The sequence below is a fragment of the Erinaceus europaeus genome, chromosome 21 (genome assembly GCF_950295315.1).
Source record: "Erinaceus europaeus chromosome 21, mEriEur2.1, whole genome shotgun sequence".
Taxonomy (NCBI): domain Eukaryota; kingdom Metazoa; phylum Chordata; class Mammalia; order Eulipotyphla; family Erinaceidae; genus Erinaceus; species Erinaceus europaeus.
The window spans coordinates 44,131,782-44,708,497 of record NC_080182.1 but is presented as its reverse complement, the minus strand read 5'-3'; the positions used below and the strand labels follow the sequence as shown (position 1 = coordinate 44,708,497).

The 576,716-nt window shown below is 43.6% G+C and overlaps 3 long non-coding RNA genes and 1 pseudogene across 5 annotated transcripts; 2 read left to right on the top strand and 2 right to left on the bottom strand.

Moving 5' to 3' along the window:
• Window positions 1-41,374: 41,374 nt before the first annotated feature.
• Window positions 41,375-44,011, bottom strand: LOC132535262 (uncharacterized). Its single transcript, XR_009547030.1, has 3 exons — window positions 43,990-44,011; window positions 42,162-42,293; window positions 41,375-41,549 (listed from the first exon to the last, which is right to left on the bottom strand). It is a non-coding gene; the product is annotated as an uncharacterized LOC132535262 (long non-coding RNA).
• A 53,995-nt stretch (window positions 44,012-98,006) lies between these two features.
• Window positions 98,007-140,068, bottom strand: LOC103128131 (histone-lysine N-methyltransferase 2C-like; annotated as a pseudogene).
• Window positions 140,069-214,257: 74,189 nt separating this feature from the next.
• Window positions 214,258-564,163, top strand: LOC132535328 (uncharacterized). 3 transcript variants are annotated; one of them, XR_009547122.1, is made up of 8 exons: window positions 214,258-214,304; window positions 216,065-216,161; window positions 217,956-217,984; window positions 218,064-218,136; window positions 551,617-551,737; window positions 554,752-554,785; window positions 562,482-562,515; window positions 564,083-564,163. It is a non-coding gene; the product is annotated as an uncharacterized LOC132535328 (long non-coding RNA). The 3 variants fall into 3 exon arrangements; XR_009547123.1 differs by lacking the exon at window positions 214,258-214,304 and having other exon boundaries at window positions 215,923-216,161; XR_009547124.1 differs by lacking the exons at window positions 214,258-214,304; window positions 216,065-216,161; window positions 217,956-217,984; window positions 218,064-218,136 and adding an exon at window positions 549,635-549,876.
• Window positions 541,536-547,535, top strand: LOC132535261 (uncharacterized). The gene is made up of 3 exons (XR_009547029.1): window positions 541,536-541,819; window positions 545,331-545,404; window positions 547,170-547,535. It is a non-coding gene; the product is annotated as an uncharacterized LOC132535261 (long non-coding RNA).
• Window positions 564,164-576,716: the final 12,553 nt, after the last annotated feature.

Below are 576,716 nucleotides of genomic sequence, written 5' to 3'. Positions count from 1 at the left end.
CCCCTGTGCTAATAGAGTACATCAAAAAGGACAACAGCAACAAATGCTGGAGAGGCTGTGGGGATAAAAGAACCCCCCTACATTGCTGGTGGGTATGTAAATTGGTCCTACCTCTGTGGAGAGAAGTCTGAAGAACCCTAACAAGGCTAGAAACACACCTCCCATATGACCCCGTAATTTCTCTCCTACGGATATATCCTAAAGACTCCAAAACACTCAATAAAGAAGATATGTGTACATCTATGTTTATAGCAGCACAATTCACAATAACTAAAATGTAATTTCTACGGATATATCTTGAATATGGATAGGCCCCAGATAAAATCAATTGGGGTTAAAAGTCAACAGTATTTGTACGCCTTTCCCATATTTGGGAGCTACTCTCTTCCCTGATCCAAATTTCTAGTCTTTCTTCCAACTATGACACCATATCTCCAGTCAATAACTTGGGTCCACCTGCATATCAGATGTCAGGCTCAGGCAAAAACAAGTAAAGTCATGGGTCCCTTGGAATAAACCTAAAATAGACCTACTAGCTTTCTCCAAAAGAGAGACCACCAAATCCTCCTCTGCAATATTTTTGTCTTCGGGTTCATGCTCAGTCAACAATCTTTTTTTATCTTTTAAAAAAATTTTAAAATAATTAATTTTCCCTTTTGTTTCCTTTGTTGTGGTTATTGATGTCATTATTATTGGATAGGACAGAGAGAAATGGAGAGAGGAGGGGAAGAAAGAGGGAGAAAGAAAGACAGACACCCGCAGACCTGCTTCACCCCTTTTGAAGAAACTCCCCCTACAGATGGGGATCTGGGGGCTCGAACTGGGATCCTTATGCCGATCCTTGCGCTTTGTGCCATGTGCGCTTAACCCGCTGTGCCACCACCTGACTCCTCAGTCAGCAATCTGTTCTGCTTTATATCTTAATTATTTTCAGCCACCAGGTTCCTGATGCTAACATGATGTCAACTGGACTTCCCTGGGCAGGTGACCTGACCAATATGTCTTGGAGCCCTGTTTATCCAGAGTTCTTCCCCACTAGGGAAAGAGAAGCTGGAGGTATGGATCGACCTGAAAGTGCCCTTATTATGAAGCAATTACAGAAGGTAGATCTTCCTCCTTCTGGACCCCATAATGATCCCGGGTCCATACTCCTAGAAGCATAAAGAATAAGAAAACTATCAAGCGAGGGGATTGGATAGGGAGTTCTGGTGGTGGGAATTGTGTGTAAATAAATGTGCCCCTCTTATCCTATGGTCTTGTCAATATTTCCATTTTATAAATAAAAATTATAACAATTAAAAACATTCTTAATTACTTTCTTCTTACTAGAGCACTGTTGAGCTCTGGCTTTTGGTGGAATGGGGTTGAAGCCAGGACTTTAGAGTCTCTCTGGAATGAGATTCACTTTGCAGAACCATCATACTATCACATGAAAAAAATGAAAAAATTGAAAATTTTTCAACTGAAATTTTTTCAATTGAAAAAAAGAGATGGTACTGGAGAAATTGGGTTGAAATGTGCAGAACCATGAAAGTGAACCACTATACTTCACCAAACACAAAAGTAAATTCCAAATGCATCAAAGACTTGGATGTTAGACCAGAAAATATCAAATATTTAGAGGAAAATATTGGCAGAACTCTTTTCCATATAAATCTTAAAGATATCTTCAAGGAATAGAATCTTTTAACAAAGAAGACAAAATAAAGATTAACCAATGGGACTATCAAATTAAAAAGATTCTGCACAGCAAAATAAACCAGCACCCTAACAAAGAGACCCCTCACAGAATGGGAGATCTTTACATTCCAATCATCAGATGAGGCAAATAACCACTATATATAAGAGATTACCAAACTGAACAAGAAAACAAATGACTCCATTCAACAGGATATGAATAGAATATTCTCCATAGACAAGATCCAAAAGGCCAATAAAATAAATGAACCCATTCAAAAGGATATGAACAGAATATTCTCCAAAGACGAGATCCAAATGGCTAATAAACATAACAAAAGTGCTCCAAGTCACTGACTGTGAGATAAATGCAAATAAAGACACAATCAGATACCTCTTCACTCCTGTGAGAATGTCAGCAGTAACTTCACATTGTAGCAGTAACAAATTCTGGAGAGGTTTTAGAGACAAAGAAACCCTCCTGCACTGCTGGAATGTATATTGGTCCATACCCTGTGGAGAGCAGTCTAAAGAACTCTCAGAAGACTAGAAGAGGGTCTACCCAAAGACCCTGCAATTCCTCTTCTAGGGATATATCCTAAGGATCCAAACATACTCATCCAAAATTTTGTATGTACTTGTGTTCATGGAAGCACAATTTGTAACAGCTAAAACCTGGAATCAATTCAGGTATCCAACAACAGATCAGTGGCTGAGTAACTTGTAGCATATATACATAATGGAATACTACTTGGCTATTAAAAATTAAAAATGGTGAATTCATATTCTTGGATGGGGCCTGAAGAAATCATGTCAAGTAAGATAAGTCAGGCTTAAAAGGATAAATATGGGGTGAACTCATTCATAGAGAGAAGTTGAAAAACAAGATCAGAAAGGAAAACACTAACCATAAATTGGACTTAAGTTGGTGTATTGCACCAAAATAAAAGATTCTGGGGTGGGGGTGGGGATGGGGATGGGGGAAGGATTCAGGTCCTGGAACATGATGGCAGAAGAGGACCTAGTAGAGGTTTTACTATTTTTTGGAAATTTTATGTATGTTAAAACTATTGTATTTCACACATAAGGAAATAGTGTTTTGAGGCTTCACTGTCTGGTGTTGAGGTGTAAGATGGAGTACATTTCTCCTCTGTGAATGAACCTTAAAGCAGGCAGCCATGTGGCCTGCCAGCATGGAGAAACTAAGTGCAAGAGGTCTGCAGGTTTTCTGTGAGCTTGGGAGGCTAACAAGGCAAGCTTAGTCTGGGAGTCTTTTTCCCTCTTGGCTCATCTCTATGTGAGAGAGGCTAATAAGCGGATGTCTTTCCAGACCTCCATCCAAGGATGGGAGAGCTCTCCTAAGCTCTACCAAGCTTTCACATAGTCCCACAAGGAATAACAGGTTGCAGAGTAAAGGGGGCTCTGCTGCAGTGCTGCTGAGAATACAAACTAGTGCAGCCTCTTTGGAAGACTTCATGGAGAGTCCTTAAACAAACAGAAATGGAAGAACCTTGTGACCCAGCAATACCACCCTTATCCATTTATCCAGTGGACAAATGGACACAGAATAGAAGGGCCACATGCACCCCATGTTCATAGCTGCATTGTTCACAATAGCCAAAGACTGGAGAGGGGGCTAATCATAGCACAACAGGTTAAGCTAACAAGGCACAAAGTGCAAGGCCAGCATAAGGAACCTGCTTTGAGCCCCTGGCTCCCTACCTGTATGTGGGGTCACTTCACAGGCAGTTATGCAGGTCTTCAGGTGTCTATCTTTCTCTCCCCAAAGTCTTCCCCCATCTCAATTTCTCTCTGTCCTATCCAACAACAATAGCAGCAATAACAATAACAGCAAGGGCAAAAAATGGAAAAAATGGTCTCCAGGAGCAGTGGATTCATAGTGCAGGCACGGAGTCCCAGTCACAACCCCAAAGGTAAAAAAAAAATATATATTGGAGATAGCTTAAATGCCCAGCTAAAGAAGTTATAGGGTATATATTCCATGGAATACTGCTCTGCAATCAAAAAAAGATGATATTGTGTCCTTTGAGGTAACATGGATGGAACTAGAGGTGATTATGCTTAGCAAAATAAGACAAAAAAATATGAAAGACAACTACCAGATAGTTTCACTCACACGTGGAATCTAGAGATCTCATTTTCATGAACTTGTCATAAATATTTGCATTAACTAATAAATACATAATACACATTGTTTAATATATTATTGAGTTGCTAACTTTAAAGTAACAGCCCAAAAGCATTTAAACTACCTGAACAAAATTTACCTAACACATGGACAGTCTCTCCTAAGGAACTCCAAACCATTTTCACACTGAAGAACACACATGACATCAGCCCTACATATAAGGATCATTTTATTATTGTAAATAATACTTTGGGCTTAAGTATTATTGTATTATGACACATGCATTTCAGGTGTGAAATTGAAAGTGAACATGTGTCCCCCCCTTTGTCCTGATGCATCCCCTGACTCCCACCCCCCTGATTTCCTCCCTTTTTTTTCTTTCCATTTCATTTATACAATAAAGAAAAATTGAGAGGGAAGTAGAGATAGAGAGGGACATAAAAAGACAGGCACCTATTGCCCTGCTTCACCACTCATGAAGCATCACTCCTGCAGCTGGGGATCAGGAGCTAGAACCCAGGTCCTTTTGCATGGTGATGTGCGCTTAACTAGGTATGCCACTGCCCAGTCTGCAACCATCCTTCCTATTTGATAACCACAACTTGTCTTACACTACAAATATTTATTATAATTTTTGTTAGATGTTTGTATTCTCTATATAAGATACACAAATGAAATTACAAGATGCTTACCCTTCATAAGAATAACCCACAGAGGGGTGGAGCCAAGGTGGCAACTAAGAAGCAGCTGCTAGCATGAGTTCTTACAACAACTGCTGGAAAGCATAGGATCTGGCCTTCAGCAGGACAGTGAACAAGACGTTATAAGCATGACACAAAGCAGGTGACTATAGATCAATTTGGTTTAGAAAATAGAGCAAAGGGGGTTGGGCAGTGGTGCAGTGGGTTAAGCTCATGTGACACAAAGCACAGGGACTGACGTAAGGATCCCGGAACAAGCCACACCTGCAGGGGAGTCACTTCACAGGTGGTGAAGCAGGTCTGCAGGTGTCTATCTTTCTCTCCCCCTCTCTGCCTTCCCATCCTCTCTCCATTTCTCTCTGTCCTATCCAACAACAAACATCAATAATGACAATAATAATAACCACAACGAGGCTACAACAACAAGGGCAACAAAAAGGGGGAAAAATGGGCTCCAGGAGCGGTGGATTCATGGTGCAAGCACCGAGCCCAGCAATAACCCTGGAGCGAAAAAAAAAAAAAAAAAGAAAATAGAGCAAAAAGAAAGGAATTTTTTATTATTTCTCTCCCCCTGCCCCCATAACCAGACCCCAGGGGGTAGGGAGCTGCTGCTAGCAGGCTCCCTGCTGACCTTTTTTTTTAACTAAGATTCTTGGCTCATCAGGGGTACGATTCCAATCCTGTTCCTTTCTGAATACCTTGGCTATGATTTTCTTCTCTCAGTAAAGGACTTAGGCCCAATTGGAGTGACAAATATCTGACCAAGCAAAGTCTCATCCTGCCTGGGAAAGACTGCCTGGACGTTTTTTTTTTTTTTTTTTCTTTTTCAATCACTTGTCTAGGATTGATGTGCCTGAGCTAACTGGGAGCTCTCCAAGCTGCAGACCCACTGATAGGGCTTTTTACTCTGTTCTATTTTATTATTACTATTGTATGTACACATATTCCTTTGCCCCCCCTCAGGTTGACCAAAATTAATTCTTAGTATACTTTCCATTGCTAAGCCATGGGGTGTCTTATCCATTGTGAGAGGAAATTGTCTCACTCTTCATACCTTCTCTATCCACTCTCTCCCTCCTCCTCCTAGCTAATTAAAAAAAAAAAACACAACTCTCCTTACACTGCTCGTTTTTTTTCTTTTATCTTTTCTCACTTTTTCCCCCGTCTTCTTTTCTTCCCCCTTCCTCTGCTTTCTGAGTTCACTGATACTCATTTGTGAATTATTTCAGGGAAGGATTCTGACTCAGAGTTAACTCTATTTGTGTGTGGCTCTGCTCTACTTCCCTTTCTCCTCTTGCTACCCTTAGAATTTACAGAGCACAGTAGATTTGCATAATTGTCTATTCCTGCTATCCTTTTTTCCTTTCTCTTTCTTTTTCATTTGGATTTGGTAGCTATTTTTTCTTGAAATGGAGACATTGTTGGGATAACTGGTATTGGTTAAAATGCTTCAATCCTTGCTACAGTTACTACTGTATTTCTGAGGTTGGTAATTGCATTTGTCAAAAAGGTATTTAGCATAGAGTGGCTTGTACTCAAAACACAACAACTGAGGAAAAGCAGAACATAAAAATAAAAAACACATAAAACGGGTAGATCAAGAGCAAATAAAACTGCTAGTACAATGACTGAATACAAGAGCCCAGAAGAAACTACAAATCAGCCAGAAGTAACCATAGATAAAAAAAGTATGCAAGCAGTAATAAAATATTAATAAAAGAAATGAAAACAACTTTGGAGGAAAGGGCTAGCAGTATTAGGGAAACAACAGATAGGACCCTCAAGGAAATTACTAACTACATTGAGGCACTTAGAGAACTGAAAGCTGTAATAGCTGAAATGCAGAAAGAAGGTGAGGGAAGGGACAGCAAACTAACAGAAGCAGAAAACAGAATTAGCCAGACAGAGGATGAGCTTGAGAAAACTAAGAAAGATGTAAAAGAGTTCACAAAGAAATTGAGAGACACTAAAAACAACAACAGAAACATATGGGAGTATCTCAAAAGGAGTTACATTCCTATAATTGGCCAGCCAGAGGAAGAAAGAGAGGAAGAGGAAGTAAATATTCTAGTGGAATTATAGAAGAAAACATCTCAGATCTGAACAAGAGAAAGGACATTAAAATTCAAGAGTTCCAGAGAGTCCCAAACAGAATCAATCAAGACCTGAAGACACCAAGACACATTATAGTTATAATGAAAGAAGTAAGGATAAAGAAAGGATCCTAAAGGCTGCAAGAGAGAAACAAAAAGTCACATACAGGGGAAAATCCATAAGACCATCAGCAGACTTCTCCACTCAAACTCTAAAAGCCAGAAGAGAATGGCAAAACATCTAACAAGCCCTGAATGTAAAAGGGTTTCAACAAGGATAACATATCCTGCTAGACTTTCATTCAAACTAGATGGAGGGCTCAAAACCTTCTTATGCAGGCAACAGTTAAAGGAGGCAACCGTCACCAAGCCTGCCCGGAAAGAGGTTCTAAAAGACCTCTTATAAACAAGAACATCACTATAAGACTTGCAGTATATCAGAGCAAATAAAAAATTGTTGAATAATGGCACTCCAACACATGAAATCCATAATGTCAGTAAATATCAGTGGCTTAAACTCAACCATCAAAAGGCAGAGTGGGAGGATGGATCAGAAAACATTTTATTAAAATTTTATTAAATTATTAAAAGACACAGAATTTTGAAATTAAACATACTCTTTAAGAACCACTGAGTCAGAGTGACACTCAAGAAATAAATTCAAATGTTCCTGGAAACAAATGAAAATGAAGACACAAGCTAACCAAATAATTTGGAACATAGTTAAAGCAGTATTGAGAGGGAAACTCATAGCCATACAATCACATATTAAACAACAAGAAAAAGCTCAAATAAACGACCTTACCACACACCTTAAGGACTTAGAGGAAGAGGAACAAAGGAACCCTAAAGCAACAAGGAGGATATAAATCACTAAAATTAGAGCAGAAATAAACATCAAAAATAAGAGAACCATACAAAAGATCAATTGAAGCCAAATTTTGGTTCTTTGAAAAATTAAACAAGATTGATAAACCCCTAGCCAGACTCACTAAACAAAAAAGGGAGAAGACTCAAATAATAGAATTATAAACAATAGAGGAGTTTTCACAACTGACACCACAGAAATCCAGAAAATCATGTGAAACTTCTATGAAGAATTATACACCACCAAGCTAGAAAATATGGAAGAAATGGAAGAATTCCTAGAAACATATGCCCTTCCATAACTGAACCAAGAAGAACTACAAAACCTAAATGCACCAATCATGGACAAAGAAATAAAAACAGTAATTAAGAATATCCCCAACAACAAGAGTCCTGGACCAGATGGCTTCACAAATGAATTCTACAAAACCTTCAGGAAACAGTTAATACCCATACTTCTAAAGCTTTTCCATAAGATCGAAGAAACAGGAAAACTCCTTTCCACTTTCTATTAAGCCAACATCATCCTGATACCAAAAGCAGATAGGGACAAAACAAAAAAGGAAAAATACAGACCAATATCTCTGATGAACATAGACTCCAAAATATGAAACAAGATGTTGGCCAACTGGATACAGCAGTATATCAAAAAGATTGTTCATCACGACCAAATGGGATTTATCACAAGAATGCAATGCTGGTTCAACATACATAAGTCAATCAATGTCATTCACCACATCAATAAAAGCAAAGCCAAAAACCTCATGATTATCTCAATAGATGCAGAGAAACCCTTTGACAAAATCCAACACTCATTCATGCTCAAAACTCTACAAAAAAGGGGAATAGAGAGGAAATTCCTCGAGATAGTGGAATTCATACATAGCAAACCTAAAGACAACATCATACGCAATGGACAGAAACTGAAAACATTTCCCCTCAGATCGGGGACTAGACAAGGCTGTCCACTATCACCATTACTCTTCAACATAGTATTGGAAGTTCTTGCCATAGCAATCAGGCAAGAGAAAGAAATCAAAGGAATACAGACTGAAGGGAAGAAGTCAAGCTCTCACTCTTTGCAAATGATATGATAGTATACATAGAAAAACCTAAAGAATCCAGCAGAAAACTCCTGGAAGTTATTAGGCAATAAAGCAAGGTGTCAGGATACAAAATCAATGTACAAACACTAAAACTGAAGAAGACATCCAGAAATCACTCCTATTCACTGTTGCAGCAAAATCAATAAAATACCTAGGAGTAAAGCTGAACAAAGAAGTGAAAGACTTGTACACTGAAAACTATGAGTCACTATTCAAGGAAATAGAAACTGATACCAAGAAATGGGAAGACATCCCATGCTCATGGGTTGGAAGAATAAATTTCATCAAAATGAATGTTCTCCCCAGAGCCGAATACAAATTTAATGTGATACCCATAAAAGTTCCACCAAGCTTCTTTAAGAAAATAGAACAAACACTACAATCATTTATCTGGAACCTGAAAACACCTAGAATTGCCAAAACTGTCTTGAGGAAAAGAGACAAAAATGGAGGCATCACACTCCCAGATCTCAAACTATATTATAAGGCCATCATCATCAAAACAGCCTGGTACTGGAACAAAAATAGGCACACAGACCAGTGGAACAGAATTGAAATCCCAGAACTAAACCCCCCACACCTATGGACATCTAATCTTTGATAAGTGGGCCCAAAGAATTAAATGGAAGAAGAAGGCTATCTTCAATAAATGGTGCTCGGAAAACTGGGTTGAAACATGCAGAAGAATATAACTGAACTACCTTATCTCACCAGAAACAAAAATCAACTACAAATGGATCAAGGACCTGGATGTTAGACCGGAAACTATCAAATACCTAGAGGAAAACATTGGTGGATCACTTTCCCACATAAAACTCAAGGGCATCTTTGATGAAACAAACCCAATTGCAAGGAAGACTAAAGCAGAAACAAACCAATGGGACTACATCAAATTGAAAAGTTTCTGCACAACCAATGAAACTATCACATAAACAAAGAGACCCCTCAAAGAATGGGAGAAGATCTACACATGCCATACATCAGACAAGAGACTAATAACCGAAATATACAAAGAGCTCAGCAAAATTAGCACCAAATAAGCAAATGACCCCATCCAAATATGGGCAGAGGATATGAACAAGACATTCACATCAGAGGAGATCCAAAAGGCTAACAAACAAAAGAAAAACTGCTACAGGTCGCTGATTGTCAAAGAGATGCAAAGACAACATTGAGATATCACCTCACTCCTGTGTGAATGGCATACATCAAAAAGGACAGCAGCAACAAATGCTGGAGATGCTGTGAGGACAGAAACCCTTATCACTGCAGGTGGGTATGTAAATTGGTCCAGCCTCTCTGGAGAACTCTCACAAGGCTAGACATGGACCTTCCATATGACCCAGTAATTCCTCTCCTGGGGATATACCCCAAGGATTCCATAATGTCCAATCAAAAAGATATGTGTACACCTATGATCATAGCAGCACAATTCATAATAGCTAAAACCTGGAAGGAACCCAGGTGCCCAACAACAGATGAGTGGCTGAGAAAGCTGTGGTATATATACACAATGGAATACTATGCAGCTATTAAGAATAATGAGCCCACCTTATCTGACCCATCTTGGACAGAACTAGAAGGAATTATTTTAAGTGAGCTATGTCAGAAAGTTAGAGAGGAGTATGGGATGAACCCACTCATCAACAGAAGCTGAGAAAGAACAGAAGGGGAATGTAAAACAGGATCTGATTAAATATAGAGTAGGTCACCAAAGTAAAAAGTCTGTGGTTAGGGGGAGGGTGGACAGTTGGCTTCCTGGGGTGGCAGGCAGCAGGCAGCAGGTGGGATGGGACACAGTCTTTTGGTGGTGGGAATGGTGTTTATGTACACTCCTATTAAAGTGTATTCTTAGAAACCACTATTTAATTAATATGAGAGAGGAAAATTGATCATATGTCTCAAACTTCTAAAAACACAGACTGAGTCTTTTTAATACATAGGTTGAGTCTTTGATATGTTGACTCTCTTAAAAGCCTAGACCAGGGAGAATAGAAGCAACCAGTGGCACAGCTATATACAAGATGCTAAGTATTATACAGCTAACCCTAACAAAGGAACTTTTCAAAGTTAACCCAATTACCAAATAATGTGATGATAACAATAAATACCCACTGTCTTCTTGAACCCTAAGACAGCAGGAACCTCACATTTCCACTATAGAACCTATATTTCCCCCAGTACTGGAACCTTAGGGTGGGGCCCACTTTCCTGCATGCTTCTCTCAATTTATATAAAATAATATTGCATGCATTGATCACAACCTAATCAATGCAAGGAGTGCCACCCCAGCATGCTTTACTTCAGACTATGTCCAGAGACTTCAGGTGTGGAATGACAACCCTTCAGCTTCATCACTCAGATGAGACCTTTCCTTTCATAGTATTCTCTAATTCCATTCCAGGTGGTCCACTCCCCAATAAAGTCCCCAAACCTAGATATAGACTAGGTCCCCTGAGATAGAGCATATGTTCACACTTGTCCATAAACCAGGGAAAAATATATACCTGAAAGCAGAAGTGCACAAGAGTCTGCAGAGAGCACCAGGTTCCAGATGCCTGCATGATGCTGACCAGATTTCCCTGGACTGATGACCCCACCAATGTGTCCTGGAGCTCAGCTTCCCCAGAGACCCAACCTACTAGGGAAAGAGAGAGACATTCTGGGAGTATGGATGAACCAGTCAGTGATCATGTTCAGTGAGTAAGAAATTACAGAAGCCAGACCTTCCACCTTCTGCAACCCACAATGATCCTGGGTCCATACTCCCAGAGGGATAGAAATGGGAAAGCTATCAGAGGAGGGGATGGGATATGGAGACTGGGTGGTGGGAATTGTGTGGAGTTGTACCTCTACTATCCTACGGTTTTGTTAATGTCTCCTTTCTTAAATATATAAATAAATAAAGAATAAACCACATATCCATGAAAAATGCTCCATCTCACTTACTATTAGAGAAATGCTAACAAACTGACATTGAAACACTACCACATACCAGTGAGAATGCTCTATATCAAAAAGATTGAGTAAATGCTGACTAGGATTTAGGAAAAAAACAATGGTAAACTCTTGGTAAGAATTCAAAATGGCTCACACCCAGTAGAAAATGGTATGAATGGTCTTTTTTAAATATTTATGTATCTCTTTTGTTGCCCCTGTTTTATTGTTGTACTTACAATTGTTTTTGTTACTGATGTTGTCGTTGGTGGAAAGGACAGAGAGAGGAGGGGAAGATAGAGGGGCGAGAGAAAGACAGACACTTGCAGATATGCTTCACCACTTGTGAAGCAACTCCCCTGCAGGTGGGGAGCCAGTGGCTTGAACCACAACATTAAGTGGTCCTTGTGCTTTGCACCACATGCGCTTAACCCACTGTGCTACCACCTGACTCCCAAATAGTCTTTTAAATAAATATTTATTATCTTTTGTTGTCCATATTATTTTATTGTTGTCGTCATTGTTGGGTAGGACAGAGAGAAATGGAAAGAGGAGGGGAAGACAGAGAGGGGGATCAAAAGATAGACACCTGCAGACCTGCTTCACCACTTGTGAATGCTGGGACCTTGAACTGGGATTCTTCCATTGGTCCCGCTTTTTGCGCCACCTGCGCTTAACCCAGGGTGCTACCGCCCACCTCATTGAATAGTCTTTAAGAAAAAAAAATGGGATTACCTTGCGTTCCTGCATTACCACTCACAAACATTACCAAAGTGTCACACAAATACACTCATTCACTAATGAGGCTTTATGCACCCCATAGTTCAGATGTCCTTAACCATACTGTTCACTATGCAAATGGCTGAAATATGGAAACAACCTAAATGCCCACCAACAGATGAATGCATAAGAAATTTTGGGTCAAAGATTCAATAGAATAAACTTTGTCATTTACAAAAAGATTGTGTTTTTTGGGACCAAATGGATGGTACTGGATGTGATTATGCTAAATGAGACATGAATGACCAGTAGCAGATAGTTTTGGTCACATGTGGAATAAAGCGAAGAAACTTGGAAAACACAACCACAACAAAACTAATGCTCAGACTCTGTCTGACAGTCACAGAGGATCATAGAGAATGGGGGGAGGGGTGAGCACTGGCTGTTAGGTCCCTAACTGCATCAGAACTCAAGACCGTTACAGACCAACTGCCAGTGGACACTTTCACAGCAAAGCAGCTTCAGTTTCAAGTGAGCGTCTGTGGATGATGAGCAGCTGATATGACTTGGGAAAGGGGCTGGCTGGTCTGGAGCTGGGTGGTGAACAAAGACTCTCAGTCCCCACGCTCTCACTGGTTAAAGATGTATCTCAGCAGAGATCTGGCAGCAGGACAGAAGCCTAGATGAGAGCAGGGCATTGGCTGCATGGTGCCCCCCTACTACTCACTCCTTCCTCACCCAAACTCAGTCTTCACAGACTACAAACTCCTCCACCCATCACCTCTGCACTCAGGATGCTAACTAGGTCTCCTCCTACAGGAACCTTTGTGTATGAAGTGGCACTGGTGTATGGCCCCACCCACTCGTGTAATGTCTATGGATGCTTCTGTGCCATAATATGTTTGAGTCATTGTGACAAGTGGATACAGGCCAGGGAAAATTTAAAATATCTGGTCTTTGTGTTCTTCATCTTATGCTAATTGTTTCAACTTGTGAAGATACATAAGCCTGTTCTACTACAAAACCTATCAACCAGTATCTCACCCAAACTTGTCAACTTCTGCAAATATTTTTCAAAGTTACTTAAATTCGGATGAACTTCCAAGTCAGAAAATATAGGTAGAAACACTATCCAGGGGGATCCATGTTTGTCATTAATAATAGCAAAACATATCTCCTATTGGAAGGTGCAGGAGATTCAAAGTATCCAAATCCTGTGCAATAGCACACAGGACATTCACTATTTATAAAAAGGAAAACAGCAAATTGACTTTGAGCTACAAATTCAACACTTGAGCCATAGGACTCAAGAACTATTCAAAGCCAACCCAGTGAAGCCAAATAAGGGGAAATATTTCAAACACGTGGTCAAGTAAATTACAAGCATTCTTCAGGATTCTAAAAAATGGCAGACTTGAAAGAGCTCACATAAGCATGAAAAATAGCAAAACAAGCAAAATAAAGCAAAAAAATACTATTTAATATTATTAGATAATTACACTGAATATCTCATATATAGGTAAATTTGTATGTTACAATTATACATAGATGTGAGAAGAAATTATTGTTTACAATTGAAAAACTTGTTTTTCTTTTGTCTCATGATAGACCCAACATATTTTAACGTATTTAGAGACACTACTGCAGACTATCGACACTGAAGTCACCTTGAGGCCTCACTTTTCACCCCAATAGGTGGTCAGGTCTTCTCCACTGTCTGCATTACATCCCTGTGAGAAGGGCTGCTAACTATAAGGGAGGAGTGTGGTGAGATGGTGCCAGCTAGTGCAGCCAAACTGTGCCCTGTGATGGGGGCAGGCTGAGGGCTGGGTAGAGGGAGACTACAGAGGGGTGAGAGGAAACCCATGGAACAATCAACCATCTCTACTTGATTACTTCAGTGCTCTCTCACTGCTCTTCTCTTTCTGCCTCACTGCTTTTCTCCTCCTCTTCCTTGCTTCCCCTCTTCTTCATCTGCTCCATCTCCTTCCCCCCTCTCCTCCAGGGTTATCATTGGGGCTTAGAGCCAAAACTATCTAATACACTCTTTTTTCCATTTGATTGGACAGGACAGAGAGAAAGTGAGAGGGGAGGGGGAAGCTGAAAGGGAAAGAGACAAATCTGTAGACCTGCTTCACTGCTTCTGAAGCTTCCCCCTGCAGGTGGGGAGTGGGAGCTTGAACTCAGATCCTTGTGAGGGTCCTTGTGCTTTGTACTATGTGTGCCTCATGGGTGTGCCACTGCCCAGCTGCTCTCTTTGTGTCTATGTACAAAAACACATTTGTCTACACTAACTACAGATTCAATAAATAGATGTTCACCTAAGATGCAAACAACATAAGGAAGCATATGTCTCCATGAATTGGCAGGCAGGGACATCATTTCCCTCAGGAATCGGCTATCCCCTCACCTCCCCAATAACAGTTCATATGAGATACCTGGATGCAGGCTGGGTGTCCAGAGTGAAGACACCGAGGATGTCCCAACTGTCTCAGCCCTGATTCTGTCCACAGAAAGCATAATCACAAAATACTGACTGTTTGAGGCTTGGGGGCCACCTGAAATGGCAGAACAGGAAATACTGTGAGCTTCAGCACATTCTGTGTCCTGTGTTAGTCCCCTGGTGACTGTCTCACACAAAGAAAGGCAAAGGGTCCCAAACAAGAGCACAGCCTAGGGAAAGGCACAACTTTCTCCAGAGAGTGCTTGTCTCTAGTCCACTGATAAAGGGCACTAGACTTTCATTCTACAGGAAAGGGCCTTTCAAGCAGAAAAGTTCACAGCATTAGCTACCATTATCCACCATCACCAACCAGCAGACACCATTCACCATCTATTTAGTGTGTGATGGTGCACAGTCATGTTTGTAGGCATATGCTCAGTTTCAAGTGGGTTCAAGCAACACTTCTCTCTCAGGCAGAGAGGCAAGCTCACCTCAAAGTCAGATGAGGACAGTGATGATGTATCTCCTCAATTGCTGGAAATGATGTATAAATCTTGTAAATGAGCTGGTAGGAGAGACTGGCCATCAGTTCACACTCCATTTGCAATTCTGAAATAAACAAAGTTTCCCTAAAGGTGACATGAGTGTCACTTACGACAAAATGTTCAACATCTTCCTGAAAAAAAGAATCTCTTAGTCCATAATTTCAAGATTCATTTTATATAAGGAAATGTTGGTACTAGGAACAAATCCTTCCCACTAGAGATTATAAACAGATAATGACAGGTTTTGATGCACTCTTGAATCCAATATCCATTGGAGATACACAACATCCCCAACTATACGACCCAATGTCTCTAATGCACATGGCCAGGTGTTCATGTCTACACTATGAGACAGAAACCAGCAAAGCACTACCTCTGTCAGTGAGAATTGACCTTGCCTCAGAAAGAAGGGAGTCCTTGTCCTCTTCTTTCTTCTCTGGATTCTTAGAGGATGCTAGAAGGACACAGTTATGGTCAGCTCTGTAGCTATGAAAGTGACATAAACCCATAAAGTCACTGTTCTGAGCCTGGAGTGTGCAGGTAACCAGGGGGAACTTGTCACAACCCTGAGGGTGGACAGTTCCTAGAGACCAGGTCAGGGGGATGAGAGCCAGTGTGTAGAGCAAGGTCAGCAGCCTCAGCCACAGGCCTCTAGAGTTCCCGCTGCCCTGCAGTTGGGGTGCACTGAGTATGTGTCCCTCTCAATGGAGCAAGAGCAGCCTGCTCTGAGCCCCTGCAGGTGGGGAGGGGGAGGGAAGGGGGGAGCACTTTGCACCAGGGTGTGCAGCCCCCTCAGTGCTCCTGGTGGAGCACAGCACACAGCCAGGGAGAGGCTCAGAGGAAATACTTGTGTGACCTGGCCTGGGAGAGACCTTCAGCCCACACCAGCTCTGAACATTCAGGGGCCCCACCTCCCCTGTGTGCAGAGAGAGGACCTAATTCACACTCAGTGCCTGGATCACAGCGGAACTGTGTTTTCAGTGCAAGTGCAAGTGAAAGAGGGAGCCTCCAGTTTGTTTCCATGACAGATGGATGAATATGAAACCCAGAGTCATGGGCACTGAATTTCATTTCAGGGATTTCTGCCCAAATAGATCCAGAGTAATGCATGCAAGAACTGCTCAGGGAGACACAGAAGTCACTTAAAAATCATATTTAGTTCCCAAAGTAAGAAAAGATGCTTATACACACTGCGCATCGATTACCAGGGGCATAATTCCTCTACATGCTATCTCAGACAATACAAAAACTTTCTTTTCCGTTTTTGTATATGAAAGACACAAAAAGGCAGAGTGAGTGGGAGCAGGAGGGGGAGGGCAGGGGCAGGAAAAGGGAGAGGGAGAAGAGAGAAGAGACCACAGCAACAAAGCATCCTTCAGTGCTCCGGGGGCTAGGCTTGAATTTGGGTTGTTCACATGGCAAAGCAGCAAACTATCCAAATGAACTATTTTTCCAGCCCTACTGGCTGAGTTTTTCACCTTCCCTTTAACAACACCGCCATCCATCCTTTCTTCCCTGGCTGTCTAAGGGTGAATTCACTGTATCAGCTCCAGGGGGTACACACTGGGTGAGGTCCTCCTGGGCTCTGATCCTGACCTCCCCCTCCAGGGCGATTTATAGAATAAGAAAAAAGGGACTAGGATTAATTTGTACCTTGACAGGCCAGAGAACTGGGGGCTTGGAGACAGCTCACCCCACAGAAGGCACTCTTCACCATGCACAAGGACCTGGGTTCCAGCCCTGGCACCACATGGGGTCGCCACACAGGGAAGGCTCCACAAATGTGGGATGGTGCTGTGGTGTCTAGTCTTTGAGTTTCTTCCTCACACTTTCTACAATTATAGTAAAAACAAGGGTCTGCTGTTCAGGGAGTGGTGGAGCATCACAGGCACAGATCCTGGAGTCCAAGGGGGATATATGAGAAGTCTCTCTTGAGTAATAAAGACCTCACACGTCTCCTGAAGGTGCTTATCTGACCTTACAGGGAGGGCCGGGCTTTGTGTGTAGCCCCAAAGCCAAGAACCCCATCTGAACTTTTCTCAACACAATCATCTCTCAGGTGCCCTTTTGTCCATAGAGGCCAAGATAGGAAACTGAGGCCTGAAGGTCAGAGACAGGGCAGAGTTGGTTGACATAGGAGCCCTGGGGCTTGGAGTGGAAGCTTGGCTGTTCACACCTGTGCTGGCCAATCCTTGGTTAAGTCACCCATCCTCTGGGCTCCAATATTCTCCTCGTGGGTGACAGTGGTACATAAGAGGCCTTCAGAAGTTTCTTATGCGCCTGTAAACCCACATGCAGAGAAGCTGTTGAGCACAGAGAAAAATGGCAAGATGCTTGGGCTGTTGTTTACATCTGGGTTCAGGGGAGTGGAGCTATAGGGAGGGGTAGATCAGTGCATGGAAGAGGCCCTGTATCCTCCTCAGGCTAATCTGTCAGTCTCTGGGATCTGAAGAACACCCTGTCACTTGTTGAGAGCTTCCTGAAGGGAAAATCCCAGAGCCAGTGTAAACATTACAGAAGTAACTCTGATATCTGACGTGAGGATTCTGTATGTCAAGGCCCCAGGCATATGCACTGTACAGTTAAAAAGAAAAACCGGGACTCCTGTGGTCCTGCATGTATGACTCCACAGTGTTCTGCCTTCTGCAGTGATCCTTGGTCTCCCGTGGACACTGGGAAGACAGGGTGGGGGGAGAGGGGTGAGAGAAACAGAACAGCTCATTAAGTGACATGGCTACAGGTGCATGTGCTTTAGAGGAAAAAATATGTATCACGGGCATATTCTATTCCTCTGTATTGAGAATGGGGAGGAGGAATTGAAGGAAACATGGGGACCAGGGGTGTCTTTGATGTTTAACTGTTGCAAAAGCCATTCTGCCTCCACCTGCTGGAAAACTGGAGTGAGGATTAAAACCCAGACTCAGCAGCAGGAGAAATTCCAAATCCCCACACAAGACAGGTGGCTTACAGGGGTCACCACAGAAAACTAGGAGGGTGGGATAGGACACTGCTTTCAGAGGGAGGAGGGATTACCTAAATCAGACAGGGGGTGTAGATGGGGCAGGGAAGGGCAATGGGAACATACCCCCTGATAAATGATGGGCAATTGCCCCTGGTTTGCTGACTAATTAATGAAGGGGGGCTTCTAGAGCAGGAGCAATCCAGAAGTGAGGGAGGCGACACACTCAGGAAGGGAAGGCCTGCAGTTATTAGGACGATGGGGGTGGTCTTATGCAGAGACAACAGGGGTAGCCAGGGGGTGTCATACAATGGATGAAGACTCAGTGGATAAGGTGAGCTGGGGGACTCTGGTGATGGGAAACCAGGTTAGGTCAAGGAAGGGGCTGGCCCTGGCTTCCCAGCCACTAAGGTCACTTTGCCAGTCTTGTAGGGTCTCAGAATTGAGCAACAGGCCTGAGGGTGCCTGGGCTGAAGCAGCATGACTGGCAGGGCCAGATATTATCAGCAAGAGCATCTTGGTGAAAAAGGTGTCAAAAGAACCTCTGTAGGGCCTCAGAATTGAGTTACAGGCCTGAGGGTGCCTGGGCTGAAGCAGCATGACTGGCAGGGCCAGATATTATCAGCAAGAGTATCTTGGTGAAGAAGGTGTCAAAAGAACCTCTAGTGACAATAACCAGGTGCAACTATGAGAATCTGAGGTAGCCAAGGTTACCCGAGCTGACTGCAAACCACATGTGAGTTACAGTCTGAAAATATGAAAACACAATGGCCCCCACTTCTATTTCCCTTCTTAATCTATCATATTGGATCAGCCCTTGTGTCAGAAATAGCAGCTATAACCCAACACCCTACTTCTCTTCGGGCCAACCTCAGAAGCTGTCCCTACCTGGAATCTCTTCAGCGATGTCCTCCTCAGTGGACTACAGATCACAATCTTAAAGACACAAGTGAATGAGGAAGCTACTGTAGACAGGGACACACCACAACTATGAGATGTGGTTGAGGTGGATGAAAGGAACACAACTGACTGCTGAACTTCTTATGGGAGTAACACAAGGAAGAGGAAGAAAGAAATGAGATAACAGACCCTTGTTAAGTAAAGTGACTCAGTAGCAGAGATGCTGGAATAGCAGAGATACATGGGATATGAATATGTGGAACCATTCAAATGATAAGAGGCGCAGTGGTGTTTGCAAACCCAGGCAATCACTCCATGTGTTTGACTTCTACAAGCCCTTCTGCCCCAGGGCAGCCACATATGCTCTCAGTACTTTTATCACAACTGTCCTCAGACTTTACCTCTGAGATAAAGTCCAGGGAAGAATCCAGTTGCAACAAGCCAGTGTAACACCCTATTTCACATTCAGTATTCAGTGTTTGTATAAGACAATCCTTGTTGGTGACTCTCAGGCTCCAAAGTAATGCAAACAGCCATTATCACACATATGCCCACATTCAGGTGCATCTTCTGCTTTGGCTCTTCTCTTCAGAAGGAAATCTACACACCATTTCTTAGTCTCTCCAGCTCCCTCACTGGTCTCATCTTTTTTTTCACAGGGAAAGCCCACTGCTGAGGACCAGTCACTTTAGCTCTGGACTTAACAGCTATGAGAACCCAGGCCAAATGCCAGGATTGTTACTTTCTATGTTGTTACAACAGCGTAGAAAATAGTAAACATATACTCACAGTTAAGAGCCTAATATCATTGTCCCCAGGTCCCTGCATAAGGGGTTTAAGAGGGGCCTTGTTTCTGACTGTATCTAAACAACAAATTGGACACTCATCCTATTAGAGAAACTTTGTTAAACATTTGGATTTCCCCAAAAATAACAACACAAAGGCATCATCCCTACACTGCTCCCAAAACTGCATCTGAAACCTGCCCAGAATCACCAGCGCTCAGACTCCTGGGTCTGGTTCTTATACATAGATCCCCAGAAAATACTGTTTTGGGGATAAAAACATGTGAGAGAGATGTGTCTCCTTTATTTTCACTACACATTGAAACCCAATCTTCACAGAATTCTGATTCACTGCTCAGGATGGTTAATGAAATATAACCAAATATTTCATGATTTTAAATAACCATGCATCAATACTTACCTCTGGGAAAGATTACCTTGAGGTCCCAAAGCAAAACAGACCATTATACCTCTGTACAGTGAAAGGTGTAAGACATAGCTCCTTTTCCTAACATGCATCTAACATATGGGGGAAAAAAAACTTAGACACTTTGATTTTGTCTTTCTGTTATCAAACCTCCCACCCTCACTCTCAAAAACTCAGGACCACACACCCATTGAGCCTATTCTTGGTGACTATTCCTACCTGGTATCTCCGGTATCTCTGGTATTTCATCTTCATAATATTCTTCAATGCTCTCTATAAACACTCACACACAACGGAACACCACTGTGAGCAGCCAGATCTTGTCTCTTGTCACATAGGGGAGGGTCTAGTGGGGATCATGCTCAGTGCAATAGGCCAGAAGAAAGTAAATACCAGAGGACCTCACAAGTGGTATTTCAGAAACAAAGGTAAGAAATATAAGGGGAAACACTATCACAGAAAGGGGAGGTGGTGGAGGGGCTCCTAGGGGGTTGGGTTCAGAGCGCTTTGGGGGGATGAAGGGGTCATTTTAGTGCTGACAAAGGTTTGCTGGCAGTTATGTTGTGGGATGTGCAATTGTACCCCTGACACAGAGGTGTCTTGCCAAACTTATTTTCTTTTTAAATAAAAAGAGCAAGAAATAGATATATGGTAATGTTCACAGACAGGGACTTACCCAAACTTGTGGAAAAAGAGATCCTCCATTTGAATCTAGATTTTGGAGAGCCTGGATGCCATACTGCTTTGGGGGTGAGGCAAAGAGAAGAGAAATCACAGCAGATACAGAACCCTTGCTTTGCAGTGAAAAGCATTCTTGCTGAAGCAGTTTTCTGAACCCAGACTTCCTGATACTTGTTACTGGTAATTCTCCTAATTGCTACTTTTACCTCTCTGCTTGCAAAGTATTTGTTGTTTGTCTGCCAGGCATATTCATTTCAATAATGACACTATGAGGCCTGCTTTTTAGGCTCTTCCCTTGTTATAAGAATCCTACTCTAGGGCAATGTCTGGATATATGAGAGATTTTTCCTTTTTTAATTTATTTTTATTTAAGAAAAGATAAATTAACAAAACCATAGGGTAGGAGGGGTACAACTCCACACAATTCCCACCACCCAATCTCCATATCCCATCCCCTCCCCTAATAGCTTTCCCATTCTCTATCTCTCTGGAAGCATGGACCCAGGGTCGTTGTGGGTTGCAGATGGTGGGAGGTCTGGCTTCTGTAATTGCTTCCCCGCTGAACATGGATATTGACTGGTCGGTCCATACTCCCAGTCTGCCTCTCTCTTTCCCTAGTAGGGTGGGTCTCTGGGGAAGCGGAGCTCCAGGACACACTGGTGGGGTCTTCAGTCCAGGGAAGCCTGGCCAGCATCCTGATGGCATCTGGAACCTGATGGCTGAAAAGAGAGTTAACATACAACGCCAAATAAATTGTTGAGCAATCATGGACCCAAAGGTTGGAATAGTGGAGAGGAAGTGTTAGGGAGGTACTCACTGCAAACTCCAGTGTACTTCTGCTTTCAGGTATATATTTTGCACTAGTTTATGGATACGTGTGAACATATGCTCTCTCTCACAGAACCTGGTCTATCTCTCGGTTTTGGGACTTTGTTAGAAAGTGAACCACCTGGGATGGAATTAGAGAATACTATGAAAGGAAAGGTCTCACCCAAGTAATTAAGCTGAAGGGTTGTCATTCCACACCTGAAGTCTCTGGACACAGTCTGAAGTGAAGCATGCTGGGGTGGTACTCGTAGCATTGATTGGGTTGCGATTAGCAGATGCAATATTATTTTATATGGATTGGGAGAGGCATGTGGGAAAGTGGGCCCTATCCTAAGGTTCCAGGACTGGGGGGAATATGTCAACATGCTAAGAGAGAAGATTGTATTGCCACAATTGATTACCCAGAACACTGATGTCTGGCTGCTGTCCTGAGGCTGTGGTGATTGTGCATGGGATAACTGGAATAAACTCAATTATCTTATATCACCAAAAGTGGACCTTATGTAGTGACATTTGGATACCTGGACTGGAGTTGGTGTATTACACCAAAGAAAAAGATTCTGGGGTAGGGAACCAGGTTCAGGTGTTGGGACATGATGGCAGAGCAGGACCTGGTGGGGGCTTTAGATTGTTATTTGGAAAAATGATAAATATACATATTACTGTATTTTACTATCAATTGTAAACCATTAATCCCCCAATAAAGACCAGGAAAAATGGGAGCAAACAAACAAAAAAATCCAATGGTGGGATCTAGGTAATTTCCTTTGTCCTCTGTTAAACATGCATATTATGTAAGATCTTGGATTTCACAATACATCTGAAGTGAAAATACAACAAAGGTAATACCTACCTTTAACTAGCTGTTATACTAACCTTTCTGTATATCTATTACTCACCAGGTTGCGAAATGAGTATACATGGATCCTATGTCTATACACATTAAGTAAAGGCAAGAAAAAGACAATTTGCTGAGACACTGCATTAATGATCTTCTTTATATCTCCCTTGCTTGTTAAAAGTATAGAGAGACAACTCAAAAATATTGCTGGGTGAAGAAAATGTTAAATGGTGAAATGATGCACATTTCCAAATTTCTCAACAGTGAATACTATAGGGATAGCAGGATAAAAAGTTTAAGAAATAAGTATATTATAAGAACAATGAAAGTGTAAATGTAAACATTTTGCAGAAATCTATCAGCACAAACTGATTCTAAAAACTTGCATCATCACAAAAATCACCTCTCCTCCCCAAACAACCAATAAATCCAACAAGAGACCCAAATGAAGTCAAGATCTACAGCTGAAAGTCCTCAGCCTCAGCTGGTTGCTCTCGTGCAGTAGAAGCCAAAAGGGGTGTGGGCGAGGGCTGAAGGACAGCAAAGTCAAATCAAAGTTTTGGGCAGCACAGGCGCTGAGCCACGCCATTTTGGTGATTTCACTTTTAAGCACAGCAAGCAAGGAAAATTGTTCCTATTATCGGGAAGAGAAGAGACAGGGGCTTAAAATCTCTCGGTCTTTAATGTGGGGGGGGGTTAGTCTTCTGAATTCAAGGCAAGGACACAACATAAAAAAGGGTATTTGTGACCACAAGACAGCCCAAAGTAACCACCCCAACCCTGTGCCATATGCCGCAGGTCATACAAGCAAGAAAAGCCTACGATCACAATAGCACTACCAGCTGACCATCAATAACCAGCACCAAAAATGTGCAAGCAGACAAACAGAACTAAACAGCCAATTATGCCTTATCAGCCAGACAGAAAGGAAACAGAGGAATTACAGATTTAGAGACTCTGAGAGACAAGACTACATAGAGCTCATTATAAGGGCTCTCCAAGAAATTAAGCAAGACTGAGAAGAGCATGTTATTATGGAAATAAAATGCATGAGAGATGAACTTACAGCAGACATCACTAAGTTCTTGAAAGAAGAATTTCAGTCAGAACTCCAGGGAGAAAAGGACACCCTAAGTGCAACCCATGCCCAGGTAGAAGGCCTAGCAAATGGATCCACACATCCAGAAGAAACTGTCTACAGTCCAGAAGATAAAAGCCCACCCACTCTTTCACTTCAAAGATGAGGGAGAGGAATGGTTTAGGAAGACTGAAGCAACTCTCTATGAAGTTGCAGATTCCATCAAAAGATCGAATATAATAATAGGTATATGTGAAGAGGAAAACATGGCCAGAGGCCCAGAGTCCATTTTCAGAGCAATGTTTGCTGAGAACATCCCTCATTTAGGAAACCATCAGAACATTCTCATCCAAGAGGCAGATCGATCACCCAGATTTATAAATACAAAAAGACCAACGTCAAGGCACATTATTGTAAAACTATCAAAGGTCAGCGACATTGTAAAACTATCAAAGGTCAGCGACAAGGAAAAATTTTTGCCGCCTATAGGGAAAGGAAAGAAGTTACATACAAAGGCAGAGCTATAAGACTTCCGTCAGATTGCTCTTCACAAACTCTATCTAGAGGCCAGGAGAGAGTAGAATGACATATTCAAAGTTCTAAAGGAGAGGGGATTCCAGCCACAAATATTGTATCCTGCAAAATTATCTTTTAAATATGAGGGAGAAATAAAGGTTTTCTCAAATATTCAAGAACTAAAGAAATTTGCCACAATCAACCCCACCTTACAAGAACTACTGAACCAAGTCCCACAAGAAAGGAGGAAGCAAAGGAATACATGTTCCAAACACCAAGCTGCAGATGCTACCATGATGTTAACCGGACTCACCCGGACAGACAACTTCACCAATGTACCCTACAGCCCCACCGCTCTAGAGCCCTGCCCCAGTAGGGACAGGCTGGGAGTATGGATCAACCTGTCAATGCCTATGTCCATCAGAGAAACAATTACAGAAATCAGACCTCCCACCTTCTGCACCCCATAATGACCCTGAGTCCATGCTCCCAGAGGAAGACTAGGAAAGATTCCAATGGAGGGAGTGGGATATGGAACTCTGGTGGTAGAAAAATGTGTGGAATTTTACCCCTCTGATCCTATTGTTTTGTTGGTATTTTCTATTTTATAAAAAAAGAAAAAGGAAAATTGAATAAACACAAAATATTAAAAAATAATAATAAAAATGTGGAGGGCAAAAAAACTGCATCACCTCACTAAAGATTATGCTTATATTCTTTGTTGTTTGTCTTTGAATTAACACCAGAGCTATTGTTGGGGCTCATTGTTAGCACTATCAATCCACTGCTACTGATTTATTCTCTTTCTTTCTTTATTTCTTTTCTTCCTTCTTTTTTCTTCCTTCATTTGTTTTTCTCTTTCTCTCTTTCTTCCTACTTTACTAGGTAGGATGGAGAGGAAATGTAGAAGTGAGGGGAGAAATAGAGGGAGATAGAAAGAAAGACATCTGCAGGCCTGCTCAGAAGCATTTCCCTGCCAGTGGAGGAGAGGGGCTGGAACCTGGTCCTTATGGTAATGACTGCACTCAAATGAGTATGCCACAGCCTGGCCACCTAAACATGACATGTTAAATTCCAATATATTTAACATCCACTCTGACTTATTTCTTTCTCCTCTTCTTTCACTTCTTATACTGTTGTTACTAGATTTTCTATATCTCTTATTTTAGTAGTCACTTCCTGATGGTATTTCCTTTCTAGTATGTCATTGTGATGTTTCAGCATTTCACACTGATATTTCATTGTGTCCAATTCATGCTTTAGGGTAGCATTGTCATCATGTAGCTTGCGGATCATATGAAATATATCAGCTGTGGCTGAAGTACTACCAGGAACCTAAGTAAAGCCTAGCAAACTTTCAGTTAGGAATAAACTGGCATATGATTATGATTTTCTCTAGCACTATGAACATTCCTTATGATTAATATTCTCCAATTAGAAAAAAGTTGAATGCGATCTTCAAAGTTTATAGAAGTGTAAGTGTGAAACTACTCAGAATTTTAGGACAGAGATGGTAACTCAACACTTTGTCTCAATTCTTGCATGGGGTGAGCCCTGGCTTTGATTCTGAGCTTGTGTGTAAAGAAGAAAGACAAATAAACAAGGAAACATGAAAGAGGACATCACAAGTAGCTCATCAGTGCAATAGTTCCTCACTCTCTCTCTCTCTCTCCTATATATGTGAGTACGCACACACTTGAATTTATATGTGTGCTATCTAAAACATATAATTGAAGACAATGAATCCCTCAAACTAAAAAATACAACCACAAAAGAATGTTTTGACAAATTTTAGGCTATCAGAACTAGTTTGGTCATTTTTTCTGAATTATTAACGAACCCCACAATTGTATACTTGTACAGAATAAAATACCTAAAAGTTTAATTTTTAAATTTTATTTTATTTATTTAAGAAAGGAGACATTAACAAAGCTGTAGGATAAGAGGGGTACAGCTCCACACAATTCCCACCACCCGATCTCCATATTCCATCCCCTCCCCAGAAGCTTTCCCATTCTCTATCCCTCTGGGAGTATGGACCCAGGATCACTGTGGGTTCAGAAGGTGGAAGGTCTGGCTTCTGTAATTGCTTCCCCTAAAAGTTTAATTTTTAATTGAATTTTCTGATTTTTTAAAAATGTTATTACTTTTTTGCCACAGGGGCATTGCTGGAGCTCTGTTCCAGCACTGCAAATTCTTCTCTCCCAACAGTCCTCCCTCTTTTCTTTCCTTTTTTTATTAGATTGGATATAAAGAAATAGAGAGAGGGATACAGAGAGACAGAGAAACAGAGGTGTGCATCTGCAAACTTGCTTCACTGTTCTTGGTGTCCCCCCCCACACACACACACTGCTGGGAAACAGAGCCTAAACCCAAGTCCCCTTGAATGATAAAGTGTGCAATCAACCTAGTTTACCATTTCCTAGCCTTATTTTGGTAGTTTATGATAAAAAATTGATTCATTTTCAGTCTGTTTCTTTGAACTATGCTTTTTGTTTTATTGCAACAGGCAATGAAAAAATCAAAAATGTTTTCTGAATCAGTACACTAACGAGTATTTAGCAATGTTTGTGCCCACTGGGTACACCGCTGCCTAACCCCTGAAGTCCATGTTTGATGTCAGTGTCCTCTTACTGGAATCCATTAGATCTTATATTCAGCCATCTGTATCCAAACACTTTGTCTACTTACACTGCAATAATGACTACTACATTGGGCTTGAGGGTTTTTTTCATCAGCATTACAAATATCTCATTGTTGTGGGTCAGGCAGTAGCAGACAAACTGACACACTACTCTGTGCTAGGACCTGGGTTACAGCCCCACCCCCCATCTCAAGGTAGGGAGATTCATGAGTCATGAACAAAATATGCAAGTATCTCTCTCTCTGTACCCCTGATCCTCTCTCAACTTCTCTCAGTTCCTCTCTGTCCTGGAGACATGGTTGAAGAGGAGCAGCAACTGCATTTTGCTCTCACTGCTCAACTAGGAGTAGCACCTAAGAGGACCACCGAGAACTCAAGAAAATAAGACAAGGATCACTTCAGGAACCCACCAAGCCACAGGTGAGTGCAAAGCTGTGGTTCATGGGCAGAGGGACTTAAGAGATTCCTGGGGCTAAAAGTCCATATCTACTTGGCAGTAGCTGGTACCAGTCCATCAGTCTGCCAGTTGAAACACCACTTCCAGTCTGAGTTTTATCAACAGGAAGACTGCTGAAGGGAGGAGAACTTAAGCCTCACCAATTTATAGCTGTGAGTCTCCACTGCTATTGCCCCTCAGGGGCTGGGAGAGCAGCAAAGAAGCTCTATACTGACATGGGGGGAGGGAGCTGTCTGGATGACTCAGGAGAAAATAAAATCTACACTCCCAGGGGTCAGGAGGTGTGGCTATAAGTAGGAACCCTTTCATATCATTCTTATGATAAATTAGGAGAAAGGGTGAATGATTCCCTCAGAAATCAGGATTTGTTCAGAAACACAGTGCCACAGAGAGCTGCTTGGCACAGCTACAGCTAGGAGTGGGACAGGGATTAAGCCCAGGATTCCAGAACATCAGGGCATGGGAGTCACATTGCATAAACCCTGTGCTATCTATCCCCTGCCCTATTTTATTGCTTGTTCACAAGTGAGTGATTAAGAAAAACAGAATTAGCAAGATGGAGGATGAATTAGAGAAAACTAAGAAAAAAGTAATGGGTTTCAAAAAGAGATTAAGATACACAATCACAAACATATGGGATGACTTCAAAAGAAATAATGTATGCATTATTGGCTTATCAGAGGAAGAAAGAGGAAGGGGAAGCAAGCATAAGGACAAAGTAGTTGAGAATGTCCTTACTTTAGCCAACATAAAAGACACAAAGGTCAGGGGGTCCGCAGTAGCTCAACAGCTTAAGTGCACATGGTAGAAAGTGCAAGGACTGGCCTCAGGATGCTGGTTCAAGTCCTTGGCTCCCCACCTGCAGGGAACAAGTGGCGAAACAGGTCATCTATCTTTCTCTCCTTCTCTCCATCGTCCCCTCCCCTCTCCATTTCTCTCTGTCCTTTCCAACAACAACATCATCAATAACAACAACAACATTATCCACAACGTTAAACAACAAGGACAACAAAAGGGAAAAATAGCCTCTAGGAGCAGTAGTAGTGCAGGCACCAAACCTAGCAATAATGCTGGAAGCAAAAAAAAAAAAAAAAAAAAAGTTCAAGAAGTCAAGAGGATCCCAGACAGATTTAACCCATACTTTAAGATACCAAGACATATTATATTTAGAATAAAAAGGAATAAGGATAAAGGACCCTAAAGGATGCAAGAGAAAAACAGTCTCTTATAGAGGAAAACCAATAAGATTAGTAGCAGATTTCTCCAAACATTAAAGTCTAGAAGAGAATGTCAAGGTATATCTCAAATATATCAAGTGTTCAATGAGAAAGGCTTTTAAGCAAGACTACTGGATCCAGATAGACTGTCATTCAGACTAGATGGAAGTATAAAAACCTTCTCTGATATGCAACAGTTTAAAGAATCGACTATCCCACGTCTTCCCTGAGAGAATTTCTGAAAGGTCTCCTGTAAACAATCACATCACTATAAACATACTATACATCAGAGAACTCTAAAACTCTAGAGTAATGACATTAAAATATCTTCAATCTCTAATATCAATAAAGGTGAAAGGCACAGAGTTCGAGGATGGAACAGAAAACACAACCCAACCATATGTTGTCTGCAGGAATCCCACCTAACTCAACAAGACAAGCACAGACTCAAAATGAAAGGATGAAAAACTACCATACAAGCCAGTGGACCACAAAAGAGGGCAGGAACTGCTATTCTCATGTCTGGCATGATAGACCTTAAAATAAATCAAATAGAAAATAAAATAAATATAATTGTTAAATGATAGGGATGGATATTACTTAATGATCTGTTGATCAATCAATCACGGAACTTAATGATTATTAACATCTATGCACCCAATGAGAGGCCATCTAAATACAATAAACATCTACTGAAAGAGCTACAGGAATACATCAACAGTAATAGTAGGGGATTTAAACACTCCATTCTCTCAACTTCACAAAATATCTAGGAAGAAATTAATAAAGAAATGAGGGATGTAAATTAAGGGACAGGTAAACTATTGAACATTCTCAAGAGTCATTTACACCAAGAAACTGGAATATACATTCTATTCAGTCTACAAAGAACATTCTCAAGGACGGACCATATGTTGGGTCACAAAGACAGCATCAGCATATTCAAGAGCACTGAAATAATTTCAAGCATCTTCTCAAAACACAATGTAATTAACACTTTACAACAAATAAAAAAATAGTGTCTCAAAACACAGAATCTCAACAGTACACTACTTAATAACTACTGTGTCAAGAAATTTAGTAAGAAGTCAAAATGTTTCAAGAATTCAATGAGAATGAAGACATGAGCTATCAAAATATTTGGGACACAGCTAAGGCAGTACTGAGAGGGAAGTTCATAGCCATACAAGCACACATTAGGAAAGGAGAGAAAGCACTAATAATCAACCTGACTGTGCACACCTTAAAGACTCAGAAGAACAACAACAAAGGAATCCTAAAGCATTCAGAAAGATTGAAATAAATAAAGTTAGGGCAGAAAATAGATTATACTGAAAATAAGAAAACCATGCAAAAGGTCACGGAAGCTAAATGTTGGTTCTTCCACCATAATCCACAGCTGAATAGTAAAATTAAAAAGCAAAATTAATTGTTTTAATAAACAATATCAGCAAAAGGAAAGATAAAATCAAGTCATCATGTTGATAAGATGCAGAGAAGACACCTGGCATAATACAACTGCTATTCACATATAGGTCAGATCAGCATAAATCTATTTGTAAAAACAAAACTACAGATAATTTCTTTAAAAAGCAAAAATGTTGGGCAAGTTAGTTGTACACCAAGTAAAGGGTAGATATTACCATTCAAAGATCAGGGTTCTCTCCCTGACTCCCACCTTCAGGGGAAAAACTGAACAAGTATTGAAGTAGTGTTGCAGGGATTTCTCTTTCTCGATCTCCTCTCAATTTATATATCTCCTACCAAAAGAAAATAATATAAAAAGCCACAGGGAGCAATAGATTCATGGTGCAGATGCCAAACTTCAAGAATAACCCTAGCAGCAATGACACAAAGCTGATGATAATAAAACATGCTTATAACTGTCATTAGTTCTTTTAAGTTAGAAAAAAAAACATTTTTTTCATTATACCAAATATAATGAACTTAGATTATAAATACAGAATATATTCGTTCTTTTAAATTAAAAATATTTTTTCATTATACCACATTTAATGAAATTAGGTGACCAATACAGAATACATTTTAAAGTAACACTTAAGTAATTTATACTATACCATGTCATTGCTCTCAGAGGTTTTCGTCACAGGTCTGAAAAAAAGGGAAGTGTGTTCATGAAAATGTAAAATCACTATTACAAAGAACAAACTATGATTTCAGAGTAATAAATAGTTCTGTGCACTATAGTTCATCTTTAAAAGGTAGATTGGTCAATGAAAACATTAATATTGCATAACAGAATAAACAATAATATTAACAAGTTAATGTGATTAAAATGCTGAGAAGAAAAAGAAAAGAATATGCTACTGTGCTGTTGACTCTTATCAGGCTTTTGATATAATTTCTATGAACAACATTGCCCTAGCACAATAAGTTGGAGCATGTCACATATTTTCACTAAGATTCAAGCCTCATGTTAGCTAGTGCAGGGGGAAAGCTTCACAACCAGTGAAACAATCTTGCAGGTGTCTCTGTTTCTATAAGTCAGGTTTATCTGTTTCTTTCTAGCTCTATCCAAAAAAGGAATACATACAAGTAGTACACTAAAGAAAAAAGTAAAAGGAAAATTCCCTCAGATCAAATCGATGTGGTTTACAGTCAACAATATTTATATACCTTTCTGATATTTGGGAGCTACTCTCTTCCCTGATCCAGCTTTCTGGTCATTTTTCCAACCATGAAATCATCTCCCTAGACAATAACTTGGATCCACCTGCATATCAGATTTCAGGCTCAGGGGGAAAAAAAACTATAGCCTCAGGCTATAAAAAAACTATAGCCTCAGGCTATAAAAACTATAGCTTCAGGCCTTTGGAACATAATTGAAATATGCCTGCTAGCTATATATAAAATGTAGACCCCCCTCAACTCTTCATCTGAACAACCCCAGTCTTTAGCTGCATGATTAGTCAACAATATGCTTGATATTATATGCTAACTCCCTATGCAGCCACCAGTTTCCAGATGCTAGCATGATGCCAACCAGACTTCCCTGGATAGACAGTGCCACAAATGTGTCCTGGAGCTACAATTCCCCAGAAACCTGCCCCAGAGGGAAAGAAAGAGGAAGGCTGGGAGTATGGATTGACCATGTTCAGTGGGGAATTAATTACAGAAGCCAGACTTCCACCTTCCGCATCCCACAATAACCTTGGGTGCAGACTCCCAGACAGTTAAAGAATAGGGAAGCTATCACTGGAGGGGATGGGACACGGAGGGAATTGTGTGGAGTAGTAACACTCTTATCCTATGGTTTTGTCAGTTTTTCCTTTTTATAACTAAACTTTTAAAAAAGGAAAGAGTATTTCTTTTTAAAATATATTTATTTTATTTTGAGAGATGCAGAGACAGAGAGACAAAAAGAGACAGAGAGAAACATCAGAGCACTGCTCAGCTCTGGCTTATGGTGGTGCAGGGGACTGAACTGGGACTTAAGAGTCTCAAGCACCAGAGTCTGTTTGCATAACCATTATGCTATCGACCCCACCGAAAGAGTATGTTCTTATCAGGCTTTTGATGTCACTTTGATTAACAACAATTTCCTAACACAACAAGCAGGAGCACATCAAATATTTTCAGTAAGGTTCCAGTCTCATGTCAGCTATTTCAGGGGGAGAGCTTCAAAACCAGTGAAGTAATAATACAGGTGTCTATTTCTATAGGTCAGTTTTATCTCACTTTCTAGCTATATCCAAAAAAGGATTAAATACAAGTAGTATCTAAAAGAAAGAAGTAAAAAAAATTTCTCTCAGGTCAAATCAATGGGGTTTTCAGATAAAATTATTTATATATGTTCCCCATATTTGGAAGCTACTCTCTTCTATGATGCAGCTTTCTAGTCCTTTTCCAATTAGGATACCAACTCCCTAGAAAGTACCTGGGTGCACCTGTATATTAGATGTCAGGCACAGGCAGAAACTAGTAAAGTCATGGGCCCTTGGGAAGAGACCTAAAATACACCTACTAGCTTATTCCAAAATGGAGGCCCCAAATCTTCATTTGCAGTATTCTGGCCTTCAGGTTCATGATGCATCAAAAATGTGTTCTGCTTTGTATCTTAACTCTTTTTCAGCCACCAGGGTCCAGAGGATACATACATTGATGCCAACCTGACTTCCCTGGGCAGATGGCCCCCACCGTATTTCTTGGAGCCCTGCCTCCCACATCCCAGCCCCACTAGGGAAAGAGCTAGACAGGCTGGGAATATGGATCAACCCAGACCTTCTAGCTTCTGTACCCCATGATGATCCAAGATCCATACTCCCAGAGGGATTAAAAATAGACAAGCTATCGAGGGAGGGGGTTGGATATAGAGCTCTGGCAATGGACACTGTTTGCAAATGTACTGCTCTTATCCAATAGTATTGCTGGTATTTGACCTTATGAATGAAAATTAAAAAAAAATAGCTTCAACTCCATATTCCTCCCACATTTCACATTCTTTAATGCCTATCCCAGGAAACATTATGCTCCAAAGGTGCCCTCCACCCAAATTGCACTCAGGAATCAGGGGCAAACTTTAATGAACTCACTCAGTAACTCACTAGCTAGCATTTGTTGAGAGGTACCCAACCCTCATGCACACGGACTTTCACTGAATCCACTCTTATTCCCCACTCTTTTTATTTAGGTAGAGATACTCAAAGGAGAGAGACAACACTTAACCTGAAGTCCTGGTGCACTGGTGCCCCTCCTTTTCTTTGTCAGGGCTTGAAAGCTTTAAATACAGGCAGTACACATGAGCTTGCTGGACCCTCCCCACTGAAATATCCCTCAGTTCCAAGAGAAGCATTGAAATGGCTTCATGTCTGTCATTTGTGCCCCTGTGGAACTTACAGAAGCTGTTGCCTTGTGTATGCACAATTCTTTCTTCTTGACTTGGAAAGCAAAAGGTACTCTACAACCCTTAGTTACAATGTTCTTTTACTAAGAAAGAAAGAAAGAAAACGACTTTACCTTCCCACACGGTGAACTCGTTCACTTAAATTGTGCTCAGTGTCCACCACAAGTCCACTAGCCTTAAATGTAGCAGCCTCCCCCACAGCTGGTGTAATGACACTTTTCTCCAACTTTTGTCTTTCTATGTCAGCTCTTCCTTTGCTTTGGTCTTCTTTGAGAGATGTTTGAGAGCTAGAAGTGAAAACATATATTTAAAAAAAGCCGTTGTTTATGATTCAACTGTTAAAGCAAGTCCCTTAGCCCTAACTGGGTCCGTATATATCCACTATCGTGTTCCTCTACCCAACACCCCCTCTCTAACCCACTCCTGCCCCTGCATTCCCCATGGGGCTGGGGGAACCAGTTCCACTGTATATCTGGCCATCCATTTACCTTACAGAGTCTGAGAACACGCCAGTTACAGATGTCTGGGTGGAATGCTTTGTGCCCACTCTAGGTTGCATGAATCCACATTCGATGGCAGCAGCCTCAGCATAAGGTTTGCTTTCTGATAGTGTGCCAATACTCTTGCTGGACAGGATTGGTTCTTGATGAACCTTTAGGAAAGTTTCATATTGGGGAAATGTTTGTTATTGGACTCCTTAAAGTAGTTTTAGTGTTAATAATTTATCCATAGGACCAGCTTAATGATTTTCATGAATGAATGCAAGGATTGGAACTTCAGCAACAGGAGCCACAAAGAGTTAGGAAATGTGAAGACAAGATGGACAGAATGATGCAATCAAATGCTGGTGAATTAAAATCCACTTGACATATAACCAAGTGTTGTTGTGCCAGATGTTGTTGAGCGCGGGCCGCGGAGATGAGAGAGAGGGGGTCCGGAGCGAAGAGGAAACACAAATCTTTATTTGCGCTGGCACCTCAGAGTTGGGTGCTAGAGAAGCAGGTTGGGCCACGTGGAGGTAGCGAAAATGGCCGCCTCACGCAGTAACCTTTCCTGCGTCTGAGCACCGGAGTGAAGCGCTGGCAAGAGAGAGAGGTGCGGAAGAAGAAAAGCTTTTATAGGAGCAGCTTTCAGGAGAATGGGAAGGGGGAGGAGTAACCATAGCACTCCAGGATAGGATGATAACTCTCGTGAGAATGGGAGGGGGGAGGAGTGACCAAAGCACTCCAGATATTGCGGGGATATAGACAATGTCCTGAGGGCATAACATGGCAGAACAGGCACTCCCAGAATGTCCCAACTCTCACGGGAACTAGTAGCCTGAGGGGAAAATGTGGCAGATGTGAATGCATCTGCACAATTTCCCAGCAACCAAGGTCACTGCTGAAGAAAACTACTCCATGGTTTTGTTCACATGTCAGATATAGTTAACTTAAATGTATGCAATTTCGATTATGAAAAAAGTGACATTGTGAGAACTACAGTAATTATGGCAGGGGTGGTGAGTGAATTAAAGAAATTTAGTGAGGTGGCAGTGTAGGAATATGCTCCTACAATTATGATCTTGTGAACCATTATCAAATGGCTGAAAAAGAAGAGAAAAGAAAAGGAAAAAGGAAAAGAAACTGCCATGTGTAAAGATCCAGGTGGTCCAGGAGGTGGCGCAGTGATAAAGCTTTGGACTCTCAAGCATGAGGTCCTGGGTTTGGTCCCCGGCAGCACATGTGCCAGAGTGATGTCTGGTTCTTTCTCTCCTCCTATCTTTCTCGTGAAGATATAAATAAAATCTTTAAAAAAAAAAAAAAAAGATCCAGGTTCAGGCCTCTGCAATTCTTAACAGAGTTGGCATTTATGAAAAAAGGGATGACAACTAAGGACACATTTAATATTTCACTGTATCTAAACCAATGCACTTTGTAACTAATACAATATATCAACACTGGGCAGTGCACACTTGCATAAGTGCACATAGTACTAACCGCAAGGGCCCATAAAATACCTGGATTCAAAACCCTGAAAATTTTCAGCAGGGGAGAAGCTACACAAGCCTGGAAGCAGGTTTCCAGGTGTCTGTCTTTCCTCTGTCTCTCCTGCCCCTCTCAATTTCTCCCTGTCCTACTCAATAAAATGGAAAAAATGGCTGACAAAAGCTGTGGACCCCAACTGCCTACACAACCAGCACCAGCAATAACAATGAAGACAATAGTAAATAAATAAATGAATAAATAAGCAAACATATATACATTTTAAGTTTCACTATACCTTGTCACTTTCCCTAAATGATTTCTTAAGAGACCTGGAAAGGAAAAATATAACATTCTTATGGTAAAGCATACTATTACTTTGACAAAAACTCTGCATTTAAAAGTAATTGGTTAAAAAGAATTGAAAAACTCAATGACAAGATAAACATTAAGTAATAAAAATGAAATTCATAGTATTAATTAAAGTATTGCATTTAACACGTTAGGCAAAAGAAAAGAAATGCATGTTATCCATGATTTGATACATACAGGGTTTCGTAGTCATTGTGATTAAGAATCTATTACTGGAACACCAATTAGGAAACCATCCAGTATTTAAATTAGGAAACAATTTTCAACACGTTTGATATTGTTAGACTTCTGAGAAATTGCATACAACCACATGCATTACTGTAGGTCTCTACACATCTTTAAATGCATTTTAAACTCATAATGATCTTCATAGCTTGTTATAATTATGTAGATTACTAAGTAGAAATTAACTGAAGCAAATTAGCTTGAAAAACTAGTTGTTACATTGTCTTTTAGACTTTGCATGACTGACCATGACTGCTAAAGGTGGGCTTTACTATATCACCTATAAGACCAATTTCAAAGAAACATTTATCCTCATTAACAGAGATGGAATCCAAGGCTTACAAAGCTGAAGGAGGGCTACACACTAGTCAGAAAGGCAGACAATGACCATGAACAGAAAGTGGCATTACACTAAAGTAGGCAGCACACATGGCATACATACAAGCCCTTGAAAGTTCAACCTCCACTGCTCAAGGTTGCGAACATGTGTGCCCTACCACTTAATGCATACATAATAGACTGTATTAAATGTTCTTAGGGGCTGAGGTGTGTGTGTGTGTGTGTGTAACAAAACTCATATTTACTTTCAGGATTGAGTCACAGAAGTGACACTTCAAGTTAACTAAATAAATGCTGGAATGAAATGAAATTTTGAAAGGTGTTCCTTAAATTATGTTGATAATGGAGAAACTCTGCCCTTTGTGAATGGGAGGAGTGTGCAGACAGCAATCATGAGGAGATAAGAAGCTGTACCTAAAGTATAACTGGGTCATCAATACAGACATGAAGAGATGTACACTGTGTATCTATGTAACATGGAGCACTTTATTAATCTGCATGGTATGCTTGGGCAGGAGCCAGCATAATCCTCTCTGTACTGTTGTTCCAGGGCACTTGTATGTGCTGCAAAAGCAAGCAATCTACTTACATTTTTAATAAGCTCACTTTTTAAAATATTTTATTTATTTATTTACTATTGGATAGAGAGAGAACTTGAGCAAGGAAGATGGAGATACTGAGGGAGAGACACAGAAAGACATCTGCAAACCTGCTTCACAATTTGTTAAGAATAAGCTGACATTTTAAATAAGCTATTTGTCTAACATTTTGTAAACACCATACTGTTTGTCTATTGGCATTTTCTGACTATCAGGTATAGTTGACAACTATTAATAAAAGTAGTAATAGTCACACTAGCAGAAGCCAGAGCTAAGGAGTGCTCTGGGGGATGGGGGGGAAAAAGGGAAAAAAAGAAAAGAATCAAGAGATAAAAGAAAACAAAGGTAAAGGAAAAGAAAAGAAAAAGAAAAAATCAGGAAAACAAAGTCACACAAGATGAAACCTGGACTGGATGTGACACATTGCATCAAAGCTAGTGAAGCCGGGCATGGATGAGAAGAGAGGGCACAGAGCCTTGAGCTTCAGGTGTGTGAAGGTGGAAAAGGGACATAGCTATGGGAAAATGTGTCCTTCAGACAACACTCACAGGGAGATGAGAGCCTATACATTTACATCAGCAACTCCACTAAAAGCCATTAATGGCAAAGTGCACAGCTGTTATAAACAATGATGTTATCTCCCTTACCTCATTTAGATAGAACATGAAGGCCAATAACATACATTTTAAAAGGTTGAATAAGCACAGAATTGTTCTTAACAACATTAACAAAAACTCATCTTCTTAAAACAATTTGACAACTATCCTGACATCTTTTCTATCCACTTACATATCAATTTGTTTATCCTCCTTTTTAATGGCTTTTTCTTTAGCATTTCCATGGTGAGGAAATGGCAGCACCTTATTCTTGAAAGCAGAGAGATGATGTTTTTTTTGAGATTTTTCCAATGTGGTCTTTGTTCCCACTTTTTCTTCTTCACCCTTTAATGGAAGTTTGACAGGAAGGATAATTCTAATTCTTTAAAATGTAGTTTTATCTGTCAGTTTTAATCATTTGACTTGTTTCTATGGTCCCAATTTCATAACTTTAAACTCTCGCTCATTTATTTATTTATTATTTGCTCCATCTAGAACACTGGCTTCCTTTTCTTTCTTTCTTTTTTTTTAATACCCCATTACTCCTGGGAATGCAGCAGGTCTACTAAACATCTGTGAAAAGTCATTCATACTTATAAACAGATCAAATATCAACTGTTCACTACCTAACAGTGTCACCCCCATTTTAATGGAGAGAAGATAAATAATAAACAAAGAACAATCAGTCAGAAGTAGGTGGGGGGCTGCTTCAGGCATGCAAAGGGAGCTTCCTTTCTTCTATATTTAGCTAGATTAGTCTCCCCTAACTTGTACAATTCTCTCTTGTCATTTGAATATTGTGGCTTTAAGAAAAAAGTCATATTTTTACCATACAGAACCAGCAAGGTTTCCATAAAAGTCTGTAGCTTAGCAATGAAAAATGAGTAGAATGAGTGATTCTCCCTAAGCTTCACTTTCCATAGCTATACTGCTGTACAAATAGAGGACAGAAAGATTATTATTTGTTTTAGCCCCATTCTATTCTTTTAATAAGATCTCTTGTATAGGATATCTGATCAGAAAGGCCTAATAGTGATTTGTCAAATGCCCCAAAGCTGGCATTACTAGCATTCATGGGACACCATATGACAGTAGCATTGTACTGCTTAGAGGAGAAAGAAGATAAAGACAAGAAGAAATTATGGTAGAATGCTATGGGAAGGAAGACATTTGTGTACAAATATAGGGCTATGAGGTTTTCTTCAGATTTCTTATCACAGACTCGAGAGCAATGGAGGAGTGGAAGGACCTATTCAAATTATTAACAGATACCACGACCAGTCACCAAAGCTCTATCTGCCAAATTACCCTTCAATTTGGAGGTAGAATAAAGGTCTTTTGCCTCCACAAACTCTTGCCTGTCAAGAATTATTGAAAAGAACAATATGTGGCAGCAATAACAACAACAAATAAAAAAGAGAGGAAGAAAGAAAAAGAAGTAAATGAATTCAGAATAGATGGGAACACAACAGCAGAAATAGGAAAGCATGAAGAGACAGGAACTGGGAACACAAGATGGACAGAATGGTACAGTCCAAGGCTGGTGAATTAGGTTAATGGGTGACTGTGAATGAAGTCAAAGACAACTCTACCCTATGGTTTTGTTCACAAGTCAGATTTACAGAACTTAAATTTAAGAAACTTAAATAAAGGGGAAAAAAGACCTTGTGAGAACTACAGTAGTTGTCGTAGGAGTGGTGGGTGAGTAAAATAAACTTGGTGAGCTGGCAGTGTAGGACTATGCTCCTGGAGCTATGACCTTCTGAACCATTATCAAATGGCTGATAAAGAAAAGAAGAGAAAAGAAAAGAAGAGGAAATGGCCATGTTTAAAGACCCAGTTTCAAGACTTGGCAATTCTTCACAGAGCTTACATTTATGCCAAAAGGAATTACAACTAAGGGCACTTTTAATATTTCACTGTATCTAAACTAATGTACTTTGTAATTAATACAAAATGTTAATACGTGCCAGTAAAGTGCACACAGTAATAAGTGCAAGGGCCCTTAAAGATCTGGATTCAAAACCCTGAAACCCTCCTGGAGGATGGAAGCTTCCCAAGTGGGGAAGCAGGTCTCCAGGTGTCTGTCTTTCCTTCTCCCTCGGTCTCTCCTGCCCCTGTCAATTTCTCTATGTCCTATTCAATAAAATGGAAAAAATGGAAACCAGCACCAGCAATAACCATAGAGACAATAACAAATAAATATATATGTATATATACATAAACAAACATATATACGTTTTAAGAAATACATTTAAGTTATTTTCACTATACCTTGTGACTTTTCTTTGATGACCTCTTTATACACCTGGAAAGGATAAATGGTGATTCCAAGTAAATATAAAATCCTTATGGAAAAGCCTGCTATTATTTTAACAGAAACTCTGCATTTATTACTAATTTGTTGTAAGGAGTTGGAAAACTCAATGACAAGATAAACATTAAGTGATGAAAATACATTTCGCAGTACTAACAAAAACACTGAATTTAACTGTTGAGATAGGCAAAAGGAGAGGAAATGTATGTTACTTCGTGATTTGATACAACAGTTGTCGTTTTGATTACGAATCTATCACTGTGATAGTGGGGTGGTAGCGCAGCAGGTTAAGCGCACATGGCACAAAGGCAAGGACCAGTAGAAGGATCCTGGTTTGAGCCTCCCCTCCTCTCTCCATTTCTATCTGTACTACAACAATGACATCAACAACAACAATAACTACATCACGAAGAAAACAAGGGCAATAAAAGGGAAAATAATAATAAAAACATATTACTGCAACAAGGGCAACAAAAGGAAATAAATAAATAAATAAAAGCAAAAAATAAAAAGGAAAGATCTACTACTGGATGGACAATTAGGAAAACAACCAGTATTTACAATAGGTTACAATTTTTTTAATTCTAAAAAATATTTTATTTATTCATTTATTTCTGTGGTTGCCCTTGTATTATTGTTGTAGTTGTTATTGATGTCATTGTTGCTGTATAGGACAGAGAGAAATGGGATGAGGAGGGGAAGACAGAGGGTGAGAGAAAGATAGACACCTGCAGACCTGTTTCACTGCTTGTGAAGTGACTACCATGCAGGTGTGGACTCAGGGGCTCGAACTGGAATCTTCTGCTGATCCATGTGCTTTGTGTCACCTGCACTGAACCCACTGTGCTACTGCCTGACTGAGGTTACAATTTTCAATGTGTTCAATATTGTAAGTCTACTGAGAATATGCAAACATCCACATCAAGTATAGTTGACAACTATTAGTAAAAGCTGTAATAGTCACATTAGCAGAAGCCAGAGCTGAGTAGTGCCCTGGAGGGGGGGTAAAGGAAAAGAAGAAGAAAAAAGAAAGAGCAAGAGATATAAGAAAACAAAGGGAGAGAAAAAGAAAAAAATCAGGAAAACAAAGTCACACAAGATGAAACCTGGACTGGATGTGACACATTGCATCAAAGCTAGTGAAGCCGGGCATGGATGAGAAGAGAGGGGACAGAGCCTTGAGCTTCAGGTGTGTGAAGGTGGAAAAGGGACATAGCTATGGGAAAATGTGTCCTTCAGACAACACTCACAGGGAGATGAGAGCCTATACATTTACATCAGCAACTCCACTAAAAGCCATTAATGGCAAAGTGCACAGCTGTTATAAATAATGACGTTATCTCCCTTACCTCATCTTAGAATGAACATGAAGGCCAATAACATGTATTTAAAAAAAGTGAAAGAACACAGAATTGTTCATAACAATATTGACACAAACTCATCTTCTTATAGCAATTAGACAACTATTCAGAATTCTTTTAAAAATATTTTTAATTTACTTTTTTATATCTAAAAAGGAAACACGGGCATCTTTTCTATCCACTTATTTATCAAAGTCCTTATGCTCCTTTGTAATGACTTCCATTTCCTTGGCATATCCCTGCTTGGTGAATGGCACCACCCCATCTTTAGGGGCAGAATGATGACATTTGCTTTCAGATTTTTCCACTCTGCTCTTTGTTCCCAGTTTTCCTTCTTCACCCTTTAATGGAAGTTTGGCATAACGGATTATATTAACTCTTTAAAATATAGTGTTAGCTGTCAGTAGTGAGTTCTCCAGAGAGACAGAAGGAAACACAGAACACAACTCTGGCACATGGGGTGCCAGGCCATGTGTGAACTGATTTAAACTGCTCATCATGCAAGACACACTCCCAGATACTTTGCCACAGCTCTTTACATATAACAGTTATGCGTCTCTAAGGAGGGTCTGAGTGGATGTTTTGTTTTATGTTTAATATCTCCCATGCTTGATGAATAGAGCTCCTGTTCTCACTTTTCCTCACTGCTTCTGTTGCTTTTATCCCTCTCATCTCAACATACTTATCCATCCTCTTTACCCTCCTCTTATATTCATGCTTACTACCTGTTATTTCTGATTATACAACCTCCTTTACCTCATGATATTATTTAATTTTACTTAACCTAGCCAATACTGATGTAAACATTAGTCTTGCACACATATACCTGCTGTTGCAGTATTTATTTTCCTTAATAATTTCAGGAGTTCCAATTTACTTTTTAAAGAATCTGTCATTATTAAAGGGTCAGAATAGTGTGTAAATGAATAAAGAAAAGTTTTTTAAAGGCTTACCTTTACAAATACAGGATTTGCTGAAAGGAACATATTGGGTTTATTTGATGAAATAATATTAAACAGGTGAACTGGAACTTTTTCTGGTGGCTTTATGGTTGGTTTATCCACAATCACAGGCCTATATATGGGCTGAAACACACTGACGTGAGACTCTATACTTCAACTGGCAAACACTCAACTGGCTCAATAAGATGCAGTAGAATCCCCCCTCTGCTGCCCAATCTCATGTATAAACCAGAAAACCTAGTATATCAGCCACAGTACCACCTGGCAGCTCAATAACAGAATCCAGGCTCGATGTACAAGCTGAGATATAAAAAAAGCTATAGCCATGGTAGAGTGTACAGGAATTTAGAAAATTCCTTAGGATAGAAATTCAAGAATTTAAACTTAACATGCAGAAACATACTCAAGAATTAAAAGACCACATCGCCATAGAGTTACCCCAAAAACTAAAAGAAGAATAGCAAGCAGAATTCATTATGAGGCTATAAATCAGGAAAGGGAAACTCCAGAGTTTCAATGTAGGAAAGACACTTGAATGCAATTTTGTCTCATATAGCTTGTCGAGGAAGTAGAACCAATCATGAAGACTTAGCTAGCACACAGTGTGAATTCAAAGGTGCAAGAGAGGAAAGATTTGGGGAATATGAAGCAATTCTCTGTGAAACAGTGACTTCATCAGAAAGATAAATGCAAGAGGGATAGGGCAGTAGAGACCATATGTTAAAAAATCACAGAACATTTTCCACACCTGGGCATCATCCAAAACAGGTCTACCGGTGTCTATCTTTCTCTCTCCCTTTCTTCCCTCCTCTCTCCATTTCTCTCTGTCCTATTCAACAACAACAATGACATTAAAAACAACAACAACAATAATAACCACAACAATAAAACAAGGGCAACAAAAGGGAATAAATACATATTAAAAATTTTTTAAAAGGCCATTTCCATCCAGTGTGACTCAAGTATCAAATGACATATATGATATTTACACCTTTCAGGCCAGGTCTGATATGGGTCTCTGAAAGCACATACCCTACATATAGAATTGACAGGTGGGTCAGGAGAATAGCTCACATGGAGAGTGCTCTTCTTTGCTATGTGCAAGACACAGGTTCTTCTGCTCCCACCCTACAATACACACACACACACACACAGACACACACACACACACACACCTTGAAAGAAGCTTTGGTACTGAGGTATCTTTCAATCGTTCTCTGCCTCTATGTATCTATCTAAACAACAAAAATAATAAAATAAAATAAAATAAAATACATGCTAATTCTAACTCCCCAACCTATTCTTCGCACTGATGCATATTTGTTTTGTTTGCATCGGGTGACAGAGAGAAGGAAGGTAAGAAACCACAGCATGGAAACTGTCTGCAAAGCAGCAAGATGGCCTCTAACCAACCTTGAAGAAGGAGAATATATCTTCTTAATGTGTGGTACACAATACACAGTTCTGGTATTTGACCAGTTGAGGAATATTTCCTGAGCAGATAAATTCCAACTTCAAAAAGGCAACAATAAACACATTTCTTTTTTTATCAGGAGTTTCACCATATAAGTTTATATCACAGAATATTTTATTTTATCCTATTAAGACTTTATTCTGCAGCTATTAAATAAGTCTGATTGGAGAAATAAAATTGATTCCTCATCGCTACTAAGCCATAGGTTATTCCACTGAGACTACACTGGCTTCATTAAATTTTGTCTATTAGCATTGTATCTACACAGAATAGTCCAGAAACTCCTTTAAAATTTTCATAACACAAATGCTTATATCTTAAAACAATGATGGGAGAAGACAGTACCTTAGAAACCCCAAGGCCATTTAATGCAGTCTCTTCTAATCCAAATGAAGACTTTAGATCTATGTAATGTAGTCATAGACATGATAAGGAGAACATTAATTACCGTGGCTTGGAAATACATATGGAACACTATATATGCTCATACATATTTCAGTAAAACATAAGTAACAACAGAAAATTGTTTCATAGCATTCAAGATTTTTTCTAAGGAGCTGGGAGGCAGTGCACTGGGTTAAGTGCACATAAGAAGAAACGGAAAGACCTGTGAAAGTATCATGGTTTGAGCCCCCAGCTCCCCATTTGCAAGGGGGTTTCTTCACAAGCAGTGAAGCAGGTATGCAGCTGTCTATCTCTACCCTTCTCTATCTCCCCTCTCCTCTCTCAATTTCTCTCTGTCCAATATAATGGAAGGGGGGGAAAAAAAAAAGGCTTCTTGGAGCAGTGGCTTTGTAGTTCTGGCACCAAGACACAGGATAACCCTGGAGGCAAAAAAGAGATTTTTCTGAAAAAATAGTTAAGTAGGACAGTTAAGATGACAAAAAAACCCAGAGGAAGGTAGTTTTTTTCAAAATGGTTTCATTACTTCATCAAGAAATAAATGTGTTACTAACTGACCTGATTGTAGTTTTGGTATTTTCTTCATTCCTACTGCTTCGTTATAAGCAGACTTTCCCACGTTATTGATGCCCTGGATGGGTTTGAAACAAAATGATTAATGAGTATTATAAATTTCATACAATCTCAAACACATATACTAAGGTTATTACCTTCAAATCAGGACATTTTCGACGAAAACCTATGAAATGTTTTATTGAAATAAAACATAAAATCAATTATATGGCTACGTGAAACCCTTCACTTCATAGACAGTAAATGGGAAACTGAAACCCTCAGACTTTGAGTGAAAATAACTGCATTGTGACATCTAATATGATGTGCCTGGTAGGGCACACATGTTGCCAAGCAAAAAGACCCATTATCCCATCCATGGCGGGGAGGAGCTTTACAGGCAGTGCACTGATGTTGCAGGTTTCTTGGTATCCCAGGAACTAACCTATGACAGACATCCTAGATCTATCCACCTAGAGTCCATACTGTCATTCCCTCTACACCTCTTTGGTTCCTGTTTGATTAAATACTTCATCCTTCTCACTATCTTACCACCTTTGAACCACCAAGTTACAGATGCTACTATGATCCCATACTGACCTCCTTAGGTATATGACCACGCCAGCTGATCCCAAAACGTGTCACCTGTCCAGAGCCCTCCCTGAATAGGAAAAGATAGAAGGGGCTGTGGTATGGATCAACCAGCCAACATCCATGGACAGCAAAGAAGCTGTTTACAGAAGCCAGAACACCTTTCTTATATAGCCCCCAAATAATTTTAGTCCATATTTGCAGAGGAGGGATGTTAGGGGGAGATAACCAGAGGGTTCTGAATCCCAGTCCCAACCAGGACTCAAAATATTCATCAGCAGGAATCTTTGCACTTATGCCATCACTGAAAGAGAATCTGGAAATATGCAAAAAAAAAAGCAAAGGCACTATTTCTCTTCACTACTTCTTTTCTGGAGAAAAGAGGAAAAAGAACACACTAGTAGGTGGAGGTGGAACTCAGAATGGAAGTGAAGGCAGGGCCATAGAAGTGAATAAAAAAAAGTATGTGTGTGTCTGTGTGAGTATATATATATATATTCACAGATACATATACATATATATATATGGGGAAGACTGTGTGTTAAATATAGTAAAAACATATCTGTGGGGAGGGATAGAGAATGGGGAAGCTATCAGGGGAGGGGATGGAATATGGAGTTTTCATGGTGGGAATTGTGTGAAGTTGTACCCCTCCTATCCTATGGTTTTGTTAATGTCTCCTTTCTTAAATAATATATATGTATATATAAATACATATATATATATGTATATATATCTATATCTGTGACCATTGGAGAACTACTATAATTTCCACTAGTGGGGGGAAGAGACACTGAAATTTGGTGGTGAGAAAGCTATGGAATTATAACCTATTATAATTTTATCAGTCACTATTAAATTACTATATATGTATATATTTCATCTGATGGCATTTGCTAATATCTGATGTGATAGAAAATACAAACTCACATGTCCAGTGGAGAAACAATTAGAGAAGTCAGAACTGCCACCTTCTGCACCCCAAAAAGAATTTTGGTACATACTCCCAGAGGGGTAAACAAAAGGGAAGTTTCCAATAAAAATAATGAAACACAAAACTCTGGTAGTGGGAAATGTAGAGAATTATATCCCTGTTACCTTACAATATTATAAATCAATATAAAGTCACTAATAAAATTTAAAAAAGAAAAAAGGAAATACATTCGCTGTTACTCAGTTTTGTTTTTCTCACACTGTAGTAGTTAGGTTATCTTATCTGACTAGGAAAATAAACCGCAGGTTCTTTAGAAATTAAGGTTCTGTCAAATCACTCTTTTGAGAAGTTAAATTCACCCTCCTGGGAGGGTGAATATAGGGAACGTTGGTGGTGCCTATGGTATAGAATTATACTCTGTCACCATACAACCTGGTAACATAACAAATAACAAATAAGTAAATTGTTGGAACAATAATGTAATAATGTTTACCTTTCACTGCTCCACTTAGAATTTTCTTTATGCCTCTATCTGCATTTCCAGATAAATGATTCACAGCCTTCTGTGAGAAGTTCTCACAAACATCCTCCTAAATTTAATATCATTATTAAGTAGCAGAAAGATACCTGAATTCTTTCTAAGAGATTACTTGCAACATAAATCAACTTGCAAACCAGAATTTGGAAAAACAAAGCAATTGAATTGAGAAGAACACACGTCCTCTCCAAATCACTGTATCTTGGGGAACGAGTGGTGGTGCACTGGGTTAAACACACATTGTATCAAGCACAAGGTCCCATGCAGGGATCCTGGCTCAAGCCCTCAGCCTCCCCCATCCCTTTAGGTAGGATACCTCACAAGCAGTGAGGCAGGTTTGCAGGTGCGGGTGTCTATCTTTAACTCCCCTGCTTGACTTAACCTCCACTCTTGGTGTCTCTCCATCCTACCCAATAAAAATGGAAGAAAATGGCTGACAGGAGCAGGGCATTCACAGAGTAGGCAGTGAGCCCCAACAATAACACTGGAGGCAAATAAACAAGTGTGTCTCTAAGCTTCACCTGACCATTGGTTCTGTAACTCAACTTATGTAAATATTCTTATAGGTGGGGCTGGGTGGTGGTACACCTAGTAGACCACACACACTCATAAGGCCCCAGTTTCAAACTCTCAGTCCTGACGTGCAGGGAGGAAGTTTCACAAGACAAAACAGCAGTGCTGCAGCTTTCACCCTCTCTATAACCCCTTTTCCTTCTCAATTTCTCACTTTACTACCAAATAAATAAATAAAGTTGATTTAAAAGTATTTTCAGGGACTGGGTGGTGGTGCACCTGGTTGAGTGCACATGCTACAAGGCACAAAGACCCGGTTCAAGCCACTGGTCCCCATCTGCAGGGGAAGCTTTGCCAGTGATGCAGTGATGCAGATGTCTCTCTGTGTCTCTCCTTCTCTATCAGCCTCTTTCCTCTTGGTTTCTGGCTGCCTCTATCCAATAAATAAATGAATATAATAAAAAATTAATTTATTTTAATAATACCAGACCATTGGGTAGAGCACAAGAGTTTTGCTTTGCACGGGACCTAGGTTCAAGTCCTGATCCTAGCTGTGAGTACCACAGCAGTATGTAAAGGTCTGTCTCCATGGTATGTTTCTTTTTCTCTCTCATTCTCTCTCTGCTAGTATCTCTAGGCTTCCCAATCTGAAAGAAACAAAATTGCTTGGAAAGCAATGTCACAGAAGACACATGATTCCTGGAATCTGCAAAGTTTCAAATAAGCAATAATTATATCATGAAACTAACTTACATGCACATCTCAAAAATTAAATGAATTCAAAACATTTAGCTTCATTTGTAGTTCTCCACTAACAAAATATTTAATGGGTATACTATCTATAATTTTGAAATTTTCTAGTGAAAGGATAATTGATGACAAAAGATGTTCTTTTTTTTCTTTTTTAATCTTGCCTCCAGGATTACTGCTGGAGCTTTGCACCTGCACTACAAATCCACTACACCTGGATGTTTCCAATTCTGTTGCCATTGTTGTTGTCGTCTTGTTGTTATTGTTACCATTGCTGTTGGTGAATAGGACATAGATAAATTGAGAGAAGAGGGGAAGAGAGAGAAGGGGAGAAAAGAACACCTGCAGACCTGCTTCACTGCCCATGAAGTGACCCCCCTGCTGGTGGGGAGCCAGGGGCTGGAAGAGGATCCTTACAGCAGTCCTTGCCCTTTGGTCAGTGTGAGATTATCCTGCTGCACTACCGCCTGGCCCCTAGATGTCCTGTTTTTGAGCTGTATTTTTGCAAATAACTCTAAAATAATTATGTTAAAAGACAATACCTTAGAGTCCCAAGGAGAATACCAGGGTGAATCTTCCTCTTCTTTACCTTTACAGGATGCCATGACATCTAAAACTGTAGTCACAGACACTTTAATGAGGGAATATATCACTATGAATTTCAAATACATATAGAACAGTAGCAACATTTATAAATATTTCAATAAGATGTAATTGACAAAAATATATATATCACCTAAGGTTGAAACTTTTTCTTAGAAAAACATTAATTTTGTTAGCTGGGGTAATTACAAAAATAAATATAATTGTCTTCTAAGTCACCTCCTTTTTACATTTTAGATGGAACTTAATAGAATCAAGTTAATATGATAATCTAAAAACAAGAAATGCAAATAAAATATTATCTCATTTACAGTTTTGAAAATACAAAAAAATAACAGCAAGGGAAAAAAAGAAAGTAGAGCTTGGACTGGGTTTGGTGGACTGCATCCAAGGAAAGGATTCTGGGAAGGAGAAGAGAGACTAGACTGGCACTGAGGGCCTACTTCCTGGTAGCTAAATAGGGCCAGAGTTGGGGTGAGAATATTCTGCAAAGGTAACAAACTGCACCTATGTGTCAACAACTGCACTATAAATCACTAACTCCACTGTATTAATAAGTAGCCTAATTCTACAACAAAGTTTTGGTTACATATCATGAAGCATGGAAATTATCCCAAGTCAATAAAAAGCCATCTCTTACTGGTATCATGAAAGAGCAGGTATGTAAATATGATGGGGGTGGGTAAGATGAAAATCCAGTTCATTTTGTTTCATTCCATTGAGGAGTCAGTGGTTTACAGTGTGGTTATTGAAAAATGGGTACAGTCTCTCATCTCCCCATGTTAAGTGTCTGCAGAACACTCTCAGTCCCAACGTGTGCCTTTGATGACCATCATGCTCCAGAAGCCCCCACGTGTGTCTCTACTACTTCCCTTCCCTTCTTTCCCCAGAGTCTTTTTCTGTGGTGCAATGGATCACAGCCAGTCCAACTTTCATTCTGTTTCCCACTCTCCCCTTGTTTCTTCAGTTCTAATTATAAGTGAGATCACCAGGTATTAACTGATAACTTATACAACATATCAACTTTTATTGATCTTTTTTCACTATGCAATCAGTAAGTGAAATTCTTTGGCTATAAAATATATCTTACTCACGCTGAAATTAACATTCTGTCACATTACTCCTTTATAAAAAATAAAATTTCTCTCCAACTCATCCACTTAGCATAACCCTTCCTCCTTCATCTGTATCTCCAGTTAAATGATCAGTATGATTCAGTGGGACGTTCTCACAAATATTCTCCTAAAATTAATGTCAATAATGAGTAGCATAAATATATCTGAATATGTTCTAAGACAATACCAGAAGTATGTACTAGCAATGCAATTTAGCTTGAAAACAAGAATTTGGAAAACCAAAATAATTGGAAACAAAACAGGTGCCCTCCTGATATGTGTATCTTTGTGTCAATCTGTCTTCACTTGACCCTGGATTCTGTAACTGAACTTAGACGTCATGAATAAATGCTTTCATAGATAGGAGGCAGATCCTGGGACAGGACCCATGACTTCCCACCCAACACCTAGGCTCAAGTCCTGGCTTCACATGTGAGTGCACTCAGGGACTCTACAGTGCTGTGCTTTATCTCCACCTGTGTGAGACTCTCCCTCTCTCAGATATTCTCACTCTGTCTCCCTAGATGGAAAAAAAACTAGCCAGGAGTAGTGAAATAGTACAACGTGCATTCCAGACTCTGCACATAAATCAATAATTGAATAAAGTCCCCATCTGCAGATAAAAAGCTTCAGAATTGCTGGAGCAGGGAAGAAGGTGACACTCTTGCCTCTCTCCCTCTCTATATCGACCTCCCCTCCCAATGTCTCTGTGTCTATCCAGTCAATAAGTAGCATCAAAATTAATGCATAAAATCTGGCTTACATACATATCTCAAACAATAAATTCAGGAAGGCCAAATATAACTTCTCACTCAACAAATTTGATTATAAACAACTTCTTCAATGAGTACACCAATTAGACATTTAAATGTCCTCATAAAAATTAAATTCTGTAAAACAGCTTACTCCACTGCAAATTTCTGACCAAATTAGAATGGCATTTAATGGGGCTGGGTGGTGGCAGGCCTGGCTGAGTGCACAGGTCACAATGCACAAGGACCTGTGTTCACGCCCCAGGCCCACCTGCAGGGGGAAAGCTTCATGAGTGGTGAAGCGAGTCTGCAGGTGTCTGCCTCTCTTCCTCTCTATCTCTACCTTCCCACTGACATCTGGCTGTCTCTGTGAAATAAGTAAAGATAATAATTTTGTAAAAGAATCATTATAAATGTCATTTGACAAATATTTTAGGCAGATTATTTAGTGACTATGCACACTAGCATTTTTTAAAAAATCTACCTATGGCATAAAATATTGTTAAAAGATACTTGGCCTGATGAGACGCATGTCAAATTGACCGTAATTAATTATTTGATAAAGTTTCCTTTTGTAATTGTTGGGCTTCACCACTATGGACTGACTTTTTCCTCTGGGAGAGGGAGACAGACACACAGGAACAGTGGCACTCTAGCACCCAAACTTGCTCCAGTGCAAGTGGGGCGAGGGCTGCACTTGGGTCACACACACACAGCAAAGCAGGCACACTCCCAGCTGAGCGCTCCTGCTGATTCCACGTCACGAAGCTTGTAACTGGGAGTCCAGCGGTAGCGCAGCAGGTGAAGCGCAGGTGGCTCAAAGCTCAAGGACTGGCCTAAGGATCCTGGTTGGAGACCCCAGCTCCCCACCTGCAGGGAGTCACTTTGCAGGCGGTAAAGCAGGTCTGCAGGTGTCTTATCTTTCTCTCCCCCTCTGTCTTCCCCTCCTCCCTCCATTTCTCTCTGTCCTCACAACAACGATAGCAGTAACAAAATCAATAACAACTACAACAATAAAACAAGGGCAACAAAAGGGAATGAATAAATAAAATATGAGGAAAGAAGAAGAAAACATGAAGCTTTTATTGGCAGGAAGTATTTTTGAATAACAAGAGTAAGTAATAATATGATTCTCCATGTCCCAACACTTAAACACTCTTTTTCTGCATACACTGTCAATAAGTAAAAAGGATGGTAACAGTAATCCCTCTACTTACCTCTGTCTGGCTCCTAAGGCCCAAGATTCACTTTGTTCTGAAACACCAACCCTCCTCTCCTTCCTCTCGCTTCTCCAGGCAGTGCTGGAACTCCCAGCAGCACCCTGCTCCACACACCAAGGCAGTTAGAACCCTCAGCCCCAATGGCAGTTGGTGGGGGAGGGGCGCCAGGGGGCCCTTCTGGGAAGGTGGGTGGAGGGTGAGGTGCCAAGTGCAGAAGCTTTTGGAGTGGTGAAGCAGTGTTGCTGGTGTCTCCCTTTCTCTCTCCCTCTCTACACCATTCCGCACTCAATTTCTGGCTGTCTCTATCAAATAAAGGTAATAAAAACATTTTTAAAGTAGAACATGAAGACAAAAAAGTATTTTGATAGGCTTCACAAGTTGCTATTTTTGAAATTTTTAAAGATTTTATATATTTGTATGAGATTTTATATATTTATTTATGAGAAAGACAGGAGGAGAAAGAAAGAACCAGATGTCGCTCTGGTACATGTGCTGCCAGGGATTGAACTCATGCTTGAGAATCCAATCTTTATCCACTGCACTACTTCCCAGAGCACTTGTGAAAGTTTTAGTGACAACAATGCTATTTATTATGCAATGAAATGAGACAAATAATATGGATAGTTCCAGTCCAATCTAGGCAACATTTTATGAACTGTCAAAGGAAAGAATGTAATGAAATATATCAGAAGAAGTAAAAAAGATGGTAACAGTATACCCTCTACTTACCTCTGTCTGGCTCCTAAGGCCCAATATTCACTTTGTCCTGAAACACCAACACTCCTCTCTTTCCTCTGGCTTCTCCAGGTAGCACTGGAATGCCAAGCAGGAATCTGCTCCACAAAACAAGGCAGTTAGAACCCTCAGCCCCAATGGCAGTTGGTGGGTGAGGGGTGCCAGGGGGCCCTTCTGGGAAGGTGGTTGGAGGGTGAGGTGCCAAGTGCAGAAGCTTTTGGAGTGGTGAAGCAGTGTTGCTGGTGTCTCCCTTTCTCTCTCCCTCTCTACACCATTCCCCACTCAATTTCTGGCTGTCTCTATCAAATAAAGGTAATAAAAACATTTAGTGCCAGCATTGGGACTTACCACTGTTAAAGGCAGCAGCAAGGCAGGGCCAGGCAGTGGTGCACCTGGTTGAGGGCACACATTACAGTGCAAAAGGACATGGGTTCAAGCCAGCTGCGTCGGGAAAGCTTCACAAGTGGTGAAGTAGGTCTGTGGGTGTCTGTCTGTCTCTCTCCCTCTCTATCTCCCCTTCCCTTCTCAGTTTCTCTCTGTCTCTACAATAAATAAAAGATTTAAAAGGAAAAAAAAGGGAGGCAGCAGCAAGATTAGGTAGACCAGGGTGATGGAGGATGGATACTTAGTAAACTTGCATTTGCGTGTGAAATTCCTGGATACTGGGCAGCAGGTGGAACCTTGCAATATCTAACAAGGGCTTTCATTTTTAGTGTTTACTTAACAAGAGGGGGCTGGGAGGCAGATATGCCCTACAACACAGTGATGGTGAACTGGGAAGCTCTGGCATGCATATCCTGTGCTCCATCAGTGAAGTCCCTGGCTGTTTCCCTCTTTTCAAATTGTGATGAAGTACATATAATGTGAAATTCACAATGTACCTTTTTTCACTGTAAAACTTACTGACAGTGATGATACTGTGTAACCATCACCACCATTTACATCCCCAGTATATTCAGTACACTACAAAGGAGCACTTAGTTAGCACTTCCATAACTTATTCAACAGCTCCTGGATCCAATGAGATAGTATCAAAGTTTTGCACCAAATATTCATGCCTGAGCCATACAGGTTACAAGTTCAGCCTCTGGTATCACCATAAACCAGAACTGAGCATTGCTCTGGTGTGTGTCTATCTGCCTCTCTCTTCTCCACTCTTCCTCTCTCCTTTTACTTCACTTTCTCATAAAAATAAAATAAAGAGGTCCAGCATAACTGCTAACTTGGATAGTGCACTGTATTGCCAGCCATAGGACCCAGGCTCCAATCCATCTCCACCACACTGGAGGAAGTGTCAGAGCTATGATATGTAGGTAGGTAGGTAGACAGGTTGGTAGGTAGGTATCTACCTGAAAAAAGTCAGCCTGGAGTAGAGAAAACCCAGTGATGGAAGAAAAGAAAGAAGAGAAAAAATAAATTAATTTAAAAATTAAGCAGCCAATCCCAATAGCAACTACAAACTTGTCATTTATAGAATTGCCTGTTTTGGATGTCTCACATAAATTGAGTCACATAACATGTATTTTTCTGCTTGTGTATGACTTCTTTTAGTTATCAGTTTTTTCAAGACTCAGTCATGTAGTAGCATATGCCAATACATCATCCTTTTCCATACAAATAAACATAAGGTTCCACTCCTACCTTCTGCTCCCCAAAAATCAACCTTGATCCATACTCCCAGAAGAGGAAAAGTGATATGATAAAGATAAGATGGCTCTGAACTTCAGCTCATCAGCTCCCAGAGAGAGAAGGAAAAGGAGAGGGACATATGGAGGTAGTTATGTTGTCATGAGTGGCTTGGAGAGGAAGAGACATTGAATCAGAAAAAAAGGGGGGCAATTATGAATAAATGTGGGCAGGTAGTTGTAGAGAAGATGGCTGGCCCATGTCTACAACCTTAGGGGCACTGTGGTGGATTGTAGTGGAGAGAATGATGATTCAGAACTCTGGTGATGAGAAGGGTGTGGATTCAAAACCCTGCTGACATGTAATTCTGTAATACAAAAATTAAAAAATATAACAAAAAACCCATAAGGTTCTATTTTATATATTACCATTTTCCCTTCTCTCAGTTGGTGAACATTTAGGGGGATTCCATGCTTAGATATTGAGAATGTGCTTCTATGAGCATTCATGTACTAGGCATTGTCTGAAGACCTATTTTTAGTTGGTTCCTAGCAATAAAATGGATTGTTTGTATGATGGTTTTATTTCCACTTTGTAGGACTGCCAAACTGCCCCTAAGCAAGGTCCTTTGGAACTTACATTCATTTCACGTTACTGTTCCTTTATCTGAAAATTTAAAACAGGCTGAAATTTCAATAAAGATTGCACAGAACCTATAGAGCATGTTGGGTTCTACTGTTAACATTGTTGGGGCCTTTTAAAATTATTGATCTCTCACAGAAACTGGTGTATATCTAGGTTATGGGACTTTGTTAGAAAGTGAACTACCTGAGATGAAATTAGAGTGTACTATTAAAGGAAAGGTCTCACCCGAGTAATGAAGCTGAAGGGTTGTCATTCCACACGTGAAGTCTCTGGATACATTCTGAGGTGAAGCATGTTGAGGTAGCAATCGTTGCTTTGGTTAGGTTGTGATCGGCAGATGCAATGTTATTTGGTTTGGATTGGGAGATGCATACGGGAAAGTGGGCCCTATCCAAGGGTTCCAGGACTGGGGGAAGTAGGGGCTCTATAGTGAAGATGTGAGGTTCCTGCTGTCTTAGGGTTCAAAAAGACACTCAATAGTTAATATTATCATCACATTATTTGTTAATTGGGTTAACTTTGAAAAGTCCCTTTGTTATGGTTTGCTGGACAGTACCCAGTATCTTGTATATAGCTGTGCTATTAGAAGCTTCTAATCTACTTGGTCTAGGCTTTTGAGAGAGTCCGCATATCAAATACATAGCCTATATATTAAAAAGATTCAGTTTGTCTTTTGAGAAACTTTGAGACATACAATTGATTTCCCCCTCTCATATTAATTAGCTACTGATTTATATGTCTACATTTTGCTAGGAGTGTACATAAACACCATTCCCACCACCAAAGGACTGTGACCCATCCCTCCCGCCCACTCCCACCCCCCACTGGCCCAGGAAGCTACATGCCTACCCCTCACCACTGGGTTTTTACTTTGGTGCCCTACTTACAATTTAAGTCCCATAACCTAGATATACACCAGTTTCTGTGAGAGAGAGCTTATGTGTACACGTATCCATAAACTACTGCAAAATATATACCTGAAAGCAGGACTACACTAGAGTTTGCAGTGAGTACCTCCCTAACACTTCCTCTCCACTATTCCAAGCTTGGGATCCATGATTGCTCAACAAATTGTTTGGCTTCATATGTTAACTCTGTTTTCAATCACCAGGTTCCAGATGCCACCAGGATGCTGGCTAGGCTTCCCTGGATTGAAGACCCCACCAATGTGTCCTGGAGCTCAGCTTCCCCAGAGTCACACCCTACTAGGGAAAGAGAGAGGCAGACTGGGGGTATGGACCGACCAGTCAACGCCCATGTTCAGCGGGGAAGCAATTACAGAAGCCAGACCTTCTACCTTCTGCATCCCTCAACGACCCTGGGTCCATGCTCCCAGAGGGATAGAGAATGGGAAAGCTATCAGGGGAGGGGGTGGGTTATGGGGATTGGGTGTTGGGAATTGTGTGGAGTTGTACCCCTCCTACCTTATGCTTTTGTTCACTAATCCTTTCTTAAATAAAAAATTAAAAAAAAAAATGATAGAGGTGCCTTAGTCAGATTGTCATACAAAACAATTAAAATTGCTACCACTTCTCTAAAATACAGTTCTCTTTAACTGTGAATTTTAAGGGACAAGGATAACTCTCCACACTGCAACTCAGCATTTTTCAATGCACACATCCCCAAATAATACTACTCAAGAGAGTTTAGTATTTCAAAAAAAAAAGTAATGTTGTATAGAGTTGAGATTTGTCAATTTTCCTGAGTCATACTCCCTACTCAAAAGTAATGTTGTATAGAGTTGAGATTTGTCAATTTTCCTGAGTCATACTCCCTACTCATAAAATGTAAATGTATAAATAAAATCATTTAAATGAAAAAAAAATAAAATTATTGATCTAGGGAGTAGGACTGTAGCGCAGCAGGTTAAGTGCAGGTGGCACAAAGCACAAGGACTGGCCTAAGGATCCCGGTTCCAACCCTGTCTCCCCACCTGCAGGGGAATCACTTCACAAGCGGTGAAGCAGGCCTGTAGGTGTCTGTCTTTCTCTCCCCCTCTCTGTCTTCTCCTCCTCTCTCAATTTCTCTCTGTCCTATCCAACGATGATGACAACAATAATAACTACAACAATAAAACAAGGACAACAAAAAGGGAACAAATAAATATTTTTTAAAAATAAAGTAAAATTATTGATCTGTAATGTAAATGCTTAACCAGATATACCAACACTTGTCCCCACATTATTTCAATTTGTAATCCAGAGAGTTTTTCATTTATTTGAAATAAATAATTTAATTTCTTTAATTTCATCACTTCTTTGTAGATTTCAATGTGGTTAATATTACATATCCATTTAATTTTATTAAATGGATATGTAATATCCATTTAATATGTAATATTATAATATGTAATATTATAATATGTAATATTATAATATATGTAATATATGCAATATATTATAATATTATAATATATGTAATATTATAATATTACATATCCATTTAAATTGATTCCTAAGTATATTTTTCTTTAGAGGCTATGTAAATGAAAATCTTCTATTTTGATTGTTTCTAGGTTTCTAGAAAAACAGAACTGAGTTGTGTTAGTGTTTAATACCGAAATTCTGTCAAATGTATTGATTTGTCTTAAAAGTCATGATGCTTTTTTTCCTAGAAAGAGAAATATACCTGCTTTGGGGGTCGGGCGGTAGCGCATGTGGCGCAAAGCGCAAGGACCGGAGTGAGGATCCCGGTTCGAGCCCCCGGCTCCCCACCTGCAGGGGAGTCACTTCACAGGCAGTGAAGCAGGTCTGCAGGTGTCTGTCTTTCTCTCCCCCTCTGTCTTCCCCTCCTCTCTCCATTTCTCTCTGTCCTATCCAACACCGACATCAATAACAATAACTACAATAATAAAACAACAAGGGCAACAAAAGCGAATTAAATAAAAATATTTTAAAAAAAGAAATATACCTGCTTCTCCAGAGACCCACCCTACTAGGGAAAGAGAGAGGCAGACTGGGAGTACGGATTGACCAGTCAATGTCCATGTTCAGCGGGGAAGCAATTACAAAAGCCAGACCTTCTGCCTTCTGCAACCCACATTGACCCTGGGTCCATACTCCCAGAGGGATAGAGAATGGGAAAGCTGGCAGGGGAGGGGATGGGAAATGGAGATCGATGGTCGGAATGGTGAGGATTTGTACCCCTCCTATCCTACGGTTTTGTTAATGTCTCTTTTCTTAAATAAAAAAATAAAATAAAATAATTAAAAAAGAAAAATATAAATCATGACAATTCCAACCCCTCCCCAATATGTACAACTTCTAATATCATTTTGTGAAGTCATTAGGAATTTCTATCTGGAGGATCATGCAATTTACAAATAGAAATTATTTCATTTTGGGCTGGGTGATATAATAATGGTTATGCAAAAGACTTTCATGCCCAGTGCACTAAATTCCCAGGTTCAAGCCCTATATTACCATAACGCAGAGGTGAGCAGTACTCTGATGTCTGTCAGACTCTCAGGGCCTCTCTCTTTCTCTGTCTCTCTCTTTTGAATCTATTTTATAAAAATAAAGTATCAGAAAGAGAGTAATTTCATTTATTTCATTCTACTTTGAGTGCTTTTCATTGTTTTCCTGTTTTCACCTGTGCTCCATAGTATTTGCAGTAAGGGCCATAATGAAAGCATGCTGGTCTCCTGCCATTATCCAGCTTCTGTAGTCCTTACTTTATCTGACAGGGTTAGACTTAAGAGCGATTGAGGGAAGTGAAATAGGAAGTAGGTGAGGAGGGTAACTAGGTCAAAGTAGAACATATTTGATTAAGCACTTTATGGTGTCTTTTTTGGGTCTTCCTACTTGCTTGCTGCACTTACTGAGTCTCTGGAGACTAATATGCACTTTTATTTTAAGGCATATATTTTTCCCTAAATTATGGGGACATGTGCACATGCGCCCTATCTCATGGGCCCCGGTCTCTATCTAGGTTTTGCAATTTTGTTAGCAGACTTTCATTCTACTTCCCACTCTCATACTGAACAAATAGTAATTTATAAGATTATAAATTAATAGGAGTACCTATTAACATCTTCCTGCCACCAAAGGTCTGTGTTCTAACACCCACAACCCAACAGTGTAGCTGAAAATCTACCCTTTCCCCCACCCCTGCCCAGAGTTTGTTACTTTGGTGCCATACTCCAAACTCACTCAAATTCTGTTTTGTTTCCCTCTCTCTTCTACTTTCTCAACATATGGTTATGAGTGGAATCATCCCATACCCATCTTTCTCCTTCTGACTTATCTCACTTAGCATAATTCCTTTAAACACCAGCAAAGGTGGGTGGAAGAAGGTAGGTTCATTATTCTGAATAGCTGAGTAGCATCCCATTGTGTATATTCCAAAACTTCCTCAACCACAATCTGTTATTGTACAACTGAGTTGCTTCCAGGTTTCAGCTATTAGAAATTATCTTGCTATGAATATAGATATACACATCTTTTTGAACGACTTTCTTTGACTCCTTAGGATATATCCCTAGGAGGGAATTGCTGGATCATAGGAAGGAACATTTATAGCTTTGTGAGGATACTCCAGACTGCTCTCTACAGGGCTGGACTAGTTTACATTCCCACCAGCACTGAAAGAGGGTTCCTTTGTCACCATAGGATTTCATTTATGTTCCAGTCTCAGGCTGGGACCACGCTGCGCCCTGCCTGCTCAGGTGCAGGTGGACACTGGACTGAGGTGCCATGGGCAGCTCAGAGCAGGAAGCCACCCACCAGCCCACCGCCCGCGCCCTCCGCCATGCCTGCAGACAGGGGAGAACCAAGAAAGTGGGGACACATGTCAGGTACGTGGTGGAGGACGGTGGTCCTGTTGGAAGCTGGCTGGCCTCAGGGAGCAAGGCAGCCAAGGCTGAGGGGCAGAAGCAGAGTCACTCACAGGGGCCCGTCCTCCCCTCCCTCGGTGGGCAGCATCAGAACTCTGCCCCTGCACTGGGCCTCAGTTCCAATCTCAGGCTGGGGCCACGCTGTGCACTGCCCGCTCAGGGCTCAAGCGAGGTGAGTGGAGGGGAGGCTGCTGACAGGGCCATGCCCCGCGGGGACCAGGGATCATGGCCGGGGGCGTGAGTGGACACTGGGTTGCAGTGCCAAGGGTGGCTCGGAGCAGGAAGCCGCCCACCAGCCAACTGCCGTGGCCTCTGGCCTGCCCACCGCCGACCTCAGGCAGGGAGGACCCAAGCAAGCTGGGACAGATGTCAGGCACACTGCCGAGGATGCCAGGCACATAGTGAAAGAAGGTGGCTCTGTGGGGAAGCAGGCTGGGCTCAGGCAGCAAGGCAGCTGAGGCTGCGGGGCAGAGGCAGGGTCGCCAGGGCGGCCCTCCCTCCCTTCCCGCAGTGGGCAGTTTTGGAATTCTGCCCCCACCAACGGCCGCGGGTTCGAGTCTCAGGCTTGGGTCATGCCGTACCCTGCCCGCTCAGGGCTCACAGCAAGGTGAATGGAGTGGAGATCGCCAACCAGGCCCTGCCAGGACCTGAGACCATGGCAGGGGGCGCGGGTGGACACGGGGGCTCGGCGCCTAGAGATGCTTGGAGCTGGAAGCCGCCCACCAACCCACTGCCCGCACCCTCCGCTGTGCCAGCCAACCTCAGGCAGGGGAGGACGACAAGCAATCAGGGACACATGTAAGGCCCGCTGCGGAGGATGGTGGCTCTGTGTAAAAGCAGGCCAGGCTCAGGATGCAAGGCAGCCTAGGCTGCGGGGCAGAGACAGGATCACTTGGCGGGCCGTGCTCCCCTCCCGGTGGGCTGCTTAGGAACTCCACCCCCGCCCCTGGCCTTGGGTTCCATTCTCAGGCTGGGGCCATGCTGTGCACTGCCTGCTCAGGGCTCAATCCAGGTGAGTGGAGGAGTCCCCTGCCCGGCCATACCCTGCAAGGACCAGGGACCATGGCCCAGGGCGACGGTGGACAATGGGGCGAGGCTCCTAGGGAGGCTTGGAAGGCAGCTATGCTCACCACTATACCACCAACGCCTCCCTAGGGAGGCTTGGAGTATGAAGCTGCCCACCAGCCCACAGCCCGCGCCCTCCGCCGTGCCAACCAACCTCAGGCAGGGGCAGTCACTGCCCTAGGCATCACGCCCCGTGTCCACCCGTGCCCAGGCCCTGGTCCCTGGTCTCTGCAGGGCATGGCCTGGTAGGTGGCCTCACCTCCACTCACATTACTGTGAGCACTGAAAGGGCAGGGTGTGTCAAGGCCCCAGCTGGAGACTCAAACCCACAGTCTGGGGAAGGGGCAGAGTTCTGAAAGCACCTGTAGCATAAGGGGATGACAGCCTGCAGGGAACAACCCCTCCCCACCGCCTGAGGCTGCCTTATGGCCTGAGCCCCGCTTGCTTTCTCACAGAACCCAGGCCCCAAGCTGCTGCTTGTGATTACCTTCAGGCCCCCAGCCACCACCTCCACAGCAGCCTCCACCTCCGCTATGTTTGCAGCCTGTTTCCTCCAGCTTCTTGCCACAACCGCCAAAACCAGCTGCTGCCTCAGTCAAAAGACACCTCCGGAGCTGCCGCCTGAGTCCAAGGACTATTGCCCGCAGACTCTGCGTGATGGCGTCCAGGCCATATGCTTGATTTCCGCTCCTGCGTGTGGCGTGATGTCCGCTGCCATATGCTTGACATCGCCCACCCATCACGTGGTGCAAAGCGCAAAGATCGACAAGTGTAAGGATCCTGGTTCGAGCCCCTGGTTCCCCACCTGCAGGGGGGGGGGTCGCTTCCCAGGCAGTGAAGCAGGTCTGCAGGTGTCTTTCCCTCTCTGTTTTTGCCTCCTCGCTCCATTTCTCTCTGTATATACAACAACAACGACATCAATAACCACAACAATGTTACACAACAAGGGCATCAAGTGGGAAAATAAATAAAATTAAAAGCAAATTGAAAAAAAAAGAATTTAAGAAAACCATGAAAAAGATAAAGGAACACAAATGTTGGTTCTTCAAAAGAAGGAAAAAAATCAACAAACCTTTAGCCAGACTCACAAAACAAAAAAGAAGACAGCAAATAAACTGGATCATAAATGAAAGAAGAGATATCACAACAGACACCACAGAAATTCAACATATCATGCGAAGCTTCTATATACAAATATATGCCACCAAGCTAGAGAACCTTGAATACTTTTAAAAGTCTTCCAGAAGATTGAAGACACTGGAATACTCCCTTCCATCTTCTAGGAAGCCAACATCACTCTGATACCAGAGGCAGACAGGGACGTAACCAAAAAAGAAAACCACATACCAATGTCTCTGATGAACATAGATGCTAAAATATTGAATAAAATTCCAGCCAAATGGATACAGCAGTATATTCATGACCAAGTGGGGTCTATCCCAGGCATGCAAGGTTGGTTGAATATATGTAAATAATCAATTAATGTGATCCACCACATCAATAAAAGCAAGAACAAAAACCACATGGTCATATCCATAGATGTAGAGAAAGCCTCTGAGAAAATACAACATCCCCTTATGATCAAAACACTATAAAAATAGGAATAGATGGAAAATTACTCAAGATAATGGAATCTATATACAACAACCTACAGCCAACATCATACTCAAACCTACAGCCAACATCTTACTCAGCATCGTCATAGTGAAAACCGGGAAGCATTTCCCCTCAGATGTGGTACTCGAAAGGGATGCCCACTATCACTATTACTATTCAACATAGTGTTGGAAGTTCTTGTCATAGCAATCAGCCACGAGCAAGGAATTCAAGGGATACAGATTGGAAAAGAAGTCAAATTCTCCGTACTTGCAGAAGACATGACAGTATACACAGAAAAACCTAAGGAATCCAGCAGGAAGCTTTTGCAAATCATCAGGCAAGGTGTCATGCTACAAAATTCACATTCAAAGGTCAGTGGCATCACTCTATGCAAACATTAAGTTAGAAGAAGTTGAAATTCAGAAGTCAATTCCTTTTACTATAGCAACATAAAACAATAAACTATCTAGGAGTAAACTTAACCAAAGAAGTGCAAGACTTGTATACTGAAAATGAGGAGGCACTACTCAGGGAAATTGAAAAAGACACAAAGGAGTGGAAAGATATTTCATGTTCATGGGTTGGAAGAATTAACATCATCAACATGAATATACCCAGATGCATCTACAAATTTAATGCTATCCCCATCAAGATCCCAATCACATTTTTAGAGAACAGAACAAATGCTACAAATATTTATCTCGATTCGGAAAAGACCTAGAATTGCCCAAAAAATCTTGAGAAAAAAGAACAGCACTAGAGGCATCACACTCCCAGATCTCCAATTGTATTACAGGGCCATTGTCATCAAAACTTCTTGGTACTGGAGCATGAATAGACACACTGACAAGTGGAATAGAATTGAGAGCCCAGAAGTAAGCACCCACACCTATGGACACCTAATCTTTGACAAAGGTGCCCAGTCTATTATATGGGGAAAGCAGAGTCTCTTCAATAAATGGTGTTGGAAAAATGGGTTGAAACCATGCAGAAGAATGAGACTAAACCACTATAGTTCACCATATACAAAAGTAAATTCCAAGTGGATCAAGGATTGGATGTTAGAACAGAAACTATCAGATACTTAGAGGAAATATTGGCAGAACTCTCCTCTATGTAAATTTTAAAGACATCTTCAATGAAACAAATCTAATTACAAAGAAGACTAAGGCAAGTATAAACCTAGGGGACTACATCAAATTAAAAAGCTTCTGCACAGCAAAAGAAACCACTACCCAAACCAAGAGACCCCTCAATGGGAGAATGGGAGATCTTTACATGTCATACATATCAGACAAGAGGCTAATCACCAAAATATACACCAGAGCTTGCCAAACTCATCAAGAAAAAAATAACCACCTCCAAAAATTTGGAGAGGACATGGACAGAATACTCACCACAGAAGACAACCAAAAGGCTGAGAAACACATGAAAAAATGTGCCACGTTTTGATTGTCTGAGAAATGCAAATAAAAGGCAACAATGAGATACCATTTCACTCCTGTGAGAATATCATACATCAGAAAAGGTAACAGCAGCAAATACTAGAGAGGTTGTGGGATCAAAGGAACCCTCCTGCACTGCTTGGGGGAATGTCAATTGGTCCCACCTCTGTGGAGAACAGTCTGGAGAACTCTCAGAAGTCTAGAAATGGACCTAGCCTATGATCCTGCAGTTCCTCTCCTGGGGATAGATCCTAAGGAACACAACACACCCATCCAAAAAGATCTGTGTACACATACGTTCTTAGCAGCACAATTTGTAATAGCCAAAACCTGGAAGCAACCCAGGTGTCCAACAACAGATGATTGGCTGAGCAAGTTGTGCAATATATACACAATGGAATACTACTCAGCTACTAAAAATGGTGACTTCACCGTTTTCAGCCGATTTTGGATGGACCTTGACAAATTCATGTTAATTGAAATCAGTCAGAACCTGAAGGATGAATATGGGATGATCTCACTCTCAGGCAGAAGTTGAAAAACAAGATCAGAAGAGAAAACACAAGTAGAACCTGAACTGGAATTGGTATGTTGCATCAAAGTAAAAGACTCTGGGGGTTGGTGGGCAGGGAGGGGGTTGGGGGGGAGAATACAGGTTCAAAAAGGATGACAGAGGACCTAGTGGGGGTTGTATTGTTATATGAAAAACTGGTCAATGTTATACATGTGCAAATTATTGTATTTACTGTTGATGTACAACATTAATTCTCCAAAAAGGAAAATTTTCTTAAAAAGAAAGAAACCACAGAAGGCTGGGGAAACAGGGTAACTTTTATGCAAAAGATTTTCAAACCTGAGGTTCTGAGGTCCCAGCTTCTGTTCCTGGTACTACCACCAGGCAGAGCTGATCAGGGCTCAAGCATTCCTCTGTCTCTGTATCTCTCTCTCACGAAAATAAAGTAAATAGGGAACGAGTGGTGGCGCATGGGGTTAAGCACACATAGTAGGAAGCACAAGGGCCCGTGCAAGGATCCCTGTTTTGAGACCCTGCCTCAAAAAATGGGAATTGATGGGAAATTCCTCAAGATAGTGGAATCCATAGATAGCAAACCTAGGGCAAACAAGGAAACAAAAAACAAGGGCAACAAAAGGGGAAAATAAGAACATAAAAAAACAGAGGTAGACCCTATGGGTGAAATTTTAGCATCTTCCCCAACTACCATATATGATTCTAATGTGACATCAGTGTGCACTCAAACTAAGGTGTTTGTTTCTGGAATTAGTACTGATGTTATCAGACTTTTTCAGCCTTTTGATTTCTTAGTGTTTTTAGCATTTTATTTTCTTTATTTTAAATTTTCATTTTATTTTCTGTTATCTGGGCCTCTGAGCCAAGGCACTTTGGGGGAGGTGGGGGTGAGGGGTACAGGGGTGAGGGCACACAGCCCTGGAGACCGCCACGTCCCATTTCCTTGCTTTTTCCTTCACCCGCCCCTAATTGGCTCACTGCAGCCTTGACCTCAAGGAGGAGGAGTAGCAGCAGCAGCAGCAGCAGCAGCAGGTCCCACACAGAGTCCTGACTTGCACCTGCCATGAGCCCACGCCCTGAGGAGCTGGCAGAGCTCTCAGGAGTAACCAGGATTTACTGTGATCAGATGGGGTGCAGCAGAGTCCCAGCCTGCATGGGACTCCTGCCTGCACTGGACTCCAGTCCTGCAGGTGACAAAAAGTCGTCCAGGTCCTGCAGATGACTCCCCCTCTCTGCAGGTGGCCTCCTGTCTCTCCTGTGACTCCCAGTCCTGCACTGGACCTCAGCTGCTCAACTGCCTCCTGCTCAGCAGGCCACTAGCCTCCCAGCACTGGGCTTCCTGTCCAGAACCTGGTCCCTGCCTCTCCCTACATGCGCCCTGATCCCTATCTCCTACCCCCAGGGAGACCCTCTGTCCCTGGGCCAAGGATGCACACTCCCTGGACACAGGCCCAAGCAGGGCAGAGGACTGCCCCCTCACCCAGCACCAGCACGTTCAGGGACTACACCACACCACCCTCCTCCTACCTTCACCCACGGTTCAGGCAGAAGCCTTGGCTCCAGCTCTGACCCAGGCAGCTGGGAGCTGGTCTGCCTGCCCTCACAGGGTCTGCAGCTCTCAGGCCACCACTCAGAGGAGGAGGAAGAGCAGGCTAGAGTCAGCAGACCAGCACCTTCCTGCACTACACTCAGGAGCCTGGAGGAAGCTTGGAAAGGACAGGGAAGTGGGGGGTGGGGGGTTCATGCCCTTGGGGTGCATGGCCTACGCTCCCTTCACCTGACCCCACTGTGGCGGAGCCTAGACCTCTAACAGATTCCTCTCCCTGCAGCCACTGGTCATCTCCATGAGAAGCAACAAAAATGGGGTTTACACTTAATGGTATTTACATACTTGCCCCATAATTGGGAGGTACTCTCTTCCTTGATCCAGCTTCCTAGTCCATTTTCCAAGCATGACACCATTTCCCCAGACAGTGTCACCATTTCCCCTAGACAATTCTAAGGGTCCACCTGCATGTTAGCTATCAGGCTCAGGCAAAAATTAGTAAAATCATGGGTCCCTTGAAATAGACTTACTAGCTTTTTCCAAAATGGAAAACCCAAATCTTCATCTGCGATATTCCAGCCTGTAGGTTCATGATCAACGAACTATTTGTTCTGCTTTGTATCTTAACCCTTTTCAGTCACCAGGTTCCAGGTGCTACCATGATGGCGACCTGACATCCCTGGACAGACAACCCCACCAATGTGTCCTGAGCCCTGCATCCTCAAGCCTTACCCTACACTAGGGAAAGAGAGAGACAAGCTGGGAGTATGGGTCCACCTGGGGACATCCATGTTCAGCGGGGAAGCAATGACTGAAGACAGGCCTTACAGCTTCTGCACCTCACAATGAACCTGGGTCCCTAATCCTAGCAGGATAAAGGCTAGATAAGCCTACAATGGAGGGGGATGTGATACAGAGTTCCGGTGGTTGGAATTATGTGAAATGCAAACCTCTTATCCTATGGTCTTTTCATTATTTCCATTTTGGAGGTAAATAAAAAAATGGTAGGGGAGTAGTAGTAATAGCAACAGCAGATGTGCTTTTTAAAGTACTTACTAGGAAAATAATACTGTTATAAATACTTACACTAAAAAAAGGAAGTGTGAGCAATAGTCCAGTTGGTTGTAGCCTTTTCACTGATGTCTATCAGTGCAGTCTGACTACATATCCCTGACCTTTACATATCAACCTGATGACAACCATGCCTTGTTTTTCATCAAAATTAGCTTAGATTTCCCAGCCCCTTCCTAAATCTCCCATTCCCATTATAGTCACACATTGTAAACTCAAACTTTCTGGCCAAAAGCCCCTTCCTCATCTGTCTTTCCCAGTATAGTCACATTGTCCTGGCCAGAATCCCCACCCTTGCACTTCCTTTCTCACTATAGTCCCTAATGCCCTTTTCCTGAACATAGACTGTGAGGCAATTCCCTCTCACCAAAGGGGAAGTGGACAGGCGGTTCCCATGTCCAGTAATGGATAAAAAGGCTCTGAAGTCGGCCTTTGGTGTGCTTGCTGGCTGGTATATATGTAAAACTTTTGCTTTGCTCATGATTCTCCGTGTCTTAGTCCTTGTGTTAAGGCATAGACAGAGTGTGTTTTGCATTATTTCCCACAGAAGTAAGCCTACTAACATTTTAATACCTTGAAAGAGAAAACCAGGAGACACAGCGAGGCCGGGTGCTTGGTGCAGATAGGAGCGGCATCTCTTCTGGGCGCAGGGATCTGGCACCTCACCTGGAGAAGCCCTGAGCCCTCTGCCCATCCTGCTGTGACAGGAGGCACAATGGGCGGGGTGGTGACCTAGTGAGGAGCTAGTAGTGCTTCCTCCTGCTCAGGCATCTGGTGGTGGGGGTGAAGGCCAGGCTCCACCAAACACCCAGGACACGCAGGTGCTTGCACTGCATCTTCCTGGTCCCAGGCCTCTGCATTCATCATCTGGCGCTGCATCCTGTGGGTGGTGGGCAGCGGCCTGTGGTCAGCGGGCTGAGGGCACAGGCGGCTTCCTGCTCTGGCTGCCACTGCTCCTGCTCCTGCCCCCCTAGGCATCATGCCCCCGTGTCCACCCTGGTCCCTGGTCCTCGCGGGGCATGGCTCAGTCCGCGGCCTCCCCTCCACTCACATTACTGTGAGCACTGAGCGGGCAGGGCCCATCAAGGCCCCAGCCTGAGACTCTAACCCACAGCCTGGTGAGGGGGCAGAGTTCTGAGACTGCCTGCTGCCTACTGTGGAGGGGAGGACAGGCCCTGGGAGCATCCCAGCCCTGCCGCCATGGCTGCCTTGGTGGCCTGAGCCTGGCCTGCTTCCCCAAAGAACTCCCACCCCAAGCCGCTGCCATGTGCTTACCTTCTGCTGCCACCACCACCACCGCTGCCTCTGCTGCCACCTCAGCCTCTTGTTTGCGGCCAGTCTCCTCCAGATGCTTGCCGCCACCGCCACCGCCAGCTGCTGCCTCAGCCACAGGACACCTCCGGAGACGCCACCTGACTGCCATCCATCAAGGACTGCTGCCCGCAGCCTCTGCGTGATGGCGTCCAGGTGCGTGCTTGTTGTCTGGCCAGCATGCGTGAAGTCCGCTGCCCTGTGCTTGACGTCGCCCCACCCCTCATGTGGTGCAGCGAAAAAGACCGACCAGTGTAAGGATCCTGGTTTGAGCACCGGCTCCCCACCTGCAGGGGGGTCGCTTCACAGGCAGTGAAGCAGGTCTGCAGGTGTCTGTCTTTCTCTCTCCCTCTCTGTCTTCCCTCCTCTCTCCGTTTCTCTCTGTCCTGTCCAACAATGACAACAATAATAATATTGACAACAAGGGTAAAAACAAGGGTGACGGAATGGGAAAAATGGCCTCCAGTAGCTTTGGATTCCTAGTGTAGGCACGGAGTCCCAGCAATAACCCTGGAGGCACAAAAAACACATAAAAGATTAGTGTAATTAATATTTACATGCAATTGTTACTGTCTGTCTGGGAGTAAGTCTACCAGGGCCAACCTATGCAAATCAAAGTTGAATGGTTGTCACAAACACTGATTTAATTGGTAAAAGAATGTCACAGAAAGGGGATGGGGAGATAGTATAATGGTTATGCAAAAGACCCATATGCAACATTCTGGGGTCCCAGGTTCAAACCACAGCACACCACAAGCCAGAGCCGCACAGGACTCTGGTCACTTTCTCTCTGTGTCTCTATGTCTCTACCTCATTATGGTAAATAAATAGTTTATTTTGAAAAAAAGTATAGAAAAAGTGAGCATTGACATAATACTCAAAAAAATAAGATGCTAAATAATGGGTAAGGTAAGGGACATACTGGGCAAAAATATTTTGAGTTTAATCTCTAAGTGAGTCTATGACTCTGTTTTGTTATTCACATACAGGCTTTTATCAGAAATCCATCATAGAGATCCCTGGGAAAAGAGGACCATCATGCAGACCTGTGGAGAAGATACTGCTTCATGATTGATTCTGCCTTCATGTTTCAGAGACAACTGCCCCCTGGTGATTTGTTCCTTGTACAGGAACCCTTCTATCTGGACAAAGAATCTCAGGAAAACCATCTGATGACAAAAGTCCTTCCCCATTCGAATAGTCAGCCTCAAGGCTGGAGCTCTGTGAACTACCCACCCTCTAGCCTTTCTAAGGACTGTAGGGAATAAGGGGAACAAAGAGAGTAGCAAGAGTGTTAGGTCCTGTTGCACAGAGCTAAACTGAGGGTGCTTACCTTCAGCACCCCAGCTGCTGCCTTCGCCTCCTCGGTCTCCTTGAACTTCCTGGACAGCTTCCACCTATGGCCTTGAACTAGAAAGAGCAGGTTGCAAAATGAATGAGTGAATATTATTATTTAATATTGATAGTGCTGATGGACTCTGGTGAAAAGCTGGTGATATTTTAAGGGGGTCGGGTGGTAGCGCAGCAGGTTAAGCGCACATGGCGCTAAGTGCAAGGACCCATCTAAGGATCCCGGTTCAAGCCCCCAGCTCCCCTCCTGCAGGGGAGTTGCTTCACAGGCAGTCAAGCAGGTCTGCAGGTGTCTATCTTTATCTCCCCCTCTCTGTCTTCCCCTCCTCTCTCAATTTTTCTCTGTCCTATCCAACAACAATGATATCAATAACAACAATAATAAAAATAACCACAACAACAATAAAAAAATAACAAGGGCAACAAAAAAGAGAAAAGAACAATAGTCTACAGGAGCAGTGGATTCGAGGTACAGGCACCGAGCCCCAGCAATAACCCTGCAGGCCAAAAAAAAAAAAGCTGGTCACCATATATACTATAGGCACTTAATTCTTTCAAAGGTATATTTGTTTATTTATATGTAGAGACCAAAGCACTTCTCAGCTCTGGATTATGATGCTGCTACAGATTGAATCTGGAGCCTCAGAGCTACATGCATGAAAGTCTTCCGCAAAACCATTATCCTATCTCCCCAGCCTGAGCTCTTTTTAATATTTATTTATTATTTTAATGTTGATTGGATATAGAGAAATTTCGAGGGGACATAGATAGATAGCTAGACAGGCAGACAGACCGACCGACCTGCAGAACTACTTCACTGCTCATAAAGCTTTCTCCTCTATAAGTGAGGCCCAGGGGTTTGAATCTGAGTTCTTAGGCATAGTAACATGTGTGCTCAACTAGCTGCACCATTGCCCAATCCTTCTAAACTTCTTTTTTATCAATTAGCCTTTGGAAAAATTGGTTTTGTTATTCAGCTTCACTTAAAGTCAGTTTCCAAGAGCCTATCAAAAGAAGTTAAGGGAAGGGAGTTGGGCAGTAGCACAGCAGGTTAAGTGTAGGTGGTGCAAAGCTCAAGGAGCAGCATAAGGATCCTGGTTTGAGCCCCTGGCTCCCTACCTGCAGGGGAGTCACTTCACAGGTGGTGAAGCAGGTCTGCAGATGTCTATCTTTCTCTCCCCCTCTCTGTCTTCCCCTCCTCTCTCCATTTCTCTCTGGCCTATCCAATAATGACAACATCAACAACAATGATAACCACAACAATAAAACAAGGGTAACAAAAGGGAATAAATAAATAATTAATAAAAAAATTTAAGGGACTAGTGCAGGCATTTTCTTATGAGTTGATAAATAAGGAAAGCAATATTTAGAGGCATGTAGAGGGATAACAAGTGATAATACGGAGATACTGACAGAACCAAAGAAACTAACCACAACTTGCTCAGTGAGAGCTGAGATCAAGATGACTCCTCCATTAAAAAAAAACAAACCCCAAATCACTAAAAACTAAAACCTGCCATCAATTTACACAGAGAATTTTATTCAGGCTCACTCACATTTTTCAGGCAACTGCCCTCCTTTAGAGGTCACAGTCATCCTTAATAAGTCGGAAAGCAGTTTTTTAATAGAATCAGGTGAGAATATTAATGTCCAGTGACACGTGATATTCTGATCCATGATAAAATTATAGTTTCTTAACAGGACCTGTGCTTCTAAAATACAGGGGTCAGTCTTATTTATTTATTTTTATATTTTAATTTTATTTATTTGTTTTGCCTTTTGTTGCCCTTTTTATTGTTGCAGTTATTATTGTTGTTATTGCTGTCATAGTTGTTAGGTAGGACAGAAAGAAATGGAGAGAGGAGGGGAAGACAGAGAGGATGAGAGAAAGATAGACACCCTCAGACCTGCTTCACAGCCTGTGAATTGACCCCCTTGCAGGTGGGGAGCCAGGGGCTTGAATCTGGCTCCAACTGGGATTCTTTTGCTGGTCTTTGTGCTTCCTGTCACATGCGCTTAACCCGCTGTGCTATTGCAAGGCTCCCTGAATCTTATTTTTACTGTGCTTCTCATTCTTTCACCACAATTGATTTTTGAGGTGGAATCCTTCCCGTTCAGTGCAAATCTGGACATCATTAAATGAGGGGAAAAAAGAAAGCTTTTAGTTATTTATTTAACCTGAACATACAGTACATGAAGCCTGTGTGTTACAGACAGGGTTTCCATGGAAAATGGTCTATATGAAAAAATGTCTGGCTAGGCTTGTTTATTAGGTAATACTGTCATCAACTATGACAAGATTGGCAAGACCCCCCCCCCAATCTTAATCTTAAGAATAACTCACATGGTAGATTGGCTTTATCTAGATTCTGACTATTCTGGAAATTCAAGGTCAAGTAAGCAAGTAAGCATGATGCATAGATGTTTTAGTGTCTCCCTGTAGATCTTAGGCTGACTTAAGATCATATGTGCCAGAGTGATGCTCTGGTTCTGTCTCTATCTTTCACACTAATATAAAAATATATATATATATAGTATTTATATATAGTATTTATATATAATATATATGATAAATTAAATAAAAATAAATTAAATCCTAGACTGTACTTTTTAAAGACTCACTAGGGAATTCCTTATCTATGTGAATCTCTCAAAAAACTTTCTTTTTTGGGGGGGTAGATTTTTGGAAAAGGCTCTTATATTCTTTATTTTAATCCCTAATCATTTTGAATATATTCTTCTACATATAAGGTGAAAGAATGATTCAAAGTTAAGCAAATAGATGAGCATCAGTCAGGAAAGAAGATAATTATGAGAAAGAAGGGAGAGGCAGTGGGTGACTTAGTTGAGTCATTGTCAACCCAATATTGAAATTCAGAGAGCTACTTCCAGAAAACTAGAAAGGAGGCTTCTTTCTCTCTTTCTTTCCTTTCCTTTCCTATCACTGACTCCCCCCCACCCCCCCTTTTTTTTAACCTCTGGGGTTATCACTGGGGCTTGCTGCCTGCATTACGAATCCACTGCTCCTGGAAGCCATTTTTCCCATTTTGGGGGCCTTATTACTGTTGTTGCCATTGCTGCTGTTGTTGGATAGGTCAGAAAGAAATTGAAAGAGAAGGGGAAGACAGTGAGGGGGAGAGAAAGGCAGATACCTGCAGGCCTGCTTCACTGCTTGTGAAGCAACCACTCCAGGGTTTCCCCTTCCCCCAACTCCCCACAGGTAGGGAGTCAGGGGCTTGAACCTTGATCCTTATGCTTTGCTCCATGTGCGCTTAACCCACTGCGCTACTGCCCAACTCTCAAGGTTATTTTCTATTCTTAACCATCATTCCCTTTTCATCTCTAGGAATAAGGTGAGTAATGTGCAGTCCTGTTTTTCTTTTTCATCTTGTTTAGAATCAGGTGTCTGAGCTTGTGTGACAGGAAGCAAGGCACTGTCCACTGAAAGAGCAGAAACTTCCAGTTCAGCAAGCCAGGAGGGAACATTTAGAAGTCAGTTTTGGACATGCAAAAACATTTTATTAATCACGAAAGTAATGATGACATGTAATCTGTGGATATCTGAGCCTGAGCAAAGTGTGGGGAAAATAACTACACTTAGAAAACAGAAATGGGAGGTGAGCAGTGGCACACTGGGTTAAGCGCACATAGTATATCGCCCAAGAATCCTCAAGGACCCAGCTTCAAGCCTCCGGCTCCCCACCTGCATGGGGGGGGGGGTCACTTCACAAGCAGTGAAGAAGGTCTGCAGGTATCTTTCTCTCTTCCTCTATATTGCCCTCCCCTCTCAATTTCTCTCTGTCTTATAAAAAAAAGGGGGGGGATGGGAAAAAATGGCATCAAGAGGAATGGATTTGTAGTGCAGGCATCGAGCCACTATGATAACCCTGGAGCCAAAAACAAAAACAAAACCAGAAACACATCAAACCACAGGGAGTCCTCTGGCACTCCTAGTAACTGTCAGAGAAAATACAGCAAACTAGAAATGTAGTGAGAGAAGCAGATCCACCAGGAGTTGGGCGGTGGTGCAGCGGGTTAAGAGCACGTGGCGTGAAGCGCAAGGATGGGGGTAAAGATCCCAAGATCCGGGTTCGAGGCCCGGCTTCCCACCTCAGGGAGGGTCCCTTCACAGGTGGTGAAGCAGGTCTGTAGGTGTGTATCTTTCTCTCCCCTCCTCAGCCTTCCCCTCCTCTCTCCATTTCTCTCTGTCCTATCCAACAATGACATCAATAACAACAACTACAACAATAAAAAATGCAGAGCCATCTTACTCCATAATTCCAAAGTACTTATACAACTTCTGTTTATATCCAAGTAACTGACATCTCTGTTCTGTGCAATAGGTGACCTGAGTTAAGAATAGACAGTGAGACAGAATATACAAGTCTAAGAGTCTGATATCCCATAAGTCAAGTAGAATAAGTTCTAAACTGTTAAGAAAAAAAAAAAAACAGATGAAAACTGAGGTTAGTGTGCTGGTCACTGATGACTGGCAAGAGCATTTCCCACGTCTAGTAGAGCAAAAGCTTATTTTAGAGTAAGAGAGAAAATTTTCTAGAGAGAAAATTGGAGTGGGGAATTGGAGCAGGGTAAAGATCACTTTTATAGGGAGACCTCCTCCCACCCAAACTAGAGAGCAGAAATGGAGCAATAGCTGGTGAAGTCATTAAAAAAGAATCACCTTATTTTGTGTGTTCTCTAATGCCAAAATAAAAGTAAGCCTTCACACTGAACTGTTTATATTCACAGTTTACGTAATAAGGATTGGCATTTCTTTTTTTTTGCCTCCAGTGTTGTTGCTGGGGCTCAGCGCTGGCACTGCGAGTCCACTGCTCCTGGAGGCCATCCCCCCATTTTTTTTTGTTGTTGGCCTTTTTGCCTTTGATATTGTTATTGACGTCATTGTTGTTGGATAGGACAGAGAAAAAATGGAGAAAGGAAGGGAAGACAGAGAGGGGGAGAGAAAGATAGACACCTAGAGACCTGCTTTACTGCCTGTGAAGCAACCCCCTCCCCCATGCAGGTGGGGAGGCAGGGACTTGAACAGGGATCCTTACACAGGTCCTTATACTTAGCACCATGTGCGCTTAACCCGCTGCACTACTGCCCAACTCCCGGATTTGCATTTCTGTTAGTTAACTTTGAGGAAGGAAAACATTTATTTTATATTATTATGTTTTATTCTGAGAAAATTTTTTGTGTTTATTTTTAGTTTAGAAAGGTGAGTAGTCTCAATGGTTACTGAGAATCTAACTAATCTATTTCATGCTATTGCTGTCTCTACCATCATTTTTGCTCAATTAGGTGACCTGTGTGGTCATAAATTGCCATAGTACCATTAGCAAGGTCATACTTGATATTGTAATCCCAGAATCTGAAACTATTCTAAGTTCATTTAGAGTTTATAATTACATCTTTTAAAGTCTAACATGGAAAGGATAATAACAATTTTTCAACACAGGAAGTTTGGTGATGTAGGAAGAGAAAGGAGAATTGCTAGAGCGATATCCGAGTAAACAAAGGTGATGTATGAGAGAAACAACTGGCCTTAGAGAAAAATACTAATGACTGTCCATGGATACTGGGATGGAAACAGGGTAGTAGATTAAGGGACACTGTGTGCTTTCTGAGTTGTCATGTCATAAACTGAGTTCTTTAGGAGCACCTAACCCTCACAACCCAGAGGTTAGGGCCAAAGAGTTGCCTCACAATTCCAATTCCTTTGTAACTTTAATTTACTGACTTATTTTATTTACTACCCAGTTTTTGCTGGAGCATTGCTGAAGCTCTGGCTTATGGGAGCACAGGGGATTGAACCTGGCACACAGGAGTTTCAGGCACCAGAGTCTCTTTGCATAACCATTAGGCTATTTCTCCAATCTCCCTTAAAACTTATAGTCCATCCTATGTATACTTGTATCCAAGGATTCAACCTACTGACATCTGTAGTTGAATCTGTCAATGTGGTATCCATGGATAGGAAAAAAAAAATACAAGTCTCAGTGGACCCATATTTTTATTGGTCATATATATTTCTTTGTGATTTGACTTTCCATACTCTGAGTTGCATTTTAAGAGATTCAACATGTAAAATCTACAATCAGCTTTTTTAAAAAGTTCAAACTCAGCAGAACTATTGACCAAGACCAGGAATTTGAGCACACATGTTTCAATACTAAAATACTAGTTTCCAAGGCCAGGAATTTGAGCACACACGTTTCAATGTGCAAGAACCTGGGTTTAAGTCTCTGCTCGCTTGTCTTACAGGGGAGGGAAGCTTCAACGGGTGAAGCAGTGCTGCAGGTGTCTCTCTTTCTCTCCTATTGTCTATCTCTCCCTCCTCAATTTCTTCTATTCTATCAAATGACATAAAGAATAACTATGTGCAGGGACCCATGCAAGGACTCAGGTTTGAACCCTTGCTCTTCCCTTGCAATGGGGACATTTCATGAGCGGTGAGGCAGGTCTGCAGGTGCCTATCTTTCTCTCTCTCCTCACTCCTCCCCTACCCTCTTAGCCCTATTCCCAACTGTGACACCATCTCCCCAGACAGTAATAGCTTTGGTCTACCTGCATGTTAGCTGTTGGGCTCAGGCAAAAATTAGTAAAGTCATGGTCCTCTTGGAAAATACCTAATGTAGACATACTAGCTTCTTCCAAAATGGAGACCCACAAATCCCATCTGCTATAATCTTACCTTTAGTTTCCTGACTATTAAACAATTTGTTCTGCTCTACATCTTAATTGTTTGTTATAAGACCAACTTGACTTCCCTGTGCAGACGACCTCACCAATATGTCCTGGAACCTCACCTCTCCAAAGCCCAGCCCCACTAGGGAAAGACAGAAATTGTACCCCTCTTATCCTATGGTCTTGTTTATATATTTATGTATTTATTTTTAATTATTTCATTATTATCTTTATTTATTCGATAGAGGTAGCCAGAAATCGAGAGGGAAGGGGGAGATAAAGGAGAGAGAGAGAGAGAGAGACGCCTGTATCCCTGCTTCACCACTTGTGAAGCTTTCCCCCTGCAAGTGAGGATCAGGGGCTCGAACCTGCGTCCTTATGCATTGTAACATGTGTACCCAGGTGTGCCACCACCTGGCCCCATTTTTAAAAATTTAATAAGTAAATTAGAAAATGGTTAAAATATACTCCATTGTGTCTATGTGGTCATGTTTTTTGTTTTAATATTTATTTATTTTCCCTTTTATTGCCCTTGTTTTTTTATTGTTGTTGTAGTAATTATTGTGGCTGTTATTGAAGTCATTGTTGGATAGGACAGAGATAAATGGAGAGAGGAGGAGAGACAAAGGGGGGAGAGAAAGACAGACACCTACAGACCTGCTCCACCACCTGTGAAGTGACTCCCCTGCAGATGGAGAGCCAGGGCTTGATACCAGCATCCTTATGCAGGTCCTTGTGCTTTGCGTCATGTGCGCTTAACCCGCACTACCGCCTGACTCCCAAGTGGTCATGTGTTTTTAAACTTAATTAATTCTGTCTGTCATATCTATTCATTGCTACAATAATAGTAAAATGATCTTGGATGGAGCTTGAAGGAGTCCTGTGAATTGAGAGCAGCCAGAAATAGAGGGATGAGTATGGGATGGTCTCACTCATAGACAGATATTGAAAAATAATAGCAGGAGAGAAAGCACAAAGCAGAACTTGGGCAGGATAAGGTGTATGGCACCAAAGTAAAGGACTCTTGGGGTGGGGCTGGGTCCAGTGACCTACCCAGTTATGTATACATAGTATGAAGCGCAAGGATCCTTGCAAGGTCCCCACCTACAGAGGGGTTGCTTCACAAGCAGTGAAGCGGGTCTGTGGATGTTTTATCATTTTCTATCCCTCTCTGTCTCCCTCTCCCCTCTTAATTTCTCTGTCCCTTCCAATAAAATGGAAAAATGGCCACGAGGAGCTGTGGATTTCTAGTGCCAACACCAAGGCCCAGTGATAAGTCTGGAGGCAAAAAAAGAGTAAAGGGCTTTGGGGGAAGGGGTAGGGGTTGGTGGCTGGGGGTGGGGATGGGGGGTGGGGGATGGAAGATGGGGGATGGGGGAAGGGTTCAGGTCCAGGAACATGATGGATGAGGAAGAGGACCTGGGGTTGGGGGGAGTTAGACTGTTATGTGGAAAACTAAGAAATGTTATACCTGCACAAACTACTGTATATTCCTGTTGACTGTAAACAAATAATCCCAATAAAGAAAAAAAAATTAGTGAAATGAAAAACAATTCTTTAAAGAAATTTTTTTCACTAAAATGATACATTTGGTGACCAACTAAAAATCCGTTTTTTCAGGGCTATTGGTCTCTTTCAGGTCAGGAGGCTGTATTTTCTGTTACCTACCAGGTGTCTCCCATGCTGTCAACACTCCGGGAAGTGTAACACAGCAGTGATAATTAGGCTTTTAGATCTGTGCTCATTACCCACAACTAGGGGTGTACTTGCTACTGAAGCTCAAGGATTTCTCTCATTTGAATATTTATAGTCCTGACAACTTGAAAAGAATATTATGTAGTGTTAATCAAATGAAGACTTTCACATTCATCTCACAAGCAAAGGATATCCATGTTGGGTAAAATTAGAATCCACAAATATTTGACCTCAAAAAAAAACAAACAAAACCTGTAAACCCCAAGGTCACCTAAATATGTGAAATTCCAGGACATATATGGTCTAGGAGACTGGCTGGGTGGAGCTGTGCCTGATTAAGCACACATATTGCACTATGCAGGGACCCAGGTTCAAGTCTCCAAACCCCCCCATAGGAGGGAAAACACAAGTGGTGAAGCAGGGCGGCAAGTGTCTCCCTCTCTGTCTCTTCCTTCTCTCTGTCTCTATAAAATCCTTGTTTTGCTAATTAATTACTTTTGTGAATATTAGATTTAATAGATGAAGATAGATGGTTATATACTGCATCTAGGGCCATGGCGTGCATGCACTCTCCCTCTCTCCCTCTCTCTCTCTGTCCAGGTGAGCCTGCCAGCATGTGAGTAAGGACTCTCAGGCTTTCTCTCCTTCTTTGACTCTCTTGGCCCACATGTACTCCAACATGTCAGTGTTCTCAATTTTCCCAAATCACATTTAAAATTCCTGACAACCATGCTTTCCCCTCAATTCTTTGCTGGGGATGTGTATGACAAACCTTTACACGTGCAGAACAGATTAGACCCTAATTCACACCCCCCCCAGTATACAGTGACTCCACTGCTCCCAGGGGCCATTATATTTTTAGGTCATTCTCTCTTTCTTTTTCTTTGATAGTATGAGATAGCAAGAGAAGAAACAGAGAGAAAAAGAGATACTTGCAGTACTGCTCCACTGCTCTTGAAATAGTGGGTATCAGGGGTTTGAACCTAGTTATTCATGCATGGTAATTTGTGCCCCTTACTGGATACATTACCACCAGACATAACACCTTAATTTTTTATTAGTGATTTACTATTGATTAACAAAATTACATGTCAACGGGAATAATTCTATACCATTCCCACCACCAGAGTTCTGAATCTCTGATCCCTCCATTGCAAACCATTGTGGTTCTCCCAAGGTTGCAGACATGAGTTAACTGTCATCTCTACAACTATCTATGTTTGTACATAATTGTTCCCTTTTTCTTCCAGGTCCTGTTCTCTCTTCCCCTCCAAGCCACCTATATCCCTATCAGTACATCCAAATGTCCCTCCCTTTTTTGTCCTCTCTCTGCGTGTCCTGATGGAGCTGGAGTTCAGAGCCCTCTTATCCTTATCCTCCTATCATTTCTCCCCTACTGGGAGTATGGATCACCAAAACTCTTTTTGTGAAGCAGAAAGTGGGAGTTCTGGCTTCTGCAATAGCTTCTCCACTAGACATGGGTGCTGGCAGGTGGATCCACACCCCTATCCTGTTTCTGTCTTTCCCTGGTGGGGCAGGGCTCTGGAGAGATAAGGTTCTAGAACTCAGTAGCCAGCACTTTAATTTTTAATAAAGCCATGCTACCTAAGTGATACTAATGCTTACCGCCAGTGCTGTGTTTGTAAAATCATCCCAGCAATGTCTACACTCTGAACCCAAATCACAACAGAAAACAGGTTACTGGAAATATAGTCTCCCCAAGGGTCACCTCTTAATTTCCTCATCTAGGGTGACCATAAGAGGCAATATAAAAATGGAATATTCCCTGTTTATAGAACCAAGAGGAGCCAGGTCCTAGAATCCCCAGTCAAAGGATCCTTTGGCAGGGTCAAAAGGTCTTGCTGCTTGTTTCGACTTGTTGATATACAAACCAAGGACTCCTGTAACTGGTTTCCCACACTCCCCTTTCCAGTGCAAGAGGCATTTCTTGATCTCAAGAAAAACCATTTTCATTTCATTTATCTTTATTTATTTGCTTGCCTCCAGGGTTATCACTGGAGCTTGGTGCCTGCACTATGAATCCACTGCTCCTGGAGGCCATTTTTTTTCCCATCTTGTTGTTGTTATTGTTGTTCTTATCATTGCTGTTGTTGTTGTTGGATAGGACAGAGAGAAATGGAAAGAGGAGGAGAAGACAGAGAAGAGAAAGACAGACACCTGCAGACCTGCTTCACTGCTTGTGAAGCAACCCACCTGCAGGTGGGGGGGAGGCTCAAAGAGGGATCAATGCATGGGTTCTTGGGCTTAGTAATATGAGAACCACCACCTGGACCCCCATTATAGGAGTTAAACCATAAAAGGTGAACTATCTTTCCCTATTTAAACTTAGGGGTAGGAGAGAAGGAATGTAGATTTGCATTTCCCTAGAGAAATTTAAATGAAAATGTGAGTGTGCACGCATGTGTGTATGTGTGTGTGTGTGTGTGTGTGTGTCAGAGAGAGAGACTATAGCTAGAGGTGGAGAAAACAGGGCAGGTACTGAGGGAAGCAGCAAGTGAATTGGCACAGCATGCCCTGTATTTAGAGGCACCTCCGACAGACACGCTTCTGGTGACGTGGAGTTTAAAAGGTGACACCTTGTCAGTCAGAATTTCGAGGATGCTGAGGTCTCACACAGTTTGAAAATTCTGTTTTCTAGCTGCACAGAGCAGCTACTATTCCTCCGGTTTCCTCTACTCATAGTCTGAAGCTTCTAAGTTTCTTTGCTTCTTAGTGTACAGTACACTTGTCAGGGGTGTCAAAGTCTAAAATACGTCACCCTTTTCTCTGTAAGGAGGTTTAGTTCACACATTAAAAAAAATCATTTCTGCATTTTAAAACTGCTTCAAGGAGAAATGGAAGCGACATGGAGAAAATGGTACTAAAAGAAGATGAAAAATTTATTTTCCTTTAAGGATCTCTTTGAGAACATTATTTCTATACTGATTGCAAATGTGTGAATACATTTAAGCTAAACTACCTCACAAAGTTTGTCATCTAGGGGAACCAAATATGTTTGTCATTGGGATCAGCACCTTAATCATAACACCAAAAATATATCTCCCTGTAAATAGAGATTTCAAGATTCATAACGTTAAGACATTGAAAATACAAATGTAAATGGATGGGCCATAGATTTCAACTGAGCTCTGCCATACGACCTGTGATTCTGACCTAGACAACCCACATGTTTTATTAAAAAACAAAAACAAAAAAAATCCAAAAAGATCTGTGTACACATATGTTCTTAGCAGCACAATTTGTAATAGCCAAAACCTAGAAGCAACCCAGGTACCCAACAACAGATGAATGGCTGAGCAAGTTGTGGTCTATATACACAATGGAAGTAACTCAGCTATTAAAACTAGTGACTTCACTGTTTTCAGCCGATCTTGGATGGACCTTGAAAAATTCATGTTAAGTGAAATCAGTCAGAAACAGAAGGATGAATATGGGATGATCTCACTCTCTGGCAGAAGTTGAAAAACAAGATCAGAAGAGAAAACACAAGTAGAACCTGAACTGGAATTGACATGCTGCACCGAAGTAAAAGACTCTGGGGGGGGGGGGGATACAGGTTCAAGAAGGATGGCAGAGAACCTAGTGGGAGTTGTATTGTTATATGGAAAACTGGGAAATGTTGTGCATGTACAAACTATTTTATTTACTGTTGAATGTAAAACACTAATTCCCCAATAAAGAAAAAAAGGGCAAAAGGGGAGAATAAATAAATAATATATTTTTAATAAAGAAAATTATCTATTAACTGTCCCATCCCGTGTTTTCAACTCAGGACAAGTCAGAGAAAGTCAAATGTACTCCCAACAGTATCCCAAAAGAAATCTACTTGCAGTTTTCTCCAGCTTCCATAACCAATAACCTCCTAACAGAGTATATCAGTCTTTTTTCTCTCTCTAGAAATCTATTCCACTCTTATTCCTGCATTTGAATCTCTACAAAAAGCATGTGATTGTAACAGATTTCCTTTTTTTTTTTTTGCGGGGAGGGGGGCAGGAGAGAGCAAATGCCCAATAAGGAACTCCCATGTGTGTATTCTGGGTGACCTTGCTTACTGCCATATGTCCCTGAAGGCTTTTATCAAGAGGATCTGTTCCGTGCAGACTTCTGCAACCCCACCTTTGATCAGGTGTGTATGCACAGAATCTGTCTGTGGTGACTGCTAGGGGTTTGTGGAGGCTGCTCCTAAGTACTAAGTCAGACCAGGTCTGAACACCACTCCCTGTGAGTTGCCGTCCTCAGCCCCTTAGTCTACATTTGGTAAACCTATTTTGTCGCTGACTCTCACTTGTTTGGCATCCTTGATAGAAAGAAGGTGCTCCAGGGCCAGGTGGTGGTGCACCTGGTTGAGTGCACGTTACAATGCTCAAGCCCCCAGTTTCCACCAGCAGGGGAAAACGTTGCAAGGCCAAAGTAATGCTGCAGGTATCTGTCTCTTTTCCTCTCTATTTTCCCCTTCGTCTTGATTTCTAGCTGTCTCTACCCAATAGATAAATATAGTACCAAATAATAGAACTAGAGTGCTCCTTTTCATCTTGGTGATCTTACGTCACTTTCTGACGCTGTCTTGTTTTGAAGTGTTGACCAGCATAAAGAGAGTCACCCGGTAGATACAGGCTTGGATCTTCTAGCTCTGTTGTTCCATCTCACCTCACAGACTAGAGAATCTGTTTTGCTCACAGAACCTGAGTTCTCCTAGATCCCATTTTAGTCTTGAGTGTTACTTCTTTTTTTAAATTTTTTAAATATTTATTTATTTTCACTTTTGTTGCCTTTGTTTTTATTGTTGTAGTTATTATTATTGTTACTGGTGGTGGTGTTAGATCAGGCAGAGGGAATGGAGAGAGGAGAGGAAGACGGAGAAGGGGAGAGAAAGACAGACACCTGCAGACCTGCTTCACCGCCTCTGAAGTGACCCCCTACAGGTGGGGAGCCACAGGCTCCAACTGGGATCCTCACCTGGTCCTTGTGCTTTGTGCTACACATGCTTAACCCGCTGCTCTACTGCCAGACTCCCCCTGAGTGTTATTGCCTGCCCACGGACACACTGCTAGCTTAGTGCTCAGAGGTAGCTGTTGGCCTGAGATAGGATACACCTGCATCATGAGCGCCGCCTAACATGATCAGCTCTTACAGGGCCATCTGCCTCTCGGTCCTCTCCTCTACCTGGAAAAATGCATGCTTTCAGGCTGGGGAGATAGCAGAAAGGTTATGCAAAATGACCTTAGTGTCTGAGGCTCTGATGTCCCAGGCTCAATACCCAGCACCACCATAAACCAGAGCTGAGCAGTGCTCTGGTTAAAAGAGGGAACAGAAGGAAGAAAGAAAGATGCATGGTCTCTCTCATTTATTTTTCATGTACTTAATTAGAACGGAATTTTTGTATCTATAGCTGAATGGCAACCTGACCGAGAATGATTTAGATCTTCACTGATCAATCTAAGGAACAGCTGATCTGAATGGAATGAGTCCACAAATCTATGGCAGCATCATTTAACTGTCAAGCAGGAATCTGTAATGGAAAGTCCTTTCAGTGAAAGGTTATTTGGCCCAAACAAATGAGCCCCAGAAGCCTCAGGTTAATTCCTAGTTCTGCCATATTGCAGAGCAGAGCATTGCTCTGGGCCTCTCTTGTGAACTTTTTTCTTTAAAATAAACTAAATCTGACAGGGTTAGAATCAGAGTGATCGGGGGTAAGGAAAAATCAGTAAAGTCAGGGACCCATTAGAATATACCTAAAATAGATTTCCTAGACTCTTGCCATACAAAACCCCTGAATCTCATCTACAATACTTTTGCCTTTAGGTTCCTGATTATTAAACAATTTGATCTGCTTTGTATCTTAATGCTTTTCAGCCACCAAGTTGCAGATGCTACCATGATGCCAACCTGACTTCCCTGGGCAGACGACCTCACCAATGTGTCCTGGAACCTCACCTCCCCAGAGCCCTGCCCCACTAGGGAAAGAAAGAAACAGGATGGGGGTGTGGATTTACCTGCCAATGTCCATATCCAGTGGAGAAGCAATAACAGAAGCCAGAACTCCCACCTTCTGCTCCCCATCATGATCCTGGGTTCACGTTCCCAGAGGGATCAAGAACTGGGAAGCATCCAATGGAGAGATGGGACACAGAACTCTGGTGGTGGGAAATGTGCCCCCTCTTATCCCAAAAGTCTTTTCAATCATTATTAAATCACTAACAAAATGAAAAAAATAAATTAATCTTTGAGAACAACAGAGAATGAGGGTCTTTCCTGAATTATAATACCTAGTAGAACATGTCATAAGATATATAACAAAATTAGATAGGACACTAACTGAACTTATGGCCCTGCAGATCAAACAGTTACATGGCCTACTCCCTACCCGACCACACAAAGCTGTGTTACAAATATAAGGAACACTAGGAGAAAGAGTGTCCTGCCTTAAAAGATAAACACCAAGATACAAATATCCCACAATCAGGTCAGGAAAGGTGTTCTAGAGAAATAAAATGTGCTCAACATTCTGCCTTATACCTTAATACTTAAGGTGCGTTAACTATCAAGATATCAGTAGATAATCACCCTCATCAATTTCTGGTAGATGAGAGAAATAACCTTTTGACATTAAACACTGCCACCTTAGCTCAATTTCTTTAGTCTTCTCAGAGCAAACATATAAAGCTTGTGGCAGATATTTTCAGTGACCCATGTATTTCCCCTGTGTCCTTGCCCTTAACTAACGCCCTTGTACGTTTAACTAAAAACATTATTTTTTATTCCAGGACACCACATCAGCACATTTAATAGGGGCTGACTTTGAAAATGGCATTGTGATATTAAACATACAAAAATGGGCTATTTCTTGAGGTTCCAAAGGAGTCCTACAGTCATTATCATATTATATGTTCTTTTTTTCTCTGTGATATTTTATGTGTATCAGTTTTAGATCTTGATACCACATTGACACTCTGTGGGATAAAAATCTCTCACTAGCATAGCAAAAGCAACCTGATCAGTATCTATTACACTGCACATAGATCCTACAGTTACTCAAACTTCCCTCACACCCTTAGAAGTTAAAGCAAAGGAAGGGCTGAAAAGCTGTAGTTGAAAGCTTTAAATATCAAAGTCTTCTCATTTCTTATACTAATCCTATATAAGTTTCACCAATCTTGTATACACTACACAAGTTCTCAGGTTCTTCCTAGACCACAGAACTGTCAACAAAATAGTTATCTCTTGTTTCTCAGCAGTGCCTAACACACATGCTACCTTGTCAATTCTGACTCCTAGTACTTGCTTCATTGTAGAGTTGGGATAGAGAATATTTTCCTGCCAAGATGCATTTGGATGTGTATAACATTCTCTGGTGGCCATATAAAAATCTCTGATGGCCATATGAAATAATCAACCTATGAAGCAAAACTACCATAGTTGTGGGCCCCTAGAAACATCGCTAAAATTAACTTCCTAGCTTTCTTCCACCCTAAGATCTCTAAGCTCAGTTCATTAATCATTTTGTCTCACTTTATGTCCTGCCACCTTCCAGACACCAATTTGCAGATTCTACCATGATTCCACACTGACTTCTTTGAGCAGACGACTTCACCAGTAAGTCCTGGAACTTTACCTCTCCAGAACTCTGCCCCACTGGGGAAAGAAATAAACAGGCTGGGGGTATGGACTGCCCTGCCAATGCCCCTGTCCAGGATAGAAGGAATTATAGAAGCCAAAATTCCCATCTCCTGTATCCCCAAAACAACCTTGATCCATACTCCCAGTAGGGGAGAAGTTATAGGAAGAAGAGGATAAGAGGGCTCTGAACTCCAGCTTCATTAGCACCTGGAGAGAGAGGAGGAAAAGGAGAAAGACATTTGGGTGTAGTAATGGTGCCAGGAGTGTCTTGGAGGGGAAGAGAATACTGGACCAGGAAAAAATGGGACAGTTATGTGCAAATATAGACAGTGGCATTCTCATTCTAGGTGACAAGTATTGCAGTACTGTTGTCTTGTTTGTGTATCTCTGATAAGCAGTGACTAAGCATTTTTTATATGACAGTTGTCTATCTGAATATCTTCCCTGGTGGAGGATCTTTGGCACATGAGTCCACATGAAATGGAAAACAAAGGATCACTACTTGAGTCCAAGAGTTGAGCAACTGTGCTGTGCACAACAGTCGGCCAATAAACTATTAGTAGAGTAAATATAGTCACTTCTAAGGGCAAAGACAACCAATTTTTAAAATGCTGGCAGCAACAGAAATTGTTCCGATCACTGGGGGAAATAGTATAAGGATTCTTCTACAAAAGAAAGCAGAAATTTCATGTGAATTAAATATCCCACTTACAAATATTTACCCTCAAAATACAAAAAATTTAATTCAAAGAGGCATACGTAGGCCCAGGGAGATGTGCAGAGGTAGCCCAGAGGACGTGGATGCAACAGCCCTAAGTTCAATTACTGGCTTTGCCAATAGTTCAAACTAAGCTGCCCTCTGGTCAAAAATACATAAATGAAAAGCCATATATGAACTGTCACATATATCACAATCCAGAATCACAGTCCTGAGACAAAGACTGAAAGTACTTAATCAAATATTTACTACTTAAGCCTAGATACCCTCTTCTCCTACTCCCTACTTGACTTCTCTCAGTCACTCTAAGGCTAACCTTGTCAGACAAAGTAAGGAATACAAAAGTTGGATAAGAGCAGGAGACGGGGATACTTTAATAATGCCTCTTTTGGCCCTATTTGGGGAGTCCTGAGATTCCCAGACATGATGGGCCTAGACCTTAAATAAATCCCTCTCTCAATTGTCACTGGTCATTTCTCTCAGGAACAACAAACTAGACCCCTTTTAGGGCCCCCATAGAACCTTGCCCTCAACTTGGATCAACAATGGTTGAGAATGTTTCATCCTCCAATGGGAGGCTGGACAATATACTCTATAATACAGCAGATGAAGATGGATCATGATATTGGGGCAGCTTAGAATGTTCCTAATCATGACCACTGAATTTGAGCTCAGATATACATAAGTGCAGAGGTCACATAGGCTCCTAAGCTGAATATGGGCCCCAGATCAGATCAAATCATTGGAGTGTACAGCCAACAGTATCTATACCCCTTTCCCATATTTGGAAGCTACTCTCTTCCCTGATGCAGCTTTCTGGTCCTTTTTCCAGCCATGGCATCATCTCCCAAGAAATTAACTTGGATCTACCTGCATTTCAGATTTCAGGCTCAGGAAAAAAAAAACTGGTATAGTCATGGGCCCTTTGGAATAAAACTAAAATACTCCTACTAGCTATCTACAAAATGGAACACCAGCCCCCAACTCTTCATTTGCACTATTCTAGCCTTTAGGTTCATGATTAGTCAACGATTTGTTTGGATTTATATGTGAACTCTTGTCAGCAACCAGGTTTCAGATGCTAGCATGATGCCAACCAGACTTCCCTAGAAGACAACCCCACCACTGTGTCCTGGAGCTTCGCTTCCCCAGAGCCCTGCCCCACTAGGGATAGAAAGAGGCAGGCTGGGAGTATGGATCGACCACTCAATGCCCATGTTCAGTGGAGAAGCAATTACAGAAGCCAGACATTCCACCTTCTGCATCCCACAATGACCTTGGGTCCATATTCCCAGAGGGATAAAGAATAGGAAAGCTATCAGGGGAGGGGATGGGATACGGAGCTCTGGTAGTGGGAACTGTGTGGAGTTGTACTCCTCTTGTCCTATAGTTTTGTCAATAAAACTATAAATAAAACAAATATAAATAAATAAAATAAATAAAAAGAAAGAAAAATAAATAATAAATAATAAATAAATTAAAAAGAAAGAAAATAAATAATTTTCACCACCATGCCAGGAGCCATTTCTCTGCTTGAAATGGAAGCCCTCGAGACAAGTTTCTATTTCCCCGCAGGTAGGCCATTTACCAGAAAACAAGTGACACACCACATAGTTATAGTTAATAGACATAGTTTTGGCTATGTACATTGCAAGGGACATTCCACCCTGATGATTGCTCCCCCTCCTCCTCCTCCAGCACTTCCCCCCTTCCCCAAAGCCTTATAATGCCTGTGAACACAATAAAATTTTGCAGCTTGATCAGAATCCTGTCTTGCTTTCATTCTTTTGTGTCTCTTGTCCCTGTCATTCCAGATCCTAAGGTTCCTAGCCCCTGTTCACCGCCTCACTGGAAGGGGCATCTGGCGCCCGGATGTGGGGCAAAGAAGCCTTCTGGACCTAGGAACACCACTGATCGAGAAGATAGGCCTATCTGAATTCACTGAGCCACCATGGCCGACGGTGTAATGCAAAGGCTCGCATAGATCACCACGGAACTGCCCGGCTGTGAGTCGCATCTGGAGGAGTGTCACAACCGTGAGGTAAGCACTACCATGGGACATGAATTTGGTAAACAAGACTTGTTTATTAAAGGACTCAAGGAGTCCCTCAAGACACGAGGAATAAGGGTTAAGAAAAAGGATTTCAAGAAGTTTTTTTTTGTATTGTGAGTGATGTTTGTCCATGTTTTCCCTTAGAGGGGACTATTGAAGAAAAAAGATAGGCTAGAGTTGGAAACTGTTTAAGAGATTTTTATGAGACCTTTGGTCCAGAAAAGATTCCAGTCCAGGCTTTTTCTTATTGGAATTTAGTAAATGATATACTCAAAGTCTATAAACATTGTCCTGATGTACAGTGAGTCATGAGAGAGGGAGAGTCTTACAGGGACACTCCCAGCCACCTTCTGTTTGTGAGTCTGTCTCTATACTCATGCCTGATTCAGGAGGCCCCACCCCTGAGGCGTCTGCTAAGTGCCCTCCAGTTAAGATTTACCCCTCTTTGACAACTGTAAGACCCCCCCACAACTAGCAAAAAAACCCAGCTTCCCTTAGAAAATTAGTAAAAAAAAAAAAAAAAAAAACGAGAGCATTTACAATTAGTTAAAGAACTGTGGGCTCTTGATTTGGCATTATCTTAAAATTAGCCAGCCAAAAAGATCCAGCTTTTTTTCCTCTACTCTCAGAAAGCGCTAAACCAATTCTGAGTGAGATCTTATCTGGCTAGCAAGTTATTCTTTAGAGAAAGAATAAAATCAATCAAACAAGACGTTCTCTTTAACTTAAAAGCTATTAATCAGAGAACCAGTACACACTTTTGATAGAAATTTAATGAATTGTTTCTTTAAAACTGTAAAATGTACCTTAGCCCAGAAAAAGAACTTTCAAAGATTTTTCTCCGAGCTTCTCCATGCGTGCTGGTAAACTAAGCCTGCCTGTTCTGTCCGTGCAGCCAATCATGGCACAGAGCTCCTGCTCCACAGATTGACAAAGACTTCAGTCAATAATTCTTAGCCACAAATGCCCCTCCGGGGAGGCTGTGAGTTAGAAATCCAAAAGCTGCTTTTCAAAGGGAAAATTTTTCTTTTCACCAAGAATGTCTGTTTTAAGTCTGTACCTTGTTTTCATTAATGTGTGTTAACCCCTAAGTAAGTAAAGTTTGTTTTAAGTTTTAAATAAGATTTAGTTAAGCTAAATGTGGTTTTAAAGATGCCGACTCATAGAGTTGGCACACCTTTACCAAAGTAAAATACAGGACAGTTTCGTCCTTCTGATAGCTAATATCAGCATCAATTCATTAGTTAAAAGATTTTCTGAGATATCTAGGCATGGTAAAATGCCTCTACAGTCTCTCTCACTCTTCTGAGAATTGTAAATCTTACCAGCACCCCAATACCAACTGCCACTGTTTGTAACAAATTCCACGCTTCACTGGTTTTCTAATAACCCAGTCCGGGTAAAGCAGTGGCCTTGCCAAGAAAAAAGGGTTAAATGTGGTATTCCTGGCCTGATAAAAATTTTAATTCAGCAGATGTGATTCAACAAAATTATTTAGTGTAAAATGGTCATCTAAAAGAAATGTTAACAGTAAAAATTTATTTTGAACATTTCAGCTAAAAGGTTTATTTTAGCCTTTTAAGTTACCTACCCAAATCAAAGTGAAAGGTCAATTAAGTTGTGTACTCACCCTTGTTCATAGCTGCCCTAAGGGTGTGATAGCTTTGTGATAAACAAAGATCCTAACAAACAAGGTTTAACATTTTACTTAAAATTGTTTAAGACTGGCTTGGATTAGTAAAAGATAACACAATGGTTATGCTAATTATTTACATGCCAGAGGCTTTTGCTCTGGTTTTCCTCTTTATATCTTTCTGCTTTTAAAAATTATCTGGTTTGTTTAAAGATACTGCCAGAGGTTTATTCTTGATAAATTAAGGTAATACATGGTGCTTCTGGTCTGATAGATTTGTTTTGACAAATCCTGATTTAACAAAATTATTATTTTGAACATTTAAGCTATGAGGTTTTATTTTAGCCTTTTAAGTTGCCATATTAGAGTTCTAAAGAGCAAAATCTATTAAGAGTTTTATGTCTACGCTTACTCATGATAGCCTTGTGATGAGTAAAGATCTTAGTAAACTAAGTTATAGTAGTGTGCTTAAACTGTCTAATCAGTTTAAAATAATGCTAAAAATGGTAAACATTTTATCATGTCAACACATTAGGTATTGACTTTCTATAACATATTGGTATATTTTAATAAAGAGCCTTCTAAAATCATATGAAAGAACTCAAGCCAATTCTAACCATTAGATCATCAATTAAGTTGGTACAAGTTCTCTCCCTAAGTAAATAATTATAGGTACATCTGCACATGAAGAACTGACTGCTCATATGGTAAGATTTAAAACTAAACATTTTTCATTTTTTATTTATGGGTGTATGATGACTCCTAAAGTCACTCATATCCTAAAATTTTTTCTCTCATTTTATTACAAGCCTCTTAAAATTTTAATGCTTGACCTGCCATACTGAGAGCATTTTACTGGCTCCTGCATTGTTTAATTAAGATCCTGCTATTCAGACTTTTAAGATTAATCTCCATTGATAAAAGCCAATGCTCTCTGGCAGATTGATGTAATTCACCTGCCCATGTTTAGTAAACAAAAACATTTTTTCTTTCTCAGTTGGTATTTTTTCCAAATTTATGTGGGCTACAGCTCAAACAAGAAAAACTAAAACCCTTAAGCTTAATTAATAAAAAAAGAAGGGGAATGCACCCCCCAGTATTCAGTTGGCTAAAGTGTCAATGAAGTAACTATACTAAACCTTTTTAACATTTACAAAAATTCGAATTGTCCATTTATTGTATCTCATTGAAAAAGCCACCCACCCTTCCAGCCATAGAGACATATTCTTTTTCCTTTTTCAACACTGGATGTCCATGTTTGTTTTCCTTTTATTATGGTGGATGACATTATTGCTCTTGCAAAATCCACAGTCCCTGTTGGCAAGTCCTTACCACAAAGGACGCCATGGCAGTATATACTCCAGCTAACCACACCAGCCTATCCAAGTCTTCTCTTTCTGCTGACCTACCACTGCTGACTTCATCTTTGCATGTTTACTGACTGCTCACTTTTCTCAAAATTATCCTCATGTTCAAGGAACCTCACCTAATGTGTATGTACCTCCTCTGTGTCTTGGTACAACACCATCCTATATTTTCATGTCAATTCTTCTCTACCTGGTCCTTGCCTCCTAGTTTTGCTTGTTCCACAGCTGACCCTCTATGAAGAAGAAAAATTTCATCAGTTGGCACTGACAACCACCAGAGGACCAGACGTGCTGTGTTTCTTCCCCTGGACATCACATCCACTGACTGCTTCCCTTAGACTTGCTGATGGTACGCTAGGACACTCTATATATTCCTCCCATGAATTTTCTGACAAATTACAAGAGGTTATAGACTCCACCACAAATAGTCTTGAGTCACTACAGAGCCCCTTATGGGACCCTTGATTAGTCTTTTGTTAATGATTACCTTAGGACCCTTTATTTTCAATAAGATTGCTGATTTTATAAAACGGCAGATTGACTCCTTGGCATCAAAACCCTTACAAATACATTATCATAGACTTGATTTGGCTGACAGAGGGTTGGCTGAACCTGAGGGTGACAGACCTCCCTTTCGGATGGCATAAAACTCAGAATTATGCATTGAGACATCCAACCTTGGCAGGTCAAGGACACCAGTAAGGGGTGCGAGGCAAAGCACTGCAGGGGGAGGACCCTATAGTCCGCCTCTTGAATCCCCCGTGAAGCAAACATGATTTGCATGGAGGTTGGTGTCAGCAACAAAAATTGTTTGCCTGGAAACTGTGGCTCTGCCTCCCCTCCCCAGAAAGACACCAAGAGCCTTATAAGATGCGGGAAGACTGGTTTTGCATTCACCCCGTGGGAGGAATCGGGTAAATACTTCCCCTCTCTGGTTAATGCCTACCAAAACTGCTGTTAAGGTCTCTGCTCCTCACCCCTGATTTCCTGCCTCAGTTAAACTGTAACGAAGGGAGGAGATGCCAGGAGCCATTTCTCTGCTTGATGCCAGGAGCCATTTCTCTGCTTTGAAACAATGGAAACCCTCGAGACAAGTTTCTATTTCCCCGCAGGTAGGCCATTTACTAGAAAACAAGTGACACACCACATAGTTATAGTTAATAGACATAGTTTCGGCTATGTACATTGCAAGAGACATTCCACCCTGATGACTGCTCCCCCTCCTCTTCCTCCTCCAGCACTTCCCCCCTTCCCCAAAGCCTTATAATGCCTGTGAACACAATAAAATTTTGCAGCTTGATCAGAATCCTGTCTTGCTGTCATTCTTTTGTGTCTCTTGTCCCTGTCATTCCAGGTCCTGAGGTTCCTAGCCCCTATTCACCGCCCCGCTGGCCGGGGCACCACCAGAATTCCATATCCCCTCCACTACTTAGAAGTTTCCCTATTCTTTATCCCTCTATGAGTATAGACCACAATTCTCTATGGAATGCAGAAGGTGGAAGGTCTGACTTCTGGAATTGCTTCTCCAATGGACATGGGCATTGAAAGATGGACCCACACCCCCAGGCTGTCTCTATTTCCCTAGTGGGGCAGGGTTTGGGGAGGGGAGGTTCCAGGACACATTGGTTGAGGTCGTCTGGCCAGGGATGTCGGGTTGATATCATCATGGTTGCATCAGCAACTTGGTGGCTGAAAAGCATTATGATGTAAAGCTGAACAAGTTGTTTAATAATCAGGAACCTAAAGGTAAGAGTATAGCAGGTGAAATTTGGGGTCTTCATTTGGGAAGAAGCTAGGAAGTCTATTGTAGGTTTATTCCAAGGGGACCATGACTTTACTAGCATGAGGTCTTTCTGTAGCCCATTAACATTTAATAAAGTTTCTCCTTATTGACTCCATCTGCTGACTCTTGAGTCTTAAACCAGAAACAATATTGAACAAGTTTCTGGATAGAATCAAGACTGTAGGTAGTTGCCTCATTGATTTGCTAAGGTTTGACTCATCAAAGTGATTGTCAAGGTTTTGGTAGAGACACATCTGACCATGAAGCAATAACATCTTCTGAGTGTCACTGGTCTTTATATCAAAGGTGAACGTTGATGATGAAGAATTAGTTATGCAAATGTTTAGCCAAAAAAAATCACAACAACACAAAGAACACTTTGGCTTATACCTTATACTCAATTAGTTCAACAATTTCATCTGTCTAGTGGGTGGTACGTCCCATTTATCTTTTGTGCAGAACCTGAGCTACTCTAATACTGCTTATCAAAAGTAATTTTTCCTGTGCCAATTATCATTCTCTGTAGTGACAGTAGTAGTCACTATTTCAAAACAACTGAAAAAAAAATTTGTCAAATGCAACCTCCAAATGAAATAACCGTATTTATAATTCTCAAAACAAAAAGCAGAGTACTGTGTTTTTTCCAAAACAAATTCAATTCCTGTGATCTGACACCCATTAGATCCATTTTAACACTGAGAAATTATAAAAGGCCTATTCCTGATTGAAATTATTTTCCCTTAGTTAGCTTCAAGATGTTTCTCTTTTGTTTTGAGCAAAATGTAGGCCCAGCTCCTACAGAAATATGAAAGTTGACAATTTTGTATTGAGTGATGAAGTTTTGTGTGCTTTACACAAGGAGTAAACTGCAAAAAACTAATTATAGCAGTTTAGATTTATAATACCAATGAACCACTTACCCAGTTTTCAGTCCATGAAATCAAACAAAGCATTATTCACATAAATTTATGCTAAGCTCAAATGCGCTAGATATGGAACATCATTCTGGAGAAACACGGTTCCTTCAGCTAGAACTCTCTCTTTCTTTCTCACTAGAATCCTTTGACAAGATTTAACTAAACTCTTAACAGTGTATATACCATTGGGTTTAACTAAACTCTTAACAGTGTGTATACCATTGGGTTTGTAATCAAGTTTTCTCTGCAGTGGTTATACATCTACTACTATGCCACACCTGACTACTGTCACATGCTGTCTTTAAGGGGATATGAGAACAAAATACTATACAGGGAGTCTGGTGGTAGTGCAGTGGTTAAGCGCATATGATGAAAAGGGCAAAGACCTACTAAGGATCCCGGTTTGAGCCCCTGGATCCCCACCTGCAGGGGAGTCGCTTCACAGGCAGGCGATGAAGCAGGTCTGAAGGTGTCTGTCTTTCTCTCCCCCTCTGTCTTCCCCTCCTCTCACCATTTCTGTCTGTCCTATCCAACAATGACGACATCAATTACAACAAGAATAAAAGACAACAAAAGGGAAATAAATAAATAAATATATTTAAAAAGTACTACACAATTACTTGGGGAGTGGGACATTTCCTGACATCTGAGAGTCCCAGCTGAATTGCGAGTTACGTAATTATGCCATGACTGCGGATGATTAAAAGTGTGCCGTGTTCTCTAGCTGTGGTTCCACACTGCTCTTCTGCTGAAGAGGTGGATCGCTATGTACAGATGCTGCTCTTCCCACCCTCTCATTTAAAAATAAACCTCTACAGATAAAAATCATTAGCTTAATATTTTAGTAATAATTCCGATGCAAAAAGTAAAAGAAATAAGAAATCACCCACACAGAATGTGTTATGTCCTTCAGTTCCTGTTATATTTGTAAAATTGTTCTTAATTTAGAATAGGAGAGATATAGATTATCAAAGTAGTATTCACCAAAAAAAGTTAACTTTTGCTTTAAAAAAAAATCTATGGGGCCGGGTGGTGGCGCACTTGGTTGAGCGCATATGTTATAGTTTAAGGACCTCGGTGCAAGCCGCCAGTCCCCACCTGCAGGGGGAAAGCTTCACAAGTGGTGAAGCGGGGCTGCAGGTGTCTCTATGTCTCTCTCCCTGTCTATCTCCCCCTTTCATCTTGATTTATGGCTGTCTCTATACAATAAATAAAGACAAAAAATTTTAAATAAATAAATAAAACCTAAACTTCACACATTTTTTAAAAACAGTAAGACTAGAAAATATTTCTCATCAACATTTCCTATGCTTGATAAGATCTAAATGCACATAATCTTGTGGCTATTATAATGAAACCATTGATCTTTCTTACTTTGTAGCACAATGCTATGATTTATTATATATTACTTTATTAATGACTTTTTAACTATTGGAACATAAAAAATAAATGAACTTTATATTTATGAATGCAAGTATAAAAATAAAATAAATTAGACCAATTTATCAGAACAGTAGCTATTAAACAATGGCAATAATCATTTATATGAAAAAACTCCAGATAACATCACTCCACAGGCTTCTTTAATTTTCTAGGCAGCATTTTACCAATCAAAGCACAAATAAATCATGAAAGGAAATACTGCAGGAAAAAGTAGTCCAATGTGTCTGTGCAGAGAATACTGCTATAATGGCCACTGCACTCCATGTGGATTTTCCTTTAACAATTGCCTGAGCTTGTCCACATGGTCATGTATATGTCTGCATCCAGAGGAAGGGTAAATTAACACTATCATAAATATGATTAAAGTTGCCCAGCATTTTTCTAGGAATTAAGGAGCCTAAAACAAGCTGAAAACATGGTTAGGTGGAATGTACAGTCAGAAATCAAAGAGGAATTAAAAAGTCTCAGTGTGGTTAGCTACCTATTAATTTAAATTAGGGTAAAAGGAGAGAAGTTAATGGTTTCTTGATTTCACAGGCACTAAATCCACTACTAAATTACTAAGTCCTTTAGTTCGTGATCAGTTCTGGCTTGGGGGTCATTCAAAAAACCTTTTAGGGCTAGACAGCAGGCTGCAGAAGGCTGGGCTCTACTATCCCACAGACCTGACTAGGGAGTAGCTGCTTCCTGCACAACCTAACAGAACAGGGCATGTGATGGGTGACTTGCTTATTCCTTCCAACTTCATTTTCCCAAGGTGAAGGTCAGGCTAGCTTCTGACTACCCTGTCTGCTTATTAATACTACATTTACAGGAGCACACACAGCAATGGTAAATTAAGCAAAAGAAAGACACAGAATGGAAACCAATGACCAAAAGTCCAGTAAACAACACTCTTTTTTTTTATTTTTATACAACTATGAACATAGCAGCATAATTTGTAATAGCCAAAACCTGGAAACAACCTAAGAGTCCAACAAAAGATGAGTGGCTGAGCCACTCATACAGAGCCACTGTCTATATACACATTGGAATACTACTCAGCTATTAAAAATGATGGTCACCTTCTTCATTCTTCCTGGATGGGGCTTGAAGGAATCATGAGAAGTGAGATCAGCCAGAAAGAGAAGGATGGAAATGGGATGATCTCACTCATAGACAGAATTTGGAAAACAAAAACAGAAGGGAAAACTCTAAGCAGAACTTGGACTGGATCTAGGGTACAGCCCCAAAGTAAATGACACCGGGGTGGGTAGTGGGGGGAGGGTTCAGGTCCTGGAACATGTTGGCAGAGGAGGACGTAGAGGGGGTTGAGTTGTTATGTGGAAAACTGAGAAATATTATGCATGTGCAAACCATCATATTCTGTCAACTGCAAGCAGTAATCCCCAATAAAGATATATATTTTTTATATCTTCATTATATCCTTTTCTCTTTCTGCCACCAGGCTTATTGCTGCAGTTCAAAGCCTCACAATGCCTGGAAATATTTTTTCATACCTTTTACTTATTTTTTATAGCAGTGGGAGACAGAGAGCAGAGAGCCAGAAAGATGGGGAGATGTTTGCAGCACATCTCCACTACTCATGAAGCTTCCCTCCGCAGGTGGAGACCAACTGTGGTTCTGAATCAAGGGTACTCGGTGACTCATGAACCTGGCCCCTACTGGTAAAATACTCTGCCTTACCAGCAATCAGGGGCAGAGGACTTCCCCCTCACCCAGCACCAGCACGTTCAGGGACTACACCACACCACCCTCCTCCTACCTTCACCCACGGTTCAGGCAGAGGCCTTGGCTCCAGCTCTGACCCAGGCAGCTGGGAGCTGGTCTGCCTGCCCTCACAGGGTCTGCAGCTCTCAGGCCACCACTCAGAGGAGGAGGAAGAGCAGGCTAGAGTCAGCAGGACAGCACCTTCCTGCACTGCACTCAGGAGCCTAGGGGCAGCTTGGAAAGGGCAGGGCAGTGGGGGGGGGTCCACGTCCTTGGGAGGCATGGTCTGCGCTCCCTTCACCTGACCCCACTGTGGCGGGGCCTCGACCTCTAACAGATTCCTCTCCCTGCAGCCACTGGTTATCTCCATGAGAAGCAATAAAAATGGGGTTTACACTTAACGGTATTTACATACTTGCCCCATAATTGGGAGGTACTCTCTTCCTTGATCCAGCTTCCTAGTCCATTTTCCAACCATGATATCATTTCCCCAGACAATTCTAAGGGTCCACCTGCATGTTAGCTATCAGGCTCAGGCAAAAATTAGTAAAGTCATGGGTCCCTTGGAATAGACCTAAAATAGACCCACCAGGTTTTTGGGAAAGCCCAAATCTTCACCTGCCTGTAGGTTCATGATCAATGAACTATTTGTTCTGCTTTGTGTCTTAACCCTTTTCAGCCACCAGGTTCCAGGTGCTACCATGATGCTATCCTGACATCCCTGGACAGAAAACCCCACTAATGTGTCCTGAGCCCTGCCTCCTCAAGCCCTAACCCACTAGGGAAATAGAGACAAGCTGAGAGTATGGATACACCTGGGGACATCCATGTTCAGCAGTGAAGCAATGACTGAAGTCAGACCTTACAGCTGGGAAATTCCTCAAGATAATGGAGTCTATATATTGCAACCTACAGCCAAAATCACACTCAAACCCACAGCCAAAATCTTACTCAACATCATCATAATGAAAACCTGGAAGTATTTCCCCTCAGATCCGGTACTAGAAAGGGATGTGCCCACTATCACCATTACTATTCAACGTACAGGGAGGACAGGACCAGGGAGCAACCACTCCCTACCGTGGTTGGATGCCTTGGTGACCTGAGCCTGGCCTGCTTCCCCACAAAGCCCTGGCCCCAAGCCGATGCCAGTTGCTTACCTTCCAGCCTCCAGCCATCGCCTCTGCTGCCCCTCTGCAGTGTTTGCAGCCCATCTCCACTAGCCACTTGCCACCACCGCCACCACCAGCTGCTGCCTCAGCCAAAGGACACCTCCGGGATGCCGCCTGATTGCCATCCACCATGGAGTGCTGCCCACAACCTCTGTGTGATGGCTTCCTGGCCAGCTGCTTGATGTCCTGCTCTGCGTGTGTGACATCAGCAGCCCTGTGTCCTTGACGCTGCCCCCCCCAATGTGGTGCAAAGCTCAAAGACCAACCACTCTAAGGATCCAGGTTTGAGCCTCTGGCTCCCCACCTGCTGGGGGGGGTCGCTTCACAGGCAGTGAAGCAGATCTGCAGGTGTCTTTCTCCATCACTGTCTTCCCCTCCTCTCTCTCTTTCTCTCAGTCCTATACAACAACAACAAAATCAATAACCACAACAATATTAAACAACAAGGGCATCAAATGGGAAAATAAATAAAATTAAACACAAATTGAAAAAAAAAAGAATTTACGAATACCGTACAAAAGATCAAGGAAAGTAAATGTTGGTCTTTGAAGGAGGGAACAAAATCAACAAACCTTTAGCCAGACTCACAAAACAAAAAAGGGAGAAGACCCAAATAAACTGGATCATCAATGAAAGAAGAGATATCACAACAGACACCTGGAGGGGACGACAGGCCCAGCGAGCAAACCCGCCCTGCCACCCTTGCCTGTCTTGATGGCCTGAGCCAGGCCTGCTTCCCCACAAAGTCCTGGCATCACCGCTGCCAGGTGCTTACCTTCAGGCCTCCAGCCACCTCCTTCACTGCCGCCTCTATGTTTGCTGCCCATCTCCTACAGCCGCTTGCCGCCACTGCCACCACCAGCTGCTGCCTCAGCCAAAAGACACCTCCCGCCAGAGACGCCACCAGATTGCCACCCACCACGGACTGCTGCTCGCAGCCTCTGCGTGATGGCGTCCTGGCCGGCTGCTTGATGTCTGGCTTCACGTGCTTCTCATCCTGCGCCCTGTGATTGACGTCACCCCCCCCCCAGTGTGGTGCAAAGCACAAAGACCTACCACTCTAACAATCCGGGTTTGAGCCCCCGGTTCCCCACCTGCAGGGGGGATGCTTCACAGGCACTGAAGCAGGTCTGCAGGTGTCTATCTCTCTCCGTGTCTTCCCCTCCTCTATTTCTCACAATCCAACAACAACAATGATATCAATAACCACAACAATGTTAAACAACAAATGCATCACATGGGAAAATAAATAAAATTAAAAACAGACTGAAGAAAAAAAGGAATTTAAGAAAACCATAGGAAAGTAAAGATCAAGGAAAGTAAAGGTTGGTTCTTCGAAAGAGGGAACAAAATCAACAAACCTTTAGCCAGACTCACAAAACAAAAAAGGGAGAAGACCCAAAAAATCTGGATCATCAATGAAAGAAGAGATATCACAAGAGACACCACAGAAATTCAACATATCATGCAAAGCTTCTATGAACAAATATATGCCACCAAGCCAGAGAACCTCAAAGAAATGGACGATTCCCTAAATACCTACGAACTTCCAAAATGAAGTCAAGAGGAACGAGAGAACACAAATAGGCCCATCACAGGTAATGAAATGGAAACATTTATCAAAAACCTCTCCAAGAATCAAAGTCCTGGACTAGATGGTTTTACTAATGAATGCTCCAAAACCTTCAAAGAAGAACTCATACCTCTACTTTTAAAAGTCTTCCAGAAGATTGAAGACACTGGAATACTCCCTTCCAGCTTCTAGGAAGCCAACATCACTCTGATACTAGAGGCAGACAGGGACACAACCAAAAAAGAAAACAGCAGACCAATATCTCTGATGAACATAGATGCTAAAATATTGAGTAAAATTCCAGCCAACTGGATACAGCAGTATACTCATGACCAAGTGGGGTCTATCCCCGGCATGCAAGGTTTCTGGTACTAGAAAGGGATGTCCACTATCACCATGACTATTCAACATAGTGTTGGAAGTTTTTGCCATAGCAATCAGCCAGGAGCAAGGAATTCAAGGGATACAGATTGGAAAAGAAGAAGTCAAACTCTCCCTACTTGCAGATGATATACACAGAAAAACCTAAGGAATCCAGCAAGAAGCTTTTGGAAATCATCAGGCAATGCAGTAAGGTGCCAGGCTACAAAATTAACATTGTCAAAGGTGAGTGGTATTCCTCTATGCAAACAGTAAGTTAGAAGAAGCTGAAATTCAGAAGTCAATTCCTTTTACTATAGCAACATAAACAATAAAATATCTAGGAGTAAACCTAACGAAAGCAGTGTAAGACTTGTATACTGAAAATGAGGAGGCACTACTCAGGGAAACTGAAAAAGACACAAAGGAGTGGAAAGATAGTTCATGTTCATGGGTTGGAAGACTTAACATCATCAAAATGAATATACCCAGAGCCATCGACAAATTTAATGCTATCCCCATCAAGATCCCAACCACATTTTTTAGGAGAATAGAACAAATGGTAGAAATGTTTGTCTGGATCCAGAAAAGACCTAGAATTGCCCAGACAAGCTTGAGAAAAAAGAACAGAACCAGAGGCATCACACTCCCAGATCTCCAATTGTATTACAGGGCCATTGTCATCAAAACTGCTTGGTACTGGAACACAAATAGACACACTGACCAGTGAAATAGTATTGAGAGCCCTGCAGTAAGCAGCCACACCAATGGACACCTAATCTTTGATAAAGGTACCCAGTCTATTATATGGGGGAAGCAGAGTCTCTTCAACAAGTGGTGTTGGGAAAAATGGGTTGAAACATGCAGAAGAATGAGACTAAACCACTACATTTCACCAAATACAAAAGTAAATTCCAAGTGGATCATGGACTTGGAGGTTAGAACAGAAACTATCAGATACTTAGAGGAAAATATTGGCAAAACTCTCCTCTATATAAATTTTAAAAACATCATCAATGAAGCCAATCCAATTACAAAGAAGACTAAGGCAAGTATAAACCTATGGGACTACATCAAATTAAACAGCTTCTGCACAGCAAAAGAAATCACTACCCAAACCAAGAGACCCCTCAGTGGGAGAATGGGAGATCTTGACATGCCATACATATCAGACAAGAGGCTAATAACCTAAATATACACCAGAGCTTGCCAAACTCAACAACAAGGTAACAAATAACCACCTCTAAAAATTTGGAGAGGATATGGACAGAATATTGCCGGTGTCCCTGGGTCAGCTCCAGAGCATTTTCTCATAAAGCTGTCCCCCAAGACCCAGAGCTGGCTGAGTGGTTAGCGCACCCATTCCCACTGCCTCGGCAGGATGGAGCTGTGTCTTGTCATTCCTCTCTCCTTTTTTAAATATATAGTTACTTATTGGGTAGACACAGCCAAAATTGAGAGGAAGAGTGAGATAGGGAAAGAGACAGACACCTGCAGTTCTGCTTCATCACTCGCAAAGCTTTCCCCCTGCAGGTGGGGACTGGGGGCTTGAACCCAGGAACTTGTGCCTTGTAACATGTGGGCTCAACCAGGTGCGCCACCACCCGGCCCCCTACTTCTCTCCTTAAACAGTAAAAGAATAGACAAATAAATTAAAATCTGGGTCTAGGAGGCTGGATTGGTGGCACAGTCAATAGAACACACACGTTACCATGTGCAAGGACCTGGGTTCAAGCCCCCATGCCACCTGTGCTACAGATGTCTTTCAGGCCTCCCCTCCCATTTCTGTCTCTATCCAATAAATAAATATAAAAAGCTATTTTAAAAAAGCAGCTAGGCCTGGAGGCTTGTGAGCAGAGGTGCTGGCTCACTGCCCAGCTCCTTCGGATATAAGCACCCTCGCTCCCTGGGGCCGGGCCTGAGCAGACACCACACACCTTTTTTTTTTTAAACTAGAGCCAGGCTGAGCCATGGCCACTGCTGGTGCTGCGGACTGAACCAAGAGTCTCAGAATCGCAGGCAGGAGAGCCTCTCTGCAGAACCACGATCCTATTTCCTCAGCTCTTTATCATTATTTCCCCAGAGCCCCGCTGAGCCCTGGCCACTGCTGGTGCTGGGGATCCAACCAGGGCCTTGGAGCCCAGTCAGAACCTCGGTGCCGCTTCCCTGCAGAACCCCCGGGCTGGGGTCTCCCCAGCTCATGACACCGGTCAGTCACCCCGGCCCGTGGGTGGTGCCTACCTTTGGGCGAGGAGCCGCTGAGCACCAGGTCCTCGTGGGCCTGCTCCAGCACGTGCACCAGGAAGAGCGGGCGGCCGTCCTGCTGGGCGATGGGGCAGAGGTAGCCGCACCTGTGGTGCGGGTGGCAGGTGCTCCAGGAGAGCCGGCTGGCCTCGCAGCCCAGAGGAAAGAGTGCGCTCAGTGAGTGGAAGGCGGCCATGTGGCATGGCAGCAGCTGGCCCAGCGCATTGAAGATGAGGCCGCCCACGTGGAAGGTGTGCTGGTGCTGCACCAGGCCTATGATCTGCAGCACCTTGTAGTGCTGCACCACGAGGCAGAAGACAGCGAAGTCGCTGAGCTCCTGCCACTGCAGCCCCTTCGGCCGGTGTGCCGGGCACAGCAGCGTCTTGTCCTTGAAGGACATGCAGGGCACGCACTCGGCGCAGCAGAAGTGGTAGACATTGGCGTGGCATAAGAGGTGGCAGGCGCAGTGGAAGTGGTAGACGTTGGCTCAGCGGAAGCGGTGGCAGATGCGGGTGGTGCTGGCCTGTGGCAGGAAGCGTACTTGACCTGCACACTGCAGCGCACTGCTAGCTTCAAGTTCATGAGCGTGCCCGCCTGCACCCCATATACCTTGATGGACCAGAGAATGCAGCTGAGGTGCATCCACAGGTCCAGGCTGAGCAGTCGCGCCGGCCAGCCCATCTGCCTGTCGCCCTCCTCCTAGCAGAAGCAGCACCGGTGGCCATCGCTGGGGCAGGCTCAGGCCACCTGCTGCAGAGCAGCATTGGGTTGCCTGTCCAGTGGGCAGGCAGGTGCCTCGGGGCGCCTGCGGGCTCCACTTACTCCAACACCGGAGGCCTTGCCACTTCCTGGGCAGCGGGCGGCCCTCCTACAGGCCCCTGGGCATGCCGAGCGGCTTCAGCTTGATGGTCACCTTGAGCTTGTCAGGCCAGGCCTCAGCTCCGGTGGCCTCCAGGCCTGGCAGGAAGCTGGGGAATGGGGAGGCGGGCAGGAACACTGTTCCAGAGGCACAGGCAGGTGGTGCACCTCCAGGCTGGAGGTGTTGATGCTGTACTGATGGGCGGCTCTGGGTAGTGTGGCCATCAGGGGGGACGGCGTGGGCGCCGGCTTCTGGGGACTGACGGACAGACAGACAGACAGCGTGAGGGGGACCAGGGCCCACAGGGTACACACTCATCTGGGCTGTGCTGGACTGGGTGCTGCTGGCCAACAGAGCTGAGTGAGGTGGGGTCACCTTTTCCACAAAGCCAGAAGGCCAGAGAACATTCTGGCCAGGACACCCCAAGAGCCAAGGCAACAGCTCTCTGCTGGGAGTGCCCAGCCTGTGCATGCTCCCGGTTTGGGCCCTGGTGCCACGAAGCAGCAGCCCTGGTGCCTGGGGAGGCTCCTGTGCTCCAGCTCACATGTTCTCTCTCTCTGTTTAATTTTATTTGTTACTGGATAGAGACAGGTAGAAATTGAGAGGGAGAGACAGAGAGACACCTGCAGCCCTGCTTCACCACTCGAGAGCAGTTCCCCCTGCAGGTGGGGATCAGGGGCTTCAACCTGGGTCCTTGTGCACTGTAGTGTGTGCGCTCAACCAGGTGCGCCACCACCCAGCTGGCCAGCATTCTCTCTCTGTGTCTCTTTCTCTCTCTCCCACTCTCTCTCTCAACAGGAAATTGGCCAGAGGTGGTGTGAGTGGGATGCAAGTGCAGGCTACACCTCGGATACCCCTGAGCCCGGCAGAGGCCCGTCAGGACAGCTGCAAGGAAGGGCTCCCTGATCTGCAGGCCAGAGCGAGTCTCCTCTTAGACCAAGCCTGGAGCCTGTGCCCCAGAGCAGACCCTCAAGCCGAGTCTGAGGAGGAGGAGTCACATCCAGGGTCAGGACGGAGAGTCACAGGAGCCCCAAGGCCGCGCCTACAGCACAGCACAGCCCCTCCTGCAGACAGGCCTACCACATGCTTCTTCTCGTGGCCACTGGCCAGCTGGCTGAGTACCCAGACTGAAGATTCTAGCAAGGGGGCCGGGTGTACTGGGTTAAGCACTTCCATTATGATGCACAAGGACCCGGGTTCGAGGCCTTGCTCCCCACCTACAGAGAGGACTCTGCACGAGCGGTGGAGGAGGGATATAGGTGTATCTCTGTCTCTCTCTATCTCCCCTCTCAATCTCTCTCTGTCCTGTAGAATAAAATGGGGGGAAAGATGGGAAAAATGGCCGCTGGGAGGGGTGGATTCATAGTGCCGGCACTGAGCACCAGTGACAACCTGGTGGACATAAAAAAGGGGGTGCTGGGTGGTGGTGCACCTGGTTGAGCGCACATGTTACAGTGCACAAGGACCCAGGTTCGAGCCCCCAGCCCCCGCCTGCAGGGGAATGCTCTGCAAGTGGTGAAGCAGTATTGCAGGTGTCTCTCTGTCTCTCCCTCTCTATCATCCCCTTTCCTCTTGATTTCTGGCTGTCTCTATCCAGTAAAATAAAGGTAATAAAATATTGAAAAAAAATTAAATGTTAATGTCTCCTTTCTTATATAAAAAATAAGTTAAATATTAAAAAAAAAAAAGATCCAGGCCCCAAGCGTCACTCCGCTCTGAAGGCTGATTCGCACCAGGAACCTGCATGGCTTCATAGCAACACGCTGGGCCTGGGGGGTGGCGTGGGGTCGTGGGTCCTGCACGGTGGGTTCTGTCCCACGGGCCCGCCAGGGTGGGCAAACCTACCTTGCCCCCTGGGTCTTTCACTTGTGTGGTTGACATGTAGAGCACGAAGCAGTTGTTACTGCAGCAAAAAAATGTCCTTCTCCACTCTGTTGTGCTCTCAGGATTCCTGAAAAGGGAGAGAGGCATGTGGCCACCTCTGCACGCCCCGCCCAGACCAAGGAGAGACTCTCAGCCCTTCTCTGGTCAGAGTGACACACATCGTGTGTCCCTCCCCATCTTGGGGCAGTGGCAGCAGTGTGTACATTTGGGGCCTGAGCCAGAGACAGCATGTTTCCAAGGGCTTTTCAGTTCAGGCCAATGCACCCCCTCAGTGTGTCCCTGGGGCTCCCCAAGGGCCCTTCCTGTCAGGGATCTGGGCACCGGGCAGGTAGGGGTCCGGGCAGGCAGGGGTGGTACCTTGCTGGCAAAGGCCAGGTCTCTGAAGGACATCCACACTCCACTCCCGAGAATCACCTCCTTGCAGTGGCAGAACCACTGCGGCCTGAGCACAGGGCCTTCCTGGAGGCTGGGAGCCAGGTCCTTGTATCCATGGAGACCTGGAATCGCGACCCTCCTCAGTGGGTCACTGGAGCGAGAGGCCAGGTCAGACACCCCAAACACAGCCCCCTGAGCCCAGCCTGCGCCACTGGACAGCAAAGCCTATCTCGAGGCTAGGGTCGCCCATCCCCCACCGGCCTGGAGGGTGTGCTGAGAGCAAGGATGAAGAGACAGATGGCAGAGAGTATGCCGACAGCCCCCAGTGCAGAGTCTGGGAGTTGGAGAGGGCTGGGGGTGGGGTGCTGGGCCCCATGGAGGAGGGAGCAGACAGACAGGAAGGGCCCAGCACACAGTGGCAGGGGTGGGGGCAGGGCAGGAAGCCCCAACTCAAGCTGGGCAACATGCCGGATCAGAGCAGCACAGGGGGGCAGTCACCCCGGCAGACAGGTCCCCCACGCGTGTTGCTCTGTAAAGGCCGTGCGTGTGCACGCGTGCACAGGGAGCATTCAGAGCAGGGCCGGACGCCTCGTGGAGGCGAGGTGGTAGGCAGAGAGCAGGGCAGAGTGGCTCACCATTGCCCACTGGAGGGAAGAGCAGGGTTGGCTGCTTCATCCGGTGAGAGCTGGCTAGACGGGCGGGTGTGCAGATCCTGGTGGAGGCTTGCAGAGAAAAACATGCTGTCGGTAGTCCCTGCTGGCGTTGACCAAGCCCATAGAGGGATCGTCTGGAACCCTACTAACCTCGTAGCTGCTGGGGACACACACATGGAGGAGGTCGGAAAATGCAGCCACAACGCTGCTGATGTTCTGTGCTAGGAAACAGGTGCCTTAGCTGCCAGGAGGCCGGAGTGCACCGCGGCACCCCAGCCAGCGGCCACGCGGCACCCAGCCCCTCAGTGCCCAGACAGAACTGCATGGGGGCGACCCCGTCTTGACTCAGCAGCCGGGCAGGGCTTTTGTAAACAAAGCCAAGGGAGGGCCGAGTGGACGGGCCTTGGGCAGGCCTGGGGGATATGGGGTACACTGGGTCCAGATAGACCTGAAACTCCACACTGCTCTGTGGGTTTGGTGACATAAAAATGGCTTCAAAGTCAAAGACTCAAGGGGTGGGGGTACTTAAGTCCTGGAACATAACAGCAGAGGAGAACGGGGGGGTGTTAGATTGTTATGTGGAAAACTGAGAAATGTTACACATGTGCATCTGCTGTATTTTACAGTCGACTGTAAACCATTCATCTCCCAATAATAATAAAAAAAAGGGAGTCAGGTGGTAGCGCAGCAGGTTAATTGCACATAGTGCACAGCACAAGGTCCAGCCGAAGGGTGCTTGTTTGAGTCTCCGGCTCCCCACCTGCAGGAGAGTTGCTTCACAGGCTGTGAAGCATGTCTGCAGGTGTCTGTCTTTCTCTCCCCCTCTGTCTTCCCCTCCTCTCTTTATTTCTCTCTGTCCTATCCAACAACGATGACATTAATAACAACAAAAACTACAACACAAGGGCAACACAAGGGAAATAAATAAATATACAAAATTTTTTAAAATTAAAAATAAGAAGACAATGACTTCAGAGGGCCGGGAGATGGCTGAGATGTGAGTATGTGTTGACGCGGGTTCACACCCCCACTCCCCCCTGCAGGGGGAAGCTTCATGAGTGGGGAAGCAGGGCTGCAGGTATCTCTCTGACTCTCTCCCGCTCTATCTCCCCGTTCCTTCTTGATTTCCCTACCCAACAACTAAGGAAAAAATATATTTTAAAAAGTGACTTCAGAGTTAAGAGGTTGAAAAACTACTACTTGGCTAAGTGAGGGCTGGCTGCAGTGGCTTGCACGCCCGGGATGCTCCTGCTGGCTGTCCTAGCAGGCATGGCTCTGCACTGGCAGGATCCTCGAGCGCCATCCCTGGCACCGCAATGGGCCAGGGTCATGCTCTGGTTTCTCTCTTGTGTGTCTTGTGAAGTGAGTAAATGTTTGAAAAATTTAAGGAGAAAAAGCGGCCCCCAACCTGCCTTAGGAATGTCTGGGCCCTCCCCTGGCAGGGCCTTCTAGGCCCCAAGGAGACTGAGCTCCCCCACAGGCAGCCAGGAGGCCCCCCATGCCTTTCTCCCCCAGCAGGGCCCAGCAGCCTCTTACCTCAGCAGCTGTTGTGTACAGAGTGATGGCCACAGAGATGAGACCTGATCAGGGGCCATTGGGGGAGGAGCCAAAAGGTGGCATGAAAAACAAGGCACTGGGCTCAGCCTGCACTTCCTTCCACAGAGACTGGGACCCTGCCCTGCGGAGGGGGGGCAGGGTCAGCTGGGGGGCACTGGAAGCCCACTCCCACGAACACGTGGGCAGGCATACCCACCTTTCCAGGCCCCCCTGGGCAGGAGCGGGATGGTGGGGGAAGGTACGGGCTCAGGCGGCTCCTCCTTGATGAATGACAGGTCTGGGTACCTTCTCACTTCTATGCCCACCACGCTCTTGGATGAAGAAAAGGGTACGAAGCTGTCAGGGGTGTTCCACTCCATGGTATGTTCTTGTATCCTGTGGGGACACACAGGCGTCAGAGGTGGCCTCCCCGCATGAGACTGGCATCTGAGGGACTTGAGGGGCGAGTGCCTGCTGCCCACGGACAGCTGAGCTCAACACCTGCCTGGACAGTCCCACATAGCTCACAGCCACCGCAGACCTCAGAACACAACCCTCGAGGGACGGGCCAGGCCAGAGGGCCTCAGCCGCCCCCGAGGAAGGAGGGGTACAGGCACGAGGGGGCCCCAAGGAGCCACCAAAGCCCTAGGAGATAACAGGCACACTGAGATGCTGGCCCATGGCGGCTCCCGTGAACACCTAGGCTGGGGGGTGGGGGAGGGCAGGGAACGAAAGCCTGGACCAGAGCCTGGCCTTCACCTCTCTTCTCTGGGCCAGAGGTTTTGTGCTTAACCGGGACTTGGTGTTAAAGTGTCTCAACATACAGGAGAGAGGGCCTTGCTGGGGTGGCCAGCGGCTGTGACTATGTGCTGCAGGGGCCCAAGACTGTCCCAGCACACCCACCCATGGGGCGCTGTCCTCAACAGCAGCTTCAGGCACCGCGTGCTCCATGCGGATATGCCCAGGGTGCTTTCTTCTGCTCCGGGCGCAGTCAGTGGTGGACCCTGAAATCCCTCCCAGGCTTGTCTGAACCCGGCTCTCCGGAGCCACCGGAGTGAGCAGGCCCCACCTGAGGTCCTCTTGGTTGCTGTGCGGTGGCGTGGGCAGCGAGGCCGGGATGTCCACCGTCTTTGGGCCCTGGGTAATGGCCCTGGCCAAAAAGTCCTCGTGGGGTCTTAACTGCAGCGGGAACGGCTTGGGTCCCAGACCCTTGGTCACTGAGGGGGGCGGAATCACAAGTGGGAGGCACTTAGTGAGACTCCCAGATGGGCTGGGCAGGGGGGGGTTTCCTGAGCAGGCCACACGGCACCCCTGCCCCCACCCCACCCCGCCCCCACCGCTGGCCAGGGCTGCTCTGTCTGGGGGCACAGCTGCAAGGGGGCCGAGGCGAGTACCTTCATGGCTCATGAACACGCCAGCTTTCCCAGCAAGCTCCTCCATCATTGCAAAACCATTGGCCATCTTCTAACAAGTCATAGGAGGTGGTGTAGGAGGAAGAGAGGCAGGGAGTGTTGGAGGATTACTTAAATTATTCTGCTGCAGGAGACCAAAAGATTTTGCATTATATGCTACTGAGCCACGGCAATGAGCCTGCCACAACACAGCTCTGTGAACTTCCAGGCCATGACAGTGAGGCTGCTGACCACAAGCCGAGCTGAGGTTCTGATGTGGGTGCACTGCACACCGGGCTCTCCCAGAGGGGGGACACTGCCCACTTAGATCCAGGAGCCAGGCTGCCTGGCTCTTTAAGTCTCACTGGTAAGTGAGGAGCAGTAAAAAGTCCACCTGTACAAGATAAAATCCCAGTCCTCCAGAACTCCTCGGCTAAGTCCTTCTGAGGACCCGACCCCAAGTCTATACACGAAGCCTGAGAGGCCGCTTCAGCGGCGGCACCTGGTCTACAGAACGGGGGGGGGGGGGGGGGAGCAGCACTGAGATGCCAAAGGCTGCCCCGCGGCCAGCATCCTGCCCCCTCAGACACACAGCTCCCTGCTCCTCGGGCCAGCATGCCCTTCACCCACGGGTTTATCTCCCGGGGGCTGTGGGGCCGCCTGAGGCCATGCTGGTGGGCACATGTGGCAGAGACAGGGGGCTTTGGGAGGATGACAGGGAAGGTGTTTGTGAGAGCTGGGTGGGTTATGATGGGTCAGAGAAAGCCTCCACCGTGAAGAGCTGGTCTAGGTGGAGACCACCTTTACTGTTGGAGACAAGCTCTTGGGAAAGCTTCTAGAATCTTTAGTTTTATTTTCACTAGAGACACAGAGAGGGAGACCAGAGCACTGCTGAGCTTGGGGCCCCTGGGGGCTCAGGCCTGCTGTGCCGCTCTGGTGTGCTACCCACATGTCTATACTAGACATGAAATCAACGCGAATTTAATCCCATCCAATGAGCTATCATTGAAGCAGCCATGCATACCTTCAGCTAACAAGAATTCAAACAAGACTACCAGGTTCGAGGGAAGAAATAGCGATAATCTGAAGCAATGCAAGTAATTTTCATCCTCATCTTTGCAAAGTGATTCCGGTTTTGTAAGGCATGTAACATCATGACTGGGAATCTAAGGTATTCCACTAACTGGTCTTAGTATTCAGAAGAAAGCATTCTTGGACTGCATCCTAGATATTGTAAGCACCCAGGCATCTTTTACTATACATGTTAATGTATGTTCTAAGCAAGACAGGCACCTAGCAGGCTTTTCTTTAACCAAGATGCGATTGGAAAGAAGAAGAAGGAGAAGGAGGAGGAGGAGGAGGAGGAGGAGGAGGAGAAGGAGAAGAAGGAGAAGAAGAAGAAGGAGGAGGAGGAGGAGGAGGAGGAGGGGGAGAAAGAAGTTTTCTGTTTAAGTCCCTGGCACCCCACCAGCATGGGATCATAGTAACACAAGCTGTGAAGCTGGTCTGCTGGTCTTCCTCTCCTCTATTTTCCCCTCCCCTGTCAATTTCTCTGTCTTATATAAAAAAATAGTAAGATGGCCACAGGAGCAGTGGACTTGTAGTGTAGGCACTGAGCCCTGGTGATAGAACTGGAGGGGAGCAAAAACATATAGTTTTCTAGTGGTCTGGAGGTATTAAGGACTGAGGTCCTGAGTTCCATCTAAGACAGCACATGTACCATGGTGGTATCTGGTTCTTTCTCTCTCTTCTCCTATCTTTCTCACTAATAAGTAAGTAAAACATATATATATATATATATATATATATATATATATATATATATATAAAGACAGAAGCTTTCTATATACAAAAAAAAATTACCAAGTCTTATTATGTAAAAAGGACATTGTCTGGGGGCAGAGCAGTGGTGCACTATGTGCAAAGACTCAGGTTTGAGACCACACTCCTCACCTGCAGGGGGAAGCTTCACGAGTGGTAAAGCAAGTCTGTATGTATCTCTCTCTCCTATCTCCCTCACTCCCTAAGTTCTTCTCTGTTCAGTCTAATAAAAAAAGAAAAGAAAAAAATAGAAGAGAAAAAATGCTGGGTGGGGGAAGATGGCGGACTGAGAAGCTGCTAACAGCGAGTGCTCTGATCGCATCATCGGCAACGGTAGGATTTTCTGCCTTTAGCAGGCCAGTCAATAAGGGGTGACACCAAAGAGGTGATTATAATTTAATTTGGGTTAAGAATTAGAGTAAAGGTGACACGGACTAGCGGGGCTCCAGACTTCCCAGGCGGCGCCGGGCAAGGCGAGTGTGCCAGGCATTGTCCTCCGCCCGGGAAGGCGGCTCCTCCGCCGGTTGCAGAGCATGGTGGGCAGAGGACCCGGAGAGAGCACTTTACCTCGGGGGCTTTCTCTTGGGAGTCTCCAGGGTCCACCGCAACCCTGAGGGCGGATCCAAAGACTTCTTGAGTATAGCTCTCATTGGATCAAAGGACTTAGAGCTGGTTTTCATTTTCGAGAAATCCTTTAAAAAAGTCTGGAAGGGGGGGGCTTCCCGGAAGATGGCGGACGGAGAAGCTGCTAGCCTCTGAGCCCCGAACACACTCCCCTGGAGACAATAGGATTTTCTGCCTTTAGAAGGCCAGCCAATAAGGTGTCCTTAGACACCAAGGAGGTGACTATAACTTAATTTGGGTTAAGAATTAGAGTAGGGAAAAAAATTCTTTTTTCTCCCTTTTAATTTTCAAGCATACATCCTTCCCGCCGGCCCCCCCCATAAGCAGTCCCTGGGAACAGCTCCTAGCAGGATACCCCATACCACCAAACAGGGTGTTTTTTTTTTTAATTCACTGATACACATTTGGGAAGTTCCTTGCACTGCTCTTTAATTACAACTCTTCTTATCTTCTCCCTTTTCTCTCTCTTACCTCTCTCTCTCTCTCTCTCTTTTTTAATCTTGTCATACACTTCTTTCTTCTTTACCTTTCTGAATTTGTGAATTACTTTGAGGAAGAAATCTGACTCAGAGTGGACTCTCTATGTGTGTATCTCTGCTCTAGCTCCCGTTCCCCTCTTGTTACCTCTAGAATATACACTGGATAGTAGATTTGCATAACTGTCTATTCTTGCTATCCTCTCTTTCTTTTCTCTTTCTTCACTGGGATTTGGTTACTATTTTTTCACGGACTGGAGAAATTGTTTGGCTAACTGGTAACGTTTAAACTACTTCAATACTTACTTCAGTTGCTACTGTAATTCCGGAGGTTGGTGAGTGCAATTGTCATAAAGGTCTTTAGTACAGTGTTACTTGTACTCAAGACACAACAACTGAGGAACAACAGAGCATTAAAAAAAAAGAGAGAGAGAAACACATAAATAAAAAATGGTTAGATTAAAAACAAATAAAACTGCTACCCCAATGAATGAAGACAAGAGCCCAGAAGAAACTACAAATCAGTCAGAAGTAACCATAGATAAGAAAAGTATGCAAGCAATAATAAACTTATTAATCACAGAAATGAAAACAACATTGGAGGAAAGGAATGGCAGTATTAGGGAAACAACAGTTGAGACCCCCAAGGAAAATACTGATTATCTTGAGGCAATTAGAGAACTGAAAGCTGAAATAGCTGTAATGAAGAAAGAAGCTGAGGCAAGGGAAAGCAGACTAACAGAAGCAGAAAACAGAATTAGTCAGACAGAGGATGAGTTACAGAAATCTAAGAAAGAGGTGAAAGAGCTTAAAAAGAGATTGAGAGACACTGAAAACAACAACAGAGACATATGCGATGATATCAAAAGAAGTAACATTCGTATAATTGGCCTGCCAGAGGAAGAAAGAGAGGAAGGGGAAGCAAACATTCTAGAGGAAATAATACAAGAAAACATCCCAGACCTGAATAACAGAAAGGATATCAAGGTTCAAGAGGCCCAGAGAGTACCAAACAGAATCAAACCAGACCTGAAGACACCAAGACACATCATAGTCACAATGAGAAGAAGTAAGGATAAACAAAGGATCCTAAAGGCTGCAAGAGAGAAACAAAAAGTCACATACAGGGGAAAACCCTAAGATTATCTGCAGATTTCTCCACTCAAACTCTAAAAGCCAGAAGGGAGTGGCAAGATATCTATCGAGCCCTGAATGAAAAAGGGTTTCAACCAAGGATAATATATCCTGCTAGACTTTCATTCAAGCTAGATGGAGGGATCAAAACCTTCTTAGACAAACAACAGTTAAAGGAGGCAACCATCACCAAGCCGGCCCTGAAAGAGGTACTAAAAGACCTCTTATAAACAAGAACATCACTATAATACTTGCAATATATCAGAGTAAACAAATTATTTTTTAGAACAATGGCACTACAATACATAAAATCCATAATATCAATAAATGTCAATGGCTTAAACTCACCCATCAAAAGGCACAGGGGGGGGATGGATCAGAAAACATAACCCAACCATATGCTGCTTGCAAGAATCCCATCTGTCACAACAAGATAAACACAGACTTAAAGTGAAAGGATGGAAAACTATCATACAGGCTAACGGTCCACAAAAAAGGGCAGGAACAGCCAGTCTCATCTCAGACACGATAGATTTTAAATTAAATAAAGTAATAAAAGATAGGCAAGGACATTACATAATGATTAGAGGATCAATCAGCCAAGAAGACTTAACAATTATTAACATCTATGCACCCAACGAGGGACCATCTAAATACATTAAGCATCTACTGAAAGAATTTCAAAAATACATCAATAGTAATACAATAATAGTGGGAGACTTCAATACCCCACTCTCACACTTAGACAGATCAACAAAGCAGAGAACCAATAAAGATACAAGAGAATTGAATGAAGAGATTGACAGACTAGACCTCTTGGACATTTTCAGACTCTTCCACCCCAAAAAACTGGAATACACCTTCTTTTCAAATCCACATAACACATACTCAAGGATAGACCACATGTTAGGCCACAAAGACAGCATCAATAAATTCAAGAGCATTGAAATCATCCCAAGTATCTTCTCAGACCACAGTGGAGTAAAACTAACATTTAACAACAAATGGAAAATTATTAAAAGACAAAGAATTTGGAAACTAAACAACATGCTCCTTAAGAACCACTGGGTCAGAGACTCACTCAAACAGGAAATTCAAATGTTCCAGGAACTAATGAAAATGAAGACACAACCTATCAAAATATTTGGGACACAGCTAAAGCAGTACTGAGAGGGAAACTTATAGCCATACAATCACATATTAAACACCAAGAAGAAGCCCAAATGAACGACCTTACTGCACACCTCAAGGACTTAGAGGAAGAGGAACAAAGGAACCCTAAAGCAACCAGAAGGACAGAAATCACAAAAGTTAGAGCAGAAATAAACAACATCGAAAATAAAAGAACCATACAAAAGATCAATGAAGCCAAATGTTGGTTCTTTGAAAGATTAAACAAAATTGACAACCCCCTAGCCAGACTCACCAAACAAAAAAGAGAGAAGACTCAAATTAATAGGATTGTAAACGATGGAGGAGATATCACAACTGACACCACAGAAATCCAGAGAATCCTGCGAAACTTCTATAAAGAACTATATGCCACCAAGCTAGAGAATCTTGAAGAAATGGAACAATTCCTAGAAACCTATGCACTTCCAAAACTGAACCAAGAAGAACTACAAAATATAAACGCACCAATCACAGACAAAGAAATTGAAACCGTTATTAAGGATCTCCCCAACAACAAAAGTCCTGGACCAGATGGCTTCACAAACGAATTCTACAAAACTTTCAGGAAACAGTTAATACCCATACTTCTTAAGCTATTCCATAAGATTGATGAAACAGGAATACTCCCTTCCACCTTTTATGAAGCCAACATCACCCTGATACCAAAAGCTGATAGGGACAGAACAAAAAAGGAAAACTACAGACCAATATCTCTGATGAACATAGATGCCAAAATATTAAACAAGATCTTAGCCAACCGGATACAGCAACACATCAAAAAGATTGTTCATCATGACCAAGTGGGATTCATCCCAGGAATGCAAGGCTGGTTCAACATCCGTAAGTCAATCAATGTCATTCACCACATCAATAAAATCAAAGCCAAAAAACACATGATTATCTCAATAGATGCAGAGAAAGCCTTTGACAAAATCCAACACCCATTCATGCTCAAAACTCTACAAAAAATGGGAATAGATGGGAAATTCCTCAAGATAGTGGAGTCTATATATAGCAAACCTACAGCCAACATCATACTCAATGGACAGAAGCTGAAAGCATTCCCCCTCAGATCGGGGACTAGACAGGGCTGTCCACTGTCACCGTTACTCTTCAACATAGTATTGGAAGTTCTTGCCATAGCAATCAGGCAAGAGAAAGAAATCTAAGGGGTACAGATTGGAAGGGAAGAAGTCAAGCTCTCACTATTTGCAGATGATATGATAGTATACATAGAAAGACCTAAAGAATCCAGTAGAAAATTACTGGAAGTTATTAGGCAATATAGCAAGGTATCAGGCTACATAATCAATGTACAAAAATCAGTGGCATTTCTTTATGCAAACACTAAATCTGAAGAAGAAGACATCCAGAAATGACTCCCATTTACTGTTTCAGCAAAATCAATCAAATACCTAGGAATAAAGTTGACCAAAGAAGTGAAAGACTTGTATACTGAAAACTATGAGTCGCTACTCAAGGAGATAGAAACTGATACCAAGAAATGGAAAGATATCCCATGCTCATGGATTGGAAGAATAAATATCATCAAAATGAATATTCTCCCCAGAGCCATATACAAATTTAATGCAATACCCATCAAAGTTCCACCAAGCTTCTTTAAGAGAATAGAACAAACACTACAATCATTTATCTGGAACCTGAAAACACCTAGAATTGCCAAAACCATCTTAAGGAAAAGAAACAGAAATGGAGGCATCACACTCCCAGACCTTAACCTATATTATAAAGCCATCATCATCAAAACATCATGGTACTGGAACAAAAATAGGCACACAGACCAGTGGAACAGAATTGAAAGCCCAGAAGTAAATCCCAACACCTATGGGCATCTAATCTTTGATAAGGGGGCCCAAAGGATTAAATGTAAAAAGGAGGCTCTCTTCAATAAATGGTGCTGGGAAAACTGTGTTGAAACATGCAGAAGAATGAAATTGAGCCACTTTATCTCACCAGAAACAAAAATCAACTCCAAATGGATCAAAGACCTAGATGTCAGACCAGAAACAATCAAATACTTAGAGGAAAACATTGGTAAAACACTTTCCCACATACACCTCAAGGACATCTTTGATGAATCAAACCCAATTGCAAGGAAGACTAAAGCAGAAACAAACCAATGGGACTACATCAAATTGAAAAGCTTCTGCACATCCAAAGAAACTATTAAACAAGCAGAGAGACCCCTCACAGAATGGGAGAAGATCTTCACATGCCATACATCAGACAAGAAACTAATCACCAAAATATATAAAGAGCTCAGCAAACTTAGCCACAAAATAGCAAATGACCCCATCCAAAAATGGGCAGAGTATATGAACAAAACATTCACCACAGAGGAGATCCAAAAGGCTAACAAACATATGAAAAACTGCTCTAGGTCACTGATTGTCAGAGAAATGCAAATTAAGACAACACTAAGATACCACCTCACTCCTGTAAGAATGGCATACATCAAAAAGGACAGCAGCAACAAATGCTGGAGAGCATGTGGGGACAGAGGAACCCTTTTCGATTGCTGGTGGGAATGTAAATTGGTCCATCCTCTGTGGAGAGCAGTCTGGAAAACTCTCAGAAGGCTAGACATGGACCTTCCATATGACCCAGTAATTCCTCTCCTGGGGTTATACCCCAAGGACTCCATAACACCCAACCAAAAAGAGGTGTGTACTCCTATGTTCATAGCAGCACAATTCATAATAGCTAAAACCTGGAAGCAACCCAGTTGCCCAACAACAGATGAGTGGCTGAGAAAGCTGTGGTATATATACACAATGTAATACTATGCAGCTATCAAGAACAATGAACCCACCTTCTCTGACCCATCTTGGACAGAGCTAGAAGAAATTATGTTAAGTGAACTAAGTCAGAAAGATAAAGATGAGTATGGGATGATCCCACTCATCAACAGAAGCTGACTAAGAAGATCTGAAAGGGAAACTAAAAGCAGGACCTGATCAAATTGTAACTAGGGCACCAAAGTAAAAATCCAGTGGTGAGGGGTAGACATGTAGCTTCCTGGGCCAGTAGGGGGTGGGAGAGGGCGGGAGGGATGGGTCACAGTCCTTTGGTGGTGGGAATGGTGTTTATGTACACTCCTAGCAAAATGTAGACATATAAATCAGTAGTTAATTAATATGAGAAGGGGAAATCAATTGTATGTCTCAAAGTTTCTCAAAAGACAAACTGAATCTTTTTAATATATAGGCTATGTATTTGATATGCGGACTCTCTCAAAAGCCTAGACCAAGTAGATCAGAAGCATCCAATAGCACAGCTATATACAAGATACTGGGTACTGTACAGCAAACCATAACAAAGGGACTTTTCAAAGTTAACCCAATTAACAAATAATGTGATGATAATATTAACTATCGATTGTCTTTTTGAACCCTAAGACAGCAGGAACCTCACATCTTCACTATAGAGCCCCTACTTCCCCCAGTCCTGGAACCCTTGGATAGGGCCCACTTTCCCGTATGCATCTCCCAATCCAAACCAAATAATATTGCATCTGCCGATCACAACCTAACCAAAGCAAAGGTTGCCACCTCAACATGCTTCCCCTCAGACTGTATCCAGAGACTTCACGTGTGGAATGACAACCCTTCAACTTCATTACTCGGGTGAGACCTTTCCTTTTATAGTACACTCTAATTTCATCTCAGGTAGTTCACTTTCTAACAAAGTCCCATAATCTAGATATACACCAGTTTCTGTGAGAGAGAGCTTATGTGCACACGTATCCATAAACTACTGCAAAATATATGCCTGAAAGCAGAAGTACACTAGAGTTTGCAGTGAGTACCTCCCTAACACTTCGTCTCCACTATTCCAAGCTTGGGATCCATGATTGCTCAACAAATTGTTTTTCTTCATATGTTAACTCTCTTTTCAATCACCAGGTTCCAGATGCCACCAGGATGCTGGCTAGGCTTCCCTGGATTGAAGACCCCACCAATGTGTCCTGGAGCTCAGCTTCCCCAGAGATACACCTTACTAGGGAAAGGGAGAGGCAGACTGGGAGTATGGACCGACCAGTCAACGCCCCTGTTCAGCGGGGAAGCAATTACAGAAGCCAGACCTTCTACCTTCTTCAGCCCTCAACGACCCTGGGTCCATGCTCCCAGAGGGCTAGAGAATGGGAAAGATACCATGGGAGGGGGTGGGCTATGGGTATTGGGTGGTGGGAATTGTGTGGAGTTGTACCCCTCCTACCTTATGTTTTTGTTCACTATTCCTTTCTTAAATAAAAATTAAAAAATAAATAAATAAATTTAAAAATGCTGGGTGGAAGTGGCAAATTCATAGAGCCAGCCAGCAGTGACTCTGGTGGCAATGTAAACAAAAAAGGTGGTGGGGTGGGGATGACAGTGTGTTTGGGTCCATCTTCCACGACTCTAGTGCCCTCCTTAGTCACGCAGGTGAGCCAGCATGCAAGACAGAGCCACTGCAGCGCCAGAGGAATCCTCAGTGCCATGGCCAGTGTGCCTCTGTTCTAAAATATCAACCCAGAGCTGTGAAGCCCAAGCAATGACAAACCCCCAAATAATGAAAACAATGAAAAGAAAAAAAAAAGAGAAGAGAAGGAAAAAGAAAAAAAAACTAAAACCCTTTTGCTCCTTTCCTGTTGGCAGAGCCATAAAGGACAACTGCCGAGGTCTGCAACTTCAAGCTTTCACCCTCCGGAGTTACCCGAAGACCAAACCAAAGCGCTTCCGTCTAAAAGCTGGGGGGAGAGGCAGCCTGAGAGAAGCAATCCCTGTCACCCTACTCCTGTCACCCTAAACCAAGCGAGTCCATACACCCTACCACAGCGAGCCATGTCACACTAACCCCTGTCACCATAGCCCCAGCGAGCCCTGTCACCCTAACCCCAGTGAGCCCTGTCACCCTAACCCCTGTCACCCTAAGCACAGTGAGCCCTGTCACCTTAACCTGTTACCCAAACCCCAGCTAGCCCTTGTCACCCTAACCCCAGTGAACCCTGTTACGCAACCCCAGCGAGCCCTGTCACCCTAACCCCAGTGAGCCCTGTCACCGAAGCCCATTGATACCTGTCACCATAACCCGTCACAGTAATCCCAGTACGCCCTGTCACCCTAACCTTGGCGAGCCCAGTCACCCTAACCCCGTCACCATAAACCCAGCGAGCCATGTCACCCTAACCCTAGTCACCCTAATCCTGGTGAGCCATGTCACCCTAACCCTGTCACCTTAGCCCCAGTGAGCCCTGTCACCCAAGCCCATTGATACCTGTTACAATAACCCGTCACCCTAATCCCAGAAAGCCCTGTCACCCTAATCCTGGAAAGCCCTGTGACCCTAACCCATCACCCTAAACCCAGCGAGCCCTGTCACCCTAACCCTTGTCACCCTAACCCCGGTGAGCCCTGTCACCCTAACCCGTCACCCTAACCCCAGCGAAACCTTGTCACCCTAACCCCAGTGAGCCCTGTCACCCTAACCATGGTGAGCCCTGTCACCCTAACACCAGTGAGCCCTGTCACCCTAACCCGTCACCCTAAACACAGCGAGCCTGGAATCCTATCCCCAGCGAGCCCTGTCACCCTAACCTGGCAAGCCTGCCACCCTATCCCCAGTGAGCCCTGTCACCCTAACCTGGCAAGCCCTGTCACCCTAAGCCTGGCAGTGAGCCCTGTCACCCAAATCCATTGATACCTGTTACAATAACCCATCACCCTAATCCCAGAAAGCCCTGTCACCCTAATCCTGGAAAGCCCTGTGACCCTAACCCATCACCCTAAACCCAGCGAGCCCTGTCACCCTAACCCTTGTCACCCTAACCCCGGTGAGCCCTGTCACCCTAACCTGTCACCCTAACCCCAGCGAAACCTTGTCACCCTAACCCTGGCGAGCCCTGTCACCCTAACACCAGTGAGCCCTGTCACCCTAACCCGTCACCCTAAACACAGCAAGCCTGGAATCCTATCCCCAGCGAGCCCTGTCACCCTAACCTGGCAAGCCTGCCACCCTATCCCCAGTGAGCCCTGTCACCCTAACCTGGCAAGCCTGCCACCCTATCCCCAGTGAGCCCTGTCACCCTAACCTGGCAAGCCTGCCACCCTATCCCCAGTGAGCCCTGTCACCCTAACCTGGCAAGCCTGCCACCCTAACCCCAGTGAGCCCTGTCACCCTAACCCCAGTGAGCTCTGTCACCCTAACCCCAGTGAGCCCTGTCACCCTAACCCCAGTGAGCTCTGTCACCCTAACACCAGTGAGTCCTGTCACCCTAACCCTGCGATGGGAAGTAGGGTGCATGTGTGTGTGGAGGTGCACCAGGTTGAACACACACACACTACCAAGCACAAAGACCCTGGTCAGAGCCTTTGCTTCCTACTGGAGGTGGATGCTTCAGAGGCAGTGAAGCAGATCTGCGGATGTCTGTCTTTCTTTCTCCATATATATACCCTTCCCTCTCTCTTTCACCCTGTCCTGTCAAATAAAACAGAAAGAAAAAAAAACATGGGGAAATGGCCTCAGGGAGTAGTGGATTTGTAGTGCTGACACCTTGCCCCAGTGATAACCTTGGTAAGTGACAAAAATAAATAAATAAATCTAAAAAACCCATTCAATTAAAATATAAATTCAAAGTACTATAAGTTAATTAGAAATGCCACTTATGTATTAGTAATGAGGGTTATATGCTGGTATTATTGACATATAACTGATATAACTGATACTCTCATATCAGTTTTTTTTTTCCTCCAGGGTTATTGCTGGGGCTCAGTGTCTGCATGAATGAATCCATTGCTCCTGGAGGGCATTCTTCTCACTTTGTTGCCCTTGTTATTGCTGCCATTGCTGTTGTTGGATAGGACAGAAAGAAATCCAGAGAGGAGAGGAAGACAGAGAGGGGAGAGAAAGACACCTGCAGACCTGCTTCATCACCTGTGAAGCAACCTTCCTGCAGGTGGGGAGCGGGGGGCTCGAACTGGGATCCTTACGCTGGCCCCTGCGCTTTGCACCACCTGTGCTTAACCTACTGTGCTACCGCCCAACCCTGTGTCAGCTATTTTAAGAACACAGTACTGAGGAGAATAGTCCCTGTCAAGCACCTCTACCCAAACCATGAGCCAGCTTGTTATATGGTACGTATATCTGCAGACCAGCCCCAAATGGCTTCTTCCATTAAGCTGCCTCAGCTGAATGAGAAAAACAATTTCCCACTGGGTATAAAAATAAAGCATCCAAACCAAGGAAACCATCTTTGCTTGAATTGATAATTAGGAAAAGAAAGACACTGCACAATTATGAATTCCTTCATAGCAGATTATATAAAATCTCTTCTTCAGTCCTTTTCAAGAACTGTGTTAGATTTTGGAGAAATACAAATGCTGATATTTAGAAAGAAAAATTAGAACACTAATCCAAGTCATCAGAGCCTAATCTTGACATTTAAAGGTAATGTAATTCAAATTTGGCCTTTCGTACATGTGCCATATTGATTCTAAACTACTTAGATTTCACAGCATGAGAAAACACAGAAAATGCAGTTTGCATTTTTTTTGGTTAGAGGTAACATTTATCTTGATAATTACTGTCAATCAAGGAGTGCCCACTCACCCACAGAGCGTGGTCATCTTAACTAGAGTTAAGAAGTACATGTGAGATCGTTAGTCTTTTCTTTCTTTGAAAGTCAAACAAAAACAAATCCTACAATGTGCACCCACTGGTAGAAAATGGAATCTCTGCCCTTATAAACTCATGGGTCATGCTGTTAGGGACAGGGGAGTTTTTGCTATAAGGACAGTCTGTTGTAGCAAGTTTACATATCAGCTGCTGAGACATAGCAGCAGGAAAATCTTGCATTGAGATGGTAAAAGAAGAGTTGGCATTTATGACTTTTTCTATAATAACATCTTTCAAACTTCCCTGGACAGATGACCCCACCAATGTGTCCTGGAGCTCCACTTCCCCAGAGCCCCACCCTACTAGGGAAAGAGAGAGACAGGCTGGGAGTATGGATCCACCTGTCAACACCCATGTTCAGTAGGGAATCAATTACAGAAGCCAGACCTTCCACCTTCTGCACCCACAATGACCCTGGGTCCATACTCCCAGAGGGATAAAGAATAGGAAAGCTATCAGGGGAGGGGATGGGATACAAAGATCTGGTAGTGGGAATTGAGTGGAGTTGTATCCCTCTTATCCTATGGTTTAGTCAATGTTTCCTTTATATAAATTTTTAAAAAAACAAATATAAGTCTTAATCCACAGTCACAGAACTTTTTTCCCCCCTTAAATATGCCCATGCATTATAAGCCACTAGTGTGCATGTGACCTTTAGTCTCATGTCAGAATTAAACATTTGATACTTAGTTGATGGTGCCACACAAACACCAGTCACTGAAAGGGCTTTAATTAGCTTTATGTAACTACAGTTGCTGATACTTCCTGCATGACAACTTAATCCTGGCTAAGTGGCTTTTGGGACCCTGCTGTGTGACTACACCCCTTATCATTCCCAGGGGTTTCCATGCTTCTGCAGGGCTAGGCACCAACAATGGCCTAGCCTCAACAGGATGGCCTTGCTTAGCTCAGACCTGATTTGCCTTAGAATTCTAATTCCTAAGTCCAGTTCACTGCCCCTTTTCTGGCAGAATGCTAAATATGCAAGACTCCTTCTGGGACCTGGGGCATCCACCTTACTCCATTTCTGAGACTGGTTTCTACTGAATCATTTCTCTGAGGCCCTGCCTTGGTCTTGTCAGTTTTTTCTCAACCACTGTACCTGAAAACGGACTCCCCACAAATGGAGTGCTGGCAGAACACACTGCCAAATGCCAGTCCTTCCCATTATCATCAAACTCCACTGTGACCACAGGATTGGCAGAAATTTTGATTCTCATAGTAGACTGCTCTTGTGATCAGCCATCCATCTGCCCACATGTCTATCAGTTCTGGTTAAATAAAAATCCCAGATGTCTGGAAGTAACTCCACACATCTGCCTAAATAGATGTGTCTCATGCCAAGTTCCCAGGCACCCTTTACTGGCTCTTTCCGGTGAACACACAGCCACACACTGTTGAGGCTAAGCAGCTTGAAATCTGCTGCTTCTCTTATTGAGAACTCTAAGGTGAAAGTTTCAATCCAGGACAATGAGAACTAATGGTGTATGCAAATTTATATGATAGGCCATTAGGTTTGTATGGAGATTTACAAGATGCAAATTCATTTTTTGTTCTTTTCGATCTCATTTGACTTCTACCTCCTATCTGTGAGGTATAGTCAGGCTAAGTATTAATTTCATCCTTATTTTATAGAAAAGAGACTTAAGTTCATACAAGTTAAAAGTTTCAGCAGAACTGACAGCTAATGGTGAAAAACAGGCTTTATTATTGTTGATATGACACTTTATCCACTTTATTCATAACTCAATGGAGATTTGTGTAGTTTTAAACTGAGGTTATAGATCAACCTGTGTTGTATGCTTTACACTGGGTTGTTCTAGCTCTCCCCCACCAAGAAAATTGGATCAGTCCTGCTAGTTTCGCGGGCCCGCTTGGCCCCACCCCTAGGAACTCCGAGAGAGTTCCAGAGTTCCAGAGTTCGAGAGTGCTTGGTGCCGCCGCGGGAGGAAAGAGGCAGCAGAGTTCTGTTTGGTGATTAGTTTGTCTTAGTTTATGAATCGTTGTTCCTGAATAAAGAAATACAGCTTCCCTGCCCAGCCGTGTGTCCTTGAGTCTCTGTTACCCGCCCGTGAAGCTAGCCCGGCCAGCTGGAGCCACCGAATTTTAACAACAAATGGTGCCCACTTGGACCTGACCTGCACATCTCTCAGATAAGTGAAGACAATTTGGCTACCTACGTACTATGGCCTTCTCTTCTGCTTGTGAAGAGATCTCCAAAGGCCTCTGCTCTTTCTTCACGAGACTGTTTTGCTGTTTCTGGAACATTTATCTCTTGACAACTCTGTGGTTTCCACTCGCTCGGGCGAGCTCAGAACAGCCAGCGGGAGGAGCCAGTGGGAGGGAGGCGAGGTGCGGAGCTGCTGTTTCCACCTGGTTAAACAGCCAGCCAGCCGGCTGCGCCCAGACAACCCCGCGCACCGCGCCCACAGCCCCGCAGCCCCGCAGCCTGCAGGATGCTGATGCCAGCATACAGGAGCCCGATGCCACCACACAGGAGCCTGATGCCACCATGCAGGAGCCCGATGCCAACACACTGAAGCCCGATGCCAACATGCAGGAGCCCGATGCCAACACACAGGAGCCCAATGCCAGCACGCAGGCCAGCCCACAGGAGCCGGCTCTCCACTGCGTGGTACAGGGCACTGGACGTGTGATCCCTCCATGCTGCTCGGCCACTGCGAGCAGGGCAGTAGACATGACAGGGCCATGGGGCAGGGCTGCGGCGGCCTATCATGGCCGCCACACCTGGGCACCTAGGCCCACGCCTTCTACAAGGCTGGCCTGCCCGCCCTCTTGCTATAAATTCTGGAACGATCCTGGACCTCCCGGACCCCCGGGCTCCCTGCCGAAACTGGGCACACGAGATCTCCAGCTGCCGGTCCGGTCTGAAGGCAGACAAGCTGGAGTATGCAGAGATTTGTACAGAGATCGCAACCTGCAATTCCTAGAAGTGAAGCTGTCCAAGAGACCACCACTGGACAACGCACCCCCCAACAACTAAGACAGTACAGATTTAAATTCGTGTTTAAAATGACATGTCTTCGTAACAAAGGTTTCTCTCCTTGTGTATTAATGACCATGTTTATGTGTATGTTTAAAGTTTGGTAAACAGTAACTTTAAGGCTAAATTCTTACTAGACAAAGTTAAATGAAAAAGGTTTTCAACGTAATTCTCATAAAGATAAAATTAACTTACATTTAAAGTCTGACGTAAAAATTAGTTAACAAGCAATATATTTTAACTAAGTTGGTCTAAACAAAAGGTTAAATAGACTTGTTAATATATAAAACTCTCCATTACCTTCTCTATTAGAAATGGTAGATTGCACAATGGCTATGCTAATTATTTTCATGCCTAAGGTTTCCGTTCCTGCGCACAACTAGGGTGTGACTCCATCTTGAATGGGTGTAACAAAAGGTTAAAAGATGTTGATATGTAAAAGTCTCAAATTCCTTCTCTATTAGAAACGTTAGATTGTGCTTTGGTTATGCTAATAACAAGTTTTGTTTCATAGTAAGTAAATTGCAGCCAGCTGCCTTTGGGACTCTAGGCCGTTCCCCAACCCCATGCAAATTCCTGTCGAGACAAGTACGCCCCCCAGAGGCAAGAAATGTTTTTTTTAAGCTGATAAAGTTTTGCCCACAGAGGCAAAAAAATATGGCCCCCTCAGGCCTTCCCTTGAAAGCACACTGGTTCTTGTTACTTGCTTACATATTTCTCCATGTTTGTGCCAGTTTCTTTTTTTAAAAAAGTGCTTGTACGATATAGGTTTCTGTTCACCCCACCCTTGATACTGTAGTCATTTAGTTAAAAAGAAAAGGGGTAATTGTTGTATGCTTTACATTGGGTTGTTCTAGCTCTCCCCCGCCAAGAAAATTGGATCAGTCCTGCTAGTTTCGTGGGCCCAATTGGCCCCGCCCCTAGGAACCCCGAGAGAGTTCCAGAGTTGCAGAGTTCGAGAGTGCTTGGCGCTGCCGCGGGGGGAAAGAGGCAGCAGAGTTCTGTTTGGTGATTAGTTTGTCTTAGTTTATGAATCGTTGTTCCTGAATAAAGAAATACAGCTTCCCTGCCCAGCTGTGTGTCCTTGAGTCTCTGTTACCCACCCGTGAAGCTAGCCCGACCAGCTGGAGCCACCGAATTTTAACAACAAACCTGTCAATGCCCATGTCCTGCAGAGAAGCAATTACAAAAGCCAAAACTCCTACCTTCTAAATTCCATAAGTTCTTTTGGTCCATACTCCCAGAGGGAGAGAAAAGTTATGGGAAGTTGACCAGAGGAGTCTGAACTCCAACTCCATCAGGACCAGTAGAGAGAAGAGGAAAATGGGAGGGACATTCGGAAGTAGCAATAGGTGTAGGTGTGGCATAGAAAGGAAGAGAAGGGGAGTCGAGCGGTAGCGCAGCGGGTTAAGCGCAAGTGGCGCAAAGCACAAGGACAAGCATAAGGATCCTGGTTCGAGCCCCTGGCTCCCCACCTGCAGGGGATTCACTTCACAGGCGGTGAAGCACGTGTCTGTCTCTCTCCCCGTCTGTCTTCCCCTCCTCCCTCTGTTTCTGTCTGTCCTTCTAACAATGATGACATCAATAACAACAACAATAAAACAAGGGCAACAAAAGGGAATAAATAAATAAAATATAAAATATATTTTAAAAAATAAAGGAAGGCAGGATCATAGGGAAAAGGGGGGCAAATATATATATATATATATACATATATATATATATATATATATATATAAATAATCAACCCTTAACTGTGGCCTTGGGAGAACTGCTCCAATTTTCCAGTGAGGGAATGGGGTCTCAGTACTCCAGTGGAGGAAATGGTGCAGAATTATAGCCATTATCTCAATTTTGTAAACCAATATTAAGTCACTCATAAAATGAAAAATATCAAAAACAACAGAAATAAACAAAATGCGCTAAATAAGAAAAAGAGATTTCTTTAGTGTCTGCCATCTTACTCATCATGTCACTTCAAGGTGTGCTTATTGACATTTTTAAACAGGTTAATGCCCACTGGAGAGCCTTGTATGTCATCTGTTCTGGAGAAAATGACAAAACACTTAATACACAGACATCTTAGGTTTTGATTTCTCTTCCCCTAGGTATGTATGAAACCAAATGAGTTGGTGGAAAGATGAAGTCATTTGTAGCTTATCTTTGAAAGGCGTGAGTTTCTCATTAGACACTCACAGAAACAGCAGGCAGAGCCTCAAGTATTTTCCAAAGAACATTTAGAGACTTTGATTCATGGCTGAAGCTGCGCTGTGGCCTTTTCTTTCTCACCACCCTTTTGCTAAGGAAACTCATCCTTTTATCATTTAATTAGTGCCAGTAGAATGTTTTGTCATATGCTGTTTTATTCCCTTTCCCCCCCTTCATAATCCAATGAGTTGAATTTATTCAAACACCTGGTGTCCCTGGAACTATTTAAGAGTCTCCTTTTAGAATCAATCTCTTTCAACCTATCAGAATCGGGAAGTTTTTAAGAAGTCAAGTTCGAAGTAAAAAAACGAAACTTGTCCTAAAGTATTACATCCCAGCTAAACTATTTTCATGTTTACTTTATTTCTGGGAGGGAAAAAATAAAACTCTGGTATTGGCATCTCTCTAAGTTAAATGTGGAAATTTCTTTCACATGTTCTCTGTGCCCAGATTTATTTTGTGGTGTCATATTTACATTGAAGCAAGAGTATTAGAGAAAGGAAAAAATTGTTCTTATTAAACTCTTGTTGGTAGAGAGCAACTTGACATGGGGAGGATGATAGAGGGAAGTGGGAAGGTCACCTCTTAGTCTATGCTGTTTTCCCTGAGATGATGGATTCCCTAGTCCTTCAGGGAGAAGTAAATAGTCTCTCAGATTCTGAGTGGCAGTACTGGAGTGGTCACTGGTACTGTACTGTATTCATAGGGAGACATCCCTCTCCAACTTCGTGGTGCTCTGAGTTATTTAGACTTACTTTTTTCTTAATGCTGGGAGATGGCTCTATTGGTAGATCACACACCTTGCATGCTTGAGGCCCTGAGTCTAATCCCCAGCTTCACAGAAGAGCATCAATCACAGACTCAGACTGAGCTCCGCAGATGGTGGGCTAGCTTTGGTTTCATTTTTCTTTTCTTTTTTTTCTTTTAATTTCTTTATTTGGGGATTAATGTTTGACAGTCCACAGTAAATACAATAGTTTGTACATGCATAACATCCCTCAGTTTTCCACATAATAATACAACCCCCACTAGGTCCTCTGTCATCCTTTTAGGACCTTTATTCCCCCCCACACACACGCACCCCAGAGTCTTTTACTTTGGTGCAATATACCAATTCTAGTTCAGGTTATACTTGTGTTTTTCACGTGGTTTCGTTTTCTTTCTCTCATATGAAACACATAAAAGAACGTTTGGTAAGGACATATGTGAGGTCCTGCCTTCACTTCCTGGTACTGCAAAGAATTATTATTATTTTTATTGCTAACAAGGTTATTGTTGGGGCCTGTTAATTTCCTATGAAGCCACCTCTCCTAGCAGACATTCCACCACCCCATTTTATTTGATATGATTGAGGTATTGAGAGGAAAAGAGGAGAGAGAGAGAGAGAGAGAGAGAGAGAGAGACTTGCAGACCTACCTTACCAGTCATCAAGATTCAGTCCTTTCTGTAGGTGGGGAGTGGGGGGGGTTTAACCTGGTTCCTTGAGCATGGTGTATTATTGAGACCAATATATGTGTGTGTGTGTTTAACACTGACAGTCACAGGCAATGACACTCAGATTTAAAAGGCTTCATCTAGACATATTTCCAAGCTTATGACAGCAGTGGAAACAATCACAGAATACCTCTTGGGTCTTGCAGGATTTTCCTCAGCAAAACACAGCACTTCTGCAAGTCCTGGGGTGGGAGAATCCCATCTCACCTTAAAGGGGGCACATGTGATTCTACCATGCACGCTAATGGGGAACTGAAATATTTGGTAGCTCGTACTAACGCTGCCAGAGATGAATGAGAATTCCATGAACTACGCAGGTCTCCCTAAGGATATAACAGAAACCAATTCCCTGGATGTCATCAATACTAAGAAAATCAACAGAATATACTATATATCACTCGGAATGACAGCAGACTCAGAAGACAACTGTGGCCATAGGCGGCTCCCTCAGCCTGATAATTCCCACAGAGGAGAGCGGTACTCCCATCTAGTGCAGGTGGGCACAGGAGGGCAGACAAACAGAGCTAACTGTCTCCCCCACAAGGGCAAATGCATGGTCATAGGCTGTGTGAATTCAGGTCTGGCACGAAACAGATGCCAAAGATGAGATTAGGTCGACGTATGATTGATGAAGGGGGGGTTGGAGCAGGTGTGAAAACAGCATTCAGACAACAAAGCAGGGGATCCTTGCTGCCTGTGCTGTCAGAGAGGGAAAGGGGGAGCCTGGGATGTCAAGGTATTTCTAAGAAAGCTTTGGCTCTGCACGTGGTAGACAGATCTCTTCACACAGGTGTTTGTGCAGCCTTTACACAGATTCTTAGGAGAGAAATTACTGGGTCATAGCGTAGATCCAAGTCTAGATGTGCAGTAACAAGTGCTAAGAAGGGTGAACAGGCATGCACCCATGTCTCAGCCTTCCCTTTCCATGTCTGATATGGAATCTGGAGGGATCATTTAAGTGAGATAAGGCAGAGGAAGGAGATACCTACTGGGCTATCTTACGTCTAGGTGGTACTTTAGAAGCAAGGAAGGGCCAGAGAAATAGCTCCCCTGGATGGCATACTGGTTTGCCATGTGTGTGACTCAGGGTGGAGCTCAGCACCCAGGGCATTGAAGGGAGTTTTGATGCTGTGGCATATCTATCTATCTATCTATCTATCTATCTATCTATCTATCTAAAAAAATAAGAAAGGGAAGAAGGAGACACAGGGGGAAGATTGGGCTGGGTGGGTGGAGGACACACTGCAGCAGAGCCAGGGACCCTGGACTAGGGGAGGTGGAGAGAACAGGGCCAGGTGTCCAGCTCACGTGGGTGAAAGGGAACTTGGTTTGGTGGCGGGAGCATTGTACAGACATCTGTCATTAGGAGATAAGAGAGGGTATGTGTCCACTACCGCCATGTAAATCCTAGTATTTCTCCCAGTAAAATGAATAAGTAATAAAAAAGGAGAGAAAATGCTTTGGGCAGATGAAGGGAGCGTCATGAGCCAAAGCTAGTCACACTCTCAGTTCACTGAATCAACTTGCCTTCCGGTTTCTGATGTTGCCCACTTAGCATCTGTCCCAATGAGGGATAACTATTACTAGCTCTATGTGTCTTCATCAGATGGATTTAAAAACCTAAACTGCTGGGAGACGGGCAGTAGTGCAGCAGATTAAGCGAATGTGGCACAAAGCGCAAGGACCAGCATAGGGATCCCAGTTCGAGTCCCCAGATCCCCACCTGCAGGGGGAGTCATTTCACAGGCAGTGAAGCATTTCTCTCTGTCCTATCCAACAGTTAGGACATTAACAACAATAATAACTACAACAACAATGGCAACAGAAATTAATTAATTAATTAAAAACCTAAACTGCTTAAAAAAACCTAAACTGCTTACTCCTCTGTAAGGCAAGTGGCCCTAGTAGATATCTCTGTCATAACCCAATGCCCCTGAGCCATATAGGAGCCACCACCCTAACTGACTAGTCAACACCCATGTTCAGTGGGAAAGCAATTACAGTAGCTAGACCTTCTACCTTCTGCATCCCACAATGACCCTGTGTCCATACTCCAAGAGGATCAAAGAATAGGAAAGCTATCAGGGGAGAGGATTAGGATAAGGAGTTCTGGTGGTGGGAACTGTATGGAGTTGTACCCGTCTTATCCTACAGTTTGGTTAATGTCTCCCTTTTAAATAAATAAATAAATAATAAATAAATAAATAGAAGTTCCCATGGTCTAACTTCTTATGTATTATCTTCATTGGCAAATACAAACTACAGTAAAATTTACAGTTGTCCTAGAATTCCACTGAAGGCTTACAAACTACATTCCCACTCACTGCAATATGAGTATTACTGACATATTTAGTGAATCCAGACCTCCCATTAATCATCCATCTTGCAGGTGAGTCAGTCCTGATAGAAACCACATTCTCTTGACCCAATCTCACTATTTTTATCACAGGAGTAAATATAGTACTCACAGCAATCTCCTCACTCTATATGCTCATTACTATACGGTGGGGTCAATCATCACTACACATTAGTAACATCTTCCTTCACACGAGGAAATGCAATTAAACGTTTCATATTGTCCCTCTTCTAACAGTTACTCATACCCCAAACTATTCTAGGATCTCCATAATGATAACAGAGGTCAATAAAACATTAGATTGTGAGCATAACATGAGAAACTTACAGGTTCTTGATTGGAAAACATTAATTCCCCAATAGAGAAAATTTTAAAAAATGAAGAAAATAAAAAAAGGAAAGAACAAGAGTATAGGAAGAAGGGAGGAATTTGGAGTTCATCAGATATCCTTGTGTTTCTGGGCTCTACTAGATTTGCAAAAAGAAAACAAAAAACAAACAAACAAACAAAAAGCAGGAATCAGTTTAACGCAAGAGGCAAGAGTGACTTCTAGGAAATGTAAGAGCTGCTCAAAAAAATTATATTTAACTGAAGAGAATCATTGGAACCTGATTTATAGCCAGTCAACCAGAAGTGCTATCACTGAAATCTAAGGAAGAGAGTGATTGGAACCTCTGATATCAGCAACCAGTTAGTCAAAAGCACAGAGAGAAACTACCTACCTCTTACAGAATACAAACTCCTGAGATATCAGCTGGGACAGACTCCCTTGCAATGCCCATGTTCAGCGGGGAAGCAATTACAGAAGCCAGACCTTCTGCAGCCCACAATGACCCTGGATCCATACTCCCAGAGGGAAAAAGAACAGGAAAGCTGAGGAGTTCCCAGAAGATGGCGGACTGAGAAGCTGCTAGTGGCTTAAGCTCTGACCACATCTTCTGGAAACGGTAGGATGTTCTGCCTTTAGTAGGCCAGTCAATAAGGGGTCCTAGTGGTGACACCAAGGAGGTGACTATAACTTAATTTGGGTTAAAAAATAGAGTAGAATAAAAGGGAAAAATTTTTTTCTTTTAAATTATTATCCCCAAAATGCACCTCCCCCCCTTAACCAATCCCTGGGGACCAGCTCCTTGCAGGCTCCCCTGCTGAGCTTCTTTCTTTACCAAGAGTCCTGTCCCACAAGGGAGTATCATTCATTCTAAGTCTAGTCTGAAACCTCTGGCCTTTTTTCTTTCAAAGTAGCCAAACCCCCCACCCCACCCGCATAGCTAATTAAATAATTTAAAATAAATAAATAAAAAACTCTTTCCTTTCACCGCTCTTTTATTACTGTTCTTTTTCTTATCTTTTTCATTTTTATCTCTTTTTTTTCTTTTTCTCATTCTTTTCATCCTTTCTTCCTTAATCCTACAGCTTCCAAAGCCACAGGCCCCATCCCCCACACCACCAAACAGTGTGCTTTCATTGAATTCACTGATACACGTTTGGGAATTATTTTGGGGGAGAATTCTGACTCAGAGTGGACTCTCACTGCAAGTATCTCTGCTCAACTTACCTTCCTCCGTTAGCTACGCCTAGAATATACAGTGGATAGTAGATATGCATAACTGTCTATTTCAGCTATCCTTGTCTAGTCCTGAGTTTTTTTTCTTTAATTTGTTTTTCTTTCATAACAATCAGCTGCCTCTGCTCACGAGGTTTGAGGTAATCTGGGACAGGGTTTTTTTTCTTACCCTGCTCTATTTTATTATTAATATTATATAAAGGCATATATCTTCCCCCCACTTTAGGTTGATCAGAATTAACTCTTAGGGTATCTTTCATTGCTAGGGTAGTGGGCATCCTATCTATTGTGGGAGGAACTTGTCTCGTTACTCCTACCTCCTCTACAGACTCTCCCCTCCTTCCTCCTCCTAGCTAATTAAAAAAATTAAATTAAACTAAAAATAATGTAATAAAAAAAACTTTCATTTCACTGCTCTTTAATTACAGCTCTTTTTCTTATCTTTTCTCTCTCTTGTTTCTTTTTTGTATCTTTCTTCCTTCCTTCTTCTTTGCATTTCTGAATTTGTGAATTATTTGGGGGAAGAAATCTGACTCAGAGTGGACTCTCTATGTGTGTATCTCTGCTCTACTTCCCTTTCCCCTCTTGTTACCCCTAGAATATACAGTGGATAGTAGATTTGCATAACTGTCTATTCTTGCTATCCCTTCTTTCTCCTTCACTGGGATTTGGTTACTATTTTTTCATGGACTGGAGACATTGTTTGGCTAACTGGTAGTGCTTCAATACTTGCTTCAGTTGCTATTGTAATTCCTGAGGTTGGTGAATGCAATTGTCATAAAGGTATTTAGTACAGTGTTGCTTGTACTCAAGACACAACAACTGAGGAACAACAGAGCATGAATAAAGAAACACATAAATCAAAAAAAGGGTAGATCAAAAACAAATAAAACTGCTACTACAATAAATGAAGACAAGAGCCCAGAAGAAACTACAAATCAGTCAGAAGTAACCATAGATAAGAAAAGTATGCAAGCAATAATAAACTTATTAATCACAGAAATGAAAATAACATTGGAGGAAAGGAATGGCAGTATTAGGGAAACAACAGTTGAGACCCCCAAGGAAAATACTGATTATCTTGAGGCAATTAGAGAACTGAAAGCTGAAACAGCTGTAATGAAGAAAGAAGCTGAGGCAAGGGAAAGCAGACTAACAGAAGCAGAAAACAGAATTAGTCAGACAGAGGATGAGTTACAGAAAACTAAGAAAGAGGTGAAAGAGCTCAAAAAAGATTGAGAGACACTGAAAACAACAACAGAGACATATGAGATGATCTCAAAAGAAGTAACATTCGTATAATTGGCCTGCCAGAGGAAGAAAGAGAGGAAGGGGAAGCAAACATTCTAGAGGAAATAATAGAAGAAAACTTCCCAGACCTGAATAAAAGAAAGGACATCAAGATTCAAGAAGCCCAGAGAGTTCCAAACAGAATCAGCCCAGACCTGAAGACACCAAGACACATCATAGTCACAATAAGGAGTAAGGATAAAGAAAGGATCCTAAAGGCTGCAATAGAGAAATAAAAAGTCACATACAATGGAAAATCCATAAGATTATCTGCAGATTTCTCCACTCAAACTCTAAAAGCCAGAAGAGACTGGCAAGATATCCATCAAGCACTGAATGAAAAGGGTTTCAACCAGGGATATTATATCCTGCTAGACTTACATTCAAACTAGATGGAGGGATCAAAACCTTCTTAGACAAACAACAGTTAAAGAAGGCAACCATCACCAAAACGGCCCTGAAAGAGGTTCTAAAAGACCTCGTATAAACAAAAACATCACTATAATACTCGCAATATATCAGAGAAAACGAAAAAAAAAATTTGAACAATGGCACTACAATACATTAAATCCATAATATCAATAAATGTCAATGGCTTAAACTCACCATTCAAAAGGCACAGAGTGGGGGGATGGATCAGAAAACATAACCCAACCATATGCTGCTTGCAAGAATCCCATATGTGACAACAAGATAAACACAGACTTAAAATGAAAGGATGGAAAACTATCATAAAGGCTAACGGTCCACAAAAAAGTGCAGGAACAGCCATTCTCATCTCAGACACAATACATTTTAAATTAAATAAAGTAATAAAAGATAGCCAAGGACATTACATAATGATTAGAGGATCAATCAGCCAAGAAGACTTAACAATTATTAACATGCACCCAATGAAGGACCATCTAAATATGTCAAGCACTTACTGAAAGAATTTCAAAAATACATCAATAGTAATACAATAATAGTGGGAGACTTCAATACCACACTCTCACACTTAGACAGATAAACAAAGCAGAGAACCAACAAAGATACAAGAGAATTGAATGAAGAGATTGACAGACTAGACCTCTTGGACATTTTCAGAGTCCTTCACACCAAAAAAAATGGAATACACCTTCTTTTCAAATCCATATAACACATACTCAAGGATAGACCACATGTTAGGCCACAAAGACAGCATCAATAAATTAAAGAGCATCAAAACGATCCCAAGTATCTTCTCAGACCACAGTGGAATAAAACTAACATTTAACAATAAACAAAATTATTAAAAGTCACAGAATTTGGAAACCAAACAACATACTCCTTAAGAACCACTGGGTCAGAGATTCACTCAAGCAGGAAGTTCAAATGTTCCTGGAAACAAATGAAAATGAAGACACAACCTATCAAAATATTTGGGACACAGCTAAAGCAGTACTGAGAGGGAAACTTATAGCCATACAATCACATATTAAACAACAAGAAAAAGCTCAAATGAACGACCTTACTGCACACCTTACGGACTTAGAGGAAGAGGAACATAGGAACCCTAAAGAAACCAGAAGGACAGAAATCACTAAAATTAGAGCAGAAATAAACAATATCAAAAATAAAAGAACCATACAAAAGATCAATGAAGCCAAATGTTGGTTCTTTGAAAGATTAAACAAAATTGACAAACCCCTAGCCAGACTCACCAAACAAAAAAGAGAGAAGACTCAAATTAATAGAATTGTAAACGATGCAGGAGATATCACAACTGACACCACAGAAATCCAGAGAATCCTGCGAAACTTCTATAAAGAACTATACGCCACCAAGCTAGAGAATCTAGAAATGGAACAATTCCCAGAAGCATATGCCCTTCCAAAACTGAACCAATAAGAACTACAAAATCTAAACGCACCAATCACAGACAAAGAAATTGAAACCGTTATTAAGAATCTCCCCAACAATAAAAGTCCTGGACCAGATGGCTTCACAAACAAATTCTACAAAACTTTCAGGAAACAGTACCCATACTTCTTAAGCTTTTCCATAAGACTGAAGAAACAGGAATACTCCCTTCCACCTTCTATGAAGCCAACATCACCATGATACCAAAAGCTGATAGGGACAGAACAAAAAGAAAACTACAGACCAATATCTCTGATGAACTTAGATGCCAAAATATTAAACAAGATATTGGCCAACCGGATACAGCAACATATCAAAAATATTGTTCATCTTGACCAAGTGGGATTCATCCCAGGAATGCAAGGATGGTTCAACATCCATAAGCCAATCAATGTCATTCACCACGTCAATAAAAGCAAAGCCAAAAACCACATGATAATCTCAATAGATGCAGAGAAAGCCTTTGACAAAATCCAACACCCATTCATGCTCAAAACTCTACTAAAAATGGGAATAGATGGGAAATTCCTCAAGATAGTGGAGTCTATATATAGCAAACCTACAGCCGAAATTATACTTAATGGACAGAAGCTGAAAGAAAGCATTCCCCCTCAGATCGGGGACTAGACAGGGCTGTGCACTGTCACCATTACTCTTCAACATAGTATTGGAAGTTCTTGCCATAGCAATCAGGCAAGAGAAAGAAATCAAAGGAATACAGATTGGAAGGAAAGAAGTCAAGCTCTCACTATTTGCAGATGATATGATAGTATACATAGAAAAACCTAAAGAATCCAGCAGAAAACTGCTGGAAGTTATTAGGCAATATAGCAAGGTATCAGGCTACAAAATCAATGTACAGAAATCAGTGGCATTTCTTTATGCAAACACTAAATCTGAAGAAGACATCCAGAAATCACTCCCCTTTACTGTTTCAGCAAAATCAATCAAATACCTAGGAATAAAGTTGACCAAAGAAGTGAAAGACTTGTATACTGAAAACTATGAGTCGCTACTCAAGGAAATAGAAACTGATACCAAGAAATGGAAAGATATCCCATGCTCATTGATTGGATATTCTCCCCAGAAATATATACAAATCTAATGCAATACCCATCAAAGTTTCACCAAGCTTCTTTAAGAGAATAGAATAAACACTACAATCATTTATCTGGAACCTGAAAACACCTAGAATTGCCAAAACCATCTTAAGGAAAAGAAACAGAAATGGAGGCATCACACTCCCAGACCTTAACCTATATTATAAAGCCATCATCATCAAAACAGCATGGTACTGGAACAAAAATAGGCACACAGGCCAGTGGAACAGAATTGAAAGCCCAGAAATAAATCCCCACACTTATGGACATCTAATCTTTGATAAGGGGGCCCAAAGCATTAAATGGAAAAAAGAGACTATCTTCAATAAATGGTGCTGGGAAAACTGGGTTGTAACATGCAGAAGAATGAAATTGAACCACCTTATCTCACCAGAAACAAAAATCAACTCCAAATGGATCAAAGACCTAGATGTCAGACCATAAACAATCAAATACTTAGAGGAAAACACTGGTAAAACAGTTTCCCACCTACACCTCAAGGACAACTTTGATGACTCAAACCCAACTGCAAGAAAGACTAAAGCAGAAACAAACCAATAGGACAACATAAAATTGAAAAGCTTCTGCACAGTCAAAGAAACTATTAAACAAACAAAGAGACCCCTCACAGAATGGGAGAAGATCTTCACATGCCATACATCAGACAAGAAACTAATCACCAAAATATATAGGGAGCTCAGCAAACTTAGCACCAAAAAAGCAAATGACCCCATCCAAAAATGGGCAGAGGATATAAACAAAACATTCACCTCAGAGGAGATCCAAAAGGCTAACAAACATATGAAAAACTGCTCTAGGTCACTGATTGTCAGAGAAATGCAAATTAAGACAACACTAAGATACCACCTCACTCCTGTGAGAATGGCATACATCAAAAAGGACAGCAGCAACAAATGCTGGAGAGGTTGTGGGGACAGAGGAACCCTTTTCGATTGCTGGTGGGAATATAAATTGGTCCATCCTCTGTGGAGAGCAGTCTGGAAAACTCTCAGAAGGCTAGACATGGACCTTCCATATGACCCAGTAATTCCTCTTCTGGGGTTATACCCCAAGGACTCCATAACACCCAACCAAAAAGAGGTGTGTACTCCTATGTTCATAGCAGCACAATTCATAATAGCTAAAACCTGGAAGCAACCCAGTTGCCCAACAACAGATGAGTGAGAAAACTGTGGTATATATACACAATGGAATACTATGCAGCTATCAAGAACAATGAACGCACCTTTTGTGACCCATCTTGGACAGAGCTAGAAGGAATTATGTTAAGTGAGCTAAGTCAGAGAGATAAAGATGAGTATGGGATGATTCCACTCATCAACAGAAATTGAGGAAGAAGATCTGAAAGGGAAACTATAAGCAGGACCTGACTAAATTGTAAGTAGGGCACCAAAGTAAAAACCCTGTGGTGAGGGGTAGACATGCAGCTTTCTGAGCCAGTGGGGGGTGGGAGTGGGTGGGAGGGATGGGTCACAGTCTTTTGGTGGTGGGAATGGTGTTTATGTACACTCCTAGTAAAATGTAGTCATATAGATCACTAGTTAATTAATATGAGAGGGGGAAAATTAATTGTATGTCTCGAAGATTTTTAAAATACAGACTGAGTCTTTTTAATATACAGGCTGTTTATTTGATATGCAGACTCTCTCAAAATCCTAGACCAAGTTGATCAGAAGCAACCAATAGCACAGCTATATACAAGATACTGGGTACTGTACAGCAAACCCTAACTAAGGGCTCTTCAAAGTTAACCCAATTACCAAATAATGCGATGATAACATTAACTATTGATTGTCTTTTGGAACCCTAAGACAGCAGGAACCTCACATCTCCACTATAGAGCCTCTACCTCCCCCAGTCCTGGAACCCTTGGATAGGGCCCATTTTCCCGTATGCCTCTCCCAATCCATATCAAATTATATTGCATCTTTCGATCACAACCTAATCAACACAGTGATTGCCACCTCAACATGCTTCACTTCAGACTTTGTCCAGAGACTTCACGTGTGGAATGACAACCCTTCAGCTTCATTACTCGGATGAGACCTTTCCTTTCATAGTATACTCTAGTTCCATCTCAGGTGGTACCCTTTCTAACAAAGTCCCAAAACGGTGATAAACACCAGTTTCTGTGAGAGAGAGCATATGTTCACACGTATCCATAAACAACTGCAAAATATATACCTGAAAGCAGAAGTACACTAGAATCTGCAGTGAGTATCCCCCTAACACTTCCTTTCCACTATTCCAACCTTTGGGTCCATGATTGATCACCAATTTGTTTGGCTTTGTATGTTAACTCTCTTTTCAGCCACCAGGTTCCAGATGTCATCAGGATGCCGGCCAGGCTTCCCTGGACTGAAGATCCCACCAATGTGTCCTGGAGCTCTGCTTCCCCAGAGACACACCCTACTAGGGAAAGAGAGAGGCAGACTGGGAGTATGGACCGAACAGTCAATGCCCATGTTCAGTGGGGAAGCAATTACAGAAGCCAGACCTTCTACCTTCTGCAACCCACAATGACCCTGGGTCCATGCTCCCAGAGGGATAGAGAATGGGAAAGCTATCAGGGGAGGGGGTAGGATATGGATATTGGGTGGTGGGAATGTTGTGGAGTTGTACCCCTCCTACCCAATGATTTTGTTAATTAATCCTTTCTTAAATAAAAAAAAAAGATTAGGAAAGCTGAAAGACGGGAGGTTGCGCAGCAGGTTAAGCGCACGTGGCGCCAAGTGCAAGGACCAGCTGCAGGATACCGGTTCGAGCCCCTGCTCCCCACCTGCAGGAGAGTTGCTTCAAAGGTGGTGAAGCAGGTCTGCAGGTGTCTGTCTTTCTCTCCACCTTTCTTCCCCCTCCTCTCTCCATTTCTCTCTGTCCTAACAACAACGACATCTATAACAACAACAGTAATAACTATAAAAATAAAAACCAACAAGGGCAACAAAAGGCGAAATAAATATTAAATTTTTTTTAAAAGAATAGGAAATCTATCAGGGGAGGGGATGGGATACGGGGTTCTGGTGGTGGGAATTGTGTGGTGTTGTACCCCTCTTATCCTATGGTTTTGTTAGTTTCCTTTTTTATAAATAAAAAATTTAAAAAAGAAGCTTACAGGTTTTTATTCACTGCCTGGGACAGCTGCTCCTTCCTGCTGCCGCTTCAGCTCACCCACCCTGCTCCCCATGCTCCCGAGAGACCCTGAGCTCCCACTCTGCCCGCACCTGTCCCCTGGCTCACCTGCCCCCTTTCCCGCTCTTGCCCTTTAATGTCCTCCAGATCCCTGCCCCATGTGCCCACCATCCCCTAACTGGACCCCATACCCCACTCTCCCCTCCCCCACTCTCCCCTCTCCCACTCTCCCCTCCTCCACTTCCTTCCCCCACTCTCCCCTGCCCCATTCTCCCCTCCCCCACTCTCCCCTCCTCCACTTCCCTCCCCCAGTATCCCCTGCCCCATTCTCCCCTCCCTCACTCTCCCCTCCCCCACTATCCCCTCCCCCAGTCTTCCCTGTGCCATTCTCCCATCCCCAACTCTCCCCTCCTCCACTTCCCTCCCCCACTCTTCCCTGCCCCATTCTCTCCTCCCTCCCTCTCCCCAGCCCCAATCTCCCCTGTCCAATTCTCCCCTGCCTGTGGCCTGGCCCAGCTGCCCCCACAGGGCTGCTCACCTGCTCCGGTGTTCCCACAGACCACACCACGCTGCAGGCCAGGCAGGGAGCTGAAGCCCTGGCCGCTCCTGGAAAAGCTGGAAAACCCTCCATGCACAGCATGCACACTGGGGGCTACGCATGGAAGCTGCTCTGCTCCCATCTGAGGAGGGAGGACGACCAAGCACCTTCGAAGCCCGTCTATCTCTGCTGCCTGTCTTCGGAGTGTGTCTTCCCAGCAGCCCTTGAGGCAGCAGCCAATTAGGAGGGTGCAGGTGGTTCCATGAGCCAATCAGATGCTGTGCAGCCAGCCTGGCTCAGACAGCCAGTCCTGCAGAGGAGGAGCGAGACCCCAACACCAGCTGTGTGGAGCCTCTACAGGGCCCCCCAGGCCTCCTTAGCTATGTGGAGCCTCTGCCGGGCCCCCCAGGCCTCCTTAGCTGTGTGGAGCCTCTGCAGGGCTCCCCAGGCCTTGTTAGCTGTGTGGACCATGAGAAAGAGACCCAGCAGGCCTATTCCTAAGCTTGCTGCTTGCCCCTCTTGGCAATGTTCACAAGAGGACAGAGAACTTGAGAGGGAAGAGGCAGCCACTGGGCTTCCTCCCTGCCCAGCAGTAGTGCTGCAGGTTAAGCGCACGTGGCCCGAAACACAAGAACCAGCATAATGATCCAGGTTCAAGCACCTGCTTCACCCCTTCAAAGGCGTCACTTCACAGGCGGTGAGTGAAGCAGGTCTGCAGGTGTCTCTTTCTCTCCCCCTCTCTTTTCCTCGCCCCTCTCCATTTCCTTCTGTCTGAGGACACCAGTAACAACAATAACAACAATGATAAACAACAAGGGTTAAAAGGGAAAACCAGTTTTTTACTTATAATGCAGGACTGTTTTGAGGGATACTAAATGAGACTTTAAATGACTGAAGGGAGTAGAAAGGACCAGATGCAAAATGTATTTGATAGTTATTTGTACAGAGATAGTAACATTCCAAATCTGAATTATTGTATTTGGGGAATGAAGTAAATTATTAGTTTGTTCATGTATATATGCAAAAGTGTATAGCCAAAATAAGATTATAAAGTTTAAAATACTTGAATAAAAGAGGGTCCTGAGCAGTGGCCCCCGGACCTGATAGTTCAGTTCTACCAGCTCCCTGACAGTTTTTCTGTGTCCTCCCAGGTGTGTCCAGGGTCGGCTGGACAAATCTTCAGCTGAAACCAAAGAAGCCTCATCATTCAGCAGGGTAAGTCTGGCTTTCTTTCACAGAGCAACGGTGCTTTCATTATAACCCACCTTTTTTTTTAAAGCTTGAACTAGTGAAAAAATAATGGTTTACAAGATTATATAACTATAGGCATAGGATGTGGTCCCACATTGCACCCACTACCATAGTTATCTGCCCCTTCGGCCCCAGACATCCTGAATACTTGTTCCAAAGTTTTAGCTGAAGTTTGACCACTCACTTTTTATATGATCATGTTTCACTGTCTCTGTTCCACAGATTAGTGACTATTCAGTAGTTGTCTTTCACCTCCCTACTTACTGCACAGGTGCTTTCCTTTTTTCCCCAAATTATTTTATTTGGAGGTAACTATTTAAGGACAGTTGTTGACAGATGAGTACAATGTATATTCTCTTTGTAAGAAATGTCTGCAAAACCACTCTCACCTCTTCTAGATGGTACTTAAGACCTTCTAGAATTGGTGGGGAGTCTGGCGGTAGTACAGCGGGTTAAGTGCAGGTGGTGCAAAGCACAAGGACCTGCATAATGTCCCGGTTTGAGCCCCTGGCTCCCCTACCTGCAGGGGAGGCGCATCACAGGTGGTGAAGCAGGTCTGCAGGTGTCTATCTTTCTCTTCCCCTCATCTCTCCATTTCTCTCTGTCCTAGCCAACAACTACAACATCTATAACAACAACAGTAGTAACTACAACAATAAAACAAGAGCAACGAAAGGGAATAAATCAATATATTTTTTAAAAAGACAGAACTAGGTGTGGATTATTGCAAGAAGCAATTGGACTGGGTGTAGATTATTACAAAAAGCAAAGGCCTCAGTGGGAGGAAGAGTTGGGGAGGGAGGGGAAGTATTTGCATCCCAGTGGATGATGGTGGAAATGTTGGTACTGGGTGCTCTCTCTTTTATTTATTTTTTTATTTGATAGTAAATTTTATTTGACTTAATTTGTCAGGATATAATCTATTTGACTTACTAGTTTTATTTTACTTAGTATATTAGTATCTCTAAAACATTAACATTTCAATATGCAGTTATAGACACATTTCCAGCACTCAGTAAGAAGATATAGCCAGATAATGGTTACCAAACTGACAAGTGCCTCTCTAGAGCTTCTAAGTCTTTAAGTGTTTGAATTCCTGACTCTTCAAAGAATGCTTTTCTTTGTGTGTTTATTATTCTTTATTACTAGTGATCTAATAATGATCAATTAGATTGTGGGATGGATAAGAGTGTACAATTCCATATAATTCCCAGCACCAGAGTTCTGTACACCAGCTCCTCCACTGGAAGATTCCCTAGTCTTTTAACTTTTAAAAATCTTTATTTATTTATTTATTCATTCCCTTTTGTTTCCCTTGTTGTTTTATTGTTGTAGTTACTATTGTTGTTGATGTCATAGTTGTTGTAAAGGACAGAAAGAAATAGAGGGAGGAGGGGAAGACAGAGAGGGGGAGTGAAAGACAGACCTGCATCACCGCCTGTGAAGTGACTCCCCTGCAGGTAGGGATCCAGGAGCTTGAACCGGCATCCTTAGGCCGGTCCATACCCTTTGAATCATGTGTGCTTAACCCACTGCACTGCTGCTCAACTCCCTTTTTAATTTTTTTATTTATAAAAAGGAATTATTGAATAATTAATAGAATAAGAAGGGTACAACTCCACACAATTCCCACCACCAGAACTCCATATCTCATCCCCTCCCTTGATAACTTTGCTATATTATAACCCTCTGGGTGTATGGACCCAAGGTCATTGTGGGATGCAGAAGGTGGGAGGTCTGGCTTCTGTAATTGCTTCCTTGCTGAACATGGGCATTGACAGGTTGATCCATACTCCAAGCCTGTTTCTCTCTTTCCCTATTGGGGGAGAGCTCTGGGGAATTAGAGCTCTAGGACACATTGGTGGGGTTCTCTGTCCAGGGAAGTCTGGTCGGCATCATGCTAGCAACTGGAACCTGGTGGTTGAAAAGAGAGTTAGCATCTAAAGCAAAACAAATTGTTAACTAATCATGGACCTAAAGGCTGGAATAATACAGATTAAGAGTTGGGGGGTCCTCCATTTTGTAGATAGCTAGTAGGCATATTTTAGTTATATTCCAATGGGCCTGTGGCTGTATTAGTTTTTCTTTGTTTTTCCCTGAGCCTGAAATCTGATATGCAGGTGGATCCTAATTATTGTCATGGCTGGAAGACCAGAAAGCTGGATCAGGGAAGAGAGTAGCTCCCCAATATGGGAAAGGTGTATACATATTGTTAACTGTAAACCCTATCAATTTGATCTGATATGGGGCCCATATTCAGTTTAGGAGCCTATGTGACCTCTGCACCCCTGTAGATCTGAGCTCACATTCTATGTTCATAAGTAGGAAAGTTCCAAGCTTCCCCAATATCATGACCCATCTTCCTCAGCTGTAGCATAGAGTATATTGTCCAGCCTCCCTTTGGAGTATGGAACATTCTCTACCGTTGTTGATCCAAGTTGAGGGCAAGATCCTATGGGGGCCCGCAAAGGGGTCTGTTGTGTTGTTCCTGTTAGAGATGACCAGTAAGAATGGGGAGGGGGATTTATTCGAAGTCTAGCCCCATCATATCTGTTTGGGAATCTGAGGACTCTCTGAATATATCCCCAGCTGATGGGATGGCCTGACAGTGATCAGAGTCATTGTTAAAGTATGCCAGTCTCTTGCCCTTATTCAGCTTTTGAAGTCCTTGCTTTGATGAGGTTAGCTTTGGAGTGAGTGAGAGAACTATAATACGAAGTATGTGAGGAGGGTATCTAAGTCTAAGTAGACACTATTTCATTATGAACTTTATAGTGACTCACTACAGACTATAGTGTATTTTGCTTTCAGGTATATATTTTGCCCTAATTTATGGATACATGAGAATATATACTCAATTTTACAGAACTTGATATATATATGTGTGTGTGTGTGTGTGTGTGTGTGTGTGTGTGTGTGTGTGTTTTGGGACCTCCTGGAATGGAATTAGAGAATACTATGAAAGGAATGGTCTCACCAAAGTAATGAGGGTGAAGGGTTGACATTCCATGCCTGACATCTCTGGATACAGTCTGAAGTGAAGCTTGCTGAGGTGGTACTGGTTGCATTGATTAGGTTGGGATCAGTGGATGAAATATAATTTTGTGTTAATTGAGAGAAGCATGCAGGAAAGTGTGCTCCACCCTAGAGGTTCCACATCTGGGGGAATATAGGCTCTGTAGAGGAAATGGGATGTTCCTGTTGTCTTAGGGTTTAAGAATACAATAGATTTTTATTGCTATAATCACATTATTTGGCAATTGGGTTAACTTTGAAATATCCCTTTGTTAGCATTTGCTATATTGTACACAACATCAACATAATTTATGTCCTTTGACATTATTTGTATATAGCTGTGCCACCTGTTGCTACTGTTCTCCCTGGACTAAGCTTTTAAGAGAGTCAACATATCAAAGACTCAGCCTTTGTATTAAAAAGACTCAGTCTGTGATTTAAAAAGTTTGAGATGTTCAATCAATTTTCCCCTCATATTAATTAAATAAATTAATTGAATATAATTAAATTATATGGATAAAAATTGATAGGAGTGTACATAAACACAATTCCCACCACCAAAGGACTATGCCCCATCCCATCCTCCCCCCCCCGGCCCCATGAAGCTGAACATCCACCCTCACAGTCAACCCAGGGTTTTTACTTTGGTGCCCTACTCCAAATTCAGTCAAATCCTGCTTTGAGTTTTCCTTTCTGTTATTCTTTCTCAACTTCTGTTTATGAGTGAGGTCATCCCATACTTATTTTTTTTCTGATTTAGCTCACTTAACATAATTCCTTCTAGATCCATCAACATGGGTTAGAGAAGGTGGGTTCATTGTTCTTAATAGCTACATAGTATTTTTATTTAACAAGCCACTTTTACTTGTGATTACTAAGATTTACACAATTATAAGATGTAGTTCAAGACCATGCCTACCCCAAAGCTTTGTGTCTTTAGCCACTCAAAGATAACCACCATAGTAGTTCTCACATAATCTTGGAGGTTGTTTTTTGTGTTTTTCTGTTAGGAGGTAATTATAAAATGGAAACACTGACACTACTATAGGATAAGAAGGGTATAATTCCATACACTTCCTACCACCAGAACTCTGTATTCCATCCTCTCCCTTGATGGCTTCCCTATTCTTTTATTATTTTTTTCCTCCAGGGTTATGGCTGGGCTCGGTGCCTGCACCATGAATCCACTACTCCTGGAGGCCATTTCCTCCCCTTTTGTTGCCCTTGTTGTAGCTTCACTGTGGTTATTATTATTGCCATTGTTGATGTTGTTCGTGGTTGGACAGGACAGACAGAAATGGAGAGAGGAGGGGGAGACAGAGAGGGGGAGAGAAAGATAGACACCTGCAGACCTGCTTCACCGTCTGTGAAGCGACTCCCCTGCAGGTGGGGAGCCGGGAGCTCGAACTGGGATCCTTATGCCAGTCCTTGCGCTTTGTGCCACATGCGCTTAACCCACTGTGCCACTGCCCGACACCTATCCCCTATTCTTTATCCCTCTAAGAGCATGGACCCAGGATCATTATGGGGTGCAGAGGTGGAAGACCTGGCTTCTGTAATTACTTCCCACTAGACATGGATGTTAGCTGTCCCATCCATACTCCCAGCCTGTCTCTCTCTTCCCAAAGGGGGGAGTGCTCTGGTGAGTCAGGGCTCCAAGGTACATTGATGAGTTTGTCTGCCCAGGGAAGTCAGGCTGGCATCATGGTAGCATCTGGAACATGGTGGCTGAAAAAGCATTAAGCTATAAAGCAGAACAAGTTGCTGACTAATCATCAACCTAACTGCTGGAATATTGCAGATGAGATTTGGGGTCACCATTTCGGAAAAAGCTAGTAGGTCTCTTTTAGGTATATTCCAAGGTGCTCATAGCCTTACCAGTTTTTGCCTGAGCCTGCCGTCTGATATGCAGGTATACCCAAGTTACTGTCTGTGGAGATGGTGTCACAGCTGGACAAAGGACTAGAAAGCTGCACAAAAGAAGAGAAGCTCCCTCTAAGTATTTGATTGTTTCTGGTCTGACATCTAGGTCTTTGATCCATTTGGAGTTGATTTTTGTTTCTGGTGAGATAAAGTGGTTCAATTTCATTCTTCTGCTTGTTACAACCCAGTTTTCCCAGCACCATTTATTGAAGAGAGCCTCCTTTTTCCATTTAATCCTTTGGGCCCCCTTATCAAAGATTAGATGTCCATTGGTGTGGGGATTTATTTCTGGGCTTTCAATTCTGTTCCACTGGTCTGTATGCCTATTTTTGTTCCAGTACCATGCTGTTTTGATGATGATGGCTTTATAATATAGTTTAAGGTCTGGGAGTGTGATGCCTCCATTTCTGTTTCTTTTCCTTAAGATGGTTTTGGCAATTCTAGGTGTTTTCCGGTTCCAGGTAAATGATGGTAGTGTTTGTTCTATTCTCTTAAAGAAGCTTGGTGGAACTTTGATGGGTATTGCATTAAATTTGTATATGGCTCTGGGGAGTATATTCATTTTGATGATATTTATTCTTCCAATTCATGATCATGGGAGAGTATATGTTCACACGTATCTGTAAACATCTGCAAAATATATACCTGAAAGCAGAAGTACACTAGAGTTTTCAGTGAGTACCCCCCTAACACTTCCTCTCCACTATTCCAAGCTTTGGGTCCATGATTGCTCAACATTTGTTTGGCTTTGTATGTTAACTCTCTTTTCAGTCACCAGGTTCCAGATGTCATCAGGATGCCAGCCAGGCTTCCCTAGACTGAAGACCCCACCAATGTGTCCTGGAGATCCGCTTCCCCAGAGACCCACCCTAGTAAGGAAAGAGAAAGGCAGACTGGGAGTATGGACCAACCAGTCAACGCCCATGTTCAGCGGGGAAGAAATTACAGAATTACCCTGGGTCCATGCTCCCAGAGGGATAGAGAATGGGAAAGCTATCAGGGGAGGGGGTGGGATATGGAGATTGGGTGGTGGGAACTGTGTGGAATTGTACCCCTCCTACCCTATGGTTTTGTTAATTAATCACTAAATTCATGGAAAACACTATCAACAACACTATCACTAACAAAAGTGGAGTAAAAGTTGTAATGGGCTACACCTCATGCCCACTATGGTGACTATCATTAAAATGATAGAAAGCAATAAATGTAGGTGTGGATGTGGGCAATTTAGAGTTACTTTAGTTAGCAATGTAAAATAGTGAACTATGGTTAACAGAAATCTGGACATCAATACCTTATAGATTGAAAAATATAACTATCTATTATTGGATCATTTAACTTCTATAAATAATGCTTCAAAAATTTAAAATAAGGTCTCAAAGAGATATCTGTACACCTATGTGCATAGTAATTTTACTTACTCACTACAGCCACAAAGTATAAGCAACCATTTTGCTGCCCAGTCAAGGAAAATATCAAACACGGCAGTACAAAATAGAGTATACTTAACCTTGAAAAGACAGAAAATTCTTCAGTACACTACATCACTGATGAATCTAGAGAACAGTATTCCCAATGAAATATGCCATATATGTGTATATATGTTTGAAGTTTATGTATAAGAAGTATTTAGAATGGTCAAAATCAGAAAAACACAACATATAGTTCTGCTTCCCAGGAGTAGGGTGACAGTGGTAGAGAGAAACCACTCAGTACATACATAATTTCAATTTTACAACACAGATATCCATGAAGGCTGCACAACATTTTGAGTATATTAAGTACTACTATTCCATACACTTTTTTGCAGTCTAGCAGTGTTTTAGATGGTGAGTGTCATGTGTATTTTACAATAAAAATTGACAATGAAATTCTATTATGTACCTATTAAAATCACTAATATAAAGTGGGGGAAGATTTGTAAATTACTAGTTAGAATGTTTTATTGTTGATGACAATAAAAATTATAACTAATCTGTGGAAAATAGCAGAATAGTTGTAAATAATGCAAATGTAATTTGTAATATAAGTAATAATAAGTAATATAAGTAAAATAAGTAATAATAATGTAAATAAACATAAGCACAAGCAAAATAACTCGCCTGAGTGTATTCCTCTTTGGTCATGCATGTGATCCAAATTTAAGCCTTGCATTCATCACGACTAGAGACGTTTTGGTACTGTGATATATTCTGTGCTCTGTCTCAATCTCTTCTCCTGAAGGGAAAGAAGGGGATCAACCTTGAGTGGTAAAGTTATGGCAGTGGAGAGAGAAAGAGGACATGTACATAATTCTACCATATGTTTCAAATCAAAAATAATTTGCTCATAGGAATTATCTCTATCTCTTTTATTAAGTGTTTTTAATTTTTGTATTACCTTTATTCATTTATTGGATAGAGACAGCCAGAAATCATCAAGAGGGAAGGGGGAGATAGAGTGGGAGAGAGAACAGAGAGACACCTGCAGACCTGCTTCACCACTTGGAAAGCTTTTCCCCTGCAGTTGGGGGTCGGGGGTTCAAACCTCGGTCCTTGTGCACTGGTTGTGACATGTGCACTCAGCCAAGTGTCCCACCACCTGGCCCCATGACCTGTATCTCTAAACTAACTCCAGGGCTCTGTAGAAACAATTTTAACAATATCATAAAGTAGAAAATGATTTAGATATATCTCAAGTAATATAGATAACAAAATGTATTCTATAGAAACAACTATTTGGCAATTAAATGGGAATGTTTTCACAATAATATTTATAAATATCCATGAGCTATGTGACATTATAACCTACATCAATATCAGGGGAATTCTATCCTAAGAATAACACCTTTCAGAAAAGGTTTGTGCACACTTGTATTCATGGCTGTGCTGCTTATAATAACTAACAACTGGGAACAAGACAAGTATCCAACAACAGATGGAGAGTTAAAGAAGTTATGGAATACAGAAATAATAGAATATCACTGAGATGTATGAAATGATAGCATAGTCTCCTTTGCAGCAACATGGATGCATGGAAACATGAATTATGTTGAAAGAAATAAACCAGAAGGAGAAGGACAAATAGCAGTTGATTTCACTCACAGGTAGTATCTAATGTTCAAAGCAAAGGTTTATACAGGATGAGTCGTCAATGGACTGTAGTATGTCATGGTTGATTTGAGGACTCAGAAGAATTATATCCTTATATTGGAACAGGATGGTAGTTTGCTGGAGGGTTAAATGTACTGATAGGTATCTTGGGTAAATGTGGAAATGCATACTTGTGACAACCATAACAACAGCAGAAGTAGCAGCAGCAGCAGCAGCAACAACAACAACAACAACAAAAACAAAAACAACCTGCAATTCAACATTTCCTCAATAAAGTGATATTGGAAAAGAAAAAAAAAATGACTCAAATAAAAAATGAGTCCCACATCACATCAGTGATTATGGTTAGGGAAAAATAGAAACAAGCTGTGAGTGTGGATAGACCTGCCAATGCCCATGTTCCGGAAGAAGCAATCACAAAAGCCAGAACTTCCACTTTTTGCACCCCAGAATGATCCTGGGTCCATGCTCCCAGAGGGATAAAGAATAGGAAAGCTTCCAATGGAGGGGATGGGATATGGAACTCTGATGGTGGGAATTGTGTGGAATATGATATGACAATCTCATATATGGGATTTCATGAGAAGAATCCAACAAAAGTACTGAGTTTGTGCTATCCAAGAGGTTTCAGTCTCTTGTTCACTACAACTATATTCTCAATAATCATTATATGAAAGCAACCCAAGTATCTGATAAAGAAAGTATGGTGTCTACATACACTGGAATATTTTTCATTCTTAAGAAAGAAGAAAATCTGGTAATATGTAGCAAGATGGGTAAATTGTAAGGACATGATATTTATTTATAGTAAAGGAGAGCAGAATGGTCATTGCTGGGGTTGGAGTGTAGGAGTTTTTAACTAATGGGTAAAGTTCTGGTTACATAACAGGAAATTATGAAAATATGCTAGACAATTCTGTGTGTTTAATAATGTCACACTGAATATTTCCCTTAGACTCTAACCGTATTTCTATAGTTAGCAAGAGGGGAATGATAAGAAGTAGACATGTGAGAGTGGGCTCAATGAACTAGAACTATAGTAAAGGAACAGTGTTACTTTGATGTTGAGCATTGTATTGCCATCTACATTTTGAAGAGCCATGGAATTTTAGTCTTGTAAACTAGCACTGCTTCAATTCAAAAAATAAAACAAAATAAAGATAGTGGCTATTTGTGTGATGGTCAAATGAAACAAGTAGATTCTAAATCAGTTATGTATTTAATCTATACTTCTTTACATGAAAAATAAGACTGATTGTTTTTCAAAAGTCTCTAGCATTTTTAAATATAGAGAAATACTTAGGGGGCTAGGCAGTGGTGCACCTGGTTGAGCACATATGTTACACAGCACAAGAACCAGGTTTAAGTGCCTTCAGGGGAAAAGTTTCACTAGTGGTGAAGCAGTGCTGCAGATTTTTCTCTCTCCCCCTCTCTATCTCACACTCCGCTCTCAATGCCTGTCTCTATACAGCACATAATAGTAAAGAAGAAATGCAATTATTTTAATGTTTATATATTTATTTATTCCCTTTTTTGTTGCCCTTGTTTTAGTGTTGTAGTTGTTATTGATGTCATTGTTGTTGGACAGAATAAAAAGAAATGGAGAGGGCAGGGGAAGACAGAGCGGGGGAGAGAAAGATAGACACCTGCAGACCTGCTTCACTGCCTGTGAAGCGACTCCCTTGCAGGTGGGGAGCCGGGGTTTGAACCGGGATCCTTAAAAATATTTACTTTTAAAAGGGGCCTATGACAATGATAATCACATGGAGAATATACATGCAATAATAAATTTAATAGTAATTTTTTCAAGTTGACTCAGGTTCAACATTAGGGAAAAGATTACATTTCTTTTGGTCTCTTGTTCAGCTTTTTAGAAAACTAGTTAAGGTAGCAGGATTTATAGTTTAATAACCAGAGCTACATTTTTTACTTTTTATAGAAATGCATAAGGTAAGAATTGCTTTGTTTTTCCACTACTGAAATACAAAAATTAATAAAATTATTCAAAGCATCGCTAGTTCTAAATTGCAAACTGAACGCCAAAATAAGGGGGTAACTCTTCACATAAAAAGGCTAATCACAGTCAATTGTTTTCCTATTCATTTTGATGATAATAGCCATTATAAACTCATTTGAAGCATGTAGATGTAATATGCAATTACCGTAAGATTCACTGTTCTAAAACTTAAACAGAAGACTAAGATACCACTGAGCACTGTTTAGTGCTAAGGACGCCAACAAGTTTCATTTTCAAAGGAAGAATAAGCATGTAGCTGTAATCCAATCTTGTTTACTTGCACATAAATATTTTTATGTGTTCTGACATAATGACTATATCTAAACCTGTCACTGTTGTCTAGAAGTGTCTAAAATAATAGGACTCAAATCACAGAGCACATAGTTTTAGATTGTTTCTATAGTATCTCTCTTTCTTTGGTAAATGAAAAATATTAAAAACTATATATTATAAAAAGATACAAAGAGACACAGTATTTCTTTTTTTAATTCTTAGTTTTTATGAACTAATGAGAGGGGAATGAGAGAACGATCCAGAGTATTACTCTGACACACGAAATGACAGGTATTAAATTTAGAATTACATGAGTGAGGAGCTAAAGCCATTGTGTCAACTCCCAGTCAGCCAAAATCTTCTGAAGATTACATTTTGAAGCACTGGCAAGATAGCTCATCTGGATAGTGTGCCCTGCTTAGCCATGTGTGCAGCCAAAGTTTGAGCCCAATGCCCACTATACTGAGGGAAATTTTGGTGCTGTGACATCTTTTCCTCTCTCCCTGTGTCTGTCTTTATCTGAAAAATGTTGGCTCAGAGCAGTACAGTCCCAGTAATGTTTCTTTTTTTTCTTTTCTTTCTTTTTGTGTGTGTGTGTGTTGGGGAGGTGACATAGTTTCTTATGCTTTTACCTATTTTTCACATTTGACTTATAATGGGAAATGTTATTAGACTGTAAAGAAGTTTAGAATCTACAGAAGAGCCAAAGGGAAGCTATGAAAAGTGTTATTCTGGAGTGGAAATAGAATTGGTATTAATACATTCAATTTATAGATCCTGTTGTCTTATAGATTCCTAATAATCTCTAGAAAATACCATTTTTTATCTCGGAAACTATAGATTAAGTGGCACAAAAATTCATTTCATATTTAATCTCAAGTTCACATACTTATGCCCAAAGTTTGTGATTGATCCTCAGAGGAGAATGTCAAAAAATTGCAGAAAACTTTCTTTTGACATTTTTGAGTTGCTGAACCAACTTTAGGAATCCTCTGTATGTAAAATAAGCCCATGTGTAAACTACTGTAGTTACATAACAAATGCAAACACCTGAATGTTTTACTGCTATACTATGTGTAAATAAAAAAACATTTTAAGAAAAACAGTTTTTGAGAACATGTAAATCAGGCCCAGGTGGCAGCTTACCAATTAGCGCACACTCATCACCATGAGTAAGGAGTTGAGACCAAGGCTCCAGTTCCCAATTGTAGACAGGGAAGCCTGAACAGCAGTAGAAAAATCCTGCAAGAACCGGCATAAGGATCCCGGTTCGAACCCCGGCTCCCCACCTGCAGGGGAGTCGCTTCACAGGCGGTGAAGCAGGTCTGCAGGTGTCTATCTTTCTCTCCTCCTCTCTGTCTTCCCCTCCCTCTCTCTATTTCTCTCTGTCCTATCCAACAACGACAACAACAATAATAACTACAACAATAAAACAACAAGGGCAACAAAAGGGAATAAATAAATTTTAAAAAAAAAGAAAGAAAAAAGAAAAATCCTGCAGTTGTTGTTCCTTCTCTCTCTCTCTCCTCTTTCCCCTCTCCCCTCCTGATCCCTCTCCCTTTTTATCCCTCGCCTTCTATAAAAAAAAAAAAAAGTCATAATATGTCATGGGAACAGTGAAGTCCTCAGGGGAGGGGATGGGATACGGGGTTCTGGTGGTGGGAATTGTGTGGTGTTGTACCTCTCTTATCCTATGGTTTTGTTAGTTTCCTTTTCTATAAATTACAATTTTTTTTAAAAAAAGAAGCTTAAAGGTTCTTATTCACTGCCTGGGACAGCTGCTCCTTCCTGCTGCCGCTTCAGCTCACCCGCCCTGCTCCCCACGCTCCCGAGAGACCCCGAGCTCCCACTCTGCCCGCACCTGCCCAGCCGCTCACCTGCCCCCTTTCCCGCTCTTGCCCTTCAATGGCCTCCAGATCCCCTGCCCCATGTGCCCACCATCCCCTAACTGGACCCCAGACCCCTCCCCCACTCTCCCCTCCCCACTCTCCCCTCCCCACTCTCCCCTCCCCCACTCTCCCCTCCCCCACTCTCCCCTCCCCCACTCTCCCCTCCCCCACTCTCCCCTCCCCCACTCTCCCCTCCCCCACTCTCCCCTCCCCCACTCTCCCCGTCCCACTCTCCCCGTCCCACTCTCCCCTCCCCCAGTCTCCCCTCCCCCACTCTCCCCTCCCCCACTCTCCCCTGTCCCACTCTCCCCTGTCCCACTCTCCCCTGTCCCACTCTCCCCTCCCCCAGTCTCCCCTCCCTTACACTCCTCCCCACTCTCCCCTCCCCACTCTCCCCTCACCCACTCTCCCCTCCCCACTCTCCCCTCACCCACTCTCCCCTCACCCACTCTCCCCTCCCCCACTCTCCCCTCCCCCACTCTCCCCTCCCCCACTCTCCCCTCCCCACTCTTCCCTCCCCACTCTTCCCTCCCTCACTCCTCCCCCACTTTCCCCTCCCCCACTCTCCCCTCCCCCACTCTCCCCTCCCTCACACTCCCCCACTCTCCCCTCCCCACTCTCCCCTCCCCCACTCTCCCCTCCCCTGCCTGTGGCCTGGCCCAGCTGCCCCCACAGGGCTGCTCACCTGCTCCGGTGTCCCCACAGACCACAACACGCTGCAGGCCAGGTAGGGAGCTGAAGCCCTGGCCGCTCCTGGAAAAGCTGGAAAACCCTCCATACACAGCACACACACTGGGGGCTACGCATGGAAGCTGCTCTGCTCCCACCTGAGGAGGGAGGACGACCAAGCACCTTCGAAGCCCGTCTATCTCTGCTGCCTGTCTTCCGAGTGTGTCTTCCCAGCAGCCCTTGAGGCAGCAGCCAATTAGGAGGGCGCAGGCGGTTCCATGAGCCAATCAGATGCCGCACAGCCAGCTCTGCTCAGACAGCCAATCGGGGCAGAGGAGGAGCAGGCGCGAGACCCCGCCCCCAGCGTGCCTGGCTGTTAGGAAGTGAAACCGGAAGTGACAAAAGCCTTGGGCCTCTGCCGGGCTCCCCAGGCCCCCTTAGCTGCGTGGAGCCTCTGCCGGGCCCCCCAGGCCCCCTTAGCTGCGTGGAGCCTCTGCAGGGCCCCCCAGGCCCCCTTAGCTGCATGGAGCCTCTGCCAGGCCCCCCAAGCCTCTTTAGCAGCGTGGAGCCTCTGCCGGGCCCCCCAGGCCTCCTTAGCTGCGTGGAGCCTCTGCTGGGCCCCCCCAGGCCTCCTTAGCTGCATGGAGCCTCTTCAGGGCTCCCCAGGCTTCCTTAGCTGTGTGGAGCCTCTGCAGGGCCCCCCAGGCCTCCTTAGCTGTGTGGAGCCTCTGCAGGGCCCCCCAGGCCTCCTTAGCTGTGTGGAGCCTCTGCACGGCCCCCCAGGCCTCCTTAGCTGCGTGGAGCCTCTGCCAGGCTCCCCAGGCCTCCTTAGCTGTGTGGAGCCTCTGCCGGGCTCCCCAGGCCTCCTTAGCTGTGTGGAGCCTCTGCAGGGTTCCCCAGGCCTCCTTAGCTGTGGGGAGCCTCTGCCGGGGCCCCCAGGCCTCCTTAGCTGTGTGGAGCCTCTGCCGGGCCCCCCAGGCCTCCTTAGCTGTGTGGAGTCTCTGCAGGGCCCCCCCAGGCCTCCTTAGCTGCGTGGAGGTTCTGCCGGGCCCCCCAGGCCTCCTTAGCTGTGTGGAGCCTCTGCCAGGCCCCCCAGGCCTCCTTAGCTGTGTGGAGCCTCTGCAGGGCCCCCCAGGCCTCCTTAGCTGCGTGGAGCCTCTGCAGGGCCCCCCAGGCCTCCTTAGCTGCGTGCAGCCTCTGCAGGGCCCCCCAGGCCCTCTTAGCTGCGTGGAGCCTCTGCAGGGCCCCCCAGGCCTCCTTAGCTGTGTGCAGCCTCTTCCAGGCCCCCCAGGCCTCCTTAGCTGTGTGCAGCCTCTGCCGGGCCCCCCAGGCCTCCTTAGCTGTGTGGAGCCTCTGCAGGGCCCCCCAGGCCTCCTTAGCTGTGTGGAGCCTCTGCAGGGCCCCCCAGGCCTCCTTAGCTGCGTGGAGCCTCTGCCGGGCTCCCCAGGCCTCCTTAGCTGTGGGGAGCCTCTGCCGGGGCCCCCAGGCCTCCTTAGCTGTGTGGAGCCTCTGCCGGGCCCCCCAGGCCTCCTTAGCTGTGTGGAGTCTCTGCAGGGCCCCCCCAGGCCTCCTTAGCTGTGTGGAGCCTCTGCCGGGCCCCCCAGGCCTCCTTAGCTGTGTGGAGTCTCTGCAGGGCCCCCCCAGGCCTCCTTAGCTGCGTGGAGGTTCTGCCGGGCCCCCCAGGCCTCCTTAGCTGTGTGGAGCCTCTGCCAGGCCCCCCAGGCCTCCTTAGCTGTGTGGAGCCTCTGCAGGGCCCCCCAGGCCTCCTTAGCTGCGTGGAGCCTCTGCAGGGCCCCCCAGGCCTCCTTAGCTGCGTGCAGCCTCTGCAGGGCCCCCCAGGCCCTCTTAGCTGCGTGGAGCCTCTGCAGGGCCCCCCAGGCCTCCTTAGCTGTGTGCAGCCTCTTCCAGGCCCCCCAGGCCTCCTTAGCTGTGTGGAGCCTCTGCCAGGCCCCCCAGGCCTCCTTAGCTGTGTGGAGCCTCTGCCAGGCCCCCCAGGCCTCCTTAGCTGTGTGGAGCCTCTGCAGGGCCCCCCCCAGGCCTCCTTAGCTGTGTGGAGCCTCTGCCGGGCCCCCCAGGCCTCCTTAGCTGTGGGGAGCCTCTGCAGGACCCCCCAGGCCTCCTTAGCTGTGTGGAGTCTCTGCAGGGCCCCCCCAGGCCTCCTTAGCTGCGTGGAGCTTCTGCCGGGCCCCCCAGGCCTCCTTAGCTGCGTGGAGCCTCTGCCAGGCCCCCCAGGCCTCCTTAGCTGCGTGGAGCCTCTGCCGGACCCCCCAGGCCTCCTTAGCTGCGTGGAGCCTCTGCCGGGCCCCCCAGGCCTCCTTAGCTGCGTGGAGCCTCTGCAGGGTCCCCCAGGCCTCCTTAGCTGCGTGGTGCCTCTGCAGGGTCCCCCCAGGCCTTCTTAGGTGTGTGGACCGGGAGAAAGAGGACCAGCAGGCCTCTTCCTAAGATTGCTGCTTGCCCCTCTTGGGAATGTGCCCCTCTTGGGAAAGTTCACAAGAGGACAGAGAGAACTCAAGAGGGAAGAGGTGATTGAGGCAGCCACTGGGCTTCCTTCCCGCCCAGCGGTAGTGCTGCAGGTTAAGCGCACATGGCCCGAAACACAAGGACCCGCATAAGGATCAGGGTTCGAGCACCTGCTCTACCCCTGCAGGGGCGTCCCTTCACAGGTGGTGAGTGAAGCAGGTCTGCAGGTGTCTATCTTTCACTCCCCCTCTCTCTTCCTCACCTATCTCCATTTCTCTCTGTCCTATCCAACAAAGACGACACCAGTAAAAACAATAATAACAACAATGATAAACAACAAGGGTCAACAGGGAAAATCAGTTTTTTACTTATAATGGACTGTCTTGAGGGATACTAAATGACACTTTAAAGGACTGAAAGGAGTAGAAGGACCAGATGCAAAATGCATTTGATAGTTATTTGTACAGAGATAGTAACATTCCAAATTTGAATTATTGTATTTGGGGAATGAAGTAAATTATTAGTTTGTTCATGGATATATGCAAAAGTGTATTGCCAAAATAAGATTATGAAGTTTAAAATACTTGAATAAAAGAGGGTCCTGAGTGGTGGCCCCCCGGACTTGATAGTTCAGTTCTACCAGCTCCCTGACAGTTTTTCTGTGTCCTCCCAGGTGTATCCAGGGTCGGCTGGACAAATCTTCAGCTGAAACCAAAGAAGCCTCATCATTCAGCAGGGTAGGTCTGGCTTTCTTTCACAGAGCAACAGTGCTTTCACTATAACCCACCTTTTTTTTAAAGCTTGAACTAGTGAAAGAAAAATGGTTTACAAGATCATATAACTATAGGCATAGGATGTAGTCCCACATTGCACCCACTACCATAATTATCTTCCCCTTCGGCCCCAGACATCCTGAATACTTGTTCCAAAGTTTTAGCTGAAGTTTGACCACTCACTTTTTATATGATCATATGTTTCACTGTCTCTGTTCCACAGATTAGTGACTATTCAGTAGTTGTCTTTCACCTCCCTACTTACTGCACAAGGTGCTTTCCTTTTTTCCCCAAATTATTTTATTTGGAGGTAACTATTTAAGGACAGTTGTTGACAGATGAGTACAATGTATATTCTCTTTGTAAGAAATGTCTGCAAAACCACTCCCACCTCTTCTAGATGGTACTTAAGACCTTCTAGAATTGGTGGGGAGTCTGGCGGTAGTACAGCGGGTTAAGTGCAGGTGGTGCAAAGCACAAGGACCTGCATAATGTCCCGGTTTGAGCCCCTGGCTCCCCTACCTGCAGGGGAGGCGCATCACAGGTGGTGAAGCAGGTCTGCAGGTGTCTATCTTTCTCTTCCCCTCTCTGTCTTCCCCTCATCTCTCCATTTCTCTCTGTCCTAGCCAACAACTACAACATCTATAACAACAACAGTAGTAACTACAACAATAAAACAAGAGCAACGAAAGGGAATAAATCAATATATTTTTTAAAAAGACAGAACTAGGTGTGGATTATTGCAAGAAGCAATTGGACTGGGTGTAGATTATTACAAAAAGCAAAGGCCTCAGTGGGAGGAAGAGCTGGGGAGGGAGGGGAAGTATTTGCATCCCAGTGGATGATGGTGGAAATGTTGGTACTGGGTGCTCTCTCTTTTATTTATTTTTTTATTTGATAGTAAATTTTATTTGACTTAATTTGTCAGGATATAATCTATTTGACTTACTAGTTTTATTTTACTTAGTATATTAGTATCTCTAAAACATTAACATTTCAATATGCAGTTATAGACACATTTCCAGCACTCAGTAAGAAGATATAGCCAGATAATGGTTACCAAACTGACCAGTGCCTCTCTAGAGCTTCTAAGTCTTTAAGTGTTTGAATTCCTGACTCTTCAAAGAATGCTTTTCTTTGTGTGTTTATTATTCTTTATTACTAGTGATCTAATAATGATCAATTAGATTGTGGGATGGATAAGAGTGTACAATTCCATATAATTCCCAGCACCAGAGTTCTGTACACCAGCTCCTCCACTGGAAGATTCCCTAGTCTTTTAATTTTTAAAAAAATATTTATTTATTTATTCATTCCCTTTGGTTTCCCTAATTGTTTTATTGTTCTAGTTACTATTGTTGTTGTTGATATCATAGTTGTTGGATAGAACAGAAAGAAAAAGAGGGAGGAGGGGAAGATAGAGGGGGGAGTGAAAGACAGACACCTGCAGACCTGGTTCACCATCTGTGAAGCATCCCCCCTTCAGGTGGGGAGCCGGGGGCTCAAACTAGCATCTTTAGGCTGTTCCATGCCCTTTTTTTTCATTATTTAAGAAAGGATTAATTAAAAAAACCATAGGGTAGGTGGGGTACAATTCAACACAATTCCCACCACCCAATATCCATATCCCACCCCCTCCCCCGGTAGCTTTCCCATTCTCTATCCCTCTGGGAGCATGGACCCAGGGTCATTGTGGGTTGCAGAAGGTAGAAGGTCTGGCTTCTGTAATTGCTTTCCCGCTGAACATGGGCGTTGACTGGTCGGTCCATACTCCCAGTCTGCCGCTCTCTTTCCCTAGTAGGGTGTGTCTCTGGGGAAGCGGAGCTCCAGGACACATTGGTAGGGTCTTCAGTCCAGGGAAGCCTGGCCAGCATCCTGGTGGCATCTGGAACCTGGTGACTGAAAAGAGAGTTAACATACAAAGCCAAACAAATTGGTGATCAATCATGGACCCAAAGGTTAGAATAGTGGAGAGGAAGTGTTAGGGGGATACTCATTGCAAACTCTAGTGTACTTCTGCTTTCAGGTATATATTTTGCAGTAGATTATGGATACGTGTGAACATATGCCCTCTCTCACAGAAACTGGTGTATATCACCGTTTTGGGACTTTGTTAGAAAGTGTACCACCTGAGATGGAATTAGAGTATACTATGAAAGGAAAGGTCTCACCCGAGTAATGAAGCTGAAGGGTTGTCATTCCATAAGTGAAGTCTCTGGACACAGTCTGAAGTGAAGCATGTTGAGGTGGCAACCATTATGTTGGTTAGGTTGTGATCAGCAGATGCAATATTATTTGATAAGGATTGGGAGAGGCATACGGGAAAGTGGGCCATATCTAATGGTTCCAGGACTGGGAGAAGTAGAGGCTTTATAGTGGAGATGTGAGGTTCCTGCTGTCTTAGGATTCAAAAAGACAATCGATAGTTAATGTTATCATCACATTATTTAGTAATTGGGTTATCTTTGAAAAGTCCTTTTGTTAGGGTTTGCTGTATAGTACCCAGTATCTTGTATATATCTGTCCTATTGGTTGCTTCTGATCTACTTGGTCTAGGCTTTTGAGAGAGTCTGCATATCAATTACACAGCCTATATATTGAAAAGATTGAGTTTGTGTTTTGAAAAACTTCGAGACATACAATTAATTCAACTCCTCTTGTATTAATTAACTAGTGATTTATATGACTACATTTTACTAGTAGTGTACATAAACACCATTCCCACCACCAAAAGACTGTGACCCATCCCTCCCACCCACTCCCACCCCCCACTGGCCCAGGAAGCTGCATGTCTACCCCTCACCACAGGGTTATTACTTTGGTGCCCTACTTACAATTTGGTCAGCTCCTGCTTTTAGTTTCCCTTTCAGATCTTCTTACTCAACTTCTGTTGATGAGTGGGATCATCCCATACTCATCTTTATCTTTCTGACTTAGTTCACTTAACATAATTCCTTCTAGCTCTGTCCAAGATGGGTCAGAAACGGTGGGTTCATTGTTCTTGATAGCTGAATAGTATTCCATTGTGTGTATATACCACAGCTTTCTCAGCCCCTCATCTATTGTTGGGAACCTGGGTTGCTTCCTGTTTTTAGTTATTATGAATTGTGCTGCTATGAACATAGGAGTACACACCTCTTTTTGGTTGGGTGTTATGGAGTCCTTGGGGTATAACCCCAGGAGAGGGATTACTGGATCATATGGAAGGTCCATGTCTAGCCTTCTGAGAGTTTTCCAGACTGCTCTCTACAGAGGCTGTACCAATTTACATTCCCACCAGCAATGTAAAAAGGTTCCTGTGTCCCCACAACCTCTCCAGCATTTGTTGCTGCTGTCCTTTTTGATGTATGCCATTCTCACAGGAGTGAGGTGGTATCTTAGTGTTGTCTTAATTTGCATTTCTCTGACAATCAGTGACCTAGAGCAGTTTTTCATATGTTTGTTAGCCTTTTGGATCTCCTCTGTAGTGAATGTATTGTTCATATTCTGCCCATTTTTGGATGGGGTCATTTGCTTTTATGGTGCTAAGTTTGCTGAGCTCTTTATATATTTTGGTGATTAGTTTCTTGTCTGATGTCTGGCATGTGACGATCTTCTCCCATTCTGTGAGGGGTCTCTCTGTTTAATAGTTTCTTTGGATGTGCAGAAGCTTTTCAATTGGATGTAGTCCCATTGGTTTGTTTCTGCCTTAGTCTTCCTTGCAGTTGCGTTTGTTTCATCAAAGATGTCCTTGATGTGTAGGTGGGAAACAGTTTTACCAGTGTTTTCCTCTAAGTATTTGATTGTTTCTGGTCTGACATCTAGGTCTTTGATCCATTTGGAGTTGATTTTTGTTTCTGGTGAGATAAAGTGGTTCAATTTCATTCTTCTGCATGTTACAACCCAGTTTTCCCAGCACCATTTATTGAAGAGAGCCTCCTTTTTCCATTTAATCCTTTGGGCCCCCTTATCAAAGATTAGATGTCCATTGGTGTGGGGATTTATTTCTGGTCTTTCAATTCTGTTCCACTGGTCTGTGTGCCTATTTTTGTTCCAGTACCATGATGTTTTGATGATGATGGCTTTATAATGTAGTTTAAGGTCTGGGAGTGTGATGCCTCCATTTCTGTTTCTTTTCCTTAAGATGGTTTTGGCAATTCTAGGTGTTTTCAGGTTCCAGATAAATGATTGTAGTGTTTGTTCTATTCTCTTAAAGAAGCTTGGTGAAACTTTGATGGGTATTGCATTAAATTTGTATATGGCTCTGGGGAGTATATTCATTTTGATGATATTTATTCTTCCAATCCATGAGCATGGGATATCTTTCAATTTCTTTTTTTTTTTCTCTTTCCATTTCTTGGTTATCAGTTTCTATTTCCTTGAGTAGCGACTCATAGTTTTCAGTATATAAGTCTTTCACTTCTTTGGTCAACTTAATTCCTAGGTATTTGATTGATTTTGCTGAAACAGTAAATGGGAGTGATTTCTGGATGTCTTCTTCTTCAGATTTAGTGTTTGCATAAAGAGATGCCACTGATTTTTGTACATTGATTTTGTAGCCTGATACCTTGCTATATTGCCTAATAACTTCCAGTAGTTTTCTGCTGGATTATTTAGGTTTTTCTATGTATACTATCATATCACCTGCAAATAGTGAGAGCTTGACTTCTTCCTTTCCAATCTGTATTCTTTTGATTCCTTTCTCTTGCCTGATTTCTATGGCAAGAACTTCCAATACTATGTTGAAGAGCGGTCCATGCCCTTTGAATCATGTGTGCTTAACCCACTGCACTACCGCCCAAATACATTTTTAAATTTTTTTATTTATAAAAAGGAAACATTGAATAAACCATAGAATAAGAGGGATACAACTCCACACAGTTCCCACCACCAGAACTCCATATCTCATCCCCTCCCTTGATAACTTTGCTATATTATAACCCTCTGGGTATATGGACCCAAGGTCATTGTGGGATGCAGAAGATGGGAGGTCTGGCTTCTGTAATTGCTTCCTTGCTGAACATGGGCATTGACAGGTTGATCCATACTCCATTCCTGTTTCTTTCTTTTCCTATTGGGGAAAAGCTCTGGGGAATTAGAGCTCTAGGACACATTGGTGGGGTTCTCTGTCCAGGGAAGTCTGGTCGGCACCATGCTAGCATCTGGAACCTGGTGGTTGAAGAGAGAGTTAACATCCAAAGCCAAACAAATTGTTAACTAATCATGGACCTAACGGCTGGAATAGTAAAGATGAAGAGTTGGTGGAGGTTCCTCCATTTTGTAGATAGCTAGTAGGCATATTTAGTTATATTCCAATGGGCCTGTGGCTATATTAGTTTTTCTTTGTTTTTCCCTGAGCCTGAAATCTGATTTGCAGGTGGATCCTAATTATTGTCATGGCTGGAAGAAAGACCAGAAAGCTGGATCATGGAAGAGAGTAGCTCCCCAATATGGGAAAGGTGTATACATATTCTTGACTGTAAACCCTATCAATTTGATCTGATATGGGGCCCATATTCAGCTTATCAAAGAGTCATTGTTAAAGTACGTCAGTCTCTTGCCCTTATTCAGCTTTTGAAGTCCTTGCTTTGATGAGGTTAGCTTTGGAGTGAGTGAGAGAACTATAATACGAGGTAAGTGAGGAGGGTATCTAAGTCTAAGTAGACACTATTTCATTATGAACTTTATAGTGAATCACTATAGACTATACTGTATTTTTGCTTTCAGGTATATATTTTGCCCTAATTTATGGATACATGTGAATATATGCTCTATTTTCAGAACTTGATATATGTGTGTGTGTGTGTGTGTGTGTGTGTGTGTGTGTGTGTGTGTGTGTGTGTGTTTTGGGACCTCCTAGAATGGAATTAGAGAATACTATGAAAAGAATGGTCTCACCAAAGTAATGAGGGTGAAGGGTTGACATTCCATGCTGACATCTCTGGATACAGTCTGAAGTGAAGCACGCTGAGGTGGTACTGGTTGCACTGATTAGGTTGGGATCAGTGGATGCAATATAATTTTATGTTAATTGAGAAAAGAATGCAGCAAAGTGTGCTTCACCCTAAAGGTTCCACAACTGGGGGAAATATAGGCTCTATAGTGGAAATGGGATGGTCCTGCTGTCTTAGCGTTTAAGAATACAATAAATAGTTATTGCTATAATCACATTATTTGGCAATTGGGTTAACTTTGAAATATCCCTATTGATGTTGTTGTTGTTGGATAGGACAGAGAGAAATGGAGAGAGGTGGGGAAGACAGAGAGGGAGAAAAAGATAGACACAGTTATTGCTGGAGCTTGGTGCTCGCACTCTGTATCCACTGCTCTTAGTGGCCATTGTTTCATTTATGTATTTATTTTTTGTTTTATTTTCAACGTTTCCCCTTCTGTTTGTATTTGATAAGGCAGAGAAAAATTTAAAGATGAGGAAGATAGAGAGGGACCCAAAAGATATACATATCCAGACTTGCTTCTTCACTCATGAAGCATTCCCCCGGCAGATAGGGAGCATGGCTCAAACCTGGGTCCTTGCGCATAGTGATATGTGTGTTTTTACCAAATGCACCACTGCCCAGCCCCAGGATTATTGTAGAAAGTAACATAGCCAGAAAAACAGGTCACATGTTATTATTAGACAAGGAATCTGCCAGGCAGACATTGACATATTTTCCAAGCACAGAGGCTAAGGGGACAATCAGTAAGGTTTATAAGAACAGATATGAAGAAATCTGGGACCAGAACCTTCTTGCACAGGGGAAAACAACTTTGGTGGTAAAAGCCCTATGGAGTTATACTTTATTATCTTATAACCTTGCAAATTACTATTAAAGCACTGATAAAAAGATAAAAATGATGTTAGCAATGAGTTTGCCATATGTGGTCTTTATTACATCAAAGGTTTTCCTTCTATTCCCAATTTCTAAAGGCTATCTATTGAGTTGAAAGATGCATTCTCAGGAAATGCTTGACTTTATCCACACAAGGAATTTGATTTCACCCTGGTTCCCCATAATGATTCAGAGTGTGCGTAGAATAGACACCATGTGCATGTGTGACACAGCATTTCCTCATCCTCATGGTCTCTCCCTTTCTGTAATTACAGGGTTTCTCAGAGGAAGAAGGCAATGGTAAGTACTCAGAAGCTGAGGACATGATATAGACAATCCATGAGTTTGCCTGTGGGCTTTACTCTTGAACTGTTGGTGAGAATGGCCCAGGGACTGCAGTGAAGGAAGTGGAGTTTCCAGAGAATCATATGTGGCCACATTCCTACAGACCCTGGAGCAGTTGAATTCCTGTAGATGTGGGTCTGTGTGCATGGGGCCTAGAGGAGTGTGCCTAAGGCCTACCCAGAATGATTAGAGAGTGTGTGTGCTGAGTTTTTGCCCTGCAGAAATGTCTTCTTTATCCCAACAATTATGGCATCTACCATAATTTTTAAAAGGCATATTGTACACAACTGACAAGTGAGACAGAATTTGTAGTATGGGAGACCTTGCACAGACTTTGTTGGAGTGGACACATCAAACAGTTGACCAACTCAATTTAATTTCACTTATGGTAGAGACATGAGTGGATGGAATTGTCATATTAGAAAACCACTTTTTTCATAGTGTGTCTCTATTATTTCTCCACTGTTGTTAAAATTCAGTGGCTCCAGCAGGCTGGGCTAGCTTCACGGGCGGGTAACAGAGATGACCAGAGACATACGGCTGGGCAGGGAAGCTGTATTTCTTTATTCGGGAACAACGATTCATAAACTAAACCAAACTAATCACCAAACAGAACTCTGCTGCCTCTTTCCCGAGGCAGCGCCAAGCACTCTCTCTCTCTGCAACTCTGTCACCCTCTCGGGGTTCCTTGGGGCGGGGCCAAGCGGGCCCACAAAACTAGCAGGACTGATCCAATTCTCTTGGCGGGGGAGAGCTAGAACAACCCAATGTAAAGCATACAACAATTCCCCCTTTTCTTTTTAACTAAATGACTACAGTATCAAGGGTGTGGGGTGAACAGAAACCTATATCGTACAGGCATTTTTTAAAAAAGAAACTGGCACAAACATGGAGAAACATGTAAGCAAGTAACAAGAACCAGTGTGCTGCCAAGGGAAGGCCTGAGGGGGCCATATTATTTTGCCTCTGTGGGCAAAACTTTATCAGCTTAAAAAAAACATTTTTTGCCTCTGGGGGGCATACTTTTCTCGACAGGCATTTGCATGGGGGTGGGGAACGGCCTAGAGTCCCAAAGGCAGCTGGCTGCAATTTACTTACTATGAAACAAAACTTGTTATTAGCATAACCAAAGCACAATCTAACGTTTCTAATAGAGAAGGAATTTGAGACTTTTACATATCAACAATGTCTTTTTAAACTTTTGTTACACCCATTTAAGATGGAGACACACCCTAGGTGTGCTCAGGAAAGGAAACCTCAGGCATGAGAGTAATTAGCATAGCCATTGTGCGATCTACCATTTCTAATAGAGAAGGTAATGGAGAGTTTTACATATCAACAAGTCTATTTAACCTTTTGTTTAGACCAACTTAGTTAAAATATATTGCTTGTTAACTAATTTTTACGTCAGACTTTAAATGTAAGTTAATTTTATCTTTATGAGAATTACGTTGAAAACCTTTTTCATTTAACTTTGTCTAGTAAGAATTTAGCCTTAAAGTTACTGTTTACCAGACTTTAAACACACACATAAACATGGTCATTAATACACAAGGAGAAAAACCTTTGTTACGAAGATGTGTCATTTTAAACACGAATTTAAATCTGTACTGTCTTAGTTGTTGGGGGGGTACGTTGTCCAGTGATGGTCTCTTGGGCAGCTTCACTTCAAGGAATTGCAGGTTGCGATCTCTGCACGAATCTCTGCGTACTCCAGCTTGTCTGCCTTCAGACCGGACCGGCAGCTGGAGATCTCGTGTGCCCAGTTTCGGCAGGGAGCCTGGGGGTCCGGGAGGTCTGGGATCGTTCCAGAATTTATAGCAAGAGGGCGGGCGGGCCAGCCTTGTAGAAGGCGTGGGCCTAGGTGCCCAGGGATGGCGGCCATGATAGGCCACCGCGGCCCTGCCCCATGGCCCTGTCATGTCTGCTGCCCTGTTCGCAGTGGCCGAGCAGCGTGGAGGGACCACATGTCCAGTGCCCTGTGCCACGCGGTGGAGAGCAGGCTCCTGTGGGCTGGCCTACTTGCTGGCATTGGGCTCCTGCGTGGTGGCATCGGCTCCTGCGTGTTGGCATCGGGCTCCTGCGTGCTGGCATCGGGCTCCTGTGTGGTGGCATCGGGCTCCTGCATGGTGGCATCGGGCTCCTGCGTGCTGGCATCAGCCTTCTGCGGGCTGTGGGGCTGTGGGTGCAGTGCGCAGGGTTGTCTGGGTGCAGCCGGCTGGCTGGCTGTTCCACCAGGTGTAAAAGGTAGCTCCGCGACTCGCCTCTTGCTCGCTGGCTCTTCCCGACTCCGCTGGCTGTTTTGAGTGCACCCGAGCGAGTGGAAACCACAGAGTGGTCAAGAGATAAATGTTCCAAAAACAGCAAAACAGTCTCATGAAGAAAGAGCAGAGGCCTTTGGAGATCTCTTCACCAGCAGAAGAGAAGGCCATAGTACATAGGTAAACAAATTGTCTTTTCTTATCTGAGAGATGCGCAGGTCAGGTCCACGTGTGCGCCATTTGTTGTTAAAATTTGGTGGCTCCAGCTGGCCGGACTAGCTTCACGGGTGGGTAACAGAGACGACCAGAGACATACGGCTGGGCAGGGAAGCTGTATTTCTTTATACAGGAACAACGATTCATAAACTAAACCAAACTAATCACCAAACAGAATTCTGCTGCCTCTTTCCCCCCGCGGCGGCGCCAAGCACTCTCTCTCTCTGCAACTCTGTCACCCTCTCGGGGTTCCTTTGGGGCGGGGCCAAGCGGGCCTGCGAAACTAGCAGGACTGATCCTATCCTCTTGGCGGGGGAGAGCTAGAATAACCCAATGTAAAGCATACAACACTCCACTACTCAGTATTACTCATATTGGTTATGTCATGGTAGTTGTGATCTGTTTGAAAATTATCAAAGTATTGTGTTATGTATGACTGCAAAAAGATAGTCAAGTCTTTGGTTTAAGAACAGAACATCGGGGGTCAGGCAGTGGGCACAGTGGGTTAAGCACATGTGGCACAAAGCGCAGGGTCCAGCGTAAGGATCCCCGTTCGAGCCCCTGGTTCCCCACCTGCAGGGGAGTCGCTTCACAGATGGTGAAGCAGGTCTGCAGGTGTCTATATTTCTCTCCCCTTCTCTTGTCTTCCCCTCTTCTGTCCATTTGTCTATGTCCTGTGCAACAAAGAACAACATCAACAGTAGCAATAATAATAACCACAATGAGGCTACAACAACAAGGGCAAAAAAAGGGGGGAAATGGACTCTGGGAGCTGTGGACTCATGAGGCAGGCAGCAAGCCCAGCAATAACACTGGAGGAAAAAAAACATCATTAGGATAAATATCAGGTTTCAACCTCACCACAGTGCTCAGCCTACATCTGTGCTCAGCCTACCTTTCTAATCAGCCTCACTCCTGTGTACAGCCTCCCTCTGTGCTCAGGCTCCCTCTGTGCTCAGCCTCCCTCTGTAATCAGCCTCACACCTGTGCTCAGCCTCTGTAATCAGCCTAAACCCTGTGGTCAGCCTTCCTCTGTGCTCAGCCTCCCTCTGTGCTTAGCCACAACCCTGTGCTGACCCTCACCTCTGTGTTCAGCCTCCCTGTGCTCAGCCTCCCTCTGTGCAGAGCGACACCCCTGTGCTCAGTGTCCCTCTGTGATCAGCCTCACCCATGTGCTCAGCCTCCCTCTCTGCACAGCCTCCCACTGTTCTCTGCATCCCTCTGTGCTTACCCTCCCCCTGTAATCACCCTCCCTCTGTGCTTAGCCTCATCCCTGTGCTCAGGCTCACCCCTGTGCTAAGCCGCCTCATGTGCTCAGCCTAACCCCTGTGCTGACCCTCACCACTGTGCTCATCCTCCCTCTGCTCACGGATTCCTTCTGTGCTCTACCTCACCCCTGTGCTAAGCTTCCCTCTGAGCTCAGCCTCACCACTGTGCTCAATCTCACCCCTGTGGTCAACCTCATCCCTGTGATCAGCATCACCCCTGTGATCAGCCTCCCTGGGTGCTCAGCCTCCATAGGTGCTCACCTCCCTCTGTGCTCAGTCTCACTCTGTGCTCAGCCTTCCTGTGTGCTCAGCTGTCCTTTATGCTCAGCCTCAGCCCTGTGCTCAGCCTCAACCCTGTGCTCAGCCTCCCTCTGTGCTGAGCCTCCCTCTATGCTCAGTCACACCCCTGTGATCAGCCTCCCTCGGTGCTCAGCCGCCCTTTGTGCTCAGCCTCCCTCTGTGCTCAGCTTCACCTCCTTGTGAAGCCTCACTCTCTGCTCAGCCTCCCTTTGTGCTCAGCCTCACCAATGTGCTCAGCCTCATCTCAGAGCTCCGCTTCGCTCTGTGCTCAGCCTCCCTCTGAGCTCAGCCTCCCTGTGTGCTAAGTCTCACCCCTGTGCTCAGCCTCCCTCTATTTTCACCCACCCTCAGTGGTAAACCTCAACCATCTGCTCAGCCTACCTCTGTGCTCAGCCTCCATCTGTGCTCAGCCTCACTCCTGTGCTCAGCCTCCCTCTGTGCTTAGCTTCCCTCTGTGCAAAGCTTCACAACTGTGCTCAGCCTCCCTCTGTGCTCAGACTCCCTCTGTGTTCAACCTCACATGTGTGCTCAGGCTCCCTATATGGACAGTCTCCCTCTGTACTTAGCCTCACCTCTGTGCTCAACCTCACACCAGTGGTCAACCTCACCCCTGTGCACAGCCACACACCTGTGCTCTGCCTCCCTCTGTGATGCTCAGCCACTCTCTGTGCTAAGCTGCCCTTTGTGCTCAGCCCCCCTCTGTGATGCTCAGCCACTCTCTGTGCTAAGCTGCCCTTTGTGCTCAGCCTCCCTCTGTACTTGGCCTCACAGCTGTGTTCAGCCTCACTCAGTGCTCTGCCTCCCTCTTTGCTCATCCCCCTCTGTGCTCAGCCACACCCCTGTGCTCAGCCTCCCTCTGTGCTCCGGCTCCTTTTGTGTTCAACCTCACACCTCTTCTCATCCTCCCTATGTGCACAACTCCCTCTGTACAAAGCCAAACCTCTGTGCTCAACCTCACCCCAATCCTGTACCTCACACCTGTGCTCGGCCTCACCCCTGTGCTCAGTCTCCCTCTATGCTCAGCCTCACACCTGTGCTCTGAGTCCCTCTGTGCTCACCCTCCCTCAGTGCTCAGCCTCCCTCTGTGCTCAGCCTCACCTCTGTGCTCACACTCACCCCAGTGCTCAACCTCACCCCTGTGCTCAGCCTCACCCCTGTGCTCAGCCTCCCTCTGTGCTCAGCTGCACTTTGTGCTCATCCTTCCGCTGTACTCAGCCTCACCGCCTTGCTCAGCCTCACTCAGTGCTCAGCCTCCCTCTGTGCTCAGACTCATCAATGTGCTCAGCCTCACTCCTGAGTTCAGCCTCCCTCTGTGCTCAGCCTCCCAATGTTCTCAGCCTCCCTCTGTGCTAAGACTCACCCCTGTGCTCAGCCTCCCCTTATTTTCACCCATCCACAGTGGTAAGCCTCAACCCTGTGCTCAGCCTCCCTCTGTGCTCAGCCTCCATCTATGCATAGCCTCACCCCTGTGCTAAGCCTCAGTCCTGTGCAAAGCCGCCACCTGTGCTCAGCCTAGCCCCTGTGCTGACCCTCACCACTGTGCTCATCCTCCCTCTGCTCACAGATTCCCTCTGTGTTCAACCTCACCCCTGTTCTAAGCTTCCCTCTGTGCTCAGCCTTACCACTGTGCTCAACCTCACGCCTGTGGTCAACCTCATCCCTGTGATCAGCATCACCCCTGTGCTCAGCCTCCTTGGGTGCTCAGCCTTCTTGGGTGCTCAACTCCCTTTGTGCTCAGTCTCACACTATGCTCAGCCTCCCTGTGTGCTCAGCCTCCATCTATGGTCAGCCTCACCCCTGTGCTCAGCCTCCCTCTGTGATCAGCCTTCCTCTTTGCTCAGTCACACCCGTGATCAGCCTCCTTCTGTGCTCAGCCGCCCTTTGTGCTCAGCCTCCCTCTGTGCTCAGCCTCACCTCCTTGCTCAGCCTCACTCTGTGCTCAGCCTCCCTTTGTGCTCAGCCTCACCAATGTGCTCAGCCTCATCCCGGAGCTCAGCTTCCCTCTATGCTCAGCCTCCCTCTGTGCTCAACCTCCCTGTGTGCTGAGACTAACCCCTGTGCTTAGCCTCCCTCTATTTTCTCCCACCCTCAGTGGTAAACCTCAACCATCTGCTCAGCCTACCTCTGTGCTCAGCCTCACCCCTGTGCTCAGCCTCCCTCTGTGCTTAGCTTCCCTCTGTGCAAAGCTTCACAACTGTGCTCAGCCTCCCTCTGTGCTCAGACTCCTGTGTTCAACCTCACATGTGTGCTCAGCCTCCGTATATGGACAGTCTCCCTCTGTACTTAGCCTCACCTCTGTGCTCAACCTCACACCAGTGCTCAGCCTCAACCCTGTGCACAGCCTCACACCTGTGCTCTGCCTCGCTCTATGCTCACCCTCCCTCTGTGTTCAGCCTCCCTAAAGATCAGCCACAACCCTTTGCTCAGCCATCCTCTGTGCTCAACCTCCCTCTGTGCTCAGTCACACACGTGTGCTCAGCCTCCTTATGTGCTTAGCATCCCTCTGTGCTCAGCTCCACAGCTATGTTCAGACTCCCTCTGTGCTAGGCTCCCTCTGTGTTCAATCTCACACCTGTGTTCAGCCTCCCTATGTGCTCAACCTCGTCTGTGCTCAGCCTCACCTCTGGGCTCAAACTCACCCCAGTGCTCAAAATCACCCTTTGCTCAGCCTCACCCCTGTGCTCAGCCTCCCTCAGTGCTCAGCCTCCCTCTGTGCTTAGCCTCACCAATGTGCTCAGACTCACCCCTGTGCTCAGCCTCCCTCTATTTTTGCCAACACTCTGTGGTAAGCCTCAACCCTGTGCTCAGCCTCCCTCTCTGCACAGCATCACAGCTGTGCTCAGCTTCCCTCTGTGCTCAGCCTCCATCTATGCTCAGCCTCACCCCTGTGCTCACCCTCCCTCTGTGTTCAGCCTCTCTAAGGCTCAACTACAACCCTTTGCTCAGCCTCCCTATGTGCTCAACCTCCCTCTTTGCTCAGCTCCACAGCTGTGCTCAGACTCCCTCTGTGCTAGGGTCCCTCTGTGTTCAACCTTACACCTGTGCTCAGCCTCCCTATGTGCTCAGCCTTGTCTGTGCTCCGCCTCACCTCTGGGCTCAAACTCACCCCAGTGCTCAAACTCACCCTGTGCTCAGCCTCACCCCTGTGCTCAGCCTACCTCAGTATCAGCCTCCCTCTGTGCTCAGCCTCATCAATGTGCTCAGACTCAGCCCTGAGCTCAGCCTCCCTCTGTGCTAAGCCTCCCTATGTGCTCAGCCTCCCTCTGTGCTAAGACTCACCCCTGTGCTCAGCCTCCTTCTGTGCTCAGCCTCCATCTATGCTCAGCCTCACCCCTGTGCTCACCCTCCCTCTGTGTTCAGCCTCCCTAAGGCTCAGCTACAACCCTTTGCTCAGCCTCCCTATGTGCCCAACCACCCTCTTTACTCAGCTCCACAGCTGTGCTCAGACTCCCTCTGTGCTAGCCTCCCTCTGTGTTCAACCTCACACCTGTGCTCAGCCTCCCTATGTGCTCAGCCTCGTCTGTGCTCAGCCTCACCTCTGGGCTCAAACTCAACCATCTGCTCAGCCTACCTCTGTGCTCAGCCTCCATCAGTGTTCAGCCTCACCACTGTGCTCAGCCTCCCTCTGTGCTTAGCCACCCTCTGTGCTCAGCTCCACAGCTATGCTCAGCCTCCCTCTGTGCTCAGACTCCCTCTTTGTTCAACCTCACATGTGTGCTCAGCCTCCCTATGTGGACAGTCTCCCTCTGTACTTAGCCTCACCTCTGTGCTCAACCTCACACCAGTGCTCAACCTCACCCCTGTTCACAGCCTCATGCCTGTGCACTGCCTCCCTCTATGTTCACTCTCCCTATGTGTACAGCCTCCATCTGTGCTCAGCCATAACCCTTTGCTCAGTCTCCCTCTGTGCTCAACCTACTCTGTGCTAGTCACACACCTGTGCTCAGCCTCCCTGTGTGCTTAGCCTCCCTCTGTGCTCAGCTCCACAGCTGTGCTCAGACTCCCTCTGTGCTAGGCTCCCTCTGTGTTCAACCTCACCCCTGTGCTCAGCCTCACAAGTGCTCATCCTCCCTCTGTGCTCTGCGTCCATCTGTGCTTACCCTCCCTCTGTGCTCAGCCTCCCTCTGTGCTAAGCCACACCCTGTGCTCAGCCGCCCTCTGTGCTCAGCCTCCCCCTGTGCTCAGCCTCCCTCTATTTTTGCCAACACTCTGTGGTAAGCCTCAACCCTGTGCTCAGCCTCCCTCTGTGTTCAGCCTCCCTCTGTGCACAGCATCACAGCTGTGCTCAGCTTCCCTCAGTGCTTAGCCTCCCTCTGTGCTCAGTTTCACAGCTGTGCTCAGCCTCCCTCTGTGCTCAGCCTCCATCTATGCTCAGTGTCACCCCTGTGCTCAACCTCCCTCTGTGCTAAGCCTCCCTCTGTGCTCAGCTCCACAGCTGTGCTCAGCCTCCCTCTCTGATCAGCCTCCCTCTGTATTCAACATCACACCTGTGCACAGCCTCCCTATGTGCTCAGCCTCCCTATGGTGCTGAGCCTACCTCTGTGCTCAGCCTCACCTCTATGCTCACAATCACCCCAGTGCTCAACCTCACCCCTGTGCTCAGCCTTACTCCTGTGCTCAGCAACCTCTGTGCTCAGCTGCACTTTGTACTCAGCCTTCCTCTGTACTCAGCCTCACCGCCTTGCTCAGCCTCACTCAGTGCTCAGCCTCCCTTTGTGCTCAGACTCACCAATGTGCTAAGCCTCACTCCTGAGCTCAGCCTCCCTCTTTGCTCAGCATCCCAATGTTCTCAACCTCCCTGTGTGCTAAGACTCAACCCTGTGCTCAGTCTCCCCCTATTTTCGCCCACCCTCAGTGGTAAGCCTCAACCCTGTGCTCAGCCTCCCTCTGTGCTCAGCCTCCATCTGACCACAGCCTCACCCCTGTGCTCAGCCTCCCTCTGTGCTACCCTTCCTCTGTGCACAGCATCACAGCTGTGCTCAGCCTCCGTCTGTGTTCAGCCTCACACCTGTGCTCAGTGTTCCTATGTGCACAGTCTCCCTCTGTACTCAGCCTCACCTCTGTGCTCAACCTCATCCGAGTGCTCAACCTCACCCCTGTGCTCAGCATCACCCCTATGCTCAGCCTCCCTCTGTTCTCTGTTTCCGTCTGTGCTCACCCTCCCTCTGTGCTCAGCCTCCCTCTGTGCTAAGCCACACCCTGTGCTCAGCAGCCCTCTGTGCTCAGCCTCCCCTATGCTCAGCCTCCCTCTGTGCTCAGCCTCCCTCTGTGCTAAGACTCACCCCAGTGCTCAGCCTCCCTCTATTTTTGCCAACACTCTGTGGTAAGCCTCAACCCTGTGCTCAGCCTCCCTCTGTGCTCAGCCTCCCTCTGTGCACAGCATCACAGCTGTGCTCAGCTTCCCTCAGTGCTTAGCCTCCCTCTGTGCTCAGCTTCACAACTGTGCTCAGCCTCCCTCTGTGCTCAGCTTCCATCTATGCTCAGCCTTACCCCTGTGCTCAACCACTTCTGTGCTCAGCCTCCATCTGTGTTCAACATCACACCTGTGCACAGCCTCCCTATGTGCTCAGCCTTCCTCTGTGGTCAGCTTCACCTCTGTGCTCAAACTCACCCCAGTGCTCAACATCACCCCTGTGCTCAGCCTCACCCCTGTGCTCAGCCTCCTCAGTGCTTAGCCTCACACATGTGCTCTGCCTCCCACTGTCCTCGCCCTCCCTCTGTGCTCAGCCTCCCTCTGTGCTCAGCCTCCCTCTGTGCTAAGACTCACCCGTTTGCTCAATCTCCCTCTATTTTCGCACACCATCTGTGGTAAGCCTCAACCCTGGGCACAGCCTCCCTCTGTGCTCAGCTCCACAGCTGTGCTCAGCCTCCCTATGTGTTCAACCTCCCTCTGTGTTCACCCTCACACCTGTGCTCAGCCTCACCCCTGTGCTCAACCTCCCTCTGTGCTTAGCTGCACTTTGTGCTCAGCCATCCTCTGTACTCAGCTTCACCGCCTTATTCAGCCTCACTCAGTGCTCAGCCTCCCTTTGTGCTCAGCCTCACCAGTGTGCTCAGCCTCACGCCTGAGCTCAGCCTCCTTCTGTGCTCAGCCTCCCTCTGTGCTCAGCCTCCCTCTGTGCTAAGACTCACCCCTGTGCTCAATCTCCCTCTATTTTCGCACACCCTCTGTGGTAAGCCTCAACCCTGTGCTCAGCCTCCCTGTGTTTAGCCACCCTCTGTGCTTAGCTCCACAGCTGTGCTCAGCCTCCCTATGTGCTCAGCCTCCCTCTGTGTTCAACCTCACACATGTGCTCAGACTCCCTATGTGATCAGTCTCCCTCTTTGCTCAGCCTCCCTCTGTGCTCAGCCTCACCTCTGTGCTCACACTCACCCCAGTGCCCAACCTCACCCCTGTGCTCAGCATTACCCCTGTGCTCAGCCTCCCATGTGCTCACCAGCACTTTGTGCTCAGCGTTCCTCTGTACTCAGCCTCACCGCCTTGCTCAGCCTCACTCAGTGCTCAGCCTCCCTCTGTGCTCAGCCACACCCCTGTGCTCAGCCTCCATCTGTACTCAGGCTCCTTTTGTGTTCAACCTCATGCCTGTTCTCAGACTCCCTATGTGCACAACTCCCTCTGTACAAAGTCAAACCTCTGTGCTCAACCTCACCCCAGTGCTCAACCTCACTCCTGTGCTGGGCCTCACCCCTGTGCTCAGCCTCCTCTGTGCTTAGCCTCCCTCTGTGCTCAGCCTAAACTCTGTACTCAAACTCACCCCAGTGCTCAGCCTCACACCTGTGCTCACCCTCCCTCAGTGCTCAGCCTCATACTTGTGCTCTGTCTCCCTCTAGCTCACCCTGCGACTGTGCTCAGCCTCCCTCTGTGCTCAGCCTCCTTCTGTGATGATCAGCCTCTCTCTGTGCTAAGCTGCCCTTTGTGCTCAGCCTCCCTCTGTACTCAGCCTCACAGCCGTGTTCAGCCTCACTCAGTGCTCAGCCTCCCTTTTTGCTCAGCCTCAACAATGTGCTCAGCCTCACCCCTGAGCTCAGCCTCCCTCTGTGCTCAGCCTCACACCTGGGCTCTGCGTCCCTCTGTGCTCACCCTCCCTCAGTGCTCAGCATCCCTCTGTGCTCAGCCACACTCTGTGCTCAGCCTCCCTCTTTGTTCAGCCTCCACGTTGCTCAGCCTCCCTCTGTGCTCAGCCACCCTCTGTGCTTGTCACACCCCTGTGCTCTGCCTCCTTCTGTGCTCACCCTCCCTCTGTGATCTTCCTCCCTCTGTGCAAAGCCACACCCCTGTGCTCAGCCTCCCTCTGTGCTCAGCCATACCCTGTGCTCAGAATCCCTCTGTGCTCAGCCTCCACCTGTGCTCAGCCTCCCTCTGTGCTCAGCCAAACCCCTGTGCTGAGCCTCCCTCTGTGCTCAGCCTCCCTCCGAGCTCAGCCTCACACCTGTGCTCTGCCTCCCTCTATACTCACCCTCCCTCTGTGCTCTGTCTCCCTCTGTGCTCAGCCACACCCCTGTGCTCAGCCTCCCTCTGTGCTCTTTCTCTCCCTGTGCTCAGTCTCCCTCTGTACTCAGCCTCCCTCTGTGCTCACTTACACCCTTGTGCTCTGCCTCCCTCTGTGCTCATCCTCCCTCTGTGCTCTGCCTCCCTCTGTTCTCAGCCACACACTGTGCTCAGCCTCCCTCTGTGCTCAGCCTCCCTTTATGCTCATCATCACCAATGTGCTCAGCCTCACCCCTGTGCTCAGCCTCTCTTGGTACTCAGCCTCCCAGTGTGCCCAGCCTCACTCCTGTGCTCAGCATACCTAGTGCTCAGCCTCCCTCTGTGCTAAATGACACCCCTGTGCTCAGCCTCCCTCTGTGCTCAGCCTACATCTGTGCTAAGCGTCACCCCTGTGCTCAGCCTCCCTCTGTGATTAGCGTCCCTCTGTGTTCAACCTCACACCTGTGCTCAGCCTCCCTTTGTGCTCAGTCACACCCTGTGCTCAGCCTCCTCTGTGCTCAGCCTCCTTTTGTGCTCATCCTCCCTCTGTGCTCAGCCTCCCTTTGTGCTCTCCTCACCAATATGCTCTGATCAAACCTGAGCTCAGCCTACCTCTGTGCAGAGTCTCCCTCTGTACTCAGCCTCACCTCTGTGCTCAACCTCACCCCAGTGCTCAACCTCATCCCTGTGCTTATCCTACCTCTGTGCTCAACCTCACCCCTGTGCTCGCCTCCCTCTGTGCTCAGCCTCACACCTGTGTTCTGCATCCCTCTGTGCTCACTCTCTCTCTGTGCTTTGCCTCAGTCTGTGCACAGCCAACCCATGTACTAAGCCTCCCTCTGTGCTCAGCCTCAGCCATGTGTTCAGCCTCCCTCTGTGCTCAGCCTCAGCCATGTGCTCTGTGTCCCTCTGTGCTAACTCTTCCTCTGTGCTCAACTTCCCTCTGTGCTCAGCCTCCCCATGTGCTCAGCCTCCCTCTGTGCTCAGCCAAACCCCTGTGCTCACCCTCCCTCTGTGCTCTTCCTCCCTCTGTGCAAAGCCACACCCCTGTGCTCAGCCTCCCTCTGTGCTCAGCCATACCCTGTGCTCAGAATCCCTCTGTGCTCAGCCTCCCTCTGTGCTCACTTACACCCTTGTGCTCTGCCTCCCTCTGTGCTCATCCTCCCTCTGTGCTCTGCCTCCCTCTGTTGTCAGCCACATAATGTACTCAGCCTCCCTCTGTGCTCAGCCTCCCTTTATGCTCATCATCACCAATGTGCTCAGCCTCTCTTGGTACTCAGCCTCCCAGTGTGCCCAGCCTCACCCCAGTGCTCAGTATACCTAGTGCTCAGCCTCCCTCTGTGCTCAGCCAAACCCCTGTGCTCAGCCTCCCTCTGTGCTGACTCATCCGTGTGCTCAGCATCCCTCAGTGCTCAGCCTCCCTCTGTGCTCAGTCACACCCTAGTGCTCAGCCTCCTGTGTGCTCAGCAGCCCTTTGTGCTCAGCCTCACTCTGTGCTCAACCTCCCTTTGTGCTCAGCCTCAACAATGTGCTCAGCCTGACCCCTGTGTTCAGCCTCCCTCTGTGCTTAGACTCATCATTGTGCTCAGCGTCCGTCATTGCTCAGTCTCTCTCTTGGCTCACCCTCAGTCCTGTGCTCAGCCTCCCTCAGTGCTCAGCCTCAAACATGTGGTCTGCCTCAATCAGGGCTCACCCTTCCTCTGTGCTCAACCTCCCTCTGTGCTCAGCCATACCCTGTGCTCAGAATCCCTCTGTGCTCAGCCTCCCCCTGTGCTCAACCTCCCTCTGTGCTAGCCTCCCTCTGTGCTCAGACTCATCACTGTGCTCAGCATCCCTCAGTGCTCAGCCTCCCTCTGTGCTCAGTCACACCCTGTGCTCAGCCTCCTTTGTGCTCAGCCTCCTTTTGTGCTCATCCTCACCAATATGCTCTGATTCAAACCTGAGCTCAGCCTACCTCTGTGCAGAGTCTCCCTCTGTACTCAGCCTCACCTCTGTGCTCAACCTCACCCCAGTGCTCAACCTCATCCCTGTGCTTATCCTACCTCTGTGCTCAACCTCACCCCTGTGCTCGCCTCCCTCTGTGCTCGCCTCCCTCTGTGCTCAGCCTCACACCTGTGTTCAGCATCCCTCTGTGCTCACCCTCTATCTGTGCTTTGCCTCAGTCTGTGCACAGCCACCCCATGTGCTCAGCCTCCCTCTGTGCTCAGCCTCAGCCCTGTGCTCAACCTCCCTCTGTGCTCAGCGTCACACATGTGCTCTGTGTCCCTCTGTGCTCACCCTTCCACTGTGCTCAGCCTCCCTCTGTGCTCAGCCTCCCTCTGTGCTCAGCCAAACCCCTGCGCTCAGCCTCCCTATATACTCAGCCTCCCTCTGTGCTCAGACTCATCCCTGTGCTCAGCATCCCTCAGTGCTCAACCTCCCTCTGTGCTCAGTCACACCCTAGTGCTCAGCCTCCTCTGTGCTCAGCAGCCATTTGTGCTCAGCCTCACTCTGTGCTCAACCTCCCTTTGTGCTCAGCCTCAACAATGTGCTCAGCCTCACCCCTGTGCTCAGCCTCCCTCTGTACTCAACCTCCCAGTGTGCTCAGCCTCACCCAAGTTCTCAGCATACCTCAGTGCTCAGCCTCCCTCTTTGCTAAGTCACTCCCCTGTGTTCAGCTCCCCTCTGTGATCAGCCTCTATCTTTGCTCAGCCTCACACCTTGTTCAACCTCCCTCTGTGCTTAGCCTCCCTCTGTGCTCAGTTCCACAGCTGTGCTCAGCCTCCCTCAGTGCTCAGCCTCTCTCTGTACTCATCCTCCCAGTGTGCTAGCCTCACCGTTGTGCTCAGCTTCCCTCTGTTCTTATCCTCCCGCTGTGCTAGCTTCACAGCTGGGCTCAGCCTCCCTGTGTGATCAGCCTCTATCTATGATCAGCCTCCCTCTGTGCTCAGCCTCCCCTGTGCTCAGCCTCCCTCTGTGCTCAGCCAAACCCCTGTGCTCAGCCTCCCTCTGTGCTCAGCCTCCCTCTGTGCTCAGACTCATCCCTGTGCTCAGCATCCCTCAGTGCTCAACTTCCCTCTGTGCTCAGTCACACCCTAGTGCTTAGCTTCCTCTGTGCTCAGCAGCCATTTGTGCTCATCCTCACTCTGTGCTCAACCTCTGTTTGTGCTCAGCCTCAACAATGTGCTCAGCCTCACCCCTGTGCTCAGCCTCTCTCTGTACTCAACCTCCCAGTGTGCTCAGCCTCACCCATGTTCTCAGCATACCTCAGTGCTCAGCCTCCCTCTTTGCTAAGTCACTCCCCTGTGTTCAGCCCCCCTCTGTGATCAGCCTCTATCTTTGCTCAGCCTCACACCTTGCTCAACCTCCCTCTGTGCTTAGCCTCCCTCTGTGCTCAGTTCCACAGCTGTGCTTAGCCTCCCTCAGTGCTCAGCCTCCCTCTGTGATGCTCAGCCACTCTCTGTGCTAAGCTGCCCTTTGTGCTCAGCCTCCCTCTGTACTCGGCCTCACAGCTGTGTTCAGCCTCACTCAGTGCTCTGCCTCCCTCTTTGCTCATCCCCCTCTGTGCTCAGCCACACCCCTGTGCTCAGCCTCCCTCTGTGCTCCGGCTCCTTTTGTGTTCAACTTCACACCTCTTCTCATCCTCCCTATGTGCACAACTCCCTCTGTACAAAGCCAAACCTCTGTGCTCAACCTCACCCCATTCCTGTACCTCACACCTGTGCTCGGCCTCACCCCTGTGCTCAGTCTCCCTCTATGCTCAGCCTCACACCTGTGCTCTGAGTCCCTCTGTGCTCACCCTCCCTCAGTGCTCAGCATCCCTCTGTGCTCAGCCACACTCTGTGCTCAGCCTCCCTCTTTGTTCAGCCTCCACGTTGCTCAGCCGCCCTCTGTGCTCAGCCACCGTCTGTGCTTGTCACACCCCTGTGCTCTGCCTCCCTCTGTGCTCATCCTCCCTCTGTGCTCTGCCTCCCTCTGTGCTCATCCACACCCCTTTGCTCAGCCTACCTTTGTGTTCAGCCTCCCTCTGTGCTTAGACTCATCATTGTGCTCAGCGTCGTCATTGCTCAGCCTCTCTCTTTGCTCAGCCTCAGCCCTGTGCTCAGCCTCCCTCTGTGCTCAGCCTCAAACATGTGGTCTGCCTCCCTCTGTGCTCACCCTTCCTCTGTGCTCAGCCTCCCTCTGTGCTCAGCCATACCCTGTGCTCAGAATCCCTCTGTGCTCAGCCTCCCCCTGTGCTCAGCCTCCCTCTGTGCTCAGCCTCCCTCTGTGCTCAGCCAGACCCCTGTGCTCAACCTCCCTCTGTGCTACCCTCCCTCTGTGCTCAGACTCATCCCTGTGCTCAGCATCCCTCAGTGCTCAGCCTCCCTCTGTGCTCAGTCACACCCTGTGCTCAGCCTCCTCTGTGCTCAGCCTCCCTTTGTGCTCATCCTCACCAATATGCTCTGATTCAAACCTGAGCTCAGCCTACCTCTGTGTAGTCTCCCTCTGTACTCAGACTGACGTCTGGGCTCAACCTCACCCCAGTGCTCAACCTCATCCCTGTGCTCATCCTACCTCTGTGCTCAACCTCACCCTGTGCTCGTCCTCCCTCTGTGCTCACCTCACACCTGTGTTCTGCATCCCTCTGTGCTCACTCTCTCTCTGTGCTTTGCCTCAGTCTGTGCACAGCCACCCCTCTGTGCTCAGATTGCCTCTGTGCTCAGCCACCCCTTGTGCTCAGTCTCCCTCTATCCTCATCCTCCCTCTGTGCTCAGTCTCATCGCTGTGCTCAGCCTCCCTCTGTGCTCAGACTACCGCCTTGCTCAACCTCATTCTATGCTCAGCCTCTCCTTGTGATCACCCGCCCTCTGTGCTCAGCCTCCCTCTGTGCTCATCCACACCCCTGTGCTCAGCCTCCCTCTGTCCTTAGCCTCCCTCTGTGCTCAGATTCTCAGCTGGCCTCAGCCGCCCTCTGTGATCAGCCTTTATCTATGCTCAGCCTCACACCTGTGCTCAACCTACCTCTGTGCTAAGGCTCCCTCTATGCTCAGTTCCACAGCTGTGCTCAGCCTCCCTCTGTGCTCAGCCTCCCTCTGTGTTCAACCTCACACCTGTGCTCAGCCTCCCTATGTGCTCAGCCTCCCTATGTGCTCAGCCTCCCTCTGTGATCAGCCTCACCTCTGTGCTCAAACTCACCCCAGTACTCAACCTCACCCCTGTACTCAGCCTCACCTCTGTGCTCACCCTGCCTCACTGCTCAGCATCACACCTATGATCTGTCTCCCTCTGTGCTCGCCCTCCGTCTCTGCTCGGCCTCCCTCTTTGCTCGCCCTCCGTCTGTGCTCAGCCTCCCTCTGTGCTCAGCCTCCCTCTGTGCTCAGCCTTCCTCTGTGATGCTCAGCCTCTCTCTGTGCTAAGCTGCCCTTTGTGCACAGCCTCCCTCTGTACTCAGCCTCACATCCCTGTTCATCCTCACTCAGTGCTCAGCCTCCCATTGTGCTTAGCCTCACCTTTGTGCTCAGCCTCATGCCTGAGCTCAGCCTCCCTCTGTGCTCAGCTTCCCTCTATGCTTAGCCTCCCTCTGTGCTCAGCTTCACAGTTCTGCTCAGGCTCCCTCTGTGCTCAGCATCCCTCTGTGCTCAGCCTCCCTCTGTGCTCAGCGTCCCACTGTGCTCAACCTCATACCTGTGCTTAGCCTCCCTATGTGCACAAATCCCTCTGTACAAAGCCAAATCATTGTGCTCAACCTCACCCCAGTGCTCAATCTCACTCCTGTGCACAGCCTCACCCCTGTTCTCAGCCTCCAACTGTGCTCAGCCTCACACCTGTGCTCTGTGTCCCTCTGTGCTCACCCTCCCTCTGTGATCAGCCTCCCTATGTGCTCAGCAGCCCTTTGTGCTCATCCTCCCTCTGTGCTCAGCTTCTCTTTGTGCTCATCTTCACCAATCTGCTCAACCTCACCTGTTAGCTCAGCCTCCCTCTGTAATCAGCCTCTATCTATGCTCAGCCTCACACCTGTGCTCAACCTCCCTCAGTGCTCAGTTCCACAGAAGTGCTCTGCCTCCCTCTGTGCTCATCCACACTCCTGTGGTCAGCCTACCTCTGTGTTCAGCCTCCCTCTGTGCTTAGACTCTTTCCTGTGCTCAGCATCCCTCATAGCTCAGCCTCCCTCTGTGCTCAGCCTTAGCCCTGTGCTCAACCTCCGACTTTGCTCAGCCTCACACATGTGCTCTGTGTCCCTCTATGCTCACCCTTCCTCTGTGCTCAGCCTCCCTCTGTGCTCAGCCACACCCTGTGCTCAGAATCCCTCTGTGCTTACCCTCTCGATGTGCTCAGCCTCCCTCTGTGCTCAGCCAAACCCCTGTGCTCAGCCTCCCTCTGTGCTCATCCGCCCTCTGTGCTCAGACTCATCCCTGTGCTCAGCCTCCCTCTGTGCTGACTCATCCGTGTGCTCAGCATCCCTCAGTGCTCAACCTCCCTCTGTGCTCAGTCACACCCCTGTGCCCTGCCTCCTCTGTGTTCACCCTCTCTCAGTGCTCAGCCTCCCTCTGTGCTCAGCCACACCTCTGTGCTCTGCCACACCTCTGTGCTCTGCCTCCCTCTGTACTCAGCCTCCCAGTGTGCTCAACCTCACCACTGTGCTCATCATACCTCATTGCTCAGCCTCCCACAGTGCTAAGTCACACCCCTGTGCCCAGCCTCCCTCTGGCACAGTCTCCCTCTGTACTCAGACTCACCTCTGTGCTCAACCTCACCTCAGTGCTCAACCTCACCCCTGTGCTCATCCTCCCTCTGTGCTCATCCGCACCCCAGTGCTCAACCTCACCCAGGTGCTCAGACTGACCCCTGTGCTCATCCTCCCTCTGTGCTCAACCTCCCTCTGTGCTCTGCTTCAGTCTGGGCTCAGCAATACCCCTGTGCTCAGCCTGCCTCTGTGCTCAGCCTCCCCATGTGCTCAGCCTCCCCCTGTACTCAGCCTCCCTCTGTGCTCAGCCACCCTCTGTGCTCAGTCACACCCCTGTGCTCAGCCTCACTCTGTGCTCAGCTTCCATTTGTGCTCAGCCTCCCTCTGTCCTCAGCCTCCATCTGTGCTCAGTCACACCCTTGTGCTCTGCCTCCCACTGTGCTCACCCTCCCACTGTGCTTAGCCTCCCTCTGTGCCTAGCCACACCCCTGTGCTCAGCCTCCCTCTGTACTCAGCCTCCCAGTGTGCTCAGCCTCACCCATGTTCTCAGCATACCTCAGTGCTCAGCCTCCCTCTTTGCTAAGTCACTCCCCTGTGTTCAGCCTCCCTCTGTGCTCACCTCTATCTTTGCTCAGCCTCACACCTCTGCTCAACCTCCCTCTGTGCTTAGCCTCCCTCTGTGCTCAGTTCTACAGCTGTGCTCAGCCTCCCTCAGTGCTCAGCCTCCCTCTGTGCTCATCCACACCCCTGTGCTCAGCCTCTCTCTGTATTCAGCCTCCCAGTGTGCTAGCCTCACCCCTGTGCTCAGCCTCCCTCTGTTCTTAGCCTCCCGCTGTGCTCAGCTTCACAGCTGGGCTTAGCCTCCCTGTGTGATCAGCCTCTATCTATGATCAGCCTCACACCTGTGCTCAACCTCCCTATGTGCTCTGCCTCCCTGTGTGCTCAGCCTCCTCTGTGCTCAGCCTTCCTCTGTGCTCATCCTAAACTCTGTACTCAAACTCACCCCAGTGCTCAACCTCACTCTGTGCTCAGCCTCACCCCTGTGCTCACCCTCCCTCAGTGCTCAGCCTCACACCTGTGCTCTTCCTCCCTCTGTGCTCACCCTCCGACTGTGCTCAGCCTCCTTCTATGCTCGCCCTCAGTCTGTGCTCAGCCTTGCTCTGTGCTCAGCCTTCCTCTGTGATGCTCAGCCTCTCACTGTGCTAAGCTGCCCTTTGTGCTCAGCCTCCCTCTGTACTCAGCCTTACAGCCGTGTTCAGCCTCACTCAGTGCTCAGTCTCCCTTTTTCCTCAGCCTCACCAATGTGCTCAGCCTCACCCCTGAGCTCAGCCTCCCTCTGTGCTCAGCCTCCCTATGTGCTCAGCCTCACACCTGTGCTCTGACTCCCTCTGTGCTCATCCTCCCTCTGTGCTCTGCCTCCCTCTGTGATCAGCCACACCCCTGTGCTCAGCCTCCCTCTGTGCTCTGCCTCCCCCTGTGATCAGTCTCCCTCTGTGCTCAGCCTCCCTTTCTGCTCATCATCACCAATGTGCTCAGCCTCCCTTTCTGCTCATCATCACCAATGTGCTCAGCCTCACCCCTGTGCTCAGCCTCCCTTTGTGCTCAGCCTCACCAATGTGCTCGGCCTCACCCCTGAGCTCTGCTTCCCTCTGTGCTCAGCCTCACACCTGTGCTCTTCCTCCCTCTGTGCTCACCCTTCCTCTGTGCTCTGCCTACTTCTGTGCTCAGCCACAACCCTGTGCTCAGCCTCCATCTCTGCTCAGCCTCCCCCTGTGCTCAGTCTCCAATGTGCTCAGCCTACCTCTGTGCTCAGCCTCCCTTTCTGCTCATCATCACCAATGTGCTCAGCCTCACCCCTGAGATCAGCCTCCCTCTGTGCAGTCTCCCTCTGTACTCAGCCTCACCTCTGTGCTCAAACTCACCTCAGTGCTCAACCTCACCCCGTTGCTCAGCCTCCCTCTGAGCTCAGCCTCACATGTGTGCTCTGTCTCCCTTTGTGCTCACCCTCTCTCTGTGCTCTGCCTACCTCTGTTCTCAGCCACACCCCTGTACTCATCCTCCCTCTGTGCTCAGCCTCCCTTTGTGCTCATCCTCACCAATATGCTCTGATTCACACCTGAGCTCAGTCTTCCTCTTCCTCTGTGCAGTCTCCCTCTGTACTCAGCCTCACACCTGTGCTCTGCCTCCCTCTGTGCTCACCCTCTCTCTCTGCTCTGCCTACTTCTGTGCTCAGCCACAGCTTTGTGTTCAGCCTCCTCTCTGCTCAGCCTCCCCCTGTGATCAGTCTCCTCTGTGCTCAGTCTCCCTCTGTGCTTAGCCTCCCTCTGTGCTCAGCCTCCCTCTGTGTTCAACCTCTCACCTGTACTCAGCCTCACTTTGTGCTCATCCTCCCTCTGTGCTCAGCCTCCCTTTGTGCTCATCCTCACCAGTATGCTCTGATTCACACCTGAGCTCAGCCTCCCTCTGTGCAGAGTCTCCCTCTGTACTCAGCCTCACCTCTGTGCTCAATCTCACCCCAGTGCTCAACCTAACCCAGGTGCTCAGACTCACCCCTGTGATCATCCTCCCTCTGTGCTCAGCCTCACACCTGTGCTCTGCATCCTTCTGTGATCAACCTCCCTCTGTGCTCTGCTTCAGTCTGTGCTCAGCCACACCCCTGTGCTCAGCCTGCCTTTGTGCTCAGCCTTCCCCTGTGCTCAGCCTCCCCCTGTGCTCAGGCTCCCTCTGTGCTCAGCCTCCCTCTGTACTCAGCCTCATCAATGTGCTCGGCCTCACCCCTGAGCTCTGCTTCCCTCTGTGCTCTGCCTCCCTTTGTGCTCACCCTCCCTCTGTGCTCTGGCTACTTCTGTGCTCAGCCACACCCCTGTGCTCAGCCTCCATCTCTGCTCAGCCTCCCCCTGTGCTCAGTCTCCAATGTGCTCAGCCTACCTCTGTGCTCAGCCTCCCTTTCTGCTCATCATCACCAATGTGCTCAGCCTCACCCCTGAGATCAGCCTCCCTCTGTGCAGTCTTCCTCTGTACTCAGCCTCACCTCTGTGCTCAAACTCACCTCAGTGCTCAACCTCACCCCGTTGCTCAGCCTCCCTCTGAGCTCAGCCTCACACCTGTGCTCTGCCTCCCTCTGTGCTCACCCTCTCTCTGTGCTCTGCCTACCGCTGTGCTCAGCCACACCCTTGTGCTCAGCCTCCCTCTGTGCTCATTCTCCCCCTTTGCTCAGTCTCCCTCTGTGCTCAGCCTCCCTCTGTGTTCAGTCACACCCCTGTGCTCTGCTTCCTCTGTGTTCACCCTCCCTCAGTGCTCAGCCTTCCTCTGTGCTCTGCCACTCCTCTTTGCTCTGCCTCCCTCTGTACTCAGCCTCCCAGTGTGCTCAGCCTCACCACTGTCCTCATCATACCTCATTGCTCAGCCTCCCTCAGTGCTAAGTCACACCCCTGTGCTCAGCCTCCCTCTGTGCAGTCTCCCTCTGTACTCAGCCTCACCTCTGTGCTCAACCTCACCCAAGTGCTCAACCTCACCTTTTGCTCATCCTCCCTCTGTGCTCAACCTCGCCCCTGTGCTCAGCCTCACACCTGTGGTCTGCATCCCTCTGTGCTCACCTTCTCTCTGTGCTTTGCCTCAGTCTGTGCTCAGCCACACCCCTGTGCTCAGCTTGCCTCTGTGCTCAGCTGCCCCTTGTGTTCAGCCTCCCTCTATCCTCAGCAGCCTCCCTCTGTGCTCAGTCTCACCCCTGTGCTCAGCCTCCCTCTGTGCTCTGCCTACCACCTTGCTCAACCTCATTCTGTGCTCAGCCTCCCCTTGTGATCACCCTCCTCTGTGCTCAGCCTCCCTCTGTGCTCATCCACACCCCTGTCCTCAGCCTCCCTCTGTCCTTAGCCTCCCTCTGTGCTCAGATTCACAGCTGGGCTCAGCCTCCCTCTGTGATCAGCCTCTATCTATGCTCAGCCTCACACCTGTCCTCAACCTCGCTCTGTGCTTAGACTCCCTCTGTGCTCAGTTCCACAGCTGTGCTCAGCCTCCCTCTGTGCTCACATTCCCTCTTGCTCAGCCTCCCTCTGTGCTCAGTCACACCCCTGTGCTCTGCCTACCTCTGTGCTCACAATTCTTCTGTGCTCAGCCTCCCTCTGTGCTCAGTCACACCCCTGTACTCTGCCACCCTCTGTGCTCAGCCTCCCCCTGTGCTCAGCCTCCCTCTGTGCTCATCCGCCCTTTGCGCTCATCCTCCCTCTGTGCTCAGCCTCCTTTGGTGCTCATCCTCACCAATATGGTCAGATTCACCCGTGTGCTTAGCCTCTGTGCAAAGTCTCCCTCTGTACTCAGCCTCACTTCTGTGCTCAACCTCAACCCAGTGCTCAACCTCACCCAGGTGCTCAGACTCACCCCTGAGCTCTTCCTCTGTGCTCAGCCTCACACCTGTGCTTGCATCCCTCTGTGCTCACCCTCCCTCTGTGCTCTACTTCAGTCTGTGCTCAGCCACACCCCTGTGCTCAGCCTGCCGCTGTGCTCAGCCTCCCCATGCTCAGCCTCCCCCTGTGCTTAGCCTCCCTCTGTGCTCAGCCTCCCTCTGTGCTCAGTCACACCGCTGTGCTCAGCCTCACTCTGTGCTCAGCCACCATTTATGCTCAGCCTCGCTCTGTGCTCAGCCTCACCACCTTGCTCAACCTCATTCTGTGCTCAGCCTCGAATTGTGCTCAGCCTCACCAATGTGCTCAGCCTCACCCCTAAGCTCTGCTTCCCTCTGTGCACAGTTTCCCTCTGTACACAGCCACAGCTCTGTGCTCAAACTCACCCAGTGCTCAACCTCACCCCATTGCTCAGCCTCACCCCTGTGCTCAGCCTCCCTCTGTGCTCAGCATCAAATCTGTGCTCTGCCTCCCTCTGTGCTCAGTCACACCCCTGTTCTCAGCCTCCCTCTGTGCTCAGCCTCCCTCTGTGCTCAGCCTCACCAATGTGCTCAGCCTCACCTCTGCGCTCAGCCTCCCTCGGTGCAGTCTCCCTCTGTACTCAGCCTCACCTCTGTGCTCAAACTCACCCCAGTGCTCAACCTCACCCCTGTGCTAAGCCTCACTCCTGTGCTCACCCTCCCTCATGCTCAGCCTCACACCTGTGCTCTGCTCCCTCTGGGATCGCCCTCAGACTGTGCTCAGCCTCCCTCTGTGCTCAGCTACATCCCTGTGCTCAGCCTCCCTCTGTACTCAGCCTCCCAATGTGCTCAGCCTCACCCCTGTGCTCAGCATACCTCAGTGCTCAGCCTCCATCTGTGCTCAGCCTCACCCCTGTGCTCAGCCTCCCTGTGGGCTTAGCCTCCCTCTGTGCTCAGCTTCACAGCTGGGCTCAGCCTCCCTCTGTGCTCAGCCTCCCTATGTGCTCAGCCTCCCTCTGTGCTCAGTCTCCTTCTGTGTTCAACCTCACACCTGTTCTCAGCCTCCCTATGTGCACAACTCCCTCTGTACAAAGCCAAACCTCTGTGCTCAACCTCACCCCAGTGTTCAACCTCACTCCTATGCTCGGCCTCACCACTTTGCTCAGCCTCCCTCTGTGCTCAACTTCACACCTGTGCTCTGAGTCCCTCTGTGCTCACCCTCCCACTGTGCTCAGCCTCCCTCTGTGCTCAGCAGCCCTTTGTGCTCATCCTCCCTCTGTGCTCAGCCTCTCTTTGTGCTCATCCTCACCAATGTGCTCAGCCTCACCCATGAGCTCAGCCTCCCTCTGTGATCAGCCTCTATCTATGCTCAGCCTCACACCTGCGCTCAACCTCCCTCTGTGCTTAGCCTCCCTCTGTGCTCAGTTCCAGAGCTGTGCTCAGCCTCCCTGTGTGCTCAGCCTCCCTCCCTGTTCAAGCTCACACCTGTGCTCATCCTCCCTATGTGCTCCGCCTCCCTATGTGCTCAGTTTCTCTCTATGCTCAGCCTCCCTCTGTGCTCAGCCTCACTCTATGCTCAGCCGCCATTTATGCTCAGCCTCGCTCTGTGCTCAGCCTCACCACCTTGCTCAACCTCATTCTGTGCTCAGCCTCGAATTGTGCTCAGCCTCACCAATGTGCTCAGCCTCACCCCTAAGCTCTGCTTCCCTCTGTGCACAGTTTCCCTCTGTACACAGCCACAGCTCTGTGCTCAAACTCACCCAGTGCTCAACCTCACCCCATTGCTCAGCCTCACCCCTGTGCTCAGCCTCCCTCTGTGCTCAGCATCAAATCTGTGCTCTGCCTCCCTCTGTGCTCAGTCACACCCCTGTTCTCAGCCTCCCTCTGTGCTCAGCCTCCCTCAGTGCAGTCTCCCTCTGTACTCAGCCTCACCTCTGTGCTCAAACTCACCCCAGTGCTCAACCTCACCCCTGTGCTAAGCCTCACTCCTGTGCTCACCCTCCCTCATGCTCAGCCTCACACCTGTGCTCTGCTCCCTCTGGGATCGTCCTCAGACTGTGCTCAGCCTCCCTCTGTGCTCAGCCACATCCCTATGCTCAGCCTCCCTCTGTACTCAGCCTCCTAGTGTGCTCAGCCTCACCTCTGTGCTCAGCATACCTCAGTGCTCAGCCTCCATCTGTGCTCAGCCTCACCCCTGTGCTCAGCCTCCCTGTGGGCTTAGCCTCCCTCTGTGCTCAGCTTCACAGCTGGGCTCAACCTCCCTCTGTGCTCAGCCTCCCTATGTGCTCAGCCTCCCTCTGTGCTCAGTCTCCTTCTGTGTTCAACCTCACACCTGTTCTCAGCCTCCCTATGTGCACAACTCCCTCTGTACAAAGCCAAACCTCTGTGCTCAACCTCACCCCAGTGCTCAACCTCACTCCTATGCTCGGCCTCACTACTGTGCTCAGCCTCCCTCTGTGCTCAACCTCACACCTGTGCTCTGAGTCCCTCTGTGCTCACCCTCCCACTGTGCTCAGCCTCCCTCTGTGCTCAGCAGCCCTTTGTGCTCATCCTCCCTCTGTGCTCAGCCTCTCTTTGTGTTCATCCTCAACAATGTGCTCAGCCTCTCCTATGAGCTCAGCCTCCCTCTGTGATCAGCCTCTATCTATGCTAGGCTCACACCTGCGCTCAACCTCCCTCTGTGCTTAGCCTCCCTCTGTGCTCAGTTCCAGAGCTGTGCTCAGCCTCCCTGTGTGCTCAGCCTCCCTCCCTGTTCAAGCTCACACCTGTGCTCATCCTCCCTATGTGCTCCACCTCCCTATGTGCTCAGCTTCTCTCTATGCTCAGCCTCCCTCTGTGCTCAGCCTCACCTCTGTGCTCAAACTCACCAAAGTGCTCAACCTCACCCCTGTGCTCATCCTCACCCCTGTGCTCACCCTCCCTCAGTGCTCAGCCTCACACCAGTGCTCTGCCTCCGTCTAGGCTCGCCCTCCGACTGTGCTCAGCCTTCCTCTGTGATCGCCCTCCACTTGTGTTCAGCCTACCTCTGTGCGCAGCCTCCCTCTGTGATGGTCAGCCTCTCTCTGTGCTAAGCTGCATTTGTGCTCAGCCCCCCTCTGTACTCAGCCTCACAGCCGTGTTCAGCCTCACTCAGTGCTCAGCCTCCCTTTGTGCTCAGCCTCACCAATGTGCTCAGCCTCAAGCCTGAGCTCAGCCTCCCTCTGTGCTCAGCCTCCCTCTGTGCTTAGCCTCCCTCTGTGCTCAGCTCACAGCTCTGCTCAGCCTCCCTATGTGCTCAGCCTCCCTATGTGCTCAGCCTCCCTCTGTTCTCAGTCTCCTTCTGTGTTCAACCTCACACCTGTTCTCAGCCTCACTATGTGCACAAATCCCTCTGTACAAAGCCAAACCTCTGTGCTCAACCTCACCCCAGTGCTCAACCTCACTCCTATGCTCGGCCTCACTACTGTGCTCAGCCTCCCTCTGTGCTCATCCTCACACCTGTGCTCTGCATCCCTCTGTGCTCACCCTTCCACTGTGCTCAGCCTCCCTCTGTGCTCAGCAGCCCTTTGTGCTCATCCTCCCTCTGTGCTCAGCCTCTCTTTGTGCTCATCCTCACCAATGTGCTCAGCCTCACTCATGAGCTCAGCCTCCCTCTGTGATCAGCCTCTATCTATGCTCAGCCTCACACCTGTGCTCAACCTCCCTCTGTGCTTAGGCTCCCTCTGTGCTCAGTTCCACAGCTGTGCTCAGACTCCCTCTGTGCTCATCCTCCATCTGTGTTCAACCTCACACTTGTGCTAAGCCTCCCTATGTGCTCAGCCTCCCTATGTGCTCAGCCTCCCTCTGTGATCAGTCTCACCTCTGTGCTCAAACTCACCCCAGTACTCAACCTCACCCCTGTGCTCAGCCTCACCCCTCTGCTCACCCTGCCTCACTGCTCAGCATCACACCTGTGCTCTGCCTCCCTCTGTACTCGCACTCTGTCTGTGCTCAGCCTCCCTCTGTGCTCGCCCTCCTATGTACTCAGCCTCCCTCTGTGCTCAGCCTTCCGCTGTGATGCTCAGACTCTCTCTGTGCTAAGCTACCCTTTGTGCTCAACCTCCCTCTGTACTCAGCCTCACATCCCTGTTCAGCTTCACTCAGTGCTCAGCCTCCCATTGTGCTCAGCCTCACCTATGTGCTCAGCCTCACGCCTGAGCTCAGCCTCCCTCTGTGCTCAGCTTCCCTCTATGCTTAGCCTCCCTCTGTGCTCAGCTTCACAGTTCTGCTCAGGCTCCCTCTGTGCTCAGCATCCCTCTGTGCTCAGCCTCCCTCTGTTCTCAACCTCCCACTGTGTTCAACCTCATACCTGTGCTTAGCCTCCCTATGTGCACAAATCCCTCTGTACAAAGCCAAACCATTGTGCTCAACCTCATCCCAGTGCTCAATCTCACTCCTGTGCACGGCCTCACCCCTGTTCTCAGCCACCCACTGTGCTCAGCCTCACACCTATGCTCTGCATCCCTCTGTGCTCACCCTCCCTCTGTGCTTATCCTCCCTCTGTGCCCAGCAAACCTTTGTGCTCATCCTCCCTCTGTGCTCAGCCTCTCTTTGTGCTCATCCTCACCAATGTGCTCAGCCTCACCCGTGAGCTCAGCCTCCCTCTGTGCACAGTCTCCCTCTGTGTTGTTAAAATTCGGCGGCTCCAACTGGCTGAGCTAGCTTCACGGGCGGGTAACAGAGACGACCAGAGACATACAGCTGGGCAGAGAAGCTGTATTTCTTTATTCAGGAACAACGATTCATAAACTAAACCAAACTAATCACCAAACAGAACTCTGCTGCCTCTTTCCCCCCTCAGCGGCGCCAAACACACTCCAACTCTGCAACTCTCCAACTCTCCTAGGGTTCCTAGGGGCGGGGCTAAGCGTGCCCCTGAAACTAGCAGGACTGATCCAATCCTTTTGGGGGAGTGCTAGAACAACCCAATGTAAAGCATACAACACCTCTGTACTCAGCCTCACCTCTGTGCTCAACCTCACCCCAGTGCTCAACCTCATCCCTGTGCTCATCCTCCCTCTGTGCTCAGCCTCACACCTGTGATCTGCATCCCTCTGTGCTCATCCTCCCTCTGTGCTCTGCCTCAGTCTGTGCTCAGCCACATTCCTGTGCTCAGCCTCCCCTGTGCTCAGCCTCCCTCTGTGCTCAGCCTCCCCTGTGCTCAGCCTGCCTCTGTGCTCAGCCTCCCTCTGTGCTCAGCCGCCCTTTGTGTTCAACCTCCCTCTGTGCTCAACCGCACTGCCTTGCTCACCCTCATTCTGTGCTCAGCCTCACCAATGTGCTCAGCCTCACCCCTAAGGTCATCCTCCCTCTGTGCTCAGCCTCACACCTGTGATCTGCATCCCTCTGTGCTCAACCTCCCTCTGTGCTCTTCCTCAGTCTGTGCTCAGCCACACCCCTGTACTCATCCTGCCTCTGTGTTCAGCCTCCCCTTGTGCTTAGCCTCCCTCTGTGCTCAGCCTCTGTCTGTGCTCAGTCACAACCCTGTGCTCAGCCTAGAATTGTGCTCAGCCTCACAAATGTGGTCAGCCTCACCCCTAAGATCAGCCTCCCTCTGTGCACAGTCTCCCTCTGTACACAGCCACACCTCTGTGCTCAAACTCACCCCAGTGGTCAACATCATCCCGTTGCTATGCCTCACCCCTGTACTCACCCTCCCTCTGTGCTCTGGCTCCCTCTGTGCTCAGCCACACCCCTGTGCTCAGCCTCCCTCTGTGCTCAGCCGCCTTCTGTGCTCAGTCTCCTTCTGTGCTCAGCCTCACCGCCTTGCTCAACCTCATTCTGTGCTCAGCCTCGAATAGTGCTCAGCCTCACCAATGTGCTCAGCCTAACCCCTAAGCTCAGCCTCCCTCTGTGCACAGTCTCCCCCTGTACACAGCCTACCTCTTTGCTCAAACTCACCCCAGTGCTCAACCTCACCCCGTTGCTCAGCCTCATTCCTGTGCTCAGCCTCCCTATGTGCTCAGCCTCACACCTGTGCTCTGCCTCCCTCTGTGCTCACATTCCCTCTGTGCTCTGCCTCCTCTGTGCTCAGCCACACCCCTAGCTCAGCCTTCCTCTTGCTCAGCCTCCGTCTGTGCTCAGTCACACCTCTGTGCTCTGCCTCCCTCTGTGCTCACAATATCTCTTGCTCAGCCTCCCTCTGTGCTCAGTCACACCCCTGTTCTCTGCCACCCTCTGTGCTCACCCTCCCTCTGTGCTTAGCCTCCCTCTGTGCTCAGCCACACCCCTGTGCTCAGCCTCCCTGTGTCCTCCACCTCCCAGTGTGCTCAGCCTCACCCCTGTGCTCAGCCTCCCTCTGTGCTCAGCCTCCATCTCTGCTCAGCCTCAACCCTGTGCTCAGCCTCCCTTTGTGCTTAGCCTCCCTCTGTGCTCAGCTTCACAGCTGGGCTCAGACTCCCTCTGTGATCAGCCTCTATCTATGATCAGCATCACCCCTGTGCTCAAGCTCCCTCTGTGCTGAGACTCCCTCTGTGCTCAGTTCCACAGCTGTGCTCAGCCTCCCTCTGTGCTCAGCCTCCCTCTGTTTACAACCTCACACCTTTGTTCAGCCTCCCTATGTTCTCAGCTTCCCTCTGTGCTCAGCCTTCCTCTGTGCTCAGACTCCCTCTTTGCTCAGCCAAACCCCTGTGCTTAGCCTCCTTCTGTGCTCAGCCTCCCTCTGTGCTTAGCCTCCCTCTGTGCTCAGCTTCACAGCTGGGCTCAGACTCCCTCTGTGATCAGCCTCTATCTATGATCAGCATCACCCCTGTGCTCAATCTCCCTCTGTGCTGAGACTCCCTCTGTGCTCAATTCCACAGCTGTGCTCAGCCTCCCTCTGTGCTCAGCCTCCCTCTGTTTTCAACCTCACACCTTTGCTCAGCCTCCCTATATGCTCAGCTTCCCTATGTGCTAAGCCTCCCTCTCTGCTCAGCCTCACTGCTGTCCTTAAACTCACTCCAGTGCTCAACCTCACCCCTGTGCTCAGCCTCACCACTGTCTCAGCCACCCTCAGTGCTCAGCCTCACATATATGCTATGTCTCCCTCTGTGCTCGCCCTCCTTCTGTGCTCAACCTCCCTCTGTGCTTAGACTCCCTCTGTGCTCAGTTCCACAGCTGTGCTCAGCCTCCCTCTGTGCTTATCCTCCCTCCCTGTTCAACCTCACACCTGTGCTCAGCCTCCCTATGTGCTCAGCCTCCCTCTGAGTTCAGCCTCACTGCTGTGCTTAAACTCACTCCAGTGCTCAGTCTTACCCCTGTACTCAGCCTCACCACTGTGCTCAGCTCCCCTCAGTGCTCAGCCTCACATATGTGCTCTGCCTTCCACTGTGCTAGCCCTCCTTCTGTGCTCAGCCTCCCTCTGTGCTTGCCCGCCCTCTGTACTCAGCCTCCCTCTGTCCTCAGCCACCCTCTGTGATGCTCAGCCTCCCTCTGTGCTAAGCTGCCCTTTGTGCTCAGCCTCCATCTGTACTCAGCCTCACAGCCCTGTTCAGCCTCACTCAGTGCTCAGTCTCCTTTTGTGCTTAGCCTCACCAATGTGCTCAGCTCACACCTGAATTCAGCCACCCTCTGTGCTCAGCACCCTCTGTGTTTAGCTTTATTCTGTGCTAAGACTCACCCCTGTGTTCAATCTCCCTCTATTTTCTCCCACCCTCTGTGGTAAGCCTCAACCCTGTGCTCAGCCTCCCTCTGTGCTCAGCTTCACAGCTCTGCTCAACCTCCCTCTGTGCTCAGCCTCCCTCTGTGCATAGCATCACAGCTGTGCTCAGCCTCCCTATGTGTTCAACCTCACACCTGTGCTCAGCCTCCCTATGTGCTCAGCCTCAATCTGTGCTCAGACTCATCCCTGTGCTCAGCATCACCTAGTGCTCAGCCTCCCTCGGTGCTCAGCCACACTCCTGTGCTCAGCCTGCTTCTGTGCTCAGTGTCCCCCTGTGCTCAGCCTCCTTCTGTGCTCAGTCACACCCCTGTGCTCAGCCTCCCTTTGTGCTCATCCTCACCAATGTGCTCAGCCTCACCCCTGTGCTCAGCCTCCCTATGTGCACAGTCTCCCTCTGTACTCAGCCTCATCTCTGTGCTCAACCTCACCCCAGTGCTTAACCTCACCCCGGTTCTCAGACTCACCCCTGTGCCCAGCCTCCCTCTGTGCTCATCCTCACACCTGTGCTCTGTCTCCCTCTGTTCTCACCCTCCCTCTGTGCTTGCCTCAGTTTGTGCTCAGCCACAACCCTGTGCTCAGCCTGCCTCTGTGCTCAGCCTCCCCCTGTGCTCAGCCTCCCGCTGTGCTCAGACTCCCTCTGTGTTCAGCCTCCCTTTGTGTTCAGCCTCCCTCTGTGCTCAGCCTCACCGCCTTGCTCAACCTCATTCTGTGCTCAGCCTGGAATTGTGCTCAGCCTCACCAATGTGCTCAGCCTCACCCCTGAGCTCAGCCTCCCTCTGTGCAAAGTCTCCCTCTGTACTCAGCCACTCCTCTGTGGTCAAACTCACACCAGTGCTCAACCTCACCCCGTTGCTCAGTCTCACCCCTGTGCTCAGCCTCCCTCTGTGCTCAGCCTCACCCCTGTGCTCAGCCTCCCTCTGTGCTTAGCCTCCCTCTTTGCTCAGCTTCACAGCTGGGCTCAGCCTCCCTCTGTGATCAGCCTCTATCTATGCTCAGCCTCACCCCTGTGCTCAACCTCCCTTTGTGCTTAGCCTCCCTCTGTGCTTAGTTACACAGCTTTTCTCAGCCTCCTTCTGTGCTCAGCCTCCCTCTGTGTTCCACCTAACACATGTGCTCAGCCTCCCTATGTGCTCAGCCTCCTTATGTGTTAAGCCTCCCTCTGTGCTCAGCCTTACCTCTGTGCTCAAACTCACACCAGTGCTCAACCTCACCCCTGTGCTCAGCCTCACCCCTGTGCTCAGCCTCCCTCTGTGCTCAGCCTCTATCTGTGCTCAGCCTCACCCCTTTGCTCAGCCTCCCTCTGTGCTTGCCTCCCTCTGTGCTCAGCTTCACAGCTGTGCTCAGCTTTTCTCTGTGATCAGCCTCTATCTATGCTCAGCCTCACCCCTCTGCTCAACCTCCCTCTGTGGTTAGCCTCCCTCTGTGCTCAGCCTCCCTCTGTGTTCAGTCTCACACCTGTGCTCAGCCTCCCTATGTGCACAACTCCCTCTGTTCAAAGCCTAACCTCTGTGCTCGACCTCACCCCAGTGCTCAACCTCACTCCTGTGCTCGGACTCACCCCTGGGCTCAGCCTCCCTCTGTGCTCTGCCTCACACCTGTGCTCTGCGTCCCTCTGTGCTCACCCTCCCTCAGTGCTCAGTATCCCTCTGTGCTCAGCCACACTCTGTGCTCAGCCTCCCTCTTTGTTCAGCCTCCACGTTGCTCAGCCGCCCTCTGTGCTCAGCCACCCTCTGTGCTTGTCACACCCCTGTGCTCTGCCTCCCTCTGTGCTCACCCTCCCTCTGTGCTCTGCCTCCCTCTGTGCTCATCCACACCCCTATGCTCATCCTCTCTCTGTGGTTAGCCTCCCTCTGTGCTCAGCCTCCCTCTGTGTTCAGTCTCACACCTGTGCTCAGCCTCCCTATGTGCACAACTCCCTCTGTACAAAGCCAAACCTTTGTGCTCAACCTCACCCCAGTGCTCAACCTCACTGCTGTGCTCGGACTCACCCCTGTGCTCACCCTTCCTCTGTGCTCAGCCAAACCCTGTTTTCAGCCTCCCTCTGTGCTCAACCTCCCCCTTGCTCAGCCTCCCTCTGTGCTCTGGCACCCTCTGTGCTCACTCACACCCCTGTGCTCTGCCTCCCTCTGTGCTCACCCTCCCTCTGTGCTCAGCCACACCCCTGTGCTCAGCTGCCCTCTGTGCTCAGGCTCCCTCTATGCTCAGACTCACCCCTGTGCTCAGCATCCCTCAGTGCTCAGCCTCCCTCTGTGCTCAATCACAACCCTGTGCTCAGCTTCCCTCTGTGTTCAACCTCACACCTGTTCTCAGCCTCCCTATGTGCACAGTCTCCCTCTGTACTCAGCCTCACCTCTGTGCTCAACCTCACCCCAGTGCTCAGCCTCACCCCTGTGCTCAGCCTCCTTCTGTGCTCACCCTGCCTCTGTACTCAGATTCAACCCTGTGCTAAGCCTCATCTTGTGCTCAGCCTCCCTCTTTGTTCAGCCTCTCTCTGTGCTCAGCCTCATCCCTCTATCATCCTCCCCACTGTAGTCAACCTCCCTCTGTGCTCGACTTCACCCCTGTGCTCAGTCTCACTCTGTGCTTAGCCTCCCTTTGAGCTCAGCCTCACCCATGTGCTCAAACTCCCTCTGTGCTTAGCCTCTCCCCTGTGCTCAGCCTCCCTCTGTGCTCAGTCTCACCCCTGTGATCAGCCTCCCTCTCTGCTCAGCCTCACCCATTGCTCAGCCTCCCTCTGTGCTCAGACTCCCTCTGTGCTCAGCCTCAACCTCTGTCACCCTCCCCACTGTACTCACCCTCCCGCTGTTCTCAACCTCACCCCAGTGCTCATCCTCCATCTGTACACAGCCTCATCCTTGTGCTCACCCTCTCCACTGAGCTCAGCCTCCCTCTGTGCTCAGCCTCCCTTTCTCAGCCTCCCTCTGTGCTCAGCCTCACTCCTGTGCTCAGCCTCACCTGTGTGCTCAGCCTCTCTATGTGCTCAGCCTTTCTCAGGTTTAGCCTCACCTTGTGTGCTCATCCTTACCCCTATGCTCACCTTCCCTCTGTACTCAGCTGCCCTCTGTGCTCAACCTCCCTGTTCTCAGCCTCCCTTTGTGCTCAGCCTCCCTGGTGTGCTCAACCTCCCCTTTTTCTCAGCCTCTCCCCTGTGCTCAGCCTCCCTCTCTGCTCAGCCTCACCCCTGTGCTCAGCCTTTCTCTTTGCTCAGCCTCACCCTGTGTGCTCATCATTACCCTTATGCTCACCTTCCCTCTGTGCTCTGCCTGACCTCTGTGCTCAGCCTCCCTCTTTGCTCAGCCTCACCCGTCCTCAGCCTCCTTCTGTGCTTAGCCTCACCCCTGTGCTCACCTCCCTCTCTGCTCAGCCTCACCCCTGTGCTAAGACTCCCTCTGTGCTCAGCCTTCCTCTGTGCTCAGCTTCCCTCTGTTCTCGGCCTCTCTCTATGCTCAGCCTCACCCCTGTGCTCAGCCTCACCCCTATGCTCAGCATCCCTCCGTGCTCAGCCTCTCTCACTGCTCAGCCTTACCCCTCTCTTACCCTCCCCCCTGTGATCACCCTCCCTCTGTGCTCAACCTCACCCCTGTGCTCTGCCTCCCTCTGTGCATAGCCTCATCCCTGTGCTCACCCTCCCCCCTGTGCTCACCCTCCGTCTGTGCTCAGCCTCACCCCTGTGCTCAGCCTCCCTCTGTTCTCAGCCTCCCTATGTTCTCAGCCACCCTCTGTGTTCAGCCTCCCGCTGTGCTCAGCCTCATCTCTGCTTAGCCTCCCTCTGGTTCTGTTCTTTTTTTCAAGCTTGTTTGGGCAATTCTAGGTCTTTTCTGGATCTAGATAAACATTTGTAGCATTTGTTCTATTCTCCTAAAAATGTGCTTGGGACCTTGATGGGGATAGCATTAAATTTGTCGATGGCTCTTGGTATATTCATTTTGATGATGTTAATTCTTCCAACCCATGAACATGAACTAGCATTCCAATTCTTTGTGTCTTTTTCAGTTTCCCTGATTATTGCCTCCTCATTTTTCAGTATACAAGTCTTGCACTTCTTTGGTTAGGTTTACTCTTAGATATTTTATTTTTATGTTGCTATAGTAAGAGGAATTGACTTCTGAATTTCAACTTCTTCGTACTTACTGTTTGCATAAGGAATGCCACTGACTTTTGAATGTTAACTTTGTAGCCTGACACCTTAATGTATTGCCTGATAATTTCCAAAAGCTTCTTGCTGGATTCCTTAGGTTTTTCTGTGTATACTATCATGTCATCTGCAAGTAGGGAGAGTTTGACTTCTTCTTTTCCAGTCTGTATCCCTTGAATTCCTTGCTCCTGGATGATTGCTATGGCAAGAACTTCCAACACTATGTTGAATAGTAATGGTGACAGTGGGCACATCCCTTTGTAGTACCAGATCTGAGGGGAAATGTTTTCACTAGGATGATGCTGAGTAAGATGTTGGCTGTAGTTTGAGTATGATGTTGACTGTAGGTTGCTCTATATAGACTCCATTATCTTGAGGAATTTTCCATCTATTCCTATTTTCATAGTGTTTTGATCATAGGAGAATGTTGCATTTTCTCAAAGGCTTTCTCTCCATCTATGGATATGACCATGTGGTTTTTGGTCTTTCTTTTATTGATGTGGTGGATCACGTTAATTGATTATTTACATATATTTAACCAACCTTGCATGCCTGGGATAAACCCCACTTGGTCTTGAATATACTGCTGTATCCATTTGGCTAGAATTTTATTCAATATTTTAGCATCTATGTTCATCAGAGATATTGGTCTGTTGTTTTCTTTTTTGGTTATGTCTCTGTCTGCTTCTGGTATCAGAGTGATGTTGGCTTCCTAGAAGCTGGAAGGGAGTATTTCAGTGTCTTCAATCTTCTGGAAGACTTTTAAAAGTATTCGAGGTTCTCTAGCTTGGTGGCATATATTTTTTTATAGAAGCTTCACATGATATGTTGAATTTCTGTGGTGTCTGTTGTGATATCTCTTCTTTCATTTATGATCCAGTTTATTTGGGTCTTGTCTTTTTTTGTTTTGTGAGTCTGGCTAAAGGTTTGTTGATTTTGTTCCCTCTTTTGAAGAACCAACATTTACGTTCCTTGATCTTTTGTATGTTTTTCTTAAATTCTTTTTTTAAATTTGTTTTTAATTTTATTTATTTTCCCATTTGATGCCCTTCTTGTTTAACATTGTTGTGGTTATTGATGTTGTTGTTGTTGTATAGTACATAGAGAGATGGAGGGAGGAGGAGAAGACAGAGAGGGAGAGAGAAAGACACCTGCAGACCTGCTTCACTGCCTGTGAAGCGACCCCCCTGCAGGTGGGGAGCCGGGGGCTCGAACCAGGATCCTTACACTGGTCGATCTTTGCACTTTGCACCACATGATGGGTGGGTGTGGCGGACATCACGCACCCGGGAGGGGAAATCGTGCATGTGGCCGGACGCCATCATGCAGAGGCTGCTGGCAGCAGTCCTTGGTGGAAGGCAATCAGGCGGCAGCTCCGGAGGTGTCCTTTGGCTGAGGCAGCATCTTTTGGTGGCTGTTGTGGCAAGTGGCTGGAGGAGACGGGCTGCAAACACAGCAGAGGCGGAGGCTGCTGTGGAGGTGGTGGCTGGGGGCCTGAAGGTAAGCACAAGCAGCAGCTTGGGGCCTGGGCTCTGTGGGGAAGCAAACCGGGCTCAGGCCACCAAGGCAGCCTTGGGCAGCGGGGCAGGGTTGTTCACTGTGGACTGTCCTCCCCTTATGCTACAGGTGGTTTCAGAACTCTGCCCCTTCCCCAGACCGCGGGTTTGAGTCTCTGGCTGGGGCCTTGACGCACCCTGTCCTTTCAGTGCTCACAGTAATGTGAGTGGAGGGGAGGCCACCGACTGGGCCATGCCCCGCGGAGACCAGGGACCAGGGCCTGGGGTGCAGGTGAACACGGGGCGTGATGCCTAGGGTGGTGTCCGCCCCTTCCTGAGATTGGCAGGCACGGTGGAGGGCGCGGGCAGTGGGCTGGTGGACAGCTTCATGTTCCGAGCCTCCCTAGGAGCCTCGCCCCATTGTCCATCCTCGCCCTGGGCCATGGTCCCCTGTCCCCCCAGGGTATGGTTGGGCAGCAGCCTCCCCTCCACTCACCTAGCTTGAGCCCTGAGCGGGCAGTGCACAGCATGGCCCCAGCCTGAGAATGGAACCCTAGGCCCGGGGCAGGGGCGGAGTTCTGAAGCAGCCCACCAGGAGGGGAGGACCGGCCCCGCCAAGTGACCCTGCCTCTGCCCCGCAGCCTAGGGTACCTTGCAGCCTGAGCCCAGCCTGCTTTTACACAGAGCTACCATCCTTTGCAGCAGGCCTTACGTGTGTCCCTGATTGCTTGCCATCCTGCCTGAGGTTGGTGGGCACAGCGGAGGGCGCAGGCAGTGGGTTGGTGGGCGGCTTCCAGCTTCAAGCCTTCCTAGGTGCCGCGCCCCCGTGTCTTCAAAGTTCAGCGTTCCCGTATGCCGGGCTAGCTTTGCGGGCGGGAGACTGAGACCAGGAACACACAGCTGAGCAGAGAAGCAGTATTTCTTTATTCAGGAGCAAAGGGTTCAAAAAACTAATCTAATCTAATCTAATCTAATCTAATCTAATCTAATCACACACAGTTCTGTCCTGCATCTTTCTCCTACGGCCGCAGTGTCAGGAACTCAAGGCGGGGAGAAGTGAGAAGCACGAAAAGGCAAAGACTAAACCACAATCTCCTGGAGGTGGGGGGAGTGAGACCAAATCAATGTGAAGCATACCAACAACTCCCCATTTTCTTTTTAACTAACTGACCATGGTATCAGGAGTGTGGGGTGAACTGCCCACCACAGGAGGGGAGGATGTGCCCTGCCGACTGACCATGCCCCGCCGCCCCGAATGCCATGACTGCCTGAGCTCGGCCTGCTTCCCCACAGAGCCCCCACCCCCCACCACATGCGTGAAGTCCTCTGCCATGTGTCTGATATCTTCTGTGGTGTGTCTGATGTCCTCCGCCGCATACCTGAAGTCCTCCACAGAGTGCATGATGTCTGTCCCCGCATGCTCAGTGTCCGCTGCTGCCTGAGGTCGGTGGGCATGGCAGAGGGCGCGGGCGGTGGGCTGGTGGGCGGCTTCCTGTTCGGAGCCTCCCTAGGCCCCTTGCCCCATTGTCCACCCGCACCCTAGGCCATGACACACCCTGCCCACTCAGGGATCAAGTGAGTTGAGAGCCACCATCTTCCACTACGTGTCTGACATCCTCTGCAGCATGTCTGATGTCTGTCCCTTCTTGCTTGGCATCCTTCCCTGCCTGAGGTCGATGGGCACAGTGGAGGGTGCAGGCGGTGGGCTGGTGGGCATCTTTCTGCTCCCAGACGCCCTTGGAGCCGTGACTCAGTGTCCACCCATGCCCCCGGCCATGGTCTCTGGTCTCCACGGGGCATGGCCCTGTCAGTGGCCTCCCCTTTACTCATGTCTCTTGAGCCCTGAGCGGGCAGTGCACAATGTGGCCCCGAGGCCACATTGAGACTGGAACCCGAGGCCGGGGCGGGGGTGGAGTTCTGAAGCTGCCCACCGCTGGAGGGGAGGACAGGCCCCACCAAGTGACCCTGCTCTGACCCGCAGCCTCGGCTGCCTTGCAGCCTGAGCCTGGCCTGCTTCGACACAGAGCCACCATCCCCCACAGCAGGCCTTACGTGTGTCCTCAATTGCTTGTCATTCTCCCCTGCCTGAGGTCGGCGGGCATGGCGGAGGGTGCAGGCCTTGGGTTGGTGGGCGGCTTCCAGCTCCGAGCCTCCCTAGGCACCTCACCCCATTGTCCACCCGCGCCCTGGGCCATGGTTCCCGGTCCCTGTGGGGCATGGCCTGGTCAGCAGCATCCCCTCCACTCACCTTGCTGTGAGACCTGAGCGGGCAGGGCATGGCATAGCTCCAGCCTGAGACGAACCCGAGACCTTGGAGGGGGTAGAGTTCCAAAATTGCCCACTGCATGAGGGGAGGACATGCCCTGGCGACCGACTCTGCTCTGCCACCTTGGATGCCATGGCTGCCTGAGCCTGGCCTGCTTCCCCACAGAGCCCCAGCCCTCCGCCACATGCCTGAAGTCCTCAGTCCTGTGTCTGATGTCCTCTGCCACATGCCTGAAATCCTTCACAGAGTGCATGATGTCTGCCCCACATGCTTGGTGTCCGCCCCTGCCTGAGGGCGGTGGGCTGGTGGGTGTCTTCCTGCTCCTAGCCTCCCAGGTGTCTTGCCCCATTGTCCACCCATGCCCTGGGCCATGATCCCCGGTCCCCGTGGGGCATGGCCTGGTCAGCGGCCTCCCCTCTACTCACCGTGCTTGATCCCTGAGTGGGCAGGGCATGGCATGGCCCCAGCCTGAGACTGGAACCAGAGGCCCTTGGCAGGGGCAGAGTTCCAAAGATGCCCACCATAGGAGGGGAGGATGGGCCCACCCAAGCGACCCTGCCTCTGCCCTGCAGCCTCAGCTGCCTTGCTGCCTGAGCCCAGCCTGCTTCCCCACAGAGCCACCTTCTTTCACTATGTGCCTGACATCCTCTGCAGCGTGCCTGACATCTGTCCCAGCTTGCTTGGTGTCCTCCCCTGACTGATTTGGCGGTGGGCAGGCCAGAGGCCACGGGCAGTGTTGGTATGTTCCCTTTCCCCCGAACTCTGAGAAGAATTGGTTTGCCCCTTGCTAGTTTCACACACCGCTTTCTCCCCGCCCCCTATGCTAAGGACAGGCAGAGTCCCAGAAGCAGCGGCGGAGAGAGGATGATGAAGAAAAGCACATGGTGTGGTGATTTGCCCATTCGTGAATAAAGATTAAGCTGTGTTCTCAGCCCAGCCATGTGTCTCTGGTCGTCTCTGTTACCTGCCCGTGAAACCAGCCCAGATAAAACAACACGGCAGTTGGCTGGGGGACAACTTCCTGCTCCGAGCCACCCTTGGTGCCACAACCCAGTGTCTACCCACGCCCCCAGCCATGATCCCTGGTCCCCGCAGGGCATGACCCAGTCAGCGGCCTCCCCTCCACTCACCTCGCTTGAGCCCTGAGCGGGCAGTGCACAGCGTGGCCCCAGCGTGAGACTGGAACCAAGGCCAGGTGCGGGGGCGAAGTTCTGATGCTGCCCACCAAGGGAGGGGAGGACGGGCCCCTCTGAGTGACTCTGCTTCTGCTCTTCAGTCTTGGCTGCCTTGCTCCCTGAGTCCGGCCGGCTTCCACACAGGACCACCGTGTGTCCCCGCTTTCTTGGTCCTCCCCTGCCTGAGGTCTGCAGTGGAGGGCGTGGGCGATGGGCTGGTGGGTGGCTTCCTGCTCTGAGCTGCCCATGGCACCTCAGTCCAGTGTCCACCTGCACCTGAGCAGGCAGGGCGCAGCGTGGTCCTAGCCTGAGACTGGAACGTAAATGAAATCTTATGGTGACAAAGGAACCCTCTTTCAGTGCTGGTGGGAATGTAAACTAGTCCAGCCCTGTAGAGAGCAGTCTGGAGTATCCTCACAAAGCTATAAATGTTCCTTCCTATGATCCAGCAATTCCCTCCTAGGGATATATCCTAAGGAGTCAAAGAAAGTTGTTCAAAAAGATGTGTATATCTATATTCATAGCAAGGTGATTTCTAATAGCTGAAACCTGGAAGCAAGTCAGTTTACAATAACAGATGTGTGGTTGAGGAAGTTTTGGAATATACACAATGGGATACTACTCAGCTATTCAGAATAATTAACCTACCTTCTTCCACCCACCTTTGCTGGTGTTTAAAGGAATTATGCTAAGTGAGATAAGTCAGAAGGAGAAAGATGGGTATGGGATGATTCCACTCATAACCATATGTTGAGAAAGTAGAAGAGAGGGAAACAAAACAGAATTTGAGTGAGTTTGGAGTATGGCACCAAAGTAACAAACTCTGGGCAGGGGTGGGGGGAAAGGGTAGATTTTCAGCTACACTGTTCGGTTGTGGGTGTTAGAACACAGATCTTTGGTGGCAGGAAGATGTTAATAGGTACTCCTATTAATTTATAATCTTATAAATTACTATTTGTTCAATATGAGAGTGGTAAGTAGAATGAAAGTCTGCTAACAAAATTGCAAAACCTAGATAGAGACTGGGGCCCATGAGATAGGGCGCATGTGCACATGTCCCCATAATTTAGGGAAAAATATATGCCTTAAAATAAAAGTGCATATTAGTCTCCAGAGACTCAGTAAGTGCAGCAAGCAAGTAGGAAGACCTAAAAAAAGACATCATAAAGTGCTTAATCAAATATGTTCTACTTTGACCTAGTTACCCTCCTCACCTACTTCCTATTTCACTTCCCTCAATCACTCTTAAGTCTAACCCTGTCAGATAAAGTAAGGACTACAGAAGCTGGATAATGGCAGGAGACCAGCATGCTTTCATTATGGCCCTTACTGCAAATACTATGGAGCACAGTTGAAAACAGGAAAACAATGAAAAGCACTCAAAGTAGAATGAAATAAATGAAATTACTCTCTTTCTGATACTTTATTTTTATAAAATAGATTCAAAAGAGAGAGACAGACAGAGAGAGGCCCTGAGAGTCTGACAGACATCAGAGTACTGCTCACTTCTGCGTTATGGTAATATAGGGCTTGAACCTGGGAATTTAGTGCACTGGGCATGAAAGTCTTTTCCATAACCATTATTATATCCCCCAGCCCAAAATGAAATAATTTCTATTTGTGAATTGCATGATCCTCCAGATAGAAATTCCTAATGACTTCACAAAATGATATTAGAAGTTGTACATATTGGGGAGGGGTTGGAATTGTCATGATTTATATTTCTCTTTTTTAATTATTTTATTTTATTTTTTATTTATTTAAGAAAGGAGACATTAACAAAACCACAGGATAGGAGGGGTACAAATCCTCACCATTCCCACCACCTGATCTCCATTTCCCATCCCCTCCCCTGATAGCTTTCCCATTCTCTATCCCTCTGGGTGCATGGACCCAGGGTCATTGTGGGTTGCAGAAGGCAGAAGGTCTGGCTTCTGTAATTGCTTCCCCGCTGAACATGGACATTGACTGGTAGATCCATACTCCCAGTCTGCCTCTCTCTTTCCCTAGTAAGGTGGGTCTCTGGAGAAGCAGGTATATTTCTCTTTCTATGCAAAAAAGCATCATGACTTTTAAGAAAAATCAATACGTTCTACAGAATTTCAGGATTAAACACTAACACAACTCAGTTCTGTTTTTCTAGTTACCTAGAAACAATAAAATAGAAGATTTTCATTTACATAGCCTCTAAAGAAAAAAATACTTATGAATCAATTTAAACATGGATATGTAATATTCACCACATTGAAATTTACAAAGAAGTGATGAAATTAAAGAAGACCTCTATAAATGAAAAACTCTCTGGATTACAAATTGTAATAATGTGGGGACAAGCGTTGGTACACCTGGTTAAGCATTTACATTACAGATCAATAATTTTACTTTATTTTAAAAAAATATTTATTTGTTCCCTTTTTGTTGCCCTTGTTTTATTGTTGCAGTTATTATTGTTGTCGTCATCATTGGATAGGACAGAGAGAAATTGAGAGAGGAGGGGAAGTGACTCCCCTGCAGGTGGGGAGACAGGGTTGGAATCGGGATCCTTAGGCCAGTCCTTGTGCTTTGTGCCACCTGCACTTAACCAGCTGCGCTACAGCCCTACTCCCTAGATCAATAATTTTAAAAGGCCCCAATAATCTTAACAGTAGAACCCAACGTGCTCTATAGGTTCTGTGCAATCCTTATTGAAATTTCAGCCTGTTTTAAATTTTCAGATAAAGGAACAGTAACGTGAAATGAATGTAAGTTCCAAAGGACCTTGCTTAGGGGCAGTTTGGCAGTCTTACAAAGTGGAAATAAAATCATCATACAAACAATCCATTTTATTGCTAGGAACCAACTAAAAATGTCTTCAGACAATGCCTAGTACATGAATGCTCATAGAAGCACATTCTCAATATCTAAGCATGGAATCCCCCTAAATGTTCAACTGAGAGAAGGGAAAATGGTAATATATAAAATAGAACCTTATGGGTTTTTTGTTATATTTTTTAATTTTTGTATTACAGAATTACATGTCAGCAGGGTTTTGAATCCACACCCTTCTCATCACCAGAGTTCTGAATCATCATTCTCTCCACTACAATCTACCACAGTGCCCCTAAGGTTGTAGACATGGGCCAGCCATCTTCTCTACAACTACCTGCCCACATTTATTCATAATTGCCCCCCTTTTTTTCTGATTCAATTTCTCTTCCTCTCCAAGCCACTCATGACAACATAACTACCTCCATATGTCCCTCTCCTTTTCCTTCTCTCTCTAGGAGCTGATGAGCTGAAGTTCAGAGCCATCTTATCTTTATCCTATCACTTTTCCTCTTCTGGGAGTATGGATCAAGGTTGATTTTGGGGGAGCAGATGGTAGGAGTGGAACCTTATGTTTATTTGTATGGAAAAGGATGATGTATTGGCATATGCTACTACATGACTGAGTCTTGAAAAAATTGATAACTAAAAGAAGTCATATACAAGCAGAAAAATACATGTTATGTGACTCAATTTATGTGAGACATCCAAAAAAGGCAATTCTATAAATGACAACAAGTTCGTAGTTGCTATTGGGACTGGCTGCTTAATTTTTAGATTAATTTATTTTTTCTCTTCTTTCTTTTCTTCCATAACTGGGTTTTCTTTACTCCAGGCTGACTTTTTTCAGGTAGATGCCTACCTACCAACCTAGCTACCTACCTACCTACCTACATATCATAGCTCTGACACTTCCTCTGGTGTGGTGGGGATGGATTGGAGCCTGGGTCCTATGCCTGGAAATACAGTGCACTATCCAAGTGAGAAGTTATGTTGGACCTCTTTATTTTATTTTTATGAGAAAGTGAGGAAAGGGAGAGAGGAAGAGTGGGGAAGAGAGAGGCAGATAGACACACACCAGAGCAATGCTCAGTTCTGGTTTATGGTGATACCAGAGGCTGAACCTGTAACCTGTATGGCTCAGGCATGAATGTCTGGTGCAAAACTTTGATACTATCTCATTGGATCCAGGAGCTGTTGACTAAGTTATGGAAGTAAGGGTGTGTGGTTCCTTTGTAGTGTACTGAATATACTGGGGATGTAAATGGTGGTGATGGTTACACAGTATCATCACTGTCAGTAAGTTTTACAGTGAAAAAAGGTACATTGTGAATTTCACATTATATGCACTTATCACAATTGAAAAGAGGGAAACAGCCAGGGACTTAACTGATGGAGCACAGGATATGCATGCCAGAGCTTCCTAGTTCACCATCACTGTGTTGTAGGGCATATCTGCCTCCCAGCCCCCTCTTGTTAAGTAAACACTAAAAATGAAAGCCCTTGTTAGATATTGCAAGGTTCCACCTGCTGCCCAGTATCCAGGAATTTCACACAGCAACTACCAGTTTACTAAGTATCCATTATCCATCACCCTGGTCTAACTAATCTTGCTGCTGCTTCCCTTTTTTTTCCCATTTAAATATTTTATTTATTGTAGAGAGAGAGAGAAACTGAGAAGGGAAGGGGAGATAGAGAGGGAGAGAGACAGACAGACACCCACAGACCTACTTCACCACTTGTGAAGCTTTCCAGACGCAGCTGGATTGAACCCATGTCCTTTTGCACTGTAATGTGTGCCCTCAACCAGGTGCACCACTGCCTGGCCCCATCTTGCTGCTGCCTTTAACAGTGGTAAGTCCCAATGCTGGCACTAAATGTTTTTATTACCTTTATTTGATAGAGACAGCCAGAAATTGAGTGGGGAATGGTGTAGAGAGGGAGAGAGAAAGGGAGACACCAGCAACACTGCTTCACCACTCCAAAAGCTTCTGCACTTGGCACCTCACCCTCCAACCACCTTCCCAGAAGGGCCCCCTGGCGCCCCTCCCCCACCAACTGCCATTGGGGCTCCCCCACTAACTGCCTTGTTTTGTGGAGCAGGTTGCTGTTTGGATTTCCAGCACTGCCTGGAGAAGCGAGAGGAAAGAGAGGAGTGTTGGTGTTTCAGGACAAAGTGAATATTGGGCCTTAGGAGCCAGACAGAGGTAAGTAGAGGGTATACTGTTACCATCTTTTTTACTTCTGATATATTTCATTACATTCTTTCCTTTGACAGTTCATAAAATGTTGCCTAGATTGGACTAGAACTATCCATATTATTTGTCTCATTTCATTGCATAATAGCATGGTTGTCATTAAGACTTTCACAAGTGCTCTGGGAAGTAGTGCAGTGGATAAAGATTGGATTCTCAAGCATCAGTTCAATCCCTGGCAGCACATGTACCAGAGCGACATCTGGTTCTTTCTTTCTCTCTCCTCCTGTCTTTCTCATAAATAAATATATAAAATCTCATACACATATATAAAATCTTTTAAAAATTTCAAAAATAGCATCTTGTGAAGCCTATCAAAATACTTTTTTGTCTTCATGTTCTACTTTAAAAATGTTTTTATTACCTTTATTTGATAGAGACAGCCAGAAATTGAGTGCGGAATGGTGTAGAGAGGGAGAGAGAAAGGGAGACACCAGCAACACTGCTTCACCACTCCAAAAGCTTCTGCACTTGGCACCTCACCCTCCAACCACCTTCCCAGAAGGGCCCCCTGGCGCCCCTCCCCCACCAACTGCCATTGGGGCTGAGAGTTCTAACTGCCATGGTGTGTGGAGCAGGGTGCTGCTGGGAGTTCAAGCACTGACTGAAGAAGTGAGAGGAAGGAGGAGGGTTGGTGTTTCAGGACTAAGTGAATATTGGGCCTTAGGAGCCAGACAGAGGTAAGTAGAGGGGTTACTGTTACCATCCTTTTTACTTATTGACAGTGTATGCAGAAAAGAGTGTTTAAGTGTTGGGACATGGAGAATCATATTATTACTTACTCTTGTTATTCAACAATACTTCCTGCCAATAAAAGCTTCATGTTTTCTTCTTCTTTCCTCATATTTTATTCATTTCCTTTTGTTGCCCTTGTTTTATTGTTGTAGTTGTTATTGATTTTGTTACTGCTATCATCGTTGTGAGGACAGAGAAATGGAGGGAGGAGGGGAAGACAGAGAGGGGGAGAGAAAGATAAGACACTTGCAGACCTGCTTTACCGCCTGCGAAGTGACTCCCTGCAGGTGGGGAGCTGGGGTCTCCAACCAGGATCCTTAGGCCAGTCCTTGAGCTTTGAGCCACCTGCGCTTCACCTGCTGCGCTACCGCTGGACTCCCAGTTACAAGCTTCGTGACGTGGAATCAGCAGGAGCGCTCAGCTGGGAGTGTGCCTACTTTGCTGTGTGTGTGTGACCCGAGTGCAGCCCTCGCCCCACTTGCACTGGAGCAAGTTTGGGTGCTAGAGTGCCACTGTTCCTGTGTGTCTGTCTCCCTCTCCCAGAGGAGAAAGTCAGTCTATAGTGGTGAAGCCCAACAATTACAAAAGGAAACTTTATCAAATAATTAATTACGGTCAATTTGACATGCTTCTCATCAGGCCAAGTATCTTTTAACAATATTTTATGCCATAGGTAGATTTTTAAAAAATTGCTAGTGTGCATAGTCACTAAATAATCTGCCTAAAATATTTGTCAAGTGACATTTGTAATGATTCTTTTACAAAATTATTATCTTTATTTATTTCACAGAGACAGCCAGATGTCAGTGGGAAGGTAGAGATAGAGAGGAAGAGAGGCAGACACCTGCAGACTCGCTTCACCACTCATGAAGCTTTCCCCCTGCAGGTGGGCCTGGGGCGTGAACACAGGTCCTTGTGCATTGTGACCTGTGCACTCAGCCAGGCCTGCCACCACCCAGCCCCATTAAATGCCATTCTAATTTGGTCAGAAATTTGTAGTGGAGTAAGCTGTTTTACAGAATTTAATTTTTATGAGGACATTTAAATGTCTAATTGGTGTACTCACTGAAGAAGTTGTTTATAATCAAATTTGTTAAGTGTCCTTTTAATTCAGTGAGAAGTTATATTTGGCCTTCCTGAATTTATTGTTTGAGATATGTATGTAAGCCAGATTTTAGGCATTAATTTTGATGCTACTTATTGATTGGATAGACACAGAGACATTGGGAGGGGAGGTCGATATAGAGAGGGAGAGAGGCAAGAGTGTCACCTTCCCTGCTCCAGAAATTCTGAAGCTTTTTCTCCGTAGATGGGGACTTTATTCAATTATTGATTTATGTGCAGAGTCTGGAATGCACATTGTACTATTTCACTACTCCTGCCTAATTGGGTTTTTTTTTTCCATCTAGGGAGACAGAGTGAGAATATCTGAGAGAGGGAGAGTCTCACACAGGTGGAGATAAAGCACAGCACTGTAGAATCCCTGAGTGCACTCACATGTGAAGCCAGGACTTGAGCCTAGGTCTTGGGTGGGAAGTCATGGGTCCTGTCCCAGGATCTGCCTCCTATCTATGAAAGCATTTATTCATGACGTCTAAGTTCAGTTACAGAATCCAGGGTCAAGTGAAGACAGATTGACACAAAGATACACATATCAGGAGGGCACCTGTTTTCTTTCCAATTTAATTATTTTGGTTTTCCAAATTCTTGTTTTCAAGCTGAATTGCATTGCTAGTACATACTTCAGGTATTGTCTTAGAACATATTCAGATATATTTATGCTACTCATTATTGACATTAATTTTAGGAGAATATTTGTGAGAACGTCCCACTGAATCATACTGATCATTTAACTGGAGATACAGATGAAGGACGAGTTGGAGAGAAATTTTAGTTTTTATAAAGGAGTGATGTGACAGAATGTTAATTTCAGTGTGAGTAAGATATATATATATATATATATATATATATATATATTTTAAATTTTTTATTTAAGAAAGGATTAGTGAACAAAAGCATAAGGTAGGAGGGGTACAACTCCACACAATTCCCACCACCCAATCCCCATAACCCACCCCCTCCCATGGTAGCTTTCCCATTATCTATCCCTCTGGGAGCATGGACCCAGGGTCGTTGAGGGTTGCAGAAGGTAGAAGGTCTGGCTTCTGTAATTGCTTCCCCGCTGAACATGGGCGTTGACTGGTCGGTCCATACTCCCAGTCTGCCGCTCTCTTTCCCTAGTAGGGTGTGTCTCTGGGGAAGCGGAGCTCCAGGACACATTGGTAGGGTCTTCAGTCCAGGGAAGCCTGGCCAGCATCCTGGTGGCATCTGGAACCTGGTGACTGAAAAGAGAGTTAACATACAAAGCCAAACAAATTGGTGATCAATCATGGACCCAAAGGTCCTGCTTTTAGTTTCCCTTTCAGATCTTCTAAGTCAGCTTCTGTTGAAGAGTGGGATCATCCCATACTCATCTTTAACTTTCTGACTTAGTTCACTTAACATAATTCCTTCTAGCTCTGTCGAAGATGGGTCAGAGAAGGTGGGTTCATTGTTCTTGATAGCTGCATAGTATTCCATTGTGTATATATACCACAGCTTTCTCAGCCATTCATCTGTTGTTGGGCACCTGGGTTGCTTCCAGGTTTTAGCTATTATGAATTGTGCTGCTATGAACATAGGAGTACACACCTCTTTTTGGTTGGGTGTTATGGAGTCCTTGGGGTATAACCCCAGGAGAGGAATTATTGGGTCATATGGAAGGTCCATGTCTAGCCTTCTGAGAGTTTTCCAGACTGCTCTCCACAGAGGCTGTACCAATTTACATTCTCACCAGCAATGTAAAAGGGTTCCTCTGTCCCCATATCCTCTCCAGCATTTGTTGCTGCTGTCCTTTTTGATGTATGCCATTCTTACAGGAGTGAGGTGGTATCTTAGTGTTGTCTTAATTTGCATTTCTCTGACAGTGACCTAGAGCAGTTTTTCATATGTTTGTTAGCCTTTTGGATCTCCTCTGTGGTGAATGTTTTGTTCATTTCCTCTGATAGCCAAAGAATTTCACTTACTAATTGCATAGTGAAAAAAGATCAATAAAAGTTGATATGTTGTATAAGTTATCAGTTAATAGCTGGTGATCTCACTTATAGTTAGAACTGAAGAAACAAGGGGAGAGTGGGAAACAGAATGAAACTTGGACTGGCTGTGATCCATTGCACCACAGAAAAAGACTCTGGGGAAAGAAGGGAAGGGAAGTAGTAGAGACACACGTGGGGACTTCTGGAGCATGGTGGTCATCAAAGGCACAAGTTGGGACTGAGAGTGTTCTGCAGACACTTAACATGGGGAGATGAGAGACTGTACCCATTTTTCAATAACCACACTGTAAACCACTGACTCCTCAATGGAATGAAACAAAATGAACTGGATTTTCATCTTACCCACCCCCATCATATTTACATACCTGCTCTTTCATAATACCAGTAAGAGATGGCTTTTTATTGACTTGGGATAATTTCCATGCTTCATGATATGTAACCAAAACTTTGTTGTAGAATTAGGCTACTTATTGATATAGTAGAGTTAGTGATTTATAGCGCAGTTGTTGCATAGGTGCAGTTTGTTACCTCCCTACAATAAGTGTCTGCAGAATATTCTTATCCCAACTCTGGCCCTTTTTAGCTACCAGAAAGTAGGCCCTCAATGCCAGTCTAGTCCTCTCTTTTCCTTCCCAGAATCCTTTTCTTGGATGCAGTCCACCAAACCCAGTCCAAGCTCTACTTTCCTTTTGTCCCCTGCTGTTATTTTTTTTGTATTTTCAAAACTGTAGATGAGATAATATTTTATTTGCATTTCTTGTTTTTAGTTTATCATATTAACTTGATTCTATTAAGTTCCATCTAAAATGTAAAAAGGAGGTGACTTAGAAGACTATTATATTTATTTTTGTAATTACCCCAGCTAACAAAATAAATGTTTTTCCAAGAAAAAGTTTCAACCTTAGTTGATATATATTTTTTTGTCAATTGCATCTTATTGAAATATCTATAAATGTTGCTACAGTTCTATATGTATTTGAAGTTCATAGTGATATATTCCCTCATTAAAGTGTCTGTGACTACAGTTTTAGATGTCATGGCATCCTGTAAAGGTAAAGAAGAGGAAGATTTACCCTGGGATTCTCCTTGGGACTCTAAGGTATTGTCTTTTAGCATAATTATTTTAGATTTATTTGTAAAAATACAGATTAAAAACAGGACAACTAGGGGCCAGGCGGTAGTGCAGCAGGATAATCTCACACTGACCAAAGGGCAAGGACTGCTGTAAGGATCCTCTTCCAGCCCCTGGCTCCCAACCAGCAGGGCGGTCACTTCATGGGCAGTGAAGCAGGTCTGCAGGTGTTCTTTTCTCCCCTTCTCTCTCTTCCCCTCTTCTCTCAGTTTATCTATGTCGTATTCAACAACAGCAATGGCAGCAATAACAACAAGAAGACAGCAACAATGGCAACAAAATTGGAAATACGGCATCCAGGTGTAGTGGATTTGTAGTGCAGGTACAAAGCTCCAGCAATAATCCTGGAGGCAAGGTTTTAAAAAAAGAAAAAAAAAGAACATCTTTTGTCATCAATTTTCCTTTCACTAGAAAATTTCAAAATTATAGATAGTATACCCATTAAATATTTTGTTAGTGGAGAATTACAAATGAAGCTAAATATTTTGAATTCATTTAATTTTTGAGATGTGCATGTAAGTTAGTTTCACAATATAATTATTGTTTATTTGAAACTTTGCAGATTCCAGGAATCGGAATCATGTCTTCTATGACATTGCTTTCCAAGCAATTTTGTTTCTTTCAGATTGGGAAGCCTAGAGATACTAGCAGAGAGAGAATGAGAGAGAAAAAGAAACATACCATGGAGACAGACGTTTACATACTGCAGTGGAACTCACAGCTAGGATCAGGACTTGAACCTAGGTCCCGTGCAAGGCAAAACTCTTGTGCTCTACCCAATGGTATTATTAAAATAAATAAATTTTTTATTATCTTCATTTATTTATTGGATAGAGGCAGCCAGAAACCAAGAGGAAAGAGGTTGACAGAGAAGGAGAGACACAGAGAGACATCTGCATCACTGCATCACTGGCAAAGCTTCCCCTGCAGTTGGGGACCAGTGGCTTGAACCGGGTCTTTGTGCCTTGTAGCATGTGCACTCAACCAGGTGCACCACCACCCAGTCCCTGAAAATACTTTTAAATCAACTTTATTTATTTATTTGGTAGTAAAGTGAGAAATTGAGAAGGAAAAGGGGTTATAGAGAGGGTGAAAGCTGCAGCACTGCTGTTTTGTCTTGTGAAACTTCCTCCCTGCACGTCAGGACTGAGAGTTTGAAACTGGGGCCTTATGAGTGTGTGTGGTCTACTAGGTGTACCACCACCCAGCCCCACCTATAAGAATATTTACATAAGTTGAGTTACAGAACCAATGGTCAGGTGAAGCTTAGAGACAACTTGTTTATTTGCCTCCAGTGTTATTGTTGGGGCTCACTGCCTACTCTGTGAATGCACTGCTCCTGTCAGCCCTTTTCTTCCATTTTTATTGGGTAGGATGGAGAGACACCAAGAGTGGAGGTTAAGTCAAGCAGGGGAGTTAAAGATAGACACCTTCACCTGCAAACCTGCCTCACTGCTTGTGAGGTATCCTACCTAAAGGGATGGGGGAGGCTGAGGGCTTGAGCCAGGATCCCTGCATGGGACCTTGTGCTTGATACAAGGTGTGTTTAACCCAGTGCACCACCACTCGTTCCCCAAGATACAGTGATTTGGAGAGGACGTGTGTTCTTCTCAATTCAATTGCTTTGTTTTTCCAAATTCTGGTTTGCAAGTTGATTTATGTTGCAAGTAATCTCTTAGAAAGAATTCAGGTATCTTTCTGCTACTTAATAATGATATTAAATTTAGGAGGATGTTTGTGAGAACTTCTCACAGAAGGCTGTGAATCATTTATCTGGAAATGCAGATAGAGGCATAAAGAAAATTCTAAGTGGAGCAGTGAAAGGTAAACATTATTACATTATTGTTCCAACAGTTTACTTATTTGTTATTTGTTATGTTACCAGGTTGTATGGTGACAGAGTATAATTCTATACCATAGGCACCACCAACGTTCCCTATATTCACCCTCCCAGGAGGGTGAATTTAACTTCTCAAAAGAGTGATTTGACAGAACCTTAATTTCTAAAGAACCTGCGGTTTATTTTCCTAGTCAGATAAGATAACCTAACTACTACAGTGTGAGAAAAACAAAACTGAGTAACAGCGAATGTATTTCCTTTTTTCTTTTTTAAATTTTATTAGTGACTTTATATTGATTTATAATATTGTAAGGTAACAGGGATATAATTCTCTACATTTCCCACTACCAGAGTTTTGTGTTTCATTGTTTTCATTGGAAACTTCCCTGTTGTTTACCCCTTTGGGAGTATGTACCAAAATTCTTTTTGGGGTGCAGAAGGTGGCAGTTCTGACTTCTCTAATTGTTTCTCCACTGGACATGTGAGTTTGTATTTTCTATCACATCAGATATTAGCAAATGCCATCAGATGAAATATATATATATAGTAATTTAATAGTGACTGATAAAATTATAATAGGTTATATTCCATAGCATTCTCACCACTAAATTTCAGTGTCTATTCCCCCCACTAGTGGAAATTATAGTAGTTCTCCAATGGTTATGTATATGTATATGTATATATAATTTAAGAAAGGAGACATTAACAAAACCATAGGATAGGAGGGGTACAACTTCACACAATTCCCACCATGAAAACTCCATATCCCATCCCCTCCCCTGATAGCTGCCCCATTCTCTATCCCTCCCCAAAGATATGTTTTTACTATATTTAACACAGTCTTCCATATATATATATATATATATATATATATATATATATATATATATCTGTGAATATATATTCACACAGACACACATACTTTTTTATTCACTTCTATGGCCCTGCCTTCACTTCATTTCTGAGTCCCACCTCCACCTACTAGTGTGTTCTTTTTCCTCTTTTCTCCAGAAAAGAAGTAGAGAAGAGAAATAGTGCCTGTGTTTCTTTTCATATTTCCAGATTCTCTTTCAGTGATGGCATAAGTGCAAAGATTCCTGCTGATGAATATTTTGAGTCCTGGTTGGAACTGGGGTTCAGAGCCCTCTGGTTATCTTCCCCTAACATCCCTCCTCTGCAAATATGGACTAAAATTATTTGGAGGCTATACAAGAAAGGTGTTCTGGCTTCCGTAAACAGCTTCTTTGCTGTACATGGATGTTGGCTGGTTGATCCATACCACAGCCCCTATCTCTCTTTTCCTATTCAGGGAGGGCTCTGGACAGGTGACACGTTTTGGAATCAGCTGGCATGGTCATATACCTAGGGAGGTCAGTATGGGATCATAGTAGCATCTGTAACTCGGTGGTTCAAAGGTGGTAAGATAGTGAGCAGAATGAAGTATTTAATAAAACAGGAACCAAAGAATGGGTGTAGAGGGAATGACAATATGGACTCTAGGGTGGATAGATCTAGGATGTCTATCATAGGTTAGTTCCTGGGATACAAAGAAACCTGCAACATCAGTCCACTGCCTGTAAAGCTCCTCCTCGCCATGGATGGGATAATGGATCTTTGTGCTTGGCAACATGTGTGCCCTACCAGGCGCATCATATTTGATGTCAAAATGCAGTCATTTTTGCTCAAAGCCTGGGGGTTTCAGCTTGCTATTTACTGTCTATGAAGTGAAGTCTTTCACGTAGCCATATAATTGATTTTATGTTTTATTTCAATCATAGGTTTTCGTCGAAAATGTCCTGATTTGAAGGTAATAACCTTAGTATATGTGTTTGAGATTATATGAAATTTATAATACTCATTAATCATTTTGTTTCAAACCCATCCAGGGAATCCATAACGTGGGAAAGTCTGCTTCTAACTAAGCAGTTGGAATGAAGAAAATACCAGAACTACAATCAGGTCAGTTAGTAACACATTTATTTCTTGATGAAGTAATGAAACCATTTTGAAAAAAACTACCTTTCTCTGGGTTTTTTGTCATCTTAACTGTCCTACTTAACTTTATTTTTCAGAAAAATCACTTCTTTTGCCTCCAGGGTTATCCTGTGTCTTGGTGCCAGCACTACAAAGCCAATGCTCCAAGAAGCTTTTTTTTTCCTTCCATTATATTGGACAGAGAGAAATTGAGAGAGGAGAGGGGAGATAGAGAAGGGTAGAGATAGACAGCTGCATACCTGCTTCACTGCTTGTGAAGAAACCCCCTTGCAAATGGGGAGCTGGGGGCTCAAACCATGATACTTTCACAGGTCTTTCCATTTCTTCTTATGTGCACTTAACCCAGTTCACTGCCTCCCAGCTCTCTAGAAAAAATCTTGAATGCTATGAAACAATTTGCTATTATTATGTTTTATTGAAATATGTATGAGCATATATAGTGTTACATATGTATTTCCAAGCCACGGTAATTAATGTTCTTATCATGTCTATGGCTACATTACATAGATCTCAAGTCTTCATTTGGATTAGAAGAGACTGGATCAAATAGCCTTGGGGTTTCTAAGGTACTGTCTTCTCCCATCATTCTTTTAAGATATAAGCATCTGTGTTATCAAATTTTTTTTATTTAAGAAAGGATTAATTAACAAAACCATAGGGTAGGAGGGGTACAATTCCACACAATTCCCACCACACAATCTCCATTTCCCACCCCCTCCCCTGATAGCTTTCCCATTCTCTATCCCTCTGGGAGCATGGACCCAGGGTCATTGTGGGATGCAGAAGGTGGAAGGTCTAGCTACAGTAATTGCTTCCCCGCTGAAGATGGGCGTTGACTGGTCAGTCCATACTCCCAGTCTGCCTCTCTCTTTCCCTAGTAGGGTGTGTCTCTGGGGAAGCTGAGCTCCAGGACACATTGGTGGGGTCTTCAGTCTTGGGAAGCCTGGCCGGCATCCTGATGGCATCTGGAACCTGGTGACTGAAAAGAGAGTTAACATACGAAGCCAAACAAATTGTTGAGCAATCATGGACCCAAAGCTTGGAATAGAGGAGAAGAAGTGTTAGAGGGGTACTCACTGCAAACTCTAGTGCACTTCTGCTTTCAGGCATATATTTTGCAGTAGTTTACGGATACGTGTGAACATATGCTCTCTCTCACAGAAACTGGTGTATATCTAGGTTTTGGGACTTTGTTAGAAAGTGAACCACCTGAGATGAAATTAGAGTATACTATGAAAGGAAAGGTCTCACACGAGTAATGAAGTTGAAGGGTTGTCATTCCACACGTGAAGTCTCTGGACACCGTCTGAAGTAAAGCATGCTGAGGTGGCAATTGTTGTGTTGGTTAGGTTGTGATTGGCAGATGCAATATTATTTGAGATGGATTGGGAGAGGCATGCGGGAAAGTGGGCCATATCCAATGGTTCCAGGACTGGGGGAAGTAGAGGCTCCATAGTGGAGATGTGAAGTTCCTACTGTCTTAGGGTTCAGAAAGACAATTGATAGTTAATGTTATCATCACATTATTTGGTAATTAGGTTAACTTTGAAAAGTCCTTTGTTAGGGTTTGCTGTACAGTACCCAGTATCTTGTATATAGCTGTGATATATATTGCTATGTGTTATCAAAATTTTAAAGGAGTTGCTGGACTATTCTGTGTAGATACAATGCTAGGAGACAAAATTTAATGAAGCCAGTGTAGTCTCAGTGGAATAACCTATGTCTTAGTAGTGATGAGGAATCAATTTTATTTCTGCAGTCAGACTTATTTAATAGCTGCAGAATAAAGTCTTCTTAGGATAAAATAAAATATTCTGTGATATAAACTGATATGGTGAAACTCCAGATAAAAAAGAAATGTGTTTATTGTTGTCTTTTTGAAGTTGGAAATATTCCTCAACTGGTCGAATACCAGAGCTGTGTATTGTGTACCACAGATTAAGAAGATGTATTCTCCTTCTTCAAGGTGGGTTAGAGCCCACTTTGTTGCTTTGCAGACAGTTTCCATGCTGTGGTTTCTTACCTTCCTTCTCTCTGTCACCCGATGCAAACAAAACAAATATGCATCAGTGCGAAGAATAGGTTGGGGAGTTAGAATTAGCATGTATTTTATTTTATTTTATTATTTTTGTTGTTTAGATAGATACATAGAGGCAGAGAAAGATTGAAAGATACCTCAGTACCAAAGCTTATTTCAAGGTGTGTGTATGTGTGTTGTGTGTGTGTTTGCGTGTGTGTGCATGTGTGTGTGTATGTGAGAGAGAGAGAGAGAGTGTGTGTGTGTGTGTATTGTAGGGTGGGAGCGGTAGAACCTGTGTCTTGCACGTGGCAAAGCAGAGCACTCTCTATGTGAGCTATTCTCCTGACCCACCTGTCAATTCTATATTTAGGGTATGTGCTTTCAGAGACCCATATCAGAACTGGCCTGAAAGGTGTAAATATCATATATGTCATTTGATACTTGAGTCACACTGGATGGAAATGGCTTTTTAAAAACTTTTTAATATGTATTTATTCCCTTTTGTTGCCCTTGTTGTTTTATTGTTGTGGTTATTATTGTTGTTGTTATTTTAATGTCATTGTTGTTGTTGAATAGGACAGAGACAAATGGAAAGAGGAGGGAAGAAAGAGAGGGAGAGAGAAAGATAGACACTGGTAGACCTGTTTTGGATGATAACCAGGTGTGGAAAATGTTCTGGGATTTTTTAAAATATGCTGTCTACTGCCCTATCTCTCTTGCATTTATCTTTCTGATGAAGTCACTGTTTCACAGAGAATTGCTTCATATTCCCCAAAATCTTTCCTCTCTTGCACCTTTGAATTCACACTGTGTGCTAGCTGTGTCTTCATGATTGGTTCTATTTCCTCGACAAGCTATACGAGACAAAATTGCATTCAAGTGTCTTTCCTACATTGAAACTCTGGAGTTTCCCTTTCCTGATTTATAGCCTCATAATGAATTCTGCTTGCTATTCTTCTTTTGGTTTTTGGTAACTCTCTGGCGATGTCATCTTTTAACTCTTGAGTATGTTTCTGCATGTTAAGTTTAAATTCTTGAATTTCTCTCCTAAGGAATTTTCTAAATTCCTGTACACTCTACCATGGTTATAGCTTTTTTTACATCTCAGCTTGTACATCGAGCCTGGATTCTGTTACTGAGCTGGCAGGTGGTACTGTGGCTGATATACTAGGTTTTTGGTTTATACATGAGATTGGGCAGCAGAGGGGGGATTCTACTGCATCTTATTGACCCAATTGAGTGTCTGCCAGTTGAAGTATAGAGTCTCACGTCAGTGTGTTTCAGCCCATATTTAGGCCTGTGTTTGTGAATAAACCAATAATAAAGCCACAAGAGAAAGTTCCAGTTCACCTGTTTAATATTATTTCATCAAGTAAATCAAATATGTTCCTTTCATCAAATCCTGTATTTGTAAAGGTAAGCCTTTAAAAAACTTTTCTTTATTCATTTACACACTATCCACTGACCCTCCAATAATGACAGATTCTTTAAAAAGTAAATTGGAACCCCTGAAATTATTAAGGAAAATAAATACTGCAACAGCAGGTATATGTGTGCAAGACTAATGTTTACATCAATATTGACTAGGTTAAGTAAAATTAAATAATATCATGAGGTAAAGGAGGTTGTATAATCAGAAATAACAGGTAGTAAGCATGAATATAAGAGGAGGGTAAAGAGGATGGATAAGTATGTTGAGATGAGAGGGATAAAAGCAACAGAAGCAGTGAGGAAAAGTGAGAACAGGAGCTCTATTCATCAAGCATGGGAGACATTAAACATAAAACAAAACATCCACTCAGACCCTCCTTAGAGACGCATAACTGTTATATGTAAAGAGCTGTGGCAAAGTATCTGGGAGTGTGTCTTGCATGATGAGCAGTTTAAATCAGTTCACACATGGCCTGGCACCCCATGTGCCAGAGTTGTGTCCTGTGTTTCCTTCTGTCTCTCTGGAGAACTCACTACTGACAGCTAACACTATATTTTAAAGAGTTAATATAATCCGTTATGCCAAACTTCCATTAAAGGGTGAAGAAGGAAAACTGGGAACAAAGAGCAGAGTGGAAAAATCTGAAAGCAAATGTCATCATTCTGCCCCTAAAGATGGGGTGGTGCCATTCACCAAGCAGGGATATGCCAAGGAAATGGAAGTCATTACAAAGGAGCATAAGGACTTTGATAAATAAGTGGATAGAAAAGATGCCCGTGTTTCCTTTTTAGATATAAAAAAGTAAATTAAAAATATTTTTAAAAGAATTCTGAATAGTTGTCTAATTGCTATAAGAAGATGAGTTTGTGTCAATATTGTTATGAACAATTCTGTGTTCTTTCACTTTTTTTAAATACATGTTATTGGCCTTCAGGTTCATTCTAAGATGAGGTAAGGGAGATAACGTCATTATTTATAACAGCTGTGCACTTTGCCATTAATGGCTTTTAGTGGAGTTGCTGATGTAAATGTATAGGCTCTCATCTCCCTGTGAGTGTTGTCTGAAGGACACATTTTCCCATAGCTATGTCCCTTTTCCACCTTCACACACCTGAAGCTCAAGGCTCTGTCCCCTCTCTTCTCATCCATGCCCGGCTTCACTAGCTTTGATGCAATGTGTCACATCCAGTCCAGGTTTCATCTTGTGTGACTTTGTTTTCCTGATTTTTTCCTTTTCTTTTCCTTTACCTTTGTTTTCTTTTGTCTCTTGTTTCTTTTCTTTTTTTTCCTTTTCTTGCCCCCCATCCCCCAGGGCACTACTTGGCTCTGGCTTCTGCTAGTGTGACTATTACTACTTTTACTAATAGTTGTCAACTATACCTGATAGTCAGAAAATGCCAATAGACAAACAGTATGGTGTTTACAAAATGTTAGACAAATAGCTTATTTAAAATATCAGCTTATTCTTAACAAATTGTGAAGCAGGCTTGCAGATGTCTTTCTGTGTCTCTCCCTCAGTATCTCCACCTTCCTTGCTCAAGTTCTCTCTGTATCTAATAATAATATCTAATAATAATACATAAAATATTTTAAAAAGTGAGCTTATTAAAATGTAGGTAGATTGCTTGCCTTTGCAGCACATACAAGTGCCCTGGAACAACAGTACAGAGAGGATTATGCTGCCTCCTGCCCAAGCATAACATGCAGATTAATGAAGTGCTCCATGTTACATAGATACACAGTGTACATCTCTTCATGTCTGTATTGATGACCCAGTTATACTTTAGGTACAGTTTCTTATCTCCTCATGATTGCTGTCTGCACATTCCTCCCATTCACAAAGGGCAGATTTTCTCCATTATCAACATAATTTAAGGAACACCTTTCAAAATTTCGTTTCATTCCAGCATTTATTTAGTTAACCTGAAGTGTCACTTCTGTGACTCAATCCTGAAAGTAAATATGAGTTTTGTTACACACACACACACACACACACACACACACACACCTCCAGCCCCTAAGAACATTTAATACAGTCTATTATGTATGCATTAAGTGGTAGGGCACACATATGAAGATCATTATGAGTTTAAAATGCATTTAAAGATGTGTAGATACCTACAGTAATGCATGTGGTTGTATGCAATTTCTCAGAAGTCTAACAATATCAAATGTGTTGAAAATTGTTTCCTAATTTATATACTGGATGGTTTCCTAATTGGTGTTCCAGTAATAGATTCTTAATCACAATGACTACGAAACCCTGTATGTATCAAATCATGGATAACATGCATTTCTTTTCTTTTGCCTATCACATGTGTTAAATGCAATACTTCAATTAATACTATGAATTTCATTTTTATTACTTAATGTTTATCTTGTCATTGAGTTTTTCAATTCTTTTTAACCAATTACTTTTAAATGCAGAGTTTTTGTCAAAGTAATAGAATGTTTTGCCATAAGAATGTTATATTTGTCTGAAATGTCCAATTATCCTTTCCAGGTCTCTTAAGAAATCATTTAGGGAAAGTAACAAGGTATAGTGAAACTTAAAATGTATATGTGTTTGCTTATTTATTCATTTATTTATTTACTAATGTCCTATACAAGAAGCATCCTGTTATGAAGAGCACTGCACAGGTTATGTTCCAGGGTTCAAAGAATTCAAGTGCAAGTGGCATGCTCTAAGTACCAAGCAGGGTCAGTGACAGATGTTGAGAGGTCAATAGTTGGTCTTGTCAGCATGAATAGAGTTTTGAATGGAACACAGTCTACATATTGGTGAATGCTTATAGAGTCAAATCTCAACTCTAGACTATTTTGCTGTTTTGCACATTGTATAGCAACCTTTCCACATGCATGGAAATCAGATGCTACATTGGGCAACAGTGGGTAGCAGAGTATGATAATATTTAATCCTTTACTTTGATAATTCTCAAGGAATCTGTAATGTACAATGCCGAGAGGTATTCTGATAAACTTAGAGTTCGTTCTTTGTAATAATTACACAACATTTGCCTGAAATCATTCTTTTTCCCCTTTTTTTTTCTTTCAGGCTCAGGAAATTATACCTTGATACAGAGCACAAGGTATAGTACAAATGATTTGTATGTTACTTAAAAAATACCCAATTCTGTTGATAGTCAATGTGCAATGGTTGTATTAGGTATAGCTAGAGCAAGAGTGAAACTACCTGTAGTTACAGAAGAACCACATTATGATAGCACTGAAATATGGCTGACTATGTTTGTGTTTATTGTAGCCTGTCTCTTTGGCAATCAGGATGGTTTGGGAATGTTGGGTACAGAACGGGAGCAGGAAATAAGTTCACTGCTTAGGAAGGACCTTTCAGAAATATTTGTTACTTCTGCTGCTTTCACTCAGACTTAAGGAGCAGTTTACCAGTTAGAGATCTGTAATGATAAACTAAAAGAAGTACCAATCCTTGCATTCATTCATGAATATCATTGAACTAGTCCTATGGATAAATTATTAAAACTAAAACTACTTTTAGGAGTCCACTAAAAATTATTTCCCCAATATGAAACTTTCCTAAATGTTAATCAACAATGAATCTTGCGCAGCAAGAGTCATGGCACAATATTAGTAAGCAAACCTTATGCTGAGGTTGCTGCCATCAAATGTGGGTTCATGCAACCTAGAGTATGCACATAGCATGCCACCCAGACATCTGTAACTGGAGTGTTCTCAGCATCTGTAAGGTAAATGGATGGCCAGATACTCCAGCGTAACTGGCTCCCCTCACCCCCATTGCAGAATGCAGGGGCAGGAGTGGGTTAGGGAGTGGGTGTTTGGTAGAGGAACATGATAGTGGGTATATACGGACCCAGTTAGGGCCAAGGTTCTTGCTTTAACAATTGAATAATAAACAACAGCTTTTTAAATATATGTTTTCACTTCTAGCTCTCAAACATCTCTCAAAGAAGACCAAAGCAAAGGAAGAGCTGACATAGACAAACGTTGGAGAAAAGTGTCATTACACCAGCTGTGGGGGAGGCTGCTACATTTAAGGCTAGTGGACTTGTGGTGGACACTGAGCACAATTTAAGTGAACGAGGTCACAGTGTGGTAAAAGTAAAGTCGTTTTCTTTCTTTCTTTCTTAGTAAAAGAACATTGTAAATAAGGGTTGTAGAGTACCTTTTGCTTTCCAAGTCAAGAAAGAAAGAATTGTGCATACACAGGCAACAGCTTCTGTAAGTTCCACAGGGGCACAAATGACAGACATGAAGCCATTTCAATAAGTGCTTCTCTTGGAACTGAGGGATATTTCAGTGGGGAGGGTCCAGCAAGCTCATGTGTACTGCCTGTATTTAAAGCTTTCAAGCCCTGACAAAGAAAAGGAGGGGCACCAGTGCACCAGGACTTCAGGTTAAGTGTTGTCTCTCTCCTTTGATTATCTCTAACTAAATAAAAAGAATGGGGAATAAGAGTGAATGCAGTGAAAGTCTGTGTGCATGAGGGTTGGGTACCTCTCAACAAATGCTAGCTAGTGAGTTACTGAGTGAGTTCATTACAGTTTGCCCCTGATTCCTGAGTTCACTTTGGGTGGAGGGCACCTTTGGAGCATAATGTTTACTGGGATAGGCATTAAGGAATGGGAAATGTGGGAGGAATGTGGAGTTGAAGCTATATTTTAAAATTTTCATTCATAAGGTCAAATACCAGCAATACTATCGGATAAGAGCAGTACATTTGCAAATAGTGTCCATTGCCAGAGCTCTGTATCCAATCCCCTCCCTCGATAGCTTGTCTATTTTTAATCCCTCTGGGAGTATGGATCTTGGATCATCATGGGGTGCAGAAGCTAGAAGGTCTGGGTTGATCCATATTCCCAGCCTGTCTAGCTCTTTCCCTAGTGGGGCTGGGATGTGGGAGGCAGGGCTCCAAGAAACACGGTGGGGGGCTGATGCTGAGGAATTATTCTGATGCAGTCTCTGCCCCCAGGTTTTACCACGCCCTGCGAAATCCTAGCAGTGCCCCCTTCAACCAATCCTGCCCCACACGTCACCCCTGGTTGTTGCCCAATAAAAGCTTTCACACTTCCCCCCCTCTCTCTGGGCTCTCTCTCTCCCTCAGCGCCCTCTCTCTCTTGCTCTTGCCTGGTGGTGAGGTAGTGGGTATGGCCATTGTCAGCTGACTCCACATGGCCTGAGACACCCCCCCAATCCAATAATAAAGATTTGTGTACCCTACTTGCTCCGGACCTCCTCTCTCTCTCTTCTCCGTGGTGCAGACTGACACCTGGCGCCCATCATGTCCCGCACTCACGCCCCGCTGGGTGGCCCGGCCTGAGGTCCCCAAAAGTAGCCCAGACACAGGTAAGTGGCATCCGCCCGCCTCAGTGGCCCCGCATTTCCCCCCACCGTGGGACTTTTTTCATTTTATGAGGAGGTGTCCCAGACATTATATCCTTCTCTCCTGGGACAGGTTCTCAATCTCAGAGACGCTTTAATTTTTGCCACACCATGGGTTTTCATGGCTATATTTGATACTTACAAGATATGTACAAGATGTTCTGCCACGAGCTTAAGCAACCTTGAGGCTGAGATATGAGAGTTAAAGCATATGTGCACAAAACTTAAACGCCTTAAGCGATCAGCAGTTAGCCCCAAAACTCCTGTTCCCAGAGACACGCACACGTGTTCGGCTGCTCCTCCTTTGACCCCGCCCCCAGCTGACCCCGTTGCCATGGTTTCGGCTTCCCCTGAGACTTCTGCTTCTCTAACTACTCCTCCTGTTGCCCCAGTTCTGGCTTCCCCTGCAGCTTCCCCTTCTCTGACCCCTCCTCCTGTTGTCCCGGTTCCGGCTTCCCCTTCTCTGAATCCCTCCTCCCGCTGCCCCAGTTCCAGCTTCCCCTGAGTCTTCTGTTTCTTCGACTCCTCCCCCTGCTTATACCTCATCATTAAGAGACCCTGTGGCTTCCTCACCTTCGACTCCTCCCCCTGCTGATACCTCATCATTAAGAGACATTGTGGATGAGATACAAAAGTTAAAGGGTATCTTTTCAAAATCTAGAGACCATTTGCAGTCCGCCCCAAGAGCTCCATCCCCGTAGATATGTGTTCAGCTTCCACTTCTGTAGCTCTCTCCCCCACGTCATTAACCCAAGTCCGTAACTTCCTGGTAAATGTGGCCCCCAATAGATAAAACCCTCAGGTGTGGCATCCATACTCCTCTAAAGTACTCAGAGAACTCAGACAAGCCGTTAAGGAGGATGGATATCATGCTCCAGGGACTAAGTCCATTTTAAGGAGTTTTTACTAGCACCTTAACACCCCCCAGGACTGGAAAGACCTGGCTTGTGCTGCACTCCCAGACACCCTCTAGCTGCAATGGAAGGCATGCTTCTGTGATGAATGCTCTAGACAATTGCAGGAAAATAGTAACAAACAGATAGAATGGAATTTTGATGCTTTGTTTGGAGCAGGAGTGTTTGACTCTGGAACTCAGCAGGCAGAAGCCAGGTTTACAACTGGTTATTTTGAACAGGTGTGCATCTGCGCAACACAGGCATGGGAAAGGGTGACCCCAACCATAGTAGAGTCATCAATCCCCATTAACTCTCTTCGCCAAGGCACTGATGAATCCTTAGCGAACTTCATCTCAAGAATGAGGGCAACCTTAGATTTATAATCCTGACGTCCGCTCTCTACTCCTGTGCTCTATTGTCTGGGATGGCATGATACCACAATTCCGTCAGGCATGCCTTAGTCTTAAACACCTACACCCAGATAATTGGATTTTAGCGACACAGGAACTTAACATCAGGCTCTTATGGGGCACCCGCTACAACACAGGTTTATTCAGTTACCCCATGTAATCAAAATGGGGCCTGCTTTCAGTGTGGTCGCCAAGGGCATTGGCATCACCAATGTCCAGATAAGCTGCAACCACGCCTCCAGTCAGGGCAACCCTGCCTCCAGTTAGAGCAACCCCGCCTCCAGTCAGCGCAACCCCACCTCCAGTCAGCGCAACCCCGCCTCCAGTAAGGGCAACCCCGCCTCCAGTCAGGACAACCCCACCTTCAGTCAGGGAGCCAGAAGCCACGGACAATTTGTCCCAGATGTAGAGGGTTTCATTGGAAGAGATTGTTGGTCCAAATTTCAAAAAGATGGTACGCCCCTGAATGGTACAAATTTGGGGCCTGAGATTTTGTGGACTACTGTTTTAGAACAAGGTCACCCTACTATGACAGTAAAGATTGGCAATATTCCTTTTAAATTGTTGATTGACACGGGGGCAGAAAAGACAATTTTGAGGCAAGCAGAGGTTCCCCAAAATTGGGAACTCCTCCCTGGACCCAGTATACATGGAGTAGGTGGGGTGACCCCATCATTTCTCACATGAAATTCACTCATGTGGGAAGACCCAGAAGGTTCTACTGGACACTTCCGCCCTTTGGTAGCTGATATTAGTACCAACCTACTAGGCAGGGATCTTCTGGAATGTCTTGATGTTAGGATATCCACAGATGTGTCTGCAGAGCGTAACACCCGCTCCTGGGAGACCAGATCTAATCAGCACCCCGATTACTAACTGCCACTGTTTGTAGCCAAACACCCTGCTTAGACTGGCTTTCTAATGAACCTGTCTGGGTGGAACAGTGGCCTTTACCTAGGGATAAACTAGAAATTTTAAAGGAGCTCATCTGAGAGCATTATCCTTGGGAAATATTCGTCATTCTCGAAGCCCATGGAATACTCCTGTCTTTGTGATTAAAAAGCACTCAGGAAAATGGCGCCTGCTCCAAGATCTCTGTGAGGTAAATAAAACCATGCAGGTCTGGGGCTCCCCCCAAAGGGGTTTGCCTCTTGCTTCTGCAATTCCCACGGGAATTCCAATCATAGCTGTTGATATACAAGATTGTTTTTTTCTCTATTCCCTTGCATTCACAAGATTGTAAACGTTTTGCCTTGTCTGTTCCTTCTATTAATAATGCCAGCCCTGCTGATAGATTTGAATGGATGGTGCTGCCCCAGGGTATGGCCAGTAGTCCTACAAATTTTCAGGAGGCTGTTAAATCTACCCTTTTCCCATATATTCATAAAGGCCTTAATCTTTTTCATTACACAGATGATATATTAATATGGGGAAAATCAGATATAGATCTCTGTGCCTTACATGATTTTCTCATTCCTTCATTAAAGAAAAGTGGCCTTAATGTAGCTCCTGAGAAGATACAGCTAATTCCTCCAATATCTTTCTTAGGTTCAGAGATTTCTCTAATGCAAATTCATCCCTTAAAACCTAATGTCACCTTTCCTTCTAACCTTACTCTTGCTTCTTTACAAAGTTTTCTAGGAAATTTAAATTGGCTTAGGCAGTATCTCTATCTGCCCACAAGCTGCCTCCAACTACTGTTTGACCTGTTGAAAGGAAACAAACAGCCCTCTTCAAAACGTAAATTAACTCCCGAGGCCTCCTTGGCACTGGAAAGGGTTAACCAGGCCCTCCAGGACATCCACCTTGTTCGATTCTCCCCCTCATCTCCGGTAAACCTTCTAATCTTTAACTCCACCCCCACAGTAGTAGGGGCATTGTGGCAAAACCATGGGGTTCTCAAGTGGCTTCACACACCAGTAGGCAGAGCTCCAAGACTCCTCACTGAGATAGACGTGTTAGCATTCATGGTTTGCCAAGGGAGAAATAGGTCTGTGCAGGTCTTAGGGAAAGAAACGGATTTAATCATTCTGCCCTTTTCTCTCACAGATACAGAGTGGCTCATACGCCATCATTCCCACTTTGCCATAAGCTTCGTGGGGTTTCCAGGACAAATAACCATTTTCCTTCTAATAAATTGATAGCTTCTTTACCTCTTTTGCCTCTACTAGCACCTAAACTTTTCTCTCGGGATCCCATTCCCTCTGCTCCTACAGTCTACACTGATGGCAGTAAAAGGGGAGCTGCTGCCCTTATATATTACCCAGACAATCTCCTAAATATCTCTTTACTGAGCTTCCTGAGAATTCCCCTCAGTACAAAGAACTTTATGCTGTTTTCTTTGCATTAAAAGCTGTAACAGAATCCTTCGACCTTTTTTCTGACAGTGTGTATACTGTTAACTTACTTCCATGGCTTGCTCGTTCTTATGTGAAAATTGATGACAACCCACTTTCCCCTCTCTTGATTCAAATCGCGTCTATGCTCTGTTCTCGAATGCAACCACTGTATATTCAACACCTTTGTTCCCACAGCCCTCTTCCTGTTTCCCTGTCTGAAGGGAATGCTGCAGCTGACCACCTTGTCTCCACAGGAACTTTCCCAGTCTCTGTCTCTGATCCTGCTGATTTTCATTCCCTAACCCATGTTAATCTTAAAGGCCTTCGAGCTTGATTTCCTGATGTTCCTTTACCACAATTAAAACATATCCTTGCTACATGCTCTTCCTGTGCAAGTCTCATAAAAATAGCTGCTATTCAGACTCTTGGGGTTAATCCCTGAGGCTTAAAAGCTAATGCTATTTGGCAAATCGATGTCACCCACATACCAAAATTGAGACAAACAAAAATATGTGTTTGTCTCAATTGATACCTTTTCTAACTTTATGTGGGCAACAGCTCAGATGGGAGAAAGCTCTAAAAAGCTTATAAGCCATATGCTCTCTTGTTTTGCCGTTATGGGTTTTCCATTTTTTCTGAAAACAGACAACAGGCATATGTTTACCAGCAAACAATTTAAAGATTTTTGTTCCCTCTGGAATATTACTCATACCACGGGCATTCCCTACATTCCACAGGGACAAGGCATTGTCAAGAGGGCCCATCAAATGCTTAAGGCTCAATTAAATAAAGATAAAGAAGGAACATATCCCCCCAATATCCAGCTAGCAAAAGCCTTAACTACATTAAATCGCTTTAATATTTACAATAATTTGGACCTACCTCCTATTATTCTTCACTGGCAAACACCATCCACCCTCCCATCTATTAAGGTCAAATGGAAAGACCCACTCGATAAAATTTGGAAAGGGCCTGACCCCCTATTGACCATGGGAAGGGGTTTCGCATGTGTATTCCCTCAAAATTACTCTAGACCTGTCTGGGTTCCAGCCGGCCATGTCCGACAATACCCTCAGGATGGCGCTGTTATCCCTGAAGAACAAGAAATACTATAAGAGGAATAGATGCAGGATACGTCCCAGGACCCATAATACAACGTGGCAGAACCTACAAAATCTGGCTCACAGAGACCTCTCTCCTACCCTTTCCCTGAATGTCTTATGTTATAACTGGCCAGTTGTGTTGTGTGAGTGAGTGTGTTGAATGACCAAAAAAAATTTTTTGCATGACCCATCTGCTCAGAGTACTCTAAAAGGTAATTGACTTTATATAAAAATGCTGGACACAGCCAAAGTTTCTGGAGATGTCCAGAAACATTCCAAAATTTTTGTTTTTCTCCCTCTTTTGATTTTTATATATAAGTTTGGGTAAGTGTTTAGTCTTAAACTGTGTGACTAATGACAGATATAAATTTGTTTTTAAAATGATATGTTTTTATAACAAAAGTTTTTTTCCTCCTTTATAACAGAAGTTTTTTTTTTCCTCCTGTGTGTTATAACTAAATGTTTATATGTATGTTTCAAGTTTGGTAACATTAACTTAATGGTTAAAAGTATAACCTTGAAGCTATATTACTATCAGGCAAGGTAAAGTTAATTTGCTAAAGTAACTAACTAATTAAGGTAAAGTCTAAATATTTATTTTTATTTTTAAGATTTTATTTATTTATTTATTCCCTTTTGTTGCCCTTGTTTTATTGTTGTAGTTATTGTTGTCATCATTTTTGGATAGAACAGAGAAAAATGGAGAGAGGAGGGGAAGACAGAGGGGGAGAGAAAGACAGACACCTGCAGACCTGCTTCACCACCTGTGAAGGGACTCCCCTGCAGGTGGGGAGCCAGGGGCTCAAACCGCGATCCTTACGCAGGTCCTTGCACTTTGCGCTACATGCACTTAACCCACTACACTACCGCCCAACTCCCAAGTCTAAATATTTAACGTGACAATATATTCCCAAAACTAAAATGCAAATTCTCTATACAGGGCTCTTTTGGAGGGCCCCCAAAAGTGCCCTGTAAACTATCTTGTGGAAATTAATCCACAACAGATCTGGCATCAATCTGGCATTGTAAATGTTAAAACCATTGTCACTAACATACATTAACTCTCTAAATAACCTGAGCCTGTTTATACTCCAAAGTAAAAATGGTTAAAAATCAATATATATTTTAACTTTAATTGGTCTAAAGATCCTGCTGTAGAGACTGCTACAGGAGGTTACATTGGGTGACCTTTAAACAAAATCATTAAGATATTTAAACCAATTATAATCATCGAGGTATCAACCTCTAACTTGTTACAAGTTTAATTTTTTTTCACAAGTGAGTGATTACAGCTATCAAGCCTTCATATGAAGAATCATCTGTTTATATGGTATGGTATTAAACTATAAAAGTTCTTCCATATACAACTTATGTGAATTAACAACATTCACATATTCTTCAACACTTAACTTATGTATCTCATCCCCCAATACTTTGGCTAAGGCACCAAACCTCTTTATATATATATATATGTGTGTGTGTGTGTGTGTGTGTGTGTGTGTGTGTGTGTGTGTGTATAAAATCAAATCAGATGCCCTGATGGGTTGCATTGGATCGACCTTCTCGTGTTGCATCCCGTGAGTACCCATTCATTGGGGAAACTGACAATCCTTCCTAGCCGACTGAATCCCAGTCACTTTCAAAGCCAGCAACAAGCAGACAGCTTTGCTATTGACTGGCTACAGAAGAAGGGCAAACGCTAGAAGAAGAAGATGCCCTGATAACAACGATAAGCAGATTGTGTTTCTTTCACAGGAATCCCGGGAAAAACCATCTGAACCCCTGCACACCCTGACGTCACCCACTAGACAGCACAACTACAGTGGCACACTCCCCGAAACCCTAGATGTCACTTGACGCTATCTGAAGATCCTGATACACAGACTCCAAGGACAGAACTTTCTTTTTTTTATCTTTTTTTAAATATTTATTTTATTTATTCCCTTTTGTTGCTCTTGTTTTATTGTTATAGTTATTATTGTTGTTGTCGTTGTTGGATAGGACAGAGAGAAATGGAGAGAGGAGGGGAAGACAGAGAGTAGGAGAGAAAGATAGACACCTGCAGACCTGCTTCACCGCCTGTGAAGTGACTCCCCTGCAGGTGGGGAGCCGGGGTTCGAACCGGTATCCTTATGCCGGTCCTTGTGCTTTGCGCCACCTGTGCTTAACCCGATGCACTACAGCCCAACTCCCAGACAGAACTTTCTTAATGCCTGCTTGCCGTTCCTGCTTCTTATTTGCTTGTCACATTTTGGTGGTTCCAGCTAGCTCCCTACAGAAAAGCAGAATTCCAGCAGCTGACCTTCCTCATGCAGCATTTCTTCCTCTGACATTTCTTCCCCTAGCCATCTACTTTGGACTGAGACGTCTATCAGACTTTCTGGCATACCCTATGGACACTTTACACAATTTTAAAGCAGCTTATTTCACTTCACGCTGCTGGTTTTTCATAGACTGATCCTGAGTAGTTCATAGACTTTACAGACTGTTGCCTTGAAGACTATACAATGCCAAATAGCCCCTATGCTTGGTGGGTCATGACCTCCCACATATGTACCCTTGCCCTCCCCCAAACAGGGAACGTTACTTTACACACCAATCTTTCCTTTGACATCACACTGTCTTTTACTACTCCCCTACTTGTCCCTTCCTGTTTTATCATTTAGGTTTATGCCCAAAAGGTTTCTGCTCACCCCTACACTACTATTCCTCTGTCACAGATAGTCTTTTACAGACATTGAACCATCTTATGCGATGACTAGATAGAAAGATAGAAAAAGATGTAGAGATATTGTGAGGAGATGGTTGAGCAGGCTGTGCTTAACCTATGAGATGAGCCCCTCCAGGTCTCTCTCTCTAAAGAGGGGTTGAGCACAGGGGGATGAATAAATATCACAAGGTTGGCAGCCATTTAAGCCTTCCCTCCTCCACAGAAAGTCCTACATCTTCCCACCTGAGCACGGCATTCCTTAAAAACATTTAAACCTGCTCCATTCCATTTTTCTTTACTGTGTCCATTTGGATATAAAGGGAAAGGAGGAGATAATGCTGAGGAATTATTCTGATGCAGTCTCTGCCCCCAGGTTTTAGCACGCCCCACGAAATCCTAGCAGTGCCCCCTTCAAGCAATCCTGCTCCCACATGTCACCCCTGGTTGTTGCCCAATAAAATCTCTCACACTTCCCCACCCCTCTCTCTGGGCTCTCTCTCTCGCCTGGTGGTGAGGTAGTGGGGACGGCCATTGTTGGCTGACTCCACGTGGCCTGAGCCACCCCCCCGATCCAATAATAAAGATTTGTGTACCCCACTTGCTCCGGACCTCCTCTCTCTCTCCGTGGCGCAGACTGGCAGGGGCCATCTTTCCAGGGATACAGGTTGGCATCAATGTATGTATCCTCTGTTCCGTGGTGGCTGGAAAAGAGTTAAGACACAAAGCAGAACACATTGTTGATACATCATGAACCTGAAGGCCAGAATACTGCAGATGAAGATTTGGGGTCTCCATTTTGGAATAAGCTAGTAGGTGAATTTTAGGTCTCTTCCCCATGACTTTCCTAGTTTCTGCCTGTGCCTGACATTTAATATTCAGGTGCACCCAGGTACTTTCTAGGGAGTTGGTATCCTAGTTGGAAAAGGACTACAAAGCTGCATCATAGAAGAGGGTAGCTTGTAAATATGGAGAACATATATAAATAATATCTGAAAACCCCATTGATTTGATCTGAGAGAAACGTTTTTTTACTTCTTTCTTTTAGATACTACTTGTATTTATTCCTTTTTTGGATAAAGCTAGAAAGTGAGATAAAACTGACTTATAGAAATAGACACCTATAATATTACTTCACTGGTTTTGAAGCTTTCCCCCTGAAATAGCTTACATGAGCTGGAATCTTATTGAAAATATTTGATGTGCTCCTGCTTGTTGTGTTAGGAAATTGTTGTTAATCAAAGTGACATCAAAAGCCTGATAAGAACATACTCTTCCAGTGGGGTCGATAGCATAATGGTTATGCAAACAGACTCTGGTGCTTGAGACTCTAAGTCCCAGTTCAATCCCCCGCACCACCATAAGCCAGAGCTGAGCAGTGCTCTGATGTTTCTGTCTCTCTTTGTCTCTATGTCTCTGCATCTCTCAAACATAAAATAAATATATTTAAAAAAGAAATGCTCCCTCCTTTTTTAAAAGTTTAGTTATAAAAAGGAAAAAATTGACAAAACCATAGGATAAGAGGGTTACAACTCCACATAATTCCCTCCATGTCTGTCCCATTCCCTCCAGTGATAGCTTCCCTATTCTCTAACTGTCTGGGAGTATGCACCCAAGGTTATTGTGGGATGCAGAAGGTGGAAGTCTGGCTTCTGTAATTAATTCCCCACTGAACATAGTCAATCCATACTCCCAAGATTCCTCTTTCTTTCCCTCTGGGGCGGGTTTCTGGGGAATTGTAGCTTCAGGACACATTTTTGGCACTGTCTGTCCAGGGAAGTCTGGTTTGTATCATGCTAGCATCTGGAAACTGGTGGCTGCATAGGGAGTTAGCATATAATATCAAGCATATTGTTGACTAATCATGCACCTAAAGACTGGGGTTGTTCAGATGAAGAGTTGAGGTGGGGTCTACATTTTGTTTTGTTTTTTTTAATAATTTATTTCTTTATTGGGGAATTAATGTTTTACATTCAACAGTAAATACAATAGTTTGTACATGCATAACATTCCCCAGATTCCCATTTAACAATACAATCCCCACTATGTCATTCATCATCTTTCATGGACCTGTATTCTCCCCACCCACCCACCCACCCCAGAGTCTTTTACTTTTGTGCAATACTCCAATTCCATTTCAGGTTCGACTTGTGTTTTCTTTTCTAATCTTGTTTTTCAACTTCAGCCTGAGAGTGAGATCATCCCATATTCATGCTTCTGTTTCTGACTTATTTGACTCAACATGATTTTTTCAATGTCCATCCAAGATCGGCTGAAAACGGTGAAGTCACCATTTTTTACAGCTGAGTAGTATTCCATTGTGTGTATATACCACAACTTGCTCAGCCATTCATCTGTTATTGGACACCTGGGTTGCTTCCAGGTTTTGGCTATTACAAATTGTGCTGCCAAGAACATATGTGTACACAGATATTTTTGGTTCCTTAGGATATATCCCCAGGAGGGGAATTGCAGGGTCATAGGGTAGGTCCATTTCTAGCCTTCTGAGAGTTCTCCAGACTGTTCTCCACAGAGGTTGGACCAATTGACATTCCCACCACTAGCAGTGTAGGAGGGTTCATTTGACCCCACACCCTCTCCAGCATTTGCTGCTGTTACCTTTTCTGATGTATGACATTCTCACAGGAGTGAAGTGATATCTCGTTGTCTTGATTTGCATTTCTCTGACAATCAGAGACTTGGAGCATTTTTTCATGTGTTTCTCGGCCTTTTGGATCTCTTCTGTGGTGAATATTCTGTCCAAGTCCTCCCCCCATTTTTGGATGGGGTTATTTGTTGCCTTGTTGTTGAGTCTGGCAAGCTCTTTATATATGTTGGTTATTAAACTCTTATCTGATGTATGGCAAGTAAAGATCTCCCATTCTGTGAGGGGTCTCTTGGTTTGGGTAGTGGTTTCTTTTGCTGTGAAGAAGCTTTTGAATTTGATGTAGTCCCATAGGTTTATACTTGCCTTAGTCTTCCTTGTAATTGGATTCGTTTCATTGAAAATGTCTTTAAAATTTATGCGGAAAAAAAGTTCTTCCAATATTTTCCTCTAAGTATCTGATAGTTTGTGGTCTAACATCCAAGTCCTTGATCCATTTGGAATTTACTTTTGTATTTGGTGAAATACAGTGATTCAGTTTCATTCTTCTGCATGTTTCAACCCATTGTTTCCAACACCATTTGTTGAAGAGACTCTGCTTTCCCCATGCAATAGTCTGGGCCCCTTTGTCAAAGATTAGATGTCCATAGGTGTGGGGCCTCATTTCTGGGTTCTCAATTCTATTCCACTGGTCAGTGTGTCTGTTCATGTTCCAGTACCAAGCAGTTTTGATGAAAATGGCCTTATAATACAGTTTGAGATCTGGGAGTGTGATGCCTCCGGTTCTGTTCTTTTTTCTCAAGATTGTTTTGGAAATTCTAGGTCTTTTCTGGTTCCAGATAAACATTTGTAGCATTTTTTCTATTCTCCTAAAAAATGTGCTTGGGATCTTGATGGGGATAGCATTAAATTTGTAGATGGCTCTGGGTAATATATTCATTTTGATAATGTTAATTCTTCCAACCCATGAACATGGAATATCTTTCCACTTCTTTGTGTCTTTTTCAATTTCTTTGAGTAGTGACTCGTAATTTTCAGTATACAAGTCTTTCACTTCTTTGGTTAGGTTTACTCCTAGATATTTTATTGTTTTTGTTGCTATAGAAAGATTTCAATTTCTTCTAAACTAGTGTTTGCATAGATGAATGTCACTGACTTTTGAATGTTAATTTTATAGCCTGACACATTACTGTATTGCCTGATGATTTCCAAAAGCTTCTTGCTGGATTCCTTAGGTTTTTCCATGTATACTATCATGTCATCTGCAAATAAGGAGATTTTGACTTCTTCTCTTCCAATCTGTATGCCTTTAATTCCTTGCTCCTGCCTGATTGCTATGGCAAGAACTTCCAACACTATGTTGAATAGTAATGGTGATAGTAGGCAGCCCTGTCTAGTACCTGTCTGAGGGAAAATGCTTCCAGATTTTCACCATTGAGTATGATGTTGGCTGTAGGTTTGCTATATATAGACTCCACTATCTTCAGGAATTATCCATCTATTCCCATTTTTTGTAGTGTTTTGACCAAAAAGGGATGTTGTATTTTGTCAAAGGCTTTCTCTGCATCTATTGATAGGACCATCTAGTTTTTGGTCTTGCTTTTGTTGATGTGGTGGATCACAATGATTGATTTACATATACTAAACCAACCTTGCATGCCTGGGATAAACCCCACTTGGTCATGATGAACAATTTTTTTGATATACTGCTGTATCCGGTTGGCTAGAATTTTGTTCAATATTTTTTCATCTATGTTCATCAGAGATATTTGTCTGTAGTTTTCTTTTTTGGTTGTGTCCCTGTCTGCTTTTGGTATCAGGGTGATGTTGGCTTCATAGAAGCTGGCAGGGAGTATTCCAGTGTCTTCAATCTTCTGGAAGACTTTTAAAAGTAGAGGTATTAGTTCTTCTTTGAAAGTTTTGTAGAATTCATTTGTAAAACCATCTGGTCCAGGACTTTTATTTTTGGGGAGATTTTTGATAACTGTTTCAATTTCTTTAGCTGTGATGGGCCTGTTCATGTTATCCACTTCCTCTTGACTTAGTTTTGGAAGTTGGTAGGTATCTAGGAAATCATCCATTTCTTCCAGGTTCTCTAGCTTGGTTCATAGAAGCCTCGCATGGTATGTTGAATTTCTGCGGTGTCTGTTGTGATATCTCCTCTTTCTTTTACTATCCGATTTATTTGGGTCTTCTCCCTTTTTTGTTTTGTGAGTCTGACTAAAGGTTTGTCGATTTTGTTTACTCTTTTGAAGCACCAATATTTTCTTTCATTGATCTTTTGTATGGTTTTCCTGTTCTCAATGTTATTTATTTCTGCCCTAACTTTAGTGACTTCTGTCCTTCAGGTTGCTTTAGGATTCCTTTGTTGTTCTTCTTCTAGGTCTTTAAGATGTGCAATCAGGCTGTTTATTTGTGCCTTTTCTTGTTTCCTAATGTGTGCTGGTATCACTATGAACTTCCTTCTTAGGACTGCTTTAGCTGTGTCCCAAATATTTTGATACCTTGTGTCTTCATTTTCATTGAACTCTCGAAACATTTTGATTTCTTCCTTGATTTCCTCTTTGACCCAGAAGTTGTTAAGAAGTGTACTGTTGAGCTTCCACATTTTGGGACTGTTACTAATTTTTTTGTTGATTGTTAAGTGTTAGTTTAATTCAACTGTGGTCTGAGAAGATGCTTGGGATGATGTCAGTGCTCTTGAATTTGCTGATGCTGTCTTTGTGGCCTAACGTATGGTCTATCCTTGAGAATGATCCATGTGGATTTGAGTAAAATGTGTATTCCAGTTTCTTGGGATGAATGACTCTGAAAATGTCCAATAGTTCTAGTTTATCTATCTCTTCATTTAGCTCCCTTATGTCTTTACTGATTTTCTTCCTGGATGATCTGTCAAGTTGAGAGAGTGGGGTGTTGAAGTCCCCTACTATGATTGTGTTACTGTTAATATATTGCTGCAGCTCTTTCAGTAGAAGTTTGATGTATTTAGATGGCTTCTCATTGGGTGCATAGATATTAATAATTGTTAAGTCCTCTTGATTGACTGTTCCTCTGAGCATTAAGTAGTGTCCATTCTTATCTTTTTTAATCTTATCTTTTTTAAAGTCTATCATGTCAGATATGAGAATAGCTGTTCCAGCCCTTTTTTGTGGGCCATTGGCTTGTATGATAGTTTTCCATCTTTCACTTTAAGTCTGTGTTTGTCTTGTTGAGTTAGGTGTTTCCTGTAGACAACATATTGTTGGGTTGTTTTTTCTGATCCATCTTCCTACTCTGTGTCTTTTAATAGGTGAATTCAGGCCATTGACATTTATTGATATCAAAGATTGAAGATAATTTAATGCCATCCTTGTAGAGTTTTAGAGTGTTTTGATATATGTCCTATTTGTGGTGGTCTGGTTGTTTATAGGAGACCTTTCAGAACTTCTTTCAGGGTAGGCTTGGTGATAGTTGCTTCCTTCAACTGTTGCTTGTCTGAGAAGGTTTTGATGCTTCCATCTAGTCTGAATGACAGTCTAGCAGGATATAGTATTCTTGGCTGAAAGGCTTTCTCATTGAGCACTCAATAGATATCTTGCCATTCTCTTCTGGCCTGTAGTGTTTATATGGAGAAGTCTGCTGCTAATCTTATGGGTTTTCCTCTGTAGGTGACTCATTGTTTTTCTCTTGCAGCCTTGAGGATCCTTTCTTTATCCTTATTCCTTTCCATTCTAAGTATGACATGTCTTGGTGTCTTTAGGTCTCGGTTAATTCTGTTTGGGACCCTCTGGGCTTCTTGAATCTTTATGTCTTTGGTGTTGTCTAGACTAGAGAATTTTTCAGCTATTATGCCCTCGAGAATGCTTTCTTCCTCTCCTTCTCTTTCTTCCTCTGGTAAGCCAATAATGCGTATATTGTTTCTTTTGAAGTCATCCCATAGGACTCTGTTGTTGTTTTCAGCATCTCTTAATCTCTTCTTGAGATGTCTTACTTCTTTAGTAGTTGTCTCTAATTCATCCTCAATCTTGCTAATTCTGTTTTCAGCCTCATTGATTCTATTCTCTCTGCCCTCTACTACTTTCTGGAGTTCATCTGTTTTGTTGCCCTGCTCTGATACTGTTTTAGCTTGTTCAGCTAGTTGCCTTCTTAGCTCAGCGATTTCAGCTTTCAGCTCTCTAATAACCATGAGATTATTAGAATTTTCTTCCATATTCTCATTTGTTGTTCCTGCATTTCTGATTACAATTTTTTCAAATTCTTTACTCACTCCTGTTATTATTTCCTTAGCTCATGTTTGGATGTTGAACTCATTGTTTTGTGCTTAACCCTCTGGAGGACTTTTAGCTGGACTCTTGTCCTGGTTCGAATCTCCTATATTTTTTCTTGTTGTTTTAACCATTTTATATATTATGTTATGAGTTCCCTTTATCAGTACTTTTCAAATTATTGATCACTATTGCCTGGATTGACTTGTGTCTAAGTAATTTAATTAAAGGGTTTGCCCTGGTGGAAGTTAACAGTTTTTTCAATCCCTGAGTTGGAGCTCAGTGGTGTAAAAGCCTCTTTTTTTTTTTCTTCCCTGTAGGCTATGGGAGTCTGAGGGCTTTTAAACTATCAATAGGCTTCTTAGCTAAATCACTGACTCCTGACCAAGAGATAAAGCAGGGTGTGGCAGAGATAATCCAGTGGTTATGCAAAGAGACTTTCACAGCCCCTCAGCTATGCCACCGAGGTATAGGTCTTCTCCTGAGTTTCCCGGTTAGCTCTCTGTCCCCTGGTGTCCCTCCCTGTTGCTGCTCCAGATTCTGAGGGTAGTAGCAATGGAGACTCAGAGTTGCACTTGGTGAGTCTCTGGGGAGTCCTTTCCTCCCTTCAGCTGTCCCCTTGTTGTGGAGCAGACTGGAGGTGGTGTCTCCACTGATAAACTGTTGAACTGTTAGCAGTCACTTAATCTCTCCTTAGGCCCCTCTCTCCTCTCTGTCACCAGCCACTCGTGTTTGTACTCACGGGTGATTTACTGGGTTCCTGTGGTCATTCTAGTCCTGTCTTGTTTCGGTCCCGGGTGCTCTCCTTTGGTATTCCTAGTTGATCCGGGAGAGGAGAGGAGAGGAGAGTAGATAAAGCAATCTGATGCTCGTAGCTCTGCCTCCGGAAGTCCAGTGGGGCCACTTTCAATGCTCAGGGTGCTTCTGTCTATCTGCAGGGGCCAGAAAGTGGCTCACCTTGTAGAACACACACGTGACCATGCCTGAGGATCCAGGTTCATACCTCTGCATCCCACCTTGCCCTGAAGCCTGCAGGCAGGACTGAGAGCCGCAGGGTGCTGGCTCCCGGGCCTGGCCCCTCCCCCGATCTGCCTCCTAGTTCTTGGAGCCTGCAGCCGCTGCCACCGCCGCCGCCGCCTCCGCTGTCAACAAACCTCGGGTCTACATTTTGTAGATAGCTAGCAGGCATATTTCAATTATGTTCCAAAGGCCTGAGGCTATAGTTTTTCCCCCCGAGCCTGAAATCTGATATGCAGGTGGATCCAAGTTATTGTCTAGGGAGATGATTTCATGGTTGGAATAATGACCAGAAAGCTGGATCGGGGAAGAGAGTAGCTCCCAAATATCAGAAAGGTGTATAAATATTGTTGAGTGGAAACCACATCGATTTGATCTGAGGGAATTTTTCTTTTACTTTTTTCTTTAGTGTACTACTTGTATGTATTCCTTTTTGGATATAGCTAGAAAGAAACAGATAAACCTGACCTATGGAGACAGAGACAACTGCAAGATTGTTTCACTGGTTGTGAAGCTTTCCTCCTGCACTAGCTAACATGAGGCTTGAATCTTAGTGAAAATATGTGACATGATGTGCTAGGGCAATGTTGTTCATAAAAATGATATCTAAAGCCTGATAAGAGTCAACAGCACAGTAGTATGTTCTTTTCTTTTTCTTCGCAGCATTTTAAACACATTAACTTGTTAATATTATTTTTTATTTTGTTATGCAATGTTAATGTTTTCATTGACCAATCTACCTCTTAAAGATGAACTATAGTGCACAGAACTATTACTCTGAAATGATAGTTTGTTCTTTGTAATAGTGATTTTACATTTTCATGAACATACGTCCCTTTTTTTCAGAACTGTGATGAAAACCTCTGAGAGCAATGACATGGTATATTATAAATTAATTGTTACTTTAAAATGTATTCTGTATTGGTAACCTAATTTCATTATATGTGGTATAATGAAAAAAAGCTTTTTTAATTTAAAAGACCGAATATATTCTGTATTTATAATCTAAGTTTATTATATTTGGTATAATGAAAAAAATGGGTTTTTTTTCTAACTTAAAAGAACTAATGACGGTTATAAGCATGTTTTATTATCATCAGCTTTGTGTCATTGCTACTAGCTTTATTCTTGAAGTTTGGCATCTGCACCATGAATCTATTGCTCCCTGTGGCTTTTTATATTATTTTCTTTTGGTAGGAGAGATATAAATTGAGAGGAGATCGAGAAAGAGAAATCCCTGCAACACTACTTCAATACTTGTTCAGTTTTTCCCCTGAAGGTGGGAGTCAGGGACAGAACCCTGGTCTTTGAATGGTAATATCTACCCTTTACTCGGTGTACAACTAACTTGCCCAACATTTTTGCTTTTTAAAGAAATTATCTGTAGTTTTGTTTTTACAAATAGATTTATGCTGATCTGACCTATATGTGAATAGCAGTTGTATTATTCCAGGTATCTTCTCTGCATCTTATCAACATGATGACTTGATTTTATCTTTCCTTTTGCTAATATTGTTTATTAAAACAATTAATTTTGCTTTTTTATTTTAATATTCAGCCATGGATTATGGTGGAAGAACCAACATTTAGCTTCCGTGACCTTTTGCATGGTTTTCTTATTTTCAGTATAATCTATTTCTGCCCTAACTTTATTTATTTCAATCTTTCTGAATGCTTTAGGATTCCTTTGTTCTTCTTCTTCTGAGTCTTTAAGGTGTGCACAGTCAGTTTGATTATTTGTGCTTTCTCTCCTTTCCTAATGTGTGCTTGTATGGCTATGAACTTCCCTTTCAGTACTGACTTAGCTGTGTCCCAAATATTTTGATAGCTCATGTCTACATTCTCATTGAAATCTTGAAACAGTTTGATGTCTTACTAAATTTCTTGACACAGTACTTGTTAAGTAGTGTACTGTTGAGTTTCTGTGTTTTGAGACACTATTTTTTTGTTTGTTGTAAAGTGTTAATTTAATTACACTGTGGTCTGAGAAGATGCTTGAAATGATTTCAGTGCTCTTGAATATGCTGATGCTGTCTTTGTGACCCAACATATGGTCCGTCCTTGAGAATGTTCTGTGTAGACTGAGTAGAATGTATATTCCAGTTTCTTGGGGTAAATGACTCTTGAGAATGTTCAATAGTTTACCTGTCTCTTAATTTACACCCCTCATTTCTTTATTAATTTCTACCTAGATATTTTGTCAAGTTGAGAGAATGGAGTGTTTAAATCCCCTACTATTACTGTTGATATATTGCTGTAGCTCTTTCAGTAGATGTTTATTGTATTTAGATGGCCTCTCATTGGCTGCATAGATGTTAATAATCATTAAATTCCATGATTGACTGATCAACAGATCATTAAGTAATATCCATCCCTATCATTTAAAAATTATATTTATTTAATTTTTTAATTTGATTTATTTTAAGGTCTATGATGCCAGACATGAGAATAGCAGTTCCTGCCTTATTTGGTCCACTGGCTTGTATGGTAGTTTTTCATCCTTTCATTTTGAGTCTGTGCTTGTCTTGTTGAGTTAGGTGGGATTCCTGCAGACATCATATGGTTGGGTTGTGTTTTCTGTTCCATCCTCCAACTCTGTGCCTTTTAATAGTGAATTCTGGCCATTCACCTTTATTGATATTATAGATTGAAGATATTTTAATGTCATTACTCTAGAGTTTTAGAGTTCTCTGATATATAGTATGTTTATAGTGATGTGATTGTTTACAGGAGACCTTTCAGAAATTCTCTCAGGGCAGACGTGGGATAGTCAATTCTTTAAACTGTTGCATATCAGAGAAGGTTTTTATGCCTCCATATAGTCTGAATGACAGTCTATCTGGATCCAGTAGTCTATCTTTCTTAAAATCCTTTCTCATTGAACACTTGATGTATTTGAGATATACCTTGACATTCTCTTCTAGACTTTAATGTTTGGAGAAATCTGCTACTAATCTTAATTGGTTTTCTTCTATAAGAGACTGTTTTTCTCTTGCATACTTTCGGGTCCTTTCTTTATCCTTATTACTTTTCATTCTAAATATGATATGTCTTGGTATCTTAAAGTATGGGTTAAATCTGTCTGGGATCCTCTTGACTTCTTGAACTTCTTTTTTTTTTTTTTTTTTTTTTTTTTTTTTTTTTTTTTTTGCTTCCAGAGTTATTGCTAGACTTGGTGTCTGCACTACTACTGTTCCTAGAGTCTATTTTTTCCTTTTGTTGTCCTTGCTTTTTAACATTGTGGATAATATTGTTGTTGTTATTGATGATGTTGTTGGATAGGGCAGAGAGAAATGGAGAGGGGAGGGGATGATGGAGAGAAGGAGAGAAAGATAGAGGTCCTGTTTAACCATTTGTTCCCTGCAGGTGGGGAGCCAAGGACGTGAGCCAGGATCCTGAAGCCAGTCCTTGCACTTTCTACCATGTGCACTTAAGCTGTTGAGCTACTGCGGACCCCCTAACCTTTGTGTCTTTTATGTTGGCTAAAGTAAGGACATTCTCAGCTATTTTGTCCTTATGCTTGCTTCCCCTTCCTCTTTCTTCCTCTGATAAGCCAATAATGCATACATTATTTCTTTTGAAGTCATCCCATATATTTGTGATTGTTTTCAATATATCTTAATCTCTTTTTGAAATCCATTACTTTTTTCTTAGTTTTCTCTAATTCATCCTTGATCTTGCTAATTCTGTTTTTCTTAATTGCTCACTTGTGAACAAGCAATAAAACAGGGTGGGGGATGGATAGCACAGGGTTTATACAATGTGACTCCCATGCCCTGATGTTCTGGAATCCTGGGCTTAATCCCTGTCCCACTCCTAGGGCTGTGCCAAGCAGCTCTCTGTGGCACTGTGTTTCTGAAAAAAATCCTGATTTCTGAGGTAATTATTCACCCTTTCTCCTAATTTATCACAAGAATGATATGAAAGGGTTACTACTTTATGGCCACTCCTCCTGACCCCTGGGAGTGTAGATTTTATTTTCTCCTGAGTCATCCAGATAGCTCCCTCCCCCATGTCAGTATAGAGCTTCTTTGCTGCTCTCCCAGCCCCTGAGGGCCAACAGCAGTGGAGACTCACAGCTATAAATTGGTGAGGCTTAAATTCACCTCCCTTCAGCAGTCTTTCTGTTGATAAAACTCAGACTGGAAGTGGTGTTTCAACTGGCAAACTGTTGGACTGGTACCAGCTACTGCCAAGTAGATATGGACTTTTAGCCCCAGGAATCTCTTAAGTCCCTCTGCCCATGAACCACAGCTTTGCACTCACCTGTGGCTTGGTGGGTTCCTGGAGTGATCCTTGTCTTATTTTCTTGAGTTCTCGGTGGTCCTCTTAGGTGCTACTCCTAGTTGAGCAGTGAGAGCAAAATGCAGTTGCTGCTCCTCTTCAGCCATGTCTCCAGGACAGAGAGGAACTGAGAGAAGTTGAGAGAGGATCAAGGGTACAGAGAGAGAGAGATACTTGCATATTTTGTTCATGACTCATGAATCTCCCTACCTTGAGATGGGGGTTTGGGCTGTAACCCAGGTTCTAGCACAGAGTAGTGTATTGCACTGATGAACTACTTGTGATGTCCTCTTTCATGTTTCCTTGTTTATTTGTCTTTCTTCTTTACATACAAGCTCAGAATCAAAGCCAGGGCTCACCCCATGCCACCTCTCCAGATTCAAAGGAGGTCTTGAAACTTTACATCAGGCTCAACCTGAAGCTGCTGACTGGCTACGGAAGAAGGGCAAATGCTAGAAGAAGAAGAACCCCATGCAAGAACTTAGACACAGTGTTAAGTCACCATCTCTGTCCTAAAATTCTGAGTAGTTTCACACTTACACTTCTATAAACTTTGAAGATTACATCCAACTTTTTTCTAATTGGAGAATATTAATCATAAGGAATGTTCATAGTTCTAGAGGAAATCATAATATGCCAGTTTATTCTTAACTGAAAGTCTGCTATGCTTTACTTAGGTTCCTGGTAGTACTTCAACCACAGTTGATATATTTCATATGATCCGCAAGCTACATGATGACAGTGCTACCCTAAAGCATGAATTGGACACAATGAAATATCAGTATGAAATGCTGAAACATCACAATGACATACTAGAAAGGAAATACCATCATGAAGAGACTACTAAAATAAGAGATATATCTAGTAACAACAGTATAAGAAGTGAAAGAAGAGGAGAAAAAAATAAGTCAGAGTGGATGTTAAATATATTGGAATTTAACATGCCAAGTTTAGGTGGCCAGGCTGTGGCATACTCATTTGAGTGCAGTCATTACCATAAGGACCAGGTTCCAGCCCCTCTGCTCCACTGGCAGGGAAATGCTTCTGAGCAGGCCTGCAGATGTCTTTCTTTCTATCTGCCTCTATTTCTCCCCTCACTTCTACATTTCCTCTCCATCCTACCTAGTAAAGTAGGAAGAAGGAGATAAAGAGAAAAACGAAGAAAGAAAAAAGAAGGAAGGAAGAAAAGAAAGAAAGAAAGAAAGAGAATAAATCAGTAGCAGTGGATTGATAGTGCTAACAATGAGCCCCAACAATAGCTCTGGTGTTAATTCAAAGACAAACAACAAAGAATATAACCATAATCTTTAGTGAGGTGATGCAGTTTTTTTGTCCTCCACATTTTTATTATTTTATTATTTTTAATATTTCGTGTTATTTTTATTCAATTTTCCTTTTTCTTTTTTTATAAAATAGAAAATACCGACAAAACCATAGGATCAGAGGGGTAAAATTCCACACATTTTCCACCACCAGAGTTCCATATCCCACTCCCTCCACTGGAATCTTTCCTAGTCTTCCTCTCTCTGGGAGCATGGACTCAGGGTCATTATGGGGTGCAGAAGGTGGGAGGTCTGATTTCTGTAATTGTTTCTCTGATGGACATAGGCATTGACAGGTTGATCCATACTCCCAGCCTGTCCCTACTGGGGCAGGGCTCTAGAGCGGTGGGGCTGTAGGGTACATTGGTGAAGTTGTCTGTCCGGGTGAGTCCGGTTAACATCATGGTAGCATCTGCAGCTTGGTGTTTGGAACATGTATTCCTCTGCTTCCTCCTTTCTTGTGGGACTTGGTTCAGTAGTTCTTGTAAGGTGGGGTTGATTGTGGCAAATTCCTTTAGTTCTTGAATACTTGAGAAAACCTTTATTTCTCCCTCATATTTAAAAGATAATTTTGCAGTATACAATATTTGTGGCTGGAATCCCCTCTCCTTTAGAACTTTGAATATGTCATTCCACTCTCTCCTGGCCTCTAGATAGAGTTTGTGAAGAGCAATCTGACGGAAGTCTTATAGCTCTGCCTTTGTATGTAACTTCTTTCCTTTCCCTATAGGCGGCAAAAATTTTTCCTTGTCGCTGACCTTTGATAGTTTTACAATAATGTGCCTTGATGTTGGTCTTTTTGTATTTATAAATCTGGGTGATCGATCTGCCTCTTGGATGAGAATGTTCTGATGGTTTCCTAAGTGAGGGATGTTCTCAGCAAACATTGCTCTGAAAATGGACTCTGGGCCTCTGGCCATGTTTTCCTCTTCACATGTACCTATTACTCTTATATTCGATCTTTTAATGGAATCTGCAACTTCATAGAGAGTTGCTTCAGTCTTCCTAAACCATTCCTCTCCCTCATCTTTGAAGTGAAAGAGTGGGTGGGCTTTTATCTTCTGGACTGGAGACAGTTTCTTCTGGATGTGTGGATCCATTTGCTAGGCCTTCTACCTGGGCATGGGTTGCAGTTAGGGTGTCCTTTTCTCCCTGGAGTTCTGACTGAAATTCTTCTTTCAAGAACTTAGTGATGTCTGCTGTAAGTTCATCTCTCATGCATTTTAATTCCACAATAACATGCTCTTCTCAGTCTTGCTTAATTTCTTGGAGAGCCCTTATAGTGAGCTCTGTGTAGTCTGTCTCTCAGAGTCTCTAAATCTGCCATTCCTTGCATTTCCTCTGTTTCCTTTTCTGTCTGGCTGATAAGGCATAATTGGCTGTTTAGTTCTGTTTGTCTGCTTGCACATTTTTGGTGCTGGTTATTGATGCTCAGCGGGTAGTGCTATTGTGATTGTAGGCTTTTCTTGCTTGTATGACCTGTGGCATATGGCACAGGGTTGGGGTGGTTACTTTGGGCTGTCTTGTGGTCACAAATAGCCTGTTTTATGTTGTGTCCTTGCCTTGAATTCAGAAGACTAAAGCCTCCCTGCATTAAATACCGAGAGGTTTTAAGCCCCTATCTCTTTTTTTCCTGATACTAGGAACGATGTTCCTTGCTTGCTGTGCTTAAAAGTGAAATCACCAAAATGGCTTGGCTCAGTGCCCGCGCCGCCCAGAACTGTGATTTGACTTTGCTGTCCTTCAGCCCTCGCCCGCACCCCTTTTGGCTTCTACTGCACGAGAGCACCCAGCTGAGGCTGAGGACTTTCAGCTGTAGATCTTGACTTCATTTGGGTCTCTTATTGGATTTATTGGTTGTTTTGGGAGGAGAGGTGATTTTGTGATGCAAGTTTTTAGAATCAGTTTGCGCTGATAGATTTCTGCAAAATGTTTACATTTACACTTTCATTGTTCTTATAATATACTTATTTCTTAAACTTTTTACCCTGCTATCCCTATAGTATTCACTGTTGAGAAATTTGGAAATGAGCATCATTTCACCATTTAACGTTTTCTTCACCCAGCAATATTTTTGAGTTGTCTCTCTATACTTTTAATAAGCAAGAGAGATATAAAGAAGATCATTAATGCAAAGTCTCAGCAAATTGTCTTTTTCTTGCCTTTACTTATGTGTGTAGACATAGGATCCATGTATACTCATTTTGCAACCTGGTGAGTAATAGGTATACAGAAAGGTTAGTATAACAGCTAGTTAAAGGCAGGTATTACCTTTGTTGTATTTTCACTTCAGATGTATTGTGAAATCCAAGATCTTACATAATATGCATGTTTAACAGAGGACAAAGAAAATTACCTAGATCCCACCATTGGATGTTTTTTGTTTGTTTTGTTTTTATTTAAACATTGACAACACCATAGAATAAGAGGGGTACAACTCACCTAATTCTCACCATCTAAACTCTGTATCCCATGCCCTCACCTGATAGCTTTCCTATTCTTTAACCCTCTGGGAGTATGGACCCAAGGTCATTGTGGTGTGCAGAAAGTGGAAGGCCTGGTTTCTGTAATTGCTTCCCCGCTCAACGTGGGCATTGACAGGTGGATCCATCCTCCCAGCCTGCCTCTCTCTTTCCCTAGTGGGGCGGGGCTCTGGGGAAGAGGGGCTCCAGGGCACATTGGACATTTTATGTGTACTGAGGTCTCACATAACATTAAATTTCAAATTACTTTTAGTTCAAATCATAACTCAATATGATTAGAGAACTGAGAACTCAATGTTGTCATGACCCCTCCCCCCATGGAAATCCTATAACCTTTCCTGAAATCCCCAGCCTAGCACTTCCCCACAGCCAGGGTATTCTTAATCAGCTGTACTTTTTCTATCATTTAATCATATAATATTCCATTCTTATGTAAGAATTCTATTTATGCTATCACATTTATTACTACTTTATGTGCTTGTTAATAACAAATACCCCAATATTGTGTAATTAAATTATTTTTCAATCAGCTCAATGGAGAAATAAGACTTTCCTGCCTGTGGCACTGAAGACTCAGGTTCAATATCCCAGAACCACCATAAGCCAGACCTGAGCAGCAGTCTGGCAAGAATAAATAAATAAATAAATGCATACATATATACATACATACATACAAACATACATACATACATACAATATGTAGAACATTAGTCAGTGGGCATTTGCCTTTGTCTCCTTTGGCCTATCAGTGCTATGATGGACATTCATTGCCATGTCACTGTATGGGTGTATGTTATGATCTGCCACTGGATGCTCGGCCATCTCTTGTTCTCTGTAGTCTTTTTACCTTTTCAGTTTCTAGCCCCCCAACCTTCTACTTTGATTCAGACCTGACCTACAACCTCTGCCTCTGAATGAATCTTACTGTCTTTCCAATCATTAACATTACTCCCTTCAACACCTTGAAAATAACATTACTCCCTTCAATACATTGAAATTCTTTTTGTTTCTATTGTTGAGATCAAATGGAGAACTTTGTCATAGTAATAAAAATCCACTTGGAAGGAGTCGGGTGGTAAAGCAGAGGGTTAAGCGTACATGACACAAAGTGCAAGGACTGGCATAAGGATCTTGGTTTGAGCCCTCGGCTCCCCACCTGCAGGGGAGTCGCATCACAAGTGGTGAAGCACGTCTACAGGTGTCTATCTTTTTCTCCCTCTCTGTCTTCCCCTCCTCTGTCCATTTCTCTCTGTCCTATACAACAACAATTGCATCAGTAATAATAACTACAACAGTAAAAAACAAGGGCAACAAAAAGGGAATAAATATTTTTTTAAGAAGTCCACTTAAAGACACAGTCTTTTAAAGGGAGCTTTTATTTTAAATGTATTCCAAGAAAGCAAGTACAAAAATTAAAGAAGTTAATACGAGGAATTGTTCAGATACATATTCAGCTTTCACTACATCAAAATTGTATCTTTCCTTGATTTGCAGTTAGCTCCAGGATTCACAGATTTCTCTCACCTGACCAACTCTAAAGTTCTGGGGACAAATTCTTTGGTACACCATGCCACAGTAGCTTTGTCTATGTTATCAGAGCCCATGCCAGAGGAGCCCAATAGGAATCTAGAGATATCATTTAGCAATAGTGTCCACTCTCTCCACACTAGTACCTTTATCCTACCAATGATGATCATGCTACCCATTGCAGATGCTATGTTCCTAGAAGTCCTTTATATCATTCTCTTCAGGAAATACCAGTGCTCCACAAATCATTTCTTAGAGACCCTTTGGATTTTAATTCTTAAATCTATAGGTAGAAGAGACCCACATATCTCCTGTTCCAAAGTCACTCCAGTAATGTTTAAAGTACATATTCTAGGGCAGTACACATGGCAGTATAACATTATGTCAATACCATTTTGCTTCACACATTCTAATGTTTTCATAGAAGTCAAAGAGCGGTTATACTGTAGTCTAGTAACTATGAAACAATTCCTGGGAAAAAATTCTTAAGGCAAATGAATGAGAAATGTTATGCATGTACACACTATTGGATTTACTGTCGTCTGTAAAAGATTAATCTCCCGATAAAAAAAATTTAAAAAGACAAATGCCACATTAAAAATGTCAAAGTTAATGCAGAGAAGTTGAAGAAATACAACTTTTATATCTAAAGGAAGAAATATTTTTCTAACTATGTCCAGCAAGATTTATTTTATTTTAATTTTTGCATTTAGCCATTTGATATTGATTTACAAAATCACATGTCAACAGGGGTATAATTCCATACCTTTCCCAACACACCAGAGTTCTGAATCCCAAGTCTCTCCATTGCAAACCACCATGGTTCTTCCAAAGTCACAGATACAGATTAACTGTCATTTCTACAACTATCTGTCTACATTTATAAATTCCCCCCTTTCTTCCAGGCCCTCTTCCCCTCCAGGTCACATGTCACCCTATGAATACAACTAAATATTTCTCTCTTTTTCATCCCCTCTCTCTGAGACCTGTGGGAGCTGGGGGTCAGAGGCCTCTTATCCTCCTCCACTATCACTTCTCCCCCACTGGGAGTATGGATCAAACTTGTTTTAGGTGTGCAGAAAGTAGGAGTTCTGGCTTCTGTAATTACTTCTCTGTTGGAACTGGGTGTTGGCAGGTCTACCCATACCCCCATCTTGTTTCTATCTTTGCCTATTAGTGTAAGGTTCTGGAGTGGTGAGGTTCCAGGTCTCATTGGTGAGGTCATCTGCCCAGATAAGTCAGGGTGGAATCGTGGTAGCATCTGCAACTTGTTCAAGACTGGAAGGTGGCAGGGTATCAAGTGAGACAAGATGGTTTATGAACAGGAACCAAAAAGTAGGAACAGGAAAGATGATATTGAGGTTCAGGGTGGAAAGAAGCTCCAAATCCATTTGTGGCATGTCTCTAGGGGCTTGAGTTTGATAGCTAGCATGAAATTGGATGAAATTGGATGAAACCACTGTTAAGAAAATGATGTCAGAGTAGAGAAAATAAGTAGAGAGTTGGATTAGGGCAGAGTGTAGCTCCCATTCTTGAAACATTCTGTGGATAGAATTAACAATTTAAATCCATCTACCGGATCAAGGGTATATATTTATATTTATATTTATACTTATACTTATACTTATACTTATACTTATACTTATACTTATACTTATACTTATACTTATACTTATATTTATATTTATATATTTAGCACCAGAGCCTGTGTAAACTCTAAGCCCCTATTGGTGTGAGCTCAGAAAAGTGCAACTCATGGTCACAACTGGAAACACTGCAGACTGCACTAATATCAGGACCAGTCTTCCTCAACTGGCAGGGTGAGATACCCCAGCCTTTCTTTGGAGACGGGCAGTCCCTACCATAGCTGCTCTATGGTGAGGGCAAGGTCCTGAGAGGGCCCAGAAGAGGGCTTGTGATGTCATTCCTGATAGAATTGCCAAGTTGTGGTGCACAGAAGGATCCAGTCTAGGCCCATCCTATTTGTGTGGGAATCCAAGGATTCCACGACTAGGACTACAGATGGTGAGGTGCTGTGGATACTGACCAAAAGGTTCATGATTAAGTGAGCCTGTCTCCAGGCCTCATCCTACTTTTGTAGTCTTCTCTTTGTTTAATGATGTTAGACTTTCTCCCAGTTGTTTAAGTATTGAGTGCCATTTGTTCAGCCCAACCAGAATTAGTGTTGTAAGCCATGTCTTCTTTGGGCCTTTCTGTTAGCTTGCTGATCTAGTTTGGCCTAAGTCTAATTGATTAGAGAATTTATAGTGCTTTCTTTAGGTTCTACAACTAGGATTCCAGGTTCATTAGCTCTAAGTCCAATAATCAAGGACTATTGAATACTATTACTTTGAGTTATAGCATTGTCCCTAGCTTATGGATACATGTACACCTGTACCCAGTACCCTATATACCACCCCGTGTGAGGTATCTGTAGCTGTTAGATGTTGTGTCATCTAAAGTGGATGTAGGTAGTCCCATGTGCTAGGAAAGATCTCACCAAGTTTGAGGAGTGTACGGTTGCCATCTCAAGCTCCATATCGTTGGTTGTAGTCCTCTGTAAGTATTAAAGTGGCATAACACTTGTGGGATGACAGCACTAGTAGCGATTTGGTTGAGGTCACCATAGGTGGTATGGCGGTAAGGAATCAGAAGAAATATCAAGAAGTGTGGGCATTGTCCCAGATGTTCAAGGAGACAGAGAAATGAGAGGATTTCTTGTACTCTAACAAAGATCTTAGAATAGGAATAATCACTTTTTATTAAAACCAGGTTAGTTGGGAGTTTGTTTTTCCTGTCAATCCACTGGTTAGCATCTGTAGTAATATACTCGATCTTAGTGTGCTTTCTGGCTTTTAGTGGTATATGAACATCTTCATATTTTAGATAGTGACAGGGCCAGATGATCTTGAATTGTCTGACCTAAAGTTGTAGTTGACTTGGATGTTTAAAAAACTATATATGCACACATATTTTTAGAGCTCCATCAACAGTTTAAGCCAAGTTTTAGAATTTCATCATCTTACCAATCTGAGGAATTGATTACTTAGGCTAAAACAAATGTTTGTACTTAGAGCTATGGGCTAGGCAGTTAAATAACTTGAAGTATCACATCTGTATCCCCTCTGACATGTCACTGACTCTGTGCCTACCCCCCCCACACCCCTTGGTAACCACTATATATTCCACCATCTAAAATCTCTGTTCCCTCCTTTGTGTTGTTGTCACCATATTGTAATAACTAGCACTGTATATCTCTAAGTCTTTTTTTTAAGTTAATCTTGATTAACAAACATTTCCTAGGACTGCTTTGTTTTTTATTTTTCTTTTTTCTTTGCTTCCAGGGCTATTGCTGGTGCTTGCTGCCTGTACTACCAGTCCACTGTTCCTGGAGGCCATTTTCTCCTTTTTTTTTTGTTGCCTTCATTGTTGTCATTGTTATTGTTGCTGTCATTTCAGTTGTTGTTGTTGGATAGGACAGAGTGAAATGGAGAGAGCAGGGGAAGCAGAGGGGGAGAGAAGGACAGACCTCTGCATACTTGCTTCACTGCCTGTGAAGCAACGCCCTTGCAGGTGGGGATCCAGAGGCCCTGAGATCTTTATGCTGGTCCTTGTGCTTCATACCATGTGTGCATAACCCACTATGGGACCACCTGAACCGCCTCCTTTGTCTTTAATCCCTCCATTTGCTTGTTATTTCCTATTTATAATATATTCTTAGTTCTAGTCCTTTTCTTTTCACCTCGCTCAGAATGTGTATTGCTTTGCTTCTTCCTTTCCTGTAGAACTCGGTTCAGTAGTTCTTGTAAGGAAGTGTTGATTGTGGCAAAGGATGATTTTGCAAGATCCGAGATTGATAGTTGAAATCCTCTCCTTTAGAACTCTGAATATGTCAGTCCTCTCTCTCAATGCCTCTAGGGTTTGTGAAGACAAGTCTGATGAAAGCCTAATAACTCTGCCTTTGTCTGTAACTTCTTTCCTTCCCCTAGCAGCCTGTAATTTTTTCCCCCTTGTCATTGAATTTTGCTAGTCTTACATTAATGTCCCTTGCTATTGGTCTTCTTGTACTTATAAATCTGGGTTTACTTATAAATCTGGGTGATCATTCTGCCTCTTGAATCATAATGCTATGAGGGTTTCCTAAGTGAGAGGTAAAATTGATCTGAAAAGTGAGTGTGGGTCTTTGGTCTTGTCCTCCTCAGATATACCTAACACTCTTATAGTTGCCCTTTTGATGGAGTCTTCAATTTGACAGAGATTTTCTTCAGTCTTTCTGAACCATTCCTCTCCCTCATCTTTGAATTGAAAGAGTGCACTAGCCATATCTTCTAGATCGGAAATTACGTTTTCTGAATGTGTGAATCTACTTCCTAAGCCTTCTACCTAAGTATGGATTGCAGTTAGAGTGCCTTTTACTCCATGTAGTTCCATTTGAAATTTTTCTTTCATGCTTCCTGACTGCTTAGTGAGTTCTATTGAAGTTCTTGTTTCATGTTTTGAAGATTCTTAGTGAACTCTTTCATGCTTTGAAGATTCTTAGTGAACACTTTCAAAGCCAGCAACAAGCAGCTCCTGACAGCTTTCAAGCTGTTGGTCCTGCTCTTCGAGTCCTCCAACTTAATGTTGAGGGGCTGTCCTTTGCCAAACACATTGTTATTGGTCAATTGGCGATACAGCATCAGGCAGATGTTATTTGCCTACAGGAAACACATATAGCAGTCGATGAAGCTGCTCAGTTCACCATCAGTGGATTCGATTTAATATGCTATAATCTCCATCCTAAACACGGCCGAGCCATCTATGCTAAATCGTATCTTGCGGACGTTTACCATACGGCCTCTTTGACCTTCTACAACTCCATTACTATTGGAACTATTCAGCTCATCAACATATATAAGCCTCCCAGTGCCTCATGGGATAATGAGGTCCTGCCTAGCCTGAATCACCCAGCCGTGTATGTTGGAGACTTTAATAGTCATCACCAAGACTGGGGATATTCCTCCACTAGTGCTGACTGGGCTTCAGCGAATGACCTCTCCCTATTATACGATCCCAAACAGCCAGGCTTTTTCACAGTGCTAGATGGAATAAAGACTCATCATCCGACCTGTGCTGGATTAGCACAGTCAACGGCCAAGCCTTTCCTGCTATGAGACAAGTTCTCAAGATCTTCCTGCACAGTCATCACCGCCCAGCTATCATCCACATTGGTCTCCAGCTCTCACTGATTCTGTGCTCGGAGAAACTAAGATGGAACTTTCGGAAAGCAAACTGGCGTCTGTTCAGTGATCTTACCAACAAATCTATTCCTGCAATTCCAATTAACTCTATCCCCTCTGAAGATTCCTACAGGCGCTTCTGCCAAGCCATCTTCAAAGCAGCTTCCCAAGCTATTCCTCGTGGGAGACGTGCTAACTATACGCCTTGTCTTGATGCTGAATGCAAGCAACTACTAAAGCAGTATGATGAGTCGGGCGACCCAGATGTGGCCGACCATCTCATTGCCTCCCTGGATGCAGTACGCTAAGTGGGTGAAGTCTGAACTTCACCCACTCAAGTAGGAAGGCCTGGAAGCTTCTTCATAGTCTGGGTGCTGGTAGCCAACCCTCTCCTGTCTCCCAGTCTCCCATATCTCCAAACTCAGTGGTCAGTCACCTAACTCAAGTTGGACATGCTAAGATCGACCCAGTCTGGAAAAGAGAAATTTCCCATGAGTGGTCATCCCACTTCCGTTTATCTTGTCCATCTCCAAAACTCTCTCCCTTTACACTGTCTGAACTGGAAGATGCTTTGAAGAGGGTTAAACCGGGATTGGCTGCTGGCTATGATAACATCACCCCAGAACTCATTCTTAACTTGGGCCCCATGGCAAAGAAGTGGCTCACTACATTCCTGTCCCACATCTTGGAATCCAAATCTATGCCCAAAATTTGGCGTCATGCAAAGATAATAGCAGTTTTGAAACCAAAGAAAGACCCAACACTGGCCGCCAGCTATAGACCAATTTCTCTCCTCTCTGTGTGTTACAAACTCCTTGAGAGGCTGCTTCTGTCACGTATTTCTCCTCTTACAGAGAAATTCCTATCACCCGCCCAGGCTGGTTTCCGCCCAGGAAGATCTACCTGCAAACAAGTCCTGGCCCTCTCAACTTACATTGAAAATGGATTCCAGAAGAATTTAAAGACGGGTGCTGTCTTTGTTGATCTCACAGCAGCCTATGACACGGTCTGGCACCGTGGTCTCCTAGTCAAGATCTCAAGATGCCTGCCTCCATGGGTGGCCAACACTATACCGTTTTTTCTCCAAAACAGAAGATTCCGGGTGCATCTGGGTGACAAGTCTTGCAGATAGAGACTTGTCTCAAGTGGCCTCCCCCAGGGCTCTGTTCTGGCTCCTACGCTATTTAATATTTACATCAATGACCTTCCAGAAACTTCTTCAAGGAAGTTCATCTACGCCGATGACATCTGCTGTGCAACTCAGGCATCCAAGTTTGACATCCTCGAGGAAACACTCACGAAAGACATGTCTCTGATATCTGATTACTGTAAAAAATGGCGACTAATCCCTAGCACTGCAAAAACGGTATCATCTGTTTTCCATCTACACCATGCCTCGGCCTTGCGTGAGCTTAATGTGCAGCTTGACGATACAAGAATCCGGCATGAAGCCCAGCCAGACTATCTTGGTGTTACTCTTGATCACACTCTTATCATTTCACGAACATCTCATAAAAACAGCAGCAAAGGTGGGTGCGAGGAATAACATCATTGCAAGACTGGCCAGCTCCTCATGGGGCACGAGCGCTTCCACACTACGATCATCGTCTCTGGCATTATGCTATTCCACTGCAGAATACTGTGCCCCAGTATGGTTCCGTAGCCCCCATGTCCACTTGGTCGATTCCAAATTATATTCCTCCATGAGGATAATTTCTGGAACCATCCGTTCCATCCCGGTTCCATGGCTTCCAGTTCTTAGCAACATCACCCTGCCAGATATTCGTCTGGATGCAGCATCATCTAAGTTCATTTCCCACGTCTACGCTCGACCAGACCTGCCAATCTACGCGGATATCTTTGCCCACCCTGTCCAACGCTTGATGTCTTGTCATCCAATCTGGTCCCCTGCGCCTACACTGAACTTCTTTGTTCCACACTCTTGGAAACAGAGTTGGCAGTCAGCTGAGGTCAAGAACAAACACCTCATCACAGACCCCTGTGAGCGTCAACCCGGCTTTGACCTAGCACGTTATGATTGGGCCCTCCTCAATCGCTATCGAACAGGCCATGGCCAGTGCGCCGCTATGTTCCATCGCTGGGGAGCCAGAGACGACCCAAACTGCCCCTGCAGCTCCAGACAGACTATGACCCACATAGTCAACGACTGCCACCTCTCCAGATTCAAATGAGGTCTCGAAACTTTACATCAGGCTCAACCTGACGCTGTTGACTGGCTACGGAAGAAGGGCAAATGCTAGAAGAAGAAGAAGAAGTGAACTCTGTTATGAGCTCCTCTCTTGGGTGTTTTAATTCTGTAGTAAAACGCTCTCTGTTCTTTCTTAAATTCTTGGAGAGTCCTCATGAGGAGCTTTCTGTTGTCTGTCTCTGAAAGTCTCTCTAAATCTGTAATTCCTTGGGTTTCCTCTGTTTCATTTCTGTCTGGCTGAGATGGCATGGTGACCTGTTTTGTTCTGTTTCTCTGCTTGCACATGTATTGTGCCAGTTATTGCTAGCCAGCAGGTGGTGCTATTGTGATCTCTAGGCTTCTCTTTGTAGGATCTGCCCAGAGTGGGATGGGGGAGGTGGTTCCTTTGGGCTGTCTTGTGGTCACTCTCTTTTATGCTCTGCTTTATGTTGTGTCCTTGCCTTAATTCAGAAGGCTAAAATCACTCTGAGTCAGTGATTGAGAGGTTTTAAGCCCCTTGGTAGAAACAACCTTCTCCGCTTGCTGCTCTTAAGGAGAAATCTTCAAAATGGCACAAATCAGCTTCATGCCACTTGGAGCTCTGATCTGACTGTGCTGTTCTACAACCCATGCCCCTCTTTGCCCCAACTGCACACAAGCACCCACCTGAGGCTGCAGATCTTTCAGCTGTAGATTATGAGTTCATTTGGGTCTCTTGTTGCCTTTATTTGTTGTTTTTTGGAGAAAGATGATTTGATTCGAGTTATTCCATAGCCATGCCTCTCAAAAGTCTCAAGATACCTTGATTGTTTAATATGTTCTCCTATTTAGTGTAAAGTAACAAAATCATAGAAATTTGAGATTAAAAAGAATCATAATGTATTAGCTATATATATATGTATATACCTATATTTTATTCATTAGAGCTTTATGAAGGGAGACATTTACTGACTCAGTTCTAAATAATCTGTGAAACACTGGACATAAAACACCTTCCTGTTTGTGAGCCTTGGTCACATTAATAGACACTGAAGTAGTTCTGGATTTACTTGGATACATAGCGTGTGTGAGGGGGGGCATAAAATCATGATGTCTAGATCTTGATTCCCAGAAAACCATGTGCCACACAGCCTAGTTCTTTCTTCTCTCATAAATAAATATCTTTAATTAATATATTTGAAAATGAGTATTTTGAATTTTCCAGGTGACTGAAAAACTCCAAGTTCCATATTATAAAAGTGTAATGCAATCTGATATTTGATACTATTTCTAAAACTGATACTCCATTGAGTTATGCAAATCTTTCATTGATATCTTCATTGGGAGACTATTTTATTCATTCAGACTGATAAACTTCATGACACCCTTAAAATTCACTCTGCAGAAAGTCAGCATCTTGAGTCAGAAAATAGATTTCCTTCACAGCAGTTATTATTTATTAAAGAAATGCAAATACATTGTGAAAAACTAAAGCAAATACAAAGAATGTGGAATAAGAAGTTAGGAATTTCAAAAGCCACATATCGTATGTTACAGCAAATTTGATAAAGCAGAGCACTATATTCAAGATTCTGATGAAAGAATTGGAGGTCTAGTAGGAAAACCGAACACACTAGGTTTGTTTTCACAGGTGAAGTTATTGACCTGTAAGAGGTTTTCATTGATCTTGATGCAGTGCTATGAGGACTGTGTTCAGGGAGATCCAGTCAAATTTCCCCCAGAAGTGTGTATCCAAGTAAAGCCAGAACTGCTTCAGTGGCTATTAATGTGATCAAGGCTCGCAAACAGGAAGATGGCAGGTGGAGTAGGTACTTCATGCAACCTGGAAATGTTTTAGGTATAATGCTATGCTGACTATTTCCTGATCTGCCTATTGAGACACTGGTGCCTCTCTAGTGGTCACATTTTCTTTTTTATTATTTTTATTATCTTTATTTAATGAATGGAGACAGCCAGAAATCAAGAAGGAAGGGGATGGTAGGGAGGAAGGGAGATAGAGAGAAATCTGCTACAGTACTTCACCACTAAGAAAAGTTTCCCTTTCAGGTTGTGACCAGGGTCTGAATCCAGATCCTTGAGCACTGTAGCATGTGTCCTAATTCTGGTGCACCACCATATGGCCCCTGGTTTCACATTTTCTAACACAGCCTTGGAAGTCATAGAGCAATTGCATCATATTCTATTTATTGGCCTGAGTATAAAACTGTTCTGAGAAAACATGTCCTTGCTCATATTTTTATGTTTCTAGCAACAGTGTGAAGGCAGAAATACCTGACTCATCTAGCAGTAAGCTTAGGTAATAAATCAGTCAAATTAATTGATAGCATTGAATTCTTCAGTTTTTTACTTGGCCAGTGATTGGACTTTGGCCTTCAGAGATGCTCAGAAACCCTTGCCATGAAATATAAAGTAGCCAAAGCCATTACCTTGTTGCTAGATCATACAGCCTTGTGTCTTTCAGTGTACTTTCTCCCACTGTGCCCCCTGCTCCAACACTTCACTGGAATGGAATACTTAGGCTGCCACAGGAGCAGTCCCTTCTTTCCCTCTAGTCTTTGCCCAAGTTTCTCCCCTCTGTCAAGCCTACTGTTTTCTTCCTTCCTTTCACTTGTCAATTTACCACTCCAACAAGATGTCAACAAGTTGTGTATTCCCCTTTAGTGGTACACAGTTGCATGCTGTTGTACACCTGTCAACCTATGTAGAAAACACATATTTAGTTTATGAGATGTGACTTGTGGGGGGTGACTTATACCATCTTCAAATTTCTTATAACTGTAGTGCTAGTCACAGCACCTTTGTATAGGGTTGTAGAATAAATGAGAGAAGAAAAGTAAAAGAAACAAAAACAGCAATTACTCTCTGAGCTGCAGAAACACTATCAAGGTTATGCAAATGAACTTCTGGCCTGGGACTCACTGTTCAATGCCCAGCACCTCTAAAAAAGAGAGCTCAGTGGTTTTCAGCCAGACTGAAAGGAAGGAAAGAAGTAGTTATTTATATATGCTTTTATTTTTTACTTTGTGAAATTCATTGTCTCCAACGGTATGTGTTATATAGAACCTATATAAGAGCACGCACCCACTCACACACATAAATAGTGCAGTCATTACCATAAGGATCAGGTTTCAGCCTCTATTCCTCACCTGCAAGGAAATGCTTCCTGAGCAGGCCTGCAGGTGTCTTCCTTTCTCCTCCCTCTATTTTTGACATCCTCTAAATTTACTCTCATCCTATCTAAAAAGAAAGAAAAAGTAATAGCCATCAGCAGCACTGGAGTCATAGTGCTGACACTGAGCCCCAGCAGTAATTCTGGTGGAAATTCACAAACAGCAAAAACTATCACCATGAATCTTTAGTGAGGTGATGCGGGTTTTCAGAATCAGTTTGCACTGATACATTTCTATTACACTTCCACTATTTACCATTTACACTTTTGTTGTTCTTACACTGATTTCTTAAACTTGTTCATCCTGCTAATCCCGTAATAGCCCACTGTTGAGAAACATGGAAATGTGCATCATTTCACCATTGAGTGTTTTCTCCAAGAAATTATCTGTGGCTGTAGATTTATTTGGTGGGATTCACTGTCTTCAACTATATGCACTCTCATGTTTATATATGTAGAACATAAATGCACCTACTCACACACAGACACATGTAGGAAGGAATGGAAGTATTGCACCGATGAGCTACTTGTGATGTCCTCTTTCATGTTTGCTCCTTTGTCTTCCTTGTTTATATACCAGCTCAGAATCAAAGCCAGGGCTCGCCCCCTGCAAGAATTGAGATGTAATATGGAACCACCATCTCTGTCCTAAAATTTCGAATAGTTGCACACTTATACTGCTGTAAACTTTAAAGATTCATCCAACTATTTCAAATTGCAGAATATTAATCATTTCTGTGTATAGCATAAGGAATGTTTACAGTCCCAGAGAAAATTGTAACCTGTCATTTTCCTGTTAGCTGAAAGTCTTCTATTCTTTACTTAGGTTTCTTGGAGTCCTGCAACTAAAAGCAATATACTGGATTCAAACCAAAAGCTACAGGATGAAATTGCTCCGCTAAAAAGAGACTTGGAAATACTGAGACACAAGAATTTAGTGCTGAAAACAGATATGGAAACAATGCAATACAAGAATTTAATGCTGAAACAGGTCATGGACAGACGGGAAAGGAAAGACAAGCAAAACGTTAGTGCTACAATATCACAGATGGAACATCAAACAACATCATTAAAAGAAGTGAGAGAAGAGTTGCTAAGAAATGTAAGTCAAATAAGATGTTAACCGTATTGAAATTTAACTTGTCACCTTTAGGAGGCCTGGCTGTGGCATACTATTTGAGTGCAGGCATTACCATAAGGATCAGGTACCAGCCTCTATTCCCCACCTGCAAGGAATTGCTTCCTGAGCTGGCCTGCAGGTGTCTTCCTTTCTCTCTCCCTCTATTTTTGACATCCTTTGAAATAACTCTCACCCGATGTAAGGAAGTCGAAAAGCAGAAAGAGAAACAAAGGAAAAATAATAGCCATCAGCAGCACTGGAGTCAAATAGTGCTGACACTGAGCCCCAGCAATAACTCTGGTGGTAATTCAAAGACAAACAACAATAAATATCACCATGAATCTTGGAATCAGTTTGCACTGATAGATTTCTATTACATTTCCACTATTTAACATTTACACTTGTTATTCTTACACTGATTTCTTAAACATTTTCATGCTGCTATTCCTGTAGTCGTCCCTGTTGAGAAACATGGGAATGTGCATCATGTCACCATTCAATATTTTCTCCACTCATCAATATTTTTGTGTTATCTCCCTATTACTATTAATAAGCAAGGCAGATATAGACGGAGAATAATGATTAATGACATGTTTTAGGAAATTGTCTTTTTCTCACCTTCATTGATGTGAAGACATAGATTCTATGAGACTCCTAGTTTTAATGCCCAGCTCCTCTAACATTCAGAACTGAGCAGTCTTTCACCACAGAGTAAGGAAGCAAGATATTCTGTGTGGCTGTAGTTTATATCTGGTGGGATTCACTGTCTTCAACTGTATGTCCTCTCATATTTGTATATGTAGGCCATATAAATGCACCCAATTTCACACACCCATGTAGGAGAAAGAGGAAGTATTGCACTGATGAGCTACTTGTGATGTCCTCTTTCATGTTTGCTTATTTGTTTTCCTTGTTTATATACTAGCTCAGAATCAAAGCTAGGACTCACCCTCTGCAAGAATTGAGATGTTAAATATGGAGTCACCATCTCTGTCCTAAATTTTTGAATAGTTACACACTTATATTGCTGTAAACTTTAAAGATTCATCCATCTATTTCTAATTGCAGAATACTAATCATTTCTGTGTGTAGCATAAGGAATGTTTATAGTCCGAGAGAAAATTGTAACCTGTCATTTTCCTGTTAGCTGAAAGTCATCTATGCTTTTCTTAGGATACTGGTTTTTCTGCAACTCTAAGGAAGATACTGGATACAAACCAAAAGCTAAACAGTGAAAATGCTACTCTACAGCAAAACATTGGCACATTTCAAAATGAGTTTTTCATACTAAAAGAAGATGGCAAAGGAAAATTAATGCTACAAGAAAATAACATGGAACATCAAACAACGTCAGTAAGAGAAGTAACAGAGGAGTTGCTAACAAATGTAAGTCAAATTGGATTTAAAAGAACTGAAATGTAACATGTCACCTTTAGGCGGCCAGGCTGTGGCATACTCATTTGAGTGCAGTCATTACCATAGGATCAGGTACACTGATAAGCAACAAGAGTAACAAAATTGAAAAAAAAAAAAAAGTTGTCTCCAGGTGTTGGGGATTCATAGTGCAGGCTCTGAGCCCCAGAAATAACCTTGGAGGCAAAGAAAAAAATGGAAATATTGACAAGACTATGGAATAGCAGGGGTAAATTTCCACACAATTTGAACCCCTAAAACTCCACATCCAATCCCCTCTCTTGATAGCTCCTCTATTTTTAATCCCTCTGGGAGTATGGACCCAAGATCATTGTGATGTGCAGAAGCTGGAGGATCTGGCTTCTGTCATTGCTTCTCCACTGAACATGGGCATTGGCATGGGCATGAATATGGGCAGGTCGATCCATATTCCCAGCCTGGGGCAGGGATCTGGGGAGGCGGGGCTCCAGGACGCATGGTGGGGTCTTCTACCCAAGGTGGTCAGGTTGGCATCCTGGTATCATCTGGAACCTGGTGGCAGAGTAATTAAGCTGAAGGGTTGACATTCCACACCTGATGAGAGACACAATCTTTGGCTTTTATTTTAAATGCATTCTAAGAAATTAAGTACAGAACTTAAAGAAATTAATACAAAGAATCGTTCAGATACACATTCAACTTTGACTGCAACAGAATTGTATTTTCCCTTCATTATGCTCTCAGCACTGAGATTTATGGATTTTTAACACGTGGCCAACTCTAAAGCTCTGGGGACAAATTCCAGCCAGACAGGAAAGAAGGAAGCAAGTAGTTATATGTATCTGTAATTTTGCTTTATGGGATTCATTGTTTTCAGCTGTAGGTTTTATATAGAATGAATGTAAGAGCATACACACATACACACACACACACACACACACACACACACACACGTAGGGGAGAGAGGGAGAATGGCACTGGTCAGCTACTTGTGATGTCCACTGCATGTTTGCTTGTTTGTCTTTCTTGTTTATATACAGGCCTAGAATCAAAGACAAGGCCTACCCCATGCAAGCCATGAGACATAATATTGAGTCAGCGTCTTTGTTCTAGAGTTTTGAATAGTTCCACACTTATACTGCCATAACTTTTGCAGAGTGCACCCAAATTTCTCTAATTGAAGATTATCAATCATTTTGGTGTATAACATAAAGAATGATTATAGTTCTGATGAAAATTGTAACATGTTAGTTTATTGTTATATAAAAAATCTTTTATGCTTTACTTAGGATTCTGGTTGTTGTGAAAAGACCAGAAACATATTCCAAGATATCCAAGAGCTAGAGGATGAAATTGCTACCATAAAGCAATTACTGGATGTAGTAAAACGTCATAAAATGAGGATGCAAATGCTGACAAAAAAGGACAGGTAAAGACTTCTCATCAGGAAATGAAATTAGAGCGCATGAAGTAAAAATATTATCAAAATAATAGAACATTTAAAAAGAGATGTAAGTCCAATTTGATGTTAAATATTGAAATGTATAATTCACCTTTAGGTAGCCAGGGAGTGGCATATCATTTGAGCTTAGTCATTGCCATATGCAAGAACCTGGGTCCAGCCCCTACACCCCACCTACAGGGGATATACTTCCTGAGCAGGTTTACAAGAGACTTCCTTTCTCTCTCCCTCTGTTTTTCTCTCTCCTTTAAATTTCCTCTCTGTCCTATATAATGAAGTAGAAGGAAAGAAAGGAAGAAAAAAAGAAAGGGAGGGAGGAAAGAAAGAAACGTAAGGAAGAAAGGAAAAAAAACAGAAGGAATGGATAGTGGAAGAAGGGAAGAAAGAAAAGACAGAAGGAAGGAGGAAGGAAATGAGGAAGAAAGAAAGGGCCATCTGCTGCAGTGGATTCATCCTGCTGGCACTGATCCTCAGTAATTACTCTGATGATAACTAAAAGACAGACTAACAGAAAATATCACTTTGAAACTTTATAGCTGATACAAGTTTTTAGAATCAGTTTGCAGTGACAGATTTCTACTATATTTTCATTAGCATTTAGTTTTATTGTTCTTATATGTTAAACTTTTTCATCCTGCTATTCCTATAATATGTACTGTTAACAAAGTTGGAAATGTGCATCAATTTCGCCATTTAATGTTTTCTCCACTCACCAATATTTTGAATAATCTATTACTAATAAGCAAGACAGATATAGCCAGAGAATAATGATTAATGAAATGTTTCAGCAAGCACTTTGGCTCACCTTCATTGATGTGTATAGGCATAGAATCCAGGTATACTTATTTCACAAACATGTAGGTAAAAGATATAGTGGAAGGCTATTATATCAACCAGTTATAAATAAATATTACCTTCATTATATTTTCACTTTATTTTTTTAAATCCTGGAAACATTCATATCTTACAATAAATAAAGATGGATGCAGTGATATGAGGACTGTGTTCAGGGAGATCCAGTCAATTTCCTCCAGAACTGTGTATCCAAGTAAACTCAGAACTGCTTCAGTGGCTATTAATGTGACCAAGGCTCACAAACAGGAAGGTGACAGGTGGATTAGGCACTTTGTGCAACCCTACAAATGTTTAGGTCTAATGCTGTGCTGACTATTTCCTGATCTGCCTATTGGGACACTGACACCTCTCTAGTGGAACAGTAGGTCTGGGGGAAAGTTTGCTGCCATATTGCTGACATTCAACATTATACTATTTGCATTTGCATTTTTATTGTTTTTATTATGTTTATTTATTTAATGGACAGAGACAGCCAGAAATCAAGAAGCAAGAGGATGGTAGAGAGGCAGGAAGACAGACAGATACCCTTGTTGCACTACTTCACCACTCAGAATGGTTTCCCCTTCAGGTGATGACCAGGGGCTGGAGCCAGATCCTTGATCATTGTCACATGTGTGCTAAGCCAGCTGCACCTACAAGTGACCTCTGGTTTCACATTTTCTAACACAGCCTTAGAAGTCCTAGAGCTGGGAGTCTGGCAGTGGCGCAACGGGTTAAGTGCACGTGGTGCAAAGTGCAAGGACAAGCTTAAGGATCCCAGTTTGAGCCTCTGGCTCCACCCCTGCAGGGGAGTCAATTCACAAGTGGTGAAGCAGGTCTGCAGGTGTTTGTTTTTCTCAACTTCTTTCTGTCTTCCCCTCCTCTCTCCATTTCTCTCTGTTCTATGCAACAACAATGACATCAATAACCACAACAATGTTAAACAAAAAGGGAACAAAAAAGAAAATAAATAAATACAAAAAATGTTACTAAAAAGAAGTCATAGATCAGTTGCATCATATTCTATTTGTGGCCTGAACAGCTCTGAGAAAACATGTCCTTCCTCAGATTTTTATGTTTCTAGCAATAGTATGAAGGCAGAAATAACTGACTAATCTACCTTAGGTAATAAAGCAGTCAAATTAAATGACAACACTAAATTCTACAGTTCTTTACTTGGCCAGCGATTGAACTTTGGCCCTCAGAAATTCTCAGAAACCCTTGACATGAAATATAAAATAGCTGACTTTGTTGCTAGATTATACAGCCTTGTGTCTTTCAGTGTACTTACCCCCACTCTGCCCCTTGCTCCACAGAACCTCACTGAAATGGAGCACTGAGGCCGCCACAGGAGCAGTCCCTTCTCTCCCTCTAGTCTTTGCCTGAGTTTCTACCCTCTGTAAGCCCCACTATTTTCTTCCCTTTCACTTGTCAATTTACCACTCCAACAAGATGTCGACAAGTTGTGTATGTCCCTTTTGTGGTACACTGCAGCATTCCATTGTACACCTGTCATGGTTTATAAAACCTGTATGGAAAACAGATGTTGAGTTTATGAGATGTGACTTGTGAGGTGTGACTTATACCATCTTCAACTTTCTTACAACTCTAGTGCTAGTTGTAGGCCCTTAACATGGCTGTTGAATGACTGAGTGAAGAATGATCAAAGCAGAAATTACTCTGTGGGCTGGAGAAACAGCATCAAAGTTATGCAAATGATTTATGCCCTCAAGATCCCAGGCTCAATGCCAGCACCTCCAAAAAGCAGTGTTAAGTGGTCTTCAGCCAGAAAGGAAGGAAGAAATCAAAAGGAGAAAGAGAATTAATGAATGAAAGAAAGGAAGAAAGAAATATAGGTGGGGAAGAAGCAAAATGTAGGTAGGAAAGAGGAAAGGGGAAAAAGTCAAGATAGAGGAGTGAAGGCCTGTAGACAGGTAGGCAGAACAGAAAGTCTGCAATGTTGATAGGCAAATTGTTTTGATAGTAACTTTCTGTTTTGTTGTTCAGGAACAATTTCATTCATAATGCTAAGAAAGGATGAATTTCACTTATAGTAGTTTAGTTACCTTCAGAATGTTTTTATTAAACATTTCTCTGTGTTTTTCTCTAGATACAAAATAAAGTATTCCAGATTTCACAGAATTCATTCACAATCTAATGCTGAGGCCTGATCCCGAGCAAGACACAATATTCAGTGATAGAATGGATGCCCGGGGGATGTACTCAGAAAGCTCCAGGTTTGGTCCCCAATACGATGTATAAAGTATCATACTCTGCATTTCATTTAAAATGAAGTCAATAAATTTTTAATTGCTTCTTCAACTGTGTCTCAGTATTCAGTTACTCTAGCTTAATGTCATGTAATCTGAAATGATAAAAGTGCATTTGCTGCACTATTTAGACCACATTTTATTTTGTGCATCATTCTATGACTTCTGAAAAATCTTGTCCCTTTTTTTGCCTCCGAAGTTATCGAAAAAGTTCCCTACCAGGGAGTTGGGTGATAGTGCAGCCGGTTAAGTGCAAGTGGCACAAAGTGCAAGGACTGGTATAAGGATCCCAATTCGAGTCCCCGGCTCCCCACCTGCAGGGCAGTTGCTTCCCAGGCGGTGAAGCAGGTGTACAGGTGTCTGTTTTTCTCTCCCCCTCTGTCTTCCCCTCCCCTCTCCATTTCTCTGTGTCCTATCAATGATGATATCAATAACAATAATAACTACAACAATAAAAAAGCAACAAGGGCAACAAAAGGAAATAAATATTTTTAAAAAATTTTAAAAGAGTTCCCTGCCTGCATGTGCATCCACTGAAACATATATGTATATTTTAAAAATTTTATTTATTTATTTATTTTTCCACCAGAGTTATCAATGAGCCTCTGTGCCATTACAAATCCATTGCTCCTGAATGCAATATTTTGGTTTTTTTTCTTTTTGTTGGATAGGACAGAGAGTAATTGAGAGGGGATGGGCAGATCAAAAAGGAGAGAGGGAGAGATAAGGAGAGAGAGAGAGAGACTTGTAGGCCTCCTTCACTGCTTGCAAAGTGACTTTGTTACTGATAGGGAGCCTGGGGCTCAAAACAGGACCCTTGCACGGGTCCTTGGGCTTCACACTGCATGCCCTTAACCCTTGTGCCACCACCTGACACCCCCTCCAGGTTTTATTTCTTTATCTGGTAGGAAGGAATTGAGGGGGAGAACATAGGGAGAGAAACAGAAGACACCTTCTGTACTTGTTCACTGTGTATGCAGCTTCCCTCCTGCAGGTGGGGAGTAGGGTCTTGAACCTGGTCCTAGACATAATATTTGTGCTGAATATCTGTGCCACCACCTGGAGCCCTGAAGATATCTCCTAGTGGAAATTATTTGTGTGCCATGTGTATGATCAAAATTTACATGGCATTGGAAACTATTTCTCTTGGCAACTGACTAGTCTGCAGATTTAGTGACTGAACCCCACCTCCATGGAATTTTACATATTCAAACAACACAAGTGTTCAAAGTTTCAATGGCACTGTAATGAACAATTCTTCATTTTTTCTATTATTGATTAGTAATTGTTGTTGTGCTTCACATTGGTTTGGTCTCGCTCTCCCCCCGCCAGGACAATTTGTTTGGCTCTTGCTAGTTTCGTGCCTCTCTTTCTCCCTGCCCCCTATGCTACATAGTTCCAGAGTTCTTGGAGGAGCTGCCAGAGGAGAAGGATGCAGGACAGATCTGTGTGGTGATTAGTTTAAGGGTCTCTCTCTGCTGCCAGAGGAGAAAGACAGGAGAGCACATGTTTGCCCACCCGTGAATAAAGCTTCTCTGCCCAGCTGTGTGTGTGTCCGCGAGTCTCTGTTTACCACCACGAAGCTAGCCCGGCCTGCTGTAGCCCCGAACATTAACAACAAGTAATAGTGTTTGTAATTGTTTGCTGCTAGTGTTTCCACTGGGGCTTTGCAAGAGCACAGTCGGTCATTCCCAGGATATTGTTTATTTCCCTATAATTGCGAAAAGCTAGAGAGGAGACACTCCGAGCACTACTCAGTGCTTCACGAAGCTTCTCCATGCAGGTCCTCCCAAGATGAAGCTGGGGACATAGCCAGTCCTCAGGCATGGGTAAGTAGGCACTGTACTGCTGGAGAAGCTATCTTTTGCCCCTATCATATTGTGTGCTTTTAATTTATGTTGGTATCCACATAGAGATTTACACAATTATAACTTTGACTGATTACTGCACTGGACTTTGTAAAGAACTGGATATATTACAGTTGTTATGCTATCATGAAAATTATTATGTATTGCTTTATTTTATTTTATTATGTTTTCCTTTATTTTGTTTTTTACTGGGGAAATTGAGTTTACAGTCAAAAGTAAAATATAGTCGTTTGTACATCTGTAACATTTCTGAGTTTGCCACATAACAATTCAACCTCCTCTAGGTCCTATCTGGCATCATGTTTCAGGACCTGGACTCCACCCCCACCCCTGAGTCGTTAACCTTGGTGCAATACACCAATCTATGTCCAAGTTCTGCTTTGTGTTTTCTTATTTTTCAACTTCTTTTTAAAAATTATTAGTGAGTTAATAATTATCCCACAAGATTTTTGGCTGAGGAGTATAATTCCATACATAAAATTTCCCCCAACATAATGCCATATCCCATCCCCTCTATTGGAAGCTTCCTCTGGGAGTATGGACTAAAAATCCCTATGCTTTTCTGCTGGACATGGCCACTGACAGGTCCATCCATCCCCTTCTATTTGAATAGTGACTCATAGTTTTCATTATATAAGTCTTTCACTTCTTGGGTTAGGTTTATTAATAGATATTTTACTGTTTTTGTTGATAGAGTGAAAGTGATTGGTTTCTGGATCTCTTCTTCTGCTAACTTAATATACAAAGAAAAAACTAAGGAATCCAGTAGGAAGCTCTTGGAAATTATCAGGAAATATAGTAAGGTGTCAGGCTACAAAATTTACACACAAAAGTCACTGGCATTCCTCTATGCAAACACTAAGTGAGCAGCAGAAGAAACCCAGATATGTATAATTTTAAATACTGATTAGTGTTTCATTTCTAATTAAGTTATAAAATGTGGCAGAGGATTTTTCAGCTTTACTGTTTTACATACACATAACATACATTTCAATGCACAGACAGGAACTGGTATACATTAATAGGTCTACTCCTTATCCCTGTGGGAACATGGACCCACCATCTTTTTTTTAAATATTATTTATTTATTCCCCCTTTTTTGCCCTTGTTTTATTGTTGAAGTTATTTATTGTTGTTGATGTCATCATTTTTGGATAGGACAGAGAGAAATGGAGTCATCAATAAGTCATCTTTGATCATCAGTAAATAGACTCTAGGTTTATTTACATCTTGAGTCTCTCTTAATTTCTTATTTAAATAATCAGTCTCACCTTCCTTTTGCTGATATTCTGTCTATTCTCATTCATTTTCTTTGCTGAATTATTGTATCTCTTTGCTTAATTTTTCTGAAGTCTCTTATTAATTCTATATGCCTCTAAAGTTTTCTTCAACCTGAGTTTATTATAAAAATTTCATATTTTCTCTCTGATAAGAAGATAAAATCTCCCTTATCTTTGAGGTTGGATTGTGGAGAGTTGTTCACTCTTTGTGAAGTCACATTCTCTAGAGATCTTAGTTTATATTTTTAGATTTATCTATTTTGCAACTTTATTGTGTCCTGATTTCTGTTACTCATTTTCATCTATTTATATCACCCACATTTAACTTAATACCAATAATGATAATAACTTTTCCAGAAAGCATAGGTTCACAGAGTTTGATTCCCAGCACCACATGTGCCAGAGTATTTGCCCTGGTTCTTATAAATAAGACTTGTCTGGGTGACAGGTCAATACATTAGAGCATAGAATTTGCATGCTTTAGACACCAGAGTTCTGGGTTCAATTATTAGTACCACCATAATCCAGAGCTGAGTGCTACTGTCTCTCCCTTACTTTGTCTCTCACAATAACAAACAAATAAATATGAGACCTTACTAAATATATCACCAGTAAATTTTCTGGAAACAGAAACTTGATTTGGTGAGTTCAAGAATAAATAGAAAGGGAAGAAAACATTTAAGGAGAGAGATTTTAAGAATATATAGTTAATGTAGCACACAAATAGAATGGGAGATAAAAAAGAACAGGGAATCAAGGGTTAATAATGCTGTGGTAGCACAGAAATGCTTGGAAGGAGAGGAAGGAGCCAACAGACAAAGTGAATATTGCTGCAGAGTGAGGTAAAAGGTGAACAGCCTTCAGAACCCAGAGCATGGGGTTGATTGTTCCAGAGGAAGAAAACATGGCTTTGTTTGTGGCAAAGGGAGACATGTACAAAATAAAAGGTGAATGTATGTGACTTTGTTGGTTATGAGTTTAATAACATTGCAATAGCATAAAGCTATCATTAAAAGATTGATTAAAGGGGTATTACAGATTTGAAGAGAGGCCTAGCAGGATAGCCCGTCTGGGAGTGTGCCTACTTTGCCATGTGTACAACCAAGATTCAAGCTTGGTCCCTGCCACAGTTGAGGAAGCTTTGGTGGTATTGTTAAAATAATCATATCAAAGAGGGAGGAACTGAATATTGTATTCAAACATAAAAGGATGTATGGGTACATTTGAATAGTAATTTTGAAATATATATATACATATATATATATATATATATGTTGAATAGAGACAGATAAATTTAAAGGGAAAGGGGAAATAGAAAAAGTAAGAGAGAAAGAGAAACAGCTGCAGCTCTGCTTCACTGCTTGTGAAGATTTCCCACTTCAAAGTGGGGATGAGGGACTTGAATCTACTTTGCTTTTTGTGTGTGTGCTCTATGGAGTACACCACCACCTAACCCTCCATTCATGATTATAATAATGGGTTTTATTTGTTTTTGTGATATCCTTGGTTTACAAGTCTCTACATACTTTGGAATTACTATTCTCCACCTCCTTAAAATGTGTTATCCCAACTCTATCCTTAGCAAAGCTCAAATATCTATAATTTTCACCGTTTCTCTGAATTTGTTGCAATTCTCCTCTATAGTTCTTCCCAACTCACTAAACATGCTTAGGACCATGGCTTTGAACATTTCAGCCAGAAGTCTATACAGCTTCGCTACATGTGGGCTTCTTTACAAGCTGCTGTCTTGTTCCGGTGCTTCCCTCTGTCTTCTCATTATATTTGAGTCTTTGTGAAGACCAGAATTAGCAGCCTGCATCTGGACAGGTCTGCGCAGTGACCAAGGAATCAAAGTCACAGTTGCCTTACTCAGGCACTTTTCTCCATGTTTTGCCAAATTTGAAGTTTGAGGTTACAGTTATACACAAAGTGGTGAGAGAACTCTGGCATCCTGCAACTATGGGGTGTTTCTCTGTAACTACATGCCTCAAGTCCTGTTGCTGTGAGGATAGAGACTGGCAATAGCTGCTTTATTTATTTAATTGAGGGTGGAGGAGATAGCCCAATGGTTATGCAAAGAGGCACTCATAACCTGAGGCTCCAAAGTCCCAGGTTCAATACTGCCACCATGACCATAATTCAGAGTTGAGCAGTGCTTTGGTAAAAACAATGAAAATTCCTTTACTTGTTTTTGTTTTGTTTTCACCATGGATATTGCTGGGCTTGGTGCCTGCACAAAGAATTCGCTGCTCCTGGCAGCCATTTCTCCCCACCCCCCTGTCCCTTTTAAATTTTTTTTAACATAGGACAGAGAGAAATTGAGAGGGGTGAGGAAGATAGATAGGGGGAAAGAGAGACATCTGCAGCTCTGCTTCACCCCTTATGAAGTTTCTTCCCTACTGAGGGAGAGCAGGAGGGTTGAACCCTGGTCCTTGTGCACAGTAACATGTGTGCTCAATTATATGCAGTGCCTCTAGACAACCACAATAGCTGTCTGCAATTGCCCCAACACTTAATAACTTTTGCTTCTCTCTGTTTTTGTTTGTTTTTTCTTTCACGCTGTTAGAAATTTCTGAAAACAGAGTTTTAATGGAGATGGCTAGAGTTGGTAGCAGTAGTGGTAGCAGCTTTCTTTAATATGAGAGCAATATGGTCCAGCAGGACATGGCCCTGATACTGATGGCCATATGGGCAGAGCTTTGATCTTGACTATTGAAACAAAGGAAAACCAGATTACTCAATTTAGGACATGAAGTAAAAATGAAACAAGCTACAGATTTGACCTGGATTTTCACCCCTTGGGCTCTTGGATCTTTCTTCATTCTTACTTCTGACTGTAGACAGAGTTGGTCTCAAGAGCAAGGGCAAGAATGAAGATAGAAGTCAAAAGGCTCTAGTGCAAATATAAAAGGAACCAAAGAGTATAGTGAGGGAGGCCATTGTCAACCTTCTAGTTTATCTCGACACCAAAATTCCAGATTAATGAACAATGAAAGCATTTTGCCACTTGTTTCTTCTATCAAATCAATAACAATTCCTAAATCTGGTGTGGCCTACATCAAATTCATGCCTCACAGCAGTCCCATACCACATCTGCCTAAGTGCAGATTCCTGAACATTCTTTGCTGCTTCACCACTGTGCATAGCATAAATCCTAAGGCAGTTTGTAAATGGGTAGCTGAAATGTTGCATGCCTATTTACTAAGCCCCATTTCATTTTTCCTTTCTACATCACAAATTGCGCTCTGTAGTCACAAATCAATTGGTTCCAGAGTTTTCTAAATAGTTCTGTTTTCTCAGAATATCAAACCTGCTTTCTACTTTCTCCAGTAGCACCACCTCTGTGAAATTACTCATTCATTCAGTCAGTCACTTCAGGAGTAGAATTCACTGCTCCTGGCAGCTTTATTTTTTTCCTTTTCCCAATTTTTTCCCTCCCTATTATACTTGATAGGACAGAGAGAAATTGAGAGGATAGGATAGACAGAAAGGAAAGAGTAAGGCACCTATAGACCTGCTTTACCACTTGTGAAGCTTTCTCCTGCAAGTGGGGAGCAAAAGCTCAAACTCATGTCCTTGCACATGGTAATATGCCTTTTTAGCTGGAAGTGACACTGCCTAACCATCCCCTCTATGGAGTATATACTGAAGTCCATAACCCGTGTGTTTCCCATTAACTATGCAGCTCTTCATCATATGTGAAAGTGAAATTCCATTCACATTGACTCACTTATTCATAAAGTACATATAAGGTTCACTATTGTCATAGTCACTATACTCAAAATTAGAGAAAATAATCAAAATCCTTTACTTAAAACTCTTCTTAGTTTAGATAACTGTTATCACAGTACAAAGTGTTAGCAATATTTTGTTTTGCTTTTTCCTTGACTAAATGGAATTTTATGACTGTATTTTATCAACTTATGTTTATTATAGTAATAAGACAGTGGATAACATATTGGAATTGAGAAGTAAATGAATAGTTATTTTTTCTTTTTTTACTTCTTTTTTATTTTGTTATTATTTTTTTCTTAAAAACTTTTCTAAAAAATATTTTCTAAGCATTTCTAAGTTTTCCAGTTTTGCCCAAACTTAAAGTGCTTCCATGATATCTTCTCTAAGAAGGCTTATTTCTAGTTACATCTGTCCACTCACTAATGAATCATTTTTGTTGACTGAGTTGTCTGCTTTTTACAACACTCCAATGGTTTTTGATCCTTTTTGAGTAAAATATAAATTTCTTATGTTGCCTCAATGAGCTATGTCCTGAATGTTGGTGATCTCACTATCTTCTTTCCATTCACCTTCATTGGTCTAATCACACCATCTCTCATCCAATCCTTACACACATGCATCACATTCCTACTTCAAAGTCAGTGCAGGTTTACTCCTTCCATCTGAAATACTGTTCTTGCTACATCTTCAGACCTCTGCTTCTTTTCATCCAGGCTTGTCTTCAAGCATAATGTCAACAGAGAGACTTTTCTTTCTTTCTCTCTCTCTCTTTTTTTTTCCTACAGGGTTATTGCTGGGGCTCAGTGCCTGCACCATGAATTCACTGCTCCTGGAGGCCATCATTTTCCCCCACCTTTTTGTTGCCTTTATTGTTGTAGCCTTGTTGTGGTTGATGTCATTAGTTGTTGGATAGGACAGAGAGAAATGGAGAGAGGAGGGGAAGACAGAGAGGGGGAGAGAAAGACAGACACCTGCAGACCTGCTTTACCACCTGTGAAACAACTCCCCTGCAGGTGGGGAGCCTGGGGCTCGAACTGGGATTCTTTACGCCGGTCCTTGCACTTTGCACCAGATCCTTAACCCGCTGCACTACCGCCCAAACCCTGACTTCTAAACAGCCTGAAGCAGTCCTCCACCCCATCCTTCCACCTTGTGCATACAACTTTTTTTTTAACACTTTGATATTACTGGGTGCCTGCCAGATTCCAAGTTGATTCTAGATGAAAGAGGCACAAGAGTGAACCAACAGAGAAAACTGCTTTCTTGGATCATACATTTGAGAATGAGCGAGTAGACATTAAATTTCTCAAAAGATAAGTATCTTTTGGTGTGTGAAATGGTTGTTAAGTATTTTGTGGATAAATAAAGAAAGAGGAGTAGAGGGAGAAATGTTAAATAAGGAGGTTGGGGAAAACTTTTCTGATGAACAGGACTGCTTTCAGATAGTGTCATGAAGAGCCTCTAATTAGTTCCCATGCCTAGTCTTCATGCCTTGAATTTCCTTGAAATCCCACTCCCATGCTCAGAACTGTCAGGGGCCAGGTACAATGCATAAAGACCTGAGCCTTTTCTTTAAGGCATTCCCTGAGTTTCTGCCCTATGCATATTACTATTTACTTCAAAGAACTCTGAGACTCGTGTTTCTGAAGTGATCCAATGCCTCATTTCTAGGATGGTAGCTTAATAAATTGATCATTTCTACTGCCTTTTGTTGTTTTTCTTGGGATCATGCGAGATAGGGTTGCCAGGACAGTACTGACCTGCTGGACTTCTTTAGAATCTGTGTTAACTTTTATATATTAAAATATATAATGTATATTGTTATTAATAGTTAGGATAACCACCATAGTTCTCACATGTCTTACAAACAGGTTGCTTGCTTTTGTCTTTTTTTTTTTTTTTTGGCAAATGTATGTGAATCAGAACTCTAGATTCCACAAATGACTGAAACCATCTGGTAGTTGTCTTTCATCTCTTTACTTATTTCTGCTAAGCATGATCACCTCCAGTTCTATTTTGTCCCAAAGGACACCATGTCATCTTTTTGGATCGTAGAGTAATATTCCATAAAATATATATCCCATAACTTCTTTAGACAGTCATCTATTGATGAACATTTAGGCTGCTTCCACTCTTTGGCTATTGTTATAATGCAGCTATGAGCATAGGGGTGCATATGTCCCTTCTAACTAGTGTTTGAGTGTCCTTGGAATAAATGCCTGAGTAGTATTGATAAATGACAAGGTAATTCCATTTTTATTTGTTTAAGACTGTCCATACAGTTTTCCAAAGGGGGTGTACTAGTTTTCACTCCCACCAACAGATTTTTATTTAAGGTCTCTCCATATAGTCTTCCAAAGGGGCTGCACCAGTTGGCATTTCTACCAGCTTTAATTTTTTTTTTTTTTTTTTTTTTTTTTTTGTTAAAGGAAGAAGAGAAAGGAGAAACAGTAGTTTTGAAGTCTCGGTAGCTCACTGTGAGTGGAAAGGTGACACATTCCACCAATTTTCTTGCACTTCACTTAAAATAATGTAAAGTTCTATCTGAAGTCAGGGTTTTTATTCTCCCTTTTCTAATTTTTTTTTTACAATCCAGTTTTGAGTGTTGCTATCTGTTGTCAGTAATTCAGTCTTGAAGCTACTGAAATAGATTTTACTCTTCCAAGAAAAATGTGTTCTTTTTAATGAAGCAATGTGAAAGTTAAAAAGAGGTCAGTTGATAGTGGAAAAGTTTTGTGAACCTGCCAATTGGAATATAGCATCTGTCTTAATGTCCAGTTTGGAAGAGAAACAACACAAACAGATGATGTTTTTCTTGGTTTGTTTGCTAGGTCATAGAAAACTGTTTTCACACTACCTTGCTGCAGTGTATAGTGGATTGAAGGAAGGTTTTTACACATTCAAATACACCAAGGTCATTTTTATTCAGTTTCCTGAATAAGTGATGATGGCAGTCAGTGACTTGTTTACTGCATGTATCATGGGAAAGGGGACATTGAATGCTAGAGTGAGGAGAAGGTGCTTTGGCCTGATAGGCCACAGACTATCTTGTTTGTTTCTTCAGACACTAATGCTTTGATGGAATTAAGCAAAAATATAAATAGCATTTCTATTACCTCTGTCCACTCTTCTCCTCTGACCTGGGAAATACCAATTTAGCACTGCTCCTTTTATTTGTTTGTTTGTTTGTTTTAAAGGAGAATACTCTTTTTTTTTTTCTTTTTTGCCTCCAGGATTATTTCTGGGGCTTATTGCCTGCACTATGAATCCACTGCTCCTGGAGCCCATTTTTCCCTTTTGTTGCCCTTATTGTTTATTGTTGTGGTTACTATTATTGTTGTTATTGCCATCATCATTGTTGGATAGGGCAGAGAGAAATCGAGAGAAGAGGGGAAAACAGAGAGGAGAGAAATCTAGACACTTGCAGACCTGCTTCACTGCTAGTCAAGTGACTTCCCTGCAGGTGGGGAGCTGGGGGCTGGAACCGAGATCCTTACCCCGGTCCTTGCACATTGTGCCACTTGCGCTTAACTTGCTGCGCTACTGCCTGCCCCCCAGCACTGCTTCTTTGTTTCTTTTCCTGTTATTGGTGTAACACTGAAATCAACCATTTCAAAAGGTAGCTAAGTTTAAAATCATACAGTAATATTCCACCAAGAAAATATTGAAGGAAGTCTTACTTACATTGGAGCTAAAGATAGATTAGATGATTTCAAAGGTAGTAGTCTCCAAACCTGTTTTGGATGCAGGCACCTAAGTTTTTGTGTAATAGTAAGACAGCTATGCCACAAACCACAGGAAACAACAAAGCTTATTTTTAAAATATTAAAGTCATTGATTTATTAACTTATTTATTTATTGGATAGAGACAGAGAGAAATGGAGAGGGGAGGGGGGAAAGAGATGCTAGCAGCACTGTTTTACTGCTCATGAAGCTGCCTTGCTGCAGGTGGGGACTTCTGGGTCCTTGCTTGAACCCAGGTCCATATACATGGTAATATGTGTGCTTAACCAGCAAAGGGTGGAAACAGCCTAAATGTCCCTCAATAGATGACCGGCTAAAGGAGTTACATGATTATATTCCCTGGAATACTACTCTGCCATCAAAAAAGTGACATTGTGTCTTTCAAGAAAAAAAATAGATGGAACTGGTGGTAATTATGTTTAGCCAAATAAGAGATGACAGAAAACTACCAGATAGTTTTTTACTTATGTGTATAATCTAGAGAAATGATACATAGGAACTTGCAACAAATACATAAAAAATAACAATAAATGAGAAGCAATGTGCTTGCTTCTAAAACTTGTGAGAACCATGGTGGTTATCTTTGGGAAGTGGGAGGGTGGAGACACAGGGCATTTGTGGTAAATATGGTTTAGAACTATACACTGTAATCTTACAGTCTTGTAACCCACTGTTCATCTCCATCAGGAACAACATAATGGACCCCATAGTGGGCTCCTATAGGACCTAGCCCTCAATGTGGATCAACAATGGTAGGGAATGTTCCATTTTCTGAAGGGAGGCTAGGCAACATATACTACCTATTACCTGAGGAAAATGTGTCCTGAGATTAGTGCAGCCTGAAATATTACTAGTCTTGACCACAGAATGTGAGCTCAGACCTACAGGGATACAGAATTTATATAGGCTCCAGTGTGGATATGGGCCCCAGATCAAATTGAGGGGATTTACAGTTAACAGTATTTATATACTTCCCCCATATTTAGGAGCTATCTTCTCTCTGATCCAGCTTTCTAGTCCTTTTTCCAACTATGACTATCAACCCAGACAATAACATGGGTCCACCTGCATATCATATGTCAGGCTCAGGAAAAAACTAGTAAAGGCATGGGCCTCTTAGAATATACCTAAAATTGACCTACTAGCTTTTGCCAAAATGGAGATCCCAGTCTTAATCTGCAATATTCATTCTTGTCTTTAGGTTCATAATTAGTCAACCATTTGTTTGGCTTTATATTTTAACTCTTTTTCAGCTACCATGTTCCAGATTATACCACAATTCCAACCAGACTTCCTTGGGCAGACAACCCCACCATGTGTCTTGGAGCCCCACATCCCAAGAGCCCTGCCCCAATAGGGAAAGAGACAGACAGGCTGGGAGTATGGATCGACCTGCCAACACCCATGTTCATTGGGGAAGCAATTACAGAAGCCAGATCTTCCACCTTCTGCGTCCCACAATGACCTTGGGTCCATACTCCCAGAGGGATAAAGAATAGGAAAGCTATCAAGGGAGGGGATTGGATACAGAGTTCTGGTGGTGGGAACTATGTGGAATTGTACCCCTCCTTGTTAATATTTCCATTTTATTAAATAAAAAATTTTAAAAAAGAAAAATGGGAAATAAAAAATATAATAAAAATGTGTGCAGGCTCTACAACAAAGTTTACTCTAAGTTTGCGATATATCCTAGAATCAGAATGTTAAACAGGAGTCACATAAGAAAGGCACCAGGATGGTGAGGAGGCAGGATACAGATACTAAAGAAAGGGTTAGGTAACTATCTTTACTGGAGACTCTGTGAGGATGGAAAAGTCGGGGGTGACAGTTTAGTATTAACTAGTTGGAATAATTTCTGTCTGGGTTTGTGTTGTGAGGTCACTTCTGGTTGCCTAGCACCCATTCCTGGGGTAGCAAGGTAAAATAAAATATATTCTCACTATGACCTAGGGTCTAACTGAGAAGTTAACTTTTAGGTAGGTTACTTTGCATATCAGAGATCCATGTTGTTAGGCCCTTTGTTTTAAGAATTGACTAGACCTACTCTTTCCCCTTCCAGAAAAGATATTTTAGATGTCAAAATAGGGGACAGGTGATTGTGCACCCGGTTGAGCATAAACATTATCATGCTCAAGGACCCAGGTTCCAACACCAGCTCTTCAGCTGCCAGGGGGAAAACTTTCAGGAGAGGTGAAGCAGGTCTGTGTCTTGCTCTCTCTCATTCCCTCTCTATGCTCCCTTCTCTCAAAATTTCTGTCTTATCTAATAAGAAAAAAAATGTCAAAAACATCATAACATACAGAAATCTGAAATATTTCAATATTACACACCATTTGACAATTACTTGTCTTTTAATTTTTTGAAATCAGTTTTAATAATTTTTAAATTTATTTTTTATTTAAGAAAGGATAAATTAACAAAACCATAGGGTAGGAGGGGTACAACTCCACACAATTCTCACCACCCAATCTCCATATCCCATCCTTTCCCCTGATAGCTTTCCCATTCTCTATCCCTCTGGGAGCATGGACCCGGGGTCATTGTGGGTTGCAGAAGGTGGGAGGTCTGGCTTCTGTAATTGCTTCCCTGCTGAACATAGACGTTGACTGGTCGGTCCCTACTCCCAGTCTGCCTCTCTCTTTCCCTAGTAGGGTGGGTCTCTGGGGAAGCGAAGCTCCAGGACACATTAGTGGGGTCTTCAGTCCAGGTAAGTCTGGCCGGCATCCTGATGGCATCTGGAACCTGGTAACTGAAGAGAGAGTTAACATACAAAGCCAAACAAATTGTTGAGCAATCATGGACCCAAAGGTTGGAATAGTGGAGAGGAAGTGTTAGGGGGGTACTCACTGCAAACTCTAGTGTACTTCTGCTTTCAGGTATATATTTTGCACTAGTTTATGGATATGTGTGAACATATGCTCTCACTCACAGAAGCTGGTCTATATCTAGGTTTTGGGACTTTGTTAGAAAGTGAACCACATGGGATGGAACTAGAGAATACTATGAAAGGGAAGTTCTCACCCGAGTAATGAAGCTGAAGGGTTATCATTCCACACGTGAAGTCTCTGGACACAGTCTGAGCTGAAGCATGTTGAGGTGGCAATCATTGCTTTGATTAGGTTGTGATCGGCAGATGCAATATTATTTGATATGGATTGGGAGAGGCATGCGGGAAAGTGTGCCCTATCCTAAGGTTACAGGACTGGGGGGAATTAGGCTCTATAGTGGAGATGTGAGGTTCCTCCTGTCTTAGGGTTCAAAAAGACAGTCGATAGTTAATGTTATCATCACATTATTTGGTAATTGGGTTAACTTTGAAAAATCCTTTTGTTAGGGTTTGCTGTATAGTACCCAGTATCTGCTAAATAGCTGTGCCACTGGTTGCTTCTGATCTACTTGGTCTAGGCTTTTGAGAGGGTCTGCATATCAAATACACAGCCTATATATTAAAAAGACAGTCTGTGTTTTTAAAACTTCGAGACATACACTTTATTTTCCCCCTCATATTAATTAACTACTGATTTCTATGACTACACTTTACTAGGAGTGTACATAAACACCATTCCCACCAACAAAAGACTGTGTCCCATCCCACCCTCCCCTCAAACCCCCACCGGCCCTGGAAGCTGCATGTCTACCCCTCACCACAGGGTTTTTACTTTGGTGCCCTACTTTCAATTTTGTCAGATCCTGCTTTTAGTTTCCCTTTCATATCTTCTTTTTCAACTTCTGTTGATGAGTGGGATAATCCCATACTCATCTTTATCTTTCTGGATTACCTCACTTAACATAATTCCTTCTAGCTCTGTCCAAGATGGGTCAGAGAAGGTGGGTTCATTGTTCTTGTTAGCTGTATAGTATTCCATTGTGTTATATATACCACAACTTTCTCAGCCACTCATCTGTTGTTGGGTGCCTGGGTTGCTTCCAGGTTTTAGCTATTATGAATTGTGCTGCTATGAACATAGGAGTACACACCTCTTTTTGGTTGGGTGTTATAGAGTCCTTGGGGTATAAGCCCAGGAGAGGAATTACTGAATCATATGGAAGGCCCATGTCTAGCCTTGTGAGAGTTTTCCAGACTGCTCTCCACAGAGGCTGGACCAATTTACATTCCCACCAGCAATGTAAAAGGGTTCCTCTGTACCCACAGCCTCTCCAGCATTTGTTGCTGCTGTCGTTTTTGATGTATGCCATTCTTACAGGAGTGAGGTGGTATCTTAATGTTGTCTTAATTTGCATTTATCTGACAATCTGTGACCTAGAGCAGTTTTTCATATGTTTGTTAGCCTTTTGGATCTCCTCTGAGGTGAATATTTTGTTCATATCCTCTGCCTATTTTTGGATGGGGTCATTTGCTTTTTAGGTGCTAAGTTTGCTGAGCTCTTTATATATTTTGGTGATTAGTTTTTTGTCTGATGTATGGCATGAGAAGATCTCCCATTCTGCGAGGGGTCTCTTTGTTTAATAGTTTCTTTGGATGTGCAGAAGGGTTTCAATTTGATGTAGTCCCATTGGTTTGTTTCTGCTTTAGTCTTCCTTGCAATTGGGTTTGATTCATCAAAGATGTCCTTAAGGTGTAGGTGGGAAAGTTTTTTACCAATGTTTTCCTATAAGCATTTGATTGTTTCTGGTCTGACATCTAGGTCTTTGATCCATTTGGAGTGGATTTTTTTTCTGGTGAGATAAAGTGGTTCAATTTCATTCTTTTGCATGTTAAACCCAGTTATCCCACCACCATTTATTGACGAGAGCCTCCTTCTTCCATTTAATGTTTTGGGCCCCATTATCAAAGATTAGATGTCCATAGGTATGGGGATTTATTTCTGGTCTTTCAATTCTGTTCCACTGGTCTGTGTGCCTATCTTTGTTCCAGTACCATGCTGTTTTGATAATGATGGCTTTATAATATAGTTTGAGATCTGGGCGTGTGATGCCTCCATTTCTGTTTCTTTTCCTCAAGATGGTTTTGGCAATTCTAGGTGTTTTCAGGTTCCAGATAAATGATTGTAGTGTTTGTTCTATTCTCTTAAGGAAGCTTGGTGGAACTTTGATAGGTATTGCATTAAATTTTTATATGTCTCTGGGGAGAATATTCATTTTGATGATATTTATTCTTCCAATCCATGAGCATGGGATATTTTTCCATTTCTCGGTATCAGTTTCTATTTCCTTGAGTAGCGACTCATAGTTTTCAGTATACAAGTCTTTCACTTCTTTGGTCAACTGTATTCCTAGGTATTTGATTGAGTTTGCTGAAACAGTAAATGGGAGTGATTTATGGATGTCTTCTTCTTCAGATTTAGTGTTTGCATAGAGAAATGCCACTGATTTTTGTACATTGATTTTGTAGCCTGACACCTTGTTATATTGCCTAATAACTTCCTGTAGTTTTCTGCTGGATTCTTTAGGTTTTTCTATGTATACTATCATATCATCTGCAAATAGTGAGAGCTTGACTTCTTCCTTTCCAATCTGTATTCCTTTGATTTCTTTCTCTTGCCTGATTGCTATGGCAAGAACTTCCAATACTATGTTGAAGAGTAATGGTGACAGTGGACAACCCTGTCTAGTCTCTGATCTGAGGGGGAATGCTTTCAGCTTCTGTCCATTGAGTATGATGTTGGCTGTAGGTTTGATATATATAGATTCCACTATCTTGAGGAATTTCCCATCTATTCCCATTTTTTGTAGTTTTGAGCATGAATGGGTGTTGGATTTTTTCAAAGGCTTTCTCTTCATCTATTGAGATAATCATGTGGTTTTTGGTTTTCCTATTATTAATGTGGTGAATGACATTGATTGACTTACAGATGTTGAACCAGCCTTGCATTCCTGGGATGAATCCCACTTGATTGTGATTAACATTTTTTTTGATGTGCTGCTGTATCTGGTTGGCCAAGATCTTGTTTAATATTTTGGCATCTATGTTCATCAGAGATACTGGTCTGTAGTTTTCCTTTTTTGTTGTGTCCCTATCTGCTTTTGGTATCAACAAGCAGATGATGTTGGCTTCATTGAAAGTGGAAGGTAGTATTCCTGTTTCTTAAATCTTATGGAAAAGCTTAAGAAGTATGGGTACTAACTGTTTCCTGAAAGTTTTGTAGAATTCGTTTGTGAAGCCATCTGGTCCAGGACTTTTGTTGTTAGGGAGATTCTTAATAACGGTTTCAATTTCTTTGTCTATGATTGATGCATTTAGGTTTTGTAGTTCTTCTTGGTTCAGTTTTGGAAGGGCATATGCTTCTAGGAACTGTTCCATTTCTTCCAGATTCTCTAGCTTGGTGGCATATTGTTCTTTATAGAAGTTTCTCATGATTTTCTGGATTTCTGTGGTATCAGTTGTGATATCTACTCCATTGTTTACAATTCTATTAATTTGAGTCTTCTCTCTTTTTTGTTTCATGAGTCTGGCTAGGGGTTTATCAATTTTGTTTAATCTTTCAAAGAACCAACATTTGGCTTCATTGATCTTTTGTATGGTTCTCTTATTTTCGATGTTGTTTATTTCTGCTCTAACTTTAGTGATTTCTGTCCTTCTCTTTGCTTTAGGGTTCCTTTGTTCTTCTTCTTCTAAGTCCTTGAGGTGTGCAGTAAGGTCGTTCATTTGAGCTTTCTCTTGTTGTTTAATATGTGATTGTATGGCTATAAGTTTCCCTCTGAATACTGCTTTAGCTGTGTCCCAAATATTTTGATAGGTTGTGTCTTCATTTTCATTTGTTTCTAGGAACATTTGAATTTCCTGCTTGAGTGAGTCTCTGACCCAGTGGTTCTTAAGGAGTATGTTGTTTAGTTTCCAAATTCTGTGACTTAATACTTTTCTGTTCGTTGTTAAATGTTAGTTTTGCTCCACCACGGTCTGAGAAGAGATCCTTGGGATGATTTCAGTGCTCTTGAATTTATCGATGTGGTCTTTGTGGCCTAACATGTGGTCTATCCTTGAGTATGTTTTATGTGGATTTGAAAAAAGGTGTACTCAGTTTTTTTGAGGTGAAGGACTCTGAAAATGTCCAAGAGGTCTAGTCTGTCAATCTCTTCATTCAATTCTCTTATATCTTTGTTGATTCTCTGTTGATCTGTCTAAGTGTGAGAGTGGGGTATTAAAGTCTCACACTATTATTATATTACTATTGATGTATTTTTGAAATTCTTTCAGTAGGTGCTTAATGTATTTAGATGGTCCCTCATTGGGTGCATAGATGTTAATAATTGTTAAGTCTTCTTGGCTGATTGATCCTCTAATCATTATGTAATGTCCTGCCTATCTTTTTTTAATTTAAAATCTATTGTCTGAGATGAGAAAGGCTGTTCCTGCCTTTTTTTGTGTTCCATTAGCCTGCATGATAGTTTTCCATCCTTTCACTTTAAGTTTGTGTTTATTTTGCTGTGTCAGATGGGATTCTTGCAAGCAGCATATGGTTGGGTTATGTTTTCTGATCCATCCCCCCACTCTGTGCCTTTTGATGGGTGAGTTTAAGCCATAGACATTTATTGATATTGTCGATTTAATGTATTGTAGTGCCATTGTTCAACAAATTTGTGTTTGCTCTGATATATTGCAAGTATTATAGTGGTGTTCTTGTTTATAAGAGGTCTTTTAGAACCTCTTTCAGGGCCGGTTTGGTGATGGTTGCCTCCTTTAACTGTTGTTTGTCTAAGAAGGTTTTGATCCCTCCATCTAGTTTGAATGAAAGTCTAGCAAGATATATTATCCTTGGTTGAAACCCCTTTTCATTCAGGGTTCGATAGATATCTTTTCATTCTCTTCTGGCTTTTAGAGTTTGAGTGGAGAAGTCTGCAGATAATCTTATGGGTTTTCCCTTGTATGTGACTTTTTGTTTCTCTCTTGCAGCCTTTAGGATCATTTCTTTATCCTTACTTCTTCTCATTGTGCCTATGATATGTCTTGGTGTCTTCAGGTCTGGGTTGATTCTGTTTTAACTCTCTGGGCCTCTTGAATCTTGATGTCCTTCCTGTTATTCAAGTCTGGGAAGTTTTTCTTCTATTGTTTCCTCTAGAATGTTTCATTCCCCTTCCTCTCTTTCTTCCTCTGTTAGGCCAATTATACAAATGTTACTTCTCTACATCCCTGAATCTTCCTTCAATGCATTGGGGACCAGGCTCAGACCTTGATCATGTACTTGCCAAAGCAGTACACTACCCAAGTGACCTATTTCACCAACCCTAATATCTGAAGATCTTAAAAGGATACTCAGGAAGCTGGAGATTATGGCTTCAGCAGTCCCCACTCCCTGTCCCCTCTAGTGCCCTCCTGCCCCTGAGCATCTCCCCCCACACACACAAAGCAATAGATGAAGGGGAAAAACAGGTAAATAAAATAACAAAGTTAAAGATATTACTATTGTTATTATTATTTTAAATGAGCAATGTGATAGTGACTGGTGCTGTAGAGCTGTAAAGCTCTTCCTAAGGTCAAGCATCTTAGTAGAGACATGAGTAAATGGAGATGAACCATGTTCATATAGAGAGCAGAGAAAACAGCAAAGAGACATTGCCAAATGTAAAAGAAAACTTGGCCCTTGATGTCTAAACATCATTTTGAGCCAAGGAGACAGCACAGTGGCTATGCAAAAGCCTTTCATTTTTGAGGCTTCAAAGTCCCAGGTTTAATCTCCAGCACCCACTATAAACCAAAGCTGAGCAGTACTCTGGAAATAAGTTAATTAATTTGAGAAAGTCATTTAATTGTAGTTCCCTTCTGTTTTTCATTACTTATTTGTGAGTGTTCCAATTTGTATATTTCTTTGTTTCTACTATAATGCATTACTCTAGTACCTAGCATTTCAGTCTCATCTTTTATATCAAACTGTTTACTCTTCAAGGACATGTACTATTTTTTATTCACCTCTTTACTCTTTATTTAGAGGCTGGGGGCTTGAACACAGGTCCCAGCATATATAACTTCTTGTGTAGAATTGCAGTCTTTTCTTCCTATAACCCAGAATGTTTTTGCTCAATCATCTTTGTAATTGTTCACTTTTAACTGACTGTATTTAGAGATATAGTGAAATTATAATGGATTGAACTTTTTGGGATTTCTATTTACTTCATTTTTTGGAGTGCTTTACTATTACTGTTGGGGAATGCTTATTAATACTTGGTAGGCTTAGTTTGTAAAGTTGACTCTGGTATTGTTATTCTGCTTACGTTGTAAGCTAGTGGGGGTTCTTGTTGAGCATCATGATCCAATAGAAAACTCGGACTTAAAGAATACAGGTTAGATTGCCACCATTTACTTCACCTACCCTTAGACACTTGTGTCCCATCCCCTCCATTGGAAACTTCCCTGTTCTTTATCCCTCTGGGAGTATAGATCAGAATTCTTTATGGGGCACAGAAGGTGCAGTGTCTGGCTTCTGTAATTACTTCTTCACTGGACCTGGGCATTGACAGGTCAATCTATATCCCCAGCCTGTCTCTCTGTCTTTCCCTACTGGAGTACAGTTCTGGAAAAGTGAGGTTTTGGGGACATATAGATGAGGTCCCGGCCCAGGGAAGTCAGGATATCCTCATAGTAGCATCTGCAACTTGGTGGCTGAAAGATGGTAAGATGCAAATCAAGATACATAGGAATAAACAGGAACCCAAAGGTAGGAATAGAGCAGATGAAATCCGGGGTCTTTTTTGTGGGAAGAAGCTGGGAAGCCTATTTTATGTATACAATTCAGCATAGTCATAGATGGATTTTCCTTGTTCTCTTTTGACTTAATAGTTGTTTTTTCACCAATATTAAATTTTAGCCACTGATAATCCTATGTAAAAGTCATGGGGAGGATTTGTGCTAAATAGCCTGGAGCCTGTTGCACAGACCTGAATGTCTTTGAACTAGTGAAATAGGTATTTGGATTGCTTGGGTGTAAAGCACAGTCATTCTTATTTGTGGAGTGTGTGTGTGTGTGTGTGTGTGTGTGTGTGTAGGAAAATAAGTGTTGGGGGGGAGCACACGGGGAAGTGTGAGGGCAGAAGTGTAAAAGAGCCAGTTAACAATGGAAGCTTGAATGTGCCTTTTATTTTGAGGAGGGTAGCAGTTGGGTGGGTGGTATAAACCTCACTTAATCACGAGTTTGTGTTCTCACAAGGGAAAAAGGCATATCTGTTTTAGGAGATGTTCTTCAGTTAGCAATAATGGTTGTCTTCTATTAAAATAAAAAGGGAAATGCTTTGCAGGGGTTATCTAGTATGACTTCTGTTGGACTAAAGTGGTTGTTTTCAACAGAGATTCTCAATTTCCTCAAGATAAAGGGGACTTGCTATAAATTGTATGAAATAGGCAAGCCATTGGGAACAAAAACAAACATCTATTGAGGATCTTCATCCTGGTTTGTTTACTTACTTTTGAAAAATAACTCATGGACATTTTTTATCATTTGTTGTTAGGATTTATTTAGTTAGTTTCATGAGGGAGATCATTGCTCAGCTCTGGTATAAAATGGTAGTGGGAATTGAACCAGAACCTCTTGGAGCTTAGATATGCATACTGTTTACTTTGATGTTGTTACCTCCTTACCCATTCTCATCATTCTTTAATTCTTTACTGATTGACTGTCTTTTTTTATTCCCTTTTGTTGCCCTGTTGTAGTTATTGTTGTGGTTATTGGTGTCATTTGTTGTTGGATAGGACAGAGATAAATGGAGAGAGGTGGGGAAGATGGGGGCGGGGGGAGAAAGACACCTTCAGACCAGCTTCACTGCCTGTGAAGCGACTCCCCTGCAGGTGGGGAGCCAGAGGCTCAAACTGGGATCCTTATGCAGGTCCTTGCGGTTCACACCCCGTGCACTTACCCGCTGTGCTACCACTGGACTCCCTTGACTGTTTATCTTTAGATTCATCTTTTTTTTTTTTTTTTTTTTTGCCTCTAGGCTTATCACTGGGGCTCAGTGCCTGCACTGTGAACCCACTGCTCCTGGATTCCATTTTTTCCAATTTTATTGGCTAGGACAGAAATTAGAGGGGAGGGGAAGGTAGAGAGGGAGATAGAAAGAGACATATCTGTAAACCAACTTCACTGCCTGTGAAGTGCACGTGGGGATCTGGGGACTTGAACCTGAATCCTTGTGTGGGTCCCTGGGTTCTTTTTTAAAAATATTCTATTTATATATTAAGGAGAAAGCTATGAGGAGAGAGAGAGATGGAGAGAAAGAACCAGACATCACTCTGGTACATGTGCTGCTGGGGATTGAACTCAGAACCTCATGCTTGAGAGTCCACTGCTTTATCCACTGTACCACCTCCCAGACCACCGATTCATCTTTTTTAATTCTAGCTTTTCCATAGACTTTTGTGTCCCTAAGTCTTCGTGCTATCAGAATTGCCCATTTTTATCTTCCATATGCATATACTGACTGATTTTTTTCTCTAATTCTTTACTCTTTTGGGGGAGAATTTTGCTACTTAGATTTATTTACTTATTTATTTTTCTGAAGATAGTCATTATCCTTGAGAAGTGCCCATCTTTCCTCATAACTAAGTTTGGTTGGGCCCAGTCTCCTGGTATAGAATTTAGACTCTTATGCAATAGAGGCTGTTCATGAAGTTAGTAATTACCTAATGACATTTTGAAGAAAAGAAATGTTCTTTGCTGAAAGGCACATATAAATTAAGATGAGCCAATCAGCTGGTACACATTTCATAGTTTGTTTTGGATTTTGAAGCTCTCTTAAACATAGATAGGCTTGAATGAACCCATTTCCCTTCCCCCACACCTTTATAAAGTACACTATGTGTTAGGCAATTTTGTATTGTCCTTAAGGTATGCTGTGTCAGGTCTCCGGCAGAGTGATCTCCAGGGGAAAGGTAATGGACCGGTTCTTTCTCGCTCACGACAGGGGTGACACAAAGTAAAAGACACCAGGGAGCTCCTCAGCGTGCTCAGAACTCAGAACTCATTTATTAGCAAGGTGGACATGAGTTAAATAGAAAACCAAACAAAGGGAATTATTATTGAAATATGTCAGAAATTACAGGTTTCTTAAAGGTCGGCTTGCCCCTATGGTAGGAGGCTGGTATGACAGGAATTGATGAGATACAAGACATTTATTCTCCATGATGCAAGCAACTTAATTATCCAAAGGTATTTGAGAGAAGCATAGGGGTTAAACCAAAAGGATGCGACAGAGAGAAGATGGATATCAAAAAGCCATATAGTTTGTAATTTCTCTTGTCTGGGGTCTGAGGTGTGTGATGAAGTGTGTGATAAGGTGTGTTCTTCTGTGATCAGAAGGTGACTTTGAATAAGTGAATCTGCAGCCATGTGGCCTGCAGTTAATGGAGGGAAGTATTGGGGTTTCTGTGGGCCTGAGAGTCAAGAAGGAAGGAACTAAGTCTGAGTTTTTCCCTTTCTGCTCACCTTGGTTGAGAGAGACTTACCAAGAGGTTATCTTCTCGACCTCCATCCAAGGATGGGGGTGGTTCTCCCTAAGCTCTATCAGGCTTACACATAGTCCCAACAATGCTGAGCTTAAATTTTACCCGATTTATTCTGTCAGGCAGTAATGTTTTCTCCATATGTGTAGTCTTATAAATCTATTCCCATTGTTGGAATGTTATATGTTAACTGTTACAGAGAGAGAGAGAGAGAGAGAGAGAGAGAGAGTGTGTGTGTAACCACAGCCTCCTACATACGCAGTCTCACTATTCTCTTCTATTGTTTTCATTCAGTAGAGAGAGAGAGAGATCAGGGGTGGAGGAGATACCACAGTGCTGAAATTTCCTGTTGTCATAGCACCTTTCTTGTACTGGGGTAGGAACCTGGATCCTATACATTGTAGTGCAGGTGCCCTACCTTGTGAGCTGTGCCCTTTGTTCATTCATTCAAAATATGCATATGGTGGGTACAGTAAAATAATTTTGAAATTGTTCTTGCATTGACAGGGCTTAGTTAAAACTAGGAAGTTATGTTTTGTTTTGTTTATGCCTCCCTGCTTATCACTGGGACTCGGTGCCAGCCCTACGAATACCCTGCTCCTGGCAGCCATTTTTTCCATTTTATTGGATAGGATAGAGAGAAATTGAGAGGGGGGAGATTGAAATGGAGGGAGAAACAGACATGTTCAGACCTGCTTGTGAAGTGTCCCCCCTGCAGGTGGGGAGTGGGAGCTGGAACTTGGGCAGGTCCTTGCACTTCATAATGTATGTACTAAGTCAGTTGCATCACCATCCGGCCCCAACACTTGAATTTTTTTAAAAGCAGTGGAGGGAAGAGAAAGAAGAATGATTAGGTAATCAGAGGTATTGAAGACTCTTTTTATCATGTCACAATTTGCAACATATGGAATTAGAAAATTATCCCTTTAAATGCAAGTGCTTTAAAGTTTATATATATATATATATATATATATATATATATATATATATATTACCCCAAATTAATACATATGTAGAGAAAATTAGCACTTACGAATTTGGATTTGATCCCCTAGGATCAGCATGTTTACCTTTCTCAGTAAAATTTTTCTTAGTAGCAATTACAGTTCTACTATTTGATCTGGAAATTGCACTACTCCTACCTATCCCCTGGTTAATATATTCACTAAGAACAACATCATAATTGTCCTCACACTCATTATAGCATTAGCCTCAAGCTTAGCGTATGAATGAATAAAAGAAGGCTTAGAATGAAATGAATAAGGTAATAAGTTTTAATGTAAATTAATGATTTCGACTCATTAGATTATGATTAATATAATTACCAAATGTCTATTGTATTTATAAATGGAATCGTAGCATTTATAATCACCCTAATTGGTACATTACTATATTGATATCATCTAATATCTTCACTATTATGCTTAGAAGGCATAATATTAGCTCTTTATTCACTCATAAGTCTTAATATGCACTTTACCACAATATACATAATTCCACTTATTATTTTAGTATTTGCTGCCTGTGAAGCAGCATTAGGTCTAGCATTACTAGTAAAAATTTTTAATACATACGGTAATGATTATGTACAAAAATCTGAATCTACTAAAATGTTAAAAGTAATTCTACCAACTATTATACTCATTCCACTTACATGATTATCAAAAAATAAATGCTTATGAATTAATACTACTCTATATCCAGAGGCGGAGGTATGAGCAGCAGCAGATCACTTTCTCTCCTCTCCTTTCCTCTCCTGGATCAACTAGGAATACCAAAGGAGACCATCCGGAATTGAAAAAAGACAGGACTAGAATGACCACAGGAACCCAGTAAATCACCAGTGAGTACAAACACGTGTGGTTGGTGACAGAGAGGAGAGTAAGGAGAGATTAAGTGACTGCTAACAGTTCAGCAGTTTATCAGTTGAGACACCACCTCCAGTCAGCTCCACCAACAAGGGGACAGCTGAATAGAGGAGAGGACTCACCAGAGACTCTCCAAGTGCAACTCTGAGTCTCCATTGCTACTGCCCTCAGAATGTGGAGCATCGACAGGGAGGGACACCAGGGGACAGAAATCTAACCAGGAAACTCAGGAGAAGCCCTATACCTCGGTGGCATAGCTGAGGGGCTATGAAAGTCTCTTTGCATAACCACTGGATTATCTCTGCCACACCCTGCTTTTTCTCTTGGTCAGGAGTCAGTGATTAAGCTAAGAAGCCTATTGAAAAAGCCTAGTTTAAAAGCCCTCAGGCTCTCATAGCCTACAGGGAAGGAAAAAAATGAAGCTCCCCTGAGCTCCAACTCAGGGATTAAAATACTAAACAACTGTGAACTTCCACCACTGTGAACCCTTTAATTAACTTACTTAGACACAAGTCATGCCAAGCAATAGCGATCAGTAATTTGAAAAGTAATGATAAAGAGAACGCATAACATAATATATAGAATGGGTAAACCAACAAGAAGAAATATTGGAGAGTTGAACCAGGACAAGAATCCAGTTAAAGTCCTCCAGAGGGTGAAGCACAAAATAAAGAGTTCAATATCCAAACATTAGCTAAGGAAATAATAACAGGAGTGAGTAAAGAATTTGAAAACACTGTAATCAGAAATATAGGAACAACAAATGAGACTATGGAAGAAAATTCTAATAATCTCATGGTTATTAGAGAGCTGAAAGCTGAAATTGCTGAGCTAAGAAGGCAACTAGCTAAACAAGCAAAAACAGTTATCAGAACAGGGAAACAAAATAGATGAAGTCCAGAAAACAGTAGAGGGCAGAGAGAATAGAATCAATGAGGCTGAAGACAGAATTACTAAGATTGAGGATGAATTAGAGACAAATAAAAAAGAAGTAAGAGATCTCAAAAAGAGATTAAGAGATGCTGAAAACAACAACAGTGTCCTATGGGATGACTTCAAAAGAAAAAATATAAACATTATTGGCTTACCAGAGGAAGAAAGAGAAGGAGAGGAAGAAAGAAATTCTCCAGGCCATAATAGCTCAAAATTTCTCTAGTCTAGACAACACCAAAGACATAAAGATTCAAGAAGCTCAGAGGGTCCCAAACAGAATTAACCCAGACCTAAAGACACCAAGACATGTCATACTTAGAATGGAAAGGAATAAGGATAAAGAAAGGATCCTGAAGGCTGCAAGAGAAAAACAAAGAGTCACCTACAAAGGAAAACCCATAAGATTAGCAGCAGACTTCTCCATACAAACACTACAGGTCAGAAGAGAATGGCAAAATATCAATCGAGTGCTCAGTGAGAAAGGCTTTCAGCCAAGAATACTATATCCTGCTAGACTGTCATTCAGACTAGATGGAGGCATCAAAACCTTCTCAGACAAGCAACAGTTGAAGGAAGCAACCATCACCAAGCCTGCCCTGAAAGAAGTTCTGAAAGGTCTCCTATAAACAATCAGACCACCACAAATAGGACATATATCAAAACACTCTAAAACTCTACAAGAATGGCGTTAAAATATCTTCAATCTTTGATATCAATAAATGTCAATGGCCTGAATTCACCTATTAAAAGACACAGAGTAGGAAAATGGATTAGAAAACACAACCCAACAATATGGTGTCTACAGGAAACTCACCTAACTCAACAACACAAACACAGACTTAAAGTGAAAGGATGGGAAACTATCATACAAGCCAATGGGCCACAACAAAGGGCAGGAACAGCTATTCTCATATCTGACATGATAGACCTTAAAATAGATAAGATTAAAAAAGATAGGGATGGACACTACTTAATGCTCAGAGGATCAGTCAATCAAGAGGACTTAACAATTATTAATATCTATGCACCCAATGAGAAGCCATCTAAATACATCAAACTTCTACTGAAAGAGCTACAGCAATATATTAATAGTAACACAATCATAGTAGGGGACTTCAACACCCCACTCTCTCAACTTGACAGATCATCTAGTCAGAAAATCAATAAAGACATAAGGGAGCTAAATGAAGAGATAGATAAACTAGAACTATTGGACATTTTCAGAGTCATTCATCCCAAGAAACTGGAATACACATTTTACTCAAATCCACATGGATATATATAAGGATAGACCATATGTTAGGCCACAAAGACAGCATCAGCAAATTCAAGAGCACTGAAATCATCCCAAGCATCTTCTCAGACCACAGTGGAATGAAACTAACACTTAACAATCAACAAAAGATTAGTAACAGTCCCAAAATGTGGAAGCTCAACAGTACACTTCTTAACAACTTCTGGTTCAAAGAGGAAAGCAAGGAAGAAATCAAAATGTTTCGAGAGTTCAATGAAAATGAAGACACAAGCTATCAAAATATTTGGGACACAGCTAAAGCAGTCCTAAGAGGGAAGTTCATAGCTATACAAGCACACATTAGGAAACGAGAAAAGGCACAAATAAACAGCCTGATTGCACATCTTAAAGACCTAGAAGAAGAACAACAAAGGAATCCTAAAGCAACCAGAAGGACAGAAATCACTAAAGTTAGGGCAGAAATAAATAACATTGAGAACAGGAAAACCATGTAAAAGATCAATGAAAGTAAATGTTGGTGCTTCGAAAAAGTAAACAAAATCGACAAACCTTTAGCCAGACTCACAAAACAAAAAAGAGAGAAGACCCAAATAAATCGGATAGTAAATGAAAGAGGAGATATCACAACAGACACCGCTGAAATTCAACATATCATGCGAGGATTCTATGAACAACTATATGCCACCAAGCTAGAGAACCTGGAAGAAATGGATGATTTCCTAGATACCTACCAACTTCCAAAACTAAGTCAAGAGGAAGTGGATAACATGAACAGGCCCATCACAGCTAATGAAATTGAAACAGTTATCAAAAATCTCCCCAAAAATAAAAGTCCTGGACCAGATGGTTTTACAAATGAATTCTACAAAACTTTCAAAGAAGAACTAATACCTCTACTTTTAAAAGTCTTCCAGAAGATTGAAGACACTGGAATACTCCCTGCCAGCTTCTATGAAGCCAACATCACCCTGATACAAAAAGCAGACAGGGACACAACCAAAAAAGAAAACTACAGACCAATATCTCTGATGAACATAGATGCAAAAATATAGAACAAAATTCTAGCCAACCGCATACAGCAGTATATCAAAAAGATTGTTCGTCGTGACCAAGTGGGGTTTATCCCAGACATGCAAGGTTGGTTTAATATACGTAAATCAATCAATGTGATCCACCACATCAACAAAAGCAAGACCCAAAACCACATAGTCATATCAATAGATGCAGAGAAAGCCTTTGACAAAATACAACATCCCTTTATGATCAAAACACTACAAAAAATGGGAATAGATGGAAAATTCCTGAAGATAGTGGAGTCTATATATAGCAAACCTACAGCCAACATCATACTCAATGGTGAAAAACTGGAAGCATTTCCCTTCAGATCAGGTACTAGACAGGGCTGCCCACTATCACCATTACTATTCAACATTGTTTTGGAAGTTCTTGCCATAGCAATCAGGCAGGAGAAAGGAATTAAAGGCATACAGATAGGAAGAGAAGAAGACAAACTCTCCTTATTTGCAGATGACATGATAGTATACATGGAAAAACCTAAGGAATCCAGCAAGAAGCTTTTGGAAATCATCAGGCAATGCAGTAATGTGTCAGGCTATAAAATTAACATTCAAAAGTCAGTGGTATTCCACTATGCAAACACTAAGTTAGAAGAAATTGAAATCCAGAAATCAGTTCCTTTTTCTATAGCAACAAAAACAATAAAATATCTAGGAGTAAACCTAACCAAAGAAGTGAAAAACTTGTATACTGAAAATTGTGAGTCACTACTCAAAGAAATTGAAAAAGACACAAAGAAGTGGAAAGATATTCCATGTTCATGGGTTGGAAGAATTAACATCATCAAAATGAATATATTACCCAGAGTCATCTACAAATTTAATGCTATCTCCATTAAGATCCCAAGCACATTTTTTAGGAGAATAGAAAAAATGCTACAAATGTTTATCTGGAACCAGAAAAGACCTAGAATTGCCAAAACAATCTTGAGAAAAAAGAACAGAACCGGAGGCATCACACTCCCAGATCTCAAACTGTATTATAGGGCCATTGTCATCAAAACTGCTTAGTACTGGAACATGAACAGACACACTGACCAGTGGAATAGAATTGAGAGCCCAGAAGTGAGGCCCCACACGTATGGACATCTAATCTTTGACAAAGGGGCCCAGAGAAATGGGTAAAGCAGAGTCTCTTCAACAAATGGTGTTGGAAACAATGGGTTGAAACATGCAGAAGAATGAAACTGTATTTCACCAAATACAAAAGTAAATTCCAAGTGGATCAAGGACTTGGATGTTAGACCACAAACTATCAGATACTCAGAGGAAAATATTGGCAGAACTTTTTTTCCGCATAAATTTTAAAGACATTTTCAATGAAACGAATCCAATTACAAGGAAGACTAAGGCAAGTATAAACCTATGGGACTACATCAAATTCAAAAGCTTCTTCACAGCACAAGAAACCACTACCCAAACCAAGAGACCCCTCACAGAATGGGAGATCTTTACATGCCATACATCAGATAAGAGTTTAATAACAAATATATATAAAGGGCTTGCCAGACTCAACAACAAGACAACAAATAACCACATCCAAAAATGGAGGGAGGACATGGACAGAATATTCACCACAGAAGAGATCCAAAAGGCTGAGAAACACATGAAAAAATGCTCCAAGTCTCTGATTGTCAGAGAAATGCAAATCAAGACAACAATGAGATATCACTTCACTCCTGTGAGAATGGCATACATCAGAAAAGGGAACAGTAGCAAATGCTAGAGAAGGTGTGGGGTCAAAGGAACCCTCCTGCACCGCTAGTGGTGGGAATGTCAATTGGTCCAACCTCTGTAGAGAACAGTCTGGAGAACTCTCAGAAGGCTAGAAATGGACCTACCCTAGGACCCTGCAATTCCCCTCCTGGGGATATATCCTAAGGAACCCAACACATCCATCCAAAAAGATCTGTGTACACATATGTTCTTGGCAGCACAATTTGTAATAGACAAAACCTGGAAGCAACCCAGGTGTCCAACAACAGATGAGTGGCTGAGCAAGTTGTGGTATATATACACAATGGAATTCTACTCAGCTGTAAAAAATGGTGACTTCACCATTTTCAGCCGATCTGGATGGACCTTGAAAAAATCATGTTGAGTGAAATAAGTCAGAAACAGAAGGATGAATATGGGATGATCTCACTCTCAGGCCGAAGTTGAAAAACAAGATTAGAAAAGAAAACACAAGTTGAACCTGAAATGGAATTGGAGTATTACACCAAAGTGAAAGACTCTGGGGTTTGTGGGTGGGTGGGGAGAATGCAGGTCCATGAAAATGATGAATGAAATAGTGGGGGTTGTATTATTAAATGGGAATCTGGGGGATGTTATGCATGTACAAACTATTGTATTTACTGTTGAATGTAAAGCATTAATTCCCCAATAAAGAAATAAATTATTTAAAAATATCATCATTATGTGTTCTTTTTTATTCCATTTTAATCACTGTGTTCTTATTATTAATTATCACTTATTATCTTATTATCACTATACCCAGTGGCCATGATCTTTCTTATTTATATTTTTGATTTTTATACAGGTGAAGATAAGGAAAGTGAGGTAGGAAGTAAAGTAGAGATATCTCTATGTCTCTGTGTATGTATTATGAAATTGTTTTTCATATACAATAAATGAAATTAATGTCTATTTTCTTTTAATGAGAAGAACTGAAGATACTAAGAAGACATACCAGACTTTGAGCTCTAAGTCTGCAGGGGCTATAAATTCAATTTCAGTTACCTTCTACTTTACTGTCCCTATCAAATTCTCTTTACAAATATAAACTTTACATTGTATGTAAGGAAGAAAATGTCCACCACTTGTGAAGAGTCCACCCAACCCCGTGCATGTGAGAACTATGATATTGAGTCTAGGTCCTTTTATATGGCATCATGAGCACCTTTATCAGTTGTACTCCCACACAGCCACTAACTACAAAACCAAAGAGCAGGAATAGTGAGAATACGGATCTCACTCGGTCACAGAAGATGCCAGGGATTGTACTCAGGGCCTCCTGAAAGAGAGTCCAGTGTTCTTAAATGTACCAACTTCTAGACCATTATTATGAGGTATTTTATTTTCACGTCACCAAAGACATGTTTGTAGATGAGACATTCACTCACAGGCTTCATAAAGTAGAGACTGAATGGCTAATCTGCTGTCACTTGCATTTTCTCAAATAAACACATTGCACATATTTTAGGGCTCATTGACCTATGAAGATGTAACTGTGATATTCACTCAAGAGGAGTGGGCACTATTAAATCCTGCAGAGAAGAAACTCTACAGAGATGTGATGTGGGAAAACTTCAGGAACTTTCTTTCATTAGGTAATTATAATAGCCTTGATTTTTCAACTAGAAGACAAATCACTTTTTGTTCACCAATGTAGAAATGGAGGTACTGTTAACTGAGCAAGGTTTGACTTATGATGAATCAAAAATTCAATCTATTTGTATAATTTCTAATACTCTTAATATTTTGTAATTTTAGAAAAAATACAAGAACATTCCATCAAAGAGCAGCATAACTTCCAGGGGAGTAAACAAAGGTGAGAGTAAAACATGATGTACCTCCCCGAAAGCTACTGTGTTTTCAAAAATTTGTCTTTCTGTAATTGACTGAGATCTGGTGCTTGCATAGTTTCCCAGTATAAGTAGTCTCATGGATTCTTCATTGTATGTGCTCTACTGAATTAACAATTTATCTAACTAAGTAGATAAAATTTATAATCACTGCCACAATTAGATTAATTTTTAAATAATCTCATCCAAAATACTTCATGAATAGGTTATAGAATAGTTGCACAAAGGATTCAATTTTTTAAAATTTCTTTATTAGGGAATTAATGTTTTACATTTGACAGTAAATACAATAGTTTCTACATGTATAAGATTTCCCAGTTTTCCATATAACAATACAACTTCCACTAGGTCCTTTATCATCCTTTTTGGACCTATTTTCTCCTCAACCCCAAACCCCAGAGGCTTTTAATTTGGTGCAATATGCCAATTCCAGTTCAGGTTCTACTTGTGTTTTCTCTTCTGATCTTGTTTTTAAACTTCTGCCTGAGATTGAGATCATCCTATATACATCCTTCTGTTTCTGATGTATTTCACTTAACATGATTTTTTTCTGGGTCCATCCAAGATGGGCTAAAAACGGTATAGTCACTATTTTTATAGCTGAGTAATATTCCATTGTGTATAACATATATATACCACAACTTGCTCAGCCACTCATCTGTTGTTGGACACCTGGGTTGCTTCCAGGTTTTGGCTATTACAAATTGTGCTGCTAAGAATGTATGTGTACACAGATCTTTTTGGATGGGTGTGTTGTGTTCCTTAGGATATATTCCCAGTAGAGGAATTGCAGGGTTCTAGGGTAGGTCCATTTCTAGCCTTCTGAGAGTTCTCCAGACTGTTTTCCACAGAAGTTGGACCAAATTAAATTCCCACCAGCAATGTAGGAGGGTTCCTTTGGTGCCAAAATCTCTCCAGCATTTCCTGCTTCTACCTTTTCTGATGTATGACATTCTCACAACCGTGAAGTGATATCTCATTGTTGTCTTTATTTGCATTTCTCTGACATCAAAGACTTGGAGCGTTTTTTCATGTGTTTCTCAGCCTTTTGGATCTCTTCTGTGGTGAATATTCTGTCCATGTCCTCTCCCCATTTTTGCATGGGGTTATTTAATTCCTTGTTGAGTTTGGCAAGCTCTTTATTTGTTTTGGTTATTCGCCTCTTGTCTGATGTATAGCATGTAAAGATCTCCCATTCTGTGAGGGATCTCTTGGTTTCATAGTGGTTTCTTTTGCTGTACAGAAGCTTTTTAATTTGATATAGTCCCATAGGTTTATGCTTGCCTTAGTCTTCTTTGTAACTGGATGTTTCATTGAAGATGTCTTTAAAATTTTTGCAGAAAAGAGTTCTGCAAATGTTTTACTGTTAAGTATCTGATAGTTTGTGGTCTAAATCCAAGTCCTTGATCCACTTATGCTTTGTGCCACTTGCAGTTAACACACTGCGCTACTGCCTGACTCCCAACTTGAGATCTTTTTATAGTTTTGAATACTTATGACTTTTTTCAATATACCTTTCTAGTCAAATCTATTGATAATGTCTTTTTTGTGGCTTATTAAGTAAGATAATTTCCTGCATTTTGATAACAGAATCAATTACAGATTTATTCATTAAAATGCCATTAATTAATTCTTCATATTTTACAGTAATATAGCAGTGAAAATCTTCAAGAGAAAAGAAAGTCAGAATGGGGAGCTCCAGTGGCACAATCCATTAGCACACGGTAGTTATACAGAAAGTCAAAATGATTGAAAATCTCAAGAATGTGAAGTAAACAACAAATTATTCAATTATTTTATTGATCTTCAAAAACGTGAAAGAATTCACAGTGGAGAGAAACACTGTCTATGTAAACAACATAGTAAACCATTCAGTTGTTTCAGTAGTCTTCAGACACATGAAAAAAATCATAGGGGAAAGAAACCCTATGAATGTAAGCTATGTAGTAAAACATTCAACTATTCCAGTAATCTTCAGACACATGAAAAAATTCACAGTGGGGAGAAATCCTATGAATTTAAAGTATGCAGTAAAACATTCCATTGTTCCAGTACTCTTTGGACACATGAAAGAATTCACAGTGGAGAGAAACCCTATAAATGTAGACAGTGTAGTAAAGCATTCAGTCATTCCACTTCTCTTCAGAGACATGAAATAACTCATAGTGGAGAGAAACCCTATGAATGTAAACAATGTAGTAAAACATTCTGTTATTCCAGTCTTCAGAGATATGAAAGAACTCACAGTGGAAAGAAACCCTATGAATATAAACAATGTAGTATTCAGTCGTTCCAGTAATCTTCAAATACATGAAAGAATTCACAGTGGAGAGAAACCCTATGAATGTAAACAATGTAGTAAAGCTTTCAGCTGTTCTGCTTCTCTTCGGTTAGATGAAAGAATTCACAGTGGAGAGAAATCCTATGAATGTAAACAATGTAGTAAAGCATTCAGTCATTCCAGTAATCTTCGGACACATGAAAGAATTCACAGTCGACTGAAACCCTATGAATGTAAACAATGTAGTAAAGCATTTATCTGTTCCACTTCTCTTCAGTTACATGAAAGAACTCATTGTGGAGAGAAACCCTATGAATGTAAACAATGTAGTAAAACATTAAATTATCTCTGTCGTCTTCAGATACATGAAAGAATTCACAGTGGAGAAAAACCCTATGAATGTAAACAATGTAGTAAAGCATTCAGTCATTCTACTTCTCTTCAGAAACATGAAAGAATTCACAGTGGAGAGAAACCTTATGAATGTAAACAATGTAGTAAAACATTCAGTTATTCCAGTCATCTTCAGAGACATGAAAGAACTCACAGTGGAAAGAAACTCTATGAATGTAAACAATGTAGTAAAATATTCAGGCGATCCAGTAATCTTCAATTACATGAAAGGATTCACAGTGGAGAGAAACCCTATGAATGTAAACAATGTAGTAAAGCTTTCAGCTGTTCTGCTTCTCTTCGGTTACATGAAAGAATTTACAGTGGAGAGAAACCCTATGAGTGTAAACAATGTAGTAAAGCATTCAGTCGTTCCAGTAATCTTCGGACACATGAAAGAACTCATAGTCAAGAGAAACCCTATGAACGTAAACAATGTAGTAAAACATTCAGCTGTTCCACTTCTCTTCAGTTACATGAAAGAACTCATAGTGGAGAGAAACCCTATAAATGTAAACAATGTAGTAAAACATTCAATTTTCCCTGTCGTCTTCAAATACATGAAAGAATTCACAGTGGAGAGAAACCCTATGAATGTAGACAGTGTAGTAAAGCATTCAGCCATTCCACTTCTCTTCAGAGACATGAAAGAACACACAATGGAGAGAAACCCTATGAATGTAAACAATGTAGTAAAACATTCAAGTATTCCAGTTGTCTTCAGATACATGAAATAATTCACAGTAGAGAGAAACCCTATGAATGTAAACAATGTAGTAAAGCATTCTGTTGTTCCAGTAATCTTCAGACAAATGAAAGAATTCACAGTGGAGAGAAACCCTATGAATGTAAACAATGTAGTAAAGCATTCTGTTGTTCCAGTAATCTTCAGACAAATGAAAGAATTCACAGTGGAGAGAAACCCTATGAATGTAAACAATGTAGTAAAGAATTCATGGATTCTAGTTCTCTTCAGTTACATGAAAGAAGTCACAGTGGAGAGAAAGAAACCTCATGAATGTAAACAATGTAGTCAAACATTCATTTAAGCCAGTTTTCTTTGGAAACATGAAAAATCTTACAGTAGAGATAAACCCAATGAAAGTAAATGTTGATTCATGCCAGTTATCTTTGTAAACATGAAATAACTCAGAATGGAGAGAAATTTGATGAATGTAAGCAGTGTTGAAAACATTCTGTTATTCTTGTCCTCTCTGTATATATGAAAGAATTCACAGTGAAGCAAAACCCTATGAAAGTAATAAAGCTTTCAATTTTTCCAGTAATTTTCAAACACCTATAAATATTTCTTTGAAAAAAATATAATAATAAAAACAGAAAAGATATGCCCTTCCTGCCCAGATTATGCCCCACTTCACTCCCACTCCTAGTTCTGTGCCTATACCTACACCATTTCTTCTCTTGCCTTCTCCCATTTGGGATGTCTTTGCTTCTCTCATTTTTTAAATATTAATTTATTGCCTTTTAACCAGGATTTTTATGTCGATACTTGTGATTTGCGCCATGTGCACTTAACTCATTGTGCTACAACTTGACTGCCTGCTTCTCTTTTTCTTTTCTTTTTTTATTTTTAATTTATTAGAGAATTAATGTTTATCATTCGACAGTAAATACAATAGTTTCTACATGTATAAGATTTCCCAGTTTTCCATATAACAATACAACCCCCACTAGGTCCTTTATCATCCTTTTTGGACCTATGTTCTCCCCATCTCCAAACCCCAGAGTCTTAATTTGGTGCAATACGCCAATTGCATTTCAGGTTCTACTTGTGTTTTCCCTTCTGATCTTGTTTTTCAACTTCTGCCTGAGAGTGAGATCATCCCATATTCATCCTTCTGTTTCTGACTTACTTCATTTAACATGATTTTTTTTTCTGGTTCCATCCATGATGGGATAAAAACAGTGTAGTCACCATTTTTTATAGCTGAGTAGTATTCCATTGTGTATAATATATATACAACTTGCTCAGCCACTCATCTGTTGTTGGGCACCTGGGTTGCTTCCAGGTTTTGAATATTACAAATTGTGCTGCTAAGAACATATGTGTACAAAGATCTTTTGGGGGGGGTGTATTGGGTTCCTTAGGATATATTCCCAGGAGAGGAATTGCAGGATTATAGGTTAGGCCCATTTCTAGCCTTCTGAGAGTTCTCCACAGAAGATGGAACAATTTAAATTACCACCAGCAATGTAGGAGGGTTCCTTTGACCCCAAAACCTCTCCAGCATTTCCTGCTACTACCTTTTCTTTCTTTTTTTGTTATCTTTTATTTACTGGAGACAGCCAGATATTGAGATGAGGGAAGCAAGAGAGGGAGGGAGACAGGGAGACACCTGCAGACCTGCTTCACCACTTGCAAAGCTTTTCCCTTGCAGGTTGGGACCGAGTGTTCGAACCTGAGACCTTGTGCACTGTAGCATATGCGCTCAACTAGGTGTGCCACTACTCAGCCCTGCTGCTACCTTTTCTGATGTATGATATTCTCACAGGAGTGAAATTATATCTCATTGTTGTCTTTTTTTGCATTTGACAATCAGAGACTTGGAGCATTTTTTCATGTGTTTCTTGACTTTTTGGATCTCTTCTGTGGTGAATATTCTGTCCATGTCCTATCTCCATTATTGGATGGCATTTTCTTGTTGTTGAGTTTGGCAAGATCTTTATATATTCTGGTTATTAGCCTCTTGTCTGATGTATGGCATGTAAAGATCTCCAATTCTGTGAGGGGTCTCTTGGTTTGGGTAGTGGTATCTTTTGCTGTGCAGAAGCTTTTTAATCTGATGTAGTCCCATAGGTTTATGCTTGCCTTAGTCTTCTTTGTAACTGGATTTGTTTCATTGAAGTTGTCTTTAAAATTTATGCAGAAAAGAGGTCTCCCAATATGTTCCTCTAAGTATCTGATAGTTTGTAGTCTGGCATCCAAGTCCTTGATCCACTTGGAATTTACTTTTGTATTTGGTGAAATACCATGGTTCAGTTTCATTCTTCTGCATGTTTCAACCCATTTTTTCCAACACCATTTGCTGAAGAGACTCTGCTTTCCCCATTGAATAGATTGGACAACTTTGTCAAATATTTGATGTCCATCGGTGTGGGAGCTTACTTCTGGGCTCTCAATTCTATTCCACTGGTCAGTGTTTCTGTTCCTGTTCCAGTCCCAAGCAGTTTTGATGACAATAGCCCTATAATACAATTTGAGATCTGGGAGTGTGATGCCTCCGGTTCTGTTCTTTTTTCTCAAGATTGTTTTGGCAATTCTAGGTCTTTTCTGGTTCCAGACAAACATTTGTAGCATTTGTTGTATTTTCCTAAAAAGTGTGGTTGGGATCTGGATGGGGATAGCATTAAATTTGTAGATGGCTCTGGGTAATATATTCATTTTGATGATGTTAATTCTTCCAACCCAGAAATATGGAATATCTTTCCACTTGTTTGTGTCTTTTTCAATTTCTTTGAGTAGTGACTCATAATTTTCAGTATACAAGTTTTTCACTTCTTTGGTTAGGTTTACTCTAAGATATTTGATTGTTTTTTATTTTATTATTTTTTTATTTAAGGAGACATTAACAAAACCATAAGATAAGAGGGGTTACAGTTCCACACAGTTTCCACTACCCAATCTCCATATCCCATCCCCTCCCCTGATAGCTTTCCCATTCTCTATCCCTCTGGGAGTATGGACCCAGGGTCATTGTGGGTTGCAGAAGGTGGAAGGTCTGGCTTCAGTAATTGCTTCCCCGCTGAACATGGGTGTTGACTGGTCGATCCATACTCCCAGTCTGCCTCTCTCTTTCCCTAGTAGGGTGGGGCTGTGGGGAAGCGGAGCTCCAGGACATATTGGTGGGGTTGTCTGTCCAGGGAAGTCTGGTCGGCATCATGCTGGCATCCGGATCCTGGTGGCCGAAAAGAGAGTTAACATACAAAGGCAAACAAATTGTTGAACAACCATGGACCTAAAGACAGGAATAGTGCAGATGAAGTGTTGGGGGGGATTCCCTGTAGGCTCTTGTGTATTTCTGCTTTCAGGTGTATATTTTTCCCTACTTTATGGGCACGTGTGAACATATGCTTTATCTCAGGGGACCTGGACTATATCTAGGTTTGGGGACTTTATTGGGGAGTGGACCACCTGGAATTGAATTAGAGTATACTATGAAAGGAAAGGTCTCACCCGAGTGATGAAGCTGAAGGGTTGTCATTCCACAACTGAAGACTCTGGACACAGTCTGAAGTGAAGCATGCTGGGGTGGCACTCATTGTGTTGATTAGGTTGCGATCCACAGATGCAATATTATTTTATTTGAATTGAGAGAAGCATGCAGGAAAATAGGCTCCACCCTAAGGTTCCAGGACTGGGGGAGATATAGGCTCTATAGTGGAAATGTGAGGTTCCTGCTGTCTTAGGGTTCAAGAAGACAATGGATAGTTATTGTTATCATCACATTATTTGGTAATTGGGTTAACTTTGAAAGGTCCCTTAGGTTTTGGGGTATAATACCCAGCATCTTGTATATAGCTGTGCTACCAGTTGCTTATGTTCTCCCTGGTCTAGGCTTTTGAGAGATTCAACATAGCAAAGACAGCCTATGTATTAAAAAGACTCAGTCTGTGTTTTAAAAAGCTCTAGACATATGATCAATTTTCCCCTCTCATATTAATTGAGTAGTGGTTTATATGACTACACTTTAATAGGAGTGTACATAAACACCATTTCTACCACCAAAAGACTGTGTCCCATTCCACCCAAGACATTCACTTCAGAAGAGATCCAAAAGGCTAACAAACATGAAAAACTGCTCCAGGTTGCTGATTGTCAGAGAAATGTAAATAAAGACAACATTGAGATACCACCTCACTCCTGTGAGAATGGCATACATCAAAAAGGACAGCAGCAGCAACAAATGTTGGAGAGGCTGTAGGGACAGAGGAACCCTTCTGCACTACTGGTGGAAATGTAAATTGGTCCAGCCTCTGTGGAGAGCAGTCTGGAGAACTCTCACAAGGCTAGACATAGACCTTCCATATGACCCAGTAATTCCTCTCCTGGGGATATACCCCAAGGATCCCATAATGCCCAATCAAAAAGATATGTGTACACCTATGTTCATAGCAGCACGATTCATAATAGCCAAAACCTGGAAGGAATCCAGGTGCCCAACAGCAGATGAGTGGTTGAGAAAGCTTTGGTACATATACACAATTCAATACTGCAGCTATTAAGAACAATGAACCCACCTTCTCTGACCCATCTTGGACACAGCCAGAAGGAATTATGTTAAGTCAGCTAAGCCAGAAAGATAAAGATGAGTATGGGATGTCCCCACTCATCAACAGAATTTGAGAAAGAAGAATAGAAAGAGAAACTAAAAGCAGGATCTGATATAATCGAGAGTAGGGGACCAAAGTAAAAATCCTCTGGTGAAGGGGAGGGTGGCCATTGGGCTTCCCAGCATGGTGGGGGTGGGGGGTGGGGTGGCAGGAGTGGGTTGTTGAGATGGGACACAGTCTTTTGGTGGTGGGAATGGTGTTTATGTACACTCATAAAACTGTAGACATATAAATCACTATTTAATCAATATGAGAGGGGGAAAATTGATCATATGTCTAGAACTTCTTAAAACACAGACTGAGTCTTTTTATTTGTTTTTGTTGATATGGTAAAAGGAATTGATTTCTGAATTTCAAGGTCTTCTAACTTAGTGTTTGCATAGAGTAATGCCACTGATTTTTGAATGTTAATTTTGTAAGCTGACACCTTACTGTATTGCCTGATGATTTTCAAAAGCTTCTTGCTGGATTACTTAGGTTTTTCTATGTATACTATCATGTCATCTACAAATAGGGAGAGTTTGAGTTCTTCTCTTCCAACCTGTATGCCTTTAATTCCTTGTTCCTGCCTGAATGCTATCACAAGAACTTCTAACACTATGTTGAATAGTAATGGTGATAGTGGGCAGCCCTGTCTAGTACCTGATCTGAGGGGAAATGCTTCCAGTTTTTCACCACTGAGTATGCTGTTGGCTGTAGGTTTGTTAAATATAAGCTCCACTATCTTCAGGAATTTTCCATCTATTCCTATTTTTGTAGTGTTTTGATCATAAAAGGATGTTGTATTTTGTCAAAGGCTTTCTCTGCATCTATTGATATGACCATGTGGTGTTTGGTCTTGCTTTTGTTGATGTGCTGGATCACATTGATTGATTTACGCATATTAAACCAACCTTGCATGCCTGGGCTCAACTCCACTTGGTCATAATGAAAAATCTTTTTAATATACTGCTGTATCCGGTTGGCTAGAATTTTGTTCAGTATTTTAGCATCTATATTCATCAGAGATATTAGTCTGTAGTTTTCATTTTTGGCTGTGTCACTGTCTGCTTTTGGTATCAAAGTGATTGTTGGCTTCATAGAAGCTGGAAGGGAGTATTCCAGTTTCTTCAGTCATCTGGGAGACTTTTGAAAGTAGAGGTATTAGTTCTTCTTTGTAGGTTTTGTACAGTTCATTTGTAAAACCATCTGGTCCAGGACTTTTATTTTGGGGGAGATTTTTGATAACTGTTTCAATTTCATTAGCTGTGATGGGCCTGTTCATGTTATCTAGTTCCTCTTTACTTAGTGTTGGAAGTTCGTAGGTACCTAGGAGATCATCCATTTCTTCCAGGTTCTCTAGCTTGGTGGCATATAGCTGTTCATTGAAACCTCACATGATATGTTGAATTTCTGCAGTGTATTTTGTGATATCTTCTCTTTCATTTATGATCCAATTTATTTGGGTCTTCTCCCTTTTTTGTTTTGTCAGTCTGGCTAAAGGTTTGTTGATTTTGTTCACTATTTCAAAGAACCAACATTTACTTTCCTTGATCTTTGGTATGGTTTTCTTATTCTCGGTGTTATTTATTTCTGCCCTATCGTGATTTCTGTTGCTCTAGTTCTATTATGGTTCCTTTGTTCTTCTTCTTATAGGTCTTTAAGATGTGCAATCAGGCTGTTTATTTGTGATTTTTCTTGTTTTCTAATGTGTGCTTGTATAGCTATGAACTTCCCTCTTAGGACTGCTTTAGCTGTGTCCCAAATATTTTGATAGCTTGTGTCTTCAGTTTCATTGAACTCTCGAAACATTTTGATTTCTTCCTTGATTTCCTCTTTGACCCAGAAGTTGTTAAGAAGGGTACTGTTAGCTTCCAAAAATTTGGGACTGTTACTAATCTTTTGTTGATTGTTAAGTGTTAGTTTAATTCCACTGTGGTCTGAGAAGATGCTTGGGATGATTTCAATGCTCTTGAATTGGCTGATGCTGTCTGTATGACCCAATATATTGTTTATCCTTGAGAATGACCCATGTCTATTTGAGTAAAATGTGTATTCCAGTTTCTTGTGATGAATCAGTCTGAAAATGTCCAATAGTTCTAGTTTATCTATCTCTTCATTTAGCTCCATTATGTCTTTATTGATTTTCTGCCTAGATGATCTGTCAAGTTGAGATAGTGGGGTTTTGAAGTCCCCTACTATGATTGTGTTACTATTAATATATTGCTGTAGCTCTTTCAGTAGAAGTTTGATGTATTTAGATGGCTTCTCATTGGGTACATAGATGTTAATAATTGTTAAGTCCTCTTGATTGACTGATCCTCTGAGCATTAAGTAGTGTCCATTCCTATCTTTTTAAATCTTATCTATTTTAAAGTCTATCATGTCAGATATGAGAATAGCTGTTCCTGCCCTTTTTTGTGGGTCATTGGCTTGTATGATAGTTTTCCATCCTTTCACTTTAAGTCTGTGTTTGTCTTGTTGAGTTAGGTGGGTTTCCTGTAGACAGTATATTGTTGGGTTGTGTTTTCTGATCCATCTTCCTACTCTGTGCCTTTTCAGGCCACTGACATTTTTTGATATCAAAGATTGAAGATATTTTAACACCATTCTTGTAGAGTTTTACTGTGTTCTGATATATAGCCTATTTATGGTGGTCTTACTGTTTGTAGGAGACCTTTCAGAACTTCTTTCAGGGAAGGCATGGTCATAGTTGATTCTTTCAACTCTTGCTTGTCTGAGATAGTTTTTATGCCACCCTCTAGTCTGAATGACAGTCTGGCAGGATATAGTAGTCTTTCTCAGTGAATGCTTGATACATATGTTTACATTCTCTTCTGACCTGTAGTGTTTGTGTGGAGAAGTCTGCTGCTAATCTTATGGGTTTTTCTCTGTAGGTGACTCTGTTTTTCTGTTGTAGCCTTCAGGATCCTTTCTTTATCCTTATTCCTTTCCATTCTAAATATGATGTGTCTTGTGTCTTTAAGTTTGGGTTAATTCTGTTTGGGTCCCTCTGGGCTTCTTGAACCTTTATGTCTTTTATGTTGTGTAGACTAGAGAAGCTCTCAGCTATTATGTCCTGAAGAATGCTTTCTTCCCCTCCCTCTCTTTCTTTCTATGGTAAGCCAAAAATCATATATTATTTCTTTTGAAGTTATCCCATAGATCTCTGTTGTTTTCAATATCTCTTAATATCTTTTTGAGATCTCTTCTTTTTTAGTTGTCTCTAATTCATCCTCGATCTTGCTAATTCTGCCTTCAGCCTTATTTATTCTATTCTCTCTCCCCTTTACTGTTTTTTGGAGTTCATCTGTTTTGTTACCCTGTTCTGATACTGTTTTAGCTTGTTCAGCTAGCTGTGTTCTTAGCTCAGCTATTTCAGCTTTCATCTCTCTAATAACCTTGAGATAACTTGAGTTTTCTTCCAGGGTCTCATTTGTGGTTTCTGCATTTCTGAGGACAACTCTTTCAAACACTTTACTCCTTTGATTATTTCCTTAACTAGTGTTTGGATGTTGACCACATTATTTTGTGCTTCATTCTTTGGGGGGCTTTTAGGTGGACTCTTGTCCTGGTTCATTTCTCCAATATTTCTTCTTGTTGGTTTAACCATTTTATATTGTATTTTATGAAGTCCCTCTCTCAGTAGTTTTAAAAGTACTGATCAGTCTTGCCTGGATTTACCTGTGTCTGAGAAAGGTAATTAAAGGGTTCACAGTTGTGGAAATTGACAGTTGTTTCAATAGTATTTTAATCCCTGAGTTGGAGCTCAGTGGCTTAAAAGCCTCTTTTGTTCTTATTCTTCCCTGTAGGCTGAGCCTGAGGGTTTTTAAATTATAAGTAGGCTTCTTAGCTTAATCATTGGCTCCTGTCCAAGAGATAAAGCAGGGTGTGGCAGAGATAATCCAGTGGTTATCCAAAGAGACTCTCACAGCTACACTGCTAGGCCACAGAGGTATAGATCTTCTCCTGAGTTTTCTCATTAGTTCTCTGACCCCTGGTGTCAACTCAGGGCCTCCCTGCCTCTGCTCCAGATTCTGAGGCCAGTAGCAATGGAGACTCACAGTTGCATTTGGTGAGTCTCAGGGGATCCCTCCCTTCAGCCTTCCCCTTCTTGGTGAAACACTGGAGGTGGTGTCTCAACTGGTGAACTCCCAGACTGTTACCAACCACTAAATCTCTCCCTAGGCTCCTCTCTGTCCATGAGCCACACGTGTTTGCACTCACAGGTGATTTGTTGGGTTCCTGAAGTCATTTTAGTCCTTTCTTGTTGAGGTCCCAGATGGTCTCCTTTGGTATTCCTAGTTGACCCGGGAAAGGAGAGGAGAGAAACACTTCTGCTTGCCATTTGTTTTTCTTTCTTGACTGCCTGTCCTACTGACTCCAGACGACAGGACCAGATGTAGAAACAACAGCCATAGATAATCTACTTAAGTATATTAAGTCTCACAACTGAATGATCACGTATCTGTAATAAATAAGTAAATGTATATCATTCCTAATGAGTTTATTTCTCTAGTCATAACCTGCCTGATACCGTCTAAATTCTAAGAGAAAGGAACAATGTTCATGGTGCTGTGTTTATCCAGCTTATTAATCAGATGATCAAAAAGAGGAAGCTCTAAAGTTTACAGATAGCATTAAGTCATGGAAGTAGACAGATGCAGCTGGCAGCTGCCATTCTGAAGCAATAAAAATGGTAGTTGGAAACCTTGAAAAATCTGACTTTAAAATGGTTTAAGTAATGTAATATATACATTTCATACACGTGTGCATATATATCGGCAAATATATACGTGTGTGTATATATATATATATGTATATATATACATATATATATATACACATCTAGCTGACATCTTACTAGGCTTAAATTGATAGGCTACCCAAAGAATGCTGAAATAAAACTCTAATTCAGTCTGGTTCTGGTTTGGAGAAAAGAAGTTTGCTCTTTGCAATGTTGAAAAGTAAAAGGAAAAAATGATTGTTATAGTGTTTTATATATTACTCCTTATACTCCATCTCATTCCAAAAGTATTTGAGGAAATAGTGTACTTACTGAGGGCGCATGTCGCCATGTGCAAAGACCTAAAGTTCCAGGTCCTCACTTGCCAGGGGAAAGCTTCATGAGTGGTGAAGCAGTGCTACAGGTGTCTCTTGGTCTCTCTCCCTGTCTCCTCCTCCACTTTCAATATCTCTCAGTGCAATAACTAAATACTATATTATTATATTATTACATTTTTAATCAGAGTAAGAGTAATATTTCATGATACAGACAGGTTATATAAAATTCCAGTATCAGTGCCCATAAATAAAATTTTAATGGAACACAGCCATGTTCATCAAATTGTGTATTGCTTGTGAGTTGAGTAATTATAGCAGAGTCTGCCAAGCTTAAATATTTATGATCAAACCCTTTTACAGAAAAAGTTTGTTGGTCTCCTGTCCAAGGAAGCCCATGAAACATATCCAAATCAAGAAGAAAAATAAAACCTCCTCAACAAGGTGCAAAAGGACTATAATCATTCAAAAATTACATTTAAACCCACTACAATTTACACATGTCCACTTATGCTATCTCATAACCCTGGAGATAACTGAACTCCCCTATACCATTTGAAGGGCCATCCATGGTTAATGCCCCATGATCTATTTATGGAGTCACCTACCAAAAAATAAATTAAATAAAAATAACTTTTATGGCTTTAGCCCCAAAATTCATTTAACAACTATATCCCCAGATGGAAATAATCTCAGTGTTGTCCTTATATACAACAGAGCAAGAAAGAAAGTTAATATAGGGAATTGGGCGGTAGCGCAGTGGGTTAAACACATGTGGCACAAAGTTCAAGGACCAAAATAAGGATCCCAGTTTGAGTCCCTGGCTCCCCACCTGCAGGGGAGTAGCTTCACAGGTGGTCTGCATGTCTGCAAGTGTCTATCTTTCTCTCCCCCTCTTTGTCTTCTCCTCTCTCCATTTCTTTCTGTCCTATCCAACAACAATGACAACAATAATAACTACAACAACAAGGGTAACAAAAAGGGAATAAATTTTAAAAAATTTAAAGTAAATATAATTTGTTTATTAAGATTATAAGTCCAGTGACTCATTTTAAATTTGAACATCCTACTTGGAAAAATAAATAAAAGCTTCTGTGTGCCCCCACACAAAAGCCACCACCTCCAGGGAAATCCTTCTGTGTGCTCCAGCAGTTGCTCTCTTCTTATGACCATTATCTGAGATGAGTTACAGAGCCACAGTGGACCAACTCTGTGCCCAGTGAAGCAATATTTAGCTACTGTAATGATGGGCCCCATTTTACTTACAGCTAGAACTTAAAAAAGAAGTCTCTATGACTGACTATAAGAACTCCCCAATGGGGAAGACTGAGTGTTTAGAAAAATATCTTTAGGGAGTCGGGCAATGGCACAGTGGGTTAAGCGCATGTGGCACAAAGTGCAGGGACCGGCGTAAGGATCCCGGTTCGAGCCCCCAGCTCCCCACCTGCAGGGGAGTCGCTTCATGGGCGGTGAAGCAGGTCTGCAGGTGTCTATCTTTCTCTCCCCTCTCTCTCTGTCTTCCCCTCCTCTCTCCATTTCTCTCCATTTCTTTGTTGTCCTATCCAACAACAAAGCAACGTCAACAATGGCAATAATAACCGCAACGAGGCTACAACAACTAGGGCAACAAAAAGGGGGGGAAATGGCCTCCAGGAGTGGTGGATTCATGGTGCAGGCACGGAGCCCAGCAATAACCCTGGAGGAGAAAAAAAAAAAAAAGAAAAATATCTTTAATGTGAGGATTAAGTAACTTCTGTTCATTCAAAGAGCTTCTGCTGGATCTCTTATGCAGTGATGTAAGGTAAAGATGCTAGAGACGATTATAAATAATATGACATCGTTCCTGCCTTGGCACTTTTAGTATCACTGTCCAGCAAGCACTCTGACCCTCAAAAAGCTTGGTTCTCACAAACTAGGTCAGTGTCTGAGAGGCAGACTGACACTTGTAGCTATAAAGAAGAGGCATCTGTCTGAAAGTAGGATTTTCTTGGGATCATAGAGGCCTTCTGATATGAAGCCAGATCTTGATTCATTTGTATACTTTATGCATTGTGTGGTTCTTCTTTTCTTTTTTTTAAGATTTATTTATTTATTTATTTATTTATTTATGAGAAAGGAAAAAAAGAGAATCAGGCATACGTGCTGCTGGGGATTGAACTCGGGACCTCTTGCTTGAGAGTCCAATGCACTGCACCACCTCCAGTACCACAGGTTCTTCTTTTCTGATGGGACTGATTGGCAGAGCCAGTCTCATCCACAAACAGCCACGTGTACCACTAATAGGTCCCTTCTCAGACTTTCTTTTCCACTCTATTTTAGGGCAGTCCCAACTCACCAGGCTTCTGACTCAGCCAAGAGGCAAAATCCCAAACAAGAATACCATATTAAATTCCAAGAAAGAGATCTTGAGGGAGACATCTCTAGTTCTTTATAGGGACTACCTCCCCCCACACACACACACATAAACACACACTCAAACGCCATAGAGTGGAGTCCTATCTTATGACTTTCTGGCAACAAGGAGGATGCTGAGAAGAGAATGAGGTTGTGTCTTCCTTCTGCACAGCATAGAAAATAGGTCAGTAAAGATCTAAAAATATTCACAGCAGATCCACATATTATAGGAATATAATATATAAGGATGGATCCTTAACTGTCATATAAAAATCATATGTAGTCAAAAAAATTTCCCCAACTTCCTAATTTCTGGTAGAGTATAATCCAGCAAATATCTCTACACCATCTACCACCGACTCTAGTATTTCCCAGCTTTGGAAGAAACTGTTCTTTTTTGAGTGAAGCACCACGGGAATTCATTGGCTTGTCTCTTGGAGCCATGTGCTATGTAAACATGATATTATTTTGAAAGTGTTACTCGTAGTTAATATAAGATGTTTACACTTGAATTGTGATGGTAAGTGTGCCCACCTTGAGACTCACACTTATTCAGTGAAGTAGGAAGTGAAAAATAAGTTCTTTTTCTCATTTGCTTTTCCTTTGTTGACCTCCAGCCATTAGATCTGTGTTAAATGTCCAGTGTGTGTGTGTGTGTGTGTGTGTGTGTGTGTGTGTGTGTGTGTGTGCGCACGCGCGCACGCTAGTGCTGTCTCCACTGGACAAACAGGAAACCTAGCCTCCAACTATTTTTTTTTTTTTTTGCCTCCAAGGTTATTGCTGTCTACACTACGAATCCACGGCTCCTGGAGGCCATCCTTTTCCATTTTGTTGCTCTTGTTCTTGTCATTATTATTGTTGTTGTTGGATAGGACAGAGAGAAATTGAAAGAGGAGGGGGAGGTAGGGAGAGAGGGAGGGAGAGAGAGAGAAAGAAGGAAGAGAGAAAGGAGGGAAAGAGAAAGGAGAAGAAAGAGGAGGGAGAGAGAAAGACAGACACTTGCAGACCTGCTTCACCACTTCTGAAGCAACCCCCCAGCCTCCATCTTAATCAGGCTAAGAGCACCAAGTCAACTAGAAGGGAATCTGTCAGTTCCACAGGACTCTAAAATGAGGCAGAATCTTTACATTGTATTGGGTTCCAAGAGCAAGAGAAAGTTGAGGGTGAAGACTATCTAAAATGGGTGCTGGCCTCTTGTCTTGAAGGAGTTCAGATTATCATTTCAGAGTGTTGTACTGAGTACTGGAAGCTGTGACATTGGGCCTGGGTAGAGTAGGGCCATAGCCTCAGAGAACAGCAGATATAACAGACACCTGGGTGGCTCTAAGAGAATCTTTACATGAACTCAGACTCCTTCCTTAAATAAAATCATGCCCAAGAGGCATAGCTGGGCACCAGCTTGTGGGTTGTGTTCCTGCTCCTACTTGCCCTCTCAGTCCAATATAATTTTTTTGGCCTGTTCCATCCATGCAAAGCTGCACAGCACTCCTTTTCAAAGGGAGAGGGGGGTGGCCAAGCTCTCTTTTAATCATCTGGCTCTGTGAAGCTGACTTAGTCTCAGGGCTTGGGTTGTTTAAGCAGGTGGGAGCTATGAAACTCTAAGGCTGGCAGTCAGGTTTCTCATTATGTGTGCGGGGCTCAAGAACAATCCTTTAATCCCCCCAAAATGCCTGCAACAATAAACACTGATTCTCTTTTTGTTTAATTAGAAGACTGTTTTCCCATGAGCATTCTGTCTGATTTATGAATAGCTATAGTTCAAAATATAATTGTATATTCTGTACTGCTCAATGGAAGCAGGGCCATTTGGGTATGTACTGCTTGCTTTACATTTTCAGAACCTTTTGCTTAAGTGTATATGATTTATTTCCCTGTGATGCATAAAATCACTGTCTTCCAGTGGTCTGGGAAGTGGTGCAGTGGATAAAGCATAGGACTCTCAAGCATGAGGTCCTGAGTTCAATCCCCAGCAGCACATGTACCACAGTGATGTCTGACTCTCTCTCCTCCTATGTTTCTCATTAATAAATAAATAAAATCTTTTTAAAAAATCACTGTCTTCCAAGAAACAATCTATTCTTACGTGTTTTTTGTAATCATTGCTAAGTCTTGTGGAAGTGTCTTTGCCAAACGTGTAGGAATATGGCTTCTTGGGCTCAAAACTCTTGCAATCTGGAGCAGTGACCAGGTTGAGGTTGAATCTCTTAAGTTGCCCACAACTTTCAGCTATTTAAACAATAAAAAACCCTCCTAGTCTGAATGAATAAAAGAATAAATCATCTTTAAAGCATTTAGACCATAAAATACCAACGTCATATATAATTTCCTTTCTGCAGAAAAGAGAGAGAATGGGAGACACGACAGCAGTGCTGTTTTGCTTGTACATGGTGGACCCATGCAGTGGCTGAGTTGAACCTGCCACCTTGTGCATGGTAAAGTGTGCACTATACCAATTGAACCATCTTTCTGCCCCCAATCCCAAACAACCTGAGAAACATAAATACATATATGTAGACATAAATTGATATAGATATATACATATATTTTTGCTGATATTCAGATACAGTGCCAGAGAATATGTTTCAGGTCTGAGGAAAATTCCACAGACATTATAGTTGAGTGGCTGTGATTAGGGCTTTATCAGTTAACACTCACACTAACCATCTACAGCCCAGGCCCTCTTTGCCCTTCCTCCTCACACACTACAGCTGACATCAATAAAGTTAATTATGGACCAGAGAGATAAGGAACCAGCTAGCATACCTGCATTGTTAAGCACTAGACTCAAGTTCTAGACCTAAAGCCACATTGGATGTTTTATGGTAATAGAGGTGTCCATACACATTTCTGTCTCTTTATTTATAACTCTCTGAATTAAAAGGGGAGGGGGTTAAAGACCAGTGAATACATGACTGGGCAAGGCCCTGGCAGAAATAAAGGTCTATTTATGCAAGATACAAGATGATATAGGATAGATTTCCCATTCTCCTCCATAAGCTTCTCTTTATTCACCAATATTATTTTAAAAAATAAAAAAAATAAAACCAAAATAGGGAATTCATTAATTTTGCTCTCTCATTCTAGTCTTTTTTTTTTCTTTGCCAACTCTAATCCTGTCTTTCTCTAACAACCAATGCTACTGTTAAGGGATAGTTCTTAGGGGCAAAAGAACCAACACCTCAATTAGCCGAGCCTGTCTGAATCTATGACTACTTTATTTTGTGTTATCACATGTTTCTCCCGAGGAGTGGGGAAGAATTTAAAGATATTACTGGAGAAGTAGTAGGAAGGGTTTTTGAGAGCACAAGTGTAGCACTTTTATAATATGGAATGAGCTTTAGAAAAGTAACCACACATGGAAGAGAGTGGCCCAATAAAAAGGGCAGGTAATCTCTGCAGGGAAACCGGCCCCAGGTGGGACTAGAACCTGGAATTTAAGAGAAGGGAGAGCACATGAATTAGCCATCCTCTTCACAGCTTTCTTGTAGTCTGTTACTCGAATACTAACTACTACACCTCAATAGTATTTCTGCATAACTTCTACCTCATGTCTTTGTAAAAATAATAATAAAAATATTCCACTTTGCACACCTCATCACAAACTCATTTGTCATTCTTGTGAGCAACATTGTGACCAGGGCCCTGGTCAGTCCCCTCTGCCCCCCCCAACACCACTATTATTTGCACATAGTTGAAACAAACAAAAAACAAGACATGAGGTAGAAGTTACCATGGACCAGGTTATTTCATTGACTTTCACTGTGGCATTGGAAACTGGCACTATGAAATGCAAGTAAGGGTGAGTTCAAATGAATTTATGGGATCCAATTACCATGATTTATTTATTTATTTCCTTTTGGTGCCCTTGTTGTCTTATTGTTGTAGTTATTATTGTTGTTATTGATGTCTTTGTTGGATAGGACATAGAGAAATCGAGAGAGGAGGGGAAGACACACGGGGGAGAGAAAGACACACCTGCAGACCTGCTTCACCGCTTGTGAAGCGACTCCCCTTCAGGTGAGGCGCCGGGGTCTCGAACGGGGATCCTTATACTTGTCCTTGCGCTTTGCATGTGCACTTAACCTGCTGCGCTACCTCCCAACTCCCCAATTACCAAGATTTCTACCACCATCTAACTAACTCCCACCTGGCTCCCACCCTTTAGCTGAAAGGAACACTTTACTCACTCTTCCCCACACATACCACACCCTGTGTTGTTGCCTTTGTGGGAGTTGTTTCTACTGATTTGTCTACTCAGTTCCCAAGGCAACTAGAGTGGCAAACATAGCTAGAAGGCTAACACTCATAGATAACTGTAATATTGCATTGAACAGGCGTGAAGTAGGAGTGTTGGCCACATCCTGGTATGCTCACCATTTTCTCTCCTCAGAAAGCAAACATTCAAATTCTCAATTTCTCTTTCTCTTTCTCCTTGTGAGTCATTAACAGGTATTTACATAATGCATATTATGTGTGAGATGTGTTTATAAGCACTGGAGGAACAGAAATAAACAAAATCTAAAACATGGGGAGTCGGGCAATAGCGCAGTGGGTTAAGCACGTAGCACGAAGTGCAAGGACTGGCATGAGGATCCAGGTTAGAGCCTCCCACCCACAGGGGAGTCTCTTCACAAACAAAGGTGTCTTTCTCTCCCTCTCTCTGTCTTGCCTTCCTCTGTGTCCTATGCAACAACGATGACATCAACAACAATAATTAACTATAACAATAGTAAAAACAAGGACAACAGAAAGGAAAGCAATAAATAAATATTAAAAAAAACTAAAACCTTTTTTTTTCAAATGGGTCTAAACAAACCATCACTAATTTTACACACCTTTGGTTTCCCATTACAACAGCAAGAAAAAAAACACATAAGATTTAAATAAAAAATTATTCAATTAACAACCAGAAACTGCTTGAAGCCTACATTTCATTTATAGTGCTTTTTTTTTCTTCTAGAAGATTTTCCCAAGGAGTTAGTTAACATTACTTCCCATTATCAATCTGAGGCTTCAAGGTTACCAGTCTAGAGGTAATCTACAAATCCCTCTATCCCACCTCCATCCTGCCCTTTCCTAAGAGAAGTAGCTTTGCCAGAAATAATCCCTTTCTTTGCTAATAACCTTGCTCCACCCTCTTTTGGATTATAAAATCCTTACATTTTACATAGCAGTTTTCATAGTCCTTCTGCTTGCTAGAGAGGATTCTGTCTGATTTATGAATCATTTAATAAAGTGAGTTGGATTTCCAAATTTATTATACAAATTTTGATTAACAATTACAAATATTTTTTCAATTAAAGAACCATGTTTTGACTTTCAAATCCGAGATTTAGAACATTCAGTTATTTGATTCTTTATGTAAAGTTGTTAGCCTTTCAATATGACACATATTAAATAGGAATATGTAAAACAAAATCGTATAGTTCAGGGAATTTCACCATGAACTTCTCAAAGCAAATTCATACTAGCCCAACCTAGAATCGGAAAGTAATTATCTAGACTTTCATAGATACTGCTTATTTCTTTCATCAAACCACTGATTCTCCCCAAAGTTAAACTTTCCATAAAAAAATCAAAGAAAAAAAGATGGGATTTATTGACTTGAAAGCAAGTTATGTTGAGCAATACATCATAGGCTACTAATCAAACTTCAAACTGAAGAAATGGGGGTATGGTTTTATGTTAAGTAGACATAGGGTGACACAATTGTTAGGAATTGCAGGGCAAGGGAACCAGCATAACAGTTATGCAAACTAACTTTCATGATGAGGCTCTGAGGTCCCAGGTCCAATCCTTCATACCACCTTAAGCCAGAGCTGAGCAGTGTTCTGGAAAAATAAATAAATAAAAAGGCATGCATAGCTATGAGGGGGAATAGGGAAAGGTAGCTATATGTAATTAAGGGACATGCAAGCATCAACCCAGCTTTGACCTAGCACGTTATGATTGGGCCCTCCTCAATCGCTATCGAACAGCCCATGGCTGGTGCGCTATGTTCCATCTATGGGGAGCCAGAGACAACCCAAACTGCCCCTGCGGCTACAGACAGACTATGACCCACTTAGTCAACGACTGCCACCTCTCCAGATTTAAAGGAGGTCTCGAAACTTTACATCAGGCTCAACCTGACGCTGTTGACTGGCTACGGAAGAAGGGCAAATGCTAGAAGAAGAAGGGACATGCAGCAATTATGCAGTGCATATACATAAAATGATGAAGAAATCTCATCTAGAGTGTACATATATATTTTTAAAAGACTTTTAAAAAATATTTATTTATTCCCTTTTGTTGCCCTTGTTGTTTTATAGATGTAGTGATTTTTGATGTTGTTGTTGTATAGGACAAAGAGAAATGGAGAGGCGGGGAAGGCAGAGAGAGGGAGAGAAAGTTAGACACCTGAAAACCTGCTTCACTGCTTGTGAAGCGACTCCCCTACAGGTGGGGAGCCGGGGGCTCAAACTGGGATCCTTATGTCGGCCCATGTGCTTTGTGCCACCTGTGCTTAGCCTGCTGCACTACCCCGGACTTTATACACACACACACACACACACACACACACACACACACACACTCACTCACTCACATATATATATATATTTTTTTGGTGATAAGAAGAAAGACTATACCAACAGGAAGAGTTTCAATGTATAGCCTGCTCTGATCCATCCTGTCCAGCCAGCTTCATAGGGTTCTTATCAGCATAAAGACATTTTCAAGGCCTTTCTTAGCCCAATCAATGTCAAGAGAATGTAACAACAGCTGCTCCCAGAGATGAGTTGAGATACAGCCACACTACAAGCCTCATTTAATGAGTATTACTTTGCTTTTTAAAACTAAAATTACTGTCTCTGTTTTGATAATTAGGAAAAGGGTGCAGAGTTGCACACTGTTTTTTAATACCTGAATACAAACTTGAAGGTAATAACACATACTCTTAAGTTTACTTTATTTTTGAACTGTAAAAATTGAAGTTAAAAAAATAACTTATTTCATGTCAGTCTCTCTTCTTTCATTCATAATTTTATTTGAGATCCATTCATATTGTGGTGACTTTAATAGTCATCAACAAGACTGGGGATATTCCTCCACTCGTGCTGACGGCTCTATCTTAGCCGACTGGGCTTCAGCGAATGACCTCTCCCTATTATACGATTCCAAACAGCCAGGCTCTTTTCATAGTGCTAGATGGAATAAAGACTCGTCACCCGACCTGTGCTGGATTAGCACATTCAACGGCCAAGCCTTTCCCGCTACGAGGCACATTCTCAAGATCTTCCCGTACAGTCATAACTGCCCAGCTATCATCCACATTGGTCTCCAGCTCCCATTGATTCTGTGCTCGGAGAAACTAAGATGGAACTTTCGGAAAGCAAACTGGCGTCTGTTCAGTGATCTTACCAACAAATCTATTCCTGCAATTCCAATTAACTCTATCCCCTCTGAAGATTCCTACAGGCGCTTCCGCCAAGCCATCTTCAAAGCAGCTTCCCAAGCCATTCCTCGTGGGAGATGTGCTAACTATATGCCTTGTCTTGATGCTGAATGTGAGCAACTACTAAAGCAATATGATGAGTCAGGCGACCCAGATGCGGCTGACCATCTCATTGCCTCCCTGGATGCATCATGCCAAGCTCGCTGGCAACAACTCACAGAAAGTCTGAACTTCACCCACTCAAGTAGGAAGACCTGGAAGCTTCTTCACAGACTGGGTGCCGGTGGCCAACCCCCTCCCATCTCCCATCCTCCCGTATCTCCAAACTGAGTGGCCAATCACCTAACTCAAGTTGGACGTGCTAAGATCAACCTAGTCTGGAAAAGAGAAATTTCCCATGAGTTGTCATCCCACTTCTGTTTATCTTGTCCATCTCCAAAACTCTCTCCCTTTACACTGTCTGAACTGGAAGATGCTTTGAAGAGGGTTAAACTGGGAACAGCTGCTGGCTATGATACCATCACCCCAGAACTCATTCTTAATTTGGGCCCCATGGCAAAGAAGTGGCTCACATCATTCCTGTCCCACATCTTGGAATCTGAATCTATGCCCAAAATTTGGCATCGTGCGAAGATAATAGCAGTTTTGAAACCAAAGAAAGACCCAACACTGGCCGCCAGCTATAGACCAATTTCTCTCCTCTCCATGTATTACAAACTCCTTCAGAGGCTGCTTCTGTCACGTATTGCTCCTCTTACAGAGAAATTCCTGTCACCCGCCTAAGCTGGTTTCCGCCCAGGAAGATCTACCTGCGAACAAGCCCTGGCCCTCTCAATTTACATTGAAAATGGATTCCAGAAGAATTTAAAGATGGGTGCTGTCTTTGTTGATCTCACAGCAGCCTATGACACGGTCTGGCACCGTGGTCTCCTAGTCAAGATCTCAAGATGCTGAGATTGCTTTCTCTCCTCTCCTCTCCTCTCCTGGATCAACTAGGAATAACAAAGGAGACCACCAGGACCGAAACAAGACAGGACTAGAATGACCACAGAAACCCAGTAAATCACCCGTGAGTACAAACACGCGTGGCTGGTGACAGAGAGGAGAGAGGGGCCTAAGGAGAGATTAAGTGACTGCTAATAGTTCGACAGTTTGTCAGTGGAGACACCACCTTCAGTCTTCTCCACCAACAAGGGGACAGCTGAAGGGAGGAAAGGACTCCCCAGAGACTCACCAAGTGCAACTCTGAGTCTCCATTGCTACTACCCTCAGAATCTGGAGCAGCAACAGGGAGGGACACCAGGGTACAGAGATCTAACCGGGAAACTCAGAAGACCTATACCTCGGTGGCATAGCTGAGGGGCTGTGAAAGTCTCTTTGCATAACCACTGGATTATCTCTGCCACACCCTGCTTTATCTCTTGGTCAGGAGTCAGTGATTAAGCTAAGAAGCCTATTGATAGTTTAAAAGCCCTCAGGCTCCCATAGCCTACAGGGGAAAAAAAAAAGGTTTTTACACCACTGAACTCCAACTCAGGGATTGAAAAAACTGTTAACTTATTTAAAATGCTTAAAACAACAAGAAAAAATATTGGAGACTCGAACCAGGACAAGAGTCCAGCTAAAAGTTCTCCAGAGGGTGAAGCACAAAACAACGAGTTCAACATCCAAACATTAGCTAAGGAAATAATAACAGGAGTTAGTAAAGAATTTGAAAAAATTGTAATCAGAAATGCAGGAACAACAAATGAGAATATGGAAGAAAATTCTAATTATCTCATGGTTATTAGAGAGCTGAAAGCTGAAATCGCTGAGCTAAGAAGGCAACTAGCTGAACAAGCTAAAACAGTATCAGAGCAGGGCAACAAAATAGATGAACTCCAGAAAGCAGTAGAGGGCAGAGAGAATAGAATCAATGAGGCTGAAGACAGAATTAGCAAGATTGAGGATGAATTAGAGACAACTAAAAAAGAAGTAAGATCTCAAAAAGAGATTAAGAGATGCTGAAAACAACAACAGAGTCCTATGGGATGACTTCAAAAGAAACAATATGCGCATTATTGGCTTACCAGAGGAAGAAAGGGAAGGGAAGGAAGAAAGTGTTCTCCAGGCCATAATAGCTGAAAATTTCTCTAGTCTAGACAACACCAAAGACATAAAGATTCAAGAAGCCCAGAGGGTCCCAAACAGAATTAACCCAGACCTAAAGACACCAAGACATGTCATACTAATAAGGATAAAGAAAGGATCCTCAAGGCTGCAAGAGAAAAACAAAGAGTCACCTACAAAGGAAAACCCATAAGATTAGCAGCAGACTTCTCCATACAAACACTACAGGCCAGAAGAGAATGGCAAGATATCTATCGAGTGCTCAATGAGAAAGGCTTTCAGCCAAGAATACTATATCCAGCTAGATTGTCATTCAGACTAGATGGAAGCATCAAAACCTTCTCAGACAAGCAACAGTTTAAGGAAGCAACCATCACCAAGCCTTCCCTGAAAGAAGTTCTGAAAGGTCTCCTATAAACAGTCAGACCACCACAAATAAGGCATATATCAAAACACTCTAAAACTATACAAGAATGGCGTTAAAATATCTTCAATCTTTGATATCAATAAATGTCAATGGCCTGAATTCACCTATTAAAAGACACAGAGTAGGAAGATGGATCAGAAAACACAACCCAACAATATGTTGTCTACAGGAAACTCACCTAACGCAACAAGACAAACACAGACTTAAAGTGAAAGGATGGAAAACTATCATTCAAGCCAATGGCCCACAAAAAAGGGCAGGAACAGCTATTCTCATATCTGACATGATAGACTTTAAAATAGATAAGATTAAAAAAGATAGGAATGGACACTACTTAATGCTCAGAGGATCAGTCAATCAAGAGGACTTAACAATTATTAATATCTATGCACCCAATGAGAAGCCATCTAAATACATCAAACTTCTACTGAAAGAGCTACAACAATATATTAACAGTAACACAATCATAGTAGGGGACTTCAACACCCCACTATCTCAACTTGACAGATCATCCAGGCAGAAAATCAGTAAAGACATAAGGGAGCTAAATGAAGAGATAGATAAACTAGAACTATTGGACATTTTCAGAGTCATTCATCCCAAGAAACTGGAATACACATTTTACTCAAATCCACATGGATCATTCTCAAGGATAGACCATACGTTAGGCCACAAAGACAGCATCAGCCTATTCAAGAGTACTGAAATCATCCCAAGCATCTTCTCAGACCACAGTGGAATTAAACTAACATTTAACAATCAACAAAAGATTAGTAACAGTGCCAAAATGTGGAAGCTCAACAGTACACTTATTAACAACTTCTGGGTCAAAGAGGAAATCAAGGAAGAAATCAAAATGTTTCGAGAGTTCAATGAAAATGAAGACACAAGCTATCAAAATATTTGGGACACAGCTAAAGCAGTCCTAAGAGGGAAGTTCATAGCTATACAAGCACACATTAGGAAACAAGAAAAGGCACAAATAAACAGCCTGACTGCACATCTCAAAGATCTAGAAGAAGAACAACAAAGGAATCCTAAAGCAACCAGAAGGACAGAAATTACTAAAGTTAGGGCAGAAATAAATAACATTGAGAATAGGAAAACCATGTAAAAAATCAATGAAAGTAAATGTTGGTTCTTCGAAAGAGTAAACAAAATCGACAAGCCTTTAGCCAGACTCACAAAACAAAAAAGGGAGAAGACCCAAATAAATCGGATAGTAAATGAAAGAGTAGAAATCACAACAGACACTGCAGAAATTCAACATATCATGCGAGGCTTCTATGAACAACTATATGCCACCAAGCTAGAGAACCTGGAAGAAATGAATGATTTCCTAGATACCTACTAACTTCCAAAACTAAGTAAAGAGGAAGTGGATAACATGAACAGGCCCATCACAGCTAATGAAATTGAAACAGTTATCAAAAATCTTCCCAAAAATAAAAGTCCTGGACCAGATGGTTTTACAAATGAATTCTACAAAACTTTCAAAGAAGAACTAATACCTCTACTTTTAAAAGTCTTCCAGAAGATTGAAGACACTGGAATACTCCCTGCCACCTTCTATGAAGCCAACATCACCCTTATACCAAAAGCAGACAGGGACACAACCAAAAAAGAAAACTACAGACCAATATCTCTGATGAACATAGATGCAAAAATATTGAACAAAATTCTAGCCAACCGGATACAGCAGTATATCAAAAAAATTGTTTATCATGATCAAGTGGGGTTTATCCCAGGCATGCAAGGTTGGTTTAATATATGTAAGTCAATCAATGTGATCCACCACATCAACAAAAGCAAGACCAAAAACCACATGGTCATATCAATAGATGCAGAGAAAGCCTTTGACAAAATACAACATCCCTTTATGATCAAAACACTACAAAAAATAGGAATAGATGGAAAATTCCTGAAGATAGTGGAGTCTATATATAGCAAACCTACAGCCAACATCATACTCAATGGTGAAAAACTGGAAGCATTTCCCCTCAGATCAGGTACTAGACAGGGCTGCCCACTATCACCATTACTATTCAACATAGTGTTGGAAGTTCTTGCCATAGCAATCAGGCAGGAGCAAGGAATTAAAGGCATACAGATTGGAAGAGAAGAAGTCAAACTCTCCTTATTTGCAGATGACATGATAGTATACATGGAAAAACCTAAGGAATCCAACAAGAAGCTTTTGGAAATCATCAGGCAATACAGTAATGTGTCAAGCTATAAAATTAACATTCAAAAGTCAGTGGCATTCCTCTATGCAAACACTAAGTTAGAAGAAATTGAAATCCAGAAATCAGTTCCTTTTTCTATAGCAACAAAAACTATAAAATATCTAGGAATAAACCTAACCAAAGAAGTGAAAGACTTGTATACTGAAAATTATGAGTCACTACTCAAAGAAATTGAAAAAGACACAAAGAAGTGGAAAGATATTCCATGTTCATGGGTTGGAAGAATTAACATCATCAAAATGAATATATTACCCAGAGCCATCTACAAATTTAATGCTATCCCCATCAAGATCCCAAGCACATTTTTTAGGAGAATAGAACAAATGCTACAAATGTTTATCTGGAACCAGAAAAGACCTAGAATTGCCAAAACGATCTTGAGAAAAAAGAACAGAACCGGAGGCATCACACTCCCAGATCCCAAACTGTATTATAGGGCCATTGTCATCAAAACTGCTTGGTACTGGAACATGAACAGACACACTAACCAGTGGAATAGAATTGAGAGTCCAGAAATGAGCCCCCACACCTATGGACATCTAATCTTTGACAAAGGGGCCCAGACTATTATATGGGGGAAGCAGAGTCTCTTCAACAAATGGTGTTGGAAACAATGGGTTGAAACATGCAGAAGAATGAAACTGAATCACTGTATTTCACCAAATACAAAAGTAAATTCCAAGTGGATCAAGAACTTGGATGTTAGACCAGAAACTATCAGATACTTAGAGGAAAATATTGGCAGAACTTTTTTCCGCATAAATTTTAAAGACATTTTCAATGAAACGAATCCAATTACAAGGAAGACTAAGGCAAGTATAAACTTATGGGACTACATCAAATTAAAAAGCTTCTTCACAGCAAAAGAAAGCACTACCCAAATCAAGAGACCCCTCACAGAATGGGAGAAGATTTTTACATGCCATACATCAGATAAGAGTTTAATAACCAACATATATAAAGAGCTTGCCAGACTCAACAACAAGGCAACAAATAACCCCATCCAAAAATGGGGGGAGGACTTGGACAGAATATTCACCACAGAAGAGATCCAAAAGGCCGAGAAACACATGAAAAAAATGCTCCAAGTCTCTGATTGTCAGAGAAATGCAAATCAAGACAACAATGAGATATCACTTCACTCCTGTGAGAATGTCACACATCAGAAAAGGTAACAGCAGCAAATGCTGGAGAGGGTGTGGGGTCAAAGGAACCCTCCTGCACTGCTGGTGGGAATGTCAATTGGTCCAACCTCTGTGGAGAACAGTTTGGAGAACTCTCAGAAGGCTAGAAATGGACCTACCCTATGACCCTGCAATTCCTCTCCTGGGGATATATCCTAAGGAACCCAAAACAGCCATCCAAAAAGATCTGTGTACACATATGTTCTTGGCAGCACAATTTGTAATAGCCAAAACCTGGAAGCAACCCAGGTGTCCAACAACAGATGAGTGGCTGAGCAAGTTGTGGTATATATACACAATGGAATACTACTCAGCTGTAAAAAATGGTGACTTCACCGTTTTCAGCCGATCTTGGATGGACCTTGAAAAAATCATGTTGAGTGAAATAAGTCAGAAACAGAAGGATGAATACGGGATGATCTCACTCTCAGGCCAAAGTTGAAAAACAAGATTAGAAAAGAAAACACAAGTCGAACCTGAAATGGAATTGGAGTATTACACCAAAGTAAAAGACTCTGGAGTGGGTGGGTGGGTGGGTGGGGAGAATACAGGTCCATGAAAAATGATGAATGAAATAGTGGGGGTTGTATTGTTAAATGGGAAACTGGGGAATGTTATGCATGTAAAAAAAAAAAAAAGAAGTAGAAACGCAAAGCAGAAATTGACTGAGTTTGGAGTATGGCACCAAAGTAAGAAAGCAGAAGTACACTAGAATTTGCAGTGAGTACCTCCCTAATACTTCCTCTCCACTTTTCCAAGCTTTGGGTCCATGATTGCTCAACAATTTGTTTGGCTTTGTATGTTAACTCTCTTTTCAGTCACCAGGTTCCAGGTGTCATCAGGATGCCGGCCAGACTTCCCTGGATTGAAGACCCCACCAATGTGTCCTGGAGCTCAGCTTCCCCAGAGACCCACCCTACTAGGGAAAGAGAGAGGCAGACTGGGAGTATGGACCGACCAGTCGATGCCCATGTTCAGCAATTACAGCAAATTACAGAAGTCAGACCTTCTACCTTCTGCAACCCACAATGACCCTGGGTCCATGCTCCCAGAGGGATAGAGAATGGGAAAGCTATCGGGGGAGGGGGTGGGATATGGAGATTGGGCGGTGGGAATTGTGTGGGGTTGTACCCCTCCTACCCTATGGTTTTGTTAATTAATCGTTTCTTAAATAAAAAAGAAAAAAAAAAGAAACTAAGGAAAGGTAAAATATTGAAAAAAAAACAAAAACATTAATTCCCCAATAAAGAAATTTAAAAAAAAAAAAAAAAAGATCTCAAGATGCCTGCCTCCATGGGTGGCCAACACTATATCGTTTCTTCTCCAAAACAGAAGATTCCGGGTGCATCTGTTTGACAAGTCTAGCAGATGGAGACTTGTCTCAAGTGGCCTCACCCAGGGCTCTGTTCTGGCTCCTACGCTATTTAATATTTACATCAATGACCTTCCAGAAACTTCTTCAAGGAAGTTCATCTACGCCGATGACATCTGCTGTGCAACTCAGGCATCTAAGTTCGACATACTCGAGGAAACACTCATGAAAGACATGTCTCTGATATCTGATTACTGTAAAAAAATGGCAACTAATCCCTAGCACTGCAAAAATGGTATCATCTGTTTTCCATCTACACCATGCCTCGGCCTTGTGTGAGCTTAATGTGCAGCTTGGCGATACGAGAATCTGGCATGAAGCCCAGCCAGTCTATCTTGGCGTTACTCTCGATCGCACTCTTGTCATTTCACGAACATTTCATAAAAACTGCAGCAAAGGTGGGTGCGAGGAATAACATCATTGCAAGACTGGCCAGCTCCTCATGGGACGCGAGCACTTCCACACTATGATCATCCTCTCTGGCATTATGCTATTCCACTGCAGAATACTGTGCCCCAGTATGGTTCCGTAGCCCCCATGTCCACTTGGTCGATTCCAAATTATATTCCTCCATGAGGATAATTTCTGGAACCATCCGTTCCACCCCGGTTCCATGGCTGCCAGTTCTTAGCAACATAGCCCCGCCAGATATTCGTCGGGATGCAGCATCATCTAAGTTCATTTCCCACGTCTTCGCTCGACCAGACCTGCCAATATACGCGGATATCTTCGCCCACCCTGTCCAATGCTTGACGTCTCATCACCCAATCTGGTCCCCTACGCCTACACTGAACTTCTCTGTTCCAGACTCTTGGAACTCTTGGCAGTCAGCTGAGGTAAAGAACAAACACCTCATCACAGACCCCTGCAACCTAGCACGTTATGATTGGGCCCTCCTCACTAGCTATCGAACAGGCCATGGCCGGTGCGCCACTATGTTCCATCGCTGGGGAGCCAGAGACAACCCGAACTGCACCTGCGGCTACAGACAGACTATGACCCACATAGTCAATGACTGCCACCTCTCCAGATTCAAAGGAGGTCTTGAAACTTTACATCAGGCTCAACCTGACGCTATTGACTGGCTACGGAAGAAGGGCAAATGCTAGAAGAATTGTGGTGGGTGACTGATTACTATGCTATCTGATGAATAAAGTTTTTTTAAATAATTTATTTCTTTATTGGGGAATTAATGTTTTACATTCAATAGTTTCTGGTCTAACATCCAAGTCCTTGATCCACTTGGAATTTACTTTTGTATTTGGTGAAATACAGTGATTCAGTTTCATTCTTCTGCATGTTTCAACCCATTGTTTCCAACACCATTTGTTGAAGAGACTCTGCTTTCCCCATTGAATAGTCTGGGCCTTTGTCAAAGATTAGATGTCCATACGTGTGGGGCCTCACTTCTGGGCTCTCAATTCTATTCCACTGGTCAGTGTGTCTGATCATGTTCCAGTACCAAGCAGTTTTGATGACAATGGTCCTATAATACAGTTTGAGATCTGGGAGTGTGATGCCTCCGGTTCTTTTGTTGATTGTTGTTGTTTGTACTCACGGGTGATTTACTGGGTTCCTGTGGTCATTCTAGTCCTGTCTTGTTTCGGTCCGGGTGGTCTCCTTTGGTATTCCTAGTTGATCCAGGAGAGGAGAGGAGAGGAGAGGAGAGGAGAGGAGAGGAGAGAAACGATCTGCTGCTCGTAGCTCCGCCTCCGGAACAGGAAGTCTCGGAAATTGGTTTTACCATCAGTTTGAATAGTCTCTTCTCTCTCTTCTGCTCCCTGGATCTTCTACCGTGACTTGTTTTCGATGGGCTGGCTTCACAGGTGGGTAACAGATGACCAGGGACTCATGGTTGAGCTGTACGCAGTATCTCTTTATTCATACAGGACGCAGCACAATCTAAGCTGAGCTAAGCCGGTGGTTCACTTTCTAACAAAGTCCTAAAACCTAGATATACACCAGGGTCTGTGAGAGAGAGCATATGTTCACACGTATCTATAAACTAGTGCAAAATATATACCTGAAAGCAGAAGTACACTAGAGTTTGCAGTGAGTTCCTCCCTAACACTCTTCTCCACTATTCCAAGTTTTGGGGCCATGATTGCTCAACAATTTGTTTGGCTTCCTATGTTAAATCTCTTTTCAGTCACCAGGTTCCAGATGCCATCAGGATGCTGGCCAGGCTTCCCTGGACTGAAGACCCCACCAATGTTCCTGGAGCTTCGCTTCCCCAGAGACCCACTCTACTAGGGAAAGAGAGAGGCAGACTGGGAGTATGGACTGACCAGTCAATGCCCATGTTCAGCGGGGAAGCAATTACAGAAGCCAGACCTTCTACCTTCTGCAACCCACAATGACCCTGGGTCCTTGCTCCCAGAGGGATGGAGAATGGGAAAGCTATCAGGGGAGGGGGTGGGATATGGAGATTGGGTGGTGGGAATTGTGTGGAGTTGTACCCCTCCTACCCTATGGTTTTGTTAATTAATCCTTTCTTAAATTAAAAAAAATGTTCAACAGAAGCAGCAGATTCTTAGTGCAGGTACTGAGGCCCAGCAATAACCCCAGAGGCAAAAAGGTAGTTTATAAATTTATTTATTTATTATTATATTTATTTATTGGATAGAGCCAGCCAGAAATCAAGAGGGAGGGGGGGTGACATAGAGACACCTGCAGCCCTGCTTCACCACTTGTAAAGCTTTCCCCCTGAAGGTGGGGACCGGGGGCTTGAACCTGTGTTCTTGAGCATTGTAATACATGCGTTCAACCAGGTGTGCCACCACCTGGCCCCAGCAAAAAAGAAAGTTTTTAAAGTTCGCTGAGAAACTGACTAAACTTAAATTAACAATGCAACTGTTTTTCATTCTATAAAGAGGTTGGTTCTGAAGTCTGACTCACACCATGGCCATAGTACGGATTATTTGATACCTGTTGACAAAAGAAGATGGTCATAACTTCAAGGGACCTTCTTTAAAGAGCACTTTGAGAAATAAGTCCTGTCAGAGACTTCTTCCCAAGTCTTAAGCCGTGCTTTTTATCTGTTAGAATATTTTTATCCTAATGACATGAACAATGTTCAAATATCATTTTCATGCTATTGATTTGATATCACTCAGGTGCGTAGGGAATATTTCTCATTGTGGGATCCAGAAGGTGGAAGGTCCAGCTTAAGTAATTGCTTCCCTGCTGAACATGAGTGTTGACAGGTTGATCCATACTCCCAGCCTGTCCGTCTCTTTCCCTAGTGGGGCAGAGCTATGGGGAGGCGGGGCTCCAGGACACATTGGTGGGGTTGTCTGTCCAGGGAAATCAGGTTGGCATCATGGTAGCAGCTGGGACCTGGTGGATTGTAATGGTCACATGGTAATCCAGAAAAAGAGAGCAAGAAGACTAGATTTTCGCCATATAAAGTATTACTTGGGGGTCTGGGTGGTGGTGCACCTGGTTTGAGCGCACATGTTACAATGTGCCAGTACCCAGGTTTGAATCCCCAGTTTTCACTTGCAGGGGGAAAGCTTCATGAGTGGTAAAACAGTGCTGCTTTTAAATTTTATTTTATTATTTTTATTTTACTATTATTTTATTATTTATTATTATAATATTGTTTTATTTTATTGTTTTTAATTAAAATTTATTTTACTAAAAATAAATTAGTTGAAAGACCACTCCTGATTATTAAGGGAATCCATGGAGATCTGGAAGAGACTGAAGAATTAACTTTAAGACAACCCTTACAAGATCTGGGCACACTACAGGCTCTCAAGTTCTTGTATTAGAGAGAGGATACCCATTAGTCTGATGATAGATGGTCACCCTTTTAAGCCAGGAGATTCTGTAGGGGTCAGAGAGTGGAATGTTCTACCATTCAAACCCCCTTTAGACAGGTGCTTTCACTGCCATATTATCTACTCCCATAGCAGTGAAGACTGCAGAAATAATGCCTTGGGTTCATCACAGCTGGAATAACCCAGCGGCAGCTGCTGACTGAGACAGCACTTTGGACCCTGCGACATCTCTCAAGCTGCCAATTCTCACCTCAGGAGCTCCAGTCACACCTTGGAAGCTGACTGACCCACAGACAGCAGAAGATTGAGGACTATGTCACTTGGCAAATTGAATGGACTGTTAAATGAACTTCTTGTTTTTCCACTATATCAATCCTTTTCTATGAAGATGCATTGTTATCCTTTATTCATATTGTTGCTATCCTAAACCTACTTTCTGCCCTGGTACTGACAGAGGTTGTTCCTGTACACTGGAGTTGCAGAGAAAATAATCCTACTTGATAATCATTTTCCTCTTTTAGATTGGTTGCTACTTTGCTATTTTTTGCCTTAGCCTACACTAACTTTTCCCCTGGTAATGTACTGTTACCCACTCATTTGAGAGACTATTCTAGTTTTACATTTAATAGTGATTTTTTTTTTCAGAAAGTCGCCTCAGTTTTAATTTTTACTACTGGGAAACAACATAATTTGGTACCAAATGTTGAAAAACCCATTATTAAAAAATATTTATTTATTTATTTATTCCCTTTTGTTGCCCTTGTTTTATTGTGGTAGTTATTATTATTGTCGTCATTATTGGATAGGACAGAGAGAAATGTTGAGAGGAAGGGAATAAAGAGAAAGAGAGAGAAAGACATCTGCAGACCTGCTCACCGCTTGTGAAGTGACTCACCTTCAGGTGGGGAGCTGGGGCTCGAGCCGGGATCCTTATACTTTGCTACACTTTGCTCTACCTGAGCTTAACCTGCTGCACTATGCCTGACTCCTGAAAAGCCCATTATTATTGGTAAACTGTGAAATCAGCATTACATACAAAATTCATCAATTTTTTCTTTTGAAAATAAGGCCATAGAAATTCTTTTTTTTTTTTAAAAAAAAAAAAAGATTTTATTTATTAATGAGAAAGGACAGAAAGAACCAGACATCATTCTGGTATATGTGCTGCCAAGGACTGAACTCAGGACCTCATGCTTGAGAGTCTAGTGCCTTGGCCACTGTGCTACCTCCTGCACCACACGACAGAAATTCTTTGGAAGGGGAGTCAGGTGGTAGCGCAGCGGGTTAAATGCATATCATGCAAAGCACAAGGGCCGGCGTAAGGATCCCGGTTTGAGCTCCCGGTTCCCTACCTGCAGGTCACTTTGCAAGTAGTGAAGCAGGTCTGCAGGTGTCTATCTTTCTCTCCCCCTCTGTCTTCCCCTCCTGTCTCCATTTCTCTCTGTCCAATCCAACAACAGCTATGGCAACAATAACAACTACAACAAGCACAACAACAAAGGGCAACAAAATGGGGAAAATAGCTTCCAGGAGCAGTGGATTTGTAGTGCAGGCACCGATACCCAGCAATAACCCTGGAGACAATAAATAAATAAATAAATAAATAAAATTCTTTGGACTAAGGGAGCTACTATTGTGAAAGGTCATGTTTACTAATCTAGCACCAAAATTCCAGTCTCAGTATCTCCCAAGGGGCTGGCAAGAGGGTGGGAAGGGAGCAGGTAACCAGAAAAGTCAGAGCTGTTTAGAATTTGTGGCCCCATATTTGCTCTAAGGCAATACATGGTCTAGTAAAAGATAAAATCACCAAGACTAGGGCTTAAAACTAAAGCTTTCTGTTCAGAGAGTAACAGAGGTCCTCAAGGGCAGTGGAATAAATATGTCTAGAGTAAGCAGGTGTGACCTTCTTCTTAACTTCCAAGTCCTTTCTAATGTCTTCAATTTTTTGTTAGCCATGTTTGGTATGTCATTGTTGAGCCAGATACATTCCTACCTCATTGCCCAAAGTAAATCCAAGCAAGGTGCCAGGTAGTGGCACATGTGGTTGAGTGCACACATTACAATATGCAAGGACATGGGTTTGAGCCCCCAGTCCCCACCTTCAGGGGAGAAGCGGGGTTAATAGTGATTTTAAGATGACTAGTTGTGACACTGAAATATTAGACTTATGACATCAGAGGTTTTCAGTTTGTGTGGTTTTTATTCTGGTTATTTTGCATTTGGGTAGATTTTCTTTTTTTTATAATTTATTTCTTTATTGGGGAATTAATGTTTTACATTCAACAGTAAATACAATAGTTTGTACATGCATAACATTCCCCAGATTCCCATTTAACAATACAACCCCCACTATGTCATTCATCATCTTTCATGGACCTGTATTCTCCACACCCACACACCCAACCTAGAATCTTTTACTTTGGTGCAATACGCCAATTCCAGTTCAGGTTCTACTTGTGTTTTCTTTTCTAATCTTGTTTTTCAACTTCTGCCTGAGAGTGAGATCATCCCATATTCATCCTTCTGTTTCTGACTTATTTCACTCAACATGATTTTTTCAAGGTCCATCCAAGATCGGCTGAAAACAGTGAAGTCACCATTTTTTTAGAGCTGAGTAGTATTCCATTGTGTATATAGACCACAACTTGTTCAGCCACTCATCTGTTGCTGGACACCTGGGTTGCTTCCAGGTTTTGGCTATTACAAATTGTGCTGCCAAGAACATATGTGTACACAGATCTTTTTGGATGGATGTGTTGGGTTCCTTAGGATATATCCCCAGGAAAGGAATTGCAGGGTCATAGGGTAGGTCCATTTCTAGCCTTCTGAGAGTTCTCCAGACTGTTCTCCACAGAGGCTGGAACAGTTGACATTCCCACCAGCAGTGCAGGAGGGTTCTTTTGACCTCACACCCTCTCCAGCATTTGCTGCTGTTACCTTTTCTGATGTATGACATTCTCACAGGAGTGAAGTGGTATCTCATTGTTGTCTTGATTTGCATTTCTCTGACAATCAGAGACTTGGAGCATTTTTTCATGTGTTTCTCAGCCTTTTGGATCTCTTCTGTGGTGAATATTCTGTCCAAGTCCTCCCCCCATTTTTGGATGGGGTTATTTGTTGTCTTGTTGTTGAGTCTGGCAAGCTCTTTATATATGTTGGTTATTAAACTCTTATCTGATGTATGGCATGTAAAGATCTTCTCCCATTCTGTGAGGGGTCTCTTGGTTTGGGTAGTGGTTTCTTTTGCTGTGAAGAAGCTTTTGAATTTGATGTAGTCCCATAGGTTTATACTTGCCTTAGTCTTCCTTGTAATTGGATTCATTTCAATGAAAATGTCTTTAAAATTTATGCGGAAAAAAGTTCTGCCAATATTTTCCTCTAAGTATTTGATAGTTTGTGGTCTAACATCCAAGTCCTTGATCCACTTGGAATTTACTTTTGTATTTGGTGAAATACAGTGATTCAGTTTCACTCTTCTGCATGTTTCAACCCATTGTTTCCAACACCATTTGTTGAAGAGACTCTGCTTTCCCCATGCAATAGTCTGGGCCCCTTTGTCAAAGATTACATGTAGATAAGTGTGGGGCCTCATTTCTGGGCTCTCAATTCTATTCCACTGGTCAGTGTGTCTGTTCATGTTCCAGTACCAAGCAGTTTTGATGACAATGGCCCTATAATACAGTTTGAGATCTGGGAGTGTGATGCCTCCAGTTCTGTTCTTTTTTCTCAAGATTGTTTTGGCAATTCTAGGTCTTTTCTGGTTCCAGATAAACATTTGTAGCATTTGTTCTATTCTCCTAAAAAAATATGCTTGGGGGAGTTGGGCTGTAGCGCAGCAGGTTAAGCGCAGGTGGCGCAAAGCACAAGGACCGGCATAAGGATCCCGGTTCGAACCTGGCTCCCCACCTGCAGGGGAGTTGCTTCACAGGTGGTGAAGCAGGTCTGCAGGTGTCTGTCTTTCTCTCCTCCTCTCTGTCTTCCCCTCCTCTCTCCATTTCTCTCTGTCCTATCCAACAACGATGACAACAACAATAATAACTACAACAATAAAACAACAAAGGGCAACAAAAGGGAATAAATAAAATAAAATAAAAAATTAAAAAAAAATGTGCTTGGGATCTTAATGGAGATAGCATTAAATTTGTAGATGGCTCTGGGTAATATATTCACTTTGATGATGTTAATTCTTCCAACCCATGAACATGGAATATCTTTCCACTTCTTTGTGTCTTTTTCAATTTCTTTGAGTAGTGACTCATAATTTTCAGTATACAAGTCTTTCACGTCTTTGGGTAGGTTTACTCCTAGATATTTTATTGTTTTTGTTGCTATAGCAAAAGGAACTGACTCCTGGATTTCAATTTCTTCTAACTTAGTGTTTGCATAGAGGAATGCCACTGACTTTTGAATGTTAATTTTATAGCCTGACACCTTACTGTATTGCCTGATGGTTTCCAAAAGCTTCTTGCTGGATTCCTTAGGTTTTTCCATGTATACTATCATGTCATTTGCAAATAAAGACAGTTTGACTTCTTCTCTTCCAATCTGTATGCCTTTAATTCCTTGCTCCTGCCTGATTGTTATGGCAACAACTTCCAACACTATGTTGAATAGTAATGATGATAGTGGGCAGCCCTGTCTAGTACCTGATCTGAGGGGAAATGCTTCCAGTTTTTCACCATTGAGTATGATGTTGGCTGTAGGTTTGCTATATATAGACTCCACTATCTTCAGGAATTTTCCATCTATTCCCATTTTTGTAGTGTTTTGATCATAAAGGGATGTTGTATTTTGTCAAAGGCTTTCTCTGCATCTATTGATATAACCATGTGTTTTTTGGTCTTGCTTTTGTTGATGTGGTGGATCACATTGATTGATTTACGTATATTAAACCAACCTTGCATGCCTGGGATAAACCCCACTTGGTCATGATGAACAATCTTTTTGATATACTGCTGTATCCGGTTAGCTAGAATTTTGTTCTATATTTTTGCATCTATGTTCATCAGAGATATTGGTCTGTAGTTTTCTTTTTAGGTTGTGTCCCTGTCTGTTTTTGGTATAAGGGTGATGTTGGCTTCATAGAAGCTGGCAGGGAGTATTCCAGTGTCTTCAATTTTCTGGAAGACTTTTAACAGTAGAGGTATTAGTTCTTCTTTGAAAGTTTTGTAGAACTCATTTGTAAAACCATCTGGTCCAGGACTTTTATTTTTGGGGAGATTTTTGATAACTGTTTCAATTTCATTAGCTGTGATGGGCCTGTTCATGTTATCCACTTCCACTTTACTTAGTTTTGGAAGTTGGTAGGTATCTAGGAAATCATACATTTCTTCCAGGTTCTCTAGCTTGGTGGCATATAGTTGTTCATAGAAGCCTCGCATGATATGTTGAATTTCTGCAGTGTCTGTTGTGATATCTCCTCTTTCATTTAGTATCCAATTTATTTGGGTCTTCTCTCTTTTTTATTTTGTGAGTCTGGCTAAAGGTTTGTCAGTTTTGTTTACTCTTTCGAAGAACCAACATTTACTTTCATTGATATTTTGTATGGTTTTCCTATTCTCAATGTTATTTATTTCTGCCCTAACTTTAGTGATTTCTGACCTTCTCATTGCTTTATGGTTCCTTTGTTGTTCTTCTTCTAGGTCATTAAGATGTGCAATCAGGTTGTTTATTTGTGCTTTTTCATGTTTCCTAATGTGTGCTTGTATAGCTATGAACTTCCCTCTTAGGACTGCTTTAGCTGTGTCCCAAATATTTTGATAGCTTGTGTCTTCATTTTCATTGAAATCTCGAAATATTTTTATTTCTTCCTTGATTTCCTCTTTGACCCAGAAGTTGTTAAGAAGTGTACTGTTGAGGTCCACATTTTGGGACTGTTACTAATCTTTTGTTGATTGTTAAATGTTAGTTTAATTCCACTGTGGTCTGAGAAGATGCTTGGAATGATTTCAGTGCTCTTGAATAGGCTGATGCTGTCTTTGTGGCCTAACATATGGTCTATCCTTGAGAATGACCCATGTGGATTTGAGTAAAATGTGTATTCCAGTTTCTTGGGATGAATGACTCTGAAAATGTCCAATAGTTCTAGTTTATCTATCTCTTCATTTAGCTCCCTTATGTCTTTACTGATTTTCTGCCTGGATGATCTGTCAAGTTGAGATAGTGGGGTGTTGAAGTCCCCTACTATGATTGTGTTACTGTTAATATATTGTTGTAGCTCTTTCAGTAGAAGTTTGATGTATTTAGATGGCTTCTCATTGGGTGCATAGATATTAATGATTGTTAAGTCCTCTTGATTGACTGATCCTCTGAGCATTAAGTAGTGTCCATTCCTATCCTTTTTAATCTTATCTATTTTCAAGTCTATCATGTCAGATATGAGAATAGCTGTTCCTGCCCTTTTTTGTGGGCCATTGGCTTGAATGATAGTTTTCCATCCTTTCACTTTAAGTCTGTGTTTGTCTTGTTGAGATAGGTGAGTTTTGTGTAGACAAAATATTGTTGGGTTTTGTTTTCTGATCCATCTTCCTACTCTGTGTCTTTTAATAGGTGAATTCAGGCCATTGACTTTTATTGATATCAAAGATTGAAGATATTTTAATGCCATCCTTGTAGAGTTTTAGAGTGTTTTGATATATGTCCTATTTGTGGTGGTCTGGTTGTTTATAGGAGACCTTTCAGAACTTCTTTCAGGGCAGACTTGGTGATAGTTGATTCCTTCAACTGTTGCTTGTCTGAGAAGGTTTTGATGCCTCCATCTAGTCTGAATGACAGTCTAGCAGGATATAGTATTCTTGGCTGAAAATCTTTCTCATTGAGCACTCGATAGATATCTTGCCATTCTCTTCTGGCCTGTAGTGTTTGTATGGAGAACTCTGCTGCTAATCTTATGGGTTTTCCTTTGTAGGTGACTCTTTGTTTTTCTCTTGCAGCCTTGAGGGTCCTTTCTTTATCCTTATTCCTTTCCATTCTAAGTATGATATGTCTTGGTGTCTTTAGGTCTCGGTTAATTCTGTTTGGGACCCTCTGGGCTTCTTGAATCTTTATGTCTTTGATGTTGTCTAGACTAGAGAAATTTTCAACTATTATGGCCTGGAGAATGCTTTCTTCCTCTCCTTCTCTTTCTTCCTCTGGTAAGCCAATAATGCGTATATTTTTTCTTTTGAAGTCATTCCATAGGCCTCTGTTGTTGTTTTCAACATCTCTTAATCTTTTTGAGATCTCTTACTTCTTTTTTATTTGTCTCTAGTTCATCCTCAATCTTAGTAACTCTGCCTTCAGCCTCATTGATTCTATTCTCTCTGCCCTCTACTGCTTTCTGGAGTTCATCTATTTTGTTGCCCTGCTGTGATACTGTTTTAGCTTGTTCTGCTAGTTGCATTCTTAGCTCAGCGATTTCAGCTCTCGGCTCTCTAATAACCATGAGATAATTAGAATTTTCTTCCATATTCTCATTTGTTGTTCCTGCATTTCTGATTTCAATTTTTTCAAATTCTTTACTCACTCCTGTTATTATTTCCTTAGCTAATGTTTGGATGTTGAACTCGTTGTTTTGTGCTTCATCCTCTGGAGGACTTTTAGCTGGACTCTTGTCCTGGTTCGAGTCTCCAATATTTTTTCTTGTTGTTTTAACCATTTTATATATTATGTTATGCATTCCCTTTATCAGTACTTTTCAAATTATTGATCACTATTGCCTGGATTGACTTGTGTCTAAGTAATTTAATTAAAAGGTTTGCCCTGGTGGAAGTTAACAGTTTTTTCAATCCCTGAGTTGTAACTCAGTGGTGTAAAAGCCTCTTTTTTTCCGTCCCTGTAGGCTATGGCAGCCTGAGGGCTTTTAAACTATCAATAGGCTTCTTAGCTTAATCACTGACTCCTGACCAAGAGATAAAGCAGGGTGTGGCAGAGATAATCCAGTGGTTATGCAAAGATACTTTCACAGCCCCTCAGCTATGCCACTGAGGTATAGGTCTTCTCCTGAGTTTCCCGGTTAGATCTCTGTCCCCTGGTGTCCCTCCCTGTTGCTGCTCCAGATTTTGAGGGTAGTAGCAATGGAGACTCAGAGTTGCACTTGGTGAGTCTCTGGGGAGTCCTTTCCTCCCTTCAGCTGTCCCCTTGTTGTGGAGCAGACTGGAGGTGGTGTCTCCACTGATAAACTGTTGAACTGTTAGCAGTCACTTAATCTCTCCTTAGGCCCCTCTCTCCTCTCTGTCACCAGCCACATGCGTTTGTACTCACAGGTGGTTTACTGGGTTCCTGTGGTCATTCTAGTCCTGTCTTGTTTCGGTCCGGGTGGTCTCCTTTGGTATTCCTAGTTGATCTGGGAGAGGAGAGGAGAGAAAGTGATCTGCTGCTCGTAGCTCCGCCTCTGGAAGTCATCTCCCTATTTATTTTATTTTTTGAGAGAGATGAAAAGAGAGAAAGACAAGCACCAGAGCACTGCTCAACTCTGGCTTATGATGGTGTCTGGGTAGATTTTCATTATTACTGTTTTCACTATTCAACATAGATATCAAATTGCTCCGAAAGACCTTGGTAAAACTCTGCATACTCTTAAGACTTTTAGTAGTAGAGGAGTCAACATGTGGCAAGTGTTTCAAATCCATTAGAGAGGTAATGGGTAGGGGGTCTGGCGGTAGCTCCATGGGTAAAGCGCTTGTGGTGCAAAACGAAATAACTGGCTTAAGGATCCTGGTTTGAGTCCCCAGCTCCCCACCTGCAGGGGGTCGCTTCACAAGTGGTGAAGCAGGTCTGCAGATGTCTATCTTTCTCTCCCCTTCTCTGCCTTCCCCTCCTCTCTCGATTTCGCTCTGTCCTATCCAACAACAAAACAACAGCAACTATAACAACAAGGGCTACAAAATGGGAAAACTGGCCTTCAGGAGCAGTGGATTCATAGTGCAGGCACCGAGCAAGCCTCAGCAGTAACCCTGGAAACAAAATAAATAAATAAATAAATAAATAAACAAAAAGGTAATAGGATCCTACAGTCTTTTGAAGCACACCATAAGATGTGCTATGATTCAGCAACTGTGTACATATGTGAGAACAAGAGGTATTAGAACAAGAGGTATTCAACAATATGTCTGGAGAAGTTAGGCTTGTTAGAAGTATTTTTGTGTTTTTAACTTTGGTTTCCACATACTTGAGTCTGTAAATAAACTATTCATTTTTGTGCTCTCCTATAAATTTCATCCTTGCTGAATAACTTATTTCTCAGAGGTGTATAGGCTGGGTGGTGGCACACTTGGTTGAGTGCATGTTACAGTGTGCAATTACCCGGGTTCGAGCCCCCAGTCCACTTGCAGGGGGGAAGCTTCACAAGTGGTGAAGCAGGGCTGCAGGTGTTTCTCTGTCTCTCTCTCCTACTCCATTCCCTCTGAATTTCTGGCTGTCTCTATCCAATAAATAAAGATAACACACACAAAAAAAACCTTAAGAAAAAGATAACCAGTGTAGTTTCTCACAGATTCTTAGAGACAGTTTTCTTCTATTTTGTTTTTTGCAAGTTCATGTAGGAAATATACAACCTTGAACAACCATTATTCAAAATATGAATATAGCTGGGTTCCTGCTGGTGCTGTAGCCTGGGCGGCCCGAGGGAGGCGGGGACTAGCTAGGAAGAGGGGAGGGGAAGGCAGCAGCATGGCAGCTGGGCACTAGCTGCCCAACCCTCCCCTTCACCACTGTCGCCCCGTTGCAGCCTGGTCGCTGGGACCGTTCGTCTGTGTGAGTTGTAAGCCCACCACCTGTCCTCTGTCCCACAGGCACTCCTCCCTCATCACCACTGCTTGCCTGAGGGTTGGGCTGGCCAGATCCCACCCACCCACCAGGCCTTGGTCTGGGCCATAGATTTCCCCTCCCTCCCGCAGTGCAAAGAAGATGCTGAGGAGTGGACCTACCCTATTAGATGTGAGATGCAGGAAATTTTACCTGGATTGTTTTTAGGCCCAAATTCTTCTGTTATGAAAAGCAAGTTACCTATGTTACAGAAACAAGGAATAACCCATATAATATGTATAAGATAAAATATTGAAGCTAACTTTATTAAACCAAAATTTCAACAATTATTTAGATATTTAGTCTTGGATATTGCAGATATTGAAGTTGAGAATATAATACGTTTTCTCCCAATGACTAAAGAATTTATTTATGGGAGCTTACAAGCTGGAGGGAAAGTTTTTGTCCATGGAAATGCAGGGATCTCCAGAAGTGCTGCCTTTATTATTGCATACATTATGAAAACATTTGGAATGAAATACAGAGATGTGTTTGCTTATGTTCAAGAAAGGAGATTTTGGGAGTTGGGTGGTAGCAGAGCAGGTTAAGCGCACATGGCACAAAGCACAAAGATGGGCATAAGGATCCGGGTTCGAGTCCCTGACTCCCCACCTGCAGGGGAGTCACTTCACAGGCGGTGAAGCAGGTCTGCAGGTATCTTTCTCTCTGTCTTCCCCTCCTCTTTCCATTTCTCTCTGTCCTATAAAACAATGACGACATCAATGACAACTACAACAATAAAACAACAAGGGCAACAAAGGGAATAAATGAATATTTAAAAAAAAGAGACAAGATTTTGCATTTGTTACTAATGGTTTACAAGATTGTAGTATTAAATTACATACATCCATACTGAACTCAACACCAGAACTGAGCTGATGCATTCCTGAGCAGGACAGATGAGGGACATGCAGTCACAGACAGCACTATAGTCCAGAAAGGAGGTTGGAAGATAAGCTCACACCACAAGTCTTCTTTTTTTAATTTTTTTAAATTTCCCTTTTGTTGCCCTTATTTTTATTTCTGTTGTAGTTATTATTGTTGCTATTGATGCCATCATTGTTGGATAGGACAGAGAGAAATCAAGAGAGGAGGGGAAGACAGAGAGGGGGAGAGAAATATAGACACCTGCTTCACCACCTGTGAAGGGACTCCCCTACAGGTGGGGAGCTGGGAGCTTGAACTGGGATCTTTTTTTTTTAAAGAAAGTTATTTATTTATTCACTTTTGTTGCTTTATTGTTGTTACTGATGTCATTGTTGGATAGGACAGAGAGAAATGGAGATGAGGGAAAGACAGACATCTGCAGGCCTGCTTCACCGCTTATGAAGCGACCCCCTGCAGGTAGGGAGCCAGGGGTTTGAACTGGGATCCTTAAGCTGGTCCTTGCACTTTGCGCCATGTGCACTTAACCCACTACCGCTGGACTCCTGTCACACCACAGTCTTAACACTCAGTGACTGTGGGGAAGAAGGGATAGGATGAGTGAACTAGACAGATGAATGGTTCTTAGAATCTAAAGTAGAATCAAATGTGGGGGGGAATGATTTAAAAATCTGCCCCTCCAGTCAGTTTGTTACCTGAATACTGATAGACATATAGGGAAAAAAATCAGGGCCTGGCAGTGACACACTTGGCTGAGTGAACAGGTTACAGTGCACAAATGTCAGGGTTTCTGGCGGGGTGATCTCCAGGGGAAAGGTAACGGACCGGTTCTTTCTCACTCGACATGAAGTAAAAGACACCGGGGAGAGTTTCAGCATGCTCAAATCTCCTTTATTAGCAGGTGGACATGAGTTAAATAAAAAACCAAACCAAGGGAATTATTATTGAAATACGTCAGAAATTACAGGTTTCTTAAAGGTCAGATTGCCCCTATGGTAGGGGGCTGGTATGACAAGAATTGATACAGATACATAAAGGTCAAGATAATTAGTCTCCTGATGCAGGCATTTAATTACACAATGGCGTTTGAGGGAAGGAGAGGGGTTGAACCAGTTAAGGCAAGATAGAGAGAAGATAAGCAAGGTTTGATGCAAATTGAGGACATCAAAGAGCATGCTAGAAGTGTGTGATAAGGTGTATTCTTCTGTGATCAGAAGGTGACTTTGAGTAAGTGAATCTTAAAGTAGGCAGCCATGTGGCCTGCAGTTAATGGGGAGAAGTATTGGGGTTTCTGTGGGCCTGAGAGTCAAGAAGGAAAGAACTAAGTCTGAGTTTCCCCCCTTTTGCTCACCTTGGTTGAGAGAGACTCACCAAGAAGGTATCTTCTCAGACCTCCATCCAAGGATGAGGGTAGTTCTCTCTATGCTCTATCAAGCTTACACATAGTCCCAACACACAAGGAACCGGGTTCAAGCCCCTGGTCCCCACATGAAGTGGGAAAGCTTCAAGAGTAGTGAAGCAGGGCTTCTGTCTCTCCTCTGTATCTCTCCCTCTCTATCACTCCCTTCCCTCTAAATTTCTAACTGCCTCTATTCGATAAATAGATAAAGGTAATAAAAGACAAAGAAAAATCAACACATGAAACTTGACTTTATTGGCTTTGCACTTCATTAATATTGCACTTTCTGGATTTCTACAAACATGCACACAGTGAGTTTTAGTCTTCAAGTGATGGTCTAGACAATTAGGTCACTTGGGAGTTTGAAATCTGACTTCATGCCTTTGGGAGCCCAGTTCTAGGAGAGAGTTTAGGAAAGTTCCAAGGCATTTCTTGGATCCCAGCATTTGTTTTTCTGGCCCAGGATTCTGAGTATGGAATCTTTGCTAGTATTCATTCTCATCAGCACTGGACTGTGCTGGTAATAGAGGATACATGCCTCTCTTTGGGGACATGGAGCAGAGGACCTGGTTGATGAGTGCCTTTATGATATTCTGGTTAAACATCTGTAAAAAACAGGGCTCAGGGAGCTGGGTGGTGGTGCACTGGGTTTGGGGCACATGGCACATGGAATACTACTCAGCTATTAAGTGATGAATTTGTTTTCTAGATCTCATCTTGGATGGACCTTGAAGAAATTATATTAAGGTGGTCCACAGGGTGTCACAGTGCATGAGCATTGAACTCTCTCAAGCAGGGGAGTCCTGAGTGGAATTCCCAGTAGTGCATGTGTTGGGGTGATGTATGGTTCTTTCTTTCTCTCTTCATAGGGTTTCTCTCCACTGTGAGATCTTTCCTGTCTCCAAAGAGAACTGGCTTGAATGTTTGACTACATTGTTTGACTACAATGTTTGACTACATTCATGAGGCTTCTATTAGCTGTGAGTGCTTTCATGTTACTGAAGAGAACTAGGATGAATGTTCTACTATACTGGCAACATTTATAAGGTTTCTTTCCAATGTATTTCCATGTGTTTGAAGATTACTGGACCAACTAAATGTTCTACTACATTATTTAGATTCATAGGGTTTCTCTACACTGTGAGTTCTTTCATGTCTCCGAAGAGAACTGGAATGACTGAATACTTTAGTACATTGTTTACATTCATAGGGCTTCTCTCCACTGTGTTTTCTTTCATGTGTCTGAAGATGACCAGCTTGACTAAATGTTTTATTACATTGTTTACATTTATAGGGTTTCTCTCCACTGAGTTCTTTCATGTGTCTGAAGAGGACCAACTTGACTAAATGTTTTGCTACATTGTTTACATGCATAAGGTTTCTCTCCACTGTGAGTTCTTTCATGTGTCTGAAGATGACTGTAATAACTGAATGTTTTACTACATAATTTACATTTATAGGGTTTCTTTTGACTGTGAGTTCTTCCATGTTTATGAGGATGAGTAGAGTAAGTGAATAATTTGCTGTATACTTCACATTTTTGAGGTTTTCTACCATTCTTGGGTTTTTTGCCCTCAGAGATTTTTACCACTATATTACTGTAAAATAATTAATAATTAATGACATTTTAATGAATAAAGCCATAATTTATTGATTATATCAATCAAAACACAGGATATCATTTTACATAATAAGCCACAAATTCATAGATTATCAATAGATTAGACTAAAAATGTATACTAAAAAAACTCACAAACATTCAAAATTATAAAAAGGCTCTCACAAGTTAAAAGTAAAAGTCAAGGGCTAGGTGGTGGTGCACCTGGTTAAGCGCACACACCACAGCGTGCAAGGATCTGGGTTTAAGCCCCTGATTTCCATCTACAGGGGGAAAGCTTCACGACTGGTAAAGCAGGGTTGCAGGTATCTCTCTGTCTCTGTCCTATATTCCCTTCCCCCAATTTCTCTCTGTTTCTATCCCATAATAAATAAAGTTTTAAAAAAATTAAAAAATGAAAGAAAAAAATTTGGTAGAAACTGAATACTTTCTTATAAATATAGTATGCCATAACTAATGATATCTTTTTAAAAAATATTTATTTATTTCCTTTTGTTGTCCTAGTTGTTTTATTGTTGTAGTTATTACTGTTGCCATCATTGTTGGATAGGACAGAGAAAAATGGAAAGAGGAGGGGAAGACAGAGAGAGGAGAGGAAGATAGACACCTACAGACCTGCTTCACCACCTGTGAAGCAACTCCCCTGTAGGGGAGGAGCCAGGGGCTTGAACAGGGATCCTTGTGCAGGTCCTTGTGCTTTGCCCCATGTGCACTTAACCCACTGCACTGCCATCTGACTCCAAACTAATAATATCTTTACAGGCACTTTGTATATATTAATTGAACCATCTTTTGTTAATAGCAAATTCTGGCTTTGTGTAGAAATTTTTTATTGAAAATACTGATTTTTTTTTCTATAAGGACTACTTCAAATTGTCATAAAAACATACATATTCATACACGGAAGATGTTCTTACTGTTTCCAAGTATACTGTTTTATAAATACTAAGCATCTTTGCCCCCTTTTAAAAATTTCCATTTACTTGCTACATGTGAGAAAAATTTTCCTATCAAGTGCAGAAAAGACAGATAATGGAGAACATCATGGAGACTTTCATTGCCAGTGACTCCAATGGAAACCTTGGTCCAGTACATCACATACATCATATCTGAGTCACTTGTCCAACTATGTTATAGCCTATCCATGAAGTATTTTTAATTAAATAATTTAAAATTAATCTATTTGTGGCAGTGATTATAAATTTTATTTTCTTAATAAATTGTATTAAAAGGGATGCTATGCAATTGTTAAATCAGTAAAGAGCACTCAATTAAGAACCCATGAGTCTACTCATACAGGGCAACAGTGCAGGCACCAGATCTCAGTAAATTACACATAGACAAAATTTTTGAAATTTTGTAAATGTAACTCTCACCTTTGTATACTCCCATGGAAGTTATGCTGCTCTTTGATGGAATGGTCTTGTAATTTTTCTAAAATTACAAAATATGAAAACTATTAGAAATTATATAAATAGATTGAATTTTTGATCCATCATGAGTCACAACCAAACCTTGCTCACTTAATCTCACTGTTGAACAAAAAGTGATTTGTCTTCTAACTGAAAAATTAAGGCTACCTATAGTTACCTATTGAAAGAAAGTTCCTGAAGTTTTCCCACATCACATCTATGTAGAGTTTCTTCTCGGAAGGATTTAATAGTGCCCACTCCTCTTGAGTGAATATCACAGCTATATCTTCATAGGTCACTGAGCCCTAAAATATGTGCAATGTGTTTATGTGAGAGATGTCTCAGAGTGACAGCAGATTAGACAGTCTCTACTTTATGAAGCCTGTAAATGATTGTCTCACCTGCAAACATGTCTTTGGTTACCTGAAAATCAAATACCTGATTATCATGGCCTAGAAGTTGGTACATTGATTAGAACATCGGACTATCAATTATGAGGCCCTGAGTACAATCCCTGGCATCTCATGTGACAAGAGTGATATCCCTGTTCTCATTATTCACCCTCTATAGTTTTGTAATTAGTGATCAATAAAACCTTAGTGGTGGGAGTCAGGTGGTAGCGCAGCAGGTTAAGCGCACAAGGCACAAAGCTCAAGGACTGGCCTAAGGATCCCGGTTCTAGCCCTCAGCTCCCCACCTGCAGGGGGGTTGCTTCACAGGCAGTGAGGCAGGTCTGCAGGTGTCTATCTTTCTCTACCCCTCTCTGTATTCCCATCTCTCTCCATTTCCCTCTGTCCTATCCAACAATGACAACATTAATAACAACAATAAAAAAAAAAGGGCAACAAAAAATGGAATAAGTCAAAAAAAATAATAAATTTTAAAAAGGGAGTCAGGCAGTAGCACAGTGGGTTAAGCACATGTGTCACAAAGCACAAGGACTGGCATAAGGATCCTGGTTCAAGCCCATGGCTCCCCACCTGCAGAGGGGTCACTTCACAAGCAGTGAAGCAGGTGTCTTTCTCTCCCCCTTTCTAACCTCTCCTCCTCTTTCCATTTCTCTCTGCCTATCCAACAATGATTACATCAATAACAACAACAATAACTACAACAATAAAACAAGGACAACAAAAGAGAATAAATAAATTAATATTTTTTAAAAAGATCCTGGTTCAAGCCCATGGCAGGGGTGTTGATTCACAAGTGGTGAAGCAGGTCTCCAGGTGTCTATCTTTCTCTCCCCCCTCTGTCTTCCCCTGATCTCTCCATTTCTCTCTGTCCTATCCAACAACAACAAAAATAATAACTACAAAAATAAAAAGGGAGACAAAAGGGAATAAATAATATTAAAAATATTTTTTAAAAATCTTGAAACTTTTCAAGTAGTGAAGCAGGTTTGCAGGTATCTCCCTGTTTCTCCCCCTCTCTATTACTCCCTTCCCTCTTGATTTCTGGCTGTGTCTATCCAATAAATAAATAAAAATAATAAAAAATTCAAAAACAAAATAAAGTTTATATTGGTAAAGAGAAATTGATAGAGTGAAGAAGTAGAAGGTCCTGGAATTTAACGTATAGTCCCAGGGGCCTTAGAGCTCAAAGTCTGATGTGTCTTCTTAGTATCTTCAGTTCTTCTCATTAAAAAATAAATAAACATTGATTTCATGTATTATATATGAATAACAAATTCTTATGACACTTTCCCTATTAAATTCTTTTCACTTATAAAAAATTCAAAAATATAAGTTTGAAAGAAAATGGCCACTGGGTGTAGCACATTCATAATGAAGCAACAGTGACAAACTGATGGTATAAAAAAAGAACACATGATGATTATTATGGTAACTTTGCTAGAAATTAAACATCTCTACTTACATGTGGTTCTTTATAAAAATATCATTGGGTGCCAGGTGGTATCACAGCGTGTTAAGCACACATGGTGAGAAGCACAAATACAAGCTCAAGGATCCTGGTTTGAGCCCCTAGCTCCACACCGGTAGGGGATCACTTCACAAGTGATGAAGCAGGTCTGGAGGTGTCTATCTTTCCCTCCCTTCTCTGTCATCCCTCCTCTCTTGATTTCTCTCTGTCCTATCTAACAAAAATGATAGCAATATCAACAACAACAACAATAGAAAACAAGGGCAACAAAAAGGGATAAATAGCTTCTAGGACCAGTGGATTCAAAGTTCTAACCCTGAGCCCAAGAAATAACCCTGGTGTCAGAAAGAATCAGAAGAGGAGTAAAAGAAGAAGGAGAAAGAGGAGGAGCAGGAGAAGCAGGAGAGGGAAAGAAGTGTTATCCAGTATTTCTGCATTCTCAATTTCTCTCTATAATAGGAGGTGAAATATAATTTAAAATACAAAAAGAGGCTATGGGGATGAGGGAACTGTTGTGGAAAGTCTGTGACAGTGACAGGGTCTTATGTCCCTTAAGAGGGGGAAGAAGGAAGGTTGGGTTATGGAGCAGCAGAAGCTGTGTTTCTCTCCTCTCCTCTCCGAGTCAACTAGGAATACCAAAGGAGATCACTGTAACCTGCGACAAGATGGGATAGAACGACTTCAGGACCCCAACAAACCACTGGTGAGTGCAAACACAAGACTGAGCAGCTGGTAACAGCCCAGCAGTGTATTTTTGAGGCACCACCTCCAGTCTGTTTTACCAACAAAAAGACTGCTGAAGGGCAGAGAGGACTCCCCTAAAATTCATCAAATCCAACTGTTAGTCTCAATCGCACCTTCCTTCAGAGGCTGGAGTAGGAGGAGGGGTGTCCTGTGCAGACATCGAGGAACAGAGAAATGAACAAGAAACTCAGGAGAAGATTTACACTTCAGTGGCCTAGCAGTGAGGCTATAGAGTGGGAGCCTTTCCACATTATTTTCCTGATGAGAACATGGTGAATAATTGCCTTAGAACCTACAGACTGTAAACAGGACTTGTTTAGAAACTCACCTTGTTGTAGTGCAGCGGGTTAAGCGCAGGTGGCGCAAAGCACAAGGACTGGCATAAGGATCCCGGTTCAAACCCCGGCTCCCCACCTGCAGGGGAGTCGCTTCACAGGCGGTGAAGCAGGTCTGCAGGTGTCTATCTTTCTCTCCTCCTCTCTGTCTTCCCCTCCTCTCTCCATTTCTCTCTGTCCTATCCAACAACGACAACAACAATAATAACTACAACAATAAAACAACAAGGGCAACAAAAGGGAATAAATAAATAAAATAAATATTAAAAAAAAAAGAAACTCACCTTGTGGTGTGAGAGTCTCTTTACAAAACCACTGTATTATCTCTCTCCCACCCTAGTTTATCTCTTGGTCAGGAGTGAGTCATTAAGCTAAGAAGCCTACTTATACTTTGAAAGCCCTCAGGCTCCCATAGCCTACAGGGAAGAAAAAGAAGCTTTAACAGTCACTGTGCTACAACTCAGGGATTGAAGTAATATTGAAACAACTGTTAATTTCCACAACTGTGAACTCTTTAAGTACCTTAAACAGACACAAGTCAATCCAGGCAAGAGTGATGAGTAATTTGAAAAGTACTGAGAGAGAGACCTCATAACATACCATATAGAATGCTTAAACCAACAAGAAGAAATATTGGAGAAATTAATCAGGATAAAAGTCCAGCTAAAAGCCCCCAAAGGTTTAAGCTCAGAATAATGAGGTCAATATCCAAACACTAAGAAAACAGTCACAGGAGTGAGTAAAGAGTTTGAAAGGGGGAGTCGGGCAGTAGCGCAGCAGGTTAAGCACACATGGCGCAAAGTGAAAGGACCGGGTAAGGATCCTGGTTCCAGCCCCTGACTCCCCACCTGCAGGGGAGTCACTTCACAAGTGGTGAAGCAGGTCTGCAGGTGTCTTTCTGTCCCCTTCTCTGTCTTACCCTCCTCTCTCCATTTCTCTCTTTCCTATCCAACAACAGTGACCTCAATAACAATAACTACAACAATAAAAAAACAATAAGGGCAACAAAAGTTAAAGTAAATGTGTGTGTGTGTGTGTGTGTGTGTGTGTGTGTGTGTGTGTGTGTGTGTGTTGTGTGTGTTTGAAAGGATTGCCCTCAGAAACGCAGAAACAACAAATGAGACTCTGGAAGAAAACATTAATTAACTCAAGGGTATTAGAGAGCTGAAAGCTGAAATAGCTGAGCTGAGCTAAGAACACAACTAGTTGAGCAAGCTAAAAAAGCACTAGAACAGGGTAACAAAATAGATGAACAACAGAAATCAGTAGAGGGGAGAGAGAATAGAATAAATGAAGCTGAAGACAGAATTAGCAAGATCCAGGATGAATTAGAGATGCCTAAAAAAAGAAGTAAGAAATCTCAAAAAGAGATTAAGAGATACTGAAAACAATAGTAGAAATCTACGGGATGACTTCAAAAGAAATAATGTACGCATTATTGGCTTACCAGAAGATCAAAGAGAGGGAGGTGAATAAAGCATTCTACAGGACACAATAGTTGAAAACTTCTTTAGTCTAGACAACATCAAAGACATAAAGGTTCAAGAAGGCCAGAGGGTCCCAAACAGAATTAACCCAGACTTGAAGACACCAAGTCACATCATATTTAGAATAAAAGGAATAAAGATAAAGAAAGGATTCTGAAGGCAACAAGAGAAAAAACAAAGAGTCACCTACAGAGGAAAACCCATCAGATTAGTAGCTGACTTCTCCATACAAACATTACAGGCCAGAAGAGAATGGCAAGATATCTATATCAATAATAACTACAAAAACAATAAAAAAGACAAGGGAAACAAAAAGGTAAAAAAAAAAAAAAGTAACAACAACAAATGCTGGAGAGGTTGTGGGGTCAAAGGAACCCTCCTGCACTGCTGGTGGGCATGTAAATTGGTCCAACCTCTGTGTAGAGCAGTCTGGAGAACTCTCAGAAGGCTAGAAATGAACCTACCCTGTGATCCTGCAATTCCTCTTCAGGGGATTTATCTGTGCATTGGGGTTACCCTTGGGCTTTCACTCTCTCTCTCTCTCTCTCTCTCTCTCTCTCTCTCTCTCTCCTTTTCTCCTAAGAATTTATTTATTCATTCATGATAGGAAGAGGGAGAGAAAGGACCAAGCATCATTCTGGTACATATCTGCTGGGGATTGAACTGGAGACCTCATAGTTAAGAGTATCCTGTATCCACAACACCACCTCCTGGACCACTCCTGGGGATATATCTTAAGGAATCCAACACACCCATTCAAAAAGATTTTTGTATACCTATGTTCATAGCAACAAAAGTTGTAATAGCCAACACCTGGAACTAACCCAGGTGTCCAAACAACAGATGAGCGGCTGAGCAAGTTGTGGTATGGAGTACTACTCAGCTATTAAAAATGGTGATTCCACCATTTTAAGCCCATTTTGGATGGAGCTTGAAGAAATCATTTTAAGTGAAACAAGTCAGAATCAGAAGTATAAATATGGGATGATCTCACTCTCCAGCAGAAGTTGAAAAACAAGATCAGAAGGGAAAAAAAAAAAAGCAGAAACTGAACCGGAGTTGGTGTATTGCATCAAAGTAAAAGACTCTGGTGTGGGTGGGTGGGTGAGAATACAGGTCCTGGAAAAGGATGACAGAGGAGCTAGTGGGGCTTGTATTGTTACGTGGAAAACAGAGAATTATGCATGTATAAACTATTTACTGTCAACTGTAAAATATTAATCCCCCAATAAAGAAATAAAAGTATATAGAGTCCGGTGGTAGCACAGCACAGCAGGTTAAGCACATGTGACACAAAGAGCAAGGACCAGCAGAAGGATCTCGGTTTGAGCTCCAGGCTCCCCGCCTGCAAGGGAGTCACTTCACAAGTGGTGAAGCAGGTCTGCTGGTGTCTGTCTTTCTCTCTCCCTCTGTCTTCCCATCCCCTCTCCATTTCTCTCTGTCCTATCCAACAATGACGACACCAATAACAATTACAACAAGGGGTGGGACTTCCGGAGGCGGAGCTACGAGCAGCAGATCGCTTTCTCTCCTCTCCTCTCCTATTCCGGATCAACTAGGAATACCAAAGGAGACCACCCCGACCGAAACAAGACAGGACTAGAATGACCACAGAAACCCAGTAAATCACCCGTGAGTACAAACACGCGTGGCTGGTGACAGAGAGGAGAGAGGGGCCTAAGGAGAGATTAAGTGACTGCTAACAGTTCGACAGTTTGTCAGTGGAGACACCACCTCCAGACTGCTCCACCAACAAGGGGACAGCTGAAGGGAGGAAAGGACTCCCGAGAGACTCACCAAGTGCAACTCTGAGTCTACATTGCTACTACCCTCAGAATCTGGAGCAGCAACAGGGAGGGACACAAGGGTACAGAGATCTAACCGGGAAACTCAGGAGAAGACCTATACATCGGTGGCATAGCTGAGGGGCTGTGAAAGTCTCTTTGCATAACCACTGGATTATCTCTGCCACACCCTGCTTTATCTCTTGGTCTGGAGTCAGTGATTAAGCCAAGAAGCCTATTGATAGTTTAAAAGCCCTCAGGCTCCCATAGCCTACAGGGGAAAAAAAAAGGCTTTTACACCACTGAACTCCAACTCAGGGATTGAAAAAACTGTTAACTTATATAAAATGGTTAAAACAACAAGAAAAAATATTGGAGACTCGAACCAGGACAAGAGTCCAGCTAAAAGTCCTCCAGAGGGTGAAGCACAAAACAACGAGTTCAACATCCAAACATTAGCTAAGGAAATAATAACAGGAGTTAGTAAAGAATTTGAAAAAATTGTAATCAGAAATGCAGGAACAACAAATGAGAATATGGAAGAAAATTCTAATTATCTCATGGTTATTAGAGAGCTGAAAGTTGAAATCGCTGAGCTAAGAAGGCAACTAGCTGAACAAGCTAAAACAGTATCACAGCAGGGCAACAAAATAGATGAACTCCAGAAAGCAGTAGAGGGCAGAGAGAATAGAATCAATGAGGCTGAAGACAGAATTAGCAAGATTGAGGATGAATTAGAGACAACTAAAAAAGAAGTAAGAGATCTCAAAAAGAGATTAAGAGATGCTGAAAACAACAACAGAGTCCTATGGGATGACTTCAAAAGAAACAATATACGCATTATTGGCTTACCAGAGGAAGAAAGGGAAGGGGAGGAAGAAAGCATTCTCCAGGCCATAATAGCTGAAAATTTCTCTAGTCTAGACAACACCAAAGACATAAAGATTCAAGAAGCCCAGAGGGTCCCAAACAGAATTAACCCAGACCTAAAGACACCAAGACATGTCATACTTAGATTGGAAAGGAATAAGGATAAAGAAAGGATCCTCAAGGCTGCAAGAGAAAAACAAAGAGTCACCTACAAAGGAAAACCCATAAGATTAGCAGCAGACTTCTCCATACAAACACTACAGGCCAGAAGAGAATGGCAAGATATCTATCGAGTGCTCAATGAGAAAGGCTTTCAGCCAAGAATACTATATCCTGCTAGACTGTCATTCAGACTAGATGGAAGCATCAAAACCTTCTCAGACAAGCAACAGTTGAAGGAAGCAACCATCACCAAGCCTGCCCCGAAAGAAGTTCTGAAAGGTCTCCTATAAACAACCAGACCACCACAAATAGGACATATATCAAAACACTCTAAAACTCTACAAGAATGGCATTAAAATATCTTCAATCTTTGATATCAATAAATGTCAATGGCCTGAATTCACCTATTAAAAGACACAGAGTAGGAAGATGAATCAGAAAACACAACCCAACAATATGCTGTCTACAGGAAACTCACCTAACTCAACAAGACAAACACAGACTTAAAGTGAAAGGATGGAAAACTATCATTCAAGCCAATGGCCCACAAAAAAGGGCAGGAACAGCTATTCTCATATCTGACATGATAGACTTGAAAATAGATAAGATTAAAAAAGATAGGAATGGACACTACTTAATGCTCAGAGGATCAGTCAATCAAGAGGACTTAACAATCATTAATATCTATGCACCCAATGAGAAGCCATCTAAATACATCAAACTTCTACTGAAAGAGCTACAGCAATATATTAACAGTAACACAATCATAGTAGGGGACTTCAACACCCCACTATCTCAACTTGACAGATCATCCAGGCAGAAAATCAGTAAAGACATAAGGGAGCTAAATGAAGAGATAGATAAACTAGAACTATTGGACATTTTCAGAGTCATTCATCCCAAGAAACTGGAATACACATTTTACTCAAATCCCCATGGATCATCCTCAAGGATAGACCATATGTTAGGCCACAAAGAAAGCATCAGCCTATTCAAGAGCACTGAAATCATCCCAAGCATCTTCTCAGACCACAGTGGAATTAAACTAACACTTAACAATCAACAAAAGATTAGTAACAGTGCCAAAATGTGGAAGCTCAACAGTACACTTATTAACAACTTCTGGGTCAAGAGGAAATCAAGGAAGAAATCAAAATGTTTCGAGAGTTCAATGAAAATGAAGACACAAGCTATCAAAATATTTGGGACACAGCTAAAGCAGTCCTAAGAGGGAAGTTCATAGCTATACAAGCACACATTAGGAAACAAGAAAAGGCACAAATAAACAGCCTGACTGCACATCTTAAAGACCTAGAAAAAGAACAACAAAGGAATCCTAAAGCAACCAGAAGGACAGAAATTACTAAAGTTAGGGGAGAAATAAATAACATTGAGAATAGGAAAACCATACAAAAGATCAATGAAAGTAAATGTTGGTTCTTCGAAAGAGTAAACAAAATCGACAAACCTTTAGCCAGACTCACAAAACAAAAAAGGGAGAAGACCCAAATAAATCGGATAGTAAATGAAAGAGGAGAAATCACAACAGACACTGCAGAAATTCAACATATCATGCGAGGCTTCTATGAACAACTATATGCCACCAAGCTAGAGAACCTGGAAGAAATGAATGATTTCCTAGATACCTACCAACTTCCAAAACTAAGTAAAGAGGAAGTGGATAACATGAACAGGCCCATCACAGCTAATGAAATTGAAACAGTTATCAAAAATCTTCCCAAAAATAAAAGTCCTGGACCAGATGGTTTTACAAATGAGTTCTACAAAACTTTCAAAGAAGAACTAATACCTCTACTTTTAAAAGTCTTCCAGAAGATTGAAGACACTGGAATACTCCCTGCCACCTTCTATGAAGCCAACATCACCCTTATACCAAAAGCAGACAGGGACACAACCAAAAAAGAAAACTACAGACCAATATCTCTGATGAACATAGATGCGAAAATATTGAACAAAATTCTAGCCAACCGGATACAGCAGTATATCAAAAAAATTGTTCATCATGACCAAGTGGGGTTTATCCCAGGCATGCAAGGTTGGTTTAATATACGTAAATCAATCAATCTGATCCACCACATCAACAAAAGCAAGACCAAAAACCACATGGTCATATCAATAGATGCAGAGAAAGCCTTTGACAAAATACAACATCCCTTTATGATCAAAACACTACAAAAAATAGGAATAGATGGAAAATTCCTGAAGATAGTGGAGTCTATATATAGCAAACCTACAGCCAACATCATACTCAATGGTGAAAAACTGGAAGCATTTCCCCTCAGATCAGGTACTAGACAGGGCTGCCCACTATCACCATTACTATTCAACATAGTGTTGGAAGTTGTTGCCATAGCAATCAGGCAGGAGCAAGGAATTAAAGGCATACAGATTGGAAGAGAAGAAGTCAAACTCTCCTTATTTGCAGATGACATGATAGTATACATGGAAAAACCTAAGGAATCCAGCAAGAAGCTTTTGGAAATCATCAGGCAATACAGTAATGTGTCAGGCTATAAAATTAACATTCAAAAGTCAGTGGCATTCCTCTATGCAAACACTAAGTTAGAAGAAATTGAAATCCAGAAATCAGTTCCTTTTTCTATAGCAACAAAAACTATAAAATATCTAGGAATAAACCTAACCAAAGAAGTGAAAGACTTGTATACTGAAAATTATGAGTCACTACTCAAAGAAATTGAAAAAGACACAAAGAAGTGGAAAGATATTCCATGTTCATGGGTTGGAAGAATTAACATCATCAAAATGAATATATTACCCAGAGCCATCTACAAATTTAATGCTATCCCCATCAAGATCCCAAGCACATTTTTTAGGAGAATAGAACAAATGCTACAAATGTTTATCTGGAACCAGAAAAGACCTAGAATTGCCAAAACAATCTTGAGAAAAAAGAACAGAACCGGAGGCATCACACTGCCAGATCTCAAACTATATTATAGGGCCATTGTCATCAAAACTGCTTGGTACTGGAACATGAACAGACACACTGACCAGTGGAATAGAATTGAGAGCCCAGAAATGAGGCCCCACACGTATGGACATCTAATCTTTGACAAAGGGGCCCAGACTATTATATGGGGGAAGCAGAGTCTCTTCAACAAATGGTGTTGGAAACAATGGGTTGAAACATGCAGAAGAATGAAACTGAATCACTGTATTTCACCAAATACAAAAGTAAATTCCAAGTGGATCAAGGACTTGGATGTTAGACCAGAAACTATCAGATACTTAGAGGAAAATATTGGCAGAACTTTTTTCCGCATAAATTTTAAAGACATTTTCAATGAAACGAATCCAATTACAAGGAAGACTAAGGCAAGTATAAACCTATGGGACTACATCAAATTCAAAAGCTTCTTCACAGCAAAAGAAACCACTACCCAAACCAAGAGACCCCTCACATAATGGGAGAAGATCTTTACATGCCATACATCAGATAAGAGTTTAATAACCAACATATATAAAGAGCTTGCCAGACTCAACAACAAGACAACAAATAACCCCATCCAAAAATGGGGGGAGGACTTGGACAGAATATTCACCACAGAAGAGATCCAAAAGGCTGAGAAACACATGAAAAAATGCTCCAAGTCTCTGATTGTCAGAGAAATGCAAATCAAGACAACAATGAGATATCACTTCACTCCTGTGAGAATGTCACACATCAGAAAAGGTAACAGCAGCAAATGCTGGAGAGGGTGTGGGGTCAAAGGAACCCTCCTGCACTGCTGGTGGGAATGTCAATTGGTCCAACCTCTGTGGAGAACAGTCTGGAGAACTCTCAGAAGGCTAGAAATGGACCTACCCTATGACCCTGCAATTCCCCTCCTGGGGATATATCCTAAGGAACCCAACACATCCATCCAAAAAGATCTGTGTACACATATGTTCTTGGCAGCACAATTTGTAATAGACAAAACCTGGAAGCAACCCAGGTGTCCAACAACAGATGAGTGGCTGAGCAAGTTGTGGTATATATACACAATGGAATACTACTCAGCTGTGAAAAATGGTGACTTCACCGTTTTCAGCCGATCTTGGATGGACCTTAAAAAAATCATGTTGAGTGAAATAAATCAGAAACAGAAGGATGAATACGGGATGATCTCACTCTCAGGCCGAAGTTGAAAAACAAGATTAGAAAAGAAAACACAAGTCGAACCTGAAATGGAATTGGAGTATTACACCAAAGTAAAAGACTCTGGGGTGGGTGGGTGGGTGGGTGGGGAGAATACAGGTCCATGAAAAATGATGAATGAAATAGTGGGGGTTGTATTGTTAAATGGGAATCTGGGGAATGTTATGCATGTAAAAAAAAAAAAAAAAAGAAGTAGAAACGCAAAGCAGAAATTGACTGAGTTTGGAGTATGGCACCAAAGTAAGAAAGCAGAAGTACACTAGAGTTTGCAGTGAGTACCTCCCTAATACTTCCTCTCCACTTTTCCAAGCTTTGGGTCCATGATTGCTCAACAATTTGTTTGGCTTTGTATGTTAACTCTCTTTTCAGTCACCAGGTTCCAGGTGTCATCAGGATGCCGACCAGACTTCCCTGTATTGAAGACCCCACCAATATGTCCTGGAGCTCAGCTTCCCCAGAGACCCACCCTACTAGGGAAAGAGAGAGGCAGACTGGGAGTATGGACCAACCAGTCAACGCCCATGTTCAGCGGGGAAGCAATTACAGAAGCCAGACCTGCTACCTTCTGCAACCCACAATGACCCTGGGTCCATGCTCCCAGAGGGATAGAGAATGGGAAAGCTATCGGGGGAGGGGGTGGGATATGGAGATTGGGCGGTGGGAATTTTCTGGAGTTGTACGCCTCCTACCCTATGGTTTTGTTAATTAATCCTTTCTTAAATAAAAAAAAAAAAAAAACAATTACAACAAGGGCAACCAAAGGGAATAAATAAATAAATAAATTTAAAAATGGGGGGAGTTAACTGCACTTGGGAGGCTGGATAAACAGGATCCAGAAGAACATATACAGGTATGGGAGAGCCACCAGTTAACAAATTAATTTATACTTTTTATGCTTTCATCCGTGGGGCTTTATTCCTTTATTTTACATTTTTCAGGAATAGATTGGAAAAGACAGAAAGATACCACAATACTGAAGCTGCCTGTAGTGTTGTGGGGGCCTGGCTCAAATGAAGGCCTTACAGTACACTGCTAAGAGGTCAACTATCTGACTGAGCTATTTTGCCATTTGTAGACTATTCTATTTTAATACTTTTTAAAATTACTAATGAAATTTAGGTAAGGGGGGTAAAGAATACTGCTCAGCTCTAATTTATGGTGATGCAGGGGATTGAATTTAGGTGCTTAGAACATCAAGCATAAAAACCTTTTGCATGGAAAGGATGTTGTCTCCCCAAATCCACTTTCTTATACAATGCAGTTAGCTACTTAGACTGCCAGGACTGGAGTGAGGAGAGAGCACTACTTGGTATAAACACAGCCTCAAGTTTACAGCAACACATGAATGAGGCAGATGACAAAGTATATTTATCTTTTTAGATAGTGGAGGAGAGAGGCATAGAGAAATGTGGAGACAGAGAAAGTAGGAGAGACATTACAGAACCATACCATCACCTGTGAAATTTCTTCCCTGTGTATAGCACACCCATATGGTGGCTGGGAAACTTCACTTCAAGTCCTCACTCATTGTAAAGTATTTCTATGGATTGAGTTATCGCCTAGTTCAATTATTTCTAGGATTAATAATAGAGTAAACTGAAGGGTTGTGTGGTGGCACACCTGGTTGAACAAACATGTTAACGCACATGTTACAATGCTGAAAGTCCATGTTCGAGACCCTAGTCCTCATCTGCAGGGGGAAATCTTTGGGAGTGGTGAAACAGTGCTGTGGCTGTCTGTCTCTCTTCCTATGACCCCTTCACTCTATTTTTGATAGTCTCTAGCCAAAAAATAGATAATTAAAAATAATAAAAATAAATAAAAACACCAGTTAATAATAATAATAAATTGCAGGGGGTTTTTATGAATAAATCCTGATACCATTCCCTCAGATAATATTCTCCTCCAACCTCAGGCTAGCTACCAAACTCAAGCAAAACATCTATGGTTGTATGCCCCCAGGAACATGCCTAAAATGATTCTCCTAGCTTTCTTCTACATTAAAATCCCTAATCTCATCTGTTGTGATCCTACTTTTTGGTTCCTGTTCATTAACCCCCTTTTTTTTTTTTTTGCCTCCAGTGTTATTGCTGGGGCTCAGTGCCTGCACCATGAATCCACTGCTCCTGGAGGCAATTTTCCCCCTTTTTTGCCCTTGTTATTGTAGCCTTGTTGTGGTTATTATTGTTGTTGATGTCATTCATTGTTGGATAGGACAGAGAGAAATAAAGAGAGGAGGGGAAGACAGAGAGAGGGAGAGGAAGATAGACACCTGCAGACCTGCTTCACCGCCTGTGAAGTGACTCCCTTGTAGGTGGGGAGCTGGGGGCTCCAATCAGGATACTTTTGCTAGTCCTTCAGCTTTGCACTTAACCATGTGCACTTAACCTACTGCCCTACCGCCCCGCCCCCTCATTATCCATTTTGTCTCAACTTAGGTCATTCCACCTTCCAAACACCAAGCTACCATGACTCCACTTTGACTTCTCTGGCCAGATGACCTCACCAATGTGTCCTGGACCCTTGAATTTCCAAAGCTCTGTTCCACTAGGGAAAGATAGAAACAGGCTGGGGGTATGGATTGACCCTGTCAATGCACATGCTCAGCGGAGAAGCATCTACAGAAGCAAGAACTCCTACCTTCTGCTCCCCATAAATACCTTGACTCATACTCCCAGAAGGGGAGAAGTGATAGAGTGAAGATAAGAGGGCTCTAAACCCCAGCACTATCAGCACCCAAGAGAAAGAGAGAGAAGAAAAAGGAGAGGGACATATGGAGGTAGCTATGATGCTATGAGTGGCTCAGAGGGACATATGGAGGTAGTAATGTCATAAGTAGCTTGGAGGAGAAGAGAAGATTGAATCAGAAAAAAAAGGGTCAGCTATGTATAAATGTGGGCAGATAGCTGTAGAGAAGATGGCTGGCCCATGTCTACAATTTTAGGGGAACTGTAGTGGATTGCAGTGGGGAGAGTGAAGATTTAGAACTCTGGTGGTGGGAATGGTGTGGATTCAAACACCTGTCAACATGTAATTATGCTATATAAAAATATATAGAAAAATTTAAATTAAATTAAAAAATCAATAAACTCTAAAAAACTTAAATAAACAGAAAAAATGAATATAACCAGAACAAGGAAACTCTTTAATTTGTAGATCATTAGATTTGAGAGCCTGAGCTTCCATATTTGATTCCCAACATTTACTAAAATTGTGTTATGAATTCTCAATTTGTCTTTATCTCCCCCTATATTAGCATCATATGAAATTATTTCTCATTTGTAATAAATGAAATGAAACTTTATTTTCTTTTAATGAGAAGTATTGGAGATAGTGAGAAGACACACCAGACTTTCAGGTCCGATGCTAAATTCCAAGTATCTTCTAATTCTAGAACTGAGGGGAGTTCTGGTGTCACTTTCTCTCAGAAAAGAGTTAAATCTTGAAAAAAAGGAATAAAAGCATCTTAAAATAAAATAACTTGTGACTCATGTGGTGCCTTAATAAATGGGAGACACATGATTCTGCCACCACAGGACCACTAGCAAAGGACTATAGAGACTTGACAAAATTAGTTGACCAACCAATTTTCTGGTAAGACACTTAACTTAGATACATAGGAGATAATTCTAACTTTTATATCCTGAACTCCTTTTATAAATACAGTTGTGATAAAAGTTTGAGTTGGACATTGGAAATAAAATGTACATAGAAATTACACCACAGAAATTTCACCAGTGGTGAAAATATATCTCAACAAAGAAAGTGGCTAAAGTCAAGATTATACATGGTTTTCTTTTCCACACCAACAAGTCACTATTTAATTCTCTTACCACCATAATACATTTTTTCTTTTTATATTTATTTTTATACTGCAGAATTACATGTCGACAGGGGTTTGAATCCACACCACTCCCACTACCAGGTTTGTGAATCTTCAGTCTCCCCATTGCAGTCTACCACAAGTCCCCTAAATTTTACACATGGGCCAACCATCTTCTCTACAACTATTTGTCCACATTTATACATAGGTACCCCTTTTTTTCTGATTCAATTCTCTCTTCCCCTCTAAGCCACTCATGACATTATACCTCCATATGTCCCTCTCCTTTTTCTTCTCTCGTTCTAGATGCTGGTGGAACTGGAGTTCAGAGCCCTCTTATCTCCATCCTATCACTTCTCTTCCACTGGGAGTATTGATGGATCAAGGTTGTTTTGGGGCGCAGAGAATAGGAATTCTGGCTTCTGTAATTGCTTCTCCAGTGAACATGGGGCTTGACAGGTTGATCCATACCCCCAGCCTGTTTCTATCTTCCTGTAGTGGACCAGAGCTCTGGATATGCAAGGGTCCAGGACACATTTGTGAAGTTGTCTGCCCAGAGAATTTGGGATGGAGTCATGGAGTCATCTGTAACTTGGTATCTGGAAGGTGGCATGACCTTAGGCTACAGTCATAATACATTTGAACCCTAGGAATGCAACAAATATTTTCCAAGAAATAATCTTCAAAAACTATAAATTACTATGAAAATAAATGAAATACTTATGTCAAGCAACAATGTTGCTTACTGGTAGATTATAATAATTATCAATACTAAATGATCATTTTAAAAGTGGCATATCCTGCTATTGAATCCCCATCAAAATCCCTATGAACATGTTTAAAACAAGAAAATGAATACTGAAATTAAATAAATGAAGTCTCCATAGAAAATGATGTTGGAGAAAATGAGTCAGTCATTTTCCAGTTGTATACAAAAAACAAACAACACCATCACATGACACCATAGGTCAATTTAAAATGGATAAGCACTTAGATTCTAGACCAGTAACCAAAAAAAAAAATCTATAGAAGAAGCCATCTTCAGTACAGTACATAATATCTGATTTGGAAATATCTTGAGAGACCTGAGCTCAACATCAAAGATAAACAAATAAATGGAAAAATGAACCACTGAAACTACATCAAACTTAAAATACTTGGTACAGTAACAAGAACCATCACCAAGACAAAGAGATACAGTAAAAAAATAAGAAAAAATTTGCATGCCATACATCAGAAAAAGGGCTAATCAGCAATATATGTACTCACATAAAACTCAATAGACAACCACAGTAAATGTGTAGAAATTTACTATTTCTTTAACCAAGAAGATTTAAAATCGTCACAGGACAATTAAAAATTTCTCACAATCTCCGATTGTCAGATAAGTGCATATCATAACAATAAAGTTTCCTAGGACCTAGTTGTGGCACACCTGATTAAGTGTACCCACTACAATAAAGTTTTTCTTTTTTTTAATGAGTAATTCTGGTTTATTATCCTTTTTTAGAGTTACTAATTTTTATACTATTTTAAACAAAGGTTATGAAAAGCATACAAGGAAACTAAGCCAAATTTTGTTAGGTCTCTGATATCCCAGGACAGACGTCTTTCTCAATAGGAATATTGAATTAGTGTCATTACTTTTATCTGCAAAAAAATAAATATTTTCAACAGTTCTATGCCAATAATCAACATAAAATGTCCTCATTCCACATAGAATGCCTGGGCAGAGAGAAAAAGAAGGCTAGGGGGTCAACTGGCACACTGCATGACGTGTTCACTTTATAGTGTGCAAAGACCCAGTTTAGGCTCTTGGTCTCCACCTGCAGGAGGAAGTTCATAAATTGTGAAGCAGGGCTTCAGGTTTCTCTCTCTCCCTTTCTATCTCCCCCACCCCACCCCTCCCCCGCTGTCTCTATATGATAATAAAAAAGTCTTAAAAATCTATTTTTAAAAAAAGAGAAAATGTAAATATTGAATATAAGGAAGTATCTTCTCTAATGAACTTCATTTGTGTGAGATTCCACCATTCCTGGTGGAATGATTTTTATGTTTTTTCTCTAGATAGATGATGAGAGGGAAATAAATGAAAGACACCAGAGTAACACCCATGAAGTTTCCCTTTTCATGTCTATCTGTGTTGTCAGGGCTTGAAGCTAAACATCTAGGTATGACAAAGTTCACTTTATAATAGGAGTCATATCTTGGTACTCAAAAATTATTTAAGTAGTCCAGGAGATGACGCACTGGATAGTGCATTGGACTCTCAAGCATGGAGTTCTGAGTTCAATCCCCCACGGCACATGTACCAGAGTGATGTCTTGTTCTTTCTCTCTCTCCTATAATGTCTCATGAATAAATAAATAAAATTTTTTTTAATTATTTAAAAGAGTCTTTATGGTGGCATACTAAATAGAGACCACAAATGATCATCTGTGTGATCCCAGATGGGATCAAGACCCACATCTTCCCCATCTGTAGAGGGAAGTTTAACAAATTCACATGAATACAACTCCCCCAATTTCTTTTATCTATTTATATCTGCATCTAAATCTATATATAACGTGACAGTCAAGAATGGTGACACTTGGGGGTTGGGTGCTTGTGCAGCAGGTTAAGCACACATGGCGCAAAGCTCAAGGACCAGTGTAAGGATCCCGGTTCAAGCCCAAGGCTCTCCATCTGCAAGGGAGTCTCTTCACAGGCAGTGAAGCAGGTCTGCAGGTGTCTGTCTTTCTTTCCCCCTCTGTCTTCCACTCCTCTCTCCATTTCTCTATGTCCTATCCAACAATGATGACATCAGTAACAACAACAGTGAAAAACAACAAGGGTAACAAAAGGGGAAATAAATAAGTATAAAAGAAAAAGAAAAAAGAAAATCTTTAAAAAAAAACAGAAGCGGTAAATCAAACATGTATAAATTAAAATACAACTTATTTAAGAGGAAAAAGAAACAGATTCTGATGTGGGGAAGGCACTTACCAAAGAAACTGCCATCTCTTCCTCTTTCCCTGAATGCCCTTCAGGTCAGAAAATGAAGATAAATGACAGCAATAACTTGAGAATCTGCTTTAAATCTAGCAGCACAGCCTCTTCACTGGATAGCACTGGACCTATAGGGAAGATATTTTAATGAATAAAAGGTACAATACCCTAGATTTTCAATGTGAAAAGATTATGGAAACATTCAAGCAGGTCTACAGGTGTCTTTCTCTCCCCCTCTCTGTCTTCCCTTCCTCTCTCTATCTCTTTCTCCAAAAACAGCTATAACAATAACAACTACAACAAGGACAACAAATGGCAACAAAATGGGAAAAATAGCCTCCAAGAGCAGTGGATTTGTAGTGCAGGCACTGAACCCCAGCAACAACTCTGAAGGCAAATAAATACATATTAAAAAAAAAAAGCAACAGCAATATGGGGTGGGGTGGAGCCAAGATGGCAGCTGAAGGCAACACCAGGCATAAGCTCTCTGAGGAGGCTTCTTTAAACCAGGTGAGGGTAGGTTTTCCATGCCAATGGTGGAGAAAGCATATAGGAGAGCTCTAAGTGGAACCAAGGAAGAGCCCTATAGCCCACCCTTACACTGGCAAACAGAGGCTGAAAAGGACAAAGGAAACATTGTGTTGGCCCAAGGGCTGTGATTTTGACTCTTTCCCACTGTACCCCAAGACCAACCAGGAGTAAGCAAAACAGCTACAGACAAGAGATTACTAAAGATAATTTCTTTATCAAGATTCCAAGCTCAGCAGGAGTCATCCACAGATGAGGGGATCTTTTCGCAAGCAATGGTTTCTAATCTGCAGACAGGCTTTTTTTTAAATCTATTTTTTCCTTTTGAAGCTTTCTTTTTAAAAAATAATTTATTTATTCATGATGTGAGAGAAATATAGGTGGATAGAGAGAGAACAAGACATCACTCTGGTACATGTGCTGCTGAGAATACAATGGTTAATCACTGTGCCCTTCCCTGACCACTGTTGTTTTTGTTTATTTTTTATTTTACTTTTGTCTGTTTTCCTTTTCTCTGGGTTAACCAAAATTATCTGTGGTTGTTTTTCAATTGATTGGTGAGTGGGTGTGCTCTCTATTGTGGGAGGCGCTTGCTTTCCTTTCTCTCTTTTCTTTTTTATTCCTCCTCTCTGATTAGAAAAATCTTTTCCAGTTCCCGGAAGATGGTGAACTGAGAAGCCGCTAGCAGCATGAGCTCTGATCACATCTTCTGGAAACGAAATCTGACTCAGAGTGGACTCTCTATGTGTGTATCTCTGCTCTAGTTCCCTTTCCCCTCTTGTTACCCCTAGAATATAGAGTGGATAGTAGATTTGCATAACTGTCTATCCTTGCTATCCTCTCTTTCTTTTCTCTTTCTTCACTGGGATTTGGCTACTATTATTTCATGGACTGGAGAAATTGTTTGGCTAACTGGTAACGATTAAACTACTTCAATACTTACTTCAGTTGCTACTGTAATTCCTGAGGTTGGTGAGTGCAATTGTCATAAAGGTATTTAGTACAGTGTTACTTGTACTCAAGACACAACAACTGAGGAACAACAGAGCATAAAAAAAGAAGAAACACATAAATAAAAAAATGGGTAGATCAAAAACAAATAAAACTGCTACCCCAATGAATGAAGACAAGAGCCCAGAAGAAACTACAAATCAGCCAGAAGTAACCATAGATAAGAAAAGTATGCAAGCAATAATAAACTTATTAATCACAGAAATGAAAACAACATTGGAGGAAAGGAATGGCAGTATTAGGGAAACAACAGTTGAGACCCCGAAGGAAAATACTGATTATCTTGAGGCAATTAGAGAACTGAAAGCTGAAATAGCTGTAATGAAGAAAGAAGCTGAGGCAAGGGAAAGCAGACTAACAGAAGCAGAAAACAGAATTAGTCAGACAGAGGATGAATTAGAGAAAACAAAGAAAGAGGTGAAAGAGCTTAAAAAGAGATTGAGAGACACTGAAAACAACAACAGAGACATATGGGATGATCTCAAAAGAAGTAACATTCGTATAATTGGCCTGCCAGAGGAAGAAAGAGAGGAAGGGAAAGCAAACATTCTAGAGGAAATAATAGAAGAAAACTTCCCAGACCTTAATAACAGAAAGGATATCAAGATTCAAGAGGCCCAGAGAGTTCCAAACAGCATCAACCCAGACCTGAAGACACCAAGACACATCATAGTCACAATGAGAAGAAGTAAGGATAAAGAAAGGATCCTAAAGGCTGCAAGAGAGAAACAAAAAGTCACATACAAGGGAAAACCCATAAGATTATCTGCAGACTTCTCCACTCAAACTCTAAAAGCCAGAAGGGAGTGGCAAGATATCTATGGAGCCCTGAATAAAAAAGGGTTTCAACCAAGGATAATATATCCTGCTAGACTTTCATTCAAACTAGATGGAAGGATCAAAACCTTCTTAGATAAACAACAGTTAAAGGAGGCAACCACACCAAGCTGGCCCTGAAAGAGGTTCTAAAAGACCTCTTATAAACAAGAACATCACTATAATACTTGCAATATATCAGAGCAAACAATTTTTTTTAGAACAATGGCACTACAATACATTAAATCCATAATATCAATAAATGTCAATGGCTTAAACTCACCCATCAAAAGGCACAGGGTGGGGGAATGGATCAGAAAACATAACCCAACCATATGCTGCTTGCAAGAATCCCATCTGTCACAACAAGATAAACACAGACTTAAAGTGAAAGGATGGAAAACTATCATACAGGATAACAGACCACAAAAAAGGGCAGGAACAGCCATTCAAATCTCAGACACGATAGATTTAAAATGAAATAAAGTAATAAAAGATAGGCAAGGACATTACATAATGATTAGAGGATCAATCAGCCAAGAAGACTTAACAATTATTAACATCTATGCACCCAACGAGGGACCATCTAAATACATTAAGCATCTACTGAAAGAATTTCAAAAATACATCAATAGTAATACAATAATAGTGGGAGACTTCAATACCCCACTCTCACACTTAGACAGATCAACAAAGCAGAGAACCAATAAAGATACAAGAGAATTGAATGAAGAGATCGACAGACTAGACCTCTTGGACATCTTCAGACTCCTCCACCCCCAAAAACTGGAATACACCTTCTTTTCAAATCCACATAACACATACTCAAGGATAGACCACATGTTTGGCCACAAAGACAGCATCAATAAATTCAAGAACATTGAAATCAACCCAAGTATCTTCTCAGACCACAGTGCAGTAAAACTAACATTTAACAACAAACAGACAATTATTCTTGGACAGAGATAGAAGGAATTATGTTAAGTGAACTAAGTCAGAAAGATAAAGATGAGTATGGGATGATCCCACTCATCAACAGAAGTTGAGTAAGAAGATCTGAAAGGGAAACTAAAAGCAGTACCTGATCAAATTATAAGTAGGGCACCAAAGTAAAAACCCTGTGGTGAGGGGTAGACATGCAGCTTCCTGGGACAGTGGGGGTGGGAGTGGGTGGGAGGGATGGGTCACAGTCTTTTGGTGGTGGTAATGGTGTTTATGTACACTCATAGCAAAATGTAGACATATAAATCAGTAGTTAATTAATATGAGAGGGGGAAAATCAGTTGTATGTCTCAAAGTTTCTCAAAACACAAACTGAATCTTTTTAATATATAGGCTGTGTATTTGATACGCGGACTCTCTCAAAAGTCTAGACCAAGTAGATTAGAATCATCCAATAGCACAGCTATATACAAGATACTGGATGCTGTACAGCAAACCATAACAAAAGCACTTTTCAAAGTTAACCCAATTACCAAATAATGTGATAACATTAACTATCGATTGTCTTTTTGAACCCTAAGACAGCAGGAACCTCACATCTCCACTATAGAGCCCCGACTTCCCCCAGTCCTGGAACCCTTGGACAGGGCCCACTTTCCCGTATGCGTCTCCCAATCCAAACCAAATAATATTGCATCTGCTGATCACAACCTAACAATGCAACGATTGCCACCTCAACATGCTTCACCTCAGACTGTGTCCAGAGACTTCACATGTGGAATGACAACCCTTCAGCTTCATTACTCGGGTGAGACCTTTCCTTTTATAGTACAATCTAATTTCATCTCAGGTAGTTCACTTTCTAACAAAGTCCCATAACCTAGATATACACCAGTTTCTGTGAGAGAGAGCTTATGTTCACACATATCCATAAACTACTGCAAAATATATACCTGAAAGCAGAAGTACACTAGAGTTTGCAGTGAGTACCTCCCTAACACTTCCTCTCCACTATTCCAAGCTTGGGATCCATGATTGCTCAACAAATTGTTTGGCTTCGTATGTTAACTCTCTTTTCAATCACCAGGTTCCAGATGCCACCAGGATGCTGGCCAGGCTTCCCTGGATTGAAGACCCCACCAATGTGTCCTGGAGCTCAGCTTCCCCAGAGACACACCTTACTAGGGAAAGAGAGAGGCAGTCTGGGAGTATGAACCGACCAGTCAATTCCCATGTTCAGCGGGGAAGCAAGTACAGAAGCCAGACCTTCTACCTTCTGCAACCCTCAATGACCCTGGGTCCATGCTCCCAGAGGGCAAGAGAATGGGAAAGCTATCATGGGAAGGGGTAGGTTATGGAGATTGGGTGGTGGGAATTGTGTGGAGTTGTACCCCTCCTACCTTATGTTTTTGTTCATTAATCCTTTCTTAAATAAAAAGTTAAAAAAAAAAACTTTTCCCCGAATCCAATTACAAAGAAGACTAAGTCAAGTATAAACCTATGGGACTACATCAAATTAAAAAGCTTCTTCACAGCAAAAGAAACCACTACCCAAACCAAGAGACCCCTCACAGAATGGGAGAAGATCTTTACATGCCATACATCAGATAAGAGTTTAATAACCAACATATATAAAGAGCTTGCCAGACTCAACAACAAGACAACAAATAACCCCATCCAAAAATGGGGGGAGGACTTGGACAGAATATTCACCACAGAAGAGATCCAAAAGGCCGAGAAACACATGAAAAAATGCTCCAAGTCTCTGATTGTCAGAGAAATGCAAATCAAGACAACAAGGAGATACCACTTCACTCCTATGAGAATGTCATACAACAGAAAAGGGAACAGCAGCAAATGCTGGAGAGGGTGTGGGGTCAAAGAAACCCTCCTGCACTGCTGGTGGGAATGTCAGTTGGTCCAACCTCTGTGGAGAACAGTCTGGAGAACTCTCAGAAGTCTAGAAATGGACCTACCCTATGACCCTGCAATTCCTCTCCTGGGGATATATCCTAAGGAACCCAACACATCCATCCAAAAAGATCTGTGTACACATATGTTCTTGGCAGCACAATTTGTAATAGACAAAACCTGGAAGCAACCCAGGTGTCCAACAACAGATGAGTGGCTGAGCAAGTTGTGGTCTATATACACAATGGAATACTACTCAGCTGTAAAAAATGGTGACTTCACCGTTTTCAGCCGATCTGGATGGACCTTGAAAAAATCATGTTGAGTGAAATAAGTCAGAAACAGAAGGATGAATATGGGATGATCTCACTCTCAGGCAGAAGTTGAAAAACAAGATTAGAAAACACAAGTAGAACCTGAAATGGAATTGGAGTATCGTACCAAAGTAAAAGATTCTAGGGTGGGTGTGGGTGGGTGGGGAGAATACAGGTCCATGAAGGATGATAAATGACATAGTTGGCGTTGTATTGTTAAATGGAAAACTGGGGAATGTTATGCATTTACAAACTATTGTATTTACTGTTGACTGTAAAACATTAATTCCCCAATAAAGAAATAAATTTTTAAAAAAATCTTTTTCCTTTTGGTGCTGTTTTTTCTGTAATCCCTTGTGCTTCTTTGGGGATTATCTTGTGCAAGAAGTTGAACTTGGAGTGGATTCTCTCTCTTTTCTTCATTTTTTTTTTCTCTATTATTTGTATAAACCTTTTTTTTTTTTTTTTTTTAACCAGAGCGCTGCTCAGCTCTGGTTTATAGTGTTGAGGGGAATTGAACCTGAGACTTCAGAGCCTCAGGCATGGGAGTCTCTTTGCATAACCATGATGCTATCTATCCCTGCCCTCATTTGACAAGTATTGGTAGACATATAGGTGCTGGCTATGATAACATCACCCCAGAACTCATTCTTAACCTGGGCCCCGCGGCAAAGAAGTGGCTCACTTCATTCCTGTCCCACATCTTGGAATCTGAGTCTATGCCCAAAATTTGGCATCTTGCGAAGATTATAGCGGTTTTGAAACCAAAGAAAGACCCAACACTGGCCGCCAGCTATAGACCAATTTCTCTCCTCTCCATGTGTTACAAACTCCTTGAGAGGCTGCTTCTGTCATGTATTTCTCATCTTACAGAGAAATTCCTATCACCCGCCCAGGCTGGTTTCCGCCCAGGAAGATCTACCTGCGAACAAGCCCTGGCCATCTCAACTTACATTGAAAATGGATTCCAGAAGAATTTAAAGACAGGTGCTGTCTTTGTTGATCTCATAGCAGCCTATGACACAGTCTGGCACCGTGGTCTCCTGGTCAAGATCTCAAGATGCCTGCCTCCATGGGTGGCCAACACTATATCATTTCTTCTCCAAAACAGAAGATTCTGGGTGCATCTGTTTGACAAGTCTAGCAGATGGAGACTTGTCTCAAGTGGCCTCCCCCAGGGCTCTGTTCTGGCTCCTACGCTATTCAATATTTACATCAATGACCTCCCAGAAACTTCTTCAAGGAAGTTTATCTACGCCGATGACATCTGCTGTGCAACTCAGGCATCCAAGTTTGACATCCTCAAGGAAACACTCACGAAAGACATGTCTCTGATATCTGATTACTGTAAAAAATGGCGACTAATTCCTAGCACTGCAAAAACGGTATCATCTGTTTTCCATCTACACCATGCCTCGGCCTTGTGTGAGCTTAATGTGCAGCTTGGCGATACGAGAATCCGGCATGAAGCCCAGCCAGTCTATCTTGGCATTACTCTCGATCGCACTCTGTCATTTCACAAACATCTCATAAAAACTGCAGCAAAGGTGGGAGCAAGGAATAACATCATTGCAAGACTGGCCAGCTCCTCATGGGGCACGAGCGCTTCCACACTATGATCATCCTCTTTGGCATTATGCTATTTCACTGCAGAATACTGTGCCCCAGGATGGTTCTGTAGCCCCCATGTCCACTTGGCTGAGTCCAAATTATATTCCTCCATGAGGATAATTTCTGGAACCATCCATTCCACCCTGGTTCCATGGCTGCCAGTTCTTAGCAACATTGCCCCGCCAGATATTCGTTGGGATGCGGCATCATATAAATTCATTTCCCACGTCTACGCTCGACCGGACCTGCCAATATACACGGATATCTTCGCCCACCCTGTCCAACGCTTGACGTCTCGTCACCCAATCTGGTCCCCTATGCCTACACTGAACTTCTCTGTTCCAGTCTCTTGGAAACAGAGTTGGCAGTCAGCTGAGGTCAAGAACAAACACCTCATCACAGGCCCCTGCGAGCGTCAACCCGGCTTTGACCTAGCACGTTATGATTGGGCCCTCCTCAATCGCTATCGAACAGGCCATGGCCAGTGCGCCGCTATGTTCCATCGCTGGGGAGCTAGAGACGACCCGAACTGCCCCTGCGGCTACAGACAGACTATGGCCCACATAGTCAATGACTGCCACCTCTCCAGATTCAAAGGAGGTCTCAAAACTTTACATCAGGCTCAACCTGATGCTGTTGACTGGCTACGGAAGAAGGGCAAATGCTAGAAGAAGAAGTAGACACTTGTAATGCTGGAGGAAGACAGGAAAGAAAGCAAGAAAAAAATCCCTGCCCCTCATGAAGTCAGTGTTCCAGTGAAGTTTGCCTACAGGAAACAGACTCAACTTCCAACTCTGCAATCCATGGAAAGTTACCTTTCACTCCCAGTCCATCTGAAAAGGAAGTTATTTAGATCATCACTCCTAGGTGGTGGTAGATAGCTAATTGTTATGCAAAAAGACTCTCAAGCCTGAGGCTCCACAGTCCCAGTCCTCCATACTACCATAAGCCAGAGTTGACCAATGGTCTGGTTAAAATCTGATTAATAACAACAACAATAATCTTAAAAAAAAAAAGAAAGAAAGAAAGAAAGAAAGAAAGAAAGAAAGAAAGAAAGAAAAAGAAAATCACTCCTGAACTAGTCAGCCCCTCAGCTAAGGCACTTTCTTTGCTCAGTGACCTGCAAATTAGCAGGCAGGCATGAAGGAGGTGTGGGCACAGACACTGGGGGTCAGCCTAGGGAATGCCTCCCAAACCACCGCAGCTCAGTGAGATCTCACTGCAAGAGATCAGCCCAGTGGAACCTAAGCTCAGGACTCTGCTGATGCCCCAGGGTCAATCAGTCCTGAGTGTTTGGACATGTGGGGGTGGGGTGAGGCTTTGCCTCCCAGCAAGTGACAATGGCTCCCAGGCATGCAGCCATAGCCACCCTGCCTAGCTCAGCCCCCACACCTCAAACCCAATCTGGGCACAGGGAGGCATGTGGGGATTAAAACAATAACAATAAATAAATAATCCAAAAGGCTAGTAGCTTTATCTCCTTTTGGGGGAAGGCACTCACATGGACATAGGGAGTCAGGATTGGTTGGCCTGCTGCAAGAGGGGTTTGGGCACCCCCATCCAAGCTGGCTTCTCAAGGGGCACAGGCAGTGCCCATTCAACTTGGGGGCAGTCACTGAGAGGCCATGGGACCCCAGAAAGTGACAGGAGGTATGTCTCAGTCCCCACCCATACATCCCTCACTTCCTGGTTTTTCAAGCCAGTCCCTAAAATCTAGGGACCCAGAGATGGGGGTGAAGAGAGCTGATGGCAATCCTGGAACCCCAACACTCCCCCCCTCACCCCCTTTTCAAAGTCCTCCCTGGATTGGGGCAGGGGGGGAAGGCCAGGATCAGAGTCAACAGGAGGGCCTACCTGGCACAGGTGCCACCATGCAAGCTGCTTGACAGGGTACCAGCTTTGCAGGAAGTTCAGCATGGCTGAACTCTCCAGGCCAAACTGAAACCATCTCGCCTTTTGCCATGTATAGGGCTTGGGATTAAGCTCTGTGTGGTCTTAATAATATTTACCTATGGCCAGGCTCAGAGCCTGACCAAATGACAAAAATAATGACAAAACCTGCACTGCACTCTGTAAGATTGATCATAATGAAACAAGCAATATCAGTAATGCAGAATGTGGGTCCCTGGTGGTGCAGCTGCAGTCCAGCTGGCCAGCTGGCAGGGTCCCTGCCCTCATGCTCTGGCCCACAGTGGCCTAGCCTCCTAGCAGGCCTCCCTCTGCCTCTCCTCAGTGCAGTGGCAGCAGCAGCCTGAGTGCATCAATATTTCTCCTTTCTTTTTTCTTTTCTTTTAATCTTTATTTATTTGATAGAGACAGCCAGAAATTGAGAGGAAAGGGGAGACAGAAAGGAGACAGAGAGAGACCTGCAGCACTGTTTCACCCCTTGTGAAGCTTTCCCCCTGCAGGTAAGGACCAGGGGGCTTGAACCCGGGTCCTTGCGCACTATAACATGTGCACTCAACCAGGTGCACCATCACCTGGCCCCTTTCTTTCTTTTTTTTTACCTAGAGCACTGCCCAGCTCTGGTTTATCATGGTGCAGGGGATTGAACCTGGGACTATGGAGCTTCAAGCATAAGAGTCTGTTTGCATAACTATTATGCTGTCTACTCCTGCCCAATATTTCTCCTTGCTTACCTATAAGGATTGTAAGCAGTTTTCCTGAGAAATGAGCAGAAATTATCATATTTAAGCTTGCATCAGCATCTGCATTTACATTATTATGTATCTACTGACATTTTTTCATAAGACATTCTTATTTGTGATTAGTAGTAGTTTACAAGATTGTCAGATCATAGGGCATAGACCTACACCACAGTCACCATCAGTCTGGGGTTGATACATTCCTGAGCAGGACAGATGAGGAACATGCAAGTCAGGGGCAGCACTATGGGCCATAAGGGAGTTTGGGAGATAAGCTCACACCACACTCTTCACATTCAGTGACTGTCGCTGTTGTCTGGCTATGGAAGAATGGCAAACGCTAGAAGAAGAAGTGACTGTAGGCAAGAAGGGATAGGATGAGAGACATAGACAGATTTTTTTTAAAAAAAGAAAGTTCTTGGCAGCTGAGGTAGAAGCAGAAGTGACAGAATGCTTGAAGAAGCCTGTCTCTCCAGTCAATTTGCTAGCTGAATACTGACAGTCCTTTAGGAAAAAAAGAACAATAAACACACAGACCCTTGCCTTTACCAGATGTGCACTTCTACAGTAGTGTCTTTTCTGTTATTTCTACAGACATGGAGATTGTGAATTTAATTTTCATGTCAAAACACAGAGAATTTGAGCCACTTTGAGGTTTGGAATTTGACTTAATGATTTTTTCCAGCCGGGGGCTGGAACCGGTATCCTTAAGCCGGTCCTTGCACTTTGTGCCATGTGCACTTAACCCGCTGTGCTACCACCTGACTCCCTGGTGGTTTCTATCTTTCTCTCCCACTCAATTTATCTCTATTCTATCTAGTAAAATGAAGGGGGGAAAAAAGGGCCTCCAGAAGCAATAGATTAGTGCTGGCACCCAGCGCCAGGGGAGCCGGAGGCTTGAACCAGGATCCTTTTGCTGGTCCTTGTGGTTTGTGCCAAGTGCGCTTAGCCCACTGTGCTCCCGCTGCCGCCTGACGTTTTTTTTAAGTATAGGGTGGGGTTAGTTAGCATGATGGTTATGCAAAGTGCTCTCATGCTTCAGGCTGAAAAGGCCCAGGTTCAGTCCCCAGCACCACCAGAAGCCAGAGCTAATTAGTGCTCTTGTTTAAAAAATAAGTTTAGGCTATATACTCCATGGAATACTACTCTGCAATCAGTGGGGCACAACAGATGCAGGGGGGGGGGGGAAGCTTCAGAAGTGGAGAATTAGAGCTGCAGGTTTCTACCTCCCCTACTCCTCTCAATTTTTTGTCTCTATCCAAATATATATATATATACATACACACATATGCACATAATCTTAAAATATCCAACTCTTCAGTCATTCAAAGTCAAAACGAAAGATTGAGGAACAGTGACCAACTCTATGGAGCCTATATACCGAGTTTCTCCTCACTACTTTTAGGATCCTTCCAACCTACAAATTCTACTGTTTCTTTCTTTCTTTCTTTTTTAAATATTTATTTATTCATTCCCTTTTGTTGCCCTTGTTTTTTATTGTTGTTGTAGTTACTATTGTTGTTATTGATGTCATTGTTGTTGGATAGGACTGAAATGGAGAGGAGGGGAAGAGAAAGAGGGGGAGAGAAAAATAGACACCTGCAGACCTGCTTCACCTTGTGAAGCTACTCCCCTGCAGATGGGGAGCCGGGGGCTAGAACCGGGATCCTTCTGCTGGTTCTTGCACTTTGTGCCACTTGCGCTTAACCTGCTGCACTACCACCCAACTCCCAAATGCTGCTGTTTCCGTGGGTGAGTGTCGCCCAGATCCATGTGGAGCAGAGCAAACCCTTTAATTTCTCTTTCAGCCAAAGCCTGGGATCAACTCTAGTATAAACTACCTGTGAGCCTCCCTACTTAACCCAAGTCTCACAGTAACACTACCCAGAGTACTAAGTGAAGTAAGTAACATGAACACAAGTACCAGAATGGTTCCTGTTGAATGTAGAATAGAGATGACTAAATCAAATGCATGTTTGAAAAAAAAAAAAAAAAAGAACCAAGCTTCCACTTAAAGTTTGTGAGAACAATGATGTTTGTAGGTGGCAAGAACAATGGTGTGTGTTGTCTCATACAAACAATGTGAAGGTGAGACTAACCCTGAAATAATTTTGCAAAACACTGTCAAATAACTTACAAATTAAAATAGATTGGTTTATCCGACTCTGAACTGCACGTGAATGATAGCATATATATTAAAACCAACCAGTCGGGGGTCACAAGGTAGTGCAGTGGGTTAAGTGCACATAGCGTGAAGCACAGGACCCGGTAAGGATCCCAGTTAGAGCCCCAGGCTCCCCACCTGCAGGGGAGTCACTTCACAGGTGGTGAAGCAGGTCTGCAGGTGTCTGTCTTTCTTTCCCCATCTCTGTCTTCCCCTCCGCTTCTCTCTGTCCTACTTCTCTCTGTCCTTCTCTGTTGTCCAACAACAACAGTAGTTGTTAACTGCAACAACAATAAAACAACAAGGGCAACAAAAGGGAAAATAAATAATAAATTTTAAAAAACCAATCAAAAAAGATAATCTAGAATGATCTTGGTAAAATATATATATTAAATTGATAGATGATTTTTTTCTGAAAATTTCATGTCTAATCCGAGTGACATGCCAGAACTGAACTGTACTCTGGTAATAAATAAATAAATAAATAAATAAGTAATCATAAAGTAAAAAATAGGGGGTAGCTAGCATAACGGCTATGTAGAGACTCTGCCTGAGGCTCCAAAGTCCCAGGTTCAATCCTCACACCACCACAAACCAGAGCTGAGCAGTAATAAAATAATAAAATAATGTGAAACAAGCATTACTTTTCAAGTCACAGTGACCACAGAAACCACTTATTAAGGATTAATTGAATCTTACCTATTTATTCAAGTTCATTAAATTTAAAAATTGTAGTCATGCAGTTTTACCTATAAATTTAGAAACTGTGATTTTGTAGTTTTATCATGAGGCCCATGAGTTGACATATTAACAAAATCTTTGTTAGTGCTTAAGACAAGCCCATTTATGGAATGCTGACAACCTCAGGATATTGTTGAGAAAGATAACAAATCTCAAATGATTTCTTGACACTTTCATTCTAATGACACCAAGTCCCCAACTCCCACTGCAGAAAGAATCTTCAGAACCACTACTTCCACCTATGAAGGAGGACACACAGAGGAGGAAAATAATTAACTCAAAAAATAACAAGTTCTGATCCCCAGCTGTGAGTGCCACATTGCCACATTTCTGCACACCACATTGGAGGCACTACACATTAGTGAATAATTGCCATCCACCTTTTCTTTTCTTTTCTTTTAATTTTTTATTTAAGAAAGGATTAATGAACAAAAACATAAGGTAGGAGGGGTACAACTCCACACAATTCCCACCACCCAATCTCCATAACCAAACCCCTCCCCTGATAGCTTTCCCACTCTCTAGCCCTCTGGGAGCATGGACCCAGGGTCATTGTGGGTTGCAGAAGGTGGAAGGTCTGGCTTCTGTGATTGCTTCCCCGCTGAACATGGACATTGACTGGTCGGTCCATACTCCCAGTCTGCCTCTCTCTTTCCCTAGTATGGTGGGTCTCTGGGGAAGCCATCCATCTTTTCATATCCTTATGGTGGTGCTGAGGATTGAACGTGAGACTTTAGACCCTCAGGCACAGGAGTCTTTTTGCATAACCAATTCTGTATCTCTTTTCCAACAGGACTGTTATTGCCATAAAAAGCAGTTCAGGGTGGAGGGTAGATAGCAAAGAGACTCTAATGCCTGAAGCGCCAAAGTCTTAGGTTCAATCCCCCCTACCAACATCAGCCAGAGCTGATCAGTGTTCTGACTAAGCAAATAAATAAATAAATAAAACAAGACATGCAGTTGAATGCAGATGTGCACACCAGGAGACAATGGCTGAAGTCAATCCCCTTGGAATTCCACTTCAACATTCCCTGAATCCACAACAAAAGTTAGAAGACCAGACAATTCAGTACCCCCTCTCTTTTTCTTGGGAGTACACATGTCTGAATTGTGTATTTCCCATTCTCTCTAATTTGTCTCAGTAAGCGCTTGCCTCCCTGAAACATGGCTGCTTCTCTTATGACTCCTCATGTAGTTATCAGCTTATAACCACACCAGCGGAACTTTACGGGCACCTGTCTTCTTTCTCTTGTCCCCCCACTAGAACCTGAACAAGTGACTCCACAGCTTCAGCCAGGCAGAGAAAAACTGGGAACATGAATGGTGTTTCCCCCTCCCTGCCCATGGAGCACACTGAATTCGGGACCCTTGCCAGGGATCAGGAGATTGAGGTCAAGGAGCCTCCAGCCCAACTGCAATGTGGAGATGGCTGAATGACTGGGAGAGGAGCGCCCTGGCTACATGGCTGCTTCCCGCAGCATACTAGCAGCTCTGAAGTATAGCTCCCCTCATCTAGGTCCAGGCGAACTGCACTCACCATTGGCTGTCCAGGCTCCAGGCTCCCTGAAGACTCCTCTCCAAGGTCCAAATCACAGCAAATCTAGGGTTACACTGAGAAATAAGTGCGGACCCCCAGCAGTGGGATCATTAGTGTGCTTTACTTCCTTGGGTTGTCTCTTTCACCACCACCAATCCAGTTGGGATTACAGGTGTACACTTTCAATATTTTAAAATATAATTGTATGAAGCATTTGCCAACATACCTCCTCTCCTGACTGGATAATACTCAGATCGCCCAACACAGAAAGAAACATGCCTCCAAACTAACAGCAAATAGAAACCAAAGAATTCTGAATGGCAGAAGGACTGTCCTGTTGGATTTCCAGAGATGGTGTGACTGAGGAACTATCCAAGCAAGAATTTTAGCTTGAATGTCACTCAAGAAGCAACAGCAACTAAAAACCTAGACTTAATCCCAGCATCCACTTCAAGCTGGCTAGCTGCAGCTCACTTACATCCACAGCTACCCCTGCCCTATCCTCACCCAACACACACTAGGGTATTTGGGCCACAGTCCCTAGACCTCATACCTTGCCATCACAATATTTTTTGATGCACAGGTGTACAGGGTGTATTCTGTTGTTGCCTGCAGCCTTGACCTCTGATGCACAATTGTTCTCCACAGCCCTGAGACAGGAGAGGGGTAAGTGGCTGCACCCGCTGGACACTGAGCATGGGTCCCATTTTGCTATCATTGAGTAAGTTCACAGACTAATATGAATGGTTAATGATAGAAAGTAGAATAGTGGGGCCGCGTGGTGGCGCACCTGGTTGAGCACATATGTAACGGTGTGCAAGGACCCGGGTTCAAGCCCCTGATACCCACCTGCAGGGAGAAAGCTTTGCAAGTGGTGTAGCAGGCCTGCAGGTATCTTTCTATCTCCCCCTATTCTCAATTTCTGGCTGTCCCTACCCAATGAATAAAGATAATAAAAAATATTAAAAGAAAGTGGAATAGTGGAAATCAGCTATTTTGCACAGGCTTTGGGAGACATTGTTTACTATATTCTGCATGAAGTTGGTGTAAACTTGGACAAATGAGACGAATTTGCCGCTTTGGAAATAGTAAGAGCTGCTAGTGAACTCTATCATGAAAAAGAATTAAAATTAATTAAGTTCTTGCAGAAATCCTGGACTCATCAACAAATCTCGTCATAAATATGGGTGACTGATCAACATGATAGTGAGTGATCCTTCAGAACTAGATGATCCTGGCCCCCATTTGTAGGGGGAAAGCTTCATGAGTGATGAAGCAGGGCTCCAGGCATCTCTCAGCCTCTTTCCCTCTCTATCTCCCCCTCTGAATTTCTTTCTCTACCCAATAATAAATAAAATGTTTTTTAAAAATGTATTTTTATTTATTTATATTATTGGATAAGGACAGAGAGAAATTGAGAGGGGAGGGGAAGAGAGATAGATGGTAGATAGATAGATAGATAGATAGATAGATAGATAGATAGATAGATATAGAGAGGGACCTGCAGCCCTGCTTCACAATTTGTGAAGCTTTCCCCCTGCAGGTGGGAACAAGGGGCTTGAATACGGGTGTTTGCATACTGTAATGTGTGTGCTTAACAAGGTGAGCCATGGCTTGGCCCCTTAAATAAAAGATTCAATGAAAAACTAAAAATAGAAAATTTGGGGTTGGGGTAGATAGCATGATGATTATGTACAGAGACTATCATCCCTGAGGCTCCAAAGTCCCAGGTTCAATCCCCACACCACCATAAGCCAGAGCTGAGAATTACCTTGGTTAAAAAAATTAATTAATAATAATAACTAGATGATCTAATGACTGAAAAAGCCTATGGAAAACACGTAAGTTCTACTGAGGAGTAAAGTTCTACTGGGATCTTCAAGTAAACTAGTATGAAGGAACTTAATCTAACACAGTTGTCTTAAATTAGTGGTGTCTATAGTGTTTTTATGTTAAATCAATAAAAAAGATTATATTATGGAACTTTACTTTTGATATATTTTTAAAATGTATTTACTTATTTTATTTATTTATTTATTGGATAGAGACAGCTGGAAATTGAGAGGGAAGGGGGAGGTAGAGAGGGAGAGAGAGACACCTGAAGCCCTGCTTCACCACAGTCCCCGTGCAGGTGAGGGCTAGGGGCCCAAACCCAGGTCCTTGTACATTGAAACATGTGCATTCAACTAGGTGTTCAACCATCTGGCCCATATTTATTTATTTTTCATGAGTGCTATCACCAAAGTTTGGTGTCCCCATTGCCACACCCATAGTTAGCAACTATAGCTCTCCCATTCTTAAGTACAGGTTGATTTTTTTTTTCACATTTGTATACTCAATTCTCTATATTCCACATGAGTGAAGCCAATCTATAGTTGTTCTTCACCTTACTTGCTACACTAAGTATAATTTCCACTTCTATCCACTTTATCCCAACGGACACAATATCATTTTTTATTGATGAATAATACTCTATTGAGTATATGTCCCATAGCATTTTTTTTATTTTTTAGACTTTTAAAAATATTTATTTATTTTCCCTTTTGTTGCCCTTGTTGATTTATTGTTGTAGTTATTGTTGTTGTTGTTATTGATGTCATCATTGTTGGATAGGACAGAGAGAATGGAGAGAGGTGGGGAAGACAGAGAGGTAGGAAGACAGAGAGGTAGACCTGCAGACCTGCTTCACTCCCCTGCAGGTGGGGAGCCGGGGGCTCAAGCCAGGATCCTTACACCAGTCCTTGTACTTCTTGCCATGTGCGCTTAACCCGCCGCTGTGCTACCACCCAAGTACCGTCCCATAACATTTTAATCTGTCAAAGGGCATTTTGTTTATTTCTAGGTTTTTGATATTGTGAATATAGCCACTATGATCATGGGGCTATGTATATCTCTTTGAATCAGTGTTATTAAATCGTTTTTTAGATTTATTTATTTATTAATGAGAAATGATGGGAGAGAGAAAGAACCAGACATAACTCTGGTACACGTGCTGCCGGGAATTGAACTCAGGACCTCATGCTTGAGAGTTGGAAGCCCTATCCACTGTGCCACCTCTTGGACTACTTATTTAATCCTTTGGGTCTATGTCTAGTAGGAGAATTGCTGAGTAATAATAATCTATTGCTGAGTAATAATAATCTTTTCTGTATTCTCCCCCCCACACACACACCCACCCCAGAGTCTTTTAATTTGGTGCAAACTGCAGACTTTAATTTATTTACTTTGCTAGGACAGGGAGGTTATTAGAAAAGAGAGAGAGAGAGAGAAGATGAGAGAAAGAAAGAATACCATTAGCACTGTTTCACTGCTTGTGAAGCTTTCCTCCTGCAGGAAGAAATCATGGCCTGAACACGAGTCCTTGTTGCATGGTAATATACTAAGAAATGTTTCCCACTGCACATTTTCTAAGTGTGGAACTCTTATATGTTCTATTTTTTTGTAATTTGGATGAGCTGATGATTTCCCAAATCTTTGAGTCTTGTTACTTTTTAGCTGAATTGCTCCCTGAATTTCATTCTTCCCTCACATTTTTATATACTGAAAGTAGAAACCAGGTTGTACCTTTTTTCTTTTTTAACCAGAGCACTGCTAAGCTCTGGTTTATGGTGGTGCTGGGGGACTGAACCAAGGTCTTCAGACCTCAGGTATGAGAGTCTGACTGCATAACCATTATACTCTCTATCCTCGCCCAGTGGTACATTATTTATAAAATAAATTTTGGGGACTGGGTGTTTGCACACCTGGTTGAGTGTACATGTTACAATGTGCAAGGACAAAGGTTCAAGCCCCCAGACCCCACCTTCAGGAAAAAAGTTTCACAAATGGTGAAGCAGTGCTGCAGGTGTCTCTGTCTCTACCCATCTCTATCACCTTCTTCCCTCTCAATTTCTGGCTGTCCCTATCCAACAAATAAATAAAAGATAAAAAAATAAAAAATAATTTTTGCATTAGTGGTTTAATACTGGCTCACAACATCACATGATTGTTGGAGAATACCTAATTATAATGCTTGTTATTTCTCTGATGAACTATTTTTTTTTGATTACTATGCTTTATACCAAACATGTCAAATTCTTTTTATTCTCTGTTGTGCTGTCTGCAGCTTCAAGGAGATGTTTTGACCACATTAGGGTAAACACAGATGGTTATCAACTGGTCTTCAGGCTAATATGAAGTTGTCTTATCTGATAGCCTGAATTATGCCTACACCCTCATGGTACGGTCAGGATTTGTAAACACAGATTTTGACACAATCACTACAATTGGAGATAACAATTTTATTTATTTATTTATTTATTTAACCAGAGCACTGTTCAGCTCTGGTTTATGGTGGTGCAGAGGATTGAACCTGGGACTTTGGAGCCTCAGGCACAAGAATCTGTTTGCATAACCATTATGCTATCTACCTTCTGCCCAGAGATAACAAATTTAATCATGTCTTTAAGACGTTTATATTTATCGTTGTGTATAATCTGTAAAATGACTATATTAGATAAAACTGGATACATTCATGTCTAATATATGGAAGTGCCATAGCCTGTAAGAAATTAGAAATTTAGGGGGCTAACACAGGCAGATTAGGAGACCAACATGAAGGAGACACAGAGAGAACTTCATGGTACCCATGTGGGGACACTGTGGACAAAACCTCTTTTCTTTCACTACAAATGGTGTGATGATGTTTATTTCTCAGTCCTGAGACATGAATGAGAATCTGCTCCCTGGCATCCAAGCAACATGAGAGCTCACTGTTTTCTGATATCAGATTATAGGAGTAGATTGCAAACTGTGTGCCCCACCACAATTCTGGGCACTGCTACCCATCTGTCTCCTGTTCTGTTTAGCTGAACTATTTAGTAGTTTGGCTACATTTTATTATAAACACTTCATGAGTTTTGGGCCTTTGGACAGCATATATAAGCAAAACCATCATTTGCTTATCTTTTACTTATATTCTCTTTATTACCACCAGAGTTGTTGCTACAGACAGACCAGCTTCACTGTCTCTGAATCATTTCAATAACTGTGGAGTGTGGGGGCTCCAACCTGGGTCCTGGTACATGGCGGTATGAGTGTGCCACTGAGTGTGCCACTGCCCAACCCCTTAACATAGTTGTCTCTTAGAGAAAGGTAGGCCATTCATTGAGTAATACATAAAAATTATAGTCATAAAGGCCAATGAACACAAACTGGAAAAAACTTTGATTGGTTTACATCTACTCCACTCAGTCACATTTTTTAAAAATTATCTTTATTTATTGAATAGAGACAGCCAGAAATCAAGAGGGAAAGGGAGATTGGGAGGGAGAGAGACAGAGAGACACCTGCAGCACTGTTGCACCACTTGCAAAGCTTTCTCCCTGCAGGTGGGGACTGAGAGCTGGAAACTGGGTCCTTGCGCATTGTAACATGTGTGCTCAACACTACCATCACCTGGGCCTTTTTTTTTTTTTTTTAATAATTACTTATTTATTCCCTTTAGTTGCCCTTGCTGTTTTTTTATTGTTGTACTTATTATCGTTGTTGATACTGATGTCAATGTTGTTGGATAGGACAGAGAGAAGTGGAGAGAGGAGGGGAAGACAGAGAAGGGGAAAGCCTGTGAAGTGACTCCCCTGCAGGTGGGGAGCCAGGGGCTCGAACCGGGATCCTTACTCTGGTCCTTGCGCTTCGAGCAGCATGCACTTAACCCGCTGCGCTATACCGCCTGACTCCCTTTTTTTTTTTTTTTTTTTTTACCAGAGCACTACTCAGCTCTAATTATGCTGGTGCAAAGTATTAAACCTATGATTTGGAGACTAAGTCACTAGAGTTTCTTTGCATAAATAACCATTATGCTCTCTTCCCTGCCCATTATATTTATTTATTTATTAGTTTACTTGTTTATTTATTTCATTAGAACACTGTTCAACTATGGCTTCTGGTGTTACAGGGGACTGAACTCGGCACTTTGCAGCCTCAGGCATAACCATTATGCTTCGCATAACCATTATGCTATCAGTCTCCCCCCCACCCACCCACCCACTGCCCATTTTGTTAAATGCAGAGCCTGGTTAATGGAAGTAACATAACTTGTTAAACAAAAAACTTCATGCCTGAGATATTATAGTTTGAGGATCAATTACGGCACCATTGGAAGTAAAATCCAGTAAGTACTCCTATGAAAAGAAGAAAAAGAAAGAAGTAGAATAAAGTATCATGAAAGGATCAGGGGAGGAACAGAAATGTCTTAATGCCAATCATCTATGCTCCACCCTGCCCATCCACCCTTGGGGCAGCTCCACACCTTCTGGGTGGAGTCCATTGGCTCATATATCTAGAGATATATAAATGACTGCTCACTGTGGAGAGCAGCTGCTCTGTCACCAGAATCATCAGAAGCACTTCACCAGGACTTCCATCTCTAACAGGCTCTGGAGAGAGCCTATAAGCTGATCTGCACTGGCAGCCCCAGGTAAGCAGGGCCATCTGACAATGTGGGCTTGGGGAGGTAGGAGGTTGTCTAAATTTTGGCATCCTGAGATTACTGATGTCTGCATGCCCAGAGAGAGGAAATCTGGCATCCAAATAAAAGAAGTGCAACAAAAGGGAAAAAATAAATATATATATTAAAAACTTTTTAAAAATGTCTGGGGCATATTTGGGGTCAGTGAGTTAGCACAGCAGTTATACAACTAAAGTCCATGCTTGAGACTCAATGTAACATGTTTCAGTCCTCAAAGCCTCTATAACTCAGAACTCAGCATGGTTTTGGTAAGAAAACAAACTCACAATCCATTTAACTTTCCATAGTTTATTTATTTACTTTTTTAAAAGATTTTATTTATTTATGAGAAAGATAGGAGAGAGAAAGAACCAGACATCACTCTGGCACATGTGCTGCTGGGGATCAAACTCGGGACCTCATGCTTGAGAGCCCAAAGCTTTACCACTGCACTGCCTCCTGGACCACATCCCTAGTTTATTTTTATTTATTCCTTTTTGTTGCTCTTATTTTTCATTGTTGTAGTTATTGTTGTTGCTGGATAGGACAGAGAGAAATGGAGAGAGGAGGGTAAGACAGAGAGGAGGAGAGAAAGAGACACCTGCAGACCTGCTTCACCACCTGTGAAGCGACCCAGCTTGAACCGGGATCCTTAAGCCTGTCGTTGCGCTTTGCACCATGTGTGCTTAACCCACTGTGCTACCGCCTGACTCCCTTCCCTAGTTTACCCATTTCTCAGCTGTTCCTGAGTTAGAAATAAAGAGGTAGAGACTAAGATCTGCCATATGATCACGCTTCTAGAGTTATTGGTGTAAAGAAACATGTTAGAGCCTTTCTGTGGAGTCTCAGTGAGGGTTGCTTATGTATGGGGAGAAGTGAAGGAACTAAGAGAACAGAGGTAAGGGGTCTGTTCTCTTTAATGTCTACCACACCCAGCATTGCCTAAAAACAGGCTGGGTAGGTGGGGAGTCAGCCATGCCAGAGAAGATGAGACAGACAGTGGGGAAGCCCAGCCAGTGGCCTCAGCACAGTCAAATGTGAGGCGATTTGAGTATTTAATGGGGGTGGTTGGAGGTTGTTGAGAGGAGTGTTGATGGCATCCAAGTTGAAGACACTTTCACTCTAAGGGAGAGGAGAGGGGGGCCAGCCGGTAGTGCAGTAGGGTAAGTGCAAATGTAGCAAGAGCAAGGACTAGACTAAGGGTCCCGGTTTGAGCCCCTGGATCCCCACTGGCAGGGGGGTCACCTCACAGGTGGTAAAGCAGGTCTGCAAGTGTCTATCTTTCTCTTCCCATCTTTCCCTTCTCCCTCTTTCTCTCTGTCCTATCAAACAACAACAACAGCAATAACAACAATGATAACAATAAACAACAAGGGGAACAAAAGGGAAAAAACAGTCTCCAGGAACAGTGGATTCCTCGCGGAGGAGCTAAGCCCTAATGATAACCCTGGAGATTTAAAAAAAAAAAAAGGAAAGAATAGAGCTGTGTTCTGAGGAGGGAAGACTTTGATAGAGTGAAGGGGAGCAACAATGATGGTTGTAGACAGTGAACCTTTGTTTTCATAATTAGGCCTCTATTGCCTGAACTTGCTTGGTCAACAACTGAATTCATCTTGACTGAGAGATTGTTAGGGGATGAGGAGTGGGGAGCATAAAGCCAAAGGAGTTAGAAAAAAGTTCATTCTAGGAAGTAATATGAGTGGTTCACAAAGCTGTGGGTTTTGATATGAAAGGAAAATGAAAGATGAAACTGAAGAGTAAGAGTAGGCTTGTATGTCATTAAGTCAGTGACAATAAGGGTAGCCTTCAAATTATTTAAGATTAGAGAAAATTGTGGTGTGGGAGGTAGTGCAGTGGATAAAACCTGGGTCCTTAAAAACAGGAGGTTCTGGGAGTTGGGCGGTAGCACAGTGGGTTAAGCGTGCGAAGCACAAGGACCCGCTGAAAAATCCCGGTTGGAGCTCCTGGCTCCCCACCTGCAGGGGTGTCGTTTCAGAGGCATTGAAGTAGGTCTGCAGGTGTCTTCCCCTCCTCTCTCCATCTTCCCCTTCTCTCTCTCCATTTCTATCTGTCCTATCCAACAATGACAACATCAGTAACAACAACAACTACAAGAACAATAAAAAACAAGAGCAACAAAAGGAAAAAACAAACAAACAAACACAAAATCAGGAGGTTCTGGGTGAGGGTAGATAACATAATGTTTATGCAAACAGACTCTCATGCCTGAGGCTCCAGGTTCAATCCCCCGAACCACCATAAGCCAGAGCTGAACAGTGCCTGGTTAAAAAAAAAAAAAAAAAAAAAAAAAAAGGAGGTTCTAAATTCAATTCATGGTAGTTTGCTTGTAAGATTAATAGCTATTCTTCTGGCCCTTTACTTCAATATATAAAAAAGGATTTATTAATACATTATGTATTTTTCTTATATTTATAGAAAAGACCAGAAGATGACTTTCCTGGCAGAGTGAAAGCCCTGACATGGGTTCATGACATGGGGTCAAGGCCCAACACCACATAATAGCAATTTGGTATCTAGGACCTGCACTGGAACTGTAGTGGAACTCCTTTAATTCTTTCTCCTTCCATCACAGGTTTAAATGAACAAAATCACAAGGTACCAAGGGGTCAAACATTTTTTTCTCAGTTTTAAACCTGCACCTTCATGAAGTATTAAGTAGAGCAGTACCTTGAGTCCCTTTTTCCTTATCTCTCCCTTACTCTTTCACTGTCATATTGTACAAAGTACACTGAAAGATAAAAATCACGCAAGAAAATCCCAAGTTCCAAGAAAAATATAGAGAAAAAATGTAGTTATCATTCATCACATTTTCTTTTTTTTTAAAAAAATTTTTCAATATTTATTTATTGTACCTTTTGTTGCCCTTGTTGTTTCATTGTTGTTGTTATTATTGTTGTAGTTATTGATGCCATCGTTATTAGATAGGACAGAGAGAAATGGAGAGAGGAGGGGAAGACAGAGGGGGAAGAAAGATAGACACCTGCAGACCTACTTCACCACCTGTGAAGTGACTCCCCTGCAGGTGGGGAGCCGGAGGCTCCAACGGGATCCTTAAGCCGGCCCTTGTGCTTTGCGTCACAAGCACTTAACCCGCTGTGCTAGTGCCCGACTCCCCATCACATGTATTTTCTTTTTTTCCTTTTTTTTTATAATTTATTTCTTTATTGGGGAATTAATGTTTTACATTCAACAGTAAATACAATAGTTTGTTTGTACATGCATAACATTTCCCAGATTCCCATTTAACAATACAACCCCCCACTATGTCATTCATCATCTTTCATGAACCTGTATTCTCTCCACCCACCCACCCACCCACCACAGAGTCTTTTACTTTGGTGCAATACGCCAATTCCATTTCAGGTTCGACTTCTGTTTTCTTTTCTAATCTTGTTTTTCAACTTCGGCTTGAGAGTGAGATCATCCCATATTCATCCTTCTGTTTCTGACTTATTTCACTCAACATGATTTTTTCAAGGTCCATCCAAGATCGGCTGAAAACGGTGAAGTCACCATTTTTTACAGCTGAGTAGTATTCCATTGTGTATATAGACCACAACTTGCTCAGCCACTCATCTGTTGTTGGACACCTAGGTTGCTTCCAGGTTTTGTCTATTACAAATTGTGCTGCCAAGAACATATGTGTACACAGATCTTTTTGGATGGATGTGTTGGGTTCCTTAGGATATATCCCCAGGAGAGGAATTGCAGGGTCATAGGGTAGGTCCATTTCTAGCCTTCTGAGAGTTCTCCAGACTGTTCTCCACAGAGGTTGGACCAATTGACATTCCCACCAGCAGCCATCACATGTGTTTTCAATGAATCTGCTTCTGAAATTAGTGAAGTCCCTGATCAACATCTTCTTCACAGGTGTGTGGTATGAGGATTCTTAAACTCTGGAAAAACTCACAGGAGTGAATATACAGCAGAGTATCTTCCACTTCTCCCAGCTTCTGGACTCTGGCAGGTGTGTCCTCAGAGAAACTCCTCCTTGAACAATGTCCTTTGCAGCCTCCCTGGCAGAACTCCAAGCAGAGGCCAGCTGCCCTGTCTGCCTGGGGTACCCAAGAGACCCAGTGACTCTGGAATGTGGGCATAGCTTCTGCAAAGCCTGCATCCGACAGTGCTATCATGGGCTTGGGGATTTCTTCCTCTGTCCAGTGTGCCTCCATTACTCCCCTGGCAGGGAAGTCATGAAGAACACTCAGTTATGTAACATTTCTGATATCGTCAAGCAGACTCCCTCCAGGAAATGCAGGGGGTGGGGAGAAGGGAGGAAGAGATGGGCCTGTGTGAGAAGCTGGTTGTGTTCTTTGAGGAGGACCCGCAGGTGCTGTTTTCCCAGTGTGGCTTCTCCGAGCACCAGGATTAACCCGTGAGGCCCACTGGATGTGCTGCAGTTCCTCACAGGGAGCTTCTGGAGAAGCAGATTGGAGCTGCAAAGATGGCACACAAACTGCAACTTGGAAAAATCCATTGGAGTGAGGACAAAGATGGAAAACCGGAAGGGAGCACTCCAGCTGGAAGTTGAAGTGTCAAGGAAAACCAAAGCATTTGAGACTTCTGTCACACTGTCTATGGGACAGAAAGATTTGGAAAGAAAATTGAGGAAAAACAAAAGTAAGCTTTCAAAACACTTGCCCATGCTCCAAAATCTGCTCCATGAAGTAACAAGAAGAGATTGAAGTCAGATTTGGATTTGCTAACAGATATTGGGGGTGCTCACACCAAGTGTAAACGTGTATGCAAATCCCAGCAGGCTGCTCGTATGAAGCCATAAAAGTGAATCATTCTCTGTTGGTGTATTGCACCAAAGTAAAAGAGCTCGGGTGAGTGGGTGGGTGGGGGGTGAGAGTACAGGTCCAAAAAGGATGACAGAGGACGTAGTAGAAGTTGTATTATTATGTGGAAAACTGAGAAAAGTTATGTGAGGGCCACTGTTATTTCATATTGTCTAAGGCAGCCATCTTGATCTTAATTCTGGGTTTCCAAGAAGAAAACCCTCATAATCTAACAGCTGCAGTGCAGCTGCATTTTACCCTTGAAAAACCAGTCTCAGCGTTTCACTTATCAGCAGTTGTTCTGTAGACCGAGGTCATGATAACCCCAAAACCCAAAATTTGCTTAGTTGACAAAAACTGCCAGGGACTGTGGTCAAAAAAAAAAAATCCTTGACAAACAGGTCTGAACTTTAAGTGACCCCCCCAAGTCCCCCTTCCTGATGTGTATAAAAAGAATCTGCCTGCGTCTCTTCGGAGCTCACAAACCGCTATTGGGAAAGTGCTTATAGCCCAGGCTTAAGCTTGCTTCAATAAAGGCTCTTGTTTTTGCATGTGACTCTGGCCTCCTCTCTGTGGGAACCGGACCTAAAAATATGGGCATAACATGTTATACATGTACAATATATTGCATTTACTGTAAAACATTAACCCTCCAATAAAGAAATAAAAAAGAATCACAATTAACATTTTATATTTACAATGAAAAATAAAACTGTAAGTGTAATGTCTAATTCACTAGAGCCCAGGAATATCTAGATTTTACCAAAATGGAGACCCCCAAATCTTCAATATTCCAGCCTTTAGGTTCATGATTAATCAACAATTTGTATGGCTTTATATGTTAACTCTTTTTTAGCCACCAGGTTCCAGGTGCTACCATGATGCCAACCTGACATCCCTGGGCACACAACCCCAGCAATGTGTCCTAGAGCCCCACCTCCCCAGAACCCTACCCCACTAGGGAAAGAGAGAGACAGGATGGGAGTATGGATCCACCTGATGCCCATGTTCAATGACAGAAGTCAGACCTTCCACTTTCTGACCCTCATAATGATCTTGGGTCCCTACCCAGCAGGATAAAGGCTAAATATGCCTACAAGGGAGGGGGATGTGATCCAGAGTTCTGGTGGTGGGAACTGTGTAAAATACAACCCTCTTATCCTCTGGTCTTGTCAATATTTCCATTCTGGAAATAAATCAAAAGTGCTAGTGGAGGAGTAGTAGTAGTAACAGCAGATATGCTTCAGAAAGTCCTTGCTGGGGAAATACACAGGTATCAATACTTACAGTAAGTAAGGAATGTAGCCTACTCAGCTGCTCGACTGCCTCCTGCTCAGGGGGCCACTCTCCTCCCAGCACTGGGCTCCCTGTCTAGGTCCCTGCCCCTGCCTACACGCACCCTGTCTCCCACCCCCAGGGACCTCAGGGTCTTGTCAATATTTCCATTTTGGAAATAAATAAAAACTGATAAGGGAGTACTAGTAGTAGCAACAGTAGATATGCTTTATAAAGTCCTTACTAGGAAAATACATTGGTATCAATGCTTATACTTAAAAAAAGGAACTAAGTCTACTAAAAAAAAAAAAATTGCCTCCAGGGTTATTGCTGGGGCTCAGTGCCTGCACCACGAATCCACTGCTCCTATAGGCCATTTCCCCCTCCCTTTGTTGCCCTTCTACTAATTTTTTAAAAATTATTTACTCCTTTTTTATTTTTTAAATCGTTAAATTTAAAAAAAATATTTATTCCCCTTTGTTGCCCTTGTTTTATTGTTATAGTTATTACTGTGGTTGTTATTGATGTCCTTGTTGTTGGATAGGACAGAGAAATGGAGAGAGGAGGGGAAGACAGAGAAGGGGAGAGAAAGACAGACACCTGCAGACCTGCTTCACCGCCTGTGAAGCGACTCCCCTGCAGGTGGGGAGCCAGGGCTCGAACCCTGATCCTTCTGCAGGTCCTTGCACTTTGCGCCACCTGCGGTTAACCCACTGCACTACCGCCAGACTTCCCTCTACTAAAAATTTTAATACTTTGGAAGTAAACCAGGCGACACAGCTGGGCCGGTTGCAGCGGTGCAGATGGGAGCCGCATCTCTTCTGGGCGCAGGGAGTCCGGTGCCTCACCTGGAGAAGCCCGGCGCCCTCTGCCCATCCCGCTGTGACAGGCGCTGCAGCAGGTGCGCTGGTAACGGAGTGAGGAGCCGGTGGCTGTTCCTCCCGCACTCCATGGGGTGCTGGGGGTGCTGGGGGTGCTGGGGGTGCTGGGGGTGCAGGCCAGACTCCACCCACCGCGCACCCGGACCGCAGGGCGCTTGGGCTGGATCTTCCTGGTCCCAGGCCTCTGCGCTCCTATCTGGCGCTGAGTCCTGTGGGTGGGGGAGAGGCGGGGCCTGCAGGCCGCGGGCGGGCCGAGGACCAGGCGGCTTCCGGCTGCGGCTGCTCGTGCCGCACTAGAAGCCACCCGCTCTGCGTCCCCCCACTCAAACCCGCAGCCCGGGGCGGGGCAGTGTTCTGAAGCTGCCCTGCCCTGAGTTGAGGACGTCTGCAAGCGACCTCTGCCCCTCCGCAGGCAGCTGCCTAGGCAGCCTGAGCCCAGCCTGCTTCCCCACAGAGCCGCTGCCCCAAGCCGCTGCCAGGAGCTGGATGTCCTCCACCTCTTGCTTACCGCCAGCCCCCAGCCGCCGCCTCCTGTTTGCAGCCCTGCCCTGCCTTGCCGCCTTCCACAGCCGCTGCCTCAGCCGAAAGACACCGACCGCCCCAGCCTGCAGCCAGCACCTCTGCCTGCTTGAATTCCTCCGCGGAGTGCTTGAAGTCTGTCCCGGCAGCCGTGGAGTGTTTGCCTTCTGCCCCCGCCAGCCGCCTGCGGGCCTCAACAGATGCTGCCGCCACCGCCACTGCAGCAGCGAGCTTGCCATCCTCTGCCATCTGCTGCCACCGCCAGCCACAGGGATCCCTGTGTGGCTCCTTGGATTCGCACCATGTGCACTTGACCCACTGTGCTACCACCCAACCCCCCCCCCCCCCAGAGTTTTGTTTTGTTTTTACTTTGGTGTAATACTCCAAACTCAGTCAAATCCTGCTGTGTTTCTCTTTCTGTTCTTCCTTCTCGATTTCTGTGTATGAGTAGTATTGTCCCATACTCAAATTTCTCTCTCTGGTTGATCTCTGTCAACACAATTCCTTCAAGCTCCACACAGGAAGGGTTGAAAAAGGTGGATTCATTATTCTGAAGAGCTGAGTAGTCCACGGTGTATATATACATCACATTTTCTTAGTCATTCTTTTTTTTTTTTGGTTAGACGATGGGTTACTTCTAGGTTTTGGCAACTACAAATTGTGCTGCTATGTACATTGGTCTACACAGATTTTTTTTATTTTCATTATTTCCCTTATTTAAAATTATTTATTTATTGGGGAATTAATGTTTTACATTCAACAGTAAATACAATAGTTTGTACATGCATAACATTCCCCAGTTTCCCATTTAACAATACAACCCCCACTATGTCATTTATCATCCTTCATGGACCTGTATTCTCCCCACCCACCCACCCACCCCAGAGTCTTTTACTTGGGGGCAATATGCCAATTCCATTTCAGGTTCTACTTGTGTTTTCTGATCTTGTTTTTCAACTTCTGCGTGACAGTAAGATCATCCCATATTCATCCTTCTGTTTCTGACTTATTTCACTCAACATGATTTTTTCAAGGCATACTTCTGTTTCTGACTTATTTCACTCAACATGATTTTTTCAAGGTCCATCCAATATCGGCTGAAAACGATGAAGTCACCATTTTTTACAGCTGAGTAGTATTCCATTGTGTATATAGACCACAACTTGCTCAGCCACTCATCTGTTGTTGGACACCTGGGTTGCTTCCAGGTTTTGTCTATTACAAATTGTGCTGCCAAGAACATATGTGTACACAGATCTTTTTGGATGGATGTGTTGGGTTCCTTAGGATATATCCCCAGGAGGGGAATTGCAGGGTCATAGGGTAGGTCCATTTCTAGCCTTCTGAGAGTTCTCCAGACTGTTCTCCACAGAGGTTGGACCAATTGACATTCCCACCAGCAGTGCAGGAGGGTTCCTTTGACCCCACACCCTCTCCAGCATTTGCTGCTGTTACCTTTTCTGATGTATGACATTCTCACAGGAGTGAAGTGATAGCTCATTGTTGTCTTGATTTGCATTTCTCTGACAATCAGAGACTTGGAGCATTTTTTCATGTGTTTCTCGGCCTTTTGGATCTCTTCTGTGGTGAATATTCTGTCCAAGTCCTCCCCCCATTTTTGGATGGGGTTATTTGTTGTCTTGTTGTTGAGTCCGGCAAGCTCTTTATATATATTGGTTATTAAACTCTTATCTGATGTATGGCATGTAAAGATCTTCTCCCATTCTGTGAGGGGTCTCTTGGTTTGGGTAGTGGTTTCTTTTGCTGTGAAGAAGCTTTTGAATTTGATGTAGTCCCATAGGTTTATACTTGCCTTAGTCTTTCTTGTAATTGGATTCGTTTCATTGAAAATGTCTTTAAAATTTATGCGGAAAAAAGTTCTGCCAATATTTTCCTCTAAGTATCTGATAGTTTCTGGTCTAACATCCAAGTCCTGATCCACTTGGAATTTACTTTTGTATTTGGTGAAATACAGTGATTCAGTTTCATTCTTCTGCATGTTTCAACCCATTGTTTCCAACACCATTTGTTGAAGAGACTCTGCTTTCCCCATGTAATAGTCTGGGCCCCTTTGTCAAAGATTAGATGTCCATACGTGTGGGGCCTCATTTCTGGGCTCTCAATTCTATTCCACTGGTCAGTGTGTCTGTTCATGTTCCAGTACCAAGCAGTTTTGATGACAATGGCCCTATAATACAGTTTGAGATCTGGGAGTGTGATGCCTCCGGTTCTGTTCTTTTTTCTCAAGATTGTTTTGGCAATTCTAGGTCTTTTCTGGTTCCAGATAAACATTTGTAGCATTTTTTCTATTCTCCTAAAAAATATGCTTGGGATCTTAATGGAGATAGCAATAAATTTGTAGATGGCTCTGGGTAATATATTCATTTTGATGATGTTAATTCTTCCAACCCATGAACATGGAATATCTTTCCACTTCTTTGTGTCTTTTTCAATTTCTTTGAGTAGTGACTCATAATTTTCAGTATACAAGTCTTTCACGTCTTTGGGTAGGTTTACTCCTAGATATTTTATAGTTTTTTTGCTATAGAAAAAGGAACTGATTTCTGGATTTCAATTTCTTCTAACTTAGTGTTTGCATAGAGGAATGCCACTGACTTTTGAATGTTAATTTTATAGCCTGACACATTACTGCATTGCCTGATGATTTCCAAAAGCTTCTTGCTGGATTCCTTAGGTTTTTCCATGTATACTATCATGTCATCTGCAAATAAGGAGAGTTTGACTTCTTCTCTTCCAATCTGTATGCCTTTAATTCCTTGCTCCTGCCTGATTGCTATGGCAACAACTTCCAACACTATGTTGAATAGTAATGGTGATAGTGGGCAGCCCTGTCTAGTACCTGAACTGAGGGGAAATGCTTCCAGTTTTTCACCATTGAGTATGATGTTGGCTATAGGTTTGCGATATATAGACTCCACTATCTTGAGGAATTTTCCATCTATTCCCATTTTTTGTAGTGTTTTGATCATAAAGGGATGTTGTATTTTGTCAAAGGCTTTCTCTGCATCTATTGATATGACCATGTGGTTTTTGGTCTTGCTTTTGTTGATGTGGTGGATCAGATTGATTGATTTACGTATATTAAACCAACCTTGCATGCCTGGCATAAACCCCACTTGGTCATGATGAACAATCTTTTTGATATACTGCTGTATCCGGTTGGCTAGAATTTTGTTCAATATTTTCGCATCTATGTTCATCAGAGATATTGGTCTATAGTTTTCTTTTTTGGCTGTGTCCCTGTCTGCTTTTGGTATCAGCGTGATGTTGGCTTAATAGAATCTGGCAGGGAGTATTCCAGTGTCTTCAATCTTCTGGAAGACTTTTAAAAGTAGAGGTATTAGTTCTTCTTTGAAAGTTTTGTAGAATTCATTTGTAAAACCATCTGGTCCAGGACTTTTATTTTGGGGGAGATTTTTGATAACTGTTTCAATTCATTAGCTGTGATGGGCCTGTTCATGTTATCCACTTCCTCTTGACTTAGTTTTGGAAGTTGGTAGGTATCTAGAAAATCATTCATTTCTTCCAGGTTCTCTAGCTTGGTGGCATGTAGTTGTTCTGCAGTGTCTGTTGTGATATCTCCTCTTTCATTTACTATCCGATTTATTTGGGTCTTCTCCCTTTTTTGTTTTGTGAGTCTGGCTAAAGGTTTGTCAATTTTGTTTACTCTTTCAAAGAACCAACATTTACTTTCATAGATCTTTTGTATGGTTTTCCTGTTCTCAATGTTATTTATTTCTGCCATAACTTTAGTGATTTCTGTCCTTCTGGTTGCTTTAGGATTCCTTTGTTTTTGTTCTTCTAGGTCTTTAAGATGTGCAATCAGGCTGTTTATTTGTGCCTTTTCTTGTTTCCTAATGTGTGCTTGTATAGCTATGAACTTCCCTCTTAGGACTGCTTTAGCTGTGTCCCAAATATTTTGATAGCTTGTGTCTTCATTTTCATTGAACTCCCGAAACATTTTGATTTCTTCCTTGATTTCCTCTTTGACCCAGAAGTTGTTAAGAAGTGTACTGTTGAGCTTCCACATTTTGGGACTGTTACTAATCTTTTGTTGATTGTTAAGTGTTAGTTTAATTCCACTGTGGTCTGAGAAGATGCTTGGGATGATTTCAGTGCTCTTGAATAGGCTGATGCTGTCTTTGTGGCCTAACATATGGTCTATCCTTGAGAATGACCCATGTGGATTTGAGTAAAATGTGTATTCCAGTTTCTTGGGATGAATGACTCTGAAAATGACCAATAGTTCTAGTTTATCTATCTCTTCATTTAGCTCCCTTATGTCTTTACTGACTTTCTGCCTGGATGATGTGTCAAGTTGAGATAGTGGGGTGTTGAAGTCCCCTATTATGATTGTGTTACTGTTGATATATTGCTGTAGCTCTTTCAGTAGAAGTTTGATGTATTTAGATGGCTTCTCATTGGGTGCATAGATATTAATAATTGTTAAGTCCTCTTGATTGACTGATCCTCTGAGCATTAAGTAGTGTCCATCCCTATCTTTTTTAATCTTATCTTTTTTAAAGTCTATTGTGTCAGATATGAGAATAGCTGTTCCTGCTCTTTTTTGTGGGCCATTGGCTTGTATGATAGTTTTCCATCCTTTCACTTTAAGTCTGTGTTTGTCTTGTTGAGTTAGGTGAGTTTCCTGTAGACAGCATATTGTTGGGTTGTGTTTTCTGATCCATCTTCCTACTCTGTGTCTTTTAATAGGTGAATTCAGGCCATTGACATTTATTGATATCAAAGATTGAAGATATTTTAACGCCATTCTTGTAGAATTTTAGAGTGTTTTGATATATGTCCTATTTGTGGTGGTCTGATTGTTTATAGGAGACCTTTCAGAACTTCTTTCAGGGCAGGCTTGGTGATGGTTGCTTCCTTCAACTGTTGCTTGTCTGAGAAGGTTTTGATGCTTCCATCTAGTCTGAATGACAGTCTAGCAGGATATAGTATTCTTGGCTGAAAGCCTTTCTCACTGAGCACTCGATAGATATCTTGCCATTCTCTTCTGGCCTGTAGTGTTTGTATGGAGAAGTCTGCTGCTAATCTTATGGGTTTTCCTTTATAGGTGACTCTTTGTTTTTCTCTTGCAGCCTTGAGGATCCTTTCTTTTTCCTTATTCCTTTCCATTCTAAGTATGACATGTCTTGGTGTCTTTAGGTCTGGGTTAATTCTGTTTGGGACCCTCTGGGCTTCTTGAATCTTTATGTCTTTGGTGTTGTCTAGACTAGAGAAATTTTCTGCTATTATGGCCTGGAGAATGCTTTCTTCCTCTCCTTCTCTCTCTTCCTCTGGTAAGCCAATAATGCATATATTGTTTCTTTTGAAGTCATCCCATGGGACTCTGTTGTTGTTTTCAGCATCTCTTAATCTCTTTTTGAGATCTCTTACTTCTTTTTTAGTTGTCTCTAATTCATCCTCAATCTTGCTAATTCTGTCTTCAGCCTCATAGATTCTATTCTCTCTGCCTTCTACTGCTTTCTGGAGTTCATCTATTTTGTTGCCCTGCTCTGATACTGTTTTAGCTTGTTCAGCTAGTTGCCTTCTTAGCTCAGAGATTTCAGCTTTCAGCTCTCTAATAACCATGAGATTATTAGAATTTTCTTCCATATTCTCATTTGTTGTTCCTGCATTTCTGATTACAATTTTTTCAAATTCTTTACTCACTCCTGTTATTATTTCCTTAGCTAATGTTTGGATTTTGAACTCGTTGTTTTGTGCTTCACCCTCTGGAGGACTTTTAGCTGGACTCTTGTCCTGGTTCGAGTCTGCATTATTTTTTCTTGTTGTTTTAACCATTTTATATATTATGTTATGAGTTCCCTTTATCAGTACTTTTCAAATTATTGATCACTATTGCCTTTATTGACTTGTGACCAAGTAATTTAATTAAAGGGTTTACCGTGGTGGAAGTTAACAGTTTTTTTAATCCCTGAGTTGGAGCTCAGTGATGTAAAAGCCTCTTTTTTTTTCTTCCCTGTAGGCTATGGGAGCCTGAGGGCTTTTAAACTGTGAATAGGCTTCTTAGCTTAATCACTGACTCCTGACCAAGAGATAAAGCAGGGTGTGGCAGAGATAATCCAGTGGTTATGCAAAGAGACTTTCATAGCCCCTCAGCTATGCCACCGAGGTATAGGTCTTCTCCTGAGTTTCCCGGTTAGCTCTCTGTCCCCTGGTGTCCCTCCCTGTTGCTGCTCCAGATTCTGAGGGTAGTAGCAATGGAGACTCAGAGTTGCACTTGGTGAGTCTCTGGGGAGTCCTTTCCTCCCTTCAACTGTCCCCTTGTTGGTGGAGCAGACTGGAGATGGTGTCTCCACTGACAAACTTTTGAACTGTTAGTAGTCACTTAATCTCTCCTTATGCCCCTCTCTCCTCTCTGTCACCAGCCACGCGTGTTTGTACTCACGGTTGATTTACTGGGTTCCTGTGGTCATTCTAGTCCTGTCTTGTTTCGGTCCTGGTGGTCTCCTTTGTTATTCCTAGTTGATCCAGGAGAGGAGAGGAGAGGAGAGGAGAGAAAGCGATCTGCTGCTCGTAGCTCCGCCTCTGGAAGTATAACTAGTTTTTCTAACTCATGTACTTCAGTTAATTTCTGCTTATCAATCTACATAATTATAACCAACTCTGAAGATCATTATGAGGTTAAAATGCATTTAATGATGTGTAGTTACCTATAGTAATGCATGTGGTTGTTTGCAAATTCTCATTAGTCTTATAATATCGAACACATTGAAAATTGTAATCTGGCAGTAGGGCGGTAGCGCAGTGGGTTCAGTGCAGGTGGCACAAAGCACAAGGATCAGCGGAAGAATCCCAGTTTGAGCCCCTGGGTCCGCACCTGCAGTCAGTCACTTCACAAGCGGTGAAACAGGTCTGCAGGTGTCTATCTTTCTCTCCCCAGTCTGTCTTCCCCTCCTCTCTCTATTTCTCTCTGTCCTATATAACAACAATGACATCAATAACAACTACAACAATAAAACAACGAGGGCAAGCACAGGAATAAATATTTTTTAGAATTTTAAAAAAATTGTACCCTAATGTAAATACTGGTTGCTTTCCTAATTTTCCATCCAGTAATAGATCTTTCCTTTTTATTTTTTATTTGTATTTATTTCCTTTTGTTTCCATTGCTGCAGTAATATATTTTTATTATTATTTTTCCCTTTTGTTGCCCTTGTTGTTTTGTTGATGTAGTTATTATCATTGTTGTTGATGTCCTTGTTGTAGTACAGATAGAAATGCAGTGAGGGGAAGCTCAAACCAGGATCCTTCTGCTGGTCCTTGCCTTTGCGTCATGTGCGCTCGACCTCTGCGCTACCACTGAACTGTCACAGTAATAGATTCTTAATCAAAATGACAAACTGTTGTATCAAATTATGAAGTAACATAAATTTCCTCTCTTTTTGCCTATCTCAACAGTTAAATGCTGTGTTTTTGTTAGTACTGCGAAATGTATTTTTATCACTTAATGTTTATTTTGTCATTGAGTTTTCCAACTCCTTATTGCAAATTGGTTACAAATGCAAAGTTTCTGTCAAAATAATAGCATGATTTTCCATAAGGATTTTATATTTACTTGGAATGACCATTTATCCTTTCCAGGTGTCTAAAGAAGTCATTAAAGAAAAGTCACAAGGTATAGTGAAAATAACTTAAATGTATTTCTTAAAATGTATATATGTGTGTATATATATATATATATGCATAAATTTTATTGTCTCCATGCTTATTGCTGGTGCTGGTTTCCATTTTTTCCATTTTATTGAATAGGACATAGAGAAATTGACAGGGGCAGGAGAGACCGAGGGAAAAGGAAAGACAGACACCTGGAGACCTGCTTCCCCACTTGGGAAGTTTCCGTCCACCAGAAGAGTTTCAGGGCTTTGAATCCAGATCTTTAAGGGCCCTTGCACTTATTACTGTGTGCACTTTTGTGTATTTGCCACAGGCACGTATTAACATTTTGTATTAATTACAAAGTACATTAGTTTAGATACAGTGAAATATTAAATGTGCCCTTAGTTGTAATTCCTTTTGGCATAAATGTAAGCTCTGTGAAGAATTGCCAAGGCTTGAAACTGGGTCTTTAAACATGGCATTTCCTCTTCTTTTCTTTCCTTTCCACTTCTTTTCTTTTCTCTTCTTTTCTTTATCAGCCATTTGATAATGGTTCAGAAGGTCATAGCTCCAGGAGCATAGTCCTACACTGCCAGCTCACCAAGTTTATTTCACCAAATTTATATTCACCCACCTCTCCTACCACAACTACTGTAGTTCTCACAAGGTCTTTTTTTCCCTTTATTTAAGTTTCTTAAGTTTAAATTCTCTATATCTGACTTGTGAACAAAACCATAGGGTAGAGTTGTCTTTGACTTCATTCACAGTCACCCATTAACCTAATTCACCAGCCTTGGACTGTACCATTCTGTCCATCTTGTGCTCCCAGTTCCTGTCTCTTTGTGCTTTCCTATTTCTGCTGTTGTGTTCCCATCTATTCTGAATTCATTTACTTCTTTTTCTTTCTTCCTCTCTTTTTTATTTGTTGTTGTTGTTGTTGTTGTTGCTGCCACGTGCTGTTCTTTTCAATAATTCTTGACAGGCAAGAGTTTGTGGAGGCAAAAGATCTTTATTCCACCTCCAAATTGAGGGGTAATTTGGCAGATAGAGCTTTGGTGACTGGTCGTGGTATCTGTTAATAATTTGAATAGGTCCTTCCACTCCTCCATTGCTCTCGAGTCTGTGATGAGAAATCTGAAAAAAACCTCATAGCCCTATATTTGTACACAAATGTCTTCCTTCCCATAGCATTCTGCCATAATTTCGTCTTGTCCTTCTTTTCCCTCTAACCAGTACAATGCTACCATCATATGGTGTCCCATGAATGCTAGTAATGCCAGCTTTGGGGCATTTGACAAATCACTATTAGGCCTGTCTGACCAGATTTCCTAGTTAAGAGATCTTATTAAAAGAATAGAATGGGGCTAAAACAAATAATAATCTTTCTGTCCTCTATTGTACAGGAGTATAGCTATGGAATGTGAAGCTTAGGGAGAATCACTCATTCTACTCATTATTCATTGCTAAGCTACAGACTTTTATGGAACCCTTACTGGTTCTGTATGGTAAAAATATGACTTTTTTCTTAAATCCCCAATATTCAGATGAAAAGACACTATTGTACAAGTTAGGGGAGACTAGACTAGCTAAATGTAGAAGGAAGCTTCCTTTGCATGCCTGAAGCAGCCCCCCCCCACCTACTTCTGACTGATTGTTCTTTGTTTATTATTTATCTTCTTTCCATTAAAATGGGGGTGACACTGTTAGGTTGTGAACAGTTGATAGTTGATCTGTTTACAAGTATGAAGGACTTTTCACAGATGTTTAGTAGACCTGCTGCATTTTCCCAGGAGTAATGGGGTATAAAAAAAAAAAAAAAAAGAAAGCCGGCTCCCCACCTGCAGGGGAGTCACTTCACAGGCGGTGAAGCAGGTCAACAGGTGTCTATCTTTCTCTCCTCCTCTCTGTCTTCCCCTCCTCTCTCCATTTCTCTCTGTCCTATCCAACAACAAAGACAACAACAATAATAACTACAACAATAAAACAACAAGGGCAACAAAAGGGAATAAAATAAAATAAATTAAAAAAAAAAAAAAGAAAGAACGGGGAGTCTGGCGGTAGCACAGCAGGTTAAGCGTACATGGTGCAAAGCTCAAAGGCCAGCTTAAGGATCCCAGTTCGAGCCCCTGGCTCCCCACCTGCATGGGAGTTGCTTTACAGGTGGTGAAGCAGGTCTGCAGGTGTCTGTTTTTCTCTTCCGCTCTCTGTCTTCCCCTCCTCTCTCCATTTCTCTCTGTCCTGTCTAACAAAGATGACAACAACAGTAACTACAGCAATAAAGAAAAACAAGGGCAACAAAGGGGATAATAAATAAATATTTTTAAAAAGAAAAAAAATCCAGTGATCTAGAGGGAGCAAATAAATAAATGAGAGAAAGTTTAAAGTTATGAAAATCATGATTGTTGTCTGGGAGGTGGTGCAGTGATAAAGCTTTGGACTCTCAAGCAGGAGGTCCTGAGTTTGATCCCTGGCAGCACATGTGCCAGAGTGATGTCTGGTTCTTTCTCTCTCCCCCTATTTTTCTCATTAATAAATAAATAGAACATTTAAAATAAAAGAAAATCATGATCATAGAAAACAAGTCAAATGATTAAAATTGACAGATAAAACTATATTTTAAAGAATTAATATAATCCGTTATGTCAAGCTTCCATTAAAGGGTGAAGAAGAAAAATTGGGAACAAAGAACAGAGTGGAAAAATCTAAAAGCAAACGTCATCACTCTGCTTTTAAGAATCGGGTAGTACCATCTACCAAGCATGGACATGCTAAGAAAAAGTAAGCCATTGCAATGGAACATAAGGACTTTGATAAGTAAGTGGATAGAAAAGATGTCTGTGTTTCCTTTTTGGAAATAAAAAATTAAGTAAAAAATATTTTTTAAAAAATAAAAGATGTCAGAATAGTTGTCATATTGCTTTAAGAATATGAGTTTGTGTCACTGTTGTTAAGAGCAACTCTATTCTTTTTCAACCTTTTAAACTGTGTGTTATTGGCCTTCATTTTCTATCTAAGATGAGGTAAGGGAGATAACATCATTATAACAGCTGTGCACTTTGCCATTGATGGGTTTTAGTGGAGTTGATGTAAATGTAGGCTCTCATCTCCCTGTGAATATTATCTGAAGGGCACATTTTCCTATACATATGTCTGTTTTCCACCTTCAAACACCTGAAGCTCAAGGCTATGTTCCATCTCTTCTCTTCCATGCCCAGCTTCATTAGCTTTGATGCAATGTATCACATTCAGTCCAGATTTCATCTTGTGTGGTTTTGTTTTCCTGTTTTTTTCTTTTTCTTTACCTTTTTTTTTTATCTCTTGATTCTTTTCTTTTTTTGTTGTTGTTCTCCCCCCCTCCCCCAGGGCACTACTCAGCTCTGTTTTCTGCTAGTGTGACTATTACTACTTTTACTAATAGTTGTCAACTATACCTGATAGTCAGAAAATGTAAATACATAAACAGTATGGCTTTTTGAAAATGTTAGACAAATAGCTTACTAAAAATGTCATCTTATTCTTAACAATTGTGAAGCAGGCTTGCAGGTGTCTTTCTGTATCTCTCCCTCTGTATCTCCACCTTCCTTGCTCAAGTTCTCCCTCTATGCAATAATAAATAAATACATAAAATATTTTTAAAAGTAAGCTTATTAAAAATGTAAGTAGATTGCTTGCTTTTGCAGCACATAAAAGCGCCCTGGAGCAGTACAGAGAGGATTATGCTGGCTCCTGCCCAAGCATAACATGCAGATTAATGAAGTGTTCCATGTTACATATATACACAGTGTACATCTCTTCATGTCTGTATTGTGCAGAGTTTCTCCATATCAACATAATTTAAGTAATACCTTTCAAAATTTCATTTCATTTCAGCATTTAGTTAACCTCAAGTGTCACTTCTGTGACTCAATCCTGAAAGAAAATATGAGTTTTGTTACACACACACACACACACACACACACACACACACCTCTCCAGCCCCTAAGGGCATTTAATACATTCTATTATGTGTGCATTAAGTGGTAGGGCACACATGTTGGTGACCTTGAGCAGTGGAGAGTGAACTTTCAAGGGCTTATATGTATGCTACCTACTATAGTGTAATGCCACTTTCTGTTCATGGTCAGTTTCAGCCTTTCTAACTAGTGTGTAGCCCTCCTTCACCTTTGTAAGTCTTGGATTCCATCTGTTGTTGAGTTGTTCTCTTCTAACTGGATAAATGTTTCTTTGAAATTGATCTTATAGGAAGATATAGTAAAGCCCACCTTCAGCAGTCATGATCAGTATGTCATTTCCAAAGAGAGTATTTTATTTTTTAAGTGTCCTCGTTGTCATCAATATCAATTAAAAAAATTATAAGGTTTCCTGAAAGTAGTTTCATGCATGCAGAGGTGTGTGTGTGTGTGTGTGTGTGTGTGTGTGTGTGTGTATGTGTGTGTATGTGTTCACTGCATCTGCCACCAAAATTATTATGTCATCTTCCCTCTGGTATCCACCACCTGCAAAGTCTAAAAGACAATGTAACAACTAGTTTTTCAAGCTAATTTGCTTCAGTTAATTTCTACTTAGTAATCTACATAGTTATAACAAGCTCTGAAGATAATTATGAGTTTAATGTATTAAAGATGTGTAGATACCTATAGTAATGTATGTGGTTGTATACAAGTTCCCATAGTCTAACATTATCAAATATGTTGAAAATTGTTTCCTAGTGTAAATACTAGATGCTTTCCTAATTGTTGTTCCAGTAATAGATTCTTTTTTTAAGTTTTTTTTTATTTAAGAAAGGTGACATTAACAAAACCATGGAATAAGAGGGGTACAGTTCCGCACAATTCCCATAACCCAATCTCCATATCCCATCCCCTCCCCTGATAGCCTTCCCACTCTCTATCTCTCTGGGAGTATGGATCCAGGGTCATTATGGGTTGCAGAGAGTAGAAGGTCTGGCTTCTGTAATTGCTTCCCAGCTGAACATGGGCATTGACTGGTCGATCCATACTCCCAGTCTGCCTCTCTCTTTCCCTAGTAGGGTGGGGCTCTGGGAAAGTGGAGCTCCAGTACACATTGATGGGGTTGTCTGTCCAGGCAAGTCTGGTCAGCATCTTGCTGACATCTGGAACCTGGTGGCTGAAAAGAGAGTTAACATACAAAGCCAAACAAATTGTTGAACAATCATGGACCTAAAGACTGGGATAGTGCAGATGAGGTGTTGGAGGGTATTCCCTGCATGCTCTTGTGTACTTCTGCTTTCAGGTATATATTTTTCCCCTACTTTATGGGCACGTGTGAATCTATGCTCTATCTCAGGGGACCTGGACTATATCTAGGTTTGGGGATTTTATTGGGGAGTGGACCACCTGGAATGGAATTAGAGAATACTATGAAAGGAAAGGTCTCACTCGAGTGATAAAGCTGAAGAGTCATTTCATACCTGAAGTGGCTGGTCACAGTCTGAAGTGAAGCATGTTGTGGTGGCACTCGTTACATTGATTAGGTTTCAATCAGCATTGTTGGCTAGGACAGAGAGAAATGGAGAGAGGAGAGGAAGACAGAGAGGGTGAGAGAAAGATAGACACCTGCAGACCTGCTTCACTGCCTGAGAAGTGACTCCCCTGCAGGTGGGGGAGTTGGGGGCTCAAACTGGGATCCTTATTCTGGTCCTTGCGCTTTGGGCCAGGTGCACTTAACCTACTGTGCTACCACACAACCCCCATCAAATAGCTTTTAAAAAGTTGGGAGACTAAGTTCTAGCCAGGACCAGCTCTGCTCTGAGGTCATAGCTATGGTGCTTAGATCCGGAATTAGATAAACTGACTCCAATACAGTGTTCCATCAAGATTCCTAAGGATTAAATGCTTAAAAAAATTAAAGGAGGGGACAGGCAGTAGAAAACCAAGTTGAGTGCACATGTTACTATGCTCAAGGGGCCAGGTTCAAGCCCTCGCCCCATCTGCAAGAGGGAGGCTTCATGATTGGTAAAGCAGGGCTGCAGGTTTTTCTCTCCCTCTCCTCTGAATTTCTTTTTTTTAAATATTTATTTTATTTATTTATTCCCTTTTGTTGCCCTTGTTGTTTTATTGCAGTTCTTGGTGTCGTCATTGTTGAATAGGACAGAGAGAAATGGAGAGAGGAGGGGAAGACAGAGGGGGGAGAGAAAGATAGACACCTGCAGACCTGCTTCACTGCCTATGAAATGACTACCCTGCAGATGGGGAGCCGGAGGCTCGAACCAGGATCCTTATGCTGGTCCTTGTGCTTTGCACCACGTGCGCTTAACCCATTGCACTACCACCCGACTCCCCTCCTCTGAATTTCTACCTGTCCTACTAAATATACATGTTTATCCATATAGGAGAACCAGAAAATAAAGTAAATACTAATAGACTAAAGGGAAGCAATGATGGTAACAGAATAACAGGCTAGTCAATACTCCTTTCAGACAGAAAATCAAACAATAAATATGAACCTCACATGACATGTTACACTACATGTGTTAATTCTTTTTTTAAAACAGTATTTTCTTTTAAAAATTTTAAATGTGAGCTCAGAATGTGAGCTCATATCTACAGGGATGCAGAGGTCACATAGGCTCCTAAGCTGAATATAGGCCCCAGATCATATTAATAGATGGGGTTTACAGTCACCAATATTTATATCCCTTTCCCATATTAGGGAGCTACTCTATTCCCTAATCCAGCTTTCTGGTCCTTTTTCCAGCCATGAAATCATCTCCCCAGACAATAACTTGGATCCACCTACATATCAGGTTACAGGCTCAAGGAAAGGAAAGGAGAAAAAAAATAGTATAGTCATGGGCCCTTTGGAATAAAACAAAAATATGCCTACTAGCTACCAACAAAATGGAGACTCCCTCTCCCCAACTCTTCATCTGCACTATTCCAGCCTTTTGGTTCATGATTATTCAACAATTTGTTTGGCTTTATATGTTAACTCTCTTTTCAGCCACCAAGTTCCAGATGCTACCATGATGCCAAACAGACTTCCCTGGACAGAAACCCCACCAGTGTGTCCTGGAGCCTGCTTCCCCAGAGCCCTGCCCCACTAGGGAAAGAGAGAGAGAATCTGGGATTCTGGATCAACCTGCAAACACCCATGCTCAGTGGGGAAGCAATTACAGAAGCCAGACCTTCTACCTCTGCACCCCATAATGACCTTGGGTCCATACTCCCAGAGGGTTAAAGAATAGAGAAGCTATCAGGGGAGGAGATGGGATAGGAAGTTCTAGTGGTGGGAATTTTGTGGAGTTGTAGCCCTCTTATACTTTGGTTGTGTTAGTGTTTCCTTTTTATAAATTAAAAAAGAAATAAAAAGGAAAAACAAGAAATATGAATTTCACATGACATGTTAGACTAGATTGTTGTAGAGCCACTAGATGTGTTAATTCTTTTTTAAACAATACATTGTTTAAATTTTTTTATTATATTCATTTATTTATTGGATAGAGACAGCCAGAAATTGAGAGAAAGGAGGAAACAGATAGGGAGAGAGACAGAAAGACACTGTAGCCCTGCTTCATCACTCGCAAAGCTTTCCCCCTGCAGGTGGGGACTGAGGGCAAGAACCTGGGTTCTTGTGCATTATGACATGTGCACTCAACCAGGTGTGCCACCAGCAGGCCCCTAGATGGGTTAATTCCTAAGAAACAGTCATGGTGTAAAATTTGTCTTCTTTTGCTTAAACTTATAGGTAAGAAAAAAATTAAGGACTTTTATAAATTATTAATCAATTATCACTGATTTCAATATGGCCACAGGTAACTCACATTATATAGTACCTTCTGTCTTTGTCAAAATAAGCACACATCTTATATAATTAGCACATAGCTATTTTTTGATATTTTCTCAACCTAATATTGCATCTATTCCTCAAATCATGAAATAATCATTATAGCTATTATTTTATATTGCTGCCCAACTTGGTCTTCTAAAATATTTAAGGAGTGAAATGTACCAAGCAGAGACTTCCAGAGGTAGGGCTACGAGCAGAAGCAGATCTGTTTCTCTCCTCTCCTCTCCTCTCCTCTCCCAGATCAACTAGGTATACCAAAGGAGACCACCTGGGACTGAAACAAGACAGAACTAGAATGACTACAGGAACCCACCAAAGCACTGGTGAGTGCAAACACACGTGGCTGGTGACAGAGGGGAGCCTAGGGAGAGATGAAGTGGCTGAAAACAGCCTGGCGGTTTATCAGTTGAGACACCACCTCCAGTCTGTTCCACCAACAAGAGGACAGCTGAAGGGAGGAGAGGACTCCCTGGAGACTCACCAAGTGCAACCCTGAGTCTCTATTGCTACTGCCCTCAGAATCTGGAGCAGCAGTAGGGAGGGACACTGGGGGACAGAGATCTAACCGGGAAATTCAGGAGAAGACCTATACCTCGGTGGCATAGTTGTGGAGCTGTGAAAGTCTCTTTGCATAACCACCGGACTATCTCTGCCACACACTGCCTTATCTCTTGGTCAGGAGTCAGTGATTAAGTTGAGAAGCCTACTTCTTCTTCTTCTAGCGTTTGCCCTTCTTCCGTAGCCAGTCAACAGCATCAGGTTGAGCCTGATGTAGTTTCGAGACCTCCTATGAATCTGGAAAGGTGGCAGTCGTTGACTATGTGGGTCATAGTCTGTCTGTAGCTCCCCAGCGACGGAACATAGCGGTGCACTGGCCATGGCCTGTTCCATAGCGATTGAGGAGAGCCCAATCATAACGTTCTAGGTCAAAGCCGGGTTGACGCTTGCAGGGGTCTGTGATGAAGTGTTTGTTCTTTACCTCAGCTGACTACCAGCTCTGTTTCCAAGAGACTGGAACAGAGAAGTTCAGTGTAGGCGTAGGGAACCAGATTGGGTGACGAGATGTCAAGCGTGGAACAGGGTGGGCGAAGATATCCGAGTATATTGGCAGGTCCGGTCGAGCATAGACGTGGGAAATGAACTTAGATGATGCCGCATCCCGATGAATATCTGGCGGGGTGATGTTGCTAAGAACTGGCAGCCATGGAACCGGGATGGTTCCAGAAATTATCCTCATGGAGGAATATAATTTGGAATCGACCAAGTGGACATGGGGGCTACGGAACCATACTGGGGCACAGTATTCTGCAGTGGAATAGCATAATGCCAGAGATGATGATCATAGTGTGGAAGCGCTTGCGCCCCATGAGGAGCTGGCCAGTCTTGCAATGGTGTTATTCCTCGCGCCCATCTTTGCTGCAGTTTTTATGAGATGTTTGTGAAATGGCAGAGTGCAATCGAGAGTAACGCCAAGATAGACTGGCTGGGCTTCATGCCGGATTCTCGTATCGCCAAGCTGCACATTAAGCTCACGCAAGGCCGAGGCATGGTGTAGATGGAAAACAGATGATACCATTTTTGCAGTGCTAGGAATTAGTCGCCATTTTTTACAGTAATCAGATATCAGAGACATGTCTTTCGTGAGTGTTTCCTCGAGGATGTCAAACTTGGATGCCTGAGTTGCACAACAGATGCCATCAGCATAGATGAACTTCCTTGAAGAAGTTTCTGGGAGGTCATTGATGTAAATATTAAATAGCGTAGGAGCCAGAACAGAGCCCTATGGGAGGCCACTTGAGACAAGTCTCCATCTGCTAGACTTGTCAAACAGATGCACCCAGAATCTTCTGTTTTGGAGAAGAAACGATATAGTGTTGTCCACCCATGGAGGCAGGCATCTTGAGATCTTGACCAGGAGACCACGGTGCCAGACTGTGTCATAGGCTGCTATGAGATCAACAAAGACAGCACCTGTCTTTAAATTCTTCTGGAATCCATTTTCAATGTAAGTTGAGAGGGCCAGGGCTTGTTCGCAGGTAGATCTTCCTGGGCGGAAACCAGCCTGGGCGGGTGATAGGAATTTCTCTGTAAGAGGAGAAATACGTGACAGAAGCAGCCTCTCAAGGAGTTTGTAACACACGGAGAGGAGAGAAATTGGTCTATAGCTGGCGGCCAGTGTTGGGTCTTTCTTTGGTTTCAAAACCGCTATAATCTTCGCAAGATGCCAAATTTTGGGCATAGACTCAGATTCCAAGATGTGGGACAGGAATGAAGCGAGCCACTTCTTTGCCGCGGGGCCCAGGTTAAGAATGAGTTCTGGGGTGATGTTATCATAGCCAGCAGCTGTTCCCGGTTTAACCCTCTTCAAAGCGGTTTAACCCTCTTCAAAGTGGGATGCATTGGATCGACCTTCCCGTGGTGCATCTCGTGAGTACCATTCATTGGGGAAACTGACGATCCTTCCTAGCTGACTGAATCCACATGGATCCCAGTCACTTTCAAAGCCAGCAACAAGCAGCTCCTGCCAGCTTTCAAGCTGTTGGTCCTGCTCTTCGAGTCCTCCAACTTAATGTTGAGGGGCTGTCCTTTGCCAAACGCGTTCTTATTGGTCAATTGGCGATTCAGCATCAGGCAGATGTCATCTGCCTACAAGAAACACATATAGCAGTCGATGAAGCTGCTCGATTCACCATCAGTGGATTCAATTTAATATGCTATAATCTCCATCCTAAACACGGCCGAGCCATCTACGCCAAATCGTGTCTTGTGGACGTTTATCATACAGCCTCTTTGACCTTCTACGACTCCATTATTATTGGAACTATTCAGCTCGTCAATGTATATAAGCCTCCCAGTGCCTCATGGGTTAATGAGGTCCTGCCTAGCCCGAATCACCCAGCCGTTTATGTTGGAGACTTTAATAGTCATCACCAAGACTGGGGATATTCCTCCACTCATGCTGATGGCTCTATCTTAGCCAAGTGGGCTTCAGCGAATGACCTCTCCCTATTATACGATCCCAAACAGCCAGGCTCTTTTCACAGTGCTAGATGGAATAAAGACTCGTCACCTGACCTGTGCTGGATTAGCACAGTCAATGGCCAAGCCTTTCCCGCTACGAGACAAGTTCTCAAGATCTTCCCACACAGTCATCACCGCCCAGCTATCATCCACATTGGTCTCCAGCTCCCACTGATTCTGTGCTCGGAGAAACTAAGATGGAACTTTCGGAAAGTGTTGTTTTCAATGGGCTATGTTGTTTTCGCTGGGCTGGCTTCACAGGCAGGTAACAGACGACCAGGGACTCATAGTTGAGCTGTAGGCAGTATCTCTTTATTCATGCAGGACGCAGCACAATCTAAGCCGAGCTGAGCTAAACTAAAGGTAAAGTACTCTAAAACTCACAATGCTGTCTTTATATATACTTCCCAAGTAGGGTGGAAACAGGATGTGACATAGAGAGGGTGGAGAGAAAAGTGACTGGTGAAAATCAGAGTGTGACAAAGAGGGGGCAGATTAGGCAAGAATCCTATCACTGAGCCACAAATGCCCTGGAGGGAGGGTGGAACTTGTTAACAGTGGTTATGTAAATAAAATAGTGTTAAGCAGGGGGGATTTAAACCAAATGATACAGAAGGGGTCTCATGCATACCAACAATTCCCCCTTTCTTTTTAACTAATGGCCATTATGGGGTGAACAGAAACGTATATCGTACAGGCGTTTTCAAAAGAACTGGCATATAACATGGAAAACAAAATAGGCGAGCAGCAATAACCAGTGTGATGCCAAGTGGAGCTTTTCTTGCCTCAAAGGGCAAGGCCTAGCAGGCGAAAGGGCATTTCTTGCCTCTGGGAATGCTTCATGCCTCTGGGGGCATCTCTTGCCTCTTGGGGCACTTCATGCCTCTGTGGGCATAACCTAATAAGGAGGGGGAGCTTTCTGCCTCTGGGACAGAGCCTGCAGGCGAGGGGACATGGTCTATAAAGTTTCAAGGCAACTGGCTGAAGTTAGTCTTTGAGAAACACAGCAGTGTGTACCAGTAAGTCCGATGGAGGTGTCAGTCCAAAGTAGCTGACCACAGAAGAAAATGCCAAGGGATGAAACGCTGTATGTCTGTCTCGATGGGGAATGTCGGCCACCTGAATTCTGCTTTTCTGTAGAGAGTGATCTTTGGAGTCTGTGAATCTGTTTCTTCAGGTCGTGCCAGGTCTCATCACTGGTTTCCGGGGGCGATGTCAGAGAACCGGATCCAAATGGATTTCCAGGAATTCCATTTGAGTAGATGCTTTTTCATGTGAAGACTTTGACAGCTGAAATTCACTTACTTGTTGAACAAAACTTGTAGCAGATTAGAAGTTTACTATAATTGATAACTCCATTATAATTGGAAGTCCTTTCTAGTATGATTTTAAGGTTGTTTAAACAGTTTAAACTCAATAAAATGTGGAAAGGTAAACAGAAGAACCACGGTTAAAAGCCTCAGGCATGAGAATAATTAACATAATCATTGCACTATCTGCCCCACCCATAACTCATACAGTTTTCAGGATTAAACGTTTCAGATTCATGTCAAGATGTAAAAGAGAAATCAAAGGAGGGAAAAAACAATTTTTTGGATTGTTTCTGGATGTCTCTAGAAATCATGGCTGCGTCCAGCATTTTTTTTTTAAGTCAATGTCAAACAAAAATTCAGTCATTCAAATCATTCTCTTATGAAACACAACTTGAACCAGATTATCAAGATCTCACCATGTAGGATTAAGAATCCCCGGAGGGCGACCTAGTCCAAAAAGCTCCTCGAAATTCCATTTAGGGTGTTTCTGACTGTTCCTGCTGGATTGCTTCAGGCACCCATTTTTAAAAGCGTCTTCCCATTGAAGAAAGAATCCAATCAGGAGAGTAGAACTAACCACATGTCTCCATACTTGGGAACTGCCAAGGTACTCGAGAATGTTCTTCAAATTAGAGTAGTCCTCCATGGGAAACATTCGAGAAGAAGTCCAGAAAGTTCCAGGGGAAATCCCCATGCATATCCCAAGGTCTACGATCACAGTCATAAAGAACCAAACTGTGGCCCGGAGCAAAATGTAGTCCTTTTCCTCAGGAAACATGGGAGAGGGAATCCAGAAAGTCCAAGGAGAAATGTCCGTGCATCTCCCAAGCTGTATGATCCTGGTCATAAGAAACCAAAGTTCCCGGTCAGGGAAACAAAGTTTGGCCCAGAGCAAAATGTTCCAGAGACAGAGTAACTGTCTCATGATGAAACAGTAGAGGCTTTGGCAAACCTCTTCATAAGTAGAAGAGAAGACCATAGTGCATAGGTAGGCAAAGTCTTCACTTATCTGGGAGTTGCACAGGTCCGGTCCCACGTTGTAGGCTGTCCCTCTCTGAGGTCTCGCTCCCTGCTCTCCCCCCGTGGTCGGCCATTGCTGGCTGGCTCCACGTGGTCTGAACCAAACCTCCCCCCCCATCCTATAATAAAGATCTGTGTACCCCTTTGCTCTGGACGTCCGCTCTCTTCTCCAAGGTGCAGCCCGACACCAGACCGCCTCAACAACAGGAAAGCAAACTGGTGTCTGTTCAGTGATCTTACCAACAAATCTCTTCCTGCAATTCCAATTAACTCTATCCCCTCTGAAGATTCCTACAGGCGCTTCCGCCAAGCCATCTTCAAAGCAGCTTCCCAAGCCATTCCTCGTGGGAAACGTGCTAACTATATGCCTTGTCTTGATGCTGAATGCGAGCAACTACTAAAGAAATATGATGAGTTGGGTGACCCAGATGTGGCTGACCATCTCATTGCCTCCCTGGATGCAGCACGCCAAGCCGGCTGGCAACAACTCACGGAAAGTCTGAACTTCACCCACTCAAGTAGGAAGGCCTGGAAGCTTCTTCACAGGCTGGGTGCCAGTAGCCAACCCCCTCCCGTCTCCCATCCTCCCGTATCTCCAAAATAAGTGGCCAGTCACCTACTCAAGTTGGACGTGCTAAGATCGACCCAGTCTGGAAAAGAGAAATTTCCCACGAGTGGTCATCCCACTTCCGGTTATCTTGTCCATCTCCAAAAATCTCTCCCTTTACACTGTCTGAACTGGAAGAAGCCTACTAATACTTAGAAGCCCTCAGGCTCCCATAGCCTACAGAGAAGGAAAAAAAAAAAAAAGAGGCTTTTAAATCACTGAGCTCCAACTCAGAGATTAAAATACTATTGAAACAACTGTTAACTTCCACCACTTTGAACCCTTTAATTACCTTACTTAGACAAGAGTCAATCCAGGAAATAGTGATCAGTAATTTGAAAAGTACTAAGAGAGGGAACTCATAACATAATATATAAAATGGGTAAACCAACAAGAAGAAATATTGGAGAAACTAGCCAGGACAAGAGTCCAGCTAAAAGCACCCCAAAGGGTGAAACACAAAATAACGAGTTCAACATCCAAACATTAGCTAAGGAAATAATAACAGGAATGAGTAAAGAGTTTGAAAGAATTGTAATCAGAAATACAGGAACAACAAATGAGACTCTGGAAGAAAACACTAACTATCTCAAGATTAAGAGATGCTGAAAACAACAATAGAGATGTATGGGATGACTTCAAAAGAAACAATATACACATTATTGGCTTACCAGAGGAAGATAAAAGAGGGAGGAGAAGAAAGCATTCTTCAGAAATAATGGCTGAAAACTTCTCTAGTCTAGACAACATCAAAGACATAAAGATTCAAGAAGCCCAGAGGGTCCCAAACAGAATTAACCCAAACTTCAAGACACATCATATTTAGAATGGAAAGGAATAAGGCTAAAGAAAGGATCCTGAAGGCTGCACGAGAAAAACAGTCACCTATAGAGGAAAACCCACAAGATTAGCAGCAGACTTCACACAAACACTACAGGACAGAAGAGAATGGCAAGATATCTATCGAGTGCTCAATGAGAAAGGCTTTTAACCAAGAATACTGTATCCTGCTAGACTGTCTTTCAGACTAGATGGAGGCATCAAAACCTCAGACAAGCAACAGTTGAAGGAATCAACTATCACCAAGCCTGCCCTGAAAGAAGTTCTGAAAGGTCTCCTATAAACAATCAGACCACCACAAATAGGACATATATCAAAACACTCTAAAACTCTACAAGAATGGCGTTAAAATATCTTCAATCTTTAATATCAATAAATGTCAATGGCCTGAATTCACCTATTAAAAGACACAGAGTAGGAAGATGGATCAGAAAATACAACCCAACATTATGCTGTTTACAGGAAACCCGCCTAACTCAACAAGACAAACACAGACTTAAAGTAGAAGGATGTAAAACTATCATACAAGCCAATGGGCCACAAAAAAGGGCAGGAACATTTATTCTCTTATCTGACAGGATAGACTTTAAAATAGATAAAATTTAAAAAGATAGGAATGGACACTACTTAATGGTCAGAGGATCAGTCAATCAAGAGGACTTAACAATTATTAATATCTATGCACCCAATGAGAAGCCATCTAAATACATCAAACTTCTACTGAAAGAGCTACAGCAATATATTAACAGTAACACAATCATAGTAGGGGACTTCAACACCCCACTCTCTCAACTTGACAGATCATCCAGGAATAAAATCAGTAAAGACATAAGGGAGCTAAATGAAGAGATAGATAAACTAGAACTATTGGACATTTTCAGAGTCATTCATCCCAAGAAACTGGAATACACATTTTACTCAGATCCACATGGGTCATTCTCAAGGATAGACACAAAGACATCATCAGCAAATACAATAGCATTGAAATCATCCCAAGCATCTTCTCAGACCACAGTGGAATTAAACTAACACTTAACAATCAACAAAAGATTAGTAACAGTCCCAAAATGCGGAAGCTCAACAGTATACTTCTTAACAAACTCTAGGTCAAAGAGGAAATCAAGGAAGAAATCAAAATATTTGAAACTTCAACGAAAATGAAGACACAAGGTATCAAAATATTTGGGACACAGCTAAGGCAGTACTGAGAGGTAAGTTCATAGCTATACAAGCACACATTAGGAAACAAGAAAAAGCACAAATAAAAGCCTGATTGCACATCTTAAAGACCTAGAAGAAGGACAAAGGAACCCTAAAGTAACCAAAAGGATAGAAATCACTAAAGTTAGGGCAGAAATACATAACATCAAGAATAAGAACACCATCCAAAAGATCAACGAAAGTAAATGTTCGTTCTTCGAAAGAGTGAACAAATCAACAAACCTTTAGCCAGACTCAAAAAAACAAAAAAAGGAGAAGACCAAAATAAATCAGATAGTAAATGAAAGAGGAGATATCACAACAGACACCAGAGAAATTCAGCCTGTCATGCGAAGCTTCTATGAACAACTATATGCCACCAAGCTAGAGAACCAGAAAGAAATGGATGATTTCCTAGATACCTACCAACTTCCAAAACTAAGTAAAGAAGTGGATAACATGAACAGGCCCATCATAGCTAATGAAATTGAAACAGTTATCAAAAATCTCCCCAAAAATAAAAGTCTGGGCCAGATGGTTTTACAAATGAATTCTACAAAACCTTCAAAGTAGAACTAATACCTCTACTTTTAAAAGTCTTCCAGAAGATTGAAGACACTGGAATACTCCCTGCCAGATTCTATGAAGCTAACATCACTCTGATACCAAAAGCAGACAGGGACACAGCCAAAAAAGAAAACTACAGACCAATATCTCTGATGAACATAGATGCTAAAGTACTGAACAAAATTCTAGCCAACTGGATACAGCAGTATATTAAAAAGATTGTTCATAATGACGAAGTGGGGTTTATTCCATGGATGCAAGGTTGGTTTAATATATGTAAATCAATCAATGTGATCCACCACATTAACAAAAGCAAGACCAAAAACCACATGGTCATATCAATAGATGCAGAGAAAGCCTTTGACAAAATACAACATCCCTGTATGATCAAAACACTACAAAAAATGGGAAAAGATGGAAAATTCCTCAAGATAGTGGATTCTATATATAGCAAACCTACAGCCAACATCATACTCAATGGTGAAAAACTGGAAGCATTTACACTCAGATCAGGTACTAGACAGGGCTGCCCACTATCACCATTACTATTCAACATAGTATTGGAAGTTCTTGCCATAGCAATCAGGCAGGAGCAAGGAATTAAAGGCATACAGATTGGAAGAGAAGAAGTCAAACTCTCCCTACTTGCAGATGACATGAGAGTATACACAGAAACACCTAAGGAGTCCAGCAAGAAGCTTTTGGAAAGTGTAAAGTGTCAGGCTACAAAACTAACATTCAAAAGTCAGTGGCATTCCTCTATGCAAACACTAAACTAGAAGAAATTGAAATCCAGAAATCAATTCCTTTTACCATAGCAAATAAAACAATAAAATATCTAGTAGTAAACCTAACCAAAGAAGTGAAAGACTTGTATACTGAAAATTATGAGTCACTACTCAAGGAAATTGAAAAAGACACAAAGAAATGGAAAGATATTCCATGTTCATGGGTTGGTAGAATTAACATCATCAAAATGAATATATTACCCAGAGCCATTGACAAATTTAATGCTATCCCCATCAAGATCCCAAGCACATTTTTTAGGAGAATAGAACAAATGCTACAAATGGGACTTTGTTAGAAAGTGAACCACCTGAGATGAAATTAGAGTGTACTATAAAAGGAAAGGTCTCACCCGAGTAATGAAGCTGAAGGGTTGTCATTCCACACGTGAAGTCGCTGGACACAGTCTGAGGTGAAGCATGTTGAGGTGGCAATCATTGTGTTGGTTAGGTTGTGATCGGCGGATGCAATATTATTTGATATGGATTGGGAAAGGCATACAGGAAAGTGGGCCCTATCCAAGGGTTCCAGGACTGGGGGAAATAGGGGCTCTATAGTGGAGATGTGAGGTTCCTGCTGTCTTAGGGTTCAAAAAGACGATCGATAGTTAATGTTATCATCACATTATTTGGTAATTGGGTTAACTTTGAAAAGTCCTTTTGTTAGAGTTTGCTGTACAGTATCCAGTATCTTGTATAGATATACACCAGTTTCTGTGAGAGAGAGCTTATGTTCACACGTATCCATAAACTACTGCAAAATATATACCTGAAAGCAGAAGTACACTAGAGTTTGCAGTGAGTACCTCCCTAACACTTCCTCTCCACTATTCCAAGCTTGGGATCCATGATTGCTCAGCAATTTGTTTGGCTTGGTATTTTAACTCTCTTTTCAATCACCAGGTTCCAGATGCCACCAGGATGCTGGCCAGGCTTCCCTGGATTGAAGACCCCACCAGTGTGTCCTGGAGCTCAGCTTCCCCAGAGACACACCCTACTAGGGAAAGAGAGAGGCAGACTGGGAGTATGGACCGACCAGTCAACGCCCATGTTCAGCGGCTGCCACCTCTCCAGATTCAAAGGAGGTCTCGAAACTTTACATCAGGCTCAACCTGACGCTGTTGACTGGCTACAGAAGAAGGGCAAATGCTAGAACAAGAAGCAGGGAAGCAATTACAGAAGCCAGACCTTCTACCTTCTGCAACCCTCAATGACCCTGGGTCCATACTCCCAGAGGGATAGAGAATGGGAAAGCTATCAGGGGAGGGGCTGGGTTATGGAGATTGGGTGGTGGGAATTGTGTGAAGTTGTACCCCTCCTACCTTATGGTTTTGTTTATTAATCCTTTCTTAAATAAAAAAAAGAAATAAGAAATAAGAAAAATGCTACAAATGTTTATCTGGAACCAGAAAAGACCTAGAATTGCCAAAACAATTTTGAGAAAAAAGAACAGAACTGGAGGCATCACATTCCCAGATCTCAAACTGTATTATAGGTCTGCTGTCATCAAAACTGCTTGGTACTGGAACATGAATAGACACACTGACCAGTGGGATAGAATTGAGAGCCCAGAAATGAGCCCCCACACCTACGGATATCTAATCTTTGGCAAAGGCACTCAGACTATTAAATAGGGAAAGCAGAGTCTCTTCAACAAATGGTGTTGGAAACAATGGGTTGAAACATGTAGAAGAATGAAACTGAACCACTTTATTTCACCAAATACAAAAGTAATTCCAAGTGGATCAAGGATTTGGATTCTAGACCAGAAACTATCACATGCTTAGAAGAAAATATTGGCAGAACTCTTTTCTCCCAGGAGCCATTTCAACGATGGAATTAACAAATTAACAAACAGTGGCAGTTGGTATTGGGGTGCTGGTAATATTTACAATTCTCACAAGAGTGAGAGAGACTATAGAGGCATTTTACCATGCCTAGATATCTCAGAAAATCTTTTTTTTTTTTTTTCTCAGAAAATCTTTTAACTAATGAATTGATGCTGATATTAGCTATCAGAAGGACGAAACTGTCTTATATTTTACTCTGGTAAAGGTGTGCCAACTCTATGAGTCGGGATCTTTAAAACCACATTTAGCTTAACTAAATCTTATTTAAAACTTAAAACAAACTTTAGTTACTTAGGTGTTAACACACACTAATGAAAACAAGGTTAGCACAGACTTAAAACATACATTCTTGGTGAAAGGAAAAATTTCCCTTTGAAAAACCGCTTTGGTTTTTGGATTCCTAACTCACAGACTATCTACCCCCCCCCCCCAGGAGGGGCGTTTGTGGCTAGGGAATGATTGACTGCAGTCTTTGCCAATCTGTGGAGCAGGAGCTCTGTGCCGTGATTGGCTGTGTGGGTGGAACAGGTGGGCTTAGTTTACCAGCCGCCTCACAGAGAAAAATCTTTGAAATTTTTTTTTCTGGGCTACGGTACATTTTACAGTTTTAAAGAAACAAATCATTAAATTTTTATCAAAAGTGTGTACTGGTTCTCTGATTAATAGCTTTTAAGTTAAAGAGAACATCTTGTTTAATTGATTTCATAAGGGAGATTAAAGGGAGGAGGACACCAATCGGGATTGTGGTATTTGGCAGCCTCTTTTTCTAGCAAAGCCTCATTCTCCATGGGAAGTGCTTCAGTAGAGGGAGGGTTTTGTAAAACTGGATACAGGCGGGGGAAAGAATGCTGGGTTTCATTCTCCTGTGAATTAGCAATAGGAGGGTCAATAGAGGGAACTTTAGTAAGTGCGGTGGGACCTATAGGGAGGGGGACAGGGCTTTTACTTTCATCGGGTGCTGGGAGGCTTTTATTTTGACTGGGTACTGGGGGATCAAGATCAATAATCACAGAAGGGCATGGGGATGGGGACTTTGTCCTGGACGGCGGACTAGAAAGTTGCCAGAGGACCTTTTCACCCTCTGTAATAAGGTTTTTAATATCAGGGTGATTATTATAAATTTTTAAGATATCATTAATTAAATTCCAGTAACAAAAGGCAGAAACAGGTACATGTTCAGGACCAAAAGACTGATAGTGATCATTAAGACAGTCACCAATTCTCCTCCAACGTTTCTTATCTATAGTGCCTTCCTGGGGGAACCAGGGGCAAATATTTCCAATATAATCTAAAAACTTCTTTAATTCTTTTTAACCCTAGTTCCTCGTGTCTTCAGTGTCTCCTTGAGTCCTTTAATGAATAAATCTTGTCTGCTAAATTCATGTCCCATGGTTTTGCTTACCTGAGCCGCTGTGACACTCTCCTCCAGATGCGACTCATTGTCGGGGAGCTCCATGGCAATCTATGCGAGTCTTTGTGTTATCCCCTCGGCCGCGATGACTCTGTGAATTCAGGTAGGCCTACCCTCTCGATCAGCGGAGTTCCTAGGTCCAGAAGGCTTCTTCGCCCCATGTCCCGGGCGCCAGAATGCCCCGACCAGCAGGGCGGTGAACAGGGGCTAGGAACCTGAAAGACCTGAAATGAAAGGGACACGAGACACGAAAGAACGACAGCAAGACAAGTTTCTGATCAAGCTGAAAAATTTTATTGTGTTCACAGTCATTATAGGGCTTTGGGGAAGGAGAGGGAATGCTGAAGGGGGGGGGAACAAACTTTAAAGCAGAATGTTCCTTGCAACAAATGGCCGAAACCATGTTTGTTACCACAACTGTGTGTTGACTCACTTGATTACTGATAAATGGTTTACCTGAGGGGAAATGGCCTGCCCAGGGGGGAATTAACACTTGTCTCGAGGGCTTCCATTGTTTCAAAGCTTATCATCTATCAAGCAGAGAAATGGCTCCTGGCACTTTTCCACATAAATTTTAAAGACATCTTCAATGAAACGAACCCAATTACAAAGAAGACTAAGGCAAGTATGGGACTAAATCAAATAAAAAAGCTTCTTCACAGCAAAAGAAGCCACTACCCAAACCAAGAGACCCCTCACAGAATGAGAGATGATCTTTACATGCCATATATCAGACAAGAGTTTAATAACCAACATATATATAGAGCTTGCCAAACTCAACAACAAGACAACAAATAACCCCATCCAAAAATGGGGGGAGGACACGGACAGAATATTCACCACAGAAGAGATCCAAAAGGCCAAGAAACACAGGAAAAAATGTGCCACGTTTGGACTGTCAGAGAAAGGCAAATAAAGACAACAATGAGATACCACTTCACTCCTGTGAGAATGCCATACATCAGAAAAGGTAACAGTAGCAAATGCTGGAGAGGGTGTGGGGTCAAAGGAACCCTCCTACACTGCTGGTGGGACTGTCAATGGGTCCAACCTCTGTGGAGAACAGTCTGGAGAACTCTCAGAAGGCTACCCTATGACCCTGCAATTCCTCTCCTGGGGATATATCCTAAGGAACCCAATACATCCATCCAAAAAGATCTGTGTACACATATGTTCTTGGCAGCACAATTTGTAATAGCCAAAACCTGGAAGCAACCTAGGTGTCCAACAACAGATGAGTGGCTGAGCAAGTTTTGGTATATCTACACAATGGAATACTACTCAGCTATAAAAAATGGTGACTTCACCGTTTTCAGCCGACCTTGGATAGACCTTGAAAAAATCATGTTGAATGAAATAAGTCAGAAACAGAAGGTTGAGTATGGGATGATCTCACTCTCAGGCAGAAGTTGAAAAACAAGTGCAGAAAAGAAAACAGAAGTAGAACTTGAAATGGAATTGGCATATCATACCAAAGTAAAAGACTCTGGGGTGGGTGGTTGGGGAGAATACTGGTCCAGGAAGGATTCAGAGAACCTAGTGGGAGTTGTATTGTTATATGGGAAACTGGGGAATGTTATGCATGTACATCTATTGTACTTACTGTTGAATGTAAAACATTAATTCCCCAATAAAAAAATGTGAAAAAATGTACCAAGCACCATAGAAACAAAGATTCATCTAACTTATTTAAAATATACTTAAGAAGGAAGTAGACTAGAAATAAGTGAAGGGGAAGACAAATTATCTCTATTCAGGTTTTTTATTTAAATACTTATTTTTTATTATTGGAAAGAGAGAGAGAAATTGAGAGGGGAGTGGGAAATTCAGAGTTAAAGAGACAGAGAGACATCCACAGCCCTGCTTCACCACTCATGGAGCTTTCCCCCTGCAGGTGGGGAACAGGGGCTTGAACCTGGGTCTTTGTGCCCTGCAATGTGAGCACTAAACCAGGTGCACCACCTCCTGGACCCCTTCAATTCAGGCTTTAATTTTTTTATTTTAATAATAATTTTTAATTTTTTTATAAAAAAGAAACACTGACAAAACCACAGGGCAAGGTCCTATGGGGGCCCACAAAGGGGTCTGTTTTGTTGTTCCTGATAGAGATGACCAGTAACAATGGAGAGAGGGATTTATTCGAGGTCTAGGCCCATCATGTCTGTTTGGAAATCTTAGGACTCCCTGAATAGGGCCCCAGCTGATGGGGTGGCCTGATAAGTGACTAAAGAGTCATCATTAAAGTGTACCAGTCTCTTGCCCTTATTCAGCTTTTACAGTCCTTGCTTTGATAAGGTTAGCTTTGGAGTGAGTGAGGGAACTATAGTAGGAAGTAGGTGAGGAGGGTATCTAGGTCTAAATGGATGCTATTTCATTATGAACTTGATACTGACTCACTGCAAACTACTGTGTATTTTTGCTTTCAAGTATATATTCTGCCCTAATTTATGGATACATGTGAACATATGCTCTATCTCAAGGGACCTGGTCTAGATCTAGGTTTTGGGACTTTTTAGGAAGTGAACCTCCTTGAATGGAATTAGAGAATGCCATGAAACAAAAGATCTCATCTGAGTAATGAGGCTGAAGGGTTGTCATTCTATTCCTGATGTCTCTGGAACAGTCTACAGTGAAGCACGCTGAGGTGGTACTTGTCACTCTTCAGTGCCCATGGTGTTTCTGTGCATTGCTGGGGCTCAAACCCAGCTCTGATGGATAACAAGCTACATGTTCTGTCGGGGTCAGTGTCAGCACCACTCTTAGGCATCTTAAGATGTCCATGTCTCAGTTCTGGACATTTAGACCCCAACTGACTTAAAATAAATCTCAATCAATTCTTGAACTTCTATAAGCCATCACTGAAATTAACTACATTATTCTCTTTTTCTTTGGATGTTACTCAAATCTTCTTGCTTTAGTTCAGCCTGGAGTCAGCTACTTATACATAGATTCACTGATGGCTTTTCTTTTCTTTCTTTCTTTCTCTCTCTCTTTCTTTTTCTTTATCTTATATAATACTGAACTTTTAAGGTTCATAATCCCACCTAGACAATTTCTCTCTTTCTGCTATATAAAGAAAATGCCACCACATTTGAAAATGTTGATACTCATTTTTATTTTATTTACATTTTTGGTTAGAGACAGAGAGAAACTGAGAGTGAGAGAGACAGCTGCAACACTACTTTACCATGTAGGAAGCTTCCCACTCCAAGATGGGGTCCAGGGGCTTGAACCTGGATCCCTGCACACTGTAACATGTTTGCTTTACTGAGTGCACCACCACTTGGCCCCTTGATATTAAGTTTTAACTTTCCACGCTCCTATACTGCTGCTGTCAGGTGACCAAGTAATACACAAGTACCCTCTGGACAGTCTATCAGTATCTACATATATGATTCAATTGTCAATCAAAAAATCTCTTCAACTCACCCTTATGTCTCCACACATTTGACTAACAACCTTATGTCTCATCTCATAAGGAAATGCAACCAGGAAAGATAATATTTTTCCCATTTCGACATATATTAAACTTGCTGAGCCCACATGACTTGCCTTCCTTCAGTTATGGTATGCTCACTATATTGAGCAGGACCTAAAGTCAGTTCCAGTTGGCTCCCACATCCTCTTACTTACCCAATTAACTGTTTTTTTCTAAAAATACCCATTTCTCTTTTCCACAATGATCCTATCAACTAATCTCATTTTCTTTTAAACAAAAAATTTTCACTTGATCTCTCACCTGCCAAACTCAAAGAAAAATTAACTGATATCTATAAGTCTCTCCAGTTAGGTTCTGCAGTCATCACTCCCAGTGATTCATTTGTAAGGTCAATAAGGTTTTTCTATTGTCAAGTTCAAGTTTCAAACTACTGAACACACCCTTCTTGAAATATTTCCCCTTTTTTGGGAAATATTTGCTTTGCTTATCTTTCCCATTCACTGTTCTTCCACCTCAATAACTATAACTTCTCAGTCTCCTTCAATGGTTTTTACCCCCCTCATTTTCCCCCATGTTATTTGATAGGGAAGAGAGAAATTGAGAGAGGAGGGGAAGATAGAGAGATTAAACACCTGCAGACCTGCTTCACTGCTCAGGAAGTGGCCCCCACTGCATGTGGGGAACTGCAGGCTTGAACCTGGGTCTTTGCTCATGATAGGTGCACTTAACTTGATATACCACCACCCAGCCCACTTTCCCTAAATTTTTAAAGTCAAAATTTACAGGAATCAACTCTTTTGTGCCTTTCTGTCTCACTCACTCTCTAGTTAAACTCATTCAGTACCTCAGAATCCAAATATGAAGTTTAAGGCTTTTACGTATTAAAATCTCTTGCTCTGATATCTTCCCTAACCACAAGATTTGTACATGTATTCTAAGTATATAAAAATGTCCATAAAAAGATAAGTACTTAGTTTATATTTGTTATATAGACACCAGTAAGATAATTTTAAGCATAATGTGTATCATATATAAGTCAAAGTTTCACATCTAACTTCAATATTGAGAATTTAGTGAATTTCTAAATTGTGTGCAGTAACTAGCATTTCTTTTTACTCTGGTGGCCATGAACTTTGAAAATATTTATTCCTCTAAGTATTCCACCTTTTAAACATTGTTATTCTCCCTTCGTTTCTTCTTAAGTCCTAGCCACCTTATCTGAAAGTAGGAGAAAATAAACCCAATTCATACAGGAGGAGTGAAAACTAAATAAAAAGATGTTGAGCATTTTTATATGCGTGCTGCTGCATTATGCATGCTGTTACTCAATAAATAGTAGCATCAATACTGTCTGCATGCATGAACCCTTCGAAAATCTCTCCTTACTGCCTCAGTATGGATTCCTAGGCTTGTTTTGATGGTCAATACATACACAAATGTGTGCTGTTCTCAATACAAGTTGACAAGTGGCTATTCAGAAAGATTATAACAGTTTTTACTTTAACCAACAATTTGCAAGTGTTGTACACATGATACCTTCATAAGAACAATTTCACTGTGACCTGGGAGGAGGAGGAGAAGACTACAGACTTGAGCTGGGGAGCATGAGGACCTGAGTTCAATCTCTGTCACTGCATGTTCCAGAGTGATGCTGTGGTATTTGTGTTTCCTCTCTCTCTTCATCTCTCTCTCTCCCTCTCTCCATTTCCCTATCTCTCTCTTGCTATTAAATAAAACTTTGAAAAATATTTATTCCTCTAAGTATTTGATTGTTTCTGGTCTGACTGGTCTGACATCTAGGTCCATTTGGAGTTGATTTTTGTTTATGGTGAGATAAAGTGGTTCAATTTCATTCTTCTGCATGTTACACAGTTTTCCCAGCACCATTTATTGAAGAGAGCCTCCTTTTTCATTTAATCCTTTGGGCCCCCTTATCAAAGATTAAATGTCCATAGGTGTGGGGATTTATGTCTGGGCTTTCAATTCTGTTCCACTGGTCTGTGTGCCTATTTTTGTTCCAGTACCATGCTGTTTTGATGATGATAGCTTTATAATATAGTTTAAGGTCTGGGAGTGTGATGCCTCCATTTCTGTTTCTTTTCCTCAAGATGGTTTTGGCAATTCTAGGTGTTTTCAGGTTCCAGATAAATTATTGTAGTGTTTGTTCTATTCTCTTAAAGAAGCTTGGTGGAACTTTGATGGGTATTGCATTAAATTTGTATATGGCTCTGGGGAGAATATTCATTTTGATGATATTTATTCTTCCAATCCATGAGCATGGGATATCTTTCCATTTCTTGGTATCAGTTTCTATTTCCTTGAGTAGCGACTCATAGTTTTCAGTATACAAGTCTTTCACTTCTTTGGTCAACTTTATTCCTAGGTACTTGATTGATTTTGCTGAAACAGTGAAGGGGAGTGATTTCTGTATGTATTCTTCAGATTTAGTGTTTGCATAAAGAAATGCCACTGATTTTTGTACATTGATTTTGTAGCCTTGGGAGATGATGTAATGGCTGGAAAAAGGACCAGAAAGCTGGACCAAGAGAGTAGTTCCCAAATATGGGAAAGGGGTATAGATACTGTTGGCTGTACACTCCATTGATTTGATCTGATCTGGGGCCCATATTCAGCTTAGGAGCCTATGTGACCTCTGCAGTTATGTAGATCTGAGCTCACATTCAGTGGTCATGAATAGGAACATTCCAAGCTGCCCCAATATCATGATCCATCTTTATCTGCTGTATTATACAGTATATTGTCCAGCCTCCCATTGGAGGATGAAACATTCTCAACCATTGTTGATCCAAGTTGAGGGCAAGGTTCTATGGGGGCCCAAGAAGGGGTCTATTTTATTGTTCCTGAGAGAAATGACCAGTGCCAATTGAGAGAGGGATTTATTTGAGGTCTAGGCCCATCATGTCTGTCTGGGAATCTCAGGACTCCCCAAATAGGGCCAAAAGGGGCATTATTAAAGTATGCCAGTATCCTGCTCTTATCCAGCTTTTGTATTCCTTACTTTGTCTGACAAGGTTAGCCTTAGAGTGATTGAGAGAAGTCAAGTAGGGAGTAGAAGAGGGTATCTAGGCTTAAGTAGTAAATATTTGATTAAGTACTTTCAGTCTTTGTCTCAGGACTGTGATTCAGGATTGTGATATATGTGACAGTTCATATATGGCTTTTCATTTATGTGTTTTTGACCAGAGGGCAGCTTAGTTTGAACTATTGGCAAAGCCATTAATTGAACTTAGGGCTGTTGCATCCACGTCCTCTGGGCTACCTCTGCACATCTCCCTGGGCCTGCGTATGCCTCTTTGAATTAAAGTTTTTGTATTTTGAGGGTAAATATTTGTAAGTGGGATATTTAATTCACATGAAATTTCTGTTTTGCTTTGTAGAAGAATCCTTATACTATTTCCCCCAGTGATCAGAACAATTTCTGTTGCTGTCAGCAGTTTAAAAAATGGTTGTCTTTGCCCTATAGAAGCAACTATATTTACTCTACTAATAGTCTATTGGCCGAATGTCGTGCACAGCACAGTTGTTCAACTCTTGGACTCAAGTAGTGATCCTTTGTTTTCCATTTCATGTGGATTCATGTGCCAAAGATCCTCCTCCAGGGAAGATATTCAGATGGACAACTGTCATATAAAAAATGCTTAGCCACTGATTATCAGAGATACACAAACAAGACAACAGTACGGCAATACTTGTCACCTAGGAGAATGCCACTGTCTACATTTGCACATAACTGTCCCATTTTTTTCCTGGTCCAGTCTTCTCTTCCCCTCCAAGACACTCATGGCACCATTACTAAATCGAAATGTCTTTCTCCTTTTCCTCCTCTCTCTCCAGGTGCTAATGAAGCTGGAGTTCAGAGCCCTCTTATCCTCTTCTTCCTATCACTTCTCCCCTACTGGGAGTAAGGGCCAAGGTTGTTTTGGGGATACAGGAGATGGGAATTTTGGCTTCTATAATTCCTTCTATCCTGGACGTGGGCATTGGCAGGGCAATGCATACCCCCAGCCTGTTTCTTTCTTTCCCCAGTGGGGCAGAGTTCTGGAGAGGTAAGGTTCCAGGACTTATTGGTGAAGTCGTCTGCTCAAAGAAGTCAGTGTGGAATCATGGTAGAATCTGCAAGTTGGTGTCTGGAAGGTGGCAGGACATAAAGTGAAACAAAATGATTAATGAACAGGAACCAAAAAATAGGAACAGACAGATGAGCTTAGAGATCTTAGGGTGGAAGGAAGCTAGGAAGTTCATTTTAGGGATGTTTCTAGGGGCCCACAACTATGGTAGTTTTGCTTCATATGTTGATTATTTCATATGGCCATCAGAGATTTTTATATGGCCACCAGAGAATGTTATCTTGGTGCACATCCAAATGCGTCTTGGCAGGAAAATATTCTCTGTCCCAACTCTACAATGAAGCAAGTACTAGGAGTCAGAATTGACAAGGTAGCATGTGTGTTAGGCACTGCTGAGAAACAAGAGATAACTATTTTGTTGACAGTTCTGTGGTCTAGGAAGAACCTGAGAACTTGTGTAGTGTATATACAAGATGGGTGAAACTGATATAGGATTAGTATAAGAAATGAGAAGACTTTGATATTTAAAGCTTTCAACTACAGCTTTTCAGCCCTTCCTTTGCTTTAACTTCTAAGCGTGTGAGGGAAGTTTGAGTAACTGTAGGATCTATGTGCAGTGTAATAGACACTGATCAGGTTGCTTTTGCTATGCTAGTGAGAGATTTTTATCCCACAGGGTGTCAAGATCTAAAACTGACACACATAAAATATCACAGAGAAAAAAAAAAGAACATATGATAATGACTGTAGGACTCCTTTGGGACCTCAAGAAACAGCCCATTTTTGTATGTTTAATATCATAATCTGATTTTCAAAGTCAGCCCCTATTAAATGTGCTGGAATAAAAATAATGTTTTTAGTTAAACGTCCAAGGGCGTTAGTTAAGGGCAGGGACACAGGGGAAACACATGGGTCATTGAAAATATCTGCCACAGGCTTTATGTTTGCTCTGAGAATAATAAAGAAATTGAGCTAAGGTGGCAGTGTTTAATGTCAAAGGTTATTTCTCTCATCTACCAGAAACTGATGAGGATGATTATCTACTGATATCTTGATAGTTAACACACCTTAAGTATTAAGGTATAAGGCTGAATGTTGAGCACATTTTATTTCTCTAGAACACCTTTCCTGACCTGAGTTGTGGGATATTTATATCTTGGTGTTTATATTTTAAGGCAGGACACTCTTTCTCCTAGTGTTCCTTATATTTGTAACACAGCTTTGTGTGGTCGGGTAGGGAGTAGGCCATGTAACTGTTTGATCTGCAGGGCCATAAGTTCAGTTAGTGTCCTATCTAATTTTGTTATATATCTTATGACATGTTCTACTAGGTATTATAATTCAGGAAAGACCCTCATTCTCTGTTGTTCTTAAAGATTAATTTATTTTTTTAATTTTGTTAGTGATTTAATAATGATTGAAAAGACTTTTGGGATAAGAGGGGGCACATTTCCCACCACCAGAGTTCTGTGTCCTATCTCTCCATTGGATGCTTCCCTGTTCTTGATCCCTCTGGGAACGTGAACCCAGGATCATGATGGGGAGCAGAAGGTGGGAGTTCTGGTTTCTGTTATTGCTTCTCCACTGGGCATGGACATTGGCAGGTGGATTCACACCCCCAGCCTGTTTCTTTCTTTCCCTAGTGGGGCAGCGCTCTGGGGAGGTGAGGTTCCAGGACACATTGGTGAGGTCATCTGCCCAGGGAAGTCAGGTTGGCAACATGGTAGCATCTGCAACTTGGTGGCTGAAAAGCATTAAGATATAAAGCAGATCAAATTGTTTAATAATCAGGAACCTAAAGGCAAAAGTATTGTAGATGAGATTCAGGGGTTTTGTATGGCAAGAGTCTAGGAAATCTATTTTAGGTATATTACGATGGGTCCCTGACTTTACTAATTTTTCCTTACCCCCGATCACTGATTCTAACCCTGTCAGATATAGTTTATTTTAAAGAAAAAAGTTCACAAGAGAGACCCAGAGCAGTGCTCCGCTCTGGGATTTGGCAGACTAGGAATTAACCTGAGGCTTCTGGGGCTCATTTGTTTGGGCCAAATAACCTTTCATTGAAAGGGCTTTCCATTACAGACTCCTGCTCGACAGTCAAATGATGCTGCCATAGATTTGTGGACTCATATTCCTTTCAGATCAGCTGTTCCCTAGATTGATCAATGAAGACCTAAATCATTCTCAGTCAGGTTGCCATTCAGCTATAGATACAAAAATTCCGTTCTAATTAAGTACATGAAAAACAAATGAGAGAGACCATGCATCTTTCTTTCTTCTTTCTGTTCCCTCATTTAACCAGAGCACTGCTCAGCTCTGGTTTATGGTGGTGCTGGGGATTGAACCTGGGATATCAGAGCCTCGGATACTAAGGTCATTTTGCATAACCTTTCTGCTGTCTCCCCAGCCTGAAAGCATGCATTTTTCTAGGTAGAGGAGAGGACCATGAGGCAGATGGCCCTGTAAGAGCTGATCATGTTAGGCGGCGCTCATGATGCAGGTGTATCCTATCTCAGGCCAACAGCTACCTCTGCGCACTAAGCTAGCAGTGTGTCGGTGGGCAGGCAATAACCCAGAAGGAATACACTTTCAGAAGTAACACTCAGGGGGAGTCTGGCAGTAGAGCAGTGGGTTAATAACATGTATCACAAAGCACAAGGACCAGGTGAGGATCCCAGTTGGAGCCCATGGCTCCCCACCTATAGGAGGTCATTTCAGAGGTGGTGAAGCAGGTCTGCAGGTGTCTGTCTTTCTCTCCCCTTCTCCGTCTTCCCCTCCTCTCTCTATTCCCTCTGCCTGATCTAACACCACCACCAATAACAATAGTAATAACTCCAACAATAAAAACAAGGGCAACAAAAGGGAAAATAAATAAATATAAAAAATTTTTAAAAAAAGAAGTAACACTCAGGACTAAAATGGGATCTAGGTGAACTCAGGTTCTGTGATCAAAACAGATTCTCTAGTCTGTGAGGTGAGATGGAACAACAGAGCTAGAAGATCCAAGCCTGTATCTACCCGGTGACTCTCCTTATGCTGGTCAACACTTCAAAACAAGACAGCATCAGACAGTGGCGTAAGATCACCAAGATGAAAAGGAGCACTCTAGTTCTATTATTTGGTATTATATTTATCTATTGGGTAGAGACAGCTAGAAATCAAGACGAAGGGGAAAATAGAGAGGAAAAGTGACAGATACCTGCAGCATTACTTTGGCCTTGCAACATTTTCCCCTGCTGGTGGAAACTGGGGGCTTAAGCATTGTAACGTGCACTCAACCAGGTGCACCACCACCTGGCCCTGGAGCACCTTCTTTCTATCAAGGATGCCAAACAAGTGAGAGTCAGCGACAAAATAGGTTTACCAAACCTAGACTAAGGGGCTGAGGACTGCAACTCACAGGGAGTGGTGTTCAGACCTGGTCTGACTCAGTACTTAGGAGCAGCCTCCACAAACCCCTAGCAGGCACCACAGACAGATTCTGTGCATACACACCTGATCAAAGGTGGGGTTGCAGAAGTCTGCACGGAACAGACCCTCTTGATAAAAGCCTTCAGGGATGTATGGCAGTAAGCAGGGTCACCCAGAATACACACATGGGAGTTCCTTATTAGGCATTTGCTCTCTCCTACCCCCCCCCCTGCAAAAAAAAGGAAATCTGTTACAATCACGTGCTTTTGGTAGAGATTCAAATGCAGGAATAAGAGTGGAATAGATTTCTAGAGAGAGAAAAAAGACTCTGATATGCTCTGTTTTGAGGTTATTGGTTAGGGAAGCTGGAGAAAACTGCAAGTGGGTGTCTTTTGGGATACTGTTGGGAGTACCTTTGGCTTTCTCTGACTTGTCCTGAGTTGAAAACACGGGATGGGACAGTTAGTAGATAATTTTTCTTTTTTAAAAATATATTATTTATTTATTCCCCCCTTTTGCCCTTTTTTATTGGGGAATTAGTGTTTTACATTCAATAGTAAATACAATAGTTTATACATGCATAATATTTACCAGTTTTCCATATAACAGTACAACCCCCACTAGGTCCTCTGCCATCCTTCTTGAACCTGTAAACCCCCCCCCCCCCAGAGTCTTTTACTTTGGTGCAGCATGCCAATTCCAGTTCAGGTTCTACTTGTGTTTTCTCTTCTGATCTTGTTTTTTAAGTTCTGCCAGAGAGTGAGATCATCCCATATTCATCCTTCTGTTTCTGACTGATTTCACTAAACATGAATTTTTCAAGGTCCATCCAAGATCGGCTGAAAACAGTGAAGTCACTAGTTTTAATAGCTGAGTAGTATTCCATTGTGTATATAGACCACAACTTGCTCAGCCATTCATCTGTTGTTGGGCATCTGGGTTGCTTCTAGGTTTTGGCTATTACAAATTGTGCTGCTAAGAACATATGTGTACACAGATCTTTTTGGATTTTTTGGTTTTGTTTTTTAATAAAACATGTGTGTTGTCTAGGTCAGAATCACAGGTCGTATGGCAGAGCTCAGTTGAAATCTATGGCCCATCCATTTACATTTGTATTTTCCATGTCTTAATGTTATGAATCTTGAAATATCTATTTACAGGGAGATATATTTTTGGTGTTATGATTAAGGTGCTGATCCCAATGACAAACATATTTGGTTCACCTAGATGACAAACTATGTGAGGTAGTTTAGCTTAAAGAGTATTCACACATTTGCAATCAATATAGAAATAATGATCTCAAAGAGATCCTTAAAGGAAAATAAATTTTTGTCTTCTTTTAGTACCATTTCCTCCATGTCACTTCCATTTCTCCTTGAAGCAGTTTTAAAATGCAGAAATGATTTTTTTAATGTGTGAACTAAACCTCCTTACAGAGAAAAGGGTGATGTATTTTAGACTTTGACACCCCCGACAAGTGTACTGTACACTAAGAAGCAAAGAAACTTAGAAGCTTCAGACTATGAGTAGAGGAAACCGGAGGAATAGTAGCTGCTTCTGTGCAGCTAGAAAACAGAATTTTCAAACTGTGTGAGACCTCAGCATCCTCGAAATTCTGACTGACAAGGTGTCACCTTTTAAACTCCGCGTCACCAGAAGCGTGTCTGTCGAAGGAGCCTCTAAGTACAGGGCATGCTGTGCCACTTCACTTGCTGCTTCCCTCAGTACCTGCCCTGTTTCCTCCACCTCTAGCTATAGTCTCTCTCTCTCTCTCTCACACACACACACCCTCTGACACCTCCGTTTTCATTTAAATTTCTCCAGGGAAATACAAATCTACATTCCTTCTCTCCTCCCCCTAAGTTTAAATAGGGAAAGATATTTCACCTTTTCTGGTTTAACTCCTATAATGGGGGTCCAGGCGGTGGCTCACATATTACTAAGCCCAAGAACCCATGCAAGGATCCCTGTTCGAGCCCCCCCCCACACCTGCAGGGGGGTTGCTTCACAAGCAGTGAAGCAGGTCTGCAGGTGTCTGTCTTTCTCATCCCTTTGTTGTTGTTGTTGTGGTCCGGTGTTGGGCTGTACTGCGGAGAAGAGAGAGGAAGTCCAGAACAAGTGGGGTACACAAATCTTTATTATAGGATGGGGGGGTGGCTCAGGCCACGTGGAATCAGCCGACAATGGCCGTCCCCACTACCTGACCACTGGGCGAGAGAAGGGAGATAGATCTGCGAGAGGGGGAGCCGAGAGCCCAGAGAGAGCGAGGGGTGGGGGGTGAGGGGGCTTTTTATTGGGCGACAACCAGGGGTGACATGTGGGCCAGGATTGGTTGAAGGGAGCACTGCTAGGATTTCGCCAGCGTGGTAAAACCTGGGGGCAGAGACTGCATCAGAATAATTCCTCAACGTCATCCCTTCTCTGTCTTCCCCTCCTCTTTCCATTTCTCTCTGTCCTATCCAACAACAACAACAGCAATGACAAGAACAACAACAACAAGATAGGGAAAAATGGCCTTCAGGAGCAGTAGATTCATAGTGCAGGCACCAAGCTCCAGTGACAACCCTGGAGGCAAGCAAATAAATAAAAATAAATGAAATAAAAAGAGTTGTTCTTGAGATCAAGAAATGCCTCTTGCACTGGAAAGGGGAGTGTGGGAAACCAATCACCGGAGTCCTTGGTTTGTATATCAACAAGTCGAAACAAGCAGCAAGACCTTTTGACCCTGCCAAAGGATCCTTTGACTGGGGATTCTAGGACCTGGCTCCTCTTGGTTCTATAAACAGGGAAGACTATATTTCCAGTAACCTGTTTTCTATTGTGATGTGGGTTCAGAGTGTAGACATTGCTGGGATGATTTTACAAACACAGAACTGGCGGTAAGCATTAGTGTCACTTAGATAGTACGACTCTTTTAAAAATTAAAGCGCTAGCTAATAAGTTCTAGAACCTTGTCTCTCCAGAGCCCTGCCCCACTAGGGAAAGACAGAAATAGGATAGGGATGTGGATCCACCTGCCAGCACCCATGTCTAGTGGAGAAGCAATTACAGAAGCCAGAACTCCCACTTTTTGCCTCCCAAAAAGAGTTTTGATGATCCATATTCCCAGTAGGGGAGAAATGATAGGAGGATAAGGATAAGAGGGCTCTGAACTCCAGCTCCATCAGGACACGCAGAGAGAGGACAAAAAAGGGAGGGACATTTGGATGTACTGATAGGGACATAGGTGGCTTGGAGGGGAAGAGAGAACAGGACCTGGAAGAAAAAGGGAACAATTATGTACAAACATAGATAGTTGTAGAGATGACAGTTAACTCATGTCTGCAACCTTGGGAGAACCACAATGGTTTGCAATGGAGGGATCAGAGATTCAGAACTCTGGTGGTGGGAATGGTATAGAATTATTCCCCTGTTGACATGTAATTTTGTTAATCAATAGTAAATCACTAATAAAAAAATTAAGGTGTTGTGTCTTGTGGTAATGTATCCAGTAAGGGACACAAAGGAGAGAGAGCCTGAGAGTCCTTACTCACATGCTGACAGGCTCACCTGGGCAGAGAGAGAGAGAGAGAGAGAGCCATGTCCCTCGATGCAGTTTATAAACATCTATCTTCATCTATTAAATCTAATATTCACAAAAGTAATTAATTAGCAAAACAAGGATTTTATAGAGACAGAGAGAAGGAAGAGACAGAGAGGGAGACACTTGCCGCCCTGCTTCACCACTTGTGTTTTCCCTCCTATGGGGGGGTTTGGAGACTTGAACCTGGGTCCCTGCATAGTGCAATATGTGTGCTTAACCAGGCACAGCTCCACCCAGCCAGTCTCCTAGACCATATATGTCCTGGAATTTCACATATTTAGGTGACTTGGTGTTTACAGGTGTTTTTTTTTTTTTTTAATTTTTAAGGTCAAATATTTGTGGATTCTAATTTTACCTAACATGGATATCCTTTGCTTGTGAGATGAATGTGAAAGTCTTCTTTTGATTAACCCTACATAATATTCTTTTCAAGTTGTCAGGACTATAAATATTCAAATATTCAAATATTTGAGAGAAACCCTTGAGCTTCAGTAGCAAGTACACCCCTAGCTGTGGGTAATGAGCACAAATCTAAAAGCCTAATTATCACTGCTGTGTTACAGTTCCCGGAGTGTTGACAGCATGGGAGACACCTGGTAGGTAACAGAAAATACAGCCTCCTGACCTGAAAGAGACCAATAGCCCTGAAAAAACAGATTTTTAGTTGGTCACCAAATGTATCATTTTAGTGAAAAAAAATGCTTTAAAGAATTATTTTTCATTTCACTACTTTTTTTTCATTATTGGGGGGATTATTTGTTTACAGTCAAGAGGAATATATAGTAGTTTGTGCAGGTATAACATTTCTTAGTTTTCCACATAACAATCTAACTCCCCCCAACCCCAGGTCCTCTTCCTCAGCCTTATTGTTCCTGGACATGAAGGTTCACCCTTCCCCCCAACCCCCATCCCCCATCCTCCATTCCCCATCCTGATCCCTAAACCTCAACCCCCACCCCCAGCCCACAACCCCCACCCCCCTTCCCCCAGAGCCCTTTACTTTTTTTTTTTTTTTGCCTCCAGACTTATCACTGGGCCTTGGTGCTGGCACTAGAAATCCACAGCTTCTCGTGGCCATTTTTCCAGTTTATTGGATATGACAGAGAGAAATTAAGAGTGGAGAGGGAGATAGAGAGGGAGAAAAAAGAAAAGACATCCATAGACCCGCTTCACTGCTTGTGAAGCAACCCCTCTGTAGGTGGGGACCTTGCAAGGATCCTTGCGCTTCATACTATGTACACATAACTGGGTAGGTCACTGGACCCAGCCCCACCCCAAGAGTCCTTTACTTTGGTGCCATACACCTTATCCTGTCCAAGTTCTGCTTTGTGCTTTCTCTCCTGCTATTATTTTTCAGTATCTGTCTATGAGTGAGACCATCCCATACTCATCCCTCTATTTCTGGCTGATCTCAATTCACAGGACTCCTTCAAGCTCCATCCAAGATCATTTTACTATTATTGTAGCAATGAATAGATATGACAGACAGAATTACTTAAGTTTAAAAACACATGACCACTTGGGAGTCAGGCGGTAGCGCGGGTTAAGCGCACATGATGCAAAGCACGAGGACCTGCATAAGGTCAAGCCCTGGCTCCCCATCTGCAGGGGAGTCACTTCACAGGCAGTGGAACAGGTCTGTAGGTGTCTGTCTTTCTCTCCCCTCTTTGTCTCTCCTCCTCTCTCCATTTCTCTCTGTCCTATCCAACAATGACTTCAATAACAACCACAATAATTACTACAATAACAATAAAAAACAAGGGCAATAAAAGGGAAAATAAATAAATATTAAAACAAAAAAACATGACCACATAGACACAATAGAGTACATCTTAATCATTTTCTAATTTACTTATAAAAAGTTTTAAAAATGGGGCCAGGTGGTGGCACACCTGGGTACACATGTTACAATGCATAAGGACTAGGTTTGAGCCCCTGATTGTCACCTGCAGGGAGAATCTTCACAAGTGGTGAAGCAGGTATACAGGTGTCTCTCTGTCTCTTTCCTTTATCTCCCCCTTCCCTCTCAATTTATGGCTACCTATATCGAATAAATATAATAATGAAAAATTAAAAATAAATACATAAATATATCAACAAGACCATAGGATAAGGGGTACAATTTCTATCTTTCCCTAATGGGGCTGGGCTCTGGAGAGGTGAGGTTCCAGGACATATTGGTGAGGTCATCTGCGCAGGGAAGTCAAGTTGGTCTCATAACAGCATCTGTAATTTGATGGCTGAAAAAAACAATTAAGACGTAGAGCATAACAAATCGTTTAATAGTCAGGAAACTAAAGGTAAGATTATAGCAGATGGGATTTGTGGGTCTCCATTTTGGAAGGAGCTAGTATGTCTACATTGGGTATATTCCAAGAGGCCCATGACTTTACTAATTTTTGCCTGAGCCCAACAGCTAACATGCAGGTAGACCAAAGGTATTACTGTCTGGGAGATGGTGTCATAGTTGGGAATAGGGCTAGAAATCTGTATCAGTGAAGAGGGTAGCTCCCAAGTATGGGTGGCCTGGTAGTAACAAAAAAGCCGTCCTGAAAGTGTGCCAGTTGCTTGCTCTTATCCAGCTTTAGTAGTCCTTACTTTGACAAGGTTAGTCTTGGCATGATTGAAGGAAGTGAAATAGGAAGTGGGTGATGAGGGTATCTAGATCTAAATGGAAGCTATTTGACCAACTACTTTATGGAGTCATTTTTAGGTTTTTTTTACTTGCTGCTAATTTAATCATTTTCATAGGTAGAAATATGTGACTAATTTTGATAAGTTGGAAAATATAGTCTTAATTTCTTTATTGGGGAATTAATGTTATACATTCAACAGTAAATACAATAGTTTGTACATGCATAACATCTCCCAGTTTTCCATATAACATCACAACCCCCACTAGGTCCTCTGTCATCCTTCTTGGATCTGTATTCTCCCCCACACTGACCCCAGAATCTTTTACTTTGGTGCAACATGCCAATTCCAGTTCAGGTTCTACTTGTGTTTTCTCTTCTGATCTTGTTTTTCAACTTCTTCCTGAGAGTGAGGTCATCCCATATTCGTCCTTCTGTTTCTAACTTATTTCACTTTAACATGAATTTTTCAAGGTCCATCCAAGATCGGCTGAAAACGGTGAAGTCGCCATTTTTAGTAGCTGAGTAGTATTCCATTGTGTATATATTCCCCAACTTGCTCAGCCACTCATCTGTTGTTGGATACCTGGGTTGCTTCCAGGTTTTGGCTATTACAAATTGTGCTGCTAAGAACATATGTGTACACAGATCTTTTTGGATGGGTGTGTTGGGTTCCTCAGGATTTATCTCTGGGAGAGGAATTGCAGGATCAGAGGGGAGGTCCATTTATAACCTTCTGATAGCTATCCAGACTGTTCTTCACAGAAGTTGGACCAATTTACATTACCACCAGCAGCACCTTTGATCCCACAACCTCTCCAGCATATGCTGCTGTTACCTTTTCTGATGTATAACATTCTCACGGGAGTGAAGTGGTATTTCATTATTGTCTTTATTTGAATTTCTCTGACAGTCAAAGACTTGGAGCATTTTTTCGTGTGTTTCTCAGCCATTTGGATCTTTTCTTTGGTGAATATTCTGTCCATGTCCTCTCCCCATTTTTGGATGGGGTTATTTGTTTTCTTGTGGTTGAGTTTGGAAAGCTCTTTATTTATTTTGCTTATCAGCCTCTTGTCTGATGTATGGCATGCAAAGATCTTCTCCCATTCTGTGAGGGGTCTGTGGCAATGGCTGAAGCAGGAAGCAGCAGGCCAGGCCCAGGTGCTGAGAGGCACTCACAGGAAAATATAGTCTTTTGAATTGCCTCCAAAACAATGTTCAGATGACCTTCTCTGATGCATTTTCAGGCTTTCTATTGGTTCTGATAATACAGAGAGAAACCAGGCTAGATGGACTGGGGACTCGAACTTGGGTGCACATTACAGACCAAGTTTGAGTCCTCATGCAGTGTTGTAGGTCTCTCTCTGTCTCTTTCCTCTCTGTCACCCCCTTCCCTCTCTCTTTCTGGCTGTCTTTATCTATAATAAATAATAAAGATGACAGAAACTGTGACCTGTCTCTGACTCAATAGTTATGTCATGAGGTTTGCACCTCATTCATATACAACACTAGAACCATAGGCAAGTTCTGTAGTGTAAGGGAGCTATTTAATTAAGCTGGAACAACATATTGTTGTGTTTACAATCACCAGTATTTGGTAAACAGCAACTGTAATTATCTCATTTATATAAAGGAATAGATTTAAGAATGGGCAGAGATTAGAATGGGTTGACATTCTGAAGGACCAAGGGGACATCTGGAATGATAATTCAATAAGGAGAGCTTGTGCCCTGCCATTCACATGACTCAGATTTGATCACCACACATGAAGTGGTGCTGTGTTCAGGCAGTGGTGTACTTGGTTAAGCACTCACATTACAGTGCACAAGGACCCAGGTTCAAGGCCCTGGTTCCCACCTGCAGGGGGAAAGCTTCACAAGTGGTGAAGCAGGGCCGCAGGTGTCTCTCTCTTTCTCTCTCTCCCCATCCTCTTAATTTCTCTCTATGTCTATCCTATAATAAATAAAACTATTTTTTTAAAAGGTATAGGATATAGTATATGGATATAGGATATGAAGGTATAGGATATGAAGTAGGAGGTATTGTATTGTCGCTCAGGTTATGTCCTGGACCCAGCTCTCTCACCTACTTGATGTCCACATTTCCCCATCCGTCATTCTGTATGGCCACATGAGTCATGTTGCTCGCACTGTCAAAGTTTATTCTCTGATATTCTGCCTCGTGTGCTATGTACTGCAGAATAAGAGAGGTTGCACCAACATGATAAATGGTCATTTTATCTCTTGTTCTGGGTCATTTTGGATGTTGTTCCCTTTTCACAGGTAACCTCCCACTCTTTTTCTTCTAGATAACCTGTTGTTGTTGTTGTTGCTGGAGTTAATGGGGGCTTCGTGCCTGTGCCATTCTTCTGCTTCGAATGAAGTCTTATTTAACTTTCACTCTCAGAGAGAAAAAGGGAAAATATTCTGCTACTTTTAAAATATATGTATTTATTTATTAGATAGAGATGGTTAGAAACTGAGAGGAAGCGGGAGGTAGAGAGGGAGAGAGAGTGACAGAGAGATACCTACAGCCCTGCTTCACCACTCGTGAAGCTTCCCCCCTGCAGGTGGGGACTGGGGGCTGGAACCTGCGTCCTTGTGCACTGTAACATGTGCACTCAACCTGTTACACCACCATCCAGCCCCTAAATTATTCTGCTTAGTTGTGACTTTCTCTGGGAAACATTATTTTTTTAAAATTATTTTTTAATATTTATTCAGTTTCCCTTTTTGCTACCTTTGTTGTTTTACTGTTGTAGTTATTATTGTTGTTGATAATGTTGTCGTTTGATAGGATAGAGAGAAATGGAGAGAGAGGAGAGGAAGACAGAGAAGGGGAGAGAAATACAGACACCTGCAGACCTGCTTCACAGCTTGCAAAGTGATTCCCCTGCAGGTGGGGAGCTAGGTGCTCGAACCGGGATCCTTATGTGGATCCTTGAGCTTTACACCACCTGCATTTAACCCGATGCTACCGCCTGACTTCCAGGAAACATTCCTTGTTTGCTTTGCTGGACAGAGTGACCCTCCTCTTGGTTCTAACAGCACTCTGTTTCTATTTCAGCTCCCCACCACACTTTCTACCACAGACCTGGGGCTACTTTGTCTCACTGCAGCAGACAATTCTGTTGAGGCTAGGAATCAGGTTTTCATAGCTTAACTCTAAGCACTGGGCTTAATTCGTGACACATTGGAGTTATTCAGTAAAAGTTTGTTGAATGGAATGAATGAACAAATGAATGGATGCATGAATGAGAGGACATGTTCCCTGAGACATCATACTTGCTAGAATTCTAGCCTCCCTTCTTCCTCTACCCTCTTCCCTTCCCTTCTAACGCTACAAACACTAAGTTCCTGTTCTCCTATCATACATCTGACTCAAGGACAGAGCAGCTTTGCGCTCCTGTGACTCTTTATTTTACATGCAGTCACCTCTGGACCATAAAAGATTCTCTTAGGATTTTGCACTTCAGGGAAAACCAGATGCAAGGAATCTCCTTGAAGAATTTTTCACACTCCCAAGTGAGCTTGCTTTCAGTTAGCTGACAAATGAACAGAGAATGATCTGTCGGCATCGTGTTGATGTTGGACCTGTGTGGGGCTTGTGTGTGAGCACTGCCAGATGGACCAGGTGCTCGCATGTGGATAATGTTTCATTCCTGCTGGGACCTAGAGATGCTCAGGCTTGTATGGATCTCGACCCTATAAAACTTGAAGAGCTACTACTTCATTTTCTTTTCTTTTCTTATATTTATTTATTTTCCCTTTTGTTGCTCTTTTATATTTTTATTGTTGTTGTAGTTATTATTGTTGTTGGTTGTTATTGATGTCGTCATTGTTGGATAGGACAGAGAGAAATGGAGAGAGGAGGGGAAGGTAGAGAGGGAGAGAGAAAGACTGACACCTGCAGACCTACTCCACCACCTGTGAAGCGACTCCCCTGCAGGTGGGGAGCTGGGGGCTCAAACCGGGATCCTTATGCTGGTCCTTGCATTTTGCACCAGGTACACTTAACCGCTGAGCTACCATCTGATTCCCCTTCATTTATTTTCATTTTCCTCACAACAACTCTATGAGGCAGGTAAGATAAATCATGCTTTTTCATTTTTCATTTCTTTTTGTGGGATTAATGATAATACAACACTTTGTACATGCATAACATTTCTCAGTTTTCCACATAACTATTCAAGTCCCACTAGGTCCTCTGCCATCATGGTCCAGGACCTGAACACCCCTCCCCGCCAGAGGCTTTTTAAAAAAATTTCTGTATTGGGGAATTGATATTTTACATTCAACAGTAAATACAATAGTTTGTACATGCATAACATTTCCCAGTTTTTCATATAACAATACAACCACCTGGGCAGAGGGTAGATAGCATCATGGCTATGAAAATAGACTCTCATGTCTGAGGCTCCAAAGTTCCAGGTTCAACGCCCTGCACCATCATATGCCACAGCTGAATAGTGCTCTGTTAAAAAGAAAAAAATACAACCCCCACTAGGTCCTCTGTCATCCTTTTTGGACCTGTATTCTCCCCACCCTAACCCAGAGTCTTTTACTTTGGTGCATTACGCCTTTTTTCCCTTCTTTTATTTTTTATTTAAGAAAGGATAAATTAACAAAACCATAGGGTAGGAGGGGTACAACTCCACACAATTCCCACCACCCAATCTCCATATCCCACCCCTTCCCCTGATAGCTTTCCCATTCTCTATCCCTCTGGGAGCATGGACCTAGGGTCCTTGTGGGTTGCAGAAGGAGGAAGGTCTGGCTTCTGTAATTGCTTCCCCGCTGAACATGGACGTTGACTGGTTGGTCAATACACCCAGTCTGCCTCTCTCTTTCCCTAGTAGGGTGGGTCTCTGGGGAAGCAGAGCTCCAGGACATATTGGTGGGGTCTTCAGTCCAGGGAAGCCTGGCCAGCATGCTGATGGCATCTGGAACCTGGTGGCTGAAAAGAGAGTTAACATACAAAGCCAAACAAAACTGTCGAGCAATCATAGACCCAAAGGTTGGAACAGTGGAGAGGAAGTGTTGGCGGGGGGTACTCACTGCAAACTGTAGTGTACTTCTGCTTTCATGTATATATTTTGCACTAGTTTATGGATACATGTGAATATACACTCTCTCTCACAGAACCTAGTCTATATCTAGGTTTTGGGACTTTGTTAGAAAGTGAACCATCTGGGATGGAATTAGAGAATACTATGATGAATATGAAGAAATAAGGCTCCAAGAAGGAAGACTAAATGGCTGAAAAATAGCACGTGTCACTCAAGCCCACTCTTTGCCTTTGCATTCAGTTGCTCTGCACTAAACCATGTTGGTAGGCATTTCCCTTCCTCCTTGTGTGATAGTCATCCTTGAAATAGGGTGTTTAGAGGGTGCACGTGTGCTTGGACAGCAGCCTCCCTGCAGAGAATACCCTTTATCTGTTCCTGTGTTGTTGATCAGGGAGAATGTAGCAGAGTCTAGCTCTTGTGGAAGTCCCTTCATTTGCTTACATGTGATAGTGGATCACTGAAGTGCCTCCACCAGCCACCCAGGCAATTTTTTAAAAGTTTTCATAACTGTAGATACACTTGTCAGTGATCCAACATACTGACAGCTGCATTTCTCAGACAGTCAAGGGAATAACTAAGAAATGGCTAGGTTGGATATGATTTTGAGCCAAAGAAACATATTTAGAAGCAAGGAGAAGATATAAACCTGAGGGGATATAGCCATAATACCTTAATGCAAAGAATATGGTTTTGGAAGTGAAAGAAAATCATCAACAGACTTTAAATGTTGCTGGGGCATCATCTCTGATTCTGTACTAGCCAGCACACCGGGAAGATGGTCAGAGAGTAGACTGACTATGAGCATGGAAAAGAAACATTTGCAAAGGGTTATACATGAGAAGGTATGTGAAGTTGAATATCTTAGGTTCATCTACCACTGATACTAACTTTGGTCTTTGTTTATTTATTTATTTATTTATTTGGGTAGAGGCAGAGAAAAATTGAGAGGGTAAGGGGAGATAGAGATGGAGAGAGATACCTGCAGCACTGTTTCACCACTTGTGAAGCTTCCCCCCTGCAGCTGGGGGCCAGGGGCTTGAACCTGGGTCCTTATGCATTGTAATGTGTGAGATTTGCAAAAAAAAATTCCAAGACTAAATTACTCACAAAGGGCACTTTTATGTTCAATCTGTCTCTTTTCTCTATTTCATTCTCTCAGTTCTTTCTCCCTCTCTTTCATTCTTTCTTCCTCTCTTTCTTTCTTTCTTTTTTCTGCCACTAGGGTTATGTCTAGGGATTGGTGCCTGCACTACAAATCCACTGCTCCCAGAGGCCATTTTTCCCTTTTTTCTTTTTCTTTTTCTTTTCCCTTTTCTCTGTTTTATTGGATAGGACAGAGAATATTTGAGGGAGAGGGAGAGGGAGAGGGAGAGGGAGTAGAAGAGAGGAAGAGAGACACCTGCAGACTTGCCTCATTCCTGCAGCAGGTGAAGAGCCTGAGATTGAACACAGTCCTTCCATGAGTCCTTGCACTTAGTACTTTATCTGCTTAACTAGGTGGACTACTGCCTGGGCCCCCAGTCTGTATCTTTTCTATGACTACATAATTTTACGTTCAAGCATCCATTCATCATCTTACAATTTTCATGGGCAAGGAATTTGAGCATCATTCAGCTATGCCTTCAGTTTGAGATCACACAAAACAGTAACTAGGGTATTGGCCAGGCTGTGATCTTTCTGAGACTGGGCTTCTTATTCAACTCATGTAGTTAGTCTCAGAATGCATTTCTATGCAGCTATAGGAATCATGATGGCCATCGTTTTTCCGTCTCAACTCCCTCTGTTTGGAATCTCTAAGTTTAGGCAAGAGCTAAACCATCTTCTTCTAAGGTCAGGTCTGCATAGAACAATCTAGCTTTTGATTAATCAAACTTACATCATTGGTGACCAAATGATATCTGAATTTTTTCCCTATGAGTTAACACATTCATAAGAGTGATAACCCATACTGTTGGCTATTGTGTTACTCGGAAGCAGGTTGCAGGTTCTGTTCACGTTCAAGGGGGTAGGGCAATACAATGAGATTCATTGGGAGGGGTCAATCACAAGTTTTGTTCCATGTGTGGAGACATAAGACTTAGTTCTACTGAGGGAGTCAGGCGGTAGCTCAGGTTAGGCACACATGGCACAAAACACAAGAACCAGCTTAAGTATCCTAGTTTGAGCCCCCGGCTCCCCACCTGCAGGGAGTCGCTTCACAGGTGATGAAGCAGGTCTGCAGGTGTCTGTCTTTCTCTCCCCGTCTCTGTCTTCCTCTTCTCTCTCCATTTCTCTCTATCCTATCCCACAACGACAACATCAATAACTACAACATTAATACCTACAACAATAAAACAAGGGCAAAAAAAGGGAAAATAAATATTTTTTAAAAACTGAAAAAAAGACCTAGTTCTACTTACTGTCACTTTAACTAGACACACAAAAATGCACCCGGAATAGTATTAGGGTCCTGAGATGGTTCACTCTCCCTACCTGTGTCTTGCCACTTACTGCAAGGTATAGAACAAAGGCTTGGGATCAATGGAGAGAAAACAGAAATCTCTAACTTGTATTTTGTTTCCTTTGATGAGAAAATATGAATGGAAGTGCTCTTCAAACTTAAAAGGCCAGACATGGAGAGCCTAGGTAGGTGGAGGAATGACACAGAACATTTAAGAATTCTGAATGCATCAGTGACTCTTGTCTGATACATATCATTGATGGTGGGAAGAAAATTTAGAAGAATACTAAATTACTGCCAATGGTCTTTGAGCAAACAAATACAAAAGGGCCAGAATACCAGCTTAGGGATATAGTCTGGTGGATGTCTGGGTCATGCTTTGGAAGAACCCTGCTTGCAAGCCTCTTAGGTAACCAGAATCTCTAAGGGTTCTTGTTTAAAAACCAACTTTGGAGACCTGAGCATGCTATCTTAAGGTTGACCCCATTTTTCCTTTGACCCTGAGGGGCTACAAATATAATGGAGAAGAAAATTGTTATGCTTTTTTCTCCTGTTTAAGGCAATAAGCACAGTCAGAAATAAAATCCTAAAAATATCTGGAGTGGTACAGGAAGTGGCACAGTAGATAAGACCTTAGACTTTCAAGCATGAGGTCCTGAGTTTGAATAGTTATTCTATTTCTTTCTCTCCCTCTCTCTCTCTCTCTCTCTCTCTCTCTCTCTCTCTGCGTCCTCCTGCCTCTCTCATTAATAAAATCTTAAAAAATAAATAAAAATATCTGGAATAACTCTGCTGAAAATTATTACATTAACTGATGCACATTCCGCCTTGTTTTGATGCCAGAAATGAAAAGGGTATTCAGAAGGGGAGAAAGAGATTAAAAGCAAAGAGCTGGTATGTAGCACGAATCTTTGCAAATGCCCTGCCGTCTTTCTAAGTGATAGACATTTTTAGACCCTTCACTGCAAGGGTAGTGTTTTCCCAAGAATAATCTAACAGAGAACTCCAGATAATTCCTCAAAGCCAGGGACCTAAAATATCTACTGCATGTTCTCTCTCTGCTCCTGAAGCACCATTGCTTCACAGTCTGGAGAATTTGTTTCAATTGATGGGATTCTTAGCAATGTGTCCCTTGAGTGTCCTTGTCCAAAAATGATTTTTCTCCTCCATATAGCCTCTCTGAGTCAGGTCCCTTTGGACTTGAAATGGAAGATGATGTACAGAGTCTTGAAGTGTGACAGTGCCCAGAGGCAGCACACACTTCACCATTAGTGGGAATGACAGAGTGGACACTGATCTAGGTCAGGAGTCCATCTCTTGGGATTCAGAATATCTGGGCTTCATCCCAAGTCACTCTTTTCTCTTCTTCACATAGTCCCAGTGCAACTTTAAGCAAAACAAAACCAACAACAAGGCAACCAAATAAATGAACCTTGCAGTTCCCTGTTTCTCTGAATGCATCTGGGTCCTTTTCATGGTGGAGAATTTCAGTAAAATTGGAGATCCTTCTCATAGAATAAGAACCCTGTGTTTTCAACCCTGCTCCCTCTCAAGCTCATTGATCAACTCCTCCAACAGAGCTGGCATTGTTCAAAACTCCTTGTAGATCCCAAATACTTCCCTACCAGGTAGGTCGGTGGGTACGTTCCATTCTCTCAGGCATCATTCCTCACCTGTCTCTGCTCAGGTTCAGCACATATCTCCACACCAACTTCCATTTTTATATCACTGATGGTCCCCACCCTGCCCCACTCAACTCCCTCAGACTTCAGGCATTTTATCTTTTCTGGTCTCTGCACTAGTATACTTGTCACGTTGGACTGTAATGATTTGCTTTCCTGTTTGCCACTCCCATTGCATTTATATACAATGACAATTGGAATCATGTTTTATTTTTTTTTCTTATATTTATTTATTCCCTTTTTTTTCCCTTGTTGTTTTATCCTTGTTATGGTGATTATTGTTGTCATTCATGTTGTTGTTGTTGGGTAGGACAGAGAGAAATGGAGAGAGGAGGGGAAGACAGAGGGGGAGAGAAAGATAGACACCTGCAGACCTGCTTCACTGCCTGTGAAGTGGATCCCCTTGCAGGTGGGGAGCCGGGGGCTTGAACCAGGATCCTTACGCTGGTCCTTGTGGTTTGTGCCACCTGCACTTAACCCACTGTGCTACCACCGGAGTCCCCATGTTTTATTTTTATGCTATGCTTTGGCATGGTGCTTTTATATGACAGTATATGTTGTCTAGTGAATGATGTTGACCTTCTGTAAAAAGGCATAGAGATAGAACTTGTTCAAGCTTCACATAGGATATACCTACTACTGCTTGCAAAAGCCCTTCCTTTTTTTTTTTTTAAAGTTAATGTTTTTTTTTTTTATTTAAGAAAGGATTAATTAACAAAACCATAGGGTAGGAGGGGTACAACTCCACACAATTCCCACCACCCAATCTCCATATCCCACCCCCTCCCCCTATAGCTTTCCCATTCTCTATCCCTCTGGGAGCATGGACCCAGGGTCATTGAGGGTTGCAGAAGGTAGAAGGTCTGGCTTCTGTAATTGCTTCCTCGCTGAACATAAAGCCCTTCCTTTTTTTCCTCTTCTCTCTCAGATAAGAGAAACAGTGCCTGACTTCCTCTGGTGTTTTCCTGATTAGCTTCTCCTTCGTGATGGTGTAACAAGATTTCTGGTGACAAATGTTTCAGATCCTGGTGGAAATGGGACTGGTCTTCTTTCCCTAACCTTTACCCCTCTGGGAGCATGGACCAAAATTCTTTATGGGAGCAGAAGGTGGGAGTTCTGGCTTCTGCAATTGCTTCTTTGCTGGACATGGGTGTTGGCAGGTGGATCCACACCCGCAGCCTGTTTCTATCTTTCCCTAGTGGGGCAGGGCGCTGGAGAAAATGTTTAATAATCAGGAACCAAAAGGTAAGAATAGAGCAGATGAGAATTGGGGTCTTTGGTTCAAAAGAAGCTGGGAAGTCTAATTTAGGTATATTCCTAGGCTTTCATAAGTTTAGTAATCTTTGCTTGAGCCTGATAATTACCATGGAGGTGGACTATGTCGTTAAAATTCGGGGCTCCAGCAGGCCGGGCTAGCTTCGTGGTGGTAGACAGAGACTCGTGGACACATGGCTGGGCAGAGAAGCTGTATTTCTTTATTCATGAGCAACGATTCAGAAACTAACCCAAACCAATCACCACACAGATCTGTCCTGCATCCTTCTCCTCAGGCGGCAGCGGCAAGAACTCTGGAAGTCCGTAGGGGCTCGGGGGCGGGGACAAGGGAGTGCGCAAAACTAACAGGGCTAAACCACAATCTCCCAGAGGCAGGGGGAAAGGGGAGGAATGAGACCAAAACAATATGAAGCATACCAACAATTCCCCCTTTTCAACTAAATGACCATAGTATCAGGGGTGTGGGGTGAACAAAAACCTATATCGTACAGGCATTTTCAAAAAAGAAACTGGCACAAACATGGAGGAACATGTAAGCGAGCAACAAGAACCAGTGTGCTGCCAAGGGAAGGCCTGAGGGGGCCATTTTTTGCCTCTGTGGACAAAGCTTTATCAGCTAAAGAACCTTTGCTGCCTCTGGGGGCTTTTGCCTCGACGAGCATTTTTTTTTTTTTTTGTGGGCATTACCTAGCATGGGGGCGGGAGTATGGCCTAGAGTCCCAAGGCAGCTGGTTGCAGTCAGTCTTTGAGAAACCCAGCAGCATAAAGGGAAGGTGCTAGTTTTGTGCAAAGTATCCAAGAGGTGTACCAGTGAGTCCGATAGAAGTGCCAGTCCAAAGCAGATGTCCATGGAAGAATGCCAGGGGGTGGAACATTGTATGAGGAAGGTCAGCTGCTGGAATTCTGCTTTTCTGTAGAGAACTTGGCAGCTGCAATTTACTTATTTATGAAACAAAACTTGTAGCAGGTTAGAAGTTTACCACAATTGATAACTCTATTACAATTGGAAGTCTTTTTTTAGTATGATTTTAAAGTTGTTTAAAGTTTAAACAATAGAATGTGGAAAGGCAAACAGAAGAATCATGGAGAAAAAAAAGCCTCAGGTATGAGAATCATTAGCATAACCATTGTGTAATCTACCATTTCTAATTGAGAAGGTAATCAAGAGTTTTACATATCAACAAGTCTATTTAACCTTTTGTTACACCCATTTAAGATGGAGACACACTCTAGGTGTGCACAGGTTTTTTTTTTATAGACCAACTTAGTTAAAATATATTGATTTTTAACTAATTTTTACCTCAGACTTTAAATGTAAGTTAATTTTATCTTTATGAGAATTATGTTAAAAACCTTTTTCATTTAACTTTGTCTGGTAAGAATATAGCCTTAAAAAAAAAGGAATAAAATGCAAATTTGGTTTGGTAAAAAAAAAAAAAAAAGAATATAGCCTTAAAGTTTTATTTTTAACATTAAAGTTAATGTTTACCAAACTTTAAACACACACATAAACATGGTCTTTAATACACAAGGAGAGAAACCTTTGTTATGAAGACATGTCATTTTAAACACGAATTTAGATCTATACTGTCTTAGTTGTTGGGGGGGGGGTCACCATCTGGAGGTGGCCTCCTGCACAGCTCCACTTCTAGGAATTGTAGGTTGCAATCTCTGGACAAATCTCTGCGTATTCTAGCTCGTCTGCCTTCAGACCCAAGTTTGGGATCTCTGCCAGGGGGCCCAGTTTCAGCAGGGAGCCCACGGTCTCAGGGTGGTCCAGGATCTGCCTAGACTTCATAGCAGGAGGGTGGGCGGGCCAGCCATGCAGAAGGCACGGTCCGAGGTGCCCCGGGGTGGCAGCCAGGATAGGCTGCAGCCTTGTCCGTCATGTCTGCTGCCCTGCTCCCAGCGGTCGAGATGCACGGAGGGAGCCTGTGCCCAATGCCCTGCTCCATGTGGCGGCTAGCTGGCTCTTGCAGGCAGGCATTGGGCGGAAACCACAGTGTGGCACAGAATGAAATGGTTTATTAGTCTCATTCCCCCCCTTGCCCCCACCTCTGGGAGATTGTGGTTTAGCCCTGCTAGTTTCGTGCGCCCCCTTGTCCCCGCCCCCGAAGCCCTACGGACTTCCGGAGTTCTTGCCAATGCTGCCGGAGGAGAAAAATGAAGAAGCACATGGTGTGGTGATTTGCCTGCTCGTGAAAAAATATTAAACTACATTCTCTGCCCAGCCGTGTGTTCTCGAGTCTCTGTCTACCGCCACGAAGCTAGCCCGGCCTACTGGTGCCCCTGAACTTTAACAACAGACTAGACATGTTGCTAGGGAAAATTCTAACAGAGTTGAGAGTAGAATTAGAAAGCTGGATTAGGGCAGAAAGTAGCTCCCAAACTTGAAGAAAATATATAAACATAATTAACTATTTACCACATCAGTCTCACCCAGGACCCCTTCTCTATTCATATTTAGTATGGGAACCTGTGTAACCTCCGAGTCTCTCTCAGTCTGAGCTCACAGTCCATGGTCACAGCTGGGAACATTCTAGTCTGCTCTCATTTCTGGACCCGTCTTCCTCGAGAGGCAGAGTAGGCTAACCAGCCTCACTTCAGGGAGTGGAGAGTCCCAACCATTGCTGCTCTACAGTGAGGTCAAGGTCCTGGAGAGGCCCGCAAGGAGGCTTATTAATGAGGAAGTGATCAGTGATGGTGGAGAGAGGGGTCTACTGGAGTTCTAGACCCATAGTATCTGTGGAGGAATCCAAAGATCCCCTGACAAGAACCCCAGGTGATGAAATGGCCTGGTAGTAGCCACAAAGGGCATTATTAAGTGAGCCAGTCTCTTGCCCTTTTGCAAAAGCTGACTATTTTTAAAAGATATGCTGTGATTTTTTGGGAAAATATTCACTTTTCAGGTAAGATTATGAGAGACATGGAGAAACAGGCAACACACATATATTTGACATGGTGGAAAACATGAAGCCAAGTAAAAGGAACTGACTGACACAATGAAAATTCCATGTATGTCAAAGAAATCAGAGAATAGCTTTGGGGAGTGACTAATCCGTCTTTCCTGTCAATGTGGAAATGGCTGCTACTTTATCTACTGATGCAGGACTTTCCAGATTCTACTTAAACAATTTTCATGATAAGCAACTAGGATTCATGATTAACAGTTCTGATCATGAATGTGGTCTTCACTACATATAGCTGAGCTCTGTTTGTTTATAATTTCTATCAACTAGCTTTAATTTTGAATCTTTGGGACTGTAAAGACCATTTAGCCTAACACACTAGGAGTTATTTGGCTATATGTAAAGGGTTTTTTTTTCCTGGAAAAATATTTTGGTTAATTCACAGGAACTCTCACTAATAAACTCTTTATTAGCTTGTTAAACTTTTCTATTAAAAAACGTACAACTAGGGCTGGGGAGACAGCATAATGGTTATGCAAAGAGACTTTCAAGCCTGAAGCTCCAAGGTCCCAGGTTCAATCCCCAGCACCACCATAAGCCAGAGCTGAGCAGTGCTCTGGTCTCTCTTCCCTCTCTCTGTACCTCTCATTAAAATAAATAAAATGTTACAACAAAAACATACAACTAGAGGGCCGGGTAGTAGCGCAGCAGGTTAAGCACACATAGTGCGAAGCATAAGGATCCCGCTTGGAACCCCCTGGCTCCCCACAAGCAGTGAAACAGGTCTGCAGGTGTCTATCTTTCTCTCCTCCTCTCTGTCTTCCCCATCTCTCTCGATTTCTCTCTATCGTCTCCAACAACCGCAACATCTATGTCAACAATAACAATAACAACAACAAGGCCAACAAAATGGAGGGAAAATGGCCTCCAGGAGCAGTGGATTTATAGTGCAGGCACTGAGCCCCAGCAATAACCCTGGAGGCAAAAAAAATTACAACTGAACAATTTACCTGGGGTATAGTCTCAATTGCGTAGGATAAAATAAAGTTCTCATCACTTTTAATTTAAATCTATATTATTTACTGAAATTATATAAGAAATTTATTTATATATTTTGGTTGTATTTATTGCATATGTGGCTCAGTTCTAGAAGAAAAAAATCCCATATTTGTTTTATCTCACATTAAGTAGTTTATTATGAATTAAATAAGTTCTGTATGGCTTTTATTTTTTTTATTTAAGAAAGGTGACATTAACAAAACCATAGAATAAGAGGGGTACAGTTCCGCACAATTCCCAGAACCTGATCTCCATATCCCATCCCCTCCCCTGATAGCCTTCCCACTCTCTATCTCTCTGAGAGTATGGATTCAGGGTCCTTGTGGGTTGCAGAGAGTGGAAGGTCTGGCTTCTGTAATTGCTTCCCCACTGAACATGGGTGTTGACTGGTTGATCCATACTCCCAGTCTGCCTCTCTTTCCCTAGTAGTGTGGGTCTCTGGGGAAGCGGAGCTCCAGGACACATTGGTGGGTTCATCTGTCCATGGAAGTCTGGTCAGCATCTTGCTGGCATCCAGAACCTGGTGGCTGAAAAGAGAGTTAACATACAAAGCCAAACAAATTGTTGAACAATCATGGACCTAAAGACTGTAATAGTGCAGATGAAGTGTTGGGGGTATTCCCTGCATGCTCTTGTGTACTTCTGCTTTCAGGTATATATTTTTGCCAAGTTTATGTGCACGTGTGAACCTATGCTATATCTCAGGGGACCTGGACTATATCTAGGTTTTGGGACTTTATTGGGGAGTGGACCACCTGGAATGGAATTTGAGAATACTATGAAAGGAAAGGTCTCACCCAAGTGATGAAGCTGAAGGGTTGTCATTCCATACCTGAAGTCTCTGGACACAGTAGGAAGGGAAGCATGTTGGAGTGGCATGTTGATTAGGTTGTGATGGGCCGATGCAATATTGTTTGATTTGAATTGGGTGCAGCATGCAAGAAAGTTGCCCCCACCCTAAGGTTCCAGGACTGGGGGAAATATAGGCTCTATAGTGGAAATGTGAGGTTCCTGTTGCCTTAGGGTTCAAGAAGACAATGGATAGTTATTGTTATCATCACATTATTTGGTGATTGGGTTAACTTTGGAAAGTCCCTTTGGTAGGATTTGGGGTATAGTACCCAACATCTTGTATATAGCTGTGCTACCGGTTGCTTCTGTTCTCCCTGGTCTAGGCTTTTGAGAGAGTCAACATATCAAAGACAGCCTATGTATTAAAAAGACTCAGTCTGTGTTTTAAGAAGTTCTAGACAAATGATCAATTTTTCCCCTCTCATATTAAATAGTGGTTTATATGTTTACACTTTAATAGGAATGTACATAAACACCATTCCCACCACCAAAAGACTTTGTCCCATATATGAACTCCTGCTTCATCAGAAGTCACCAGATTATCAGAGTGCTGATTTAAAATTTAGAGGCAGAACTTTGATCCCACATATCTCTGCTGCTAATTTCTTTGTGATTATCCTGCCTGTTGTTAAAATTCGGAGACTCCAGCTGGCTGGGCTAGCTTCACGGGCGGGTAACAGAGACAACCAGAGAGACGTACGGCTGGGCAGGGAAGCTGTATTTCTTTATTCAGGAACAACAATTCATAAACTAACCCAAACTAATCATCAAACAGAACTCTGCTGCCTCTTTGCCCCGTGACGGCGCCAAGCACTCTCTAACTCTGGAACTCTGGAACCCTCTCAGGGTTCTTTGGGGCGGGGCCAAGTGGGCCCGCGAAATTAGCAGGACTAATCCAATTTTTTTGGTGGGGGAGAGCTAGAACAACCCAATGTAAAGCATACAACACCTGCCCATCGAAATAGTTTTGAAAATTAACTCTGTCAGTGTCCATATTAACTGTACATTTTTCTTACGTATCTTCACTTATTAGATGAAGAAATAGAGAAAGAGATCCTATAATGTAAACTGGCCTAGAGCATTTGTTTTTCAGGATCTTTCTTGATCCATTCATAATAGCCTCTTTAAAAGAAATAAATTTAATTAACATCACTCTAGACTTTCAGTGCTTTTTGCTTGTCATCATCAAGATGAATATTCTCCCCAGAGCCAGATACAAATTTAATGAAATACCCATCAGAGTTCCAACAATCTTCTTTAAGAGAATGGAACAAACACTACAATCATTTATCTGGAACCTGAAAACACCTAGAATTACCAAAACCACCTTGAGGAAAAGAAACAGAAATGGAGGTATCACCCTGCCAGATCTCAAACTATATTATAAGGCCATCATCATCATCAAAACAGCATGGTACTGGAACAAAAATAGGCACACAGACCAGTGGAACAGAATTGAAAGCCCAGCTGTAAACCCCCACACCTATGGACATCTAATCTTTGATAAGGAGGCCCAAAGCATTAAATGGAAGAAGGAGGCTCTCTTCAATAAATGGTGCTGGGAGAACTGGGTTGTAACATGCAGAAGAATGAAATTGAACCACTTTATCTCACCAGAAACAAAAATCAACTCCAAATGGATCAAAGTCCTGGATGTTAGACCAGAAACAATCAAATACTTAGAGGAAAACATTGGTAAAACACTTTCCCACCTATACCTCAAGGACATCTTTGATGAAACAAACCCAACTGCAAGAAAGACTAAAGCAGAAACAAACCAATGGTACTACATCAAATTGAAAAACTTCTGCACATCCAAAGAAAATATTAAACAAAGAGACCCCTCACAGAATGGGAGAAAATCTTCACATGCCATACATCAGACAAGAAACTAATCACCAAAATATATAAAGAGCTCAGCAAACTTAACACCAAAAAAGCAAATAACCCCATCCAAATATAGTCAGAGGATATGAACAAAACATTCACCTCAGAGGAGATCCAAAAGGCTAACAAACATATGAAATACTGCTCCAGGTCACTGATTGTCAGAGAAATGCAAATCAGGACAACATTGAGATACCACCTCACTCCTGTAAGGATGGCATACATCAAAAAGGACAGCAGCAACAAATGCTGGAGAGGATGTGGGGAGAGAGAAACCCTTTTGCATTGCTGGTGGGAATGTAGATTGGTACAGCCTCTGTGGACAGCAGTCAGGAGAACTCTCCCAAGGATAGACATAGACCTTCCATATGATCCAGTAATTCCTCTCCTGGAGTTATACCCCAAGGACTCCATAACACCCAACCAAATAGAGGTGTGTACTCCTATGTTCATAGCAGCACAATTCATAATAGCTAAAACCTGGAAGCAACCCAGGTGCCCAACAACAGATGAGTGGCTGAGAAAGCTGTGGTATATATACACAATGGAATACTATACAGCTCTCAAGAACAATGAACCCACCTTCTCTGACCCATCTTGGACAGAGCTAGAAGGAATTATGTTAAGTGAGCTAAGTCAGAAAGATAAAAATGAGTATGGGATGATCCCACTCATCAACAGGAGTTGAGGAAGAAGATCTGAAAGGTAAACTAAAAGCAGGATCTGACTAAATTGAAAGTAGGGCACCAAAGTAAAAACCCTGTGTTAAAGGGGAGGGTGGACATGCAGCTTCCTGGGCCTGTGGGGGTTGGGGGTGGGTGGGTGGGATGGGACACAGTCTTTTGGTGGTGGGAATGGTGTTTCTGTACACTCTTTGTAAAGTGTAGTCATATAAATCACTAGTTAATTAATATGAGGGGGGAAATTAATTGTATGTCTTGAAGTTTTTTAAAACACAGATTGATTCTCTTTAATATATAGGCTGTGTTTTGATATGCGGACTCTCTCAAAAACCTAGACCAAATAGATCAGATGCTACCAGTGGCACAGCTATATACAAGATACTGGGTACTGTACAGCAAACTCTTAACAAAAGGAATTTTCAAAGCTAACCCAATTGCCAAATAATGTGATGATAACATTAACTATTGAGTGTCTTTTTGAACCCTAAGACAGCAGGAACCTCACATCTCCACTACAGAGTCTATATTTCCCCCAGTCCTGGAACCTTAGAATAGGGCCCACTTTCCCGCATGCCTCTCCCAATCCATATCAAATAATATTGCATCTGCCAATCACAACCTAATTAATGCAGCGATTGCCACTTCAACATGCTTCACCTCAAACTGTGTCCAGAGACTTCAGGTGTGGAATGACAACCCTTGAGCTTCATTACTCGGATGAGACCTTTCCTTTCACAGTATTCTCTAATTCCATCCCAGGTGGTTCACTTTCTAACAAAGTCCCAAAACCTAGATATATACCAGGTTCTGTGAGAGAAAGCATATGTTCACACGTATCCATAAACTAGTGCAAAATATATACCTGAAAGCAGAAGTACACTAGAGTTTGCAGTGAGTACCCCGCCAACACTTCCTCTCCACTATTCCAACCTTTGGGTCCATGATTGCTCAACAATTTCTTTGGCTTTGTATGTTAACTCTCTTTTCAGCCACCATGTTCCAGATGTCATCAGGATGCCGGCCAGGCTTCCCTGGACTGAAGACCCCACCAATGTGTCCTGGAGCTTCGCTTCCCCAGAGACCCACCCTACTAGGGAAAGAGAGAGGCTGACTGGGAGTATGGACCGACCAGTCAACGCCCATGTTCAGCGGGGAAGCAATTACAGAAGCCAGACCTTCTACCTTCTGCAACCCACAATGACCCTGGGTCCATGCTCCATGCTCACTCTACAGTTTCAGTGCTTAGTGCTTGTCATCATCTCAACTCTCCTTTTTGATTTTTTTCCAAGGCAGTGCTCAGCTCTGGGTTATGGTTGCTTGGGGGTATGGAATCCACCTGAGACACTTTGGAGTCTCAGGAATAAGAGTCACTTTGCATAACCATTATGCTATCTCCCACACCCTTGATTTTTGTTGTTTATTTTTATTGGTGTTATTATTATTGCTGGGGCTTCACAGCTTCAAACTGACTGTTTTAAAGATAGGGACACAGAGGCTATCAAGTGGTTGAGGAAATGTTGAAAAATGATAGAAACTTTGTTCCTTTGTGTATCCTTGAGATTAATTCCCTCTCCCATTTACTATAATGCTGTACACTTTCAGCTGTCACTCACATCTTTTCACAGCTACTTTGTGGTAAATGAGATTTTCTTAGAGGCTGTAAAACAGTTCAAATCTGCAGTTTCATTAGGCATTCAACTTTCACCATAAAACATAATGACTAAGCAGATGACCATGGAGATGGCTTTGTAAGAATAAAGCACACAGGCCATATATATCATAATTGCAAGTCTACTGTACAACTTAAACAATTCAGACACTGCAGCTGTTGCAAAGAGAAACAGGACTGCCTTCCAGGCAGATTTTATCAGCTGAAATGTGCTCACGAATTTCTCTGAATACATACTTGATTTTGATTGGGGTATTCTGAATGTATCATGTGGCAAAAATCACAAGGCCTCATAGTGTTTCATCTTTTCAAAAGTGCTATGCTTATTGATTAGTCCAATTCTTTATCTTCCTTGTCAACCCATAAATTTATCTCCATTTCACAGATGGAGAAATAAGGCAAAATTAATTTACGTCACATAAGTTTTCCCCATAACTAGGGTTATACATGACTAGAGATGTACATCTATATTTGCCCTAATTAAACCCTACTAAATCTATATAAAGGATATGATTGTTCTCTTTTTAATAAATATTTTTCAAAGTTTTATTTACTAGCAGGAGAGAGATAGGGAAATGGAGAGAGAGACGGAGAGAGAGATGAAGAGAAAGAGGAAACACAAATACCAGAGCATCACTCTGGAACATGCAGTGACAGAGACTGAACTCAGGATCTCATGCTCCCCAGCTCAAGTCTGTAGTCTTCTCCTCCTCCTCCCAGGTCACAGTGAAATTGTTCTTATGAAGGTATCATGTGTACAACACTTGTAAATTGTTGGTTAAAGTAAAAACTGTTATAATCTTTCTGAATAGCCACTTGTCAACTTGTATTGAGAACAGCACACATTTGTGTATGTACTGACCATCAAAACAAGCCTAGGAATTCATACTGAGGCAGTAAGGAGAGATTTAAGGAGAGATTTTCTGAAGGATTCATGCATGCAGACAGTGTCGACGCTACTATTTATTGAGTATATAATTCAGCAGCATGCATGTAAAAATGCTCAACATCTTTTTATTTAGTTTTCACCAGAGAGCAGCATGTCCCGCCCTGTCTACAGAGAATGACTATTAGCTTCCATGACAGCTGTGTGTGTTAATACAGAGTGTTGCTTTCTCTTCATCTGGGCTTATACCTGCCACCATTCCTACACAACCTCTGCTTCTGAGGAAAGAAACAAACACAATTAACTATTTAAATGTGTGTTTAATTTATAATGAGTCTTCCCAAAGGCAGCTGTTGGCCTTGCTTGCATAACTTGTAGAGGGAAAGCCCTAAATTGCCTTAGAAGAAAGTTATGCATGGCTTTGCTTTGCTTCCAAAGAAAGACTTAATAGGATTATATTACTGGACAGGACACCCACATTTCTCGCCCCCTAAATTGGTTCCAAATTATAATTATATATTTTCCAGTGGGTGGGATTAAGAAACATTTGGCCCTCAGATAAAGTGCTTCTGGAAAGAACTATTTCCGATGTTAACACCACACCTCCAAAAACATTTGGACATTTCAGAAGAGGAAATAATTTTGATAGTGTCCTTTCTTCTTGCCTTTATTTTCCTGTATAATTCAAAATAGAAAAATCATGTGCGGGTGGGGTAGATAGCATCATGGTTATGCAAAGAGATTTTCATGCCTGATGTTCCCAGGTTCAATCCCCCACACCACCATAAGCCAGAACTGAGCAGTGCTCTGCTAAAAAATAAAATAAGTGAGAAAGAAAGAAGGGGAGAAAAGTCTTGTGGTACAGGAAGTATAAAGCATTGGACTCTTAAGCATGAGGTCCTAAATTCAATCCCCAGAAGCACATGTACCAGAGTGATGTCTGGTTCTTTTTCTCTCCTCCCATCTTTCTCATAAATAAATAAATAAATAAATAAGTAAATAAGTAAATAAATAAATAAAATCTTTTAAAAAATAGTCATCTTCAAAAACTTTTTTTTTTATTCTCCCTGTGCTAATTCTCCCTGTCCACATGGGCTAAAGATGAGGGGCTCAGAGATCACTGGACCACCAATAGAGGTGGCCTCTGGCTCAACTCTGCCTCCCACTGGATTTCTCTGTACAGCCTGCAAGCCCCAAGTCCCCCCCCCCCACACACATCCGAGGCACACCCAGCCTCTGTGCACTGTTTCTGCAGCACTGTGGTTCTACTCAGATCACTCTGCTAACAGAGGAAATGCCGCTAGCTCAATGCTTCCAATCAGCTGAAAGGCCTACAGCAGGCTGAGTTTAGAGAATAGAATTGCAAGGGAGAGCATAGCCCAGCAGTTTTAGAGAATAGAATTGCAAGGGAGAGCATAGCCCAGCAGTTTGGTGCGCATGGCTCCTCCCCTCACCCAGCAGGTTTCCATTCCATCTGCATCCCCTCTCATTGTCCCCAAGGCTAGATGCAGATATTCAGACTTGTAGTTACTAACAAGCTGCTGGGAGCTTCACTTAGCTCCCCTTTCAGCAAAAGCCTACCTCCCCCCCCCCCCCCCAGGCCTTGACAAATCTTTCCAATGGGAGAGGCCTATCCATTTGGGATTCACCCTCCTCATCCTCATCCTCCTTCAATCCCACTCTCCTCCTTTGCCTGCTTTGTGTCAGCTCTGCCAGGTTTGGGTAACTGAACTGTTTTTCAAGAAAAGGTGATCAGGAGTTCAACTAGTAGCAGCTGTGCAGACTCAAGCTGCTGATAAAGCTGAGTGGTGGGGGAGAAGCAGGGAGAGGAGGTGCCTGGAGTCCCTAGGAGCCCTGCCCAGGGCTTGTGCTGGTCTCCAGACCCCCAGTAGCTGGCATGGGATTTTGGCACCACAACAGAGCTTTGAACGGAGAGGCTGACAATACAACTGTGCATGTTTTTCCAATATTCATGGCCCCAGAGCCCCTGCTCCTTCCAGGGGCCACCCTGCCCCACCCATCTGAAAAGATCTGAAGAATCTCCTGTAGGAAAGACAAAGCTGGAGGCCGTGTCGCTATCTTAGATGTCGGACTTTCAAGCTTTCGATGTGAAAGCAAGGGGGTGGGTTCCGTTTACACAGACTTACATATTTCTTCAGTATGCCTGCCTAAACTAGTATTTCTAAAACCTGCACAGACTGGTAACTTAGCCTGTTTACCGAAAGATGTTATGGCCTTTGCCTTCCCATTTTCTCTGCTGGAGACTACTGAAATTTCGGTTACAATGAAGGGAAGACTGGTAAGAGGAGACTTTGGAGCCCCAGCTCTCCACCTGCAGGGGAGTCGCTTCAGGTGGTGAAGCAGGTCTGCAGGTGTCTCTTTCTCTCCCCCTGTCTTTCCCTCCTCTCTCCACTTCTCTGTCCTGTCCAACAACAATGACATCAGTAACAACAATAACCACAACAATAAAAACAACAAAAATGGAATAAATATTTTTAAAATTAGTTAAAAAAAAAAAAGAGGGTACTCTGTAACCTGGCCACTCCTTGCCAGCTCTTACCTCCTCACCCACCTCTCATTTGACACTCCAGAGAGTTTCTTTTAAGGGACTTTCTTGGAAGTTTAACCTGTTACTTAGAGAAAATAACCCCCCCCCCCGAATCTTAATAACTGAAATTAAGTGCCCAGATAGTTCTCTTAAGGAGAGGCCCATGGGGGGTTAAAATGGACACAAGGAAGCAGGAGCCCCAGGTAAGACTTCTCAGTGGGAAATCAGAGTCACTGGGGCGTTGAGGGCCACCCCATGGTAAGCAGAAGCTAAGTGCAAGCCCACAGCTGGAGCAGCCCAGGTTCCCGAAGTCCAGACTGTTCAGAACCACAGAACCACTGGTCTCACCACTCCCAGTCCGTGCTGTCACACAGCACCTCTCCAACAGCCAAGTGACCCCCACCGAAAAGCAAGAGAGAGAGCTGAGCGGCCAGCCTCCCGTGCTGTAACTGGTCGCCATGCACCTGCAGCCTCTGCTGCACAGGGAAACCCAAAACCTGTCAGCCTCCCCCACCCCAGACCCAGACCCAGCGATAGCTTACCAAAGAGTGAGAGCGAGAGCAAGAGAGAGCGAGCGAGAGAGAGAGAGCTGAGCGGCCAGCCTCCTGTGTGGTAACTGGTCACCGTGCACCTGCAGCCTCAGCCTTCCCACCAGCCAGAACAGGGAAACCCAAAACCTGTCAGCCTCCACCACCCCAGACTCAAGCCCGGTGTGAGCTTACCAAACCGGCTTGGAAAGAAGATGTGGGGTGCATGTGGTACCAACACACATCTGTCTTGTCTGCCTCCCTGCTCCAGCCTTCCCCACTGGCCATCCCACTTAATCACAGTCAGGTGTGCCGGCGTCTTACCTGCGCTCCACAGGGCTGATTACTGGCTAAAGTCTATGAGGCCGCACCTGGGTGGGCACTTGTGCTCCTGAAATGTCCTGTAGACAAGCCACTTCACATGGCTAGTTCTTAAGCCTTGTTTTCAGGATCCACAGGTGGCTCAGCTTTTTCTCTTTAAGTCAGTGATTTAATAAATGAGCAATAAGACTATAGGGCGAGAGGGGTACAAGTCCACAAAATTCCCACGGCTAGAGTTCCATGTCCCATCCCGTCCATTGGAAGCTTCCCTGTTCTTTACCCCTCTGGGAGCCTGGATGAGAATTCTTTTTTTTTTTTTTTTTAATATTTATTTATTCCCTTTTGTGTTTCCTTGGTTATTTTGTTTTTCCTTTTTTTTTTTTTTTTTTTTTAACCAGAGCACTGCTCAGCTCTGGCTTATGGTGGTGCAGGGGATTGAACCTGGGACTTTAGAGCTTCAGGCATGATAGTCTCTGCATAACCATAATGCTATCTATCCCTGCCCATTGCCCTTGTTTTTTATTGTTGTAGCTATTATTGATGTTGTCTTTGCTGGATAGGACAGAGAGAAATGGATAGAGGGGCAGACAGAGAGGGGGAGAGAAAGACAGACACCTGCCGATCTGCTTCACCGCCTGTGAAGTGATTCCCCTACAGGTGGGGAACTGGGGGCTTGAACTGGGATCCTTATGCTGGTCCTTGCGCTTTACACCATATGCGTTTAACCCGCTGCGCTCCCAACTAGAATTCTTTGGGGAGCAGAAGGTGGGATTTCTGGCTCTGTTTTATAATGAGAATTGGTCTCTTAAGTTTCCCGAGGTCTCAGGGTCCTGTCATCCCATTCTGTGGCTACCACATTCTAGTAGCTGAAAGCACAGGTGGTCCGCTCACTGCTTCTTCCTTACAACCCAGGGCTGGCTCAGGGCACGCGCACACACACACACACACACACACACACACACACACATCTCCCTGCTCCACCACCTCGAGACACTTAATGTACAAGCACAGGGAACTCTAGCTGCCTTGCCTGCCGTGTGTCCGTCATAGCTGTCCAGGCCTTGCGCTCTGGCGGGAGAGTGCAGCCCACTCAGGTACCTGTGCCCACGGCCTGCCTGCAGGAGTGAGCTGTGTTGTGGCGTCTCAGCCATAGTAGGCCCTGGGCTCTGCAGCTGTAGCCACCCTGCCTGGATCCCTCTGACACTCCCACCCAGGGCCACAGTAGTCTGCCACCCATGTCTCCTCCACTCATTCACAATCCTGTCTATGTCGTTTTTCCTTTTACAACCAGAACTTTGACTGGTAGCTTGGTGACTCCACCACTCCCAGTGGCATTTTCTTTTTGGTTGTTAATTTTTTTTTTAATTTAAGAAAGGAGACATTAACAAAACCATAGAATAAGAGGGGTACAATTCCACACAATTCCCATAACCCTATCTCCTCATGCCACCCCCTCCCCTGATAGCCTTCCCATTCTCTATCTCTTTCTGGGAGTATGGATCCAGGGTCATTGAGGGTTGCAGAGGGTGGAAGGTCTGGCTTCTGTAATTGCTTCCCTGCTGAACATGGGCATTGACTGGTCGATCCATACTCCCAGTCTGTCTCTCTCTTTCCCTAGTAAGGTGGGGTTGTTAATTTTTTAAATGTTTATTTATTATTCCCTTTTGTTGCCCTTGTTGTTTTACTGTTGTAGTTACTGTTGTTGTTATTGATATTGTTGTTGCTGGATAGGACAGAGAGAAATGGAGAGAGGAGGGGAAGGCAGAGAGAGAGGGAGAGAAAGACAGACACCTGCAGACCTGCTTCACCACTTGTGAAGTGACTCCCCTGCAGGTGGGAGCCAGGGGCTCGAACAGGGATCCTTACACCAGTCCTTGTGCTTCGTGCCATGTGCGCTTAACCCACTGCACTACTGCCCGGCTCCCTGGAATTTTCTTTATATATAATTGTATAAAGACAGAAATTGAGAGGGGGAGGGAGAGGAAGACAGACATGAATCTATGGGTGGAAATTGCTAATATTAGCTGTATAAAATATATATTGACTATGGATGTTAAAGCTTTTAATATTTTTTGCTGAAAAAATTTGTCATCAATAATGAAACTTTTGATTTGGGATTATTCTTTGGGTTGTATTTTTTACCCACATAATCTTTTATGAGTAAAGTACCTTCACATCACTAAATTATAGAAAAAGTAGTAAAACTTGTAAGCTGGTGTAAACTTCAAATTTCACTACCTATAAGGGCAGAAGGACAAAGTAAAATAACTCCTAGGTAGAGATTTTTCCCTAGATTTTGGATTAAAATAATAATTTATAAATTAAGGACCAACGTAAGGATCCCGGTTCAAGCCCCTGGCTCCCCACCTGCAGGGGAGTCGCTTCACAGGCGGTGAAGCAAGTCTGCAGGTGTCTATCTTTCTCTCCCCTTCTCTATCTTCCCATCTTCTCTCCATTTCTCTCTGTCCTATCTAACAATGATGACATTAATAACAACAATAATAACTACAATAAAAAACAACAAGGGCAACAAAAGGGAAAATAAATAAATAAATATTTAAAAAAGAAAAAAAAGGAAACACTAACAAAACCATAGGATAGGAGGGATACAACTCCACACAATTCCCACCACCAGAACTCCATATCCCTTCCCCTCCCTTGATAGCCCTATTCTTTATCCCTCTGGGAGTATGGACTCAGGGTCATTGTGGGATGCAGAAGGTGGAAGGTCTGGCTTCTGTAATTGCTTCCCTGCAATTACATGGGCGTTGGCAGGTTGATCCACACTCCCAGTCTGACTCTCTCTTTCCCTAGTGGGGCAGGGCTCTGGGGAAGCAGGGCTCCAGGACACATTGGTGAGGTTGTCTGTCCAGGGAAGTCTGGTTGGCCTCATGCTGGCATCTGGAACCTGGTAGCTGAAAAGAGAGTTAAGATATAAAGACAAACAAATTTTTGACTAATCATGAACCTAAAGGCTGGAATAGTGCAGATGAAGAGTTGTGGCTGGAGTATCCATTTTGTAGATAGCTAGTAGGCTATTTTAGTTATATTCCAAAGGGCCTGTGGCTAAACTAGTGAAATATTAGGGCATGCTAAATAAATTCATGTATTTACATACGTCATGTGGAGGCATTCATATAATTATTAGTAGGAAGCCTTTAGAACTATGACTGTTCTTTTAATTTTTTTATCCCTTCTCCCTTTAACCTCTGTCTCCCACTTCCACCTCAATTTCTCTCTCTCTCCATCCAATAATAAATAAATAAAACCATTCATATATATATATATATATGTGTGTGTGTGTGTGTGGGTGGGTGGGTGGGTGTGTGTGTGTGTGTGTGTATAGAATCATGTGGTAGTAAATGAAAGGTAACAGTCTTCTTTGCAGGTCACTTAGAACATATCCACACATACACACGTCAGCTTACATAAAGCAAGCTAAACATGATCCCGAAATTATAGTTCTGTGTGGAAAAACCAACAGATTTCACTCCTAGTAACAAGCACATTTGATTTCTCTACCAGATCAAAAAAGAAAAGTCTATGTGGGGGGGCAGGCTATTACGTCTTGGTTTACTTAAGATCTATTTGATACTTAAAATCATATTCATTGAGCCCAATCAGTGACTCTGTGGATTAAACAGATTTAGAATGTTGTCCTTTTTACATTAAGTGATTTGTTTTCTCTCAATGTAATGGAATTATGTTCTGTCTTAGCTTCTGAAAGATATTTTAATGTTTTAACATTAAAAAAGATTGAGCTCTTTGGTCTCTCGGCAAAATCTTTGTTTTCCTGTTGTGAGTGTCAGTGATCACACTGCCTTTGGGATGTTAGTGAGGTTGTGGACTCTCTTCCCCCTGAGTCTGGTCTCAGTGGCTGTGACCATTGTGCTTCGGGAAGCATATTTAGATCATGACCGATATGACCAATTACAAAGTCTTGGTAAAGTGACTGAGCATTTGGGCTCATTTACTTATTTAACATCAAATGTAGAAAAAGAAGATTTCTCTTAAAAAGTACCCAGAATTATTTCAAGCATTTAAAGATCTCTCTCTCTCTCTTTCTCCCTCTCTCTCTCTCTCCTTTCCCTCCCCAGTACAGATTTCTTTGCCTAAGATAGTTCTATTGTCTATACACAGAATCCTCGTAAAATATTATTAACTTTCCTTGTGGACACTTTTGCACAGTCTGTACCATCACTGTGTGTAACAGGATGAGAAAATGCCCCCAGATCTCCTTTCTACTGTGAGAACATAGCCACACATGCACATGGAAAAATAAGATGAAAAAACCACTTCGACTACACTTGGCATAAAGAGTCTGCAGATTTTAGCAGTAAAGAGGAAATTTATGGCACCAAAGTAAAAGACTCTGGGGTGGGGTGGGTTCAAGTCCTGGAGTATGAAGGCAGAGGAGGACCTAGTGGGGGTTGTATTGTTATGTGGAAAACTAGGAAATGTTATGCATGTACAAACTGTTATATTTACTGTCAACTATAAACCATTAATCCCACAATAAAGATTTATTATTTCTTTATTAAAGAAATTTAAATTAAAAATTATAGGTATAACTCTCTACCATTGTTATGGCAAGGAATCTTCCTGAATCCCATGTAAAGATTATTTATTGTTTTCCAAGATACCTACATAGAACTGAGTTCTTTGCTTCCAGATGGAGGGTTGACATCCATGAATCTTACCTTTCTGGTGCACAGAGAATGTGAACCACCTTGTTTTGTTTTATTTTATTTTGTCTTATCTAATTTTATTTTATTTTATTTTAATCTGCACATCATCTTCCAGGGGGGTAGGGTCTTCAGGACAGTTGCTGACACCCGGGAACAGTGTATGTCCCGTCTCCCCAGTACGGTGTCTGCAAAGCACTCTCACCCCTAGTTTAGGCCTTTTTCCACTGTCAGGCTCTGAGATGCCACCAACGTCTTTTTGTTTAACCCTTAATACTAACTCCCCTGCATCAATGTTTTGTGACTTATTCTCAAAATAAAATCTGTTTTAGATAGGAAGAGAGACACCTGTAGCACTGCTCCACCACTTGTGAAACTTACCTTCTGCAGGTGGGGACTGGGGACTGGAGGCTGGAACCTGGGTCCTTGTATATTGTTTTTTTTTTTTTTTTCTTTTTTTCCTCCAGGGTTATTGCTGGGCTTGGTGCCTGCACCATGAATCCACCGCTCCTGGAGGCCATTTTTCCCCCTTTGTTGCCCTTGTTGTTGTAGCCTTGTGGATATTATTATTGCCATTGTTGATGCTGTTCATTGTTGGATAGGACAGAGAGAAATGGAGAGAGGAGGGGAAGACAGAGAGCGGGAGAGAAAGACAGACACCTGCCGACCTGCTTCACCGCCTGGGAAGCGACTCCCCTGCAGGTGGGGAGCCGGGGGCTCGAACCGGGATCCTTATGCCGGTCCCTGCGCTTTGTGCCACCTGCGCTTAACCCGCTGCGCCACTGCCTGACCCCCCCTTGTATATTGTAATACATGTGCTCAGCCCTTTCAGAATTCCCTGATGTATACATACACTTGGCCCATGACTTCAACATACCAGCAGTTCCCAATATCCGAGGGAGAATCTCTGCAGACCTGTACAGTACCTATCGCCATGCTGATTTCCACTATAGAGCCTATATTTATCCCAGTCCTGGAACCTTAGGGTGGGGGCAACTTTCCTGCATGCTGCTCTCAATTCAACTCAAATAATATTGCATCCGCCGATCACAACTTAATCAATGCAACGAGTGCCACCCCAGCATGCTTCACTTCAGACTGTGACCAGAGACTTCAGGTGTGGAATGACAACCCTTCAGCTTCATCTCTCAGGTGAGACCTGTCCTTTCATAGTATTCTCTAATCCCATTCCAGGTGGTCCACTCCCCAATAAAGTCCCCAAACCTAGATACAGTCCAGGTCTCCTGAGATAGAGCATAGGTTCACCCGTGCCCATAAACCAGGGTAAAATATATACCTGAAAGCAGAAGTACACAAGAGCATGCACGGAATACCCCCCAACACTTCATCTGCACTATTCCAGCCTTTAGGTCCATGGTTGTTCAACAATTTGTTTGGCTTTGTATGTTAACTCTCTTTTCAGCCACCAGGTTCTGGATGCCAGCAAGATTCCTGACTTACTGGACAGACGACCCCAGCAATGTGTACTGGATTCCACAGAGCTCCACCATGTCTCCGTTCTTAAATAAAAAAATGAAAAAAAAGAAAAGTGATCCACGTAGGATGCTGCTGGGGCAGCTGTCAAGCTGAGGATTACAATGGGGGGGGGGGGGCCAGCTGTCAAGCTAGGAGGGGAGGGGCGGACGTCAAGCACGCTGAGGAGGACGTCAACGTAGGGGCGTGCAGACGTCAAGCACGCTGAGGAGGACGTCAACGTAGGGGCGAGAGGACGTCAAGCACGCTGAGGAGGACGTCAACGTAGGGGCGTGCGGACGTCAAGCACGCTGAGGAGGACGTCAACGTAGGGGCGAGAGGACGTCAAGCACGCTGAGGAGGACGTCAACGTAGGGGCGTGCGGACGTCAAGCACGCTGAGGAGGACGTCAACGTAGGGGCGTGCGGACGTCAAGCACGCTGTGGAGGACGTCAACGTAGGGGCGAGAGGACGTCAAGCACGCTGAGGAGGACGTCAACGTAGGGGCATGCGGACGTCAAGCACGCTGTGGAGGACGTCAACGTAGGGGCGTGCAGACGTCAAGCACGCTGAGGAGGACGTCAACGTAGGGGCATGCGGACGTCAAGCACGCTGTGGAGGAGGTCAACGTAGGGGCGAGAGGACGTCAAGCACGCTGAGGAGGACGTCAACGTAGGGGCGAGAGGACGTCAAGCACGCTGTGGAGGACGTCAACGTAGGGGCGTGCAGACGTCAAGCACGCTGAGGAGGACGTCATGCACGTGGCCTGATGCCATCACACAGACGCTGCTGCAGCGGGGTGAGACACAGATCACCCCGCAGCTGCAGCAGTATCTGTTGGCTGAAGCAGCGGCTGGAGTTGGAGCTGCCGGCAAGAGGCTGACTGAGACCAGCTGAAAACAGGAGGCGAAGGGACTGAGGAGGCTGAGGCAGCGGCTGGGGTGCTGAAGGTAAGGACATGGCAGCGGCTTGGGGCCAGGACTTTCTGGGGAAGCAGGGCGGGCTCAGGCCACCAAGGCAGCCACCGGCAGCACGGCGGGGCTGCTCCCTGGGGCCTGTCCTACTCTCTGGCGGCAGGCGGTTATCGAACCCGGGCCCCAGGTCACGGGTTCGAGTCTCGGGCTGGGGCCAGGACGCGCCCTGCCCGCTCCGTGGCGCTGGGAGGGCTCCGACCTGCCCATGCCCCGCGGGGACCGGGCACCAGGGCCTGGGGCGCGGGTGGACTCGGGGGCACGATGCCTAGGGCGGCAGGAGCAGGGGCAGCGGCAGCCAGAGCAGGAAGCCGCCCGTGCCCTCAGCCCGCCGACCTCAGGCCGCTGCCCACCACCCGCAGGATGCAGCAGAGGCCTGGGACCAGTCGGCCGCTCTCCTTCCCTAGTAGGGTGGGTCTAAGGGGGAAGCGGAGCTCCAGGACACATTGGTGGGGTCAATATTCCAGGGAAGTCTGGTCGGCGTCATGGTGGCATCTGGAACCTGGTGGCTGAAAAGAGAGTTAACATACAAAGGCAAACAAATTGTTGAGCAGTCATGGACCTAAAGGCTGGAAAAGTGCAGAAGAAGTGTTGGTGGTTAGCACTCTGCAGACTTCTTGTGTACTTCTGCTTTCAGGTATATATTTTACCCTGGTTTATGGACACGTGTGAACCTAGGATCTATCTCAGGGCACCTGGTCTATATCTAGGTTTGGGGACTTTATTGGGGAGTGGAACACCTGGAATGAAATTAGAGCATACTATGAAAGGAAAGGTCTCACCCGAGTGATGAAGCTGAAGGGTTGTCATTCCACACCTGAAGTCTCTGGACACAGTCTGAAGTGAAGCATGCGGTGGTGACACTCGTTGGCGTTGATTAGGTTGTGACTGGCGGATGCAGTATTCTTTGATAGGAACTGAGAGAAGCATGCAGGAAAGTGGGCCGCACCCAAAGGTTCCTGAACTGCGGGGAAATAGAGGCTCTATAGTGGAAATGTGAGGTTCCGGCTGTCGTAGGGCTCAAGAAGACAATGGATAGTTATTGTTATCATCACATTATTTGGTAATGGGTTTAACTTTGAAAAGTCCCTTTGTTAGGGTCTGCTGTTAATACCCAGCATCTAGGATATAGAGGTGCCACTGGTTGCTACTGTTCTCCCTTGTATAGGCTTTTGAGAGAGTCAACCTATCGAAGACTCAGCCTATGTACTAAAAAGGTTCAGTCTGTGTTTTAAAAAGTTGTAGATATATGATCAATGTTTCCCCTCTCATATTCATTCAATAGTGGTTTATATGATGACATTTTAATAGTGTACATAAACACCATTTGCACCACCAAAAGACAGTGTCCCATCCCACCCACCCACAGCCCACCGCCCAGCACCCTGGAAAGCTAAATTTCTACCCTTCCCCTCACCACAGGGTTTTTACTTTGGCGCCCTACTCTCCATTTAATCAGATTCGGTGTTAGTTTCCCTTTCTGTTCTTCTGTCTCAACTTCTGTTGATGAGTGGGACCATCCCATCCTCATCTTTGTCTTTCTGACTAAGCTCACTTAACAGAATTCCTTCTAGCACCATCCAAGATGGGTCAGAGAAGGTGGGTTCATTGTTCTTAAGAGCTGCATAGTATTCCATTGTGTCTATATATACAACACGGCTTTCTCAGCCACTCATCTGTTGTTGGGCACCTGGATTCCTTCCAGGTTTTAGCTCTTATGAATTGTGCTGCTATGAACATAGGTGTACACATATCTTTTTGATTGGGCATTATGGAATACTTGGGGTATAACCACAGGAGAGGAATTACTGGATCATATGGAAGGTCCATGTCTAACCTTCTGAGAGTTTTCCAGACTGCTCTCCACAGAGGCTGTACCAATTTACATTCCCACCAGCAATGTAAAAGGGTTCCTCTGACCCACAACCTCTCCAGCATTTGTTGCTGCTGTCCTTTTTGATGTATGCCATTCTTACAGGAGTGAGGTGGTATCTTAGTGTTGTCTTAATTTGCATTTCTCTGACAATCAGTGACCTAGAGCAGTTTTTCATATGTTTGTTAGCCTTTTGGATCTCCTCTGTAGTGAATGTTTTGTTCATATCCTCTGCCCATTTTTGGATGGGGTCATTTGCTTTTTTGGTGCTAATTTTGCTGAGCTCTTTATATATTTTGGTGATTAGTTTCTTGTCTGATATATGGCATGTGAAGATCTTCTCCCATTCTGTGAGGGATCTCTTTATTTGTTTAATAGTTTCTTTGGATGTGCAGAAGCTTTTCAATTTGATGTAGTCCCATTGGTTTGTTTCTGCTTTGGTCTTCCTTGCAATTGGGTTTGATTCATCAAAGATGTCCTTGAGGTGTAGGTGGGAAACTGATTTACCAATGTTTTCCTCTAAGTATTTGATAGTTTCAGGTCTAACATCCAGGTCTTTGATCCATTTGGAGATGATTTTTGTTTCTGGTGAGATAAAGTGGTTCAATTTCATTCTTCTGCATGTTACAACCCAGTTCTCCCAGCACCATTTATTGAAGAGAGCCTCCTTTTTCCATTTAATCCTTTGGGCCCCCTTATCAAAGAATAGATGTCCATAGGTGTTGGGATTTACTTCGGGGCTTTCAATTCTGTTCCACTGGTCTGTGTGCCTATTTTTGTTCCAGTACCATGCTATTTTGATGATGATGGCTTTATAATATAGTTTAAGGTCTGGGAGTGTGATGCCTCCATTTCTGTTTCTTTTCCTCAAGATGGTTTTGGCAATTCTAGGTGTTTTCAGGTTCCAGATAAATGATTGTAGTGTTTGTTCTATTCTCCTAAAGAAGCTTGGTGGAACTTTGATGGGTATTGCATTAAATTTGTATATGGCTCTGGGGAGAATATTCATTTTGATGATATTTATTCTTTCAATCCATGAGCATGGGATATCTTTCCATTTCTTGGTATCAGTTTCTATTTCCTTGAGTAGCGACTCATAGTTTTCAGCATACAAGTCTCACTTCTTTGGTCAACTTTTTCCTAGGTATTTGATTGATTTTGCTGAAACAGTAAAGAGGAGTGATTTCTGGATGTCTTCTTCTTCAGATTTAGTGTTTGCATAAAGAAATGCCACTGATTTTTGTACATTGATTTTGTAGCCTGACACCTGGCTATATTGCCTAATAACTTCCATTAATTTTCTGCTGGATTCTTTAGGTTTTTCTATGTATACTGTCGTATCATCTGCAAGTAGTGAGAGCTTGACTTCTTCCCTTCTAATCTGTATTCCTTTTATTTCTTTCTCTTGCCTGATTGCTATGGCAAGAACTTCCAATACTATGTTGAAGAGTAACAGTGACAGTGGACAGCCCTGTCTAGTCCCCTATCTGAGGGGGAATGCTTTCAGCTTCTGTCCATTGAGTATGATGTTGGCTGTTGGTTTGCTATATATAGACTCCACTATCTTGAGGAATTTCCCATATATTCCCATTTTTTGTAGAGTTATGAGCATGAATGTGTGCTGGATTTTGTCAAAGGCTTTCTCTGCATCTATTGAGATAATCATGTGGTTTTTGGCTTTGCTTTTATTGATGTGGTGAATGACATTGATTGACTTACGGATGTTAAACCAGCCTTGCATTCCTGGGATGAATCCCACTTGGTCATGATGAACAATCTTTTTGATATGTTGCTGTATCCGGTTGGCCAAGATCTTGTTTAATATTTTGGCATCTATGTTCATCAGAGATATTTGTCTGTAGTTTTCCTTTTTTGTTCTGTCCCTATCAGCTTTTGGTATCAGGGTGATGTTGGCTTCATAGAAGGTGGAAGGGAGTATTCCTGTTTCTTCAATCTTATAGAAAAGCTTAAGAAGTATGGGTACTAACTGTTTCCTGAAAGTTTTGTAGAATTCATTTGTGAAGCCATCTGGTCCAGGACTTTTGTTGTTGGGGAGATTCTTAATAATGGTTTCAATTTCTTTGTCTGTGATTGGTGCATTTAGATTTTGTAGTTCTTCTTGGTTCAGTTTTGGAAGGGCATATGCTTCTAGGAATTGTTCCATTTCTTCCAGATTATCTAGTTTGGTGGCGTATAGTTATTTATAGAAGTTTTGCAGGATTCTCTGGATTTCTGTGGTGTCAGTTGTGATATCTCCTCCATCGTTTACAATCCTATTAATTTGAGTCTTCTCTCTTTTTTGTTTGGTGAGTCTGGCTAGGGGTTTGTCAATTTTTTTTAATCTTTCAAAGAACCAACATTTGGCTTCATTGATCTTTTGTATGGTTCTTTTATTTTAGATGTTGTTTATTTCTGTCTGACTTTAGTGATTTCTGTCCTTCTGGTTGCTTTAGGGTTCCTTTGTTCCTCTTCCTCTAAGTCCTTGAGGTGTGCAGTAAAGTGGTTCATTTGAGCTTCTTCTTGGTGTTTAATATGTGATTGTATGGCTATAAGTTTCCCTCTCAGTACTGCTTTAGCTGTGTCCCAAATATTTTGATAGGTTGTGTCTTCATTTTCCTTTGTTTCCAGGAACATTTGAATTTCCTGCTTGAGTGAGTCTCTGACCCAGTGGTTCTTAAGCAGTATGTTGTTTAGTTTCCAAATCCTATGACTTTTCATAATTTTCTGTTTGTTGTTAAATGTTAGTTTTACTCCACTGTGGTCTGAGAAGATACTTGGGATGATTTCAGTGTTCTTGAATTTATTGATGCTGTCTTTGTGGCCTAACATGTGGTTTATCCTTGAGTATGTGTTATGTGGATTTGAAAAGAAGGTGTATTCCAGTTTTTTGGGGTGAAGAACTCTGAAAATTTCCAAGAGGTCTAGTCTGTCAATCTCTTCATTCAATTCTCTTGTATCTTTGTTGGTTCTCTGCTTTGTTGATCTATCTAAGTGTGAGAGTGGGGTATTGAAGACTCCCACTATTATTGTATTACTATTGATGTATTTTTAAAATTTTTTCAGTAAGTGCTTGACGTATTTAGATGGTCCCTCATTGGGTGCATAGATGTTAATAATTGTTAAGTCTTCTTGGCTGATTGATCCTCTAATCATTATGTAATGTCCTTGCCTATCTTTTGTTACTTTATTTAATTAAAAATCTATAGTGTCTGAGATTTGAATGGCTGTTCCTGCCCTTTTTTTGTGGTCTATTAGCCTGTATGATAGTTTTCCATCCTGTCACTTTAAGTCTGTGTTTATCTTGTTGTGACAGATGGGATTCTTTTAAGCAGCATATTGTTGGATTATGTTTTCTGATCCATCCCCCAACTCTGTGCCTTTTGAAGGGTGAGTTTAAGCCATTGACATTTATTGATATTATGTATTTAATGTATTGTAGTGCCATTGTTCAAATAATTTTTTTTTGTTTGCTCTGATATACTGCCATTATTATAGTGATGTTCTTGTTTATAAGAGGTCTTTTAGAACCTCTTTCAGGGCCGGCTTGGTGATGGTTGCCTCCTTTAACTGTTGTTTGTCTAAGAAGGTTTTGATCCCTCCATCTATTCTCTAGGATCTTTTCTTTATCCTTACTTCTTCTCATTGTGACTATGATGTGTCTTGGTGTCTTCAGGTCTGGGTTGATTCTGTTTGGTACTCTCTTGGTTTCTTGAATCTTGATGTCCTTTCTGTTATTCAGGCCTGAGAAGTTTTCTTCTATTATTTCCTCTAGAATGTTTCCTTCCCCTTCCTCTCTTTCTTCCTCTGGCAAGCCAATTATATGAATGTTACTTCTTTTGAGATCATCCCATATGTCTCTGTTGTTCTTTTCAGTGTCTCTCAATCTCTTTTTAAGCTCTTTCACCTCTTTTTTAGTTTTCTGTAACTCATACTCTGTCTCACTAATTCTGTTTTCTGCTTCTGTTAGTCTGCTTTCCTTTGCCTCAGCTTCTTTCTTCATTACAGCTATTTCAGCTTTCAGTTCTCTAATTGCTTCAAGATAATCAGTATTTTCCTTGGGGGTCTCAACTGTTGTTTCTCTAATACTGCCATTCCTTTCCTCCAATGTTGTTTTCATTTTGTTTCCAGAAGATGTGGTTCTATTCTCTTGAAGTAACTTGGTGGAAGTTTGATAGGTATCATATTAAATTTGTATCTGGCTCAGGAGAGAATACTCATTTTGATGATATTTATTCTTCCAACCCATGAGCATGGGGTGTCTTTCCATTTCTTGGTATCAGTTTCTATTTCCTCGAATAGTGACTCATAGTTTTTCAGTATACAAGGCTTTCACTTCTTGGTCAGCTTCACTCCTAGGCATTTTATTTATTTTGTTGCAACAGTGAATGGGAGTGATTTCTGGATGCCTTCTTCTTCTTCTTCTTCTTCTTCTTCTTCTTCTTCTTCTTCTTCTTCTTCTTCTTCTTCTTCTCCTTCTTCTCCTTCTTCTCCTTCTTCTCCTTCTCCTCCTTCTCCTTCTCCTCCTTCTCCTTCTCCTCCTCCTTCTTCTTCTTCCTCTTCTTCTTCCTCCTCCTCTTCTTCTTCTTCTTCTCCGTCTTCTTCTTCTTCTTCTTCTTCTTCTTCAGTTTTAGTGTTTGCATAGAGAAATGCCACTGATTTTTCACATTTACTTTGTAGCCTGACACCTTGCTATATTGCCTAATAACCTGCAGGTAGGGAGCCAGGGGCTCAAACCGGGATCCTTAGATTGGTAGGTCAATTTGCTTTGCACCACATTGGGGGGGAAGGGTGAGGTCAAGTACAGTGCGGGACTTCACACATGCATGGCAGGACAGCAAGCAGCCTGCTGGGAAGCCATCACGCAGAGGCTGCAGGCAGCAGTCCTTGGTGGACGGCAATCAGGCGGCAGCTCTGGCAGCAATCAGGCGGCGGCTCTCTCAGTCCTTTGGCTAAGGCAGCAGCTGGCGGTGGCGGTGGCGGCAAGCAGCTGGAGGAGACTGTTTGCAATCACGGCAGAGGCAGCAGCGAAGGCGGTGTGGATAGAGGCCGGAAGGTAAGCACCTGGCGGGGGATTGGGGCCAGTGATTTGTGGGAAGCAGACCGGGCTCAATCCAAGAAGGCAGTCACGGGCGCTGGGGTGGGGTTGCTCCCTGGGGCCTGTCCTCACCTCCCATGGCAGGCGGTTTGGGAATTCTGCCCCGGCCCCAAGCTACGAGTTCGAGTCTCAGGCTGCGGCCATGATGTCCCCAGCCGGCTCAGTGGCTCTGGGATGCTTCCTACCTGCCCATGCCCCGCGGGGACCGGGGACCAGGGCCTGGGGCACGAGTGGACACGGGGGCACAATGCCTAGGTCAGCAGGAGCAGGGGCAGCGGCAGCCAGAGCAGGAATCTGCCCGTGCCCTCAGCCCACCGACCTCAGGCCGCTGCCCACCACCCACAGGATGCAGCAGAGGCCTGGGACCAGTCGGCCTCTCTCCTTCCCTTGTAGGGTGGGTCTAAGGGGGAAGTGGAGCTCCAGGACACATTGGTGGGGTGGGCAGTCCAGGGAAGTCTGGTCGGCATCAGGCTGGCATTGGGAACCTGGTGGCTGAAAAGAGAGTTAACATACAAAGGCAAACAAACTCTTGAGCAATCATGGACCTAAAGGCTGCAAAAGTGCAAGAGAAGTGTTGGTGGTTAGCACTCTGCAGATTTCTTGTGTACTTCTGCTTTCAGGTATATATTTTACCCTGGTTTATGGACACATGTGAACCTAGGATCTATCTCAGGGCACCTGGTCTAAATCTAGGTTTGGGGACTTTATTGGGGAGTGGACCACCTGGAGTGAAATTAGAGAATACTATGAAAGCGAAGGTCTCACCTTTGTGATGAAGCTGAAGGGTTGTCATTCCACTTCTTATGTCTCTGGACACAGTCTGAAGTGAAGCATGCTGGGGTGACATCCCCCCACTTCCCTGCCCTTTCCATGCTTCCCCCAGGCTCCTGAGTGCAGTGCAGGAAGGTGCTGGTCTGCTGACTCCAGCCTGCTCTTCTTCCTCCTCTGAGTGGTGGCCTGAGAGCTGCAGACCCTGTGAGGGCAGGCAGACCAGCTCCCAGCTGCCTGGGTCAGAGCTGGAGCCAAGGCTTCTGTCTGAACCATGGGTGAAGGTAGGAGGAGGGTGGTGTGGTATAGTCCCTGAGCGTGCTGGTGCTGGGTGAGGGGGCAGTCCTCTGCCCTGCATGGGCCTGTGTCCAGGGGGTGTGTGTCCTTGGGCCAGGGACAGAGGGTCTCCCTGGGGGTAGGAGATAGGGATCAGGGTGCATGTAGGGAGAGGCATGGACCAGGTTCTGGACAGGGAGCCCAGTGCTGGGAGGCTAGTGGTCTGCTGAGCAGGAGGCAGTTGAGCAGCTGAGGTCCAGTGCAGGACTGGGAGTCACAGGAGAGACAGGAGGCCACCTGCAGAGAGGGGGAGTCATCTGCAGGACCTGGATGACTAGTTGTCACCTGCAGGACTGGAGTCCAGTGCAGGCAGGAGTCCCATGCAGGCTGGGACTCTGCTGCACCCCATCTGATCACAGTAAATCCTGGTTACTCCTGAGAGCTCTGCCAGCTCCTCAGGGCGTGGGCTCATGGCAGGTGCAAGTCAGGACTCTGTCTGGGACCTGCTGCTGCTGCTGCTGCTGTTACTACTCCTCCTTATGGTTTTTGTTCTTACTTTTATTGATGTGGTGGATCACGTTAATTGATTATTTACATATATTCAACCAACTTTGCATGCCTGGGATAGACCCCACTTTGTAGATCATGTTAATTGATTATTTATATATATTCAGTCAACCTTGCATGCCTGGGATAGACCTCACTTGGTCATGAATATACTGCTGTATCCATTTGGCTGGAATTTTATTTAATATTTTAGCAACTATGTTCATCAGAGACATTGGTATGTGGTTTTCTTTTTTGATTATGTCCCTGTCTGCCTCTGGTATCAGAGTGATGTTGGCTTCCTAGAAGATGGAAGGGAATAATCCAATGTCTTCAATCTTCTGCAAGACTTTTAAAAGTATTCAAGGTTCTCTAGCTTGGTGGCATATATTTGTATATAGAAGCTTCGCATGGTATGTTGAATTTCTGTGGTGTCTGTTGTGATATCTCTTCTTTCATTTATGATCCAGTTTATTTGGGTCTTCTCCTTTTTTGTTTTGTGAGTCTGGCTAAAGGTTTGTTGATTTTGTTCCCTCTTTCGAAGAACCAACATTTATGTTCCTTTATCTTTTTCATGGTTTTCTTAAATTTTTTTTCAATTTGCTTTTAATTTTATTTATTTTCCCACTTGATGCCCTTGTTGTTTAACATTGTTGTGGTTATTGATGTCGTTGTTGTTGTATATACATAGAGAAATGGAGCGAGGAGGCAAAGACAGAGAGGGAGAGGGAAAGACACCTGCAGACCTGCTTCACTGCCTGGGAAGCGACCCCCCTGCAGGTGGGGAACCAGGGGCTGGAACCAGGATCCTTACCCTCGTCAGTCTTTGCGCTTTGCACCACGTGATGGGTGGGCGATGTCAAGCATATGGCGGCGGACATCATGCCGTACGCAGGAGCAGAAATCAAGCATATGGCCTGGACGCCATCACGCAGAGTCTGCGGGCAGTAGTCCTTGGACTCAGCCGATGGCTCCAGAGGTGTCCTTTGGCTGAGAGTGCAGCTGGTGTTGGCGGTAGTGGCAAGAAGCTGGAGGAAACAGGCTGCAAACACAGCGGAGGCGGAGGCTGCTGTGGAGGCAGTGGCTGGGGGCCTGAAGGTAAGCACAAGCAGCGGCTTGGGGCCTGGGCTCTGTGAGAAAGCAAGCGGGGCTCAGGCCACCAAGGCAGCCTTGGGCAGCGGGGCGGGGTTGTTCCCTGTGGCCTGTCATCCCCTTATGCTGCAGGTGGTCTCAGAACTCTGCCTCTTCCCCAGACCGCGGGTTCGAGTCTCTGGCTGGGGTCTTGACGCACCCTGCCCTTTCAGTGCTCACAGTAATGTGAGTGGAGGGGAGGCCACTGACCAGGCCATGCCGCACGGAGACCAGGGACCAGGGCCTGGGGCGCGGGTGGACACGGGGGCACGATGCCTAGGGCGGTGTCCGCCCCTGCCTGAGGTTGGCTGGCACGGCAGAGGGCGCGGGCAGTGGGCTGGTGGGCAGCTTCATACTCTGAGCCTCCCTAGGAGCCTCACCCCATTGTCCACCGTCATCCTGGGCCATGGTCCCCGGTCCCCGCAGGGTATGGCCAGGCAGCAGACTCCTCCACTCACCTCAATTGAGCCCTGAGCAGGCAGTGCACAGCATGGCCCCAGCCTCAGAATGGAACCCAAGGCCTGGGGCGGGGGGTGGAGTTCCTAAGCAGCCCACCGGGAGGGGAGCATGGGTCCCGCCAAGTGACCATGTCTCTGCCCCGCAGCCTAGGCTGCCTTGCATCCTGAGCCCAGCCTGCTTTTACACAGAGCCACCATCCTCCGCAGTGGGCCTTACATGTGTCCCCGATTGCTTGTCATCCTCCCCTGCCTGAGTTTGGCAGGCCCAGTGGAGGGCGTGGGCAGTGGGTTGGTGGGCGGCTTCCAGCTCCAAGCCTCTCTAGGCACCGCGCCCCCGTGTCCACCCGCGCCCCTGGCCATTGCCTGGTTGGCGATCTCCACTCCATTCACCTTGCTGTGAGCCCTGAGCAGGCAGGGTACAGCATGACCCAAGACTGAGACTCAAACCCGCGGCTGTTGGCGGGGGCAGAATTCCAAAACTGCCCACCATGGGAGGGGAGGACGTGCCCTGCTGTCCGACCCTGACCTGCTGCCTCAGATGTTATGGCGGCCTGAACTCGGCCTGCTTCCCCAGAGAGCCCCCGCGCCCCACCACATGCCTGAAGTCCTCCTCCATGTGTCTGATGTCCTCCACCACATGCCTGAAGTCCTCCACAGAGTGCATGAAGTCTGCCCCCTCATGCTTGGTGTCCGCCCTGCCTGAGGACTGCAGGCAAGGCAGAGGGTGCGGGCGGTGGGATGGTGGGCGGCTTCCAACTCCGAGCCTCCCTAGGTGCCTCGCCTCATTGTCCACCCGCGCCCTGAGGCATGGTGCCCGGTCCCCGTGGGGCATGACCTGGTTGGCGGCCTCCCTTCTACTCACCGCGCTTGATCCCTGAGCGGGCAAGGGACAGCATGACCCCAGCATGAGACTAGAACCCAAGGGCCTTGGCAGGGGCAGAGTTCCAAAACTGCCCAGCGTGGGAGGGCAGGACGGGCCCCCCCAAGCGACCTTGCCTCCGCCTTGCAGCCTCGGCTGCTTGCTGCCTGAGCCCAGCCTGCTTCCCCACAGAGCCACCCTCTTCTACTATGTGCCTGACATCCTCTGCAGCATGCCTGAAGTCTGTCCCCACTTGTTTGTTGTCCTCCCCTGCCTGAGGTCAGTGGGCACTGCAGAGGTTGCAGGCAGAGGACTGGTGGGCAGCTTCCTGCTCCGAGCCGCCCTTGGAGCCACAACTCACTGTCCACTCGTGCCCCCGGCCATGGTCCCTTGTCCTCAGGGACATGGCCCGGTCATTCGCCTCCCCTCCACTCACCTTGCTATGAGCCCTGAATGGGCAGGGAGTAGCATGGCCCCAGCCTGAGACTGGAACCCGAGGCTTCTTGGCGGGGGCAGAGTTCCAAAACTGCCCACCACAGGAGGGGAGGATGTGCCCCACCGACCGACCCTTCCCCGCCACCTAGGATGCCATGGCGGTCTGAGCCCTGCCTGCTTCCCAACAGAGCCCCCGCCCTCTGCCACATGCCTGAAGTCCTCTGCCATGTGTCTGATGTCCTCCACCACATGCCTGAAGTCCTCCACAGAGTGCGTGAGGTCTGTCCCCACATGCTGGGTGTCCGCCCCTGCCTGAGGTCATTGGTCATGGTTGAGGGCGAGGGTGGTGGGCTGGTGGGTGGCTTCCTACTCCGAGCCTCCCTAGGCGCCTCGCCCCATTGTCCACCCGCGCCCTGGGCCATGATCCCCGGTCCCCGTGGGGCATGGCCTGGTCATCGGCCTCCCTTCTCACCGCGCTTTATCCCTGAGCAGGCAGGGCGCGGCATGGCCCCAGCCTGAGACTCGAACCCGAGGGCCTTTGCGGGGGCAGAGTTCTGAAACTCTCAGGGAGGGGAGGACAGGCCCCCCAAGCCACCTTGCCTCTGCCCTGCAGCCTCGGCTGCTTGCGCCTGAGCCCGGCCTGCTTCCCCAGAGCAACCCTCTTCCACTATGTAACTGACATCCTCTGCAGCATGCCTGAAGTCTGTCCCCGCTTGCTTGGTGTCCTCCCCTGCCTGAGGTCCGCGGACACTGCGGAGGTCACAGGCAGAGGGCTGGTGGGCAGCTTCCTGCTCTGAGCCGCCCTTAGTGCCTCAATTCAGTGTCCACCCGTGCTCCCAGCCTTGGTCTCCAGTCTCCATGGAGCATGGCCCTGTCAGCTGCCTCCCCTCCACTCATGTCTCTTGAGCCCTGAGAGGGCAGTGCACAGTGTGGCCCCAGCCTGAGAATGGAACCCGAGGCTGGGGCAGGAGCAGAGTTTCAAAGCTGCCCACCATGGGAGGACAGGCCCCGCCAAGTGACCCTGCCTCTGCCCTTCAGCCTCAGCGGCCTTGCTGCCTGAGCCTGGCCTGCTTCTACACAGAGCCACCGTCCTCCGCAGCAGGCCTTATGTGTGTCCCCGATTGCTTGTTGTCCTCCCCTGTTTGACACCTGTGGGCACAGTGGAGGGCATGGGAAATGGGTTGGTGGGCGGCTTCCAGCTCCGAGCTTCCCTATGCCTCTTGCCCCATTGTCCACCCGCACCCTGGGCCATGGTCCCCGGTCCCTGTGGGGCATGGCCTGGTCAGCAGCCTCCCCTCTACTCACCTCACTTTATCCCTGAGCGGGCAGGGTGAGGAATGGCCCCAGTCCGAGGCCCTTGGCGGGGGCAGAGTTCCAAAACTGCCCACCACGGGAGGGGAGGACGGACCCTGCCAAGTGACCCCCTGCCTCTGCCCCGCAGCCTCAGCTGCCTTGCTGCCCTGGCATGCTTCCCACAGAGCCACCGTCTTCCACTATGTGCCTGATATCCTCTGCAGCATGCCTGAAGACTTTCTCCGCTTGCTTGGGGTCCTTCCCTGCATGAAGTCAGCGGGCACTGCGGAGGGCGCAGGCGCCGGGCTTGTGGGCAGCTTCCTGCTCTGAGCCACCCTTGGTGCCACAACTCAGTGTCCACCCACACCTCAAGACATGGTCCCCGGTCCCCGCAGGGCATGGCCTGGTCAGCAGCCTCCCCTCCACTCACCTCACTTAAGCCCTGAGCTGGCAGTGCACAGCGTGGCCCCAGCCTGAGACTGGAACCTGAGGCCCAGTGCAGGGGTAGAGTTCTGAAGCTATCCACCACTGGAGGGGAGGACAGGCCCTGCCAAGTGACCCTGTCTCTGCCCCTCAGGCTCAGCTGCCTTGCTGCCTGAGCCTGGCCTGCTTCCACACAGAGCCACCGTCCTCCACAGCAGGCCTTATGTGTGTCCCCGATTGCTTGTTGTCCTCCCGTTTGACACCTGCGGGCACGGTGGAGGGCACGGGAAGTGGGTTGGTGGGTGGCTTCCAGCTCCGAGCCTCCCTATGCCACTTGCCCCATTGTCCACCCACACCCTGGGCCATGGTCCCCGGTCCCCGTGGGGCATGGCCTGGTCAGCGGACTCCCCTCTACTCACCTCACTTCATCCCTGAGTGAGCAGGGCGTGGCATGGCCCCAGCTTGAGACTTGAACCTGAGGCCCTTGGCAGGGGCAGAGTTCTGAAGCTGCCCACCACGGGAGGGGAGGATGGACCCTGCCAAATGACCCTGTCTCTGCCCCGCAGCCTCAGTTGCCTTGCTGCCTGAGCCCGGCCTGCTTCCACAGAGAGCCACCATCTTCCACTATGTGCCTGACCTCCTCTGCAGCGTACCTGACATCTGTCCCCGCTTGCTTGGCGTCCTCCCCTGCCTTAGGTCGGCAGGCACAGCGGAGGGCACAGGCGGTGGGCTGGTGGGCAGCTTCCTGCTCCGAACCACCCTTTGCGCCACAACTCAGTGTCCACCTGCGGCCCCGGCCATGGTCCCTGGTCCTCGTGGGGCATGGCCTGGTCGGCGGCCTCCCCTCCACTCACCTTGCTGTGAGCCCTGAGCGGGCAGGGCGCGGCATGGCCTCAGCCCGAGACTTGAATCCGAGGCCCTTGGCGGGGGCAGAGTTCTAAAATTGCCCACCGCGTGAGGGGAGGATGTGCCTTGCTGACTGACCCTGCCCTGCCACCTCAGATGCCATGGCTTCCTGAGCCTGGCCTGCTTCCCCACAGAGCCCCCGCCCTGCACCACATGCCTGAAGTCCTCAGCCCTGTGTCTGATATCCTCTGATGCATGCCTGAAATCCTTCACAGAGTGCGTGAGGTCTATCCCTGCATGCTTGGTGTCCGCCCCTGCCTGAGGTCGGCGGGCACGGTGGAGGGTGCGGGTGGTGGGCTGGTGGGTGTCTTCCTGCTCCCATCCTCCCAGGTGTCTTGCCCCATTGTCCACCCACGCCCTGGGCCATGATCCCTGGTCCCCGTGGGGCATGGCCTGGTCGGTGGCCTCCCCTCTACTCACCTTGCTTGATCCCTGAGCGGGCAGGGCGCAGCATGGCCCCAGCCTGAGACTGGAACCACAGGCCCTTGGCAGGGGCAGAGTTCCGAAGCTGCCCACTGCGGGAGGGGAGGATGGCCCCCCGCCAAGCGACCCTGCCTCTGCCCCGCAGCCTCAGCTGCCTTGCTGCCTGAGCCCAGCCTGCTTCCCCACAGAGCCACCTTCTTTCACTATGTGCCTGGCATCCTCGGCAGTGTGCCTGACATCTGTCCCAGCTTGCTTGAGGTCCTCCCCTGCCTGAGGTCGGTGGTGGGCAGGCCAGAGGCCATGGGCAGTTGGCTGGTGGGCAGCTTCCTGCTCCGAGCCACCCTTGGCACTGCAACCCAGTGTCCACTCATGCCCCCGGCCATGGTCCCCAGTCCCCGTGGGGCATGGCCCGGTCAGCAGCCTCCCCTCCACTCACCTCGCTTGAGCCCTGAGTGGGCAGTGCATAGCGTGGCCCCAGCCTGAGATTGGAACTGAGGCCCGGTGCGGGGGCAGAGTTCTGATGCTGCCCACCGAGGGAGGGGAGGACAGGCCCCTCTGAGTGACTCTGCTTCTGCCCCTCAGCCTTGGCTGCCTTGCTCCCTGAGTCCGGCCGGCTTCCACACAGGACCAACCATCCTCCGCCACGTACCTGACATGTGTCCCCACTTTCTTGGTCCTCCCCTGCCTGAGGTCTGCAGGCATGGCAGAGGGTGCGGGCAGTGGGCTGGTGGGTGGCATCCTGCTCTGAGCCGCCCATGGCACCTCAATCCAGTGTCCACCTGCACCTGAGCAGGCAGGGCGCAGCGTGGTCCCAGCCTGAGACTGGAACATAAATGAAATCTTAGGGTGACAAAGGAACCCTCTTTCAGTGCTGGTGGGAATGTAAACAGTCCAGCCCTGTAGAGAGCAGTCTGAAGTATCCTCACAAAGCTATAAATGTTCCTTCCTATGATCCAGCAATTCCCTCCTAGGGATGTATCCTAAGGAGTCAAAGAAAGTCGTTCAAAAAGATGTGTATATCTATATTCATAGCAAGATAATTTCTAATAGCTGAAACCTGGAAGCAACTCAGTTGTACAATAACAGATGTGTGGTTGAGGAAGTTTTGGAATATATAAACAATGGGATGCTACTCAGCTATTCAGAATAATGAACCTACCTTCTTCCACCCACCTTTGATGGTGTTTAAAGGAATTATGCTAAGTGAGATAAGTCAGAAGGAGAAAGATGGGTATGGGATGATTCCACTCATAACCATATGTTGAGAAAGTAGAAGAGAGAGGGAAACAAAACAGAATTTGAGTGAGTTTGGAGTATGGCACCAAAGTAACAAACTCTGGGCAGGGGTGGGGGAAAGGGTAGATTTTCAGCTACACTGTTGGGTTGTGGGTGTTAGAACACAGACCTTTGGTGGCAGGAAGATATTAATAGGTACTCCTATTAATTTGTAATCTTATAAATTACTATTTGTTCAATATGAGAGTGGTAAGTAGAATGAAAGTCTGCTAATAAAATTACAAAACCTAGATAGGGACCGGGGCCCATGAGATAGGGTGCATGTGCACATGTCCACATAATTTAGGGAAAAATATATGCCTTAAAATAAAAGTGCATATTAGTCTCCAGAGACTCAGTAAGTGCAGCAAGCAAGTAGAAAGACCTAAAAAAATACATCATAAAGTGCTTAATCAAATATGTTCTACTTTGACCTAGTTACCCTCCTCACCTACTTCCTATTTCACTTCCCTCAATCACTCTTAAGTCTAACCCTGTCATTATCTGACATTAAGGACTACAGAAGCTGGATAATGGCAGGAGACCAGCATGCTTTCATTATGGCCCTTACTGCAAATACTATGGAGCACAGGTGAAAACAGGAAAACAATGAAAAGCACTCAAAGTAGAATAAAATAAATGAAATTACTCTCTTTCTGATACTTTATTTTTATAAAATAGATTCAAAAGAGAGAGACAGACAGAGAGAGGCCCTGAGAATCTGACAGACATCAGAGTACTGCTCACCTCTGCGTTATGGTAATATAGGGCTTGAACCTGGGAATTTAGTGCAATGGGCATGAAAGTCTTTTGCATAACCATTATTATATCCCCCAGCCCAAAATGAAATAATTTCTATTTGTAAATTGCATGATCCTCCAGATAGAAATTCCTAATGACTTCACAAAATGATACATACATATTGGGGGGGGGGATTTGGAATTGTCATGATTTATATTTCTCTTTATTAATTATTTTATTTTATTTTTATATTTATTTAAGAAAGGAGACATTAACCGTAGGATAGGAGGGGTACAAATCCTCACCATCCCCACCACCGATCTCCATTTCCCATCCCCTCCCCTGATAGCTTTCCCATTCTCTATCCTTCTGGGAGTATGGACCCAGGGTCATTGTGGGTTGCAGAAGGTAGAAGGTCTGGCTTCTGTAATTGCTTCCCCACTGAACATGGACATTGACTGGGTGATCCATACACCCTGTCTGCCTCTTTTTTGTCTTCACCATTCAAGGAGAGATCTCCTTTTGTACATAGCTTGGCTGACTGGTGGATGGATGGATGGATGGATGGATGGATGGATGGATGGATGGATAGATGGATGGATGGATGGATGGATGGATGGATGGATGGATGGATGGATGGATGGATGGATGGATAGCTGGATGGATAGCTGGATGGATAGCTGGATGGGTGGATGGATGGATGGACAGGTCAATGGACTGGTTTTGTAGAGGCAGAGTACCATCTAGGGGTACTTGAGACCGCTGGTGTCAGAGCCCTAGTCTATGTCAAATGTAAAACATGAATTCATCAATAACAAAAATGAATAAGCACCTAAATAAATAAATAAATATGAAAACTGGGTTAAAAAAAACATGGCGTTTTTGCCTTTCTGTATATGGGATGCTGTGAGGATCTTAACAAGGAAAGCATTGTCCTGAGTAGCCCCTTTGAAGTAGTGGAATATTTCATTTTCCTTTTTCTTTTTTGACTTTCTATTTTCTTGATTATTTATTGGAATAAATAGACAGGAATTGAAAGGGAAGGGAGGGATAGAGAGTTTGAGACACTGAGAGAGACACCTGTAGCACTTCTGCACCACTTGTAAAGATTTCCCCCGGCAGATGGGGACCAGGGTCTTGAAGCCCAGTCTTCCTGCATTGTAACATGAGTGCTTAACTCGGTGTGGCACCACCTGGTACCCTTGATGGGACACTGTTTTTAGCAATGAAAAGAAATTCTCTTGGCAAGGTAATAAATAAATAAATAAATTAAGAAATAAATAAAAGTGCATTGACATTAACTCAGTGGAAACACACAGGGACATATACATCTCTGTTACCTGTATTACTTATTCACTGATTGATTGATTGATTGATTGATTGATTGCCTCAAGGGGTTATTGCCACAGCTCAGTGCCTGCGCCACGAATAATCCACAGCTCCTGCACTCCATTTGTTCCCCTTTCGCTGCCCTTGTGGCTTGGTCACTGTGGTGGTTATTGTTGCTGTTGTTGTTGTTCTTACTGACCTTGCATCGGACAGAGAGAAAAGGAGAGAGCAGGGGAAATACAGAGTGGGAGAGAAAGATAGAGCCCCTAAAGACCTGCTTCACCCCCTGTAAAGCGACTCCCCTGCAGGTGGGGGTCTGGGCGCCAGACCCCAGATCCTTCCACCTGTCCCCTCTTTTCGTGAGCGCCACAAGCCCTTCACCATCTGACATTCCGCCAAACCTCCCTGGATTTACTTTTTAAGGCAGTATGACCTGCCTCGTTTTGAATCCTCATTATCCTGAGGATCAGTCCTGGAGACAGTGTCATGACACGCACGACACACGGAGATCTCTGGTATCAGAGAGCACCTGGAACAGCAGCTGGGGCTCTAGTGCCAGGGCAGGAGCAACTCCACGTCCACCCTCCATGGAGTCCACCTGCCTGCATTTTGGTCCTTTTCCCTCCAAAAAAGGTTTTTCCCTTTTTTCACTGAGAAACAGGCAGCAGACAGGTTACCCAGGCAGGGGAAAAAAAAAAAAAGCCTTTTTTTTTTTTTTTTTTCCGAAGTGAATGACCATCTTCTGGGAAGTACAGGTTTTGAACCTGAAAACTCTGTCTCTCTGTCTCCAAGTCCACAGAAAGAGCCACTAGCCCAGCCAGATCTCACACTCAGTTGGGGTGTTTTTGCCAGTCAAAGGTCTGCACAGCGCACTAGGGACTGGGCGGCCTGAGACCCAAATGTTACATTGTAGATGGACTGTGTGCAGTTCTTAATCCCCAGGACATTGGACTGTCTCAACTCCCTCCCCTACAGCATGAAAAAAAGACTGTTGACAACCTTAGAGCAAATGGAGTGGGGTTGAGGGTAGCTGGTTGCATGTCTGCGCTGCTCATGCCCAGGTGTCTGTGGGGGGCCGTGGCAGAGGCTGTAAGGGGGCTAGGGGGCAGAAGGAGACTGTTTGAGAGGCAGGCTGCAGGCAGGGGAGCCCGTGAGTGTGTGCAGGGCTGTGTGTGGGTGTGGGGGCAGGGGGTTAGGGCAGGTCTCCCTGCTGGATGGTGAGATGGCAGCTGGGCTGGCCCTGGGCCCCCAGGGCTGAAGGGCAGAAGCAGGGTGGCAGTAAAGTAGCGCAGGGAGGCACACAGTAGATGTTAGTTGGGGAGCTGGGTGACAGAGGGCAAGGGGAAAGGGGGCATCCTTGAGGAGGGGTCTGGACTAGAGAGTGGGGGGAGCTGGAGGCATGGAAGGACCCAGGAACCAGGGACTGACAGGAACAGATTCCTGCACCCACCCACTGGATAGAAGCTGCAGCAGCCAGAGCAGCAGCCCTGGCTGGCCTAGGCCAAGGGCCCTGAGTGAGTCCCTCTGAGGATGAGGAAGAGGAGGAGGAGGTGGAGGAGGAGGAGGAGGAGGAGGAGCAGGAGGGCAGCTGTCAGTAGGCAACGGGATTAATAGAGGCCTTCATTACGGAGGCATGTGTCCAGGCAGGCACCCACCAACCCTCAGGGGCAGCTCAGGCCACCCAGGGAACTGATGTGGGTATCTCTGGGGCGGGGACTGTCAGTCAGCAAGAGTGTGTGTCCGTGCACATAGTGGCACAGGGGCCTGGCGGAACTTGGTCCCGAGCCCTGGGCTGTCAGATGCTAGCCCCTTGCCCAGACACACACCAATCTGCCCATAGCCCCTTGTCCCGGCCGACCTGCACCTGCTTTGGCCTAGGGCTCTGGCTCTGGTGGCTGGCCACCACTCCTCAGGTCAAGTTCAGGGTGGGGGTCATGGCTGCTGGTCAACTGGATGGGCGGGGTCCCCGTGGCCGAGCAACCACAGTAACCCTCTGTGTTGTCCTAGCCCCTGGCATTCTGTGCTGCCCACACTGGCACTGGGTAGCCCAACTGCCCTGCCACTAGGTCAGCCAGTAGTACCCAGATGCCTGGGCCCTGGCACAGAAGGACGGAAGGATGGGATGACAGTGCTGACCGAAGAGGGACCTCAGGGCTGGCAGCCAAGAGAAGACACTTGGAGGTATGCCCGGGATCCAGGGAGCACAGGCCAGAGCTGCCTGCATGCCTGCCTTCCTGCCTGGATGTCTGTATGCTGCCTTTGTCCAGGTAGGTTTCTCAGGTCCCCTCCACGCCTGTCCTCACCATCCACTCCCCTCTCCTCTTCTCTGCACTTTGCTTCTCACCTTTGTCTGTCCTCTTTTCTGGGTGCCCTGCTCAACAGCTCCAGCACTTGTGATGGTTCTCCAGTGACAGCTGTTCGCAACCACTTCCACCCCCTCCCTGCCCCAGACGTGAACCAGCTCACAGGGTCTCCGGCTCACCCCAACCACACCCACACCCACACCCACACCCCCCAACACATTCCCTGGTTCAGCCCCTCTGCCCTATTCAGCCGAACTGGCCCCTTTGCAACCTACCTATGCTTCGTTGTTTGTCTTCACCATTCAAGGAGAGATCTCCTTTTGTACTTACCTTGGTTGACTGGTGGATGGATGGATGGATGGATGGATGGATGGATGGATGGATGGATGGATGGATGGATGGATGGATGGATAGCTGGATGGATAGCTGGATGGATAGCTGGATGGATAGCTGGATGGATAGCTGGATGGCTGGATGGATGGATGGACAGTTCAATGGATTGGTTTTGTACAGGCAGAGTACCATCTAGGGGTACTTGAGAAGGCTGGTGTCAGAGCCCTAGTCTATGTCAAATGTAAAACATGAATTCATCAATAACAAAAATGAATAAGCACCTAAATAAATAAAGAAATATAAAAACTGGGTTAAAAAATACATGGCGTCTTTGCCTTTCTGCATATGGGATGCTGTGGGGATCTTAACAAAGAAAGCGTTGTCCTGAGTAGCCCCTTTGAAGTAGTGGAATATTTCATTTTCCTTTTTATTTTCTTAACTTTCTATTTTCTTTATTATTTACTGGAATAAATAGACAGGTATTGAGAGGGAAGGGACGAATAGAGAGTTTGAGACACAGAGAGAGACACCTGCATCACTTCTGCACCACTTGTAAAGATTTCCCCTAGCAGGTTTGGACCAGGGTCTTGAAGCCCAGTCTTCCTGCATTGTAACATGAGTGCTTAACTGGGTGTGGCACCACCTGGTACCCTTGATGGGACACTGTTTTTAGCAATGAAAAGAAATTCCCGTGGCAAGGTAATAAATAAATAAATAAATGAGGAAATAAATAAAAGTGCATTGACATTAACTCAGTGGAAACACACAGGGACATATACATCTCTGTTACCTGTATTACTTATTCACTGATTGATTGATTGATTGCCTCAAGGGGTTATTGCCACAGCTCAGTGCCTGCGCCACGAATAATCCACAGCTCCTGCACTCCATTTGTTCCCCTTTCGCTGCCCTTGTGGCTTGGTCACTGTGGTGGTTATTGTTGCTGTTGTTGTTGTTCTTACTGACCTTGCATCGGACAGAGAGAAAAGGAGAGAGCAGGGGAAATACAGAGTGGGAGAGAAAGATAGAGCCCCTAAAGACCTGCTTCACCCCCTGTAAAGGGACTCCCCTGCAGGTGGGGGTCTGGGCGCCAGACCCCAGATCCTTCCACCTGTCCCCTCTTTTCGTGAGCGCCACAAGCCCTTCACCCTCTGACATACCGCCAAACCTCCCTGGATTTACTTTTTAAGGCAATATGACCTTCCTCGTTTTGAATCCTCATTATCCTGAGGATCAGTCCAGGAGACAGTGTCATGACACGCACGACACATGGAGATCTCTGGTATCAGAGAGCACCTGGAACAGCAGCTGGGGCTCTAGTGCCAGGGCAGGAGCAACTCCCCATCCACCCTCCATGGAGTCCACCTGCCTGCATTTTGGTCTTTTTCCCTCCAAAAAAGGTTTTTCCCTTTTTTCACTGAGAAACAGGCAGCAGACAGGTTACCCAGGCAGGGGAAAAAAAAAACAAAAACAAAAAGCCTTTTTTTTTTTTTTTTAATCATAGTGAATGACCTTCTTATGGGAAGTACAGGTTTTGAACCTGAAAACTCTGTCTGTCTGTCTCCTAGACCACAGAAAGAGCCACTAGCCCAGCCAGATCTCACGCTCAGTTGGGATGTTTTTGCCAGTCAAAGGTCTGCACAGCGCACTAGGGATTGGGCGGCCTGAGACCCAAATACTACATTGTAGATGTACTGTTTGCAGTTCTTGCTCCCCAGATCATTGGACTGTCTCAACTCCCTACCCTACAACATGAAAAAAAGACTCTTGACAACCTTAGAGCAAATGGAGTGGGGGTGAGGGGAGCTGGTTGCATGTCTGCGCTGCTCATGCCCAGGTGTCTGTGTGGGTCCGTGGCAGAGGCTGTAAGGGGGCTAGGGGGCAGAAGGAGACTGTTTGAGAGGCAGGCTGCAGGCAGGGGAGCCCGTGAGTGTGTGCAGGGCTGTGTGTGGGTGTGGGGGTAGGGGGTTAGGGCAGGTCCCCCTGCTGGATGGTGAGATGGCAGCTGGGCTGGCCCTGGGCCCCCAGGGCTGAAGGGCAAAGCAGGGTGGCAGTAAAGTAGCGCAGGGAGGCACACAGTAGATGTTAGTTGGGGAACTGGGTGACAGAGGGCAAGGGGAAAGGGGGCATCCTAGAGGAGGGGTCTGGACTAGAGAGTGGGGGGAGCTGGAGGCATGGAAGGACCCAGGAACCAGGGACTGACAGGAACAGATTCCTGCACCCACCCACTGGATAGAAGCTGCAGCAGCCAGAGCAGCAGCCCTGGCTGGCCTAGGCCAAGGGCCCTGAGTGAGTCCCTCTGAGGATGAGGAAGAGGAGGAGAAGGTGGAGGAAGAGGAGGTGGAGGAGGAGGAGGAGGAGGAGGAGGAGGCGGAGGAGGGGCGGGAGGGCAGCTGTCAGTGGGCAACTGGATTAATAGAGGCCTTCATTACGGAGGCATGTGTCCAGGCAGGCACCCACCAACCCTCAGGGGCAGCTCAGGGCACCCAGGGACCTGATGTGAGTATCTCTGGGGCGGGGTTGTCAGTCAGTCAGCAAGAATGTGTGTCCGTGCACATGGTGGGACAGGGGCCTGGCGGAACTTGGTCCCCGCCCTGGGCTGTCAGATGCCAGCCCCTTGCCCAGACACACACCAGTCTGCCCATAGCCCCTTTTCCCGGCCGACCTGCACCTGCTTTGGCCTGGGGCTCTGGCTCTGGTGGCTGGCCACCACCCCTCAGGTCAAGTTCAGGGTGGGGGTCATGGCTGCTGGTCAACTGGATGGGCGGGGTCCCCGTGGCCTAGCAACCACAGGAGCCCTCTGTGATGTCCTAGCCCCTGGCATTCTGTGCTGGCCACACTGGCACTGGGCAGCCCAACTGCCCTGCCACTAGGTCAGCCAGCAGCACCCAGATGCCTGGGCCCCGGCACAGAGGGACGGAAGGATGGGATGACAGTGCTGACCGACGAGGGACCTCAGGGCTGGCAGCCAAGATAAGACAGGTGGAGGTGTGCCCGGGATCCAGGGAGCCCAGGCCAGAACTGCCTGTATGCCTGCCTGCCTGCCTGGATGTCTGTATGCTGCCTTTGTCCAGGTGGGTTTCTCAGGTCCCCTCCACTCCTGTCCTCACCATCCACTCCCCTCTCCTCTCCTCTGCACTTTGCTTCTCACCTTTGTCTGTCCTCTCTTTCGGGTGCCCTGCTCAACAGCTCCAGCACTTGTGGTGGTTCTCCAGTGACAGCTGTTCGCAACCACTTCCACCCCCTCCCTGCCCCTGACGTGAACCAGCTCACAGGGTCTCCGGCTCACCCCACCCACACCCACACCCACACCCCCCAACACATTCCCTGGTTCAGCCCCTCTGCCCTATTCAGCCGAACTGGCCCCTTTGCAACCTACCTATGCATCGTTGTTTGTCTTCACCATTCAAGGAGAGATCTCCTTTTGTACTTACCTTGGTTGACTGGTGGATGGATGGATGGATGGATGGATGGATGGATGGATGGATGGATGGATGGATGGATGGATAGCTGGATGGATAGCTGGATGGATAGCTGGCTGGCTGGATGGATGGATGGACAGTTCAATGGATTGGTTTTGTACAGGCAGAGTACCATCTAGGGGTACTTGAGACCGCTGGTGTCAGAGCCCTAGTCTATGTCAAATGTAAAACATGAATTCATCAATAACAAAAATGAATAAGCACCTAAATAAATAAAGAAATATAAAAACTGGGTTAAAAAATACATGGCGTCTTTGCCTTTCTGCATATGGGATCCTGTGGGGATCTTAACAAAGAAATCGTTGTCCTGAGTAGCCCCTTTGAAGTAGTGGAATATTTCATTTTCCTTTATATTTTCTTAAATTTCTATTTTCTTGATTATTTATTGGAATAAATAGACAGGTATTGAGAGAGAAGGGACGAATAGAGAGTTTGAGACACAGAGAGAGACACCTGCATCACTTCTGCACCACTTGTAAAGATTTCCCCTAGCAGGTTTGGACCAGGGTCTTGAAGCCCAGTCTTCCTGCATTGTAACATGAGTGCTTAACTGGGTGTGGCACCACCTGGTACCCTTGATGGGACACTGTTTTTAGCAATGAAAAGAAATTCCCGTGGCAAGGTAATAAATAAATAAATAAATGAGGAAATAAATAAAAGTGCATTGACATTAACTCAGTGGAAACACACAGGGACATATACATCTCTGTTATCTGTATTACTTATTCACTGATTGATTGATTGATTGATTGCCTCAAGGGGTTATTGCCACAGCTCAGTGCCTGCGCCACGAATAATCCACAGCTCCTGCACTCCATTTGTTCCCCTTTCGCTGCCCTTGTGGCTTGGTCACTGTGGTGGTTATTGTTGCTGTTGTTGTTGTTGTTACTGACCTTGCATCGGACAGAGAGAAAAGGAGAGAGCAGGGGAAATACAGAGTGGGAGAGAAAGATAGAGCCCCTAAAGACCTGCTTCACCCCCTGTAAAGCGACTCCCCTGCAGGTGGGGGTCTGGGCGCCAGACCCCAGATCCTTCCACCTGTCCCCTCTTTTCGTGAGCGCCACAAGCCCTTCACCCTCTGACATACCGCCAAACCTCCCTGGATTTACTTTTTAAGGCAATATGAACTGCCTCGTTTTGAATCCTCATTATCCTGAGGATCAGTCCAGGAGACAGTGTCATGACACGCACGACACACGGAGATCTCTGGTATCAGAGAGCACCTGGAACAGCAGCTGGGGCTCTAGTGCCAGGGCAGGAGCAACTCCCCATCCACCCTCCATGGAGTCCATTTGCCTGCATTTTGGTCCTTTTCCCTCCAAAAAAGGTTTTTCCCTTTTTTCACTGAGAAACAGGCAGCAGACAGGTTACCCAGGCAGGAGAAAAAAAAAACAAAAACAAAAAGCCTTTTTTTTTTTTTTTAAGCGTAGTGAATGACCATCTTCTGGGTAGTATAGGATTTGAACCTGAAAACTCTGTCTGTCTGTCTCCTAGACCACAGAAAGAGCCACTAGCCCAGCCAGATCTCACGCTCAGTTGGGGTGTTTTTGCCAGTCAAAGGTCTGCACAGCGCACTAGGGATTGGGCGGCCTGAGACCCAAATGTTACATTGTAGATGTACTGTTTGCAGTTCTTGCTCCCCAGGACATTGGACTGTCTCAACTCCCTCCCCTACAGCATGAAAACAAGACTCTTGACAACCTTAGAGCAAATGGAGTGGGGTTGAGGGGAGCTGGTTGCATGTCTGTGCTGCTCATGCCCAGGTGTCTGTGGGGGGCCGTGGCAGAGGCTGTAAGGGGGCTAGGGGGCAGAAGGAGACTGTTTGAGAGGCAGGCTGTAGGCAGGGGAGCCCGTGAGTGTGTGCAGGGCTGTGTGTGGGTGTGGTGGCAGGGGGTTAGGGCAGGTCTCCCTGCTGGATGGTGAGATGGCAGCTGGGCTGGCCCTAGGCCACCAGGGCTGAAGGGCAGAAGCAGGGTGGCAGTAAAGTAGCGCAAGGAGGCACACAGTAGATGTTAGTTGGGGAGCTGGGTGACAGAGGGCAAGGGGAAAGGGGGCATCCTTGAGGAGGGGTCTGGACTAGAGAGTGGGGGGAGCTGGAGGCATGGAAGGACCCAGAAACCAGGGACTGACAGGAACAGATTCCTGCACCCACCCACTGGATAGAAGCTGCAGCAGCCAGAGCAGCAGCCCTGGCTGGCCTAGGCCAAGGGGCCTGAGTGAGTCCCTCTGAGGATGAGGAAGAGGAGGAGGAGGTGGAGGAGGAGGAGGTGGAGGAGGAGGAGGAGGAGGAGGAGGAAGATGAGGCGGAGGGGGAGGAGGGCAGCTGTCAGTAGGCAACGGGATTAATAGAGGCCTTCATTATGGAGGCATGTGTCCAGACAGGCTCCCACCAAGCCTCAGGGGCAGCTCAGGGCACCCAGGGACCTGATGTGGGTATCTCTGGGGCGGGGACTGTCAGTCAATCAGCAAGAATGTGTGTCCGTGCACATGTGGGACAGGGGCCTGGCGGAACTTGGTCCCCAGCCCTGGGCTGTCAGATACCAGCCCCTTGCCCAGACACACACCAATCTGCCCATAGCCACTTTTCCCGGCTGAACTGCACCTGCTTTGGCCTGGGGCTCTGGCTCTGGTGGCTGGCCACCACCCTTCAGGTCAAGTTCAGGGTGGGGGTCATGGCTGCTGGTCAACTGGATGTGCGGGGTCCCGGTGGCCTAGCAACCACAGGAACCCTCTGTGATGTCCTAGCCCCTGGCAATCTGTGCTGGCCACACTGGCACTGGGCAGCCCAACTGCCCTGCCACTAGGTCAGCCAGCAGCGCCCAGATGCCTGGGCCCCGGCACAGAGGGACGGAAGGATGGGATGTCAGTGCTGACCGACGAGGGACCTCAGGGCTGGCAGCCAAGAGAAGACAGGTGGAGGTGTGCCCGGGATCCAGGGAGCCCAGGCCAGAGCTGCCTGCATGCCTGCCTGCCTGCCTGGATGTCTGTATGCTGCCTTTGTCCAGGTAGGGTTCTCAGGTCCCCTCCACTCCTGTCCTCTCCTGTCCTCACCATCCACTCCCCTCTCCTCTCCTCTGCACTTTGCTTCTCACCTTTGTCTGTCCTCTCTTCCGGGTGCCCTGCTCAACAGCTCCAGCACTTGTGATGGTTCTCCAGTGACAGCTGTTCGCAACAACTTCCACCCCCTCCCTGCCCCTGACGTGACCCAGCTCACCCCACCCACACGCACACCCACACCCCCCAACACATTCCCTGGTTCAGCCCCTCTGCCCTATTCAGCCGAACTGGCCCCTTTGCAACCTACCTATGCATCGTTGTTTGTCTTCACCATTCAAGGAGAGATCTCCTTTTGTACTTACCTTGGTTGACTGGTGGATGGATGGATGGATGGATGGATGGATGGATGGATGGATGGATGGATGGATGGATGGATGGATGAGCTGGATGGATAGCTGGATGGATAGCTGGATGGATAGCTGGATGGATAGCTGGATGGGTGGATGGATGGATGGACAGTTCAATGGATTGGTTTTGTGCAGGCAGAGTACCATCTAGGGGTACTTGAGACCGCTGGTGTCAGAGCCCTAGTCTATGTCAAATGTAAAACATGAATTCATCAATAACAAAAATGAATAAGCACCTAAATAAATAAATAAATATAAACACTGGGTTAAAAAATACATGGCGTCTTTGCCTTTCTGCATATGGGATGCTGTGAGGATCTTAACAAAGAAAGCGTTGTCCTGAGTAGCCCCTTTGAAGTAGTGGAATATTTCATTTTCCTTTTTCTTTTTTTTACTTTCTATTTTCTTGATTATTTATTGGAATAAATAGACAGGAATTGAAAGGGAAGGGAGGGATAGAGAGTTTGACACACAGAGAGAGACACCTGTAGCACTTCTGCACCACTTGTAAAGATTTCCCCCGGCAGGTGTGGACCAGGGTATTGAAGCACAGTCCTCCTGCATTGTAACATGAGTGCTTAACTCGGTGTGGCACCACCTGGTACCCTTGATGGGACACTGTTTTTAGCAATGAAAAGAAATTCCCATGGCAAAGTAATAAATAAATAAATAAATGAAGAAATAAATAAAAGTGCATTGACATTAACTCAGTGGAAACACACAGGGACATATACATCTCTGTTACCTGTATTACTTATTCACTGATTGATTGATTGATTGATTGCCTCAAGGGGTTATTGCCACAGCTCAGTGCCTGCGCCACGAATAATCCACAGCTCCTGCACTCTATTTGTTCCCCTTTCGCTGCCCTTGTTGCTTGGTCACTGTGGTGGTTATTGTTGCTGTTGTTGTTGTTGTTCTTACTGACCTTGCATCGGACAGAGAGAAAAGGAGAGAGCAGGGGAAATACAGAGTGGGAGAGAAAGATAGAGCCCCTAAAGACCTGCTTCACCCCCTGTAAAGCGACTCCCCTGCAGGTGGGGGTCTGGGCGCCAGACCCCAGATCCTTCCACCTGTCCCCTCTTTTCGTGAGCGCCACAAGCCCTTCACCCTCTGACATACCGCCAAACCTCCCTGGATTTACTTTTTAAGGCAATATGACCTGCCTCGTTTTGAATCCTCATTATCCTGAGGATCAGTCCTGGAGACAGTGTCATGACACGCACGACACACGGAGATCTCTGGTATCAGAGAGCACCTGGAACAGCAGCTGGGGCTCTAGTGCCAGGGCAGGAGCAACTCCCCATCCACCCTCCATGGAGTCCACCTGCCTGCATTTTGGTCTTTTTCCCTCCAAAAAAGGTTTTTCCGTTTATTCACTGAGAAACAGGCAGCAGACAGGTTACCCAGGCAGGGGTAAAAAAAAAACAAAAAGCCTTTTTTTTTTTTTTTTTTTGAGCGTAGTGAATGACCATCTTATGGGAAGTACAGGTTTTGAACCTGAAAACTCTGTCTGTCTGTCTCCTAGACCACAGAAAGAGCCACTAGCCCAGCCAGATCTCACGCTCAGTTGGGGTGTTTTTGCCAGTCAAAGGTCTGCACAGCGCACTAGGGATTGGGTGGCCTGAGATCCAAATGTTACATTTTAGATGGACTGTTTGCAGTTCTTGCTCCCCAGGACATTGGACTGTCTCAACTCCCTCCCCTACAGCATGAAAAAAAGACTCTTGACAACCTTAGAGCAAATGGAGTGGGGGTGAGTGGAGCTGGTTGCATGTCTGCGCTGCTCATGCCCAGGTGTCTGTGGGGGTCCGTGGCAGAGGCTGTAAGGGGGCTAGGGGGCAGAAGGAGACTGTTTGAGAGGCAGGCTGCAGGCAGGGGAGCCCGTGAGTGTGTGCAGGGCTGTGTGTGGGTGTGGGGGTAGGGGGTTAGGGCAGGTCTCCCTGCTGGATGGTGAGATGGCAGCTGGGCTGGCCCTGAGCCCCCAGGGCTGAAGGGCAGAAGCAGGGTGGCAGTAAAGTAGCGCAGGGAGGCACAAAGTAGATGTTAGTTGGGGAGATGGGTGACAGAGGGCAAGGGGAAAGGGGGCATCCTTGAGGAGAGGTCTGGACAGAGAGTGGGGGGAGCTGGAGGCATGGAAGGACCCACGAACCAGGGACTGACAGGAACAGATTCCTGCACCCACCCACTGGATAGAAGCTGCAGCAGCCAGAGCAGCAGCCCTGGCTGGCCTAGGCCAAGGGCCCTCAGTGAGTCCCTCTGAGGATGAGGAAGAGGAGGAGGAGGTGGAGGAGGAGGAGGAGGAGGAGGATGAGAAGCGGAGGAGGGGCAGGAGGGCAACTGTCAGTAGGCAACGGGATTAATAGAGGCCTTCATTACAGAGGCATGTGTCCAGGCAGGCACCCACCAACCCTCAGGGGCAGCTCAGGGCACCCAGGGACCTGATGTGGGTATCTCTGGGGCGGGGACTGTCAGTCAGTCAGCAAGAATTTGTGTCCGTGCACATGGTGGGACAGGGGCCTGGCGGAACTTGGTCCCCAGCCCTGGGCTGTCAGATGCCAGCCCCTTGCCCAGACACACACCAATCTGCCCATAGCCCCTTTTCCCGGCCGACCTGCACCTGCTTTGGCCTGGGGCTCTGGCTCTGGTGGTTGACCACCACCCCTCAGGTCAAGTTCAGGGTGGGGGTCATGGCTGCTGGTCAACTGGATGGGCGGGGTCCCCGTGGCCTAGCAACCACAGGAGCCCTCTGTGATGTCCTAGCCCCTGGCATTCTGTGCTGGCGACACTGGCACTGGGCAGCCCAACTGCCCTGCCACTAGGTCAGCCAGCAGCACCCAGATGCCTGGGCCCCGGCACAGAGGGACGGAAGGATGGGATGACAGTGCTGACCGACGAGGGACCTCAGGGCTGGCAGCCAAGAGAAGTCAGGTGGAGGTGTGCCCGGGAACCAGGGAGCCCAGGCCAGAGCTGCCTGCATGCTGCCTTTGTCCAGGTAGGTTTCTCAGGTCCCCTCCACTCCTGTCCTCACCATCCACTCCCCTCTCCTCTCCTCTGCACTTTGCTTCTCACCTTTGTCTGTCCTCTCTTTCGGGTGCCCTGCTCCTCAGCTCCAGCACTTGTGGTGGTTCTCCAGTGACAGCTGTTCGCAACCACTTCCACCCCCTCCCTGCCCCTGACGTGAACCAGCTCACAGGGTCTCCGGCTCACCCCAACCACACCCACACCCACACCCACACCCCCCAACACATTCCCTGGTTCAGCCCCTCTGCCCTATTCAGCCGAACTGGCCCCTTTGCAACCTACCTATGCATCGTTGTTTGTCTTCACCATTCAAGGAGAGATCTCCTTTTGTACTTACCTTGGTTGACTGGTGGATGGATGGATGGATGGATGGATGGATGGATGGATGGATGGATGGATAGCTGGATGGATAGCTGGCTGGCTGGATGGATGGATGGACAGTTCAATGGATTGGTTTTGTACAGGCAGAGTACCATCTAGGGGTACTTGAGACCGCTGGTGTCAGAGCCCTAGTCTATGTCAAATGTAAAACATGAATTCATCAATAACAAAAATGAATAAGCACCTAAATAAATAAAGAAATATAAAAACTGGGTTAAAAAATACATGGCGTCTTTGCCTTTCTGCATATGGGATGCTGTGGGGATCTTAACAAAGAAATCGTTGTCCTGAGTAGCCCCTTTGAAGTAGTGGAATATTTCATTTTCCTTTATATTTTCTTAAATTTCTATTTTCTTGATTATTTATTGGAATAAATAGACAGGTATTGAGAGAGAAGGGACGAATAGAGAGTTTGAGACACAGAGAGAGACACCTGCATCACTTCTGCACCACTTGTAAAGATTTCCCCTGGCAGGTGTGGACCAGGGTCTTGAAACCCAGTCCTCCTGCATTGTAACATGAGTGCTTAAATGGGTGTGGCACCACCTGGTACCCTTGATGGGACACTGTTTTTAGCAATGAAAAGAAATTCCCGTGGCAAGGTAATAAATAAATAAATAAATGAGGAAATAAATAAAAGTGCATTGACATTAACTCAGTGTAAACACACAGGGACATATACATCTCTGTTATCTGTATTACTTATTCAATGAATGATTGATTGATTGATTGATTGCCTCAGCTCACAGCTCAGTGCCTGCGCCACGAATAATCCACAGCTCCTGCACTCCATTTGTTCCCCTTTCGCTGCCCTTGTGGCTTGGTCACTGTGGTGGTTATTGTTGCTGTTGTTGTTGTTGTTACTGACCTTGCATCGGACAGAGAGAAAAGGAGATAGCAGGGGAAATACAGACTGGGAGAGAAAGATAGAGCCCCTAAAGACCTGCTTCACCCCCTGTAAAGCGACTCCCCTGCAGGTGGGGGTCTGGGCGCCAGACCCCAGATCCTTCCACCTGTCCCCTCTTTTCGTGAGCGCCACAAGCCCTTCACCCTCTGACATACCGCCAAACCTCCCTGGATTTGCTTTTTAAGGCAATATGAACTGCCTCGTTTTGAATCCTCATTATCCTGAGGATCAGTCCAGGAGACAGTGTCATGACACGCACGACACACGGAGATCTCTGGTATCAGAGAGCACCTGGAACAGCAGCTGGGGCTCTAGTGCCAGGGCAGGAGCAACTCCCCATCCACCCTCCATGGAGTCCATTTGCCTGCATTTTGGTCCTATTCCCTCCAAAAAAGGTTTTTCCCTTTTTTCACTGAGAAACAGGCAGCAGACAGGTTACCCTGGCAGGAGAAAAAAAAAAAAAAAAAAAAAAGCCTTTTTTTTTTTTTTTTTTTTTTTTTTAAGCATAGTGAATGACCATCTTCTGGGAAGTACAGGTTTTGAACCTGAAAACTCTGTCTGTATGTCTCCTAGACCACAGAAAGAGCCACTAGCCCAGCCAGATCTCACACTCAGTTGGGGTGTTTTTGCCAGTCAAAGGTCTGCACAGCGCACTAGGGATTGGGCGGCCTGAGACCCAAATGTTACATTGTAGATGTACTGTTTGCAGTTCTTGCTCCCCAGGACATTGGACTGTCTCAACTCCCTCCCCTACAGCATGAAAACAAGACTCTTGACAACCTTAGAGCAAATGGAGTGGGGTTGAGGGGAGCTGGTTGCATGTCTGCGCTGCTCATGCCCAGGTGTCTGTGGGGGGCCGTGGCAGAGGCTGTAAGGGGGCTAGGGGGCAGAAGGAGACTGTTTGAGAGGCAGGCTGCAGGCAGGGGAGCCCGTGAGTGTGTGCAGGGCTGTGTGTGGGTGTGGGGGCAGGGGGTTAGGGCAGGTCTCCTTGCTGGATGGTGAGATGGCAGCTGGGCTGGCCCTAGGCCCCCAGGGCTGAAGGGCAGAAGCAGGGTGGCAGTAAAGTAGCGCAGGGAGGCACACAGTAGATGTTAGTTGGGGAGCTGGGTGACAGAGGGCAAGGGGAAAGGGGGCATCCTTGAGGAGGGGTCTGGACTAGAGAGTGGGGGGAGCTGGAGGCATGGAAGGACCCAGAAACCAGGGACTGACAGGAACAGATTCCTGCACCCACCCACTGGATAGAAGCTGCAGCAGCCAGAGCAGCAGCCCTGGCTGGCCTAGGCCAAGGGCCCTGAGTGAGTCCCTCTGAGGATGAGGAAGAGGAGGAGGAGGTGGAGGAGGAGGAGGTGGAGGAGGAGGAGGAGGAGGAGGAGGAAGATGAGGCGGAGGGGGAGGAGGGCAGCTGTCAGTAGGCAATGGGATTAATAGAGGCCTTCATTATGGAGGCATGTGTCCAGACAGGCTCCCACCAAGCCTCAGGGGCAGCTCAGGGCACCCAGGGACCTGATGTGGGTATCTCTGGGGCGGGGACTGTCAGTCAATCAGCAAGAATGTGTGTCCGTGCACATGGTGGGACAGGGGCCTGGCGGAACTTGGTCCCCAGCCCTGGGCTGTCAGATGCCAGCCCCTTGCCCAGACACACACCAATCTGCCCATAGCCACTTTTCCCGGCTGAACTGCACCTGCTTTGGCCTGGGGCTCTGGCTCTGGTGGCTGGCCACCACCCCTCAGGTCAAGTTCAGGGTGGGGGTCATGGCTGCTGGTCAACTGGATGTGCGGGGTCCCGGTGGACTAGCAACCACAAGAACCCTCTGTGATGTCCTAGCCCCTGGCAATCTGTGCTGGCCACACTGGCACTGGGCATCCCAACTGCCCTGCCACTAGGTCAGCCAGCAGCGCCCAGATGCCTGGGCCCCGGCACAGAGGGACGGAAGGATGGGATGTCAGTGCTGACCGACGAGGGACCTCAGGGCTGGCAGCCAAGAGAAGACAGGTGGAGGTGTGCCCGGGATCCAGGGAGCCCAGGCCAGAGCTGCCTGCATGCCTGCCTGCCTGCCTGGATGTCTGTATGCTGCCTTTGTCCAGGTAGGGTTCTCAGGTCCCCTCCACTCCTGTCCTCTCCTGTCCTCACCATCCACTCCCCTCTCCTCTCCTCTGCACTTTGCTTCTCACCTTTGTCTGTCCTCTCTTCAGGGTGCCCTGCTCAACAGCTCCAGCACTTGTGATGGTTCTCCAGTGACAGCTGTTCGCAACAACTTCCACCCCCTCCCTGCCCCTGACGTGACCCAGCTCACCCCACCCACACGCACACCCACACCCCCCAACACATTCCCTGGTTCAGCTCCTCTGCCCTATTCAGCCGAACTGGCCCCTTTGCAACCTACCTATGCATCGTTGTTTGTCTTCACCATTCAAGGAGAGATCTCCTTTTGTACTTACCTTGGTTGACTGGTGGATGGATGGATGGATGGATGGATGGATGGATGGATGGATGGATGGATGGATGGATGGATAGCTGGATGGATAGCTGGATGGATAGCTGGATGGGTGGATGGATGGATGGACAGTTCAATGGATTGGTTTTGTGCAGGCAGAGTACCATCTAGGGGTACTTGAGACCGCTGGTGTCAGAGCCCTAGTCTATGTCAAATGTAAAACATGAATTCATCAATAACAAAAATGAATAAGCACCTAAATAAATAAATAAATATAAACACTGGGTTAAAAAATACATGGCGTCTTTGCCTTTCTGCATATGGGATGCTGTGAGGATCTTAACAAAGAAAGCGTTGTCCTGAGTAGCCCCTTTGAAGTAGTGGAATATTTCATTTTCCTTTTTCTTTTTTTTACTTTCTATTTTCTTGATTATTTATTGGAATGAATAGACAGGAATTGAAAGGGAAGGGAGGGATAGAGAGTTTGAGACACAGAGAGAGACACCTGCAGCACTTCTGCACCACTTGTAAAGATTTCCCCCGGCAGGTGTGGACCAGGGTATTGAAGCACAGTCCTCCTGCATTGTAACATGAGTGCTTAACTCGGTGTGGCACCACCTGGTACCCTTGATGGGACACTGTTTTTAGCAATGAAAAGAAATTCCCATGGCAAGGTAATAAATAAATAAATAAATGAAGAAATAAATAAAAGTGCATTGACATTAACTCAGTGGAAACACACAGGGACATATACATCTCTGTTACCTGTATTACTTATTCACTGATTGATTGATTGATTGATTGCCTCAAGGGGTTATTGCCACAGCTCAGTGCCTGCGCCACGAATAATCCACAGCTCCTGCACTCTATTTGTTCCCCTTTCGCTGCCCTTGTTGCTTGGTCACTGTGGTGGTTATTGTTGCTGTTGTTGTTGTTGTTCTTACTGACCTTGCATCGGACAGAGAGAAAAGGAGAGAGCAGGGGAAATACAGAGTGGGAGAGAAAGATAGAGCCCCTAAAGACCTGCTTCACCCCCTGTAAAGCGACTCCCCTGCAGGTGGGGGTCTGGGCGCCAGACCCCAGATCCTTCCACCTGTCCCCTCTTTTCGTGAGCGCCACAAGCCCTTCACCCTCTGACATACCGCCAAACCTCCCTGGATTTACTTTTTAAGGCAATATGACCTGCCTCGTTTTGAATCCTCATTATCCTGACGATCAGTCCTGGAGACAGTGTCATGACACGCACGACACACGGAGATCTCTGGTATCAGAGAGCACCTGGAACAGCAGCTGGGGCTCTAGTGCCAGGGCAGGAGCAACTCCCCATCCACCCTCCATGGAGTCCACCTGCCTGCATTTTGGTCTTTTTCCCTCCAAAAAAGGTTTTTCCGTTTATTCACTGAGAAACAGGCAGCAGACAGGTTACCCAGGCAGGGGTAAAAAAAAAACAAAAAGCCTTTTTTTTTTTTTTTTTGAGCGTAGTGAATGACCATCTTATGGGAAGTACAGGTTTTGAACCTGAAAACTCTGTCTGTCTGTCTCCTAGACCACAGAAAGAGCCACTAGCCCAGCCAGATCTCACGCTCAGTTGGGGTGTTTTTGCCAGTCAAAGGTCTGCACAGCGCACTAGGGATTGGGTGGCCTGAGATCCAAATGTTACATTTTAGATGGACTGTTTGCAGTTCTTGCTCCCCAGGACATTGGACTGTCTCAACTCCCTCCCCTACAGCATGAAAAAAAGACTCTTGACAACCTTAGAGCAAATGGAGTGGGGGTGAGTGGAGCTGGTTGCATGTCTGCGCTGGTCATGCCCAGGTGTCTGTGGGGGGCCGTGGCAGAGGCTGTAAGGGGGCTAGGGGGCAGAAGGAGACTGTTTGAGAGGCAGGCTGCAGGCAGGGGAGCCCGTGAGTGTGTGCAGGGCTGTGTGTGGGTGTGGGGGTAGGGGGTTAGGGCAGGTCTCCCTGCTGGATGGTGAGATGGCAGCTGGGCTGGCCCTGAGCCCCCAGGGCTGAAGGGCAGAAGCAGGGTGGCAGTAAAGTAGCGCAGGGAGGCACACAGTAGATGTTAGTTGGGGAGATGGGTGACAGAGGGCAAGGGGAAAGGGGGCATCCTTGAGGAGAGGTCTGGACAGAGAGTGGGGGGAGCTGGAGGCATGGAAGGACCCACGAACCAGGGACTGACAGGAACAGATTCCTGCACCCACCCACTGGATAGAAGCTGCAGCAGCCAGAGCAGCAGCCCTGGCTGGCCTAGGCCAAGGGCCCTGAGTGAGTCCCTCTGAGGATGAGGAAGAGGAGGAGGAGGTGGAGGAGGAGGAGGAGGAGGAGGAGGAGGAGGAAGCGGAGGAGGGGCAGGAGGGCAACTGTCAGTAGGCAACGGGATTAATAGAGGCCTTCATTACGGAGGCATGTGTCCAGGCAGGCACCCACCAACCCTCAGGGGCAGCTCAGGGCACCCAGGGACCTGATGTGGGTATCTCTGGGGCGGGGACTGTCAGTCAGTCAGCAAGAATTTGTGTCCGTGCACATGGTGGGACAGGGGCCTGGCGGAACTTGGTCCCCAGCCCTGGGCTGTCAGATGCCAGCCCCTTGCCCAGACACACACCAGTCTGCCCATAGCCCCTTTTCCCGGCCGACCTGCACCTGCTTTGGCCTGGGGCTCTGGCTCTGGTGGTTGACCACCACCCCTCAGGTCAAGTTCAGGGTGGGGGTCATGGCTGCTGGTCAACTGGATGGGCGGGGTCCCCGTGGCCTAGCAACCACAGGAGCCCTCTGTGATGTCCTAGCCCCTGGCATTCTGTGCTGGCCACACTGGCACTGGGCAGCCCAACTGCCCTGCCACTAGGTCAGCCAGCAGCACCCAGATGCCTGGGCCCCGGCACAGAGGGACGGAAGGATGGGATGACAGTGCTGACCGACGAGGGACCTCAGGGCTGGCAGCCAAGAGAAGACAGGTGGAGGTGTGCCCGGGAACCAGGGAGCCCAGGCCAGAGCTGCCTGCATGCTGCCTTTGTCCAGGTAGGTTTCTCAGGTCCCCTCCACTCCTGTCCTCACCATCCACTCCCCTCTCCTCTCCTCTGCACTTTGCTTCTCACCTTTGTCTGTCCTCTCTTTCGGGTGCCCTGCTCAACAGCTCCAGCACTTGTGGTGGTTCTCCAGTGACAGCTGTTCGCAACCACTTCCACCCCCTCCCTGCCCCTGACGTGAACCAGCTCACAGGGTCTCCGGCTCACCCCACCCACACCCACACCCACACCCCCCAACACATTCCCTGGTTCAGCCCCTCTGCCCTATTCAGCCGAACTGGCCCCTTTGCAACCTACCTATGCATCGTTGTTTGTCTTCACCATTCAAGGAGAGATCTCCTTTTGTACTTACCTTGGTTGACTGGTGGATGGATGGATGGATGGATGGATGGATGGATGGATGGATGGATGGATGGATGGATGGATAGCTGGATGGATAGCTGGATGGATAGCTGGCTGGCTGGATGGATGGATGGACAGTTCAATGGATTGGTTTTGTACAGGCAGAGTACCATCTAGGGGTACTTGAGACCGCTGGTGTCAGAGCCCTAGTCTATGTCAAATGTAAAACATGAATTCATCAATAACAAAAATGAATAAGCACCTAAATAAATAAAGAAATATAAAAACTGGGTTAAAAAATACATGGCGTCTTTGCCTTTCTGCATATGGGATCCTGTGGGGATCTTAACAAAGAAATCGTTGTCCTGAGTAGCCCCTTTGAAGTAGTGGAATATTTCATTTTCCTTTATATTTTCTTAAATTTCTATTTTCTTGCTTATTTATTGGAATAAATAGACAGGTATTGAGAGAGAAGGGACGAATAGAGAGTTTGAGACACAGAGAGAGACACCTGCATCACTTCTGTACCACTTGTAAAGATTTCCCCTAGCAGGTTTGGACCAGGGTCTTGAAGCCCAGTCTTCCTGCATTGTAACATGAGTGCTTAACTGGGTGTGGCACCACCTGGTACCCTTGATGGGACACTGTTTTTAGCAATGAAAAGAAATTCCCGTGGCAAGGTAATAAATAAATAAATAAATGAGGAAATAAATAAAAGTGCATTGACATTAACTCAGTGTAAACACACAGGGACATATACATCTCTGTTATCTGTATTACTTATTCAATGAATGATTGATTGATTGATTGATTGCCTCAGCTCACAGCTCAGTGCCTGCGCCACGAATAATCCACAGCTCCTGCACTCCATTTGTTCCCCTTTCGCTGCCCTTGTGGCTTGGTCACTGTGGTGGTTATTGTTGCTGTTGTTGTTGTTGTTACTGACCTTGCATCGGACAGAGAGAAAAGGAGAGAGCAGGGGAAATACAGAGTGGGAGAGAAAGATAGAGCCCCTAAAGACCTGCTTCACCCCCTGTAAAGCGACTCCCCTGCAGGTGGGGGTCTGGGCGCCAGACCCCAGATCCTTCCACCTGTCCCCTCTTTTCGTGAGCGCCACAAGCCCTTCACCCTCTGACATACCGCCAAACCTCCCTGGATTTACTTTTTAAGGCAATATGACCTGCCTCGTTTTGAATCCTCATTATCCTGAGGATCAGTCCTGGAGACAGTGTCATGACACGCACGACACACGGAGATCTCTGGTATCAGAGAGCACCTGGAACAGCAGCTGGGGCTCTAGTGCCAGGGCAGGAGCAACTCCCCATCCACCCTTCATGGAGTCCACCTGCCTGCATTTTGGTCTTTTTCCCTCCAAAAAAGGTTTTTCCCTTTTTTCACTGAGAAACAGGCAGCAGACAGGTTACCCAGGCAGGAGAAAAAAAAACAAAAACAAAAAGCCTTTTTTTTTTTTTTTTAAGTGTAGTGAATGACCATCTTCTGGGAAGTACAGGTTTTGAACCTGAAAATTCTGTCTGTCTGTCTCCTAGACCACAGAAAGAGCCACTAGCCCAGCCAGATCTCACGCTCAGTTGGGGTGTTTTTGCCAGTCAAAGGTCTGCACAGCGCACTAGGGATTGGGCGGCCTGAGACCCAAATGTTACATTGTAGATGTACTGTTTGCAGTTCTTGCTCCCCAGGACATTGGACTGTCTCAACTCCCTCCCCTACAGCATGATAAAAGACTCTTGACAACCTTAGAGCAAATGGAGTGGGGTTGAGGGGAGCTGGTTGCATGTCTGCGCTGCTCATGCCCAGGTGTCTGTGGGGGGCCGTGGCAGAGGCTGTAAGGGGGCTAGGGGGCAGAAGGAGACTGTTTGAGAGGCAGGCTGCAGGCAGGGGAGCCCGTGAGTGTGTGCAGGGCTGTGTGTGGGTGTGGGGGCAGGGGGTTAGGGCAGGTCTCCTTGCTGGATGGTGAGATGGCAGCTGGGCTGGCCCTGGGCCCCCAGGGCTGAAGGGCAGAAGCAGGGTGGCAGTAAAGTAGCGCAGGGAGGCACACAGTAGATGTTAGTTGGGGAGCTGGGTGACAGAGGGCAAGGGGAAATGGGGCATCCTTGAGGAGGGGTCTGGACTAGAGAGTGGGGGGAGCTGGAGGCATGGAAGGACCCAGGAACCAGGGACTGACAGGAACAGATTCCTGCACCCACCCACTGGATAGAAGCTGCAGCAGCCAGAGCAGCAGCCCTGGCTGGCCTAGGCCAAGGGCCCTGAGTGAGTCCCTCTGAGGATGAGGAAGAGGAGGAGGAGGTGGAGGAGGAGGAGGAGGAGCAGGAAGATGAGGCGGAGGGGGAGGAGGGCAGCTGTCAGTAGGCAACGGGATTAATAGAGGCCTTCATTATGGAGCCATGTGTCCAGACAGGCTCCCACCAAGCCTCACGGCAGCTCAGGGCACCCAGGGACCTGATGTGGGTATCTCTGGGTCGGGAACTGTCAGTCAATCAGCAAGAATGTGTGTCCGTGCACATGTGGGACAGGGGCCTGGCGGAACTTGGTCCCCAGCCCTGGGCTGTCAGATGCCAGCCCCTTGCCCAGACACACACCAATCTGCCTATAGCCACTTTTCCCGGCTGAACTGCACCTGCTTTGGCCTGGGGCTCTGGCTCTGGTGGCTGGCCACCACCCCTCAGGTCAAGTTCAGGGTGGGGGTCATGGCTGCTGGTCAACTGGATGTGCGGGGTCCCGGTGGCCTAGCAACCACAGGAGCCCTCTGTGATGTCCTAGCCCCTGGCAATCTGTGCTGGCCACACTGGCACTGGGCAGCCCAACTGCCCTGCCACTACGTCAGCCAGCAGCACCCAGATGCCTGGGCCCCGGCACAGAGGAACGGAAGGATGGGATGTCACTGCTGACCGACGAGGGACCTCAGGGCTGGCAGCCAAGAGAAGACAGGTGGAGGTGTGCCCGGGATCCAGGGAGCCCAGGCCAGAGCTGCCTGCATGCCTGCCTGCCTGCCTGGATGTCTGTATGCTGCCTTTGTCCAGGTAGGTTTCTCAGGTCCCCTCCACTCCTGTCCTCACCATCCACTCCCCTCTCCTCTCCTCTGCACTTTGCTTCTCACCTTTGTCAGTCCTCTCTTTCGGGTGCCCTGCTCAACAGCTCCAGCACTTGTGGTGGTTCTCCAGTGACAGCTGTTCGCAACCACTTCCACCCCCTCCCTGCCCCTGACGTGACCCAGCTCACAGGGTCTCCGGCTCACCCCACCCACACCCACACCCACACCCCCCAACACATTCCCTGGTTCAGCCCCTCTGCCCTATTCAGCCGAACTGGCCCCTTTGCAACCTACCTATGCATCGTTGTTTGTCTTCACCATTCAAGGAGAGATCTCCTTTTGTACTTACCTTGGTTGACTGGTGGATGGATGGATGGATGGATGGATGGATGGATGGATGGATGGATGGATGGATGGATGGATAGCTGGATGGATAGCTGGATGGATAGCTGGCTGGCTGGATGGATGGATGGACAGTTCAATGGATTGGTTTTGTACAGGCAGAGTACCATCTAGGGGTACTTGAGACCGCTGGTGTCAGAGCCCTAGTCTATGTCAAATGTAAAACATGAATTCATCAATAACAGAAATGAATAAGCACCTAAGTAAATAAAGAAATATAAAAACTGGGTTAAAAAATACATGGCGTCTTTGCCTTTCTGCATATGGGATGCTGTGGGGATCTTAACAAAGAAATCGTTGTCCTGAGTAGCCCCTTTGAAGTAGTGGAATATTTCATTTTCCTTTATATTTTCTTAACTTTCTATTTTCTTGATTATTTATTGGAATAAATAGACAGGTATTGAGAGAGAAGGGACGAATAGAGAGTTTGAGACACAGAGAGAGACACCTGCATCACTTCTGCACCACTTGTAAAGATTTCCCCTAGCAGGTTTGGACCAGGGTCTTGAAGCCCAGTCTTCCTGCATTGTAACATGAGTGCTTAACTGGGTGTGGCACCACCTTGTACCCTTGATGGGACACTGTTTTTAGCAATGAAAAGAAATTCCCGTGGCAAGGTAATAAATAAATAAATAAATGAGGAAATAAATAAAAGTGCATTGACATTAACTCAGTGGAAACACACAGGGATATATACATCTCTATTACCTGTATTACTTATTCACTGATTGATTGATTGATTGATTGCCTCAAGGGGTTATTGCCACAGCTCAGTGCCTGCGCCACGAATAATCCACAGCTCCTGCACTCCATTTGTTCCCCTTTCGCTGCCCTTGTGGCTTGGTCACTGTGGTGGTTATTGTTGCTGTTGTTGTTGTTGTTACTGACCTTGCATCGGACAGAGAGAAAAGGAGAGAGCAGGGGAAATACAGAGTGGGAGAGAAAGATAGAGCTCCTAAAGACCTGCTTCACCCCCTGTAAAGCGACTCCCCTGCAGGTGGGGGTCTGGGCGCCAGACCCCAGATCCTTCCACCTGTCCCCTCTTTTCGAGAGCGCCACAAGCCCTTCACCCTCTGACATACCGCCAAACCTCCCTGGATTTACTTTTTAAGGCAATATGAACTGCCTCGTTTTGAATCCTCATTATCCTGAGGATCAGTCCAGGAGACAGTGTCATGACACGCACGACACATGGAGATCTCTGGTATCAGAGAGCACCTGGAACAGCAGCTGGGGCTCTAGTGCCAGGGCAGGAGCAACTCCCCATCCACCCTCCATGGAGTCCACCTGCCTGCATTTTGGTCTTTTTCCCTCCAAAAAAGGTTTTTCCCTTTTTTCACTGAGAAACAGGCAGCAGACAGGTTACCCAGGCAGGGGAAAAAAAAAACAAAAACAAAAAGCCCTTTTTTTTTTTTTGAGCGTAGTGAATGACCATCTTATGGGAAGTACAGGTTTTGAACCTGAAAACTCTGTCTGTCTGTCTCCTAGACCACAGAAAGAGCCACTAGCCCAGCCAGATCTCACGCTCAGTTGGGGTGTTTTTGCCAGTCAAAGGTCTGCACAGCGCACTAGGGATTGGGCGGCCTGAGACCCAAATGTTACATTGTAGATGTACTGTTTGCAGTTCTTGCTCCCCAGGACATTGGACTGTCTCAACTCCCTCCCCTACAGCATGAAAAAAAGACTCTTGACAACCTTAGAGCAAATGGAGTGGGGGTGAAGGCATGTCTGCGCTGCTCATGCCCAGGTGTCTGTGGGGGTCCGTGGCAGAGGCTGTAAGGGGGCTAGGGGGCAGAAGGAGACTGTTTGAGAGGCAGGCTGCAGGCAGGGGAGCCCGTGAGTGTGTGCAGGGCTGTGTGTGGGTGTGGGGGCAGGGGGTTAGGGCAGGTCTCCCTGCTGGATGGTGAGATGGCAGCTGGGCTGGCCCTGTGCCCCCAGGGCTGAAGGGCAGAAGCAGGGTGGCAGTAAACTAGCGCAGGGAGGCACACAGTAGATGTTAGTTGGGGAGCTGGGTGACAGAGGGCAAGGAGAAAGGGGGCATCCTTGAGGTGGGGTCTGGACTAGAGAGTGGGGGGAGCTGGAGGCATGGAAGGACCCAGGAACCAGGGACTGACAGGAACAGATTCCTGCACCCACCCACTGGATAGAAGCTGCAGCAGCCAGAGCAGCAGCCCTGGGTTGCCTAGGCCAAGGGCCCTGAGTGAGTCCCTCTGAGGATGAGGAAGAGGAGGAGGAGGTGGAGGAGGAGGAGGAGGCGGAGGAGGAGGAGGAGGAGGAGGGGCAGGAGGGCAACTGTCAGTAGGCAACGGGATTAATAGAGGCCTTCATTACGGAGGCATGTGTCCAGGCAGTCACCCACCAACCCTCAGGGGCAGCTCAGGGCACCCAGGGACCTGATGTGGGTATCTCTGGGTCGGGAACTGTCAGTCAGTCAGCAAGAATGTGTGTCCGTGCACATGGTGGGACAGGGGCCTGGCGGAACTTGGTCCCCAGCCCTGGGCTGTCAGATGCCAGCCCCTTGCCCAGACACACACCAATCTGCCCATAGCCACTTTTCCCGGCCGACCTGCACCTGCTTTGGCCTGGGGCTCTGGCTCTGGTGGCTGGCCACCACCCCTCAGGTCAAGTTCAGGGTGGGGATCATGGCTGCTGGTCAACTGGATGGGCGGGATCCCCGTGGCCTAGCAACCACAGGAGCCCTCTGTGATGTCCTAGCCCCTGGCATTCTGTGCTGGCCACACTGGCACTGGGCAGCCCAACTTCCCTGCCACTAGGTCAGCCAGCAGCGCCCAGATGCCTGGGCCCCGGCACAGAGGGAGGGAAGGATGGGATGACAGTGCTGACCGACGAGGGACCTCAGGGCTGGCAGCCAAGAGAAGACACTTGGAGGTGTGCCCGGGATCCAGGGAGCCCAGGCCAGAGCTGCCTGCATGCCTGCCTGCCTGCCTGGATGTCTGTATGCTGCCTTTGTCCAGGTAGGTTTCTCAGGTCCCCTACACTCCTGTCCTCTCCTGTCCTCACCATCCACTCCCCTCTCCTCTCCTCTGCACTTTGCTTCTCACCTTTGTCTGTCCTCTCTTTCGGGTGCCCTGCTCAACAGCTCCAGCACTTGTGATGGTTCTCCAGTGACAGCTGTTCGCAACCACTTCCACCCCCTCCCTGCCCCTGACGTGACCCAGCTCACAGGGTCTCCGGCTCACCCCACCCACACCCACACCCACACCCACACCCCCCAACACATTCCCTGGTTCAGCCCCTCTGCCCTATTCAGCCGAACTGGCCCCTTTGCAACCTACCTATGCATCGTTGTTTGTCTTCACCATTCAAGGAGAGATCTCCTTTTGTACTTACCTTGGTTGACTGGTGGATGGATGGATGGATGGATGGTTGGATGGATAGCTGGATGGATAGCTGGATGGATAGCTAGATGGATAGCTGGATGGATAGCTGGATGGATAGCTGGATGGATGGATGGATGGATGGATGGACAGTTCAATGGATTGGTTTTGTACAGGCAGAGTACCATCTAGGGGTACTTGAGACCACTGGTGTCAGAGCCCTAGTCTATGTCAAATGTAAAACATGAATTCATCAATAACAAAAATGAATAAGCACCGAAATAAATAAATAAATATAAAAACTGGGTTAAAAAATACATGGCGTCTTTGCCTTTCTGCATATGGGATGCTGTGAGGATCTTAACAAAGAAAGCGTTGTCCTGAGTCGCCCCTTTGAAGTAGTGGAATATTTCATTTTCCTTTTTCTTTTTTTTACTTTCTATTTTCTTGATTATTTATTGGAATAAATAGACAGGAATTGAGAGGAAAGGGAGGGATAGAGAGTTTGAGACACAGAGAGAGACACCTGTAGCACTTCTGCACCACTTGTAAAGATTTCCCCCGGCAGGTGTGGACCAGGGTCTTGAAGCCCAGTCCTCCTGCATTGTAACATGAGTGCTTAACTGGGTGTGGCACCACCTGGTACCCTTGATGGGACACTGTTTTTAGCAATGAAAAGAAATTCCCGTGGCAAGGTAATAAATAAATAAATAAATAAATGAAGAAATAAATAAAAGTGCATTGACATTAACTCAGTGGAAACACACAGGGACATATACATCTCTGTTACCTGTATTACTTATTCACTGATTGATTGATTGATTGATTGATTGATTGCCTCAAGGTGTTATTGCCACAGCTCAGTGCCTGCGCCACGAATAATCCACAGCTCCTGCACTCCATTTGTTCCCCTTTCGCTGCCCTTGTTGCTTGGTCACTGTGGTGGTTACTGTTGCTGTTGTTGTTGTTGTTACTGACCTTGCATCGGAGAGAGAGAAAAGGAGAGAGCAGGGGAAATACAGAGTGGGAGAGAAAGGTAGAGCCCCAAAAGACCTGCTTCACCCCCTGTAAAGCGACTCCCCTGCAGGTGGGGGTCTGGGGGCCATTCCCCAGATCCTTCCACCTGTCCCCTCTTTTTGCGAGCGCCACAAGCCCTTAACCCTCTGACATACCGCCAAACCTCCCTGGATTTACTTTTTCTGGCAATATGACCTGCCTCGTTTTGAATCCTCATTATCCTGAGGATCAGTCCTGGAGACAGTGTCATGACACGCACGACACACGGAGATCTCTGGTATCAGAGAGCACCTGGAACAGCAGCTGGGGCTCTAGTGCCAGGGCAGGAGCAACTCCCCATCCACCCTCCATGGAGTCCACCTGCCTGCGTTTTGGTCTTTTTCCCTCCAAAAAAGGTTTTTCCCTTTTTTCACTGAGAAACAGGCAGCAGACAGGTTACCCAGGCAGGGGAAAAAAAAAAACAAAAACAAAAAGCCTTTTTTTTTTTTTTTAATTTTTTATTTAAGAAATGATTAGTGAACAAAAGCATAAGGTAGGAGGGGTACAACTCCACACAATTCCCACCACCCAATCCCCATAACCCACCCTTTCCCATGATAGCCTTCCCATTCTCTAGCCCTCTGGGAGCATGGACCCAGGGTCGTTGAGGGTTGCAGAAGGTAGAGGGTCTGGCTTCTGTAATTGCTTCCCCGCTGAACATGGCCGTTGACTGGTCGGTCCATACTCCCAGTCTGCCTCTCTCTTTCCCTAGTAAGGTGTGTCTCTGGGGAAGCTGAGCTCCAGGACACATTGGTGGGGTCTTCAATCCAGGGAAGCCTAGCCAGCATCCTGGTGGCATTTGGAACCTGGTGATTGAAAAGAGAGTTAACATACAAAGCCAAACAATTTGTTGAGCAATCATGGATCCCAAGTTTGGAATAGTGGAGAGGAAGTGTTAGGGAGGTACTCACTGCAAACTCTAGTGTAATCCTGCTTTCAGGTATATATTTTGCAGTAGTTTATGGATACGTGTGCACATACGCTCTCTCTCACAGAAACTGGTGTATGTCTAGGTTATGGGACTTTGTTAGAAAGTGAACTACCTGAGATGAAATTAGAGTGTACTATAAAAGGAAAGGTCTCACCCGAGTAATGAAGCTGAAGGGTTGTCATTCCACACGTGAAGTCTCTGGATACACTCTGAGGTGAAGCATGTTGAGATGGCAATCGTTGCTTTGGTTAGGTTGTGATCGGCGGATGCAATATTATTTGGTATGGATTGGGAGATGCATACGGGAAAGTGAGCCCTATCCAAGGGTGCCAGGACTGGGGGAAGTAGGGGCTCTATAGTGAAGATGTGAGGTTCCTGCTGTCTTAGGGTTCAAAAAGACAATCAATAGTTAATATTATCATCACATTATTTGTTAATTGGGTTAACTTTGAAAAGTCCCTTTGTTATGGTTTGCTGTACAGTACCCAGTATCTTGTATATAGCTGTGCTATTGGAAGCTTCTAATCTACTTGGTCTAGGCTTTTGAGAGAGTCCACATATCAAATACGTAGCCTATTAAAAAGATTCAGTTTGTCTTTTGAGAACCTTTGAGACATACAATTGATTTCCCCCTCTCATATTAATTAACTACTGATTTATATGTCTACATTTTGCTAGGAGTGTACATAAACACCATTCCCATCACCAAAGGACCGTGACCCATCCCTCCCGCCCATTCCCACCCCCCACTGGCCCAGGAAGCTACATGTCTACCCCTCACCACTGGGTTTTTACTTTGGTACCCTACTTACAATTTGATCAGGTCCTGCTTTTAGTTTCCCTTTCAGATCTTCTAAGTCAGCTTCTGTTGAAGAGTGGGATCATCCCATACTCATCTTTAACTTTCTGACTTAGTTCACTTAACATAATTCCTTCTAGCTCTGTCGAAGATGGGTCAGAGAAGGTGGGTTCATTGTTCTTGATAGCTGCATAGTATTCCATTGTGTATATATACCACAGCTTTCTCAGACATTCATCTGTTGTTGGGCACCTGGGTTGCTTCCAGGTTTTAGCTATTATGAATTGTGCTGCTATGAACATAGGAGTACACACCTCTTTTTGGTTGGGTGTTATGGAGTCCTTGGGGTATAACCCCAGGAGAGGAATTATTGGGTCATATGGAAGGTCCATGTCTAGCCTTCTGAGAGTTTTCCAGACTGCTCTCCACAGAGGCTGTACCAATTTACATTCCCACCAGCAATGTATAAGGGTTCCTCTGTTCCCACATCCTCTCCAGCATTTGTTGCTGCTGTCCTTTTTGATATATGCCATTCTTACAGGAGTGAGGTGGTATCTTAGTGTTGTCTTAATTTGCATTTCTCTGACAATCAGTGACCTAGAGCAGTTTTTCATATGTTTGTTAGCCTTTTGGATCTCCTCTGTGGTGAATGTTTTGTTCATTTCCTCTGCCCATTTTTGGATGGGGTCATTTGCTTTTTTGCGGCTAAGTTTGCTGAGCTCTTTATATATTTTGGTGATTAGTTTCTTGTCTGATGTCTGGCATGTGAAGATCTTCTCCCATTCTGTGAGGGGTCTCTCTGTTTGTTTAATAGTTTCTTTGGATGTGCGGAAGCTTTTCAATTTGATGTAGTCCCATTGGTTTGTTTCTGCTTTGGTCTTCCTTGCAATTGGGTTTGATTCATCAAAGATGTCCTTGAGGTGTAGATGGGAAAGTGTTTTACCAATGTTTTCCTCTAAGTATTTGATTGTTTCTGGTCTGACATCTAGGTCTTTGATCCATTTGGAGTTGATTTTTGTTTCTGGTGAGATAAAGTGGTTCAATTTCATTCTTCTGCATGTTTCAACCAGTTTTCCCAGCACCATTTATTGAAGAGAGCCTCCTTCTTCCATTTAATCCTTTGGGCCCCCTTATCAAAGATTAGATGCCCATAGGTGTTGGGATTTACTTCTGGGCTTTCAATTCTGTTCCACTGGTCTGTGTGCCTATTTTTGTTCCAGTACCATGCTGTTTTGATGATGATGGCTTTATAATATAGTTTAAGGTCTGGGAGTGTGATGCCTCCATTTCTGTTTCTTTTCCTTAGGATGGTTTTGGCAATTCTAGGTGTTTTCAGGTTCCAGATAAATGATTGTAGTGTTTGTTCTATTCTCTTAAAGAAGCTTGGTGGAACTTTGATGGGTATTGCATTAAATTTGTATATGGCTCTGGGGAGAATGTTCATTTTGATGATATTTATTCTTCCAATCCATGAGCATGGGATATCTTTCCATTTCTTGGTATCAGTTTCTATCTCCTTGAGTAGCGACTCATAGTTTTCAGCATACAAGTCTTTCACTTCTTTGGTCAACTTTATTCCTAGGTATTTGATTGATTTTGCTGAAACAGTAAATGGGAGTGATTTCTGGATGTCTTCTTCTTCAGATTTAGTGTTTGCATAAAGAAATGCCACTGATTTTTGTACATTGATTTTGTAGCCTGATACCTTGCTATATTGCCTAACAACTTCCAGTAATTTTCTACTGGATTCTTTAGGTCTTTCTATGTATACTATCATATCATCTGCAAATAGTGAGAGCTTGACTTCTTCCCTTCCAATCTGTATCCCTTTGATTTCTTTCTCTTGCCTGATTGCTATGGCAAGAACTTCCAATACTATGTTGAAGAGTAACGGTGACAGTGGGCAGCCCTGTCTAGTCCCTGATCTGAGGGGGAATGCTTTCAGCTTCTCTCCATTGAGTATGATGTTGGCTGTAGGTTTGCTATATATAGACTCCACTATCTTGAGGAATTTCCCATCTATTCCCATTTTTTGTAGAGTTTTGAGCATGAATGGGTGTTGGATTTTGTCAAAGGCTTTCTCTGCATCTATTGAGATAATCATGTGGTTTTTGGCTTTGCTTTTATTGATGTGATGAATGACATTGATTGATTTACGGATGTTGAACCAGCCTTGCATTCCTGGGATGAATCCCACTTGGTCATGATGAACAATCTTTTTGATGTGTTGCTGTATCCGGTTGGCCAAGATCTTGTTTAATATTTTGGCATCTATGTTCATCAGAGATATTGGTCTGTAGTTTTCCTTTTTTGTTCTGTCCCTATCAGCTTTTGGTATCAGGGTGATGTTGGCTTCATAAAAGGTGGAAGGGAGTATTCCTGTTTCTTCAATCTTATGGAATAGCTTAAGAAGTATGGGTATTAACTGTTTCCTGAAAGTTTTGTAGAATTCGTTTGTGAAGCCATCTGGTCCAGGACTTTTGTTGTTGGGGAGATTCTTAATAACGGTTTCAATTTCTTTGTCTGTGATTGGTGCATTTAGATTTTGTAGTTCTTCTTGGTTCAGTTTTGGAAGTGCATAGGTTTCTAGGAATTGTTCCATTTCTTCCAGATTCTCTAGCTTGGTGGCATATAGTTCTTTATAGAAGTTTCGCAGAATTCTCTGGACTTCTGTGGTGTCAGTTGTGATATCTCCTGTATCGTTTACAATTCTATTAATTTGAGTCTTCTCTCTTTTTTGTTTGGTGAGTCTGGCTAGGGGTTTGTCAATTTTGTTTAATCTTTGAAAGAACCAACATTTGGCTTCATTGATCTTTTGTATGGTTCTTTTATTTTCGATGTTGTTTATTTCTGCTCTAACTTTAGTGATTTCTGTCCTTCTGGTTGCTTTAGGGTTCCTTTGTTCCTCTTCCTCTAAGTCCTTGAGGTGTGTAGTAAGTTCGTTCATTTGGGCTTCTTCTTGGTGTTTAATATGTGATTGTATAGCTATAAGTTTCCCTCTCAGTACTGCTTTAGCTGTGTCCCAAATATTTTGATAGGTTGTGTCTTCATTTTCATTAGTTTCCAGGAACATTTGAATTTCCTGTTTGAGTGAGTGTCTGACCCAGTGGTTCTTAAGGAGCATGTTTTTTAGTTTCCAAATTCTATGTCTTTTAATAATTTTCCATTTGTTGTTAAAAGTTAGTTTTACTCCACTGTGGTCTGAGAAGATACTTGGGATGATTTCAATGCTCTTGAATTTATTGATGCTGTCTTTGTGGCCTAACATGTGGTCTATCCTTGAGTATGTGTTGTGTGGATTTGAAAAGAAGGTGTATTCCAGTTTTTTGGGGTGGAGGAGTCTGAAAATGTCCAAGAGGTCTAGTCTGTCAATCTCTTCATTCAATTCTCTTGTATCTTTATTGGTTCTCTGCTTTGTTGATCTGTCTAAGTGTGAGAGTGGGGTATTGAAGTCTCCCACTATTATTGTATTACTATTGATGTATTTTTGAAATTCTTTCAATAGGTGTTTAATGTATTTAGATGGTCCCTCATTGGGTGCATAGATGTTAATAATTGTTAAGTCTTCTTGGCTGATTGATCCTCTAATCATTATGTAATGTCCTTGCCTATCTTTTATTACTTTATTTAATTTAAAATCTATCGTGTCTGAGATGAGAATGGCTGTTCCTGCCCTTTTTTGTGGACCGTTAGCCTGTATGATAGTTTTCCATCCTTTCACTTTAAGTCTGTGTTTATCTTGTTGTGACAGATGTGATTCTTGCAAGCAGCATATGGTTGGGTTATGTTTTCTGATCCATCCCCCCACCCTGTGCCTTTTGATGGGTGAGTTTAAGCCATTGACATTTATTGATATTATGGATTTAATGTAGTGCCATTGTTCTAAAAAACAATTTGTTTACTCTGATATATTACAAGTATTATAGTGATGTTCTTGTTTATAAGAGGTCTTTTAGTACCTCTTTCAGGGCCGGCTTGGTGATAGTTGCCTCCTTTAACTGTTGTTTGTCTAAGAAGGTTTTGATCCCTCCATCTAGCTTGAATGAAAGTCTAGCAGGATATATAATCCTTGGTTGAAACCCTTTTTCATTCAGGGCTCGATAGATATCTTGCCACTCCCTTCTGGCTTTTAGAGTTTGAGTTGAGAAATCTGCAGAAAGTCTTATGGGTTTTCCCCTGTATGTGACTTTTTGTTTCTCTCTTGCAGCCTTTAGGATCCTTTCTTTATCCTTACTTCTTCTCATTGTGACTATGATGTGTCTTGGTGTTTTCAGGTCTGGGTTGATTCTGTTTGGTACTCTCTGGGCCTCTTGCACCTTGATATCCTTTCTGTTATTCAGGTCTGGGAAATTTTCTTGTATTATTTCCTCCTGAATGTTTGCTTCCCCTTCCTCTCTTTCTTCCTCTGGCAGGCCAATTATACGAATGTTACTTTTTTTGAGATCATCCCATATGTCTCTGTTGTTGTTTTCAGTGTCTCTCAATCTCTTTTTAAGCTCTTTCATCTCTTTCTTAGTTTTCTCTAACTCATCCTCTGTCTGACTAATTCTGTTTTCTGCTTCTGTTAGTCTGCTTTCCCTTGCCTCAGCTTCTTTCTTCATTACAGCTATTTCAGCTTTCAGTTCTCTAATTGTCTCAAGATAATCAGTATTTTCCTTGGGGGTCTCAACTGTTGTTTCCCTAATACTGCCATTTCTTTCCTCCAATGTTGTTTTCATTTCTGTGATTAATAAGTTTATTATTGCTTGCATACTTTTCTTATCTATGGTTACTTCTGACTGATCTGTGGTTTCTTCTGGGCTCTTGTCTTCATTCATTGGGGTAGCAGTTTTATTTGTTTTTAATCTACGCATTTTTTTTAAATTTATGTGTTTCTCTCTCTTTTTTTTTTTTAATGCTCTGTTGTTCCTCAGTTGTTGTGTTTTGAGCACAAGTAACACTGTACTAAATACCTTTATGACAATTGCACTTACCAACCTCCGGAATAACAGTAGCAACTGAAGTAAGTATTGAAGGAGTTTAATCGTTACCAGTTAGCCAAACAATTTCTCCAGTCCGTGAAAAAATAGTAACCAAATCCCAGTGAAGAAAGAGAAAAGGAAGAGAGGATAGCAAGAATAGACAGTTATGCAAATCTACTATCCAGTGTATATTCTAAGGGTAACAAGAGGGGAAAGGGAACTAGAGCAGAGATAGACACATAGAGAGTCCACTCTGGGTCAGATTTCTTCCCCAAAGTAATTCACAAATTCAGAAAGGCAAAGAAGAAAGAAGTGTATGACAAGATTTAAAAAAAAAAAAAAGAGAGAGAGATAGAGAGAGATAAGAGAGAGAAAAGGGAGAAGATAAGAAGAAGAGTTGTAATTAAAGAGCAGTGCGAGGAACTTCCCAAATGTGTATCAGTGAATTAAAAAAAAAACAAAAACCCTGTTTGGTGGTATGGGGTATCCTGCTAGTAGCTGGTCCCAGGCATTGCTTATGGGGGGGGGGGGGGCGGCGGGAAGGATGTAAGCTTGAAAATTAAAAGGAAGAAAAAAGAATTTTTTCCCCTACTCTAATTCTTAACCCAAATTAAGTTATAGACACATCCTTGGTATGACCGTTATGGCCCCTTATTGGCTGGCCTGCTAAAGGCAGAAAATCCTATTGTTTACAAGAGATGTGTCCGGAGCTCAAAGGCTAGCAGCTTCTCAGTACACCATCTTCTGGGAAACACCCCCTCCAGACTTTTTTAAAGGATTTCTCAAAAATGAAAACTAGCTCCAAGTCCTTTGATCCAATGAGAGCTATACTCAAGAAGTCTTTGGATCCACCCTCAGGGTCGCGGTGGACCCTGGCGACTCCCAAGAGGCAGCCCCCGAGCTAAAGTGCTCTCTCCGGGTCCTCTGCCCGCCGCGCTCTGCAACCTGCGGAGGAGCCGCCATCCCGGGCGGGCGGAGGACAATGCCCAGCGCACTTGCCTTGCCTGGCGCCGCCTGGGAATTCTGGCACCCCGCTAGTCCGTGTCACCTTTGCTCTAATTGTTAACCCAAATTAAACTGTAATCACTTCTTTGGTGCCCCGCCCTTATTGACTGGCCTGCTAAAGGCAGAAAATCCTACCGTTGCCAACGATGCTATCAGAGCACTCGCTGTTGCGATTTCTCAGGCCGCCATCTTCAAACCTCTCCTTTTTTTTTTTTTTTTTTAAGCATAGTGAATGACCATCTTATGGGAAGTACAGGTTTTGAACCTGAAAACTCTGTCTGTCTGTCTCCTAGACCACAGAAAGAGCCACTAGCCCAGCCAGATCTCACGCTCAGTTGGGGTGTTTTTGCCAGTCAAAGGTCTGCACAGCGTACTAGGGACTGGTCGGCCTGAGGCCCAAATGTTACATTGTAGATGGACTGTTTGCAGTTCTTGCTCCCCAGGACATTGGACTGTCTCAACTCCCTCCCCTACAGCATGAAAAAAAGACTCTTGACAACCTTAGAGCAAATGGAGTGGGGGTGAGGGCATGTCTGCGCTGCTCATGCCCAGGTGTCTGTGGGGGGCCGTGGCAGAGGCTGTAAGGGGGCTAGGGGGCAGAAGGAGACTGTTTGAGAGGCAGGCTGCAGGCAGGGGAGCCCGTGAGTGTGTGCAGGGTTGTGTGTGGGTGTGGGGGCAGGGGGTTAGGGCAGGTCTCCCTGCTGGATGGTGAGATGGCAGCTGGGCTGGCCCTGGGCCCCAAGGGCTGAAGGGCAGAAGCAGGGTGGCAGTAAAGTAGCGCAGGGAGGCACACAGTAGATGTTAGTTGGGGAGATGGGTGACAGAGGGCAAGGGGAAAGGGGGCATCCTTGAGGAGGGGTCTGGACTAGAGAGTGGGGGGAGCTGGAGGCATGGAAGGACCCAGGAACCAGGGACTGACAGGAACAGATTCCTGCACCCACCCACTGGATAGAAGCTGCAGCAGCCAGAGCAGCAGCCCTGGCTGGCCTAGGCCAAGGGCCCTGAGTGAGTCCCTCTGAGGATGAGGAAGAGGAGGAGGAGGTGGAGGAGGAGGAGTAGGAGGAGGAGGAGGAAGAAGAGGAGGAGGGGGAGGAAGAAGAGGAGGAAGAGGAGGAAGAGGGGCAGGAGGGCAGCTGTCAGTAGGCAACGGGATTAATAGAGGCCTCCATTACAGAGGCATGTGAACAGGCAGGCACCCACCAACCCTCAGGGGCAGCTCAGGGCACCCAGGGACCTGGTGTGGGTATCTCTGGGACGGGGACTGTCAGTCAGCCAGCAAGACTGTGTGTCAGTGCACATGGTGGGACAGGGGCCTGGTGGACCTTGGTCCCCAGCCCTGGGCTGTGTCAGATGCCAGCCCCATGCAAAGACACACACCAATCTGCCCATAGCCCCTTGTCCCGGCCGACCTGCACCTGCTTTGGCCTGGGGCTCTGGCTCTGGTGGTTAGTCACCACCCCTCAGGTCAAGTTCAGGGTGGGGGTCATGGCTGCTGGTCAACTGGATGGGTGGGGTCCCCGTAGCCTAGCAACCACAGGAGCCCTCTGTGATGTCCTAGCCCCTGGCATTCTATACTGGCCACACTGGCACTGGGCAGCCCAACTGCCCTGCCACTAGGTCAGCCAGCAGCGTCCAGATGCCTGGGCCCCGGCACAGAGGGAGGGAAGGATGGGATGACAGTGCTGACCGACGAGGGACCTCAGGGCTGGCAGCCAAGAGAAGACACTTGGAGGTGTGCCCGGGATCCAGGGAGCCCAGGCCAGAGCTGCCTGCATGCCTGCCTGCCTGCCTGGATGTCTGTATGCTGCCTTTTCCAGGTAGGTTTCTCAGGTCCCCTCCACTCCTGTCCTCTCCTGACTCACCATCCACTCCCCTCTCCTCTCCTCTGCACTTTGCTTCTCACCTTTGTCTGTCCTCTCTTTCGGGTGCCCTGCTCAACAGCTCCAGCACTTGTGATGGTTCTCCAGTGACAGCTGTTCGCAACCACATCCACCCCCTCCCTGCCCCTGACGTGACCCAGCTCACAGGGTCTCCGGCTCACCCCACCCACACCCACATCCACACCCCCCAACACATTCCCTGGTTCAGCCCCTCTGCCCTATTCAGCCGAACTGGCCCCTTTGCAACCTACCTATGCATCGTTGTTTGTCTTCACCATTCAAGGAGAGATCTCCTTTTGTACTTAGCTTGGTTGACTGGTGGATGGATGGATGGATGGATAGCTGGATGGATAGCTGGATGGATAGGTGGATGGATAGCTGGATGGATAGCTGGATGGATAGCTGGATGGATAGCTGGATGGGTGGATGGATGGATGGACAGTTCAATGGATTGGTTTTGTACAGGCGGAGTACCATCTAGGGGTACTTGAGACCGCTGGTGTCAGAGCCCTAGTCTATGTCAAATGTAAAACATGAATTCATCAATAACAATAATGAATAAGCACCTAAATAAATAACATAAATATAAAAACTGGGTTAAAAAATACATGGCGTCTTTGCCTTTCTGCATATGGGATGCTGTGAGGATCTTAACAAAGAAAGCGTTGTCCTGAGAAGCCCCTTTGAAGTAGTGGAATATTTCATTTTCCTTTTTCTTTTTTTTACTTTCTATTTTCTTGATTATTTATTGGAATAAATAGACAGGAATTGAAAGGGAAGGGAGGGATAGAGAGTTTGACACACAGAGAGAGACACCTGTAGCACTTCTGCACCACTTGTAAAGATTTCCCCCGGCAGGTGTGGACCAGGGTATTGAAGCCCAGTCCTCCTGCATTGTAACATGAGTGCTTAACTGGGTGTGGCACCACCTGGTACCCTTGATGGGACACTGTTTTTAGCAATGAAGAGAAATTCCCGTGGCAAGGTAATAAATAAATAAATGAAGAAATAAATAAAAGTGCATTGACATTACCTCAGTGGAAACACACAGGGACATATACATCTCTGTTACCTGTATTACTTATTCACTGATTGATTGATTGATTGATTGCCTCAAGGGGGTATTGCCACAGCTCAGTGCCTGCGCCACGAATAATCCACAGCTCCTGCACTCCATTTGTTCCCCTTTCGCTGCCCTTGTTGCTTGGTCACTGTGGTGGTTATTGTTGCTGTTGTTGTTGTTGTTACTGACCTTGCATCGGAGAGAAAAGGAGAGAGCAGGGGAAATACAGAGTGGGAGAGAAAGATAGAGCCCCTAAAGACCTGCTTCACCCCCTGTAAAGCGACTCCCCTGCAGGTGGGGGTCTGGGCGCCAGACCCCAGATCCTTCCACCTGTCCCCTCTTTTCGTGAGCGACCACAAGCCCTTCACCCTCTGACATACCGCCAAACCTCCCTGGATTTACTTTTTAAGGCAATATGACCTGCCTCGTTTTGAATCCTCATTATCCTGAGGATCAGTCCTGGAGACAGTGTCATGACACGCACGACACACGGAGATCTCTGGTATCAGAGAGCACCTGGAACAGCAGCTGGGGCTCTAGTGCCAGGGCAGGAGCAACTCCCCATCCACCCTTCATGGAGTCCACCTGCCTGCATTTTGGTCTTTTTCCCTCCAAAAAAGGTTTTTCCCTTTTTTCACTGAGAAACAGGCAGCAGACAGGTTACCCAGGCAGGGGAAAAAAAAAACAAAAACAAAAAGCCTTTTTTTTTTTTAAGCGTAGTGAATGAATCTTATGGGAAGTACAGGTTTTGAACCTGAAAACTCTGTCTGTCTGTCTCCTAGACCACAGAAAGAGCCACTAGCCCAGCCAGATCTCATGCTCAGTTGGAGTGTTTTTGCCAGTCAAAGGTCTGCACAGCGCACTAGGGATTTGGTGGCCTGTGATCCAAATGTTACATTGTAGATGGACTGTTTGCAGTTCTTGCTCCCCAGGACATTGGACTGTCTCAACTCCCTCCCCTACAGCATGAAAAAAAGACTCTTGACAACCTTAGAGAAAATGGAGTGGGGGTGAGGGGAGCAGGTTGCAAGTCTGCACTGCTCATCCCCAGGTGTCTGTGGGGGGCCGTGGCAGAGGCTGTAAGGGGGCTAGGGGGCAGAAGGAGACTGTTTGAGAGGCAGGGTGCAGGCAGGGGAGCCCGTGAGTGTGTGCAGGGTTGTGTGTGGGTGTGGTGGCAGGGGGTTAGGGCAGGTCCCCCTGCTGGATGGTGAGATGGCAGCTGGGCTGGCCCTGAGCCCCCAGGTCTGAAGGGCAGAAGCAGGGTGGCAGTAAAGTAGCGCAGGGAGGCACACAGTAGATGTTAGTTGGGGAGCTGGATGACAGAGGGCAAGGGGAAAGGGGGCATCCTTGAGGAGGGGTCTGGACTAGAGAGTGGGGAGAGTTGGAGGCATGGAAGGTCCCAGGAACCAGGGACTGACAGGAACAGATTCCTGCACCCACCCACTGGATAGAAGCTGCAGCAGCCAGAGCAGCAGCCCTGGCTGGCCTAGGCCAAGGGCCCTGAGTGAGTCCCTCTGAGGATGAGGAAGAGGAGGAGGAGGTGGAGGAGGAGGAGTAGGAGGAGGAGGAGGAGGAAAAAGAGGAGGAGGGGGAGGCAGAAGAGGAGGAAGAGGAGGAGGAGGGGCAGGAGGGCAGCTGTCAGTAGGCAACAGGATTAATAGAGGACTCCATTACAGAGGCATGTGTACAGGCAGGCACCCACCAACCCTCAGGAGCAGCTCAGGGCACCAGGGACATGGTGTGGGTACCTCTGGGACGGGGACTGTCAGTCAGTCAGCAAGACTGTGTGTCAGTACACATGGTGGGACAGGGGCCTGGTGGACCTTGATCCCCAGCCCTGGGCTGTGTCAGATGCCAGCCCCATGCAAAGACACACACCAATCTGCCCATAGCCCCTTGTCCCGGCCGACCTGCACCTGCTTTGGCCTGGGGCTCTGGCTCTGGTGGCTGGCCACCACCCCTCAGGTCAAGTTCAGGGTGGGGGTCATGGCTGCTGGTCAACTGGATTGGCGGGGTCCCCGTGGCCTAGCAACCACAGGAGCCCTCTGTGATGTCCTAGCCCCTGGCATTCTGTGCTGGCCACACTGGCACTGAGCAGCCCAACTGCCCTGCCACTAGGTCAGCCAGCAGCACCCAGACGCCTGGGCCCTGGCACAGAGGGACGGAAGGATGGGAAGACAGTGCTGACCGACGAGGGACCTCAGGGCTGGCAGCCAAGAGAAGACAGGTGGAGGTGTGCCCGGCATCCAGGGAGCCCAGGCCAGAGCTGCCAGCATGCCTGCCTGCCTGCATGGATGTCTGTATGCTGCCTTTGTCCAGGTAGGTTTCTCAGGTCCCCTCCACTCCTGTCCTCTCCTGTCCTCACCATCCACTCCCCTCTCCTCTCCTCTGCACTTTGCTTCTCTCCTTTTCTGTCCTCTCTTCCGAGTGCCCTGCTCAACAGCTCCAGCACTAGTGATGGTTTTCCAGTGACAGCTGTTCACAACCACTTCCACCCCCTCCCTGCCCCTGACGTGACCCAGCTCACAGTGTCTCCGGCTCACCGCACCCACACCCCCCAACACATTCCCTGGTTCACCCCCTCTGCCCTATTCAGCCGAACTGGCCCCTTTGCAATCTACCTATGCATCGTTGTTTGTCTTCACCATTCAAGGAGAGATCTCCTTTTGTACTTAGCTTGGTTTACTGGTGGATGGTTGGATGGATGGATGGATGGATGGATGGATGGATGGATGGATGGATGGATGGATGGATGGATGGATAGCTGGATGGATAGCTGGATGGAGAGCTGAATGGATAGCTGGATGGGTGGATGGATAGATGGACAGTTCAATGGATTGGTTTTGTACAGGCAGAGTACCATCTAGGGGTACTTGAGACCGCTGGTGTCAAGTCTATGTCAAATGTAAAACATGAATTCATCAATAACAAAAATTAAGAAGCACCTATGTAAATAAATAAATGTAAAAACTGGGTTAAAAAATACATGGCGTCTTTGCCTTTCTGCATATGGGATGCCGTGAGGATCTTAACAAGGAAAGCATTGTCCTGAGTAGCCCCTTTGAAGTAGTGGAATATTTCATTTTCCTTTTTCTTTTTTGACTTTTTATTTTCTTGATTATTTATGGGAATAAATAGACAGGAATTGAGAGGGAAGGGAGGGATAGAGAGTTTGAGACACAGAGAGAGACACCTGCAGCACTTCTGCACCACTTGTAAAGATTTCCCCCGGCAGGTGGGGACCAGGGTCTTGAAGCCCAGTCCCCCTGCATTGTAACATGAGTGCTTAACTCGGTGTGGCACCACCTGGTACCCTTGATGGGACTCTGTTTTTAGCAATGAAAAGAAATTCTCGTGGCAAGGTAATAAATAAATAAATGAAGAAATAAATAAAAGTGCATTGACATTACCTCAGTGGAAACACACAGGGACATATACATCTCTGTTACCTGTATTACTTATTCACTGATTGATTGATTGCCTCAAGGGGTTATTGCCACAGCTCAGTGTCTGCGCCACGAATAAACCACAGCTCCTGCACTCCATTTGTTCCCCTTTCGCTGCCCTTGTTGCTTGGTCACTGTGGTGGTTATTGTTGCTGTTGTTGTTGTTGTTCTTACTGACCTTGCATCGGACAGAGAGAAAAGGAGAGAGCAGGGGAAATACAGAGTGGGAGAGAAAGATAGAGCCCCTAAAGACCTGCTTCACCCCCTGTAAAGCGACTCCCCTGCAGGTGGGGGTCTGGGCGCCAGACCCCAGATCCTTCCACCTGTCCCCTCTTTTCGTGAGCGCCACAAGCCCTTCACCCTCTGACATACCGCCAAACCTCCCTGGATTTACTTTTTAAGGCAATATGACCTGCCTCGTTTTGAATCCTCATTATCCTGAGGATCAGTCCTGGAGACAGTGTCATGACACGCACGACACACGGAGATCTCTGGTATCAGAGAGCACCTGGAACAGCAGCTGGGGCTCTAGTGCCAGGGCAGGAGCAACTCCCCATCCACCCTCCATGGAGTCCACCTGCCTGCATTTTGGTCTTTTTCCCTCCAAAAAAGGTTTTTCCGTTTATTCACTGAGAAACAGGCAGCAGACAGGTTACCCAGGCAGGGGTAAAAAAAAAACAAAAAGCCTTTTTTTTTTTTTTTTGAGCGTAGTGAATGACCATCTTATGGGAAGTACAGGTTTTGAACCTGAAAACTCTGTCTGTCTGTCTCCTAGACCACAGAAAGAGCCACTAGCCCAGCCAGATCTCACACTCAGTTGGGGTGTTTTTGCCAGTCAAAGGTCTGCACAGCGCACTAGGGATTGGGTGGCCTGAGATCCAAATGTTACATTTTAGATGTACTGTTTGCAGTTCTTGCTCCCCAGGACATTGGACTGTCTCAACTCCCTCCCCTACAGCATGAAAAAAAGACTCTTGACAACCTTAGAGCAAATGGAGTGGGGGTGAGTGGAGCTGGTTGCATGTCTGCGCTGGTCATGCCCAGGTGTCTGTGGGGGGCCGTGGCAGAGGCTGTAAGGGGGCTAGGGGGCAGAAGGAGACTGTTTGAGAGGCAGGCTGCAGGCAGGGGAGCCCGTGAGTGTGTGCAGGGCTGTGTGTGGGTGTGGGGGTAGGGGGTTAGGGCAGGTCTCCCTGCTGGATGGTGAGATGGCAGCTGGGCTGGCCCTGAGCCCCCAGGGCTGAAGGGCAGAAGCAGGGTGGCAGTAAAGTAGCGCAGGGAGGCACACAGTAGATGTTAGTTGGGGAGATGGGTGACAGAGGGCAAGGGGAAAGGGGGCATCCTTGAGGAGAGGTCTGGACAGAGAGTGGGGGGAGCTGGAGGCATGGAAGGACCCACGAACCAGGGACTGACAGGAACAGATTCCTGCACCCACCCACTGGATAGAAGCTGCAGCAGCCAGAGCAGCAGCCCTGGCTTGCCTAGGCCAAGGGCCCTGAGTGAGTCCCTCTGAGGATGAGGAAGAGGAGGAGGAGGTGGAGGAGGAGGAGGAGGAGGAAGAAGAGGAGGAGGGGGAGGAAGAAGAGGAGGAAGAGGAGGAAGAGGGGCAGGAGGGCAGCTGTCAGTAGGCAACGGATTTAATAGAGGCCTCCATTTCAGAGGCATGTGTACAGGCAGGCACCCACCAACCCTCAGGGGCAGCTCAGGGCACCCAGGGACCTGGTGTGGGTATCTCTGGGGCGGGGACTGTCAGTCAGTCAGCAAGACTGTGTGTCAGTGCACATGGTGGGACAGGGGCCTGGTGGACCTTGGTCCCCAGCCCTGGGCTGTGTCAGATGCCAGCCCCATGCAAAGACACACACCAATCTGCCCATAGCCCCTTGTCCCGGCCGACCTGCACCTGCTTTGGCCTGGGGCTCTGGCTCTGGTGGCTGGCCACCACCCCTCAGGTCAAGTTCAGGGTGGGGGTCATGGCTGCTGGTCAACTAGATTGGCAGGGTCCCCGTGGCCTAGCAACCACAGGAGCCCTCTGTGATGTCCTAGCCCCTGGCATTCTGTGCTGGCCACACTGGCACTGAGCAGCCCAACTGCCCTGCCACTAGGTCAGCCAGCAGCGCCCAGACTCCTGGGCCCTGGCACAGAGGGACGGAAGTATGGGAAGACAGTGCTGACCGACGAGGGACCTCAGGGCTGGCAGCCAAGAGAAGACACTTGGAGGTGTGCCCGGCATCCAGGGAGCCCAGGCCAGAGCTGCCTGCATGCCTGCCTGCCTGCCTGGATGTCTGTATGCTGCCTTTGTCCAGGTAGGTTTCTCAGGTCCCCTCCACTCCTGTCCTCTCCTGTCCTCACCATCCTCTCCCCTCTCCTCTCCGCTGCACTTTGCTTCTCTCCTTTGTCCTCTCTTCCGAGTGCTCAGCTCAACAGCTCCAGCACTAGTGATGGTTCTCCAGTGACAGCTGTTCGCAACCCCTTCCACCCCCTCCCTGCCCCTGACGTGACCCAGCTCACAGTGTCTCCGGCTCACCCCACCCACACCCCCCAACACATTCCCTGGTTCAGCCCCTCTGCCCTATTCAGCCGAACTGGCCCCTTTGCAACCTACCTATGCATCGTTGTTTGTCTTCACCATTCAAGGAGAGATCTCCTTTTGTACTTAGCTTGGTTGACTGGTGGATGGATGGATGGATAGATGGATGGATGGATGGATGGATGGATGGATGGATGGATGGATGGATGGATGGATGGATAGCTGGATGGATAGCTGAATGGGTGGATGGATGGATGGACAGGTCAATGGATTGGTTTTGTAGAGGCAGAGTACCATCTAGGGGTACTTGAGACCGCTGGTGTCAGAGCCCTAGTCTATGTCAAATGTAAAACATGAATTCATGAATAACAAAAATGAAGAAGAACCTAAGGAAATAAATTAATATAAAAACTGGGTTAAAAAATACATGACGTCTTTGCCTTTCTGCATATGGGATGCCGTGAGGATCTTAACAAGGAAAGCATTGTCCTGAGTAGCCCCTTTGAAGTAGTGGAATATTTCATTTTCCTATTTCTTTTTTGACTTTCTATTTTCTTGATTATTTATGGGAATAAATAGACAGGAATTGAGAGGGATGTGAGGGATAGAGAGTTTGAGACACAGAGAGAGACACCTGCAGCACTTCTGCACCACTTGTAAAGATTTCCCCCGGCAGGTGGGGACCAGGGTCTTGAAGCCCAGTCCTCCTGCATTGTAACATGAGTGCTTAACTGGGTGTGGCACCACCTGGTACCCTTGATGGGACACTGTTTTTAGCAAATGAAAAGAAATTCTCGTGGCAAGGTAATAAATAAATGAAGAAATAAATAAAAGTGCATTGACATTACCTCAGTGGAAACACACAGGGACATATACATTTCTGTTACCTGTATTACTTATTCATTGATTGACTGATTGCCTCAAGGGGTTATTGCCACAGCTCAGTGCCTGCGCCACGAATAATCCACAGCTCCTGCACTCCATTTGTTCCCCTTTCGCTGCCCTTGTTGCTTGGTCACTATGGTGGTTATTGTTGCGATTGTTGTCGTTGTTACTGACCTTGCATCGCACAGAGAGAAAAGGAGAGAGCAGGGGAAATACAGTGTGGGAGAGAATGGTAGAGCCCCTAAAGACCTGCTTCACCCCCTGTAAAGCGACTCCCCTGCAGTTGGTGGTCTGGGCGCCAGACCCCAGATCCTTCCACCTGTCCCCTCTTTTTGTGAGCGCCACAAGCCCTTAACCCTCTGACATACCGCCTAAACACCCTGGATTTACTTTTTAAGGCAATATGACCTGCCTCGTTTTGAATTCTCATTCTCCTTAGGATCAGTCCTGGAGACAGTGTCATGACACGACACACGGAGATCTCTGGTATCAGAGAGCACCTGGAACAGCAGCTGGGGCCTAGTGCCAGGGCAGGAGCAACTCCCCATCCACCCTCCACGGAGTCCACCTGCCTGCATTTTGGTCCTTTCCCCTCCAAAAAAGATTTTTCCCTTTTTTCACTGAGAAACAGACAGCAGACAGGTTACCCAGGCATGGGGAAAAAAAAATTAAAAGCCTTTTTTTTTTTTAAACCGTTGTGAATGACCATCTTCTGGGAAGTACAGGTTTTGAACCTGAAAACTCTGTCTGTCTCTCTGTCTCCTAGTCCACAGAAAGAGCCACCAGCCCAGCCAGATCTCACGCTCAGATGGAGTGTTTTTGCCAGTCAAAGGTCTGCATAGTGCGCGAGGGATTGGGCGGCCTGAGATCCAAATGTTAAATTGTAGATGGAGTGTTTGCAGTTCTTGCTCCCCAGGACATTGGACTGTCTCAACTCCCTCCCCTACAGCATGAAAAAAAGACTCTTGACAACCTTAGAGCAAATGGAGTGGGGGTGTGGGGAGCTTGTTGCATGTCTTGCCTAGGCTAAGGGCCCTGAGTGAGTCCCTCTGAGAATGAGGAAGAGGAGAAGCAGGTGGAGGAGGAGGAGTAAGAGGAGGAGGAGGAAGAAGAGGAGGAGGAGGAGGAAGAATAGGAGGAAGAAGAGGAGGAGGAGGAGGAGGGGCAGGAGGGCAGCTGTCAGTAGGCAACGGGATTAATAGAGGCCTCCATTACGGAGGCATGTGTCCAGGCAGGCACCCACCAACCCTCAGGGGCAGCTCAGGGCACCCAGGGACCTGATGTGGGTATCTCTGGGGTGGGGACTGTCAGTCAGTCAGCAATAATGTGTGTCCGTGCACATGGTGGGACAGGGGCCTGGCGGAACTTGGTCCCCAGCCCTGGGCTGTCAGATGCCAGCCCCTTGCCCAGACACACACCAATCTGCCCATAGCCCCTTGTCCCGGCCGACCTGCACCTGCTTTGGCCTGGGGCTCTGGCTCTGGTGGCTGGCCACCACCCCTCAGGTCAAATTCAGGGTGGGGGTCATGGCTGCTGGTCAACTGGATTGGCGGGGTCCCCGTGGCCTAGCAACCACAGGAGCCCTCTGTGATGTCCTAGCCCCTGGCATTCTGTGCTGGCCACACTGGCACTGAGCAGCCCAACTGCCCTGCCACTAGGTCAGCCAGCAGCGCCCAGACGCCTGGGCCCTGGCACAGAGGGACGGAAGGATGGGAAGACAGTGCTGACCGACGAGGGACCTCAGGGCTGGCAGCCAAGAGAAGACAGGTGGAGGTGTGCCCGGCATCCAGGGAGCCCAGGCCAGAGATGCCTGCATGCCTGCCTGCCTGTCTGGATGTCTGTATGCTGCCTTTGTCCAGGTAGGTTTCTCAGGTCCCCTCCACTCCTGTCCTCTCCTGTCCTCTCCTGTCCTCACCATCCACTCCCCTCTCCTCTCCGCTGCACTTTGCTTCTCTCCTTTGTCTGTCCTCTCTTCTGGGTGCCCTGCTCAACAGCTCCAGCACTAGTGATGGTTTTCCAGTGACAGCTGTTCGCAACCACTTCCACCCCCTCCCTGCCCCTGACGTGACCCAGCTCACAGGGTCTCTGGCTCACCGCACCCACACCCACACCCCCCAACACATTCCCTGGTTCAGCCCCTCTGCCCTATTCAGCCCAACTGGCCCCTTTGCAACCTACCTATGCATCTCTGTCCCTAGTAGGGTGGGTCTCTGGAGAAGCAGGTATATTTCTCTTTCTATGCAAAAAAGCATCATGACTTTTAAGACAAATCAATACGTTCTACAGAATTTCGGGATTAAACACTAACACAACTCAGTTCTGTTTTTCTAGTTACTTAGAAACAATCAAATTAGAAGATTTTCATTTACATAGCCTCTAAAGAATAAGATACTTAGGAATCAATTTAAACATGGATATGTAATATTCACCACATTGAAATCCACAAAGAAGTGATGAAATTAAACAAGACCTATATAAATGAAAAACTCTCTGGATTACAAATTGAAATAATGTGGGGACAAGTATTGGTACACCTGGTTAAGCATTAACATTACAGATCAATAATTTTACTTTATTTTTAAAAAATATTTATTCCCTTTTTGTTGCACTTGTTTTATTGTTGTAGTTATTATTATTGTCATCATCGCTGGGTAGGACAGAGAGAAATTGAGAGAGGAGGGGAAGACAGAGAGGGGGAGAGAAAGACAGACACCTGCAGGCCTGCTTCACCGCTTGTGAAGTGACTCCCCTGCAGGTGGGGAGACAGGGTTGGAACCGGGATCCTTAGGCCTGTCCTTGTGCTTTGTGCCACCTGCACTTAACCAGCTGCACTACAGCCCTACTCCCTAGATCAATAATTTTAAAAGGCCCCAATAATGTTAACAGTAGAACCCAACATGCTCTATAGGTTCTGTGCAATCCTTATTGAAATTTCAGCCTGTTTTAAATTTTCAGATAAAGGAACAGTAACGTGAAATGAATGTAAGTTCCAAAGGACCTTGCTTAGGGACAGTTTGGCAGTCCTACAAAGTGGAAATAAAATAATCATATAAACAATCCATTTTATTGCTAGGAACCAACTAAAAATGTCTTCAGACAATGCCTAGTACATGAATGCTCATAGAAGCACATTCTCAATATCTAAGCATGGAATCCCCCTAAATGTTCACCAACTGAGAGATGGGAAAAATTGTAATATATAAAATATAACCTTGTGGGGTATTTTGTTATATTTTTTTAATTTTTGTATTACAGAACTACATGTCAGCAGGGTTTTGAATCCACACCCTTCTCATCACCAGAGTTCTGAATCATCATTCTCTCCACTACAATCCACCACAGTGCCTCTAAGGTTGTAGACATGGGCCAGCCATCTTCTCTACAACTATCTGCCCACATTTATTCATAATTGCCCCCCTTTTTTTCTGATTCAATTTCTCTTCCTCTCCAAGCCACTCATGACAACATAACTACCTCCATATGTCCCTCTCCTTTTCCTTCTCTCTCTGGGAGCTGATGAGCTGAAGTTCAGAGCCATCTTATCTTTATCATATCACTTTTCCTCTTCTGGGAGTATGGATCAAGGTTGATTTTGGTGGAGCTGAAGGTAGGAGTGGAACCTTATGTTTATTTGTATGGAAAAGGATGATGTATTGGCATATGCTACTACATGACTGAGTCTTGAAAAAAACTGATAACTAAAAGAAGTCATATACAAGCAGAAAAATACATGTTATGTGACTCAATTTATGTGAGACATCCAAAACAGTCAATTCTATAAATGACAACAGGTTTGTAGTTGCTATTGGGATTGGCTGCTTAATTTTTAAATTAATTTTTATTTTTTCTCTTCTTTCTTTTCTTCCATCACTGGGTTTTCTCTACTCCAGGCTGACTTTTTTCAGGTAGATACCTACCTACTAACCTACCTACCTACCTACCTACCTACATATCATAGCTCTGACACTTCCTCTGGTGTGGTGGGGATGGATTGGAGCCTGGGTCCTATGCCTGGAAATACAGTGCACTATCCAAGTGAGCAGTTATGCTGGACCTCTTTATTTTATTTTTATGAGAAAGTGAAGTAAAGGGAGAGAGGAAGAGTGGAGAAGAGAGAGGCAGATAGACACTCACCAGAGCAATGCTCAGTTCTGGTTTATGGTGATACCAGAGGCTGAACTTGTAACCTGTATGGCTCAGGCATGAATGTCTGGTGCAAAACTTTGATACTATCTCATTGGATCCAGGAGCTGTTGAATAAGTTATGGAAGTGCTAACTAAGTGCTCCTTTGTAGTGTACTAAATATACTGGGGATGTAAATGGTGGTGATGGTTACACAGTATCATCACTGTCAGTAAGTTTTACAGTGAAAAAAGGTACGTTGTGAATTTCACATTATATGCACTTCATCACAATTTGAAAAGAGGGAAACAGCCAGGGACTTCACTGATGGAGCACAGGATATGCATGCCAGAGCTTCCCAGTTCACCATCACTGTGTTGTAGGGCATATCTGCCTCCCAGCCCCCTCTTGTTAAGTAAACACTAAAAATGAAAGCCCTTGTTAGATATTGCAAGGTTCCACCTGCTGCCCAGTATCCAGGAATTTCACACAGCAAATGCAAGTTTACTAAGTATCCATCCTCCATCACCCTGGTCTACCTAATCTTGCTGCTGCTTCCCTTTTTTCCTTTTAAATCTTTTATTTATTGTAGAGACAGAGAGAAACTGAGAAGGGAAGGGGAGATAGAGAGGGAGAGAGACAGACAGACACCCACAGACCTACTTCACCACTTGTGAAGCTTTCCCGACGCAGCTGGATTGAACCCATGTCCTTTTGCACTGTAATGTGTGCCCTCAACCAGGTGCACCACTGCCTGGCCCCATCTTGCTGCTGCCTCTAACAGTGGTAAGTCCCAATGCTGGCACTAAATGTTTTTATTACCTTTATTTGATAGAGACAGCCAGAAATTGAGTGCGGAATGGTGTAGAGAGGGAGAGAGAAAGGGAGACACCAGCAACACTGCTTCACCACTCCAAAAGCTTCTGCACTTGGCACCTCACCCTCCAACCACCTTCCCAGAAGGGCCCCTGGCACCCCTCACCCACCAACTGCCATTGGGGCTGAGGGTTCTAACTGCCTTGTTTTGTGGAGCAGATTCCTGCTTGGCATTCCAGTGCTACCTGGAGAAGCGAGAGGAAAGAGAGGAGTGTTGGTGTTTTAGGACAAAGTGAATATTGGGCCTTAGGAGCCAGACAGAGGTAAGTAGAGGGTTTATTGTTACCATCTTTTTTACTTCTTCTGATATATTTCATTACATTCTTTCCTTTGACAGCTCATAAAATGTTGCCTAGATTGGACTAGAACTATCCATATTATTTGTCTCATTTCATTGCATAATAGCATGGTTATCACTAAAACTTTCACAAGTGCTCTGGGAAGTAGTGCAGTGGATAAAGATTGGATTCTCAAGCATGAGTTCAATCCCTGGCAGCACATGTACCAGAGCAACATCTGGTTCTTTCTTTCTCCTCCTGTCTTTCTCATAAATAAATATATAAAATCTCATACAAATATATAAAATATTTAAAATTTCAAAAATAGCATCTTGTGAAGCCTATCAAAATACTTTTTTGTCTTCATGTTCTACTTTAAAAATGTTTTTATTATCTTTATTTGATAGAGACAGAAATTGAGTGGGTAATGGTGTAGAGAGGGAGAGAGAAAGGGAGACACCAGCAACATTGCTTCACCACTCCAAAAGCTTCTGCACTTGGCACCTCACCCTCCAACCACCTTCCCAGAAGGGCCCCCTGGCACCCCTCACCCACCAACTGCCATTGGGGCTGAGGGTTCTAACTGCCTTGGTGTGTGGAGCAGGGTGCTGCTGGGAGTTCCAGCACTGCCTGGAGAAGCGAGAGGAAGGAGAGGAGGGTTGGTGTTTCAGGACAAAGTGAATATTGGGCCTTAGGAGCCAGACAGAGGTAAGTAGAGGGGTTACTATTACCATCCTTTTTACTTATTGACAGTGTATGCAGAAAAGAGTTTTTTTTAATTTTTTTAATTTTTTATTTAAGAAAGGATTAATTAACAAAACCATAGCTAGGAGGGGTATAATTCCACACAATTCCCACCACCCAATCTCCATTTCCAACCCCCTCCCCTGAGAGCTTTCCCATTCTCTATCCCTCTGGGAGCATGGACCCAGGGTCATTGTAGGTTGCAGAAGGTAGAAGGTCTGGCTTCTGTAATTGCTTCCCCGCTGAACATGGGTGTTGACAGGTGGATCCATACTCCCAGTCTGCCTCTCTCTTTCCCTAGTAGGGTGGGTCTCTGGGGAAGCGGAGCTCCAGGACACATTGTTGGGGTCTTCAGTCCAGGGAAGCCTGGCAGGCATCCTGATGACATCTGGAACCTGGTGACTGAAAAGAGAGTTAACATACGAAGCCAAACAAATTGTTGAGCACAGAAAAGAATGTTTAAGTGTTGGGACATGGAGAATCATATTATTACTTACTCTTGTTATTCAACAATACTTCCTACCAATAAAAGCTTCATGTTTTCTTCTTCTTTCCTCATATTTTATTTATTCATTCCCTTTTGTTGCCCTTGTTTTATTGTTGTAGTCGTTATTTTGTTACTGCTATCGTCGTTGTGAGGACAGAGAGAAATGGAGGGAGGAGGGGAAGACAGAGAGGGGGAAAGAAAGATAAGACACCTGCAGACCTGCTTTACCACCTGGGAAGTGACTCCCTGCAGGTGGGGAGCTGGGGTCTCCAACCAGGATCCTTAGGCCAGTCCTTGAGCTTTGAGCCACCTGCGCTTCACCTGCTGCGCAATTACAAGCTTCGTGACGTGGAATCAGCAGGAGCGCTCAGCTGGGAGTGTGCCTGCTTTGGTGTGTGTGTGTGTGTGTGTGTGTGTGTGTGTGTGACCCGAGTGCAGCCCTCGCCCCACTTGCACTGGAGCAAGTTTGGGTGCTAGAGTGCCACTGTTCCAGTGTGTCTGTCTCCCTCTCCCAGAGGAAAATGTCAGTCCATAGTGGTGAAGCCCAATAATTACAAAAGGAAACTTTATCAAATAATTAATTACGGTCAATTTGACATGCTTCTCATCAGGCCAAGTATTTTTTAACAATATTTTATGCCATAGGTAGATTTTTTAAAAAATGCTAGTGTGCATAGTCACTAAATAATCTGCCTAAAATATTTGTCAAGTGACATTTATAATGATTCTTTTACAAAATTATTATCTTTATTTATTTCACAGAGACAGCCAGATATCAAAGGGAAGGTAGAGATAGAGAGGAAGAGAGGCAGACACCTGCAGACTTGCTTCACCACTCATGAAGCTTTCCCCCTGCAGGTGGGCCTGGGGCGTGAACACGGGTCCTTGTGCATTGTGACCTGTGCACTCAGCCAGGCCTGCCACCACCCAGCCCCATTAAATGCCATTCTAATTTGGTCAGAAATTTGCAGTGGAGTAAGCTGTTTTACAGAATTTAATTTTTATGAGGACATTTAAATGTATAATTGGTGTACTCATTGAAGAAGTTGTTTATAATCAAATTTGTTAAGTGTCCTTTTAATTCAGTGAGAAGTTATATTTGGCCTTCCTGAATTTATTGTTTGAGATATGTATGTAAGCTAGATTTTATGCATTAATTTTGATGCTACTTATTGATTGGATAGACACAGAGACATTGGGAGGGGAGGTCAATATAGAGAGGGAGAGAGGCAAGAGTGTCACCTGCTTCCCTGCTCCAGAAATTCTGAAGCTTTTTCTCCGTAGATGGGGACTTTATTCAATTATTGATTTATGTGCAGAGTCTGGAATGCACATTGTACTATTTCACTACTCCTGCCTAATTGGGTTTTTTTTTTCCATCTAGGGAGACAGAGTGAGAATATCTGAGAGAGGGAGAGTCTCACACAGGTGGAGATAAAGCACAGCACTGTAGAGTCCCTGAGTACACTCACATGTGAAGCCAGGACTTGAGCCTAGGTCTTGGGTGGGAAGTCATGGGTCCTGTCCCAGGATCTGCCTCCTATCTATGAAAGCATTTATTCATGACGTCTAAGTTCAGTTACAGAATCCAGGGTCAAGTGAAGACAGATTGACACAAAGATACACATATCAGGAGGGCACCTGTTTTGTTTCCAATTTAATTATTTTGGTTTTCCAAATTCTTGTTTTCAAGCTGAATTGCATTGCTAGTACATACTTCAGGTATTGTCTTAGAACATATTCAGATATATTTATGCTACTCATTATTGACATTAATTTTAGGAGAATATTTGTGAGAACATCCCACTGAATCATACTGATCATTTAACTGGAGATACAGATGAAGGAGGAAGGGTTATGCTAAGTGGACGAGTTGGAGAGAAATTTTAGTTTTTATAAAGGAGTAATGTGACAGAATGTTAATTTCAGCGTGAGTAAGACATATTTTATAGCCAAAGAATTTCACTTACTAAATGCATAGTGAAATAAGAACAATAAAAGTTGATATGTTGTATAAGTTATCAGTTAATAGCTGGTGATCTCACTTAGTTAGAATGAAACTTGGACTGGCTGTGATCCATTGCACCACAGAAAAAGACTCTGGGGAAAGAAGGGAAGGGAAGTAGTAGAGACACACGTGGGGGCTTCTGGAGCATGGTGGTCATCAAAGGCACAAGTTGGGACTGAGAGTGTTCTGCAGACACTTAACATGGGGAGATGAGAGACTGTACCCATTTTTCAATAACCACACTGTAAACCAATGACTCCTCAGTGGAATGAAACAAAATGAACTGGATTTTCATCTTACCCACCCCCATCATATTTACATACCTGCTCTTTCATGATACCGGTAAGAGATGGCTTTTATTGACCTGGAATAATTTCCATGCTTCATGATACGTAACCAAAACTTTGTTGTAGAATTAGGCTACTTATTAATATAGTGGAGTTAGTGATTTATAGTGCAGTTGTTGACATATAAGTGCAGTTTGTTACCTCCCTACGATAAGAAGGGAGAATATTCTCACCCCAACTCTGGCCCTTTTTAGCTACCAGGAAGTAGGCCCTCAATGCCAGTCTAGTCTCTCTTCTCCTTCCCAGAATCCTTTCCTTGGATGCAGTCCACCAAACCCAGTCCAAGCTCTACTTTCTTTTTTTCCCTTGCTGTTATTTTTTTGTATTTTCAAAACTGTAGATGAGATGATATTTTATTTGCATTTCTTGTTTTTAGATTATCATATTAACTTGATTCTATTAAGTTCCATCTAAAATGTTAAAAGGAGGTGACTTAGAAGACAATTATATTTATTTTTGTAATTACCCCAGCTAACAAAATAAATGTTTTTCTAAGAAAAAGTTTCAACCTTAGGTGATATATATTTTCTGTCAATTACATCTTATTGAAATATCTATAAATGTTGCTACTGTTCTAAATGTATTTGAAGTTCATAGTGATATATTCCCTCATTAAAGTGTCTGTGACTACAGTTTTAGATGTCATGGCATCCTGTAAAGGTAAAGAAGAGGAAGATTCACCCTGGGATTCTCCTTGGGACTCTAAGGTATTGTCTTTTAACATAATTATTTTAGATTTATTTTTAAAAATACAGCTCAAAAACAGGACATCTAGGGGCCAGGCGGTAGTGCAGCAGGATAATCTCACACTGACCAAAGGGCAAGGACTGCTGTAAGGATCCTCTTCCAGCCCCTGGCTCCCCACCAGCAGGGCAGTCACTTCATGGGCAGTGAAGCAGGTCTGCAGGTGTTCTTTTCTCCCCTTCTCTCTCTTCCCCTCTTCTCTCAATTTATCTATGTCCTATTCAACAACAGCAATGGCAACAATAACAACAAGAAGACAACAACAATGGCAAAAAAATTGGAAATATGGCATCCAGGTGTAGTGGATTTGTAGTGCAGGTACAAAGCTCCAGCAGTAATCCTGGAGGCAAGATAAAAAAAAAGAGAAAAAAAAGAACATTTTTTGTCATCAATGTTCCTTTCATTAGAAAATTTCAAAATTATAGATAGTATACCCATTAACTATTTTGTTAGTGGAGAATTACAAATGAAGCTAAATATTTTGAATTCATTTAATTTTTGAGATGTGCATGTAAATTAGTTTCACGATATAATTATTGCTTACTGGAAACTTTGCAGATTCCAGGAATCATGTATCTTCTATGACATTGCTTTCCAAGCACTTTTGTTTCTTTCAGATAGGGAAGCCTAGAGATACTAGCAGAGAGAGGATGAGAGACAACAAAAAGAAACATACCATGGAGACAGACCTTTACATACTGCTGTGGTACTCACAGCTAGGATCAGGACTTGAACCTAGGTCCCTTGCAAGGCAAAACTCTTGTGCTCTACCCAATGGCCTGGTATTATTAAAATAAATTAATTTTTTATTATATTCATTTATTTATTGGATCGAGGCAGCCAGAAACCAAGAGGAAAGAGGTTGACAGAGAAGGAGAGACACAGAAAGACATCTGTATCACTGCATTACTGGCAAAGCTTCCCCTGCAGATGGGGACCAGTGGCTTGAACCGGGTCTTTGTGCCTTGTAGCATGTGCACTCAACCAGGTGCACCACCACCCAGTCCCTGAAAATACTTTTAAATCAACTTTATTTATTTATTTGGTAGTAAAGTGAGAAATTGAGAAGGAAAAGGGGTTATAGAGAGGGTGAAAGCTGCAGCACTGCTGTTTTGTCTTGTGAAACTTCCTCCCTGCACGTCAGGACTGAGAGTTTGAAACTGGGGCCTTATGAGTGTGTGTGGTCTACTAGGTGTACCACCACCCAGCCCCACCTATAAGAATATTTACATAAGTTGAGTTACAGAACCAATGGTCAGGTGAAGCTTAGAGACACACTTGTTTATTTGCCTCCAGTGTTATTGTTGGGGCTCACTGCCTACTCTGTGAATGCACTGCTCCTGTCAGCCATTTTCTTCCATTTTTATTGGGTAGGATGGAGAGAAACCAAGAGTGGAGGTTAAGTCAAGCAGGGGAGTTAAAGATAGACACCCGCACCTGCAAACCTGTCTCACTGCTTGTGAGGTATCCTACCTAAAGGGATGGGGGAGGCTGAGGGCTTGAGCCAGGATCCCTGCATGGGACCTTGTGCTTGATACAATGTGTGTTTAACCCAGTGCACCACCACTCGTTCCCCAAGATACAGTGATTTGGAGAGGACGTGTGTTCTTCTCAATTCAATTGCTTTGTTTTTCCAAATTCTGGTTTGCAAGTTAATTTGTGTTGCAAGTAATCTCTTAGAAAGAATTCAGATATCTTTCTGCTACTTAATAATGATATTAAATTTAGGAGGATGTTTGTGAGAACTTCTCACAGAAGGCTGTGAATCATTTATCTGGAAATGCAGATAGAGGCATAAAGAAAATTATAAGTGGAGCAGTGAAAGGTAAACATTATTACATTATTGTTCCAACAATTTACTTATTGGTTATTTGTTATGTTACCAGGTTGTATGGTGACAGAGTATAATTCTACACCACAGGCACCACCAATGTTCCCTATATCCACCCTCCCAGGAGGGTGAATTTAACTTTTCAAAAGAGTGATTTGAGTGATTTCTTAATTTCTAAAGAACCTGCGGTTTATTTTCCTAGTCAGATAAAATAACCTAACTACTACAGTGTGAGAAAAAACAAAACTGTGTATGTATTTCCTTTTTTCTTTTTTAAATTTTATTAGTTACTTTATATTGATTTATAATATTGTAAGGTAACAGGGATATAATTCTCTACATTTCCCACTACCAGAGTTTTGTGTTTCATTGTTTTCATTGGAAGCTTCCCTGTTGTTTACCCCTTTGGGAGTATGTACCAAAATTCTTTTGGGGGTGCAGAAGGTGGCAGTTCTGACTTCTCTAATTGTTTCTCCACTGGACATGTGAGTTTGTACTTTCTGTCTCATCAGATATTAGCAAATGCCATCAGATGAAATATATACATATATATAGTAATTTAATAGTGACTTATAAAATTATAATAGGTTATAATTCCATAGCTTTCTCACCACCAAATTTCAGTGTCTTCCCCCCACTAGTGGAAATTATAGTAGTTCTCCAATGGTCACAGATATATATATAGATGTATATATATAAATGTATATATATATACATCTATATATTATTTAAGAAAGGAGACATTAACAAAACCATAGGATAGGAGGGGTACAACTTCACACAATTCCCACCATGAAAACTCTATATTCCATCTCCTCTACTGATAGCTTCCCCATTCTCTATCCCTCCCCACAGATATTTTTTACTATATTTAACACACAGTCTTCCCCATATATATATATGTATATGTATCTGTGAATATATATATATATACTCACACAGACACACACATACTTTTTTTATTCACTTCTATGGCCCTGCCTTCACTTCCATTCTGAGTGCCACCTCCACCTACTAGTGTGTTCTTTTTCCTCTTTTCTCCAGAAAAGAAGTAGTGAAGAGAAATAGTGCCTGTGTTTTTTTTTTTTTTTCATATTTCCAGATTCTCTTTCAGTGATGGCATAAGTGCAAAGATTCCTGCTGATGAATATTTTGAGTCCTGGTTGGAACTGGGGTTCAGAGCCCTCTGATTATCTCCCCCTAACATCCCTCCTCTGCAAATATGGACTAAAATTATTTGGGGACTATACAAGAAAGGTGTTCTGGCTTCCGTAAACAGCTTCTTTGCTGTCCATGGATGTTGGCTGGTTGATCCATACCACAGCCCCTATCTCTCTTTTCCTATTCGGGGAGGGATTTGGACAGGTGACACGTTTTGGGATCAGCTGGCATGGTTATATACCTAGGGAGGTCAGTATGGGATCATAGTAGCATCTGTAACTCTGTGGTTCAAAGGTGGTAAGATAGTGAGCAGGATGAAGTATTTAATCAAACAGGAACCAAAGAGGTGTAGAGGGAATGACAGTATGGACTCTAGGTGGATAGATCTAGGATGTCTGTCATAAGTTAGTTCCTGGGATACCAAGAAACCTGCAACATCAGTCCACTGCCTGTAAAGCTCCTCCCCGCCATGGATGGGATAATGGGTCTTTGTGCTTGGCAACATGTGTGCCCTACCAGGCGCATCATATTTGATGTCACAATGTAGTCATTTTCGCTCAATGTCTGGGGGTTTCAGTTTGCTATTTACTGTCTGTGAAGTGAAGGGTTTCACGTAGCCATATAATTGATTTTATGTTTTATTTCAATCATAGGTTTTCGTCGAAAATGTCCTTATCTGAAGGTAATAACCTTAGTATATGTGTTTGAGATTGTATGAAATTTATAATACTCATTAATCATTTTGTTTCAAACCCATCCAGGGCATCAATAACGTGGGAAAGTCTGCTTATAACGAAGCAGTAGGAATGAAGAAAATACCAAAACTACAATCAGGTCAGTTAGTAACACATTTATTTTTTGATGAAGTAATGAAACTATTTTGAAAAAACTACCTTCCTCTGGGTTTTTTGTCATCTTAACTGTCCTACTTAACTTTATTTTTCAGAAAAATCTCTTTTTTTTTGCCTCCAGGGTTATCCTGTGTCTTGGTGCCAGCACTACAAAGCCACTGTTCCAAGAAGCCTTTTTTTTCCTTCCATTATATTGGACAGAGAGAAATTGAGAGAGGAGAGGGGAGACAGAGAAGGGTAGAGATAGACAGCTGCATACCTGCTTCACTGCTTGTGAAGAAACCCCCTTGCAAATGGGGAGCTGGGGGCTCAAACCATGATACTTTCACAGGTCTTTCCGTTTCTTCTTATGTGCACTTAACCAGTGCACTGCCTCCCAGCTCTCTAGAAAAAATCTTGAATGCTATGAAACAATTTGCTGTTGTTAATTATGTTTTACTGAAGTATGTATGCGCATATATAGTGTTGCATATGTATTTCCAAGCCACGGTAATTAATGTTCTCCTTATCATGTCTATGGCTACATTACATAGATCTAAAGTCTTCATTTGGATTAGAAGAGACTGGATCAAATGGCCTTGGGGTTTCTAAGGTACTGTCTTCTCCCATCATTGTTTTAAGATATAAGCATTTGTGTTATCAAAATTTTAAAGGAGTTGCTGGACTATTCTGTGTAGATACAGTGCTAGTAGACACAATTTAATGAAGCCAGTGTAGTCTCTCAGTGGAATTACCTATGGCTTAGTAGTGATGAGGAATCAATTTTATTTCTCCAGTCAGACTTATTTAATAGCTGCAGAATAAAGTCTTCTTAGGATAAAGTAAAATATTCTGTGATATAAACTTATATGGTGAAACTCCTGATAAAAAAAGAAATGTGTTTATTGTTGCCTTTTTGAAGTTGGAATTTATCTGCTCAGGAAATATTCCATAACTGGTTGAATACCAGAGCTGTGTATTCTGTACTACACATTAAGAAGATGTATTCTCCTTCTTCAAGGTTGGTTAGAGGCCATCTTGCTGCTTTGCAGACAGTTTCCATGCTGTGGTTTCTTACCTTCCTTCTCTCTGTCACCCGATGCAAACAAAACAAATATGCATCAGTGCGAAGAATAGGTTGGGGAGTTAGAATTAGCATGTATTTTATTTTATTTTATTATTTTTGTTGTTTAGATAGATACATAGAGGCAGAGAAAGATTGAAAGATACCTCAGTACCAAAGCTTCTTTCAAGGTGTGTGTGTGTGTTTGTGTGTGTGTGTGTGTGTGTGTGTGTGTGTGTGTGTGTGTGTATTGTAGGGTGGGAGCAGTAGAACCTGTGTCTTGCACATAGCAAAGCAGAGCTTTTGTGAAAATAGCTCTATGTGAGCTATTTTCCTGACCCACCTGTCAATTCTATATTTAGGGTATGTGCTTTCAGAGACCCATATCAGACCTGGCCTGAAAGGTGTAAATATCATATATGTCATTTGATACTTGAGTCATACTGGATGGAAATGGCCTTTAAAAAAAATTTAATATGTATTTATTCCCTTTTGTTGCCCTTGTTGTTTTATTGTTGTGGTTATTATTGTCGTTGTTATTTTTAATGTCATTGTTGTTGTTGAATAGGACAGAGAGAAACAGAGAGAGGAGGGAAGAAAGAGAGGGAGAGAGAAAGATAGACACTGGTAGACCTGTTTTGGATGATGCCCAGGTGTGGAAAATGTTCTGTGATTTTTTAAAATATGGTCTCTACTGCCCTATCCCTCTTGCATTTATCTTTCTGATAAAGTCACTGTTTCACAGAGAATTGCTTCATATTCCCCAAATCTTTCCTCTCTTGCACCTTTGAATTCACACTGTGTGCTAGCTGAGTCTTCATGATTGGTTCTAATTCCTCGACAAGCCATATGAGACAAAATTGCATTCAAGTGTCTTTCCTACATTGAAACTCTGGAGTTTCCCTTTCCTGATTTATAGCCTCATAATGAATTCTACTTGCTATTCTTCTTTTAGTTTTTGGTAACTCTCTGGCGATGTGATCTTTTAATTCTTGAGTATGTTTCTGCATGTTAAGTTTAAATTCTTGAATTTCTCTCCTAAGGAATTTTCTAAATTCCTGTACACTCTACCATGGCTGTAGCTTTTTTTTTTACATCTCAGCTTGTACATCGAGCCTGGATTCTGTTATTGAGCTGGCAGGTGGTACTGTGGCTGATATACTAGGTTTTCTGGTTTATACATGAGATTGGGCAGCAGAGGGGGGATTCTACTGCATCTTATTGAGCCAATTGAGTGTCTGCCAGGTGAAGTATAGAGTCTCACGTCAGTGTGTTTCAGCCCATATTTAGGCCTGTGTTTGTGAATAAACCAACCATAAAGCCACCAGAGAAAGTTCCAGTTCACCTGTTTAATATTATTTCATCAAGTAAATCAAATATGTTCCTTTCAGCAAATCCTGTATTTGTAAAGGTAAGCCTTTAAAAAACTTTTCTTTATTCATTTACACACTATCCTCTGACCCTCCAATAATGACAGAGTATTTAAAAAGTAAATTGGAACTCCTGAAATTGTTAAGGAAAATAAATACTGAAACAGCAGGTATATGTGTGCAAGACTAATGTTTACATCAATATTGGCTAGGTTAAGTAAAATTAAATAATATCATGAGGTAAAGGAGGTTGTATAATCAGAAATAACAGGTAGTAAGCATGAATATAAGAGGAGGGTAAAGAGGATGGATAAGTATGTTGAGATGAGAGGGATAAAAGCAACAGAAGCAGTGAGGAAAAGTGAGAACAGGAGCTCTATTCATCAAGCATGGGAGACATTAAACATAAAACAAAACATCCACTCAGACCCTCCTTAGAGACGCATAACTGTTATATGTAAAGAGCTGTGGCAAAGTATCTGGGAGTGTGTCTTGCATGATGAGCAGTTTAAATCAGTTCACACATGGCCTGGCACCCCATGTGCCAGAGTTGTGTTCTGTGTTTCCTTCTGTCTCTCTGGAGAACTCACTACTGACAGCTAACACTATATTTTAAAGAGTTAATATAATCCGTTATGCCAAACTTCCATTAAAGGGTGAAGAAGGAAAACTGGGAACAAAGAGCAGAGTGGAAAAATCTGAAAGCAAATGTCATCATTCTTCCCCTAAAGATGGGGTGGTGCCATTCACCAAGCAGGGATATGCCAAGGAAATGGAAGTCATTACAAAGGAGCATAAGGACTTTGATAAATAAGTGGATAGAAAAGATGCCCGTGTTTCCTTTTTAGATATAAAAAAGTAAATTAAAAATATTTTTTAAAAGAATTCTGAATAGTTGTCGAATTGCTATAAGAAGATGAGTTTGTGTCAATATTGTTATGAACAATTCTGTGTTCTTTCACTTTTTTTAAATACATGTTATTGGCCTTCAGGTTCATTCTAAGATGAGGTAAGGGAGATAACGTCATTATTTATAACAGCTGTGCACTTTGCCATTAATGGCTTTTAGTGGAGTTGCTGATGTAAATGTATAGGCTCTCATCTCCCTGTGAGTGTTGTCTGAAGGACACATTTTCCCATAGCTATGTCCCTTTTCCACCTTCACACACCTGAAGCTCAAGGCTCTGTGCCCTCTCTTCTCATACATGCCCGGCTTCACTAGCTTTGATGCAATGTGTCACATCCAGTCCAGGTTTCATCTTGTGTGACTTTGTTTTCCTGATTTTTTCTTTTTCTTTTCTTTTCCTTTACCTTTGTTTTCCTTTATCTCCTGATTCTTTTCTTTTTTTCCCTTTTCTTGCCCCCCATCCCCCAGAGCACTCCTTAGCTCTGGCTTCTGCTAGTGTGACTGTTACTACTTTTACTAATAGTTGTCAACTATACCTGATAGTCAGAAAATGCAAATAGACAAACAGTATGGTGTTTACAAAATGTTAGACAAATAGCTTATTTAAAATGTCAGCTTATTCTTAACAAATTGTGAAGCAGGCTTTTAGGTGTCTTTCTGTGTCTCTCCATCAGTATCTCCACCTTCCTTGCTCAAGTTCTCTCTCTATCCAATAATAAATAAATAAAATATTTTTTTAAGTGAGCTTATTAAAAATTTAAGTAGATTGCTTGCTTTTGCAGCACATACAAGCACCCTGGAACAGTACAGAGAGGATTATGCTGGCTCCTGCCCAAACATAACATGCAGATTAATGAAGAGCTCCATGTTACATAGATACACAGTGTACATCTCTTCATGTCTGTATTGATGACCCAGTTGTACTTTAGGTACAGCTTCTTATTTCCTCATGATTGCTGTCTGCACACTCCTCCCATTCACAAAGGGCAGAGTTTCTCCATTATCAACATAATTTAAGGAACACCTTTCAAAATTTCATTTCATTCCAGCATTTATTTAGTTAACTTGAAGTGTCACTTCTGTGACTCAATCCTGAAAGTAAATATGAGTTTTGTTACACACACACACACACACCTCTCCAGCCCCTAAGAACATTTAATACAGTCTATTATGTATGCAATAAGTGGTAGGGCACACATGTTGGCAACCTTGAGCAGTGGAGGTTGAACTTTCAAGGGCGTATATGTATGCCATGTGTGCTGCCTACTTTAGTGTAATGCCACTTCCCGTTCATGGTCATTGTCTGCCTTTCTGACTAGTGTGTAGCCCTCCTTCAGCTTTGTAAGCCTTGGATTCCATCTCTGTTAATGAGGAGTTCTCTTCTAACTGGATAAATGTTTCTTTGAAATTGGTCTTATAGCTTCTTTTTCTAGCGTTTGCCCTTCTTCCGTAGCCAGTCAACAGCATCAGGTTGAGCCTGATGTAAAGTTTCGAGACCTCCTTTGAATCTGGAGAGGTGGCAGTCGTTGACTATGTGGGTCATAGTCTGTCTGGAGCCGCAGGGGCAGTTTGGGTCGTCTTATAGGTGATATAGTAAAGCCCACCTTTAGCAGCCATGATCAGTCATGCAAAGTCTAAAAGACAATGTAACAACTAGTTTTTCAAGCTAATTTGCTTCAGTTAATTTCTACTTAGTAATCTACATAATTATAACAAGCTATGAAGATCATTATGAGTTTAAAATGCATTTGAAGATGTGTAGATACCTACAGTAATGCATGTGGTTGTATGCAATTTCTCAGTCTAACAATATCAAACATGTTGAAAATTGTTTCCTAATTTAAATACTGGATGGTTTCCTAATTGGTGTTCCAGTAATAGATTCTTAATCACAATGACTACGAAACCCTGTATGTATCAAATCATGGATAACATGCATTTCTTTTCTTTTGCCTATCACATGTGTTAAATGCAATACTTTATTTAATACTATGAATTTCATTTTTATTACTTAATGTTTAGCTTGTCATTGAGTTTTTCAATTCTTTTTAACCAATTACTTTTAAATGCAGAGTTTTTGTCAAAGTAATAGTATGCTTTGCCATAAGAATGTTATATTTGTCTGAAATGTCCAATTATCCTTTCCAGGTCTCTTAAGAAATCATTTAGGAAAAGTGACAAGGTATAGTGAAACTTAAAATGTATATGTGTTTGCTTATTTATTTATTTATTCACTATTGTCTTCATTGTTATTGCTGGTGCTGGTTGCAGGCATTTGGGGTCCACAGCTTTTGTCATCCATTTTTTCCATTTTATTGAGTAGGACAGGGAGAAATTCAGAGGGGCAGGAGAGACAGAGGTAGAAGGAAAGACAGACACCTGGAAACCTGCTTCCAGGCTTGTGTAGCTTCTCCCCTGCTGGAAATTTTCAGGGTTTTGAATTCAGGTATTTTATGGGCCCTTGTGGTTAGTACTATGTGCACTTATGCAAGTGTGCACTGCCCAGTGTTGATATATTGTATTAGTTACAAAGTGCATTGGTTTAGATACAGTGAAATATTAAATGTGTCCTTACTTGTCATCCCTTTTTTCATAAATTCCAACTCTGTTAAGAATTGCAGAGGCCTGAACCTGGATCTTTACACATGGCAGTTTCTTTTCCTTTTCCTTTTTCCTTTTCTTTTCTCTTCTTTTTTAGCCATTTGATAATGGTTCACAAGATCATAATTGTATGAGCATATTCCTACACTGCCACCTCACTAAATTTCTTTAATTCACTCACCACCCCTGCCATAATTACTGTAGTTCTCACAATGTCACTTTTTTCATAATTGAAATTGCATAAATTTGCGTTAACTATATCTGACATGTGAACAAAACCATGGAGTAGTTTTCTTCAGCAGTGACCTTGGTTATATGTCAAGTGGATTTTAATTCACCAGCATTTGATTGCATCATTCTGTCCATCTTGTCTTCACATTTCCTAACTCTTTGTGCCTCCTGTTGCTGAAGTTCTAATCCTTGCATTCATTCATGAAAATCATTGAACTGGTCCTATGGATAAATTATTAAAACTAAAACTACTTTAAGGAGTCCAATAACAAACATTTCCCCAATATGAAACTTTCCTAAAGGTTCATCAAGAACCAATCCTGTCCAGCAAGAGTATTGGCACACTATCAGAAAGCAAACCTTATGCTGAGGCTGCTGCCATCGAATGTGGATTCATGCAAACTAGAGTGGGCACAAAGCATTCCACCCAGACATCTGTAACTGGCGTGTTCTCAGACTTTGATAAATTTACTAAGGTAAATGGATGGCCAGATATACAGTGGAACTGGTTCCCCCATCCCCCATGGGGAATGCAGGGGCAGGAGTGGGTTAGAGAGGGGGTGTTGGGTAGAGGAACATGATAGTGGATATATACGGACCCAGTTAGGGATAAGGGTCTTGCTTTAACAGTTGAATCATAAACAACGGCTTTTTAAAAATATGTTTTCACTTCTAACTCTCAAACATCTCTCAAAGAAGACCAAAGCAAAGGAAGAGCTGAGATAGAAAGACAAAAGTTGGAGAAAAGTGTCATTACACCAGCTGTGGGGGGAGGCTGCTACATTTAAGGCTAGTGGACTTGTGGTGGACACTGAGCACAATTTAAGTGAACGAGGTCACAGTGTGGGAAGGTAAAGTCGTTTTCTTTCTTTCTTAGTAAAAGAACATTGTAACTAAGGGTTGTAGAGTACCTTTTGCTTTCCAAGTCAAGAAGAAAGAATTGTGCATACACAGGCAACAGCTTCTGTAAGTTCCACAGTGGCACAGATGACATAGACATGAAGCCATTTCAATAAGTGCTTCTCTTGGAACTGAGGGATATTTCAGTGGGGAGGGTCCAGCAAGCTCATGTGTACTGCCTGTATTTAAAGCTTTCAAGCCCTGACAAAGAAAAGGAGGGGCACCAGTGCACCAGGACTTCAGGTTAAGTGTTCTCTCTCTCCTTTGAGTATCTCTACCTAAATAAAAAGAGTGGGGAATAAGAGTGGATGCAGTGAAAGTCCGTGTGCATGAGGGTCGGGCACCACTCAACAAATGCTAACTAGTGAATTACTGAGTGAGTTCATCAGTTTGCCCCTGATTCCTGAGCACTGTATGGATGGAGGGCACCTTTAAAGCATAATGTTTACTGTGATAGGCATTAAGGAATGGAAAATGTGGGAAGAGTGTGGATTTGAAATGGCTAGGAAAGGGATGGGGTGTAGAAAAGGAAAGAGTATGAAGATAGAAAGCTTCCATAGCAACTGTAGGAAGGTTTTAAATGGTGGGATTAATTAATACCCTGCAGGCAATACCCTGCAGGTCTCAGGCAAAACAATGATTATGTAAATAGATCATAGTATCAATGATGGAACAGAGCAGGTGGGCTGTCTGACAGTTCTCAGTACATGATTTTGGAAATGGACATAGTTAGGGGTAAGTCTGTTTCTTTACCAGTAGAATCATTATGAAACATTGAACTTCTTCATATTTTAAATTGTAGTTCCCCCTCTGTAATGGTAATGAAGGAGATAAAAGGCAAATGAGAGAGGAAACTGGCATCCCAAACTGTTGTGAGGACACCCATGTTTGATAAGTTTTCTCTAATAACCCACACTTTAAGTAAGAGAGATCTGATTCTCAGGAGGTAAAATCTTCAAATTCTTTATTGCTTAGTAAAGCAAAACAAATAAAACTGTTGTTACCGAAAATGCCATTCATATTCAAAGACTAGTATAGAGAAATCTAAACCATACCAGGCAAAGCTGTTGCTTGTTTAACATGAAAATAGATGCTACAGATATGAAGTCATTACAGTAAATGCTTCTTTTAGGGCTGAGGGTTCGTTCAGTGGGTAAGGCGCAGCTCACTAACTGTACAGCCAGTATTCAAGTCCTTACACCACAGGGGAGTGCCACTACACTAGAAGGTCTCATTCACTGAGGTCCCTGTGCCATATTAATCTCTGCCTGAAATAAAAAGAATGAAAGTCAGGTTGGGAGCAATAAAAATGTGCATGTGTGATGATCTAGTTTCACAATAACAAATGATAATTAGTTAATTACTTAAAAGACCTCACTGACATGTAACTACAGAAAGGAAGAATGAATCCTTTAGAACATCATATGTACTGGGAAAGGCATTAAAGGAATTAATGCCTTGGAATGAATGTGGCTTAAATGGTTTTTATTTGGGTGGTGGTTGGGGGGGTGGAGTTAACATAATGGTTATGCAAACAGACTCTCCTGCCTGAGGCTCCTCAGTCGCAGGTTCAATCCCCCATATCACCATAAGCCAGAGCTAAGCAGTGCACTGGGTTTCTCTCTGTGTCTTTCTCTTCATCTCTCTCAACAATAAAATAAAATAAAAATTTACAAAGGTTTTTATTTAATTTTCCTTTAATATTATTTTAAAAGTTTTTTCATATAAAAATGAGTTACGGGGGACCAGGCAGTGGCGCACCTTGTTAAGCACATACACTACAGTGCACAAGGTTACCCAGGACCAAGCTGCTGGTGTCCGCCTGCAGGAGGAAAGCTTCATGAGTGGTGAATCTGCAGGTGTCTCTATGTGTCATTTCCTCTTTATCTTCCCCTCTTCTCAATTTCTCCCTATCTCTACCTAGTATAATATATATATATATATATATATATATATATATATATATATATATATATATATATATATATATAATTAGTTGCATTGGGGAAATAAAGACCTGTGCTACTACTTCACAACTCATGAAGCCTAGCCCCTGCAGTGACTGATCTGAGTCTTGAATCCTGGGTCATACACATTGTGGCATATACATTCTGACAGGTGTAACAATATATCTTGAGTTAAGAAAAAAAAGGTTGTTATATGGGTATCTGAGCTTTTGTTGTGCTTTTAGGAATAATTCACTAGAGAACGCCCTACTTATTAAACTTGATGTGTCTGCAATTGCTCTATAAGAATCAAATTGGGGAATCAGGCCGTAGCACAGCTTGTTAAGCGCACCAGGTTAAGCACAGGTGACACAACGTGTAAGGACCTGCCTAAGGATCCCTGACTCAGGGGAGTCATTTCCCAAGAGGTGAAGCAGGTCTGTAGGTGTCTATCTTTCTCTCCCCCCTCTTCCCATTCTCTCTCCATTTCTGTCTGTCCTATTCAACAACAACAATATTAATAACACCAACAATAATAACTACAAACATAAAATAGGGGTAACAAAATGGAATAAATATAAAGAAAAAGAATCATGTAGGTCAAAATGCACTATTTTATAAAGATAGTAGTGGGCCATGGAGTTGGGCCAGTGGTAGAAACAGGACTTTCATGATTGGACCTCTGAAGTTTATTCTGAGCACTTGTTAATCTGAGTAGAGTGACCTTATTCAATGAGAAATAGATGAGATCCTAGTAAGCTCATGATCCATTCATGGGAAGATTTATAGCAGTGGCTATGCATTCCTAAAGTGACACATCCACATATTACCACAGATATTGTATGCATACCCGTTATGCTATTATACAAAGATTTTACAATTATAGTAATACGTATGAAGCATTTAAATACTAACAGTAAGAACAGTGCCATTGGCACAAGTAGGTGTGACTTTGTTAAGCACTTTGCACCTGATCAAGGCATAAGATGAGTTCTGAGTATGAGGACAAACTGGAGATTTGTGCGCAAGAAGCAGCCTGTTATGAAGAGCACTGCACAAGTTATGTTCCAGGGTTCAAAGAATTCAAGTGCAAGTGGCATGCTTGGTACCTCAAGGTACCAAGCAGGGTCAGTGACAGATGTTGAGAGGTCAATAGTTGGTCTTGTCAGCATGAATAGAGTTTTGAATGGAACGCAGTCTGCATGTTGGTGAATGCTTATAGAGTCAGATCTCAACTCTAGACTATTTTGCTGTTTTGCACATTGTATAGCAACCTTTCTACATGCACGGAATCCAGATGCTACATTGGGCAACAGTGGGTGGCAGAGTATGATAGTATTGATTCCTTTACTTTGATAATTCTCAAGGAATCTGTAATGTACAATGCCAAGAGGTATTCTGATAAACTTAGAGTTCATTCTTTGTAATAATTACATGACATTTTGTTGGTATGCATGAGACCCCTTCTGTTTCATTTGGTTTAAATCCCCCCTGCTTAACACTATTCTATTTACATAACCACTGTTAACAAGTTCCACCTCCCTCCAGGGCATTTGTGGTTCAGTGATAGGATTCTCGCCTGCTCCACCCCCTCCTTGTCACACCCTGATCCTCTCCTTGTCACACACTGATTGTCACCAGTCACTTTTCTCTCCACCCTCTCTATGTCACACCCTGTTTCCACCCTACTTGGCAAGTATATATAAAGACAGCATTGTGAGTTTTACAGTACTGTACTTTGAGTTTAGCTTAGCTCATCTTAGATTGTGCTGCGTCCTGCATGAATAAAGAGATACTGCCTACAGCTCAACTATGAGTCCCTGGTCGTCTGTTACCTGCCCGTGAAGCCAGCCCGGCGAAAACAACCTAACCCATCGAAAACAACATATGGTGCCTGAACAGGGACTGAAATAAGCCCTGAAACATGGACCGGCATCAACGTGGGACCCTATCCCCCCCATCGTCCAGATAAGTAAACTTGGCTACCCATCCACCATGGGTTGCCTTTCTACTTACGAAGAGGTTTGCCAAAGCCTCTACTGTTTCATCATGAGACAGTTACTCTGTCTCTGGAACATTTTGCTCTGGGCCAAACTTTGTTTCCCTGACCGGGAACTTTGGTTTCTTATGACCGGGATCATAGAGCTTGGGAGATGCACGGAGATTTCTCCTTGGACTTTCTGGATTCCCTCTCCCATGTTTCCTGAGGAAAAGGACTACATTTTGCTCCGGGCCACAGTTTGGTTCTTTATGACCATGATCGTAGACCTTGGGATATGCATGGGGATTTCCCCTGGAACTTTCTGGACTTCTTCTCTAATGTTTCCCATGGAGAAGGACTACTCTAATTTGAAGAACATTCTCGAGTACCCTGGCAGTTCCCAAGTATGGAGACATGTGGTTAGTTCTACTCTCCTGATTGGATTCTTTCTTCAATGGGAAGACGCTTTTAAAAATGGGTGCCTGAAGCAATCCAGCAGGAACAGTCAGAAACACCCTAAATGGAATTTCGAGGACCTTTTTGGACTAGGTTGCCCTCCGGGGATTCTTAATCCTACATGGTGAGATCTTGATAATCTGGTTCAAGTTGCGTTTCATAAGAGAATGATTTGAATGACTGAATTTTTGTTTGACATTGACTTAAAAAAAAATGCTGGACGAAGCCATGATTTCTAGAGACATCCAGAAATAATCCAAAAAATTGTTTTTTCCCTCCTTTGATTTCTCTTTTATGTCTTGACATGAATCTGAAACGTTTAATCCTGAAAACTGTATGAGTTATGGGTGGGGCAGATAGTGCAATGATTATGTTAATTATTCTCATGCCTGAGGCTTTTAACCGTGGTTCTTCTGTTTACCTCTCCACATTTTATTGAGTTTAAACTGTTTAAACAACCTTAAAATCATACTAGAAAGGACTTCCAATTATAATGGAGTTATCAATTATAGTAAACTTCTAATCTGCTACAAGTTTTGTTTGACAAGTAAGTGAATTTCAGCTGTCAAGTCTTCACATGAAAAAGCATCTACTCAAATAGAATTTCTGGAAATCCATTTGGACCCTGTTCTCTGACATCGCCCCCGGAAGCCAATGATGTGACCTGGCACGTCCTGAAGAAACAGATTCACAGACTCCAAAGATCACTCTCTACAGAAAAGCAGAATTCTGATGGCCGACATTCCCCATCGAGACAGACGTGCAGCGTTTCATCCTCTGGCATTTTCTTCTGTGGTCAGCTACTTTGGACTGACACCTCCATCGGACTTACTGGTGCACACTGCTGTGTTTCTCAAAGACTAACTTCAGCCAATTGCCTTGAGACTTTATAGACCATGTCCCCTCGCCTGCAGGCTCTGTCCCAGAGGCAGAAAACTCCCCCTCCTTATTAGGTTATGCCCACAGAGGCATGAAGCGCCCCAAGAGGCAAGAGATGCCCACAGAGGCAGGAAACGCCCTTTGAGGCAAGAGATGCCCCCAGAGGCATGAAGCGTTCCCAGAGGCAAGAAATGCCCTTTCAGAGGCAAGAAATGCCCTTTCGCCTGCTAGGCCTTGCCCTTTGAGGCAAGAAAAGCTCCCCTTGGCATCACGCTGGTTATTGCTGCTCGCCTATTTTGTTTTCCATGTCTTATGCCAGTTCTTTTGAAAACGCCTGTACGATATACGTTTCTGTTCACTCCACAATGGCCATTAGTTAAAAAGAAAGGGGGAATTGTTGGTATGCATGAGACCCCTTCTGTTTCATTTGGTTTAAATCCCCCCTGCTTAACACTATTCTATTTACATAACCACTGTTAACAAGTTCCACCTCCCTCCAGGGCATTTGTGGTTCAGTGATAGGATTCTCGCCTGCTCCACCCCCTCCTTGTCACACCCTGATCCTCTCCTTGTCACACACTGATTGTCACCAGTCACTTTTCTCTCCACCCTCTCTATGTCACACCCTGTTTCCACCCTACTTGGCAAGTATATATAAAGACAGCATTGTGAGTTTTACAGTACTGTACTTTGAGTTTAGCTTAGCTCATCTTAGATTGTGCTGCGTCCTGCATGAATAAAGAGATACTGCCTACAGCTCAACCATGAATCCCTGGTCATCTGTTACCCGCCCGTGAAGCTAGCCCGGCGAAAACAACATAACCCGGTGAAAACAACAACATTTGCCTGAAATCATTCTTTTTCCTCTTTTTTTTTTCTTTCAGGCTCAGGAAATTATATCTTGATACAGAGCACATGGTATAGTACAAATGATTTGTATGTTACTTAAAAAATACCCAGTTCTGTTGATAGTCAAAGTGCAATGGTTGTATTAAGTATAGCTAGAGCAAGAGTGAAACTACCTGTAGTTACAGAAGAACCACATTATGATAGCACTGAAATATGGCTGACTATGTTTGTGTTTATTGTAGCCTGTCTCTTTGGCAATCAGGATGGTTTGGGAATGTTGGGTACAGAACGGGAGCAGGAAGTAAGTTCACTGCTTAGGAAGGACCTTTCAGAAATATTTGTTACTTCTTCTGCTTTCACTCAGACTTAAGGAGCAGTTTACCAGTTAGAGATCTGTAATGATAAACTAAAAGACGTACCAGTCCTTGCATTCATTCATGAAAATCATTGAACTAGTCCTACGGATAAATTATTAAAACTAAAACTACTTTTAGGAGTCCACTAACCAATATTTCCCCAATATGAAACTTTCCTAAAGTGTTGGGACCATGTGTAATCCTGATAGAGCTTAGGGAGAACCACCCCCATCTTTGGATGGAGGTCTGAGAAGATAACCTCTTGGTAAGTCTCTCAACCGAGGTGAGCATAAGGGGGGAAACTCAGACTTGGTTCTTTCCTTCTTGACTCTCAGGCCCACAGTAACTCCAATACTTCCCTCCATTAACTGCAGGCCACATGGCCACAGATTCACTTATTCAAAGTCACCTTCTGATCACAGAAGAACACACCTTATCACACACTTCATCACACAACTCAGACCCCAGACAAGAGAAATTCCAAACTATATGGCCTTTTGATATCCGTCTTCTCTCTGTCTCACCCTATGGGTTTAACCCCTATGCTTCTCTCAGATACCTTTGGATAATTAAGTTGCTTGTGTCATGGAGAATAACTGTCTTGTATCTCATCAATTCCTGTCATACCAGCCCCCTACCTTAGGGGCATGCTGACTGTTAAGAAACCTGTAATTTCTGTCATATTTCAACAATAATTAACTTCATTGCTTTTCTATTTAACTCATGTCCACTTTGCTAATAAACAGACTCTAGGATTCTGGGATTCTAGGACTCAGATTCTAGCCACGCTAAGAGTCCCCTGGTGTCTTTTACTTCATGTCACCCCTGTCGTGAGCAACAAAGAACCAGCCCGTTACCTTTCCCCTGGAGACCACCCTGCCAGAGAGGGAGAGAGATACCCTGAAACTAAAGGTTCAACAACAATGATTCTTGCGCAGCAAGAATCATGGCACAATATCAGTAAGCAAACCTTATGCTGTGGCTGCTGCCATCAAATGTGGATTCATGCAACCTAGAGTGGGCACAAAGCATGCCACGCAGACATCTGTAACCAGCATGTTCTCAGACTCTGTAAGGTAAATGGATGGCCAGATACTCCAGTGGAAATGGCTGCCTTCACCCCCAGTGCGGAATGCAGGGGCAGGAGTGGGTTAGAGAGGGGGTGTTGGGTACAGGAACACGATAGTGGATATATGTGGACCCAGTTAGTGCTAAGGGTCTTGCTTTAACAGTTGAATCATAAACAACGGCTTTTTTTAAATATATGTTTTCACTTCTAGCTCTCAAACATCTCTCAAAGAAGTCCAAAGCAAAGGAAGAGCTGACATAGAAAGACAAACGTTGGAGAAAAGTGTCATTACACCAACTGTGGGGGAGGCTGCTACATTTAAGGCTAGTGGACTTGTGGTGGACACTGTGCACAATTTAAGTGAACGAGGTCACAGTGTGGGAAGGTAAAGTCATTTTCTTTCTTTCTTAGTAAAAGAACATTGTAACTAAGGGTTGTAGAGTACCTTTTGCTTTCCAAGTCAAGAAGAAAGAATTGTGCATACACAAGGCAACAGCTTCTGTAAGTTCCACAGGGGCACAAATGACATAGACATGAAGCCATTTCAATAAGTGCTTCTCTTGGAACTGAGGGATATTTCAGTGGGGAGGGTCCAGCAAGCTCATGTGTACTGCCTGTATTTAAAGCTTTCAAGCCCTGACAAAGAAAAGGAGGGGCACCAGTGCACCAGGACTTCAGGTTAAGTGTTGTCTCTCTCCTTTGAGTATCTCCACCTAAACAAAAAGAATGGGGAATAAGAGTGGATGCAGTGAAAGTCTGTGTGCATGAGGGTTGGGTACCTCTCAACAAATGCTAGCTAGTGAGTTACTGAGTGAGTTCATTAAAGTTTGCCCCTGATTCCTGAGTACAGTTTGGGTGGAGGGCACCTTTGGAGCATAATGTTTACTGGGATAGGCATTAAGGAATGTGAAATGTGGGAGGAATGTGGAGTTGAAGCTATTTTTTTTAATTTTCATTCATAAGGTCAAATACCAGCAATACTATTGGATAAGAGCAGTACATTTGCAAACAGTGTCCATTGCCAGAGCTCTATATCCAACCCCCTCCCTCGATAGCTTGTCTATTTTTAATCCCTCTGGGAATATGGATCTTGGATCATCATGGGGTGCAGAAGCTAGAATGTCTGGGTTGATCCATATTCCCAGCCTGTCTAGCTCTTTCCCTAGTGGGGCTGGGATGTGGGAGGCAGGGCTCCAAGAAACACCACGGTGAGGGCCATCTGCCCAGGGAAGTCAGGTTGGCATCAATGTATGTATCCTCTGTTCCCTGGTGGCTGAAAAAGAGATAAGATACAAAGCAGAACACATTGTTGATGCATCATGAACCTGAAGGCCAGAATACTGCAGATAAAGATTTGCGTCCTCCATTTTGGAGTAAGCTAGTAGGTGTATTTTAGGTCTCTTCCCAAGGGCCCATGACTTTACTAGTTTCTACCTGTGCCTGACATCTAATATACAGGTGCACCCAGGTACTTTCTAGGGAGTTGGTATCCTAGTTGGAAAAGGACTAGAAAGCTGCATCATAGAAGAGAGTCGCTTCCAAATATGGGGAACATATATAAATAATTTTATCTGAAAACCCCATTGATTTGACCTGAGAGAAATTTTTTTACTTCTTTCTTTTAGATACTACTTGTATTTATTCCTTTTTTGGATATAGCTAGAAAGTGAGATAAAACTGACCTATAGAAATAGACACCTGTAATATTACTTCACTGGTTTTGAAGCTTTCCCCCTGAAATAGCTGTACATGAGACTGGAACCTTACTGAAAATACTTGATGTGCTCCTGCTTGTTGTGTTAGGAAATTGTTGTTAAATCAAAGTGACACCAAAAGCCTGATAAGAACATTCTCTTTCGGTGGGGTCGATAGCATAATGGTTATGCAAACAGACTCTGGTGCTTGAGACTCTAAGTCCCAGTTCAATCCCCCGCACCACCATAAGACAGAGCTGAGCAGTGCTCTGATGTTTCTGTCTCTCTTTGTCTCTATGTCTCTGCATCTCTCAAAAATAAAATATAATATTTAAAAAAGAAATACTCTTTCCTTTTTAAAAAGTTTAGTTATAAAAAGGAAAAACTGACAAAACCATAGGATAAGAGTGTTACTACTCCACACAATTCCCTCCGTGTCCCATCCCCTCCAGTGATAGCTTTCCTATTCTTTTACTGTCTGGGAGTCTGCACCCAAGGTTATTGTGGGATGCAGAAGGTGGAAGTCTGGCTTCTGTAATTAATTCCCCGCTGAACATGGTCAATCCATACTCCCAACCTTCCTCTTTCTTTCCCTCTGGGGCAGGTTTCTGGGGAATTGTAGCTCCAGGACACATTTGTGGCACTGTCTGTCCAGGGAAGTCTGGTTGGCATCATGCTAGCATCTGGAAACTGGTGGCTGCATAGGGAGTTAGCATATAATATCAAGCATATTGTTGACTAATCATGCACCTAAAGACTGGGGTTGTTCAGATGAAGAGTTGAGGGGGGTCTACATTTTATATATAGCTAGCAGGCATATTTCAATTATGTTCCAAAGGCCTGAAGCTATAGTTTTTTTTTCCCCTGAGCCTGAAATCTGATATGCAGGTGGATCCAAGTTATTATCTAGGGAGATGATTTCATGGTTGGAAAAATGACCGGAAAGCTGGATCAGGGAAGAGAGTAGCTCCCAAATATCAGAAAGGTATATAAATATTGTTGACTGTAAACCACATCGATTTGATCTGAGGGAATTTTTCTTTTACTTTTTTCTTTAGTGTACTACTTGTATGTATTCCTTTTTTTGGATAGAGCTAGAAAGAAACAGATAAACGTGACCTATAGAAACAGAGACACTGCAAGATTGTTTCACTGGTTGTGAAGCTTTCCCCTTGCACTAGCTAACATGAGGCTTGAATCTTAGTGAAAATATGTGACATGCTCCAACTTATTGTGCTAGGGCAATGTTGTTCATAGAAATGATATCAAAATCCTGATAAGAGTCAACAGCACAGTAGCATATTCTTTTTCTTCTCAGCATTTTAATCACATTAACTTGTTAATATTATTATTGTTTATTTTGTTATGCAATGTTAATGTTTTCATTGACCAATCTAGCTTTTAAAGATGAACTATAGTGCACAGAACTGTTACTCTGAAATCATAGTTTGTTCTTTGTAATAGTGATTTTACATTTTCATGAACACACTTCCCTTTTTTTCAGACCTGTGACGAAAACCTCTGAGAGCAATGACATGGTATAGTATAAATTACTTAAGTGTTACTTTAAAATGTATTCTGTATTGGTCACCTAATTTCATTATATGTGGTATAATGAAAAAATCTTTTTTAATTTAAAAGAATGAATATATTCTGTATTTATAATCTAAGTTCATTATATTTGGTATAATGAAAAAAATGGGTTTTTTTCTAACTTAAAAGAACTAATGACGGTTATAAGCATGTTTTATTATCATCAGCTTTGTGTCATTGCTGCTAGGGTTATTCTTGAAGTTTGGCATCTGCACCATGAATCTATTGCTCCCTGTGGCTTTTTATATTATTTTCTTTTGGTAGGAGAGATATAAATTGAGAGGAGATCGAGAAAGAGAAATCCCTGCAACACTACTTCAATACTTGTTCAGTTTTTCCCCTGAAGGTGGGAGTCAGGGACAGAACCCTGGTCTTTGAGTGATAATATCTACCCTTTACTCGGTGTACAACTAACTTGCCCAACATTTTTGCTTTTTAAAGAAATTATCTGTAGTTTTGTTTTTACAAATAGATTTATGCTGATCTGACCTATATGTGAATAGCAGTTGTATTATGCCAGGTGTCTTCTCTGCATCTTATCAACATGATGACTTGATTTTATCTTTCCTTTTGCTAATATTGTTTATTAAAACAATTAATTTTGCTTTTTTATTTTAATACTCAGCCGTGGATTATGGTGGAAGAACCAACATTTAGCTTCCGTGACCTTTTGCATGGTTTTCTTATTTTCAGTATAATCTATTTCTGCCCTAACTTTATTTATTTCAATCTTTCTGAATGCTTTAGGATTCCTTTGTTGTTGTTCTTCTGAGTCTTTAAGGTGTGCACAGTCAGGTTGATTATTAGTGCTTTCTCTCCTTTCCTAATGTGTGCTTGTATGGCTACGAACTTCCCTCTCAGTACTGCCTTAGCTGTGTCCCAAATATTTTGATAGCTCATGTCTTCATTCTCATTGAATTCTTGAAACATTTTGACTTCTTACTAAATTTCTTGACTAAGTAGTGTACTGTTGAGTTTCTGTGTTTTGAGACACTATTTTTTTGTTTGTTGTAAAGTGTTAATTTAATTACACTGTGTTTTGAGAAGATGCTTGAAATTATTTCAGTGCTCTTGAATATGCTGATGCTGTCTTTGTGACCCAACATATGGTCCATCCTTGAGAATGTTCTGTGTAGAATGAATAGAATGTATATTCCAGTTTCTTGGGGTAAATGACTCTTGAGAATATTCAATAGTTTACCTGTCCCTTAATTTACATCCCACATTTCTTTATTAATTTCTTCCTAGATATTTTGTGAAGTTGAGAGAATGGAGTGTTTAAATCCCCTACTATTACTGTTGATGTATTCCTGTAGCTCTTTCAGTAGGTGTTTATTGTATTTAGATGGCCTCTCAGTGGGTGCATAGATGTTAATAATCATTAAGTTCCATGATTGACTGATCAACAGATCATTAAGTAATATCCATCCCTATCATTTAAAAATTATATTTATTTAATTTTTTTATTTGATTTATTTTAAGGTCTATTATTTTAAGGTCTAATCTGCTATTCTCATGCCAGACATGAGAATAGCAGTTCCTGCCCTATTTTGTTGTCCACTGCCTTTTATGGTAGTTTTTCATCCTTTCATTTTGAGTCTGTGTTTGTCTTGTTGAGTTAGGTGGGATTCCTGCAGACAACATATGGTTGCGTTGTGTTTTCTGTTCCATTCTCCGACTCTGTGCCTTTCACCTTTATTGATATTAGAGATTGAAGATATTTTAATGTCATTACTCTAGAGTTTTAGAATTCTCTGATATATAGTATGTTTATAGTGATGTGATTGTTTACAGGAGACCTTTCAGAAATTCTCTCAGGGAAGATGTGGGATAGTCGATTCTTTAAACTGTTACATATCAGAGAAGGTTTTTATGCCTCCGTCTAGTCTGAAAGACAGTCTAGCTGGATCCAGTAGTCTTGCTTAAAAACCTTTCTCATTGAACACTTGATATATTTGCGATATACCTTGACATTCTCTTCTAGACTTTAATGTTTGGAGAAATCTGCTACTAATCTTATTGGTTTTCCTCTATAAGAGACTGTTTTTCTCTTGCATACTTTAGGGTCCTTTCTTTATCCTTATTCCTTTTCATTCTAAATATGATATGTCTTGGTATCTTAAAGTATGGGTTAAATCTGTCTGGGATCCTCTTGACTTCTTGAACTTTTTTTTTTTTTTTGCCTCCAGGGTTATTGCTAGGCTTGGTGCCTGTACTACTACTGCTCCTAGAGGCTATTTTTTCTTTTTGTTGTCCTTGTTGTTTAACGTTGTGGATAATATTGTTGTTGTTATTGATGATGTTGTTGTTGGAAAGGACAGAGAGAAATGGAGAGGGGAGGGGACGATGGAGAGGAGGAGAGAAAGATAGATGACCTGTTTCGCCACTTGTTCCCTGCAGGTGGGGAGCCAAGGACTTGAGCCAGGATCCTGAGGCCAGTCCTTGCACTTTCTACCATGTGCACTTAAGCTGTTGAGCTACTGCGGACCCCCTGACCTTTGTGTCTTTTATGTTGGCTAAAGTAAGGACATTCTCAGCTACTTTGTCCTTATGCTTGCTTCCCCTTCCTCTTTCTTCCTCTGATAAGCCAATAATGCATACATTATTTCTTTTGACATCAGCCCATATGTTTGTGATTGTTTTCCATATATCTTAATCTCTTTTTGAAACCCATTACTTTTTTCTTAGTTTTCTCTAATTCATCATCCATCTTGCTAATTCTGTTTTTCTTAATCACTCACTTGTGAACTAGCAATAAAATAGGGCAGGGTATAGATAGCACAGGGTTTATGCAGTGTGACTCCCATGCCCTGATGTTCTGGAATCCTGGGCTTAATCCCTGTCCCACTCCTAGCTGTAGCTGTGCCAAGCAGCTCTCTGTGGCACTGTGTTTCTGAACAAATCCTGATTTCTGAGGGAATTATTCACCCTTTCTCCTAATTTATCATAAGATATGAAAGGGCTCCTACTTTATAGCCACACCTCCTGACCCCTGGGAGTGTAGATTTTATTTTCTCCTGAGTCATCCAGACAGCTCCCTCCCCTCATGTCAGTATAGAGCTTCTTTGCTGCTCTCCCAGCCCCTGAGGGGCAACAGCAGTGGAGACTCACAGCTATAAATTGGTGAGGCTTAAGTTCTCCTCCCTTCAGCAGTCTTTCTGTTGATAAAACTCAGACTGGAAGTGGTGTTTCAACTGGCAGACTGATGGACTGGTACCAGCTACTGCCAAGTAGATATGGACTTTTAGCCCCAGGAATCTCTTAAGTCCCTCTGCCCATGAACCACAGCTTTGCACTCACCTGTGGCTTTGTGGGTTCCTGGAGTGACCCTTGTCTTATTTTCTTGAGTTCTCAGGTGGTCCTCTTAGGTGCTACTCCTAGTTGAGCAGTGAGAGCAAAATGCAGTTGCTGCTCCTCTTCAGTCATGTCTCCAGGACAGAGAGGAACTGAGAGAAGTTGAGAGAGGATCAGGGGTACAGAGAGAGAGAGAGAGATACTTGCATATTTTGTTCATGACTCATGAATCTCCCTACCTTGAGATGGGGGTGGGGCTGTAACCCAGGTCCTAGCACAGAGTAGTGTGTCAGTTTGTGCTCAACCTTGTCTGCTACTGCCTGACCCACAACAATGAGATATTTGTAATGCTGATGAAAAAACAAACCCTCAAGCCCAATGTAGTAGTCATTATTGCAATGTAAGTAGACAAAGTATTTGGATACAGATGGCTGAATATAAGATCTAATTCCAGTAAGAGGATACTGACATCAAACATGGACTTCAGGAGTTAGGCAGTGGTGTACCCAGTGGGCACAAACATTGCTAAATACTCTTTAGTGTACTGATTCAGAAAACATTTCTGATTTTTTTTATTGCCTGTTGCAATAAAACAAAAAGCATAGTTCAAAGAAACAGACTAAAAATGAATCAATTTTTTACCATAAACTACCAAAATAAGGCTAGGAGTGGGTAAACTGGGTTGATTGCACACTTTATCATTCAAGGGGACTTGGGTTTAGGCTCTGTTTCCCAGCAGTGTGTGTATGTGTGTGTGGGGGGCGCTCCAAGAACAGTGAAGCAGGTTTGCAGATGCACACCTCTGTTTCTCTGTCTCTCTGTATCCCTCTCTCTATTTCTTCATATCCAATCTAATAAAAAAAGGAAAGAAAAGAGGGAGGACTGTTGGGAGAGAAGAATTTGCAGTGCTGGAACAGAGCTCCAGCAATGCCCCTGTGGCAAAAAAGTAATAACATTTTTTAAAAATCAGAAAATTCAATTAAAAATTGAACTTTTAGGGGAAGCAATTACAGAAGCCAGACCTTCCACCTTCTGAACCCACAGTGATCCTGGGTCCATACTCCCAGAGGGATAGAGAATGGGAAAGCTTCTGGGGAGGGGATGGGATATGGAGATCGGGTGGTGGGAATTGTGTGGATCTGTACCCCTCTTATCCTACAGCTTTGTTAATGTCTCCTTTCTTAAATAAATAAAATAAAATTTAAAAATTAAACTTTCAGGTATTTTATTCTGTCCAAGTACTTATAATAACCAGTTACAATTGAGGGGTTTGTTAATAATTCAGAAAAAATGACCAAACTAGTTCTGATAGCCTTAAAATTTGTCAAAACATTCTTTTGTGGTTGTATTTTTTAGTTTGAGGGATTCATTGTCTTCAATTATATGTTTTAGATAGCACACATATAAATTCAAGTGTGTGCGTACTCACATATATAGGAGAGAGAGAGAGAGTGAGGAACTATTGCACTGATGAGCTACTTGTGATGTCCTCTTTCATGTTTCCTTGTTTATTTGTCTTTCTTCTTTACACACAAGCTCAGAATCAAAGCCAGGGCTCACCCCATGCAAGAATTGAGACAAAGTGTTGAGTCACCATCTCTGTCCTAAAATTCTGAGTAGTTTCACACCTACACTTCTATAAACTTTGAAGGTTGCATCCAACTTTTTTCTAATTGGAGAATATTAACCATAAGGAATGTTCATAATTCTAGAGAAAATCATAATTTGCCAGTTTATTCTTAGCTGAAAGTCTGCTATGCTTTACTTAGGTTCCTGGTAGTACTTCAACCACAGTTGATGTATTTCATATGATCTGCAAGCTACATGATGACAATGCTACCCTAAAGCATGAATTGGACACAATGAAATATCAGTGTGAAATGCTGAAACATCACAATGACATACTAGAAAGGAAATACCATCAGGAAGTGATTACTAAAATAAGAGATATAGAAAATCTAGTAACAACAGTAAAAGAAGTGAAAGAAGAGGAGAAAAGAATAAGTCAGAGTGGATGTTAAATATATTGGAATTTAACATGTCATGTTTAGGTGGCCAGGCTGTGGCATACTCATTTGAGTGCAGTCATTACCATAAGGACCAGGTTCCAGCCCCTCTGCTCCACTGGCAGGGAAATGCTCCCAAGCAGGCCTGCAGATGTCTTTCTTTCTATCTGCCTCTATTTCTCCCTCACTTCTACATTTCCTCTCCATCCTACCTAGTAAAGTAGGAAGAAAAAGAGAAAGAGAAAAACAAATGAAGGAAGAAAAAAGAAGGAAGGAAGGAAGAAAAGAAGGAAAGAGAATAAATCAGTAGCAGTGGATTGATAGTGCTAACAATGAGCCCCAACAATAGCTCTGGTGTTAATTCAAAGACAAACAACAAAGAATATAAGCATAATCTTTAGTGAGGTGATGCAGTTTTTTTGCCCTCCACATTTTTATTATTATTTTTTAATATTTTGTGTTTATTCAATCTTCCTTTTTCTTTTTTTTATAAAATAGAAAATACCAACAAAACCATAGGATCAGAGGGGTAAAATTCCACACATTTTCCACCACCAGAGTTCCATATCCCACTCCCTCCATTGGAATCTTTCCTAGTCTTCCTCTCTCTGGGAGCATGGACTCAGGGTCATTATGGGGTGCAGAAGGTGGGAGGTCTGATTTCTGTAATTGTTTCTCTGATGGACATAGGCATTGACAGGTTGATCCATACTCCCAGCCTGTCCCTACTGGGGCAGGGCTCTAGAGCGGTGGGGCTGTAGGGTACATTGGTGAAGTTGTCTGTCCGGGTGAGTCCGGTTAACATCATGGTAGCATCTGCAGCTTGGTGTTTGGAACATGTATTCCTCTGCTTCCTCCTTTCTTGTGGGACTTGGTTCAGTAGTTCTTGTAAGGTGGGGTTGATTGTGGCAAATTCCTTTAGTTCTTGAATACTTGAGAAAACCTTTATTTCTCCCTCATATTTAAAAGATAATTTTGCAGGATACAATATTTGTGGCTGGAATCCCCTCTCCTTTAGAACTTTGAATATGTCATTCCACTCTCTCCTGGCCTCTAGATAGAGTTTGTGAAGAGCAATCTGACGGAAGTCTTATAGCTCTGCCTTTGTATGTAACTTCTTTCCTTTCCCTATAGGCGGCAAAAATTTTTCCTTGTCGCTGACCTTTGATAGTTTTACAATGTCGCTGACCTTTGATAGTTTTACAATAATGTGCCTTGACGTTGGTCTTTTTGTATTTATAAATCTGGGTGATCGATCTGCCTCTTGGATGAGAATGTTCTGATGGTTTCCTAAGTGAGGGATGTTCTCAGCAAACATTGCTCTGAAAATGGACTCTGGGCCTCTGGCCATGTTTTCCTCTTCACATATACCTATTATTCTTATATTCGATCTTTTGATGGAATCTGCAACTTCATAGAGAGTTGCTTCAGTCTTCCTAAACCATTCCTCTCCCTCATCTTTGAAGTGAAAGAGTGGGTGGGCTTTTATCTTCTGGACTGGAGACAGTTTCTTCTGGATGTGTGGATCCATTTGCTAGGCCTTCTACCTGGGCATGGGTTGCAGTTAGGGTGTCCTTTTCTCCCTGGAGTTCTGACTGAAATTCTTCTTTCAAGAACTTAGTGATGTCTGCTGTAAGTTCATCTCTCATGCATTTTATTTCCATAATAACATGCTCTTCTCAGTCTTGCTTAATTTCTTGGAGAGCCCTTATAGTGAGCTCTGTGTAGTCTGTCTCTCAGAGTCTCTAAATCTGTAATTCCTCTGTTTCCTTTCTGTCTGGCTGATAAGGCATAATTGGCTGTTTAGTTCTGTTTGTCTGCTTGCACATTTTTGGTGCTGGTTATTGATGGTCAGCGGGTAGTGCTATTGTGATCATAGGCTTTTCTTGCTTGTATGACCTGCGGCATATGGCACAGGGTTGGGGTGGTTACTTTGGGCTGTCTTGTGGTCACAAATACCCTTTTTTATGTTGTGTCCTTGCCTTGAATTCAGAAGACTAACCCCCCACCCCCCGCATTAAAGACCGAGAGGTTTTAAGCCCCTGTCTCTTTTCTTCCCGATACTAGGAACAATGTTCCTTGCTTGCTGTGCTTAAAAGTGAAATCACCAAAATGGCGTGGCTCAGTGCCCGCGCCGCCCAGAACTGTGATTTGACTTTGCTGTCCTTCAGCCCTCGCCCGCACCCCTTTTGGCTTCTACTGCACAAGAGCAACCAGCTGAGGCTGAGGACTTTCAGCTGTAGATCTTGATTTCATTTGGGTCTCTTGTTGGATTTATTGGTTGTTTTGGGAGGAGAGGTGATTTTGTGATGCAAGTTTTTAGAATCAGTTTGCACTGATAGATTTCTGCAACATGTTTACATTTACACTTTCATTGTTCTTATAATATATTTATTTCTTAAACTTTTTATCCTGCTATTCTTATAGTATTCACTGTTGAGAAATTTGGAAATGCGCATCATTTCACCATTTAACGTTTTCTTCACCCAGCAATATTTTTGAGTTCTCTCTCTATACTTTTAATAAGCAAGGGAGATATAAAGAAGATCATTAATGCAGTGTCTCAGCAAATTGTCTTTTTCTTGCCTTTACTTAATGTGTATAGACATAGGATCCATGTATACTCATTTCCCAACCTGGTGAGTAATAGGTATACAGAAAGGTTAGTATAACAGTTATAGTTATAGGTAGGTATTAAGTTTGTTGTATTTTCACTTCAGATGTATTGTGAAATCCAAGATCTTACATAATATGCATGTTTAACAGAGGACAAAGAAAATTACCTAGATCCCACCATTGGATTTTTTTGTTTGTTTGCTCCCATTTTTCCTGGTCTTTATTGGGGGATTGATGGTTTACAATTGATAGTAAAATACAGTAATATGTGTATTTATCATTTTTCCAAATAATAATCTAAAGCCCCCACCAGGTCCTGCTCTGCCATCATGTCCTAACACCTGAACCTGGTTCCCTACCCCAGAATCTTTTTCTTTGGTGTAATACACCAACTCCAGTCCAAGCGTTCAAATGTCACTACATAAGGTCCATTTTTGGTGATATAAGATAATTGAGTTTATTCCAGTTATCCCATGCACAATCACCACACCCTCAGGACAGCAGCCAGACATCAGTGTTCTGGGTAATCAATTGTGGCAATACAATCTTCTCTCTTAGCCTGTTGACCTAATTCCCCCAGTTCTGGAACCTTAGGATAGGGCCCACTTTCCCGCATGCCTCTCCCAATCCATATAAAATAATATTGCATCTGCCAGTCACAACCTAATCAATGCTACGAGTGCCACCCCAGCATGCTTCATTTCAGACTGTGTCCAGAGACTTCAGGTGTGGAATGACAACCCTTCAGCTTCATTACTCGGGTGAGACCTTTCCTTTCATAGTATTCTCTAATTCCATCCCAGGTGGTTCACTTTCTAACAAAGTCCCAAAACCTAGATATAGACCAGGTTCTGTGAGAGAGAGCATATGTTCACACGTATCCATAAACTAGTGCAAAATATATACCTGAAAGCAGAAGTACACTAGAGTTTTCAGTGAGTACCCCCCTAACACTTCCTCTCCACTATTCCAACCTTTGGGTCCATGATTGCTCAACAATTTGTTTGGCTTCGTATGTTAACTCTCTTTTCAGCCACCAGGTTCCAGATGCCATCAGGATGCTGGCCAGGCTTCCCTGGACTGAAGACCCCACCAGTGTGTCCTGGAGCTCCGCTTCCCCAGAGACCCACCCTACTAGGGAAAGAGAGAGGCAGACTGGGAGTATGGACCGACCAGTCAACACCCATGTTCAGCGGGGAAGCAATTACAGAAGCCAGACCTTCCACCTTCTGCAACCCACAATGACTCTGGGTCCATGCTCCCAGAGGGATAGAGAATAGGAAAGCTATTAGGGGAGGGGGTGGGATATGGAGATTGGGTGGTGGGAATTGTGTGGAGTTGTACCCCTCCTACCCTATGGTTTTGTTAATTTATCCTTTCTTAAATAAAAAATAAATTTAAAAAAGGAAAAATCTCTCATATATCCAGACATTGCCCTAGAGTAGGATTCTTATAACAAGAGAAGAGCCTAAAAAGCAGGCCTCATAGTGTCATTATTGAAATGAATATGTCTGGCAGACAACAAATATTTTGCAAGCAGAGAGGCAAAAGTAGCAATTAGGAGAATCTCCAGTAACAAGTATCCGGAAGTCTGGGTTCAGAAAACTGCTTCAGCAAGAATGCTTTTCACTGCAAAGCAAGG